The sequence below is a fragment of the Anguilla rostrata genome, chromosome 2 (genome assembly GCF_018555375.3).
Source record: "Anguilla rostrata isolate EN2019 chromosome 2, ASM1855537v3, whole genome shotgun sequence".
In the NCBI taxonomy this organism is placed as follows: domain Eukaryota; kingdom Metazoa; phylum Chordata; class Actinopteri; order Anguilliformes; family Anguillidae; genus Anguilla; species Anguilla rostrata.
Window position 1 is genome coordinate 41027585 of NC_057934.1, and position 470861 is coordinate 41498445.

The following is a 470861-nucleotide window of genomic DNA, read 5'->3' on the forward strand; positions in this document are numbered from 1 at the left end:
GCGAACGAGGCCCATATGTTTAGATAAGCATTGCACTGTTGTGTGTTCATGTTTTGAATTTTAAAAGATATGTCATGAAGTAATTGAAAATGGTTGTTAAAAAAAATATATTCATCCTCGGAAGTTCACAGCAGTCCCCAAGGTGAACCAGCCAATCTGAAATTAGGATTGAGTACACAAGGCACTCTGGAAAACAAATAATGAGGTTTTAACCTCTGATATTTTTCAGACAACTGCTCTCGGTGCCCTCAAGTAAAGTATTACTTCTGGCTATAACTCACACAGTAAAATTTTACTTTTATAACTATTTATAAAAAAATATCTCAGAAGACAAAGCAACACAGCCAACCTCAGCTCTGAAGGCATGGATCTCTTTGTTTCCTCCTTTACTCTTGCTCTTTTTATTGTCACTCTCAGGGAATATCACTTGCTCAATGATCAATAGACAAAATGAGAAAATGAAGGAAACATGATATTAACTATCTGGAGAGAGGGAGCTAGACATCCATTAGTGTCAGCTAGAGAGAGGGGAAGTGGGAGAGCAAAAAAAATGTAAAAGATGAGACAGAGCTGAGCGGGAATTTTTGATGTTAGCATGTAAGTCTATTTTAAATAGATATTGCTCACCGATCATATTCCAAGATACATAATTAAGTATCCATACTTGAATAGACAAAAATGGACATAATAATAACAACATACAACTACTAACCTCTACTACTACTAAAAATGACAATAAAATAATCATAATAAATGAAGAAACATTTATATATACATTTGTTTTATTTTGCATAAGATTTATCACATACATATTTGTACTATTTCAAAATTTTGCAGATACAAAATTTAATATAATACATATACATCTTTTGTTTTTGATATGAAAACATTGGAATTAAATGCTGAAAACATGAATTAATCCAAGGGGGGGGGGGGGGGACAACAACAGCTATAACCAAAATAAAAACCTAGAATTCATTATTTGTCATTCTATCATTGAGTATAGAAACAATTATGCAAAGGTTATGTATGCTGATAATCTTGATAATGATAGCTATTATTTTATTGAGCTTTCTGGTAGTTGTCATGTTTCATCAATAATTTTGTCCTAGCCACCTCCCTCCACACACAATGAATTGCTTTCTTTGGGAATTTACTCCAAATTGTCCTTTCACTGCTTCTTTTTGAAAAATCTGGTCTAGTTCATAATATAGAGAACCACATTTTACCTTACTGCCTTATCATCAGTAGTCTAATGTACATGTTTTACAATTTTTGAGATTTGAAGGGTTGATAAATGTAAAATTAAAAAGACTTAATAATAATGAAATTATAATTCAAGGAAGTTTACAGAGTGCAGGGGAGTTCAAGTAAAGGGTTGGGTAGAAATGCCCTTCACAGGTGACATGAGAAATGAATGCCAAGGTCTTGCCTTGACTTGTTGCTTTGTCCCTGTGTCGGCACTGACAAACTGCCATGCATTCTGGGAATGTAAAATTTCTGAAGACACCTAAGCAGTTTACTGACACAGCAGTATGACTGATAAACACACGGTGTGTGAGGGCCAGACACAGAAATAAAGATTCTCAGTAGGGTTCACAATGTCCTTTGAGAATAGTTAAGTGCAGCACTGTTATTTTATTGCTTGAGAATTGCTGCAGATGTAAAACTATGTCAAGCCTACAGTATATGAAGTCATTGTACTGCATTGTGTTATCCCAATTCCATACCATTGCTGTAAGTCACTGCTATGCTATACACATTATACAGAAATAATATTAATAGGACAGGAACCAGCCCCTTTTTTCAAACTCTACAAATGGCAAAATAGAAGTATTTTCCAGTGCCCGATGCCAGGTGTTACAGTATGGTTAAATACAAAATCAATGTGCAGTACTCATAGCCATAAAATGTTTAAGTCAGTGGTTCTATCTAACCTTTGGCAAAAGGAATGAACCCCACCTGTTGCAGATATACAGCACTTTGTTTGGCCAGTTGTAATCCATGAAATAAGCAACATGTTTTGTCTGACCTGTAGACACCAGTGGCATCCCATGAGCAAAAAATGGTGAATAAGGATAGGAAAAAGGGAAGATGAGAACTGACCTTAAACACATACTACTACTACTACTAACAATAATAATACTAATAATGAAGTATTATTGTTGCTATTATTATTATTTTTACAATTATTATTATTATAAAAAGACTATAATAGAAAATAGAAATATAATAGAAAGACAAAATAAAATAATTGTCTCATTATGATGATGATAATCATTATTAATGATTGTTGTTGTTGTCCTTATTTAATAACCATCATCATAATGATGAAATGATAAACAGTTCCATAAGTCCACACTGAAAGTTTATGAATTCCTCTATGTCTTCTGTCTTGCTTATAGGGGCTACCACTGATAGACATCTTTGTATTGTGTGTATATTTGCATGGATGTGTTTTGTACACACATTCAAACACACACCCACACATATAACTTCATAAAATGAATATTCAAAAGATGGTAACAAGTGGTGGTAAAGAGTTAAACTATGCAACACACAGTAGTTCAATGCCATAAAAAAATAATTTGGTTAAGATACACAATCTAATAAAAAAACTATCCGACATCATTAGTGCTCATCACCATTCTGCCCCTGCGTATAATTTATGCAGATAATAATTATGAGAAAGAACAATATCATGTACAGGCCAGGAGTCACAATTTGAAGGATGGTACATTTAGAACTAATGACAAACCCCATTGGAAAATTAAAATTTAACCGAATATGTTCATCCTTTGCGAGTTTTTAGAACCTCTCTAGAAGTTCTGCAATTCAAAGTGAAAATGAAATGTATGCAATGCCTGTAATGTAATGTAAATGCCTGTAATACATTTTGTTCTTAAGTGACTCAGGTGTCACTCATGTAAACTGCATCTATACATTGCAACAGGATGTGCTGATATACATAACACATATATAGCCATTAGAGTAGACTCTCCGTTCCGAAGTTCACTCCAACTAGAACACTGTGTCTTATTGAGACTTGCCACTTCCTACAGGATTGCATAACAGTGATAGGTGACACCAAGAAAATCCTGTACGTATGCAGAGCAAAACAGGACAGTGGCGGCTGCTGAACTGAAATTCTAGGTGGCAGAAAAATTGATTATTGGTCTTGACCTGTTTTGAATCATTTTCCTTGATTATTAAGTATGCCAACAACCAGAATAATCCACTGGAAGATAAGCAGACACCTTCTTTCTTCACATCAAGTTAGGGAAATTAAATGATAAATGCAATTTAGAAAAATCTTGTTTTAATCACCAAGAACTCTTAACAAAAAAGATACACCACTCTGTTAACCAAGTTAGCTTTCTGTGCAACCTGCAATAAAGGCCATCTAACAAAACCTGTACTTCAAGATTGAGTTAATGACAAAATCTGCACATTGCAGATCTTTTAGAAAGTTCTTGGAGAACAAAGTGCATGTATCCACAATTTTACATAATTAAAAATGCAAACAATTTTGCAATGCAAATATAAATAATTTTATTACTCGCCTAATAGCCTAATTCAGGAGAACTGGCTTTATCTGACAGTATTTTATGAAATTATGACTGATCAACAAATTGAGACCAATAATCAGTTTAAGGGAAGTTGTCTGCCTCCTTGTTTTCAACTCAGCAGCTACCAATGACAGGACAGTGACTCTAGCTTCTGGGCCAGAGATCCGGATACAATCTTTGAGAACATGGGTTGAAATTATGAAATTATGATGTAGTACTGAGACACACCTTATATGGCAAGTGGCAAAAGTGTGTTTCCTGTCCAAAATCCCAGGATCATTAAAGCATTTGTGAACGACATTTCATTAGGTCTTTATACAGTCTTCTGGATATGAAAATCAGCACTACAGAGCATGCACGGTAACTGCATTGGTACAGGTAAGGAAAGGAAAGATGCACATCAAACGAGCTTAATCAATAGCTTGAGAAGTCATGTGACAGGAGGTTTGCTTTACCTATCATCTGACTGGGCATTTAGGCCTTTTAGGCATGATTGTCTGCAATAAGATGGCAACAAAGAAAGAGCCCAAAGAAACCCTAAGAAAGCTGGACCACTTGAATAGGTTATCTTTGTTTTGTGTGTTGGTAGGAACTAAGTAGGTTTTGTCTGGAAAACATCTTACATTAAGACAAGAGTTTTGCTAACTTTCAGTACACAATATAGTACACATAACTTCTGAAGTACACATTTTCATACAATGTAATTTAACATAAAGAACTACCTGGCCTCAGTGCCCTGTCAATGAAGTCACCCCTGTCACTGTCATCTCCTCACAGAAAATGTTAGCGTGTGCACAATAGACAAGGCCTGTGAAAATGAAGTGAACCTCAAAAACAAATAGATACCAAATGCAATCAGTTTATTTGTGTGCATGCTGTGTGTGTGTGGGGGGTTATTCTTTGTTCATTTTTACCCCTATGCAAAATAAACTGTTTCAGATATATTTTACTGGCACATATTTGATCTCTTATTTGGATAATGGACTGTAAAGATTCACAGGTATTTATTACCTTCAGGTGATCCGAGATCTCTGTGAGGAATAAATGCCTCTCAAACTCCAACAAATCCTTCAGCCATAGTCACACTATTTAAATACATACTCTTCATTTTATTTAATTTTGAAGAAAAAAACAATCTATGTTGTAAAGGTCAAAATTTAAATGGAACTCGTTTTAAATCCATACTGATTTGGATCATTTTATTTATCATTATGGCAAAAGACTTGGAGGTAAATTTAATCAGCCCTTGTAAGCACGCTATGCTTTGCTATCTTATGCTATGCTATGCCATCCTACATGTGCAGCACGAGTCAAGAACAGCTCCTTCAAAGCCAGGAATGTCTGTTCCACACCAGGTATAAACTAATTTTTTTCACATACAGTTTGGTAATGAATGGAATACTTTTTAAATTTAAAGAGGAGTAGACAGTTGATAGATACTGTAAAACAGATACATTCTTGAACCGGAAACAACCAAACTGGGCTTCAAACAATCTATACTCATAAAGAGGACCTCTGACAAATAGAATGTAGGCTCTGGTATGCTAAAATACATTGCTCTGATCTTGCCATGACATGTACAAATTCATACTCACATTCATACACTCACAAACATAATACACACATTTATTCTTTAATTGTATAAAGGGGTTCACTGTACCCTGTTTTATCATACTTTTTTGATACACACATTGTTCCCAATTGTATTCCTTTGGTTAGACTGCAGCTACTTTCATTCTACAACTCACCTCTCTTGATCTTGTACCCTCCACCTCTTATCTCTTTTCAGTCCAGCTTCTTTTACCCTATAGCTCTCTTTAGTTCTCTCTGCATGCCCTCCCAATGTGTAACAGTCTCATTGTGTACCTAGTGTTCCCCTACTCCATCCCTGTTCTTTCCTCACTATATAACTACCCTCCTCTGCCCTTAATTCCCTTACCTCCCCCACATACTCTATGTTAGCTCCCTCTCTTCCTCTCCCCCATAAAGATAACTATTGGCCCCTGGAGGTTGCACATACTCCTCACTTTTGTCCCAATCTGTAGCCCACCCTCCTCCTCCTCCTCCTCCTCCATTGGGGTCTATACTGGGCTGACTCATCGCTCCATATTGCCCCACTCCTCCAGAGCGATATAATTCTTCTGTTTCACTTTTCATCACTGGTGGTCTCTGGCTCTGCCCATGCCTGCTTTTCTCCTGAGGCAAAAATACCTGACAGACAGAAAATCACAGGTGCTATGATTAATTTGATTTTGACTTTCTATTTATATTTCAATTTTGCATTGAGTTTCATTTAGGTCGTTAATGTGGTTTCAAAGAGGAAGTATTGTGAAGGTGTTAAGAAGTGTACAGCATGAAATGGATGAGAGGGGAGAAATATAGGAAATACACACCATAGAAGATAACTCCTCCATAATGCACAATGGAGGCTATGAGAAAAACATACTGCCACTCCTCCCTTGTCTGTGGCCAGGAAAGAAATCAATGAAACAAAAGTAAGAGAAAGACAGAGATGAAATGAAAAATATGGAAAAATCAGCCAGAATGAAGAATAATTTACCTACCTGACAAGACAGAAAACACATGATTACTATATAACAGATAACTTATGGATAACAATAGAAATTTAGAAGATGATATTGCATAGGGGCATGATTAGAACATTTTTCTTTGTTTTTTCCTCCTGGGAGGATATCCTGTGTGCTTGCACACATTCTGTGCCTCTGTGTCAAATTAGATTTTGGCTGTACCATTTAAAGGTTAAATGTTTTCATTAATATAGTGTTTAAGAGATGTTGTTCAATGGTGCAGTTCCCTTTAACCAGGTGAAATTGGGTTTGTGTGTACATGTGATATGTTGGCGTGGTGCTCAGTTGTTCCGTACCTTGTGTTTGGTCATAGCACCAACTATGAGAGGGCAAACCATGCCTGATAGAGTACCAACTCCATTGGAGATGCCCATGAGAATACTAGCATATCGAGGAGCGATGTCCAGGTGATTCACATTGAACCCTAGGAAAGGGGGACGGAAATGGAGTTGATGCCATATGGATGACCGTTGGCAGAATACGCATTAATATTGTACAAAAACATGAGCAAGAGACTGATAAGGTACTGCTAAAAGTACTAGCATTTTCATTTATTTTTATTTATGTGGTTGTCTATTATCAGACTAGTATCAAGAATAGTGGTTAAGTTACATTGCATCTTACATTTATATCACCATGTATCAATTTGAAATAAATCTGCCCAAATTACCCAAAGGTCTGAAGTAGACTAATTCAATGAATGCCTAGCATGAAAGATCAACAAACAGGGGCCACTCCATAAACCTGACTTTAGCACAGTACTTACTCTATGGTCTCATCAGCAAAGTGGGAAGATACCCATAATATAAATATTCAATGTCACACATATAGTGCCATTAATTTGTTTTATTTTCTATTCATTGGACTCATTTTGTTTGGCTTTGCCTGAGCGACAAATGTACATATGTAACTGACATTTAGCCAAACTAGTAATTCAGCTAATGGGAGGACTAGTTGGTTTGTTCAAGATTTTTTATTTTAATTTGATGCACAATTAGTGTATTTTCCCATTTATGAAAGCTAAGTGTTTGGTAAAGGAAATGCACATTTATTTTTAAACAGAAAAAGATACAGCAGAAGCAGTCACATGGTGAAAAAAGCAGATATCAGAAGGCTATATCACTCTGTCTAACCTGAGATAGCAAATCCACTGAAGCCAACAGCGAGGACCAAGAAGGTTATAGCTACTCCCTTTGTGTGAGAAAAACCAACAACCAACAATAGAGTGGCTTCCATTCCAAATCCTGAAGAAGAGAAGAATTGGGTGAAAAAGTAAACAAGAGAAAAATGATCAGCTAAATTGCTAAAATACTACTAGAGTAGTAGTATTTTATAGAGTAGGAGGTTAATGGAAGCAGGGACATAGCATCTAATATTGATGTCCAAGCAAAGGGTGCAGAATGCCCTGACCATAGACATCATAATTAGTACAAAGCTACCAAGTGAAGAACAGAAATATCTACTCCTTCAGTGTTTTCATTTGTTTATCATTAAAACAGTACTGCCCTCTTTCTTCCCACAGTCTTTCAGATTCCCTTCTTTTATCCTATCCAATACCTCTTTAGTCAGCTTCACTGAGTTGATTCTGTGTGTAATCATTGATGATATACAGTAGATTGGTATTTCTCCTATAGAGTCACTTTCCTTTCTTATTCTCTCATTTACACTCTTACAACAGCTCTGTTTGTCACCAATTCATCCACATCCTGGTCTCCTCCCTGCTTCTCCCTCACCTCCACAATTCATGAGTTTCCTGACATTGGTGGTGGTCATGATTTGATGTGACCGCAGGTAGTCGGCCAGTTGGCCCCCAATGGGCACAATGATAGTCATCACCAGATGGGGTAGGGCAGACAACAGCCCTACCTTTGAGAGAGAGAGAGAGAGAGAGAGCAGTTATGGGGTGGGAATTAAAGGGACCTAAGATTTCACATGATACAGAATTCTTCAATTGCTTTTTTCACTTTTTTCCTAAAATTCTCTACCACTGTTATTAGTAAGGATATCATATACTGAGCACCACTTAAAAGATTTTCATGGAAAATTGTAGTAGTATCCCCAGCCATATATGGGATACATCTTTGTGTCAAACTCCAAGAAATCATTGAGGAGAAATTTGCTCAAAAACTGTGGGACCTGGTTACCAGAAGGCATTTGGGGCTCTATTTTCCAGGTGGTGCATGGCGTGTTTTCAGCTGTCGTACTGGCAAAATGGTATTTTCGTCATGGATTTTGACATACCTGACCCATTAGTTAATTCTGAGACTCGCCATGTCCCGAAGTGGGAGGGGAGTAATTGGTGGGGCTGTGTCATCAATAAGGCACTTTTTATGCACCTCATCAAAGTTGTCAGGTCAGTCAAGTCTGCCATTTGTACCTTTTGCTGCCTGCCTCAGACCACATCTATGGCTTAAAGTGCAGGCCATTAGGGGCGATATAGCTCAGGAGGTAAGAGCGGTTGTCTGGTAGTTGGAGGGTTGCTGGTTCGATCCCCAGCCCTGGGCGTGTCGAAGTGTCCCTGAGCAAGACACCCAACCCCCAATTGCTCCCAATGAGCTGATTGGTACCTTGTATGGCAGCCTTTCACCATTGGCGTGTGAGTGTGAGTGTGTGAATGATGAGAGGCATCAACTGTAAAGCGCTTTGGATAAAAGCGCTTTGGATAAAAGCACTATATGCATGCAGTCCATTTACCGTTGTACTATGGATTGCAAATTTCAGGAATTTCTCATGTAATGCACACATTACATGACACAGCCTTTTCAAAAGCCACTCAACAATTTTCATGGATCATATGCTGTCTAATTTGACTTTGATATAAATCCCAGAAACAGGAAAAATGCACACTTTGCTCGTTTTGTTCATTGTTTGTTTGTTCTTTTTTTATAAATTTGATTCTGTATTTATTTCTATAAACACAAGTCATCCAAACCTTCTCAGTTCAGTTAAGCCACACCATTGTCATGAATTAACAATGAACTTATAATTATAATTGTAATTGTGCGTTATAATTTTTCTTTCTTTCATTTGAGCAACACCGAGTAATTTTACTGCTGTGGACGTGATCACTGGCATTGTATGATCTTCCCTGGTTTTATTTTGTTTAATAAAATTTCAAGATATTGTTGCCAGAATTTCTTATTTATAGAATAGCATGTTTAATGGGACATTAACTAAGGTTTAATGTTTAAGGAAATTAAAACTGGCCCATAATAAACATTTAGGTAATGTTTTCATTCTTACGGAAGAAAATTTGAACAATCAAGCTAAACTACGAAGATACTGGATTATACTTTCAAAAACCATCTGTAATTTTTTGCAGTAATTCATTCAATCAGATGCTGCCAGCTGACTCCATCTGCTTTGTTTGAAGAATATAGCAGTATAGTGACTAACAGTGACTAAGAAGGGTAGGACCTTTTGCTAATGGTCAGTTGGTGATTCAGCTAGCCACAGGACAGCTCAGAAAAAACTTCCCGAAATTGAAAGTGAAGAGAAAACTGGGGAGCACAAACAAACAGCTTTTTATACGATGAAAAGCAGTAAGTTATCAATGTTTGGAATTAAAATTTTCACCATGATCCTTCTATTGTTATTTTAATGATCTGATTTTCACCCAGATATTTGCATTAGACTGTTTTTTTAACAGATTTTCACCAATTTTGTAATATTCGAAATAAACACTGATAAATTGGTATGGAATAAGATTTTTGCGAAAAATAAAAACCAAAAACCCAGACTTGTTCCCATGTGCACCATGCATTTTGTGCTGTGTCCTCCTGGCCTCTGGTCCCAAAAATACCAACATTTACTAGCCACGCCCAGTGCACATACACGCCGCACCATGCAACATTGATCCTAGAAAATAAAGTCCTTCATCAATAGATGTCATGCTATTTAGTCTCCCAGCCACAGACTAATACTAATGAAGACCAGCATTAGACAATGTTGATCTCTTCTCTATATTACCTTGCTGATCTCAAAGCCAAACACTGCCTCAAAGTATGCCGGTTGACTAATTAGTAGCAGGTAGAAGGTCCAGCTACGGCAGAAATTGGCCACAATAATGGCATAAACTGGCATGGAGGTGAAGAACTTTTTCCAAGGGGTGTTGAATTTCTGTAAGGAAAAATAATAAGAGAACACATGTATTCTGTATAATGGTAAACTGCTCATCCTCTCTGCAGCATTTGACCACCACATCCTGCAGACCACCTTTGGGATCAGCAACACATCTCTCAACTGCTTTGCTTCCTACCTCGATGGTCATACCTTCCATTACATTACAGGCACTTAGCAGACAACTTACACAACATTTTACATGGCATTTACAGGTTAAACACTTTGCTGAAGTGAACAACAGCAGTAACTTACCCGGGAATCAAACCTGCAACCTTTAGGTTACAAGAGCAGTCTCTTACCCATTATACTATACTGCCACCTTCTGTGTCTTGCTGGTGATATCGCCATTTGTATTCCTGAAACTTACCCTGATGTTCTCCACTTTTGTAACATAATTTTAAATCACAGGACATGATCACAATACAGTAAACAATAGTTGGCTGTACAATACAACATCTTAAGACTGTCAGATTGAAGAAAAGGCAACTACAGTTTCTTTGCAGATGCTACATTCTTTTCAATGAGCTCTACTGTACTAGCATACAACATGTCCTCTAAAGCCTGATTTATACTTTGTCGCATGATCATTTTGACAAGTGTCGTGTGACAAAAATGAAATCGTCGCACAACATTTTGCATTTATACTTCAGCAAAGGCCTCTGGGGAGGCTTCTGTTGTCTCTATGGTAGCCAAACTGCTGATGTTTACATATCCGAAAACATGGCAGCACCCGGTGAAATTACTGAGAAATGGGAAAAATAAATGGTCTGACACTGAAAAGGTGTAGTGCTACACTTTTTTCCATTGGAAATAAGTCATTTTTGTCATACGACAACTTGTCAAAAACGTCATGCGACAAAGTATCAGGCTTAAGAGTAAGGATGAGAGGAGGTGTACAAAGATTGGGCTAGAACTGTGCACCTGGAGGGGGTTCACCAGGCCTGCTGACTCCCCAATGCTCTCCTCTATATATTTCCTTTCCTCATCTGTGATGGTAGGATGGGCTGCTGGACTCTCATATGACACCAGGACCCAGAAGAGGTACCAGCAAATCCCAAAACTGCCTGGGAGAGGGAGGGAGAGGGGGAGAGAAGAAGGGCAAAGAGAAAGAAGCGGTATGTAAGATGGAAGATGATGGACAGAATACAAGAGAGGTGAACAGAAGAAAGAAAGGGACATAATAAGCGCCAAAAGACAGAACACAGATTAGTCAGGATTAAATGCATATAACACCATAAATAAACACAGTTCATGTAAGACTGACCTCTGTTAATAACATTTTATGTATGATACTGCTACTGAATATTTTTTACTTTTAAATAAACACTGTATTTGCATGACAGTGAGCCAAGCCATCGTATGCAGGCCGTATTTAAACAGATACAGTATATTAAAGCGGATGAATTATGAGAATTAAATTTTCCATGCACAGGTTTAACATATCAAAGTGACTATGTTAGAGGAAAAAGTGAATTAATTAATATGTGCTTGCTTAATGCAAGTTATATCTTTTTTATTTCTTAATGCTTAATGCAAGTTTATCTTTTTTAATTGCTGTGACCTTTATCCATGGTGCTCCAGCTGACAGAGAACTAAGGACTTTCAGGCCAATTAAGCGACTACAAAGTCATGGCTTGACAGTGAAAGACTGATACTTCAATGGATCAATTTTGAGAAACTGAGGTCATTGCACTTTGAGGACTATAACTAGTGGATGTTCTTTGGTTTGGAAACCTACCATATATATCAAAACAGATGCTTTCTCTTTATCAGAGCAATCTGGATAAATATGGAGGAATGCAGTTTATTGTGATTGTTTAATAGTCACTTGGAATGATTGAAGATGGACTGGGGTGACTAACCGTAGACATAGAACACTGAAGACCAGCCGGTGTACTGGACCAGCATTCCTGCTAATGGCATGGCTATAACAGCTCCTGCATAGGAACCTTGAGACACAGATAAGTCCAAAAATGTCAATTGGATAGTATGAACAACAATACAGAGAGACATACAGCACAAAAACAGCAGAGCCTGTGGTATTGACTATACAATACTAGTTATTAAAGTAGCAGCACTGTGTTAGCACATAGTACCACTCCACATTGGCCACATTACATTACATTACATTACAGGCATTTAGCAGACGCTCTTTCCCAGAGCGACTTACACAACTTTTCACATAGCATTTTACATTGTATCCATTTATACAGCTGGATATGTACTGAAGCAATTCAGGTTAAGTACCTTGCTCAAGGGTACAACGGCAGTGTCCTACCCAGGAATCAAACCTATGACCTTTCAGTTACAAGCCCAGTTCCAAACTCACTGTGCTACACTGCCGCCCGCACATACACACTGCAGATAAATATGGTAGTCAAAAGCACTGGCAGTGTGTACATGGCCATTAAAACTATTAGCATAATTAGCCGCAGAAAAAAAACCCAGCATTTAATCTGGAAACCTACATAGCAAATTATTGATGACTCACCACAAAATGCTGTCGTCGCCAGTCGACTTCTTTCAAGAGGGGGCGCCCATTTGGCCCAGATTCCATGGCAGGCTGGGTATGACACACCCTAAGAAAGAGGGAAGTGGGGCACAGAAAACAAGTGTCACTGAAGGAGCATCTCACCCTTGACCACTGATAAAGACTGGGAAATGAAATCCTGCCTGACACAGTTACATAGTGATAATGAGGCGAAAGGGCAGAGAATGGCTGCAGGTTTGTGTCAACGTTACATGTTAAATCCCATCCAGATGCACAGGATACAGAGCTGATGCACCTCGAGGTCAGCACACGCTGGACACCGAGCAGAAAACAGACTCAGGATAGTACGGTACCTCCACAAGTCCCTGACATATCCTGACTATGATGACACAGCCAAAGTGAATTCGTGCTGCTGATGGGATCAACATGTTGAGGGTGGAGGTGGCCACTATAGCGAACCCAAACACTCTGAGAGAGAGGAAAGAGAACAGGGGAGAGACAGAAGGATAATAAGAAATGATAGGTGTGATAATGCAGTGAGTAGAATAAAGACCTAACGATGACAGTGAAATTTTGCTTACCTGTTGGCAGCAAATTTCTGACAGATGAACCCGCCAGGTATTTGGGTAACAATGTATCCCCAGAAGAAGGAGCCATGTATCATCCCCACTGTCTCAGGATCCCATGCGAATTGTGCATTCTGTACAGAGAAATTCAACTGAATCAGAACTTCTGGCCAAGAGAGATGATACATTACAACACGAGCAGAGCCGAATGTAAAAAAGAAAATGAATTTCACTAACTCAAGAACTGGGCTTTCTGCAAAGTGAACTGAAGCAGTCCATTCCTGATGCATATACTGATCTCTGGTGCTTAATTTACTGGGTAATACTGCACACATTGGTCATTCTTAAGCAGTATCATGACATCTCCACTCTGACACTTGACAATATTTCCTTTACCCTCCACTTTCTGCCTTTTCAGTAAATGACTTGTTTCTCACTGATGGAAGGGAGAGAGACAAAGACTAATCTGTTCCTTCTGAAAAAGAACAATCATTGATAGAACCATCATTCACTTCATTTGTGACTGACATTTTTGTCAGTCCCGCTTTTGTGGTGTTTGTTTATGCAGGGTCACTTCTGTGCACTCAACTTTATTTCATATATATACACAAGATTATATGCACAGGCATAATTAAATTCCAGTTAAAACAGTGCTTTAACATATTTTACAAATACTTTTTCACATTTAATGAGAAAATATTCATAGGGTTTTACTGAGTACTTGAAACATGTATGCAGCATCTATGGTGACCCATTGCTAACTGATAACTGATACTAGGTTGGTAACATTATATATAGGCTAGGAAGTATGCCTTTTACAACCATCAATATGACTCTTTTTGTATCTTATGTGTTACAATGCTTCTTGTATATTTTCACAATATACCATGTCATTTTACTTGTGAGCTTTAAACAAAAATATAACAGAGCTTTAAACAAAAATATTGTGGATTTAAAAATTACTCAAATGGACACTAGTACTGCTGTCAGTAACTCCCAACCCTGTTTTTTTCACATTGGACTTACCACCAACACGTGCTTGTTCCCTTTCACGACTGTGTGGTTGTTGACCATGCTGACGATGGCCACTCCCAGGTTGCAGCGGATGCCGAAGGAGATGCAGAAGCCAATGCCAGAGAGGATGGCGATGATGTAGCGCCGTGGCAGGCCAAAGCAGGTGCAGTCCACCACAGGGAGCTCCTTCTCCTCGACAAGCTCAGGCCGCCCTTCAGCTGACAGCTCGATCGTCTCGCCATTTGCCTGACGCTTCTCCAACACCCTGGAGGAAAGAGAAGGTCAGCACTTGTGCTCAGTGATTTGCTGGATATCAGGAATGGTGGAGTAGATGGCTTGAGACAGTTAAAGTGTAGCATACACAGATGAAATGTGAGATAAATAAAAGCGAGTACTTCCGAAATATAAAGTTTGTAGAATTTACAATTTTGCAATTTAGTAATTTAGCAGATGCTTTTAGCCAAAGAGATTTATTTATTTAGTGCCGCAAAATAGAACAAAGAAGATAATATGTGCGTTTGCTCAATCAGATGAGGAGAACAGATGCAGCTAATGTAGCCACCCATGTGATATTTTGGACCAACTGAAAACAATCTCCACATTTACATTGGTGGGAGGACTGCAAACATCTCGGCTAGTTCAGCCAGTGGGAATGTGCGCACTGTGGTAGCCAAAGTCAACGTGGAGTTTTGTTTTCTCCACGTCATTTTACATCGTTGAGTTCATACGAATTAGCCGAAGTTAGTTTTCGCAGCAAGTATACTCCCAGCTGAATTGTTACACTTCTTCTTAATGCTAAGCACCCTATCACATCGTCCCCACATGTTTGTCTTACTTTCCACTGACTGCTGATCACCCACTCTTTCCTGTCTACTGGTAGGCATTTGCAGTCCTTCTCAGAACCTAAACCTTAATTGCTCTGTGCAAACCAACATGATTTCTCCGTGCTTTCCATGATTTCACTGTGCTAGGTATGTTTATGCCCTTCCCATCAACTGCCTCACAGCACGAATGTGGGCAGTATCAATCCCGCCCTTTCAGTACGGTAATGACCAGTGGCATTTCACCTTTCCAGACAAGGTTACCCTCAGTCTGTCCTGAAACAGCATTCTGAGACAGAGTAAGTCCTTGCGGATATGTGGATATGGCAGCTGATTTACTCTTTTGCTGCAGTTTGCCAAGATGTACCTAAAAGAGCCGGCAGAGTTCTGGAAAAAGGTCATGTGGACAGATGAGACCAAGATTCACTTGTATCAAAGTGACAGCAAGAAAAAAGCATGGAGGCCGAAAGGAACTGTCCAAGAACTAAAACGCCCTTAACTGTGAATTATGGTAGGGGTGTGATGGTTTGCACATGTATGGGTGCCACAGGTACTGTCTCATTTGTCTTCATTGATGTTGTAACTTCTGATAGCAGCTGCAGAATGAATTCTGAAGTGTACAGAAGCATCTTAGCTGCTCAAGTTCAACTTAATGCTTCCAAACTTACTGGACAGTTTTTAAAAGCCAAAAACTGGAAAATTCTTGACTGTCCCAGTCATTCACCCAAACGGAATTCAAGTGAGCATGCGTTTTTATGCTAAAGAGAAAACTTAAGGCAAGTAACCCCCAAAACAAGCAGTAACTGCAGATGGCTGCAGTACAGACCTGGCAGAGTATTACCATAGAAGATGATTAGCACCTAATAATGCCTATGGGTCACACACTTCAAGCAGTCATTACAGGCAAAGGTATGCAACAAAGTACTAAACATGACTGATTTCATTTACATAACATGAATATGTCCCCATTATGATGACCTGAAATGGCGGCGGGGGGGTGTATAAAAAGTGCTATGATTTCTGAAAACAAAGCTGAAATCCAAAATCTAAAATTGTGGGGTACAGGGACAAATAAATATAAAAACTGTCTTGGTCCCAAACATTATGGAGGTCACTGTATATACAATCCATGTACTGGTCGCAACTTTGTCATCCTTTTTATTTAAAGGAAGAATTAGTGGACGCTGCTTTCATAGAAAGATTTTCATGATCAGTGCAATGGCATTTATTTCAGACTCAAACACAGCAGGAGGTAACATCAGAAGCACATCTTTCTCAGTGCAGATATTCACATTTCATGCCAAGTCATGTAAGATGATGCTTTATGTCAGCAGATTAAGAAGTGGACTCCATGCATGCTGCTACCTTTGAACTATGGCAGTGTACCGAGGTGTAATTGCCGGGGCTGTCATGTGGTGAAGGGTCCTGCTGGCATCCACCTGAGTTTGCGCAGCAGAGCCACATCAATCAGTGGTCTAATGGCAGGCCGCCTGTGCCCTTACCGCACGCTCTTCGCCTCATTCGCTCACCTCACTGGGTAACTGGATCACTGTGCCTGACTTGCAACAAACTGTGGCTGTGTCTGCCTCCCCTCCTAAAAAAATATCAAATAGGAATATGCCTGTGTGCAGGTCATGTGGGCACCAGGAACACATGCTATGGCCATACGTTACTGGGTCTAGATAGGAACCCTGCTGGGAAGTGTGGGGGTGGAGGAGGGAGATGCTGCAGTCATTGCTGTTATACATTTGCGGCAAACGCAACACCTCACCCATGTTGTAACAGCCAGGGTTGTGCAGCCATGTTAATTGATTCCACACACTGAGTGTCCCACTGGAGGAAATCAGGCCACTTGATTAAGTAATTATGTATGCTCACACATGTACTGCTCACACGCATCCAGTGTGCAATGTTCTGCAGTGATGTCCCATCCACTGAGAGGATGTTTTTCTTACAGATCTTCCAACCATTTCCGCTGAAGGCACAGACAACCTGAACGCTGTTAGAGTGGCGGTTTCTGTTCCTCATTTCTAAATTGTTAATCCGGGGTGGAGCTGTCACTTTTCCCAAAAAATGAGTTTGAATGAATCATATAAATAAGAGAAATTTGTTCAAATTTTCTACCGTCCAAATATTAATGAAATGTTTCCTAAATCATTATTATGGGCCAGTTTTAATTTCCCATTAATTCATGAACTAAACCTAAAAAGCACCTTTTAAAAACACCTTTTAAAAATGTCTGAGTTATTCTCCTCATTAACCTATACGGATGTGCAAATAACACATCAGTATAGGATAATGATAACTCAGACATTCTTGGACCTTGATCAAATATTAATAGCTTTCATTGAGGATAAATTATTCATTTGACTCCCCTCCCACTGTTTTTGTTTTTTCCCCTCATTTTCAGTTCCGTCTCTCATATATTATTCCAGAGGACACTTCTGCAGAGTTAGGAATAGTCATTGATGCGCCAATATAGTGTAGTGAAAATTATGGAAATAAAATATTACCATAGTTTTTCTGTTTATCTTTTCACTCTTTTTGAGGCTACTTCATTTCCCATCCCCCTCTTTCCTGTTTCTCCTTCTGCTGTTTTACGGTGTCTTGCTCAGTCTGTACCTAAAGCAGATCCTTTTTAATCCCCTCGTCTTTCTCTGTCCCTCAGTAAATCACTTGTAACACGCGATCAGTGCAAGTCGAACACAGGAGGGTGAGGGGGTCCACACAAAAAACATACTTTCATTGTACAGTTTTTCACCTGACACTGCACCAATGCTCAGACAAAAGGCAAAGCACTGTAAACTACCTGATTAAACATAGCTTAGGAAACAGAGATAACAGAAAAGAGCAGACAAACACTGACCTGATCGAGACAACATAACCTTTTCAGCGAATGCATGACATGTCCTAAGCCTGTAAAGTCATGCACTACAACTGCGGGATTAAATGGACAGCACTGATATCCAGGGCTGCAAAGTGACTGCCAAAGGAAACAAGGATCAAAGCTGTCTGGATCAAACATGGCTTCCATTTTGAACATTTCAGGGACAGAGAGGACATGAGAGGACAAGCAGTATTGATACATTTTGATGTATTGATACATTGATACAATATTGAAACAAGCCTGCTTTAGATTCATGCCATCAGCACACTCCACCCCCAATGGAGTATTTTTCCATTGAAACCAAAGACATGTGTATCAATTAGTCATTTTCGTTCTTTACGACTATGTGGCATGATGGAGCCAATCATGCAGTTTATATCCAAATATTATATATATCCAGAGCAAATTCTGTGTTTTCTGTCTGTGTTTTTAAACCACACCAATTGTCTAAATCTCCAGTTATTTAACACAGAGCACAAATATATACAGCATTGCCGCTCACAACCCAGTAAGCACAGCTGCCAGGCAAGCTGTTGAATCAAAACAAACTAAAATAGCACACCATGACATTGTTAACTACCTATGTAGATAATCAGTGAAGCAGAGCTCAGAATGAATGTTCACTACCAAGAAGAAATAATTTCCCCTTTTTTTGTTTTGAAAGAAAAAATACTTTAACTTAGAGAGAAATGTAAGGATAAATGCTGGATGAATCAAGGTCTTTAAGGATCAGTAGATCAAGGTCTTTAAGCATCAGTAGTGATGACAAGAATCTCAAAATCCCAAAAGTGAAGATTCATCAGTCATTAGTTATGTCAGTCATGACTGCATTTAAAATGCTACTTTGGAACAAGCACTGGGTTTTGTATATGTAGTCATAGCTGCCAACAGAAAAGAAACATTTTAAAAATCTAATTCCATTTTGAATCAACCCCAGCCCTAGTTACTCTAGCTATTAATTAATCCATTAAAAAGTAGCTTAACATTCCAAACATCACCTTGTACAGTCCCTACATGTTTCGAAGTAAAATCCCTATGCCATTTTTACAGCGTAAAGAGAGAGTTTAGGCAGAAGTGATAGAATGGCCATTTACAGAATATCTGAATTATTAGTGTCATAAAACACAATCATGGGGCCAACAAAAGCTGCAGGGAAGGGGTTCTGAGGCTCAAGGTCACCTTACACCCCTGCAGTAAGGTGAAGCTTCCTGGACATGTGGACTAGGTTGCCCTCCTAGACGCTTCCGTTTCCCTCAACGGTCTATTTGTTCCTGCAGCGACCAAAGTGATTGCAAGTTTTAAACGACTGGATGAGGAGAGGCCCACTCGGCAGAAACACCCGCCTCTTGCCTCAGATGCAAGACACCAGGACCGTCGCGCTAGGGCTAAAACTCCTGTTGGGGCTGTCCCTTCAAAATGGTGGTGCGCACTGCCATCGCCCCATTACATCAAAAGGGAAAACGGGTTCTAACGTATCTAGACGACTGGCTCATTTTAGCCCCTTCCCAGGAGCTTTCAAACACATGCAGATGCTGACATCCCACCCACATCAAAGAACTGGGGTTCACCATCAATCGTTACAAAGTGTTTTCAGGCTCGAGCTGAATTCACTGTTGGTGACGATGCACCTCTCGGGAGAGAACTGCTCCCCTGCGAGACTTGCGAGAGTTTGCCAGGTCGCTGCATCAGTGGGATCACGACTGTGCGCCTGTTGAGACTTAACAGCGTTACCAATGCTGTTGGGATCCCGCTGGGTTTGCTACGCTTGAGACCAGTACAACTGTGGCACAGGCAAATGCAATTTGAATACATGAGTGACCACACAAAGCTGTTTTGCATTCCACAGTCATTTGGAAGAGCTCTCTCGCACTGGCAAAATGTCCAGATGCTGAGTGCTGGTCTACCATGGGCGGCATCTCCTCTCATGTTCCTGTGTAGATGCCTCCACCAAGCCTGCAATGGCATGATGACGAGTGGGTTGTAGGACCCTCCTCTGCCTCATATCAATTTGCTGGAGTGCTGGCTTGCATTATAACCTTCTGAACCCCATCTTTGGGGCAAACGTTCTAACGCTCTAAACATGACAAAGCAGCAGTTCTTTATATAAACCAAAAGGGCGACATCAAATGTCCACATCTATACTGGCTGGCAATGAGGACCTGATTGGGCGGGTTCAGTCCCTTTGGGCACTGCACATCCTAGGACAGCTGAACCACAGGGCAGATTTCTTGTCCCGGGGTGGCCCCTCCCCTCTGGAATGGTGTCTTCATCCACTTAAGGTAGCGGAGGTTTGGTCACGCTTTGGAAAACTGTGACCAAAGCATCACAGAGGGCGGGGTCAGTTTATTCACTCCCACCCATTGAGGTTACGTCACACGGCCTGGCGCCTGTTGGGTGTGGCTCACGAATACGGGGTTAAGTGAGGCAGCTATAAACACTGTGTTTATACAAGCTATCCACCCTGTGTTCCGTAGTGGGACATAACGGTGGCATGGAAAGCTTTGTGCAGCCCTCCTTTCGTAGATTGAGAGGCTTTGTCTCTTAAGATGGCGCTGCTTACTGCGCTAGTTTCCACTAAGAGAGTAAGTGATTTATGCAAGGACTGTCTTTCCCTTTCAGGATCTGACAGAGTTGTGCCACAACCAAATCCTGCGATTGCACTTAAGGTTATCACCTCGTCCTTTTGCTCACGTGTTTTGGACCTGGTGGCATTTAAGCCCCCTCTGCATGACAATGAGAAAGACACTGTACTTTATAAACTCTGCCCAGTGCACGCTCTGTCTATGTATGTTTGATGTTCTCGGTCTATTTGACAATCAGGTCAGTTGTTTGTGTGTTATGCTGCTGCTGCTACCCGAGGGAAAGCTGCTACGTCACAAACATTTTCCCACTGGCTCACTGGCACGATTGACTTGGCAGGGTATGGGCATGCCCCCTCTGATGGGGCTCCGTGCCCACTCTGATCGAGGCTTGGCAGCATCTCAGGCACTTTTTCGGGGGGTAAGCGGGCAGTAAATTTGTACAGGGGCATCTTGGAGTTTGCCACGCGCCTCAACATTTTTTTATCAGCTTGATGCAACAACCCCATCAGTTGCATATGCAGTTTTGAGCTCAGCATCCAACAGGAAGTAGCTGTTGCTTGAACAATTTTTATATAAGAGTCGCCTCTAACTGTGGCTAGAAGCACGCTTATATATATATATAAATATATTGACCATCTCCAGGCTTGGATATTCGGTAGCTGGGTTACATGAACTGAGCACTGGGCGTGGCTGTGGCCCCTCAGTTTGACCCGTCTCCCTTTTTTTACTTTTGGAAAAAGCTGTCTATTGAGTGAGAGCCCCCCCTTGATTGGTCATAACTTCCACTGTCTGTTTTTCTGCATCAGTGGGCTGATGTTGATGACAGAGTGTGGGGAATTTTGTTCCCATATGCATCTTAAAGCTTGCTAATACCGCATAGAACAACGAGTACCCTGGAGTTAGTTCAGTCACAGCACTATTTTTTCAGAGTGAATAAATACGCATATCTGTCTCTGATTCATTAAAATCTACGCCTCGCTGAAAATTGAACACAGTCCCCGAATGGTAGAGAGCGATACATTTAGGAATTCACACATTCTGCATCTAATCCATTTTAGATACAAACAAAAAGCAGTCATCAGGCTAAGATGCACGAGACTGAACATTAAAGTGTAACTGGGATACCCAGTCTTGTCACAAAATTATTTTTCAAATATTTTCTAATATTTTTAAATTGGCAGTGACAGATGGATATGTATTGCACATGTACACATAAAATATTTCACTTTTCAACAGTGGAGGTAGTTTTATTATATCAAGCCACCAAGCAAGCTAACTATCAATCTTAAAATAATCAAAATTCTCTGGGAATGTAAATGAATTGTCAACCCAATTAACTGTCCACTTTGGCACATTTAATACAGTGATTCCAGCCTCTCTTGCTGTATCTTAGCCTCCTCCCCCCAATCTGTCACCCCCGGAATAGGATTACAATTACTTACCACTGATAATTAATTTAGTAATACAAAACGGCAAAAGGTGCCAACCTCTTCTTCCCTGTGCACATCAAAATGTGCTGTGGCGTCTCAGTGTAGGGAACCCCCCTTACTTAATGATGTTCATGATGACATGTTCATGTCACCCAAAACAATGTCATCCTGCTGCATAATCCAGCAAATCAGGCAGTATTTGCTCTATCAGGCCTGTCCACACAAAAATAGAACACAAAAAAGTCATAAAAGGACACTAGCCATGGACAAAGGAAAATACTTAATGGGAAAATGTACCAACTTGAGCAAACACAAGGAATAAGAAACAAACAGAAGAGAAGGAAACTTCACAGAATTAACAGAAACTGAAAATTCACAAAACATAATTTTATAGAGATGTCAGGCTGTAACTTCCAATGAGACTATACATTATGCTTAAATTAATCTGTTCAAATTAATTGTCATCATCATCTGTCCTTCAGATGATATTCTGACTGCAGTATTTTTATATTTGCATATAAGAATTATGAATAAATACAGGTTGAATGGGGTCTATCACATCTGGCCATTTCATTGGAACTTTCCTCTCACAAGAAAGGCTGACACAATGGGGTTGCCAATGGGGAGCCTATAAGTTTCAATGTCACCTAAAGGTAGGGACCGTTCAGTCAGCCAAGATTCCCTTTGCATTGCTCTCTAGCAACCCCTGCTGGTCGATGAGCTGCAGAGGTTAAAGTATGAGCATGGCTGTATATGACTAGGCATTCCAGCTTGGGGTAAAATGTGGGTGTTGGGGGGGGGGGGGGGATAAGGCTGGAATACAAGCTGACTCATGCAGTGACTGGGAGGGAGCAGGGAGATTGGTAGGGAACAGGGAGTGATTGAAACTACATTAGCTGTTACCCTTGAGGATCTCAGTTGCGCACACGCACACACACACACACACACCACGCACACACGCGCGCACACACACACACACACACAGCGCCATTCATAGCTACAAAGACCTCAAACTCAGCACTAATCAGGCACTACTGCAGTGAGCACAGTTGGGAACAGCAGGACTCACTGGGGAAAGCTGCATCCTGGCAGCATAAACATAATAGTTGTCATTGACAGAGTTCATATTACAGAGTCATATTACAGAACACAGTGCTTTTCCACCAGCCATTGCAGCCTAAACTCTGGGCTGTTTGCTCATCTTCAAAAAACTGATCCCAGTGCAAGTAAAGTGCTGATCACTCTAAAATGAAAAGGCCAGGATGTGGAACTATGCGCTTTATGTTAACATGCATCCAAAAATAATTTTACTTTGCAGCAACATCTTCCATTGTATGAGGTTGTGCTGTTACCCAAGCAGTCACAGAGATGGAAAGTGACTCAGGAGAGGCGTCTTGCCAGGTGTACCCCAGGTCAGGTGTGAAAGAGTGTTAATGCAGTCTCTCCGCTTTTAAACGGTTTTGTGTTAGCACATTAAATCTGTGTTAATTTTGATATTAACATGTTTTCATAATGGCAAAATGTAATATAGGTAGCAAAATATATGCTTTACATAATCTCATTTAGTAATTCTATTCTCCACGATAATACAATGATGTATATTTTTTGGCCTTTGGGAATCTGTCCATCCATCCATCCATTATCTATACCCGCTTATCCTGGGCAGGGTCACGGGGGGTGCTGGAGCCTATCTCAGCATGCATTGGGTGAGAGACAGGACAGGTCTAATACACCCTGGCCTTGGAAGAAGTCACTCATCTGAGTGAATATTTCTGAAGAAGACAGTATAAACAGCTTTGATTCCTAAGCAGAGGTCATGATCAATTAAGGACTTGATCTGATTTTATATCTAAATACATTCTCAAAATGTACTTATTATTATTCAGTATTATAAATACGTTTTAGGCTGGATTTTGAATAATAAATGTGTCATGTGAAATTTTGGGATGTGACCTCTTGATGGGGGTGGGTTATTTGAGGAAAACTTCAATCAATAGGCCTCAATCAATGGATTATGCTAGATAACTAATGTAGTTATTTTCTACAATCTTCTAGACCCGCTGCTGCCAAAGGTGGCAAGGGAAGACAAGGAGTGGGGGTTACATAGTATTTAACTCCTATATAAAGGAGTCTCCAAATGGCCTTTTGGAAACCCGCGTAGACATAGCTTACAAAAAACTATGCAGAATGCTCATTTTTGGTGGTATTGCCATCACATTTGAACCAGGATTTGCCAAGCACTGTGGCTGTGGCTCCATTGTGTTTCTAAACTCACCAGGCAGACCCATCTGTATCCATTCAAAAAGAACACACTGTGTTAGAGCTTCTTTTACTTTCTTTCCAAAATATTAAGAGTATATCTGACTCTTGGAAAACAAAATCCCAAGGGTTACCTTTCAGAAGAGACTGGGAATACATCTGTAGTCAAAAGGGTTTCAGAATAGTAACCATCTTATTTTGGTCATGCCATATTCAGTGTTTAGAAAGGAGGGCCATTCAGAAGGGGTTAATCCACTACAAAAGACACAAACACACACTTTAATTATAGCTTACATATTACTGTCAGTAATAATATATTGTTTATTACTGTTAGTAATATGTCGATGGTAACCTACATGTGATACGTAAGATGTATGGTAGATGAAATAGCGGCAATAATATGATGCTGCAACATAGTAATGACAAGCTACTGTCTTCTGTCGTTACCAAACATGATGAAGCTTGCTAACTGGCAATATAATTAACAATAGTACACATTTTTGTTATTTTTTAGTAGTCTTGATGTGCCTAGTGTTTTCCGTGATTAGTAATTTCATTGCAGTATCTGGTCTACCCAGCTAATGTGCTCCTGTATCCATACTATGGATACCGTCTATGTTTCCCCACCTTGTCCAAGGACAGAGGATTCTCATCAAAAAGGGGCCACGGAGAGCACAGAACAGCAAGCAAGTCCACTGCGCTAGTGAGCTAGCAAGCTAATATTGTTCACAGTTGGACAGCAGCTTCCCCAAATCTCTCTTTGACATGAGTTTGGTCAATGCCCCCTTCACCTATGTCGGAGCTCCTGTATCTCCAAATTCTAATTACCCGCTCATTGCTGTTTTTAAAAAATGGGGAAGGGCTGAGGTGTACAGCACCACAAGGTGTACACAAATGGGGAAGGGTTGAGGTGTAGGGGTGTACAAAAATGGGGAAGGCTTGATGTGATGTGTGTTGAGGCATTACCACCTTTTGCTGCTGATACCTCTGTACATAGATTGCTTTGTCCAGCCACACAGAGAGAATTAATCACTTATACTTAGATCTGTTAAATGAGCTAAATGTTGTTTTGAGGTGGAATTTTCCTTTTAAGTACATGATATAACTTGCTGCTTCTTTTTACACCACAACCCACAAGCCAAGCATGCACAGATATGAGCTGTAAGAAAATGCACAACTTTTGCAGGCAGACCACGACTGTTGTTAGAGAGCAATGAGATGCAAACCCCAGCCAACTAAACCTTGCATTTGGTGCTGGCGCAGTTGGAATTCAATCCAAGATCATGGGGCCCATCCATGCACTAGGACAGTGACTTAACAGGATGAGCCATCTAGCGGCCCCCAAGACATTCATATTTCAGTGAAGCCATGAAACAGTGCTATAAATACTCATCCTTTTCATTTGGGGGTGGTTGCAGCCAGCACAGATACAGCGCTGAGGAAAAAACCAATAACACAATCAGACGATCCCAGGCATTGCCTTACATTGTTCTATTAAAATCACAAATCAAAGAAAGGTGAAGTGTGTGTGTGTGTGTGTGTGTGTGTGTGTGTGTGCTATTTTATTTCACACTTACAGTAATGTTATCCTTTCAATAAAGTAAGTTTTGTACTTCACTTCACTGCATTCTAAAAGCTGTGAAAGGATGAAAGGACACTATAGCTGTCGCTAGCACCAGAGTACTGTAAAACACACAGCCCTGCCACATGTATTACAACAGACAGATATTCTAGGTGCACTATGAATGTATGTGTACATAAATCATACAGTGCCCTCCAAAAGTATGGTAACAGTAGAGTGAAATTTGTTATTTCTGCTATATACTTAATGCATTTGGATTTAAGATTAAAAGATGAATGTGAGGCAAAAGTGCAGACAATCAGCTTTTGTTTCATGGTATTTACATGTCATACAATTTTACAGAAACAACTGTTTTTCTGTTGAGTCCCCCCATTTCCCCCCTATTTTAGGAGAGCAAATATAATTGGACAGTGGGCTCCTCAGCTGTTTTTTTTGTTTTTTGTTTATTGCATCATTAGTGCATACACAAGAAAGCTAACAAAAGGTTGGGTGCTGATTGAATGAATGGAATTAGGATTAGTATGGAACTGGAGTCTGTTTGTGTTGTCTCTCAATATAAAGACCAAATAAGACCAATGCCAGTAAAGCAGGCCATCCTAGGCTGAAAAATCAGAATACATTGATCAGAGCATGGGGAAAACAAACCCTTTATAGACAACAGCATATTTTACTGGAGTCCCTGGGTTTAAGTACCTGGCACAAACACAGGACACAACCCTCATATCAGTGTTGCAGAGCTCTTGCCTTTGCAAAGCATATTGTGCTCGTTGCTGTAGGGTGGCACATGTAGGCTGCTGACACATATTTGGTGTGTCTGATTCATCTGTTTGATGTATTGTTAAGAAGCAAGTATGGACTGGTGAGCTCAGCAATACCAAAGGACATGACTATGAAAGACTACTCTAGTGGATGACTGAAGAATATTTGTCAACCAGATCAAGAACACACAGAATGTTGGCATAGATGTGTCAAAGATTACCATAAAAAGACTACACCAGTATAACCTCAGATGGTTCTGTCCACTGATAAGCCTCAAGAACAGAATGGCCAGGGAAGAGTTTCCTAAAAAGTATTTTTTTAAAAACTGTAACATAGTCTTATGGACAAATGAGACGAGTATTAATCTGTACCAGTGATGGAAAGAGGATTCAAAGCACCCTTCATCTGTGAAACATGGTGGAGGTAGTATTAAGGCTTTGGAATGTATGGCTAGACCTGGCTAACTTGTGTTCATTGATGATGTGACTGAAGGATGAATTCTGAAGTGTATAGAAGCACGTTATCTGCACAGTTGTAACCAAATGCTTCAAACTCAATGGATGAAACTTCCCCTTGCAACAGGACAATGACCCCAAACATACTGCTAAAGCAACCAAGGAGTTATTCAGGGCCAAAAGCCAAAATGTGGAATGTCTTGACTGGCCAAGTGAGTCATCTGTCCTGAATCCAAGCGAATGTGCATTTCACTTGCTGAAGACGGTTATGCAGGCAACCCCAAAAACGGAGATTAGGAATTAATTATTTTTCTTTTTGTTTTGTTATGAACAAAAACGGTATAATAATGTTTTTGTTCCAGTGTTCAGCCAATATAAATTAATGGAATAACTGTTAGAACAAAATATAAAAACTGGTCAAAAATGTTTTCATGATGACATCACTGGCATTTAAACAAGTAAAGTGCCACAAAACTGTGGAAGTGTTGTCGTAGCAATGGTAAACAAGCCCAAAATTCAGAAGAACTTCTAATTATTCCTGGTGAGTCTTTCTGAAAGATGTTTTCCGTGGAGTCAGCAGGCCTAAAGCTGGCACATTGCTGAACATTTGGGACCTCTCTATCAACCTATGCTAATTTGGTAAATTCTTCATTGCCCTTGTTTTCAGCGTACAAAGGAACATTTCCACGTAGCCTGAAGCAATTTGATAACCCTACATCACTTCCTTTTTGTAACGGTCTGCTGTATTCAGAATAAAGTACATGTAACTATATTTCAAACCTGTGCCAAGGCCAAATATGGCCAGCAGTCCTGCAAGAGACACAATTGGCTTTGTGTCGTCCAAGGGATATATGGGAGGGATTTAGTCGGTGGGGATAGCAGTGTTTATTGCTCAAGCAACCCCTATTGACCAGGCCGATGGCTTGTTTTCTGTGCACACTTATGATCGGGTCATCTCCGCCCCCGCTCTGCATGTGTGCAGTTTGTGTCTGTGGGGTGAAAAGAAGCAGCTGGCTGACACCGTGTGTTTCGGAGGAGAACCACAAGTTTTCTTCACTCTCCCGAGCCTGCAGCAGGGGACATACATGAACACGCTTGTACAAAGCTCATGAATTGGACATTCAAAATTTGGGTGGGATAGGACATCCAAAATAAGAAAATTAATAAAAAAACCTATAGGACAAAAAGACAGCCTCGCTCTATGAGCGATACAGGTGCTGTGTCCTAAAGTTCAATAGGGTGTTTCTGTGCTCTCTGAAACGGACTGTGTCTCAACGGGACTCATTTACCTAGGATGAGGCATCTTCCTGACTACATGCACTCAGACACACACCGTTCACTACACGCATACTTCATTTATATTCCAGGAGATTTAAACTGAACTGGACAAACTGCAGCAGAGGAAAGATCAGACACACTGGTAAAACCAGAGCCACTATATAGAGTCAGAGGTTTTCACCTGTGATATAACATAAGCCGCATTTCCACCAAAATTACCCGGAACTTTCAGTCCCAGGAACTACTTTACCAGGAACGAAAAGGTTCCTTCAGCCAATGGTTGTCTGCATTTCCACCGGGGTCTAAAGTACCGCGAAGATTAGGCAAATTAGCCCACTGACGTTGTCGTCGGTCCATCTGTCATATGATTTCTTCTGTAACCCCATACTACCACCGAAGTAGCCTACATTATTTTCTAATAACCGGGACAGCCCGGAGGGGTTTATTCCACTTATATACAACGGGTTACCAACAATGACTATATATGGTTACTTTTGTATTTATTGATTTTCATATATCCTCTCAAACACATTCATTAACAGCAGAAAACATGCACACGTTGTAAACAATTTGCTGTTTTATTACTTTCTCGTCGTCAATTCCATATAGGCTAATCGCAAAATGACAAGAATAGAACGAAAACTCGGACTTGCGTGAAAATGTAAATTTGGTACAGCCACCGTTTGCTTTCCTTCGAAGTTACTGCTAGCCGAGCAGCGAAGTGTGCCCTCCAGATGCGAACCATGCACCATAAATGAGTCCATAGTCTTCCTGGTCTTTTCGTGGAATTGAAAAATGGCAGTAAAATTGAGTAAAATTACGGCAGTCTGAAAAAGCTAAAGGGAAGATTACTAGAATTAACCTGTTATTTTACCCGGATAAAAAGTGCGGAAGGTGATTTCCAGTTTGCTTGTACTGTATCACCAATGTTAATTATGCAGAACTACCGCATACCTCACATAACTGTATCAAACATTTTGAGTCAATTACAACGGGCTAACAAAGAAAATCCGGAAGAAAATATTCAGCAACCGAATTAATCCGTTTGAATGTTTTGGTAGCCTACGTAATATGCTGTCCCAGCACGAATGCTTAGCATTTTATAAAACGAATACTAAAGCAAGAAAAGAACAGAAGAGCACACGTTATAATTCCAAGACGTTGACAGGCTATAACCAAAAGTAGGCTACTGCGCCGCATAACATACAAGTTTGATTTGAAGTTATTATGAAAATTAATTGGTTTGCCGCTGCATATTTTCAAACATGGCGGGTAATGGCGGAAAATAAATACAACACAAATGCTACGAGTACTAGACCAATCAGAAATGTTCAGCGCTCCAAGCTCCACCCAAAAGGTTCCTGTACTTTCGGAAAGTACTACCCCCCGAGCAGGAACGTTTTGGGGGGTAAAACAAAGCCCCCAGAACTAAATTTAGACCCTAGTTCCTGCGGTGGAAACGCACTGAGTTCCTCAAAAGGTTCCTAGTTCCGGGGTATAGTTCCTGCGGTGGAAACGCGGCTATAAAGAGCAGGTATTGTATATGGGCATTAAAATACACTCAGTCATTCAAATGACAAACAATAAATGCATAGTCAAGAGTTGAGGTGAATCAATAAGACAAAAACATATAGAACAATGAAGAAAACAATGAAGCAGATCATTTATTTGCTTATCAAGCAGTTGTATCCAGGACTGCTAATCTGCCTATAATGCATACCTATAAACAAAACTGCACATTGCATGTTAGATGTCCAGAACAATGTTAATGCTCCTTGTATAAGTTTACAGCAACAGTGTCATTAGCTTTGAGGCGTGTGCAGTGCTCTACATACTATATTACACATTATCCACTCATTTTAACATAAAGTACAAGGTGTGCTGGGAAAATGTAGTGTATATACTATGGCAGTAATAAACTTAAGAATGGTAGATTTTAAAGGAGTATTTATTACAGTATTATTCTGATAAGTTGAAAGACTGGCAAATAAAGACAGTGAGGGATACATCAAATTGATACACAAAATGAGCAAATATCCAGAGAAATATCCTGAAATGTCCAGAGTGCATGCACAGCTTTTCATCTAAATCTGTAAGAAAGCCATACTTTTACTCCTATTCTACTATGTACTTACAGACATGTACTGGGGCACCACCAGATATTTTGGGCCACATGAAAAGATCACATATTGGGACCCCCAACGCTAGGCCACACTATTCCTTTCACAATTACAGAACAATTTTTCGAGGGGGCCTGTCACTCTGTCCTCTTGGAATCATTCCTCAGCAAACAGCACTGCTGGACATATATGATGAGTCAAAGCATACTACAGCCAATGTCTCCCTGCATTGACAGGGTCTGTGGTGATAACATTGTTGTAGAGAGGACAAGATTGTAACACCAGGGTGCACACCAGTATACAACACATACACACACACACACACACAGCCCTGCCATAAATAATGCTCTAAGCATTACAAAATACTGAATGACATTACGGTTTTGGATAGATGATTTCAATTTTTAATGCAAAATGAAGTATCATTGCAGAGGAACAAAAGTACGTTTAGGAAGTCAAGAAAAAATGTCCATATTCACTATTCATCTGGGTGACATACTGATAATCTACTGTAGATAAACGCTTTTTTAAATTAAACAATCAAACAGCCAATTCATACACATGCAAAATGTGTATTAACTTGTTTAACTTGTAAATATGTGAAGTCTCCATTCCCTAACACTTGGCTGCATGATGCTCTGTTGAGAAACATTAAAGCTCTGATGCTGTTGGTGGGAGTTGATAGTGGAGTGTGGGTCAGGTTACACATTAATGTAATTCCCTGGAACCGCGGTGGGGGAGGGGCCTGCTGAAAATATACTTTAATGGAAATCTGAATGATTCAATTTGGGCAGAACACTTAGTGTGTCTTTATAATGTCCTACAGGTGCACACACACACACGCACGCACGCACGCACATTCGTAAACACACACACACACACTAACACGTCTACAGGCCAGTGCATTGAACTGAGGAAATAATACTGTCTCTCTGGCATACAGCACCCTACATGTGTCACCGTACAGTATCGACGACAATATGCTTTAGAAAGGCAAGAGCTCTGAAATACTGATATGAGGATTGTGTCCTGTGTTTGTGCCAGGTACTTGAACCCCAGGGGCTCCAGTAAAATATCCTGTTGTCTATAAACGGTTTTGTACTTCACAATGTGTTCATTGTAAGATATTTAGCCCTTCATAATGTCTCCTACAAACATAAATTATGTGAAAATAAAATTAAGCCTTTTGTCGATGTTTCTGCTTTAGAGATGCATATCTTGTCTTAATAATACTGTTAATGGATGTTTTCCCTTGGCATTGTATGCAGGGTGCTACTAATATGGATACCCCTGAATGGTTTTTAAAGTGTTGTACTGTGACCTTCAGAAGCTGGCCTGGCATGCTCTTGCTGTATGAACCTGATGCATTGAGAGATTCCTCAGTTTTCAGTATGGTAATAGTTTCAGGTGGACCCTCTCTTCCCTGTTGTCTATACAGGAAGTGTACCACCATAGTGTGAGAAGGAACCCTGAACTCAAGACTACTATTGTCCCTTACTCTATGAAATAGTACAATCCATGTGAAAAGGAGAACCAAAATATTCAAGTTCATTTAAAGACATTATTTTAAGAATACTGAACAGAGATCACAAAAAAAGTCTGAGACTGGAATGTAGTGGGAAGAGGGTACCAGGTTGTTAGTGTCCTGACAAAGGTTCAGTATTTGCTTACTCTGCTGAGTTTATTATAGTAACTCTGAGAGCTTTCTGATTGGGAGAATATATAAATAATAGATGAGTTGCTGACGGTGACCAGAATGGGGGATCACATTACTGACTGCAAGTGAAAGCACACATGCGCACACTCATTGCGCATCAATACATCTGCGACACTAGCCATATATAAATGCCATAAATGTGCTATATATGTACGCATGCCCATATGTGTGGAGAGTATTCTATGCAACTTAATTGCAAAAAGAGTCAAATGTATTTATGCCGTTACAACATATACATATATGGATTTCTTACTGCATGATTGTTGTCATACATTATATAAATGTCTACTCACAATAGACATCCTAATATACTGATATATGCAACACTTTGCATAGCCTGCATCAAGGCTCATTATATTAGATATAGTAGTCTAATTGTGAAATCCATTAGACATAAACATGAGCAATAACACAGAGATAGAACTACACGTAGGTTCCTATACAATCTCTACATCTGATATCGTTCATATTTAAGATGTAGCCTACCACTATATACCACTGTTTTAGTAATCAAAATCTATAGGAAACTAAAGGGTTGTGTGGTTTTAACGAGCATTATGAGCATAATAAACGATATTTTGAGAATCCGAGGGGAAGTATGAAATAATTCGGCTAATCTAAATGGCATTTAAGATAACCTAAATGACAGGTCTAACTGTTATACTTTTTTCTCAGAACGTTCCCAAGAACGATTCTCATGCGTGAATGATTTATAGCCCAATTCCACGTTATTCCCTACGTCATACTACATAGCTTAGGCTATATATTAATTGGATTTTTAAAAAACATGGGTAGGGTAGAAACTTAAGCGAAACATAATGCATTATTTGCGAAACAAAATTGCTAATTCGATCCCATAGTCCATCCCCAACTAAATTCACTTCAACATTCTAATGGAAATTTGGTCACATGGGCCTTACTGAATAGTCGAGTGTGCTATTATTAAAATCATGCCCTGAATTTCCTTAGTGAGGGTCCATTGGCTCCAGCCTGCAGTGAAAAAAACGATGCCAACAAATAACAAAATAGCCTAAGAGACAGACAACTGAGAAAAATAGTGACATGTCATTTGTTGAAATAAAACTAACATTAACCACCGTTGTTGTCTATCTGGATTGAGGGACCGTTGTAAAAAAAAATTCTAGTTGGGCATGTTTGCAGCGCAAAACAAGTTGATGCGCGTGCACCTTTAGGCCTACGTTCCCGTAATCCCAGGAGTGGAAACCTGAGGGGGAGGGGATGGAGACATTTACTAGACGGGATACACAGGCGTGTGGGGGGAAAGCGGTGAGGAAGTGACAGAAAATAAAGGGAGGGCTAGTTTGGGGATTTGCGTGGACCGACAGCTGGGCATGGAAGCAGGCTATTTCGGGAGAGGATTTACGAGTTTAGTCGCTTCCTCAAATCCCCAGAGAGTGCACTACAAGACCATGCACACAATCATCTATCAGTGCGTTAATGGACCATACGCTTCACCTGATATTCTATAGACTATTCTATAGGTTATTTGAACATGTATTTACATTTATTCTAAGCATTATGAATATTTAAAGATATGATTCAAAGGAGTCTAGCATGAAAGAGCCGACTAAGTCTAGTCACACTGCAATTAGTATAATTCGCTAATTAGCGAAAACCTTTCAGTTTTGTAGCCTTTGTAGGCCCAGTGACAACCGATTTGTTCAGTTATCGTAAAATAGTGATTTCAATTAAAATTAATATATAAATATTCATGCATTAAGCCAAAATGTAGGCTTTTAAAAGACTACACGAGATTTGTATCATAATAAACTGATTGTCCGTTTATTTGTGCTGGAATAGACAGGGTAGGCTAACATCTTTTTTTTCCTTTTTGGAAGTTGTCGAATACAAGTTTAGGCTATCTGTGGCTTTTGGAGGTTATTAAAAAAAGCCAACATTAATGTTCAAACAAAAGCCTACGGTAGACTATTGGGAAAGCAGAGTACCTTTACTATATAAGCTATTCAATACACTGGGAAATTGTGGGTTTTAGGAAAACAAACTTTTTCATAATCTCTCTTTACAGCTACATTGTAAAAAGTAGCAATAATGCATTGTGCTAGCAGGGATTGGATTTATGTGACTCAAGGTTCACTTCAAATAATTGCAAAGATGTCTGTGCTACTGATATTAAAGCACTGTAGGCTACTGTATTTAAATAAATTGCAGTAACCCCAGCCTAGTAACATAGACATTAAATGCCCTTGGATTCATGTCAATTATTTTAATACATTATTGTATAGCCACCATTTCGTATAGAGAACATTTTCAGATTTTAATTCTGCGCAACGATTATATGGCCTATTTAACTGTATTATTGTTTTGGGGTGGGCCTATTTCAATGCATTATTTAAATAAATAATTCCAAAATTTAAATATTATTATTATTATTATTATTTTAAACTAATTGCTAGGCTATAAACGGTGGCAAATGCAATGTTAAATTATATAATAACTAATGATCACTTTACAAATTACTAATTGCGAATGATGCAGCCGAACTGCTCAGTGATAGGCCTACTAACATCATTTTGGCAGTAACATTATGGTAGGCTACATTATGGAATCGTTGCGGAACTTTCTATTCCTGTAGCCTAATATTTACTGTACATATGCTACAGAAATAAGCTTTTGAATGTTCTGATTCTTGAATATATCAGTCGGAAGATATCAATTTGTTATTTTTAATTTTTTAATGGTAAAATTCGGTCTGTCACTATGTTACTGTATTAATATGACAATTTGTGTTTCAAATAGGGTAGAGAATGCCGAATTTCATTCACTTAATGGCGTAGAATAAGCTACCTTGAACCTAACGGGAACTTATAGAAGTCATGTATAGTGAATTAAGCATTAACAAAAGTATAATTAAAAATATAAATTAGGTACAGCAATTGATTTAAACAAGGATCATATTTAAACCCCCGTAACCTATTACAGACAAGTCTGACTGAGTATCCTCCGAGTACACTACCCATTGACGACACCGAGTTGCCAAAGCATTTTATATTTGGCCATAAACTCAGGCGCATAAGTGGAATTAAATGTGTTAGAATGGTACCGTTAGAAACTAATGACATCTTGTAAGACGGCATATGATGCAATAGACCAACCTAAATTAAAGTCAGGAACGAAAATCATTATAAGCCAGTGAATGATCTCAGGTGATGACATTGTCTGCGCGACACATGGACATTAATAGGCCCTGAGTAAAGATAATCTAGTTAGTACTGCCCTACCGTTTGACACCACAGACTCCATATTAACAACTTCTCAGAATATATTCAATACGTGTGTTAAAACTACCATAAGGGCGCGAGCATTAAAAGCAAAGCAGACAATAGGCTAATTAATTCCATAAGGAATGATTCCACAAGCTTCAAGGGGAGGGAAATATGTTATCATAGGAAGTATGATTTGTTTAAGTTATTTTAACAGACGATAACATAAGGTCTAATGCTAAGTGAATAAATCAGTTAATTTAATAAATCTCAATTGACCTTAGTTGCAGTGCAAACTATTGTGTATATTATTTCTGACGCAAATTTACGGCCGCCTTCCAGTAAAAGGGTCGGTTACATTTAAGGACAAACATTATCAAGAAAGAGCATATCCACAATACTTTAATAAAATCATTTCTGTCATCGAGCGGTCAATTCTACAGAAATTCACAGGATACAATAGCCTAGGCGGTATAACTTTGAAGTTAAACGTGAAATTTCCTATATCTGCATGTGAGGGAGGAATCCAATTGTTTCAGAGTGTGCACAGTACATCTAAAAGTAGCCATCTAAATTATATGGAAGTTTAAAGGTAGGCCTACCTGTGTATTTTTCCCAGAGTCTTTGCTGCAACCGCCTTAAATCTGTCTGGTCGGACCTCCATCTTCGCTACTCCGGGATCCGACCGCTTTGCTGTCCCGTGAGCACTCCCGCTTTCTCTATCTCTCTCCCTCTCTTTCACCCCTCCTCTCTCGCGCACATACACCGTTAGACCAGATAGAAGACTGCCTCTTACTGGCTCGCCAACATCACTTCTAACAGCAAACTGTGTTTCCCCAGCAAAAGTATCTCATTCAAGTCTATACATTCCGGCCATGCTGATTTAGTCAGGCTAATTATTTCTCAAATGTAGGCTATTTGTTAGACAGAAACACTACGAATAGTGTTTCTGCATCAGTGTTGATATGACCTCAGAGACCAGGGGTCGCATTTATAAAATGGTCTTTAGATCAAACTGTCTCAAATAAGTAAATGTCGCAAGAACCATGACTAAGTAGTACCTTAATAAAATCCAAATTTTAAGTGCATATGGTCCTATATTTACATGAAGTTGATACTGAATGTTCAACAACCTGCTTGTTATGAGAAAGTACTGCACGTTTGAGGACAGTGCGCGAATCACCAGAGTGCGCTGTGCTTGTGCACTAAGAATATAATTTAATTGATCATCAATTTTAGGCTTAAAGAGTGCAAGAAATGTTCAAATGCTACTTATTTAGAGGAAAATTACTGTTCTTGGCCACATTCACCAAACTGGGTAATTATAAATCACGTATACCTCATATTGAAGTTCATTTGAGATTTAGCCTTAAGCTAGCTATGTCACAGTTGTATCACGCAAATACGCCACTTTAGGTAACGTAAGCACCTTTTTCGACGCACTATTTTCTTCTAAATCAAGCGTATGCACCAAAATCGAAATTATCTTACGATTACATGAAAGTGTAAATCCAAGAAAAAATTATAAACGAAGCCCATGGTCTGTCTGAAAAGTTAAATGAGGTCAGATGTCAATTAAGTCAGGTTAGACAAACATGGGTAGGCCTACTACTTTTTTGTTTGAATTGAAAAGCCTACCTATTGAGATTAGAAGGGACTGTGCTGTATTCGCTCATTATTGGCCAGTTAAATGCAGTTAATTGAACTCGCCGTTGGGTGGTAAAAATGTTTTAAACAATTTCCACGGAACTCAAATGGCCACATATTCTCTTTCCCTCGCTGTCAATCTGTTCTCAGCGATTGGTGCTGCTATCCGTGGTTCTGAAACACAGTTGGCTCGCGCTGGCTCTCATTCATTGGCAGCCATCCTGTCAGAATGCCGATAGATATCATTCATATTATACGGACAAGAATTGCAATTCTCTCTTAAAACTTCATGTCATGCTGATCTCAACCGCCAAAATATTGTTTCTGATCATTATGATAACGACGGTAGCGATAATGATGACGGCTACACATTTGTTATGCCCTAAGAAGACGCGCGATCAGACACGAGCACAGGCACTAGACACATGCACACCGCCATCTAGCGTTCAAGCAACGTGTCTGTACATAGGGCCTAAGCAATATTTATTCCGTCAAAATAAAGAGAACAAAACTACAAATGTACAAACATTGATATTTGTTATACAAAACAAGAAGTTAGAATTAAAGTAGATAATTACACGGGCCAGCAAGTACTTTTATAAACAACAATGGAACAACCGCAGGACATGTCAGGTGCAGATTTGTATCTTAAAAATACAAAAAACACACATGTAAAGTAAGTGTATACTATGAACTAATTACATAATCAATCAGCTGACCCTGTACAAGTTTTTGTTATTTTTCAATTACATATGTGGTAATGATTAAAACAAAATGTTCCAAGTGTACTGTAATGCCTAGTGTTCTATATTGCTGTGAGTTCTGTCATACATCAGACAAAGCTCCTCTCCAGATTCTGAGCAGAGATGGTTTGAAGAGGAGTAGAGGTGGATAGGGAGAAGGGATTGAATGGTGCAGCTAAGGGAGGAGTGGACTGGAGGGCAGGCGGTATGTTGATAATGGAGGGGGGGTCAGAGATAGAGCCATAACCGGCCTGGCTTGTCTTTTTCTCTCCATCCATCATTGCAGGATAGCTGGAGAAGTAGGAGGAAGAAGACTCTGGAAGGTCTAGCATTAGCTCTGAAAGAAAGTTAGAGGAACAAAGAGATGTCAACTATCAGAGCCATAGACAAACATGCAGTGCTGATTCCTGATTTCCTCTATAACTGTATATTTGTCATACTGAATGGTTTCAGATCATTAGACCAAATGTAATATTAGGCAAAAAGAAAATGAGTAAACACAAAAAAAAATTTTATGAAAAAAGTTATCAAACACCCATATCACCCATGTGAAAATATAAATGCCCCCTTAGTTACTCAATCAACCAATTAACCACATTCACACTTATCGCTAAGGGTAGGGGGTTCCCCGGTGTCCTGGCTAAATCCCAGATCTGGCTCTCGCAAACTTGCCACCAAAACCATCCTCAGATTTAATTGGCTAAATAAATGTTTTCTGCCTCTCCACCTTCGCTAATGTGTGGTGAGCTTTCTGGTGCAAAATGGCTGCCGTGCATCACCCAGGTGGGTGCTACACATTGGTGGTAGGTGAGGTGAGTTCCCCTTCACTGTAAAGCACTTTGAGCAATCGGAAAAGTGCTATATAAATGTAAGGATGTTCTATATTCTATATATTTAATTGATAATTAGATCCAGCTGACTGAACACAGCCAAGCTTGATTGCAGCCAGCCCTGTTGAATCTACACCTCACCCATATTAAACCTTACCATCAGAGTGAACTCACTACAAGCACACTATGCCATAATCAAAGAAATTCCAGAGGAAATGAGAAAAAAGTTGAAATATGTCAGTCTGGAAAGGGTTACAATCCGTTTCTCTGGGACGCCACCGAACCACAGTGAGAACCAGCTGAATGAAGAACACTTGGAACAGTGGTGAATCTTCCCAGGAGTGGCCGACCTGTCAAAATTTCTCCAAGGGCGCAGTGACAACTCATCCAAGAAGACACAAAAGATCCCAGAAAAGCATCCAAAGAACTGCAGGCCTCTCTAGCCTCAACCAAGGTCAATGTCCATGAGCCCATAAGAAATAAGAAAACAAGTGGGCAAAAATGGGATTCATGGGAGAGCAGTAAGGTGGAAACCACTGCTAACCAAGAGAAACATCAATGCTCATCTCATATTTGCAAAAAAGCACCTGAATGATGCCCAAGCCTTTTGGGATAATGGTCTATGGACAGATGAGTCAAAACTTTTGAAAGACACAGGTCCCATTCAGGAACATTTTGAAAGACACAGGTCCCATTACGTCTGGCGGAAAGCAAATGCAGCATTTCACAGTAAGTACATCATAGCAACAGTCAAACATGGTGGTGGTAGTGTGATGGTGGGGAGATGCTTTGCTGCCTTGGGACCTGGACAACTTGCCATTACTGAAGGAACCATGAATTCTGCTCTGTACCAGAAAATCCTTAAAGAGAATATCAGGTCATCTGTCTGTGAGCTGAAGCGTAACTGGATTATGCAGCGAGACAATGACCCAAAACACAAAAGCAATTCCACAGCTGAAAAGGAACACAATTAAAGTTTTGGAGCGACCTAGTCGAAGTCCTGATTTGAACCCAATAGAGATGCTGTGGCAGGACCTGAAATGAGCAGTTCATGCTCGAAAAACCTACACATTTGTCTGAATTAAAGCAATTCTACAAAGAGTGGGCTAAAATTCCTCCACAGTGATGTGAAAGACTGATATGAAATTATAGGACGTGTTTGGTTGCAGTCATTGCTGCTTAAGGGAATGCAACCAGTTATTTAATTTAAAGGGGCAATTACTTTTCCAAAAGGGTGATATGGGTGATTGATAACTTATTCAATAAATAAATGAAATCATTTAAAAATGTGTTTTGTGTTTGCGCAGGATCCCTTAGTGTCATATTTTGTCTGAAGATCTGAAACCCTTCAGTGTGACAAATATGCAATACTAGAGGAAGCCAGGAAGGGGGCAAATGCTCTTTCACAGCACTGTACACACATACAGAGGGCAGGAGGAAAGGGGGAGCCAGAAAAGGAGACTGGAACGGCAGTAAGTTGTCATCATATGTAACTATATCCTGTGTATATTCTTCCCATACTACTGGTCCAAAATAAAACTGCAACATAATATAAACCTAATGAAATAATATGTACATATTCCAGTGTCTCTATTGCCCTTCGAGGTGTGCAAAATCTTTACAGTGTAATTTACTGTACACAACATACTGTCTTTTGACCACTGCCTCGTTGTATAAAATGGTTTGCTGTCTCACCTGTATCATCCTCTAGCTGTGTGTGAGAGAAGAGTTTCTTGCTGTAAAACTGGCTGTAGATGCAGTAGACCACGCCCATCAGAGTCATGGTTCCCACGGCAGCAGCTATGAAGATGCTCAGTTTGCTATCCTTTCCCAGGTGAGCATCTGTCCAACATAAGAGCTCAACATCAAATCCTGTTAAAAATCATATCTTGGCACAGGCTTAAGAGAACCGCATCAAGACCAACTTATCAAGATATAAATAGGAAAATCCTGTGCAAACCCACAGCTCCCATCTTATGGCGGATATAGGCTATCTGGTATAGGGATAGGCATTTGTGTTAAATGTATCCCAGTGTGGAAATATAGAATAAAATACTACTAAATACTAATAATCTTATTGTAAAAGCATTATATTTGACTATTTAAGTTGACTATTTACAGTAGGCTATATCATAGCATAACAAATTATTTGAGCACTATTTGCCATCTAGCTAAATTCAAAAACAGTGGAATTCAATCAACATTTGCCCTTGAGCTAAGTTAGACAAATATTGATTAAATGATGGTCAACACCTCAAATGATTAGAATTTGAGGCATAGCACCATGAATGATTAGCATACCATTTGTAATTTGTATAGGCATACTAACAGAGAACTAAAAAATTCAGCCATTAAATATTCAGAAAGAAATGTACATAGGAATGTCAATAGCCAAATCAGTCTAAGTAAGCCATCAGTAGAAAACTAAGCAGCAGAAAACTTGGTGACTTTCATGCCAAATATGGCAACAGCATAACTGTATTTGTTCTTAAAACAAAGAAACAAAAAACTATGCACTGACTGGCCCCAAACTACTGGCTGATCTGAAAATAATGAAATATAAGCACAAAAGCAGACAAAAAAACAATATTTTAGATGATTTTATGGTCCACTTTAACCATTTTTCTTGTCAACCGATGTCTCTGCTTTACAAGCTGCTTTAAGAACAGCAACATATTCACATTTTCAACTATCAATGGGTTTTGTATCTACCTTACAATAAGGTCTGCATTTGAGAACCCTCCCTCTGAAGGCACAGGGGTCGCAGGGATGCTGACTTATCCAGCCTTGTTAGGGCAGGTGCCGCAGCTCACGTTGCCATCGTTAAAGGACTCTTTCTGCAAACCTGATTTCGAGCTTATACTATTTTTTTCCTCCGTGTTACTTTTTTATTTTTAACTTACAGCTGAAACACAGGGTGGGCCTATCAGAACAAGGCTCAAAATAAGTTACAGTGGGGTATATACCAATTCACGTTTTTCCCCATCGTTTGTATTTGTAACTATTTCAGCTGTTTTGTTTTTGTCACGCAATGTACATCAGCATAAGTGCTGGTGTGTAATAATCATTATTTATTAGGTTTGTTGGCTCCCATCAAAAATTTTACAATTTTTCATATTAATATAAGAGTAGGCTTTACTCATGTCATCTAATCTAGATCAACTATTTTGCCAGTTTTTAAAAGTATTTTCCACACAACATGAGCTCATAAATGAACACATTGACATACAAACAGTATTTATATTCAGGATAGCAATAATGATATTTTAATAACTTAACGTTTGTTATTTTCCCATCTCAAAACACCATTTTGTCAATGATTTAAGAACATTCTCATTGAACATACGTATAATGGATTTTTGTGTCCAGTCAGTTAATGGGTTTGTGCTGCATTAGGCCATTCTTTTCTTACATGACTTCTGTGGAATAATGTAGGTGCCTTCCTCCTCTTCATAGCGATCCTGTATAGTGAGGGAGGCTGGTGGTCCGGCCCCTTGATCTGTTCGGACCAATGGTGGCCGAGCATGCTTCCATGCTTCCTGTGTGCTCTGTGACTGGCTGGAGGGCAATGTCAGGTAGAAGCTGATGGCCAACAGGTAAGCAGTCTGTGTGTCCATGCCGGGAGGTTACTGTACCAGAGGGAAATGGGGAATAATAAAATTCCAGCTGTACAGCAGTTATCACAGCAGGATGAAGCTATATTTCAGCAACTAGGTAAATTGTTTTTTTTTATTTTATCAATCTACTGTAATGTTACGGCTTATGAAGGGATGGGGGGGGGGGAGGGGTTATGCTGAGAGATTCCCACAAAGAAAGTATGAAATCAGAAAAGAAACTTTGCAGTAAAGGATGCAGTCAAGAGGAGAATTGGAACAGATTAATTTGAGTTGCCAGGAAGCGAAACAGGAAGAGTGCGCATGAGGGAGGCATAAATTACCCGCCAGTGATTTGCATGTCACAAGAGCAATAAACAAATCATCCTAAATGCGAATCAAGCTCCGCTATGACAAGCTATCACCAGCATATTATTCCAAAAAAACTACACTAACCATGCTCCTTTAATAAAATCGGTCAAAATTTCAATTCTTGGAACCATATCGAGAAACATGAGACAGTGTGTCCCCACTTATTCACTTCACTGCCAGATAAATTTAATCTCATTGCTAGCTAACACACTTGAAGGTGGAGAAGGCAGATTCACTCATGCAAACAACTTTAATCAGCTGCAGCAGTCAGTGAGAAGTCAAGGGCTCAAGGTTACTCCATTTTACTGTAATGGTAACTGCAGGCAGACCAAAGTATATTGTGTATATTTCCACCTCATAATAAGAGTATATTGCAGTGGTTTAAACTTAAGATGCACAATGCATTCCCTGTAAAATTATTCTTGACTATACCTGGGGGGTTTATTTAGTAAATTCTGGAGACTATTCTCTTACCTGTACAATCAAATACGGACTGTCCTTTTACATTTAGTTATCTTTATTGGTTAGGGAATGATATTCATCCATATCAACATACAGCCTTACAAAAACCTTAATGGCTACCAAAAATGTAACAGCAATTCTGTTCATCTTTCAAAAGACAACTTTTATGTTGCCTCAGAAAATCTATGTACCAGCTGTTTCAATAATAAACTTAATACAGTTACACTTTCATTCTAAAGAACTCACAGTTGCAGGATATCTGTACCAGTATTTGTTTACCACAATCCAAGCAAGCTGAATGACTTGTATCAAGGCCTTTGAATGTCCATTTCAGTCTTGTAACAGTAATCCAACATAATTCCAGCAATATGAAATTGACAAATAATGTTACTTTATAAAAACTGGTCTGTCATCACTAAGATTGTTTGTACTCACAAATCTCTTGTCTCTTGGCTCCCTCCAGTTCTCTGTGGCAACTGTCCTCACGCTATGCCTCATTACTTTATCTAACGCACTTCCCTCCCTCTCTTACGTCCGCTTGTGTCTCTCAGTCCCAGGGTGGAGACGCAACCAAGGCAACTCATCTCCCCAGGCCTTCACACATGCAAACAATGCACACACTGTTCACACAGACAATACACACAACACACCGCTCACACATACCAGTTTGCATACGCAAATAACTAACACTACAGCATGGTAATTAGCATTTATGCAAAGCGCTGCTACGACGGTGTCGTTCATTTCATTTTCTGACTTGCTGAAAAGCACGGGTTGGAAACAGCTCTCGCAAACCTATTGTATTGCAGTCATTTATCATACCTAGGCTGCTTGTCAAGTGGTCCCAAAGCACTAAAGATGATTTCTAACAGTACTGGAAATACCAAAGTCTGTGAATGCTCTGTATTCTGGGAAAACAACAACTCTCTAATGCTAGATGTTCCAGAAAAAGGGGAATGGCTGAAGTACCAGCAATGTAATGCTGTCGTGTGATCACCTAGAATGCCGACCACTGCTTTTAGTAAGGCCGTATCACAACACTGCCAAACTGCAATAGGTCACAAAGATGATTTATTTTGGGGGTGGGGGGGGGGCGGCTTGGGATGCAGAAACCAGGAAATAACAGAATCAATTGTCCCTGTGAATGCACAGCTTGGGTGTATCTCAGCTGATGATAACACAAGATTCGACAACAGACCTCTGTGTTTTAATTATGAAACACCCAGAGATTAACAGGGTCATTTATAGTTTTTCAAAAGAGGCGAGTACAGCATAAACAAAACTTTGACAGCTGAATGGCTGTGAATGAGGTATTTGAAAGAGCCACCTCTTACATTTTCAGACTTAAGTTTATGATCTTATAAGATTATAATAATGGCAATCAGAAGTTGCCAATAGTAACATTCCATAGCCAAGGAGCTCTGTTCAGCGTTCACTCAATAGTACAAGCTGGTAGATGAAAGCATTTTTATGGCATTACAACCAGGGACAGAATTTTCTTGAACTGTAATGTGCAGGTTTCTAAGACAAGGGAGGAAAAGAGACATTCATACAGACCAAACTCTAAGAGGATGAGCTATAAAGGGAATGCTTGGTGACAAATATTTGGCAGCATTTTTACTGTCACTTAGGGACATTACAGGTACAAGGGGGCAAAGGGGGGGCAGTGTTTCTCAGTTTCCCAGCAATGATAGGTTGTTGCACATCCATATCTCTCACTCTTTACTGTATCTACTGTACAATCCACCTCCACGGGAATCAATTTCCCCTTAGAGGGGATAACCAGCCCCGTATAAGAGCAGTAGCAAGCCTGCATACTGAGCATGTGTGATTGGGAAGAGTGCTGTTTACAGTGGAGGGAAGGGTAGCACCTCACTCAGTATCATTTATTGTATCCCGGAAGTACGTCAGCATCACGCTCATGTTTCCATGTCAGTATATTAGCGTTCCTACAGCTTCCCTATCATGCTCACTCTCCAGTGCAACGCTCACTACTGCTCCCAGTCTTTCAGTCTCTCCAAGCAGCATCGCGGGTGTTAGCCTTCCGTGTGCCTCAGCACGTCAGCGTTTCGAGTTGACGGGGGCCAGCGTTGTCCTCTGAGGAGATCCACCCCTCGAACATCAGCATCGCCCCTTTAAAGTGCAATCACTCTGAGGCAGCTCGACTCTTGTCACTGTGCACACAGCGATGTCTCTTGAGCTGGTAGGAGTAGGTGAAATGCTGTGAGCAGCGGGTGCAGAAGTAAGGCCGCTGTCCAGTGTGGATCCTTTCGTGAGTCTTCAGCGCCCCCAGCTGGTTGAACTGCTTCCCGCACGCCGCGCACACGTAGGGCGTCTCCCCCGTGTGGGTGCGCCAGTGCTTCTTCAGGGTCCCCGAGCGGCCGAAGCACTTGCCGCACTGGGAGCACTGGTACGGCCGCTCGCCGGTGTGGGTGCGGCGGTGCGTCTTCAGGTCGCCCAGCTGGGTGAAGGGCTTGTCGCACTGGTCGCAGTGGTAAGGCACCTGGCCGCTGTGGATCTTCATGTGGGTTTTCAGATAGCGCGCGGTTTTGAAGATCTTCTGACAGTTCGGGCAGGAGTGCGCCTGGGAGGTGAAAGGCAGGGAGTCGTCATCCTCGTCTTTCTCCTCCTCTTCTGTTCCCTCCTCTTGGTCCTTGGCTCCCGGCGAGTCATGGAGGGACTGGTGATGGCCCAGTAGCTCCAGGCAGGGGAAGCTGAGACCACACTCAGTGCACAGATACAGGGTCTCTCCCTCCTCCTCACCTCTGCCCTGCCTTTTACCCCAGTGGGCTTGGTCCTGGTGGAAGCTAAGGGAGGGGAAAGAAGGAAAGCTCTGCCCACATTCATTGCAAAGAAACAGTGTGCCTTCCTCACAGCAGCATTCCTTCTCCCCCTCTCCTTCAGCCCGCCCGTCTCTCCTCCCCCCACAGCGAGCGCAAGATGGCAGAACATTTTTCTGGGCTCTTCTCTTCGCTTCTTCAGCGTTTGAAGGGGGACAGAGCGGCTGGGGAAGGTCTTGCATTGAGGCTTCCTTTGGAATGGGCTTTACCGCTATCTGGATTGGGCCAGAAGATGGCGCTGAGGCAGAAGGCCTCACGGGGTTAGGGGCAGGAGGCAAAGGAGCAGGGTCAGGGGTTCTTTCAGATGTCACGGGAGAGAGACCAATGACAGTGGAACCTGCAGAGCAGTCAGAGGCCTGAGCCTCTACTGAGTGACTGGTAGAAGCAGACTCATCCTTAGCAGAGGAGTGGATGCTCTTGGGTGAGGTGAGAGGGGCTGCTTGTGAGGAAGAAGGTCCAGAGGGGCCCAACGGGGAGGTGGGAGCCTTACTGCAAGTAGCTGGGGGGGAAGAGGAGGCTCTGCTGAAAATAGCTTCAGTGGAGGCAGGGGCTTTGCTGAAAGTAGCTGGGGGGGAGGCAGAGGCTTTGCTGACAGTAGCTGGGGGGGAGGCAGGGGCTTTGCTGAAAGTAGCTGGGGGGGAGGCAGAGGCTTTGCTGACAGTAGCTGGGGGGGAGGCAGGGGTTTTGCTTAAAGTAGCTGCAGTGGAGGCAGGGGTTTTGCTGAAAGTAGCTGCAGTGGATATAGGGGCTTTGTTGAAACTAGCTGCAGTGGATATAGGGGCTTTGTTGAAACTAGCTGCAGTGGATATAGGGGCTTTGCTGAAAGTAGCTGAAGTAGAGGCAGGGGTTTTGATTAAAGTGGCCGAAGTCGAGGCAGGAGTTTTGCTGAACGTGATGTTTCGACTCCGCAGCATTTCTAAGTATTGCTTCCTGTGTGAACGCTTGACATGTTTCTCCAGGTAATGGGAAGCCGTGAAGCAGATGTCACAGTACGCACAAGGGTATGAAACTGGCAGCTGAGCAGGCACAGCTGTAGAGAAAGAGGTCAAAAAATTATATGACGGTAATCTGGGGGAAAATAGCTCCTTTTCAATCTTGACCTCACATATCTTTCTGATATTTGACACCCATGATGTAACCTTGGAATAATGACCATTGGTATACTTGTGGGAAAAAAACTTCATTAAGAAAATAAGGATCAAAGTGTCCATCTTCACTCTGCTTTTGGCCTAACCACCTCTACTTTCAAGACCTACAGTTTGACAACTGTTAACTGTAATAACAATATCTTTCTCAACAACTTCTGTCATGTCTAGATACTTTGACTTAATTATTTTCATTAATTAAGTATTAAAACTAATAAATTAATTCTTAAAACTACTTAAAATTTTGCTCAATGTTTCATGTTGTTCTATGTAACCTGTCAGTAAGAAAAAGTACAAACATCCCAAAACTATGGTAAAAAGAAGTTGAAAACAATCAATCAATAAATCAAAACAAAATTTCATAAACTATTAGCAATATTTTAGGGTGAACTGTTCCTTCAACCAGTTAATCACCCTATGAAATAGTCTTGCAATTACTGTAAAACAAAAAGTGCAAGAGATACTACCATGTAAACTGGCAGGTGTACACATTGCATGACTGTCCAAAAAAGTCAAACAACAAAATTGAGCATTCAAATATGACCCACGTTGTAGAGCACGTCTTTGTGATATCAATGAGACCAAGAAATAGCTTTTTACCATTTATGGTTGACAAAATAGATCTTGAAAGTAGAGGCAGGTAGGCAAAAAGTGGAGTGAAAATACACTTTGATCCTCATTTGCTTAATTATGTTTTTTTTTCCCAAACGTATACCAATGGTGATTACTCCAATCTTATATTAGGGGTGTCAAATATCAGAAAGATCTGTGAAGGTCAAGATTGATAAGGAGCCATTTTCCCTTGGAATTACCAATAAATAAGAAACAAAACTCAGTGCACCACTTACAGTGACAGTGCAGAGAGTACGGCAGAGCTGTATTTACAGCATCCTAGATATTACACTAGCATAACATGTCTGCTTATTGAATATTCACCATTTTTTTTATTGGTTGACAATGACGATGATGTTGATATATTAGTGACAGGTCGGTCAAAATTCTCTTCCTTTACTTGTACCATCTGGGATTCCACACCTGCAAGAACAGCAAAGAGCTTGTTGTGTTAACAAACTGTCTGACATACTCAACAAGGAACATTTGCAGCAACATCAAACCACTTATTCACATACAGATTACAATGGAATGCTCAATATGTGAAACCTGTAATCGAGTGTGTAACGTATATGGTCAAAAATAATTCCACACACCTTTAGGAATTGCTGCCTCCACTTCCTCTCTGCGAATCAGGTGGCTGCCGTCGTCTGAGATCACCCATCTTGTCACAGTACTCCCTGACATCCCTGAGGAAAAGGAAACGGTGGAGGATGAGTGGTTACAGACAGACAGAGACAAACCTAACCACAACATAGTCACTTTGTTCATTCACATTGAAATCGTATCTATATATAAACAAAAGCAACGGTTAATAATTCGTGCGGTATTTTAATCAAATACCCTGCCATCACAGAAACTATGAATTATTGCAATTCTGACTTAACACAGGCACGTGCACTTACTTGACATTACTGACTGTCGTCAACCTGTTTTATTTAGCTAGCAACGGATATATATATATATATATATATATATATATATATATATATATATATAATGTTATAATATGGGGGATTTCAAGACGTAATCGGAGATTAATCTTCATACACTCTGGTACTGTTCGCTAGCCAATAAATTACCAGATAGCTATCAAGCGGACTACGCAGCAGAAAGCTCAGATGCCATGCACTATTAGCCAGTTAGCTACAAAGAAAGTAGTTATCTATTCAGGTAGTTTGCCAAATGTGTGGAATTTCGTTATCTATCAAATGCCCATATGTAACCAAGTAGCTAATCACACGAGACAGTCAAGGGCATTTGTGGACATAACGGAAAAGAACGACCGTCATTGCTTGCTACCTATCGATCGAAATGGCCCGGCTAGCGCGGGGTATTGTCTGGGACGGATTGACTGACCAGCTAGGCTAGTTGACTTGTTAGCTAGCTTGGCACACATATTGAGTTGCCCTGCCATTTAACTCAAATGACGGCCGACCTCTGAGTATACTGATTAAACACATCATACACAAAACTAGCTAGTTGCACTGGTTAGCTCGCTAACAATCTAGTTAAGATACCAAGATTGAATAGCAAGTCATCATGTTTGCAAAACGGTCCGTCCTGGGTTCGTACCGGCGGGAGCGGTACCAAAGCAAATCCGCTGATTCCTCCCTGGTTATAGCTATCACCGTTCCTTCAGGATAATAATATTCCCTCTTTTATCCAGGCTAAAATGGCATGTACTTCATCGTATAATAAGTGAATGCACAGCTGTTTACGTTGTCTGCTTGCAGAGCTGATCCGCAAACAAAAGATTCACAGCATTTCCCCCCTAAGATCACTCCTGTCGCCTACCGTGACCCGAACGCAGTGGTTCCACTTCTATGTCGCTATTGGGCACGCTCCCCACGTGTAGTTCCGCCTTCTACGTCCCAACACTCCGATTGGTTAGTAGAAAGAAAAACTTGTAGATGTGGGTGGAACAAATGCTCTTTGAAGTATGGAGCTGACAAAATTCCGATTATGGATCTTTACAGTGCAAGTACGACAAAAGGTTTCTTTTTAAAATCTCACAAATCACAATCTACAGCAAAAAGGCACAAGAACAAAACACAATAATGCACATTAGTTATGTATAACGGAGCAAAGTTAAATTAAAATGTATTCATCAAAAAACTTATAAAATAGTTTAAAAAGTAATGGCAAAAATACATAAATGAGAAAAACATACATGTAAACTACCGGACAGGGACAAGGAGCCATGCACTTTATGCAATAATAGTATTCTTATTGCAATCTTATTGCGTATATCAAATGGTAGGAATTTGAAATATATGTTGAGGTCATTTTTAAAAAGCAGAAAAGAGGGGTTTAGTTTTAATATGATTAGCCTTGTGAATAAAGGCTTGGTGAATACTTGGTGAATAATACAGTTTTATTTACATAAGTCATTTTATTTCTTCAGTATAAAGCAAAACACAATGTTCTCTTCAGATAAGATCACAATCTCCTCGAATTTGGATTTTAATCAGTTCAGCAACTGTTTCAAATGATTTGATATATATACACAAAAGGTCTAAGTGCTCTGTTGTTACAATTTCACGTATTCAGACTGTAATGCATTCATTACAGTGAATAATAAAACAACAAAAAAAAATCAGAAGTATGTATCATTAAGGATGTACTTCCTTAGCTTTAGATAGAATGGGTTAAGAGTAGATGTCTCACAGCTGATCCAGAGAAGATCTCTGTAGTGGAATATCTAATGACTTGTAATGGAAAAGCAGTGATACAAATAAATTTGCTGGTGTTGTCTGTGTCAAAGATGTTGTGTTTGCTCATTTAAAGTTATGGCAAGGATAATATGAGGTTAGTGTATGCTTATGTTTTAAACCAAATTGATTGTACTTGTGGGTATAGAATTAATTGCTTTATGAAACAGAGCTGGGTGAAAAGTAAGGTCAAATTAGTTACAAAAGCTCTGATTAGACAGTGTTTTTCTTTCTTTGTCAAGCAAATGTGCCACGGACCATATGTTCTTATCTCTCTTCTTTTATTCAAAAAGTTTTTTCCTATGAGTAATATACAGATGGGTGACCAGTCGGAGTCCAACTTGCCCCTAGGTATGAGTGTGAGTGAATGGTATGTGTGCCCTGCGATGGACTGGCAGGGTGCATTCCGACCCCTCGCCCAATGCATGCTGGGATGCAAGCTCCAGCACACCTCACAACCCTGACCAGGAACAAGCAGATCTAGATTATCGATGAATTAAATTTTGAGTGGGACTGGAGATGCCAAATTTTTAAGTTTTTCATAATGAAATTAATGAAGGGGGCAGAAGGTCTTGGTAATTTCCCAATGTGTAAACTCTACATTTTTGTACAGCTGAAATTAATTAAAACCCATGAGATGTTTTAATTATACTAATTATTATGCAAAGGTGGCTAAATATGAGAACATTTGGTGTACATGAAATCTACAGCACCACACAAAATATTTAAAATCCAATTTATTTGTCATTGCTGTTAAGCTACATGAAAAAACGCGCCATTTCATGTAGATCACAAATGTACATACCAGCAATTCACACAAGAAAAGTAGTCAAACAATTCAGAATGCAGAAGTCAAATTTTCTTTCAGGAAAGAAAATCAGCTGTTGAGCAAGTGTTTGCAATAGGAACCTACGCTGAGCTTAAGCAGTGTCACTGAATGAGACTCCAGTACATGAGGGATGGAGAAGCTACTGATTTTTATTCCATCTCATATCACATTTGTTTAAAAGTTTATTAGTTGGGTCAGTAAGACACTTTTCTTAGCATGCAAGTGTTGCTCACTATGGGAAACTATAAAACCTGCAGGATTCCTGTCATCCGGGAATTGAACCGATCGTCCCTTGTCTACAGGCACTGTATGTAAAGGCCTAAAAACACCACAAGAAACATCTTTCCATCATGAGACCATGACACACGTGGTCACCCTATTTGGTCCTGGAGGACTATGGCACAATAGTGGGTGCATACACTGTCTATACAAATACAAAAAATATTCACAGCCCTTGTTGATGGTACAAAGTTGGAAAGACTAAAACCAAATATTGTGAACAAACCATAAACAAATTGATCTTTGAAAGGCATAGGTTGTGCAAAAGATAAGCAATTGGTAAATACCTGAAACTTTTAAACACATTTCATAAAAAACTTACAAAATACACTTTAAATGGGGAAAATACAACATTGTACATCAGCTGAAACATTAAAAGTATTCATCACTTCAAGCAGCCAAGATCCTGGACAGTTTCATGCCATTTTGTCCAATAGCATACATATGGATGCTAAGAAACATGGGTGTACAGTTGAATAAGGAATTGATTACCCACTGACCTGAAATTAAATCTTATGAACATTGATTGTACAACTTCTGTAGAAGTACATATGCAACAGCATAGTATTAGTATGAGTCAGTACAACACAGCACTGTGAGGCTGTAGTGTAATATGGTCAAAGAAAGGACTTCAATTCACCCAAAAAGGCCCTGCACAGGAGTGAATATCAATGTAGTTGTAACTTTTGCAGGCTCCTGGAATTGTACCATTGTGTAATTACAGAGCAGAAATACATGTTTTTTTAACAACACAGCCACGCTTGCTAACTCAATAACTGGATTACATGTAACATCAGAAACAGTACTTCTTCATTTCAGAACCTCTAACCTCAACTACTTTCTATGACTGTGACAGTTTCAATATCAAAGAAACAGCAGATAATCCTTTCTTAAAATAGACTAAAATGAAGAACAAGCATTTTGATTTGAGGAACGCATTCAAACTCTTATTTTACAGCATTATATACAATTTATACAACCTTATCTCCTACACAAATTTCTGTCAACCATTTGATTATCTCAGGACCAATATGCATGACATGGCAATACATGCTCATATAAAAACAAAAAAGCAGCAGAATTAATATTAAAAAGCACACACAGCAGAAGAAAACCTTCACACTTTGGAAAAATGTATGAATGGAAGCATTACCTATAATCAAGTACAGTGAGAGAAACAAAGCTCATTTTGAAGCTCATTATCAAAAGCAAGGTTATGGACAGAAGACACTATGATAATTATGAAAATAAAGAATATGAAAACTATTGGAAAAACCCCTAATCTTGAACCAGGGTTAGTAAATAGATTGGTCATTAAATCAACTTTTGCTATAAGACAGAACACTTCTGTACACTTAATTTGGGCAATGGGGGGGAGAGGCATCAGCAACATACTGATAGTCATAAGTTCCCGCCTCCCCTTACCGCCTTCAGTCTGTGGTCCTTTAGTGCACTGGGGGACCCACTGGTGGGATGCGAAAGGGGGTCAGATTTTTCACTACAAACATCTGAACAGCACATAATACACCTTTTTCATACACATTATGGATGCACAATAATATGAGGGTTGTAGCCCTATAAGCTCACACATGCACCAGACACAAATTTGATGTCATCGTGCATTTGATGCTCCACTGATGCTGTAAATTAGCCTAACCCTGGCTCAACCTCTTAAATAATTTATTTTTAAATTATAATTTAATTATTATAATTAAAAATTATCATTTTAAAATGAACAGTAAAAAAAAACGTTCAAACTCAAAAATAAATCTACAGACTCACAAGCAAAGCTACACAGAAACTCGGTAGCTCAAATTCTACTGCTTACTTGATGACAAAGTTGAAATATTTAGTTACACAAAGTCGGTTACATTTTTCCTTCATAGGTTCATGTTTGTGGTCATCTGCTTCCTGCATTATCATGTAAACTTGGCGACAGTACATTTGTGCTAAACTGCAAAACCGTAGACTAATGTCTGTTGATATTGGCCCCAAAATTTCCATATTGTGCATCTGTACTAGACAGTCACATCAATAAAGCCAAAAGCACCAGTGACTAGCCTACCAGCTGCTATCTTGGTAATTACATAATCAGGCATGCATACCCCATTTACCACTACCTCATTCAACAAAGAGTCAATGTAACAATTTCTCTGCTCAAAAAAAAAAAAAAAAAAAAAATCAATACACCAATATTATCAATAATATTAACTGAAACAATACAAAAATAAATGTACAATATGAACCATGGCTCATGGACAGCAACGCTCTGCGAGAATTTATCATCAGCACAATATGGGGCATACCTGTATTTGAACATGGTAGTGTACAAAAACATAGAGTGGACCACAAAACATGTAATCATCCACTAAATGAGGCATGGGCTTGGACCGTTCTTACCTCGTCAGGTTGAGTATTTACGCTGAAGTAAGCAATGGTGTGAGTTTGGGTCCCATCTGAACAGCCCTCTAGTTCTGAGATGTAGAAAGTCACAATGTTCCACAAGTACCAAATATATTACAATATTTAAAATACAAATTCATAACTTATATTTTTTCAACGACAAGACAAGAGAGAGGCCTCTACCCTCACTGAAAGGGTAAAAATGCACAACAGAAACAAAACGATAGCCATTTATCACCACCAAATGGCTGGAAAGGTCTCCTCTGCACCTCATTTCAAGGAGACAAGGGAGCAGTCAGAGATGGTGCTCCAGGTGGCACTCAATGAATACCACACAAGTATCAAAGGAGAGCAGTACCATATTACAGGCACCAGTGGATGGTATTATGAAACGAGCGTTGTTTTTTTGCTTCAGGAGGCATGTTTACCCTGCTGAGGTGTGAATTTTTTTTTGGGGTTTCCATTACAGAAGCAAACTTAAAGCTTCGCTTTCTAATTTTAAAAAATGTAGTTCAAACATAAATACATGGCTGCACCATACATATCCATATAAATAATGGAAGAATGCTATGCTCCATCCCATACGTACACGCAAATGCGTATGCATGTCTCTACTTCTCTCCCATCCATGTGTTTTGATTGCACAGTCTTGGTATTTTTTGTGCCCAAAATTTCCCATCCTCTCGCCTCTTCACTGTCATACCCCGGTGGTATCTTCTCCTTCTTCGGCCTCTTGGGAGAGCAGTCGGTAGCTCTCTCCATTCAGTGGATGTAAACAGTTCCTGGAAGTCTCTTCTTCTCTCTCGTCGTCATCCAATGGGGTGAGTCCAGGGGTGGAGTCTGGTTCAGCAGAGCTGCACTTTCTGTACTGCTCTCTCTCCAAATCCCGCTCCCTCCCTCCAGCAGGTCCTTGCCACAGTCTGGCCTTCACAACAGAATGAAGATAGCCCACTGGGACCGGCAGAGTAGCAAAGACAATAAGACATGCCAGCAAAGCCAGTGCCCAGCCAGGGTACTCCAGACTCATCTCTGAGGCCTGGGAAAGGTGGAGAGTCAGGAGGGGTAAAGTCAGTGGGCAACAGTGGACAGAGGTGATCATTACATGAAAAAAATGAATAAAAAACTCACAACTGCAATATGGATTTTCATTGTTCTGGATGTTGCTTTGGATGTAATTAGATTTTAAACGGAAACTAAAGACTTCTCAGCACCGAACTACACCGATTCAAAAAAGATGATAATGCTCATGATAACGCTGAAGTAAAGTGCACACTGGAATGTGCAGCTGCTGCCCTTACCGTAGTTTGGTTCCAGGCAGTGTAAGTGGGACGCTTGAAACACATGCGCAGTAAGCTGGCCCCGAGTAGGCCCACCATGGCGATCAGGCAGACATACTGCCACAGGTATTTATACACCACCGGGGGGCGCCACTTCAGCATGTTCTCAATATCATCCAAGAACCTGCAAAGCAATAGAGGGCGATTATCTTTACTGTACGAGTAACACCCTGACACAGTCTAATGAACTGGGCTGCAAAGTAGTCATAAATATACAAACAAAGTGGCCTTACTCCTCAGGTACATAACCTCATTGTAATATGAGCCTGGCCAGGCTAAGACCGAGGTGAGATGCATCCACCAAGCTTCCAGCGCTGTGCTTTGCTAATAACCCAATGGCCAGTTACAGCTGAAAAAATCATGATTAATAGCTGGAGGCAGCAATTAAAACTCTACCACTGAGCTATGACGTAAAGCTTCAACAACTAATCAGATTGGTTTCTGTTAAAAATCCTACAATCAAACAAACTGTAACTTCCCATTTCTTTTTGAGTACTCCGTAACCACCGTAAACCACACACTTCACAATCCCAAAACATACTGTGCTTTGCACTGCTACGCCTTTTTAAGACATTATCTAGGCACTTACCGGTCGGCCCCGTACACCCAGGATACGCTGAGCGTCTCGAAGATGACCACGATGATGAGAGGCAGAGTGGCGGAGTAATCGTCGAACATGGACACAAAGTAGTTCCCACAGCGCTGGGTGAACAGCAGCCCGATCACAAACCCCACCACACAGCTGCATACTGCGACAGAGATGAACAGCAAGTCAGTACAGAGCCACCGAATAAACGCAGCAGGGGTTCAGCACTGCCAACTTCACTTCAGACTTCAGGTGGGAAATGTAGTTACTAGGAATGTTATTTACCATTTAACTACTTACCTGATCATTTTCTATAAATGGTTCAGCGTTAACTTGACACTTTTTCATATATTTTTACCAAGGCAGATGTTAAACAATGTTATCATACTTTGAAGTTCTGGACTTAATCTCACATAAGCCCTTGCTGTTTTGAGGCGGTTTGAAGTTTGAGTGCACCTCAGCTACTGTACCATAATGGCATCGGGAGTTTTTGTTTTTTCATCTTCATTATTTCATTAACGTACTTCCAGTTTTTGGGTTTTGATTTCAAGACCCATCCTTTTATAAATGGTGGTGGTGCTGGCAGCTGCATTTTAAATATTTCTGACAAAACAGGATTTGGCAATTATTTACAGGAGAAGAGCGTTTAATAAGATGGCTCTCTCACATCCTCCGGCAACATACGAGGCGAGCCCGTTTTGACGGATATTATAATCTGTGTGGCCAGCCACTCAAGCCCCCTGAGATGGTGAAATTGTGCTCCATGTGTCTAGAGTTGTTGTGGAGTTTAAAGTAAAAGCAACTTAAGAGCACAGTAAGAGTAGCACAATCACCATCTCAACCCATTCACACATTCCCTCGGTTCTAATGCTTGATTCATAATGCTCGATAATAAGTTCACAGATGTGGAATGCCAAGTGAGAGCACACCAAAAGACAGAACAGTCGATAAGAATGAGGGTTCACCCATTTATCGCAGTGCCCAACCATACAGCAATAAGAATTTGTTATTAACGACTTGCCTGGTGAAATAAATAAATAAATAAATAAAATACAGGAATAAGGGTGCACAAGAAGAACACACTGGCGGATGAAGACACAGGGAGGCAGTAAAGTGAAGAGGGTTACCTGTGAGCAGGGTCTTGTGGCGGGAGAGCGTTTTGAAGTTGTCCATGAGCGGGGTGAGGATGCCCTGCATGGTGCCGAACATGGTGCTGAGGCCCAGGTTGAGCAGCATCAGGAAGAAGAGCACCGACCAGAAGGGACTGCCGGGGAACAGGGACATGGCCTCCGTGAAGGCGATGAAGGCCAGGCCGGTGCCTTCCACGCCCTGAGAGAGAGAGAGAGAGGCGACGGCCTATGGTCAGGGCGCACGCTCCACAGAACCAGAACGGCGCCGAGGAAACGGACAATGACCAATGAAACGGATGGAGCCACAGACCTTGCTCATCTCCGCTTCCAGACTGCAGTCGGTGATGTTCTTCCCTTGTATTTCGACATTACGCTGGAACCACGCGCTATACTCCTCCAGGGAAACTGAACTGGGGTCAGACATGTTGAACATGGGCAACCACTGCTCCTCCAGAGGAGTCAACTCAGACAGAAGCTCCAAATTTCTGAAGGAGGAAGAAGGAAATCAGCTTGAGCAGGAGAAGCAAGGTCCAGGTGTCTACTGGCTGACAACCAGAAACTGTTTAAAAATTTCCCAAATTAACAAACGTTTTAAATTATTTTTAAACATGTAAACAGTAATATTATCTAGTTATTAATTTTTTTGTGAAGAACAGGTGCTGTGCAGAAAAATGATAATAAAAAAGCTAATTTCAATTTAATACAATCACCAATAGAACGTAGAGAAAATATCTGATCATTATAATCCAGGGGCCAATTACCGGGGATGTTACCCGTACAACAGTGCTTGTTATGATGAAATACAAGTGCATCATATTAACATTTACTCAATAAATTATGGAAAATTCTCAAGGTTCAGTAATTTCTTAGAATTTACAGAGTAAGGGAACCTTAACCCACCCACCTCCAAACCTACACAGACAGACAGTTGTGCACACATTCAGAGACAGACGCACACACACCCACTAGCTCACACACACACCCACTAGCTCGCACACACACACACAGCGCTCGCGCTCACTTGGTCACGCATTTCATGGCGAGGGCCTTGGCTCGGAAGCCGAGCACGGCGAACACCACGAGAGAGGCCAGGACGGAGGTGAAGAAGTTGATGAAGGAGACCACCAGGGCGTCGCGGTGGCAGTTGTTCTTGGGGGGGTTGTAGGACGAGTAGGCGATGACGGAGCCGAAACCCAGCCCAAGGGCAAAGAACACCTGGGTGGCGGCCTGCCGCCACACCTGAACCTCGCCCCAGATGCTCAGCTGTGGAGGTAAGAGAAATATGCCAATGGAGACACTGAGGCGCATGCATCTTTACAAAGGAGCAAGGGCACAGAACACAAGCATAGGGCATTCTGTCACACTTCATTAAATACATCATCAACCACTATGTGTCCCTAATGTACTTCAGTGACTGCTGCCTAATGAATAAAAGCTTGAGAGGAGCTGTAGGTAATCTGCAGTAGAGGGATGCCTTTCATGGGACTTTAAATATTTTAATTTGACTGTTGATGTTTGGGTGAATGTATGTCGACATTTCAACAGGCAATACGGCTTTAATATACTCCTTTAAATGAAGAAAATCACTTCCATTTTGATCCTGGTACAAGGGTATGGTAACCATGTTTTTTTTTCTTTTTTCTACTGCCCGCAAAATGTTAGCACAAACAAAATAATGCAGAATAAATTAAGGCCTACTGTATTTAAAAGAAAACATGGAATCAGAATGCAGGTAATGGTACATGGTGTGCATGTTATCCAGCTACATTTCTTCAAAAACTTTTTCTCAAGTGTATTTAGGCTATCAATATGAATAGCAATTGCAGTTTCAATTGTGTGCTCAACTGTATATTGACATTAAAAGGAAGACAGGGACATATACTTAATATAATATACATAAATGTCAACATTATGAACATGTGTTAGCTTGAATACAGTGCATATTTCAATATGCGATGCAAATCATGCAGAGGGAAATGCATTGCTTAATTACAGAAGCCATGTATGATAGCTTCATATTAAGGCAATTTGAATTTGCAAATTGCCTTGCATATGGCTTGAGTCAGCCACTCTACAGACTGCACCACACATCTCACCCATGTAGCCTGCGATTTAACTAGGTTTCCATTCTAATGTACAGCAATGCAGTTGAGACTTTGTGTCTGTTCAGAACTGAAGGTTTTTTATTTTGTCTGTTTTGTTCTCCTTTAACACTTAAAAGCTGTTTTGGATGAGAGCCAACAAGATTAGAGATTTAGTTTATTCTTTTAATAGTTTGTTGATTATATTCATACATTTTTCTATAACTGTTTGCTTTATATTGTGATACACATCAGTATCGACCGATATGAAAAAAGAAACCAATACGATTAAAAATGTTTCCACATCATCCAGCCCTTTTTCCAGTCAGTGCTTTAAGCTCTGTGTTCTTAAGAAATATGCACACCAGCCACTGAGGAGTTTTGTGCCATTCAGCCCTAGGCAGTCACCTCACCTTTGAGTCTACATTTTTAATTAGATAGTGACTGGAAGCTCTATAACCGCAGGAACCGCTAACCACTAGCTTACAGAGCTAGTAATGTTTGTCTCATCAATATACAAAATAATCATTTACAATGTACCAAAATCAGGTAATGACTGAAGACTCTCCCTGAAGCAGTAAGAGTTGAACCCCAGCATAGAGGCCATACCTTGGGGTAGAACATGTAGGTGAGCCCTTCTGAGGCCCCATCCAGCAGGAGCCCTCTGATGAGGAAACAGAGCAGCACCACGTAGGGGAAGAGAGAGGAGAAGTACATCACCTTAGAGAGAGAGAGAGAGAGAGAGCAGAGGAGATGAAAGATCGGTGCAATGCTGCCATGCCCATGACTGTGACTGACAGTAGGATGCACCCAGGGCCCAGGGGCCAGGGCCCAGGGCCCAGTGCCCAGACAGAACGCAGCACTGCCAGCACCTTGCCGGACGACTTGATCCCCTTGATCATGGCGAGGCAGACGATGGTCCAGGCGGCCAGCAGACAGACGGTCATCATGACGTTGAACTCTCCGATCTCGTCGATGGAGTCCGTGATGTCCAGGGCTTTGCGGAACCAGAAGTACGTGGAGGGAGAACTGTCGGCACATTCCTGCACTGTGAAAGACAGGCAGTCCGGAGGGACGCAGGTGAGTGTGCGTGCCTGCGCTCCAGTTAAACGCACTACGAGCAGAGCGCGCGCACACACGCGCACACGCGCACACACACGCGCACACACGCGCGCACACACGCGCACACGCGCACACACACGCGCACGCACACGCACACGCACACGCACACGCACACACACACGCACACACACACGCACACACACACGCACACACACACACGCGCGCACACAGCTGGGGTGCACATACCGGTCTTATTGTTCATGGGTTTGGGACACTGTTCCCAGGGCAGGGGGTACTGAAAAGAACTGCCCAGGTAGAAGAGGCTCCACCCAATGATGACGTTGTAGTACAGCGCTACGAAGAAACACACCTGGCAGGGGGAAGAGGGCCGAGTTAAAACTAAAACTACGATTACTGTGACTACACAAAAGTGCACATAGACACAAACATACCAACCAAAAAATTAATGCATAAACGGCTCTCGTGTACAGAATAAGCACGTCTATTCCAGCCTTATTTGCCAGCGCACAGACCAAACCTACTTATCATATTTGTCTCATGTTTGTATCATTTGTATCACAAAGTACAATATTTGAGGCTTGCTAGCACACCCTGGCCTGAATCACTCTTCCATGCAAATACCTCATGCTCAGTACATTTAAAACTGCCACGGGCTGATCAGCCTTCCTGCTCGTTTAAACATTGACACTGGTTACCTTAAAACCCCATCTCTAGACCCCTTCAAGAGAGGGAAGCGAAAATGGGGAAAAGCAGTTGTTCAAAAGATGCATTTAGCAGTTCAAAACCAAAGCATCAAGAGTAAATCCATATTTATCAGAAAATACATAAGAGAGAAATGCATTCTCTTTCACAAGTACTGTAACACATACAGGCTACATGTAAAGACAGATACAGTCTTACAGATGTCCCCTTGAGTGTTAGATACTATTAATCATAAGGGGGAAAGGATTCATTATTCTTGAACTCACTGGAAGTACAAGCAAGCAAAATTATTTTTTTGCTTGTTGACTTAATGCATTACTCATAGAAAAACATTTGAAATATACTGTTTCACTATGAGCCCAGCTAACATCATCTTGATTTCTTGCAATTCAAAGAGATGTTTTGGACAGCTGTATAATACACACTGCACAACAGTAAGCTGGGACGTTAAAGAGGTTAACTATATTCCCACCCATTAATTATTAACTGGATGTAGCATGGAAATATTTGTGTGGCCTCCAGTGACGCAAGATAGTGGGACGTACTGTACATGGGTGTCAAAAGATTTTTCACACCATGCATGAAGCTGTATTTGTCAAGACCGGGTAAAACCACTTGGGGCACATTGTGCAATACAGAAGTAATGAAAAGCTCATCCAATTTTATCTAATGTGTGGTAAATTTGCTGTTGTATTGGTAAAGCGCCACAGTTTCAGAGTCTTCAGTAAAATAAACCTTTTACTACCTAGCTGTGTGGCCCGTGTAAGTGTAGACTGAAGTAAGAATAGTAGAGCAGCCCTACAGTACTGGGAGCTGAAAGAGCATAGAGATTAGTGCGCTTAAGTAAAATGGTAACTGGATATTACAAAACCAGCGTAACTGAAAGTGAATGTCCAAATGCCAAAAGAACCAACAAACCTCAAGTCATCAACTCATTAACTAACCTGTTAGCAAAGAGACAATTTGAAACAAGACTATGTTGCAAAAATGTACTTTATCAGGAATTTTAACATACATTAACACATTTTAACACATTAACATAACCAAATGTCAATATATTTATAGCAGCTGCCATAGCAACATAGGGAACAGAAAATGCCTTTCTTCCCTGTGTACAGTACAGGCATGCTAAAATATTTGGTACTGCTCCAAGGAGACATGATTGAATACTGAGAAATTCCCAGCACCTGGCATTGTGTGGGCAGCCATAAGGTGCAGCTCAACAGTGAATTGGAAACAGGGCCTCAGTAGGGGGGGAAAAGGAGTGTTGTTCTCACCACACAGCTGGAGTATCCTATCCCTGCCAGTTTGGGAGAGATGAGTTTCCAGACCCCAATGCTGCCCTGTCGGATGCACTGACCGGCCGCCAACTCCAGGAAAAACAGGGGAACCCCCACCACCACCAAGAGCAGTACATACAAGAGGAGAAACGCTCCTGTGAAGGAGAGCAACAGAGTCATCTTTGCACTGTACACCTGAGTAATCATAACAGCTTTATTACAGAAAGCTTTATACCGAGGTATTTGAAAATAACAAGTTTCATTTCTGTTATTAAATTTCTGCAACATATATATGTGTGATATATATATATATCACACATATATATGTACATATATAATACATGGCACAATGAAAAGCTGTTTGTCCAATCACAGTGTAAAACAATGCCACTGTCTAGGTGAAGATAGTATGAAAGTGATTACAGATATCTAGATTTATGTTAGGTTCGCCGTCACTCACATTACCTCGCTAATATTAACATTCCGTTGGGTTTTAGGACAAAATGGTCTCACGATATGCTTGTTATCCTGAATAGCTAGCCAGCCAAGTACTGAAATACATTCAAAAAGGAGATTCAATACAAATGCAATCGTTCTCAAAAGATATATGGAACAAAATGCATCCCATGAGTTCAATACGGAAGGCCTCCCCAAATTTCCAATTACAGGATGATTCCGTATTTTACGGGACGGTTGACAACCCTAAATTAAGCTATAGGCTACATTAACTAGACTAGCTAGTTTCTACAATCATTAATGGAAAACAAGCCGATTATACTTGAGTTGGCAGGGGCTGGACACATCCCTTAATATTGCTGCAAGTAAGATAGGCTATTGTAACAGTTAGCTTGCTAGCAATTAGCATTTACGTTGTTGTCCAGCGAGAGTTCGGTGACGTACACATCTATTGTATAGTTGTTTAAAGATAGCATAAATAAGAGGATAACATTTTAAAAATACGATTGTCACACACCAGTGTGACACCCCAGGGAGTGGTTTACTTTTCCCCCCGTCTTTTTAAAAGAAAGAAAACTGAAAATAAACGCAACCCAAATAAAGAAACTCGCTCTGGGTGTGAGCTCCCGGGATTCGGCACCAAATATGTCACACGCTGAGAGCAAGTTAAAAAGACAAGGAAAAGTGAACCACAGCTGGTAAAAAGACAACCAAAAGTGGGACGAGCTGGCCAGGTGAAAACCTGGCCAGCTACGAGCAGGGAACTGAAAAGTTGCCGCTCGTTTTTGCTTTCTTTTGTCTTGTTATTTTAGTTTGTTGTTTAAGTTAATTGTTTTTGCCTGTGCCCATGAGAGGGAAGGGTGAAGATGGCATTTATTTTATTTCATATTTGTGTGGGTGCGCTCTCTCTCTCTCCATGCGGCAACCAATGGTGTTCCCCTGCACTGTCACATCTCCCTCCCAGGGGTGTGACGCTGGCGTGCGACAACAATTTTTAACAACTGATACGCAAAACAAAAACTAGGGCTGCACGATTGCAATGCATTGTGGGATAATCATGCCAGCATAGTGTCCAGTGTTCACATATGAGATTTCACCTGATGTAGTATGACATCCGGGTATTTTTCTCATACTATTACACATAACATTAACATACTATTTTGGATGCAGTCATGGAGGCTGCAAGGCCTTGCTGCCGACTGGCTGTCTTATCAGCACCCAACAGATCTCAGTGGTGTGGTTTTCCCACATTCCATGTGGGCTCTACACGTATGATTGTTCACTAATGTATCAGGTATGCTTAAAGCAATTAACAGATGACGCATGAAAAAAAGACAAAAGATTGCCTATATGCCCTATAGTGGCAGCTATTCTTAGTACGCTTTTTTTTTAAATTGCAATTCGATATATCATGCAGCCCTAGTTCAAACATGGAATCCTCATAAGTTGGAAAATTGAAGTAATTGTCACTAGTCATCACTGCTACTCGTCTTCAAACAACGTTCACAAAAAGTTGGATCATGATCTAGCTAGTCTGTGTCAACTGTTAACTTTGTTTTCAAAGGCAATGCTATGGGCCGTTGCCAAGCAACTGTTAGCATGATCAGTTATCCTGCACCCAGGTGTTGTAAGCATCATGAAGTACAATCGTGTTGAAAAGGCAAGTGGTCCAATAATACTGTTTTTGGCTATATTGGCACATTTTGTTTAAGTAAAAAGTTATATATTTATGCACGCAAATAAGCAAGTGTTTAAGTTTGGTTTATTAACAATGTCTTTGTTAACTAGCTGTCAGGTGGCATTTCTCAGCACTCATTAAATCATTATTTGACTAACAAAGCTAACGGAAAACAGAGTGAGCTACGTGTACTCAAGGCAGTAGGACTTCAACCCAACATGACCCTAATTTATCACATAATTTGTGGCGAGAAGCTCAGCAGACCTGGGTCTAAAAAATGTGAACTATCCCTTTAAGAGCAGCACATTTCTGTTTCTCTCCAACTCTTTTGGTGTCTTTTGTGTATATTCATAACTGGTGTATAAGCGGACTTTACAGTGATCTTTAACACAAGTGGCAGAATCGCATATCCATTCATCCATAGCATTTCATTTGAAAACACTGGTCAAAACAGCATGTTAGCGCACACTAGTAGAATTCATTCGGCATACAGTACAGAACAGATAAGATGTCCACAGCAGAAGATAACACATACATTTTAAAGGAAAGTACTCACCGCCTCCATTCTGGTGACAGAGGTAAGGGAACCTCCAGACGTTCCCGAGCCCAACACTGAATCCCACCTGAGCTAAAAGGTACTGTATTTTACTGCTCCAGGCATCGCGCAAGGGGTCCGCAGATCCATCCTCCGCTGAACTCACATCACCGTTCGCCTCAAGGAGCTGGGCTATTGATGGCCTCTCAGTCATCACTGTCCCGTTTTCATCACCAGGCAAGGGGGCCTTTTCCATCTGAGTGGTGGGGGCAGAGGGAAAAAGACATCAGCACAGACAGACCAGGGATTGCTGCAAACAATAAATACAATTTAATGTAAGAAAATATGTAAGGATAACAAATATAATCTATTACAGGGACAGTTTACTTTCTGGGGTGTTTTATAGCAATTCAGTTTCATTGTAAATTTTCACTTGTCCAAAACTGTTTTTGTGTGCGATGAAGGTTACGTCACATATTTACATAAGTCTCTGATGAACGGATGGCTTTACAATGCCAGGTAACAGAGAATTTGGGGTTTCAGTGTCTAAAGCAGTGGTTCCCAACCTCAGCCCAGACTCCCCATGTATGCTGATTTTCCCTCCAACCAGAACTGCAGTCCCAGGATTTTAACAAGCTGATAATTTTTCTTATTTAGATGCTTTTCAAGTTCAGAGGCATTATTTGCCCACTTAAGCCATATTATGTCAGAAATAGCTCTACATGGAATGAAGAATAAAAATCACAATGTTCACATTGTGTTTATCGAGCTATATTGCAAACAATTACATTAGGAGGTACTTTTTTAACTGATCAAATTAGCTGATTCAATAGGCTCCTAATTAGGTTGTTGAACACGTGTCGTTCATTATTATCTACCAAATAGTTAGATTAAGTGGCAGTGTCAGCACTCAACAACACTACATCTCGTAATTATTTCACAAGAAACAGGCTCTCGGGCTGTCAGACGTCAATTAAAAAATAGAATTAAATACCATACATGTCAGGTTATTCAGATTGTTTGTTATTCAGATTGTCAAAGAGTATTAAACGCGTTCATAGTTGACTTTTATGTCTAAGTTCTAACAAAAAATATTGTTACACTAATAAAAAAAATGTTAAACAGAAGACGAAACGCATCTGTAGCCTACATGTTTGTAACTGCTGAAATGTGTATATTTGTAATGTCAAAATTATTTATTCTCGCTACCCTTCATACACTGTATATTCACAATGGGAACTGGCAGTTCCAAGCATGTGGCCGTGCTTTCTGTGCCCTCACTAACAGTGAAGCTTTGTTTGAAAATCCAATTAATGAAACGCAATTTTCAGACATTTTTCATGTATACTGCCCCAATTTAAGTGAGAACATTTTAGTTATAATGAAAGTCTAATCTCTCATTTGAAGTGTCAATAATTCATTTATACCAATTTCTAATGTTTTTATTGTTTAATTTGTCAAAATATGTCAAAAGTCTGGCACGGGCTTAATGGGTACCTAACGTACCCTTTAAGTCCATGGGTGTTCCAAATAAGCCCACTTCATGATTTGTTGATAAATAAATATATATTTAAAAAATCCTAACAATACAAACTTGTTCTATTCAAATCTGTAATCTCTTAGCTCTCAATAGCTATTTTCATTTTGTCTCCACTCCTATCCTATGACCTGTAAATGGCATTTGAAATAGGCATGACCAGCCTTTTTGCTGTGTTGTCAACACAGAAAAAGTAAAACTTACAACATGTCTTCTTTGGAATGTAGCCAAAAAAATATTTACGAACAAAATCAAAACTATAGTGGAAATTACTCTTCAATACTTCATCTTTCAATATGTGTTGTCATTTTGTCTGTATCTCTATCCTATGGTGTGCTGTTGGCATTTTAAATTGGCCAAAATTTCTGGTTCAGTCAGCTGGTTGAAAGTGCAGGTGTTTTTATGAAGATTTCTGAAGACCGACTGACTGAATGAAAAACAATTTCAAGTTCAATACTAATGTTCTAAGGATAGTAAATGAGTCCATTTCAGGATTTACAATTAAACAATACATTTTTAAATGTTAAACAGATTTAGGATAGTAGTTTGAAAACATTGTAAAAACACATTTTAAAACCATTCAGTTCATTGTGGAGTAACATTAAAACATACAGTTCATTATGAGGAGACATCAGTCATAACATATTGAAACTCATGTATCATTAGCCTATAACTTAAACAAAATAAACAAGAAAGATGTCAACATTTCTGCAATTTCTACTTTCCCCTAGACTAAACGTAGGCCTATGCTCTTTGAGGTGATTGTATCGTTTTAGTAAGGTTATCATTTGCTCCATGCTCCATCTTAGTAGTGTAACATAACAGGTTATAGGGTGGTCTAAGCTTTATTTTATTTGTTTGCTTCAATCTTTAGCCCACGTTGTTGTTGTCTTTGTCTTACGCTAGCAAGTCGTTCATGGCTTTCATCTTATTTTTGTAGATTTTCAATGACCTCATGATTGCGCAAATAGAATGGTCCAGGTCCCTACAGCCCTGCTTTGCAGAGGATGAACTTGCGCTTCTATCATGCGTGGGCATGAACTGTAGTTCTTTCATGTTTTAGTCATCTTAAACTAAAACTCATCTGAAAAGTAAAGATTAAAAAATTATTGCTAATGTTAAGATAGAACACAGGCCTATCCAGAATGAATTGACGTATGCAATATCACTGATATTTAAATATGGGTATTAATTATCTGAATTATGGAGCTGATTCATCAGGTGAGGTCAAAATTAGGGAGGAAAATGGTTCAGAGGTCAAAAGGGAGAAAATCCCCATTGAAACACAGTAAAGTGGGCTTAATGGGAACAGGTGGGCTTAAAGGGAACATCAGTGAATTTATGGTTAAAGACAGAATATTTTATTCTACTCACATGACATTAAAAAAACAACTGTATGAAATAAATCTATATATGGTGCACTAACATAATATGAAAAGTATAAATTGATCATGTAGAGAAGTAATTAGCTATACTCATTTACATCCACCTCAGACAGTGTGATTTTTTTGCTAGAGTCCCCTTTAAGCCCACCAGGTAAAAATGTTAATTAAAAAATAAATAAAGATAAACATACACATTTATTGTCTATTTAACAGTATACTAATATAAACTGCATACAAAAATATAATCTATACATGCTTATCATGCTTTATGTCATTGCAATGAACCATACTATGTAGCTACTGTATTGATGCAGCATGTGGTCTGTTTGCTAGTGTGCTAAAACTCATATTTTGATTTCAAAAGACACAATATTTCTAATTCAGGTAATATTCTAACATATGTCTCATTCAAAACACTAATCACTTAAATTTTGATAACAAGTGAGTACTTTCCAAAAACAGGAGTAGAAATATACAAAAAATGTTATTTTCTGAGGGTACCAAAATCACCTAAGTTTTTTTGCAACTTCTTCTGGGATCAGCAGGCACATGCCACACATATGCTTCGATAACTCAATATCGACAAATGTGATTGACTTACAATGAAAAGTGTCATTTACGTAACAAACAGCTTCATTCGAAAAAACATCACACAGCAAAAAATGATGATGTAGTTTTTTTTTTATTTGACTCAGAAGTTGCAAGTGGGCTTATATGGTACGTGGGCCTAATAGGGACGTTTACCCTACGTCAGTAATCATGCTGTGGCACATCATGAATGATATAAATGAATGAGCGTAACTATAATTACTAAACAGAAGCCGAAGCACTTTCACAACATGAAGAATGATAATGTTACGGAGTTCTGGTTAAAACTACAAGGCTAGCTAGCTACCTAGGCTAGCTTAATTTTACTGTCCGACGATTCGACGAGCAATGCTGATTCGCGGGCACGCTAGTTCCGCCAACATATTAATAGTCGTTAGCTAAATTTTAAACATGAATGTTAGCCAACTAAACTAGTACAAAAAGAAAGCTAGTGACTAACTTAACTGGTAACGTCACTAAATGGTTACATTTTCGGGAGACTACCACAGATCCAGACCTATCTTACAACATACGACCGATTCGCGGGTACCATGGGCAACGTTACTTACCTCAAGTAACCACAATTTCCTGATGTTTACCACCTGCGACACGGTTTAACAGCAAAAAAAAAAAAAAAAACACAGTCTTCGCGCCGAAAGCAAGTTTAGTCATGTACTACCAGCTAATATTCTTTCAGTAACCAAATATTAGCATGCGAAATTAAGGCGTTTAGCTAGGTCGTATTTATACCGTGTACATGTTTCTAGTTTTTAACAATTTTTGCCTGTTGAATTTGTATTGCTGGCCAGCTATACTGTCGGATAATTACAATTATTGACAAAGAATTATGGATAGCGTGTTCCTTTCTGCTAGACAGAACTAAGCAGGCCACGTGGTATGTTCGTTGGTTCCGCAATCCGGATTCTTTCCTGTTACCGCCACATACGTAAAACCAATAGGGTTCTTCTTCTTCTTCTTCTTCTTCTTCTTCTTCTTCTTCCCGCCTATCCCATTAATAACGTCTCCCCATTGGACATTTTACCGACACCCGCCAAATCTTCACCTACACGACCCAATGAAAAACTTGCATACACACGCAAAATACCCATACCTTTTTACTCTGAAACATTTTCAGTACAAACAGCCACTCCGCCTGTGGCCTAGTGGGAAAGGTTACAGTTTTGGGAGGGTCCGAGGTTCAAGCCCAACTAGGAACGCACGTTCAATTGTTAACCGACTACAATATTGCAAAGCCATATGGATTCAACAGGAGCTCTTCTGTGCTTACTCGCCTGTGTTCTTCTTTAAAACCACGGGCAGGTTTGCTAATGATATTTCACGCATTGCATAGCTATGTCATGGTGCTGCCCTAACAAAGTGACAGACTGGTAAACCTCCGGTTGAACGACTGAATCCCGCCTCGTCCTCAGGCAGATAATTTCCTCTAACGTTCTCTTACGCTTATATTTGCTTTACCAAAACTCACTCATGGCCACCCATATGCATTTCATGACGGCAAATGTATTCCTTTTATTAAAAAGTTACACCAGTTCACCGATGTGCCATTTCTACTAACTACATTTCTTCACTTGGCTACCGTACAAAACCTTGTACATTAATTTCAATGTGTTCCATGAGGAAATTCGAAATATTTGACTCTTTGATCTGACACAAAGTTTGCATGACATTGTAAAATGGTAAGATTACAAAACACAGGGCCAAGTGCCTTGAAAGAATTGAGGAAATATTGGGTAGCATTGCTTTGAAATACATCTTATATCATTTCGGTGAGGCAAGATAGCCTATATTGTTTGTAGTACCGTAACTTGGCGTCATTTTGATATCAATACTTTTGAGTAACTTGGCATTTTTGTACGTTGAAAACGTGTTTTTTATGAGATGAACTACACAACACATAGACATGCCCCTTTGATCCATTCTCTCAGGGTCCGCAACAGTGAAATATATGGACAGAAATTAGTGCCAGTAGAAACTCAGTTTTAATGGCATAATTTAATTTTTATTGCAATTATTTGAATTTACACTCTTGAAACTGAATTGTTGTATTTAAGGATGCAATTCTAATCGCGTAAATTGAATTTGTATTTCACTATTTAAAACTGAATGTAGCCTAGCCTTGATATTGAATCCGGTCTTTCACTTGTAATTTCAAGTTAAAAATCAAGTTCCGTTTTTCGACCAAACTAAAAGATCAGGGGGGGAAAGTGTAAATGAGGTCCAGCTCAGGTTAGTTCATCTGGACCTGAACGACAAACAACCTAGCCGATGTGTTCAGTTCATGTGTAATTATTGCCAACTCGGGCGATATGCATAATGTGATTAAAGATATAAAACCACGAGAGTCAAATACCTAGCCTAATTGACCGCTTAAAAATCGTTTAGGTTGCATACATTTATGCACAAATAATGTCCATATGTCACGCGTCAAAACAAAAACTGAAAAGCAGTGATGTGATGCAGCATGATGTAACATTTTAAAACGTTGCAATAGACCAGCCTATGCTAGATGTAGGCTACACGCTCGTTCAGACCGTGTCAACGTGTACAGTAGTTTCAGGCAGAGCTGGAACAACTGGATTTCCACAGACGACATAGCTCACTATAAGTGGTGAAGCAGATTAAACTTTTTTTTCACAAACATGACGATCTCATTACATGAATGTTGAGTCAGTCTAACTTACCATAAAGTATGAAAAAGCACTCTTAACTCCAAATGTGTAACATTTTCAAAATCATTTCGATTAATCTCAATCTAAACCATAAAAATTACCATGCGAAAGAATCGAGCTGTCAATTGTATCTAGTGCTATATAAAAATACGCATTACGCACTCTTTACCTGAGCCTGAAGAAATGAGGTCGTAGCCTTAAGACTTGTCACAGAAGTGTCTTCCTCCGTCGTCAATAGTGTTATTCATTGATATTTCGACGTACACACAATTTACCAGCTATCAGCTATATGCCCAATGGTGTGTCCATAAATAATAGCTTTATTACAAACGGGATCTATTTGTTTCTAAATATACTTTAAAGTATCATGTTCCAGTATGCAATGTGTCTCAAGAACTGACAAGCGCCACGTTGTTCTAGATAGGTACAAATGTCAATCAAGCCCTTCTAAGGCGAGACATTGTCAAGTCACCCTTTCATTGGCTATAATTTATTTATGCTCCACCCATTTCCATGAATGGAAATCCGAAAACGTCTACCAAACGCAGGAAAAATGTATGGTTTTATCTGTATTTGCAAGTACAACCTGTGAATCACGGTGACAAATTGGGATTTACGTCGTGATTCCCCCCAACCGACTGCCATAACCACGCGCTTAGCTGTTGAGGACAGTTCTAAACTAGAGCCGGGGATGAAATTAAACCTTCGAGGAGGCCGGTTTAATTTCAGATTAATGCTGCCTGTCAGGGGCAACACATGGATTATTTGGACTAGGCTACTTCAATGGAGACGAATGATCACCACCAGTCAGACAAGTTCTGTATTTGTTGACAGCAGTGATCCATTATATCATTTTTATGACGTCAGTTTTCAAGATTGTTTTTGAATGCACAAAGTAAATACAATGGAGATACTCTCATTGTTGTGGCCCAGACTTTCATCTTTGACCCAAAGAGGAAAGCCTATACCCCTTTTCTATGATCACTTTAAGGTTTTTGGCATGTGGCACCTTTCACCAAGAAACTTTATTACAAGTGGGATCTATTTGTTTTCAAATATCCTGTTCCAGTATACAATGTGTCTCAAGAACTGACAAGTTACATACTGCGCAAGATAAGTAAAAATGTCAATCAAGTCCTTTTTCTCCAAGTTCTGATCACTTTAAGGATTTTGACATGTGGCACCTTTCACCAAGAAACCTTTCATTCACAACATACTTATATGCAACTACAGCTAAGCAATGGTGCTACAACCAAGCTCATAACCACACCAGGGCTCTGATAAAGCACATGCTTAGTCAATGGAAGAATCACTTCCAGTGCTTTCAGAAAACACTGCGTTTAAACACAGAAGATGCTGCATTGTCATCATTGCAACAGCCATTCTTCACAAGTATCTGAAACAACATGGTTGCCTCAATCCTCAAACAGAAGAGGACCGCTGACTTCAAGGTCCTCCTCAACCATTCAGATGTTCCCACAATTGAAACAGGGAATGAGAGAGAAGGACTTGCCTACAGAGATGTTTTTCATCGCACCATTTTTCTAACTAGATACCATTTTGATCCTTTTGGCTTTAAGGAAAAAAAAACACCGACCTGAGGTAAGAGTATTTATTTTATAGATTCTGTAATCTATTGTGCACTGTAGGTGGTACTGACATAATGACATTTGAAGCATTTTCAGACATGCTTTGTTGCATCTCTCTTCTTAATCTGTGTCCAATTCAACCTGTTGTATTTCCATTTTCAATTCATGCTTCTGAAGATATTTGAACTATAGATATTTGAGCTATTGAAATTCATTGGTCAGCCTTTCATGGACAGTCAGAGTTTTTCTGGTGAGACCAGTAGTAACACCAACCTTCCCATTTGCTTCTGCAGATGTGGAAGGTTGACAATCTTGAAACTCTTTCGACCTGTTCAGATGACTTGTTATTCTATTTATTATTCTTAAATATTATGAAATAATAATATTTGTTCAATATAGTCTAATAAAGATGGAACGGAGGGAGGAAGAGTCAAATGATGACAGTGAATTTGGAAGGGAATTACTTGCACAATGATGGAAGTGTCACAGGCGAGGGAAAATGAAGGCAAAGTTGTCTTTTTGTGGTTGATTTTCTTGTTATTCCACAGTACCTGCATAGATTTCATAAGAGGAAAGCAATAGAGATTAAGATTCTAACTTGAAGTTGTTGTATTGTTCTTTTCGTTGCTTGTTCATTGGCATTGAATTCATAACAAAATAATGTCCAGACATACTTTGTCCTTTTTCTTGAATTCAGCAGCGGATATATGTTGTTTATCTTCAATGTCCAGGTGCCTCAAAACTATTTGCTTTAATAGTGTTTTCTCATGCTCCCTGAAGTTTTTGGAATGCACTCCTGTCTGTGCTTCTAATATTTTGTCTGAATGCTCCACCAATTCTTCCAAATCAAATGTTTTTTGGGACCATTCAAGGTTTTATAAGCATCCACATTCCAGTACTGAGTGCACTCAATCTCCTCTCTACCTTTTGTTAGATGTTACGTCCTTCAGCGCCCCTAGTGTATCACTGCCGCTAACACCTTTGTTTTTTTTCTTTCACGTTTTTCACTATAACTGCAGATTTGTGCATCCTGCTGTGCACGTTCATGGAGGCATATAATCTGTGCCTATCCCGGGACAAGGCACACAATTTAGAATCCAAATTTGGTGCCAGCAACAAAAGCAGCAGAACGTCAACCTTACTTTGGACCATTTTGACCTTTGTGAAAATTATTTTTATTTTTTTGATTGTGAGATTTTGGAGTAGGGTAGAACAACAGAGTGTGGAAGACTTTATTTTTTGTTTCTGTAGATTTTTTATTTTTTATATGAGTTATTTAGAAAACTAATTCCTCAGTTGAGACTAATTAGCTGTTTTTTTTTCTTATTCATCTGCCTATGGTGTACATTGTCTTCCTGCACTTTGCAATGATCTTCACTGAATAATGTTTGTATTATATTCAGCAAGATACAATATACACGGCCAAAAACTATAGCTATATTTTGTTTATGGAGAAGTTTGATACCATCATCAAGTTTGTTTACTTCTGGTTATGCACGTGGATCCTCAAGACATGACAGCAAAGGAGGGGAGAAAAGATTCACACTTGAATTGTGATGCTCTGTCAGGACAGACAAAGGAGCGCTGTGAAATCTGTGCTTTGTTTGCACGTGTTTGGTGTCATATCCCAGGGTCCACCTTTAAAGACCCTACCATTCAAAAACAAGTTTTTTAATGGTTAACTCCTCTTGGAAGCATGACTTTCACTATACAGATTGATTTTGTGCAGAGGTGTCACCAGAGCGCCCCTTTCACATTCTTCCACTGTAGACAGAGAGTTTCTGCGTACTTCCCTGAACTCTGAGTTGGAAACGAACATGGATGTGCAAAATTTGTGAAATCACAAATACGTGGAACCTATCATGGTCCACTATGCAAGGATACTAGAGGACAGCGACGTAGTAAACTGAAACTTTTCTGCACAGAAACCTGACTGACATGGTGACCGAAGTATCTGCGTTTTAATGGTTTGACTTGGGTGGCTCTGATATTTCCAATTAGGTTTCTCAGCGCTACCAAATTGGATCACACCAAGCTGACTAGCTGAGTCACGCCACTCTAATTAGTTGGATCAGTCACTTGTTTTCAGTTGGGTTGCTCAGCGCTACCGAACTAGATTGCGCAGATTAACTGGCCAGCACAGCACAATCTGATTGGGTCACACTGATGATAGCCAAGCCACACAGCTGGTTTGTGTAAATTTGTTTAGTGTTTGAATTAACAGGCTAGTCATATTTCCAGATTTTTTTAAAAATAGAGAAATTATTGTTTTCCTAATTCCTTCAAAATATTTTATGACATTTGGACATTTGTATATTAACAAGCGCGAATCCACAATAGCTGCGACTGCACACGCGCATGCATCCATGTGTCCATGCATCCACGCACACACCCTCACACAAACACATGACCTCTTCTTTGGCTCATGACCAACCGTTCCACAAAATCTTGTGCAAATCTGTGAATCCTTTCGGGAGTTATGCGCCTTTTTGTGATAGGCCACGCCCATTGCCACGCCCCCTCACACACCCTCAAACAAACACGTGACCTCTTCTTTGGCTCATGACCAACCTTTCCACTAAATCTTATGCAAATCTGTGAATCCATTCGGGAGTTATGTGCCTTTTTGTGATAGACCACACCCATCGCCAAGCCCCCTCTTGGTCAATCGGTCTTGAAAGTTACTCAGCTCTACCTTCAGTCATGACCAACGTCCATGTCAAATTTCAGCCTCCTGGGGCAAAAACTGTGGCTGCTACGGGATGGGACACATTTTGTGGACCGACCGACCGATCGACCGACCGACAGACAGAGCTATAGAGCTGTGGTCACAGCTAAAAACAAGGCTTTTCATCAATTTTTATAATCTAAAAATATTCTGTGTAATTTAAAAAACAAATTGCTGGGCCGTCTGGTGAGGGTATGAGACCTGATCGTTGCATTAGCAACTCCTACTGGTTGGAGCATTGCACACAATTACATTACACATAGGGCTATACTTCCAGCTACCTTTCACATGCATAAGCTAGTTACTGGTTAGTACAATAAATGATCTGTTTTCTATTTTGTACAATGTACATTGTTGTATATTGTCGCATGCCAATGTGACACCCATGGGAGGGACAGGTGGCAGTTCCGGGAGTGCACTGCTGGTTCCCACATGGAGAGAAAGAGCGCACCCACACACACACGAAAACAAACAGACACCTTCACCCTTCACCCTTCCCCCTCACGGGTTCCGGGCAAAAACTATTTACTGAAACAACAAACTAAAATAAGAAAGCTACAAGAAAGAGCTGCTTTTCAGTACGCCGTTTGTAGCTGGCCAACTTTTCAGTTGGCCAGTTTCTTTCTTTGACTTGCGTGCTCAAAACAAACAGAACTCAAAACAGCCGCGCTCTCAGTGTGTGTGTGCTCCAGGTCTCGGCCCCAAACTGTGAAGAGGAACATACCTTTAAGCACCTGGGCTGATTAGTCAATGCAACCCAGGTGCATGTGCTCTCTCCACCAGCCGGCGCTGCTGAGACCAATCTGGTTCACTGTCGGACCGAATGCCGCACATATATCTTTGTAAATCTCTTTATTGTTGTTATTGTTGTGGTTCTTGTTAGTCATTTCCTTAAGTTATTTGAGTACTTACTTAATATTTCTTTGGTGAGTAATGGAAGCTTCGGCCAACTTAAAAAACCACCAGACTAGCTGTGATGTAATTAACATTTGCAGCAGTTTTTGGTTTTTGTTAGCAAAATAATTATTTGGGTTGGAAAGCAGCATCATAATTCAGTGGGTCCAGTGCCATTTAAGAGAGAAATGTGTCTGGATAGAAAAAGTTTCAAATGCCAGTTTTAATCACAGATTGTGACAAGAACTGTTATGTTATACTCCCATTCATTTTCTCCATAGAGATTATCTGAAAATACATAGCCTATATGGATAAATGTTTTTTTTCTGTATTACGTCAGACTTCTGAGGCATTGTCAATTTGTATATTCATACATTCTGGCATTCACAAAGAGGGTAAAGGCATAGAAATGCTATTAAGCCATTTTCAGTAGTTCATTTAACTTTTTTGATGGAAAACCCATATTAAACAAATTATTCAATGAAGAATATTTTTAAGGTTTTAAAATACATGTGGAGGGGTACTTTAAGAACCTCAGATGTGAAATAACTTTGCATTAGGATAAACTGTGCTTCTTTCTTCCAATATTTTAATTGAGTATGTTGTAATTGTAAATAGTCAGTTATGTTTAGTTTTCTTCTTCTATTTTGTGATGTTGCATTGTATATTTCTGAAATATGTGGATATGTTGGCTGTATCAATGTTTATTTATCATACTGATAAAGCAATATAAGTAAAGGACATAAAAAATTAAAATAAAGGTTTTTCATCAACAATAGCGAAGTTCATGGAAGTATGATGTCTTGCACACTGACACAGCATTCCACCCGCATGCATTTATTTTAACTTAAAAAAATAAGCAAACAGCTTGGGATATGTTCTTATATTTGCCTTTTTGGTTGTCAGTTTACTCACCAAGATCACTTAAAATGTATAGCCTAAGGACCGTTAAAATACAGGTTTTTTAGGATTGGGATGACAGGTATGCCATGTTACGCCTAGTTATGCCTAAAGAAGTGTGCCAAAACTGGTGAGTTACCAATAGCCTGTGATTCCTCTAGTCTACATACTTGCTCTTTTATTATGTTGTAAAGACTCCACATCAGTAAACATCAGTAATGGTTAGATTTGTCAGTGTTTTATTGTGTATGTGTATTTATAAATGTGAGCTCCATACACATTCAAAATTATGTTTTTGCCCTTTGTGTTTGACTGTTGGCAATCTATTATTCCACATCAATAGTAACTGGTATGGTATCTTTGAACATACATAAATTGGGTACAGACATGGTTTATGTTGGTGGCTAATGGTAGCCTGTGAGTGTGATTTCATAGTTCTGTGTTTGTACTTTAGATGCACACATGCTTGTGTATGTGTATGTATGTGCTAAGTTATGTGTCTGAGCTGTAGCTGACTAGGCTGGGCAAAGTGACACACCATTCACCAAGCATATTTCATAATGTTGGATGTGGACACACCCAAAGAGAGATTTGAACGTATTGAAACTGTAGTTATGTTCACAGACTGCAGTCTGTTAAAGTCATTCTGGTTCTGACAGGAGGGAGAGAGGCAGGGAAGTAGTAAGGAATCACAGGGAATGCCATTGAAACCGGAAGAGACAAACGTAATAAGAAGGGGAGAAGAAGGGAGGGAGAGAGAAAGACTTATTTATTAAAGGATTCAAAACTAAAAGGAAAGTTTGGACATGAAAATTGGATATGAAGAGGAAATAAAAACAAACTTTAAAAAAAGAAAAACTACTTCCATTTTTATTGGGATTTTCGTTGTGGAACAGCTATCTTTTGAAAGACATTTTAGGTAAGAAACTTTGATAGTTACAATGAAAAGATAAATATCATAACTGAAATAATCTTCAGAACACAATTTATCTTTTGGTTTATTGGATTAATCGTTACACTTTTTGACTGTTTTGTCAAAATCCAAAAATCTGCAACCAAATAAATGGCAAACTGAGTGACTTGAAAAGTGTCACTGAAACATTTATATTTATTGCAAATTCAGAAATGTATGACCCCTTTTTGTTGAACCCTCTGTTTGGACATTGTGATCAGTCTGTGAGTCGGAGTCATGATTTAATCTTGCCTGGTTCTAACACTGAGCTAGCTGTTAGCTGCAGGTGGCACCAAAAATGACGGCAATGAATAGTGCAACATAATGATGTCCATTAAGGGAGCATGCTTCCTAGGGTATGAAATTGGCTTTCCTCTGACACAGGCATTTGTTGGCTGAAACTCTGTCTAGTAGTAGCACAGTAATACCCTTGTGTACATGTGGCTGTGCCAAGAGGAAAGTAAGTAGAGTGGCTGAGAGTGCGGAAAGAGAGAGAGAGAGGGAGGGAGAGGGTGTGGAGGTCGCTGAAGGAGAGTGGGCATGTTGACAGAAGGGAAGTAAAGGGAGAAATGAGTTGTGCTCTGAAGATATTCTTGTAGACCTGGTCAAACTGGCTGGATAAGTGTGCAGTCACATGTGGCAAGGAAATAGTGAGAGATGAATGGACAAAGCAATGAAGAGTGAGCTAGAAGAAGGGCAACAAACACAGAAAAGACCATCACTCTATTCACTGCCATAAATGGTGAGTAGTTTTGCGTTTACCCAGTGAGAAAACTCTAGACGTCATAATCTAGATGGCTAGAGGCGTGGAAATCTAGGTTTTAAGCCGTTTTTACAGGAATGGACTTGGATAACACCAAGATAGTTCAGGTTTTTCCTGGATATAGCCTGGCTACATCCTAGTCAGTGAGAACACTTTCACTTTTCAATCATATATTTTCACCTGAACACCTACGCAGCATTTCACAAAAAATGTTCACTGGGTGTGAATGTAGTGTACAGCTTTTTTTATTTATTCAGTAGTGTAGTGCTTTGGCGTGGTTACTATTTCAGGTTTTATTCTCCACACCATAGTCATATTGCCCACCATAATTTATGGTTTATATTATAGTATTGTCTAGCACAATGGACTAAAACATATTTTTATGCAATCTTGAAAATAATGTGCTTAAAATTTCAATTAGGGTCTGAAAATGCTTTACCTACATCTGTCACAGAATTATACATTCTCCATTTCTGGTTGAGGTTTTGTGTGGCTGTTCATGTAAGTTTCATTGTGAATGTCCATATGAAAATGTGTACCATATATATATATGATTGTGTTCAACTATTAAAAACAAAACCTAATACCCACAGCCCTTTCTCTTTAATTTCCTTGTCAGAATTTGGTTGCTGATAAATCCAGTATTGTTAGGAGGCTAGATGGATGGAAACGTAAAATCCAATTCATATGAATTTAAACAGTGATGCTAGAATCCACCATTGTGATTTCCATGATATGCTAGATGTGTGTCTGATTTATGAGAAGATGTGCTGATATTGTCAATGGCATACATCCAACAGTACATTCTGGGGTGAATCCCAAAAATGCTGAACACGCAAAATCATTTTTGTCAGGCAATGTTTTTATTGTGTACTACAGCATTTTAGTTTGCACAAACAATATAACAGACCTGCATGTATAACGTATTGTGGACAACTGGAAATTGACAATCTTTGCTAACTTTGAATTGTGTTTTTTGATTTATTATTAATTTTACAGATCTGACTAGCAACCTTTACAAATAGTTCCATGATGTCACATATCTCGCAATATTTGGTCAATGTAAGTGTTATGTGCATTTTCTTTACTTTTTCAAATATTATACTGTATTCTGTTGTGCTGCTTGGGTATATTCACCTAATTACAGACATTTCAACACAAATTTCAACAATATGAAATAATTAAACATGATAAATTATATCAAATGTGTCTTCCTGTATCAAATTATGTCAGTAGAAAAAGTAAGACATTAATTAAATTGTAATACTGTGCCATACTTCTCTTCTTTCTCTGCCTTCCCACTTTTGTCCTGGACCCCCTTCCCCAGCACCTGGTGACGTTCTCCCTGCAGAGTGGGGAGGTGCGCAGTGTGGAGGAGGCCCTCTCCCGCCTCTCTAACCTGGGCCGCACTGACCGCCTCTGGAGCCAGGAGATGCTGGTGGAGGTCAGCCCTGAGGTGGTGAGGCTGAGGGATGCGCAGAACCAGGTACTCCTCTCGTACGTGGAACCGTGTCAGTCTGCACTCCTGTGCTAGCTGCCCTGTGGTTTGTAACAAAGCAAATACATTGTGCTGACCTCTCTTGTATAGCATGCATACTGTGTCACAAGTATCACAATAGATTCAAATGTGCATGGCTAACATCTTTTATTGAATGCATTGCAAAAGGAGGAGTGTGTTATGTCTAAGACTGCTAAAACATGCCAGAGTGTAAAAACTGCCCTGTTGAGAATTTAGAATCAAAAGCTGACCAACATTAGAATGATAAAACACCAAGCAATATATTACACAGACACTTTCGCTGTGGTGTGTGTACACAGGAAGAGTTGGAGGCATTCCACGTGTCCACCATTCATCGCTGTGACGCCATACACACTGAGAAACAATTCCCGCCCCTTCTCCTACTCGTCTGCCAAACCCTGCTGCAGAGAAAACCGGACATTCACTTTTTCAGCTGTGAGACTGTGGGGGTGAGTTCTGGTCTGCCCCTCTCTGCGCTACTTGTTACTGCCATGCTGACCAATGCTGTTTGTATCCGTTCCTCAAAGTATTTTAGGTCTGTACAACACTACTGTGCGGATACTCTGCGCCACATGCATTTGTACACTGTGCGTCTGCTCTAGGAAATATGTGTGTGAATTTATGTGTATAAAACAAACAAATATACAAATGTATATAAATGTATATAAACAAACGTTTGCAGTGTACAATGCTGTCTACGTGTGCTGTTTTGTCATGCTTTTAGTGCCATCACAGTTGTTGTCGCTTGGGCGGTTTGTTCTTTTTGTGTTTCTAGGTGGAACTTATCCGAGATGACATCATCCTCGCTGTGACCCATTACACATCAATGACCAGCCAGCATCTCAGGGCTTTGAGGTAGGCCGCTAACGACATCGTCGCTACGCAGACACAGCATGCACTGTCATTGCGATAAAAGTGCTAGGGCCATTTTTCAAACAGTAACTACTCGCTCACTCTGATTGATGGGACGTCACGGCACAGAGGCGGTAGCTGGGGGTGAGCGTCCATGCAAGAGAATCGGCTTCTAGCTGACTCATCAAGGTTGTGTGACCAGGTTAGTGAGGAGCTGCAGTGGCCTGAGGCACTGATACTAAGACGACAGGCAGGACAGCAGAGGGAAGGTACAATTTTTGGTGGGGAAGGTGATCTCGCCTTGGTGGAAGAGCATGGATTAGGATGTGGTCAGATTGAGCATGTGCACACAGTCTACTGAGATTCATACCCTTTTTTCAGTTGTGATTTGAGCAGTGAACGGTCCATAGGTTTCATAGCAAAAGGAATTAGCAAACACAGCTGCGGCTCATTCAAGACAGATGAAATAGGTGGTCCCCTGTGGCTCACTAGTGGTTTCTTCCGTGGCATGATGGGGCTTGTGCCACTCACAAAGGAATACTTACTTTGCTGGCTGCTTCAGCATTCATTTATCTCACAGACACAAACACATATTCTCTGCCTTCATCACACTTGAAGGTGATATCAATAACGTACCTCAGTCATTTGATTTTTTTCTCATTCAAATGTTCCAAGTCATGTTATCTAAGTGACTGAATTTTATCATTTCTGAAAAAGGGCATCTGCTAAATAGTGAAATTATATCAATAAACAAAATATTTTTAAAGATTGAAATACTCTTTCATATGAATAGTTGATACATTTATGTGTTCTTTATTTTTACTCTCAAGACATTGAGACTTCCGGATAAATTCCTCAGATGTTACTATGCAAAGCACAATTATGAAACTATTACATATTAATGGTGGGCAGGACAAGTTCATTTAAACACTTTATCAGGTTGTCACTGATAACTGGGGAATAAAATGAAAAACAACACTTGACAAGATGCTTAAGGTCCAATGACCATTCTGCTGCCTTACACACAGTCATTTTTATTGTATTTGCCCGGTTTCATTTAGATAATGTTTCACACGATATGCTTCAAGAATTTAATCTCTTTGTGACAAGAAAGGTGTTGCAATGGTGTTCTTATTAAGACATGCTTCTCATCATATGACTCAGTGTTGACACAGTCCCGAGAGAGAGGGGGAGAGAGAGGGGGGGGCGGGGGGGCGAGAGACCGGAAATGAGGGAGGATAGACTTGTTTTACTCGTTTTTGCATAACTTTAGAAGGTGTGACTGAGAGAACAGGGCCATTCTACAAGAGTACAGATTACAGGTGCAGGTGCATGCGTGGACTTCAGTTTCAGTAAAGTAACACCACACACCGAGATATCAGGTAAATCTACATGTAAGTTTATTGTAATATTTCTGTTTGGACTAAGCTGAATGAATATGTAAAATGGGGAAAATTTGTCTGATTGGACGAGACAGATCATGTGATCACTGTCATACAATATTAAATTGAAGTGTTTTGAGGATGCAGTTTGTCTGTGTTGTATACTGATGCAGTTTGCTTTAGCTTGTTGCTATATCAGGATGTAAGTATACTCATGCATACTGTATGTTGTATGGGAATGTGGAAGGTAGTTAGGTGGATAGGAAGACACATTCTGTGCTTTACAAGGGATAAAAAAAACTACTCAGGGATTACCTGACCATTTAGGCAACTGACAAATGAAAACCGAGGTCCCTTCTCCATTAAACTGTAAAGTGGAGTTTAGAAATAATGTAAACTGTAAATGATGCATTTACATGTGCATATGGTCGATAAGATCACAGAATGAAGACATTGCAATAACAGTAAAATGATATCAGCAGAAAGGTTCATTAGAAACACATAGTCTCGTATGCTTCTGTTGGAAATGGTATGGAATGTGAAGGTGATACTCTGAAAGAGAATGGAGGGAGAACACAGGAGCAATACATCAGTATGAAAGAATAGAATGAACAGAATGATAGGAATTGAGAACGAAGATATTTCCAGAGTGATGTCATACATGAAACAACAGCCAAATAACTGTATATTTATTCTCCGCTAAGAGAACAAAAATGTACATGATAGTAAATGACAGTGGAAAATGGAATTGTTTATCATATTTCTTTCATCACTTACAGTTGTGGGTTAAATCAGTGAAGATCAGTATAACTTTTGTCCTTTTTAACCCTTTAATAACCTTTTTTTTTAAGTTCTTCCGAAAATAATTTCAGGATCTGACATGTTACCCTCTCACCTGCCCCCACCCCCAAAGCAGACACAAGAACAGGCACACACACTCACACACGCACAAAAATAACTAGGAAATTCCACAACAAATGTACAGTCTCTTGGTAGAAGAGTCATGGTACACAACAATACCGAGACAACAATTTCAGTCAAAGCACAGTAAACTTTGCTTTGGGAAGAAAAGGAACTCTGAGACATCATGAAAAACCAGCATCAGTCACCAATGTCATCTTTTAGAAATGTCATTTTCAAACTTAGCACAAGAATGCACATGCATGCAAGAGTACACACATATGCACAATTACACACCTTGAACAAGCACATAACCGGCACAACTAACTTCCGCAGACACATTTTAGCTGGCACCACCTGCGCATGTGTCCCACAAAACGTCCCTCAAAAGTCGTCCGTGAGTGAGTGAGTGACCACAATTTTCCATGCATAGCCCACGGCGGCAGCTCCTGTGCACCGTAGGAAAAATAGGTGGTGTTCATGTCAATGCTGATGTGTTCATATCTGTCTGCAGCCAGAAGGGGAACCGTCTCTCCCTCCCTCCCAGTGCTAGCCAGGCTCAAAAGCAGCAGAAGTCACAAACCCTCCCTGCATCAGTCACAATGCTGGGACCCCCGGGGATCCCTGATCCTCCGCTGGCTCATGCCCCCAACCCCCCACCACCCAACCCTCCACCCTACCCTGGAACCAAAGGTAAAGAGAGATGACTATTATTATCAATTACTTTGCCACTCAAAGCTGTGTTGTCCATGCTAATTGAATTAAAGGGAAAGGGCAGTGCCATCCAATGGGCACTAGTAAAAATGGGCTTGAGTACTTATTTTGTGCCTGTCTTGTTTGTGCCCTTCACTGGTTCATAACTTAGATGTAAACATGATCGCCTTATTGACCAAGTGAAAAAATGAACTAATGGACTGAAATATATTTTAAAATGTGCCAGAAGTGCCTTTCACAGCTGGATTAACCCTGATCCCTATCTGTTTACCAGTGAATGAGTCAGGCAGTCAGAAGGCAGACACATCTCTCCTACGGGCTGCAAGGGAAGTGGTATGTGATACGTGTGTGGATCTGTCTTCTCTGTCTGCCTAATGCATGTCTATACACCGTCTCTAAGTTTGTGTTCTCCTGTGGGTGTGCATGTGTGGGAACTGACTTTGGCAAATAGGTCTGGATAGATATGCATTCCAACCCAAAACAGAGAATGCACGGATCTTTGTGTATACCTTTGTGTCTACACCTGATTGAGCACACATGGCTGTCTGTTAATGTGTGTAGGTGTTTGCGCTCTTCCTTTTCTACGTCTGTTTGTCGGTGTAGGCCTCATTCCCGGAATGCAAATGCACTGGAATGCTTATTCTTCAAGGGTTCCACCCCAGACATATCATGCCTCAGTGCCTTCACTCCGCAACTCTCTGTACCCCTCCCTCTGCCAGGAGATACTGAACCACTGTTTTGACGACATCGAGCTCTTCATGGGGAAGTTACAGAAGTCAGCCGAAGCACACAGTGTGCTGAGCCAGAGGAACAAGAAGAAGAAGAGTCGCAAAAAAGACACAGAAGGTGAGAGGCAAGGAAGGAGGGAGGGAAGAAGAGCAAGATGACCTGAGGGCTTGTCAAAAAACATAAGCAGTCATTCTGTGCATGTTCATCTATGAGTGGGACAGCTCAGAAACAGAAGACGTTGAATACACATCCTGTGTGTCACTGGGCTTTGCTATAGCATAGAAAAGCACATGGCAGGAACTGAAGTGTTCTTTAAGACTGAGAGTATGGGCATAAAAGGGACAAATAAACAGTTATTCAAACAGATGCAATCATGTTTTCTTTATTTTGTATATTTTCTGTATGTTGTTTCTTGTGTGCAGATGACTTGCTGACTCTGAGGGCTCGCCCTCCGGCAGAAAATGAATTTATTGACATCTTTCAGAAATTCAAATACTGCTTCAGCCTATTGGTGAGACACTGGAACATTTCTTTTTAAAATTATCATTATTATTATTTTTTAATTATCATTATAAGTACACCTGACAGTTATGTACTAATTGGCCATGTTGAAGTCTAGTTTATCCAATAAACGCAGTTGCGTAATACCACCTGTTGACAAACTGATGTACTAGGTGTAACACTTAAGGCTGCATTATTCAAGAAAAATTCCAATATTTCTATAACACCGCAAATAATTCAATTTTTCATTGGCCTCTCAATGGATATAAGTATAGTTACTGGCGCTAGATTAGTTGACCCTGCATAGATGGATGAACATTATAGTCCAGTGGACATTATCCAATCTCTGATATTGTTCTCTATTGATATTTGTCTGAAGCTCATAGAGGGCGGTATATTATTGAAGTTACAGCGCTGATTGTGTACTTGGTATGCTGTTGTTCAGGCCCGGTTGAAGTCATGCATTTCAAACCCCACCTCAGAAGAGCTGGTACACCACATCTTCAGTCCCTTGGAAATGGTGAGATCACCTTTATGACTGTGATAATTACTCATGCTGGACAGTGAGCTTGTGCCCTTACTGATAGAATCCCTCAAATTCAGTGCCTACTGTGGTCTCCACAGTCAATATGCTATTACTGCTGTTGATAACATCTGGATGTATTTGTATGTACTTCACTCTGGCAAGGCCTCATCTTTGAAATCATAGTAGAACTCACAGGTCTAAGCACAGAAGAGAGATTCAGAATTTGTTCAAAATAAGCATTTCAACTGAACACATTTTATGCATAATTTTATTACTGTGTACTGCTTCAAAAATGAAAGCAAGACTATAATCGGTAAGGTAGTTATGTGATTTAATCATTTTGTGATTTGTCTGAAGTGTTCATTTTGGGCAGGGTGGGGTTAAGCAGTGTTTAAGATTATTTTCCCCCAATCTCTTAAAAATGACTAATACTGAATGGCAGTGTCTAATGTAAATGCCCATTGGGGGTTATAAGCACTTAACTGTGCCTGGAGTGTCCATTAAATGAGACGGTGAGGTGGGGTGGAACAATTTCAGCTTTGTCTGGAGTGTTCCATAAAGACAGGCAGCGGTAAGGAGCACACTGTGAATAAAGGAATGAGTCACAGGGGTGTGTAGCGAGGGCATGGGAAATGTTACATGTGGGTGTGTATATGGAGGTTCTGTGGAAGCTGGTGGCGTAGTGCTGTAGCTGGCAAGGCTAAAGCTGGCAACGCTAACGGCTCCCATGCTATTCCAGATCGTGAAGACCACTGGGGGGCCCGCGCTGGGGGCCTCCGTGTCCAGCCCGGCGATGACCAGCGGAGCCGTGTCACTGCTGCAGGACAACCTGACGGAGGAGGAGAGGCTGCTGTGGGCGGCACTGGGACCCAACTGGACCCTGCCCCGGTCAGTACAGCTGTTACCTCACTGGGTGTACCCAGTCTCCTGCTCATTTATCTTACTTAACTTTTATTTACCCAGGTAGTCCCACCGAGACACAGAATCTGTTTTAAAAGGGGGACCTAGCCAAGAGGCCAACAGGGCTCACGTCACTGCCCACCACGTTGTAGAAGCAACATGGCAATGCAGTTTGTGTGTACTGTTGACCCTCAGATCTCACAGTCTCCTTCATAGTGTGTATGGACTGAGCCGTACCAGGATGTACTCTGTACATGGGAGTTCAGAGCAGTACTCAGTCAGTCGCTGTAATGATGACCCCCCCCCCCCCCTTCCGGTCTTGTAGTTCTCAGCTCAGAGGCCCAGTTTCCCCCTACACGCCAGTATTCATGGATGGGTGGAAGCCCGAGGCCATCGACCCAAATGGACAGGCTTGGGAGGACCCCATAGAGTCGCAACACAAACACGAAACTCTAAGGGAAAAACAAGAGGTACAGGCCACTGAGAGCTCGACCCAACGCTATTGCAAATTGTGACTGTGCACAATGTATGAAATGTGCGGTTATGGAGGAGTTATTAATATACAATGATTCAGGGAGATATCAGTACACAGAAAGATCTGGCGTTTCATGAGCAATAAAATAAAAATAATGAAGGGTGTTGTCTGAAGACAATAGGAACATACGTAGATGGTGGATAGGTTTATGCTCTCCAGTAAAGTAAACAAGGGTGAAGCTGTTACCAGGATGGGCGTTCCACCTCACTGCCTTTGTCCTTTCCATTCAGATGGCCCTCAGTCAGCCGGCTGGACCCATCAAGTCTCAAGCCTACGGCAGTGATGCATCGTAAGTGTCACCTTGGTTACAGGGGTGTGGCTAAAGGGGTGGCATCCTCCCCCCTCCTGTAATATCATTGGCCATGCCTGGTAGGTTTCACTGTAGGGGGGCTCTAGCATATAAACTTACAAAATGCACCATAACTTATTGTTATTAATGGTATTATGAAGCTTATGCTATTTAATGTGTTGTCCAATCAATGTGAAACTCTTATGCAATGCAATACATTGTGAGCCAATTTTAAATACTGTATTTATTTCTGATAGAATTTCCTAATTTCCCATTGGCCACCCCTGACTGGTTCTTGGTCCACCCACTGAAAAAATCCTAAAATTGCCACTGTTCAGTTAAAGAGAAGAAATCCTCAAGACTTCCTCTCTCTTCATTCACCCATTTGTAAAGTAGTGTGGATGTCATAATGAATCAATGTGATGTGCCTGTACAATCCAGAGCAATTGTTAGGGAGGTGAAAACAGACAGAGATCACTTTGCGTTGAGCAGTAAGGATGTGCTTTTTGGAGACCCCATGTGGACAGGGAGGGGAATGGCAGGTAACAGGTGTTAGGGTAAAGGAAGCCTGATCAGAGCTCTGGGAGCAGTGGAGTGAGGGTGAGATGATGAGACCTCTGCTTCTCCTCGTCCGTCCTCACAGCAAGGGTGCCGGCCTTCCCCCTGAGGGCGAGAGGGTGTTCCGCTGCAGCTACGACTTTGTGGCCCGAAACAGCACCGAGCTCTCTGTGCTACAGGGAGAGACGCTGGAGGTACTGATACATCCTTTCTCTTCTGCGGCAGTTTGCATCTGTCTGTCCCCGTACGCTTAATTTCAGGCACGTGGAACAGATAGAACTATATTCTCAATGTCTGTCTCCCAAAAGCAGCAACTGTCTACATATGCACATGATACATGTCATTTTAATTACCTGGATGGCTGTACCTCCAGATAACAGGAAGGGCCTTTTCTATGGGTGAAACCAGCACTTTATGCCTCCATTCAGAACATTCTTTCTTCTTCTGTCAGGTCATTGAGTCGTCAAAGCGCTGGTGGAAGTGTTGCAACCGCTTTAACCAGATCGGCTTTGTGCCTTTCAACATCCTGGAGCCCCTGTCAGCCGTGAGTGAAATTCACCCGGAAAGTCCTGCCACACACAAGAAACCAAAGGTATGCTCATAAACAGACCCGCTACACACCAACCGCTAACTGTAGCCCATTCCACAGCAGTAAACGCTGGGCCACACTGACACTCAGGCTATACACACCACTGCCTTAAGTTTCAGCCTGCAATGAGAAAAACAATGAGGCCAAAAATAAATAAATAAATAAATAAATAAATAAATAAAAAACCACATGGCCAAAAGGTTAAATGTGTTAAAGTAGTATCTGTTTCTTTCAATCAATGTCAGTCAGCAGACATAACAATGTCTCCTCTTCCCCCCCTACAGCCTTCTCCCTCCCTACAAACAAATAGAGCCTCATACAATCCTCCACCGCCCCCACCTTTGACCCTTGACCCTTCAGCCCTACGTCCCCGGAGCATGGTCCTGCCCTCCCAACTCAGCCCATCCATAGAAGACACAGACAAAGGTACTGCAAGAGTGAGAGGGTCCTGCATATGAGAGGTGCTCGCTCCAAAACGTACTGTAAAGATGGGGGCAGTAGTTAAGGAGGAGAAGGATAAGATTACTCGCTGGAGGAGGGAAAACTAACAGCAAAAGGAGATCACCATCATGTCTTTCTCTTGTTTTCTTTTAGTGATGATGATAAATGACGAGCTGTTACAGAGACTGACGAATGGGAAGGCAGGCATCGCTCGTCCCTTGGTCATCCCTCGTTCCTCAGATACCTCCGTCCCCTTGGACTACCACTCCCCGCCTTCAGAAGTGATGGAGTGGCTGCGAGGCAAGGGCTTCAGTGAGCCGTGAGTCTGTCCTCAAGTCTTTACACTCAGTAAAGCCCCCCTTCATTGTTCCAGCATTGTGGAGGTAGCATTTGAGCCAGTATTGAGGCCATAAGTGGGGTATTATGGGTATTCAGAACCTTAAAAATACATCAAAAATCAAGATGAGTATAACCCAGGGAATCTGTAAGACCGCTAGGCTGATAGGAGAACAACATGGGATACACTATTGCTTCAATGCAACTAGACCTTGTTCAGCAGCATTCAAGATGGGGAATGCCATTCATAGTAAAGGCACAATGCAATTTATGCTCAGTGGCCACTTTATTAGGTACACCTATCTAGTACCAGGTAAGGACCCCTTTAGCCTCCTGAACAACCTGAAATCTTTGTGGTATGTGACTCAACAGCATCACGCAGCATCGCACAGTTCCAACAGCATCGCGCAGTTCCTGCAGATTTGTCAGCCAGACATTTATGCTGCAACTCTTTTGTTCCACCTCATCCCAAAGGTGCTCTATTGGAGATCTGGGGACTTCTGCAGGCCATTGGAGTAAAGTGAAATCACTTTCATGTTCGTGGAAACAGTTTTAGATGATATGTGCTTTGTGCCACGGCACATTATTTTGTTGGAATTGTATCATTTGAAAAAGGGTAGATTGTGGGCATTAAAGGATACTTAAATATGCGTATGCTACGGCATTAAAATGATGCTCAGTTGGTATTAATGGGCCTCATTTATGCCAAGAAAACATTTCCCACACCATTACACCACCACCGCCAGCCTGTGCCGTTGACAAAAGGCAGAATGGATCCATGGATTCTTTCTGTTTACACCAAATTCTGACTCTTACCATCTGTGTGGTGCTGGAAGCACCATATCTGGCACCAATAGTCATGCCACGGTCAAAGTCGCTTAGATTACACGTCAGGCCCATTCTAATGTTTGAACAAACAACAAACTGAACCTTCATCATGTCTGCATGCTTTAAATATTAAGTTGCAGCCACAGGATTTGCAGTTTGGAGGAGCAGGCTATTTGCATTAATGAGCCGATGTACCTAATAAAGTGTGATTAATCCGTTTGTTCATGTGTATCATGTTTACAGTCATCATGCATTTTTCACTTTGGAAAGAATTTACCTTTGACTGTTGGCATAGGTGTTTGGAAAATTACAGATTTAAATAGCATTGAGGTTATGTAATTTGTGTTCAACCTATAATTAGCACACTATACTAGTGACAAAAACAAAACTATTCTCTCGTGCCTTCTGGTCTCTCTGCCATTCAGGACAGTGCACTGTCTGGGAGTACTTACTGGAGCTCAGCTTTTCTCCCTGAACAAAGAGGAACTGCGTGCAGTCACACCAGACGAGGGCGCCAGAGTCTACAGCCAGATCATGGTGCACAAGACAATGCTGGAGGTAATGAACTACTTCTCAGGAACTTCCAGCAAATCAAACAAATCTCACTGTGGTGGTGATGGGTTCTCAACAAGGCCATTTGGTGTTGGCAATTTCCTTATTCTCTCAATGAAAATGATTTTCAGTCATGTCTAAAGAGTGTGAGCAAACCTCCACTGTTACTGTCACTCTAAATGCTTGCTTCAATCATTTGAGACCATAAATTCACAAGATAACTTTGTTTTCAACCCCAGCTGTTATTCCAACTTGTTAACTTCCTACCTCATGCCTTTTCTGTTACTGTGACTCAGGATGCACACAGGGCCACAGAGCTGGAGGCAGTGATGGAGAAACAGAAGATGAAAGTGGACCTGAAATCGGAGAGCAGCCTACTGTGACGGACACTGCTCGTCACAGACATTCACTAACACTAATCACCTCAAACACCAGCAGTGATCCCGACAGTGATCGAAACACAGCAAGGCTAAAAGGGACGATAACTGCATACACCAACAATTAAGTAACACAGGCCAAGAATGATCAACTAGTAAACTGGTCTACTGCCTCCAATCACTGCACACCAGGACGGATCCAGACGCAAGTCTTTGCACATGCACAAGGACTCAATATGAATCACTTCCTGTGCTGGCAATGATTTGCACACTGATCCACAGCCAGACTGTCATAGTTCCACACAACATTGATTTCTACATGCAACAATACTTGCATATAAACTGAAACGAACCACAACAAAGCTGTCTGACCCAGCGGTTATGATATCCTAATTTTAGAATATGTTTAAGAATGAATACCCACATGGTTGAAAATGTATTGGCATAACCTCTGGAACTTTCTGGTAAGAACATGTCAGAACCTCTATTTCTGTCCAGTGTACAGTATCTCCTGATGCTGTGCCATCTCAACACATCAAGAAGCACAGCTGAGCAGTTTAAGTTCTGTTTACTTTCTGACTGCACTAGCCCTAGGCTGTGTTCAGTCACGAACACTTCACCCATACACACACAAACTAGCAGCGTCGGTCCATTAACTTTAAATTATCCATGTCATTAACGGGAGACATTGAGCCAGAAGTACATTTTCCCAGTGCAATTACTAATTATGAATTTAAATAAATGTATGTGTAAGAATATCTCACCGTCTGATGAGTTTTGCCTTCTGAGGACACAAAGCAGTCAAACTAATTCAGAAACAGAAGATTTTATTTGAGGCAAAGTGATCCTTTCCACAGGTTTGTCTTAAATTTGGTCTTGGCATAGTTTTTTTCCCCAGCAAAATAAAACCTTGTATAAACCTGACAAGCTGGTGGGGTGAGGGAATATAGTTTGAGGTCAGCCGTAAATTCACAATTTCAAATAAATAATGAAATGAGAATGTACTGCACCACATGCAACATGGATACCCTAAGAGCCTCTCAACCAAACCAAAAGACAACCAACCTTTTAAGGTTACAGAGACACCCCTTAAACATTACATGGCAAAGGTGATACACTTCTCATGACATCGAAAGGACAGTTCACTTTATAGAGTTTTTAATATTTCAATTTTAGTATGTTTTTATTTGGCCCAAACAGTTTTGAATGTGACGAAGGATATTAAAGATCAGAGATGTGTGGCCGCAAATGGCAATGGTTACACCCAATTTGAGGACATCAATCCACAATTTCAATAGATCTGAAATGACTAAGGGGACTTGACGAGTGAAGTTTGTCCCATTTCCTTTTTCCGGAAATTGGAATTTCGCAGGCAGAAACCATTTTCAGTGCTGCAGGGAGGTTGATGCTCGGAGGCACTTTTTTCCTCCACATGTAGCCCTGTTGATATAGGAAGCCATGCCACTTGAGAGCAGCGGTTTCAGGCTGCATAGCAAATACATCCAACCAAACATATGGTTAAATGCAATTTCAAACAAAGTAATATACAAACACATACATCCTCTGGAACAATCAAAATACACTAAAATTGAAATATTCAAAAAAAAAAAAACCCCAGAAAACAAATTACCCCATTAAACCAAAGGAATCATTCAAAGGGAAGTTGAAGCATTCATAGAGGATTTGAACCTCCACAAAATCCCCCAACATGCTTCACCTCGCAAACCCCAGCCCCTAATTCTCTAGAACAGGAGCAACGTCAGCACAGGAACACAGTAAAGCCGAAGCTTACCACATATCTGAATTATACTGGAATTTCACTTTGTTCAGTTGTTAATTACATACAGGAAAAAAGAAATAGTGTCAGAAGCACATGTACACTGTAAGCAAGCAAACCCAAAACATAACATCTGGCCTCAGTATCCATTTATACTTCTATCGTGAGAAAATAAAATGAATTAAAAGGTTCCATTTAAATACATGATGTACAATTCTGACAAGCACTTTAACAATTTCTGGACCATCAACCATTTCTACAGACTATACACTTGCGGTTCATATCTACAGGGCAAACACCTGCAGATTTGAGTCTTCAGTTACTAGAGACTGGAGAAATAAGCTTACATACAAACTTCAATGCACTTTGTCCTGGACTTAAATGCTGGAGTTAGAAAGTGCAGCCATTTTAGCTTTGCAAATGCTATCCAACCTGAATAACTCCACAGCACAAAGTTGTATACGACAGGGGAAAAAACTGGAAATTTTCATGTCTTTATGCAAAGTGGAGCACACTGCACTGAGACAATATTGAGGGGCCTTTTTTAACACTTTAAAACATGGCAGTGCTGGGAACAATGGGAAACAGCCAGGTCAAGGTTTTGCAAATGTAATGACTGACACCCTTCTCATTCTACAGGAACAACACCAAGTGTATAAAAGACCAACTTAGCATAACCGTAATATCAAAGGTGAAAATGCAAATACAATGTCATCAAAGGGCCAGCAATTAGAGAGCAATGCATGAGTATATTAAACATCAAGCATGTCACATTCATTTAATCCTATTCATATATCGGAGTTATAAATAAAAGGTCCAGTTGCCTGCAGCTTCCATAGGGGATTACCTTAGAGAGGTTGTGTTTCTGCTGCAGCATAAGCAAGCTTGAAAGAAATGGGCCACTGAATCATATCATTGCTTGCCGAACCTTAAACAATCATGTGACTAATTCTTCTACTTCTGCTTCCTGTCACTTATATGCATGCTTGGGAAAAAGTGCTCCGAAGTCGGAGCTCTGGACGAAGGCTAAAATGAGAAACAAAACCTGCGTACTGGGTCTAAAGGACCTTCCCAGTGCAAAAAATAGCCTGCCTGAAAATATTCACAATGAACAAACTGAGTGAACCAAAATCTATACCAAAGAGAAGCCATGATACAGGAGGACCGAATGGGCAAGATTGATGCACTCTTGCAGAGGGAGCGGACAGAGAGACGTGTGAATGTAATGCGATCAGGGACTGCAGTAATGTGTGTGAACGTACAGTAATGGGATCAAAGACTGCAGTAATGCATGTGTACAGTAAAGGGTCAGAGACTACAGTAACGGATGTGACTGCAGTATAATGAGTCGGAGACTGCAGTAATGGATGTGAGAATCAGAAATGCAACGATGGACGTGAGAATCAGGGACTTCAGTAATGGATGTGAGAATCAGAAACTGCAATGATGGATGTGAGAATCAGAAACTGCAATGATGGGTGCAAGTGTACAGTGTAATGGTATCAGACTGCAGTAATGCATGCGAGTGTAGTGTTAACAGGGTGTCACAGTGCAGGCCCTTAGATCTCCCCAGCCTCCCTGTCATCCAGCCTCCGGGAGTCCATCCTCCCATTCACCCCGTCCTGCCGCCGCTCTGTCGAGCCCTTCTTCCTGTCCTGGTCCCGCGACCTGTCCCTGGAGGAGCGCTCCCGGTCCCGCGATGACCTAAGCCACAGAGTGTATTACATCACCTTACTTAACCAGCCTCTGCCTCAGTGTCTCCTGAACTAAGCCACAGAGTGCATTACATCACCTTACTTAACCAGCCTCTGCCTCGGTGCTCCCTGACCTAAGCCACAGAGTGCATTACATCACCTTACTTAACCAGCCTCTGCCTCGGTGCCTCCTGACCTAAGCCACAGAGTGCATTACATCACCTTACTTAACCAGCCTCTGCCTCGGTGCCTCCAGACCTAAGCCAGAGTGCATTACATCACCCTACTTTACCAGCCTCTGCCTCGGTGCCTCCTGATCAGGCCCCATTTTAAACTAGCTCTGAAATGGACCTTTGTGCAGGCCATCTTGCAGTCAAAATTTTAAGTCACGGCTGAGTGCTGCGAAAAATGCATTTGGCAAAAGAGCCCATAAATTAATCTAATTCTGTTCCAGTCTTTCCTTGCGTTTCACTTGAGTTCCTTCTTACGTTTCATTCTTTTCAGATGGACTGACAAGCTCCACACCAGGCATACTTCTCATTTATTTTGAAACGTGTATCGGATGTTCATTTCACATGTCCCGTTTTCTGCTGGCAGCCTAACATCGTACACTTGCTACTGGACTTCCTACAATTGCAGTTTTCCTTTTCTGAATATCCAACAGCTTAGGTTGTTTTTCTCTAAAAGTAGGCCTCCAGGAAATTTACACATTAAAGAATTTTTTTTTGGCTTTTGTTGCACTATTCAAGAACTGTGCAGTAGGGCTACTTTTTCCTTTTTAAGTCGGAACAATTCATATTGAAAGACATGACTTAATTAAATGGAAAGAAATGTATTTGTAATTCCCTCATTACGATTAGTAACAGAACAACAGTAAGGCCCTTTTTTGAAATTACTGCTTTATTAGAATTTTGTCACATTTAAACAATTATATTCAATATTCCAAAGTGTAAAAGTCAAGAATCCAATGCCCATCTCAAGCTATGACGGAGACATGAACAAGTACACCAGTCCTGAGTCATTACTGCTCTAGCAGAAGCAGAACAATTATACTGACGAAGCAACCCTTTCAAAACATGCTTGCATCACTTGATAGAACCGTGTTAATAGGCACCAGCCATTTATTTTCGCTGCATTAACTACAGCAAACATCCAGTACTGCCACTAGCTCCCAGCCACAGGTTATCTTGTCCAGCTAATGCAGTTACCCTAGATTCTAATGGCATGGTGTCCAACTGTTCCAATAAAAAATATGTACCTATATACATACACATCAAAACTAAGCTTGTGTCTTATTAGTGAAATTAGTAATTGTAACCACTGGATGAAAAGGACTCGATCAATATCCGAACGACTCCATGAGCCTGTCAGCTGTAAGGCTTGGGGTTGGCGGGAGGGCGGTGCGTTACTTGTGTTTGGAGCCGCGGTCTCGGCTGCGCTCGCGGCTGCGGTCTCGGCTGTGCCGGTGGCCCTTGCTGCGGGAGCGGCTGCGATGGCGCCGCCGTCGCTCCCGGTCCCTGGACCGCTCGCGGGACCGCTCCCTGGAGCGCCGCTTCTCCCGCGACGCCGAGCGCGAGCGCCGCCGCCTCCGCTCCCGGGAGCGAGACCTGGGACAGGGCGGAGCTCGCGTCACTCAACAGGACCGAAGTGATACCAGCTCTAAACATGAAATGATCCATCTGTACCAAATACACAGATTGTGAAGCCACTACAGACACCCACCTTCTGTGCTCCCTGCTCTGCGATCTGGTCCTGCAAAGACAAACAAGACATGAGCTCAGGCTACTGTTTGGCAGAAACTTTACAGTTTAAAAATGACCTTAATTTATGTTGGAGGCAATTTTACCAATCATGGCACACCATACACTTACGCACTTTTATTCTCCTTACAATCTCTTGACTTTTTCATACCTCCAGCAAGACAGAAACACAACACCGCTATTTCCCCATCATTCAAACTTACTGACTGTTGCTATAGGGGTGAATGAATGACAACTAAACCAAAATGGAAGCCTAGTTCATGCACAGGCTTAGAAGAGTGCACATGCACACATAAGATTTGTATCCATGCAGGAGGAGAATGAGGTGGGAGAGAGGGTAAGAGAGGAGTTAGTTACCCTGAAGCAGTCCCCCGATGCAGCTCTGCTGAAGTATCAGTCAGTGCAGAATCCCCTCTGGAGAGGAGAGTGTGGAAACACGCTGTTACAATACAACTGAAGCCAGCAGAATACAGCTCTGAACTGATTCACTACCAAACACAGCAGTACAACTACTGACTGTTCTAGTGCAGCTTATCCTATGTTTTAATCTTGCATAAGTCCTGGAGTGTGGACTGAAAATACTTCCTCTGGAACACACAGAGCCTACGGCACAATACCTGGTAAACTGAACCCCCCTCCCTGGGTGTTGTACTGTTAAATGACCGTCCTGTTCTCTGCCGTGAGAACCAGTGTTCTAGCTGGACATATCACATGACTGCCTCAACAGTGGTTAGGAGAACAGCCAGACTAGCTCCAAGGGCTGTTCACATTTGCTATTTTCTCGACTTAGGCCTTCTGATTCATATATAGGTGCAATAACAAGTGTGCAGCATTTTGTTTGACATAGGTAAAGATCAATCAGTTTGGTACCTTATTTTAAAGATGCATAAATTGTGAAAAAGTGCTCAATAACAGTTACAGGTCCAAAGGCTGAGCCAACCATGCCTTGTACATACTTCAAACATGTTTAATGTAACCTTGTGTAAGCACGCAGCACATGTAGCACAAGAAATTAGGCATGGTGTACATTTCCTTTGAATGATTCTTTCATTAAATCATTAAATATTTATTTTGAATGCAACCTTTACTTTTGGATCTGTAGCAAGAGAACATGAAGAGGTGTACTGGGGAAATGAATGAAGAAAGTGAGCAATGGCCAGAGGAGCTGCAGTAACATGGCAGGTCAAATAGTAATAACAGGCGGAAGTTTAGTATAATTGTTAAGGAGCTGGTCTTGTAACCTAAAGGTCACAAGTTTGATTCCCAGGTATACTGCCGTTGTACCCTTGAGCAAGGTACTTAACCTCCATTGCTTCAGTATATATCAAGTTGTATAAATAGATTCAATGCAGATGCATGCAAAAAATGTTTTTAAAAAGTCTCAGAATAACAGCATGTGCTAAATGCCTGTACAGTAATAGTATCACCCTACAGGACTCGTTCCTGTGACATCATCAAAACAAATCCCAACACTTCGAAAAGCTATGAATGAAACAGCCAAAATAGAACGCTGTTAATCTATGCTGCATTGAAATAATTTATCAAGGCTTGGTAGTATCAGCAGTAACAATATTATGGCCAGCCAATGTCAATTCTTTTGCTAATTCTTTCCTGTATGTTAGCAAACTTGATTCCTAAATCCAAGCTGATATAGATGGAATACCCTGTCCTAGATTCCATTGCACACTCTGATGTAGTTATCCGGTATATTGTTCCCTGTAGAAATGACAGAACATGGTGGTTGTCCACAGATGAGTTCCTTGTCTTTGTGAATCCATTCTACAGATCTGTGGCATTTTATACAAAAATACCTCCATAGTTCAAATCAGTGATTCAGAATGACATAAGCAGATACGATTATAAAGATGGCGATACTGCAGCAGCCCTTGTTGGGATGCAAATATCAGTACGTTCTGAATCCCCTTAGCTAATCACCCATTGCAAGGTTTCTTGCTTTTGGTAGCTTCTGTTTGAAATGACTGTTGTATGTCAAGTACATGGTTGTCTTTTTTTTTGCTCTCTCCTTTCATACTAGGTCTTAACTGGAGTCATCTCGTCATGATGTTTTTGCATTATAAAAGGTGGAACAAATATTTTACTGCAAAACTAACTAGCTAGCTACACAGCATCTACCCTGCACACCCATAAAACAAGTACTGATGTGCTTTCTGTTTTTACTGAAAAAAAGAAAAAAACTTTCAGCCATGTTTGTTTACACAACAGAATGTGGCATTAGCCTAGCTAGACGGAACGTTACAACTACTGACGACATCACCCGGAAGCCAGTTATCTACACGAAACTGCTGCCAAAGCCTTTGTTTGTAAACACTGTAATTTGTCACATGGACACATGTATTGTTGTGCGCTTCACAACAGATTACTCTGGCAACAGATTTTACTCGCACATTAAATTCCACAGGGGAGGGCTAGCCCTGAAATGCCTCTGATCGATTCACATTAGCCCTATGTTGATGGCAGAGGTAATATTTGTTGCTTTTGGCATATGCAGGTATACGCAGTGTACCCCCTCTGTACTGAGACTTGTTATGATGAAAGTCAAAGACCAGCAGGTGAATCACACCTGTACCTACCTCTTCCTCATCCTCTCCTCGCGCTCCCTCTCCTCCCGCCTCTTCAGCCGCTCCTGGTTCCGCCTTTCCTGCTTCTCTGCCACCATTTTCTATCAAAATGAAAACATTCCTTAAAAAAATGCTTAATCTGAAAAACAGTCCATTAAAGTCATAAATGTCTAATTACAACAAATGTAAACTATACAAAATAAAACCAAGAGTAACTTTACCCGTTGGCAAACCAAATGCACATCACATCTTTACAAGGCTTATTCATTCAGGCTTCCCACAAAGAATCACCACACAAGCCTTTTCATATGAACACCTCAAAGATTTAATTGAATCCTGGAGCCAAACAAAAGAAGAAGGCCAAACAGCTCATTCCAGCAGCAGAGACAGATATGTGGCTGAAGTGTAACCCAACCAGTACAAAGGTTTCAAGTCTTTGACAGGGAAATAGACAGCAATGCAAGCCAAATGTTGCCTTTCCAGCCTGCAGTCCTGGTGACAGACTAGAACTAACCCAGAGTGGGGCTTACCTTCAGCTGTTCCAACTTCTCACGGATCTGAATGAAGCCGAGGTGCAGCTTGCCCCCAAAATGGTCGGCCAGTCGGCGGTCGTTGTCATGGAGACCGAGATAGGCAGAACACACTTCGCACACGCGAAGCTTCTGCTGCTGGAAGCTGGAGGCAGGCATGGAGTTCCTGTACTCCTCCTGGAACAGAGCAAGACATGCACATACAAAACCTTTAATAAGCTCTATAGCTTGCTAGCTTTAAATGAGAGCTCACGCACTAGCTGTCAATCTGTCATTTGTCGCAAAGGTTTGCTAGACTTTTTTTTTTAGACACTTGTTCTGTGCTTTTCTTTTCCTGCAGGAACCCTTGAAGAGAGATTGGCAACAGCACTTATCAGAAACAAGGAACAGTTATGACTGTTAAAATAAGACGAAGTGCAGGTAAGAGGGTCACTGCTCTGGGATCAGCCCTCACCTCGGCATCCCTCTTCCTGCTCCGGACCTTCTCCACCTCCTGTAGGACCTTCTGCGCTTCGTCCACGTTGCCCTCGGCTCCCAGCTGCTCCGACTTGGCCAACAGCTTCCCGATCTCCTCGTTCAGCTCGTGGACCTTCTCCGCCTGCCAGCAAACCACACTCATACGGTCCACAACAAGAACACCACCACCATAATGCTTCACCACAGAATAAATATCCTGATCTCTGGAACATTTCGCAAGGGTACATCAAGGCCGTTTTGTATATCCCTAAGAGAGATAAATCTGAGCTCCCTAAAAAAAAAAAAAACAACTAGAGAGCTGCGCCAAAAACACATTCCCACGTTGTCACAGCAAAAATGTCCAGTGAAATTTTAACCACTGTTTTAGCCATTTAAACACTATCTGCATCTAGTGTGGATGCACACCCATGGCTTTAAAAACATGATAATAATAGCAACAGCAGTCTAGAAAACTGATTTCATAAAGATGCCAATGGACAATTCAAATTATTATACAAAAAAACAAGGGAAATAAACTCATAACTAGAGACTTTAAAGCAAGGTCAAAAAAAGTGGGACTAACAGAGCTGAAACAGCCCAAATGGATTTCTGCTCCAATGGAGGTGCATAAGAGGGCACAATTCAGCCCCAATTCAGCCCCAAAACAGCCTCCTCACCTTTGCAGCGACCTCAGCACTGATCTCCTCTTGAGTTTCAGCCAGGCGTTTTTTGGCCAGTTCTGTTCTCCTATCACAATCGGCAATGAAGGACTCCAGGTGATCCACAGCCTAACACACAAAATGGACATCGTCACACTTTCCAGAACTTAAAGGGATGTAGACAGCAAAGTAGTTTAGTTTACAGAAGAAATCCTCAACTTACATCAAGTTCGAAGAAGAGGTCTCTCTCCTTGGAGGCGATTTCGTAATCTGCCCGTAGAGCCAGGTCGTGTATCTTTGAGCACTCTCCCAGATCCATCCGCTGTGAAGGACAAACAAGAGTTCACAGTAACACCTGACCCCATTTACATAGACTCACAGGGCTAAACATGAACTTTTTCCTCCAACTAACCCAGTCGGGCAAGTGGACTGAACGAGTACTGTCCCAAACTGAATACCTACTTTCCCAAAAAGACTGTTTATTTTAAAAGCAAATAGCCATATATACAGAAGCTCTCTCTTGGGCAATCACTTTATTCCCAAAACAAAAATTTATATAACTTTACTATGTATTGTAACATTGTATTTGTAAACAGAGCTTGACGATTACCGCAATATTTTGAAAAAAATGTATCTTTGTGGCCTAATACATGCGTCACGTAATTAATGCAATATCACCCTGAAACAAAAATGTAATTTTTAGAAATAATTAGCAGGTAATAATCATTACACCTTCCTGAATGTATTAGTTCATTCAGTACCTACATAATTGAGCAGTCTAATGTATCTTACTGTTGGAAATGTTATAAACAGCTTGAACATGTACTTCTACAGTGGCTAGATGCAAAACTGGATTTGTCTATTTTTATGTACATTGAGGTGGTGTTTAGGAGTAACACTTAAGATGCTGACTTGACTCGCTTGAATATGCAACCAGGTTATTCCATGAACAGACTGTCCAGAAAAAAATCAACAATACTCGAAACATCAACTTGCCTGATTGTCCCAACTAGCTCTTGCTGTCTAAACGTAGCATTTTACTTGCCCCAGACAATCAGGCAGTCGTTATAAATCAGTCCTGAATTATAACCATACCAACTATACAAGTGTTTTCTGTAATCTTGGATTAGCTTTGCAACAATGCATGAACATACTGCATACATCTAAACAGCTCTCATACTTGGCATGTACTGAGTATGGTAAGCACATAAATTTTCTCAGAAGGCCAGAGCGTTTGGCTGTAATACACTTAGTTCAGTAGTAATGATAACAAAGAGCTACTTACGGTCCCAGAGAGAATGTCATGCGGACAGCAGTTTAAAAGGTGGCTTTTGCAGACACGTTCATCAGTGAACTTCACCCTCTGTCGAGTTTCATCACCTGAAACAGGGTTTGGTAAAACAGAACAGCCAGTGAGACCACACACACTTGGCAAACATACTCAACCAGCCACAGAGAAAGCAAATAACAGGGTCCAACTCACTGGTAACGCTACACTTCTAATGTCTTTCCCTGCAGTTGCTTCAGCGGACTGTCTCTCTTGCTTGGACGAAATGTGTTGTAACTATGGTTACAAACTGTTAAAGAATGGCAGAAAATACCATTAAACAAGGATCAAATCTACCCTTGTTGTGAAAACAGGGTATAAGGGATAACATTTAGCCAGAATGTGGAATTCTGGTACAGTGGCCTTTCTTCTGTTAAAACTTGTACATTTTAACACACCTCTCAAATTACCATGAGGCATGAGTTGTAGCATTTCTAAAGTTTAAGGAAGACTAAATACTCTATAGGGGGTAATGGCAGAATGCATTTGAAACACGTGATGTTTAAATGTTTTTTACATTTAGATTATCAAATGGTGAACAAAGAGCACTGTAAGCCGAATCTTAGATATAAACTGTCTGACAAATCCTTCTGAGGATCTCTCATGTGAGCCAGTATTATTTTGTCACCATCATTAATATGTTTAAAATCAATAGCTCAGTTGCTCTTGAATGAAGTTTCTGGCACTGCACAGTGCCAACCTGGAGATGGAATAACATTGTTTCTATGGGGGCATCTTGACCTTGTGTTGCCTTTCTCCGATTCAGGGAAGCACCACGGTTCCTCATTTAGGGATGTGAAACCAAAACCCAACAAAAAGAATCCATCTGCATGACAGCAACAAAGGTCTGCCAGTGACTGACATAAGCAGGTGGACACCACCTTTTGTCTCGTGACTTTCAGACTTAATCCTGCTGGTGTACTGTAGCAGCTGTTAAACTGCTGCAACAACACTGACCTCTACAAACCAGGGTCATGTGGATGACAAAACTCTGATACAAATAATTTTTAAAAAACTTGGAGGTTTAAAAAAAAAAAAAAAGAATACGAAAAGGTTAGTTAATACACACTGCGAGCTTCCACATATACTGTACCCATCTGCATCTTCAAGACCTCAGCTGCAGAATTTTAAACCCGCTGTTGAAAAGTATAAAAGGGAAAAGCTTGCTTGCCCACACCTGTAGTGAGGAAGTCGGGAATGATACACAAGTCAAAGTGTAAATGGTTTGTGGCAAATTTAAGGCTTCTCTGTCTCTATGACAAATGTGTTACCAGAAACACACTACTGTATAAACTGCTCCATGACTTGAAAGCAACTAGGTACTCCTCCTTATGCTCCAAACACTCCTGATGATTGCATTTCAGGATTCTGTTTTGCTTTCATCTCCACTTAACTTACGAGTTTGTGTGATGATCAAACTTATGATTACTTCTGAAAAGCAAACAAAATGTTTGGATAAACATCTTTAAAAATTATATTTGTGACTCACGGCTCGATGAACATGAGGCTTTTCTGCAACTCCCTTGCAGATTGATGTAGGCTGGCAAAGATACACTGAACCTTTATAGATAAAATAAAGGGGCCACAATTGTTCAGTTTGTATGGAACATAGGTATGGGAAGCATTTGAATTCATCTCAGTTACATAAACACAGACACTCACTTCAACACTAGTAGCATTCATTAGTCAGAAGAATGTTAGAACCAGCAAAAGGTTAGCTATGATTAGCCATGTAAATATGGCCAATGTAAAGGAGTTATGTTATGTTCTTGTCTTAGCAAATCCTTTTCAAGACACAGCTAGCTAACAAGCTAGGTATCGACAAGACGCCAAAATGCCATTGACCAGAAACTCGGTAGGTGACCGACTTCATTAACTTTGAATTTCAAGCTCCTTCACCGCGGGTGACATTGTTTAATGTTTGTATCCATGTTTCATAAATCAGCGAATACATGCGCTGCAAACGACCTAGCAATAAAAAGTAACGTTAACTTAGCTTGTCAGATGCGGTTGGCTACGTACTGCCAGCCATTTTTTCAAAGCAACTAATGTTACATATTCGCATAAAATGTCGAGTAAGTTTAAATGAGGCAAGAAAAATGTGTAACGATACAGAAATGGCACAGCAGCCAATACCTCGTTATCACTTGTGATGCGGTTTGCAAACAAAATACACCACTGAGCTGCTTACATTAGCCATCTTAGGCTGAAACCGCAACTACAGTAACGTTACTCAATGGCTTCTTTTTACAAAATCAAGCTAAGTAGCTAGCTAACTACTGTTCATTGCTCAAATATCATTAGCTACGAATGACACACTAACAGTAACGGTACACGTTCTATAGCACCCTCGATAGCTAACAACATCTTTAACAAATAAAAAGCCAGCTATTGTAAAAATAGGATGTGCAGCTATTAAGAGTTCAGCTAATGCTAGCTAAAATGTTAGCTAGCAAAAGTTGGGCCTTCACTAAAGGCCCATGTAATAAACACAACAGCGCACCAAATTTGTCTAACTAGCATAAGGATACAAACATTAACGTTAAGTTTCGTTTGATAAATGTTTTAACTACGAATATGACCTAAACGTGTTGACAAACTCTGAAAATAAACCCATGTAATCCGTCTTGAGGGACAGAAAAGGAGCGGGTCCATAAGAAATTGTATTAATCTATTAGCTACGTTTGCTACCAAATCTTGCTGGCTAACGTTAGCTAACTAGCTAGCTACTCACCATCCCTCGCAGTCCCCATTAATTGGTCAAGCAAAGCTCTCATTTGAGCCTGGGCCGACATGGCGGTTACGTATCTTATATTCCTCCTTCAAACAAAAATATGTATGCCGATATATATTTTTGTTACAATTGTTATTTTCTATTCGGAAGCGTCCCTCCTCGGTGTTCGTCTTCTCTCCGTTTGCGGCCTTACAATGAAACGCTTGGAGGAAGTGACGTAGACAAAAAAAATGAGCACAACAAGTCGAAGTTGCATGTCATTGGCCTGCTGGGAGCTCAGTTCCGGCAGAGAAATTACCCCATTCATTTTTCCATTCACTTCTCTGCTGTCGACATCCAAATACGTCCATCTATTATCTATACTCACTTATCCTGAGCAGAGTCGTAGGGGGTGCTGGAGCCTATCCCAGCGTACATTGGGCGTGAGGCAGGTCGCCTATCTATCGCAGGGCACACACACCATTCACTCAACATTCACTCACACACTCATACCTATGTGCAATTTAGAGTCTCCAATTAACCTACCTGCATGTCTTTGGACTGTCAGAGCACCCGGAGGAAACCCACGTGGACATGGGGAGAACATGCAAACTCCACACAGACAGGCCTCAGCCTCTGGCACCTCACTTGTCCCCTCTCCATTGGTGCCTGTGTACCCAGTGCCAGTGGGTGCTCAGCACCTCTGAATCTGGGTGCAGGTTCCATTTAAAAACCAAGCTCCCCCATTTTCATGGGATTGTTTATTATCGGGTGAAAGACGGGGCTGCTGCAGAGGCTCTCTCTCTGACAAGATCATTGCACTGCTGAAGAAGGGAGTGATTACATGCCTGTCCATGGTGGCAGCAGAACAGGGGTTTTATTTAACCCATTTTCTCTCACCCAAGGAGGGTGGATGCATTAGTTCCATACTGAACCTGAAAGGGTTCAATCATTTTCTGAAATGCCTGCCTTTCTGCATGCTCCGCCTTTCCCATCTTCTTCCATTGGTATGGGTCAGTGGCTGATTCTCCTCAGTAGACCCAAGGGGTATGTAAATCCACATCCACCCTGCATCATGATCACCAGAAATACCTCAGATTTACCTATCTGGGCAGGTATTACGAGTACTCGGTTCCCCCAATTTTGTCTTGCCCTGGCTCTGCATACCTTCACATTGCGCATGATCTCCGCATTGATTCCGCTTCATTGTCAAGGATTTCAAATTGCAAATTATGTGGATGATTGGCTTATCTGTGGTCCCATTTCAGAATGGATGGATGGACCGGTTTGCATCCACAGAAAATGCTCTCTGTCCTTTGTGGTACTCCATAGTGGACCCACCTGGGACCTTAGGTGTGGACGCCCTGGCAAACCAGTGACCTTCAGCTCTGCTTTATGCTTTCTCCCTCTTTTTCCTCTCCAGCTGGTGGTTCTGGCGAAGATCAGGGTCTCAAGAGCACAAGTTCTGCTGGTGGCCCCATCAGACCTGGATGGTGACTTTGAGGAAGTCACTGGTGGATACCGTGTGGTGCCTCCCAACCAGACCAGGTATACTGTCCCAGGGCCAAGGCCTACTTTGGCATCAGAATCAGAGATTTATACAGCCTCCACATTTGACCCCTGGAAGGAGATCACCGCAGGACCAAGATCTAGCAGTGTTAGGGACACTGCAGGCATCAAACGCTCCCTATACTAGGTCCTTCTAGGCAGAAAGGTGGGACAAGTTTTACCGATGGTGCCATGCTAAGGGGTCTGACCCAACCTTATGTGGCATTCCAGTGGTCATAGCTATAATGGGGTTATACAGCACTTGGCCCACCGGATTGTATAGACAATTTCCATGGCCTACAGCAGCGCTGGTGTGCCCACTCAACTTAGGGTGTGGCTGCCTCTTGGTCTTTGTTTTGCGGTGCCCCTCTCTCTGACAATTGTGTGGGGGCTGGCTTGGCAATGGGAGCCGATTTTTCGAGTCTGTCAGGCATGCTGAGATAGCTGCCGATGTGAGTCAACCATTTATTTACTTATTATTAGTTTTGCCATTTTTGGTCCTCCATATAAATCACAACAAAGGTTGAATTGACCTAACTAGAGAGATAAAACGCTACTTCGGGGAGATGAATCATGAACTACATAACCCATAATCCCCAGGACAGATAGACGTAACGTCATCTGTCTTAATTTAACTTGACTGCCAGTGGAACTGGAAGGGGAGCATAAACAAACGGCAGTAAGACTCTGAATCTTTACTACTGTAGATAAATAAATGTAGACTAGAATGTATTTTCTTGAATGTAGTTGGCTGTATAAATTTGGGATCAACCTAACGTAAGCTTAGTTAGATAGCTGTACAGGTAGGGACTAGCTTGAAACGTGTTAGCCGCTGCTGGTGTATTGGCTAAAGCTAGCGTTAACTTATGTGGCTATCAAACTGCCTAATTAACTTTTCCTAACAAACCTCAAGTTAAGCAGGAAGGCTCGAAGCGTGATGTCAGTGTGAACTACTTTATCTAGCTTAGTTTATAAATTGTCTCATGGCTATTTCTAACGAACTACGTAGCTTAGCAAGCTGGCAAGTTGCCAAGTAGCAGAACATTAGTCAATGTTTACCATTCTTACGCAAATGTAAGCTAGCTTATTAACGTAGCCACCGAGCGATTTTTATGTTGTCAGTGTACCTAAGCGTCACGGTTTTAACGCTGTCATTGAAAATTAGTTTTCAATATGCCATTCTTTTTTAACTGGTCGCAACTGATTATTGGTCAACTTTTTAATATTTGTTTTAGAGCTAATTTAGCAATAAAATATTCAGCTCGTTCATATTTTTTTGCGTGTCTATTTTTCTAGTATGGTCTGATTTAATTATAATTATTTACTGTAATCTAGGAGCTTCGGTTAAATCTAAAGTAATATATAACATATAGTCTAGATACATAAGTATATCACGGAAGAATCTCAGTCCAGTCAGAGCAGTCGATGTAGTTGTTTGTGAACATCTGTCTTTGTCTGGACCGCATTTTAGATAACTTTGTTGTCCTGTTCAGCGAACGTGCTCTCAGTGCACTTGGCTAGTTTTATGCCAGTGACAGAGCGCGACAGCCTTGCCCATACCTTTGTAGTAAATACTGTAAAAGCGTCTCTTCGCATTGAGCGCATAGCAATAGAGCAGCACGGTCTGATGATTACTTTCAGTACATAAATAGTAACATTACTGTGTAATTGGAATTTAAACTAATTATCTGTTGTCTTTACCATATGCACACGCACTAAGATTTTACACCAATGTGATTTCAGAAGAGTAATATAGCACACAAGAAGTGTTGCAAGCAAAATGGAAAATGTGATGTTATGTTATGTAATGTTATATTCCATACACATTTGCCTTCCAGCAGCAAAAGAAATTTCCCATCCCACAGAAAAAGAAATTTCCCCTGTTGCACTCAGTCAGATCAGCAGTTGCTGGCAGCACCATCTTAATAATAATTCTTGGGGCCGGAGGGGGGGTTTGGTGGGCACAGTATGCTTCATGTTCACAGAGGATCCCAGTGCACAATTCTTTCTGGGGGCTCAGAATTCCTGGCTACTGCCCTGGTCCCAGGTGCTGTGTACAAGGATGTTGTGTTATTGCAGTTGCTGTGTATCTTTTCACAATTTTAGTAATTATCCAGAACCTCTGATCATCCTTCCTGTTTTGACACTGTTGGTGTGCAAGTGAAAGAAGAGATACTGTCACGTCTGGTGTCTTGAGTAGCATCTCACTTTGAGTTAACCATGAAAAAGACCTACCTTATGTTCCAGAACCTGCCTGAGGCATTTGATCTGACCAACACTTTAGGAAAAACCTTTGTGCATTGTAATTTGTCTATGACCTGGCTGAATACTGACCACATGTGCAACATGCTCCAAAGCGCAGTGTATCTTACTTTGTTTGAAAGAGACGATTGTATAACAATAAAAGGTTCAAACAAGTGCTGTTTATACTATAATGTGAATGTGAATAAAACAATTGCAACGGTAACATTAATGATAAAAACTGGGGTTAAATGGAATTAGCGGTGGTGTTATTTTTACATGAATCCGACAGCTGATGGTTTATATCATAGTCAGGAGGCCATGCAAGGTCTGAATCATTCTCGACTCATTCTGCCGTTTATGTTTTTTGGGACTAATTGGAGTTCGTGTTCCAACGTGTCAGGAAAGGTGTTTACTGGAGGAAAGCGGAAGCAGTGGAGTGTACTGATGTGACTGCGCGCCACCTCTTTGAGACAGAATGTTTTGTTTTTGTTTGAAATAGTCTAGAGGCAGGAGACTTGGCAGCTTCGCAGGAATTTTAAAAGCCACAAATTTTATTTAACCTTTATTTACCCAGGGTAGGTTCACTGAGCACGGATGCTTTTTTGCAGGAACGCCCTGCTGCACACTCATGCACACTTCACACTCAGACAAATAAAAAGGGTTTGGGAAGCGGGACTGGTGTGGAAATATCTGGCTCTGCAGGTAGAGCCAGCTGTTTATGTGGAAAAGTGAAAGGCCCGCGAGGCACGACAGGAGCACATGACACCCACTTACTGGTCTCTAATGGTCTGGAAACAGGCAGCGAATGAGAGCGAGAGAGGCCAAACTGGCAGCTGGGCGGCTGGACTCTGTGCTGTATAATGCTGTTCTAGCACACTGTGTATTGACAGCATTTTTATCCCTCCTGATTTAGGCCGGTAGCGTAAGCAGAGAGAGAGAGAGCAGGAACTGGTGTGTATTCCACTGGGCTGCCTGCAGAAAGAGGGTGAAATAGTAGTACTACGTGTATGTCAACTGTGTACCGAAGACTGACCCTCTGTCAGAAATTGTATCTTTGTCGCGGTTCAAAAATAGAAGGAAAAGCTTAGTGAAGAGAAATCTTCTACCTGACCATTTAGGATCTGACAAACCGTAAAAGGAAAATAGAGGCAGGACCTTGCTGTCGAACTGAGGTAGGCTTATAAACTGTGACTGGCTGCTGTGGATATTATTGTTGTCAATAATTAAATATTTTAATTACCATGACTGGAGAAAAAGCAGATTCTAGTAAAACGTTATTTTACAATGTAAAAATGTCAAATTAAAGCACGAAGTAAATATTTCCCGAATGAGAGTCTGAAACTACACGTGAAGCTATTACAAGCTGCGAAAGCAAAGTTTTTTTAAACTTTGAAGGTATAAACAAGCTGAAAGAGATATCCACTGAGTGGAAGAATGTGGGTTTATTTGTTCACTTTTTGTTTCGGTCTTTGGCAAAAGTGACCGTGATAACGCAGCAGGGGAACGAATGAGTGATCGGGAGTGTGTTCCTGTGGGGATTGTGAAGTCCCTTGTGTTGTAGTTGTGTGGATCAGGGCTGTAAAGTGTGACAATATGGTCGCAATTGCGAATAAAAAGAAAATGTACTGTGTGTACAAAAAAGATGTCCCTATCTTACCCTCAGTTGAGTTTTATAGTAACGTTAAATCTGTCAGGAGTTCAACATGATTTCTTTTCTTGGACATTTGCCTGCATTATGGGAGATTCTTTCAAGTTGTCAGTATCATTCTGTGCTATGCCCCATGAATGGTGTTACTTTTGAACTCTTAATTATCGCTTTACAATGGGAGAGATGTAAATATTGGTAATGTCCATTCTTATCATTTTTTTAAATCTTTTTTTTTTTAAAAAGCATAATTGTGGCACAGCTGTTTGTTAGTTATTTTTGTAAATGCTGAATAAAGAACAATGATTGTTAGAATATGCCTAAAAGGGTTGTGATTTATTTGTTCATTGGAGCACAGATAAAAGTGTAAGAAAAACCTAGGCTAATACCTTTCCTAAAAACCTGGTAGTATTGAACAAGTACAGAGTAGCAGGAAGCCAACTTACAGAGAGTTTGCCAGCAGCGTTGGTAGACGTTTAAATTCTACCAACGAGGGCCAATTATATATCCTAGTCTCTATATGAATTGATACTGATGGCTCAGAATTAGATTCAATGATACAGTATAAACAGTAGGTAAAATGTTTTAAAAGAAAGGCTTCCAGGCAGTTTGATATACATGTTATTTGCACTTTACTCATGAATTTTTGTCTTATAAAATGCATACCATGTAATTTGTCACAACATTTAGGCTATACCATGTCATTTTTCACAACATTTTAAGCTTTTATTCTTAAAATTTATGCAACAGTTTTTTTCTCTGTGCTGCTAAGTTTTTGACCTTATTTGCACTCGTGCTACAGGCAAAAAAGTTACAGCCCTGCTGTTTGAATACAAGTGGGATGTGGTGCAGAATGTGCAAAAAATATTAGATGTACAATTTAGCTAATGTGCTCTTGAAAGATGTGTTTTACTGTATATGTATATGTGTGGGTGTGTTTTGGAATGTAGCTAAGTTATGGTTGAGTGAGGTTTTATCACTGGGCATAGAGGCTTCACAGTTAGGTTTTAATTAGAGGTTGTGATGCGTGTATTTGCAGGGACTTGTTCTCATGAAATATGGTATGCCAGAAGACATAAGATGTATAGAGATCCATTGTGTACATGGCATTTTTTTGGTATTTTTTGTTTGACTGTGCCAGGATGAGACAGATGAGAACTTGCTTTGGAAGTGTGAGGGATGTGTTTGAATGCGTTAATTGTTGAAAGTCACAGTCATGGGATAGCACAATCTAAAGTTGGTGAATGATTATTTCCCAATATGTTTGGGAAATAGGACATTTCAATAGTGTAACTATGATGTCCTGCACATTTGTGTCAGGACCGTGTAGAAAACTTTGTATTTGCAGGGCTACATGCTAAAATTTTTTTCAAGGAGCTGTGTTGAAAAATTTAGTTGCACACTAATGCTTCCCAATTAGTAGACGTGGTTCTAAATTATTTTTTAGTGTGCACACAAGTTTTTAGGAGCAAATGCTGCTGTAATGGGAGCACTGTAGAGCCCTGCATTTGGTGTAGTGTGTGCTCAGTAGTATTAAGCATGCCAGCCATTTCTGCATTCTGCCTACCTTCCATGTTTTGTAACATGTGCATTATTTAGCAGATGCTCTTATCCAGAGCAACTCACAGAACTTTATACATATCATTTACATTGCATCCATTTATACAGCTGGATATATACTGAGGCAATGCAGATTGAGTACCTTGCTCAAGGGCAGTGTCCTTCCCAGGAATCGAATTACAAGCCCAGTTCCTTACCCACTATGCTACCCTGCCGCCACACTCGTTAAATGTGTTAATGGTGCACATAAATTTCCCTTTGGAGAAACTTCAGTTCTTAACTGAACTGTCACAAAGGTCAACACAATGAAAAACACAATTGTATGTGTATTGTTTTTAAAAATGCAACCGTAATAACATCTTCAGGGACATGTATCATTCTGTTTTTTTCAGTATTGTTCAATATTAGGCACCTGTTAAGTTTGTGGTTGAGAATGCTCAGGTACTTACTAGATTTCCATAAGGTTGTTTGTTGAGTATTCCTAGTTCTTTGGTCATGGTAGTTGGTCATGGTTTATTGGAGAGAGAGATATACATTTGGGTACTGGGTGGGGAATAGGTAATATAGTTGCTTTTATTGCTACAGATTTGTATCAGTCAAGATTGAATGAATGGGAACAATTTTTGGAAAATTTTTATATTTAAACATTTTTTTAAGCTTATTTCAGACAAAGGGTGCAGTTTGTTAGCGAGAACATCAGTGAGGATGTTGGAACTTCCCTCGTCCATTGGATTTGTGAAGATTTTAGAACCATATTTACCAGATCAAATGGCAAAGTGGGGCCTATTCAGACCCAAGATACATGTGCAAAGGGAACTTAAGTCCTAAATTGTGCACCTCAGTAGTTGAAGTGCATTTAGACTTGGGTGCATGGCTGGTGCGTAAGTGCAGTGTTTGTGGGTGTGTCCTATGTAAGAATTAGCTAAGCTAATTTACACAGTTAAGTGCCTTTTGTCCATGAACAATTCACATACAAAAAACAGTTGAATATCAAGTGCACATCATCATGGAATGTTTTGCAAGTACAAGCGGGTTCAGTATAAGGTTTTTATTTCATATATGATGAATGAATTATCACAAGAAAATACTGTATTCATGAGGCTTGCGTTTAGCCTCCGCCATGTCCGTCACTTGAACATTTGAACCAGTGTCTGCTGTTAGTACAGGTACTAAAAGGAAAGGAAATTTGTTAGACTGTTATCATAACATGTCAAATTACTGGATCCAAATATTTTTTATTTTCACTGAAGTTTCTTTGCCAGATATATTTTAAAACCTTAAAATATTCTATACTGAATAATAATTTGTTTAATATGGTTTTTCCACCAAAAAATGTTTCCACCAATAAACTGCAGGAAATGGCTTAGTAGCATCTCTATACCTTTACCCTCATAGAGAATGCCAGAATCTATCAATATGCAAATTGGCAACACTTGCTGCTGTGGTATTGGCATATTTAGTAGGCCCAGCATCCAGATTTAACTTCTGAGGTTGTGGAAGCAGTCATCTGTAAAATGTGTGCTAAAAAGGCAGATTCTCTTCATACTGTCAGGTACATCTACACTATTTTTATAAATTGATTCCACCTACTTAATTTTTCGAATGGGCTCCTTTGGTAACAAGTGGAACAAAGTTCCTACCGTGGGATTGCATCCTAAAACTGCAGTCCGTCATATTCAATACACCAACTGTCACAACAATGTCACTAATAAGTCTGCTTTCTGTGTGGTCAGGTTTCAGTTTAACCACATCGCTCTCCTGTTATTTGCATATCTTTGCATGGTGGACCATGATAGGATTGACTTATTTGTGACATCACAAATTTTGCTCCAACTGCACGTTTCCAACTCAGATTTCAGGGAAGTGTGGAGAAGCTGTCTGTCTGCAGTTGGGGAATGTGAAAAGGGCACTCTGGTGACAAGTTCTGCACAAAATGAATCTGTATGCTGAAAGTCATGCTTCCAAGAGGAGTTAGCCATTAAAAAACATGTTTTTGAGTGGAGGGGCTTCTAAGCAGGGGTTTAAGCAGTCAGTGGGTGTTATCAGAAAACTGGCCAGATCAGGGTGAATCATTTTAGGTATACGTTTAAAGGGGGTTAGTCTTTGTGAATAAGTTTAAGGCAGAAGGAATATGAAATGTGTCATTAATGTGGAATAACGACTGGGGGAAATGGTTAAATTGCTGTGAGCGACTCGGAGAGCAGTGCTCCTTGTTAACAGTCTTGGGTGGTTGTCGTGACCCTGTTCATAACCCCCTATCCCTCCCCTCTGTGCAGTTCCTGGTGGTGTGATGCACTGAGGAGATGCCGGACCCCACAGACAGCACCACAGAGGCCCAGCCGCTGAAGGGGGAGGAGGCAGCGCAGGGGTCTCCCCACCCCGGCGGGAAGAAGGACAGCTGCTGGAGCCGCCTGGGGCTGTCTCGCCTGTCCAACTGGCGCACAGCAAGCTTCTTCCTCTCCCTCTTCCTCTGCCTCATCGTCGTCTTTGCCTTCTCCTTCATCATCCCCTGCCCGGTGCGGCCCGTCTACCTGCGCACGTGGAACCACACCTTCCCGCTGGCAGGTGAGGGAGCAGAGCAGAGGGACCTTCCGGAACATTCCGCGCACTTGCGCCGGCGCACTTGTGTCCAGGTTCTGGCAGTTTGTGGACGCGTGTTCTTCTGTCGTAGCCTTGAGCGCTCGCTTCATCCCTCTTTCTCTCTGTTCGCGCGTGTCTTCGATGGCCGTGTGATGATGTCATCACTGTACATCTCTGTCTTAAGCTTCAGTTATCCATTTAATCACTTTTTCTACCTGTACGGTTCTATTCCTTTCGTATTGCACCGTGACATCTGTTCATGTGCTCACCACCACTCGCCAAAAACTACTGCCATGGCGTAATGTTTGCTGCCATTTGTGTATTACTGTTTAAAAAATTACGTCTAACACTCTTCTCTTCTGTCTCCTCAAGCTACGTATGACTTCCTGGCTATCACAGATGCAAACAGTGACAAAGTCTTGGATGTACTGTTCGTCATCAAAGCTCCGGAAGGAAGTCTAAACATATCATGTGTCAATCAAAGTAAGAATCCCAGACGGTAGAGTATAAAAATGAGGAACCCCTTCCTTTTCTAATTGAACTGTCATATCTTGTCGTCTTTGATCTATCTTCTGATGGACATGTTTTTTAACATGGTGCAGTAGATTTATATAGCTCATATAGTGCACAATTAGTACATATAGATAAATATATTGCCCATTTTATTTGTAAATCCATATTATGCGTAGTTAATTCATATACTTAAAACATAATCAATATAATCAATTATCTCAAGTTTGAGTTGTATAGCGAATTTGTTCATGAATGGGATATAAGGACTTGTTAGTTCATACAGTAAATATTGTGCATTATGTCATCTGAAAATGAAGAGTACTGAGAACAGAATTAGAGAGAAACTGAAGAAGAGTCAATAAAGTTTCCCCTGCGAACTAACGCTGAAATACGGGCTGGCTGTCTGCGTTCCAGGTCTCCCCACTCCCTGTGTGTTCATGTCGGCGGTGGCGGGGACCAACGGGGAGACGCTGTGGGAGCGGCCGCTGGCCCCGGAGTTCCACTGGGCGCAGTGTGGCCTGGAGGGGCTGGGCACCGTGGGTGCCGGCTGCCTGCTGTCGCACGCCAACCAGCTGACCGCCGTCAACCATCAGAGCGGTAAACCCACGACCCGCTTGGACCGCACTAACCTCGCCTCTCACCCCTCTCCTTCAGAGACGCTGTACCGGGGGGTGGCCCAAGCCGTGTAGGGGTGGGAAATGGTCTAATCTGCAGGGAAGGGTTTATATCGATCCCCTGGTGTGCTAACCTATAGCAAACTGTACAGACTCTCAGTTAATATTCCGACTGGGCGATTGGGTGTTATAAAAACTGACGACAGGAGCGGGGACATGGATAGTAGAGGGTAGAAAGCAGTAATAACAGCAATATTGATTTTTTGAAAAGACTATCAATTAAAAAATAACGTCTTGTGGACTATCAGCTACCACTGCATGTAACGGTGTCAAAGTGACTCTTCTTAACATACTGTCAATGGGAGGCAGGCTCTCATGTTACCGCTTTCTTCTGTGAAGGAGAGATCTTATGGCAGCTGGCACACCCCCCCACCTTCACCAGTAAGCTGCCTGTACTGTCAGTACCAGACCTTGACAACGATGGTGTGAGTGATTTGGTTCTCATTGGACCGGGACAAGCAGAGGTAAGCTAAACATTAGGAAATGTATGGAAGCCCTGTACGCAATTGCATGTCCCGTTTGGACTTTCATCTGTCTAGGTTAAAAAGTGAGATCTCAGCCACTGAAGTGTCTTTTTTATGGGCCAATGTTAACATGTAATAAATCCCACATATATGACCCAGTTGTGGGATGCATGCTAGATTTTGGGGGAGGAATGTAGCATAATGGTTAGGGAACTGGACTTGCAACTGCAAGGTTGTAGGTTCAGTTACCATTTGGGGCACTGCCTCTTTACCATAGAGCGAGGTACTTAGCCTGAATTGTATCAGTAAAAAAATCCAGCTGCATAAGTGGGTTGTATGCGAAGAATGTTGGCTGTGTAAGTCATTCTGGACAAGAGTGTCTGCTGATTGCCTAAAATGTAAATGTGAATTTTTTGAAAGTACAGTGCAACCCTTAGCATCCATCCTGCAACATATAAGACACAGAGGGAATACAAAATAACAGAAGTGAATTTGTGCTAAGAAAGTGTTTTTTGAAAATGACAGGCATGTGCTCAAACCAGCCAAGCCTGTTTTGTTTTCTGTCTCCCTCACTTTGCATAACTTTGCCTAAATGTGTCACTGAGAGTGCAGGCTGAGGGATGTTTACAGCATCAAAGACTTCACATTGATTCATTTAAGACTTCATACTATATACAAGCAAACTTTCTTTGGCAGAAAGAACGTTTTTTAGCTGCCATGTTAAAGAATACCCTTATTTCATGTGAATTTACGCACCTAAATGTTTTATTTTAACTTGAATGATGATATTGCTTATTTCACAAAAGACAAGGCTGGATGTTTTCTCAAGGTGTACAATTGCAGACGCTCCCCTGCCTCAAACTTATGGCCTTCTCAACCACCGTACTTAAGCCATAGATTTTGTAGATGTTCATCTGTTGGATATGTCATTCTGAGTTTATACAGTTTATACAATGTATTTTACCAGAGAATTTGCACCTTTATTGTACTGTAATACTGGTAAACTTTGATAAAGTTTAAAGAGTGCAGCAGCACATTTCATCACCATTGCCTACAGTCTGGTACAAGTTTGAAAACATTGCATTGGAATGAGAGATGAAGCCAGACAGCACTTTTCTCGGCATGTGAAATGGCCTCCGATCCCTCTGCTGACTGTAGACTCGGCTGGTGATTCTGTCAGGGAAGACTGGGGCTCAGATCGGATCGGAGGTGGTCGTGGACTCGGACGAGGCCTCCACACACCGCCTGTACACCACAGCCAAAGGCTCCCACTACGTCCTGCTTCAGAAAGGTACTTGCGCTGCTGCCAGGCCCCCTCGGGCTAGCAGCTGTCACCAGGGAAGAGACGCGCCTGCCCTCTTTCACTGGCTCACAGGAAGCGCATTGGGATGACTGTACTCTCCAGCCGCAGTGTTCTTTGCAGAGTCAAGCTCCTCTCATGACATCACAATGGTGTTCACACATTGTGCATTGAAAGATGAGCAGCTTAACCCTGGACGTGGTTTTCCATCATTATTGATTTGCTAGGGTCAGAGCACAGATCTGTCTGTCAGAGCCGATAATGAATGTTCAGTTAATTGGGGCGCGGTTAGCACAGCAAGTTTATACTGTGTCTGTCCATTGACACACTCTGTCCTCTTCCTCTTGGGGGGTGGGGGGTCACAGACTCTGGGGTGTACGCTAAGGCTCTGTGGAAGATGGCAGCCCAGGCCAAAGCTGGCAGTGAAAAGAGTCTGAAGAAGGACCAGGGCTGGGAGAAGAAGAGCAGCCCTGAATCAGGCGAAGTGCTGCTGTACAAGTAAGGGGCCACACTTTATCCTTATTAGGGAAAAAAACACGGTCAGCTACGGGGTATACGAGACCTAACAGAAAGCCTATCTTCAGTATGTTATTACATAAAGTGCCTTTGTCATGTAGCAAGCTTAGCTATTCCAAAGGTACCCTCTCATTGCCGTTTCTGCAGTTATGACGGTTATTAATTATTAACTGAAATAGTCACTTGATCCCTCTCAAAATCAGTTTTTTAGTGTGGCTCTAATCGCTTACACAAGTTCTATTTTTGATCAGTGTATTACAGATTCCATTCATAATCCTTCTGAATGAATAAAAATGAGTGAAAAGAAATCAGACACTCACTCATCAACAGGTTTTATTACATTTTGTAAGCCACTTGATTAGATTCTCATATGTAGCGTTTCTTGTGAAGCTTGTTGGTGATGCGTGCTGTGTATTGTGGGTTTGCCTTCACAGATCTGATTCAGTGCAGCATGTGTTGAGGATAGCCCACGGGAGCAAGACCTCCGACCTGGTGGTGGTGACGCAGGGCAGCGTGGAGGCTGTGAAAGGGGACAGCCTGCAGTCACTGTGGAGAACCAACATCAGCAGGCTACTGAGGTAGAGCCGGTCACTTCACTGTCTGTCGCAGCCACGCCCCCGTTCTGCTGTGCCCCTCATAGCCACACCCACACCCCCGTTCTGCTGTGCCCCTCATAGCCACACCCACACCCACACCCCCATTCTGCTGTGCCCCTCATAGCCACACCCACATTCTGCTGTGCCCTTCATAGCCACACCCACACCCCCGTTCTGCTGTGCCCCTCATAGCCACACTCACACCCTCACCCCCGTTCTGCTGTGCCCCTCATAGCCACACCCACACCCACACCCCCGTTCTGCTGTGCCCCTCATAGCCACACCCACACCCCCGTTCTGCTGTGCCCCTCATAGCCACACTCACACCCTCACCCCCGTTCTGCTGTGCCCCTCATAGCCACACCCACACCCCCATTCTGCTGTGCCCCTCATAGCCACACCCACACCCCCATTCTGCTGTGCCCCTCATAGCCACACCCACACCCCCATTCTGCTGTGCCCCTCATAGCCACACTCACACCCTCATTCTGCTGTGCCCCTTATAGCCACACCCACACCCACATTCTGCTGTGCCCTTCCCTACTGAAATCTAATTCAGCTGTTTTATCTTCTCCTCAGTGAGCCTTCCCTGGGGCATTTTAACAAGGACGGGACCCCTGATGTGGTGATAGAGGAGGACATTGGTAACGGCACTAAACGAGTAGGTTTTTTAAGTTCAGAATGGTGTCTGTTATAAAGGGACTTTTATGGGGCTGCTGAATAGCTCATTCGGTTAAGGCACCACTCTGTGGTGTGCGGGTGAGCCTCAAGGTCCTGGATCAAATCCGGACCGTGCCGGTGCCGACTGTGGCTGGTAGCTCCATAGGGCAACACGTGATTGCCGATTGTGCCGCCCAGGGTACGAGAGGGTTCAGTCAGGGGTCTGTGTTTCATCTCTCTCTGGCGACCCCCACTGGTCGATCAGGCACGCGTTCACTGCATGCCAAAAGCTGCATGTCCTCCTGGGCTTTGGGCTGGGGCTGCGGTATTAGAAGAAGCTGGCTGGTCATGACACCACGTTTCAGAGGAGAACTGCAGATGTCTTCACTCTCCCGAATCGGGAGTGGGAATCACGCCTGAACGTGGCTACAAATAGTTAATCAGACATTCCAGCTTAGGGTGGGAATCTGACATGTTCAGCCTCATGTTGAGCGCCAGATTTATTTGAAATATATACATAAATAAATTGATAAATAAATAGGAATTTTGACCAAAAGGAAAGCTCTTGAGAAAAGAAGTGTCCCACGTTTGCCCACTCCCTGCCAGACTGACTTGTTGATCCTTTTCCTACCCGAGAGCTGGAACCAGGCTGGCTCGCTCAGTTCAGGTTCTGGGTGATTTTTCGTGGTCTTGGTATTGCTAGCTCGTGTCAGCTCAGCGTGGCGGCATTTCAGCCTGTAAATGGGGGAGTGCAGTACAGGTGTAGCAGTAGTTCGGGTGGAGCATATTCCTTGCTTGAGAAACTCCTGCAGAAACCTGTCGTAATGTGTGACTGCCTTCATAAAACATCGCGTAATGGCCGTGGTGTGTGGCCCGCATTGTGCTCCTGTGCTAGGTGGTCATACTGGATGGGAGCACGGGAGGAGTGCTGTGGGAAGTCAACATGTGGCCGAGACCCAACACACCCCGGCCGTCTGCAATCAACACCATCAGCTCGTTCTCGGTCTTTGTCTTATGGGGAGAGATGCCCTCTGAGACCAACTCCTCAGTGAGTACTCTCAGCACAGCCCGGCCCCACTGGTACAGTCACCCTCATAACCGCAGCTCTGCTGTCAATAAATGTGAGGGCCAAGAGATGCACTGTGCTATCTGAGCTTTTCTCCACATGAGAAAGTAAATAATGTGTTGACACAAAAACAAATGAACGTGTTTGTAATGTGTGATTAGAACCGCTGAAGTCTCACCTGCTGAAAGAGTAATAAATCAGATGTCGCACACAAGAACTTTTTCCGAACGGTTTTATCGTTGAATCTCACAGAACTCTGCAAGCGAGGAACGTTTCTCTTACATGCTCAACCCACAATACCCCAGTGTGCTTCTAGAGAAGAGCAACATCGTCGACCACATCATAGCATTCAAGGGTAAGTGGAACAAACCCAAACAGAGCCTGTACTGTTTACTGATCATCATCCACACAAGAAAATATGAAAATAATTAAAGCATTAAACTACTGGTGTGAGAGCAAGAAATATTTAAGACTGATTCCCACCGTAGACCAGTTTCCCAAAACTGGACTTCTTCCAGATGTGCAATATAAAATGTGCATTTCCTGCTTCTCTGTCTGAGTTTTAATGTCACTTCTTTTTTCAAGCAGCAGGATATCCTAAATAAAATCCCTCAGCTTTTATATTTGGGATTTTTGAAATTTAAAAGTGGCTGTAAAGCAGTCGCTGTGTCACAGGCATGCTGTAGTTTTGGGATTTGTTCAGCACTGTCTCAGCATAACCCCAGAAGTAAAGGGCTGGTTGCTTAGAGACGGCGGCGTAAGCAGCCGCTACTAACTTTCCTCTCCTGCTGTGTGTGCTCCAGCGACCCTGCTGGAGAGGGGCCGCCACGCCTGCTACATCATGCTGATGGGGCCGCAGGGGGAGGGGCTGCAGGGGACAGTGGTGCTCAGCAAGCGCAAGCTGAAGGAGGACGTCCCGGAGAGCAGGGTCCTCAGGCTGGGGGTGAGCCCAGACGAAGAATCCGACGCGGAGATCAAAGAGGCCTTCGACAAGCTGCGCTTCAGCAAGGAAGTTTAAAGCAGACCAATTACACATGGCAATGCTGGCCCTTCACCTTACCCCCCCCAATACTGCCCTCTCACTAATACCCATGCACCCCCTTATCCATCCTCCTATTTCTGCCCCCCAGTACTGCCCTCTCACTTATTCCCCTTCACCCCCTTTACCCATCCTCCTGAATCTGCCCCTCCCCTATCCCCAGTGACGGTTCCTTGCTTCACACAGGGGGGCTGTAAGATTCAGCTGCTTGGTATACCACGTAGCCGAATGCTCTGATTCTCACTTTTTCATGAGGATTATTGCATCATGTTACTATAGCGAAAAGCACAATCAAGCTGCCTTCTACTGTAAATCCCACTATTTATGCTGAACGATGTGCACAATCCAAACTTCCTTCCTGTTCAGGCTAAACCCAACTGCTAAGTGCCCATGTGCATCTTTCCCTGAACAGATCCCTCGTTGGTTAAATGGCCAGAAAATTCACAGGAAAACCAAAGTCCAAATGTGAGCCACTTTATCTGTCCAAACAGACCCCAGGGGTCTGTCTGTAAGGATTTGCCTCTAGGCAGTGGGCGCTTATTCTGCTCGAATGTTACTCAGTTGTTTTTTGACTGAAGTGCTTTATTTGATTAAGATTAATCAAGATGCTCCTTCCCTGTCCAGTTGGATGACATAGTTATGACCCATCATCAGAAAGAAGCGTTACTGAGCATTAAGGAACACATTAATTGTGTTTGAACTCGTACAATCCCATGGTCCTACATTTCCTGCAGTGTTGGACTAACGCGACTTTATGCTTTCACAACATATATGTTACAGGAGTTCCAGGTTGTGCCTTTACTTTCCCTGCTAATGAAAGAAGACAATGACATCAGTTGCATACAAGACACATTAATCCATGTCCTAAAACTATGCAAATGATTCTTTGAAAATAGCAAACAAATCTTTGTAAGCCTACTGAATGCGCTTGATAATGCAAATTATACTAGGTAGACTTCCGTGTAAAGTCTAAATTAAAACAAAAAAAGGAAGTATGAGAAAAATGAGATTTGCAAAGGAAATAGTGTTCTTCCATAAAATCAAACCCAGAGGGATTTGTGTTGTATTTATGAACCTGTGTGAGATGCTGAGTATATGCACTTCAGATTTTTACACATTTAGTGTGGAGATCATCTTCACGTCTTGAACTGAAGCATTCAGACCCTGGTTTCTGCGGAGGTCATAGATGGAAGTTTTTTGGTGTAAAATGGCTTCTAAAATGTGCTGGAGTGTGCCATATAAACTGGGGGTGAAAACTATGGAGGCAAGTGGGCTCAGACAAAGTTCTGACTAATAATCCATACATTTATATTTAATGTAAGGAGAGACTTTGGTTTGGAACTATCTGCTTGAACTAGTATGGGTTTGGGAAATTATGTTTATTTCACATTTGGGCCTGTAGAACAGGCTTCCTGGGAATATGGCTTTCTTTTTGTCTGAAGTTGTGGGGTGTTTATATTTTGTGAGTGCTGTAATATATTGGGTAATGTGTTAATAAACACATCTCTCGGTTCTAACTTGGAATGTTGTTTCTTTGACTTGTTCAATGAAATGTAAATGGAATGCAGTTACACCATCAAAATTCTTAGCAAGACAATGAACCACGACTACAATTACTGTACAACATCAAGAACAGACTTGGATATAACTGTCTAAATGTTTAGAGAAGCCATCGCAAATAAAGAAATTGATTTGAGCCAAAGGTGATTACTTTCTAATTGGTCAGTTAATATTTAAAAAATATACATAATCTATATATATATATATATATATATATATATATAGTTGGATTTACTTCATAAAATCAACAGTGATTGCAAAAAAAATAAAAAACTGGTTGCATGCTATTATGCATATGTGATGTATTCAATTTAATCAGTTCATATTTTATTATATTTATTATACATTTTATATTTTAAATATTTATAATATTTATATTTATTCAATTGAATATTCATGCTTTCTGGTCCTTGGAATTAAATGTTTCTATTGGTTGCTTCATTCTTTGTAACTATAGCATTTTAACATTGTGCCAACCCAGTCTGTGTTGGGGCTGGTTGGCACAAGTGCACAACATGACTTTAATAATTAGTCCCCTAATTTTAGAAAACACCTGTAGACATCAAAATATATTTAGAATTGTAATATGAATTATGCCAGAAAAATATGGCAAAGGGTGAAAAGTGTGCCAGCCAACCCCGGTCTCCCCTTCACCCATAGGCCACACAGATCGGCATATGTGCTCCTGTCTCATATTGGAGAGTTATGTGTTGCCTTTGGAAACTACAAAATTGGAAAAGTAAACTTACCGTTAGATGGACGTAATAGGTTATGAATACACTGTTATTATTATTATTATTTGTCGTTAACGTTGATTTCTTACCTTACTTGGCTACTGCATGAGTAGACATTCCCACTTAAGGGGTGAAAATCCAACAAGGCATGAATACAGCGGCTTGGACACTGAACAAAATTGTTAACATTATCTGTGAGCTCATTATGGAAAAGTCACATGCATGTATACTGAATCAAGAACATGCGCAGAGTATTCTGTGTGATAGAATATGAACGAGGATTCAGTCACGTAGAGCTTTACGTCACACCAAGGGCTGTGGCAAGGTACGATTACGTAGGTTGTGTCACGTGTGGAGTCTAACAATACGCTTTGACGAGAATCACAGCCTAGTCCTTCTGTACGAGCGCTCATCGGTCACAGTAATTTTGTTCTGGTCCAGTGCTGTGACAATCGGCCGAGAAAGAGATATTTCATGTTCTTCATTTAAGCTTGCTTGAGAGAAACACACGTAATCACAGACATTTCGTTTCATCTCGAAGATTCCACATTAACGCGTTACGTAGTTTTATCCAGTAATCTGCTTTTCCTTAAGCAGTGTAGGCTACTGCGGCGGTTGGCTGCACAATACGTTGTTGAAGGCAGTCCTTCTGTACATGAGAGGATAATGCCTTTTAAAACTGAATGTCATTCCTAGCAATCCGCTAGGCTAGATGAGGCTGCCTCGCCTCTGGTGATTTTAACTACTGGAGGGTACCTAGATAATTCGCGCACTAAAGCTTTTTAACTAGATACTTAGCCTACACGTCTCGTCAATACTGTAGCTAGATCGCTCTAGATAAGTGATGGCAATAAAGTAAAAGTAATGTGTTACTGGATTAATTAATACACGTGCGGTAGCGATACAAACACGCGGCAGAGAAAATGATGACAGTGCTGCAGAGCACCTTAATTTTTTATCAAGTCCATATCAGGTTGTGTTTGGACCAATCAATATTTTTTTCCAAGAAAAGATTCAAGATTCACCCTACGTAATTCCAATTTACACGGTAATGTGAACAATATTCTGAGGAAGAACTCCGTCGGCAATGCGTCAACGATTTCCGTATTGTTGCATATTTTGCATTAAGAATTCAAGCGATGTAACCGACTTGAGGGAGAGGGAGAACGGACAGACAGACAGCTAGACTGACGAACTTTTACTTCGCCGCCGGGGTAAAATTAGGACACAGCACACCATACTGTAAAATGGTTACAGATAGGCTATAGCTGTGATCCACAAAGCTACGTGTTCTGCTTTTTATTTGAAGAAGTCAAACAAGAAAAAGTTTTAACTCGTGGAAAAGCATACATCTTTTTAACAGAAAAATGACTGAGCTTTCTGATAAAAGCTTACAGTCGCGTTTGGAAGTTCGACGTCCTGTACTCTTCCTGAGTTAATCATTAGGCTAAACCCGAGCAGCAATCGGCTGGTAACATCACCCCTTCCGGGTTCAGTTAGCTTATTATAAGTTGTAGATAGTTATTGAATTAAAAACTAAAGCACAAGAATAAAAAAAGAAACGTAGCCTACCGCAGCAACAACATTGACATTTGACAATATTATCGAGAAATAACCTATGCGATTTTCTATACCTTGTATGCGCGTGTACATATTCTTACATCCCTCAAGAATGTAGAAATAGCTACGCCAGTTATCTCAATGTGACCTCAATCCGCCATACCGTAAGGATAGGACTGCACGGATGCCCGCTACTTATTCATTGAAACACTTGCGCGCGGGGAGGAGCGCATTTTGAGAGCCAACTCGAACAGGACTAACACCTTTAAGCATAAAAGTCACTTTCATTTACGGAACACCAGCTACAGAGGTAATCTATTTTCATTATTTGATATTATGATATATCATGTTATAGCAATTTAAACAGAATAGATAAATGTGCGATTAATTAATCAATTTGCAAGTTACATTGTGTGCAGTGTTTAGTCTAGGCTAGGATAGGCTATTATATATATATATATATATGTGTGTGTGTGTGTGTGTGTGTGTGTGTGTGTGTGTATGCGCATTAATATTGATAAATAGCCAATTATTAGATATACTAATAATATGCTATTTCATACATCCACAGTCATATCGATCAGTTAGCCTACTACGCTTGATACATTGCGTTCCTGAAGGCTTTAACTTGTCTGGCAAGTTAGCATTTTGATGCATTTCCATCGCGTGATTATTCCGCTGGCACTCTAAGTTATTTAATTTAGTTGAAAATGATCTATGTGTAATATCAATGTACATAGCCTACAATATTGTAATATCTTAAAGAGTGCGTTTCCGATCAGTAGTAGATTGGGGATGACGTGCCATTTATGAATTTATTTCCTCATTGCTATATTTTAACAACCATGGCAATTATTTAATATAAACTACCGTTTTGTTAAACGTCATCTGAGAGGCGATTAGGCTACATAAACGGAGCGAGTGCAGGTTCAGTTCTTGAATAATTTCGCATCGCTGCATTATGGCGTTTTTCTAGGCTAAGTTTTCCAAATTTGTCCTCGGATCTAAATCGATCGGCTGTGTCACTGCAGTAGGCTATCGTTCTTTTTTGTGATTGCTACTGTTCTATGTGTGAGCACTTTCGAATATGACAGGTTGTAATGCTAATCATGAAACACAAATTGGTCATTCAGAAGTATTAAGAAATTCTACATGGTTCGTAAACATTTCCTAAGCAAAAGTAAAGGTAAATATGTAAAAAGTAGTATGTTAGGGAAATTTTGGAACAGCAATTATTTCCCATTTTGTCATACGTGCTGTTTTGACGGGAACTTACTCTAGCAGAACATGGCAGAGGACATTCAAGCTAAGCTGGAGAGGTACCGCACTGCACCGTTTGATGCCAGATTCCCAAACCAAAATCAAACCAGGAACTGTTGGCAGAACTATCTTGGTAAGTCTACACATAAGAGACATGAATGCAGCTCCACATATTTGGAGTATATTGGAGGTGCACAGTCCTTTCCATTTTGCACATAATAGCCAGTACCTCTAGAATAAGTGTCAGATAGTCCAGCAAAACAGTCCTTAACAGGATGTGAAATTGAAGGCTTGAAGACAGGTATAACTAGTCACAGAAGTATGCTGCAGGACACAATAGCTAACCGGTTTCATTTTCATTTTCATTTTATGATTTCATTGGACATTTGTGTGCTTGTGGAAAGCTGATAAGTAGTTAAGCATTTGCATTTATTGTTATTAGAGCTCCAGATCTAAAGACAGTGGCACACATATATTAATTTCTTGACACGTGGAATATAAAATACAGATATCTCAGTATGAAAAAGCTTAATAATTGGAAACAGTACGTAAAGCAAAGTTCACGGTAAAGTTGAAGGAGAGGACATGCAAGTTCAGATGATAATTTTAGATGATCTCCACTCAGCTGTAGCATTGTGTGTTGGGTTAATCTATTTATAGATTACCATCGCTGCCAAAAGGCCCTGACTAACAAAGGTGTGGATGTTGCCCCATGTGACTGGTACAAGAGGGTCTACAAATCGCTGTGCCCCATATCATGGGTGAGTCTCTGAAGGCATTGTTTGCTGTTTGGCGGGGGGGGGGGGGGGGGTGTGTGTGTGTGTGTGTGTGTGCGTGCTCTTCTTTACTTCTCCAGCAGAAGCTTAAATCTCAAACACTTGCTCAAACGTGCACACACACACACACATACACACAACTACTTGATATCAGAGGATGTGCTGTGCTTATGCACGGGTCACTAGAATGAACATGCGCAGCATATTCACAATACTGTATCTCCCACGGTTAAAATTCTCAAAGCAAAAGAACGAAGCAGATAATTTGTTTACCCTCTGTCTCCTAGACTACGAAGTGGGATGACCAGAGGGATGAGGGAACGTTCCCTGGGAAGATCTGAGCGCAGCCTACTGTAAGAAGCGGTCCTTCAGAGTAAAGTCTGCATCAGTGGAGGGGTGTTCCTCCTCTGCTGCTTCCATATCTGATCCTCTGCAATGTGAGCAGGTCCTAACTTAACCGTCATTCCTTTGAACGTGTATTGTGCATAGTGCATTAAAATCTCAGGCAATAAATTAAAATGGAGTGTGCGCCTTGATGACAGTTCAGTTTTTCCCCCCATTTGAAATAAGTGTGATGAAAATTGTGGAGAAATGGCTTTCTGAAGTACAGGTAGACCATAGACATACTGCAGCCTCCTTAAGAAAAGCTGTCAAACCTGATCTGAGCTCAACTGGCAAGCGAAGACAGTCACAGGACCCCTCACCCTTCTGACCTCTAATGGTAAAATCTAGCAGATGTCACACTGCCCCTATGATGCTGGCTGGCAGGCGGACTTGAATCCAAAGCAAAACCCTGGGAGTGGAGCTAAATATTAAACAGTGAACCACAGATGCGTGACTAACTATGGGCATGTCACAGCACCAGCATCACTGCTCAGTGCTAATCTAGCAAACTCAACCCAGATTCCTGGCTCCATTTCATGAATTAGCAATAGGAATTTGTGGAAATACCTGCTGTGAGCTATTCTGATTATTTACTGAATAATAGGCTGTTCAGTTTTGGGATGATGATTTCACAGCTGACGATTTCATATATTGCAATATTGTTGGGCAATTATTAAGACTCAAAAATTAAACAACCACATGAACTCAGCACTGAACTAAAGTCTCACACTGCAGCCATACCACCATGCACCCTGCTCCTGCCAAATGGCTGAAGTTAAGCAAGTGTGGGCTTGGTTAGTACTTGGATGGGAGACCACCTGTTGGTGGGCCAGCAGGGGGCAATCTTCCCTCTGGTCAAATAAACCCCAATGTGCACCAGTGCAGTGATGGGGACGCTGTCTTGTAGGAGATGCCATCTTTCGGATGAGACGTTAAACTGAGGTCCTGACTTACTGTGGTCATTAAAGATCCCATGACATTTATCACAAAGAGTAGGGGGTTCCCTGGTGTCCTTGGCTCTCTCAACCTGCTTCCTAATCATCCCGATTTAATTGGCTAAAAAAAATAGTTCTCCACCTCAGCTGATGTGTGGTGAGCGTTCTGGTGCAAAATGGCTACTGTGCATCACCCAGGTGGGTGCTACACACTGCTTTTGTCTGAGGTGAGCTCCTCCTCATCACTGTAAAGCACTTAGAGCGTCTGTAAAAGTGCTATATACAGTAAATGCAATGTTTCATTAATTCATTCACTTAGGCCCAACATTGCAGTCCCATTAGTGGCATCACATTGGAATTAATTGGACAATAATTAGTAAACAAATCACCTGGTGAATACAGGTTGTTACACCTTTACTGTAGCTAAGCAAAGTTTTTATAGAAATCAAATAGTTCAACTAGTTTCCCTAACTAAAAGGTGAAAAGCAACAGGAACATAAAACATGTCAGACATGCTAGGCTGTTTACTGGAACACATTTTATTCATTTCTGTAAAGCTACACTAAATATACACATATCTGTAAATGATTAAAAAAAATACTCTAACATATTTTAACATGGAATGTTACATATACAGTCGTTGCAACAAAATATCCAAGAACCTTGAAGCGTGACAGAAATTAAATGTGAAATCTTTCTTTATGGACTTCACGGTAACACTGAAATGCACAAAACTGCATTTCAAAAGTAAACTGAAGACAGTTCTTCGGACACTTCTGCGAGGGAAACCATGAGCATGTTGCAGCTCATAAAAGCAGCAAATTTGTATCTTCTACTGAATACAAACCTCTGCAAATGAACAGTGCCCCCTTTGTCATTAAATTATTTGATACCCATTCACGCAAGTGATGAAATCATTGAAGAGGACATGCAATATAAACTTTACTTCCAGGTGTGCTTTCTGAGAATATCTGTGCTACAATCTATATTTTAGTGTAAGCATTTCAGCTTTCAAGATATATTTAGCTTCTACTTGAGGTATATTTTCTGTGCTTGCATATTAAATAGTACTGGTGTTTATGATACAAATGTGTCCTTTGATGATCTCTCCGTTCAATGACAATGCATTGAACATATATTTCCCCAGCTGTGAAAGTAAAAGAAGCCATTTCCCAGTCAAGACCCAACATTTCCACATTGTCTTCAGTCACAATGAGTTGGCAATTCAAAAGACCTCAAAATGTGAATGACACAAAAATTACACATTCTGATATCCGATTAATAACATAACAAGACAAGCGGTATTCTAATGGAAAAACAGCAAAATATGTGTTTACATGGAGTTATTTACCATTGAACAGAAGGACATCTCAGTGATACTTCAGGTTGGACTGGTGGATAGTATTTAGATAAAAATACAGAAGAGTACATATTCCAGAATCTTGTGTAAATTTCCTCATAAATAACATACTTTTAAGGTCACTTAAGTTGCAAACTACTAGGTCACTGTACTTGCTGTCAACCACACTTAAAAGCCCCTAAGTACTGACATGAAAGCATTACCACTGCTACCATACAACTCCTAAACTACACAGCTTTATTGAAGAATGTATCTGACTGATTCATGTATACCAGTGAAACTACTGCTCAGCAGATCAGTTTGAGTGTGTTTCGGTGACAACAAAGAAATACAGGTAGACATATATAAGTACAGCCTCAAACAGTAACAAGAACAAGCACTTAAACTAGTCTTCTGATCTGATCCCTTTGCAGGCTGGTGCAGTGCTGTGGAACAGGCACTAGAAATCTGAATGCTCAAATTTTACTATTACCTGTTCTTTCCAGTAAGATTGTTAAAACCAGTCGGATTAAAACAACAGATAAATACAATGACACTATGCTAGAAGTTCATTTGACAGAAAAGTATTCTACTGATTTTTGTGCTGACAGCAAGTAGGCAACTTCTCTTAAAGGCTTAGTCAGGGCATATCTGTACATTAAGTATAATGCAAACAGCTTCTAGAACTTTCCTTATTCAGAGTGCACTGTACAGAGGTTTGGAAGTTTACACAGCTCTTGTAAATGGAGCAGTGACAGCAGCAGTGTATTAAAGAACAGAGAGGAGGGCTCCATCATGAAACCACAGCATAGTCGAAGCTCGGTAGCGAGAATATACAAGACCAACAATGACTCTAAAGGGATGGTTCACTTCAGAGGTCTTTTGATTTTATTTCAGTTTTGGTGTGTTTTTTAGCATATGTGTGCAATGAAGGTGCAATGATAATTTTTAGATACATTACCGATGACCAGCTGGCTTTATGATGACAAGTATAGGGCATTTGGGGTGCTGCACTCATGCAAAGTAGTACCGGCACAATATGAAAACTGATATTTATGTTTATAGGTATTTGTGAATAAACACTGTGAAATGTATCTGTTCATAAGTACAGCCACTGGAAACATAACGTTACTGTACAAACTACTCTGAATTTATGTGAAGGGCATTTTCTTACTGTAGACCATGAACCCCCAAAATAAACTCGTTGATGCCCCTTATACCAGCCACTGTAAGCTGGAAGGTCGTCAGAAAGTTCTGTAAGTATCTAAAATATCCCTCGTTAACATAAAAAAATCTCAGGAAACTATCCCTTTAACCCCTGAACTATCCCTTTAAAGCCAACGTGGGGTGAGCAGAAGCACTAACGGGCCAATGGGAGATATTGCTGTTGAGAGGGCTGTGAAGATGAACCGCCTCCATGGTGGGTGAGGAGGCCTTGCGGCTCGCTACACACTCACCGACCAGTTCACAACAAGCTGTTCTGTGCGCTCCGCTAAAGCGCAGGCCTCAGATGCTGGGGAGTGCAGATGGAGAGGGGCGGAGCTCAAGACCCAGGGGTCCAAAGCACTGGGGTGGTGCGGTGCAGCTGCAGTCCCTCCATGCTCTCCCCCCCCCCGTCTCTCAGTAGGGCCTCTTCCCCAGCTGCCTTCTGTCCGTCATGCAGGTTTTGGGCCGAAGGGCTGCACACACAGCGAGGGGCGAACAGAGTAACAATTACAGGGAAGCAGTTTTCTTTCAGGAAAGGCAGTGGTGCCAGACTGGAGTGTCTAACACTTACCTGGATCAGCTGCCTGCTTCTTTTTGCTGTGGTGGTGAACTATTTGGTTCTCATTTGTCATCTTAACATCCTGGTCCTCCACGTAGTTGCTATAAAAAGAGAAAAAGCAGTGTTTGTGCCGTCCCTCCACAGCAGCTGTGGTCAGGGTGGGGGGTGGGGGTGGCCACCACGACACTGAGACAGGTAGCAGGTCCAGGCTATGAGCAGGAACAGGGTGCATGAGCACAGACACAGAGGGCCAGGAGGGCACTGAAAAAGCACACTAGGGATTAGGAAGCAGGACAGGGAAGAAGAGACAGAGGAGGGAAGAGGGGTTATAGGAGGGTACAGGGGACACAGGAAGGGATAGGCGTTACAAGAGGGTAGAAGGGTTATAGGACGGTCGAGGCATTTCAGGAGGGTAGAGGGGATATGGAAGGGTTGAGGGGATGTGGGAGGGTAGAGGGCATATAGCAGGGTAGAGGGGACACAGGAAGGGATAGGCGTTACAAGAGGGCCGAGGGGTTATGGAAGGGTAGAGGGGGTGATACAGGGCTCAGGGCTCAGGAGGGGAGGAGGACCCGGGAGGCACAGACTGCTCGGTCTCACAGAGCGTCTGCAGGGTGCTGGGAGCGCAGGGCAGCTGTACTCACTGCTCCCGATTCCTGCCGCGCTGGGGGCTGGAATGGAGAGAACACAGGAGCTGAGCTCGGTATGAGTGCGCTTGAGCTGGGCTCAGACCGCCATGCACGCAGCCGACACGACGACAGAGACGCCGCCGCCGCCAACCCAGACAACTCAGTCGGCCGTACCTGATCACCGTGTTCCTCTCCCGGTGCGCTATCTTGGCGTTGCTGGTGAAGAGGATGGTGTGATAAGGCACCACGGGGTCACAGGTGGGTAGGATCCCTCTGGCCATGTGACCCACAGAGTCCAAGATGCCGTTGTACACCAGCAGGTCATCCACCAGGAGCTGTGGAAAAATAAAAACAAATAACTACTCTCTGCTTTCTATTACTGTTTATTATTATTTTTACAGGGGGGGACACCTACCCCAAATTCCTTCACTCCCCTTTGTGGAGTTTTGGAGTAGTTCCACAGCTTGATCATGGACACGGTCACTGGTTGATCAAATATGACATACACCCGATTCACCTGTCAACAGAAGAGACAGAAGGGATGCTGTGACTTCACATGGCAGCCATCTTGCTGATAATGACAAGGCACACTGTAAAAATGAAAGCCAATAGTCAGAAATGACACTCTTCCAGTGTGTGGGTAGACCTCATGATTGCACTGGAGCAGAACCTGGCCGGCAGCACTGTAGAGCAGTGGATGATTGGCAGTACTGTTACCAGGAGAGGATCACTGTGGGAAATCTGGGTCTCTGTAGACACCAGTGACGCTGTGTGGTTAATTGGGTGCCCACAGTCAGTCTGCACAAGCTACAAACGAACAGTCCTCCTTGAATTCAGTGTGAGAGACATCAAAAAAGTGTGTGGGGAAAAAAGCAGCGACTGACGCAAAGTTTTTGAGCGGTGTCTGCAGTCTCCCAAACTGACGAACGTTGTAACAATGAGCTCAAAAATACAACTAGGGATTCCAAACTGGGAGAAAAGGGAGACATTAAAAAAAGAAAAGCAAAAGGCCACACTAGCCACACCTATGTCCTCACTGAAACACAGAGACGCCTCACCAGCCCTGGCAGCACTGGGGCCAGCCACATATGCCTGCCGTCGTCGGTGTCGTTCACTCCATCCACCAGCTTGTCTGGAGTCCGCACGTCTCCGTTCACACTGTCCAGAACGTTCACGCTGTCTGGAAATGCTGCAATATCTGAGCACGAGTTCAGAAAGCGTTTCTCCTTGCAGGCGATTTAGATTAATCCAATGTGTTCCCACAAGTCTTCCTCTAGAGGTCGCTGCTCATCCATGATAAGACTTCCTTTTGAATCTGGACCGGTATGCAGGTTTTTGTTTCCACCAATTATCCTGGCTAAATGAGCTAATTAGCTGTATACACGAACAATGATTCACTAAAGGATTACATCACAGTAAAAAATTGCATTTAGGGCAGGGCTGCCCGACCCTGTTTCTCGAGATCAACCGTCATTTAGGTTTTCACTCCAACCCTAACAAAGCACATCATTCAACAGCTAGAAATCTTGTTGAGCTGCTAATTAGTAGAATTGGGTGTGCCAAATTAGGGTTGAAATGAAAACCTACAGACGGTATAACTTCAGGAACACGGTGGGGCAGCCCTGATATAGGGGCACAAGAACTGTCTTCAGTTCTCATTCATTTGCTTATCAAGAAATGTGGCTAAAATGTCAGAAGCCGTAAATTTTACGGATGATTACATAATTAAGGCCCGAAGTTGGCATGTTGCCCACCTCTGGTGTAGAGTAATGTCCAGTCAAATTAACTAAATCCAGACAAATGCACTCTGCCTGACAGTAACCTTGTTACACCATCAGAAAATAATTTTGGCTGTGCCCCACTATTAAAGGACACATCTGCATAGAAACAAAACACAGAGCCCCACTGTGTTTGGGGGGGTGAGCGATGCTGGGGGCCAGCTGCAGGAAGGATACTGTTATCGCTGAGGGGGATCTTGGCGTCGTGTTGGTCGTAGAACTCCAGCCCGTTCAGGCCGATGTAGTAGGGGTCGCCCCAGGTGGTGAGCAGCTGCAGCTGGAAGATGACTGACAGGGGGAGTTAAAGGGAAATGCCACCCTGGGTTTTACTTTTACTTGTAGAAGAGTAGTCGTCCTTCCTGATAAAAATGAGCTCTCAGCCAGCTCTCTGCCTGTAGCGATTGCAGAGATATAGCCCCAACCTACTGTGCAAGCTCCGACTTGGTGCCTACCTGCTTTACTATGGACTACAATGGGACAGGCACATGCGGTCTATGGGCAGGCTTCAGACAACGCCAGTCACAGGTTACCACTCTGACTGAATACCTCCGGTTGGGTTGGGTGTTACTACTTGGCCTGGAAGCTGTTCTTTGCGAGAGGTTAGCATTATTTGCCAGCAAGCTACCACCAAAAGAAAGAAAATCTACGTTTATGGAGTTCAGGAATTAATTTTTACCGGCTACCGCGCAACGAGGGTGAGCCTGGTACTGTTTACAGTTGTAATGGTAGCTATCCTGCCTCTCTGTGAGTTTGGTCAAGGCCCCCTTTACCTAGTTTGGGATGCCGATTGTAGTTCTCTCCATTTCTGTGCCTTTCTTTGTCCAGCCACTAAGAGAGACTTAATCAGTTACGCTTTGATCTGTTGAATGAGTCTAACGTTATTTCGTGGTGGAATTTGCCTTTTTGGAGGCGAGCCAAAAACGAGCGTTGTGCACGGGCGACACCACCCGTCTGTGAACTGTCCCGCCTGCGAGGGGCGGAGCAAAGGATACATCCACAGGGCATGGGGGGAGCCTCGTAGTCCATGCTGGCCTTCTCCACTTTCTGTGGGCTGCCCCTGTTTCAGAAAAGCAGGGGTCTGCTGTGAGGGTCAGTACAGTCACCATGTGCTCCATCGCACCTCAGGCTCACATTTAAACACAAGCATAATGTGAGTAATGCAAACACTGCCTTCACTTGAACCTGTACCTCAGTGCACAACTGCACTAACAGCCACTTTTAAATACACACACCATGTTGTCCAAGGTACATTGAACAAATGCAACAGGTTAACTCAAATAAAGGCTCCTACATGAGGAGCAATCACATTAATCTACAGAAGTGGCCAGTGACTATAATGCATATACAACAGTTTTGGTATAAAATATACAAAAACATGGGGGTCTCCAGTGGCGTAGCCCATAGAGCGCTTTCCACATGCTCATTGCGAGCCGCGACGTCGGCGGTTTGAGTCCGACCGCCGACCTTTGTCGCATGTCTCTCACTCTCTCCTCCTAGTTCTTCCTGTCTCTCTACACTATCCTGTCTAATAAAGCTGAAAAAAGCCCCAAAAAATATTTTTTAAAAATATATACAAAAGCATGAACTATGAAGATATTACAAATGATGCCACCAGATTAGTAACCTTACAATTCAATGACAAGTAATTAATGTCAATCATAAACCAGGAATTCTGAAAAAAAAATGGACTACTGAGGAGTCAATGTTATGCCACTGACTTGTGTAACTGTTGTGACTCTGTGCTCCTGCAGTAAGCTGTCTGCAGGTAGTCGATGAACAGGATCTCTTGGGCAAAGTCGAAGTGGCAGTTCCCCGGACCCTTCCGGATCAGAAAGCCCTCGGGCGGAGAGATGACCACGTCGTCCATGGACACGTGCATCACCTTCACCTGCGGGATTAGAGTGTAACCGTTAGCACGATCATAGCGTAACTGTTAGCACGTAACCGTTAGCACGTCCTCAGTCCTCATGGCCGGTGCAGAGACAGCACAGCCATGCAGGTCTGCGCTCAGAAAGGCCACTCACCCCTCTGTACGTGTCTTCAGGAGACTTGTTGTAGTTCCAGATGCGCAGTCCAGCCACGGTCTGGGCCTTCTCGAAGCGTACGGTCAGCTCGTGCACGCTGCCATAGGAGAAGGGGATCAGCCACATGTGTTCGTCCTCCATGGTGATGTTGTGACCATCAAACAACCTGTTGACACAACACAACCGGGTCACAACCTTTTAAACCAGGTCAATCCAACTGCTTCATAGAACACAAGCTTTAAACCAGGTAACAACCTGTTTACGGAACACAGCCAACTGTAACATAGGCTATTCAATATATTACGTAATTTCATATTGTATATATGGAAAATAAAATTAATTCATTAACATTACACTATTTATCACAATGTGGAGAACACATGATTTTATAATTAAAAAGATATAGCTACCAAATTTTAAATTAATAACTAAAACTTAATTTCGAAAAAACACCTCTGTAAATAACCAGCTATTGAGTTATTCATCACATTGAAGCATAAAAATTGACTCTGAAAAGAAAAAAGTGATCCTAACCAATATAGAAATATATGCTTTTCAATTATTCATTAGCTAATTTGCATATGTTCCTAAAAAAATAAATAAAAGTCAAAATACAAAAAAAGTTTGCATTTGTGTCCACATTCAAAATATACAAATTTCATTTTGCATTGAGGAAAGCCATTTTTCTCCTATTGACCTGTGGTACCTTCCTTTTAGTCTCTTAAATAACTTAAATAAAAATACTTAAATAACTCGGACACAGCCTCTCCAGTCAGCCGAATGAAAAGAGCTCCGCTCCTCAACTCACTTGTCCAGGGTCCGCAGGTCCTGGCCATATTCTGGGAGCTGGTTGAGGTCGCGGGGGGAGGCGTCCACCATGCTCATGTCCAGGGGCAGGCTCTGGCCTTCCTTCCCCACCACCTCCAGCCCGGTCAAGCCCAAGTAATGAGAGTCGCTCCAGGTCATGCTCAGGTTCATCTTAAGGCCTGTGGAGAGGAGCAATGAGGTGATGATCTGATAAGACACGGAGCAGTTTTAGACTGTCTCTCTGGAAGAACAGAGAACTCACACTTTCCGCTGTACATTCCAGGAACCTGCTCCATAGCCACTTCAGAAAGGCTGTCTGTACTGGGAAGTAATTTCACCTAAAACAGGAGCAGGGGCACAAATACGAAACAACAATTCAGCACATAACCATCATTTCACACGTGCTCTTATCCAGAGCCACATACAGAAGTAGAGAGCATCAGTGTTTGTTTCAGGAATACAAAAGATATCACTAAGAAGGCATAGAAGGCCCACTTATAATCAGTAAGTGTAATGTTAAACCAGTTAGAAAAGTTAAAAAAATATACATATATACTACTACACAGATTTTTATACAGCAGGTCTATCTTTTCACAGCTATACCTACAACATTATCCCAAAAGTAAATCCAGTCTTGACTGGTGGGTCTTGACTACAGTGGATAATTTTCAGTACAGAAATGCTGGTTGGTCCAAATATAGCTGAAATGTAAACCCACGCGCTGGTCCTCGTCCCTGAAGCCGGCCTGCGTGAAGGGGCGCTCCTCGCCCTCCCCGTCGGCGGTGCGCGGACGCTGCAGCTCCTCCTCGCTCACCAGCGCCTCAGGGCTCTCCGCCTCGCCCTCGAACGTCTCGTCGAAGCGGGACATGGCCTCCAGGATCTCGTCGTCCGTGGTGAACAGGATGGTGTCTCCAAACTGCTCCAGGGCTGCCAGCCGAAGTGAGAACAGTTTCCCTTCGTCAAGGCCGCGCTTCACACTTTCCGTACAGAACGATACTCGTTATGTAACGGAATAAATATAAAGCCCATTACAAGCACAAGAACAGGCAGATTTCACAAGTACAGCTGTACTAACAAACTGACACTCTTAAGACACTTCACTGCAGTACATTTAAAAATATCCGTAATAAGTTTCCCCTTTATGTCCCTAATTTGGGATGAACACTGATGCTCCCACTACAATGCCCACTGCAGCCTCCATTGTTGTTTTGGGAGTTCAGACATTAACAGGATGAGTCATCCAGCAGCTCTCTGCAGTGTATTTTTAGACCAACATTCTGCCTTTGTCCCAGGGATACCATACCAATGCAGGCTCTCACTAGAGTGTATGTACTGCAGCAGAGCGTACCGAGGGGACGGCCATACCTCCAGACAGGGTGCCCGAGGCCTTGGCGATCTCCCCCCTGAAGATGCACCTCCCATCCAGAAGCATCTCCACCTCCTTCACCCCGCGGAAGGAGTGGATGCGCGACTTGTTGTAGTTCCAGACGCGGATCATGGCCACCTGGCAGGGGCTGTGGAAATCGATGAAGATGACGTGGGGGCGGCCCGAAGTGAAGGGGGCCAGCCAGAGGTGCATGTCGTCCTGCGTGCGGTTGACGCCGTCCACCAGGTTGGCCACCACGCGCGGGTCCCTGCCGTAGGCGGGCAGCACGTTGATGTCCGGCGGGTCGGCGCGGATGCGGGCGGGGATCACGGGCTCCCCGCTGGAGCTGAAGATCTCCACGCCGTTCAGGCCCACGTAGTGGCGGTCACCCCAGGTGGACAGGATGTTGATCACCAGCCGCTGGCCCTGGGGCAGGACGGGGATCTCGAACTCCTCGTCCCGCTCCGTCTCGCTCGAGGGGTCGTCCTCCGGCTCCTCCGGGAGGTTCTCCTGGCGGGGCGTCTGCGGGGGGTGGCTCCCCGCCCCAGTCCCCGCCCCTGCCCCCGCCTCGGGCCGCGCCTGCCGCTGCAGGAACTCGTCAAAGATGTCCCCCTCGAAGCCCATGTTGGAGATGCGGCCGCGCTGGCACTGGTTGAACTTGGTGAGCGAGTCCCAGGACTCCATCAGCGTGTCATCCTGCTCGCTGCGCCACTGGGCCCGGGGGGTCCACTGCCGCCTGCTGCCTCCGGGATCCTCTGTGAGTGGAGATTGCGACAAATGGTTGAAATTCAAGTTAATGAGCAATTTAACAGACTAATCAGTGGTCAAGCTAGCCAAAGAAATGCTGCATCTTCGGAATGCAGGACATTTAAAAATCTCAGGACATTTTTTTTTTTCCCCATAATATGCCAACTCATAAAAATAACGCAATAATAGAATTATGAACAACATACAGTTAAGACATTTTTAACAGAAGTGGGATAAAATAGCCCCATGTTTTGGTGTCCCAAACAAAATGCTTTTTTTGTCACACAGACTAATAATATTTTTTAAACCCGAGGAGTGATTTCCGTTTTTAATTTACTCATGTTGAGCATGCTGGCTAGAGCGTGACATCTCATTTTTGGCTTTTCTTTCAAAATCAAGTGCTTTCTTTGAACTTCAAAATGTTACCAACGGCTGTGCAACTATTGTGATCAATAAACAACATGAATGTCAGACACCGAAAGATGACCTCCCCAAAGAAAGGGGTAATTATTTTGTTGTGGTTCAAGTTTGGGTCAACGCCCCTTGTAATCTTAAAAAAGACCTCGGAATATCTGCTCAACATGAGTAAGCGAAATAGCGCGTGACATCTCATTTTTGTCTTCTCATTTACATTAAGCACTTTCTCATTGAATCTCGCAATGTTGCCAACGGCTGTGTAAATATTATGATCATTAAACAACACAAATGTCAGACTCCAAAAGACAACTGGCTCAAATAAACAGATCTAATTATATTATTGTGGTTCAAGTCTGGGTCATCGTCCCTTGTAATCTTAAAGACCTCAGACCTTAAAGACCTATCTGCATTTATAGAACAAAGTGTTATTTCCCTGCATTTTGGCTCTTTTCTGAGTAAAAAAACAGAATCATGTATTAATGCAACCACTAGTGTATTAGCCTACCAGAATCTCCACAACATACTTCAGCATTTTCAATTGCCTAAACCTTCTCTCTCTCACAGCAGCTGCTCTTGGCATGTGCCCTGGAAAATGTCTTGCGATAGAGAACACATTTCTGCAAATATACCACTGACAAGCTGACAGCCAGCTGCCTGGAGGATTAAAGTGGGATCACTACAATGCAGTCCTGAAGTTATATGACTATCTGCTGCCAACATAATCTCAGTAAGTCATACAAAAAAATTTCAGAATTCACTAGAAAGTTCACATGTAGATCTGCACCAAAAACATACAGCTGATTGTTCATTGCGCCTCATTTCTCAGCATGAAAAACCACGATTATATTCAGAAAAACTCAACAATTAAATAACTGGCTGGTTGGCTGTGCCTGTGTAATATGTCTGAATGACCACTGCGGTACACAGAATTCAGTCATACACACAAGAGCCATAATGCAAACATGCCCCCAGTTATCCACAATTTTGCAGTCATTAAATTAAAATCGTATAAAAGTCTTGTGTTTATATAATGGAAGATGAACAAAGTAGCAGTTTGTTAGTACAGCCATTAGTAAATGTTCAATCACGGACTACTGAAAAGCCATCTGAATCATAGCCAAAATCTCACTGTACTATACTGAATGATTATTATATTATATATATCTATTTAAATATTATTTATCTTATTGTTATTTATTACTTGTATAGTTCTTTTTTAAATAAATATTTCAAGGATACTCCACAGCCATTCAGTGCAAATAATTTTTTTCAGTGTCAAACCATAATGCAGAAAACATACTGTATATTTAACAGAAAGTTACAGAAAAGCATCCATCACAACATATAATATCAAATTTGTACACCCTACTACCACTTCAACGTTTCCATCCTTTCAATCAACCACCAAGTTACAGCTATGTCTTCCCATCAAAAGGTGTTACCAAAAGTGCCAATGACATTATGTTAGAACCCCTTGCCTTCAAAACATTCAAACTAGCAACTACCCAAATACACCTGTGCTGCCTTGAAGATTTCATGAGCATCTAAAATGGCTAAAGGAGATACTGTATTTCTGATGAGATTAGATAAGATAATTCAACTAGGCCTATATAAGGTGAAAGTCAAAGAAAAATAATTGAAGAAACAGGTGTTTCCAAAAATAGAGTTCAAAAGATTATTGCAAGATAGAGAAAACCACTGAAACCATCACCATCACAAAGACAGTACCTAAAGATTTTATCTTTAAGAGATGGGGGGAGAAAAACAAAAAGAAAAAAGAAAAATCGAGCTTGTGATCTTTCAGATTCAGATCTGAAGAAATCCACAGGTGTTTCTGTCAGTCCTTCCACTATGAGAAGACTCAACGCTGTGGGTCTGAAAGGATGTGTCGCTGTCAAAAAGCCACCACTGAGAAAAGGAAATAAATACAAGAGAAGTAAAATTTGCACTAGCACACCAAAGCTAGACACTTGTAAAGTGGAGTAAAGTTTTATGGACCGATGAGTGTAAATTTGAGATTTTTGGAAGAGAAGGCAGTACGCGCTAGGGATGTGAGCGATTCGTCGACTATCAGTTGCAAGTACGCATGCCGGATGGTCAATTAAATAATCTCAAAAGAATTTTTTCAGTTATCAAACCATTCCAATAAAAGATCACCAAATGCCGCCTCGTCCACTGCTCTGAGTAAATAGAGGTGGCAGGTGGGGTTTGTTGTCATTCATTGTACTAACAGTCAGTCGAAAAGATGTCCAGCTGGCAAAAGCGTGCCGTGTGCGATGATTCTGAAAAGCTGAATGAAAACACTGTTCAGTGCTGGCTATAATCCCCTAAACCACTTGTCGACATCTGTGATGTTAACCCACCTAAGAACAAAACATCCAATCCAAGAGATCACAGAAAACAAGCATCCAACTTCATAGTGAGACCTTGTCAGTGTGACAGTTGTCCAGCTGAAACTACAACAGATTTCAATGCTGAATGGTAATAAAAGACAAGCTCCCCACGGTTATGCGAAGAACCATCACAGTTTGACTTCAATGTAGTGAAACGCCTGCCTCTCTCTGTACCATTCTTTCATAGTCCAACTATTTTGTAAATGTGTGAACAGCACTAACAGAAGTGCAGAAAGTGAAGAAGCACACAATCATTGAGTATACCGGTAAGTCCATCACGATCACTATCCGCTGAATACACAAACACCAGTAAATGAGGACAAATTAATAATTGCTGGCCACCTCAAAGCAACAGCAACAATAAGAAAGTGCCAACGATCCCAGCTTTGAGAACAGAAATAACAGCCCGTGTCCATGACAACTTGGCAATTACCGCCGATCCTCTTGTGCAAATAATGACGGCACTCCAGAGACTCCTCCCGTGTTCAGCTTATCTGCTTCCAAATGACCACACGCTACAACTTCATTTCATGCAGCTAAAGCCCTGAGTCCCTGACCTAACTGAACTCAAATCAAATCTTGAAATTCCAGTATAAAAATAAAAATTCCAGTCCACAAGGCGCAAGGTCAAAAACACACCAAGGAAATACTGCAAAACAGCATTTCAGCAGAGCAATCCTTTTTTTTTTGATGTGTGGTGAAAAATGTATTTTTATATACTATATGGAGTGCAGAGAAGTAAGCTCATAGCACAAAAATCTGAAGAGCTTCTGTTGTGGGTACTCTACATTCCCTGGAAATGGGCAGCCAGGTGCACAGCATCAGATGTGCCACAGTGAATAGTTTGCCTTGTGACCCTGTTGTCCTTTTTAATGTTTTTCATTTAATTATATTTTTATTTATCCGTACTGGCTGCCCCTCTCCCCCATGACTGAAAAGTTTAAAGCGAATTATAGCTCTGTAAAAAAGCAATCTAAATAAAGTTTGACTAAAGGTCATTATTACATCAGGTGAAAAGTTAACTTGATAAAAATAGTTCAGAAAAGGGAAATGGAAAAAAAAGCAGTACCTCGGCCGGACGGGTCAGCGGCCCAGTCTCTGCTGGGCTCCGGGTGCTGAGCGCTTCTCCTGGTGCTCCTCCTGCTGCTGACGGGGCGGTCCCCCCTGAGGCGGAGGTCCTCCAGCAGGTCGCCCAGGTCCAGCGAGTCTGAGCTCAGCTGCACCGGGGAGCGGCTGGGCTCCCCGTTCTGCTCCCTCTCCCCCCACAGGGCCGAGCTCCTGATGGACTTTCCCGGGTTGCCAAGCAGCTCGGGCATCGCCGAGGGTTTGGGGTTTGGGGGCTGGTCCGAGGAGAGCCAGGGGGGCCTCTCCTTGGCCCCCTCGGCGCCTTCCTGACTCCCAGCGCTCAGGGGCCGCAGCCAGGGCGGCGTTTTGGAGACGGGCTGGCAGGTGGCCGCCCGCCCCATCACGCGCTCCGGCCGCTTGTCCAGCGGGGGCTCTCCGTCCGGGGAGGTCCTCCCGGCCAGTGGGGGCGGCGGAGAGGGGTCCTCCTCTGGACCGGCTGGCCCCTCGCTCATGTCCTCCGCCTGCTGGGTGTGGCTGCTGCCGCTGCTCTCCTGGCTGCCGCTGTCATGGTCGGAGGGGAGGTCCTCGGCCGCGCCCAGGCTGTGGCCCGAAGAGGCGGGGCTGGGAGACACGGGCTCCTGGGCCAGGGCTTGCAGGTCGATGGTGGTGCTGTAGTCAAACACCTGGTTCCCGCAGCCCCTCTCCAGCTCTCCTTCAAACACCAACGTGCTGTTCAGGTACAGCCTCACGTGCCGGGCGCCGATATCCAGATCCTTAAAGAGACAGCGCGGCAATTTCAGCACTCCCTTCAGAATACAGACAAACACACAACTTAAACCAAGCCGGTCGGCCTCGATACAGACAAACTCCCAGAGCAGCACTGCTAAACGAACGCCGGAGAAGAGCGAAGCCGCATGCAGTGGGAGAGCAAACACAGGTTTGAGTCTTGTTTACACAAGACTCTCCTACTCTACAATAGAGCATCCTCCCTGACAACCTGCCGGCTGTCTCAATGTCGTGTGCCGCACGGCACAGCAGGGGACCTGGAACCTTCCCTCACTTATCGCACACACCGAGAGAGGTGAGAATCTCCACACCAGCCCAAACACGTGGGACGGTGCCGGTTCTCGGAAACTCCACAGTAACGAATAACGAATATGAAACACAACCAGGAGGATGAGACCGCTGATCCAGCTCTAATCCCACAGCGCTAATCTCCCTCTGCTCCACATTTAGCAGGACAACACTGAAAAATCCTTCAGGCAGCACCCCATCCACGCCTCATCCACTCCAACCTCTGTACTCCTGTACCGTACCTCTTTTTTAAAAAGAGCCCAAGGAGCAACAGCCTTGCAGAACATCAGATATTAGAGGGTGTTCTCAGGCCTCTTTTCTGTCGATGTGGATTACTGCACGTTACGCAGCCTGTCCTGAAGACTTGAGCATGCATATGCAAGATAAGCATCCATTTCTATGCTGAGACTTGTGAGATAAACAGCTTCCCAACACTATGTTCTAGATAAGACAGAGACACCACCCAGCGTCTTCCTACTGTCTGGCAGCTGAAATTAGGTGGGGTTGAAGTTGGGCAGTACGTGACTGGCAGACCCTCCCAGCGCAGTAGGGTTGTGGATGACAGCAGTGTTGATGGGGCAGTAGGAAGCAGTCTTCTCAATCTGGCCCCATCAGTGAAAACGCATTAGATATCCCTCCCCTCCTGGGCACTACAGTTTGAGGGTAGATGATATTTCTTGCCCTCTCCCTTCACCATCTTCTATATAGTTGAAATACAATGTTTTGCAGCATGTTCTAAATATACAGACTTAATGGAAAAATACAATAAGAAATGCTGAATTGCTGATTATTTCCCCGATAAATTATTGTCATTTGACACTTTGATGTGACAGATACACTTTGAATGACCACATTCTCTTCAAATGGTAAGATGAAAAAACACAGGGCCAAGTTACTTGAAATAATTTAGGAAACGTTGGGTAGCAGAATTGCTTTGGAATACAGCTTGTTTAATTTGAGTGAGCCAATACTGTTTCTTGTAACTTGGCCTGATTTTGATATCAGTACTTTTAATGGCATACTTCGATTTTACAAGTTTTAATAACTTATAACATGCTTTGTATGTGTGAGTAACTTGGCTTTTTTGTACGTTGAAAATGTGTTTTCATCAGACATCATTTCTTTTTGTACTGTGTTTGTTATAAGTAAGTGATAATAGTAATGCAATTGCAGACAATGAGAGACATGCATACACATAAATGCATGCAAACACACATACATTCTAGCTGAAACACACAGGCATGTCATTTTTCCTTTACCATGAATGACAAATAAATGTGTCATATTTTTAAATGAAAGTGTTTTTAATGGGTGTATTGTATATGACAGATCTGCTAATTGTTTGTATGGCGGTAGAGGATATATAGGGCTATCGAATACCAATTTAGAAATGTGGCTTTGCAGGGTACTACAGTGAATGTGACCGTTTTGACTTGAACATTGATATACCTGCTGTGAAGAAGTCATCAGCTTGTTCCAGTTTCTATACAACCAGTAACGTTACCTACAGTACCAGACAGAAGTGCAACGCAGATTTTGATGCTTAATTTCAGAGCCGTCTGCACTAACGTTATATATTTGGTCTGTCATCTCGTTAGCAAGGTAGCTAAAGTTAAACTCTGTCGAAACGCCAAAAGCGGAACTGTCTTAAGTGTGGGTTTATTTGGATTTCAACAATAGAAATGAGTTTCCCCGCAAAGATTATACAAATGCCGAAGCAATATTTTAAATGTTTTATTTTCAGTTAGCCAGAAAGCCATTGTAATTAGTTAGAAGTTTGTTTCAGTCAAAGCCTGTCACTTATCCAAAAGTCCCACTGGCAAATGCACTACCCAGCAGCATCTTCTATATATGTCTATTTTGTGTGTGTATCCAATGTATTTATTGGCTGATGTGCCTAAATGTCCAATCGGAAGATGTATTCTTTGTGGGTGTGGAGCATTTGTGATGATGTAATCATCAGGAGAAAAAAGAGGAAAAATGCGAAACCCCCCAAGTTCATTATAGTTGAATTATAGTTCATTATAGGGCATTATAGTGTGGACGTATGAAGTAGTTTGTGAATTTGTGTTAACATGGGGTCAGAAGGTACAGAAGTTAATCTTTTTAAGGACCGCTATACCGTCAAATTATCAGTTTTTTTTACAATCGTTTCATCAAGAACAGAACTGGCTGGACTAGTCATAAGAACTCAAACCCTGTCAAGCACACAGATCTTACATTGAGGCTCCGGTTGTAGTTCCAGATCTTGATCCTGGAGATGCCGAAGTCAGGAGAGCGCTCGGGGTTGCGGACGATGAAGTAGAGCTGGACGGGCGGGTGGAATGGGCAGGTCCACATGTGCCTCTCTTTTGTGGTCTTTCAGTTCCAATCAGGGAGAGAAAGTGCAGCATTAAACAAGCACAGCGCAGACTGAGCTGTCAGCGTGTTTTGATTCGGGCCTGACCCTCGCTGAAAAATGACAGCGCAAGGCCCAAACCACGCATAATCAAATCAGACTCGCTCCAACCACATTACCCAGAAGTAACGGCACTCTATTTTGGGCTTTTGATTGACAGATGGGGTAAATTGGTTCGATTCACCTTGGTTGGTGGATAATAGGCAGGGAAAAAACAAGCACAGACAAACAGCTGGGCCTTGTATTCAGAACTGCAGGCACTGAAAAAACCACAGCATAATTAAGCTGCACTGGATCCAGAAACAGTCCAATCTCCATACACGTATGTACGGAGGACCTGAACTTAACCAGACGGTCTCTCAAAGAGCTGCAGAGACTCACTTTGGCTTTCCCGTTGACCAACGCCCCCAGGTTCCCCGGATGGTCAGTGTTCCGGATGTCCAGGTCGTGGGGGGACACGTAGAGCTTGCGGTTCCTCCGGCAGAAGAACTGCACCTCCGTCAGCCCCACCAGACTGCTGCTCCCCCAGTTGGACAGGATTTCCATGGTGACGTAGAGAGCTGCCGTCACCTCTGCAGACGCCCGCGACCTCTGTTGGGACAACAGAACCGCCATTCTTCTCTGCGCCATCGCCCACTATGCATCCCGCTGGGCCCGGCGGCTCCTGGAAAACGCTAATTCATTCAGACGTTTGCAGCCAGCGTGACTCTCACTTGAATGCTTGTCTTGCAAAACAAGAAAAGATGTCAGCTCTGAAACTTCTCTGCTCCCACACATGCATTACTATGAATGGAAATCAGTCTTCCTTTCCACTGCTGAACTGAGAGACTGGCTTTAGACACATCTTGGAATATAGATGGACAGTACTGATAAGTTTATCCAGGGCATACCATACAATTTGACTGAAACATAGTACTCACTGAAATACCCTCTGCATTTAATTTCCCTGAATCCTTGACTGATAAATCTGTCTCTGCATATCTTACGTGAAACCCAATCTCAGGCTACCTTAAATTAAACCCTATCTCTGTATCTTAAATTAAGTTCTGTCTCTGCGTATTTTAAACAAAACCCTGAATCTATGCATCTTAAATGGAACTCTGTCTCTACGTATTGTAAATAAAACCATGTCTCCCTGCATTTTCACTGAAACCTGGAGGGTGTTTCACGAATCAGGATCACAGAGCAGGCTGGATGACTGCACCGAGTAAAACCTGGAACCCTCCCAAATCTAGAACATGAACTGTAAAAAAAAGCAAAAAAAACCTGTTCTGGGTTTTACTCAAGACAGTTTTCCAGTTAACTCAGTAATCCTGCTTTGTGAAATGATCCCCTGGTCTCTTAGTACTGTTACTCAAATTTAGATGCTTCCTTATTCTCTGACTGGTCCTTTAGTGTGAATATGAAATACACTCACTGCTGGTTTTCCGCTGCTGGTCTTGGATATCTCAGGGAAATCCACATTAGTGTCAGCTTCAATTTTTTCCAGTGCCTTCAGAAGTTTCTTCTGCTGGCTAGGATAAGAAAGGAAATGATGGATATGAAAATGGATATAAAAGCATTCACATCTCATAAACTCAAAACTGGTTACCTGAGAGTGACTCACTTGAATGACTTGTACATAACACAGAAAAATGATTCATTGCAAGCTTCAAGTCCATCGCACAGAATACAGATGGAATTTACTCAACAAAGTAGGGCTGGGTAATATGCCACAACGATAATTATCAAATGCAGTAACAGTTTTTGCCACCATATGGTGTATTACCTTTCTCTTCGTATTCTTCTGTTTAATTACAATGAAGCGGTAGTAAACAACCAAACTAATGAGGCCGCATGAAAAGCTTCCGGAGAAAAAAAAATGTAAGCACTTTTATCGACTTGGTGTTGATAAGACAGCCAATAAACAGCAAGGTTGTACAGTTTCCATGCGATCATGTGATGTGTTTTTGTAAATCACATGGAAGCTGCGAAGCCTTGCCGCTGGTTGGTTGTCTTATAGCAGTGGTTCTCAACTCGGGCCAGAAAGGGCCGGTGTGGGTGCAGGCTTTTGTTCCAACCAAGCAGTTACACACCTGATTCTACTAATCAAGGTCCTTAGTAAAGACTCCAAAGGTTGATTAGTAGAATCAGGTGTGTAACTGCTTGGCTGGAACAAAAGCCTGCACCCACACCGACCCTTTCTGGCCCGAGTTGAGAACCACTGTCTTATAGTCACCCAATGGATAGACATTTTTGCGGAAGCAATTCACACTGCCTCAGAAAAGTGGTTGTTTACTATGCGTCAGGCATAATTGAAGAGAAAAAGGAAGGTAATATGCTACATGTCAGGACGGAGTGTGGCACAGTGGGTAAGGAACTGCGCTTGTAACCGAAAGGTTGTAGGTTCGAATCCCGGGTAAGGACACTGCCGTTGTACCCTTGAGCAAGGTACTTAACCTGCATTGCTTCAGTATATATCCAGCTGTATAAATGGATACAATGTAAAGTGCTATGTAAAAAGTTGTGTAAGTCGCTCTGGATAAGAGCGTCTGCTAAATGCCTGTAATGTAATGTAATACATGATGACGGCCGTTATTGCATTCAATAATTATCGTTGTGATATATTGCCCAGCCCTACAACAAAGCAGATTTCAGAACAATGTCTAAAGGTAATTGGCAAAGGCAGAACATCTAGAGTTCATACGAGTAGATAGGGAGGGGGGAGGGAGTCAGGGATTGGTTCTGGGGTTCTGGTGTTGGGGGCTGGTTCTGGATGTACCTTGGCTCCATGAGGGTGATTCTCTGCATGGCCTTGGTCACCCCACTTTCCCCAAAAGCCTCAAAGCCATTATTTAAGTCTCTCATCTGAGGTGTAACGAGACAAACCAAGAGGAGTGTGAAATATAACAAGTCAGAAAGGGAGTGTGAGTCAGCACTGTACAGAGTCCTTATTGATACTGCCATATGTAGGTGTGATATTCACAGCAAGAAATGCAATCGCAGGTACATACCCACAATAGTAAATGACAGGAGACACAGTTCTATGAAGATTTATTGCTTACCGGCCTGAGTCGCGAGGCCCGATGTGCGGGCTGCAAGGGGCTGTTCTCTCTCTGTAGGGCCTCGAAAACCTGGCCAGCAGTGTCCTCAGGATCCCGCTCCTCTAGCACTGATTTCCGGGCTGCAGACAGGGGGCGCTCCACTCGACTCCATGGCCCTGAGGTGAAAACAAAGAGAAAACCCATTAAACCGATTTAACCTCTGTATTCTAATGTCACATTCAGCTGTGATGTGTTCTGGACACAGATAAAATAACAAGAGTATTTTTACATTTTGATTCACAGAAATATTTCCATGTCTGTCCTGAACTGACAACAAGCTACATTATTAAGGGTCTGTGCTCACTTGAAGCATCTCTGCCTTGTGTGGAGGGAGGGCAGTCAGGGGTCTTGTTTTTCACTATGACCGGCTTGGTAGGAATGTAAGACTCCATGTTGTCTTTCCTCTTTGCTGATAGCGTGCGCTCTTTCCTTCCACCTACAGATGAGATAGATCCACAGTAGACAGACAGCCATTAAGTATGCAAGATAAACAATTCACAGATTTCACAGATCTCAAGTTACAGGCTTCCAGAGTAGCAACTTGTAACTTTGGTAAATGCCACTGCACAACAGACACAGAGCTACATGTTTTCCTCAAAGCTGATACAACAGAAGAGCGGCTCGGGCTACCACTGTGGGCGGGGCCGAAGTCCAGCACGATGAGGTCTCCAGGATCGAGGCGGTGGCTGGGCATGCTGCTGGGCTGCAGGTTGAAGGCAGGGCCCTTGGCTGGCAGGCCGAGCTCCTCCAAGCTCTCCGCGCTCTCTTCCCTCTCTATCTGCTCCTCCACCCACTCCTCCTCCGACTCCTCCCCCGCGGAGTCCCGGCCGCAGCGCCTCACGCCCACGCTCACGCTCGCCTCCAGGCTCCGCCGCAGCACCTGAGGACGGGCGAAGCAAGCTGGCGTCAGAGCCCGGCCTCGGCGACGATGGCGGACGACGCGACGCTGCCGTCGGCGCGGCCACCGACCTTGACCTCGTCCATGCTGAGGAGGACTCGCTCGCTGCGTTCCGCCTCGCGGGGGCCGCAGGGGGCCCTGGGGCCGGCGCGGGCGTCCCTGCGCGGGGACTGAGCGGCGGGCTGCTGAGAGGGAGGACACACAGGGAGAAGCGGGCTTACACACCCGCCCCAGCAGCACAGCCCCGGGGCCCGGCAAGCGCACGCACCCCCTACCTCCATGCTCACGCTCTCATAGGGCTCGAAATCTTCCGAGTACAGGTGCTCCGGGTGAAGCCGCAGGACAGGCCCGTTCTCCGCCTTAATGTGGACCGAGCTCTGCAAGGAGGAAGGACCAGACCCAGAAATAGGTCACTGCGGCTCAGCCTAAAGAGGCGTCCCTACAAAACTCACAAGTGCTGCTGGGATGCTTTCCCACACACTCCTTTCATCCACTCAGCAGACTGACACAAAAACATAATAAACAATACCGACATGAAATAAAATGCAACAACAAAAACAGAGGAATATCTAGTGTCCCCTTCAACTCCTCCTTGTGGAAATTTTCAGTCTAGTCTACTTCAACCCTCTCAGACTCCGGAGCTATTATGGGGACAGCTATCATTTATTAATACGAAGCTTTACAATGTTCTGGCATTCCACTTGACTAGGTACTAGTACTCACTGTTCCCAAGACCACACTCCTGCACAGCATAAGAAGATTAAAGATCTTCCTCCATGTACATGACGTGGGTATGCAATGATTAGCTGAGTTTAGATATATCACTCTGCTTACATGATTCCTATTTATGCTCTGTAAGATCTAAACTTTAATGACAGCCTACCTGAACCCATTCCTTCCTCTGGACTTTCCCCGGAGCAGTCTGACTCCTCTTTTTCTGTCCCTCCTGCAGATCTTCCTGGTCTTCAGCTTGCAAACCGCTCCTCCTAGAAGCATCTGGGAGCAGCCAAGTCGCAAATCACACACATGCGCATCCAGAACGGACACCTATGCGGCACTGCTGAGCGTAGCCAAACTCAGACACCAGCAGCAGTAGCAGCAGCGTGCCAAACAGTTATCATCTACTGAGCCTGAGGCTATCACTTATTCATTTGGCCCGAATATGTTCTTATCCGGGGGACGTGCGAGAACAGACTCAAAGCGAACAGACTCACAGCGAGGGGGCGTGCATTAGAATGTAAACAGGGCTGGGAAGCAGACACTGGCAAAGACTTAGGGAGGAAATGGGGGATTGTGGGAGAAGGGCTAAGTTCTGCTCACCAGCTGTATGCGGGGCCCGGGCTACAGGTGGAGGCGACATGAGCACCTTCTGCCCCCGTCTCTGGGGCTTCCTGTTGGCCTCAAAGTTGGCCCCATTTACGTAGATGGAGAAGCCCTGCTCTAGACGTTCCAGCTCTATGTCTTTGGGGCTTTTAGCCTTCAGCCGTTTCAAGATCCTGACGGAGAGCGGCAGACACAGGTGACCTTAGTCAGGGGGTGCATTTGCAGCATGAAGATCTTGTCAAATGGCTTCTGACACAAATATTCATTCATCCTATTGAGGCACATTTGACATAAGCGTATTTTTAAAAATCAGGTGCCATGACATACAACCTTACTGACATATAAAACCTCCCCTCTCTGCTTATGGGCATGAGTTGTTAAGGTAAAAGAGAGAATCTGATCTGTGCTCAAGTCAAATTGATTTCAACATGGGTGAGAACCTTCTCAGAGGATGTCACAGTGTTGTACTCAGTTTCCTGGCACTAATCATGGCTTGTTTGTATTACTTATTGACTGACAGTTATCTCCGCCAGTAACCTAAGATGCTTGCGCTAAAACCCAATAGTCACACCTAACCTGTTTTTCTGTTGAAGGGCGATTAAATATTCATCAAGTCTCTCCTCAATATCTGCAGGTGAATGCTTTCTGCCGGGGCTCCCGTAACACTCCTTCAAAAACAACACACTGGAGTCAGACAAATTCCCATTGCAGCCTTTCTTCTGCATGCCACCTCATAGCATGAATCAACAGTGGATGGAGCATGTCTGAAAATAGAATATCATGCAAGTCATATCAAATGTCATATGTCGATACTGAAGCATGTGGACACAGAAGGAGAATAGGTTTGCAGATGTTTCGATGTTCCTCGAAGGAAGATTCCAGGCTACAATACTGTGACATTGTTTTAATTTGCATATCGGTGATACAAAACATATCCCCGGTCCTGTTTTCCAGTTCTGTGTAGTATTTTACTTTTCTCCAGCTAAACTTGAATTCTGCAGATGATGTGACATCATGTGGTGATATTGCCACAGTAGGCTGTACACAGTAGTGCAGCCTAATATGTGAATGTGTCTACAACCTGCTATAGCACCAACTGTAAGCATCAGGTATTTGTTTCAGCCCCTTACAGACAACATGTCAGGGGTTTTCCCTTGAATCCCTGCTAATTAACTACAGAGAGAAATCAAACGGCCTGGAATTTTCCTTTAAATGCAATGGACTGAAAGTTTTCAGATGCGGAATTACATTGAAAGTCCGAACAGGCACAGTTAAAATGGAAAAACATGATAACATTATTATAAGGATCAGGAGTGGTGAAGTGGACTTATCTAAACAAGCTTAGAAGCAGAAAGAAATGGCAATCCTACATTTTAATCAAAATTATATGGTATAGAAGTTTCCACAGCCACAGGCCTGTCACTTCAATAGATGGACAGTGTGTCTGACTACAATACACTTTCAAGAGTGGGAGAATTCCAAATCTGACAACTATATAGGCAGTAATTGCAATGCACTCAACTTTCAATGCACCTAATTTGTAATCAGACAAAGCACCAATTTCTTATTGGCTAATTAAGCATTTAACATTACAGAATGTCCACGGTTGTGTATAAAAATGCTGGGCAGACCCAGGTGCCCATTATTTTAGCTGCCATTGCTAGAAGAGATGTCATGACTTTGGTATAAGGGGAGCTGTTGGGATACGCTCAGAATGAGCTTTACTGATGAATACTGCTCAACAGAAATCTGGCCTAGCCATGACGAATAATGTTACATGCAGAAAGAACAATAAATCAAAGGGCCTCTTACACTCTCTCTGATAGTCAACTACAGCATCTGCAAGAGACAGACAAGGATAGGAGGCAAAGAAGCAAAACAGGAAAAAATGATGCAGGCTTTGATCGATAGAAAACGGAAAAGGAAAGAATGGGAGGCAGGCACGCGAGATAGTGCCGTTTCGCGTCTGGCTGTGGCCAACGTAACGTTACCCGTTATATTTCACTTTGTGTAAGAACTGTAACATACCGTATAGCTACTAGCTCTTCGTCCTTTCTAACGTCAATGTGAAAAGTGACTGACACCCGTTGAATACACCAATTTCAGTATGTATTTAGGATTACGCGCGTTCTTCATTCGAACTGTTGGTCTGATTTGATTTGAGATAGCTAGCGTTACGAGAAATACTTAAACCTGCAACTGAAGAAGCCAGAGGCAAGTTATCTCGTTGGCTAACAACATAGTAAACGTTTTGACCATTATCGGACTAATTTTAGCTAACCACGTAACGTTAGCCCCCAAAGTCATTTATGTGGAATACGTTACTTTCGCAAAAGACAATTGGATTTTGACGTCAATTCACTTCAAAATACTTGCTATGCATTTTGACAATAGAGATTAGTCCAGTCGATCTTAAATTGAATTTTAAAAACTGTACTACAATTAACGTCAGGCCTACCTCTTTATCCGTGGTTGTAGGGACGTACGTTTTGGATCCCCCTGTTTTTGAAAGTGAGGAAGCCAGTTAGGAAGGTAAAAAAAAAGATTATTTAAGCTGTAAGTTAGCTAGCTAGCCACACCATTAACGTTGATATACATCTTGCACGCAAAAGCTTGCCAAGTCAACTCATTTCTGAAGTGAAGGAAACCATTCAGATTTGATAGTTCTTTCCCTTTAACTTTCTTTCAGGAAAAATTTGCATTTTGGAAAATTTGTGCAGTCCGACTACAACAGCCAAGGTAAACTGACGAACAGATGTGCACGCAGTTTCGGAGGTTGGTCCCTCCCGCTGAGACACATTCTTACCGCATTGGCAGGGAAGTCCACACCGTGGCTAAAAATAAGGCCTTGCTAACTTTCGGAGCTTGTGTCTGTGTTAGCTAGTTAGTGATAAACTGTCCATCGATTATTGTCGCGAGTCTCTAAATCGAAATTTCACACCAGCTACGAGCGATGCTAACGCCGGTAAGCAGTTAATGATCACACAACGTTGCAAAAAATATGCTCAATTTTAGGATAGTTATCTGATGCTAGCTAGCTGACGTTAGTCTTGTTAGTAATAGCAAGCTATCCAGCTAGCTCATCAAAACTGTCAAATTAGCTAATTCACTTTCATTTATGGCTTACAAGCCATCAGTGGCAATTTAAGGGCTTCCGACTTGAAAGTTAAGGCTAACTTACAGTCCATGTCATCTCTTTGACTGCATTCTTTCTCGTTATTCAGAAATGTTCAAAAATACTCATGTGTCCTCGGTGTGTTGATACAGTTTGTGCTGGTTACCAGGAGAACCCTGGCCAATAGCGAAAGCTCTCGAAAGCCGTGGACACGCCCCTCCTGGTTCGCACTTCGGCATCCTTTGTGTACAAACTCGCTCAGGGACATTCAGTACGTCTACATACACTGAGTGATGTTGACAGCCATTAGCTGATGACAGACCATCACTACTATACCTTAATGCATTTACATGCTTACAACCTAAATATAAGGAAAACATGGGATGTACACGTACATTCTCCTCTTCAGATAAAACTATTTTATTTAAGACCAAAGAGGCGAGAGACTTTGCATGATAAAATTTTGCTGGTGAATTTAAAACGAAATAACATGTGCATTAGAAACAAAGGTTTTAACTGTACTTTTTTGTATTTTTGTTCCTGTTTCGGAAGTATGTTTGCAGTTCCACAACATGCCATTAGAGGTCAGAGCTGATAGTACATTATTAACACCAGTATAGTAATTATATTTTGCTTGGCCGTTGCTTATGGGACAATATACAATGCATACTTTTGTATTATCTATACAAAGATAAAACATGGATACATTAACATTATTTGTAGCAAAGCTCTGGACTCCTAGGACTATTCTCAGAGGTCATTTGATGCCGAGCTATACCAACCATTTATAAAGTCAACTTTGTAAGCGCAGTTTTCTTGTCTTCAACTGAAAACATTTTGACCTACCGACCTGTTACATCTCTTCAATGAATACAGTAAAAACTTCAACTAAATATCTACGTTCAGATAAAATTCAAAGAAGTGTCACATAACAAATGTTCAAGAAAAATTCAAGCCAAGCAGCAGCATTGCGTCCCGCAGTGTTGAACTTCAATTAAATAAATGGGAAGACTTTCTAAAACACATTTTGTGTTTATTAAATCAAGGATGAACAGGAGTGACATATTTACTCGGAAAACAAAGGCATTTACGGGGGACAACATTATTCTTTCGATAAATTTGACTACCAGCAACAAGTTCTGTAGGGTCATCTTGAAAGGCTTACAGCAAGCTAGCTAATCATTTTCAAGCCTACTTTCACCCAGAACACTTTGGCTACATCTAACTCTGGGTGGGCAAAACACCCAGACCAAGTCCCCTCTTATTCAGGCCATACTCTGGTGCGGGTGGAGAAGGTAGAAGCATCCACGCTTGGAGCTCAGGTGCAGTTGGGAGCCGTGCAGGTGGGAACAACAGTTTAGTCGGAGCACATTCTGCCTGCAAGCCTGAGATACAGAACTCTGGCAGAGACCAGAGGATTAGAATACAGCACATTTACCATAACTCTTACATCTCACCCTCTGAACAGCAAGGGGCACATCTACCCAATTAAATTACAAACAGATTCAATCAGGTCGTTAAGGACGTGGGTGGAATGAGAATTGGACACTTGTAGTTGTAAGTCCTTTTCCCATATTATAGGGTCCACTTTGACAGCATCATTCCCCTGGTATTTTGTTGGTTTAACATAAGAGGCCATTGGCTATTGGTGTAGTGGGAAGTAAACTAAGGGTGATCTCTGTGTATCCCTGGTGTATCAATGCAGCAAATATCCCAACAGTCTGTCAAGTTGTAACAACAACAGACAGTAGCAAAATAAATATCCATCCATAAATAAAATTATTTAATGGTCCACTTTCAGTTATTCAAGGAACAGCACTGAATGAATAACACTGTCATGAATCACTGCATTGTATATTAAGCAGTAATAATGGAAATGAAATTTGCTTCGAATGCAAATAGCACTATTCCCAGTTAAAAGCTCCTGTTAAAAATTATTTTGTTGTGGCACTACTGCAATCCATGAAACTAAAACTTGAACTTAATTCACATGAAAGTGGCAAATGAAATCATGCGAAGATAGAGAGAAAGAGGAGGATGCGTGTGGATATGGAGAAATGAGGCAATCCGGTTCCCTGCAGCTTCAGTGACTAGCGGCAGGGATATGCGAAAGGAGCCTGTGGACAAAGTGAAATTTGTAGGGGGATTGGTGGGGGGTTGGATTATTTATTGTTTAAAAAGCAAATGCATGTCTGATTGCCAGAATTAAACTTTTAAAAACCCAATAATTTAAATAAAAACAATATAGTATTTCAGAGCCCTTTCATAAAACAAGGCAAATAGGACAGGGTGCTGGAGAGATTACACACACGCACACACACACATGATTGTGCACACATGTGCACGCACACAAACACACACACGCATCCATCCCAACCCATTATTTAAAAAAATGAAAGAAAAACACAAAACCCCAATCATAATAATGCTAACAATAACAATATTGATTTTCACCCAATGTTTCACAGATGGAGAATCTACTTCTTGTGTTCCTCCATTTACACCCTGCCCCCAGCCGATTAGTCAGTGGTCACTCTTGTTTGGTGACCCCCCCGTCGTCTACAGTGTCTGTGCTGGGGGACCAGGTACACCTCCTCTCCTCCTCCCACTTTTTCCTGCGCTCCACCTCCCACTCCACGAAGGTGTCGAAGAGGCTGGGCCAGGCCTCGTCCTCGCTGTAGTTGCTGAGGTCGGGCCCGATCGCCTGAGTGAAATTGAGGAACATGTTCCACGTGTCCCGCGAGATGCCCTTCACCCCGGGCGGGTTCTCCGTCAGGAAGTCCAGCCAGCACTCCAGGATTGGGGGCATGTCCTGGGTGAAGACCAGGCGCCACAGCGCGATGGCGATGTCCCTGTGCAGCGACCGCTGGCCCTCCTCCGAGTCCAGCCCGAACTGGAAGGTGAAGCGGTACAGGTCCTTGAACTTGTCTTCCGCCTGGGCCTCCAGCAGCATGCAGGGGAACCGAGCGCAGATGCCCTCCAGGCTGTCCGCCTTGATGGCTTTGCAGCCCTCCACAAACTCCTTCCTGCAGAGAAGGGGAGGGAGAAATAAAGGGCCTTCAAGATCCTCCACTCACGTGTGCCACTGCTGTAAAGAGGCTGGGGATAGTTTTCACAGCTGCAACAGCATGGAGAGGTCGTTCACTTTCAATTCAGTTCAATTCAATTTGCATAATGCTTTTTACAGAAGCTGCCACAAAGATGATTTACAAGAAAACCAGAAAATGGGGAAACACCAGGACTGAACCCTCAAAAAAGCTAAACTCAGTGGGAACTCAGTTCCAGTCATCAGTTGAAATTTAACTTCACGCCGACACCCGCACATAGATTCATCTTCCACTGACAACAATGAGGCCAACTGCACTTACGTACCATGCACCTGCAGATAAGGAAACCAAGGACGCAGCTATTGCATGTTTCAGCTGACAAACTCCCGCAGTTAGATCAGCAACAGAAACATGCCAATTTCAGGCAATAAGGCAGAAAGAAAAAAAGTGTCTGCAAAGGCTGTCACCACCACATCCTGTTGTTAAAGATTCTCTGTGGTGAAGATCCTTCATGCTGACATTCACAACAGAAATAAATGATTTTGCTCCTCGAACAGTTATGAGACCTGGATGACATCCAGAGCATACAGGCATCGTGTGAGATCATATACCCTCATTTCCACTCATGAGCTGGAATCAGGCTTGCACCTGCCGATCCTAACTGATCAGGTACCGATTGCCTTTTCCATTGCACGTTTTAACACAGCTGTGGTCACAGATTGGAATGACTGTCTGGACGTCATCTCCTCAGCATTTACTACTGTTCATGACAGCAAAACAATGTCTCTGGGTTTCTAACTCTGCCCACAGCTTGCTATAATTTATGCCAGTGCCCACACAGTACAAGTAAAAAGATGATCTAAAACCATCTGGAGCCAAAATGAAATGATTTATCCAGCTGTGCACTACAAAATGGGTATTTATGTAGTTTCTGCTATGCTTTTCAAATACAGATATTATGTACCTGCCCGGTTTTTCAAAACATACATTTCAAGAGTAAGCTACATGAATACATAAATATTATGTTTGGTGAAACACGCCAAAACAAGATGGAAAATACAGTTATAACCCACCAGGAGATCCCTGGAGACACAGCACCACAGTGCCATCAGTGAGATTACCTCCAGTACTCTACAGCCCCTCCAAAGCCAGCATTCTGACCCTGTGGCTGTCTCAGCCCATCCTTAGTTTATTCTACCACGGCACAGAGTGGACAAACAGAACCTTGTCTCCTTCACACCGAAGAAGCATACACTGGCCCACTGCACTGTTACATCTGTAAAAATCCATTACTTAATAAATGCTAAAGTCCTCACCTCAACTTGCGCACAATTAGTAAAAAGAGAGAGAAAGAAGTGCAATGGTGCAAAGGTATAAATTAGCAAGAGATAAATTCTACATAAATGTTGCAGAATTGCTTTACTTCATTGAAGTACTGTTTTAAGGTACAAATGTGGAGCAAATGTGTGAAACAGCTTGCCAGGTCACGCATTAGAAGCAAAGACCAAAAGAGTTTCAAGTCCAGACTTGATACAGTCTAGTGCTAGCTACACTCTTTAGTTTTTATGTAAATGGTAAGCTGTATGTACTCTCTAGTCTGAAGTTAAATGGCCAGGGTAGTTGGCTGAATAGACTGGGTCTCTTCTCCTCATAATGTGTTGTTATTTGTTATTATCTCAAATTCCTCTATACTTGTTCCAAAATGTCTAAATGTTCCAATGCAATATTTTCAAAGTTATTCATAAACACTTTTACACTAAAGCCATATATACAAGAAAACATTTTAATCATTGTACACCCTACACTCAATAAGATCAGCATTAGGTTCTCTTATTCCTAAAAGAGGATGAGCCACAAAACAGCCATTTCATTGCCCAGAACACATTTTAAGATCACAATTAGTGAAGGTGTCTTCATGATTATGTGGGAGAGAACATTCACACAGTATATCTGTGCATGTGTGAAATGAAAAATGACATCAAGTGTAAATGCGGTTCAAAGCAAACAATGCTGTGATAGGACCACGCTTGAGAATCTGCAGTATATATTTAATTGCTCTGCCCTCGCCATGGCAACGGGCAGCAGGACGCCTCTGGCAAGAAGCGAAAGATCCCTCCCAGTGGGTGGATTTATCGAGTGTAAATATTTCAAACCATTTCGTTAATCAAAGGGCAGTCATGCTAAATGACAGGGACACGGCGATGAGGTCAGATGCCGCCGCCCACAACTTCCACTGGCTCAAACCTCGAATGAAAATCCATTTAAGAGCCGGACGCTCCCCTGTTTCAATTACACCGAAGAACACCGCAAAGTGAAAATAATCAATAGTCCCCGTTCGTCGGTTGCTTTAAAAGGAATTTAACCTGGCGCGATACCTATCCTGCCAAACATACACCACCCATAAAATGAAGCCTCGGGCCCTAATGGATCGCACCGCGCGAAGAACGCGAGTGTCTGACCCACTTCCAGCGCTGCGTCCCTGTCAGTCAGCGGAGGTGAGCGGGGGCTCGTGTAAGCCGAGCCCTATCAGGGGCTGGGAGCGCGAGCCGCGACTGAGGAGATTAGGGAGAACAATGCTGAAATCCATCTGCTGCTGCGAATCAAACAGCCTGTCCCACCTCCTCCGGCCCGCTGCTACACCTTCAGCGCTGCCGTCTCCCCAGGCTTCACAAACACCTCGCGCGGCTCCGCAGCGACGGCAGGAAACGGAGGACGGGGACGCCAGCTCGACTGGGCTAAACGCGACGCCGAGGAGCCCACCATCTCCGTGACATTAACACCTGGATAACCATCGGTGTTAAAAGCCACCGGAGACTTATGCGGCCCATGCAGTGTGATGATAAGGTGATGCAAGAACACACTGGTGGTTTGCCTGTTGGCGCATGTACTGCAGTTTATGCTCATCTGGCATTTCCTGATTCTCAGCAAACACAGGCCATAAATATATTGCTCCAATGTATCCAAGAAACCCCAGCCAACATCTCTATTGACAAGAAGGGATCATTCAGTACTTTGGTGGCCAATACGCTCAATAGAATGGATCTTTCTGTAGTAGGGTTTAACGAGCAGAAGTGGTTGCATTACAAGAAAATAACATTGTTACATTCTGCATTCTCTAATTGCCTAATTTCACAATAATGCAATGATCTAGTAAAGAGAGAGTTGGTCATTCGGTTCAGTTGATTGCTTCCTTTTACGTAAGTGATAAAATACATAGTTATTTTCAATACAGCACAAACTTACTTTGTTTAAAAAACCTGAATGGAGCAAACGGTAAACATGTTAACACAACGCATGTTAACACATGTTAAAAAAGCTGGTTTGATCGTTATGAGGCGCTTATTCTTTGGAGAAATTAACAGTTTTTTTAAAACTGATTATAGTTATACACCTATTACCCAGATATAGTGGTTTTGAATAAACTTGAATGAAATGGCAGCTAGACTTCTCACGTTTATCCTGAGGAACACTTTTAAATTTTGTATTATTTCTTGGGTATTGTTTTTAATATTTGGTCAATGCCCAACAGCTTTATTTTTAACAATTAGAGGAACTGGTCGATTTCCAATTTCCAGGTGACGACTATCAGCACTCATATAAAAGATGGACCTCTGCATTGTATGTGCCTTGGAAAGCGCTATGGGCCATAATGTCAACTTAATAAAAGAAGAAATCATAAAAATGTTTGCGGGAATAAGGTTTTTATTATTAAGTTTAGTATATAATTATTATTATTCTTACCACTTCTTGCGTAGCAAATTTTGAGGGATTTTATTCCTAGCACCATGAGAAAATACTAAACAGTGTGCACACTGACCTTTCTAATGAAACTGAAATGAACCGTAAGCTATATTGCCAGGAATATTGAGGATCTATACATTTGAAAATGTTTAGATTATTAGAACATAAAGCAGCTAGCCACAAACCCCTTTCTCCAATGAAACACCACAAGACAACAGTATAATTAAGGTGGCTAGCTAGCTAGGTAACATGACGACAGACAGTCATCTCATAGACAAGACACCACACCTTATTACATAAAATATTAAAACCACTTAAAGTATGCGCCCTGAACAAGAGATTCAAATTCAAATGCAGACTGCACCCTATACCAATCTTGTCACAGGTTTCTTGCCTCTTTTCAGAATTTGAAAGTCATTATTTATCTTTGACAAGCTGTGTCACCTGCTGTTAACGATACGGTGCACTCAGAAAGATATCAGTGATATTTGGAAACTGTTAACAAGTGATGACAGTGGCATTAAGAAATAAGTTGAGATTCAAGATGGGTGTCAATAACTTTAAAGTTTGTTTCAGTTCAAACTGACATATAACCAGCTTCCTCGGACAACATCCCACACTGCCACACTCTGCAGTGCTAAGCTCTTCCTGTCCCCACCCCGAGTCCCACACCCAACCCCCCCATGTTTTCTCACCTTGTAAACTTACACATGGTGGCAGCCTGGAACTTCCAGGCCAGTAGCAGCACACGGAACTCAGCGGGGTCCACGCACAGGTCGTTACAGAAGCGCTCCATGCCCTCTTCCAAAATGGCGTCGTCCTGCTCGTCCTTGTAGTGGCTGAAGAGCTCCTCGATGCGCAGCAACGAGAAGTCCTCGCCGTTGGCCGACAGGTCGTCCTTGAGGGGGTCTCCCGAAAGCGCCGGGATCACCGGCGTCTCCGCGATCACCTCCATGGTCTTGGTCCCGTTGGCCAGCAGGTCCCCAGTGGACTTCCCGCACACCGGGCCCGGCTCCGCCTCCTTACAGCCTCCGCCTCCGCCCTTCTTGTGATGGGACTTGCTCCCCGGATCCTTGTCTCCACTCTTGCTGCCTAGTGAGGACGATGGGTTCTTGCACTTGGTGACGCACTGGCCCATGTCTCTCTCGGCCCCAACCGTCCTCCTCCCCTCCCCCGCTCTGTGCTTCAGGCCTGGCTGGCTCCGCCTCCACGCCCAGCCACGCCCCTCAACATGCCATCATATCCTGCAGGGGAAGACAGGGTAGATACAGAGTCCACTGGTGACCTCCAGACCAAATTGGTAAAACGGTCTCCATTCTTCATACAACCATAAAGGCATTGATCACTGATAAAATATTAACTATTCACTTTTGTCAGCACATAATGCTCAATTCTACACCAATATATACAGCACAAGTTATTAGACTGCACCTTTACATACGGAAACCATCAGTGTTTTGACCAAGAACGCAGACACGTCCAATCAGAGTAGCCCAATGAGACTTGGGGGTGTCTCCAACATTCTTCAGGTATTCTGAAGCTATGCTTGTGATCGATGCAACTGTGTGAACTTCCATGCAGGCTATGTTTCGGGGATTTTTTCGGCAGCACGATTTCCACGTGACAACATGCCTGGCAAATTGGTCCCTTTTACACTGACGTAATCTACCCGCATTAAGCGGGTGGCCGGGTGCTAGTTTCAGAGCCTGTAATACATTTCCTGGAAGAATTCCAATGTAGTGATTTATCAAAAGGAAAAATATAACCGCCGTAAACAGCAACCTTTGAAGTTGGGCAGACTCGGGGAGGATTAATTATCACAGCCACAGGCTTCGGAGGAGTCATGCGGTGCTGGTACTGAATCCTCATTCCCCGTGCCATCATCCAGAGTGTGAGGCACTGACAGGGACCAAGCACAGCACAGCATCTCTCTTTTGGAAATCAGGCTTACAGAGGGGTTGATAAGTCCCCAAGGTGAGGAATTTCTGTAGTGCCCAAAGTTTAAAAAAAATTAAACCTACAAGGCCCCAGAAGCTGAGTATGTGAGTGTGTGTGTGAGTTTCAAATGCAAATGCACAGGTTCACGAATGGTGCCGTGAAAAACAGTTTTTTTTTAAATTTACCTTTCTCTAAAGCTGACTGATATTAACACAGAGATAATGGACTTTGGACTAACAGGAATGGAAGCGTGAGGGCACAGAAAACAGTGATCGAATAATCAGGGTTTAACAGCCGTAATGTCCCCTTGACCTGAGCGCGATGAGCTCCTGTGATACTGCTCTGCCTACACTAACAGAGTCAAAGCTGGACAGGGCTCCAGTCGTACATCATGTGCCTTGTGATCTATGTGAGGAAGCAACTAGCAACTTGCTGCTGTTTGGGAGAAAAATGGACCATTCAAATTTGACATCTCAAGGAGCACCAGTGGCCTGGAAGATGAATTAAAATATAGCACAGTTACATAAAAAAAAATATACTGTTTTATGCTTCATGGCACTAAAGCAATAAAAATAGTAACAGCTACAGAAAAGCTAAACGCTATAAGCAAATGATGTAAAAACAGACAATATACCCAGAGTGAGAGTGAGTTGGGGGGATGATGATGGGGGATGTACTTTTTATAAATATGAGATCGAGCAGCAGTCCCTATACCAATCCCTAAGGCACTATGTTCACGTGTGACCCCTCTGTTTATTAGAATTTGCACTTCATGCTGAAGCCACTGTGAGTCCACTCGAATGGGAAAAGCTCATTTCATACCTCTGCAGTTTAGTTTCATTACTTCTCCTCCTATGTTACTTTGTCAAAGACTTTTGAACACCCAAACATATAATATTGTACGTGTGATGAGTCAAAACATACAGGCTTCCTAAAAACAGATTTGTCCACCCCTCTGTGGGACAGATGTTGACTATGCCTTAAATGCCACTTTGGCCTTATAACAAATAACTCATCCCAAGTGATGGATCTCTATATTTTGCATGAGAAGACTATTAAAATTACTACGGAAGTAAACTTACTTAAAAAGTCAGTTATATAAGATCTAGAGGAGAGGTACAATAATCTTAACCAGCTGAAAACATAACTCAAATCAAAGCAAATATGGTAAAACAGAACCCTCACCTTTATAAAATATAATCCAAAAGTCAATCAGTCATTCATTTTATATCTTGCATGCATAATCTGATTAGCCAGATTTGAGTATGATGAGGTTCAGTCACAAAATAATGAATAACCAGTGCCTTTAAACAACACTGCGGTAGGCTATGGAGACACAAATACGTAACAACGGGTAATACTTACAAAAGTGTTTCAGAATGCATCGGTGGTGGGCACAGGAGGAATCATCTTCTCATACTGCAGCATTGAGATTGGGATCCAAAATTCTGAAACACAACCACACAACTTTTGGTTACCATGAGCAGCATATGATACCCCAGCCAGGCCACAGGAGCCTGGACCTGAAGGCTGTAGTCGGATTCTGTGTTTAGACACAGCTGTTGTATCTTCGAGAGCAGAACTTCATTGTGTTGCTGCTGGGGAAATAATTCAATATTAAGAGATACCAGGGATTCATAATATTGAACTTGTTACCCAGAAAAATGAGAAAGTCACCATCACCATGTTAGACATGCAAGAGAGCAGATCTTTAGTAAATTACTTGTCCTTAACAACATAGAAAAATTGACAGCAAAGATGACATTGAACCTGCTGTAGGATATTTCATTGTACAGAGACAAATCTTTCAACAACTCCAGGAACCATGCTACTTTAATAAAAATAAGTCATTTGAAATGGTCCAGTTGTATGAATAAGGATGGTACGCTGTTCTAAGAAATACTGAATAAATCAGTTTTCTAGTTATTCAATCATCCGTGGCTCAGTGGGTTTTTTTTTTCCATTTACCATTATTCCTGCACCACTTTGAGCACCAGATCAAAATTAATTCCTTGTAAAATGACAGGTAAATTTCAATTCATGTAATTTGTTCAAATTCAAAAAAAGGTGTGAGCTAAAGCAATATTTTGCTTTATTTGTGCATTTTGACTCGGAGATGAGTCATGAGTTAAAAGAAAAGTGCTCAGACAACTGAGAAGAGGCACATCCTCATAAGTAAATACATGCAGCAGAGAAGATGAAACTTGGCTCAACCTTTGTTCAAAAAGTCCCATATGACGGCTAATCTGATGACGGAAACATCACATTTTTCAACTAAAAATGGGACATATTATAGTGTGTGAACTGCTCTCGCTAAATATTTGGACGAAGTTGTGCAGTTACTCAATTTGCCTCAATACTTTACGGAGTCAGTGGCTGACATGGCAGCGACTCGCAGCTGTTGTGCAATAAGTAGCACAAACTGTGCCTGGTGTTTTTTTTCTCAGTGGATCTACCTGTGAATGTCTGTTCAGCATATAAATTAGGCTGTGCAATCCAACTGCTTTCCCAAACAGCTCGTTTGCTCTGTCGTTTTTATTCTCGATCCCTAATGGTGTCAGCAATGTTGTGACGTGATTGAGTTCACTTCAGGAGAAACACACAGTAAGCACAGCAAGGGAAATGCTCAATAAGGGACAAAGGTATAGGCCTACATCAGCAGGCAGGGAATAGGGTGGCCACAGTAAATGCCGCTGATCCATCCTTGCAAAGGCTGTTAGATAAATCAGTGGGACAGAAGAGCAATAATGGCCCATGGAATGGCCCACACTATTCCTATTTAAATTAAGAAAATCTGTGCTGTATTTCTTAAGTGCTGTAATGTCTACATGCTGAGAAACAAAAAATATAAAAAATACCAGTGTATAAAAGCTGAGAATCTGTACTTTAACCACATGTGAATTGTTTGAAAGGGGGGAGGGGGTGGGAAGTCTTTGTTCCAATCATTATGGTGCTCATATATATATATATATATATATATATATTTCTTGAGCCTTTCTTAATGTCAACCAATTACCAAATCTCTCCCCAGGCCTGCTGTTGCCATTTCGAATGACAATTGGCCCTCCACTGTAAAATGTAACCTATTTATTCATTCTATTAGCTCTCATAAGAAGTCTGTAAACACAGACAATAATATTCTGCCTTCTTTCAGAGGTGACACAATGTATTGAGTATTAAACCTTTCATGAAAAGCTATTGATGTTGATGAATTTTGCTACAAAAACAAAAACTACTGAATAAAACACATCAAATTAGGGAAATTTGTATGTTTCTGGCCAGGTGAAAATGATGCAAACCCAAGCCAGTAGCTAGAATGAAATTATGAGTAACTGAGACCAGGACAGTTGTGCGCAGTTGTTTAACATCACTTCACTTCATGTGCATGTAGTCTTTACCCTACACTAGCATATAAGGTAATGTCACTGAATAAAACATATTTAAACAACCATGGAATTATTACTTCTAATTCCTAAAACTAGTTGTTGCCTCTTTGGATGTGTGGAATGGAAAGAGTATTTTCAGATTTGCAGTTATACCTTTGCATGCAAATATATGCACATGGAATCTTATATCAAACTGCACCCATCCCCCACAGCCAAGTAAAGAGATCTTTACAGCTGAGTTAGGCTGGACTGATGACAAATGAACCTGGAGCTACAGTGTTCTGTTTAGTTTCCACATGGCAGCGGCAATTTGTAATCGGCTGAGACCATTTTAAGCCTATACAAAACATCAGAACACATGAACAGAGCAAACAGAGGGCTAAACTGAGGGATTTATCAAAACAACTTACCAGGCATTCACTGATCAAGGAAAAACACAGCATAAAAAAAGATCCAAATAAAAACCACATAACATACAGATATTCTATAGTATGGGTCAATGAGAAAACAGCACACTAGTACTTCTATTGACTGAAACAAACAGTTAAACACAGTACGGCTAATGACTTGATACAACCCCTGCTTACATAACAAAAGAGCATACTATTGGAAAGCACCTTTCACCATTTCAAAATGGGCAAGTTATGACAACGAAAGAAAAACTCATCATTGAAAGGTGAACTCATTGAAAAACTATGTTTTATGACGTGCATCTTGTACATACATGCATGTTTCTGCATTTTCAACCATGTCTACGCCTAGAAGCCAGCACTCCTTCTCCAGTTGATACAGGCTAGTTCACCTGAGCAGGTCTGATTATTTAAACATTCAACTATCTTTCAGAAAAGATTTTTGAGTGTAGTAATGTGTTGTTTGTGCAAGATAACAGTTTTACAAGTAATTAGCACGGAAAATACATTTTTCTGAAAGGGCTTTTATTTCAAAGTGATCAAATGCTGTCAAGCAGTACCACTGCTTATCAGCTGTAAGGAGTTTGTGTTCTAGACTCACAGGTTGTGGTTGAGAAAACTCAATTATAAGCCATTCATACATATAAAATATTTTGGAAAATGTTTTCCCTTTAAAAGGTTCTTCAATTAGACAGACGGACAGAGTGGGAGTGTGATTCTGCACTGTAGCACAAAGAGTCAGGACTCCAGACTGGAGGCTGGTCATGGCTCCAGTTTCTATGGTTTTAGCTGGTTTTGTTTCTATGGTTTTAGCTGGAATACTCATCCCTACCTTTGTGGGACTCCAGCTGAGCCCTTGAACAGCCTGCCTGACAACCCCAAGGCCTTAATCTGATAATCCTGGCTGACACCACTTGGCCCAGCCCCTCCCTCCCTCCTCCCTCTCTCCACACAGCTGCAGTATGTGCCGTCACTGTATGGCTGGGGCTCACCTCTTTCTGTAGCATTGTCCATGACATGGATAAAGGACCACGGCTCTCAGACATATGCTGGATGTGAATTCAGCAAATTTGTGCTCCAGGTACATTTGCCAGAAAACAATGGGGGGCACCTGAGCATGGTGGATAAGCACGTTGGCGGTTTTTGTTTTCTGCTGTTTAAGCAAATCATGGCCGCTGGCAGTGTGAGCAAATGTAACAGAAGAATATGCCATTACCACACTATATTGGTGCCCTGCTTCAAACTGAAAAAAGCAGGGGTTCAAAATTTATAAATGACAGACACTTCACAACAAAACAGTAGACTGGAAGTGGGGGGTTGGGTTTTTGTTTTTAATCAACTTCTGCATATTTTACACACATCTGTGACATTTCAGGAAAGGTTCAAACCCCTGCACCCTGCCCCCGATTTCCCTATAAAAACCACATTCAGTTGTTTAGCTGAAATTGATTTTCCCTTCAAATGAAACTTTTTTTGCTTTCAAAATAGTCCCCAGGACAGCAAAAACACAAAAATGCATAAAGAACTGTTGCCCAAAAAGTTACCCAGATTTTTAAAGAGAAGCTGCAGAAATCCTAAAACCAAACAAGTCTGTTATACGTAAAGCAGCAGGTCCAAGATAGTTGAGACAGTTACAAGCTGGTTACTTTGAAATGGAAAAATATGCTAAGAATTTGGTTCATCCATGCCCAAAGAAAGACACAAATTAAATATAGCTGCAAGCAGCGATGAGGGGGCCAAGCAGCAAACACATCACCAGTTATTAGCCAAAACACATTTCTACTTATTGCAGCGCCCCCAGTGGTCAAATGACGGAATTTTTTTGTGCTTCCTCAAAATGGGGTACTGAGTCTATGTACCAAGTTTAGTGTCGATACATCAAAGCGTTGCTGAAATATGAGCTCACTTCCTGTTTGGCGGCTTCGCCGCCATTTTCGATTGACTGTAATGGACGAACGCTTTTGTCTCTGCCTTGGGATCTCCCAAGATGATCACACACAAATTACTTTTTTAAGGCAAACACATCAACAGTTATTAGGCAAAACGCGTTTTTACTTATTGCAGCGCCCCCCAGTGGTCAAATGACTCACGCTCTTTTTTTGCACATCCTCAGGAAGGGGTACTGAGTCTATGTACCAAGTTTGGTGTCGATACATCAAAGTGTTGCTGAAATATGAGCTCACATCCTCTTTGGCGACTTCGCCGCCAATTTCGATTGGCTGTAACGGACGAACGCATTCGAAAATCAAATATCCTTCTGCTAACTTTTGTGAGGCTTGGTCTGAACATCATCTGTGCCAAATATGGTGAAGATTGGACAAAATTTGTGGCCTGTGAAAATTTTTTTAATTTTTTCAGAAAAAATGGCGGAAAATTCAATATGGCAGAAATTGATGTAAATGGGTGCGCTGAACTCGGCTTCATCCAAAGGTATCCAATGGTACCTCATTTTAAAAAAATCAGGCGTATGACTCAAAACTTACATGCATAAATGTACCTCCAACTTTGACCCATTGGTGGCACTAAAGCGCTTGAGGTGGAGACATGAATCTCGGTGAAAAGAATCATGGGACTGTCCCCAATCAGTGTGCCAAATTTCAAAACTTTTTACCATACAGTTCTAGGGGCTGCCATAGACACCCTAGCCAGAAGAAAAATATGATGATGATGATGATGAATAATAAGAAAAGGTACAAACACAATGGGTGCCTACCAGCTTCGCTGCTTGGCCCCCAATGACAGCTTGGGATATAAGCCCCATAAACTGGGCTGGACGATAAGCCTTCTGAAGCACTAGTCCTTAGAAAAATACATTTATTCTCACCCATAGGTGAGATGTTTGCCACAATGGCATGGGTTTCCCGGAATTAAGGGAACCCTCAAATCCTCTTGTTAGTCCTCTGGGCGACCAAGCAGCCAAATTTGGTAGGCAAGCCAAAATTTTTGATAGCCCTGGAATATATATGTATATCTGTAACATGATTTTCTGTACAAACTTACTGTACAACACTGTTCACAATGTGTTTCCCAGAGTAAATGAGAAGTCAGCTGATAAACAAATTTGTTAGCAAGAATTGCCATCAATTTAAATGAACATACCCAGCAAGGCAGCCTGCTAAACTATGTATCACCAATGGCACTCCCCCAGCCACTCTCAATCTAATCCTATACTGTAAGTTAGCCAGAAAACAATAGGGTAGCTAAAAAGCAAAGGTTTGGAACTTTCAAAATTGCATTTCATTCAGTTTCTAAAAATGCTAGTCATATAATAATAATTAAAAACACCCACAGACAGGTCCAGAATTATTGGCACCCTTGATAAAGATGACCAAAAAATGGCAGAATAAAAAAAAAACAACACTGACAAAGAGCAATATTGTTAGCTGAAAAAAATGGAAAAATATTATTTTTTACCAATACATTTTTTTTGGCAAAAGCTTTTGTTTTTAACAAGTAATAATTTTCTTTGCATTAGAACTTTGATTGGAACAAGGTAGGCTATTATGGCACAAAAAAGAGCCATAGTGGGGTTTGCCGTTGGAACAATGATTATGTTGACAAATCATACTTTTACATGTACAGGCCCTGGCATTTTTTAAAGAAATCATTGAACTACATGAAGGACCAAGTAATTCTGGCCAAAACTCTAGTATCCCCCTACTGGAAGCTAGAACTTGGTTCCAAATACATCACTTCACAAGATGATGATACTAAACATTCCTCAATGTCAACAAAGAAATGGCCCAAAAAATAGATTCCGGCTTATAACACAAGAAGATCACAAGTTTTGGGAAATAATTTATAATAAACACAAGATACTTGTGCCCTAATGATAAGGATAAGCACTCAATGAAGAAATCCAATCCCATTACCAAAAGAAAGTCTAACATGCCTATGAATATTTATACTATGGGACTACACACTACGAATGTATTACATGGCCCATAGCAGCCCCCAAACAGCATTTCCAACTTCAACAGACCCGTACTCCGTTGATGCGAGCTCCAGGTATTGACAATGCCGATGCTACATACCCCACCACATGGCCCCTACTGGCCACCACAACCCAACGTTTAGATAGACAGGCAGTGCGAGCCAGCATATCACCAAGGTTATCAAGTGGGCACCTCCCTTCACCGGTGTTTCGTCAAGTTAGGCCCACGACACCTTGGGAAGGCTCAACAGTTCCAGCGTCCCAGAACCACCCCCCTCCATGCTAGCTCTGATTTTCCATGATACCCACATGCAGAACTTCCTTGTGTTATCCTATCCTTATATCGAAAAATTCCTGATCACAATATCACACATGAAGCAGAAACAGTGAAGAAAAGGAATACGCTTACCCTTTGCTTACTTTGCTGACATTATTTCTCCTCAACCAAATCCACTGACTTCCTTTCAATGCTTCTTCCGACACCTCATTTACCGCCTTTTGCAAACTCCACCCACGAATCCCCAACTCTCCCAATAATGATATAGTCGATCGAGCTATAAACCCTCTACATCCCACTTCTACCGGACAAACATTAGCTTTCCATCCCCGCTGTTCAGTTTCTGCTGCCAAATCTGCATATCTAAGCTTTTTCCTTTCATAAGCCTCCTCCACTGAATCCTCCCAGGGCACCGTCAATTCTATAAAATAAACTATCCGCTGACTCGCAGACCATAACACTAGGTCAGGCCTCAAGTTAGTGCCAACTATCTCTCGTGGCACAATGAGTTTTCCTCCCAAATATACCTGCATTTCCCAATCATTAGCTCCCATTAGGTGGCCTGACTCATGCCTGCCTAAAAACCTACCTCCTCTACATTTCTCTCCCTCACGGACAAACTGAATGGCTGCACTCTCTACCCGATTACATCCTGAATTCACCTGTACTCTTCAGCTTTCAATTCCTGCCGCTAAGCTTTTCAAAACCTGGTTATGTCGCCATGTATACCGACCTTGAGAAAGACTAGTCTTACAGCCTGACAGAATATGCCTCAAAGTTGCTGTCTCTGAACACAGTGGACACGACACATCTACCCACTGTTTTAGGTTCTGTGGTGATGGCAGCACATCACAAGTAGCCCCTATCAGGAATTTTATACGATATTCCTCCATACTCCACAGGTCCCTCCAGCTAAGATTCCTCTTCTCTACACTTTCCCAGTTCATCCACTGTCCCTGCTTAGCCTGGGCCACAGCCTTTGTACACCTCACTACTTTCCCTTGTCGACGTACCTGCTCCACCACCAGCTTCCTCCTTTCTGAGGGGCCTGGTTTGCTCCATACTGGTTTCCCTGAGCTGAGCCCTAAGCCACCCCGGCCTTGTTGCACCTTACCTACAATGTCTGTAAGGCCTAAGAGCTGCCTTTGCTTCCTGTACAGCCTGTCTTGGGTTCCATTTCCTCCCTCTAGTTGGATTTGGGACCAAGTGACTAACTGCTGCATCTTTGCTCCCTGATAGCAACAACTCTGTTCTCACCTTCATGCACTTAAACTCCTCTGTTAGACTAGTTACTGGTAGCTGGAGAATGCCTTTCCCATACAATGCCACACTACTAATACACGAGGAACTCCTAGCCATTTCCTAATATACGAATTAACCAACCTCTCAAGCCTTTCCACCTTTGATATTGGCACTTCATATACTGACAATGGCCACATCAACTTAGGGAACTGCAAACACCATAACTTCAACTTGCCTGGAAGCCCTGACTTCTCTATCCTTCCTATCCCCTCTACAACCTCTTTAAGTTGTTTTATCTGTTCACTGTCATTCAACTCCCCATTTTACCACCTACCCAAACTTTTCACTGGCTTGTCCCTTGTAAAATAGATTCTTGTTAAAAACAAAGTTTTTCCTGAATAAATGGCATTAGTATAAAAGAAAATAATACACCCGCTTTAAAAGCATACAATATATAGTGCCTTCCGATATTCACCACCATCAAAGTTATTCACATTTTGTCCCATTAAACGTTCACATTTTAAAGCACCAACTCATTTTGTCCTCTTCACCCACACAATAAAATTAACACATGTATGATAAAAAACATTTTTCATTCAACAACATTTTTTCAGAAGAGAAAGACTTAGGTTTCTTGTTTAAAATAGTATTCACCACCCACAGAGTCGATGCTTTGTAGATCGGCCTTTGGCAGCAATTGCAGCCGAGTTTTCTCAAGTATGTCAGTCGGAGCTTGCACAATTATTTTTTTGGAATTTTTGGCCATTTCCCCAAGCTAATTTAGTCCAACTCTGCCAAGTTAGACAGAGCGCATTTTAAGGATGGCAATTTTTTTCAGGTCATACCACAGATTTTATGAGATTTAAATCTGGGCTTTTGGCTGGGCCATTCCAAAATACTGACCTTCTTGCTTTTAAGCCATTCCTCTGTAGTCTTCACTATGTGCTTTGGGCCATTGTCCTATTTGAACATGAATTTTTGCTCTAAGCATAGATCTCTTGTAAACCGAACCTGGTTCTCTTCAAGAATTTGCTTGTACTTGGCTCCATCCATCCTGCCCTTGATGGCAACAGGCAAATGGAATGCCCCTCAGTAAGGATGATCGTGGGGATCATTGTGCTTATGATCTCTCTGATGAGCTTCTGAATTAAAATCTTTCGCAAATAAGATGTCACATAACAATGATTGAGTATGTAACAAGGAGGGCATACACGACACATATCCAGAAGAACTGGTAGTTGACTCATCCCTTCTCAAATTTAGGCTAAAAATGTGTCAATAAAATTCACTGCTGGTTTACCTTCTCGAATTCAAAACTAAAATTCAAACAATGTACAACTGTACCATGTAAATGGCTGCTTACTTTCATAGGTTTTGCTTGTTCTGCATGTCAGATGTAGACCTGTTCCAGACACACATCAGAGGGCACATCTCCTGAATACCATGGGCCATGGAATGTGACCAGCCATGGCCATGGTCCACACAGAGACCGTTTCCTCCATTATGCCTTATGATTGTGAACACTCCTTCTCTTTCATTCATCCACACTGATTTTAACACATCTGTTGTTGATTTATTAATTTAATGTTAGCGCTCATGAGGCTATCCTCATCAGATGGCCTATGTGATCATTGCTTTCTGGAGACACATGGAGAAAATACTATTTTCTTCCCCAGCAGATGATTCACGACAGCCCATCTGAGTCACGTAGCACATTGAAATTGTGTGGGCAAATATACTGGTCTTGAGCATCCTGTTGGTGAAAAGCTTTGCTCATATACTACCCATTCTGCGTGAAAGCATAATCATGACAGACTGTACAGACATACCCACTGAAAACACATTCCAGTGGAAACAATTGCATGTGCTCTTAATCTACCCAAGAGAACAAACTACACAAATTTTCACTGAAAAAAGTCAGCTGGCTTTATCATCCTCCATTCTAAGAAAGTCTATAAATGTGTGAAAGGTGTCATGGTAGCAGCTGTGACAGACTTTCTGTGAAATTAAGCTACAGCCAGGCTTGATTCACACACCGCTATTTTGGTTCAACGACAATAAAAAACTGCCCTTAGTGCAGTTTTATATTTGCTCACATAACCATGTAGGACCATAGGTAGATGTTTCTCATCTATACAACTAACAGAAGAAACACTTTGAAGGTGTATAAAGAATGAGGAAAATTTGGTCACTTAGGCTTGTAGTATGTTTTTTTGGATTGTCCCATGGTTGTAATTAATCATGTAATAAAGCAGTAGTACAAATGATTTTCAATACATGCCTATAGTAGGTCTGACAACAATTGTAGTTGTTCATCCAAATTACAAATCCTGTGTGTGTGTTTGTTTGTTATATCACTGTATTAAGGCCAAAAGGGGTGCCAACAAGCATATTCAGGTGCAACCTAAAAAGAAATCTGGTGAGGCATTTTGCTTCAATCCACTTCACCTGATATTACTTTTTGTCTCATTACATGACCCTCTGGGATTCTAAATAAAACCCTTCAATATCACACAGAACCCCATTTATTACTGCCTTTTGGATAGCGACATGTTCTTTTAAGATTTTGGACATAACCTAAATATTAAGAATTCCGTAACACAGTGTGCAGCCTTTAACAGGAAAGATTTTATATTGAAAATCTACAGTACATTAAATTGGTGTAATTGGTAAAATAGTTGCAGTATTGCAAAAGAAATGGTAATTGAAATACACAGCAACTATCTAGTTTTATACTTTATTGCTGGAACACACACATGCTGAGTAGAACAGCTGCTTGCATGGCATCACTTAAAAGATTTTAACTTCCATAATATTATGGGGATATTTAACAGTGTGGGAACCTTGGTACTGGTCAACATTACTTAATACAACTAGCCTTAAAACATCTGCCACAAAAATGATCAATTTTTAAAGGGTTCACAAACCACACCATCCACATAAAAGCAGAGCTCAATAAAACATAATTTCCATTTGGAACTATAACACATAGTGAACATGTCTATAAAGAACCTGCAATTAGGCCTAACTGGCATAACTGTGCAACATTGGCCTGTAACAAACTATGAATGAGAATGGGAGGATACTGACCGCCGTTTTGCCATAATCGCCGTCTCTCTTTGCAACCGTTGAAAGGTCAGCGGCTCTGATGCAGCATGATCCTCCACTGTGACCTCACCTCAGGAGGCCAGTTAATTACAGTGCCGCACTGAGGAGGCCAGGTGCAGAGCTGGCTGCTTCCCCCCCTCTCTCTCTCTCTCTCTCTTTCTCTTTGAGGGCAGCTCTGCCATGGCAGTATTGCACTCCACTCGCCCTCCTGGCCTTAGCGCCAGTGGCGCCACTCTGAGCCCCATAGAGCCTTAGTGCAACGATTCTCCATCGCCCTGTCAGCAACTCTGGGAGGACTATCAGTGCCTCACTCACATTGGTGTCATGTTGCCAACTGCTTATGCTGCCTATGTAAAAAATTGAAAATAATTATAAAAAAAAGACTGAAAGCAGAAGGTGACTGACTGAATAACACCAGACCCTCACAATGTGAGCTCGTCCTGGAAAAAACAGAATGTCCCAAATAAACATTGAATAGATGTATGCAGTGGCAGGATTAAACTGAACAGGACATACTGAGGCAGTATGCAGAAGACAGAAACATGAATACAAAATAAATTAATTAATAAAAATAAATATGCCAAATGACAGGCATCATTGACTATTATGATTGTGTTTGAATGACAGCACATATTAGATTATGTTTGAGTACTACAGTTTTAGAAGAGAAATGTGTTATACACTAGGCACACTTGACCAGTAGAAATTATGTTAAAGTGAGTGACAGACATTCCACTCCACTCTATATTATTATTATATATTCAGTGGTTTTGGGTAAATGTAAAAATATGATTTCCCTTCCAATATGGTGGAAGACAAATAATAATAATAATAATAATAATAATAATAATAATAATACATTTCTAGGCAAAACGGCCATAGACATTGGTTGACATGATAATTTGCTTTACAATACTGAATTTCAAGTTGCATTCCAAATGCATACCAAATTCACGTTGGTGGTTTTGTTAATTTAGACAAACTGGGAGGACACAGAGTACGGCTCTCTTTCTGGGAAATGTGAGCTAAGAGGACAGGTAAGGTTAGAGACAGATCGTTAAATCAATTCCGAAAGTGTCTGCTCTGTCATTAGCTCCACCTCTGCTCTCAGCATCAGATAACTTATCTGAAAGGATGTTCACCCTGATCCGAGAGCCCATTCCCACACCCGACACAGTTTAATTAAAAATGTTCAATAGCCTGCTACACTGTTACTGTCATCACAAGGACACATCGATGCACTTCTTGAGCTCCATTATGAAGGTTATCTCAGACTCACCGATCACGGACAGGTCTGACAATCTGACGATGGCATGCGCAGGTCTGTGTCGACTAAAGTCTCTTGTCGATGCCCCATAAAAGATATCTTACCTCACCTTTACTTTAGGTGTGTCGGCGGCACTCTTAGACCGCATTCTACTTTTCCCCAAACAGATGCCAAAAGTAACGTTAAATACGTTATTTCACACATGGCTACTGTGCCTCTAGTTTCAAATAAACATAATAACGTTACCAAAAACCACATTATAAGCACTTTACAATACGTATCAGCTCTGGTTAATGGGACGAATTTCCCCCCGAACCATGTTATTTCAACGGGAAACTGAAACTTTGTAAGCAAAGTTTTTCGATCAGGCACAATTGTTACATCAGCAATCTAGTCTAATTTACCCAATATAGTTCTGTGGTTCAAACGCAACCAGCCGTAACTGTATTACTAGCTATAAATAGACAGCTACTGAAATCATTTTCAAGTTTCATAAAGTCAGAATGCAGCACGCAAAAATTGTTATAACTGCTAGCAAGATGATTATCTTGTCGTCAAAACGACTGCCAAGCTATAAACAAAGACGTCTATCATTTTAAGACAACGTTGTACAAGTAACTAACTTAGCTAGCCTAGCTGATTCAGTTTCGATATTGACTTTTTACGTGTAATCAAACAACAGGAATAAGGGAACTATCTAGCCAGCTAATACATTTACTTGTATTCCAACTAAAATGTATATTTACATTGCCACCGAACATGCTAATTGCCTGGTGAATTAGCTTTAAAGCTAGCTAACTATTTAGCCAGCTGCATTTAAGCTAACTATATATTAGCTAGCGTCTACCGTGTTCGCAATGAAGTGGCTGACTGGCTAGCTAACTACTGTAGCTAGCAGGCTAGGTAGCTTGCAATATTTTTTTCCGCGGTCAGTTGTTAAAGTTGAAAGAAACGGAGAATAAATACTTAGTTAGATGGTGAATAAAAAATACAATTTCACTTAGATCATAACATTCTTACCTTTTAAATGGATCGATGTACTGTCGAGAATTTGACACTCATCACTCCCCAGCCTTTTAAGTCCCACACAGGTTAGACAACGACACAAAACAGCCTTCTCGTATTGACAAACGTCCTACCTTCCGACTGCTTTTTAACATAACAATTCAACTCTTCTTTATCACTACCTTTTCCTTCAGACGTCTAGGCAATAAACTGGTAAGAGCTGGTAGAGATTAGTTTCTTTTTTATTTCTTCCCTTCTCTTTTCCCCTGCCCCAGTTGAGTGTATATTAATGTGAATTTTCCCTGCATCACTTCCTGCAGCGCAGCAGTGATCGCTACAGCTGCTTGTGCAGAACGTCACTCGGCAGGAGCTCGCACGCAAAACGTCATTCATGAAGCGACAAGAGTAGAAGGCAGCTAGTAAGGTAGGTCAAGATAGTTCTACTCAGCTGGCTAGATAGCTAAATATTTAGAATACTCGAATTATAATATCAATCGTTTAACATTGAACCCTCCACTGTTACTGTAGGTGTTCAGGTTTTATCAAGTGTATCCTGGTAGCTGTGTGTTTGTTGTAGATGCGTGGCACTAATCATATGGTCAGCTGGAGGCACGGAATCTAACGTTAAGTAAGCTGTGTTGGTTTGCTAATCGAGTTCATGTTATTTTTTATTGTAGTTATTTTAGTGTCGTACAACGGATTAAGGGCTTGGTCTGTTGCTAGAAGCTATTTTCTTTACCCCGCAAGCGTTATTTTCACAGCGCTTGCTACTGTTGGCGTTACAATATAGTTGGAAAAACTGTATTTAATGTCAGAAAGATGTAGGAGGCTGTTGCTAAAATGTCATCATCACTAAAGTGCTATTGTACAAGTGTGTTTGGTACAAAGTCAGTTGAAATGTCTGCTTTAATTATGACTTCAAGTTTTAAAGACCGTCAGACTATTTACTATTCCCCTCAGTGCCCCACCCCAATGTCTTCGACATTTGGTAATGTAAATGAACATCATGATGGTCTAATCTTACATTCCTCACAGTACCGCCACCGACATTGGTCTATTGGGAACATAGACTCAACCTGACCTACCCTAACAGCTACTGTGAGTTCCAACTTCTGGCTTTTTGAATTATTTGTGATCTGTTGCAGCTTCTTTTGGAACCCCTAGACTTGTATTACTGCCCATTGTGTATATTTTAATGTGTTGTTGTGGGTTTTGTGTCATTATTTATTGTTTGAAGGATTTTTCACATTTACCATACAATATATGTGCTTATTGCCATCTCCTGGCGAGTTGTGGAACTGTCCAGTGCCTGGCCGTTTCATTTTATGAGTTGTGAATCATTCTAGGTCAAATGTAGCCTACTTCACCTTCAATATGTTTGGCTACCGCGTATCCTCTCTCAAAGGACACCAAGTGATTTTTATTTATCCGATAAAAGCTAAATTCTGTGCGTGTCATGTTACATATAATGAAACACACACCTCCTGGTGGTACTGGAGTCATTCAGTGTCATTTCAAACAAAAAAGTGGATTTTGACAGCCACCATCTCAGGTTGTTCTGAATTGTTTCCTGTAGTTAGAAATGGGTAACCATTCATGTTGCATAAATATAATTTGATCTGGGTGAATGAATGAATCAATGCATTTAAATGGCACCTTTCCGATTGTGCAAAGTGCTTTACAGTGATGAGTGGGAACTCACCTCACCCACCACCAATGTGTGGTACCAAGAACGCTCACCGCACATTAGCTAAGGTGGAGAGGGAAAGAATATTTCTTTAGCCAGTTAAATCAGGGGATGATTAGGTATGAATTAAGTTTGAGAGAGCCAGGTTGGGAATTTAGCCAGGACACCGGGGAACCCCCTACTCTTTGCGACAAGTGTCATGGTGTCTTTAATGACCACAGTGAGTCAGAACCTCGGTTTAACGTCTCATCCGAAAGATGGCATCTCACAGCACAGTGTCCCCCTCATTGCACTGGTACATTGGGGTTTATTCAACCACAGGGAAGATTGCCCCCTGCTGGCCCACCAACACCACTTCCAGCAACTTAGTTTTCCCAGGTGTCTCCCCTTCCAAGTACTAACCAAGCCTTAGCTTCAGCCATTTGGCAGGAACAAGGTGCATGGTGGTATGGGAGAAATCAAGCTAATTGAGGCACCCAAATTTTATTTAGGTAGTTTACATAATATTAAGTAAATGAAGTACCCAACTTCCTATTTGTACCAAACTGTTCACTGATAATGATTAAGAAATGAGGAATCAAAATAAATGGGTCAAAATCCACCCACAGACTCCTCCAAACTCCACCCCAATCCAACCACAACAAACAGTGCATAAGATCAATTCTCTGTTTGATGAGTAGAATGGAGCTATGGCTTAGAGTACTGTTGCTTCATATTATCTAATGTATTCTCAATGAATATGGTGTTGGCTATTTTCCTCCATACAGATTAATCAAGTCATTGAAGTTGTTCATTATATGATCCATTATATAATGTGATAGTACCGTTTCTGATGACCAGATGCTGCTGTACTGGCCCACCCTAGGTAGAGAATAGCATGAGGTCCGTTACAAATTCAGGGTTATGTCTAAATCGGTATCATTTGAAAGTAATGCTTTCATTTAATTTTGAAGACATGGTTTTTCTTCACACTATTTAATCTAATAACAGAAACAGTACAATCTCATGGTCAGAACATGGAAGTTTAAGACTGTATGATGGGACAAAACACAAATAACTTAAATGACTCCTTAATCTGTACAGGGGAAACTAACCATCACCATATTCACTGGGAATACATTAGATAGCATACAGAAACAAACCATAGTCTTAACTGTTTCTAACTACAGCAAACATTTCAGAACAATGGGTGTCATGGTGTGTGAAATGACATGGAATAACCAACAGGTACAATCATGATGCATTATACTGCCAGTTGGTAACTTCTATTGTTGCACTTAAACTATCTGCCTCCTTTTTGCTTGTATTTCAATATGGAAATAGTGTGAAATAACTCATTCACAGGAATACATTTAAAACGGGTACTATGCAAATGCACTGACCATATTTGAACTTGCCAGGCTTAAGTAGTCGCGTCTACTGTTTTTCAGGCGATTCACATGACTTGAATATCAATGGGAATCTACACTGCACCTGTGTTAAACTTTTATGATCAACACATGAATGTAAATGTTTATAATGGCGTGATCTGGACGAACTGTTGTTTGCCTCTTAGGCCAGATGACGGCAGCTACAAGGCAAGAGGTCCTCTCACTGTACAGACGCGTGCTGCGCATCGCTCGGACCTGGAAGGCACAGTCCGCACTGCCGCAGGACACTGAGAGAGAGAGACTCTACATAGCTGAAGAGGCACAGACTCTGTTCAGACAGAACAAGCAGGTAGGCTGTTTCTTTCCCGGGCTCAAGATCAAAAGCTTCATGAAACTACAGCTGTGTAAGCTGCCTTAGTTTTCTGTTACTTCATTTAAGGTGACTGACCCGCAATCAATCAAGACGTACATAGAAGAATGCCAAGCAAGGATAGAAATTGGTGAGATAAAAACTGTTTCACTTGCTTTATAATGATATTGAAAATGATTTGAAATTGTGTAACTAACTGAAAACTGTCAAATTTTTAATTTTCAATGACTCCATAGAAATCCAAGTTTGTATTATATTTCTTTGTCTATACTATTTTGGTTTTCTGTGGTTTATAGAAGAACTGAAAACTCCAGAGTGAGTTAGAGTAAACAAAAATATTCATTTTTTTTAGGGCTGCATTACAGGAATCCATATCCACGGCCGGTAAGTCATGCAATTAAAATGGACAGCTTACTGTAGTATTCTCTTTAGTGTTGTTTTTTTAGTGATTCTCTTTTGTTTGATTAAAACAAACCATCAGTTCTACGCTAGGTTGACAGGGCCCCTGTTAGACCATCGATTATGCATCTAGAGCCAGTTTAAATTGATATTTCATTTCTGTTAAACTACATTTTATACAGTGAATATCATAACTACATAATGAATGAGAGATTAAAAATGCATAGACCACATCTTATTCTCTCTTACAGACATACCTTCCTCCAATGGGACTTGCCACTCAGAAAGGGAGAAAGCTACGCGCCCAGGCAAGACTGAGGAAGCAGGCCAAGCCCATTTACTTAGAGTCACATGACGAGACCTCCTGATGATGTCACAGTTCTTATGGTGTGAGCCAGGGGTCAGGATGCAGAAACACAGCTTTGAAGGAGAATGTGGGAATGATCGAGGTGGGGCCTTCCGATATTTACAGCACTACCCTGAGGCCTTTCTCAGCATGCTTGGTGTCAATACAGAGTGGCTGTGACTTGGTGATAAAAGCCATTCCTCTATTCATTCAGCATAAGCGTACAATATTATCACATTGGTTAAGTTCATTGTTCTTGCAAACATTTCAGAGCTATACTTCACGCAGTGCAGTCAACTGCATGTTTGGTCTGCCCAGTACATTGTTTCTGCTTTTGCCGTATACTTGAAGAAATGGGTTTCATGTCTTAGCACTGATGTATTTTATTCTTTTCTTTTTTTAATTAAGCTATACAATCTTGTGTAAGATAATACGATGGATTTTATTTCTCTGTGTAATAAAATATGACTTTTTTTTTTACAAACATTTCTGCTTATTAATAGTTGTATAAGTGAAAGCTACATTTAAAAGTTACTGAAGTCCCACACTGAAAAATAAATCACAAAATTAAATAGGAATAAAGTGCATCGGAGTGCCAGTTGCATGCCAGACCATTACCTGATGTAACTACTTTTCAATAAGACACTACGGACATTCCAAAATTGCACACCCAGTACTATGAAACACACTACTTGTAAATAATAGGATGTCAAAGAAATACCCTATTGATTTATTTATTTAGGTTTTAGTGACTTGCCAGTAAATCATTTAAACAAGCTAATGTAAACAGTATCACTGGCTTTAGTAACGAGAGGATTTGTTAACATAAAACAGATTTCTATTTAAACACCCCTAATCCAAAAAATCCTAACCTTTCTGAAACCCGCAGTATAAGATGATCATTCGTGCTATATAAGGTTTGGTGATTGTAATGTAGTGGTTTGTTGCTGCCAGTGTGCAATACAACAGCAAAGTAAAAGGTCTGTTTCCATGAGAACTGTGGGAAGGTGCTGTCTTCCGGGAACAGACAGAAGGGGAGCTCAGTCATCCAGCTGGCACAGGCAGGCCACGCCCCTGTTGATCCAGTGCTTCTGGGGCTTGTCTGACGGGAGCTCGATGGGGAGCACGTAGTTGGTGGAGTGGCCGGTGGTGGAGAGCGTGCCACGGCGGGCGCTGGTCTTGTAGACGGGGCAGACGTAGATATTCTCATGAAGGAACTTGGACATCTCTCCCGGCCTGAGCCAGATGATAGGAAGGGGGTCAAAAAGGATTTTGGGGTACGATTCCCCGATCACCATCTTCTCCCGGTCCCAGCGCGCGCCCTCCAGGAACAGCCCTTTGACGTAGGCCCCGTCCTCGGGTTTCTGTGCCATCTCGGTCTCCTGCTTGGTCACCTGACCGGACACAAAGTAGACACTACAACTGATCTCACTGAAAGCAAACTTCTTTACATAGACATTATGTAGGTGTTACTTTAGCAATCCCATAGCTTTAAATGTCAGATTAGTGTCCTGAATTGGATTTGATAGCCAAGTAAAAACGTTAATAAGCTTCTTTTGGTTGGCCAGGTAGAGGACATACTGTATACAAAAGGCAGGTTCATCTCACCTCAAATTCAAAGCCAATGTAATCAATCGGAACAGTGTATTTCCGCGCAAAATTCTGTGACACCCCTGTTAGGAAAGATTGTGTGAAGTAGAATCCGGAGAGCCAAAAGACATTGGGTGGTCCGTTGTCTATCCAGTCCTGTGAAACAGAAAAAGGGGACCACCTTATTTCATTATTGCCACCTTATTTCATTAACTAGTTATACATACAGCAACTAGCTAAAATAAAATTTGGTAAAATTGTTTCAAATTATAACCCGAGGTGTATAGACTTTTTTAGATAGTTTTGCTGTTATTTCATTAACATATCATTATATGTTCTATTCAATACTATTTCCTTTGACTCCAACTAACTATCCATCTTGACTAAATTTACTGAGATGTATTTGATAAATAAAAAATATAGGAAAAGTAGACTAATCTGGCTCAAGGAAACAGAAAAATAGAGTCCCACTTCACTAATTTGAACCTCACTGCTAAATAGATTTCTTTCTTGGAGTATCATTTATGGTGCTTGAAAAAAAGGGTATTACAATATAATTTCCTCTAAAGGGAAAATGTAACTAAAGTAGCAGATTGGTGTTTGTAAAGCTTAAAGTTTGTAATGCCTCAGAGATGTACAACTGAAAGGTAAGTCACAACAAATATCTTTAAATTGCTTTGCATGAATGAGTGGGCAGAGCATTTAAGTGATATCTGAAAACCAGCTTGTGGTAGAAGTCCTTTGTGAAAAATAGTGATAAACTGTAACTGACTAGTTCCTGGTTCGGTTTGTTTTCTACCAACTTTGTGCCAAATTGTCTGTTTGTCCAACAGAGTACTTGATCCTGCTCAGGCCAAATGTGTGGAATATGAATTCTAACTGTTGCTGTGCCTGGAGATATTCTGGCCATAATTTCATTTCAGTAGGTCAGGACTTAAAGACATAAAGACATCTTGATGACAGACACAGATTTATCATCTTACTGAACAGAATACTACTCATCTTTTTAACATTCTATTTAAAAAATTGAATCTCATAAATGTGAGGACTTTCTAATTGTTTACATATGGGAACAGCAATTTTCTACATTTTTCATAAGAATTGCATGGATTACCTGCAGGAAATGTAACCGAGCTAGGAAATCGGCCACGTAGCTGCCCAAAGGCTTCAGTGAAGGGTAGGACTTGGCTGCCCACATGGTGGGGACCTTTCCCACCAGCATGCTGTTGAAGACGTTCTCCAGCTCAGCCGACATCACCACCTGTCCTTTTAGCGCCTTGCCAATGTTTACCAGACTGCTGCGCACCACTTGAGTCAGTCTGCATGGAGACAATGGTGGTAGCCATCACTCAGCATAGAAAAAAGCAGTCGCCAAAGATCAGAACACACCAAGTCTAGCAGCAACTGATGTCCCTCACATACAAAAAATAAACCAAAAAAGGCAAAACGTTTCATAAATATGTACAGACATAAATACATGCATTTTTTAAAGCTAGAATCAAAGAACAAAGACTAGTTGTCTTTCAGTAATCCACTCCCTCTTTTTGTATGCAGCGTACCTGTTGAAGCGGATAAGCTCCTGTCTCAGCACTGTGTTCATGGACTCCTCATATACCACAGGATACTTTTCTATCACCATCAATATGTCAAAGTCAGCTGGTAATTTGGATAGGATGTCAGCTGCCAGTTCATCCACTATTTCCTGAATGTGTTCAGAATGAAAAGTTTGGCAGAAGCATTTTTACTGTTCATGAAACCTTAAAAAGCTTAATATCCCAAAGGAAACAGTGTTTACCACACGGCTGCTGCTATGAAACGAATATATATTTTTGTTCTGTTCCATCAATGAATTGAAACAATGTGGTCCAGAAATGTGTGCTCCCCGAATGCAGTCATCCTAATCTGTTTATATAAACACATCCTCACCTGGGGAGACTTGGCCCCACCTCCTGACTGTCTGGGTAATGTCAGCAGCACTCCACTCAGAAGCTGATTGGTCTCCTGGTTGTCCTTGGTGATGTCAGCATTGCTATGAAGTCCAAACACTCCAGGGTCAGCACTGATGGGCAGGTTTCTGATATAATCAATGTAGGTCTGAAACAGATAAAGATACAAAACATTTATATTAACAAAATCAATGAAAATGTATTTTTTAAAAGTGGACCCTTCTCTCTCTTATAGGTCATAGGTCTTGAGGAATGCACATTGATGGTAGCGCTTACATGATTGCTACTTTCCATATCTCTGGTGGTATTTTCTTGCCATTTTAAATGCACTATTGGAACTCTGGCTAAAAGCATCTGCTGTATGACTAAATTATAGATGGTATAACAAGAAAGTCACCCACATCTGCAATGTTATCAGAGAGCACTTCTTTAGGCCTTACAAAAAAGTATTCTATTTCAGTATTTGTAGTATTAAATATATATGATGAGCTCCATAATTTTTGGGGTAAAGACAATTTTTTCCTTTATTTGTACTCCACACACACTGTAGTATGGAATGTCTTAGAAACTAACTACTGGACGAATTTGGAATCAGTGGCGATCAGGCCATCTGCAAAAGACATCAGTAAGTGATGACAGGATGATTGTAAGAGCTGTGAATAAATCCCAAATTGTCCCAAAGCTTGACTAATGAGTCCTCATTCAGCATGTCTTAATTTAAATACTGACTGATCTCCCTTTTTTGATGAAACATTTGATTTACACGAAATGTAACGCAAATCAACTCACTTCATAGGGACCATGAAGAGGAACGTAGTACACGTCTCCCTCAGACAAGCGGTAGCCATCCTGCATCATCAAATCCCGGTTGTAGAAGATGGACAGCAGGGACAGCAGCAGCCGTCTGTCTTTGTCATCTGTGACTCGTCCTCCATAGTTACACTCCCCTGAAAAGATGAAAAACACAAAAAATCTCAGTGCAATTCAGAAAATCCATACAGTTCCACATATGCAGTTTGTTTTGTTTGATTGAACAAGTGGGTTTTCCTAACAAGGTGATAACACTGATGATGGTTCTCCGGAGCTCACCTGTTAGGTAAGACAGTGCCTCCAGAGGAACATCCTTATATTCATCAAGAAACATCTGGATTTGTCTCATGCTGATTCGAAGATCAGACTCATTGAATTCATAGGGGATGTTCCAACCTGAGGGCAACATAGGAAGTTTCTCAGTTTAGCAACTGGCTTTATTTTTTAAATAATTATTTATTTTTCAAGATTTTAAATATGACACATTTGACAGGCCATGGGACACAAGCCACAAAGAATGCAAAACACAAGACAGAACACAAGGCAAACAAATTAAGACATAGGGCTGACAATAAGACTGGGAATAAAGCACAACCATTGAGTGGGAAGGAAATAAAAGAAAGCAACCAAGCAAATAAACTTGCAAAAAGGTGAAAAGTAAAATAACAGCAAAAAAAGATGAAAACAAAAGGAAAATAATAAAACAACAATAAGAAGATGCATAAAATGCCAGGAGGTTTTCAAAAATGATTATGTAGTATGGCTTTGACAGTCAAAAGCACTGACTCTCAAAATGGCTTAATTCCTTCCAGACTTCCAGAGTCAAGTTGGAGTCACAACTCTGTTTCAGACCATAGACAATAGAAGTGATTGTGAGCAGAGTTCAAATAAATAATTTTTCATATAAATTGTATTTGAGAAATGACATATACATATTATGTACTCCTGAGGCAAAGCCTGTATGTAGCTCCTACAGAAATAAAGTATTTTAATCTCCTGAACAGACAATCAAGGGTTGCTTGTTAATCGTTATGTAAACACCATTTTACGAAGCCTAACTGCAAATTCTAGAATAAAAGAAATAGGGACAATGCAGAGATGTACTGGTTTCATTCACAAAAATCATACTTACCTGAAGCAATTCTCTGAATATTCTCAGTAACATAGGATGTGCAACTCTATTCCCAAACTGACTGAACTGTAATTTAACAACATTAATTAAACTATACTACCATAGCCAGATAAAGTCTTACCCAGAGGCCCAAAGTTCCTCCTCTCCTGAACCAAGGCATGGAAAAAGCACAGACCAAACAAGAGCTTCTGCCAGACCTCCTGCTGCTTGGAACTACAGAAGAAGGAGGGGTTTGAGATGGGGTCGTTGAGGTAGGAGCGGAGCAGGTTGGCACGAAGACCCTTCGGAGGCTCGTTGGTCATCTTGACTCCATTTTGCAGGATGCTGACAGGGAACTTGTCCGAGGGGTAACTGGTCAACCACAACCTGCAGGAGCAATATTATCAAAGAGCAATGATGTTACCAAATCAAATGTAGATAAATCTTGGCCCTCTGTTATATGAGATGACTGATATGATGTTTCTGAAGACAAGATATGCATTGACTGTGATAGTGTTGCAGCTCACAGCCATTCTCCCCCACTGACCTAAAGGTGGGACTGGTAGTCTCAGGGGTGATCATTTCCTCACAGATCTTCTCCAGGGCCGGCATCCAGCTGGTGGCAAGGTGGCAGTTCTGCAGCACCACCCAGGTACCATCTTTGACAGCCTGTTCAATCATTACAGCTGCAATAGGGCCTTGGCCCTGACCAAGGGAGATAGTCTGAATCTTGCTTCCTCCCATCTCCAAGTCATCAGCGAATTTAAGCAGACCTGAAACCCAAGCAAAAAGGAATCTGGTGAATCACAGAAGTTCACATGAAATATCTGTAATTATATGCAATAGGCATGGAATGAGAAGGATATTATTAAATTTAACTGAATACTATTTGCAACATGAAAGTAAATTTGTACAACAGAAAGACATTTCTGTGAAGTATTCTGAATTCCCTGATTGAAATAAACACAAACTGGGTATGGGTCAAAGTACCGATAAATGAAATACCAATGCCTGACCTGCAGTGGGATCAGATCCAGGAGAAAGCACAAAGATTAAAGGTGAGCAGCAGTTTGAGTCTTTGTAACTGCCTGCCAAGTCAAAGGTGGGTGGCTCAATGTAGGTCCTGCCCATCTTGTCTGTAATGAAGTCCTGAACAGCTGGAACCAGTTTATCAGGTCTGAAGCATCGCAGAATCACCATGCGATCCATCCCCTTTATGTCATTCCAGTTGTCTGGCAGCTGCTCTTTGTGGGGTTTTCCAGAGTCGTAGATCTGTTTCCACTTGGAAATGCTGTTTTGGACATGCTCATAAAGTCCGCTCAAGTTCTTCAGTTTGGATGCCCGCACTATCTCTGACCAGGACTTTTCTGACAACCATTCAGGGGCAGGGTTTGGGTAGGGATTGTCCAAGGCAATCCCCCCAGTCAAGAGGAAACGCCACACCATGTCGTCCACCTCACCTTTGCCCTGCATGATTCCGACAGTGAGGAGCAGGGAAAAGAGCAGCTTGTCTTTCTCAAAGAGCGAGCGACACACATTGTTGTATGTGCTGACTGTGAAGTGATCAACAATGTTCTTAATTCTAGTTTGGAGATCTTCATTCTTTAAGCTGTCAGCAATGGACTGGACATAGAGGTTCATAAACCAAGTTAGAGAGTACTGGTACATTGGTTCAATATTTGCAAGCTCTGAAATGCAGAAGAAGATAATAGAAGAATGCTCTGCCACAGGCCGGTACCCCATGCGAGTGTCATCAATCTCCTTTTCTGTAATACTGGCAATTTTCTGCTTTTCAGAAATCTCCTCTGACAGCACTTTGGAAGAAGACAGGACTTTGATGGCAGTCTCATCCTCCAGGATATTGCCTTCAGAAGAGGAAAGAATCTCCAGGATTTTGCTCTCAATCTCTTTCAGTTGCTTATTGTTAGCAGCACTCTCGATAATGAGCTGGTTCTTCTTCTCTTCCAGCTCAGGTTTCTCCTTAGCAGCCACAATCCCCAGAAGCTGGTCCTCCAAACCCAGTGGGGTGATCATAAAGTTCAGAAGGCACACTTTGACTGCAATCTCAGGCAGGTAGTGAGGGTTCCTGAGTCCAGTGGTCATATAGAAAAGGAAGTCTTTTGAATATTCCACAACATTCTCTCCCAGTCTCATATACTCTACCCCCTGCTGTTTAAATGTCTGCTTTAGCAGCACGGGCTCCAAAACAGCATCCAACTCTTCCCCTATGTTCTCCAGCAGGATGGGTGTGCCAAACTGGATGGCATTTTCCAAAGTTCTCACATAATTGCCATCTGAGAGCTTGATTACTGCAAGTTTATTAGCCTTCTCCATGTTTTTAATCCACTTGTTAGCCTGGCCCTGAGGGTCTATCATTAAAGGCCAGCGGCGGGAGTTGGACACTATGATGCCATTGTCTGTGGAGAAGGAGTCCACGGGCAGTCCAGCAATCTGCCATGCTCTAATCATCACAGGATTACCCAGAGTGTTGCTGAGTGTGAATTCTTCAGAGCATGGTACCTTCTTCTGCTGACATAGCATATGCCAGTCCTTTTGGCACTCCACACGGTAATCCACAGTGAAAGCCCCCAGATATGCCACCATGCCCGAGGAAATAAGCACGTCACCAGTGAGATTAGTATACCGGATCCCAAGCACCCGGGCGGCTTCCGTCCACCTGTCCTTCTCCCCGCCGAGTCCGCCTATCAGCTTCTCTGCTCGGATCAGCTTCTGCGAACACAGCTCAATGTTGTCTTCCAGTTCCTTCTTCTTTATGTTCATGGCTTCAAAGGTGTCATTCAGGGCCTGCAGCCGGTCCTCCACCTCCTTCAACTCTCCTCGCTTAACAGCCAGCATCGCCATTTGCACTGCCAGTTCTCCCTCCGCCCCCTTCAGGCGCTCCTTTTTGGGGGCTACTACCTTAGCCACGCGCTCATATACCTCCATCGCACGTACCCACTTGCACAGCCCTTCACAGGCCGATGACACATTTTTGATGATGGACGGCTGGAATTCTGGGTTGTCAATGAACCTATCTCTGATTTTTTTGATGTTGGCTGGTGGGATGTTGTCTTTATCAAATGCTTTCAGGTTTTCAAGGAACTTCATGTCACCAAGCAGCTTCTTAGATGACCCCCAGTAGTCCTCAATCATTTTTCCTGCATTGAAAAATAAAAAGCATGATCATTTATTGAAATTACTGTCTTAAATAATGAAATTATTTTTCAAAATGACAAGCAATTATAATCACAAGTCTATCCATTTATCTAAGAGTGCTCTGAATCTAATATTTTCAAAATAAATAATTTAATTATATCATCAAATGAATAAATCTTACCTGAGCCACCAGGGTCTGGCTTCCTTTCTGGTTTTATGCCCTTCATGACACAGATGGACTCCATGACCAGCTTGACTGGCCCAGGTGGGTTTTGCATGGATTTCACCACTGTTATGTCAGATGGTTTCAGGGTGTCCAGGGCTGACAGAGCAGCCTCTAGAGCAGGCATGGCCTCTGCTAAGTCACCCTCACATTCATCCTGAACACATCAGAGATAAAGAGAGAGAAAATGGTAAACCCATCAAGATAACAGTATACTCAACTATCAAGACCAGCAGGTCCACCTGAGATTTCAATTAATATATAACCAGCAACAAATCCAACAAATCCAAATTTTGATTACATTACATTACATGAATAAAGCAGACACTCCAGAGTGAGTAAGTGCATCCACCGCAGTTATTCAAGTAATGACCCCACACCTGGCTAATAACATTCTCTGACCAGTGAGTATAAGTGTGACATCAAGTACCCATTGGGACTACTCAGAGAGGTAACAGTCAAATCCCCAAATGTTGTGTGTAGTGGAGAGGTCTGGCATCCATGTAAGGTATAAAGATAGTTTTATGGTATGGTATATGGTGTAGAGCTGTTCTATTCACTGTCCAAAAGACTAGCACCAATCAGAAGTACCTGATTTCCAAGTAGAAACTGCAATGTGTATATAAAATGTTACTTTAATTACTTAGAGAGCACGTGGTTACAAAGCATGACAGGTTAGTGTTTCTTTCAGGCTCTGGGTTGGCACCTTGATGGCTTTGGCTGCTGCTGCTGCTTCATTGGCCACTTTCTCATCGGCAGACACCAGCTCCTTCTTAGCATCCACCTCCACTGTTTCCTTCTCAATTTTCACCATCATCTCGTCTGTCTCGGCTGATGTCTTTATCAGCTCTGGTTGCAGTGCTGTCAACTCCTGCTGCATCACAGACACCTGCACACCACGGGTATATGTTATTATTTACATGATCTCTTTAAGATTACGGCATGGCATCTTCTTACTTTTGTTCTTAATAACTTCCTATGAAAAACCAACGTCAGATTCATCGAAATATGGGCAGACTTCTGAGCATATCCTGGGCGTATCAGAGGATGAATGGCAATTGTGCCTGTTCATGTTGATTTGCATAAGGAAACAACCTATAGCAGTCCCATAAAAGGCATGCCAGCTGGTCATGGGCAAACATCAGCCATTCGTCGCTCATTGCAAACGTAGCTGCACCTCATATGTATGGTCCCTAAAGATGCGCTCTCTCCCCAAGGCACGGTTAGCCAAGTAATCCAAAAGCAACTAAAACGCTGGGTTTGGCTACGTGTTTGTGGGTCTTTATTAGATCATCATCAATTATCATAAATCAATTTTATCAATAAACAAAATTAATTACATGTGTTCTCAACAAGATTATTATCATAAAAAGAAACATCTTCTGCGTATGCTTCCATACACACACAAATTTGGATGTTAACAAAAAAACAAATTCATATAAGAAAAAAAAGAATGCCAAATGTTTGTGGAAGCATGTTCCATGTACAAGCTTATGTTTGTAAGCACAGCTAATAATCAAATTTGATCATATGCATGTTTCGTGAATGAGGCCCACTGTGTTTAGTACACCCCAATGTTTCAGAAACCTTAAAAAGCCATACTCAAAAGCAACACCACCCATATTTTCCCACAATTATGTTATCTCTCCACTGAAGCAAAATATATTACCATGGCATACCAAATGATACATACCACATGCCTGTTTGTGGTAATAATTTATGAATCATGAACTTAGGAATGTCTATGTAGAATTTATGAAGGTACGATGTAGGGCTTATGTTCATCAAGGAGTATTACAGGTCTTCTGTAGGACCATTCAGAGAACGTGTTACCGTTAATAGTGTTATCAGTAAAAACCATGAATAAATTATCTATTGACAACATCAGGTTGCTGATATTAAGTGAGAGCACTGCAAGACTACCTGAGAGGCAGCAAATTCCAGTTTCTGCAGGCCCACTATGTAGCGGTTCCTCACGGTGTCCACCTCCTGCCGTTTGAGGTTGAGCAGTGTCTTGAAGGTGAGAATGAGCTCCAGGTAGGAGGTTGGCGTCACGTAGTTATGTCTTCTGAGCCTAGAGAAGTATGCCTCTGAAAGCTGCCTCACACTCTCCTGGAAGATTTTGCACATTTCCACCACCCTGCAGCAGACAAAGAGCAGTCAAACCTTCAAGTCTAGCGACAGTGCAGTGGTTATTTTAGTCTTTCATGTACTGGACCAGCTACTTATAAGGGGCTCTGTGAGCTACAAAGCAGGAGTTTTCGACTAACTCTTTCCTGATGTTATCCTCCATCTCCACATCTTCCAGAAACTTATGAGCCACCATCTCTAGTGCGTCTGTGGGCCAGGCTTGGAACCAGTCAATGGTGCAGCAGTTGATGAGGGAGGGGAACATGCGCAGACGGTTCCTAAAGGCATCCCCAATTGGACTCATTGCTAAAACGACAAAAAAATGACTCAACATTTTAAACAAACAAATGCCTATATTGAATGGAAAGTAACATCAGTGTTTCTGGAAGGAGGCAGATTAGAGTGTGTGATACCTAGTACAATGTGCAGGTTGGCCTTGACACGGTCGATGAAGTAGTTGTACATGGAGAGGGGCGTTGCGTCAATCTTCTTGCCCTCCATGCGGGCAATGCCCTGCATTTTCTCTATGATTTCCGCACGCTCGTCTGCAGGGAAGATGTTCGGCACATCGCCAGTGTTGAGCAGCATGTTGGTATCCTCCACAAAAGCCTCATCCTTAATCTGGCTATCATTGAACAGGAAAACGGTGCTCTTTCCCTCGATGCCCGCCTTGAGCATGACCTTTTTCAGGTCGTCCCTCCAGTCCGGAATGCCGTAGTTCTTGGTCAGCTCTATCTGGAAGAGGTCGTACTCGTTGATGAAGGTCGCCAGCTTGGATGCGCTCTGTCGGCCCGAGCCACCGATGCCCACCAGCAGCAGGTGCCCGTTGTCTTGCTTCAGAACGCGGCAGATGCGTGAGATGTGCTCGATGGCAAACTTGAACATGACCAGGGACATGGGCGTTTTGCTAACATTGTTGAACTCGTCCAGGTAGTACTCCATCACCTCCATGAGTTGCTTCAGGTCCGTGATTTCGTCGTAGGCTTTGGCGTCTGAGTCAGGTTTGCCGTAGTCCCCGAAAAACAGGCTGCGAATGTTCTCATCTGTCACCTTCCCCGATGGGGAGAGATGGATCAGCAGCTATGGAGAGGTGGAAAGAAGCAGCGCTTGTTTTTATTATTTAACTACTACAAACCCATTCATCCTGTTCATGGAGAGACCAAAGGATATAAAGTATTTCGTCAATAAATTAAATTCCATACCTTGTCAATGCTCTGCTTGAAGAAGTCGGAGGTCCTTGCCTTCACAATTTCAAAGAACGTCTCTCTGTCATTGTTGTCAATGAGACGGTCATAGAAAACTCTGTAAACTTCATGGATCCACAATCTAATCAGTTTATCCCCCTCCTGTAAATAAACAGATACATAATCACATCCATTTACCTATTTTAAGTGAACAACACAAAAACAACACAAGTGTCACTCAGAGTCTTGCCTGAAGGTGGGTGTAGGGGCATAGCAGAACTCCACGGATGATCCTTGCAAAGTCCCTCAGGTTGAAGATATAGTGGGATTTGGAGGGTGTAGGAAGGAAACTTTCCATGGCATCCTTGTACACAGCCATGGTGGCCTGCACCATGATCTTACCAAGTCTTAAAAACAGGAAGACCATAAAGTTATTCACAGTGAAGCCCCTGTTAAGAAACATTTAATTTATGCTAGCTGAGGACAAACAGCAGCAGCTACATGCTAAAATACTGTGAAATATCTTTGTAAAAGTACAGTGCCAAAATTAAAACAGGCCATAAACTCATAATCCTCACTATACTTTAGTGACAGAAAGATGACCCACAGGTCTTAAAGGCACCAGTTGTTCCCAAGAAGATTGTGATTTGTAGTACTGCTCAATTAAAATATGATATGATGAAAGTTTAAAATAACAGTCATACTGAGTTTTGTCTTTCAGGCCCCTGAAGCCTGGAAATGTACTTTTTTCCTTTATTTTTCAGAGCCTGTTGAGTTTATGTCGGAGACATAGGTCTCAGTGACCTTCTCACCTAAAGAAGGTAGCATCAAATCCATTCCCAAAATGCCAGTCAGTGATGGATGTGAATATTTTGCTCAGAGTCTCATCATCGAAGGAGTCAATAGAAATTATGTTCAAATGTCGGGTGAAACGACCTTGAACAAGCAAACAGGTCATAAATATATTACATTTGAGCACCAAAATATTGTTTTCAGACAACATTGTCAGTACATTTACCAGACCTGTGGATTTCAACTCTTTCAAACAGTAGATATATTCAAATAAATACACTACAAAAGTAAATATTGTTTTAATATTCAAACTATATTATTATTCAGCAAAAACAAATGAAATTAACTTGCTGAATGCAAAAATTCAGATCATAGCAGAATGCATTGCAACTACTTAATTAATATTTAGTTAAATATATAAACACTTTAATAACAATGACCTTTTTGATACATATACATAATTCTTTATAATAAAGAATAGTAAACTTTTCACAAATAATATTTAAAAACTGAAACGCTCATTCTTAAGTAATAAAATTGACGACAGGATTTTGTATCTAAGACTACTGAGGTACATTACATTAAGGTTGATGTAATACTTTGTATTATAATCGTAATCGTAATGTAATTTCGAATGTAATTCACTTCTATTATTAGCATTTTTTACCTGTGATGTCATTCCTGCCACCACCAGGGGGACCCATTGCCGACACAAAGAGCACATCCACAATGTCCAGCCTGGAGGTGTCCGTGTCATACCAGTGTCTGTGGTCAATCCACTGCCTCAGAAGCTCTATGGGCGGTTGGGCACCATAAATCTCTTTTGCAGGCATGTTGAGGTCATCTGTAACAATAACAATTTAGATTTTGTCAATAAAGTAATGGATTGCTGTCTATCATTCACTTGAAAAAACACTGATATGTCAGACAAACATTATTAAGAAAAACACAGGGTCAGTTTCCTGCATTATTATTATTAATAACACACAATTTTTTGTGTTGACATGAGAAATTCAACAGCATCTGTTGAAGTTCAAACAAGTAAAAATTCAGTAATATGGGAATGTACACCAGGTCCTCACCTACATAGATCACACATTTCTTGCCCATAGGTGGGCCAAAAACCCCTTTCCTCCTGCGATCCAGCTTAGACATGATGATGTCCTGCGTTTGGTTGGCAGAGGTACGGGCTGAAAAGTTGATGCAGTTGGGGGTGTACTGCTCTTTGGGGAGCCGGAGCAGGAAGCTGTTGTTGATAATCGTCTTGCCCGTGCCGGTAGGCCCCACAAACAGCATGGGCACCTCGTGTGCCAGGTAGGTGCGCAGGAAGAACGACTGGCGTGCTGTCTCCATGGTGGGGATGATGAGGTCTGAAACCTGATGGGGAGATAGCGTCATATAAGGCAGCTGTGGCACAGTACAGACATAGGCTATTAAAAAGGTATTAGTGAGCAGAGCAGCCATGCCATTTTGTGAAGTGATAGTGAGACCCCCGGGTTGACTAACTTTGGCGCCAGCAGGAATGGTGGCCTCTTGTTTGGTGATGGAATCTGTCCATGTGTCCCACTGCCCTGATCCGTGCTTATGGAAGTAATAGTCATAGACGCTGCCTGTAGATCACAGAAATAAGATTGAAAACAATTATTTATTTTATTAATTATAAAAAATATTTCCTTTTTAGTAGCTGACGGCTGGAAACTAAAACAATTCTTGAATTTCAATTTTGCTACTATTAAATGGCTAAGGTCACTGACCTCTCTCAGGGAAGATGTTTTTCTTGGTCAGGTGGACGCTCTTGGGCCTGGGGTGGTTGTCATCCATGCCCATGATAAGGTTGCGGTAAAAGAAGTCAAACTTCTTGCGGCTGTCCCCGTTGATGGTGCCACCCAGGCTCCACACGACAGCGAACAGGAAGAGTCCCTGAAGCCACATTGTGACCTGCTGGCTGGACATGGGTTCTGTGTCGTTTGCTCCTGACTGTGCAATTTCATCTGCCAAAGAACACAGTTACAAAACTTGTATCAGCTGTCACTATTTCATTGGTCAAAAAAGTATTTAAAAAATGAGGTGACCCTTACAGACTATATATCAACAGATGCATTGTGTTATTTGAGACTTGCATTAACTCAGACATTCCCCTCATTAAGGGCATACTATGCAGAATTTTTACCTTGAAAATATTATAAAATAGGCATTTTAAGGCATATCTAAGATGCACTGGAAATTTCTGTCTTTATGCACTTCAAGGTAATTTCGCCAAATTTGTGCACCTTTACCTGTATTTGTTATTCTAATATGTGTTTGGGACGTTTCAGGGTATGGCGCTGTTTTCTGGTTGGGGAGAGCTGGGTGTGGCTGCAGAGCTAGCTATCAAAGAAGTCCAGATATAGCAAAGTAAAAAGACAAGCAGACAAGGCTCTTTCAAGAACTATTTAACCTTGGAATTGTTTTTCCTCGGTGGTGGCAGCTGAAGTTAGCCGAAGGGATTAAAAGCGACGCTACATTAGGTGGGAAAACTTAGTCGGCTGGGGTTTAAGACAGAGGAGGAGATTTCTTTGACTGTAAACACAGGCTAAGAAATCCTGGATAGTATGCCTTCAACAGAACAGCTGTGGACACTATATCATTCTTATTATGCCCCGTTTTTATGGACCACTGGAATTGCCTAGTTTGTGTTCCACTAGTACAAAGTATACTTGTATGTGTAAGTATATAAGGTGACCTCCCATATTCGCCTGCAGGGAAACAGTCCTTCCTCACAGATAGCTGCGACTCACCCAGGAGACAGCTGTAGAGTCGCATCATGCTATAAGCCAGATGGATGGGAGAGGTCTGCACCAAGAAGCGGCACTCCCTGTAAATGAAGTCCAGGCAGGGGTCGATCAGCCAGTTGAACATGTCGTCAATCTGCAGGAAGAAGCATCACATGCAACATGCTCACATCAGCACTGGGTCAAGACCTGCTAGCAGAGCAGGCTCTCTGCTCCTGCGGATGAAGCAGTGTGGTATTACTGTGCTTCAGCTGGAGGACTGCAGAGTAAGGCAACAGCTAGCTGAAGGTCAAAATCCCAAATGGAAAACACCCTAACAGAAAGAAGCTCCATGAAGTTGTATGGCAGAAAAAATGTGATCATTTATCAATTGTTTTTGTTACACATTGCTGTACTTTTACTATGCTGTAAGAAACCTTGTTTGTGCTTCTTTCATTCTTGAGATGTTAACCTCAGCTGAGGCTCAGACTATTATGCTTGTGGTCTGTGATTACATGACCTTTCTCTTGCAGGTACGACTGCTTCGACTTCCACACTTACAAGTAGTGCCTCGAACGTCTTTTTAAGTAGGTGTAATAGGCGCATCAATAACAGCATATAAATAGTCATTCAACACCCCGTGCAAGTACAATCACAAATTCATTATGGAACTTGCTGAGTCAGTAGTGTGTGTGTGCTTACTCACCAGCTCCCTGTGCTCATCGCTCAGGGACTCCGGCAGGGTGTCCATGTAAGAATCCTTAAGAGGGGCCCAGCCCAGCTGATGTGGCTCCATGTATATCATACCGCACCTTAGATAAAAAAGACAGCGGTGTCACTGAGGCCCCTGTGGCGCTCTCACTTGTGTCCTATGGTGTGCGCTGCTCCCCTCACCTACTGACAGTGGCTGGGGAGGCTTGCTCCAGATCGGCAGGCTCAAAGATCATGCTCATCTTGTTGCTCATTTGGATGATCTCACCACTCATCAGACACAGCTAGGGGAACAAGAGGGCACTGAGTGACTTGAAGTCCACTTCAACATGACTTCTAAGCATGGCTCTTAGGATAAACACCTCACCAAACAAGGTGTGCGTTTTTCACTTTGGATGACTCTTAGGATAGCCGTGGTTAACAAAGCTTAGGATTTAGCATTATGGTTAGTTCAATCCCGACAAGCTAAATATGCACTAGCGACTGAGCTCTTGTTCAAACTCATGTTTGGGTATAGCAGCCATCATTTCTCTTTGTCTGCATTTCACCTGCACTGCTGGCTCATCGCAACAGTCCCCACACATTCACAGTCTCTGTCTGAGGGCTGTACCTTCTTGTTGTCGTCCAGCACAGTGTTCATGTTTTCGATCCAAACGGCGTCAATGGGCCCGTCGAAGATGATCCATTGCCGGTCCTCAGATGTGGACACGGCTTGGTCCCTGTAAGATGTGGCCAGTACCCCATCTGACCACTCGTGGCTGACTGGGTCAAAGCAGCCGTACAACTGGCCCATGGTGATGGCCTTGGGATTGATAATCTTGAACTCGACGGCATACTCCTCCATCATTTTTGCTTGGGATGAAACAGGGATATCTTTAGTGGACAGGTGCAGGGCTGACCACCTTACGTCTAAAATACCCTGTCCTAGAGATCTACATTGCATATGTAACATGTGAGTTCCTATAATCTCTACATGTTTCATGCTAGAGAGACACACCATGGTAAAGGTCCCCAAGGGCTCCAGCTAAGACCTTGTAGGCACAGGTTTTCCCACCCAGAGGGTCTCCAACAATCATGAAGCCGTGCCGCACCAGCATCATCTCATACACCTGAGGGGAACAAAGAGAAGAATCCTCAGAGTGCTTCCTATTCAGCAGACTCCATAATGGACCCTTGCATCCCTTCTGGTGGCTGTTCAGACTGCGGTGTCTACCTGAATGATTTTTCCTATGAACCAGGGAACAGGCTGCAGCTTCAGCTTGGCAATGTTCTCCTCGAGAGCTTGCAGGAGGAGCTCATAGTCAGGCTTAGGAAGTACCACGCCAGGGAAGAGATCAGATATGATGCCCTGCGGTCAAACGAAACGTTTGAAACACTGCCCATACATGGCAAAAACATCAGGAACATCCTGTGCTAAAACAGGAAGGAAAACTTGCTTCATATTCAAATATGGAATATGTTTTTATGCTGTATGGTGACACAAGAATAAAAGAAGCATATATAGCACAGCCATACAGGCATGTAGAAAGAATTATGGGTTTTTTTTCCTTCTGGTAGGAAAGTAATATAAACAGATATGCTGATACATAGCAATGGGATACATCCCTGTTACTCAAATCATGGTCCTTGAGGGCCAAGAACTGCTGGTTTTCCGCTCTCCCTTTATCTAGTCAGATGAAGACCGTTCGGCCAATCAGCAGCACTAATTGTTCATTTAATTACCTGGGAGAGGAGAAAATCAGGGCTGGATATGGATACGAGGGCCAGATTTGAGTATCCATGGCATAAATGGTTGTTACTGGAAAATGGTATAAAAGGTTCTAAAGAGAAACATGCCAGCACGGGTTGTGTTTGGCACAGGTATATCTGACCTGGAAGAGCGGCACATCCTGTGCCAGAAACTTGGCCATGTTGACGTCCATCAAAGCGCGCAGCAGTAGCACACTCTCATTCTCTTCTGGGTACTTCAGCTTCAAATTCCCTGCGGCAGTCAGGACTGATTTCACAGCGCGCATCCCGTAGTCATAGTGATGCTGGGATGAAAGCTGCTCTGAGCAAAGACGGTATGTGGCCACAATCTTCTGGGCAAGACTACAGAGCAACAGAATCAAGAATAATTGTTTCATTTGTCTGGACCATTGTTGTGTCAAATGATAATGTAAGGGAGGGTCAGAAATTAAACTACTAATCGCAGCCACATGGACAGTAATGTATTTACCTGCGAGAGTCAATAAATCCCATAGAATATAAGGAGATCTCGCCAATAAGGCCATAATCTGGCACCATCATGGCCACTGTGCGGAAGAGAGCCTGTCAGCAGAAATAAAGAAATCTTACACACAAATACAAAGAATTCTTTGGAACTGGTGACCATTACAGCCTTTCAGTGCACTTTAAAGTCACGGTGAAACAAAAGTTAGAGCAGCCCTAGCTTCCACAATATGAGTTCTACACGAGCCAAACAAATCTTTTGGGGGGAATTTTCAAAGGGCGGGGAGTTGACTCGATTGATGTCAAATGAGGACGAAAAGGAATGCGAGCCGCTGCATGAAGGGATGTCGATTGGAAGGGAACGAAAAATTGACAAACACGCCCACTGGTAATCGATGACGTAAAATCATAGTTAAAATTGCTTTTCAAGAAGTGAAGGGGAAAAAAGCTTTGGAGTGAAAATGATAGTATTAAATAAAGTATTCATTTTTTTCTTTTTTTTTTGGAATACGTACTTTTAAACATGTTTGTGTGGTTATAGAGAACTGACTAAATTGATGAAAAAGCCCTTTTTGATTTCACTGTGACTCCAGTATAAGCGCTCAGCACCTTCAAGTTGTCGGGCAGCTCAGCCCTGCCAGCGTAGCCAGGGTTCATGGTGATGAAGACAGAGCAGGTGGGGTTCAGTGACAGCTCTGTGCCCTCGAACAGGAAGGTCTTCATGTCGCACATGATGGCCCGCTGGATGCTGAGGATTTGCTGGGCTACCACAGACAGCACCTCCACCTGACACACGGACACATGGCCAGGGTCAACAGAGCACTGCTTACCTTCCAGTCCACTGTACTTGGACATATTTGTATTTGGACATGTATTTAAGCCATTATTACAATAATGTATTATACTGAAATCTTTAAATATGTATCAGCATAGTGATAACCGTATACAACTGATGATTGACTTCACTGACAGCAGATCTGTGTCAGGCTCACCTCAATACGGTTGAACTCATCAAAGCAGGCCCAGGCTCCAGATTGTGCTAGCCCTTTGAAGAACTTACTCATGGCCTTGTAGTCTAGACCATCAGAGCAGTTAAAGACCACACACTGGAGATACACAGATACATAAACATTATATACATATAAACATATGAGATAATTTACACAGCCAACGGCATGACAACAATTCAATTCATGATTTATAGACAACTGTCTCTGCACTCATGAGCAGTGGCCTTTTGCAGAAATACATAACAAAGATTGTTTTCCCTTCTAAAACAAAAAAACCCTTCCTAACCTGCCATTTCAATTGCTCTCATTTTCAGAATGGCTAGTCTAACTGTGGCTGGGATTGCCATGGTACTGTGACCTACCTGCTTTGCGAGGGCTTTGGCCAAATCCTTGGTGGTCTCTGTCTTTCCAGTCCCAGCTGGACCCTCAGGAGCCCCACCTAGGTTCAGCTTCAGGGCCCCCATCAATGTCCTGAATGCATTAGCGCCCAGCAGTCACAAGAGCAGTGGTTACTTGTGCTACAACAAATTGAACCTGCTTCAGTGCAGAATGGCATTATCTTCTGTAAAATACTAATTACTTCAATTTCAATTTTGCGGGTTTGTAAAATACAACTTGTTCTTTAGAAACAATATCTATCATTTGGTTTTCACATAGTGAGTTTGAGAATGATGCAATTGCTGATCATAATGACATTGAATATATTATGGCTATAAGGCTGCGACTAACCGGTAACAGCGGTCAGTGAGTGGGGTGATGACCAGCCGGGGGGAGTTCCCCAGGTACTCATAGCCGTACTTCACGGTGGTGGTAATCATGCGCACTAGCACATCGTCATCCTCCCAGAAGTAGCGCAGCTGAGAGGTCCACTGGAAGTCATTGAGGGAGGAGATGCCATCCTCAGCTAGTTTGGCCACTACATCTCGGGCTGAGGAGCAGAAGAGTAGGGGTTTGTGAGTAGGATGGCGATGGTCAGTCCTCAGCTTAGAGGCCATGCTGCGCTCGGAATTCACCATGTACATCGATGACAGTCAGGGCCCCCAGGGTTACCCGCGCACCTCCAGGCAGCTTCCCTCTCACCAGCTCAACTATGTCAGTTATTTGAGCATTACTCTGCTCCAGGTAGGCCTTTAGAGAAAAACAAAAAGTATTTAAAATCAATTGAGCAAGATTTTAAGACAGAGGTGAGTAATTTTTTTCAGGATTCTGAAAGTTTTCTCAGTACACTGCACCTGATTTTAATGGTATTAATCAGGCAGAATAGATACCAGGGTGGACCAATATGCATTGCTTTCAACCTAGTGTCATTATTGAAAAAGGAGGGATCAGTGTGAGTGCACATAGAGATAGAAGAGCCTCACAGGCAGGGCATTCTTCTCAATGGCCTCAGAAACCTCACTGGTCCAGAAGATGGAGGAGGCACAGATGACCACTTGGCCTGGCCACTGAAGGACCCACTTCTTCCTGGGAACCTAGGGGATGACAGTCAACCAATCAAACAGCTGACATTACCCTGCTCTTTGACCTTACAATCATTGATTTTAGAACAGTGAAGGCCTACCATGAGAACTTCAAAAACAAACGCTTGCTGCCACAAATGTTACCCGCAAACACGAAAGCAGCTTTTTGACACATCCATTCCAAAGGGTTGAATACGGCAGCTTCCTGGTTTTCTGGGTTATGTGTGAATTCTGAGACAGGTACCTGGACATATTCTTTAACACCCTCGTGTATGACGGCTCTCACACTGCCTAGCATCATTTTCTCCACCTGTAGTAGCCACTTCTCCACCATTCCCTGTGTACATTAGTATGGGAGGAGGTTCCATTAGGTCAGACATTTTAGTAACATGATCACTCAGATTATGAGTTCATTATGGCGACATTGTGATAAAACCCTTGTAGACAGAAAGCCATTTCAGAACAACAGTAATTCCTCGGCACCTTAGCCATGGCTGGGTAAATCTTTTGGATGAAGGGCACGGTTTCCTTTTCTGAGCTGATCATTCCAGTGATCTCCATGTCCTCAGTGAACTCCAGCGAGGAGATGCCTTCAAAACACTTCTTCAGGTGGGGCTGGACACGAAGTGGGTCCTTGGTCTCTGACAGGATTTCCAGAAGCTCATCATTCGACAGAAAGAAAAACCTGTAAACCCCGACAAGAATCACATCACAAGAGCTAGCCTATTTGGATATTGCAGAATGTATATAATTGTTTTTGAGCTGTGGCTGTTGACCTGGGAAAGTAGAGTCTCTTTTTCTCCAGGTAGGTGTTCAGTCCTTTCTGAATGTCCTCCAAAAACACATTGGACTCTTGGAGCCTACCCAGCATATTTGGCTGCCTTGTGGCCACCAACACTCGAGTGTCTTTCACCTGGAAACAGAGGCAGGTACCTCAGAGTGATCAGATAGGACACTGATTCCATCCTTTGATTCTGAATTTCTGAATTGATTTTTGAAAGATCACATATACATACAATGGGTGAGCCATTACATTGGTGCCTCTGCTATAAATAAATCACTCTTACTGCTTCCGCAATGATGTCCTTCCAGTAGCTGTCGACAATTCCAAACTTTCGCCCCTCCTCCGGCATTTGAGCAATGATATCCTCAGAGCTGAAGATGGGCTCCAGATAGAGCCAAGTGGACTGACACTTCAGCATAGCATCTAGAATATCCTGAATCAGCACCAGTGTTTCCTCCCATTCCTGCAAAGAGGAACAAGTTATTTTAGGTTAGAATAGAATAGAATATAGAATATTAATAGGTTGAGCCTATTAACATTAGTACAACAGTCAGGTGTGAATAAAACAGCAACACTGGCTCCAATTGGGTCTACTGAGGCTAAAGGTAAGCAGACAGCTCAGCTGAAATTTGCCCTTGTGTATGAGACAGAATAACTAAAAAAGTCCTACCTTGCATTCATTTTCAATTGGCTTTATGAATGGCGACCCACGCATTGTCTGTGTCTTAATGATATGATCGTCCAGCAGCACTTGGATGTCATCCACCGAAGACACAACATTTGTCCCCTAAAATACAACCTCATTAGAAACTCATGAAAGTTATTTTGTGGCAGGTGATGGCAAGTTCAGCTAAAACACTGGTATCTCAGCACTGTAACACGTCTTATGGTCTGGAATCATATGACAGCATGACAAAATTCAAATTAGATCTTATGTTTCCAATTAAAGGGACAACTAAGCTACAAAACAGTCTCCTTCTATTGTTGGGTTTGACTGATTTTATTTGAATATTATCCCACTCAATGATGAATGAATTGTCACAAACACCATACTAGAAAAGAATACAGGCTGTATTGAGGGATCCCTATAGGCTCACTGAGTCTCTGTATGGAGAGAATGCGAAGCGCAGCTCGGCCCACTCTGTCCTCATCTTATCCAAGGCCTTCTCCAAGGAGAACTCTTTGCTGGCTGCTGCCCCAAGCTCCTCCAGTCTGCAGGGATATGTTAGCAATCACACAGCCATTCCCCACAGAAACTAACACAGTACAACCATATTCCTCCCTGTTATGCATGCAAAATAAACTGCACAGTATTTTACTGTAATTTGAGGCTAGGCTCCTTCTTGTGCTGACTTACTTGTCAGAGAACTTAGACAGGCCCAGATCCACCATCATCGACAGTGATGCGTCAGCTTCAGGTTTCACTTCAAAACCTACAATGTTGCTGATCTGAAAGGAGAGGCCAACATCAATTATTCAACAATTTGTCACAGCTCCTGAACACTGGGACTGACCAGGCTAGATGGTCACTGGAGCACAGAAAATGCTTTGCACCATATTATGAAATGGCAGCCATTGCTCCCGAAGATGGAGGATCGACTAGATTCAAGGTCAAGGAGTAGGATATTACCACAGTGAAGAGAACACAATATTCTACCATATATGATAAGGTTATGGTGCCTAATTGTTTTAACAATGGTACAGTTCTACAACACATCTCTGAGAGTAAACGTTTCTTTGACAATGACAACGTTAAGAAACTGAGCAACTTCATTCACAAGAGTTAGGTGGGTGTGCACACTGACCTCTTGCCAGTGGCGTTCCTTCATGCCGGGGTTACAGATGGTGGTGAGGATGGGCAGGTGCTGCTTGAACTTGTCAATCTTTATCTTGAAGCTGTCCGCTACGCGCCTGGGCCCCGGCAGGTCAGAGAAGCTCTTGGCCAGCTTGTACACAGTGCGCCACATAGCTGCTAGCTCATCTGTGATGTGTTCGGCGTTTAGATTCTGGAATGGACCTGAGGCCCAGAGGGTTCAAATAATCTTTTAGCTTTTAGTCAATAATAGACACCAAAGTACATTGAGGTACAATACTGTGTGAAGCACAAAATATTTTTGCTGACTTTATTATTGCACATTGAGTATGAGTCTTGACCGACTCTTTTTATAGCCTTGCTTCAGAGTTTGGCTGGTAAATATTATAAAATGAAACGCTACCATTTAATATACTGAATTCTGTTTTATAACACAAAAGATCATGACCTTATTTGGGTTGCTGCAGTAATCACAGTCCAATGTCTCCGTAATTCAACATCACAAACTGAGTTAAGAGTTAGTGTCATGTAGGGAAGTACAATAACATCAGGGTGGTATCAGCCAATACAGATAAGTTTGTTTTAGTATATTATTGGCCAATATTGATACAGCCTCAGTATTATTGTGCTCACAATGTAACTCTTAATTCGGTTTGTCATGTTAAATTAAGATATCTAACAGAGGCAGGCTAAGAGAAAAGCTAAGATTTGGTCATTCATTAGGATAGGTCCATGTGATGATGCAACATGCAAATGTCACAGAGATGACGCATGTAATGCGCCGCTTATGCTGTTAATTAAGTGTATGTCATTCTCAAAAAGTAGCATTATAATCAGGGTTGAGTATTGTTGTGCGGCTACACTGATGGGTTGGGTTCCAACATTTGGGTTGCTCAGGATATTACACTGAAATTGTGTTAAGGCTGGATTCTCACCATTCAGCCAGACCTCTGAATTGTTTTGGAAACTGAGGGCTGTAGTCCAGAGCTGGTCATAGGGCTGCTTGCAGGTCATGAGGATCTGCACCATGGGGAAGTCACTCAGCTCTTTCTCCAAGAGACTCTCTTCCTTGTTAATGTCCTTCATTGGGGAGGGGGAGGGAAAATGTCAATAACGTGTGTTTATGCTGAATAACAAGAGAAACAGCAGGCTCACTGAGAATGACACTTAGGTCAGAGAAAATTAACGCAGTGGTATGATCGTAACACAATGAAGGGTCATTGCTAATGAAGTCTGACCGACCCCTCGGTGTGTACAGTATCTGCGTTTGCCTGGGATGTGGTCCTGCTCACCTCTAGCTCTGTCACGGCAGCATCCAGGGTAGCCGACAGCTCGTTCAGCTTGTCCACATTGTTCTTCATCTCGTCCAGAGTCATCAGCTCTTTCTTCTTGAAGCCCTCCACCTCCTTATTGACACCCTGCAGCATCTCGTCAAACTGTAAGATCCTGGGGATGGATGGGGCCATTTCAAAGTGTTTCAGTGTGGCATGGAAGTCAGGGCATCTCAATAAGTAGTCCTCATTTAATGCAGGCGTCAGAGGTGTTAGTGTGCAGAAGGATTTAGGACCATTACCTGTTGTGGAGGTGATCCTCTGCCTCCTCCCTGTATGAGGCCAAGCGGTTCTTGCTTTGCTCAAACAGAGTCAAGATCTGGTCTGGCCAGTGGAACACAGTGCTGTTCAGCTTCAAGTCCTCATCTGAAAACACAGGCATTAAAGACCACCTTATGATCATGTCCCATGGTGCTCAGCCACTAGGGATGTGAGCAATTTCAGTAGAAAGTAGGGGCAAAGTTTGTTCACACTGCAAGTCAATACTGGACATCTGTATTATCTCTAAAGTAAAAACCTGTTTTTGACCTTACAGTGAAATTCTGACTGTCTATATTTAGAAATAATAAAAAAGGAAAATATTCTCATCGGACGTATCTAGGAAGTTCAGAAACATAAAGAGCTACCTGAACACAAGAGACGTCTTATCTAAATACTAAATTGGAGCCCTTTATGAAGGGCTCTTCAGTGTTACACACACCAGACAGAGTGGCAAAGTCCAACAGGAAGTTAAGGCGGTTGGCCGCCTCTCCAATCTCCTCCTTCAGTTTGTAGACTGTCACTTCGCTACTCTTCTTCAGGTACTGATTCAGGGCCACCAGTTCTTCTGAGTTTTCTGGTAGTCTACTGATGGTCTCTGCAATCTCATCATAGTTCCGGCAGACACTGGAATACAGTAACATGATTAAGTACATACAGTTCAGGTGAAAGTGTGCTGGAAGGCTCTGAGACAGTAAAGCAGAGACAGTATCTCACTCAGCCATTTTCCATAGAATGTCATTAACATGAACCATCACACTGTTAGACATGGTGTTGCAAAACCATCCCGACCCCATGCAGGAGAAACTGTGTAAGGACAATCAACTCAGTGTCTCAGAATTTCATCACCATCTGAGCGTAATCAAGGCAGTCTTCTGTATGTGTGAGAAGACCATGCAAGGAGGCTAATGGGAGATATTTGGGAATGCCCACACCTCTTGTTGAGCTCTCTGTTCTCATCCACCTCAAAGGTGATCAGCATTTCCTTCAGTCTAGTGGCACGGTTGCACAGGTCATGGTTCAGGTTGGCAGCGTCTAAGCAGAACATGGACAGGGGAACGGTGATGTGCAGCGTGGCGATCTCCACCCACAGCTGCTGAATGCCTTCAATTTTCTATGGTCCAAAAAGAACAAAAGGAACAGCCCAAAATTCAATTCTGGTGTATCCTGTCTCATCATTCAATCATTTGAAAAACTGTAACCGTACATGGTAACTTATGTAGGACATCTAAAGAGTAATATTTCTAGGATGCATGGTACTTTACCGTCGTAAAAGCCTGCAAGGAGTGTTTTTCTTTGAGGAATGTTGCTATCTCCTGCTTGGCATTGTTGTTTAGGAGATCACTATACTTTTTGTATACATTCAGATACCTGAAAAACAATATATTAAACAAATTTGTGGAGTATAATCCACTTTTAAAAATACCTGTTTTAAACTGAAAACTTGTTAATTTAATTAAGCACACATGGTTATCCAGTGCAACTTCCAATATAAGTGAATATATGTAAAGGAGTTACATAGCCAGAGCTGGCATGATTGTTCATGTAACATTTAAAAGATAATTCCATTTTTTTTCAAACTGTGTCTTATATTCATGGTATTTTCCATCATTCCTTTCAAACCTCAAAAATGAAGCAAGGTGTGTAGAACATTGCAGAACTGATAGGAATGATGGAAAACAATATGGAATTTAGACCCATGTTGAAAAGAAAAAGAAAACAGAATTATCCTTTAAATGTTACATGAACAATCATGCCAGCTCTGGCTAACAACACTGCTAGACCAAGACCATTTTGCTCATTCAAACTGGCAAAATATCTCATTTTGTGAGGTGTCTTTTGCAACAGTAATATAATGATGGGGTGACAACAAGTATTACTGGAGGTGTACCAATGGCAGTACTGTAGATTTGTCAATGGCAGTGTGGAGTTGTCATTGTCAATGTTGCTTTCATGTTTGTAGACATGCTGGATAGGCATCATCAGAAGTGTTGGATAGGTGTCAGTGGCTGTAGTGTTGAGATGTCAGCAATAGTGTTTGAAACTCGGCAACAACAGTGAGAGGTACGGTTAAAATATGTACTTCTGTGGTCCCACTGTGTTCTTCTGGAAGACTTCCATGGCCCTGTTGACCAGGTCAGTGACGAGGTCCTCTTCCGGTCTAACAGTGCGCAGGTTCAGATCGTGCTCCTTGATCTCTGGGAACAGGTGACATTCCACCTGTGTGCAGGCCATCACAGAACACACTACTCATCGCTGGCCTGCAGTCCTGCCCAGCTGCAAGCAACACACTCAATTTACAGCACTTACTCACTTAACGCAAAAGGATTCCACAAACACATGTAAATCATTAGGCTGAAATAAAATGTAATAAATCTTGCACTGTTCATAAAGCTTATGTGTCGACTGCTAAATGACGTGAGTAACTTCCTGTCTGTATGAAAAGTAAATCAGGAGAGGGAAGTACTCTAACAGTGTGGTGATATGGGGGGAAGGACCCTACCCGCGGCAGGTTCTCTGCACTCTTGATAATCTCCATGAAGCCTCGTTGGATGAGCTCCCAGCACTGCTGCAGGCTCGGCTGGAAGACGACGTACGGCTCCTCCACCTTCAGCTTCACGATAAGAACCTGCTGCTGCACGAAGCGCAGCTCGTCGTACTCCCCACTGTAGTCATTCCCATCCTGATGGACAGCAATGACAACACAGCCTGGCCAATGAGTCTGCTGCCCCTTGGCCTAGCACATCTCCCAGAGGGATATGCATCCAGCATTTTTCATCTCTTAGAGGAGGACAGAGGGTGGTTTATGATGCAAAGCAGATGACTTACAGTCCCGGGCAGAAAAACTATATTAAAGCTATATAACTATAACTATATAAAAAGTGAAAAGGACAAATGTACAGTCAGAGGGAAACATGGTTGGACAACCATCGGACTAGTGCTCTGCAGCTCGTGACAGTTACGAGACAGACAATGGCAGGGCGGTAATGAAGGTGCACCTGGTGCAGCATAAAGAAGTGCAGCAGGTCCTGCAGAGAAGAGACCACCAGGCTTCGCAGCTGCAGAGACATGAGGGATGCCACGCAGTAGAAGAACTCTTGGGCTCTGACCGGGGCCACTCTCTCACTCTGAGGTACCAGTGGGAACCACAGGTCTGTATAGTTGATGAAGAGTGATGCGCATTCAGGTAGCCATCTGTGGATTGGAAAACAGAAACAGCAGCAGACATTTTGTTTCACTGTATGTTTTCGATTGGCCCAGACAGTTGCTGTGAACTCTGAAGGATGTTCTAGTTGCAATGCAACCTGAGACTGCTGCACTCAAGCAAATTGTGGTGCAGCTCCATATAACATTAGTACATGGGTCCCTGGCATAGAGCTTGCTGATGAAAATAGAGGATGATACTGATGATATAAAAATATTATTTATTTTATAATGGAGACATGTTCCTAAGTACAAGTGGCAACACAGCATCACTGTACAAGCTGCTGTTTGGAGTTAACCGAAATGTATTTTCTTGCTTTAAACTTGCTTTAAACTGCAATCCCAAAATACACCCATACATGCCATTGTAAAGAACACTTTTGTGCTTACGTTTACAGAAAACTACTGAAACATCTGTAAGTATAAAAAATATTCTTCATTACCCAAAACATAAACCTGTCGGGGCCAACAAAACATACAATAAACCTTAATTTATTTCAAAAACTTTAAAATGCATTTGAGGTTTTCATGGCAGGTAATGCTAATAAAAGTATTGCTAACAAAATCTTTGATGAAGCTTTTCCTTTGATGAAGCTTTTGCATTCTAAAGGTTTTATTCAGGTTACATTAGTAACTGAACCTTATCTGATGACAGACCAAAAACACCTAACCTGTAACTAACATCCACAAAACATCAGTATCCTAGTAACTACAACATTAAGTCTCCATTGTAAGAGGGAAAACCTATGAAAATCAGCAGGCATTGTGTGCCAGTTGTTTTATATACAATAAGGCAATTAGGCAGGACAAAAAACCTAGTAACTGAGATAGATTGAATTTAGCAAACAGTGCAATTTAAAACACAACAGGTCTGACACATTAAAAAGGAGGCTGGGAAACATGAGAACAGTAGATCTTCCTCTGTTACATGATTAGCAATGCAAATGGACAGATACACTCACTTGTTGAGCAGATCCTCCCGGGTTGCTTGGCACTGCTTCTGGAGCAGGTCTTCAAACTCCGTGGGGAGCAGGGGAAAGCTGGCGGAGAACAACTCCTCCAGCTTCACAAACCTCAGGGAGGAGAAGCTGCAGGACACAAAGCAGGGAAGCCGCTACTGATAAGGCCCAGAAATGAGTCTATACACTGGTTCTGAAGGAAACTCCACAGAAAGACTCTATACTGCACAGTTGTATTACACTGTTTACAGGGACAAAAGAGCAGCAAGTGTCACAGCACAAAGACTGCTCAGCATATACTGTCTCTTTCCTTTTGCACTTAATTTGCACTTTCCTCTTAATTTTTGCAAGGTGATTTATTGTCTTTTTGTTAACTCTCATATCAGAGATCATAGAACAAGCTTCTGACCTTTCATTCTACAACTGATCCACATGCTGTGGGTAAACCTGATAGGAGTATTCCTATCATGCACTCTATTGCTCACCATGCTTTTTGGGAACATACCAGAGACAATGACATATACTTTCATTACACCCATGAAAAATTTTAAATGCATGAACTATGATACTTAACCTCTTTGGACAGACTGTGTTGAAAATTTATCACTGAGTAAGATTCTAGAGTTAGAAAAAAGTGATAGTGGTAAATGCAAATTTTTAAAAATCCAAACTGTTTCATAAACACAACGGTGAAAAAAAACAAAAAACACAGACTACAAAGTGCACTGTCAATAAATATCAATGGATAGTGACACCTGAAACAAAGCCCTAATAAAGTGTATGCTAGAAAATGAATGTTTCAAGAGTAAGATAAATGGAAAAAAAGTAGCTAAAGTCATTCAGAGATGAAAGGTAAAGAGAGAACCTTGTATTTCTCAATCTTTGAAGTTAACCAGCAGGTAACTACATCTGTAACCCTATACCCAAACCCATATGCACAGAATCAACTACAGAACAAAAGAGTGTGATGTTAGCTCTTAACTCCTCCATGAGAATGTTACCGCTTCTTTTAACTTTCTGAATAAGACAATGCAGGACATACTAGGAAATGGCGAAGGGAAACTGTACACCATCTAAGAGAAAGGCTAGCAATAACAGAATGATTACTGCTTGAGCCAGAGGTCCTGCAGGTGCAACATCATGGGGTTGATAGTGAAGAGGTGCTGAGTTTGCCAACTTTGTGCCTCTTTGTAGCTGCTGGCCCACGGGACGGGCCCGCGGATCACTCTTCTGGGGAAGGGTCGTGGGACATTGGAGATGCTCAGACGCTGCCTCTCAGAGGGGTCCTTCAGGATGTAGTCCACTGAGAGCCACAGGGAGAAGCTCTTATCAAAGCTGGCACTTAGCGCTTAGCATTAGAAAATGTTCAGGGGAAATGACCCATCCAGTTAAATACAGGGACCCAGTTTCTCACCGATGCTTTTCCTCAGGCTACAATTGTAGATTTCTAGAACTTCCTCCTTAAGCTGGGAATGCAGATTCTGCACTTCTTGGCTGTCACTTTGAAGCCAGTCAGGCACATGCTTCTGGATATTTGCCATCTGCTGCATGGAATGGGCAGCAACCATGTCACTCTGCACTCCATTGTTGATGTAATGCATGTACCTCTGTGAAAAAAGCAGCCATCTTGGAAACGATGCAACAAGCAGTTTTTCACCTGAAAATACAAGCATTCCTAAGTTACTAAGACCAAGGTCATGTCCTGACCTTGGCTGTGTCCTTACCTCCAGGTCCCTCTCTGTGGGCTCTCCTTCTTTCCTCGTTGCCTCCTGCTCCTGTTTGATCATGATTTCCAGCTGCTGGTTGGGAGTCAGGGGCGGGCTGTGAGGGGGCTCAGGTCCCTGACTGCGCTTGCCATCATCAGAGTCAAAGGACTGAGAGACTGGATCCCTGTGGGATGCCAACAAACACAATGAAGGAAAAGTATACATATGTTTCTGAACCATATCATTATATTTTTTAAATGCTTCCCTTCCCCCCTGTTCTCCAATTTGAAATGGTCAATTATGCTCACTGCCGCTCACTGCTCACTGCCGCTATTGATTCAGGAGAACACGGACAATCATGTGCTCACCTCCGAAGAGTGTGACGTCAGCTGCTATTTCTTATCACACTGCAGTTCGCAAGTGGAGGTTGCACAGACATGAGTCATAGGAAGACACTGACTTCATGCGCTGCACCACAGACACTTACGGGTGCGTAATCTACCAGTAGAGGGCAGTGATGTACAATGAGTCGCCATCTTCCCGGCCAACTAAAACCCTGCATTCTCTTGGCGGAGCAAGTGCCGATTGTGCGTCCCCCTACAGGACTGCTGGTCACAGTCAGCACTGGGATGATCTGGATTCAATACTTGACCCATGCGCTTGCACAGTGCTTTATAGGATGAGTCTACCAGCTACCAGCCGCCCCGCTTTTAACCAATTTTTTATCCCAGATTTTTATCCATTTGGAATGCCTGCTCTCCTTTGTATGCAAGCACTAAAACATTCTCCCTCTATTCAGGAAATGCAGACAAGCACTCATTTTCCTTCAAAGCAAGTACCACTGATGGGTGCTTATTTTCATTTCGGAGCCCACCAGCTGAGCTGCTCAATGAATGTGTTAAAAGAGTGCACTTCTCGTGCAGTTTGCACAGCCAGACGTACAAGCGCCCAATTGCCCAGAGGAGCTACTCTTGTGACAAGACTGTGAAAACCATGCCGTGTAAAACCTCCTTCCCTAAGCAACTCTATGATAATTATGTATTACCCTGTGGGGGTTGCCAGACAATCAGCATGGCTACAGTCAGGATACAATAACAGACCACAAGGCATGTCATTGCACTAAAAGATGTGCTTTAGGAGGATTCGCTTCTTGACGACCCAAATATCACATTACACTTGTAGCAGTAGATTGATGTAGAAGGAACACAAAAATGGCTGCTGCAATCCCACATTTGGCTTCAGTGGTTTCCCTCTCTACAGCACCTGGCTCTTGGAGTAAGCCTCCTCTTCTTCTCCGCTGGAAGAGATGCTGTCATCGCTAAAAGCAAAAAGCTAAGGAATAAAATATTAATTGCACAAGCTAAATCATTAACTATTTTGTATCTTATATACAGTGCCATTATTTATGGACAGATTTAATGCTTCATGTGTTGTTTTGTACCATATACAGAGGGGTGACAAAGGAAAACCAAGATAAAGTGTCTTAGTACATTACATTACATTAAAGGCATTTGACAGACGCTCTTATCCAGAGCGACGTACAACAAAGCGTATAACCATAACCAGGAACAAGTGTGTTTAAAACCCTAGAGGGAAGTACAGTACCAAGTGCAGGGAATGACTGGGTAGTTTAACTTGTACCCTGCAGGTTAATCTGGTCAACACAAACAAAAGCAGCAACAAAGCAGTCTATGCAAATAATACAAGCAATAATTGAGTAGGCACGAGTGCAATAACTAAGTCAACTAAGATAAACAGCTTACCTAGCTACAACCCTAAGCTAACATCAATTAGGGACTACATGGAGGTAGGGAGGGGTGGGGAGAGATGCAGCCTGAAGAGGTGAGTCTTCAGTCGTCGCTTGAGGTGTAGTAAGGTGTTGGGCAACCACGAGCTGCCAGAACAGCTTCAATGTGCCTTGGGATAGATGCTACAAGTCTCTGGAACTCTACTTGAGGGATGGAACACCATTCTTCCAAGAGATATTCTGTCATTTGGTGTTTTGATTATGGTGGTGGAGAGCACTGTCTAACACATCAGTCCAAAATCTCCTACATGTGTTCAATTAGGTTGAGATCTGGTGACTGTGAAGGCCATAGCATATGATTTACATCATTTTCATGCTCATCAAACCATTCAGTGACCCTGTGGATGGGGGCATTGTCATCCTGGAAGAGACCACTGCCATCAGGATAGAAATATTTCATCATAGGGTAAAGGTGAGTACTCAGAATAACTTTGCATTGATTTGCAGTGATTCTTCCCTCTAAGGGGACAAGTGGACCCAAACCATGACAAGAAAATGCCCCCCACAGCATAACAGGGCCACCGAACCCCCTCACTGTAGGGGCCAAGCTTCCAGGCCTGTACTGTTCTCTTGATGTACGGCACACATGCACTAGCTCACTTGTGAAGAATATCGTGAAGGATGTCTCATCTGATCATATCACTTTTTTTCCACATCTCTGAAAACCAGTGCCTATGGTTTTTGCACCACTGAACTCTCAAACGTACATTTGTTTTTGTAATGAGGGGTTTATGCTCTGCAACCCTACTATAATATCTCTCTACGTAGTTGCCCGCAGACTGTTCTTGCTGACAAAGTCTGACCACGTCCTGCATTGATGTTCACAGTCACCGGAGGAAGAGTTGCTCTTCAGTTTTTACTTGCATATCGCACTATTGCACGAGCATCACGGTCATCGAATGTGCGCTCTCAACCACAATTTCCAACCCTATTTACTGATGTCTCCCATAGATCTAAATGCAGATGTCACTTTACTCACTGTTCCTATTGAAACACAAGCCAGTTGAGCAGTCTTTGTGACTGAAGCCCCTGTCATCCGTGCCCTAATAATGAACCCTTTTTTAAAGTCACTCAGATCTTTTCCTCTTTACATCTTGATCCAAAATTGAGGTCAACTGGGCCTGCTCAGAATTTTTATAAATGCCACACAGCATGATAGGGTGTTAGCTGCTTACTTGCATCACACAGTACACCTGTATGGAAGCATCTCCATTTGTTATGTTTCTCTGTGCATTTATTCAGGTTTTTCCTTTAATTTGTCACCCGTCTGTAGGTCCTAGAACTACCTGATTAAGCTACAGAAGATACCGCCACCTAGAGTGTCCTGTGTAGACACACAGGACTGGGTCTTTGCATCTAAGTGCTAATCAGGCCCCTTTGGACAGAGTACTGCCATGTGTTTGTGAAGGGTATAGGTTTGAACCTCATTTGGTCTACAGTCATCAGTGATGGAATTTCTTGCTTAAATGTTCTTTGTGGCTTTATTGGCCTAAGGTGGCAGGGGCACTTTTGCTAAGACATTTCATTAAGTTTCACAGCCTGTCAACTGCTGTGGCTTTTGATTAGGATATTGTTCAACACACTACTTTATCTATCTATCACTGTATGACAATTCCACACCTACTCAAAAAGGATGAGTGACAGAGAAAGATACATGTTGCAGGCACATCCCCAGGAATGCCTTGTGGAGGTGCTCCTTGTCTCCTCTGCAGGCTCTGAACCTTCAGGTGCCTGGCTTGAAGGCTGTAATTGTTCCCTATGGACTCACTCGGTGTGCGGTGGTGACGCTGCTCTTTGAAAGGCACTGCCAGGGTCCAGGATGTATTGTAGATAATGGGTGGGTGTTGATTGTGTTGGAGAACAACCTGAAACAGATTTTTATCCAACGTTGAACCCACTCGCACCCATTGAAGGAGCAACTGTTTAATTTCATTTTTTTTTTTTTTTAAATTAAAAATAGTCTCAAATACATGCAAAAATATCCTTCTCCTTGACAACAAACATTAAATAGTGCTAAGTATTATAGTAAAATAGTAAACAAATGAGCAACTCAAGCTTTAAATTCACATTCCGTTGGAACTAAGTTATATGATTATTTATTATATAAATTAAACTGCTAAGAAGTAACTAGTCTAAGCTTAACTAAGTTAATTTAGCCATTAATTTGCGCATCTCACCTGGTATAACTGAGACGGGTCCTCCGTCGCAGACTCAGGAAATTTAGGCAATCTTCTGACATGACTACTTTTGGGTATTGAACTATCTTCCATCTGCAGTAAAATACGAATCTGTTTTTAAAATGTATTCAAATTAACGACAAGTCAATTTACCCAAAGTTGACGTTACACAACTCAAATTCAAGCTGAAAATCCAGCTATGACATCGATGTCAAACCTGTTCTGGTAACGTTAGCAAACAAATGTGAGTACAAGTGGGAGTAAGCAGTCTGAACTTTGAGATGTAAAGACTAGCTAGCTAATAGTAATAGTTAGCGACTTGTACATTCTTCAAAAATAAAGCTAGAAAAAACGCCCAGCTACAATTCTACATACCGTTAGTCAATTAAAAAATAATTCTAAGCTAACGGTCACAGTTTCATTAAATACCTGCAGTTCTCGGGGTCTCGATGACAATGACGTTTCCATTGAAACTGTGGAAATTTTCAGTGCTGAGAATTCGCATAATTAGCCAGCTTCGAAGCTATAGGGCTATCCTCATTTTATATAGCATACTTGCATTCTAACTTAATCTATGCTTAAAAATACATGTTATCAGATAATATTAGCTTGGTAACGCAGTTTTCTGGCGGGCTGGTTTGTCTCGCAAACTGGTCACATATTGTTCTAAACGTTAGCTAGCCACATGCACTGGAATATAACTTGGTGCTCTTGTATGTAATTTAAACGTATCCGTATCGAGTTAAATTTTCCAACGTGGAACTATGTGTGTTAAGTTACCCAAGTAATATTTTTCAAGATTTGCTTAGAGCTACTGGAAACATCCGGACATATGGGTCGCGTCACCTTGGTAACCGCGTGTCTGTTGCCTAGAAACTCGCAATTCTAAAGCACTGATACTGGACCGACTTCTTCAGGTTGTTTTCCGCATTGCTGTTTGTTAGGTATGATCACGGCTGTTGTAACTGATCCTAGATTGGTTGGTGGCTGGCAAAATCACCTGGAGACTTTGCTAGTGTGCTGTTCAGTACATTTCTCTCCAATCTTGTGAAATGTAGCCAGTATAAATTTGTTGCAAGGATGAACAAGGGGCCATTATGATTTGTTTGTGCCAAAACTGAACTACCTACCTGCCACCAAATAATTATAAAGCAATGTTAATCACTCTCTCATATACTGTAGCTAGCTAGCCAGCAAGCTAACTGCCACGATTACATCTGCACCACAACGCCTGCGTCAGCAGAGGGCGTCGTATGACTTCAAACCAGAGAGCTTCAAATTGTAGAACTAGACTAACTTTACTGCAAACAGATCCGTAAGGTTTTTTTTTTTAATTTTTTTTTTTTTTTACAGTTTTGGATTCCTACTCAGCTGTTTCAGATGCGCTGTAAATGTGACATTAAAAGTTAGCTATCAGAGACGCGCGAAGACTAGTATTTCCAGTGAGTACAACATATTTAATGTGTACAACCATTACTTCTGTAGGTATTATGTTGTATTTGTGGTGTGGTCATTAAACACACACGCTCACTTTCGCGCCCGCACACGCACACACCTCGATGAGCGTAGCGGCTGTTGGTCAAATTATATTTATATTTCGTTTGATAACTTAAAATGGAAAATGTTCCATCAATCAAATGTTTATAAAATATTTAATGGATCTCGAGTTGTACAGCATGTAGCTTATAATTAATGCGAGTCAGTTAGCATACAGTGGGACCCTATAGGCAGAGCACTTAAAAGAAACATTTTTTTATAAGAATTCGGAAACATGTAACAATGCTGTATAGGATGATGAGCTTACCACAATTGTCTGAATTTGGTTTCATCCCACACAACTCATAAAGGCCCCGTAGCCTATATATTAGCATTAATTTGCATGATCAGATAACGATTGAACAGCATTCTCAAGTTTTTTCTTCAAAATGAGTTTGCACATTAACTATTCTGACCATAACTAGGTTTTAATTTAATATACGCACGGTTTTATTAGATGTACAAATTTCTTGTTTAACAATTACGGAATCGGAAATGTAGAACGTTACCGTGGGAAAATAAATAGGACATCCTACGATTGTGAACATAATATTTTCATGTTTTCACTGCGGTTAAAGGGCAACTTGTTGATTATTGGTTGCTCTTTGAAGACTTTTGATGCGTGATCATGTATTACTAAAATAAATCCCCAATAGGTGCCATTTTTCCTTCTTAGAAAGAAAGATACAGCCAGTGTATCTATAAGTAAACTTGTCAGCTATAAGGAAACTTGTCTACTGGATCAAAATCGCAGGACACTGAGAACAGCTATAACTATGATACGAGCACTTGCTATTGAAATATACTATCATTGGCCAACTTTCAGCTTGACTACACTAGATGACGAGACGGAAAGAAACATCCATTGGGGTGGTCGCATCTTAAATCACGCCGACCCTATCACTCAAGTGCTCAAAAATCATACTCGAGACATTGAGGCTGTCCGTCAAAAATGAATTATAATGTTCCACCCATACTGCACATTTGTTTTTCTATTGGATAAAATTGGGAATGTTGCTTAGTTACTGTGCGTATGATTTGTTCTTATTGGTGTATGTAATTGACAATCATCTCATCATTCGTTCCCAAACTCCCTCCTCCTTTACTGATTCATTTTGGAGTTTCAAACTACCAACAGTACTGGCTCGCCAGAGTTCAGTGCGGTGCAAACTAGCATGCGTTGTGAATGAGCCCTACATTTGCGAGAAGTAGCTAGCTAGCTGGCTAACTTACATGAAATGGTAGCTAGCTAGCTAGCCAAGCAAAGATGCAGCATAGTAGACCAGTGACTTGATGGACTTGTTGGTGACAGACTTAAACTATATCATAATGAATGTATAGGACTTCGCTCCCTTGTTTTCGCTTTCTCTGAGTTGTATTTTGGAAGTTGACTCATACAAGACCCCATCTGAGACAGCGTGCACCCAAAATCTTGGAAGAGTTTAATTGTCGGAGTCGAAGAATTGGATGTTGCTGACCGGAACGCCAGATGCGTACTTGTGCAGTCGTGGACCGAACGAAGCTTTTGGGACTGGTCCTCTTCGGAGCTAGACGAAAGTGTCACCTGCGTACCGTGTTCTAGTACGCCGCTGCAGACTGCAGCTTGCGAGCTAGCAAGCTAGCAACAGAAAATAGGAATGCCATTCTGCGATACAGACAACTGCGTTGTTGGCTTCGTCATTACATTAGCTTGCTAATACAGGAAAAAAACGTCAGAAGAGAGTGAACTCAAGTTATCCGAGTAACATCTAGCCTCTGCATGTAGCTAGCTTGCTAGCTCTCTGGCTCTAACTCAGCATGATAATAAAGATTTCAATTACTTAGCCTGCTAGCCTGCTAGCTAACCATGGTTGCTACCACGAAAGAAATAATGAGCGTGGGTTTAGCTGGTTAATTGGCTAGACGGCGCTTTTCTATTTGTGATTCACTATAACGGTATGCATTTATCTAGTTAGTATAATCGAGATATCGGGCGGTTTGTGTCTCTTTTCGACAAGTTGTGTTCTGGCATTTGGAATGGTTTTCAATCTCTTCAGAACACACCTGGGAACTACGGACAGTGCATTTTAACGCTAACGTTAGCCACTGCAACCCTGAGGCTGTACTGTTGAAGAATCTGCGCAGTTTTTTACATCAGCGATTTTAAGGGAATCAATCCAAGCCATTAACGGGTTCGCTTGCAAGCATTTTTGCTGAATTTTACAACGATGTCATCCAAAGATAATCCTTGTCGGAAGTTTCAAGCCAACATTTTTAACAAAAGCAAATGCCAGAATTGTTTCAAACCCAGGGAGTCGCATTTGTTGAACGACGAGGATTTAAACAAGGTAAACTTGATATATTTAGCCGTGTTGTCTATGTCTCAAATGTTGCCAAGTTTATTTTCATTTTCACCCAACGAAGACGGTCTTGATGGCACAATTGCTCCATGAACAAACTGATACATTGCAAACATTTAACCATATCCAGTGAGCTATAATTGCCAGTCATGGAGGTATTTAGATTTGCTGTCTGGCTACGTTAAGAGTCGCAGTATTTATCCCTATATGAGTAAACTCTGGGTGGCCTTAAAGAAAACGACATGCTTTATCTCCCGTAACTTGCATCGTAGGAATGATTAGCATAACACAGCAGCGTCATTTTATGATTAATAGCACAATGCAACATAAATGGATAGCTAACTCAATTTATTTTTTATACTAGAACTGGCATTTTGAACTACGCTATGTAGATTATTTACTACAAACAGGCGTGAACGTGCAAAAGAATGACAATGCGTATTTCAACCAGCATGGAGCTATTTATGTTTTTAAATGGGATTTTCACATGTTGTATAGGTAGTCCATATTAGGAACCTTTTACCCTGTTGCTTATCAGTTTTACTCTGACAATTATGTTGAAATGCTACTCACACATAGGCCTAATCTTGTAAAATAAAATATTTATAGTCGCTGGAGTATTTCATTTAGCTGACTGTAAGAATCACACTGGTTGAGTATTGTGTGAGTGTTATGCATTGAAGTAGACAAAAAACGGATCCCTAGAGATTCTGCTAAACTCCCAGTCAATTTTTGGGGGGAAAACGGTTCGCATGAAGTTGAACTGAACCCAAAAGTTCAAGTGAACAGAAGGGTAGCCTATTTTTAACTTTGCCAGCTTTCACGAATTAAAACACATTAAAAAATATTTTTATTGGCTTTTATCATTTATTTACTTGTTCATTATTTATTATGGCAATTTTTTGTTGGCGATTGTGATTGTTGATGTTTACTGTAGATTAACCTACATCACAGTACAAAGAAGCAGTGCTTAGTTTAATCTCTTTAGAGGGACAGTGGCGGTATCACTGGTATCGCTGCTTCCCGCAACCACAAATGTTACATTGTATCCGTCAGTGGAGTCCCCGGTTTTCATTATTAATGTGATATAATTTGCCAATATCTTCTGTTTGAAAGCTGCGCAATGGCACGCTTGTCTGACACATTTCTTTGGCTAGATAAATACGGCGTGACCTCAGTTTTGGCGTTAAACACTTACGAGCAGTCCTCATTTCACCCTTGTTCCTCAATCGGCATGCACCATTAATTCGGTTGCAACGATGCCATTGCGATGAACTGTAAAAAGACTGTTTATTTAAAAAAATTATTTGGGTTTGTGAATCCACAGAACAGGAATACCAATTACTTTTCGGGTTATGTTGATGCTATGTGTACTTGTACCCTGTTTTCTCAGATGGATTAAGGGATTACCGAGTAGCATTCTTAACCTGTGATTTGCAAACGAGTAAAGCTATTGCTTGATTTACCCGCAACAGAATGGTGAAAGTCACAGTAATATCCAACCCGCACTGATTGTTTATGTTTGTCCTGCATCGTCATGTCTTGTGGTGGTCATTGGGATTGCCTCACCTCTGTATTTGAATTGTAGTGGCAGGTGTGAGGGAAGTCTGTGCAGGGTCACAGCGAGAGCCAGGAGCTACAAAAAGCCATTTACAGATTTAGCTCTTCATCACCACTGTCCCTTAGTAGGTGCAGCCACGTCATAAACTTGAACCCCCACCAATTCGGTTTGCTTTTTAATATGAAATCAGTTTGTATTAGAGACATTTCCCCCATTCCTTGCTGGCCTGCTTTAAACTAATCTCAAGACTTATTTGGAAACTATAGAAGTTATAAAGTCCTTTTTTTTTTTTTGAAGGTGAGTGGAGGTGTGTGTGTGTGTGTGTGTGTGTGGGGGGGGTTAGGTGTCTCCTGTAAGTCATGAGAAAGAAGACTTCTCCACAGGCAGAGCTGCAGCTTGTGTGTTGCATCAGCATGTTTCTCTGTGGCAGGTGATTCCCCTCGGGGGTAGGAGGGCAGCCTGAGAGCACTGCACTGCATGTCTGATTTCTGCCCCAGCAAACATATCCAGTGTCAGAAAGCAGAAATTCTGACTTCATCTCTCTAGAGCAGCGGTGACTATTTGAGAGGAGTGCTTATTCCAAAGCTGGGGTGGAAATGGCATGACCTTAGATATGCTGCATTGAATTCCTGACTGTAGGTTGAAAAAGAACACACCAGTTTCCTGTCTGTCCTTCACAACACAAGTTTTTATTATTTATTTTTGTTTTGATATATTTTTGAAAGGTGCCCTTATGTATCATGAAGGTAATGTACTTCATACTTAAAAAAAAAAAAAAAGGATCCAATTGGATGACCTATTTCCTGTGCATAATTGAGAACAATACTCTTGATTGTTCAGTCTGTGCTGATGTCAGGTAGAGTTAAGGTTTAGTGTGGTCAGAATGGTGAAGCTGGCTATAGGCTTGGTTTAATCAGTGCGAATGCCTGTGGGTTCAGTGAGCCATATGTTGAAGATCTTTAATTAATGGGCCCCTTAAAGGCTTTGATCTCCAACATCTACTGACAGACTAGCATGTCAACATGGGTAGAGTCTGTCTGTAATAACAATGTGGACTGCTTTACTTGTTATGTAAAATTTCATAGAATTTTTTTGTTGAGCATTTGTCATTTTTAATTCTGCCCATCCGCTTCCCCCAGATGTCCATTTTCCCTGTGGACATTTACAAATGGATTCTTAAGTAGAGTAGGGGGTTTAAAATAAACACACACATATTAGCACATTTAACCATTGAAGGAAAAGGCCTGACCTAGATCTGTCTTCTCCACCCCACTTCGCCCCCTCTGAGCCCACAGCACGCAAGATGACCTATCCATGAATACATGTGCAGAGAGGTGGGCTTTTTCAAAAGCTGTTTCACTTGTGTTGAGGAGCAGGCAGTAGAATACATTTTTGCCATTCCTGGTGTTGGCTGTTCCTAGCTGAGCATCAGGAGTATGACAGTTGTCATTTCTGGCTGTCAAACTCACATTCTAAAAGGACTTCAGCATTTATTTATTTTTTTCTTTTGCCATTTTTCTCCCCAATTTTAGTCCTTATGCCAATTCCCTGTGTGTATCACGGTCCTGGTCGATGCGCTATTCTTCTGTTGGTCTGGCGAGGGTGTAGACTACCACATGCCTCCTCTGATACATGTGGAGTCGCCAGCCACTTCTTTTCACCTGACAGCGAGGAGTTTCAGTGGGAGAGCGTAACAGCGTGAACCTCCATACACATCTCCCCCAAATTCCCTCCCCGCTGGACAGGCGCCCCGACCAACCAGTAGGAGTCGCTAATGCAACGATCAGGACTCACACCCTCACCGGCTTCCCACCCACGGACACTGCCAACTGTGTTCATAGGAACGTCTGACCAAGTACCGCTGCCGGGGATTGAACCCGGGTCTCTGCGGTGGTAGGCCAGTACCTCTACACTACCTATACGGCCCGATTTGTCTTGATCCATAAAGCTGGCAGACAACCTAAGGTGAATTGTGGCGAAAACCAAAAAGTGTCCTCTCTCTGTAAGGAGATAAGTGAAATTTGTAGTTTGAGACAGAGATCATTGTTTTTAACAATTGTTATTTGAATAATTGAAGTGAACCGTCAGAGCAGCAAGGGTCTTTCTCAGCAAAAGTGTTCAATAGTTTATCTCTGGTAATCTTAGTTTATAGGACAGTATTTAACTGAATAGGGGAAAAATGGATACATACTTGATACTAAGCAAAAAGGAAGTGTTTCCTTGGTCATGTTTCCCACGCACCATGACATTGTTTAATTTAGTCTCTCTCCCCTCCTACTTTTGCAATTGGGCAACACCATTCTGGTTAGGGCTGTTCCAGTTTTTTACAGGGTTGCCTCCGGTAACTGTGTTGTTAAGGTGCTTTTATGAAATACAGTGCAACCAACCTGTGAGCATATGTAGGAATAACCCGAAGGTTATGATTAAAACCCATTTGAGCGATTTTCTCCTATTAAAATGGTGTTTAAATACTCAGCATGTAATAGGAAAGCACTGTATGTTTATAGGACAAACTTTTGGCTCAAATAAAAAGGGCATTTTCATTTGAAATCAGTGTATCTTTTTGCATAGCCTAACCAGTGTGCTGTTACCTCACATACAGAGTTTATGCAGGTCTCATATTACTGCAAATAAGTGTCTGTTTTTCAACTTGGCACCTAAAAGAAATAGGCCTAGTCTTTCTGCCAATGAAAAATGTTACCTTTTACAACAGTCTTAAAAATAATGAAAGGAAAGCCTCTGAACACCCCCAGTCCACACTAAAAACCTCTCCAAGTATGGAACATAATCATACCAAATGAGGGAGAAACCAGTTGCAGTGTTTGAGGGCATAAAAAGTGAAAGATTTTCCTTGAAACAGGTCAGGTTTATCTGTTATCACTACTTGTCAAATAGCAAAATGAAAGTTGGTTTTATTTTAAAAGTTCACTTGGCCACAGCTGCATTTTGGCCTTATTTTTAGATTTTGGCAATCAAGCAACATAACTTACATTCTTAATAGTAAAAATAGATGTAGAAATACAAAGAGGTATTTCAGTTGCGTGGACTGCATCATCATGTGGCTGATAGATTTTTGCCAAATGCAGCATCCCATTGTGGTTTAATGTGCTCAAAACTGTCATTCCTAAAAACAATGTAAGATTATTTTTTACTTCTGTAAATGATATATCTCATTAACTGAAAAGGAGCATGACTTGCTTTGTTCATTGATATTATGTTCATCGAAGCATACCTGTAATATATGAAGCTTTTATACAAGCTTTTATTTGCTCAGTGAATTCATTAGAATTTACTCTTTCTATCGATGTACTGCTTGTATGAATAAAATCTTCCAGAACCGACACTACTCTTACAAAGAGGGTGCACTGTCTGAAGTGGTAGGTTTTTTCCCCATACACATATGTAAATCCTAAACACAGAAATTACATCAGTTGGAAAGTGAAGAAAAATGGGAACATTTTTGGCTGGTTACTCCTGTGGCTTGTTAATTGTCTTTAGAAAATGTATTTTATGCAAATTGAGAGTTCCGATCGACCGAAGTGGGACTTCAGTAGGTAATCAGTATGGCCTCAGAAAACCTCCTGGTGTAAATGGTTTGTATGTATTTGACATGGAAACTCTTTGAGACACAGGATCACCTGCTGAGAGGCGAGGGGGTGAGAAAGTATTTTGGAATATAGCGCAGGTTGACTGCCAAGTACATTTCCTAGGTTTGTTTAAGGAAGTGGGTAGATAAATCCTTTACAGTCCCATTTCATTCACCTGCTGATATTGGTGCTTGGCCATTGACGTCTCTCTCTGTTCCCTTTCAGGCAAAACCTATATATGGAGGTTGGTTGCTGCTGGCGCCGGAGGGGACAAACTTTGACAATCCTCTACACAGATCTCGGGTAAGGGAGCGTTTTCCTCCATTCACACTCGCACTGTTGGGCTGTTGTCCTTAAAGTTACTAGGTCATTTTCAGTTGCTATGCAGTATGGATGTTCAAACAGATTAATAAATCCCAATCCATTTTTGTTTCTGGGAAAGTCAATAAAGTCAGTGCTAGAAACGTTTCCAGCCAGATACTTTGCCTGGGATTTATTTTATCATGGAACTGCTCCTGTTGCCTTTTAACCAGGTCAATGTAGTTATAGTGATCTAATGCAGAAGTGCAGAATACTGTGGCAGCTTTTGCACTGAGCAACTTTAGATTCAGCTGCAGAACAGCTCAAGCGGAATACCAGGAAGATGTTTCTTAGATGCATTTAGGGGCCTGCCACTCAGCCCTTTTGATAAGGATCTGGCTAGTAGGCTATGGCAGTCGATGGGGAATGAGCTCTGTCCTCTACCCAAAATAAAAAAGGATGGCATTCCTCACATCTGCAGATGCTGCTGCTTTCACTCTGTGAATACCACCAAATTAACTGCAGATCCTCCATAGCAGCTGGAGATTGACTTGTCATTTAGGCTATGAAGGAGAGGTCACTTTTAACTTTTCCCTTGTTTCTTAATCTGCTTTATGGCATTTAAAATGTATTGGTCTGTTTTGAAATGGTGCTGTAATCCATCCTTTTGGGCTGCAGTTCTGGAAGGAAACTGCAGATTAACGTGTAACTGTTTCAGAGAACTTCTTGGCTTGTTTATCCCACTTAAAGCATTCGTTCGGCAATTAAACTTAGGTTGATTTGGTTCTTGAACAACAGTGCAGCAGCGGTTTTAATCATTCTGTTTGGGCGCTGTGCTGCCACGGAATTCCATTAGTGCCTTAGGTTTGCTGCAAAACATTTTGTTCTGAATACAGATGGGGTTGCAATGGTCTCTGCCACAGTTCATCCATGCTCAGAGCTCGTTAATCGTGGTAATTTATTTTTTACCACTGAACTGGCAGGTTAAGATGTTGCGAAAGTGCATTTCTTTTACCCTGAAGTTGCCTCTTGGGTAGTTTGCAGAAGGTTCCAGAAGGGAAAGTGTGTTCTGAAAGCACTTTGGGCCTGTTCACAATTCCTCTCCAGGCATAATGGGCATAATATTAAGCCCATCTCTCTGCACTTCATCCCAGAGGGACATTGCCGGCCTCCTACTGTACATTTTGTACGTTTGCCTCCTACACACAAAGCACATTGTTGGTGTATCCTGGAAGTGGATTACAAATAGCAGTCTCCCCGCGATCGGACGTGCTATGCACTGCTTTAATGCCTTCCATATGGAAGGGATGTGGCAGGGAGAGCTACCCATCGGCTTGCGTCAGTGCGCTGCATCCCACGAGTGCAGCGTACGGTTAGGTAGACGGCTGTCACTTCATAACATTTTGGGCTCTAACCTGGCATAATTGCTTTACTGAAGCAACTTCCCCCTACTAAAAAAGATTCAACTGAAAGTTTAATGGCCTCCCTCAATATTATAAAGTATATAAAATAATGGGCCACAGCATTACAGGGAACTCCTATTGGATACTCACTTTAGAGTCCCTCAAGGCCTTTTGAGCACTAAGGACTTCCTCGTCTTTTATTGATGGTGTCTCCTAGTCAAACTGTGGCCAGAAACTCATCACCAGCCCATAGGTCCCTGAGAAGATCATGGTGGTTGTCGGACACCATGTATAATGTTGTTAGGTTTGGCTTTATGATTGGCTTTTTTTGGCAAAGTACTAGCATATTTCACCTCAAGCACCCTGCTTTTCAACCAGTTGGGTAGGTCAGTGTGATCTACTTCTGCTGTCATCTCTAGCCATCTTCTCTTCATCTGCTAGGATGCAGAGTTTCGCAGCCTGCTTTCTGTCTAGTTTTATATATATTGTAGTAGTTAATAGAAGATAACACAGGTGTTATTCAGGGGAGATATCAGAACAATGAAGTCAAATGAAGAGGTAACTATTCTATTTCTGGTGAATTTAAGCATTGTAGCAAAAAAGATGACACCCCACAGTGCCATCGAGTATCCCAGCGTTCTCTGTGTCCTCGCATGCCTCGTCATCACGACTCTCGCCCCCAGGAGTGGCCTTCTCAGCCTGAAGGGCCGATTAGGCTGAGGTAAGGCCACGCTCCGCCGTTCCAGCGGACCTTCAGCGCTGCGCAGACGCGCGACAGGGAACTGGCGCGTCCGCAGGGCAGCGGTGCACATTCTGCGCAGCTTATCTGCTGTTTATGTTAGGGCACTTAGCGCAAAGACAAGCAACATCAGAGCACCGTGGGAAAGCCCATTGTAAACCAACCAAAGAAGAAGAAAAAAACAAAAAAAACTCTTCTTCCCAGGAGTGGAATTTTACTGTACTGAGGGAGGGATGCGGTGGCAGTTTTATTGCATGGCTCTGATCTGCCCGGAATCACTGTGACTTCAGAACGCTGGAGTTTCAAGTCGACTGTCTTTGTTTATTTCCAGCCCTTGAGGGACATAAACAGCCTTGCTGCACTGGCAATAACGGTCCCAGCTGAGCGATGTTTATGGACACGTACTTTCTTCCAGCTGCTGCCAGATTCCCTGCTCTGGTAATGCCTGGTAATGGCACACAAATGTGGCAGCTGCCAGTCTTACGTACTCTGGGGTCTTGTGCTGCCAGATTTTATGCCATAGCTGTGAGTCACTTGGAATTGCAGTAAAACTGGCCCTTCGCTCGCTGGTTATTTATTTTTCGTACGTTCGATCGGGCTCACACTTTGGTTTCACTAGTCACAGGCCTTGGCTGTCGTCAGGAGTGTCACCTCCCATTAGGGCTGGGGGATATACCGCAACAGTAATTATCAAACGCAGTGATGATCATTGCCACCATGTGGTTTATTGTCCTTCACCTTGTATTAGTTTTTTTTTAATTATACCTGATTCTGTTGTAAATCTTTTTTTTTTTTTTTTTTTTAATTAAAAAAATGCTTCTGGTGGAAAAAATGTCACTGCTGTTATCTATTGGGTGTGAAGACAGCCAATCAGCAGCAAACCTTTGCTGCCAAAAACAAGTCACGTGATCACATGGAAGCTGTATGGCCTTGCTGCTGTCTTATGAACACCCCCGTGTCACCCCCCTTGAAGCACTTCACGTGGCCTGTGAAGTTTGGATGTTTACTGTGCATCAGGTATAATAAAAAAAAAAGAAAAGAAAGGCAATGCACCACATGGTGTTTGTGATCATTATTGTATTCAGTAATTATTGTTGTGGTGTCTCGCCCTGCCCTGCCACCCATGACCTCATATGGCGTCCTCTGTGAGGTGAACCAACATCCACCCATGTATTACTGAAGCAGGGCTGTTTGCATAGTCACACAAGCCATTGTGGTTCATGAGTTTACAGTGCGCTGCGTCTCACTCAGTGTCTGTTTGCTTACTAGCCCGCGTTGCATTGCTGCCTCTGTGTACAGTCTCACTGTGGGGTTTTCACCCGTCCTTGAGCTTATGTTGCATATGGTTCTTTTTAGTTTGCCTTTGGGATCATTTGCTTATAAAGCATTGTTAGAGATACCAAAGCAAGGTGCTGTTTCCTGCATGTTCAAAAGGAGCTTAAGTGGGAGGAGACCCGTGGGGCTCTGTGCCTGGTCACTGAGGCGGCTCATTCCCCTCAGCCTCAGCCAAGGCTCTGTTTACGTTGTGTGGCTTCTGTGTGAGTTTGGAGGGGGGAGGGGGGGGTCACTGAGTCACGTGTACCCGTACAGCATTGTTCCCCTCTGTGGCGGTGCGGAGGGATTCACTGCTCTGGTTCCCACAAACACAGTGCAGGCTGGGAGCCTGAGAGCCAGGAGAGAGCTGAAAAGCAGCCTGCGCTCTGGGCTCTGTGTTCTGGGCTCTGGGCTCTGGGCTCTGCGCTCTGGGCTCTGCGATTTTGGCTCTGGGTTCTGGGCTCTGTGCTTTGTGCTTTGTGCTCTGCGCTCTGCGCTCTGGGCTCTGGGCTCTGGGCTCTGGGCTCTGCGCTCTGGGCTCTGCGCTGTGCGCTCTGGGTTCTGGGCTCTGGGCTCTGGGCTCTGGGCTCTGGGCTCTGGGTTCTGGGCTCTGGGCTCTGCGCTCTGGGCTCAGCACTCTGCGCTCTGTGCTTTGTGCCCGCTGAGTCCCAGGGAATCAGCTGAACAGAGCCCTGCGGCCAGACAACGCAGGACAGGACTGCGAAGCAGGGAACTTTTCCCTCCGTCAAACCAAGAGCTGAGGAAATTGGGATTTGGCAGGATGTGTGTTTATAGTACAAGCTGCACTCTTTATGTACAGTGCATCTCTGGAGTTATTTTTTTAATCCCTTGTTCCAATGGGGGGAACGGATGTCTCTTGAGTTTGATTAAAAGGTTGAAAGAAGCTGCATGTGGAAGTGAAGTTGCTTTGGGGGGTTTGAGTCTCATCAGGAAGTGGGATCCTGAACATCTTGCTTTTCATGTCGGTACTGGTTGGAAAAAGTGCACAAAATGTTTTTATTTGTACTTTCTGCTGCACTGAAAAGACACAAAAAGGTTTGAAGTGGAGCTTTTTTATCAGGCCTGAAGTGTAATCCTGACCTCAACCTGAGTCTGGGGTTTCAAGTCTAAACCTGTCCCAAACCTAGATTTTTTTTTCTCGGTGATGTAGACAATCTTTGAGGATAAAGAACTACCTTTGACATTTACAATTTTGAGCACTGGCAGTTCCAATAAGAACATTTTGACATTTCAAATGTTGGTGATTGAACTTACTTTGCATAATCAGAGATGGGTTCAATATTGTGCCAAAACATTCTGTATCAACATGTTCTTCAGAGCAAATGCTATACTCTGAGCCATGACTCTTCAATTTCATGTCTGTGTATTTTTTTTGCCTGTAATTATTGTCTTGATAGCTCAGCTAACTTGCTAACGTTAATTTATTGTAACAGTGTCATGTTGGCCAAAATTAGCTGGACAAAAAACTGATTTTCTAAATAGATTTTGAAGTTTTTGACCACCATTGTATACTTATACTTTGTCTGTGAAATGATACAATGATAGGCTTCTTTTCAAACTGAGAATTATAATGCATGCCATGCTGATATGGACCAAGAAATGAAGAAAAAACTTGGCTACCTGCAGTAGTTTAGTCAGTCTTTCAACGACACAGCTATGAGAAGAAGTCCCGCAATAGCAAAACAGGGTATTTGATTCTACATGCCATTCAGTTAAGATTTACTCAGTGGGGGACACGACCAGACACATCCCTTACTAAAACTACACCCCTAGGTCCAGAAAACAGTCAAAGCCCCATTCAGAAAGGGAGACCTTATGGCCTGAGATATGGCAGTCCCAAAGTTAATTTCTCCGTTGTTTTTGTAAACAAAGGCCTCAGCTCTTTAAATCTCAATAACAAAAAGTATTACATTTTGAACCAGGAAGTTATATATTATAGGCTAGTTTATTATTTTTATACTGGTGTTCTGGCCTGAGGCCTAAGTCTTTATTTGTAATGTGAGTCTGACAAAATCCGAACTTCAGGGTCCCCCCCAGACCAAATGAGTTCACATCACGTATCAAAACTAGTTTGCTTCATTATTTAGCCAGCCCAGCTCCCCAGCTTAACACAAAATCTTCTCACAATGTTGCTGCAGTGTGGTGTCAATGTTATAACTAAATATTCATTTATAACCAAATATTCCAGTAACATTGTGAGAACATTTTGTGTTAGCTGGGTCTGCATTACAAACTACCCTCATGGTAATTTTCATTGCAGTCTCTTGGCAACAGATTTGCCTTTTCATCAGAGCATGGTTTTACCTTGTATGGTTGTAGACCTGTTCCTGGATCGGTCCCGCATTCTATATCTGCCACACTGAAGACATGATTTCTGCTGTTTGTTGTTAAATAGAGACTATATAATGTAAGGTGCAGGACACACAAAATAGGTGTGTGCCAGGAGAGGGTGAGTCTGCCACTAGCAAATCCATATCCCTTTAATGAGATTAAGGAGGAATCCTGGATTAAACAGTTGGAGGCATTGGTTATGTTAATCTGCGTGTGTTCTGATGGAAGGGACTTTTACAGCGCTTGGTATTTATGAGCCTCTGTGTTCTCTCTCAAAGGTCAGGCCCCCACTGATCAGTTTGATGCATCAGGCAGCCTCAATGTCCCATAGTGTGTTGGGGGGGGGGGGGGGGGGTCACATGGGGAGCATTATAGGCTGTTTAGAGCCAACCTGGAAAACCAGGTGACAGACAGTTTAATCACTCTGTCAGGAGAGACCCGGGGTGTGATAGGAACAGGAACCAGACCCAGCAGGGTTTGAATGCCCAACATGCGTGCTCCTGCCAGGTTACACATGCCTGAACACTGACTGAACACTGTTCTCTCCCTCACAGAAGTGGCAGAGGAGGTTCTTCATTCTCTACGAGCATGGATTGTTACGCTACGCCCTGGACGAGATGGTGAGTGAATGTGCCGTCCGGCATGGCCGCTGTGGAGAGCCAGAGCACATTTGTAACATTGGTGTCACATTGTATGAATGCCGCAAAAGGTGCCCCTTCTTAACCGGGGTTTTGGTGTCACTGGCAGCCTAGGCATTGATGGAATGCAGAGTATTTTTCCGGGACAAATTCCCTTATGAATTCTTCATCTTGGCATATGAATTCTTCTTTCTTACTTTCTTTTTTGCACTAGAAATGGCTTATTTGTTCTGATAGCTTTCTACATTACTACATGCATGGGTATCTCAGTCATTTGTTTGTGCAACTCTCGTTCTTGGTGTTTAATTTCAAATGCTGGCAAGCAGCTTTGCCTCTGCTCATGTTGGACACACAATAGGGGAAATCAGCAGGGATGTGCTTGACTGTGTCGTGCGTGCTTTTAATTCTTACCTTCCGGTTTTAGCGCTCCTGCGTATGTTTTTCGCACACACTGCTGTGGCTTCCTCATTCAACAGGGCCGGTACGTGCGGCCCGTATGCAGCGAGCCGGGGTCCTCCCCGTTGTCACTGAGCTGTTGACTGAGAGCAGCCCTGGAGCGTTTGCCCTGTGCCGATAAGCATCTTGTTTTTCGAAACCTTAAGTGGTGAAAGGAGCGAGATGCGGTCTCGTGGTTCAGTCGCAGGGCGGGTCGGGTTTGTGTTTACCCACCAGGCTCCGGGAAAAGGGCACACAGACGCAGTCTGACAACAAGGTACCCGGAAACCGCAGGCCTGGGGAAGAAACTGGAAAAACCTCTCAGCGGTTCAGACAGAATGTTCCGGAGGGCTGCTTCCTTCGGCGTGCTTGTTTGCCGTGCTGCTGCTGGTGCAGTTGGCTTGCGTCTGCGCAGTCATTTCCTCATGGAGTTCAGGCCCGTAGTTTTTGGCACCTCATCTTTTCCACTGTCTCTCTTTGTTGACCGCCAGCATTTAGCACATTTTTAAAAGCGAGCGTGGGCAATTCTGCATTGATTACCAGCCCACGCGCTTATTATGTAATGACTTGGAAGGTGAAGTTAGACTGTGAAACAATCCCATTTTTTTGGATTAATCGCAGTGTTGAATAAGAGGCGAAGATGATTCAGTGCTCTTGACCACTCACCGTACATTCTCTGCGGTGCCTGTTGGCCGAGAGCGACGTCGAGTGCCGTTACATAAGCGGCGGTGGGAAGGGAGGGCACGGCGTGGAGGCGGGGTGATGGCGTAGGCGAGCGCGTGTGGGAGGGAACACAGCGCAGCACAGCCTTCGGGTCTGAGTGTGGGTTCCTGCTAGACAGCGCAGGTTCCAAATCTAAGTGTGAATTCCTTTGCAGGTTTGTGGTCTGTGTGTGTGAAACGTACTGCACGCAGTTTGTCCCTGTACAGAGGGCTGCTCCTGTCCAGTAGCCTTTTCAATGTCTTTTCTGCTGTCCCTCTCTAGGGACATGGTAAATTCAGCCCTCCTGAGATTACTATCTGCATGGCATAATTTTTTTTGTATTAAATGATACATTTCCTGATGTAGACTGGTGGAGCAGAAATCTAGCTTTGGTTTTGTCATATTTTATTTGTCTTTGCTAGTAAACAAAGCAGGAAAGTAGGCATCTCCTCCAGTCTAATTATGATTCTGGTCTATCTAGCTGACAGGAGGCAATTTCATGAAGCTGCTGAGATTTTGAAACACTGCTTTGCCGTCTGAAGCTGTCTAACTCAGACATACTGAGGATATAAGAGTACCTTTTTGAAATGTTCATTTATGCCATTTATTTTCCTTTAAGACATGTTCACAAACGAATCCTTGGCTCGTCAGTTGTCAGAATGCCCCTAAGCTGGCAGATGTTTCTGCGTCGATATTGCTCTTGAGTCCGGTCCCCCCTCGAGGCCCAGTTCGGCCCTCCCTGGCCGTGCTGGCAGACCTCCTGCAGTTGTTGTCCTTTGACACATTGGGCCGTGCCCACCTCCCGCTCCCTTTTCACACTGCCGCTGAGGCCCGTCCAGAGCAGGTGTGCAGCCTTGCAGATTCCTCTGGAAGTCCTTCATCATGCAGTGTTTACTTTAGGGAGCGTGCACCTATTCTTAGTCGAACAGGACTCACAAGAAGAGCCATTTTTATTTCTTTTTTTTCTTCTATTTTTTAATTTACTTTAGGCTGCTGAAGTACTGCATGCATTGTTTCTTAACATAAAAAGCCAAGTTGATCGCTTTCATAAACCATACACGATGTATTTTTAAAACAACAAAAATCTGTCTGTGCACCAGATAATTGATATCAAAAGGATGGTATAGCTAAACTTTCACCAATGCTTCAGAGAAACTAAACCAGCCAGATTCCAAAGCAGTGCTACCCATGTTCTCCTACATTCCTTGAAGTAACTTGTCCCTGCGTTAATCTCCCCCTCTCATCTTTCACTTCACTCGGTTACTTATAATGTTGTCACCTCAAATACACAGGTTCCTAAGTTTGAGTTTGTTTGAAAATGTCAGGCTCCATAAAGCACTGGCAAGTCCTTCCTGTGATGTTTATTTGTTACTTCACATGGTAACCTATGACCTAAAGCATTAGTCTCCACAGAATATCAAGGTGAACATTGGGATAAGGAAAATTTACATGTTTACTCTTTTCTGTTATGAAATCAGTAATATAAAAATAAACGTGCAGTCTCTAATCTGGAGCAAGTACACAGAACTTATGTTGTGTGCTGCCGGCATTAACTTATGAACCACCTGAACTATTCAGAGATTGAGTTATTCTTTACTACCTTTTGGAGCGGGAAGCTGTCCATTGGTGCAAGTTGCTAGCTAGCTAACCTCCTTTGATGGGGAGGCTATAGCTACACTTATAGGAACTTATAGGAACATAGGAATTTATTCAAAAGTCTGGTCATTGTAGTTATTTCTGTGGGAAAAGTTCTGAATTCTCCCTGTTGTGTAGGTGCGAATTATTCCCTGCCTGCTTGTAATTTATTGGATGTTGTTGTTAGATTTTATTTCATTTTCCACATTGCCGCTTGGCTCCACTCTTGCCTTTTCCCTCTCTCTGTGTAACCTTGTGTAATCCTCTTAACAGAGGCTGGTCTTCTGTAAACTCTTGCGTCACAGTGTTTAGTAAACACACAACGCTGCTGGAGGTGGTTATGGTAAAACCAGACCCCGTGGTGACTACATGTTCACAAATGCCACCCTTTTGTTGTCATTTGAAAAGGGGAAAAAATGGCACCCATTTCCCCCCAGCCTGCAGGAAGGAGCGCGAACATTCACCCGGTCCCACAGCCGATTGAACACACAGCCAGCGGGCTCCCAAGGAGAGTGCTAATCCTGTCAGCGCGCTAACTGCCCCTGATCGGGAGGGGGATGAGCCTGTTAGGGCGTGGGGATGGGAGGGAGAGGTCACTGACGTTCTGATGGATGGTCTGAGAACTGTGTGTGTGTGGGAAGACGAGAACCCATTCTGTGCTCTCCTCATTATCACCACCTACCTGGATGGGAATGCTCTTTTCCTGAAAATGCATGAAGAGGAAAGGGAGTCTCATTTATTAGTGCTGTGTAGGAGTCACTTAGTAAACCCAATGTGTATGTTTAGGTCCAATCCCTTGCCATTCCTGTTTTCTTTTAGCTTTAACTGTTACCAAAACTGTGGCTTCAGCAGTGATGAACATAACACCAGGTTACTCTAATGCTGGATTAAACGATTCCTAATTTGGTATTTTGTGTATAATGCAACACAGAGATCCTTAAACTCTTACTGAGTGGCAGCTTGTGTGTGCAAAGCTACAGGACCACAGTTAGTTTTTAATAATCAAATACACTAGTTCATTGTAAGTTTTGTTAGCAGTCTTACAGTGTGGGGAGGGGAAGGCATGGTATCAGGGTAAAAAAAGAAGCTGTCCTGCAGCTCCTGCTGGATTTGCTGTGTACATAGTACTGTTGAGCAGCTGGTCAGTAATATTCTGAGTCTCAGTCTTCCAGGAACCTTAGAGAGAATCTGACATGTTTCTCTCCGAGTGATTCAGGTTGGCAGTTAACATCATCATTATTAGTCACACAGTCTTTGAGTGAGCTCACAATAGGGCAGACCCATACTCCTAATATCTGCCAACCTTTTAGATTATGCTAGAGCACACCTGTGGTTTGCTGTCAAAGGAGAAATTCTTGAGTGGTTTTTGAACACATTTAAGTTCTTTCTGTTGCAGCAGCAGGTGAATTTCAATGAGTTTTTTTCCCTTTGCGCAACAATGAAATGTCTCCCTCTCATCCAAGCGTCTAAAGCGGAGTCCCACAGTGTCTAAACCCCTCCGAAGTCTCTCGACTGTACGCATGACCTCATAGTTCTGCTGAGTAAGCGTGTCGTGACCGAGGGAAGGAAAAAAGTGGTGGGAGAGAGGAGAGAAAGTCCTTCCTCCTTCAGCTGCACTGGGCCTGGCGTCTCGGTAAAGGGACACGGTTGAAGCTGAGAGTGAGCAGAGCCTGGTCTGGAGGCATGCGGCACGGTGAGAAGCAGCTCCCTTTGGTCAGAGCAGGAGGAGGCCGATTAATCATCCCGCTGAGTCACCCAGAGACGGGTGCCAGTGTGACACAGCTCTAGCGGGTGTCATTCTTTGGCGTGAAAGAGTGAATTATTAGCCAGCCCCTCAAGTTGCTGTCACTGAGTTCAAATCGGGGGGAAAAAGGACTTTTCGATTCTCTTAGATTAGAGTGACGATAAATTCTCTGAAATGCTTGGCGAGCCTGCTTTCATAACATAGCCTTGAATTGTATCATTAAATTGAGTCACAGTTTCTTTGACTCAGTGGGCAGTCATACTGGTTTGTTCCCCTAGCCTTGAGGTCAGTGATAGCCGCTGTCCTTTGTGAACCCACACATGAATCACTGTGTGAGAGTCATTGATCTCCAATAACAGAGGGGCAGTTAAGCAGAGACACTGACTTCCTGTTATGCCAGCCCATTTGACCACCAAGGAGAGAGCCAGTGCTGTTGCCACGGATCTCTCTATCAGAGCCCCACCCCCACTGATCCACCAGCCCACCCCAGGGCTCTGTTATCCCGTATCGTTGGCACACACAGTTTAATGGTGAATTAATGCAAAAAAGCATTACTACAGGCTCAGCGGTGTTCCGTTGGCCCAGGGTATAAGTATAACCACAATTTATCATGAAAATGGTACACACAGCAACTTTGTGTTTTTTGTGAGTACTGCTTCCTCTCCACTCCTACATATCCACACTGCAGTACAGCTTGTTAATTGGGAAAACTCCTACACGGTTATCTGTGGTACAGTACTGGAAGCCTGCCCAGTGGACTGTTTTTGCTGAACACCAAGAGTGACTGCCTTCTGAGAGTCTAAATACCCTCCGCACCGAAGCATCAATCCAAGCTGCAGTCAGGCCCAGCTGTTGGCTGTCCTGTACTGCGAGCTGTTGGGTGTCAGGAATGGACAGACTGTGTTAAGAGGGAGACATCCAAGTGCTGCTTTAACCATCACATGAAAATGTACTTCCAGTAATGTACTTTACTAATTTTATATATAAAAAAGTTGCTCTTTGAAACCAAGAGCTGAAATGATGGTTCCAGATTCTCCTGTGCTGTCAGCCAGTTCATTGACCTGTTTACAAGCCTAGCTGAGAATATCAGGCCTGTACTTTTAAAGGGCCGGGAGTCAGGAATAATGCATTGCTGTTTTTTAATCCGCTCAGTCCTGTCAGGCCATTGATGGGCTAAGTAAATGCATAGCTTTACGCTTTTAATAAAAGGAGAGAGGCCAGATGAAATCACAGTCAGGTGAATCAGTGCATCTCCTCATTGTACCTGTCAGCTTTCAGTGCCATGATTCAGTCAAAAGCAGTTATGTAAGCCATACTCCCACATGCACTCCTTATTCATGCAGCACTTTGTGGAAAGAATGTGCAGATTCTTTTCTTTTCAGCAACTTTATGGATTATGTAAAATGAAATGACTGGATGGTAAGAAAGTTGCCACACTAGTAAATTGCAGAAAACCTGAGGACCTTTGAGAACAGGAGTTTAGTAATGTGCTAAAACACCTGGTAAGAGCTGCTCCTCTATTCTTGATAATGACAGAGATACTGACAGACGCACACACGCCTTCTAAGGTTGCTTTTGCAGCCTTCGTCTTGCTGGGCATCATTCACCAGAGAGTTGCGGCTGTTGGTGATGGCGGGCGACTCAGGTGGCCAGTCCAGAAATGTGGATATGCCTGTTCAGAGGAGAGGGGGAGAGTCGGGGTGCATGTACTCTGTGTGGTCGTCTCAAGTGCAGTCACTGTTTTTCTCATCTGAGACAATGGGGTACAGAGGGATGGCCAACTCGCTTCCAAAGGCCTATGACCCGTTTGGCTACCGTCCTTTTGAACTTCCTTCTTTTAGGACCAATTAGAGGAATCATTTTGCTAATTGGAGCACATTTTCACAGTCTGTCTTTCCAACAGTCACACTATTAAATAAGATGGGACAGTTTTGGCCCATTACTGGGCCATCATTACGGAAGTAAAAATCATGACTAATTTTAGTGATTCCAGTCGAGCGAATTTAATTGGATCAGTTGAGTTAATTGGGAGGTGAAATGCTCTCTAGCCCTTTGGGGCTGCCCACCCATGGCCCACTTTCAGCAGTCCGCTCGATGAGGCCGCGTTCGTCCGGTGGACTGTCGGTGCCCCGTCAGTTTGCGTGCGGTCCGACCCCTGTGGTTGCAGAAGAGTGTGCGGCAGCGCGGATGGGCGGTGCCATTTCCCGCCCTCTCAGGTGGGCCCGGTGCGGGGATGGTGTGGACCCTGGGCGGAGTCTGGAGCTTCGGGGTCCTTGGCTGCTATTCTGTCATTATCTCTGCGCATCTCCTGAAGTGGTGGGGAGCTGGAGCCAGCGGCGCTCGGGGCAGTGTGCCTGATTAGAGAGGAGGGAGCGATCGCTGCGGTCCGCAAGGCCTGTTCTGAGCGCTACAAATCTACATACTAGACCAAGTCCCCCATCTGTGTAATTACAGACCAGGGCTGAGGAGTGGGAAAGGGAGAGAGAGAGCATTGAAGTTTCAGGGGAATTGCATGAAGAGGTTAAAACGGCAATTGCGGCAATCCTTTTGGGGTGGTTTTGAATTCAGCGGGAACATCAGCGATGAGGATCTTGCACTGTGCAAGGGTGTATGCGTGAATATATACTCCCGTAAGCCCAGTGTGTACACTACACTCTCCCCTCCATCAGCAAAGGCTGTTGAGAATACGTCTGAGAGCCGTGAGGGTTTAATAGCTCTCTCCTGCATCAGCCTGTTATGGAACAGTGTCTATGGTCCCACTGCTGCGGGCTGAAGACACATGGCACAGTCATGCTCTGTTTCTGAATGTGGGCCCAAGAGTTATGGGATGATGCTATATCCACACCCTTTGGGGGATGTCATTACACACCCAGTGCTTGATGTGCCACAGAGAGATTTTGGGTTCTTTCCAAAAGCTTATTTTATCCGTCCGCATCTCCTCAGTCCTCGCCTGACCTAAAAATTGATCGAGGTCTGCTATCTTTAAAGACATTCCGATTCATTAAATGTTCCTTGGAGTAGCATGGAGGCTCCCAGAGGATGCACCAGCAAGGATACACAAGTGCAGGCTTTGTAAAAGTCTTTTTTTTTTAAATAAATGAAATGACGCCTGTAATTGACATTGCTTCAAACTGACACGTTCTATTTGTCTAATACATGTGGCCACGATTCCTCCGTCCGCGTGTCTTAACCCTGCAGCTCTTTCTCGCCTCCTTCGTTGGATAGAGCTAAGGAGTGCTGAAAGGAAGCAAAGAAGAGATGCAAGGAGTGAAAATAAGTGATTGGCACGAACCCATTCTTTCACAGCATTATGCTCGTCTCCACTGTGACTGGAGGCATTGCCCACATTATGAAGGACAGTATCAGGATGTGCAAGCTCGATGGCCGTGGTGATTTGGAAGCCTTTACCCGGACGTAAAAAGGCAGGGAAGTCAACCCCAGAGAGAAAAATGGGACTTATCTAATGTACACACTTTTAGTTACTGCCCCATCTCAGTATTGTGCACTGATGTTGAGTCATTATGGCATGTACTCTCATGTGTCTTAGTGGTGTACTGCTGTGTGTGATCGACATGATTGGGTTACAGAAACGTGTTTGGAGGAAAAAAAATAAATCAAACCTATCACATTTTCTTTGCCTTGGTGTGGGGTAAATTGTGGAACAATTTAGCTTCAAATAAAATTGAACATTGTTGACATGAACTTTCCCCCTAAACATAGCTCTATCCACATCAGAAGCCAATCATAGAAGATTGGTCAGAGATGAGAAGGTACCCATGTTTCCCCTATTTTATGGGTGCTGGTTTTTTGCCCTGGGCGTAATTGAAAGCAGATGGGAATTGGGGTTGCCTGCAGGAAGTGGTACTGTTCAGGGGAATGTGTTTGTTGGTCTGGGGAGATTAGACACTGTTGTGGGGTGGTTGTAAATCCCTCAGGGTAAGCTCTGTGGGAGGCAGGGTTGTGTGTGTGTGTGTGTGTGTGTGTGTATGTTGTGAGACTCTTGGTAAAGGAGTAGGCTATGTACTATCATGTTACAGTGCAGTATACTGACACTGAGCGCAGGCTAGTTTTCTTAGTGTCAGGCAGTTTTGATGGCAGTGTAGTGGTGTGTTTACATGCCTAAAGATTAGTTTCAGAGCTGGGTTGTGAGCTCATGCCCGTTTTACACAACATTACCAGTCTCCTTTCTCTGTCCCTGCCTGTGTAGTTGTTGAGTCTCTTGTCAGCTTCAGAAAGATGCATTCCAAGCCCCTTTAGAAAAACCAAATATCACAGAGACATCAATCTGTTTGCAGACCATCAGTGGAAGTGGATCCTGACGCAGGTCAGCTGTATTGAGCGTGTGCCTGTGGTCTGGATGCATGCAACCAACAGCGCAGCCCGTACCCAGACTGTTATCCAGGAGGCTGCGTTCCAACCCGGAGAAGCCTCGCCAAATGGGCGGTGTTGCTTCCTTGTGGCTCAGGCAAAAGCTGAGGCTCCAAGATGGGCGTTTTTTTGTTTTTTTTTAATAGGCCTCGTTACCATGACCACCCTTTGTTTGCTTACCTGCCCTTGAGTTATCCAGAATGTTTAACCACAGGGTTTAATCTCTCGATTAGGATTAGAAAAGGAAATTTCAGTCCTCCCTCTTCCAGTCAGTCTTCCTCTTCCATTCAACTACCTGCTATTTGTAGCAGGTAGCTAGTAGTGTCCAGCAGCATTCACCATTACATTGTTAGTGATTTTAGCAACTGACCTGAGAAAAGGGTAGTCTCTCCACAGGGTAGCCAACACCATCACCATCTTGTTTTTCTTCTTGGTGGTTTCGTTGGTGAGCTGTTTCCCTTGTTGTTCTGGCCGGTGCGTCTTATCTCTGTTTGAAATAATCATGAAAGGTTGTTAAATTAGTAGCAGTATGTAACATTAAAATCAAACTAGGACTGCAAACAAGATCTTATCAGGATTTTTTAGTTTGTGGGTGGTGCATTATTCATATTACAGAATTTTATATAAAAATATAATGAGTATTATGTGATGAATTAACAGTGAACAGCGTGTAGAACTAACATTAACATATTTCTCCTTGTGGGCTTGGGATTTCAAATGTGCGCATAAAATGGAAATTCTATACAATTAGGCTATAGCAGAGCATTTTTTTACTTTCTGATGCCATAATATCCTGGTTGTTGTAGAATTTTTCAGGATACTTATCATGCTGTCACAAACCACAAAACCATGGCATTACATGCCTACAGACCAATTGGCAATGAAAAAGCAGTTTTACTGCAGTTCTACTTCAGTGAAGTGATGGAAATCCAAAACCATTGGTTGAAGTATCATTACAGCTAATCAAACTTTTTCAAAGCAAGCAACACCAGTTACCATGTTCGCTGGTTAGCAGTCATTCCCAGAGTGGGTTTTTAGAAAAGTTTGAAGGACGACCACCACATGATTTACGTGAAAAGACATAGCTGAGGTTGTACTGGTGATGATTTAAAATAGTCATATCGCCCATCCCTACTGTGACCATTTGATTATATTTGGACTTGGGGGGGAAAAAAAACTCAACTAAACACATCTTCACTGCTCAGTATAGCAGCAGCAACCAGTTCTCCAAGAAATGCCATCTCATGTGTAATCCCTCTCTACATTTAGCAATTTCAACCTTCTTTGTTCCATCCCAAGTTATCAGTTGTCACCAGCTACTGTCAGGTGTGTACGTTTGACATGCCGTGTTGACTCGTGTTTTTGTAGTACATCTGCGGGTAGGCCTGACCCCAAACCTGTTCCTCTGACATAAGGGGTCAGCCTGCCAGCCAGCTGTTGAAGTCTCACTAAGGCCCCATTCATTCTTGCGTTTTCGGGCTCAACAACCAAAGTTTAATTAACTGGAGTCGCTAATGTTATGTGTTCTTACACGCGCATATTTAGAAGGCCAAGAATGCTTGCACGTATGAACGAGTGACTGGACTTGCTCCCATATTTACCACACTGTCAGTCAGTTTGTAATGGCGCAATATTTGCTCTGAATGGAAATTTTAAATATCACGTAGTAGATGCAATCCCCAATGTCAACAAACATGGATGCCGCCATTCAATTTTTGTTCACCTCTGCGGAGAGCAGCCGAAGAGGCCTTGTGTTTCCATGTCTGATCTGGCAGCGAAGGCTGCAACGTTCAATAAAGCTTTTTTTTAAACAGTGCTCAATGTTGCCCTTGGTGCAGTCTGTGTTGAATGTACTGCCAGGTTTCGAAGTCAGGGAGCATTGCGCAGTTACTCTGCATTTGTTACCAGTCGTCAACTCCCGTTCCCGTCTATACTCGCACAAGCAAGCTTATTTGCATAGGAACAAGAGTAGTCGCTACCTGTTTCGAGCAGGACGCGTTGCTGCTGGTTGTCGCTCTCGTTCATAACCGTACTGTGTGAACTTGACCGCATTAGGCTCTAAAATGAGCAGGTATTTCGCTGTAATGTGAACGGGGCCTCTGGTGCATTCCTGTCCTATGCATGCGTTGTGTTTTGAATTGCACATATGGAACCTGACTTCAAAATGAACAAAACAAAGAAAACCAAAGGAGTACAAATGTCGAAGCAATCTGCTCCCAAAGGAGAATGCTGACAGGCCATTTTCCCTTTTTGTAATGGTTCTCACAGTAATGCAGTAGAACAATAAGCAAAGCAAACCACTGTTTATGCAGAGACCAGTGTATACTCTATATGGAAATTGTTTAGGCATCAAAAAGCCTGATTTGTTCATCCTTGGTATCGCAAAGCACTCTCATGCTTCTGCTTGACCCTCTTTTGTCACAGTGAGTAGCTTATCCGAGAGTGAGACCACAAATGCAGCCAGTATGGAAATAAACCTGGAGTTCATGTAAATGCCATGCGGTATGGCTGAACTGAGGTGATTCTCAACATCCTGTTGTAGTCCTTTAATGTAAATTTAATGTAAATAATTCCCAGGGTAATAAAACGCTGCCGCTTGTAGTAACCTGACGAATACACACTTAGGAGAGGGTAGAAGATGGGGAAATTGCAGGCGTGTCGTTTGTTGTTCCACAGAATGTTTTTCATGTTTCGCGCCCTTTGATTAGAATTGCGAACTGGTTCGTATTTTTTCTCTTGGCGCATGTCGGATTCCTGTCAGCGGAGATCCAGCAACGTGCAGCATCCGACTGGAGCAGATCTGACTCCGAGCCCGCTGCAGAGGAATTGAAAGGGTCGTTCTGCCGGCTGAGCCGTCGTGGAAGATGGATGGCTTTCATCAGGAAACGAGTGGGAGCCAGCAGCGTTCCAGGGCCGCTCTTTTGTTTATTACGTCCACTGGATTCTCTCACACGCTGTACTGCGGCAATCTGTGGCACACATTAGAATGGCTGACATTTCTGATTGCCTCGCTCTGCCTCGGATTCGCTCGTGTTCTTTATATTTCCTGCCCCTCTATCAGAGCGTATTGAACCTTGCAGTGCTGTTTTTCTGACTGGGAAACCGGTGTCAGAAACAGCTGGTGCATGGCTTCAGAGAGACGGAGAGGGAGAGAGACCGACAGAGAGAGGGAGGGAGGGAGGGAGGGAGGGAGGGGGGCCCTCTCCAAACAGGAAGCTCGGGTACATCATTAATAGGCCAGAGGAAGGTTGAAGGAATGAACGCAAGAGATTCTAAGTTCCTCCCTGCCTCCAAACCATCAATTATCTCTGCCGAGAAGAGAACTGTTATTACTTGGCAAGGAAGGACGACACATTTTGCATCGTCTTTTAGAGAGGTAGCCTGTAATTGCCTGTTGCTATTTTTAGTGCCGGCTGTGGTGTTTGAACCTTATCAGAAAGGCCCCTGGAGTCACAGTAAAGTGAGTAGTGCCTGTCTCCCATGGCCCCTCCCCTCACTGCAGTCTAGAGGGAAAACCTGAAGACTCAGTTGGAGCAACAGGCTTGGAATACGAACTGATATGAGATCCAGTTCCATTTAAATGGGCAACAGTTTTACAAGCGAGAGTAAAGAAGAGATCAAGGAGTCAGAACCCACAGGTCTCCAGACTGGGGCTTCATTACAGGAAAAGGTCTAACTGGGCCATAGCTCTGTGTAGCATGAGCCCTGTGAAATGGTTTGAGTTGCAACACCTGGTTCTCACACATTGCACATCCTGCTGCTTTTGCCACATTTTTTGTTTTATTGCTTATAAATTAGGCAGCCAGTCTTTGCTGAAAAGTTTAGTGGAATGGTAGCTAATTTTGAATAAAAAATAAAATTAAAATTCATTTTAAACGATATTTTTGAAGTTTATACATCTTACCAGCTCACAAAATTGGAGGCATTTATTAATATGGTTGTAAAAAAATTTATAAGCGTGTGTGTGCATGTGAGAGAGTGTGTGACTTTTGAGAAGACACACATACACACATGCACAGATGAGTAATCCATTAGTATGGAGATGAGAAGGTTAGCGAGGTGACATTTTCCACTTGCCCGAGAAGCCCAGCACTGTCCTGTGGATGACCTGTGCGTGACCAGATTAAAAATGGAGCTCATAGTTGATGTCTCCCCTCACCCAACCCACCACGTCATCGCTGAAATGTTTTGAAATCCCTGTGGAGCATGTGTGGAACAAAGGTATCATTCATTCACATGAATGTACGTGTTTGGTGATCATCTTTCAGATGAGCAAAATGACATTAAGATGATGTGAATGAGGCTATGTGTTTTTGCTCTAAAAGATGTGTCAGATGTGCTTTTGTGTTAGCTCCAAGAGCAAGACAAGGAAACAAACAAGTCAGCAGTCAGTGACTAGGGGATTTTGACTTTCCCTCCTCATGCCAAATTCTGTCTTTGTCCTCGTTCTGTCAAATTCCCCAGCCACCAGTGTGATGTGTCATATTTAATCAGTCTTCTAATGATTTATTTAGAAGAGTGAAGGAGCAGGAGGCTCCAAAAGCGGGCTTCCCAATGCAATTTTTATTACAACCAAGTTGCATCCTGCCATCCAAAACCTTTCAGAAAGGGGTCTGGATGGTTTTGGTAGCCACTTACTGGAATGCTAAGTACATGTCGGCTTTGTCTTGGCCTCTTTCCGAATTGGATTGCACTTGACTGTGCATTTAAAGGACGCTTGGTAAAACAAAGATGCACAAACATCCTGAAGACTTTATCTGCATGTGCGTTACACTGAGAGGTTTTATGGGTACACGGATATAAAAAGAAAAAGAACATCAGCTCTCAGACACAGCTGTAGAGCTGGTTCCTCAGCGCCAGACCATGACATGCAGCAAGTCTTGAAGAACACTGGGATTAAGGGCAAAATGAAATAAAGGGCAGGCAGTTTATGAGCACTTTCAAGGAGTACCTCCTGGTTCCGTCTTCCAGCCATGGTTCCTTGTATAGAGAGAGCATGGTTTAATCTGTTGAATAATGCCGTGTTCTCAGACAAGATTTTCTATGCTAGCCAGGAGCTGCTTTGTTAAACTAGCAAAAATGAGTGCTAAGTTCATCCAAACCTGGCGGACCCAGGTGAGGTCTCCTCCTCCTCCTCCTACTGATTAGTTGCTTCTGATTTGCCCCCACTTCCTCCTCCGAGGTGCCACACTAGCTGAAACGAGAGCATGCGCTTGTTGTCGGATGCAGCCCATTGTTTTCTGAACCGATGGTGTTGCATTACAGCGGCAATGTAACCGTCGGACCGCCTTTCCAAGATTTTCGACTATGCGTTTTCTCAATCGTGTAATATTACGTGGCTGCGTAGCCACAGGTGAAGCTGAGGCCAAGTTCTGAGTTTGGTAGCCTTTCAGTCAACTCGCTACGTGGACACTCCCTTCTGTGCCAGTGACGTGGCGCGAGAGCAAAGGCCGACAAGTAGGTGAGAGCTTGTCTGAACTTGAGCAAACCGCAGTCGACACCATTGGCTCTAACCGCACAGATAGCCATTTAGCGACTCTTACCCGAACGAATGGCCTGAGAGCTCACAGCCTTTTTACACTTCTCCTGTAACTTCTCTGGGCCTCTTCTCCCATTCCATCACGGCACACCGTCTGAATGGCCCAGTCACAAAGAACGAGCCCCAACAAAGGTATTGGGTTGTCGGAGCACAATGGACCTCACAATGGCAGTTCAGTTTGTTTTCTTTGGTCCCGAGTAGTGCATGCCTGTATTTTACGTGTGGGGAGAGATGCTGGTACTTGCCAAAAGGCCTCCTAGTAAACTGGGCTATTTTTACCCCTCCCACAGAGTGGCTTTTGTTCTCCTCACTGTGCAGACGGGGAATACAGCGGTCTTGTGCTGATTTGTCTTTGAGCAGTCTGCTACAGGACAGGCTGGCAACCAGCTCCCCTGCAATTAAACGGGCTTCCAGGCAGACACATGGAGACTGGAGCGAGCCATGGGAAAGTGTTCCGGATGGTGGGGGCTTGGGGGGTGGGGGGGGGAGCAGGAGGATCACTACCCTCCAAGTTGATAAGTACGTTTTCAAGAATGCGGATGGCTGCAGCCAGCAGCGTGATGGCGCCTTGTTTACAGACCAGCCGAAGAGCGTTTGGAGTCTGAAGAGTGGTTTGTGAGGCTGGGGTTAACCCCCGCCCTCCCGTCCCAGCCTCTTTCCTAACTGGTCTTTGGAATGCAGACAGCAGTGGATTACCGTGGATCGCAGCTCCAGTCGCACAAAGGAGTAATCTCTCTTACACCAACAGACTGGGCTGGTGCTGGCGTCCCGGCCCGCTAATCTTTACAGTCTCCCCTTGCTCTGACATGTCCGGCGCTGCCATGTGTGCTCCATCAGGTCTCGGGCAGGCCGAGTGCCGTCATCTGTTCACCTTGCTGTGGGCTTCTCAGCCTGCATTAGTCCCCACCGTGCACGTGTGTGATGGAACCCTCCTGTAGCGTCTCCTGCAGCTATGCGCCAGTCCTGCTCTTACACTCTCTCTTTGTCTGACCTGTGATGCTGGCACTTAGCAGCCAGCTAAGCCATTCGACGTGTCGAATGTGACCCCATTTGCTTCATGAGCCAGTCCCTCTGCTCAGAGGACACAAAGCTGTGGCTATGCAGCTGGGAGCCAGGTCATGACTGAGAGAGGGAGAGGAGGAAGAGGAAGAGACTGAAGCAAAGCACAAGGGTAGCAGGGCACCTTTCTGCTACTTCTGCAAGTTTTAAGGTGCACCACGAGCTGTTCTCCTGCAGGAGGTGGGATTCGGCCCCTCCTCCTCTGCTTTGATGCAGCTCAAGGCCCACAAGGCATTGCGTCTCTCTCCCTCTTGTTTGCGTCTTCGCTAAGACAGCGGAGGTTCGGGAGGGGCGCCGATGCCCGTCAGTGTGGGGCGAGGGGGGCTGGTGCTGGTGCTGTGTTGTAGGAAGCTGAACGCCAGCGCGAGCTCGGCTCCACCAGCGCAGCCTTGCGTGCGGAGTTCGGCAGGGCCGCTACCGCGGGACACCCTTTCAAGGCAAACGATGCCAAGCTCTGGAGACCGAACGGCTGCGCTTCACCGTGGGAGTGGAGGGAAGTGCGCATTCGAAGTGCGTTTGAAAAGTCCGGGGGCCGAGAGATCCGCTCAGGGAAACGGATTTGAAAACCATCTGGTTCCAGATACGTGAGTTCCTTTGTGTATTAGAAAACAGGATTATTCCCAGCGTATATCTACATTTAATTGAAAGCATTTGCACCTACTCAAAATGAAAATAAACAGAGACTGACTGTGCTCAGACATAACTGTTGTTTACCCATCTGACCTGATCATTTCTCTGCCTTAGCTTGTCGTAGATCGTGTTCTGTGCGAATCCTTGGCTGCAAAAGTAAGACAAGGAAGAACTTGATCTCTGCTTATGAGGAGACCTGCGAGCTTTGGCAGGAAGGACTCGGACACGATCAGGACAAACCACCCCGTCATTATCAGCGAGCAGTGTGTATATCACTCCACGCGATCCCGCGCTTCATGGGCGAGCTGTGCGGCTGCCCGTTTCGAAGCTCAGAGGAAAGTGGCCGGCCTGCATGGCAGTGCTGTCTGTATGGATTTCCATTGGCCTGCCATAACTGTTTACACAGCTCTCAAATATCACTGTGTGTCTGGGGGATCAGTCTCAGCCCCGGCCATTTATCTCATTCTGAGACACACACACACACACACACACACACACTCGGACACACTCACAAAATGTGCATACAAATACACACACTGCTCACTATACTGTAAATATGTCTGTGTGCATGCAGACACATATGCGCGCACACACTCCCTGTTCGTGTTTGGACACTGCGTCGCGCCAAAAAGCCCTGTAGCACTTATTTTTTGCCCCCCTCTGTTCCCATCCCAAGCACCAGCGCGATGTTCAGTTAAAGTCAACATTTCCCCGGATGTGGGGCGGCCGATTAGGATCTTATCTGCCCGCGTGCTTCACAGTTTAGGCACTTTTATCACTTTTTGTGAAAGCTGCAGTTGATAAACAACCCCACCCCCGGCCCCATCCCCACCCTGCTCTCTGTCAGCCACAATTAACTGCAATTATGAGCCTGCGAGACAGTGCTCCGCTATTCCTTTCTCCCACTGATCTTTGCCTCCGCACGGAACATAACTAGCCTTGAGAGAAGGTATTATTAGTAACTGGTGCAGTGGTCCAAAAATACCTACGGTGCAAACGTGATGAAGTTATAAAACCGTTTGAACAGCCTTTGTTTTTTCTCGATTTGAACGGGGTTGCTGAATTGTTAAAAGCTGTTTTGTTTTCTTTTGTTGTTCCTTTTCTTCGGAGGGACTCGGAACCCTTGCCAAACCTCCTAATGAACCGCAAGGCTAAAAATAAGAACGTCAGATTTCGATGACGGAGTGACGGCGCTCGAGCGCCATGAAGCCCACGCACTTCACGGCGCTGTCGGTTTGGTTGCGGGCTGAACTGCAGCCTTATCTTCCAGGCTTTCTCCGCCACGGTGGCGACCGGTCTTTGATGCTGTCGCCCCGGGGCCCCTCGATGTTGTGGCGTTCGTGTTGTTTATTTCCCGCTCTCTTTCTCTCCCTCTTTTCCCCCTCTCTCTCTCTTTCTCTCCATGGGAACTGCAGTAGAGTCACTGGCCTGCCCGGATTTGTGCTGGCCTCTGCGGAAACCTCAGAGTGGGGGGTTGTGTGCTAGCCTATCTCTCTCTCTCTCTCTCTTTTTTTTTTCCCCCTCTCTCTCTCACTCTCTGCATGCCCAAATTTAGACATGGACTTTTTTCGCTGTTCTTTCTCACTCTTCCCACGTGCTGGATGCCTGCCTAATTGAAATTTTATTTATGCCCCCTGAAAACTGCATGCGAAGGAGGGAAGGGGCTCTTCAGTGGCGTGGGGGGTACGGAGGGTGGGGGATGGCTGGAGTGGTTAAGTCCCCGTACCCCCCAGAGGCCAGAACCCAGAATGGAAAGGTCTCGGGGAGGGCAGGATAATCCTGGGATTCAGGGGGCAGTGCTGTCCCATTTTTACCCTTGAGCGCAGCAGCAATAACAAAGAGAGGAAAGCGGAGACGTTTGATGTCTCGCTCAGTAGAATGGAAACATCTTTTCCATATTTGATTTCTCATATCTGTTGTTATTATGTAGGGGTATAGAATAACACCCACAAATGCAGTGACGTTTTTCATTTTTGGAAAGAGAGGTGCATTGTTTCCGGACCCTCGATAGCCGGGAGTATGGCGGCAGGCAGGCTCGCGCTGTTTATCTGGCAGGGCTAGGTCGTGTGTCATTGTGTGGGCAGGCAAGGGCGCGGTGCCCCACCCAGTGTGAGGCTGCGGGAGGGAGGGAGGGGCCTAAATCTGGGCCGGCCCACTTGTGCAGCCAGCAGGGGGGGGGGAGAAAACCAGTCGCTCCCCCAGTCTTCATTCACCATGCGCAGGGTGTGTTATTTCACCCCCTTTATCATCGCACTCAACTCATGTCACTGTCTTAGAGGAAACAAGCCTATTAGTCCTTATCTTCTTTGAGAAAATTCTAATCAACCAACTTCATCAGATTCCAGTGCAATGATAACAGACCAGTTTTAGGAATTTTTATATCTACAGGAAGTGTGGCTCTGGTGCCAGAGACTCCTGATGGTGCCATTAGGTCAGCTGTTAAAGGTCTTTACAGTTTAGTATTAGTGTAAAGAGCTCTTGTTTCGAGCTGGACGCGTGTTGTCAATGTTCATTCGATGCCTAGGGCGCCTAGTTGTCCCGTGTTGTGTGGGACAGTCACGCATTTTCACTTTTTATACTGTGTCCTTCAAGAATACATGGTATTCTAAAGGAAATTTTGAAATATACACATTTCAAAACCAAATCGTTTTAGAGGGAGTTTGTATGGAAACAGTGCAACTGCCACTACTAAATGCAATTTGTGCCAATCGGGCGGTGAAATATGATGCATTGTCCACTAAAAAGTTATCTGTAGCTAGCTATATGGAATGATGGTCAGAAAACTGGAAGCAAAGAAACAAACCAATAACTTCACCAGGGTGAAGTCTGCCAGATGATGCGCAGGCTGCCAAATAAAATCTTTCTGTTTCTCACAGAGCGGAACGGAATGTGATGCAACATGTGACTAGTGACTCACCATAGAACTGTCAGGTGGAAATAAACAAGCACATCAATTTTGTCAAAATGATTTAAAATAGTTATGATAACCTAGGCTATGCACATGCGGTGAATAATGAACAGTTGGTAAAACTACAAAATTGCTAATATGCTGGCATGCTTCGTTAAAACATACCATGATACTGCAGTATTATGCAATGGTGGTATACCAGTGCTTAAATGTGGACACTGCCCAACCCTGCTGAGATCCTATCATTTCCTTCCCACAACAGATTACATGCCTTCATCTAGCCACTTGCATAATTTCTGAGATTCCTAGGACATTAAAACAGGACCTCTTAACTAGTCCTTTATGTTTGCTCTACAAAACCAACAGTGCTTCTTGTCTTGTGTGTTCCTCTGGTCCTGTGCTAAGTGGTACCACCACCTCTGGTGTTGGGTGCTCTGTAGTAACGGTGTCTCTGTTGTTGGATGCTCAGTGTTAACACCACCTCTGGTCTTGTGCTCAGTGGTAAAAGTCTCTTTTGTTGGCTCCTCAGTGGTAACAGCACCGACACTTTTACTTCTGAACACAAGACCAGAGGTATTCATAAATGTCTGTGGTGTTGGGTTCTCAATGGTAACAGCACCTTTGGTTTTCTTTAAAAGCTCCAGTGTTGGCAGCAGGGATTTGAGACTGTTCAGGGACCAAAAACGATAAACAAAAACAAACAAAATTTTTCATGAAACGAAAACACAACAAAATTACTTTGAAGTGTTCCATGGAAAAAACGCTCTTTAAGAGAATGTAAACTGGTTATATTTTGTTTTGTTTGTGTTTATTTCTCCTTGCAAATCCCAGGCTGCAGTCTGATCTGTTAAATGTAACGCCTTTGGGCACCGTAAGTGGAAACTTCACTTGGGGAAATTGCTTTACAAACTGAAAGCTATGCCTTTCTGTAGCCAAAGCCCCTCCCCTATCTGGCCTGCTAAAGAGGCAAAGTGCGTCTTTTCGCAAAAGCCAGCGAAGTGAGACTCAGCCAAGGGAAGATTTACCTCAGGGTGATAGTGCAGTAGCAGCAGAGAAGCTAGCTATTTCAGGTTTGTGCTGACCCAGAGAGGGATGACAGCCCAGGAATGATCCCATTCTATACAATTCATATTTACCATAATGAATGACGCCATAAATAGTCCACAGCGGGGCATTACGTTAAATAGTATCAGTTGATTCGGATTGAACATATCAGATTGGCTAGCCAGGGAGAAAGCTAGCAAGCTAACAATATATCTAACTTGCCAACCAGCTAGTTTATACACTGTCCATACACTTATCTAAAGTTAACGTTAGTTTGATTAAAGGACAGTTAGCATGATTAACTATTAAATGATGTAGAGTTAAAAGCAGCATCTTTGATGAGAAAAACATCTAACTGGTGAGATGGACATGATTGTTAAGACATTGATTTGTAACATTAACTTTCCGAATAATGTGTACATTGATCCGACTAAGTTAACTAACTTACCGTTCTGTTTTGCACCAGAGCAATTTAAGAGTTGTTGTAACAGAGGTGTGCATACTTATGCAGTCAAGACATGTCATTTTTTTATTTTTCAGTGATTAAATTTACAGTTCTCTTTTAAAGTATGGAATAAGTTGTGCTGATGAGATACAGACTTCCTAATTTAATTTGTCTTGATATCAGGCTGTAAGGCACCAGAGGTGAAATTTTTGAAGCTTTCTCTAGGCATTGTACGTGACTGAGCATAAAAGATTGAGGGTGTGTGGCGCATTAAGCGGCTTTGACTCCATTTTTCAAGATGATTGCTGTACGGAAGACCATTTGGGAATAGACTGCAGAAGTGGCTTATGTGTCCCATAGTAGGCACTGTCTTGCTGATGAAGGGTTGGCAATGTCTAGCGTGGCAGGTGGTCGTACTGTATCACCATGATTATTCATATCAAAGTGCACCAGATTGATGCATGCACTTGTTGAAATTCAGAATTTTCTTCCCCCTACATGGTTCTGAGTTAAGCCCCCGATGTCCTCAAATCTTACCCACGGCTATCAAGCACAGTGTCGCTTCAGGCTATATGGAAATGTAGTTCATTATAGTACGCTGACAAAAAAGGCCATTGAAATTATATAAAAGTGAAATGATTTTCCAAATGATTTGCGTAGGTTGGCACCTAAATGTTCAGCAATGTGCCGGCTTTAGGCCAGCTGTCTCCACAGAAGGCGCCTTTAAGCAAGGCGCATTGGTAATAATTAAAAGCTGTTTTCGATTTTGGCCTTGTTTACTGTTGCTAGGACAACGCTTTCACCAGTTTGTTGCACTTTCCTTGTTTAGACGCCATTGTGATGTCATCAAGAGAGCATTATTAACCGGTATTTATATTCTGTTCTGACCAAATTTATGTGGACGGAAGGCTGAAACAGGAACGGTATTATACCGTTTTTGTTCAGAACGAAACCAAGTGCAAAAATCATTCCTTCTCTCCTCTTAATCTCCGGTTGGCAGTGTTCTGTCTGAGCCATTAGGGGAGAAAGAGGGAGAAAAGGCTTTCACAGTCTGCCTGGAACGCCTTTCTTTGAAGGCTAAATGAAGTGATTTGCTAATTCTGTTTGAATGTCTGGATTTAGGCAGGAATCTCCTTCAGGTTTTCTGAATTGGTTTTCTTAGGTGAAATTCAAAAGTTCACGATGTCTGGTGCTTTTCCAGCGCTGCTGCGTGGTGAGAAATCCTCAACTGGTTCTATTATGCCACAGGCCCCCTTTTCCTCTCATTCTGTTTTTTTTCCCCTCCTTTTTTTTTTTGCTTTCAGGGATTTCCAGCCATTCATGGGCATGTGAATGGGTGGCTTTGGGATCCAGGGCTAAATGAGTTTACTCTCGCACTGTCTTAATTTTACCGTGTCCCATTAACATGTCTTCCTCCGCTTTACCAGTAAATCAAAAGTGTACGTTTGCGCAGCCGATGTCCTCATTTTAACCGCTCGCTCGCAGACTGCCTCGTGAAGCCGAGCGCGAACAGACGGTCTGCTGCTCGAGACCAGAGCGGCGCAAACCCGCGACAAAAGGCGTCATTGAAAACGCTTCTCCGGTCGAAAAAGCTTTGCCAAAAGCTTTCGGGTAAGGCGCGTTTAAACGGAAAGCCGCGGAATGGGGTAGGAAGGTCTTGTGCTTCCATTTTGCGTCAGGCGGTTTTGTTCATTCGTACACAGATACTGTATCACTGCCCTGCGAGCGAGGCTTTGTTTGGCCTCTCAGTCAGGACAGCTTTATGTCATTGGGGGGCCCCCCCGGGAGGCACTCGGTGCCACAGTCAGAATAATGTTAGACCTCTCGCGGATCCACACTGCCATGTTTGGACTTTCTCTTCCTTTTCCCTGCTGGATGCCTCTTTCTCTTCCCACGCTCAGGGTGGTTTTGCTCCTCCACGTGGGCGACCACGAGCTGCTGCTCTCGCGCTTGCAGTCGAATGTGGGCTTAAATCGCAGCGCGTCCAGTTCTGCGATTGTCAGCTGCGCGATCCTGTTCAGTTTTAGCTGTTTGGCGCCTTTTACAGAGACACTGTGGCAATGTGTGGGAAATGGGAAATAGGAGAAATTAGGCAAGACCAAGTGAGGTTAAAAAAAATAAATAAAAAAACTCTTCAGTGGGAAGAAAAAGCCACTCAACTCAAACTGCAGTGCAGTTGTGGCATTGAGACGTGGGGGGTTCCTATGCGCATTGCCCCTGTGTGGGTTGCGACGCGCGTGGTCCTTAAAGGTGAGGGCTCTGACTGGAGGTGTGAGCGCAGCTGCTCCGGGTCGTCTCTCAGGGCCCAGCAGGTGCTGCCCCCCATTCACACCCCCCCCACGACCCCCCCACCCCCGATCCCTGCTTCGGAAACCCCCAGGATCAGACTCGCTCTCGGCCTGGTGCGGCCTGTGCAGAACCAGGCTTTTGACTCCTGCTCTGCGCAGACATAAAACAAATGACAAAGCCAAGTGACCCGTCGCCATAGCCACGGTCATGACTTGCGCTGATGTTGCACCATCTTTTCGTTTAAGGATGTGAAAGCACTTTAGAGGGCATAATTCACCAACACGGTGGCCATTTTGCACCACAAATCTTGCTGAATTGCGCTGAACAAGCCTGGAGCGTTGCTGAATGATACTGGTGGACGATAACTGCACTCCGGTTTCGCTGGAAGAAGGCAAGGAAAGTAAAGTAAAGTTTACCGTGGATGTCCTCGTACGGATCCATGAAGTCATGCTGCTAGTCCTCTCATTGACACGTAGCTCGTTGTTGGTCCTTCGGCGTTTCGCGATAAGCACACTGTAATCTCGTTCACCCGCGGGAGCAACCTTAGGGCCTGGCCCTGTGTAAACAGTGCCATCTGCTAGCACCTGGCGCCAGTCCAGCACGCTCCTTAATCAGATTACCACTCGCTTTTTTTTTTTTCTATCCCTTCGTTTTTTCACCTTTAATTATTCCTTCATCGCAGCATGTGCTGAAGTTTGACTTTGGCACAATGTAGTAGTAGTAGTAGTAGTGAAAACCTCTCCCTGCTAGATTTATGCCTGAGCGTGTAGGTCTGCGTCTGTGAGGATATATGTGTGTCGGAATGTGTGTGTGTGTGTGTGTGTGTGTGTGTGAGAGAGAATGCATTATAAATTCCACAGAGGCCCTTCCTCACAGCGTATGGCCCCTGTCAGACTAAGAGACAGGAGGATGTTGACTGTGATTAAGCTAGGCCCACAAGGGTGGCGGGAAGTGGAGGATCTCATCTCAGGGTTTCAGTTTTTCCCAAGCAACTGGGGACAGTACACAAGGCCTGGGCAGCCCTGTAGCCCCCCCATCTCCTCCTCCTCGTCCTCCTCCGCAGCGCTGGGTTGGAGGTCATCGCGGAGTCGACGCAGCCCCTGCTACTGCTCTGGGATATCCGCCTCCCCCCCCCCCCACAGGAACATTCTGTTCTGCCATCTCATCAGCTCTGTCAGGGGTCCCCGAAAATGCAAGGGGTTTGTTTGGTGCCGTGTAAACCCTCTTTGCCGTGTCCATTCAGAGAGAGCAATGGAGCGTTTGTTTCTCTCTGAGCCCCATGGGAAATGGGCACGTCCATCGATGCAGCGGCTCGCACTCGCCTACCTTAGTCAGGTGCTTCGGTGTTAGCCAACAGCCGGGCTTTGTTAGGTTCTTTTTGTTTGCAGATTCTCAACTGCACCTTCCCGTCTTTACTCTGACCACAGAGAATGAAAACAGCCATCCATCAGCAGCAGGGACAACTGGAAGTCTTTGTGTGACTATGGAAGTTATTTCAGGGACAGAATGCTTGTCTTCAGAACAGCTGTGGTTTGACAGGAGATTTAAAGAACTCTGAGAACTCGCTAGAGCTCCCGATTTCATGCTTTTCACTCAATTGTAATTCAAAACAGACATTGTTTTATTGAACAGAAAATATTTGGTCCTTATCATTGTTCCTTAGATGTGTGTTCTGTTTTGTGAATTTTAGGCGGAGTGGGAAGTAGCGGGTCAACATAAAAGTAGATCTCTTTACAATCTTTTTAAATTCATTCATGTACCGTGTGCTGTCGGCTCACCTCTTCCTTATGGGGATAGTGTCTGCTTTGAAGACCGTAATGTAGGCATATGAAATTTCCAGTCTTGATCATGGAAATGCATGTAGATAATTGTATACAATGAAAGTGGTTGTAACGGATCAAATGAACAGGATATTAGTGCAAATGCTGTATTATGATCACACCAAATCTTCATTACAGTGAGGATGGGAAACTATAACTGTATATTCAGGGTTTCCCCAGCTGGAGGAAAGTGGCGAGAGAGGATAGAGACAGCAGGGTTTCACCCCAGGCGGGAGTGCCCCCCGCATCGTCGTCCAGGACAGGAGTGTTGGCGCGTGCCTCGGCGCAGAGCGAGCCTGTTATTGATCGGCGGAGAGGCAGCTGCGAGATTCTTAGCATCGATTAGCGCTGCGTTCGTTTGTGCGGGTCGCTCATCGTGCCGCAGAGCGGGCTCCTCCGCTCTCGTGATTAAAACGAAGCGCCTTCGTTTGAACGGGCCTCCTCGGAACCTGGCTGGGATTTCACCGTTCGGTTCGTTTGCTCTTTGGGGGTTTTTGAGCAGAGGGCTGCCAAGGCGAGGCGCTGCAGAAAAGCTCTTTGCTGAGCCGTACTGAGTCAGAGACTTGGCTGTGTCCGTACAGAACGCTGCGCCTCCCGATGAGGCTCCAGACGTCAGGGCCGCCTGTTGAGACTGTTGAGTCCAGTTTCTCTCTGAGAGCAAAAAGCGCTTTTCTGTTGTGCACATGATGTCATTTGCTTCAGCTGTGGAATCTCTACAGCCTTACTGCGAGTCTCCTGTCATCCTTTAGCAGGGGCCGGCCAGTGCACGCAGGCCCACGCAGCTGAGAGGCTCGCAGACTCTCTGGCTCGCTGGAGAGCTTGAGCTCGCTCTGCAGTCCGGCCTGAGCTCTCCTGGTGATGCGTACGAGCCTGTCGCTAGCCAGGCTGTGCACGCGGAGGGAGCGCTCTGCTCGACCCCAAGTGAGTTTAAGGGCCTCAAGTGTCCTCTTCTGATTCATTGGTTGGCGAGAGCCGAGCTGCGCGGCGATTGCCAGGTTGTCGTTTCCGTCCTTTTGTGGAAAGTGCGTTCTCCACACACTGGGGGGTTTACAGCGGAGCCGCGCTTTCTTGTGTTTTGAAGATGACGCAGCCCCCCTCGCCCCCCCCCACCCCCCACCCCAGGCATCTCCATTAGCGAGATCACCCTCTAAGGCAGAGCAGCTGAAGACGGCAGCTCCCTTTGTACTCAACTTCACCTGCGCCCCCTCATCTCTTTCCCTCTCAATCCCCCCCCCCCCCCGTCCCTCTCTCTCTCGTGCCCCAGTATCGCTGCCCGTATCCAGCCTCCTCTATGAATAGATCTGTACATACATAATCATAGTCCAGGCAGGGCTTATTAAAAAACCAGAGATAATACAAAACGTTTCACGGGGCTGTTTGATATGGAAAACTTTGCGTAAAGGAGCCTACAACCACTCAGAAGGCCTTTGTAATGCACAAAGAGGTCCAATATTACCATATACTGCCTCGGTGGGCTGAAATATGGCATTTATGAAAATGTATGCTTTTTATTCTGAATTTGAAGACCAACTCAAGATGGGGATAGATTACATGTGCGCTACCCTCCCTTTAATGACCGCCTGTGATGGACCTTCATGGCCTCTTTTTTTATGATTTTAATGTGTTATTAACACTAGAAAAGGAAACTAGGTGTGTGAACCCACCTAGAAGACATGTTTTGTTCATGCTACGACCTGAAGCCCTGTTTCTGCTGGGCTGTGAAGCACCACTAAGCATAGTCACCCAGCGTAGTCACCTGGCGTCTTCACCCAGCATTGTTACCCAGCGTTAGCCCCGAAGGCCTTCGGGCTCCCTGCACCTGCAGCGCACACAGCGGGTCGTCCTCTGGCAGTTTGGCCAGCGCTGCAGAGACGGACAGCAGAGGAAGCAGTCGGGAGGAAAGCAGGATGCCTTTGCTGGAGCCAGACCACCACCGTGACCATCTGTGAGGCGCTCCGAGCTGCGCCTGAGGATTTACTGCATCTCAGCGCAGGGGCGATGCTGTATGTTCAGCGCTGCCTGTCCTCACGCTCAGCCCCGGCTACTTTTAGATTTCTCCCGCGACTGTTTTGGCGGCGGGTTACGTGCCGTCGGTAAGCAGCGGAGGTCGTTTCCCAGCTCGGGAGCACACGCGGTCGAGCGGCGGACGCTTGGGAAGCCGAAGAGGACGCCGCCGCCGCCATGACGGACCGCCCTCTGTGCCGCGGCGCACGCACGAGCGGCCGGCCGGCCGGCGGACCCCCGCGCCTGCCTGCCGTCTCTGGAATGCCGGGGTCAGGTGTCACGTACACCAGCAAGCGGGCGTGTTTATACTCTGAGTGTTCCATAAACCCCACAGCAGAGCCTGCTTCCAGCCACCTACACTGAGATAAGCAGTCCTTCCTTTAGCCAATGGAACAAGAGCGGCTACTCTGCTCTGGGTGTCTCATTAACTAAACATAAACAGTCTCTCTCTCTCTCTCTCATCATCATATCAGTTTTTCTTTCTGTTTCTTTTTCTCCCACTCTTGCACTTTCTGCCCAATCCCTGACCCCCCCCCCCGACTGCTGCTTTCTTTCCCTGGTCTCTAATTTTATACCTCTGAGTTTATTTGTTGTATCCATAAAATCAGTAAGACAGGTGAGGAGCTGGCTCCACACGCACCCTTGCTCTCTTGCTTTCTGTGCACAGCTTGAGTGTTTGGAAGTTCTACTGTAACATGGACTGAATGCCGGTTTATTTTGGGGAAAACGAGTAAGAGAATTCGAGGTAGTTTCTTGGCGATTAACATTGCGTTGCATCGATCCGCTGTGTTTGTGTAGCAGCGCTCCGGTTTCGCAGGAAAGGAAAGCGCCGGGGCCTTTTGCGACGGGCTGTTTTCTTTGTTGCCGAAGCGTTTTATTGACTCTATACTGGGCCTAATGCGGTGCAGGTTTGTGTTATGTAAACAGCGGCAGCAGTGGAACAGCTCACATTTGCGATCTGTTTCTTTCCCCCCCATCCCGTCAAAGCGTGTGCTCGCCCGCGGCTTTGAAGCTTTCGTTTTAGCCGGGTGCGATGAAACGCACGGGTGTGTTTACCCAGGTGACCATTTCAGCGCCACGGAAATTACAGCTTCCTCGGTGCGACCAGCCGCTCTGGGTTTCCCTGGCCACGGGCGAGCCGGACGGGACGTCCCGCCGCGTTCCGTCGTGCCAGGGGTCCCGCGTTCCCCCACGGCCCCGAGGGGTCGCCCGACGATTAGATTTACGCGCTCCGTGACATCGGTGCGTTCCTGTTCGGCTCGCGCCACCGGTCTGCTGCCGAGCCGGCCGCTTCCCCGGTCTCTCCTCCGCAGATCTCTCCCAAGCATTAATCAATCTCCTCCTCCGCTCCCTGACCGCCTCCCCCCTCCCCTCCCGGTCCCGCCCATCTTGGTGCGCGTGCACGAAGGCCCGCACGCAGGTCGGAAGCCCCTGTAATGCAAAGAGCGTGCGGATAACAAGCAGCACGCTGCGCACATCTGTAACCCTCACCCAGTGCACTTCGGCGCAAGCCGAGCACATACACTGGAACGTGCGTGCTAGCAGCTTCTGACTGTTTTAAATCTGCAGGGCTGCATTACCGATATCTTTTAGCGCACACCTCTCTGTGAATAAACAAATAGAAGGGATTTCTGTGCTATAATGGGCTCAAACAAGCTTGTGAAAAGACTATTACTCTATCACGGATCCACCTGCTTGTTTTCATTATGTTGGCGTAACTATCTTAGGAGAGCGCTGTGGCATGTTGTGGTCTTGTGCCTTTAGGCGTTGCTGGTTTATAAATGCATAAATGCAAGCAAACTATAAGCATTGCACGTGCAAACGTGTGTTTGTGTGTTTGTTTGTGTGTGTGTGCTCACGTGCAGCCGTGTTTGTGTGTGTGTTTGTGTGCGTGATTGTGTGTTTGTGTGTGTGTGTGGTGTGTGGTGTGTGTGTGTGTGGTGTGTTGTGTGTGTGGTGTGTGTGTGTGTGTGTGTGTGTGTGTGTGTGTGTGTGTGTGTGTGTGTGTGTGTGTGTGTGTGTGTGTGTGCTCCCCGTGTGCCATTCGCTTCCTCAAAGCTGTGGGATCTTTAACATTTCTATGACCAGAGGGCCACATTGGCTGTGTTTGTTAATCGTTTATCACTGCCAGAATAGAATGTTGGAACATGAACGGAATTTAATTTTAATTTGGTGCAGATCAGGTTTTATCGAGCATTTAATTAGGCTACATGTGATTGTGACTGAGAGTGAAGCTTTTCTATTGCAAACAGATGGGTCTTTAACAATGAATCATTAAATTAAAGAAGAACAGAAGATGATTTTTTTTTCTTACTGGCCTCCAGAATTTCCCTCCTCATGCAACCAGTATGGCTCTTCCTAGTGGCGTGTTCTTAATTAGCTAGCTCGTTCTTTATACGGGTGCGCTTTTGACGGTACAGAAATGACTTTGCAGACGAGTGGTAAAGATCGCACCATAACGAACACGCGTGGCTGCCCACATCGATGCAACGTGCAGCGTCGTACATTTTGTCTTGTTTTTGTATCGTGTGCCGAGTGTTTTTTCGCCCTGCGAGCGCTATTTATGGATTCGCTCACTCTGTTCTGCGAACGTGAGCCAGACACCTCCGTGTAGCATTCCGCCCTGCTGGCCAGGTGAGTGCTGAGCCTGATGCATCATTACCTGGCTGCTAACCAGCTATGCTGTCTGTGTGAACTAGTGCTCGAGTGACATGTCTGCACTAGCATGAACCGTGACAGTGTAGCCAGCTGGCTGCTTGTTTCTGACACAATGCTGCATTCATGTTAAATATCATTGAGACATATGAAATATAGTGGTAAAAACAAATGAGTGCTAGCATACTGCCATTGTTCCATTGTCTGGGAATGGAGAAAAATGTGTTTTGTATTCATGTAATGTACTGTCATGGCATTTGGTTCTATGGAGTAACATTGTGTGCTGTACAGAAGTGCAGTGCCAGGTATCTTAATTTGCTGCAGTTTTGAAAGATGAGTTTTTTCTCTCTGCTGCTGCATCCACTTAGCCCAGGATGAACAGCCTGCACATTGTTTGTGTGCAGACCTGCTGATTGCACAGTAATGTCACATGCTGTTTGGAGCACAGGGACAGTGATGAAAGACGCTCGCAGGTGGGTGTTGAATGCTGTGTCAGAAATGGACAGTCTATTTACCGACAGTGCTGAGTCCACAGTGTGTCCATCACACCCCTCCCACCCACACACAGCAGTGTGTCCATCGCACCCATCTCACACACACACCACAGTAAGTCCATCACACCCATCCCACACACACCACAGTATGTCCATCGCACCCATCTCACACACACACCACAGTAAGTCCATCACACCCATCCCACACACACCGTAGTATGTCCATAACCCCCATCCCACACACACCACAGTATGTCCATAAAACCCATCCCACACACACCACAGTATGTCCATAACAGACCGATCCACAACACCCAGGTGGAAGTTCAGAATGCCCATTCCACACACCACAGTAAGTCCATAACCCCATCCCACACACACACACAGTAGGTCCATCCACCCATCCACACACACCACAGTAAGTCCATCCCCCATCCCACACACACCACAGTAGTCCATCAAACCCATCCCACACACACCTAGTATGTCCATAACACCCATCCCACACACACCGTAGTATGTCCATAACCCCCATCCCACACACACCACAGTATGTCCATAACCCCCATCCCACACACACCACAGTAAGTCCATAACCCCCATCCCACACACACCACAGTATGTCCATAACACCCATCCCACACACTCCGTAGTATGTCCATAACCCCCATCCCACACACACCCACACACACCACAGTAGGACCCTCACACCCATCCCACACACACCACAGTAGGACCCTCACACCCATCCCACACACACACCACAGATGTCCTCACCACCCACGTACCAGCAACACCCACCACACACCACAGTAGGACCCTCACACCCATCCCACACACACACACCACAGCATGTCCATCACACCCACCCCACGTACAGCGTGTCCGTCGCACTCCTCCCACACACGCAGCTCTCATCCGCGCAGAGCCTCCTCCAGACCCCGAAAGCGCCAGCGCCCGCACGGAGGGAGCGGGACCGCGGCAGAGCGCCGCCTGCGCTCCGACGCTGCCGCCGGCGTCCGGGCGGCGGAGGTGATTCCCTCGCGCAGCGCGAGGATCGTGTTCAGTCCTCGGGCTTCTGTCTTTGTGAAGTGGATAATTACAGTTCCCGCCGCGGCGCTGCACTCCGGAATCGTGCGGCGCGGTGTGGGTGGCGCGCTTGGCGGTTGCCTGGCTGAAGTGCCCAGAGGAGCCAGCCTTGAGGAGCCGCCTCAGGCACAGGCGGCAGCAGAAGGGAGGGACAGAGACAGATTGGGGACAGTTAGGGGAGTCGGTGGCAGGGGCAGGTCTGAGTGAACTCTGTATTGAAGGCATGCGATCCCCACCTATGGGTATATTTTTGCCGAAAGCATTCAGATGTCCTCCTCAGAGCCCCTCCTTTGCCGTTCCAACCCTGTCCCGTCTCTGCCGGCTTGGTTTTAGACGCAGGCGATCATTGGTTTTTTTTTTAACATGCCGGTTGTGAGCGTGCTGCTTCTGCACCCCTGTGGCACTGACCTGGCCAGGCCTGTTTGAGCGTGGCACGCATTCCCCAGCCAATCAGTGCGGCCGCTGTGCAACCTCCTCAACACCTGTCTCTGCACGCTGAATCCTGAACTGACAGACTCAGGAACTGTGGTATATTAATTCTTAATATGTCAGTGATGGCGATGAAAATGTCTTTGATCCTGGCTTTAGGCTAGCCCAGTGGGTTTTTCCGTTGGAAACCAAGTTAAGGCATACAGATGTATCTCTACTTTAAAGGCGGGCCGCAAAAGTGTCTTTGCGATGCTACAGTGATTGGTTCTGCTTGATGTTTGAATTTATGGGCAGAAAGAGAAAGAAGCCATCAATTCCAGAAACGTACGGGATGCTAACCTGGTTTTAGTTTGACTTGATTGACTTTATAGTGCATAGCTGACTGCACAGTCTAGTGTTCTAATTCTTTTAGGCTGCGCTCACACCAGACACGCTTTGCAGGCTTGAAATCGCGAGGTGCGCTGCCTGTGTTGATTTTATGAAGCTTACTCTGTAAAAAGCTCTAGTCAATCACTTGGCTGACGTCAGTAACGTCATTAACTGCATTAGACTTATTTTACTGAAAATTTTGGTTTGTTTTTTTGTTATTTTAAACAACGGATAAGCGGCGAGCACTTGCGTTTGCTCTTTTGGGGAGTTAGTGACAAATTGAGTTGAGAAACAAACAACTTTTGTGAAATATTATAACTGTGGGTGCGTTGGAACGGCCACAACCAGTTTCTCCTCTAGCTTCTTTGTTTACAATTGAACCTGACAGCAAAATCAAGCCCAGCTTCTATTTTCATGTGATTGGGCGGCAGAGAAAGGAATGACTGTGACGTAGGGTGTGTTTTAGCCATGTACATCAAAGTAGAATCATCATAAGCTTCAAGCGCACCTAAAAACAGCGAGGCACCCAGGGTGAATAAACACGAGGCACCTGGTGCACAAAAGCAACACAGAAAACGCTTCAAACTCATTGAAAGCGACTGGAAAAAAGGCAGCCCCAGCTATTAAAGCACGTCTGGTGTGATCGCAGCGTAAAGCTCAGTAGAGACACTAGTGGTGATTCATAGGAGGCCTATTGAACTTCAGTTAAAAGATTTAAATAAATAGAAAAGTCAGTTTGGAAGAGCATGACAGGAAAAGTAGCCAATCTCAGCGGATGCGTATCGTATCAGTCAGAATGACATGGATTTTACACAGAAGCACCAAGACAGGAAGAGTGGTCGTTCAGTAGTTGTTGGCTTAATGTCTCTGATGCTTTGGGATTTCCATGAGTCTGAAGGCAAGCGGGGGATGTTTTTAATGAGGTAATGCATGGGCTGTAGATAGTGATGGATTGCGTTCCTGTCCGTGCTCTGCTGAGTTCACATTGCCTGGACACGTATCTCAGCCGTTCAGGGCTGACGGGCTGTTGGCCTGTTTGCAGTCCAGGCCCTTTGTCAGGCACAATCAACATTGGTGTTCATCCAGCGCAGCCAAAAAAGCAGAATCGCCCTCTCTTTTCTCCCACTGTTCCCCCTCCCCCTCCACCACCTTCTTTCTGAAGTTTGGCGGTCGTGACGTAACGAAAACAACTCTAAACCTTTAAAGACCAGAATGCTTCGGCGCAATGACGTAATGAAAACAGGCCTAAACCTTTAAAGACCAAAATGCTTCGCCTTCCTAATCTGCCTCGCTGTGAAAAAGAACAGGCGAAGCACGAGGGGAAATTGGGCTTCAAAGGCTGAGGGACTTGGCTGTGTGGCCTCCTTCAGAAGACCATCTGAAATTATCGTCTATCTGAACCACTGTTTGCTTTGGCCCAGCGAGGGTGTCCGTGCGTCAGAACGCTTTTTACCCAGGACTTGCTGTGCTTTCAGCCTGAATCATGGCAGCTCGCTCTTGAGAACATAGTCGTGGGCGCGCCAGCCCCTCCCATCGATGTAGGCTTGAAGCGGTATCAAATGTGAAGAGTGATTCATGCAGAAAATGTATTGGAAGACTGTTTTTTTAGTGCGATTTCTCCTCTCTCAGCAGGTACGCTGGAAAATGTACTTCGTGTCCGATTATGCTCTTGGCGTCGTCATCGTTTCACCTCTGTATCACATTCCAGATGTGTGAAATATGTGAATGCTCTGTCAAGTATATGACTTGCCCAGGCACAAATATTAAATGTCAGCCAATGACCACACATTGTTGAGAGTTCAGTGTTTTATCCTCGGAACAATCTGGAAAACAAATGCATTGTCAGTGGGAGGCTTCAGCTGTGGTAGCTAAATTACAGGGCTTTGAGGATACGGCAGCCAGCGCGTAATAATTATTATTATCTGTTTGGCTGACGCTTTTCCCCTATGTGACGCAGTGCCACTGGCGTACGTTTGACAGGCTGTGCTTTGACTGGAGTTCCGCTGGTATCTCTTGATAGTCACTTGTGTCTGATAGTCTTGTGCATACGCAAAACCGCCTGTGGTAACAAGTCACAAGCAATCTTGCAGGCAATCTTTCATGCTGAAGTCTGCTTCTGGAATGGCGTTTAAAAAGAAACCTCGTATGTCTTATTCCCTTCCGTAGCACCGTTACTGTAGCGCTTTCTAAATGGTGCGTGTCCGTATCTTCATTTCCACGGGAGTGGAAAGAGCGGGATTTATTTTGGGCTGAGCAGTGAAAGCCCTCTCCCTGGGAGCGCGTGCTCGTGTGCAGTGCGGAGCCCCGTTTGGCGTTTCGCACCTGCAGCGCAGACTGAAAGCCGGAGAAGCGTCGCCGCGTGGAATCCGACCTGACGGGCGACGTTCCGCACGGCGGGTGATGAATGTCGCCCCGCGCCCACGCCGCTGTCACCCGAAGGCGGCACGACACGAGAGGCGGGGGGGGGGGCCTGCCCCCGCAGGACGGCGCCGCGTAAATAATCCTTCCTGTCCCCCGACGCTGCCGATAGCGACAGCGGCGATTAGCAAAGGGGAGTGACCCCCCTCCCCCAACCCCACATCAGTCTGGCTTGGCTCGGGGGGTGAAACGCTGCCCCCTGTGGTCGTGCCGTCTGCGGCCTTAATGGGGAGGAGAGGGTAAAGACCCCTGCGCTCCGTCCCCGCCCTCCCGGCGGCTCCAGCTGGCAGCCGGAGCTGATAAATATAGAAGCGGCGCTCATGCTGGAGCGGACTCGCCGCCGCCGCGTCAGCCGGCCCCCTGGGCCTCGCGCTCCGCGGCCCGTCCTGTGCGTGCGTTTATGTGTCAGGAGCGGGGGGGGGGGCGAGGAGGAGGAGGCACGCGGCGGTTAACAATGCTGATCTAAGGAGCCGGGAAGAATGGCGGGAGAGAGAGAGAGAGAGAGAGGGAGAGCGCGGCCGTGCCAGCGCTGGAGACCGCCCGCCGCGGCGAGCGACGGAGCTCACGCGCGCGCCTCCGCAGCGCCTCGTAACGGGCATGCTGTCATCCCGCGGGGAGCGGCGCGGAGCGGAGCGTGGGCTCCGCCACGGCTCATAACGTGTGCGCGAAAGAATGAGATGACATGATCCCACTGGCATCTGGCCCCGGCTCTGAGAGACTGTCTCGGCTCTCGTGGGTGTTTTGGTGTGTGTGTGTGTGTGTGTGTGTGTGTATTGCTGTACGTGTGTGTATTTGTGTGTGTGTGTGTGTATGTGTATATTGCTGTATGTGTGTGTGTATTTGTGTGTGTGTGTGTCTGTGTATGTTGTGTGAGTCTCTAAGGAAGGGGCTGATTTTGGTGCCGTCTCTCCTGGAGGTGCGGAGGGGAGCCGCTCAGTCCTGCTGGCGTCTTATTCCTGTCAGCAGTGCCAAGCTGTGCACCAGAGCGGCAGCCCTCTTCTTTTGAAGTGCGCGAGTGCCTGGCCCTGTGGAACATTCTCCCTCCCGCTCATATCCCAGCAGGCTCCCACACGCAGGCAATGGTTAATGAAGACACCCACTCTCCTAATGGGAATCAGCCGGCACCGAAGCCAAAACCCCCCGCTGAATACCACACACTCAGATAGACGCACCCCAGCACCACATCTGCCGCGGAGTCGGCGCAGACACGTTCCCAAAATCGGTCTGCCGTAGCCTTTCTCTCTGGTTGTGAGGCCATGGGCCAGCATAGTTAGACATTTAATCTGTTGATTCTCTTCCAGCGAACGCACAAACTATCCGCCTTAGTGTTGCCAGCATGTGCATCAGCTAGGTGAGCCGGTGCACTGCCTGCTATCGAGAGAACTCGGGTTGCCTTCAGAGGGCAGAATAGCTCTGGAGAAACTCGGCGCTGATCCACACGTCTTCCTTTGAAAGAGGCCTGCTGGAGGGGTCTGTAGTTGGAGGTCCCGTGCAGTGCCGAATATTCCAGGCGTATGGTAAGGGCCCGGTTGCCAGTGCCGCTGCCAAGGCGCATGACAAACGGCCGTAATAAATTACGCGTTTGTCCTGTGTGGGTATGAAGAATGAGCCCACAGGCGTGTGAGAGCCAGGCCCTGATTTACTGCCGTCTCCTTTCTAGTGCAGACTGATAGACCTCCAAACAATTACAGTGGAGGGGGGAAGACAGTAGATTATTGTCTCAGTGTCTTAAAAACCAAAGAGGTCCCTTGCCCCTGAAGTCAGATTAATGTCTTGCTATTAGTGCAGTTTGTGCCATCAAAAGACCTGCGATAAGCCTGAAGAGCCGCATACGACGTGGGGGAGCCCCTTTCCCTTCTTCTTCCTTTTCTTTTCCCCCTATAGAACAGACGCCCTTGAAGTGTGGACTTATCTGTGATTGCACTGTACATCGGTGAAGGTAAAAGGCTGTTGTTTCGTGAATAAGGTTTTGTTTGTGCTCTCTCTGAAGTGTCATTTCGAAGACCCCCCGAGTTAATCCCATTGTTCCGCACACCTCTCGCTAAAAAGCACCAGACTGTGGAATGTTGTCTCGGCCTGAAGTATAGAGGGCTTTGTTTTTCTTTTGAGCTCCTGGTGCTCCTGCGTGGAAGGTGCCTCTTAACCGCCTCCCTTTTTCCTGCAAAAGCTGACGCAGGGTGTCCTGTGCGCCCTCGCAGGCTGGGGCGAGGCCGTTCTGGGGCGTGACACGGCAGCCCCTCTTCATCGGGAGGGGAGGTCTCTCTCTTCCGAGCGCTAAACTCCCTGGCCTCCGCACTGTCCCTGGGGCCCAAGTTTATTCTGCAACCAGCGAGGAGCGTGAATATTTTAAAAGCTTAATCGCGCCAGCTTAGCAGCCAGTGTGTCAGAAGTTAATAGGCTGCCGTCACCATGGTGCCGTGCTGCGGATATGAAACAGATAATGGCTCGTAATGAGGGGTAGACTGTGGAATTTGCAGGTCTTCGGAGCCTTTGGCCTGTGCGTTCTCACAGAAAATATGTTCCCATTGCGTAACTTCTGCCATGCCTCTCAGATATTGTGGGGGAAAGTGTAGGTGTGGGGCCAAGGGTTAACTACTTACTGTTTGCTTTCTAAAAGAAGTGCAGAAATGGCTGTATATTATCAAATCTCCATTTCCTGCACTCACGTACCTTCGATGCATCGGAATACCTTGTGCGTCTCTGGCCATATTATTGGCTGATGGCACCCGCGCCAGATTGTTCTAGGTATTTTTGCTTTTATTTTCCCTCTGGTGCGGTCCCTCCGCCTGGTGAAGAATAGAACAGATTGTCATAGAACAGATTGCCGTGTGAATTTGTCTTCTGTCTGGCGCAGATGGAGTTCACTTCAGGTGGTGTGGGGAAGGGGGGGATGGGATGGGATGGGAAAAGGAAGTGTGCCGGCCCGTTGCCCTCCCCCCCAGTGCCGGGTGGAAAGCGCACCCCAGCGCGTGCCCGTTTCCGGGGTTATCGCCGCTGGCGGGAGAAGCAGGCGCTCGGCGCTGCCAGCAGACGTTTCTGTCATCGCGCGGCCCACGTCTGCATCCGCTGGAGCCGCGCGACCCCGCCGCTCTCACGAGCCCCGCGGCTGTGTGAGGGAGAGCAGGCCGACGCCTCGGGGCTCTGGGCCTGCGTCTCCTGCCAAGTGTGGGCTCCGGTTGGGAAGCGGCAGCTTTCCAGTCTGTTGTGTGGGTCGTTATGTTTTCGTGCCAATTTCAAGTCCAAGTGCAATAGCGACTTTGATCAAAGTATTCAAACAAAATGTAATTGGTTCAATCGGTACCATTTAAAATGATGTGTTTCACAGTGAGGAAAACTGTAATTATACCGCACACATTTCATGACCAACTACAGAACATTTATTTGAATATCAGACATCTCTGCACAGCGTTGGCTGAAGAGGGTGAGTAAGATGAATTCCAAATTCAGCAAACTGCCTATGTTGAGTGAGTGTTGTGCTCTCAAAATTGGTCCTATGCCATGTGTATTATTGCAAGTGTTTTCCCCCTGTCACCCAGCCCCCCCCATCATAGGTTCCTGGTGACTTCAGGTGTGGTCCACTTGACCCCTCATCCATGTTATTTCCTTTTGCCTGAGGTAACCATGTGACACTCCCCTTGCGAGAACGACAGGAATAGTAGTTACCCTATAGGTCAGTGTTGGCCTGATTCCACGGCTGCACCTGGGCTCAAAACACAAAGCTTTTGCCCTCCTCTCTGGCTTGATCTTGTACTGAGTGTAGATGGACAGATGGAAACTGGATTCCAGAGTAGGGAAAGTTATTGATGGTCCCGAGGAACAGTGAGGGACTTGTTGGGGCTCAGGACGTGTTTTTGGTTCGTGTGGGCTGGGGCTGGGATTGAAGTGTTTTTGCTCGCTGTGGTGCTGTCGTCGCTGCACCTGTTGTTCGGCACCCAAATTGTGACGCCTTCTGGCTATTCGCACCATCGGGTGTTTGGCAGCCGTCTGCCGCAGAACAAGCCCAAACATTGTGACTGAAGTCAAGTGTTTTTCTTTCTCCATTTGTTGGCGACATAACAGTACTTCTTGGTCACATTCTTAAACCAAGTTTCAGGAGGAGAAGTGTTGAATAGAATTGAAAGCACACTGCAGGACATTTGTCTTTGAGCCGTGTCTGCGTACCTGATTTGGGAGGCCCTATACCGTTTGGCATGCCCTTCTGCAGGATGGTTTTTTTTAAACCCCTCCTGTCCGTGAGAAGGATGTGCAGTACTGTGCTGACCCAGCCAGGGAGGTTTTTTTTAAAGTTACTGCGGTTCCCATGTGAAACGAAGAAGCCTGAACAAAGCTAAACGAACGCAGCCTCCGAACGGGAAAGACAAACAAGCAACCGCCAAATAAGGCAGCGACCGAAAACCAGCTTTCCACCGTCTTCCAGCTTCCACCCATGTAAACATGTGATGGCGGTGTACACTTGAGTCTGTCTTTATTTTCACATTGCGTTACTTCGAATTAACTGTGGAATAAGGCAAGTTTTTTGTGTTTTGCGACGGTGCAACAGTCTCCTGGGAGGCACGGTGGTTTTTACCCCTCTCACTTTTCATTGTTTATTCCTATTTATTTGAGAGCCCAGATGGCCACGAGGCTTCCCACACCGCTGCACTGTGGCCCTGTCCCAGGAGCCGAGGCTTCCACCCGCTGCACTGTGGCCCTGTACCCAGGGAGCCACAAGGCTTCCCACACCGCTGCACTGTGGCCCTGTACCCGGGGAGCCACGAGGCTTCCCACACCGCTGCACTGTGACCCTGTACCCAGGGAGCCACGAGGCTTCCCACACCGCTGCACTGTGACCCTGTACCCAGGGAGCCACGAGGCTTCCCACACCGCTGCCCTGTGACCCTGTACCCAGGGAGCCACGAGGCTCCCACACCGCTGCACTGTGACCCTGTACCCAGGGAGCCACGAGGCTTCCCACACCGCTGCACTGTGACCCTGTACCCGGGGAGCCTGGCAGGCTGGGCCCGAGAAGGGTGCGACGCCCGTCGTCCCGGACACCCTCGGCTCTGCAGCGATTGGCTGGTCTGTGGCGACGCGCTACGCGCCGGGCAGCCCCGGCAGCTGGCCGGAGTTAAGCTCGTCTGCCTGTTAGTCATCACAGCGGAGGCCGGACCGCGTGAGAGCATCGCTGACAGCGTAATCTCCCGTCTCCGCCCCCTACGTGCAAACCGAGCCACCCCACCGGTTCCATCCTCCACGCCCCCCGGCATTCTTTCCTACAGTAATGGAACACTCGCATGAGATTCCTCAAATTCCTTGCTCTATGTAAACTCAACTGATTGTATGTGTGTGTGTGACCTTTCTTCTTCTTCCTGATATTGGGAAATTTTCTGGTGATGCAATAGTGGAGGCCTGCTCATAGACCCAAAGTGGGGTGTGTTGAAACATTGAACGAATGGGCGAGAATAATACTGTCCAACTTCATTTTGAAACTTTCTAGGAATGATCAGTTACTAACCACAGATTTGGAAGTGCTTTCCAAGTTCTAAAGAGGTTATGAATCTGTGGATAGTTGCTTGCGTAATAGGACAAGTGGTCCTAGACCTGATTGAAGCAGCTGGTTTGAAGCCCTGCCTCAGCTGCTGCTCTCATATCAGTCACCGACCAATTGCCAGGCCTCTTACTCCCACTCCTCGCCTATCAAAAGCTCCTAACTGAGTTCATTGGGGTTCATATTTTCACTCCTTGAAGTACTCTTTCAGTCTTAAGCATTACTGGTTCGCTTCCAACCATGAAAATATGCGGACGCAGACCTGCGTAAAAGTTAATCTGCTCTCAGAACGTCAGAAAAGATGCTGGCTGTGCTCTTGCGTGCAGGCAACGCTGGCGGCTTATATCTGATTCTGATTGGTTTAATTGCTCCCAATCTCTGAGTAATCTACAGATTAACATGGTAAAATACATCTTGGCAGCTGTGGTGTAAACAAAGTGTAAAGTGCTGAGAGTGTGAAGTGCAAATGGGAGGGGGGAGGGTGTTACCCCCTGCCAGCCACCGTCACATCAGCCATTTGCTCAAGGGACAGTAAATGTCACAATTATGCCGTATGAATGTGGACATCAGGATGTTGGACATTAAACTCCTGCAGTCCCTTGTTTCCTGGATGTCTGCCCATCGAGGGCTGCTGTAGGGTTGCCTGGATGTTTTGGGGTGTTTTTTAAACTAATGCAGAGATGGGTAGAGAGGAGCCGTCGCTCTCTGTGTTGAGCATTGTATTCCGAAGTTCTGTGTGCCGAGTTCAAAAGCAGGTTTGTTGCTTTTTTCCCCTGCTCTTGGTTTCCTTATTGAAAGGGGGTGACAATTCCACATTGTGTGGACGCTGGTGCTGCCCCACAAAGGCCTCATTGTTCGGTGGAGTGGCCGGGGGAGAAGGACTGGGCATGCTTTTCTGAGGCCAACGCTTTCTTCTCCTCCCGTTTTCAAACGAGCCAGGCAGCAATGGGAGCTGACAGGTTTGGGTCTCCTGTCAACACGTGTTAGCCCAGTCCCGTGCTGACTGCCTGCCTCGGCCCCCTCCCCACCCACCCCCCCCCCCCCCCAACTTGACTAATTAACCTCACCTTTGTTGCCTTTTCCTGGCTCTCCATTGCCTCCTCCCACTTTGTTTTTGGTTTTTTTGCTTTGGGAACAAGTGGAAGTGTACTTGCCAGTTTTCTGTGCCAGAGAGTTTTAAATAGTTTCACTCATTGCTTGAAAAGTCATTTAGTTTTTAATGATTTTTATTTATTGGATAATTAATTATTTTGCTTTCATTGGAATTAGTCAGTGTCTGTGCCAGAATGTTACAGAGCGTTTTCCCGCTGTAGTTCTTTAACATACTTCCAGTGAATATACATACTGTGGCTGTCACTGTTGTCAGCTTAAAGTGGATTCTGTCACACTTCTAAGCCCAGTGATGTAAGAAAAGATTTGTGGTTGTCAAAAAAAAACGCAGGCTTGAGACTATTCATTGGCACAGAATGGGTTTGATCTTTTCAAATCTTTGCCCTTAGCTTATGTTTATACATTTAAAGCATGATTTTTTTCCTAGCACTTTTTAGGTAGCTCGCCACGCTGTCTCGGATGGCTCTGTTTCTGAGCCGCCCTGCCTCGTGTGCCTCCCGCTGGCCTGCTGTAGGCCCCGGCACCTCTCCAGTCACGAGGCTAAAGCACGGCTTCGACGTGTCACGCTGAGGTCACATCTCGCAAAGGTGTTTCTCTCAGTGCTGACCGGTACCGGTCAATCCCATCATGCACAGCTGTTTCTGAGACTCCCGCCCCCCCCTCCCCGTCAGGGTTATGTCATATAGCTGCTGACAGCCCTTTGCGTCTTATTATTTTCCTTCTTGGGGTGGGCAGCTAATACCGGGGCTGTTACTTGAAGCTGGATGTACAAATGTCTCCAAAGAGTGTGACAATGCAGATCTTTTCAGCCCCGCCCCTCTCCGCATCCAGAGTGGCTAGACCGGTGTAAAAAAAGAACAAGTGGCCCCTCTGCTCTTCAGAACCCCCGTGTGAAGTGTGGAGCGGGGGTGATTGACAGCACCGGAGGCAGGGATAAGCAGTGACTGGTTGTGCCAATCACAGCGCTGAGAACGGGCCCCGGCTTGGAGGGAGGGGCAAGCCTCAAGCAGGGGGAAGCGCATTCATGGTGTCAGTGAGAGCCCCGCCCGGGGGCCGGGGGGTGAAACCCTGACTGACGAGGCCGATGAAGGGGGGATCGGTGGCGCTACGAGAGGCCGGGGCCCGGGGCCCCATGTCTGCGTGTTGTTTTCTTTCTGCAGACGGACAAAAGGCTCCCATTTCCAGAACTGGTCAGAAGCAAAGCACGTCACTGGAGTTGAATAACAAGGTCCCGCCTCCCACATCTAGACCCTGACCCCTTCAGAATCACAGTCTGGTGGACATGTTTACTGGTGCAGCTTTTCACATTTTCTTAAATAAAATGGTTCTCGGTTCATGTCCAGGACCGCTGTTTGAATCTCAGAGAATGTTTTGTGCATTTGTGAAACCCCAGTGACAGAGACAGAGGCTGTGACAGCTTGTCTTGTGAGGTTCACGGCCTGTTTTCATCAGGCTGCTCCAGTCCCTGTTTTGATTGGTCATGCTTTCCCTCACTTTGTCAGCATGGCACTCTCCCAGCTCCGCAGTGCAGCTCCTCTGTGGCTCTGTTTTGAGGTGCTGCTCAGGCAGCGTGAAAGCCAGCCTTTCAGCGCATTTCAGATTCCCAACACACAGACAAAACTTTGGCTGGCTGACTTGTGATCCAGTCATTGTGCTATTAAAAAAAAATCAACAGGTGATTTGATTACTGTATGGACCAATTATATTTTTTTTATTGACTATACTACCAATTATATTTATACTGTTTATTATTGTTTGTGAATGTGCGTGCATGCATGCTGTGTGTGTGAGAGAGAGATTGAGAGAGAGACTGGCTGTATATTTAAGTGAATGATTGTGTGTGTGTGTGTGTGTCTGTCTGTCTGTGTGGGTTTGTGTGGGTGTGTATGAGTGAATGTGGATATGCGTATGTGTGAGTGTGTGAATGTGCCAGTGTTTGTGTGTATGTGAATGAATGTGTGTGTGTATGTGTGTGTGGGTGTTTGTGAAGGAGTGTGAATGTGCAGGTGTGTGTGTGTGGGAGGGCATGTGTGAAAGTGTGTGTGTGTGGGTATATGTCAAAGTGTGTGGGTGTGTGTGAGAGAGTGTCAATGTGCCGGTGTGTGTATGTGAATGAAAGTGGACGTGTGTGTGTGGGTGTTTGTGAGTGAGTGTGAATATGCCGGTGTGGGTGTGTGTGAAAGTGTGTCGTTGTGTGTGTTAGAGCGTAAATGTGCCGGTGTGTGCCAGTGTACGTGGACGTGTGTGTGGGAGCATCACTGTGTGTATGTGAATGAAAGTGGACGTGTGTGTGGGTGTTTGTGAGTGAGCGTGAATGTGCACGTGTGTGTGTGAATGAAAGTGGACGTGTGTGTGGGTGTTTGTGAGTGAGCGTGAATGTGCCAGTGTGTATGTGAATGAAAGTGGACGTGTGTGTGTGGGTGTTTGTGAGTGAGCGTGAATGTGCCAGTGTGTGTGTGAATGAAAGTGGACATGTGTGTGTGGGTGTTTGTGAGTGAGCGTGAATGTGCCAGTGTGTGTGTGAATGAAAGTGGACGTGTGTGGGTGTGTGTGGGTGTGTGTGAGTGAGCGTGAATGTGCCAGTGTGTGTGTGGAGTGGGCGCACAGATGGTCTGCATTCTGCCCGCATGGCCCCGACACCCTGCCCTCTTGGAGCGCTCCGACAGCAGGGGCCTGATGGGACGCAGGCCGGGCTCTCAGGACAAGCTGACAGCGCTGACGTCAGCCCCCCTCTCAGACACACGCAGCTGACCGTCACGGCCAGCTGTCCCCTCAGCCCTGGGTGCGGTCAAGTGGCCCTTCTACCGCACGTTTCGTCTCTGGCGAGCCCGAGCACCTCTATATACCACACGTCCCCTGCCCTCCGACGTCTGCCCGATTTTCTGCCCGATGGCTGATGTCACAGCCTGTGTCGTTCCCACCACAAACATTTGAGGGAACGGTGTGATTTTCTTCAGGGAGGCTGCAGGTTTCACTTATGTGGGGCCTGCCCCCAGTTGTCTTATTTAGTCCATGTAGGAGCCCTCCTGGAGGGAGTTTGATTGAGCAGTCTCTCCTGATGGGGTGCTGCATCTCAGGGTTCACAGAACGCCACTCAGAGGATCAGGCCCCAATCTTCTCTGGGCTCGGCACGATGTGGGCAAAGATGTTTTATTTTCTGCTGCTGTTTTTACTCATTTATTTAGGGGCAGCTCCCGCTTCCTGTGATTCAGTGGCTTAGAGCAACGAGGGCCCGGTTGTATTTCTGGCCTGTGCAAAGATGTAGAGGTCCTCCTCCTAGTCAGCAGCTCCTGTCTCCTGTCAGGCAGATCCTGCTGCATCCTTTCTGCTCCAGAAAAGTGCCTCCTCAGCTCTCCCTTTCTGCTCATGCCAACCCCCCCTCCCCCCCAACCCACACTCACCCGCTATACGATTGTATTGTCAGCATTAGCCACACACCAATCTCTGAACCCATCGGCAAAATCAGAATTTAAATTTTGGGGGCGTCGCGGTAGTCCTGTGAATCGGAAGTACCCTCGCTACAACAGCGGATGTAGGCATACCTTATCCGCCCAAGGACCGCCCTTTCCAGGGAGTCTTGCTGAGTTTGTAGTTTGATAGGCAACTCTTCAAATGAGAGTGCAGTGCTGATTACCGATTAACTTTTCGACAGGTCTATTTCACAAGTTAGCAGTTTACAATGTATTCAAAGTTTAAAACCACTGCAGCGCTTTATATTGAGATATTTACTGGAAAAGCAGGACGTATTCACCTGTCTGCCAGCAGGTTACGGAAAACATTTGGCATGTCACACATGGCCTACTGCTTGCTCGCTACTAGCTAAGGATTTCCACCAATGAATATGTTTCAAAATGGTGCCAAGTAATCATCTTAACCAAATACAAGTCCTTACATCCGAATACCCCCAAGCAGAAAACTTTGTGGTTGCGTTAGCTAACTTTGCTAACTTCATAATTTTTGACAGCTCACCTCTGTTGTTGATCCAGTTGAAGGGAATACTGTTCTTTTGTCTTATCTTTTCTGGTCCCGGGATGTTGTTGATGATGCACGTTGTTTTTGTTGGATGTTCTCCTCTTGCTCCTCGTTTATATTTTTTGTTGATGTTTTTTCAGGCAATTCAGCCATTTCCTATTGATAAAACTTGTATCGCCACCAGTACTCATGTGGTGTTTCCCATGGGTTCTGTTATCCTATGCACCGCATGATGATTGGTCGAGCTTGCTCAGCTTCTGCCACTTATAACAGGAAGTTCTCGCCTATGTTATCATTTTGGTAGTTCACGTTTTGATATGGCCAACAGACTTTCCCGTTTATGAGAGTCTGTCAGAGAGAGGTAGCCACTTACCTGAAGCCAAATGTTTGCTGAAATTTCACACTCTCTGAAGCCTTAGTACAGACTTTCAATAGTGTGTGTGTGTGTGTGTCCTGCAACAAGGAGAGTGCAAGACTGACCTGGGCTGCCAGAGCAAAAGCTATTTGCTCGCTGCTGGAGTTTCTGTAAAACCAGCATTTTCACACTTTACAGCCAGTTCATCTTGGTGTAAATGGCTTTGTGTCATCCGTGCAATTTGCTCTTGCAGTCAGTTAGAAAGAGTGGCAAGGCTGCAGTTACACTCTGCCCTACCTGACCCTTGTTTCCCATGTAGCTCTTAACATCAGCACTACAGCCAGGGCAGAGCCAGTCCTCTGGGATAGGTCAGTATTATTAAAAGCAAAACATCAATAGCATAGTTTTTTTTTAAACCCATATTGAATATAGTGGACAGGCTGGTTCATTTGTCTTATATTTAGCGATCCAGGCCTGTTTGGTACAAATTGTTCAGTACCCCTGCCTCCTCCATCTGTTTTTGTGTACTTGAGTGCTTCAAAGGCTGCCCCATTCAGGCACCTGCGCTGGGGTGTGCTGTCACTAGGGCTGAGGGGGGGCCACGGTGACCCACAGGCCTCACCCCCCACCATCCCCCACTCTCGAGTGGTGCCTGGAGTGGCAGCTGAATGTAGCGACGCAGGGTAAGCCCCGTCATTTGGAGGGGATGAGCCAGACTGCCTGCATAGTGAGCAGGGAGAGCCCAGGGCCCAGGGCCCAGGGCCCAGCTCAGGGCCTGAGAGCTGGAGCTCTTGTTGCATTTGTGTCCCCTGAGTGAAGCACTGAGGCAGAGGGGTAGAGCCCAACAGGGGTCGATCTTTGGGGTGGGTGGTGAAATAGACTGCATGTGGTCACATGGTAGTAATCTAAAAATTCAGCTTTGGTCCCTTCTAAGCACAGACTGCAGTAGAAAGGGAAGTAGTTTATGAATTCATTATTTTGGACAATGAGGAAGCAAATGTGTTTCCTTTGCACGCAGTTTTATTGTGACTTATTCCTCTGGCTCAACTCTAATGTGACTGGTTGGTGGTTAGCCTAGAAGTGTCTGTGCATTTCCCCTTGTGTCAGTTTGTTGGCTGCTGCGAGTGCTATTGTTTTTGTGTGTGTGTGTGTGTGTGTGTGCGCAGGTCAGCCCCTGCAGCTGGATGTCAGCCAGACGCTGCAGCTCATCACAGGTCCAGAGTCACACTGAGCTCAGCTGTTCATCAGTATGCAACTGTCTATTTTCAGAGATGGAAATCACCTCAGCAAACGTGTAGAACAATTCTCATACTCAATTGATATTTTGCTCAATATCTATCTTTACATGTAACATTCATATCCCATTGAACATATGCAACAAGGGTAGCTCTGTCATGTTTATGATATATGGCTTTATCATTTTATTGATTGAGTTCAGGTGAGGATATATCTAGATTCAGTTTTTGACTCAAGCACACAATGACACACCATGGACAGACCGTTTTTTTTTATTTGGTCTTTGTGCACTGTGCGTATTGTTTAATGGGGTGTAGATAGCTGGTTCTGCAGTGTACTGTGGGATGAGAAAGAGCCCTGTGCCAAGTGCAACATCGTAAAGCAACAATGGCGTGTTTATTTGCGGATGCCGCTGGAATTGTTTTGTGCGAGCGGACGGGCTCTGTCATTTGCAGCGGAGACGGGCTTTTCACGCTGTGGCAGCCTGCCACTGAAAATCATTGTTAAGGCAACAGAGAGCCTCAGAAGGGAGGCTGTGAGGAGCTTCTGTTCATTCAGAGCCAACGAAACGCGTCCCCCTGGTCCTCTCCGCAGACGAGGGCGGACAGGCAATGAGCTGCCCCTGCGTATATAAACCTCCCTTTAGCCCGCCGCACTGGTTAGCGGTCATGGCGTCAACATACCTGGAGGTTGGAAGCGGGTTGTGTTCCTCTAACCTCGTGCCAGGCTGGTAGTGCCAGGCCGGTGGTGCCAGGCCCTTCTCCTTCAAACCACCTGGTGGGTGGAACTAAATACCAGAGCCATACCGACAGCTTGCTTTCATAGTCAAACAAACCTTGGTGTTTTAGAAAAGCAAACCGTTTTAAAGAGTGCTTCTATTTGCGCAGGCGTCTTTGTTTCTGCCTGGTAACAGTAGGCCCATGGTAGCTCTCTCAAGACCTCTATGAGTTACAGCTATGAGAATCTTTGCCGTACAGGCAGTTTTTGGCTGTTGGTTGAATTGCTCAGTGCTTAGTGTGGTTGGTTTTCTGACCTTCCTGTGTGGTGAGGTTTTCTTGCTGCATGGGCGTTGTGCATATGGCCATCTGACCTAGCATCTCTCTGGTTGTTTGTTGCTGTTGTGAGGATTTCCGTCTGACAAATCTCTCTGACTGTCTGTGTGTTATGTGAAGATTGCTGTATGACTGAGAATTTCTGACTGTCTGTGTGTTATTTGAAGATTGCTGTATGACTGAGAATTTCTGACTGTCTGTGTGTTATTTGAAGATTGGTGTATGACTGAGAATTTCTGACTGTCTGTGTGTTATTTGAAGATTGCAGATTGAGAATTTCTCTGGCTGTGTGTTATTTGAAGATTGCAGATTGAGAATTTCTCTGGCTGTGTGTGTGCTATGTGAAGATTGACCGAGCCCCGTCTGCTCCTCCCGCAGCCCAGCACCCTGCCCCAGGGCACCATCAACATGAACCAGTGCTCCGACGTGATCGACGGAGAGGCCCGGACAGGCCAGAAGAACTCCCTCTGCATCCTGACGCCCGACAAGGAGCACTTCATCCGCGCCGAGAACAAAGAGATCATCAACGGGTGAGAGAGAGGGCACCACAACACACTTCTCCTCCAGACAAAACAAACAGAGCCAAACATGAGCATTGTTTACATCACACCGGGGGTCAGAGGTGCAGCGCTCCCAGGTCAGTGGCCAGAGAGCTGCAGACGGCCAGCGTCTCGGTCTGAGGCCGGGTGGCTAGGGGCCGTCCCCCTCCCCACGGGCGGGGTCCCGCTGCAGGGGAGGGGTCCGGAGCGGGGCCGGTGCCCGCACATCTGTTTCCGAGCACGCCGGAGACGGGAGATCCGCTGCTCCGCGTCTGCCTCACGCACAGCGGCCGCGGCCAGAAAGCCGGTCTTTATGGGAGCCCCCCACCTCACCCCTTTATTTACCCTCGTAGCGGTACTGCTTATGCATTGCGTCAGGCGGCCATTCCCACCCGCGCTCGCTCATAACACGCTGTGAGGTGAAGTCAGATGTGGTTGTCTGCCTTTATAGGATAATCAAAGGAAAGAAAGCAGACACTAAATGTCCCCTGTGCATTCGTATTACCATTACTGAAGCGCTATACGAGCAGTGTTGCTGTAAGAAGAACCATGTGCATGTGTGTATTTATCCATATTGTTTATGACACACAAAACCCTTGTTTCCAAAACTTGGAATTCTGATGAAGAGTAAAGAAAATAGGCTTTGGCCTGGATTCTATTTTTGTCCTCAACTTGACACATGATTAAATACAAAATTTTCAGTCTTGTCTATACAAATGTAGTCTGGGCTGAGTTCAACAACTGATAACATTAGTTCCCCAAATCCCTTTTGCGAAAAATAAACCCAACACGCATAGTTAATATTGAGTCAAAGTTAATGAACATTTTGATTGAATCCAGATCTACAGTCTTTCTGTGCAACATAATGGTTATCTGAAGTAATATGGAGGTTTGAGCCAGCATTATCAGTTGCTGAGTTATGAGACATAAATAGTACATAGAGCTAGAAACCTCAATGTGTATGAAAATAAAAACAAATGGAAAAAAACAGGGAAGAAAACAGACAGTGGATATTCGACTGGCACAATGCGCACTTATGCACGCACACACACACAAAGTATATGTGTACACTGTCTGTGTTTCTCTTCTGTCTATATCTATATACAGCGAGAGCATGTACAGCTGTGTATTCCATCTGATGACTGAATATCCAATGTGATATAGGAAGTACGGTATATAGCAGGTCCGTCTCGCTATGAGCTGAATGACCTTGAAAGGCATTTGTTTCCTTTGATGGAAAAAGCAGAGCCTCAGTCACCAGGTGCCTCATTCAAAAGTCTGACCTTGCCCCATTCCCAGTGAATTAAATGGGACAAAAAATCTTGATAGCAGCGAGCTCATCAGCAGTGCTGTTGTATGAGAAACTAGAAGCAATAAAGTACAGGGCCCTGCCACTATCAGGGAATCTGAAACAAGTGTGATCATCTCTGTGCTTGCAGTCCTCTCTGCCCACCCCTCCGGCTACTTACTCACATACTGACACATCTTGTGGTTCAGTTATGCAGAGAAAATCCCGCAAGGCCGGTGACTCCTCAACCCACTTTCAGTGTGCCAGCCGCGATAGGGAAGACATGAATGGTCCTTAGGTTCACCGGTCTGCTTGCGGAACAGTGGAGAAGTACAAACCATACTGCCCAGGAAGTACGGCTTATTTTAGCCAGATTCAGTGCCTGCCTTTGAAGTGTACGCGGTGGTTCTCATACAGCAGTAGCCTTAGAAGCCTTGCACTCACCCCTGCCTACGATAGAACGATGTATTCTGTTCTGCCATTTACAATGTTGGCACATGATCGGAATAAATTATTTGCTGTCTGAACCTGTTGCAAAGTGAAAATAAGAAAGTATGCCGTTTAATGCACTGCCAGTGCACTGATTTCACTGCTAGTAAGTGCCCACATGTAAAAACCATAAGCATATGATATACTCATACCATTTAGGTATTACCACAAGTCCTGCAGATTATGTTAGAAGTCTATTATGTTATATTATATGGCACGTGTTTAAATGCTCAGTGGTATGGAATGAGTTCAGCTCATGGTTTTTTTTTTTTCGCACTGTACTGGCCTGCCAGACTGAAACCCCAGCTGTTCGGCCAGGTGCCTCTGATGGGATCAGGTCCCAGGTAAAGCCGGCTTGTTTGTGCCTGTGAACAGTAGGCCGGTCATGTGATGGGGCTCTCCACTGAGTTCTGTACAAGCCTGCCACCCACAGGTCCCTCAGGGCATAGCAGACACTTCCCTCCAGTCCCTGCCCAATTACATTACATTCTTGCCTGCAAACCCCACCCCCCACATACGCCTTGACTCAGCAGCCTGGCGACTTTCCAGGCGGACAACGCACCGTCCCCTCGTAGGTTAATGCCATCTAATACTGGCTGTGTAGTGATAAATATTTACCATAAGAGGATCTCTCTGTTTTATCATACATTTGGGTTAAGCCACATTCTTAGCTCTGAGCTCCACGAGAGGATTATGAGCACATATGGTTATATCCATAAAGACTTCCCTCTGCGCACCTGGTGCCACATTCTTTGATAGTGTGTCCTTCACCTGGAGGGCATATAGGCTGAGCCATGTCAGCCTTCTGCCGTACATCATTATTACAGCTGGCTTGAGGTCAGGGGCAGCGATGTATTAGAAGAAAAACGTGATTCTAGGCCTCCATCTCCTAAAATGTCCTCCTGACCCTTTGCCCTATGCCTGTTCGTTTGGTTTTCTTGTATCACAATACAGCATCTGCAATCTTACACCCTTCTGACTGGTTTGGGCAGTTAGTCCTTGATGTAGCCTTTGTCACTGTAATAATAGTAGTTTGCCATCAGTATGATTTTCATACCATGCCAACATTTGTTGTGATATGTAGTGGTAAGTATGGTTTTCCATGTTCTTGTAGGCCCTGTAGTGTGCAGTTGTGTAGTAGTCAGGCTTTTAACTTGGCTGATGGGATAGCTTCCTGACCTGGTTAGCACTAGCAGCACAGTGGATTTGTGCCACAGAATTCAACCACCATCCTACTGGAAGGCATTAGCAGATGCGTTCCATGTGTGTCACATATTAATGTGAGGGAGGAATGTGGGATCAAGAGATGTTCCCCTGAACATAATCATGTCTTATCAGTCACTTTATCCAGCAGCCAGCGCTGTTTTCATTACTACTCACGTAATAAATGAGCCGAGGCCATAAATAAGTGAGCCTTGGAATAATCCAAAACTTTACATGTAAATTGAGTCATATTAGTTTGCCCCACAGAAGCCTTGGCTGTATTGTAGGTGACACCTTCCAAGGTGTTGACAGCCCCTCTGGTCTTCTGACAGGCTCCTTCTGCTGTTCATATTCTGTGGTCACAGGTGTGAACTTTCCCAATTTCTTGGGAAAGAAGTGAACACTAAACCATATTCTTGGATAATGTGGTGATTTACCTGCTCTGCAAATAACACCTGGCTCAGGAGAGATGCTTCTGATTGAACCTTAGAGCAGAAGTTCAGGGAAAAAAGCTGTGAAACGTCATACCTCCCCACCTGTGAGAGGCAGTGTGAAAACCCTACCTCAGACTCACTCAAAGATTAAATATACTATGACTGTGAAAGAGTAACTACTATGACTATGGAAGAGTAACTCTATTAGGACTGTTGAAGAATAACTACTATCACTGTGAAAGACTAATTCTGCTGACTGTGAAAGACTTGCTAAGATTGTGAAATAGTAACTACTAAGACTGTGAAAAAGTAAGTGATATGACTATGAAAGAGAAAACCCTACTAACCTTTGCACTGAGAGTGATTGCCTTTGTACCTCCCTCATCCCCATTGCTGCCTAGGGTCCTGCACTTTGCCAGAGTGGTTCTCTACACTGTAGCTGGGACGGGAGGTGGGGCAGAGCTGGTGCAGGCAGGCTGCTGGGCGGAGGCTTTCCTGTGATGCTCAATTTATCGTGTTGTTTCACAGTGGGCAGCCTGTCTGTAGAAGACAGTGGTGACATGAAAAATAGGGGCAGGGTCACAGGACGCAGATCCCTTTAGCTCCCTGGGACATGCAGCTTCTCCAGTGTCTGCACTCAGAGCTGTTTATGCAGACAGAGACTGGGTCCCTGATTGTCTGGCCCTCAGCCAGGTGCGCAGAGAGGAAACATGATGCCACCCTCCGCCTCTGTTTCATCCTTGTTCTTCGTGCTGCCTGGCGACCGTTTCCCCCGTACCGGGCCCTCAAAGCTGTGGGCAGTGAGCAGAATCCTGCTGGCACGGCAAGACATTCCAGATCCTCCTGCGTGCATGTCCACGCTCCAGCCCCACGTGCACATATGGCTTGAATTCTGTTAAAGTAGCTGTTAATGATTATTGAGGATTACTATCGTTCGCTCTGAGTCATTAAAGTTGACAGAGCAAATGTGTTTTGGCAAAAACAAACTTAAGTGACTCAACCTTTATGTGGTTTATGACCATCGTAAGACATTCATGAGAACAGCGCCACCCTCAGCTCAGCCTCACTCCCCCATCAATACTTAACACACAGAATTTTGTTTTAGTGACATCAGTTAGGTGCTTTAGACTGCAGTTGTGGTACTGATTTAGGGCAAGGAATATATGCTTTAGTAGAGATTGTCTAAGCTGTGGCTACACGTGCCAAAATTCTTCCACAAGTACCTGTGTGAGTCATTCCCAGTTACACCCACATCCGCACAAATATGGCTGCTTTCTTTTTGTGATATTTCTGTAATCACACAGAGTAAACTAAGCAGAGTACACCAAAGAGGGTGTAATCCTGCAGGCCCAGTACACTTGTGCTGCACTGAAACCTGATCAGCCAAATTACCCTGTCATCTAATCACAGAGCCCCTTGTCTCTGCCAGTTCTCAAATCGACCCTGAAGTTGGAGAGTGCTGTGTTACTGTTATCAAAATACCTTCCTGAGTGAAGAAATTAATTGCATAAGAAAAAAAAATCAAAAGTGAAGCAGTTCCTCTTGACAAAGCAAACATTGGCTCCGTTGTCCATTCTCCCATTCAGCAGTAGTAATTTAGGAACAGTGTCGGTGTTGAATATCTCTGGGCTGAGCGGTATAGTTGGCGACGCTCAGACAATGGTTTTTTCTGATGTGGCTGTTCATATTGTCTGTCGGTGTCATGGAGATGGGGCTGTAATTTGTCCCTGGCGACTGAGCCACTAAACTCTGATTTATTGCTGCACTTGTAGCTCATTCATGTCTGACCACTGTTGGTGTTATTTCACAGAGCCGCACTGTGAGAGCAATGAACTTGCCATTGATCCAGCCAAACTTTTATTTTCTAAAAACATCCCTTCTACCTGCCAGCTCATCTGGGCATTGCATGAGCTCTCAATTTTAAATTACTTTGAAAACAGTGTCTTTGAGCATTGAGTCAGTGACTGTGTCTTTGGTTAGCCATTCATATCTTATTATTCTAAGGGTGGTGGTGTCAAGTCTGTGAGATTACTAAAAAGATTGACCGAAAATGTCATCTATCATTAATATAAGTATGGGAAAACTGATCTGTAGAACTACATTTGCCAACATGTATTTTTTTTTTTTAGCATTTAGACCTACATTTTTAATGTAGTTAGTGAAGATCTTTTTAAAAATTTCCCTACTTTAACAAGTTTGAATTTTCAATTCAGTGCATCAATACATAAGAAATAATTGCAATTTTTTCACATCGTTGTTCTAAAGGTTAAGGCTAGGTCAGCACCTGTTTGTTTGAACAATAACAGTGAGGCAGTGGAAATACCAGTACAGCAGGGTAATTTCCTAATGTAAGAGACACCAGATATCCAATCTTGTTAAATTGCTATCAAGTTATCAGACATACATTGATTCATCTCCTTGTGCCCAGAGGTTAATCACTAAACATTTTAATCAACTGACAAAAACACTTGCCTTCTTCAGTGACCTCTACATCCCAGCCCATCGTATTCTACACACCTTTCCTTAATGGTCCATAAAGTGGATACAGTTCAGCCTTCCCTTGACACAGAGTGGGGCTCTACACTGCAGGAGCTGGAGCCAGTTGCTCATCTCGCCGTCTCCTGCAAAGTGTGATAATCCTGTAATGCTGCAGAGGCAGGCCTGGCCTAATCCAGTAATACTGTAACGGAATCCCTTGCGGACCAGCTGGGGCCACGCCGTCAGGGCCCTAATATCATTAGCGGGCGTGCGGGAGATGACCATCCTTACCGTGGTGGCCCCTTGTGTGAACATCCTCTGTCAGTCTCCCAGAGGAATCGTTTCCAGGATGGCGGCATCGATGGTAGGCTGCATCGTGCAGATTACGCCTTTCACATGATCAATAGGACTTGCCTACCTTTGCATCAGAACGGTGGATATTTTGTGGATACTGTGTAGTTCTGGTGGGTGCAGGGCTGCTCGCTAAGTGGAATTAGTGTTGAAGTGCCTGACAGTGCTGGGGAAAAAGAAGTAGTGCCAGGATTCTGATTTGTGGTGTAATTTATCAGTTTAATATTTGCAGAGGAGCAACTAACTGCCAGCCTGACCATAATCTATGACACATTTGTCATTCGCTGTTCAAAGTAACAAATGCAATAACAGCAAATATTCAAGTATTATTCTGTATAGTTGTAATATTCTGTTATTTCTTTCTCTCAAGTCAAGAGCTGTGATGGAATTGAGTTGTAAGCTGTTTCTTGCTGGACTTGTTCTTGAACAGTAATGAGCAAACATGATAATCCCTATGACATAATACAGTGGTATACGTGGTGTTTAAAATGTGAAAATGCCTGCTAAGGATACATGAATATCCTGGAACCTAGAATGTGGAGTCCATTAGCTGAATATGTACTTGGAACAACCTCGACAAACCCCTGGATGGTTAGTCTGTATGGGATTTTGTATGTGTGTGTGTCTCTGTGTGTGTGTCTGTCTGTAAGAGCATCTGCCAAATGCCTGTAATGTCTGTGTGTGTCTACAGGCATCTCTGACCCCATTGCTCTGTTGTGCAGGTGGCAGGAGACCCTGGTGGTATACCCTAGAACCAACAAGCAGAACCAGAAGAAGAAGAGGAAGGTGGAACCACCAACTCCTCAGGTACAGCCCAAGGACCCCAGTACAGGCTTAGTTTTTGTGGCTCTCTTCCTGGTCTTGTTGAGAGACAGTCCTCTCTAGCACCAGTGTGGTTGGCTGTTGCATAGATCTGTCAGCTACCCGTTTCAGTGGCTCAAGTCAGTGGTGCAATCTGTGTGTGTTCAGGGTGGGATTGGGTGTGCGCGTGTATCTGTGTGGTGTAAACACATTCACAGTGTCCTGTACTCCTCAGATTTCTGAGCTGTGTTTGAATGATGAGTATGAGAGAGGATGATTATTTGTACAACGCTGTTTTTTGACAAACCAAATGTACTGTTCTCATCCATGTCGTGGGCATATATGTAACCGTTTGGGAATTTGGTGGATTGGTATAATACATTCTTTATGAGCTTTTTCATGACGGAGTTAAGCTTTGCAAAGGAATGGGTTTGTGATAGCTGGGTCTCAGTCACAGGATACGTACAGTACATTCCTCAGTGACTCAACGTGCTGATAGAGAGGGAGCCTAACAAACTGGTGTTTACTGGTCGCACAGATCGCTCTCTCTCACGCCAGACTAATTTCCTCTCAGCGGCCATGAAAGAAGGCGCATGCAAATGAGCAGCAGGGCCGTGTGTTTGTGCTTCACGCTTGGCGGTTGTTTACCCAGCCGTCCGTTGTCAGGGAGACAAAGGGTGGGCAGATGAACCTGGCCGCTGCCCAGAGCTGCTCCTGGATTGAGTCTTATCTTGGGACTGACCGTGGCCCGGCAGGAAACGGCTCCAACACACATTCGGTGCAACTAACCAGCTTCAGGCCTCCGACCATGTCTGTCATTGTCTCTTCCTCTTTGGTTCTCTCTTCTTCCTGTTTCAGTCTGCAGGTGTCCCTTTAATGTTTGTCGGATAGGGATTGTCTGACGGTTTGTTTGAAAGGCCCTTCCACTGATGGTTTTAACATCCAAATGACTTCTCCATGGTCGCGTCCATAGAATTTTTTTCCTGTTATTATTTGATGACAGAAATGCAAAATGAAAATGTGGAGGAAGTGACCCTCTAAACTTCTCAGAACAGGAACAAAAGGGAGGAAAGAGAGGGAAAAAAGACATGGAAATACCATGTGGCATTTTTCCCAGGCAATATTATTCAGAGAGGAAAAGCTGTCTCCATAGATCAACGTCAGCTCGGAGTAGCGCTGCGTTAATGCAGAGAATATTAACTGACCATCAGGGACTGTTCTTTTACTGTTTTCCCAACTGCATCATCTCTCCGTTGACAGAGATGCATGTGCTGCTGCTTATGCTTTCCTGGGACTGCACTGTGGCTGTTTGAGACTCAGGAAGCCCTGCTTCCATGTTCGTTCTCACACACCATCTTTCCTGGCTGAAAAAAAAGTTAATAGCGCTCTACTTCTTTCTTCATCGTGTGGCAAAACATAACATTTCATGGCTATAGCAGTGAAAACCAGTTGGTGCTCTCGCCTCATCTCGGCTGCTGATGTTTCTGGTCTGACTTCAGCACGTGACCGAGAAAACGAATGTAAGCACCGCAGAAAGCAGCTGAACGCCTTCGCCGCCAGTTTCGACGGTTTAAAGAAAGAAACCCTTTTTCCTTTTTTTTTTGGCCCATTTTCCTTTGTTGCCAATTCAAACAAAAGTGCAGTTTCCCAGCCTCTGTGCTGCCCGTTGCCCAGTGAAGACAGACCCTTGGCAGCCACTGTGCCCACCTGACCTCCCCAGCTCCTCGAAGCTCTGGCTGCTGGCACAGCGTTTCTGCAGTTCCCCTTCGTCAGTTTGTCATGCAAGTTATTAAAGAGGAGAAAACAAGAGGGGAGAGGAATACAGGCAGCGAATGTAAATACGCAGTGACGTTGTTTTGTCTCTCATCTTGGCTCCCATTGTTAAATCTGCTACCGACCACCCACTCTGCTCTGTGGTTTGCCTTTTTTTCCCCCTCCACTTTTCTCTTTATGGATTCCATGCCAGAATTTGCCAGTGCTCAAAGTCATTCTTAAACCCCCACTAAATCAGCTCATTTCCCAGCTCTTTCATTGCCCCCACCCCTCCCAGAATCCATGCAAACAACCTCGCTTTTTCGCTTGGGGAAAAAACAAACCGCCAGACCCTCTAATTTATCGGGCCCTCTCACACCATGGCGCGGTCCAGGCCGGGCCTCGGCTCTGCTTTTACCGCGGTAAACGAGGCTCCCTGCAGACACAGGTGGCAGTAACGAGTTGTGTCTGTCGGTAATTGTTTCCTGCAGGCATCGTGTGGCAGCCTCTCCATGGTGGTGTAATTGGGCTGTCTGCCGTGTGGAGGCGGGAGCCTGCACATAGTCAGTACCTCGCTCTGCACCCGATGACAGACGCTAATTACTGTTATTGTCTGTATCCTGCGCAAAAAAGTGCACACACCAAAGGGAGGTCTTCATGGGAATTCTTTTGGGTTTAAATCTTAATCCCACCAGTGGTTGGTATCTTTTATATTTAAGTAAATGCGTTGTGTTTCTATATTAATCTTATATAATCAAAATGGCTTCACCGTAAAGCATACGCATATTAGGTTTCTTCCAAACATGGACTGGTAACTGTGTGCCTGCTTCATGTAGTTGTAGGTCTGCCTGTGTTTATCTGTCTACAGTATGTGTCTCATCTGCAAGCATGTGTGTGTGTGGAGGAGACATGTACTGTAAATATTTATGGCATGTATATATGTATGGTGGAGCCACTGGCATAAAGGAAGGGCTTGAGAGTTTTCCATTCTTATGTATGGAAGAAACAATGTAAACTACAGTGTTTTTGGGGGGGAAGGTGTTAATGTTTTCCCTGGAGTTCCTGTGTTGCTGGAGTGCATGGGTGTCACTGGGCCACCTGGTACTGTTTTTGGGGACGTCTGCTAGCCATCCGTCCGCAGCTGAGCCGCAGTGGGGCCACAAAGCCACAGGCCAGCCCCTGCTGCCGTGCTCTGGGGGAGCAAGGGTACACAATCGGCTCCCAAGCTCCTCCTCTCAAATCCTTACTTCCTGACTGCTGAACAAGAAAACCGCTGGCCCACACGTCTTGGCTCGTCACTTTTAATATGTCCACAGGCCTCTGAAATTTTGTGTTGTAAAGTAAAGAAATGGGAAACTTGCACAGAAACGCAGCACATTTCAGTTAGGAAATGAACCTTGTTTTGACGTTTGCAAAGTTGACGTTTTATCAAATGATTAATTTCTCCTGCGATTACGCAGATGTTCCGGTAACTTCACCCTTAGCCACTCAGAAAAAATGGTCAAACAGTATAGGGTTCAATAGTTAAACAGAAGCCATTTAATACTTGACACCTCCCTGCACACAGTACCCTGCTCATGGTGACATGTAGAACATGAGCTGTGGAACAGTAGGCCTACATTCACAAGGCTCAAAGTGGGGCGACATAGCTCAGGAGGTAAGACCGATTGTCTGGCAATCGGAGGGTTGCCGGTTCAAACCCCGCCCTGGGCATGTCGAAGTGTCCTTGAGCAAGACACCTAACCCCTAACCGCTCTGGCGAATGAGAGGCATCAATTGTAAAGCGCTTTGGATAAACGCACTATATAAATGCAGTCCATTTACCATTTACAATTCAAAGTGTCTGTTTGGCTTTGTGGAATGGCTCTAAAGTAAGCCCGGTTTTGTCTGGTTTCACCAGCAGCCAAGGCCACAATGTGGTAACAAAGCGGTGAACTCCCCCCCAGTTCACCTTGCGATGCAGTCGGCGCAGGTGCCGAACCAGCGTGGCAGACCCCACTGTTAGCCTGGGCAGTAGCGCATGTGAGGGGTGGGGAGCTAACGTTGTGTAGAGCTGGCACGGTAAGAGAGGCTATACACTGAAGAATGTCCTGCCTCCCTAGAGTTCAGCACACACACTTACTGATTAGGTGTCAAGTTCTCATTTTAAGAAACTGAATTAATTTCTCAAACTCCTGTTCTTTGCCTCACTTTGTCAGTTTGTGTTGGATTGCTTTTTTTGTGTCAGTTGACAGGACTGTGTTAAATCAGGCATTTCAGCCGAGGGGACTGACTGGATTAAATGAAGGCTTTAGCCCTTAACATTCACAGACCCCACTGACTTCACACAGGAGCCGCTTGCCTTCTCTCCCATTTATCCCAGATGGTCCGAATTCTGTGCCCCTTATGTCTGTCCCGGAATCTCTTGGGGGCAGGGTGAGAGGCAGCCACTCTGTCTTCATATCTTCATACTCCCTGCATCCCTCCCGGCTCCATCCCCCCCCCCCCCAAAAAAAAAAAACCATTATGACCCTGAAACATTACTGTGCACACTGCATTGTGTACCCTTTGTCATTGTGCAAGTCAAGGGCGAAGTGAAGAGGAGATGGCTGGTCTCAAGGTCTCTCCTGTCAGCGCTCAAATGCTGTTCTGTGTTACTGACAGGAGGGCATCCATGGCATCCCTCAGCACTCTTGGAAAAACATGAACGGACACCTTGTGAGTTCTGCTCAGCCAAATGCTCCTAAGCTTACAAAGCCACTCATACAATGACCCTTAATCAAAGCGGGATTATTTTTTATTAATTTGTGCTCTTAAGCAATGTGTGGGTGGCCCGGTAAACTAATGTTGTCTAAATTTGCAGCTTTGCTTGTTGAAATGAGTGGAGAAATCACTGTTTTCCGGCTTGTCTGTTGGTATGGGAACTGGCGGAGTGATTTGCGAGGCATTTTGGGGTCCTCAGTCCTGCAGAGGTGCCAACTATTATTTTTTCCCCATAGCTAGTTAGTATTGAGCCTCTGCTATGTGGCTACATGCTAACACCACTAACTGTACGCCAGCTAAACAACAACCTGTTTAATACACAGTATCTGCACCAAGACTATTATCATAAACGAAAACTGAAGCTGAAACAAAAACTATGGAAAAACATTTTGTTTGAAAAATAAACACATCTCTCCATGAAACTAAAAACCACAATGCTGAACTTGTGCAGATGGGGATCCTCCCAGAGTGCTTCTGCCAACTGGTTGATGAATGTCCAGCCAGGACTGGTAAATATTCTGAACATCTGCCGGACAACAAACACAGTGGCAAGGGGAATTCTTCTCTTCAAGGTGCACTTTAGCTAGCTACAGCTAAGCTCATGTATGGCCATTGTTTATTTCAAGCCCTGTATCATAGCAAAAATAAATAAATAATTGAAATTTGCAGCAATAACTTTTATTGATCCGGAAAAAAACCCACCCACACATGCATAAGCCTCAGGTGCGTGGGACTCGTGCATTGAGAACCAATGTCACACTCAAACCATGGGAAGTGGTATGTCTTAAAATGGGCGCTAAATGTAATTAGAATATTTTAGCCAGATTGTGTCCTGAAACTCCCCATCACCCCATGGTTAAGATCCTTGATCTCACGCGTTTGGATTTCGGAAACAGGAGATCTATACTGACGTGCTGTGGTATTTCACCTCTGCAGAGTTGGCACCTCTGCTTTTGTTTGTCACCCGTCTCCCTTGTTCCTGTCTTCTTTTGCTCTGATAGCATCTGGCTTTCTGTCACTTTGGCACACAGCAGCTGAAAATGGCTGCACAATCAATACTCATTTTTAATGTTTTAGCTCTGATTAATTGCTTGCACTGTCCGTAAGATGGTAAATTCAAGGCTATGTGACAGCCACACGTGTGCCTGGAGATGGAAAGAACAGTCACCCTATGAATCCACGAAGGTAGAGGTGTACATGTATGGCACAATGCTTTCCTTTAATTAGACGGATCAAAGGGAGGTGTGATTTAATGAGGCTGTGGGTCATAGCCGCCCTCCCTCTGTTCCCCTTTCTGTTCCCTCCACTCCTCAGCAGTGCAGTCTTCCCATAAAAGACCCCATTGTGAGAACCGGCGTCAGGTGCTCCTCCTGTCTGCCCACCTGTGACCCCAGGCAGGGAGTCAGCGAGCCCTCCACGGGACAGGCCCACCCCTGCATGAGCTGCAGTGGGGGCTCCATCCCTCAGTCCTATGAGCTCATTGGAGGAGAAGTACCCGTGAGGCCGAGCCAGGCAGATGAGACAGCATAGAGCAGGCGGGGGAGAAGAGCTGTGTTGAGTTTTAGGGAGCAGGCCTAAGCCACTATGGAAGGCAGCAAGTTTCCATTCCAGGGCAGTGGATTTGTCAGCCCCCCCATCACCACCACCACCACCTACTCTCCTTAGCTTTGATCTCTTTGTCTTTTCTCCATTACCTCCCCCATCCAGCCCTTCACCTCGCTGTTCCCTTTTAAGTGCAAGATGAGATGTCTACAGCTGCTGCGGGATTAATGATTGTTCTCTTCAGGTGCTTTATGGAGCAGAGCTGTGGTGCAGGGTGGAAGCTCTCTGCTGCGTGTGGTCCCAGGAGAGCGATGGAGGTCAGGGGGATGTGGCTCTGTGGAAGTCTCGCCCGTGTAGACATCCTGGTCTCCAACCACTGAAACCTGGTCCAAGTGCTTAAAATCACTGGCAGTGGTTAGGGTAGAGGAATTTATTGCTCCCCTTTCCTTATTTCTGCACATGCCCTAAACCCAACAAAAGAATGGTTGGATCAACTCTGCCCTCATTGAGTGAAGCCACTAGCTACTTAACTTTAGGGTTTTCTGGTCTTTTGTGCTAACTGAGGAAGATTCTGTGAAGATTTTCCATTCCTTAAACTGAATTAGGTTAGGTGGGCGTGTAGCATTAACAGATGGATTTGTTTCATTACTACCAAGTTGCCGTTGCCTGCCGTTGTACCCTTAAGCAATGATAGTTAAACAAAACTGCTTCTGTGAATTTCCAGCCATCAAAATTCTCAGAGAATTAAACAAATTGTAAAAAGTTTCACTCTGCCAAAAGCCTGTAATTTCTGTGAGGCAGCAGTGTTGTATAATAGCTAGAGAACTGGACTTCTAACGCAGAGGTTTTGGGTTCAGTTTCTAGCTGGGGTATTACCCTTATACGCTTGAACCAGGTACTTGAATAGATTAAAAAGATTAAAGATTAAAAAATCTGTCCTTTTCAGTTCTACAGTGGCTCAAAAGTGTTCTGTTGCATGTTGCTTCATTTAGTGTTGCTAGTAATTGTCCACTCTAAATGAACAAACACTCTAGAATAAACTGTTGAAAGGATGCAGTGGAACTGTTTGTCAGCTGTGGAGGTGATTTACGTGTGAGACAGAAGAGTCAGGGAGAGAAGTGTGATTAAAGCCTGTGTCAGGTGGCTCATTAGTGGAATTGGCTGCTGTGAGCTTCCCAGAATGCTTTCTGCTCTCACAGAGGATCATGGGACTTGAGGTGCAGCGCGGGGCGCTGTAGGGAGGCTGGTGCCGTTTTGACTGCGTGGCTGAGCGAGGCTTTTCGTTTTCCGAACCCCACACGGTTCGCCTCCTTACTCTGTCTCCGTCTGTCACTCAGGAGCCGGGGCCGGCCAAGGTGACGGTGACCAGCAGCAGCAGCGGGGGGAGCATCCCGTGCCTCCCCAGCAGCATCGCCTCGGCCGAGAAGGTCCCGGCCAGCCGCTCGTCCCTGTGGCAGGAGGACAGGCGGGGCCGGGCGTCCATCCCCTGCAGCCGCAGTGCGTCCTGCCTCAGCCAGCTGGGCCAGAGCTACCCGCCCCCCAGCACCTCCACAGAGGGTAAGCACGGGTCGCTAGAGGGGGCCCGAATAAATTCAGCCCATGATTATACTACATGTACACCCTGCACCCGTCTCGGGTTATGATTCAGAAACGTACTGTATTTGTCTGTATACTGCTGCATGCTGTTTGTGTGAATGTGCACACAGTCTACAGAACGGCATTAGCATCAGGGGTAATTTACCTGTAATTGTATCTACATCAGATGTTAACTGTATATCATTTTATAATGCAGTCAGAATAGCAGCTCTCGGAGCTAAAATAGAACTGTGAGACAGCCCTGAAGGATGATGCAGCTCAGAATAAATAAGTGTAGGGACATTCTGTTCAAATTTTGGACTGAAAAATCCATTGAAGTCTCAGATTTGCCTGTACAATAAATAGTACAATTTTTTTTTTTTTTTTGCACATTGATAGATTCTTCAATATACTATATTGTGTAAACAACAACAAAAAAGAGTGGGCTCTGTTACTTTGTGAGCTAGAGCCAATTTTATATGAAGAGAAGATACAGTATATCAGATAATGTAAACCACAATGTATTGAATTAATTTGTATTTATTATGAAATAACCTGAATTGGGCAAATAGATTTTCGTTTTTACTGCCACATTTTTATTTAGGGATATCAGGTTGGTAACTGAGGATCCATTTCCAGTTTTCCTATTGAGAAAGATTGCTGAGGTTTTTTCCTCTGAGATATGGTATACTCTTTCCATTGTTGAATGGGCTACATTTGTTAAAACATAGTCTTATATCTCAAAGATGTCGTGCCTTCTTTCTTGGTCCAGCTGAATTGAGAATGCGCATTTTCCTTGTCACTGCTTACTCCTGGCCAGGGTCGCGGGGCATCTGGAGCCTATCCCCACGCACATGGGTGTACAGGTCTTGGACAAGTCACCAATCCATCAAAGTGTCATAGTGGCTCCAAAATTTACACTTCCAGTTTTGCTGTTGCCACCTGATCAAATCCTGGTCATCTTAACTTTTTAAGTACTCATTATAGTTTTTCTGATGTTAGCCCGATACTAAAGCATTCAAAATTATGTTACGTTAATATTTAAGTTTATATTTTGCATCAGAAATTAAACATCACTTCACTGGTTGTACAGCATACAGGCTAACAAAAACCTACTGTTTTTTGGCGTAACTTGGTGTGATATTTGTTATGATAGTTGTTGAATGTCTTGCTCTATAATTGGCATTGTCCAGTTATCAGCAGTCTACAGAATGTTCACCAAGCTTATCACTGAAGATGTTTGCTCTGGACAATCAACATTTTTTGCCTGGAACATTTCTGTACTGCCACTTATGTACCATTTAGGATTAAGGATGACACACACACATGGTAATAAGCTGTTTAGCTCTTGTGTCCTTTCCCTTTGAAGTATAAATGCTGCTTGCGTCTCTGTTAGGGCTGTGAAAGCTCTTCAGCATAGAATGCATTTCATGTGATCAGAGAGCCCTTCGAGCAGACTTGTCTTTTCACATGAAGTTTTTACTTGCTTTGTTTAGTCTCTGGTTGAAATTTGACTGATTTGAAAACGTGGCCATGTGGTTTTGAATTGCAGCAGCAGCACTGGTTTTTCTTTGTTAGTGAATTAATAGTGCGTGAAACCAACAGTTGTTTCCCCATTTGCTGAAGGTTAATATCCGTAAATGTCCCAAATGTAATGGACCTACTGCCAGTTCTTCTCAGTGGGGGAATCGATTACAGTATCATTATATTTGAAACATTAGCAGAAACATAAAATGTCTGTGTGAGGGGAAACATTTATTTTACAAATGGAAGAATACAAGTTGTGTGCAATCGGTGAGATCGATGGTTTGATTATTATTCTGAGGCCTGTGCTGGAAAAAACAAAATCTTCTGCCTTCATACCAGAACAGTAGCAGGTTTACTTTCGTCCCTTCTGGTCGGTGTTCTGACTTTACCAGAACATTCCAGGCCCTCTTCCGGGCCCTGATTGGGAATGGGATTGACCCGTCTAGTGTTCGTCCCGGCCTTAGCAGTAAATATGGGGCTTTGTCTGTCTGTGGGGCTTTGGGGCTCAGCTCCTGCCGGTTAAAGCTCTATGATGGAGAGGACAGCTGATCTTGAGACTGGGGCTGCCTGTCCTTCAGCTCCCATTACAAGGCCACCCTTAGCTGTCATCCTGCACAGTCAACAGTCCCGCGCCGTTTGCCAGGGTAACATTTCTGTTTGTTAGGCTTTTCATGGGTTAATAGTTTTATTTGTGCTGCTGGTGTGAGAGTGAAATGCTTTAAAATTATTGTGGGTTTTGTAAGACATGCACTGTTTTATATGCACCTGCGTTTTATTAAAAGCAAATTAGTTAACATCTGATGTGCCAACTTTAGAATGTTTAACTGCCAAAAAATGTTTTCTAACTGCATGTGTGTGTGTGGTTGTGTGTGTGTGTGTGCGTGTGTGTGCGTGTCTGTGTGTGCATGCGTGCGAGAGTGCATGCATGTTTGTCTGAATGTCTCTGTGTGTTAGCGCATGAGTGCATTTGTTTGTGCGCCTGTGTGTGCATGTGTGTGTTTGTGCACGTGTGCTCATGCCTGTAATGCAACTGTGTGTGCGGGAAGGGCTAATATCTATCAGCAGGCAGAGAGGGGTGCTCACACCTGCCTGTGATTAAGTGCAGAGCAGGCCGTTTGGAGGTCCCAAATCAGTCGCTCAGGCCTGCAGCTCGGCTCATAATCCCTGTCAGATTCCATAGATCAGAGCGCGCACCCCCTCCTGCCCCAGTCAGAACCCACCGCTTTACCTCAAAATACATCATCTATTACTGCCCTATTTACGGTGAGAGACATGAGCTCGGCTGGCCAAACGGTGCTGTAAGGAGCTGTACATAAATAATCTGTAAATAATGGACGTGGGCTGTTGTGCCTTTTGAAAAACACTAAAGCCCTCTGTGCCGGGACTTATTTAACCACAAGGGTTGAACTGAGACAGAGAGCTGGGGAAATTTAACTTATAAGTAAATGGAGTTATTAAAATTGTTGGCTGTAGCTATGGAGCCAGTTGGAATTAGAATGGGGCCTTGCCTGAAGGCAGAACGGGAAGTATCAGTAGCCGGTTTGTGAATGGGGATTTTCAGGGTGTGTAGGGGGTGTTGTGTTTTGGCTGTGCTGGCCCGCTCAGACTGTTTCATCTTGGGTTTCTGGTGTTGGGCGCTGAGGGCCAGGTTGGCTGAGAAGCAGCTGCTGGTTGCGCTGAGGTTAGAGGTCACATTCCTGAAGGTGTCCGGGTGGGACGAGCTTAGCGATAACCCCTTCAGCTGTTGGGCTACACGACTGGGTCCCAGGAAATGGGCATTTTAGCCTGGGACTCGCTCTCACTGTGTGTGTGTGCGCGTGTGTGCGTGTGTGTTCATGTTTGTGTCCTCGTGTTTTTGTCACATTGTTTCTGTGCAGTGATTGAGAACTGTCTAACCGGCGGTCTGCCCCTTCCCCTCTGCCTTAGATCGGAGCTCAGTGAATGGAGGGCGTAAGGCCCGTGTGGAAAGCGGGTACTTCTCCCTGGAGAAAGCCAAGCCGGAGCCCCAGCCCCCGCAGCAGCTGTCCCTCTCCTCTCCCAGCGGCCCCGGGGGACCCCACAGGTACAGCTCCTCCGACACGGATCCCCTCACGTCCCCGTACTGCCCGTCCCCGGACCGCAGCGGCTGCGGGGACCCCTTCTCTCCCCCAGGGCCCCTCTTCTCCAACGGCTCCTCCACCATCAGCTCCTCCCAGAGCTCCCTGGACTCGGAGGCCAGCAGCACCACCACGCCCACCAGCGCCGCCAGCTGGGATGGGCGCGGCGGGGGCGGGGCGGAGTGGGCGGGGGGAGCAGGGCGGAGCGCCAGGGATTACACCTCCCTGGCGGACCTGCCCAGGGCCAGGAGGCTGAGTCACCGCGAGGCCTTCCGCTCGGACAAGAAGCGGCAGGAGCTGCGTGCTCGCACACGCAGCCCCGGCAGGGAGGAGGTGGCCCGGCTCTTTGGACAGGAGCGCAGGTGAGTACACCTGCACAAACCCCTCCTCCTCCTTTTAATGAAAATGCAAACCCCTCCTCCTTATTCTCATTAACACGCACAAACTCCTCCTCCTTATTCCATGAAAGACACAAACCCCTCCTCCTCATTTTCATAAACATGCACAAACTCCTCTTCCTTATTCTATTAAAAACACAAACCCCTCCTCCTTATTCCCATAAACATGCGCAAACTCCTCCTCTTTATTCCCATAAACACACAAACCCCTCCTCCTTATTCCCATAAACACACAAACCCTCCTCCTTATTCCCATAAACACACAAACCCCTCCTCCTTATTCTATTAAAAACACAAACCCCTCCTCCTTATTACCATATACACACAAACCCCTCCTCCTAATTTTCATAAACACAAAAAACCCCTCCTCCTAATTTTCATAAACACACAAACCCCTCCTCCTCATTTTAATAAACTCACAAGCCCCTCCTTATTCCCATAAACACACAAACCCTCCTCCTTATTCCCATAAACACACAAACCCCTCCTCCTTATTCCCATAAACACACAAACCCCTCCTCCTTATTCCCATAAACACACAAACCCCTCCTCCTAATTTTCATAAACACACAAACCCCTCCTCCTAATTTTCATAAACACACAAACCCCTCCTCCTAATTTTCATAAACACACAAATCCCTCCTCATTATTCCCATAAAAATGCACAAGCCCCTCCTCCTCATTCTCACAGTATCACACAGACCCCTTCTGTTCATTCCCACAGTTAACACAAACCCTGCCCCCTCATTCCCACAATAACACATAAACCCCTCCTCTTTCCCACAGTAACACACATAGACCCCCCCTCCTCCTTCCCTCAGTAACAGAAGCCCCTCCTCTTCATTTCCAAAAACACACACTCGCATGGTTCTTTGTTATTCTAAGGTGTCATAAAGAAAGACTTGAGGGTCTGGGTGAGTAACGATGAACAATGAGTTCAGTGGCGTCCTTGTACTGTCCACTGGAAGGTACAGTGAGTGATGTCTGAGTTTGCAGATAAGTGTGCTGAGCTCCACATACTTGCTGCTAAATCCCCAGAACAGCTCTTGGCCATCACAGAACACTGGTTTCTGCACACGTGTACATGTTACATGAAAAGCACATACTCTGGGGCTTTCACCTCTGTAGCGTGTTAATGATTCGCCCTGGAGCAGTAAACATACCTTCGCCTCCTGGTTCTTAGCTGCCAGTGAAGCCAAACTCTTACTTCTGGCTCCATCTAGTGGAGCTGTAAGTTGTGTGCGCTGAGGCTAACATTTACATGTCTGCACAATGACCAGTGTCATCAAACCCATCCCCTTTTTTGCAGTATTTCTACAATAATCAATCATTATTGTTAGAAATAGGACTTAACAAAATTAATAATGTAATTAGTGTTGCTTATTCTGTCATTTGTTAGGTCCCTTATCTCTTGTTTTTCTGAGCATGTTCATTTTCTTATTTTTATTTTTGAATTGATGCATATTTCTTAATAACCTAATTTGCGGTTTCTATTTTCCATTCTTGGTCTTTCTCCTCAGCTTGGTCTCCTTGTCTTTTTTTGTTCTTTTCTTCCAGGAGCCTCCGAAAAATCTGCCCTCGCAAATCCTCTGCCCCTGTCCTGCTGCTGCGCCAGCCGCACCCCTGACTTCTGCTTGCTTCCATTCCACCTCCAAAAAAAGCACTGCCCGGGGAGCTCTTTCACTGCGTCTCTCTCTCACACACACGCACACACACACATAAACACACCCGCATACACGCACACACGCACACACGCACACACACAAACCTTGCTGGCTGATGCTGACGCTGCTGCTGCCGCCATTGCTGTTGCTCAGAACCCTCATTTTGGGCTCATGTATTTAAAAATGCTTCTTTCTCTCCATAGTTTAAAAAAGTAGTCTCGGCAAAGTGCATTTCCTTTTAGAGCAACTCGCCTTTTAAAAATTTTTCATACTGTACATTTGGTTGCTTGCTGTCTCTCACCATTTCATCTTCTCTTTTCTGTTTCTTTTCATTCTTTGGGGCCCCTTTTACCTCCATTTAATTACCGTATTCTCTGAACAGCTCTTGTTGTCTCATAGTCGTGTTTCCTGGTTCTTTATAATGAGCAGCGGGGTGACCCTCGTTAGCATTAGCACTCTTCCCTGCTGTGTGTCTGAGGTGCAGCAGTGCCGGGCGTGTCTCTGCTTGTGCAGTGCCCTCAGCCAGCCTGACTGCTCCCATCAGAGCTGCACTACAGTGGACTACAGCTCCCAGGCTGTCAGTGCTGACATTTTCCCTGTCAGAAATCAGCACTGTACACACGCCTGTGCTGTCTGTATAAATGAGCACAGGGCACACCTGTGCTGTCTGTATAAATGAGTACAGGGCTCACCTGTGCTGTCTGTAAATGAGCACAGGACCTACCAGTGCTGTCTATATAAATGAGCACAGGACCCACCTGTGCTGTCTGTATAAATTAGCACAGGGCTCATCTGTGCTGTCTGTATAAATTAGCACAGGGCTCACCTGTGCTGTCTGTAAATGAGCACGGGGCATACCTGTGCTGTCTGTAAATGAGCACGGGGCATACCTGTGCTGTCTGTATAAATGAGCACAGGGCTGACCTGTGCTGTCTGTAAATGAGCACAGGGCATACCTGTGCTGTCTGTAAATGAGTACAGGGCATACCTGTGCTGTCTGTAAATGAGCATAGGGCATACCTGTGCTGTCTGTAAATGAGCATAGGGCATACCTGTGCTGTCTGTATAAATGCGCACAGGGCTGACCTGTGCTGTCTGTATAAAGGAGCACAGGACATACCTGAGCTTTTAAGAGAATACCAGTTCTGGGACAGCATAAGTGGTTGATGGCATTTGTGTTTTGACAATAAAGGCTTATGTAACAGTGTTGTCCTTGTGTGAGTGTGTGCATTGTACATTGTAGAGTGTTGTGGATGACTTCATAGTCTGCTATGTAACCAAGAGACTCCAGTCTTTCAGGGAAGTATTTGTCACTGATAAAATGGTCATGTGTGAGTGGGAAAGGAAAGGCTGCCGGCCATGTTTGTGCATTGTTCTTGTGAGGCTGGTTCCTGCTCTCTCACGGCGTCTGTCTGTTGCTTCGTCTGGCCAGGCGGTCCCAGGTGATCGACAAGTTTGAGTCGCCGGAGGGTGACAGCGTGGAGCACATGGAGACCAGCTCTTCCTCAGAGCCGCCCTCCTCTTCCTCCACCAGCGCCGCTGCCCAGCGACAGGGCCGCAGCGAGAGACGCCACCTCCCCAGCAAACAGGTGCCCCATTGTGCTGTCTGTCATCTCGCTGTGCACACTTCACTGTGTAGTATGTCATTCGAATAGCAGGAGTCTCTCTCTACTGTTTTACTGTTTGTATTTACTTACAGTACTGTTGCACCAATGTCCTGTCTGTGTTTACCTGCCAGTAATGCTATAGTGCCACTGCACTGCTTTAGCTGCACTGGTACATCAGTATCTCGTAGCATTCAGAGAACAGTCCTCTATTTGTGAATAAATGCATTTGAGGATGTATAGTCTCATGTTTTTGCTGTACAGGTGAATGACCCATCTGTTCTGATCTGTGCGCCGCTGTGCAGGACTGCTCTTTAGATGCTGGGAAGGAGCGCGCCATGCCCGACGTCTCCAGCTCGTCCATCTCCAGCTACCGCCGCGCCAAGTCCCTGGACCGCCGCGCCACGGAGTCCTCCATGACGGTGAGTGTCCTCTGCGGACGCAGACCGCGGGGCGTCCCTGCAGCGCAGAACAGGAAGGAGATCACTGTACGTAAAGTCATGTGACGTGACCACAGGTGACCGGTGGCTTGAAATAGACAGTCGAATAAAGGGAGAGCTTCTTTTTTCACTCTCCCCCCCCAATACTATGGAGCGTTTACTCAGCCTGTAAGCAGGTTGAGGCTCTCCCATGCCCGAGCTGCCCCAGGCGCTGAGGCTGTCCCACGCCCGAGCTGCCCCAGGCGCTGAGGCTGTCCCACGCCCGAGCTGCCCCAGGCGCTGAGGCTGTCCCACGCCCGAGCTGCCCCAGGCGCTGAGGCTGTCCCACGCCCGAGCTGCCCCAGGCGCTGAGGCTGTCCCACGCCCGAGCTGCCCCAGGCGCTGAGGCTGTCCACGCCCGAGCTGCCCCAGGCGCTGAGGCTGTCCCATGCCAGCTGCCCCAGGCGCTGAGGCTCTCCCATGCCCGAGCTGCCCCAGGCGCTGAGGCTCTCCCATGCCCGAGCTGCCCCAGCGCCCTGAGCTGTCCTGCCAGCTGCCCCGGCCTAGGCTCTCCAGCCCAGCTGCCCGCGTGTCTGCCCCGCTGTGTCGTAAGGAGCTTCCTGTCAGCCTGCGCGCCGCAGCTGTCAGAATAGCCCCGCTGTTATAAATAGCCGGCGGGGCGGACGGTAAAGCCGCAGGACCGGGGCGCTGGGCGAGAGAGAGAGAGAGACAGAGAGAGAGAGCGAGTGAGTGAGAGAGAAAGTGTGTGCGAGACGGCGAGGGCTAGCGTGTCTCTCCCCAGTCCTGGCGACCGATGAAGCGGAACAGAAACAAGGTAGGGCCGGGGCGCCGCCTGCCCCCCCGGGGTCGGGAAACGCGCCGTGCGCTCGTATCGCGTTTTAGAGTGGAGGAACGGGCCGGGTCTCCCCCGGGTTTATGAATTGAGCTTAGCGGGAAAGAGTGGAGTTTACTTAGCTCTGCTGTTGACATCGCAGTGAAGTTCATTCAAACTCTGTATTGCCGGAGACCTGTTATAGGAGCAAGCTGTATGTGCTGTACGACTTAAATGCATATGGGAGTTAACTGCAGACACTTAAAGCTGAGTCTTGTAAAAAAACAAGTGTACTTTGTAATAAAAAATTATTAGCAGTTTCCTGTTTCCCTTTTCTTTGTAGTTTGACTTTAGGCAAAAGCCAGTGTTGTATACAAAAGTTGTATGCATATTTCATTGTCAACATTATCATATTATTCTCTGTGCAAATTTAATTCATGTGAAATTTTATCTTTTGTTTTGTCTCCGTATTCCCTTCCCAGAACTTGTATATTTGCAACCAAAACTAATCTCGTCACCCTGAACAGTGGCAGTAGTTATTTCTGTCATTCTGATGTAATCCGCGTTGATGTGAGACTTGAGTACTGGCCTCTTCTTTTGTTTCAGCCTGACCTGCTGAATTTTAAGAAAGGATGGATGACGAAGCTGTACGAAGAGGGGCTGGTGAGTGGGGATTGTGTGTGTGTGTGTATGCTTGTGTTTGTGTTTGTGTATGTGTGTGTGTCAGTTCTTTAACTGTGCTCACTCTTTTCCCTCACTCTCCGCCCCCCCCCTAGTGGAAGAAGCACTGGTTTGTGCTGACCGACCAGAGTCTGAGATACTACAGGGACTCCATTGCAGAAGAGGTAGGTTGTGACCCCACACACCCTTGTTTACACCCGGTCCAGCTGCTGCAGGCTCTCCTCCAGCAGGCTTGTTTGTCTTCCTTCCAGGCTGCTGATCTGGATGGCGAGATCGACCTGTCAACTTGTTGTGATGTCACCGAGTTCCCTGTGCAGAGGAATTACGGCTTCCAGATCCACGTGAGTGCAGATTTCATTCTGATTCGCCTGTAGCCTTGCAAGGCACGTTATGAAGATGATGGCACATTGCTTTGACCAAGCAAACATTAACAAATTTAAATTTAGAGGGGAAAAAGCAACAGTCTATGCGGATTTGAAACTGATATCATTCACCTTCAAAAAAAAAAATATCCTTTGTCACATCGTGAAGAGCCACCTGACCTGCCATGTTGTTGTGGGTGACATCATCGGCTCTAATTCTGCCGCAGACGTTCTCTGCTGCTGTCACCCTGGAGACCCTCGGCCCTCATGATTTACGTCCCAAATAGCACGTTTACGTAACCCCCGGCAGCCGGTGACCCAGGTGTTTACCTCGCCGTCCTGCCGGGCCGGTAGAAGAGGCGTGAAACGGGCCGGCGCGTCTCCCGAAACGGAGCCCCCGACTCTCCGCTCCGTTCGATCCGACGCTTTTCGCGGCGCCCTCGAACGTGCACGAGGCATTCGGGGCGTGGGACGCGTAGCGGGGCGTCGACGGTTTCCGACGCAAAGGATCCCGGGTCTCCCTCCAGCGGTTGGCAGTTACGCAGAACTCGCCCCCACTGCGCCGGAAATCCTTCGCGCTCCGACCGGTGTCCGCGGTGTTTACGCGGACTTTAGGATGAGCCGCTGCCGCCGCCGTCTCTGTGGCCCTCGGTTATTTTGGCAGATGCATAAATAGAGTAGCGAAGCGTATCGTTCTCTTTGGCTGAGAACAACACAGGTTTTTAGTGTCCAGAAATTAATAACCCTGGTATTTATAACCGTCTCTCAGCGTTGGAGCCAGTGAAGACCAGAGGCGTTCTTAACACTACTGAGCTATGTGCTCCTTTCTTCCCAGCAACACACACTCTCCCTTGTGCTTACTGCGTAGGGAAGTGTGTGTTGTGCTGAAGTGAAAACTGCCTCCTCGCAGCCCTTGTTGACCATAGCAATTGAGTTGAGCTACAGATGTCCAATTAAAGGTAGAAGTTAATAACTCCACCTTTGTGACCCTGGGTTCTTGCTGAAGTTGTTCAAATGTGTTCCCTCCCGCATCCAGACGAAAGAAGGGGCGTTCACACTCTCCGCCATGACCTCTGGGATCCGGCGCAACTGGATCCAGGCCATCATGAAGAACGTGCGGCCCACGATCGCCCCCGATGTCACCCGGTAAGGGAGCGTGGGCCCGGGGAATGGAGATCGTACAGTGCGTCTGCTGCTTTCTCCCTCTTCTCACTGATCTTTTCTCCAACTCTTTCCTGCCGTTGTTCTCTCTCTCTCCGTTTCCACGCTGCCCCCAGGAAAAACATCTCCCTGAAACTGTCGGTTCTGAAACCCAGGTTTGAAAGCTCTGCTCGGCTGACCTATCTTTGTTTGTCGTTAGCCTGGCTGTTTCTCTGCAGTGTGTGTGTATCCCACGTTTCTCGCAGGTGTGTTCCCTGTTTCTGCGTGCAAGTGCTGCCACCTTCCTGGTGTGTGTTATCCCACCTGTTTCTCTGCAGTGTGAGTGTTGTTATCCTGCCTGTTCCTCTGCAGTGTGTGTTGTTATCCTGCCTGTTCCTCTGCAGTGTGTGTGTTGTTATCCCATCTGTTCCTCTGCAGTGTGAGTGTTGTTATCCTGCCTGTTTCTCTGCAGTCTGAGTGTTACCCCGCCTGTTTCTCTCCAGTCAGTGTTGTTATCCCACCTGTTTCTCTGGAGTGTGTGTTGTATAATGTGTGGCAGTTTCTGTGCTCAAGGCCACTGACACTCTCGTTCATCGAGATGTCGCAACAAGATTCAGGCCTTATCCTCTCCTCTCTCTCCACCCCCCCTATTCTCCCAGCCCGCATGTTGTTCTCTGACCTTGCTTGTTTCTTGCTACCCAGCATTCCTAAATGAGTTTCTGTTCAGAGTTATTTGACTCTTGGAAGCTATATTGAGGTGATTAAGCACAAAGACTAAAGGGTGTGCCGCATGTGCGGGGTGCCTCAGTGCAGTGCATGCTGGACTGGGCCGGAGGACCCCACAGCCTCTGTGTGACCCCCGCCTGCCAGCCTTCTCCTAGCTGTTGCCGGACGCGTTAACACACTGCTGTGGCGTCGGCCGTCCTAGCGCAGACGGGAATGTTTGATATTTTAGGCGTTTCCCTGTAGACACCTCTCGGACAGCTTCCTTATTCTGGTGTTGTTGTCCCTTCTTCCTCTCCCCCCCCCCCCCCATGAGGAGATGGAAATAGAGCGTTCCGTCAGCCCTCGTATTTAGTGCAGCTGTGGAACTCAACACCTCGCAATGATCGGTATACTACGGGCGCATTCCCCCAGTCATGAGCCCACCCGCAGGGCCTGCGTACCATGTGCTCGTCTGACTGGCCGTGTGCTTGAGCCGTGTGACTTCCTCCTGCGCTCCCATCATGCCGCTGTTAGATGCCTGGACGTGTCAGTGCAAAAGCATGTTTGGTCTGTGCGTAAAAGCGCTGAGCTAAATAGTCTCAGAGGCAGTGTGCATGTGTGTGTGTGTGTGTGCGTGTGTGTGTGTGCCGGTGAGTGTTCAGTGGCACACTGAGGGCATGTGGATCAGCGGTGTTGAGCCGTGTGTCTGGTCCCCCGCAGCTCCCTCCCGGATGAGCGGGCGAAGGGCCGGACGGCGGTGGAGATCAGCCCCCCGCCGCCCGCCGAGCCGCGCCAGTCCCCGGAGGCGCCCGCCGCGCCGGGCGAGACGCAGGCGGGGGACAGCAGCGGCTCGGAGCAGCGCAGGAGCCGCATCCGCGAGCGCCGGCGGGAGGGCCGCTGCAAGACCTTCGACTGGGCCGACTTCCGCAAAGGGCAGGAGGAGCCCGACGGGCGGCCCGAGAGAGGCTCCGCCTCCTCCGTCGCCACTTCTCCCTCCTCCACCCCGCCCGCGTCGTCCACCTCCTCCCCTTCCTCGTCCTCGGGCGGGCCCCTCCGGGAGCCCCCGGCGACGGCGGAGGAGGAGCTGGAGCAGGAGCGGGCGCGGCGTCGCGAGGAGAGGAGGCGCCGCTTCCAGACCACGCCCACGGCTGCGCCGGGCAGGACGGCGAACTCGGAGAGCGAGGCGAGGACCCCAGAGGACCAGGACCAGGGGAGGATGGAGGTGGACGGCCATCCGTGCGGAGACGGAGGCGGGGAGAGGGGCAAGCCGCCCGACGTGCAGGTGGAGATTGAGCAGCGATGGCACCAGGTGGAGACCACGCCCCTCCGTGAGGAGAAGCAGGTTCCCATCGCCACCATTCACTCCTCTGACCCCACAGCTGAGAGGCCGCCCGCTCAAGAGCTAGCAGCCCTGCTGGACAAAGAGGTATGGCATTGGAAGCCTGATTTATCAAGAGTTAACTCCAAGTGAATTGTGGAATTGAAAATGACATTGTTCTACAGTAATCCCTAAAAAACCCCAGGGGTACATTCCTGAAGTATTGTTTGAAATTGGTTTTGTGTCTGTATATCAGCATTTTTATGCCAAGGGTTGCATTTCTTGAACTGTCCACAGTTCCTAAATCTTAATTGAGTGAAATAAGTACATAGGGGCAGGCGTGAGGTAAAAACTAGCCAATGAAAAGTGAAATACTCGTCAAACCGTGGTTGATCTTGCCATTGGGCTGAAGTTGGTGAAACCTTGGTTGAATTCCTTATTTGCCTAAGTTTGAATTTCTAGCTGCCTATCCCACAGCTGGCGAGAGGCTATTGTACAGGAGACTCCATCTCAGTAGTTTTATTTGGCAGTCTCAAAGATTTATTCTACTGCCTGTAGAATGACAGAGCAGTATAAGCATTAATAAGGTGCCTTTGTGTGAGCTGTGTGGGAGTGAAAGCATGTGCTGGAGAAGTTGTTTGTGTACTGTATCACTGCAATTTGCTCAGTGTGGTGATGTGTGTGTGCTTGTGTTTGGGTGTGTGTGTGTGTTAGAGAGAGAAGGAGAGAGCAGAGAGGGAGAGAGTTGGGTTGTCTGCACTGTGTTGTCACTGTGTTGTGTGCAGTTCTGTGTCTTCACTGTGTAATACTCTGTTGTGTGTAGCTGGAGCAGACGCAGAAGGAGCTGGCCAAACTGCAGGAGCAGAACAGCCTCCTGCAGGCACAGCTGCAGGATGCTCGGGGAAGGGAACAGAGCGCACGGGAGGGCTATGTACTACAGGTATTTGAGACAACATCATCCATACAGTGAGAGGATATGTACTACAGGTATTTGAGACAACATCCTCCATACAGAGAGGAAATGTACTACAGGTATTTGAGACATCATCCATACAGAGAGGAAATGTACTGCAGGTATATGAGACAGCGTCCTCCATACAGAGAGGATATGTACTGCAGGTATACGAGCCAACCTCATTCATACAGAGAGGATATGTACTACAGGTGTTTGAGACAACATCATCCATACAGAGAGGAAATGTACTACAGGTATTTGAGACATCATCCATACAGAGAGGAAATGTACTGCAGGTATATGAGACAGCGTCCTCCATACAGAGAGGATATGTACTACAGGTACACAAGACAACCTCATTCGTGCAGAGAGAGGATATGTACTACAGGTGTTTAGACAACATCATCCATACAGAGAGAATGACTACGGTATTGAGACTCATCATACGAAGGAGTATGCAGGTATATGAGACAGCGTCCTCCATACAGAGAGGATATGTACTACAGGTACACAAGACAACCTCATTCGTGCAGAGAGAGGACATGTACTGTAGGTATATGAGACAACCGCATTTACAGAGAGAGAGAGATATGTACTGCAGGTATATGAGACTGAACCTCTCTCACAGATGAGATTTCTTTATATTGCTAGGAATCTGACTATAGGTTACTGAAATTCACTTTTTTACTCAGTTGTGAAATATAAAATAATACATCAAGAAATAATGATTCTGGAAATATATTTATAGTTCAAAACATTCTGCCAGTGGAAAATACGTATACTTTGAGTCAGAGGCAGAACCAAATGCTTTCATTTGTGGACATGTCTGAAGTGTGAATTATTAGCTCTGAATCTAACTAACAAGACTGGGATCTTAATCAATTTAATGGGTCTGCATGGTTGCGGTGTTTTCGGGCATGAATTTTCACTAACTGTTTTAACTGAGTTTCGCATCTTCTGGGGAGTAATTGGTATGAATGATAAGAAAGGTAAGAAACTGGGTTTGCGAAAAGGCTTTGCGCTGTGCTTTTTCTCCTTGTTTGTCAGTTGTCCTTTCTTGTCTTCTCTCAGCCCTTTTTTGTGTGCATGATTTTGGGATATTGGAACAGAAAGCATGCTTGCGGGTTTATTTCTTATTCACGGGTTCCGTGTCTTCCGTGTGTACACTGGTTCACACATGAGACTTTGAGTTGAGTACGACATTGCATTATGACTTTTTGTTCACATCATAAATAAACTGTATTGCTATTGTGTATTTGAGACCCCACTGTTTTGTTAGCTTTAAGTTAATGCCATGAACTACAGTATGACCTTCTGAATGTCAAAAGGTTTATGTAACAGTTTTCATTCTGATCCTTTTGCCCAGCAATTACTGTGTGCTGTGTCCTTAACTTGCACTGAAGAATCTTTTGCTAAATACTTTTGAAAACTTCATGAACTCTGGAAAATGAAGGTTTTTCTCTGGCCAGACACCATGGGGCATTTACCTTGATGGCCTTCCAAATACATTGAATGTAACAAAAGGTTAAATGAAGAGGCTTTTTTTTTGGCTGTCTGGCGACTACCCATATTGTTTTTGGCCTTGCTTATATTTTCTCCGCCTAAGGCTCAGATTTCCACATTGCACTCCATGACAAAAGTGTATTATAATGTCACTGTGAACAGTAGCTTTAATTATAGTCTTCCAACCACAACACATTTTTTTTTTAAATTAAACTTGATGCATCTTGTAAAGGAAGCTCATTGTCTGTGGGTCCTTAGACTCTCGAAGGCCCAACAGAGGAGGCACCTATAGAGAACTGAATCAATAAATATTAGATTGCAGGTCTCAAGATGCTTAAAGGGGAAGTATGTGATGGGGATAAAAGAATGTTTTTATATGGGAAGAATTTTGAAAACTGTTACATAACTCTTTAATGTGTACAATGGATGTTGTGAAATTAATACTTTATTAGCAATCACTTTTTTAAATGAACTTTTAATTTTTTTTGTACGATTTGTTCCTTTTTTGGCATTTACATTTTAATGTATGTCAGTCCACACCCAGAAAAAGCACAGTGGAAACCATCGGAGAAACTTGATTAGAAAAATAAACTTTCAAAATTTCTCCTGGTTTTGTGACCAGCCCCAGAGATGTGGCACTCAGTGTCCTGTGGGGAATACGGTGATGTGACTAACCAAAATGTTCAATCAATTTCTTAAAGCGCGAATCTCCCTCTTCATCACCGCCTTCGGGCACATGGCAGCGGCTGCATAAACTCAACCAGGACCTTCAGAATGAGCTGGAAGCCCAGCGGCGCAAGCAGGAACTCACCAACCAGCAGGTGCAGGCCCTGAAGAGGAACTACAGCGAGGCCAAGGATGTGATACGGCACCACGAGTCAGAGATCCAGGCCCTACAGACCAAACTGAACAACGCGATGGCCGAGATCCTCATTAGCGAGCAGGCGGTGGCCAAGATGCGCAGCGAGCTGAAACTGGAGCAGGAGCGCTTCCGGGACCGCAAGGAAGAGTGGGAGCAGGACGAACAGGCCCTTCGTGCCCAGCTCAAGGACAGTGAGGACCGGCTTAAGGATGTGGAGGCCCACCTCCTGGAAAAGAGCCAGGCCCTGAGGGACCTGGAGCGGCAGCAGGCCCTGCAACGAGATCACCTGAAGGAGGTGCAAAAGCTCCAGGAGAGACTAACAGAAGTCACTGGCAGGCTGATAGCCACAGAGGAGGCCCAGGCTCTGAAGGAGGAGCGCCTGCAGAAGAACCTGTATGTCCTACAGGAGAGTCAGGAGAAAGAGAGGCAGAGTCTATTGAAGCGCCTGGCAGAGGCAGAGGGGAAAGGGCAGGAAATGGAAGAGCGGCTACAGGAAGCAGAGCAGCAGGTTGAGGCACTGCTCAGAGAGAAGCGCACCACTGGGTTGGTGAGCCGGGAGGTAGTGCACCAGATGGAGCAGCAACTGGCTATCAAGGCAGATGCCATTGAGAAACTCAGAGAATCTGTCCACCAGCTTCAGGAAGAGAAGAGCCAGCTGACCTGCCGCTGTCAGGAACTGCTCAACCAGATTTCTGAAGCGGACAACGAGGTGACTAAGCTCCAGACACAGCTCAAGACCGAGGAAACCGACTACTACAGCCTAGAGACCTCTTATGAGAAGGTGTCCGAGGAGTTCCAGAGGATAGGCAGAGTTCTGCAGGAGAAAGAAGAGGAGATCCGTGCAGCTAAGGAGATGTACGAAAGGCTAGTGGAACGGAAGGAGCAAGACCTCAATGAGGCAATGATCAAGATGGCTGCATTGGGAAGCAGCCTGGAAGAGACTGAGCTTAAGTTGCAGGCAAAAGAGGAGCTGATCTGCAAGATGGGTCAGGGGTATATGGAACCGTGTAGTACAGAGAGGGACTTGCAAGCTAAATTAGTTGTGGCAGAGGATCGTATCAATGAACTGGAGCAACACCTCAATAAGCTGCAGCTTGGCTACTCTGATCTCCATATGGAGCACTGCAAATTGCAGGAGGACTGTGATGTTTTGCAGTGCATTAGCAGAGCTGAAGGGTCCTCACTGACAGCAGTGGAAGGGTCGGACTCTACCGATGAGGTCAGGCCAAAACTGAGCACCAGCGCTGATGGCGGAGGGTCGCTTGTGAAGCGGCAGAGGATACGGTTCTCAAGCATACATTGCCAAAAATATGTTCCATTGGAAGGGGCGGAGAAGTTATGGGCTAGCGGCACCGCCACCGATATCTGCCAAGACCGCTCCCTCTCTGAGGAGAGTGGCTCCTCTGACACACCATATCAGTACATAACCTCCGCCAGCAGTGATCCAGAGAAGTTCATCTCCATCATCCATGCTCTAGAAACCAAACTGTGCACCACAGAAGAGAAGCTCAGAGACATCACTCAAAAACTGGAGGAGCAGCAACGGCAGCAGCTGGAGTGCCTTAGGGAGCAGCGTGGTCAGTGGGCTGAGACAGAGGCTGTGCTCCGGGACCAGCTCAACGAGAGCCTGTCTAAAGTAGACCAGCTCACTGCACAGCTCCAGCAGGAGATGGACAATAGGTGCCATTTTTCACAGGAAATGGACTGCAGCATCAGGGCAGTTAATGCCAAATATGAGAGGGCCCTGGCTTGTGTAGAGTCGAGTAAGGAGAAGGTTCAGTCCATCTTGAGGAGTCACAAAGAGGATGGCACGGAAACACAGCTAAATACATTGTCAGAGATAGAGACAGAGTTGTTCAATGCCACTGTATTTATAAGACAGGGTACGAGCACTTTGGAAGAACAACCGCATGAGATGCATGGTAGTCCGAACCAAGAAATAAAGGAAAACAAGGTTTCAGATGAGGAGAAAGTAAAACTTTTTGCCAAAACATTAGCCTTTGAGGCACTCATTTTAAATAAGATGGCATTCTCAATTCAAAATCCAAGCTTAGACCTTTTGCACGGCCTTAGTGAAATCCATGAAGAGGCAGAGAAACTAAAACAGACTGATGAATGCTATGTAGCCATTGTTTATGCAGATGTCTTAACGAGGAAGCTGATGGTAGAAAGTGAATTTTGGGCAGAGGTAGAGAAGCTTGAGGCACAGTATAAAGTAAGGGAGAGTGAAAAGCAGGGGGATATAGATTCAGTAGAGGGCAATATTGTTGGGGAGATGGACATCCCTTTTTTCAGTAATGCCTGTATCAAAGCTGAACTGGCATTTGCTGTTCAGAATCTTAAGCACTTTTATGAGGAAAAGCTCCAGAAACTCAAAGGAGATTTATTGGAGGCCCACAGAAACCTGGAACACAGAGAACTTGCATTGAAAGAGATTGTGAAATCCTCAAAGAAGCCAGGTTTTGACAGAGTCATTCAAGAGGTCAGCAGTGAGTTTGGCTTCAGTCAGGGGACGACTTTATCTGATATAAGTCCTCCAGAGCTCGCCCCCTATGTAGAACAGGTCAGGATGGAGGAGGCCCATGACTTAGCGGAGGAGATAGTCAGTAGGCATCTTCAGGGAAGTGTACCTTCCTGTAGCATTGAATCTGTTGAGTCAACGCATGTGGGGCGCGAGAGACTAATCACTGAGTTAAGGATGCAGGCTGAGGTCCTCCAGCGTCTCTCTCAGGAGGTTGAGGGGGCCTGCAATGCAGGAAGTGGCAGTCTTCATAGCACACTACTCAAAATTTCCCAAGCAAACCCAAGTTACGAAAATGGCAGTGAAATAACCAGCACCTCTCTGTGCATGCGAGAAGCAATGATCCAGGCCCAGATTGCCTATATAGCCTGCAAGCTGAGAGTTGACCATGAGAGAGACCTGAAAAAGTGCAAGGAGGCATGCCAAAGCATGAATGTCCTGTGCCAGGAGCACGCCCAGAATGTGGGCGCCATTCGTGAGCGGTACGAGGCCTCCATGCTGGATGAGCGGCATAGCTTCACCCAGACTGTGTCCTGTCTCCAGGATGAAAATGAGGCTCTGAAGGGAGAGGTGTCCATCCGCATTGCTGAGCTCTCCCAGCAGCAGGAGCGGATGGTGCAGCTGGAGGAGCGCTTTCAGGCAGAGATGGAGGAACTGAAGGCCAGGTATGAGCTGGAGCTAAGCCAGGCTGAACAGAGGGGGGCCACCACCGAGCTGGCACTGATGGAGAAGACCGCGGACAGCCAGCACAAGCTAGACATTATCCTCATGGACATCGAGCGGATGGAGGATCGGCATGAAGAGCATGTGCAGAAGCTGGAGGACAGGTTCCAGGGAAAGATCCAGGAGCTGCAGCGGATTCACGAGGAGGAAATGCAGCGCCTTCACGACCACTACATGCAGACCATCCGCTCCATGCAGGACACGCTGGAGCGGGTCAAGGCTAGGCACCCCAGTGACTCTTTCCTCTCAGAGGAGGCAGTATCGCCCACAGACCAGGCGCTGCCCATGGAGGAGGAGCCAGCTGGGGCCGAGTGGGGCTCCATGGTGGTGCTGAGGGAGAGGATCCAGGAACTGGAGACACAGATGAACACTATGAAGGATGAGCTAGAGAACAAACACCTTGGGGGAGATGTGTCCAGCCTGAAGGAGAAATACCAGAAAGACTTTGAGAGCTTGAAGGTTTCTCTTATTTCTTTTTTTTTAGGTGTCTTGTGTTCAGTGATAAAGTAGAGCCTTACCTTGGATTTTGTGGCGCAGTGGTCAGTCCCTTTCTCAAGTAACCCACTGGCTTTGTTGAAAGCCATTGAAACGTAATGTATTTTTATTGTAGAGGACTTGAATGAGGTCTTGGAATAAAAGGCTGAGCAATTCCAAAATATGACCATGCTAAATAAATGTATTGTGTGTGAATCCCGCTATTCTTAGCGAGATTACTCACATTTAAATGAGCAGTAAACTGACCATTGCAGCTTCTAGTCCATATAGGCAGGACTTGTAATGGCAGCCCATGGATTTTCATGCTGCGCCTTCACCCCCTTGTGTTCTTCACCACAAGCACCATCCTCCCCACATTTGCACATCTTTGCTTTCATGTGTCACTACAATTAGAATGTTTTACTGTAGTATGAGATGCTGGACATCCACTTAGTGAATGGTAGAAGTTTCTGTAGAGGTATTCTGTCACATTGATGCTTAGTACCATTGTCATCATTTCCCTTGCACTAGGATTTGAAAAGCCAAGCTGTGCTGCTGTTGGAAATATTAAATACCGTCCCTTACCCAGCGTGTGCTCAGTTTATTCAGTTAATATCATAAGCCCTCTGGCCTTTAGTATTTTTATAATTATGTAATGCAGCATTTTCCCTTGCTGTGTATAAATATTTCAAAATGGTTTTTTCCTATGTTTTTTTTCATTGAGCAACAGCAGCTGCAGGTGGCTTAACAAAACAGTAGTTTCCCATGGAAAATAAACATCATTAAGCGTTCATTAAGCATGGTAAATGCCCAGGTATTACATCTTTCAGTGGGCAAACTTTACACTTGTTCATTGGTTTTTTTGATGAATACCGAGACAGTCAATTTCTGTCATTGGAAAATGATGTTTATTTTCCATAAAAGCGGGCTTATTGTTCGGATGTGTTCTGTTGGTGCATGCCCCTCTACTTTTTCCTTCTCGCCCTTCTTTTAATAACCCAGGCATTGTGACTAACCCTGCTTCGCCCCTAGTAGCTAGTGCTTGCATGATTTTTTACAGTGTGATTCAGCTTTGTGCTCAAGATGCACCATGGAGACTGGCCCAGGGGTAAAGTATAATTATGAGACATGCAGATGTCACAGCTGGGATGAAAGCATTTTTAAATGATAAAATCAAAAATAATGAGATCATGTTCTTGGCATAATTTAAAAGCATAGTTTTTATCTTGTTAATCGTACATCATTTGCTGTTGACAGTTGGGTAGCTGACAGAATGAGTCACATGTGGGAGGTTAATTTCTTTTATTGAGTAACTGGGACAACCCCTTAAATTATTCTGGACCACTTTTAATATAATACTGGCTGGTGGTCCATTCTGTTCCTTTTTTTTTGAGCATGTTTCTTGTTGCACAGAGAAATCTTTCTTGATTGTGCATGTACTTCTTATCTTAACTATTGTGTTATCATACTTCAGGTACAGCATAATACAGAATTAGATCACAGACTTACCTTAAATGGTTTGTTGACCTTGACTCGGTCCAAGCACAGCAACGGCAATCAGTCGCTGTTTAATTTGCCTGCAACCCTGTCTACCCCTTCCAGGCCACCTGTGAGCGGGGCTTTGCTGCCATGGAGGAGACCCACCAGAAGGTGATCGAGGACATCCAGCGGCAGCACCAGAGGGAGGTGTCCAAACTGCTGGAGGAGCGCGAGAGACTACTGGCCGAGGAGACGGCTGCTACCATTGCTGGTAACGCTTCCTAAGCCCCTGCTGGGCGGGAACTGTAAAGTTTAGCTGGCCAGTCACTGCCCTGTCACCACTTCATAGGAGGTGGCAGTGATGTTTGCCGGGTGAAGCGCTGATTGATGTGGCTGTTCGACCTCCTGTTGTCCTGCAGCTATTGAAGCCATGAAGAACGCCCACCGGGAGGAGCTGGAGAAGACCCAGCGCTCCCAGCTGAGCGGCATGAGCTCCGACATCGAGGAGCTGCACAGGCAATACGAGTGAGTGTGACCGCAGCATGGAGCCGGGGGCTCTTTCTGTAGGAGGTGGAACGCGAGCAGGTCCTTCAGCAGGTCACTGATGGTGGTTGAATGCTGTGCCCCAGGGAGGAGCTCCAGTCCATCCACCGCGAGCTGGAGGTGCTGTCGGAGCAGTACTCCCAGAAGTGCCTGGAGAACGCGCACCTGGCCCAGGCGCTGGAGGCTGAGAGGCAGGCTTTGAGGCAGTGCCAGCGGGAGAACCAGGAGCTGAATGCCCACAACCAGGTCAGCCCGGGCTCTCTCTCACTGACTGGCATTACTGCTGCATGACTGAGGGTTTTTTCCTTCGGAGATGGAGAAGAGTGTTATGTAGGCCAGTTGGTGATTTCTGGGTCTCCCCCTCAGGAACTGAACAACCGCCTGACAGTGGAGATCACGCGTATGCGCTCCTGTTTCAGTGGGGAGGTGGCAGGGTCACCCCTTACACAGGGCAAGGACCTGTACGAACTGGAGGTACTGGCACCTGGCCTCAGAACACGCATGAAAAGATATTGAACAGATACTGTTACATGTATATCTATACAAAAGCACTCTCTCCAACACACACACTGTCTCATGTTCTCAAAGCCATTCAGTGTATGCAGTGTACTGTAACTTATTAGCAGCATTACGTATAAAGAGTTCAATTTCAGTGCTATAGAATATTGATGTATTGGTTCCATAGTTGCCAAAAATGTATAGTAATTGAACTGGACCTTTTTTGAATTCACAAATTATCGGTTTTTTTTTTTGGCATTTCCTAATTTGCTAATTTCTCTTACTGTAGGTCTTATTGCGGGTCAAGGAATCAGAAATCCAGTATCTGAAACAGGAGATCCACTCTCTGAAAGATGAACTCCAGTCTGCACTGCGGGTATGGAAGAACCACTTCCCCATACTCACTGAAGGTCATCAAATTACCCCATAAATATTCTTTGTGTCAGGAAGACTTCTCTCCAGAAAGATTATCTTGCATTTCAAACCACAAAGTAACTTCCTTTGTTCAGTGTAGGAAAGATCACTGTAGTAAAGTGTGCCCGTTATGTCTGGACAGGACAAGAAGTACGCTACAGACAAATACAAGGACATCTACACAGAGCTGAGCATTGTGAAGGCCAAGGCCGACTGTGACATCACTAAGCTGAAGGAGCAGCTGATGGTGGCCACAGAGGCCCTGGGGGAGAGGAGCTCAGACAGCAGCACCGCTGTCCAGGGATACGGTGAGCCCCCAAACACCATGCAGACACTCACTGTCCCCCTCTCACACACACACTGTCCCCTCTCACCTACACACACTGCCCCCCCCCTCTCTCACCCATAAACACTGCCCCCCTCTCACATCCAAATTCATGACTGTCCAGTGCTGTTCTGTCTCCCACTCGCCACACATCCAATGTTGAGCTCACATCATTCAGCCTAATATCATGGTGTGGATAGTATGGCCACACAAAGAATTCTGTCTTTTTATGGTTGCCGTCTGCTGTTCTATTCTGTTCCTGTCGTAAAGTGTTATTTAGTTATTTTTCTTCTGCTCTTTGCAGATATCATGAAATCGAAAAGCAATCCTGATTTTCTAAAGAAAGAGCGGTCGTCTTTGTCCAGGCAGATCAGAGGTGTGCGATCGAAGGTGAGCGGTCCTAGGATGTAGCTGTGGGCCCTGGAATTCCACTCCTTCCTCTTGGGAGATAGACCTTGCTAATGAAGAAAAATTCAGTCCACAGCAAATAAGCCTGACTCAGCCTGACTCAGTGCTACATCCATGATCAACTAAATGTAGAAAATGTGTTGCAAGAGAAGATGCATTATTGTAAAGCACTGCTCAATAACTCATATGCCATTATTTGAAAAATGTTAGGCAATTCTGTCTCTTTGGAGACCTTCAAAGAGACTAAAATCCAAATGAGTAAGTTCCTCTGAGGTTAGATGTTGGATTGTGCGTAGACATGTACCTTTCTGGCCTGTGTAATAACCGAGCGCTGTTGATGAATGCTCTCTAAAGGGAGGGCACCATATCCACACATCTCTCAGGTCTGCACAAGCTCAAGTCCCAAGCTGATCCGCAGTGGGCTGCCTGGCACTATATAACGCAATCTGGGCGAAACTGCACCCACCCAGCTCCGCCCTGTCCTCACGTGTGCCTGTTTGCATCGTGCCGCGTGTCTGCGTGTTCGTGCGTGTGCGTTCTAAGCGTGTCCTCTGTCTCTTGCTCCGACAGTCTGTCATTGAACAGGTCTCATGGGACAGCTGACTTCTCCCCTGAGGGGAGCGAGTCTCTCTGTGATGTAGGTACGGTGCGTCATGGAGCATGTCCCACGTTGCATGTTTTGCCCATCCTCACACGTTCCCCCCACCCCCACCCCCCCTCCTTGCACCTGGGGTCAGTTCATAGGACAGCTCAGTGCTGGGACCTTGCCCTGAGCCCCTGAGTCAGAGTTAATCTCTGGTCTGTTTAAAGCACCGTCATTGGTTCAACATGTCCCTCCTTCAAGTATCAGTATAATTATATTGATGGCAAAGATCCTCCGCTCAATTACTTCAGCAATAAATGAGAGGGGTGCTTTTGGAGGCATCCACGGTTTAAACAGACATATAATTTTATTATTATTATTATTATTATTATTAAGGCTTTCACAGATATCTGTGTGTGCTTTCTGTATGTGTGGAGGGACACAAACCGCTCTGTCTGGCTGCTAACTAAAAAATAGAATAGACCTTTGCTCCTATTATTTAAGTGTGCATTTATTACTCCAAATTAAAGAGAGCACTAGTAAGGATCAGAGTGTTGTTTTGCATGTTCATTGGTGAAATTGGCGAAAATGGGTCCAAGCCACCTTTACTTCCATTTTTCCTTTTTAATCAGATGTTTGCCTGGACTTGAGTAGTCAATGGAAAGCAATATGAAACCACATGAAGCATGCACAATTATCCCTTATCAATATCAAGCTTTTTATTATCACTTTTGCAATAAGTAACACTGGATAAAGGGGAGTCACCTTAAAATCAGGTGTATCCTGTCAATGATCTAATGAGAGATCCATAATTACTGCCTTACAGTATTGGGGGGTTGTGATGTTGTGTCTGCCATGTTCTACTGCCGTTTGTCATTGCATCATAGCATGGTTTGAGTGTGCTACTCCATCACTCAAGCGTCACTCCGAGATTTGTTCTCTGTAACACACCCATCACCTGAAAAGTGATGTTTATTTCACTTGGAAAGTTGATGTTTTTACAGAATGAACTTGTTTTCTGTTGAGCGCTTACAGGTAAATGTATCCATGTTATTTTAGTGGTTTTCATAAAAGAATAAATAAATCCATGTTATTTTATTGGTTCTCATAAAAGGATAAATGTGGAAATGTCCTCTGTGGCTTTTGAGTTAAGTTACAGTATGTTACAGTATGTTCAATAATTAGGGACTCATGGAGGTGTTTTTAAACAAGCGTGAATAACTTCATTTCTTACAGCATGCAAAACTAACCACCTCCACCTGGTTCTCCGTTCAAAGTGCACCAACCACCTTTTTTTATTTCAGAGTGCCTTTTTAACAGAAGCCCAGGTTTTCAAAAATGTCTGACCTTACCATTGTATAAGTTTTGTTAAATGATTGTGCATATCTCTCAGAATGTAGAGATCAATCATTTTAAAGGACTACTGCATCTGGGAGGTTCTATAGATCTTTTTGTAGATCTGGGCTGGTTTCAGTGCTTGCTCTTAACCTTTTATTGAGGTGTTCTGCAAATGTCTGTGTGTTTCAGCTTCTCTAAGTTCTCTATCTACACTTTTGTGGAGTGGGTTCCTTGACTCCAGTGGGGGGGTTATTTGAATGGCAGAAGCTGACCTTTCCCGCCCTCTTATAGGGAAAAAGGGGCTTCACTTTGGGTGGTCATCATCTGAAACGAGGCTGAGGAAGTGCAGAATCCTGCCGTGGTGAAACGTTCGCTTTAGTGATGTTCAGAATCGGAAAGGAACGCGGCATCCCGCGTTCCTCTGGGATCCGATACAGATGCTGTGCCTAGAAGGCAGATACTTTACCCCGCAGACTCTCGGGTGCCTCAGAATGGAAGCTGGAGAGGCGTATCCGTTACAGGGACATTCCCGCCTCCGCGCTTTATTGGCTGCGCATTCCCACGCTGGCACCTCGAATGACTCGGCTCTGCACTTCCACAGCCGTTTGCACTTCCAGGTTCTGTTCAAAGCCTACGAACGAGAGGCGTTTAACGTCTCTGGAAAACCCTGTGCTCATTTTGGTCACGTTTATGAAGTCTGAGAATTGGTAGTGTCCCTCTCCATTCGTTCACTCCAAGATTGAGTAGATTCCCCACAATAACAACGTTTTCCCTCCAGATGGCGTAAGGAAACGCTGAAATAGGGGACCCGGCAGACTAGCTGCAGCCTCTGAACAGTGCCTGATTTGTTCTGGGTTTTTTTTTCCGCTCCTAAAGTCTTTTCGGCAACCGCTTTTCTCTTCTCTCTGTTTGTCTCCTCATTCCCGTCTCAGAGCCTGAAGGAGGGTTTGACCGTGCAGGAGCGCATGAAGTTGTTTGAAGCGAAAGATTCCAAGAAGATCTGAGACCCTCCAGATTGGCACACTCCTCCAGCCCTCCTCTTTCCACTCTTCTGACCTACTGTACTGGCCCCCTTGCACCAGCCCAGGCCATCATTTCACAGTCATGCATATATTTATATTACAAAAATTCTAATTATGTATATATATATATCACTTAAAGGAAATGTTGAAGTGACTGAAATGAATGACGTGCAGGTATGAGGCATTGGCAGTTTATCTGAGCTCGTGGAGTGGAAGTCTTTCTTGGATTTTGTTCCTCTTGCCCTGGACACTGCTCTTCCCGCTCTTAATCTAACACTTTGCCTTTTAATCCTTTGCTTTTTTCTATTCCATTGAGGATGTTAAAGTGATACTGGTGGTTTTGGTGATATTCTAGCTCCATTTCCTCTGAGCAGTGCGGAGACCAGATGCCAAAATGTATGTGATCTATTGCTGTCTGTGCTGAGATGGGAGTGAAGTCTGTTGCTTTCCATTTTTGATATATTTATTATATTTATACCACTTTTCTTTCAAACTGAAGTGTGTATGGAGGAAATTAGTTGGGTATTTTGTCAGGGTAAATGAAAAAAGTGGTGTGTTAATTGCAGATAAGTTCCTGGCAATGCTTACATTTAGGTCTTTTTTGTGTTTGTTCAAACAAAGATCACAGGGGAACTATGGGAACGATGTATGGAGATCTGTGAAGCCAATAATGCTTTCACATTGACATATGTATGTGGCATGATACATAATGAAGATTTGACACATTTGGAAGTAAATGTTTTCTACAAGTATGATATCCAACATTTAGATAACGTTTTCTTCACGAAAACTGCCAATTTGCATGAGCAAACCTGACAAAATCTGTTGTGGCTTTCGCATTGACTCCTGTCCTGGTGAAACCTTCCTGGTCATGTTTCTAAGTGGTCATACTGTGAAAACGGCACAATGAAACTAACCCAAGATTTGGTACTAGTTTGAGCGTTCTGCTATTCCTCCTCAAAATTCTTCCCATTGTAAAGAAATATGGGGGCTAATTATGGGGTAATTTTTCATGTATTTTTGATTCTTGAATTTTTATATCCATCTGACTTGTTCCATTACAATTTGAGGTCCTTTGATATAGCTGTCACCATATTATGTCACACAATATTACAACTTACTTCTTTGAGAAGAACCAGAGCAGCCAATGTTACACTGAAGTGAAGCCTATTAAATAACATTTATGCATACAATTGATGTGCTCTTAAAATTCCTGGGAGTTTAAATACCACTTGTCAACAAAGGAAATGGTTCTTTTGTTTCATTTACTTGGTGCATGGCAATCATGAAATGTTTAGGAAGACATTTAATGTGCCTCTTTTTTGCCTTTTCAGTATTTGTATATCCACTGAGATGCCAAAACAATCCACTTTAGGTATTTAACCATTCACCCAAGGAAAATCCTTTACGTTTTTTAAACTGAGGTGTAACAAGGATTATTCTAAAAGTGGTGACTGTATGTAGCCTGACAAATTAATATTGTGAATGGCTCTAAGGGAAGAATGTAGTTACCAATGATTGTGGTGTTTCTTTTTTTATTAACACTGGTGATATGTATAGTCATTGTTAATCAGAAATGAGCAATGTTTGACTAATGAATAAATCAATGGCGTATTATTGCATTTTATTACTTGGGAAGGGGGCAGGGATCCACACAGGTGTGCGTCTCTTTTGTACAGTGGCTCAAATAAAACTGAGGGTACCAGTGCAACCAAACTGTAACACCTTAAAATGTCAATCAACAAAACTGCTACTGTTTTGTCTGGTCAGACAGCGGGGAAAAAAAAAAAACGTGTTCAGTAGTGCCGTTGATCCTTCGCTGGGTTTTTTCAGTTTTTCTCCAAAATGTTTGGCCTGTTTTCTTTGTTTATTAATAGAACTTGATATGGTTGAGTATTAACTTGCTGACATGCTTTTTGGTATATTTTTGTCCATTTTCAGCTGTAGTAGCAATGACTATGCTTGTAACACAAGCCACAGAAGCTTAGTCTTTCCTGGAGTGTCCCCTCGTGCTGTCAGTTGGAATGAGCTTTGAGGTGCAGTGTCTTACCTGGCAGAGTTGTCTTAAGGCACCTCGTCCAGTCCATACCCCCTTTTCACTTGAGTCCTCTGCATCCGTGCTTATAAGATGTTTATTTTGTCTTTCTTCCTAATTTAAGAGAAAAAGCATACAAAAATTAAAACCACAATGAAAACACACTGTATAGTATTCAAAGCACGCCATGTAAATATTTGGTACACAGAATTTAGTTTTTGTGATTTTATGTGTTTTAAATCTGTATCCTGCTTACTAGCATATATATAAAAATATATAAATATTTTTTATTTTGGTTTGAATGTAAAACATGTTGTCATAAATAAATGAAGCATTTCTGGACCCTGTCAGATAGTCCATGATTTTTGTGGTCTTTATGAAATGTGTTTTCTGCTCCATTCTGTCTGTATTTGTCAGATTAATTTTCAGATTGAAGAACATCCAGATGGTAGTTTACTTTTTCTGTGATACTGTCACTGATATATTACACTGATATAATGGACTAGGATATAAATATTGACAGCACAATTGAACATTTTCTTCAACTGCTGTTGACTTTGTAATGCTAAGAATTAATTTTTTTGCTAATAATTTATTTGTTACATATATAAACCAAGCAAACCAAGGTTTTGCTCCCACCACATGAAATAAAAATCTTGTAATTATAATAGTTTCAGCCAAAATTCTGAGATTAATTTTTTATGCAGTTTTCTTCTGTAATGCTTTTGGCTAATTTTGAGTGAAACGCTTGTTTTAGCTACCGTATTGTCTGTTTTCTAGGATATTACATAAATGTCAGTTTCCAACAGTTTTCCCAGTATCCCAGAATTTGTATTTTCATCTCTTGAACACAAGTGGTTTTCAGCCCATTTTTGTTAGGCTACTGTTCCAATAATGTCTGCTACATCGCTTTCTGCATCTGGGCAAATGATACCCCAAGCATGTTTGTATATCCAGTGTGGATACACCATTCACAGTCTACTGCTATGTTGCTGGATTGTTATAAAACAACTGAGGTGGAGTCCCATCCCCACAGGCATATTAGCATTCCCTGGTGGGGATTTAAGCAATAGCAAGTATAAATTATCTTATTAAGCATTGTTTCATGAGAATCCCATTAGAACATGACCTGCAGAGGTCCATATGATTTCAAAGAACTAGGGCTGTTTGCATCGGTTATGGTGATGGTTGTTCTTGCCTATATTAATGGCTACTGTACCTGCAACGTGTGAGTGATTACATTTCAGTTTAGCACTACAATTCATTATGTGTGAGCCAGCCCCCTCAGCCTACTCCCGGGAGTCCTGCCCCACTTCCATCACATTAGAGAACCCAGAATTCCATCTGACCAGATTCTGCTTTGCACAACCCATTACCTCTGCAGTGTTCTATTCAAAACATGTCACTTATGCAGGGGCTCACTTTACAACAGACTATTTTGAGTACAAGCCCCATATTTGAGATGAAATTTTAAGACCTCTTGAAAAGGGTTAAGACATGGGGCCCTAGTTTCACAGTGAAGGCACAATTGTAAAATACAAGCACTGTCAACTAAAAACAATTTATTATGCCTTGTCTTGCTAGGCTGTCTTTTGGAAAGCTAGGGGGAAAAAAGTTCTAATGAGATTGCATATGCATCTTTGTTTTAACTTTTGAAATATAAAAAACTTTGTTGAAATATGTCTGCAATATTCTCTGTTTTGAGAATGAAAGACATTGGTAACAGTTGAAAACTACCGACGGGTTATGCTGTGTTGTGTGCTGTGACTTTCAGAAAACCCACATAGGAAAAAATGAGTGTCCTTGTGCGATGCTTGCTTATGCTTATTAACTTAAAGATATTTAGAGCTGCAAAATAATAGCCCATTTAAAAATGAATAAGGACACTAATGCAAGTAACTAGTCCAATAAATTATTAAAATAGCAATAGCTGCATTTCAGCTCAAAGTTGGGAACATACAAATTATGAAAAAACTGCATTCGACAATGCAAGATTTTGCAAGAATTTCTCTTTTTGGATATAATCAAATCTATAATTAATGTAAGCATAAAACAAAAGTGAATTAATAATTGCCATTTGTCTTAACCCTGTATTTGAGTGCATTCATTCTGTTCCATGTAAATCAGTCTGGTCACACCATATACTTGGAAAGTGTTAAAACTCACAATTTTATCTCTAAACTATTTTATGATGCCAGCGTTTTAGTGGTAATGGTTATTTGTAACATGGGGAGGGAAAACAAGCTTGGGAGGGGTCCTCACCTTCTGTGTGTTTTCGAAATCCATAGACAATATCAATCACGGTAAAGTCTGTATTCTTATCACGGCAAGGGTCTAGCAAACAAAATTCAGAGTATATAGTTTTAGTTCCAAAAACATGCTAACTCAGTAGAGTAAAACATCAATAGAATGTACATTGTTTACTTGGCAATTATTGTACGCAAGCGCAAAACAGTGCACTGAACTTTAAATCATGTGATAGCATTTTATCCAATTAGAGGTAAACCAGAACTGTCCGGAAGCAGAAGGCAACCGATTTTGCTGAAGGTAACAGGTTTTGCTACTGGCTAGCGATAAAAGTGGCTGATAGATATCATAACTTTTATATTTCACATATTGATATAATGAATGCGAAACATAAATGATATTAACACATGATCACACACCCAAATATGTATTAAAATGTAAATGTACAATTTTCCTTTCTTACCACGAACTACAAATGTTGACATTTTCTTACTGCGACATCACCAGTGCTGATGTCGGAAAAAACTCTGAAATTATGCCTGAATTTCTGACCTACAATTCCCAGTTCGACGACCATTTATGTTGGCTTCTGCACAAGTCGAATCTTGTTTTGTTTTTGTTTTTTTGCTAGTTCCGAGTTGTCTTCAACACAGCGGAACGGAAATATCGAACATGTTTAAAAATCGTAGTCCCAGACTGGATCGATAGAACGGAACAGAAATGAACAAGATTGCGCAGACCCTGTCACACTATGCGAGCAATGACGCTCCAAATGAGGTTTGTGTTATGCCAAACCAAATCGACTGTGATATTGTGTAGTGCACGTGCGGCCTAACAGATAGCATTGTTGGACATGCCTTCTGATGGGGAACCCATCAACGACAGGCCTCACAGCAACTTTGAAGATGATCTCCAAACGTGTAACATCAGTGGAACCCTCCCACAGCCAGAAGAACTCTAACAGACGTCTTTTTTTCTGTTTTTATTAATTCCAGATTTTCATGGTTTTGGTTTTTTCTTTTTGAATTGCAGATTGTTGAACACAGTCCTCTAAACCTGGCCTCCTTTGTGTTGCATTACACCCTTGATAAATACTCATGATCTTCATTAGGCCTGTATGGTAAATCTGGAAACAACAACAGGATTGAATAAATATGTGCTTTTTCAAAATAATTGCTTAATATTTTGTTAAACATAAGAAAGTAGGGATAGCCAACTAGTGTAAAATAACATGACACGATGGGTTGGTTCTTCTTAACATAGTAGTAGATAGTAAAATATACCCCAGAAAAGTTTCCCCTGAATTCCTTGTTTACGTTTTCCGAACCCCAGGTTGACAAGCTCCAGTCACAATTAAGGTCAGCATACTTGCTGTGAGTTTCTATTAAGCTGCCATTTTCCTCATATCATGTTTCTGCTTGTCAACAGATGAATTAAGTAATCCTTCATGTGCTAACCTCAATAAATTCAATTAAAGTTCAATAAATTCCTCACCCTCCACTTTTTCCCAGAATTTTTGGCTTTTTTGATTTTGCAATTACATCATCCTTTTTTCTTTGTTTTTCCAGGCTTGTATCTGAACTTTGTTGTAGCTCTACAGAAAACAACCATACGTTTCATCAATTGGATGTAGTTCCTCACCTCTCTTGAAACACTGAATAGGAATCAGCGAATGTCTACCATGCTATAATCATCACCAAAAACAGTTATAATTCCTTGAGGCCGCTATAAACTTCATACAATCTGATTGGCTAAGTTGAGGTGCATTTTCCACAAGCACTCAGAAATTAAACAAGAATTGTAGAAACCCGTAACTTTAAAATAGCGAGTTGGGTAGAAGGCTGTGTCTGGAGTAAGTTATTGGTTTACCCAATGGTAGACACTCCAGAAATATTCTGCTTTTATATTAGCTCAGGAAAATGTAGGCTGTGGATTTTCAGTACTAACTGGAAATATAAGCAGTTATATTGTGTATATCTGCATTAAACAAGTATAGTATGGTAGAGCTTATTTTGAGTTTGTGTTTCTCTCATTGACTAATATAGAATCTTTTTTGTAAATCTTGTTCGCCTACCACTTGGCATTATTTGTAGCCATCTTGGTATGTGAAAAAATTAAGTCAACCCAGAAGCTGTGTGGGTATGCCCAGGATGTGCTGTCATGATGCCATTTTGTGAGCTTTAAGACATTTTTCACATGTATTCTCAGTGCACATCAATTTATTTATTTTTTAAGTACTGTATTGCCTGTTTCTGCATGAAAGCTGACTCACCAGGTAAACAAGCAGAACACAAAAACTGATCATGTGTTTACATGCAAATACACAGCCATGTGATCTGGGATTCACTTCTTAATATAAGTACCCCATTGTCTATGCTAACTTTTTTTTTTTTTAATCATAAACATCTTTTGGCTGTGCTGAATTCATTTGTGTTATGTGGTGCCATTTTCATACATATATACATAAATAAAATAAATATAAATGTGTATTACAATATACAAGTAATATACCATATAGATTAGTTCTTAATTTTTGTAGTTGTTCCTTCATGTAATTCTTACAAACTTTAATGTATGGGTAACTGCACTTCAATGTCTTCTTTTGTATTTCATAGGCTGTGTTGACCATGTATACTGAGAGTACACCTATGCTGTATGTATTATGTTACTATTTTATAACTTCTAAGCTGTTGTCTCTGGCCATGCAAACTCAGGTTTATTTTGTTGGGTCTATCACAGTATGTCCTACAGTTCCATGAATTGTGAGGTAACTGCTGAGTAGTCAGCCAGTAGTCATCAGTGAAAAACATAGATAAATTAACAAGGCTTTTGTAGAAAGAAGGCTCAGAACTGTACCCTCAGAACAGATGATGCCACTGTGTCTGACAATCAGCCAGCCTGTTCAGATCTATGATGGATTCAGCGCATTTGAATGATTTCTCGCTCTTATGGCCTCCATTCATTATAATTATTTCAGACCTTTTATTTCCAAATGAGAGCATTTGCAGTACCAGTAGATAATACATAAATATATAAAGTAATATAATGTTGTATCCATAAATCTTTCCTTCTTAACATTGTAGATTGGTAATTTATTTTATATTGATTTATACTGATATTCTGTTTTGCATATTGTTACTGCATTATGTTTTTTTTTCACTTAAGTGTTATTGCTCAAGTTTATCACCAGATGTCTCTAGTACATCAGAAAAAACCCTGGTTATACTGTTGAAATATAGCCGTTGTCTTGTATTTCAAATGTGTTCTGTAACAATGATTTCAGATTTAGTAAATTAGATATGGCAACAGCTGTACTGTGCATAATTCAAAATTCATGCCTGCTATGGTTTCTATAAAATCAATACGGTGGTACCTAAAAAACTTGCTGATATTTTATTTTTGACTGAAAGTTTATGTTTGTCTGACTGCTCTAATGTCAAACTTGGTTGAAACTTCAATGTGTGGATTATTTTCTCCTCTCTGCTTCTGCATTCCATCATGGGACTGGTGTTGAAAAATTAAGAACTTTTGATGTAGTGGCATCAATGTTATCTTTGCCTGCCCCTTTCAATAAACCAATAAATAATTAAAATTACAAATAAAATTGAAGTAGCAATCATGAGTTCCAGGGCTATTTCTGTGAATGATTAACAGTGGAAAAGGTTAAAAGAAAGAGCTTAGTTAACATCAACAGTAATTTCCAAACCTATTACTTTGATAGGATCTTAAATGCCTGTTCAAAGGAATCTGCAGATACCCCCTTCTCAGTGCTAATGTATTATCATTCATTTATTTCTTCTTCTTTTTTTACAATGCCTTACAAATGATTTGAATATGTATCTTCTTTTTTCCTTTGTTGCATGCTTCTGGCCACACCAATACCAATACCTAGTAATGGTAAAATATATATATATATATATATCTGACGTGACTGTATTTGTTGCTAAAATGGGAAAGTTTCCTAATTCAAACTGATATTAGAATTAAGTATTATTTTTAGTGTAGTTTGTAACTGCATCTGTTAATGTAGTGTGGTTTTTTTGTCAAACTGAATCAGCTTTACATTTTTGTTTAATGTATTTTGTTGTCTTGACTAAGTGATGATACAAAGCTGTAAGAAAACCACCCATCATGGGGCATTGTGTTGAAATACTTTTCCCCACAAACATTTCATTAATCTTTTGTGACAGAGATAGCCATCTGGCTGGCCTTCAAAAGAGAGAGGACTTAATTCAGTAAATTTGGATCATTGGTCATTAGACCGCAGTTTTGTTGAAGCACAAGAGCATGACTGACCCATAAGATGTCCCTCTCCAGTCAGTTCGGATGGAAGTGGTTTGCACTGAGGTTCATTGTGAGTTAAGGCCTGAGCCCAGGGGCAAATCACATCCTGCTGGGAGAATGGCCATTTTCAGGTGGTTGACTGCTCCATGCTTGCATTCTTCACCATATCATGTCCAGATTCAGCTCACCACTTATCAATGCAATGCCTCAACGTTAAGAATCTTGGTAAGATGGGCTACTGCCCGAACTACGGAACTAAGGAAATAGCAGTTTTCTATTATTTTCTATTTTATTTTCAAACCAGTAGGTTAGTTTTTGTCATAATCTCACTTTACCAGCCACAATTTGAAACATGCTGATTTATCAAAGTGTTCTAGTGGCACCGTACATTTCTACTGTTATGGAAACATACTTTTTATTTTATTCAGCGTTATCCAAATTATGTAATTAATATCACAGATGGTTTTCCCACCTATTACACACCTCAGCAATCATACACATTTGCTCATAAGATGAAAAGAATGATTTTTAAATTATTTTCAGGAAGGAATAATATACTAAGAACTCTGCATGTACTTCAGATGTAACAAAACCACTGTTTTTCTCATCACTGACTGAATATATATATATATATATATATATATATATATACGCACACAGAAGCATACATACATACATGTGCACAAATATAGACAAAGACAGTTGGTCCTCTCCATGAATATTTCTTTTACAGGAACCCCAAGAGCAGTGCTATGCTAAAGCCTTCTGCTTGTTTAATATATTATCTGTATTTAGAAACTTGCGTGAACATGGGAGCTTCACTATGGAAGCAAGACAGTGAATCATATAAATGATTTTAAGTTTTCATGATTTCCTATTTTATGGAGAGAAGTTTAGAATGATAGGCTGAATGATATTGTAAAAGGGATTACACTTTTTGTTATAAAGTGTCTAGTTCTAAATACCGTGGCATTATTATTGATTGAACCATGAGATGTAGAGCAGATCAACAGGAACATATTGAATCAGGATCCAATATGTGTGAAGGTCATTTCTATTTTTAGACACTTTGTACAGGGGTGCAGCCATACAGATTTAATATTTTATTCATTTTTCAAACAGGAGGGCATAAGGAAAGCATTTGGAACTGGCACTTTTAAACATCCCTCTATTCTCTATTTTTAGCCCCAGTTTAATTTTGACCCACCACATGGAGGTAAAATGTCAAAGATGCCATTTTTTCTGTCTCGGTTTTCAGGGCCAAGTGAGCACCCCGCCTCTTTTCCTTCTGCTTCATCCTGTGAATTCTGTCTAGACTATCCAATGATTATTATTTAATTATAAATGTATAATATGTTCTCCACATTTGGCAGGGGTAGGGATGGGAAGGAGTGGGATGGATGTAAATTAATCTTCAGGGGATATGTTTAACTTGATTGTCTATAAAGTAAATTTGCTGTATATAAAAAAGCTTTTCAGGAACAGAGCTGTTACACTGACCTTTGGCTTCCTATCCCTATCCTTTTTTACACACCTCCAAATTCCATGTATGCTTTTTTACACACCTCCACGTTCCATGCATCCTTTCTTACACACCTCCACGTTCCATGCATCCTTTCTTACACACCTCCACGTTCCATGTATCCTTTCTTACACACCTCCACGTTCCATGCATCCTTGCTTACACACCTCCACGTTCCATGCATCCTTGCTTACACATCTCCACGTTCCATGCATCCTTGCTTACACACCTCCAGGTTCCATGTATCTTTCTTACACACCTCCACATCAAGTGTCTTTTCCCACACCTGTCGTCTCTCATACACATCAACTTTATGTTCATATTGGTTTTGTTGCATCAAATATTTTCCAAAGACAAAATATAAGACTTGATATATGCAGATCAGGATCAAGTTTTTTCAGCCAAACAATGAAATATCAGGATAACACTGACTTTGAAAAAATGTATTATAATATTTTTATTCGGTTTTTATTGTTTGTATTATACTTATTCACTGCAGAATACACGGATTTTAAGAGTGTCTTTCTCTTGGTTTAATAGATAAACCATAAATGATTGTCCCTCCACAAACATGGGGGTGTATGAATCCCTATGAACTGTAGTGGAAGTAGTGCAGTGAGCATTTTTACTTTGTAAATTGGGAGGCATGCATGTTTTTTAAAAGTAATTATTTGCTTAGCATATTATTCTGATTCTGACATTTTATCCTCAATGCTTTTAATAGTAATATTTTAGCGCTTTTAGTACACATGGCCTGCTTCACCCTGTAACCCTGCATGTCACTGATGGACAGCCACTGCAGTCCCTGTGGGCCTGAAATGGCCATCTCTCCACTGGGTTCCAAAGTTTAATCACCAGTTTATTCCAGGTCATAGGGACAGACACAGCCCTTGGGGACTTTGTTCTGCATTGAAGGCCATTGCAGAGTCTAGGTTCCAATATGGAATGGCTTTAACCCAGACAGTGGCTCACACCAGTAAGGCCCCAATTATGTGTGGAAACTCCGATGGAACAGCAGAATCGACAGAATTTTTGTTTTTTACGAACAAAATTAGGCAAGAGAAGTAGTTTGTATGACTGTGCTTTCATGCAGTCCAACATGCAAGAGATGATACTTTACCTCTCATAGAGTTAATGGAATGAATATAATTTCTATGTACTATTTGCTATAATTCAACTATCATAATTGTTGGTCTTAAAGCATTGTTTTTTGGAACATATTAAATTGCATTCTAATATTAGAAGATGGTAAAAAGTCTTTTAAAAATACCAATTAAAAAATAATCTGGCCAGTTTTCAGAACAAACAACTTTCATGTCATTTGGTCGATGACACTGACTGTTACCCTGGCTGACACTGGTAATGAATCTGCTATGCTGTCTGCTTGCAAAGCGACCAGGGCCAAGACATTGCTGCACATGTATCTGAAGCCACCTGTGTATATCTGGCTGGCTTTATTTATTTTTTTAGCACATTCAAAATTTAGCAGGAAAAAAACATTGGCTGTGTTTTCTTTTTTTGCTGTAATCTGAACTGAATCATTACTGCCGAGACCGCCATTCACTTACATATGATGTGCAGCCTTTAAGTAGAGGAGTAGAGACAGGCCATTAAAGAGATAGTTTAAAGTCTCTCTTCGGTGGTCTAAGAAAAATTTTTGTTGGCACTGTCGTGACTCTGGCTTACGGTACAACTGAGACAATGCTGCCTCTCCCTGCTCAGTGCTCTGGACATCCTGCCGTTGGAACAATGGACCCATTCTCTGTGAAGAAAGAGGGCTCTGTCACGAATTGGACGGTCCTAGTCTAGGAGAAGAATGCTTCGGATGATGTCAGTGAAAATGGTGTCTGTATGTGCCTGGCATCGGGCTTACTGAAAGGCCCATGATACACATTAACAAAAGGGTCACCAGAGAGAGGATTAATAACACCGATTTCAGCACCATACAGGGCAGAGTCTTATGACGCACCATTGTTCTTCTCCGCCTTTCTCATGACTTCAGTGCACGCTAATCCTCAGGGGCCATCTCTGAAAGGCACTTCTGTTTTCAACATTACCTGGGGAAAATGTATTTTTGTGTGCAGAAGCCGAAAAACCGAACCGTTTCTGCCCCTGTATAATTATGTGTTTTTCATATGGATGGCTAGTGATAGACAATGCAGACGAGCGAGCCGTTTCCTTGGACGATGTAGAAAGAGAAAGACGTTCCCTCGGGTTCTCAGGTTGACTGCGTAGCGGTTTCATGTCGGCATGGGGGCTGGAGGCAGCAGGTGCCGAGGACTGAAGCTGCCATCTCGGGAGCTGATGAGAGAAACGGCAGAAAACTGGTGCCTGGAAGGAGGAACTGAGCGGAGGAGGAGGAGGAGGAGGAGGAGGAGAGACAGATTCCTAAGCACCACTGAATTATAACAGGAAACATCCAAGTCTTTCATTCCCACCCACGAAAAAACATGCATAAGTAGGCTTTTTGGAAAAAAAGAGCACCATGCCAATCTGACAGTACAGCACATGCCTCTGGAGTGAGTGAGAGTATCTATACAGCCTGATGTGGTTTTCAGATCTCTGTCATTGGGCTGGACTGGATATCAGTTCCAGTACCAGTCCACTGATTTAATGTGTAAGAAAAAATCCCTGGTAGGCTTGTGGTGGGTAACCTTGTCCAGTCATGTGACTCAGCAGTATGTGAGAGTACACATACGGGGTTATCAGACATTCAGGTCTGGTGTAATCTTTCTTAATATTGCTACAAATGCATTCCTATCACTTCCATCATGGTGGAAAGTACTCAAAATGCTATGTGTCAAACCTCAGATTAAAAGATTTGTGTTGTATATTCTATAATCTAGGGTCCATAATCCCAAAGATGGTGTTAAATGGCTGACAGATCACATATACTGTTCAGCCCCTCAACTAGCACCACCCCTCTGAGCACTGGGTACCATTCTCCTGTTGCTGCAGTTGTTGGTGTTTGGTTATGTACACTGTTGTGGTAGTAACATTTGCTGTTTGCGTGTTTTAGCTGTTTTCTTTAGCTGCATGTTGCCTTTCATATTCCCTGTTATTTTATGCATTGCTGCATTTGTTTGCATTGTGTTGCGTATGTAAAAAATGTTAGGTATTGATGTTTGGACTTTGTTCTCCTGTGATATAATTTTTTGCTGTTTTATAAAAAGGACTGTAATCCTTACATTGATCACTCAATCTGGATGTAAATACCCTCAAATTAATACTGACAGCCTGAACTTTAACTTTATATATATTTTTCCTTAATATATGTGTTGGAGAGTGTGAGAGTCAAAACAACAGAAATATGTGTCACTGTCCAAAAGATTGTGTGGATTACCTGGAGCAAGTGAGGATCAAATCTACTGCTCCTCTTAAAGAAATGAGATCACTCAAAACTCAGGCCTGTAGTTTGTGTCCAATTAGCAGGTGAGAGATAAATTTAGTCTCCACCTGTCTGTCCCTACAGGTCTTTCAGAGGTGTTAATTTGGTCCACATGGTGTGCTGTTGCCATGAATTAGGCAGGAGTTCTGTGGATGAGAGGTTAGTATTCACTGAACAGGTTACTGCTTGAGAAGAGGGATGTTGGCGAGTCTCAGTATGATGTCATTCAGGGATTGTTCCGGTAGCTAACCTGCACTTGTCTGTTTGTGCCATTATAATGTATATTAGCACAGCTGTGATTATCTTCTGTTTAGTCCATCGAAGTCTGAAGGAATTTACCTCTACTAGAGACATTAATGCCGAACACAAGAGCGCGTTCTGACTGGACTACTTGGCTATGTTGAGTGTTGAAGAATATAATTGTGAAACTCCTTGTCTGATCAGTATTAAGCATCCAACAAAGCTGTGGTATGATAATAGGTATTGTTTATGAATTAACTATTGGAGGAAACCCTAGGTACATTTTAGGTCTGTGTTGTCATTTGTGGTTGCTTATCAAGATTTGATATTGCCAGGTATGGATGCATACATGGCCTATAGAGATCAAGTTCAACAAAGAAAAGTCTCTCCATTGTAAGAAAAATCACCATGGTGCCATGCCATAACTAATAGATTTTCTCATGAGAGAGCAAGTCAAAGGACTGTAAAACACGACGGAGCTTTATATAGCTGCTTCAGCATCACTGACCATCATTACAGTGTTATTAATATCCACTGAGAGGGGAGTTTTGAAGGGGGCCTAATTAACATGCATGGGCTCACAGAGCAGCGCAGTTTGCAAAGCTCAGGCGCCGGGGTTTCTTTAAACGGGGATAACTGTGCACATGTGCGAGTGTGTGCTCACAGCCCCCAAATGACAGCTACAGTATGTGAGCAGCCTCCTCTCGGAGGGGTGACAGCATTCTCCTTAGGGTTAGTTTTCATTTTGGATACACACTGTAATGAGATGCTTTGATTTTAAAATAATGTTTGTACCTTGAGATTGAAAAGGGAATCAAGAAGAAAAAACTTGATGTTTTGTTTCCATTTGTATCATTTGTTCACAAAATTATATTTATAGCTGTAATAAGTAAAGAGCTGCGATTTGTTTATTTTTTTAAAAGTGAGATGTACAACTGGTTTGACATTTTTATTTTTTATTTCTACACCACAGAATATACATTCATCCTACAGTTCCAGTGAAGGTACATCTTCCGAGGGAGAATTTTATACCTTTTCCAAATGACGGGATCTGTGAAATGTTTCAAAAAGACAGTTTCAAAATGAAATCCAGAGGGAGTAATGTTAATCTCTGTGGAAATGTGGAAATATACAAAACAACCACAGGCAAAGTTGTTTAGTAAATATTTGGCCTCAGGCATTTATATGAAGAAAAAGTATTAAGCCCCATAGGGAAAAGCTGTCGGACTAGGCTTTGAGGGTGAGTTGCACTCTAAATGCATGTGCTGAAAATGCCTTTCAAAGAAGGCAGAATCAGATGGCCGGTCCCCTTCAGATTCCATGTGGGAAGGAGAGCAAGAGACGTCACTGTGTTTCTAATCCTGGGCCCATTTCCAATCGAACAATTTCTCCAGCAGAATTCAATGGTATTTATTTATTTATGCACTTGTTTTTTATTTATTCATCAGGGAGAATAGGCCATTTTAACCATGGATGATTCCTTATTTGATGTCTTGTCCCTGAACTGTATAGTTACAATAAAGGAAAAAGACTGTGATTGGTGCAACCAGCAGAAATAATTCCCTATGCATTTGAAAATAGGATCTGTAGCATCAAAAACTCTAATATGAAGATAAGCACTGGGATTTTTAAGCATTCATTTAAAAAATAAAATAAAATAATAATAATAATAATAATGAATTACACCCTTGCATTTGGAAGTATTTACAGAGTTGCAGAAACACAAGAGCAGGTATGTGTACAGTAGCATGGCACAGCACAAATCCATGACACATAAAATATTAGTAAACAGCTTTTGATCCTCCTAGACCTTTCTGCTGCCTTTGACACAGTCGACCACCCCATCCTCCTGTCCTCCCTGGCAGCTATGGGGATCTGTGGCACAGCACCAGACTGGATCGAGTCCTACCTCTCCGGTCGCTCCTTCCAAGTCGCCTGGGCCGGTGCAGTATCGGCACCTCGGCCCCCTTGCCACAGGAGTTCCCCAGGGCTCAGTCCTTGGTCCGCTCCTGTTCTCCCTGTACACCCAATCTCTTGGTCCTGTAATCTCTGCCTATGGTTTGTCTTATCATTGTTATGCCGATGACACCCAACTCTTTCTCTCCTTCCCCCCCTCTGACACAGGTCTCCGCTCGCTTCTCTGCTTGGCTGAGGGACATCCAGAGCTGGATGGATAACCACCATCTTAAGCTGAACCCAGGTAAGACAGAGATGATCTTCATTCCTGCTCCATCCTCTAACCTCCTTGACTTTTCTATTTCCCTAGGGGACACCGTGGTGTCATCATCACCCACTGCCAAAAACCTCAGAGTGGTGATGGACAACAGACGGTCCCTCTCCCAGAACATTGCGGCGGTGAGTCGAATGTGCAGGTTCTTCCTGTACAACATCCGGAGAATCCATCTCTTCCTCACCACCTACGCAACCCAGCTCCTGGTTCAAGCGATGGTCCTGTCCAGCCTGGACTACTGCAATTCGCTGCTGGCTGGTCTGCCAGCATCCGCCATCAGACCCCTGCAGCTCATCCAGAATGCTGCAGCTCGTCTGGTCTACAACCTCCCCAGACAATCCCATGTCACCCCCCTGCTCACTGACCTCCACTGGCTGCCTGTTATGGCTCGCATCAAATTTAAGACTTTAATGCTTGCATACCAGGCAGCTAAGGGGTCAGCACCAGGATGCATCCAGAGGATCATCAGACCCTACACACCAGCCAGACCTCTCCGTTCTGCCACCTCTGGACGCTTGGCACCTCCCCCTCTTCGTGTCTGTACTTCCCGTTCGCGTCTGCTGTCTGTCCTAGCCCCTCGCTGGTGGAATGACCTTCCCGTGGCGGTCAGAACAGCAGAGAATCTGACTACCTTCAAGCACAGACTACAGACTCATCTCTTCAGGCTGCACCTCTCCCCACCCCTCCCTAGCCTCTAGTTTAGCTCAATGTACCTGGTTGGGCTAATGCGATCTCGTTAGTATTGTATTTGGCAGGATTGTTTTGTTTGATTCTGATTAGACAAATGTGATTTCAGTGCTAGTTTTGTACTTGGCAGGATTGTTTTGTTTATTTGCTGAACAGGTCCTGATCTATGTGGTCACTTCTGGCACTACGATCTTTATTTCACTCCAGTGTGTTTTTCTGCACTTCTGCACCTTGAACTGATGCACTTGTTGTATGTCACTGTGGATAAGAGCGTCTGCTAAATGCCTATAATGTAATGTAATGTAATGTATTCATGTTTTATTGACTGATCTGGAAGTGTTTCATATACAGTGTATAATATACACTCACCGGCCACTTCATTAGGTGATAAGAGTGGCACCAGGTGTGGTCTTCTGCTACTGTAGCCCATCTGCTTCAAGGTTTGACGTGGTTTGCGTTCAGAAATGCTCTTCTGAATACCTCGGTTGTAACAAGTGGTTATTTGAGTTACTGTTGCCTTTCTATCAGCTCCAGTCTGGTCATTCTCCTCTGACCTCTGCTATCAACAAAGCATTTTCGCCCAGAGAATTGCCGCTCACTGGATATTTTCTCTTTTTCGGGCCATTCTCTGTAACCCCGAGAAATGGTTGTGCGTGAAAATCCCAGTAGATCAGCAGTTTCTGAAATACTCAAACTAGCCCGTCTGGCACCAACAACCATGCCACGTTAAAAGTCACTTAAATCACCTTTCTTCCCCATTCTGATGCTTGGTTTGAACTTCAGCAGATTGTGATCATGTCTACATGCCTAAATGCATTGAGTTGCTGCCATGTGATTGGCTGATTAGATATTTGCATTAACGGGTGCAGTTTGCAGTTGAACAGGTGTACCTAATGAAGTGGCCGGTGAGTGTATAATATAGTGAGCTCGATATGTTTGGGATAAAGTCATTTTTTCTTGATTAGGCTCTGTCCTCCATATTTGTAATCAAACAATGCACATGTGATTAAACTGCATATTTTCAGCTTTTATTAAATTTTTTTTGTATTTTAATACATTTTGGTTTCACTAGCTAGAAATTACAGCACTTTTTATACACAGTCCCCAATTTCAATGCATTATAAACTTAATAATAATAAATGAGAGAAATGTTTCTGATTAGTTAGGTGTATTCACTTGCTTCCTTAGTGCATGTACAGTATAAGAGACCTTTCAGTATCTAATCTTGATTCTAGGCTTTCCATTTCCTTTGGAGTCTGTTATTGGCATTTGTCAACTTGGGGACAAGACTTGTGCAAATGAAAGTCAAGTAAGCCATTAAGAGGCTGATAAATAAGAAAAAACAGAGACATAGGCCAAACCTTAGGCTCAGCAAAATCAACTGTTTTGAGCATCATTAAGAAGAAAGAGAACACTGGTGAGCTCAGTAATGGCAAAGGGCCCGGTTGGCTACGGAAGACCTCTACAGTTGATTCTCACCATAATGAAGAAACCCCCCCCAAACACCAGTCCATCAGAAACACTCTACAGGAGGCAGGTATGAATGTGTAAGTGGCTACTATCCGCAGAAGGCTGCACTAACAGAACTACAGAGGCTACACTGCAAATCCCAAAAACATAATGACCAGGTTACAGTTTTCTAAGAAGTACCTAAAAGAGCAGCAGAGTTTTGGAAAAGAGTCTTGTTGACAGGTGAGACCAAGATTCACTTGTATCAAATCTGCAACAAAGTACTAAATATGACTACTTTCATTTCTATAGTATTATGTTCTGATCATTATGGCTCCCTGAAATGGTGAGACTAATGACAAAAAGTGCTGTGATTTCTAAATGTTAAAATCAAAGTGTATAAAATATCCTCAAATAAAAGCTGAGAATGTACAACTTTGCCACATATGAATCGTTTGTTTACAAATCTAAAATTGTGGAGTACAGAGCCAAATCAAGAAAAACGTCTCAAACGTTATGGAGCTCACTGTATGTTTTAACTTACGTATGTTCAGCTGAATAAAGTGGACCTAAAATGAGTCAAAATTACTACAGTTCCATTTTATTCCTGTAAACCATATGTATATAGAAATATAGAAATTTCATGCAGTCTCAAATATGTTTTCATTTGTTGGGTAAATTATGTATAGAATCAACTCAACTGGGAACACCAATGACGAAGTCAAACCTCTTACTCTGGCAACGAATTACCTTTACACCTGACAAGGGCAGGTCTTGACCCAAGCAATGAAAACAGCTCAGTACAAGTGTCACAACTCTGAAAGCCACCTGTTGGGGAAAAAGCATTCTCGGGTTTCCAGGTTTGAAACACAAGCTTCCTGGGAAACAATATGACCGCTTCACGCTTCAAGCTTCCCTTTTCATCTTTGTGATGTGGGGTAGGAGGGGAGCTTTGGATCAGTTTACCCGGGTCTCTGTTGAGACACCAGGGCCATCGTTAGGGCTTTTGTTCCCATTGTGTCTTTTATGTTTTCTCAATTAAATTTGGTGCTTAGCTGTTATAAATGTTAGGTCATTATGCTAATGAAAAGCAATTAGCGTGCTTAAACACTATCTTGTTGAGACATCTAAATGCATTTGCCGCTGACCTGGAGAGTACTAGTGAGCTGCATGTTTCCTCAAACACACTAGTGCCATGAAATGGGTCTTTCAAGGATTCATTCATTCAAAAAACTTTTTCTTGAATTTATAATTTTTTAAAAATACATGTATATTGATTATTGTAATTTTGTAAGAACTGTATTATCATTTGCTTGAAAAAAAATTATAAATTGCAAATTTTTATTATGTAGTATCAAAATAGTAATATTCTGGACAATTTATGATTCAGATTTGAAAGGAAAGTTAGATCCCATTCAAGAATAATGATTTTTTTTTTTTTTTCATCGGGGGTGGATGTGTGTAGTGGGGTCTAATCCAATTGGTGAGCGTGGTGATTACAACAATAGACAGAATGATATATCATAATAGAAATATATCACTGCTTGCTGATGCCATAGCTCATGACTGTAATTAGCCGTTAATGTCATTAATGTGTAAATGTGTGTGTGAGAAAATGATTTTGATTATTTTAAACAGACTGTTATGGGATGGAATGTTTTTTTTTTATTTGACAACTTGAATTGCTTGTAATAAGGGTGCTGGTAATAAGGTATATGTACATGGGCATGGGTGGAAAACAAAGATACAGTCACAAGAGGAATGGAGGGATCTAACCAAGGAGTTGGGTTTGAACATTGAGTGGAGATACGCTGGAGCTGTTCTGTTCGCTGCCCTGTTGGCTAGTACCAATGTTTTTAAATTTACTGTGACCTGTAACAAGTAGCCAGTGAAATTACATGAGGAAGGCTGTAACATGAGCATGCTTAAGAATATTTGTCATGCAGCATTCTGTATTAGCAGCAGATGCTTAGCAGTATAAGCAGACTGAGTAGTGAGAAGATAATCACGATAGTCCAGGTGTGAGAGCACCAGGGCCCAGAGTAGCAGCTGTGTACAGTAGTTGGTGAGGAAGGGGTGAATTCTTCAGATATACTGTGTACAGGTGCCATTTAATTACATTAAGCATAAAGTAGTACACAGAAAGAGGATAAAGGTAGTTTACTAAGTTTACCTGTTAGCAAGGGCTAGAAAAGTTCACAGCACGTACTTCACTCCCACTTTCCGCCAGTTCCTACTGCCCTGATGTGACCATGTGAAAACTGTCGCTGAACTTCATTAACTTGTCTTTAATTAATTATGGTCATTATGGTATTTCCTTTTCACCATTTGTATGTCTGTGTTTATTTATTAGTTCCCAAAATATCTTATGCCTAAAATCTATGGCTAATTTGTTGTGCTTTGCAACAAATTTGGCTCACAAAGAGATGGTTGGATCATTTTTTAAAGTCTAAATTAGCTCATCTATTGGAAGTGCTTTTCACTGAATAAAGGTAAACCACATCATAAAATATGTGCTAAAGAATAATTCCTATTGTTATGCAGTACACAGTAATATCAGTGTTTATACTTATGTGCTTGCATTGTACTGACCTGGCAAAACTTTTTCAATTCTGGAAACATGCTGTGATTCACTATGTAATTTAGCAGGTCTTCTGTAATCGGTGCAGAATCATGGCGATAGTAGTCTACACCCTCCCATCTTGGTACTTGTTCATTAAGTTTGTAGACAGGATTCCTTGTCACTGAGTCAGAGCTTACCGGTCCCCAGAACTCATTGGCTTGGAAGGGACTTAAGAAAGCCCATGGTTCCTCTTCCACAAGTGCTACAAAGAAATGGAGAGGAAGGGGGAAGGATCTGGAAAAGGTGATTCACTCCATCAAAGCAGTAGCGAAGCCCTTCCCTGGGGAAAAAGAAAGAGTCTATGCTTCTAAAGAAAAGTTGGCTCAGCTAAGACGTGTATCGCCTTTTTTTCCCCCTCTTAACACTTCCTTAGAAGACACAGAACTTCTGAATACGAAAAACTATAAAGCAACATATGGCCAAAGGGAAGGAGAACCAGAATAGAACCAATTAATAAACATGTTCTTTGCCCTTCCCCGCCTCTTCACAAACATGTGACCCTGAAAGATGCAACTGTGCAGCAGTTAGGACTGAACCCCTCGGGGCGCGGTGACCCCCTGCTTTTTGACCCTCCTACCCAAGTGAGTTTTTCTTATGTAACAATAGGCATAACTGTTCATTTCCACACAGTAAACCTAATGGACTTTTTATCCATACAGACTATACATAGATAGGAAAATACAGTGTATTGAAATGTCAAACATAATTATTAATGGCACTCATTTAGCATCAATATATTTTCTTAATGTATGAGAAAATCTGGATTTGTGGAAATAGAAGTAAGGTGTCAAAGTAAATATTAGGCATTTATATTTTGGTAGGGAACCAAATTCCTTACAGGCATTTGAGCCTCTTAATCCCTTTTAAATAATTACAGGATAAACATGAGTGTAAATATTTGGCAGAAGTGGTGGTTTGATAGAAGTTTACACAGCATGTTAACAAAGCAGCAATCTGGACCTTTAGGGAAGGAGAGCTTAACAAGTGTCAAAACACTGACTTGGACAAAAAACCCGGTTTTCTCTTTTAAACGGTGTGTCTTTTCCTCTTATTGTCACCATAACCTCTTTGATGGCTCTATGGTGAAAAAACATGACTAGCGCAAGAGAAATGCAAAGTTACATATAAAAGCCACCCTCAAGGTACATGCCTCAAGACCTGTGAAATAAAGGGAGAAAAGGGTTAGTGTTTTATTAAAAAGCAAGACAGCAGAGTAGTCTGAAAAGGGGGGTTTCGACTTGCATAAAATGGCCAATGAATCTGCCTCCTTGACTGATTGGGGAAGGTCATTCCACTGTCCAGGGATGAGGTAGGGCTGCGTGGGTGGCTGCATAAAAAAGGCACTTTTATTTTGTAATGGTACGCCTTTCCTTCTCAATTCATTCTCATACATTCAAGTGATGCGAGCTCTTCACTCCCAATGTGAAGGACTAGGGGGGCATGATTTGGATGCACCTGGCCTGGCCAAAGGATAGCTACTGCGTCACTTGTTCTTGCATGCCTGACAATAGCCAAGCTACTTTAAACTTGAAGTTAAAGCTACGATTATGTTGAACTATGAAACAGAAGGATTTCAGCTATGTTTATGAACACAGTTTCTTCAAGTATGAATTTATAGATGAGGAGTTGCAACGGATAAAGACTGAAAGATCTCATATGCAAAAACCTTTGGGCCAATAAAAACATACTAAAACTGAAATAATATTTAAAACTCCAGAAAGCAAACAATCCATTTAAGGAGATGAAAGAATAACATGAGACAATACAGAGAAAACCTCATAGATCATGTCCTCACTGCATCTGTACACATGTACTCTAATCAAAGTGTTATAGCCTGGTGGTGAAATTTGGAGTAGGTGATTTTTATTATAGTTGGAGTTATTTGGACTTCCTTGAAAATGATTTGCCCCTTCCTGATTTCCTCAATTATTGCGTATTTGTCACGCTGACTGGTTTCAGATTTGTCATAAAATGTAATATTAGACAAAGGAAACCAGAGTACACACAAAACACATTTTTAAATTATTATTTCATTTATTTAATGAAAAAGGTTATGAAACACCCATATAACCCATGTGAAGAAGTATTTCCTCCCTAGTTATTCAATCAACCAATTAACCTAATTTAATTGATATTTAGATTCAGCTGATTGAACACAGCCAGGCTTGTTTGCAGCCAGCCCTGTTGAATCTGAACACTTATATTGAACCTTACCATCAGAGTGAAGCATTCACTACAAAGTTTCTACAAGCACACTATCATGATAAAAGGAAATACTAGATGTTGTTGAAATATAGCAGTCTAAAAAGGGTTACAAAGCCAAAATGTCTCCAGGGGCGCAGCAACAACTCATCCAGGCAGTCACAAAAGATCTCAGAAGAGCATCTAAAGAACTGCAGGCCTCTCTAGCCTCAACTAAGTTCAGTGTTCATGACTCCACAAAAAGACAGAGATTGGGCAAAAATGGAATTCATGGGAGAGTAGCAAGGTGGAAACCACTATTAAGAGAAACATCAATGCTCATCTCACAATTGCAAAACATTACTGTTAACATTACTGCCCATCAACTGGACCCTTCTGAGTGTATACTGAACACTGCATCTGGAAATCTTAAGAAATTTCTCACTGGGAATAACTTTGCTGCAATATTTTTATTTGGCTCCACACATCTAAGCCCAACTCCTTCTCTTTGGCATATTTCTTGTAACTTCTAGTGCCTATTTTACTTACACTACAGGCCAATGGTATTAGGCTACCTGTGGTTTAAAAAAAATGAAGGTTGATTTCAGTCAATTTAACTACCCCTCCTATATAACTACCCCTCATATTAACTATGTACAGTATATCTCCCTCTCTCTCTCTCTCTCTCTCTCTCTCTCTCATACATACATACATACATATTATTTTTCCCTTATTTAGGAATCACAACAAAACATCGAAATCGTGGCCATTAGGTATTATAATGGGAAACACAAGCAGAGCAAAAGATACATAATAAAAAAGGAGTAGCTGATTTCAGAGCCAAGGGCAGTCAGAGATATTTTTTTTTCCTTAGAGCTTTTCATTTATTGATATTTGTCAGGATGTGAAGGAAATTGAACCAAATATAAGCAAAAGTGTTCTAAAACAAACAAACATACTGTGCCTTTTAGTACATGATTGATTCCTCAGAATTTTGTTTGCTGCTTTTAAAGGATTCTGTCTTTGCCTAAAAGTCCACATGATGTGGCCATGGCAACAAAACCTCACATATTTTAGTTTGCCAAGGGTCTTAATTTATGAAGTGCCTCTGCTTGTTTGTACACTCGCATTAGACTTCAAGAGAAAGTTGGCAAGCCATTTTAATGCCCACCTCTCCATGTCTTTGTTATAATAATACAAGAAAAAAAATCAAAGGCATTGAATGTTTTCAATGCCTTTGTTTTTTTCTGTATGTTTGAGAGTTTCCTTTCCAGTGCATGCATAAAAAGATCATTTATAACGGGCAGTATCAGACATTACTCTCATTTACATTTACAGCGGAACTTCTGTGACATCTGAACAGTTATGTACATATCTAATTAAGTGCATACAAATGAATGCCTTGCCCGGGGCTTTGATGTGGGTTGCTTAGTGCTTTAACCCAGTGGGTCAGTCTGCTGATGGAGTCAGCCTCCTGGCTCGATGGCAGAGTCTGCGCCTCAGTCTCCCTCCTGGCTCTGTTATTTAAAGAGTCACACAGCTGCAAGCTATTTTGCTCTGTCCTGCTTGTTACGTGCTGACTGCCTCAGTATGCTAATTAATAGGTTTTATTTGCAGGGAATGCTGGTGTCAGAGGAAAGTGGAGCGTTTCAGTAGCACAGGCGGCCCGGAGTCCTGCTCCAGTAGTAATAAACTATTATTGAACCGCAGCTATGTGACCTTTCCGGGCAGGCAAAGCAAAGAGAGAAAACGCAGATGTCAAAGGCTCGGCCGGGCTTTCATCTTTTTTTGTGGGGGGTCTTCGTTTTTACTGTTGGCCTTATTTGTGCCAGTTGAATATTCTGCCGTTTCAAGCTCGTGTTGCTTTCCACTTGCACTGACCACCTGTTATGAAATGAGTGAAAATCATTCTCATGAAGCGCAGAGAACTGGCGCTGTTGCCTCTAAATCGGAGCTGTCAGATTTTTCAGTGGCGGCTCAGATTAGATCAGACGGAATCCACAGGTGAGGATAAAATCTGTGCCTGAAGCTCATTATCACAGCCAGGCCCGAGTCCACCAGGCTTTCAGATGGACTGCCTGGTGAGCTCCTCTGAACAAACGGGACGAGAACAGCAGAGACAGCTGGTGGTCGAGGCAGAGCCTTGTGCGTTCCTCTGATGAAAGAGCCATCCAGATATCGTGATTCGCTATTTATTCACTCTCTCTTCAAGTACCTCATTCAAATGCAGCACATGTCCTGTCTGAGTATAAGTTAACATGCGTCACTGGTGTATTTTAATGGCCACATTTTTTGAGCCTAAAAATTATCATCTACATAGACATCTGATATCTGTGAATTTCACAAATAAATACTGCAGCTCAAGGTCATGTTTGATTAAGATGATCATCTTAATGTATTCATCCTGTACACTCATATACTGGGCCCCCATATTTCCTTTATCTAAATTAAAGATTACGGTCTTTAAAACATTCAGCTTTCGTCCGTGAATGCAACCTTCCAGTATGTGGAGGTGAGTAGTCACTCTGTGGCAAGAGGCCATACCTGAGAGGAACACCTAGATCTTTATGTTGGACAGGATGCTGTTATTTAACTGCTGTTGGCAGAACTCCTTGGCAGCTCTCTATCTGTGAAAGCAGCAGGAAAGGTATATCAGATTCAGGTTCCTGTGGCGTGTGGGAGATATTCCACCCTGTCACTTCTCAGCAAACCACCATTTATTTTCAATTATTCGCCTTATCCAACCCATTCACACCTTCATCTCAGCACTGGGGGGGTAAAGGCCCATGACAGTTGCTCTGGGAAGATGACACTGATATCACTACCGGTGCCATATATAAAACATCGTCCAAGTGCTTGGAACAGTGTCACCATTTTAACACTCTCTCATGTGGTACACTGCCAGTATACTGTGGTATACTGAACACACACAACATTTGCTTTTTAAGCATTCAGAAGTGACACATTTGTGTAGGTCCGAAAATCCTGGCTCGCTGGGCACAAAGTTTGTAAAGGGGCCCTTTCATTTGAGTATTCACTTCATGCCTGCTGAGAGATGGGGCTTGTTACCTTGTTGCTGTCAGGTAGGCCCAGAGACTCCGCTGGCTAATTAGAGACTTCACTATTGAGACACAATGCTGAATAGACCCAGATCTGATTTCATGCTCACTGGGGGTATTCATGGTCCATTTTTGTTAAGTTCTCTCAAGGTTAAGTTTTATGTAGCATAAACCATGTCCAATGAACTGCCTCATGGTTCTATGAGGCTTATACTGCATGTACAATAAGCCAAGACTATTGATATCTGACACGACCCTTATTGTTGTGGTTGTTGTCATTGTTGTACTTTCCTAGCAACAATAGCAACACCAACAAAAGCTCTATTTCTTCATGCAGTTTTGGAACTAAGTGTGCCAATCTTCGTCAAGTTATCGAATAGCACTATATACAACTTCATTTCTATACATTTTCCTTCTTTAAAATTTTCTATTTTCTTCATTTCTTAACCAAAGTTCTGAATCATGAATGGAACACAGCAAATTGAACTGACAACTTTTTGTTTGGTGTGGTAGTACAGCTACATAGCAAGGCAGTGTAGCACAGTGGGTAAGGAACTGGGCTTGTAACCAAAAGGTCATAGATTCGATTCCTGGGTAGGACACTGGTGTTGTACCCTTGAGCAAGGTACTTAACCTGAATTGCTTCAGTACATATCCAGCTGTATAAATGGGTATAATGTAAAATGCTATCTATAAAAGTATAAATAGAACCTACATCGCAGGAACCGCTGTAACATAACATAAAATTTCATGCTAGCAAGCCTGGAATAGCTAACGTATTACAAACAGCAAATGACAATCTGGTTAATATTAGGTATGCTATGCAAGTTTACTTTTAAAACCATTGTGCTGATTAGTTCCTGTATTTTGTCCATTCATTAGCTAGCTAGCTGACCCTCTCCTGTGATTGCCAACAAATAGTTTACACTTTTAACGAGCAGACAGAATGCACCTCTAGATGCCACCAGTTATAGCTACTTTCTAGCACAAAACTGTTTGCGGCATACATGTGTCTTTAGCATAAAAGGAAGCTGCCAGTTAATGTGATTGTTACTGTATTGTTGTGGGCCTAGTCACATGTTAATGAGCGTCACTTGCTCTCTGTACTCTATAATTATTTAGGGAGAGCATGAGTTTGCTAGTAACATATTATAATGTGTTTTAAAACAACCCAAACACATGATTTCAGAATAATAAATTTATTCATTACACATCATTTTGTCCTTTCCTGCCTCTATCCTGTAGTTTATTGAAAATATGCAAGTTATGCCATTTCATTGTTTTGTATTTGCAGTCCTGCAGACCTGACATTCTTATCAGTCAGGATTTTAAAATAACAGGTAAACATATATCATCATTACATTAATCTGTTCTGGTGTAATAGTTCCCCACTGTGTACCCAGGAGTAGCAGTAGGTTAAAAGGGCAAGTTGCAGTCTGTCCTTAATTGTCCCTCACGGCAGCTGCTGCAACACCTCTTCCCCGTGACATTCAGATTTCAGACGCAGCTCTGCTTTTCTTTGCACTCAATAATCCCATCACGTCAGATTCAGCTGCATGGATTTCGTAACAGTGCATGACAGCCCCCCGGCAGTGCTCTGGTGATGTGTCCAAGATGAAATAAACCCTGCCCTTGGCCTCAGCCGGTCAGATTATCTGGAAAATCGCATGCTCCGGACCCTGGCATGATCCCTTCAGCGCGACAGACGTGACGGTGCCTGTTGCGCACGGCTGCGGGGCATGACCATACTCTGGAGGAATTAACGGCTCTAAGTCTGCGGTAATGTCTCGTGTTGCGCGCTGTGGCCGCTGATCGGCTGAGACCCATGCCCATCTGGGACGCGCTCGCAGGTAGCAGACAGCGCTGGCTGCTGCAGGAGAACTGGGATGACGTCGTGACTGATTGCATTCCTCATAATCCCCCATAGCGAGTGCATCAGCTTTGCCCATATGTGTGAAGTAGTCCTGAAATAAAGCTCGAAGTACGCAGTCTACTCTCCGCTTACGTAACGCAGTGATTTGATTCCTTTTGTTAAGCTGTTATTGGAAATAAATTGCTTGCCCTCTTGTTACAGTACGTCGTAAGACCATGCATGTCTTACACAAGAGTGACCTTTACATTTCCCAGGTGCAAGAATATGAATCATGTAGTCGCACTAATACTGTAGCTTGTCACTCTATATTTGGCAGACATTATTTATTTATTTAGATTCCAATCTGTGTACAGCAGCATACCAGGCTAGTTGCGTGTCTTTGTATTATTAGTCTGTTATATTGTTGTCATCACGTCAAGCTAAATAATTGGCTGCTAAGTCATTGTGTATTCTATCAAAAGTGTGAATGTTTTTTTTTTCAATTCTTATGCAACATTATTGTCAGTCATTTTAACTCATGGTAGTGTGTATTGCAAAAAAGTAAAATGTTCATAGTTCTGTCCTTGTGGACTGAGGTTCAGTTACAGAGAGAACAGCTGCCCACTCCAGGCACCTGGATGACTCATCCTGCTGAGAGACTAGACTGCGGTGTGTGGATGTGCCCCACGGCCTGTAGTGGACTCCTGATGCAGCCAGTAAAGAGTGTTGGTTGGGTGATGCAGCAGTGGCCTTTGCATTGTCCAAGGAGGAAGGACTTCGATCAGCAGGCGGTGGAGTGACCTGCTCACATGTATCCATTTGATGATCTCATATGAATTGTCTGAGCCTTAAACACACAAGCATGTACATATTTACATATCCAGGCATTGCGGTTTTATTATTATTATTATTATTATTATCGTTATTGCTTGAAACACTGCAGTTCAAACGATTACAACATTTTACAATAAGTGGATGAAACAGCTCTGACAAATTTTTCATGGATTCATCATGTATCATGTATTTAAAATGAACCCCTATGGGTAAAATCAGAGCACTACTGGTGAAAAGGTTTATGTTTATTTAAATTTTTTTAAAGCAGTGCTTGCAGTTGCTTTGTTGCATATTTGTCTTCTGTAATGCAACAACGCAAATCAATATTTTGGTCAATGCAATCTTTTTAAATATTCAGTCCATTATGTGAAAGTCAAGCATAACTTGTGCTATAAAGAAAAACTCAATTAGCCATGCCCAGAAGACCTATTAACATAACTGTGGTTTTGAGGAATGTACACATTATTACATAAATGTCAGTTATAAGGAATATGCACATTATTAATATATGTAAATGTTTATGTGCACATTAAATAGTTTCATGCAGTTTGGATTTTGGCCCAGTCCAATGTGCCTGTGGAGTCTACAGATATGACCGATACAGACTCTAAAGTTAGGAAAAGAAGAACTGAACTATAACCTAATGATGTATGCGTGCTGTAGACAGACTAGGCTGGCACTAGTGAGGAGCAGTGGCCAGTGGGAAACAGAGCTGCAGTCCTGTCCCAGGAGGCTGGAGCACATTCTTGGCAGGAGCAAGTGGTTTTTTTGAAGTCGATAAGTGGTGGTCTTGTTGAGATGTGTGTGCAGGGATTGACTGAGACAGGTCCACTTGAGCCGGGTAAGGTTCATGTGTGTGATAAACCAAAGCCATTGGGTAACACACATCTCTCTCTCTTTCTCTCTCTCTCTCTCTCACTTGTCACTTATGGATTTGTTGGTCCCCACTATTCTCAATGTATTTCTCTTTGTAATTCTCCAACATGCTATATCTTTATGCCTGCAGATTTCATAAGTAAACTGTATCTTGTCACTTTGAACTCTTCAATTCCAAGCTGAAAGAGTTTGAACAATTCTGACGCAGTATACAATAATTATTATTGTATAAATGACATTCTAAATTAATGTATCCCCAATCATCTGCATATCAAGGCACACACAGTATCTGTCTTGCCATACTCCCTTTACTTTGGTTACTTTGTAGTAAAATAAATGTTTATTCACAAACAGGTGCTATAATGTTACTTGAAGGTAGAGGTTAGTTAGTTTCTCTCTAACCAATTTGCTTTATTTTACCTTTAGTTTCCTGCTTAATAATACTTAATAATGAGCGTTTTAATTGCAGAGTGTGAACTTGTTTGTTTTGACATCAGTTGCAAAAGTATTCCCATTTATAGTATGATGACAATAATTTCTACAAAATGAGGACAACATTACTACAAAAGCAAGTCTTGACTTTTTTGTAAACAGTGTGGTCAGCAAACCTTTCCTTCATATTTCATATGAATTAACATGACCAGGCCTTAGACAATAAAAAGATGTTGAAACGGTTTTGTTTGATCATTAAATTTTAATTGAATAATTTAATTAAAATTTCCATCATCCATTAAAATAAAACAAAAAAACAAAACAGAAAACCCAGCATATTTTTTCTGTTTATAATCTGGGTTTAGAGGAAGACTTCTACAGAGGTCAAAGGTCATCCAATCATCCCTTTAAGAGAAATACCAGTTTTATCATAAGCTTCTGTGCTGAAACAAAATAAAACTACTAATAAGTCAGATGAAAATCATAACTTAATACTTAATTTGTTTTTTTGTACTGATTCTATATTAGAAGTTAAAGTCTAATCTTTGCAGAAAACTGTATTTATGAATCATTTCGGGATATTTTATTATATTATCCCAAACAAATAATTAAATATTGACAAAAAACAACTTGGTATAAAAATAGATGTGTTGTTTTGTGTAAATATGGTGCAGGTATCTACATGTTTTGTCCGTTTATGTACTTTTAGTGCATCTGCACATTTTGCACATTTCCTGTTAAATAGTGGGATCAGGTTGTTTAACATTAGAACTGATAAATAATTTCACATTAAAAGATAAACTCAAGAGCATAATGAAATTTGTAATCCCATGATACAGCATAGAAGCTGATGATGCATTACCATGGTTACCTCTAGTGAGATGATCCACTAACATCCCAGAGGTGTCACATCCTATGGTAGGAACAAAGGTTTCACACAATAGGTCACCGGAGCCTTCCCAGAAGGCAATGCAAAGCATAAAGATTCGGACCTGGACAAAAGCTCCTTTCACCTTGAAAATGTGTCTTTTATCCTTCATTTTCTTCAAACATCCAACTTTCCCACAACGAGTGCTCATGAATGTAGGGGAATATCATTCGGGTGGAATCCACCTTGAACCTGCTTTGTCATGCAACAGATTTTTTTCTAGATAATTTTTCCATTGCAACACGTTGTCCTTACTGTCTTTACATAACAAGTCATTATTTGAAAGGGTGACGGTAAAGAAAAGCCCTGCCAGAGAGCTCATTCTCAAGGGAAGCCTTTTGAGTTTAAACAGGATGAATTAATCACATTAATTTAATTCTCCCGTGACATACACTATTGCACAGGTACTTTGTCTTCATATGCCAGGTTGAACTATATGTAACCATGAGATCTCCAACCACACTGGGAAACATAACATTTAGATACTCAAAATGGTCCATTGCCAAGAGATGCCATACTTCAATACTGTCCATGGAGCTTATTTAGAGCACATTTCAGCAGATATTGACCTGATATAGGTTGTCACGAACCAAAAAAGAGACTAAAAGGAATGAGTGATTTGTCACAAATGGTAAGATATATCAAATGAAATTTTTAGAGAAAAAAAACTGCCATATTTTCAGGGGGATTACATTTTGTTAGGAAGCAGTCTATGAAGGTATATCAAATATCAAGGTGAGAAGCATTTGTCTTTGTCCAAAATACAGAATGCGGAAAGGTCAATAAAAGCATTGGGTCAGTCACTACAGTGTCTACGAAGAGACTGGTTCTCCTGATACAGGTCATCAACCCCTTCACCTCCCAATCCCCACCAAAGATTTTTTAATATTTAAATATTTATTACGTTAAATCCTCAGCATCTGTGTGCCCATAGTTGTGTACAGCGAGTCCATGTCACAAAGTAAATGTGCTGGATTAGAATATCCTCAGAGCATCCAATATGATCTGTCTGAACTGCAATTGATATACTTCGGGCCATGGTAGATGTACATATGTACATATGCGTATACACAACAGTAATGATGGCTCAAGCCAGATGAAATGAATCTGAGCTCTTCTTCTGTGGTCATTGAGAAATGTGGATTGTAGTACTTATTGCTCAGTCTGTCCGGACCTCCTCTCGATTTATTGCTTTTCAAACATACTTTTCCAGAAAGAGAGGGAAACACTGTAAAAGCTGAGTGATGATCTCGCATGCGGGTGGCTGTTACTGAACTACCACTGTAGCCATGATAGCCCTCTGCTGCTGGTCTCAGTGTTTCTTAATCTCTATTGTAATGCCCAATGAAAACATCCCATGTGTGTGCTGCTGCCTCACCAATCAATGTCTCTCAAAAGGCCAAGTGCAGGGCCACTGGGTCTCAATAGTCAAATAGATAGGCCCGCAAGAGAAAACAACAATATTCTCATGGTGGGTATCTCCTTTTCCTTTTTAAAAATTTGTCTTTTTTATTTATGAACACTTCATAAAAACAAAGAGCAGCTGCAGAACTGCTTTCAGAGGGCCCCATGGTGTGTGTGACCCTGAAAGCATGACCAGTGGAAAGACACTACTCTCTGGAACGCTTACGGTTTTGTTAAATTGCACATTTTTTGGAAGCACTCTTTTTACCGACCAAGTTTTTGAATGGAAATGGCTGTCCAGATATATGAAAAGATGATGTTTGATTCCAAATTTAGCAACCGAAACAATTAATCCAAAACTGCTCCCTGATGTATAAACATGCCATAGACAGATATATCTGTGCTCATTTACAATGTCACAATCAATTTTGACAGGCAGATTGAAGTGGTGACATTCCTCATAAGGTTCAACTGTTGGTGTCTGTAACTGTACTTTTACTATAAATACACCATGAATTGCTAAAGGCAACTGATAATGCCTTGACTGGATAACGGCCTGTTAAACCCATTTATTTGGTCTACAGAAAATTTGCAAAGCAATTTCTTTTGAGAGGGGATGTGGCATCAAAATTTAAAACTTAAGTCAAATGTATGTTTCATCTGTAACTATTTCCGAGTTATGTTTCTTTGCACAATACTAGTATAATGTTTACTGAAAAGAAATGAAATAGCAAGTTAGCAATGTGGTATAGTTAAAATGAGAGAAATGTTCCCTCTCTAATAAAACCCCCCCAACAACCCCAAAACACATTATCATGTCCCAGTCAAAAATTTTTCAAATCAGTGTTGTCAATAAACAAGACCAGGTTAAAACCTAATATATGGCTGGACCTAACACACGTGACTCCGGCCGACCAATGGTGTGACTTCATAACTCGGCCGACCAATGGTGTAACTTCATCACACACTCAGTCACTCACTCAGTCCGTCACAGACATTTGCGTTTGTAGGGCTGGCCCTGCTGTTGTGGCCCAGCCAAAACAGGTTAAAATGTATAATTATAGTTATTTTTCAAAAATGAGCATGAAAACATGGAAAACTGGGACGAAAAGCACAGCCAACCTCATCAGACAGAAAATCTTTCAGATATTTGCTTGTACATACAGCACGATTGTCTGCATTTGTTATTCTAAGAGGGTCTTAAATGATGAGGAATTTGCAGGTTCGCATATAAGGAAATTGAGCTATATAAAATAACTATATAAAGACATTAACTTCTTCACTACTCTTGCATCTTTTGCAAGATTAATGTGCTTGAGGAGGGTTTGTCCAGAAGCATACTGTAGGATTACTGACATGTTATGCAAGTCAATGAATGATGGTACAACACTATCAAGGATATTGCTAAGAACATGCATTCTACGTCTTGTTTTTAAATCTGCAACTTTGGTTTTTATATCGCCAACTAGTTATGTCACAAAATATCAGAGGAGCAACAAAATAAATGAGAGCTTTTAAAACGAAAGAGGTGCAAAAGCTCAACACATGAGTGTGTTCTTGAGTTTAAGCATGGCTCATCCTGAAGAAAGAACACTTACATTTCCCATTTTACTCAGTAGCCTTCCAGATAGCTCTAATACCCTGCTTATTCGTTTTAGCCAGTCTTTCTTGTTGAAGTCCTGTCTTATCCATGCTTTTAGCCAGGAGAAGTCATGGTCCCCTGCATTTACTGTGTTAGGTCATTGTCCAGCACGCTATAACACAGCTGCACCCTGGGGAATCAGATCCATGTGTATCATTATCATGTTTGTATCATTATTTGCTCATAGGGGAGACTTTTGGCCTTAAATGTGTCCTCCTATTTAGCTGTTCATCCCCCCTGCCCCCCCCCCCTGTTATTTTTCTTGCCTGTCAGGAAATACTTTTGTCCATATTTGGACAGTAGCTATGGAACCATCATTTTTATTAATAGTATCCCCAGTAGATTGCAACGTATTCATTCAGTCTAAATTCTCTACAAATGAGGGAATTAGGAATTATAGTGGTAGGTTTCTGGGGAATGGAGTCTCATTATTGGTATTACTTCAGATTTCATTGCTTCGAGGTAACACATTAATTTCAGACTATATTTACCTGGCTTCTTGCTGAGTAACTCAAACAATGATAATGCAGTGCAAGAATATGTTCTACAGCTCTACACAAAGCCTTTGTTTCCTGATAACATATCTGATGTGCATAGATACAAGTTATGAAGTGAATGACATAAAAATCCTAACAGTATAATGAACAGTAATCTCTCATTTCTCCCCTGTGCCTCAAACCGTTATTTAAATTTCAAGTGGAAAGGATTTGCTTAATTATAAGTCAGACATCCATGAACGGAGGTTATCTCTACATTACATTTAATGTACTAATAAATGGTGTAATTTGAAAATCATTTCTCTAACTTGATGAGTTCAGCATAGATGTGTCTGTGTGTGCAAGCATTTTCCCATTTTGTTCCCCACACCCATTGTAAAGAAAGGGATATCAAGTGGTTTGTGCTAGACAACTAATACCGTATAACTTTTTTGTCACTTCAGGTACTTAAGTAAAAACAAGAACGCAAAAAAGAATGTACGTGTTGCCCATTCCTGTGCAACATACATAATTTGATTATCCTCAAATTATAGTGCAAATGATATATTTAGTGCGTGATAAATCTGATCACAGTTGCCAGGCCACTTCCATATCTCCCTTCTCGATTTGCTCTGTGCTCTGTAGCATGTTGATCCGGTGCCTCAGTTAGGAGACAAACTCTACAATGCTCAATGACACGTACTTTAGGTTTGAGTAGCTCATGTGCTTTACAGTGCTGTAGTGCACTTCCAGGGAGTTTTAATATGTAAATGAACTCAGGAGCTGCACTGTGGATAACCAGAGTTTCAATATGGGCAGGCACAGTATTGCACCTCTCTTCTGGCAGTACTATGGTCATTTGCGCCCAGGAGCAGATGTTTTAATAGGCTTTCTGAAAATAATATTCCACACGAAACATAACTTATCTAAGCAGTCTATTTACAGTTTAAATGTGAGATTGTTTCATATATTTGAACAATTCTTTGTATTGTATTATTTAAAGCTCTCGGCTCAAACTACCTTGTGGAAAAAAAATTCAAGTTTTTTCATAAAAGAAAGAGAAATTTTCTTTTTCTCTGACATTCTCAACTAGACTTTCACAAACCTATGTTTTCAAAATGTGTTTGCCTCTGCCTTTATTCATGATTCCCCCCTTTATCTCCACCAGCTGTTGTCTCTTGACTTTTCACTGCTATGACAGTAGTTAGGAATTCCTATGGCACTTGCATTGTTCTGCATTTATTCAAGAAAAGAAAGAGAAAAAATAATATATTCAAAAGCTGATGACAGGGGGCAGGGTGGGTCATATCTCGGATTCCCTCCGGTATGACCGTTGATCCAGTCCTATGGTAGCCTGTAGTCTCTCAAATTCGTGTCGGCTGTTGCCGTCCGGGCTGAGGTCATCCAGGACCCTTTCGCTGTCCTCATCCTCGTCCTCATCCCTGCTCATGAAAGCAAGCTCGTTCTCGTAGCAGAAGGAATTGGTGCTGGGAACCAGAAACTTGTTCTCCACCATGTCCTTGGCACTGCACCGAGGAGTCGACGGCACCTCGTAGGTTTTGTGAAAGTGAGAGTAGTCTACTTTGTACTGGTTCTTCTCCTCAAAGAGGACAGGCTCAAACCTGTGGCCCCACAGAATCTCTGTGGCCAGGTATGAGCTGCGTGCCTGCGTGGTCATGGCAGTGGCCTCCACCATCCCTTCAAGTATAACCACTATCTCAAAATCAGCCGTCTCAAGGTCCTGTTTGCTGATGCCAAACAGGGGGCTCTCCTCGTCGATCTCATGGAGGATCGTGATGGGTGAAACCAGGAAGATTCGGTCCAAGCCTTTATCAAAGCCCACATTAATGTCTATTTGGTCTAGAGGTATGTACTCCCCTTCCTCTGTGATCCGAGGCTTGATCAGCTGAGCCCTGACATGGGCCTCCACAATATGGCTCTTTCTGAGGTTCCCCACCCGCCACATAAGGCTGAGTTTGCCATCCCTCATGGCGATTACCGCATTGTGGCTAAACAGCAGCGTCTGGGCCCTTTTCTTGGGCCGTGCCATTTTTGCCATTATAGCGCCAATCATGAAAGAGTCAATTATACACCCCACAATGGACTGAAAGACCACCAGGAAAACGGCCACCGGACATTCCTCTGTGACGCAGCGGAAACCGTAACCAATGGTGGTCTGCGTCTCGATGGAGAAGAGGAAAGCAGCAATGAATCCATTGACCTGCAGTACGCAGGGCGTGAAGTTCTCATCCCCAGCTGGGTTGTCCAGGTCGCCGTGGACCAACGCAATGACCCAGAAGGCCAGCCCGAAGGCCAGCCAGGACACCACAAAGACCAGGCAGAAGATGATGAGCATGTACCGCCAGCGGATATCCACACAGGTGGTGAAGATGTCGGCCATGTACCGCTGTGACTTGTCATCCATGTTGGCGAACTGGACGTTGCACTGGCCGTTCTTCTTCACGAAGCGGTTGCGGCACTTCCGGCGGGTGTGGATCTTTCCGTTTCCGAAGCCGTTCACCCCGGGCATGGTGGTGAGACGCAAGGCTTCTTCCTCCGAGGACACGATGCTGTAGCGCTTGATCCTGCCCACACTCATACCTTCCAGGATCTCGGGCAATGGAGAGACAGCAAGTCAAGCAGTTGTTTACTGTGTGCCAGCAAAACCATTCACCGTGGCAACAGTGGTAAAAGCTGTATCCGGGGGCACTGGTGCACTGATGCCCCCGTGATGGGCGCCAGGCCTGCACCCTGTAATAGAGGAGAATTGCAAACAAATTAGTTAACATAATTACAAAGTCTGAACACCAGTCTCAGGCTGAAACACTGTACAAATAAGACAAGGATTAGACATTACAAGTGAGCTTCTACTTTCAGTAAGTGTGTTACACTAAATACAGGATATGTATTAATTGTCTATTTTTATTCTGCATTTTACATCCTTTCATAGTTTGCAAGAATAACATTTTATTAAAATTCCACAAACATTATTTCTGTCTCAAAACCAAGGTTATGAAAAAAAAAAGATCTTTCAACAACAGTCTTTCAACAACAATCATTTGCAATAATTCACTTGCTTCAGGCACTGCTAATTATGAATGGTTAACACAGTCATCGTGAAACCAATTTAAAACATGCTATGTTGTGATTATATTCTAATTCAGGTAATAGGCTTGTAACAGTGAGCATACCAATGTTAGCTTTTCAAGTACTGGGTGCTGGGATCATTCTTTTTTTGGCATCGCAAGAAGGAAATTGAAAAGCATTTACCTGCTAAGCCAAACTATTTTCAGTACAGGTAATATGCCATATATGCTTCTACATTTTGTAACAAATTATATTCAGAGTACTGAGTGCAGTAAAACTTTGAAACCAAATAATCTGTACAATAATCCACAGCTAGGTTTTTTGGAAAAGCCATGCCAAATAATACTTTTCAAAACTAAAAAAGGTTTCAGATGTTTTCCTCCTTAGTTCTGTACTGTTTACTTCTCATGTAATCAGATTTTTTGTAGTTGTTCATTCAATGTTATATCTTAGGGACATCTGTTTCACTTTTAAATAACATCTTTCATTCAATTTTTTTTCAATAAGTATCCTCCAAACAAAGAAGTATGTTAATGAGAAGCTTCAGGAACTCCAACATTCAAGGACACAAACATGGGTGTCCATCACTGACTCAAATGAATCAATCAATACATAAAATGATTCACGAAGCCACACCATCTTATTGCACAATGATCTTATATTCTATTAACATAATGGTTTCAACAAATCACATCTTACAACAAGTACAGTTTTTGCTAAATAATTATTTTGTGGTGCATAAACTTGAGCCCTTGAGCTAAATGGCCTAGTCTCATCATTGATTTTCTTATTTATTTTAGTTCTCCCAGACAAAAATTCATTCATAGTATTATATTCTTATGTAACTATGAGATCCATTGCCTATGTAAGAAATTATAACTGTCCAGGTTCTTGAAAGTGAAAAATGACATGGAACGTTTCCACATGTCCTTGTATAACAATTTGAGCCCCCTGCTTCTAAACAAATTGAATAACATAAAACCTGACAAAAAGACACTGCTAATTAGGGATAGATTTGATGAATAGTTACAAGGTTGTCGTGGTAACCGACAGGCTGGCCTCACAATGATAAAATCAGAGCAGCAAGCAGGAACATACATGGCTTATGAACAAACAAGATTTACAAATCTGTTCTTGAGCAATACACCTTTTAAAATATTTGAACCAACAGCCAATATCAGTCACATTAAATACATTATCATATTAGATCTACTGTTAAATGCAAAAGTTTTGGCACAGTGGCACAATTTTTGTTGTTTTGGCTGTGTACTCCAGCATATTGGATATGAAATGAAACAATGAATATGAGGTTAAAGTGCTGACTGTTGGCTTGTATTTGAGAGTATTTGCATCTGCATTTGGTGATCCATGTTAGAATTACAGCTTTTATTATACATAGCACCCTACATAGCCCCTTTTAGAGGACCAAAAGTAACTGGACAGTTGGCTGCTCAGCTGCTTCTTGGACAGCTGTGTGTTGTTGTATCATTAGTTCATCTGCAAGAAATCTAACAACAAGTCTAAAGTTGATTCTAGGTGTGGCATTTTCATTTGGAGTCTGTTATTGTTGTCTCTCAACATGAGGAACAAATAAGTGTCAATGCCAGTAAAGCCAATCACAAGGCTGAAAAATCTGAATAAATTGATTTTGAGACATTGGGTGTCTCAAAATCAACCATTTGATACATTGTTAAGAAGCAATAACACACTGATGGGCTCAGCAATAACAAACAACATGGTAGACCAGAGAAGACCACTGTACTGGATGACAGAAGAATACTTTCAGTTTCAAGAAAAAACCCTTTTCAGCTGTCAAACAGATCAAGAACTCTCTCCAGGTTGTAGGCATAGATGTGTCAAAGTCTACCACAAAGAGATGACTACATCAGCATAACCTCCGAAGGTTCACTGAAAGATGCGATCCACTGGTAAGCCTCAAGAAAAGAACAACCACATTAGAATTACCTAAAAGTACATAAAAATGGTGTCCTGAACTAAGTCTCATGGATAAATGGGATGAGTATTAACCTGTATCAAAGTGAAGGAAAGAGGAAACTGTGGTGAAAAAAGGAACTGCTCATGGGTATGGCTTGGGCATGAATGACTGCTACTGGAATGGGCTTACTTCTCTTTATTGATGAAGTGTCTACTAATGTCAGCAGTAGGATAAATTCTGAAGTGTACATAAATATCTGCTCAGAGCCAACCAAATGACTCAAAAATTTTATGGCACTTCACCATGCAGAAAAACAATGCTAAACACACTGCTAAAGCAACCAATGAGTTTTTAAGGGTCAAAACGTGGAATGCTCTTGACTGGTGTCAATCGCCCAACATGAATCCAATTGAACGTGTGTTTCACTTGCTGAAGACAAGACTGAAGGCAACCCCCCCCCCCCCCCCCCCCAAAAAAAAAAACAAAAACAAAAAACAAACAGGAACTGAAGGAGGCTGCAGCCCTGGCATCAACCAAGGAAGACACCCAGCATCTGCTGATGTCTATAGGTCGTATATATCAGGCAGTCATTGATAACAAAGAATTTGCAACCAAGTACAAAATATACTTCTTTTTTTGTACGCTTATGTTAATTTGACCAATTACTTATTGTAGCCCAAGTAGAAACTGGTTAAAATTGGTTAGGAACGCACATGGTTATTTTTTTGTCGCCAGCTGCCACCGTGGGCTATGCGTGGCAAATTGTGGTCCCACACTCACTCACGGACGACCTGAGAGAGACTTTTGGTGGGACGCATGAGCAGGTGGTGGTCATTATAGTGCGACGCATGCGCAGGTGCATCTCTCAAAATCACAAGTTCGAACGGCACGAGATTTTTAAGCACAGTTTTATCGCCTAACGTCTTTAGCTAACTAACATTAGCGTTTCGCCTACTTTAGTTAACCTAGTTAGCGCGTACCGCCGATACAAATGTGTGGACACACAGAGGACAACAAATCACGTTACAGAGGTGAGGACGTGCCATAGCTACTAAGATATAGTTAGCCCAAGTTTTACTCATGACACTTTGTAGGCTACAGGTGCGCCGTGGGTCTGGACGGTTTCGTGCTTGTTTATTTGAATTTTTGATACGTAGGCCTACTGGTCATGCTTATTTGCCGTATTCCTACTGGTTAATTCGTTGTGATCACGCATGTTTTTTGGTTTTGATCTTTTACGAGCTTGGCTGCGCGGTTTAAGTTGTTACGATGTTTTAAATTGATGTCTGCGTGTGAGTGTTCTAAGAGAAAAGAAAAAGATTTGAGGCTGCTTTGTTGTGATAGTTGGAGCCAGGAAGATTTGGGAGGAGGACAGAGAACGTTGGTGAGACCTAACGGCGAGCAAATACGCAGCTGAATTTCTACAGTCCCGAGGACAGACTGTGCACGAACCCTGGTGAGAATCTACGGGGATAATCGACTCAGGCGTTTTTCATAGGATCGTCTCCAACGCTGGAATCTCCTAGTTCTTCCTAGCAAGTCGTGAGTACGCCAAAAGGTTTTATTTTAATGGCCATTTATGAACATTTTATTTTGTGAATGTGTTTAGATGAAAGTTTATTAGAGAAATATTTCGTTCATTGGTAACGAAGGCTACGTGGAGTAAAACAGTGTATTCTAAAACTTACGTGTTGGTGTTTACGTGTTTACGTTTTACGTGTTTTATTTGAATATTAACTACATGATAACTTATTGCTATAGGGTAGCTCATAGCGAATTCAACATCAACATTGCTAGCCAAGGCCTCCAGACATGAGTCAGAGTGAAGTTTGGATGTCGCTGTCTCGTTTCCTTCCGGGGAAGAATTAAATTTAAATGCTAGTTAAAAATGTGTTCCTTACCTCTGCTGGTAGAGAGTCCCGCGAGGCAGGTGTTACATTATGGTCCCCTATAATGATTAGACCACCTATAAAAAAGGCTGTAGCCTAATTACTACATCGATCTTTCGATATGGATGCATGCAAGTACCCTGGAATTACAGCGGACAGTCTGCATTTAAACTTCATATTCTTTGTTTAATATCCAATCTAATGTGCTCATGTACAGAGCCAAAAAAATTAAAAAAATTAAATAACTACATTTTTGTCACTGTCCAGATGCTTATGGACTGCACTGTTTCTGTATAATGGGAAAAATCACTGCAAGAGAACAATTTTTCAGATCAACAAACCCACCATGGGAGAACAACTTTAAATGTGAGATTAGAACAGTCTTAAAGTGATAGTTTGCTTTTTGTTTTATATACAGTATACTACTAAAGTTTTAGTGTGTGTTTTTGTTTGTTATGTTGTATTTTTTATAGCCATGTCATTACCAAATCCAGACTCAGCACAGCAAAATGGCACTTCATACCCATTTACTTCTCACTGCACAATTCACAGCACAAGTGAAATGGTATTAAACTTTAACATGCAGATGCTATTTGGTACTCTGTAAGAGCTATTACAAATTAGCAACCATTATGGAATACCGGATGCAGAAAGGTGGCTGAACACCTTGGCTGAAATGTACAGGGTGTTTCCTGAGCCTTTTCCCAGACATTATGAAACTTTAAGCAACAAAATAAAAGCAAGAAAATACAACACAGCTTGGACCCATTAGGATAATAGCTACAGAAAGTCTACCTGCCTGAACTGCCAAAGGATACAGCTTAGATATCCAAGGTGGCGTTCCAGTAATGCTTGATAGAAATGGAACTTGTCATTATAATACTTATTATTTGAAGGGCACTTGGTGCTTCATTGCATTTCTTGAGGCCACTTTTCCTAACTGTCTTCCTGCTTGCTGTTAGTGTTCTTATTATCAGTATGAAACATGATGTGGTGGTTATGAAACTTTGGCCTAGTCTGCTCAGATGCCAGGATGTGACAGAGTGGGCTCTGCACTGTTTTCCGTGTGCATAGAGGATGAGTCATCTGCAGGGTCTGGGAGAGGGAGAGTGGCATGTGGAGTGGAGTGGGTCCTGCTGTGAAGCAGCACATTGAAGCCACTACTGGACCACTCATGAGCCAAAGCCTCCAGTGTAGCAAACATGTGCAGGTTCAACAACCAGCACGAAGCTAACACCAGTCAGTCATCTCTGTGTTTTTGCATGCATGTCTGTGCTTCAGTGTAGCCTACTTCATAGCACCATACATGTGACTGAAGCATTCAGAGACAAGCTGAATCATTGTGATGAAAAAAAGCACGATTTCACGATAGTGATAAAATACTGTGATCTCAATGGAAGGAACAAGGTTTGGCAGTACTCATCCTGAGTAAGTTACCGTCACCAGGCCTGGATGGACCGTCTGGCAATTCGGTGGGCGGATGCATCGAAACGGCGCTTCAATTGTGGAAAAAATACGTCCCCTAATTATATAAAACAGCAAATGTGAAAAATGTAGAAAAACAGAAAACATTTATACAACCCTTGTTTGATTACCAAAAATAACAAAAAAATGTTTGAGCAGATAGATTGATATTCACTTTGACTTCTCATAAATTCTCTCTCCTGGGTTTGGCAGCTGTGCTCCTACATTGCAAAAAAACCTTGCCCTGCAATTTCCATTAATTACCCAATACAGGCGTAAATTAAACTGACTGGTTACAGCAAACTGCTGAAACAATGAGAACAGTCAAATAGATTCAGGAATCCGGTTCTGTGAAATGCTGGAGTGTGTGAAAGTCATTGTGAATGCTAAAACATGTCTATGGGCTCCTGGAGAAAAATCCTTTTTCCCACTAGCTACATCACGACGTGCAGTTTTTCTCCTCAAGCTCAACAAATAATATAACTGCCAGAAGAAACAAGCCCCTTAGACATATAGATTATTATTCCTAGGCTGAAAATGGATGATATGTGGAAAAGTAAAAAATAAATAAATAAGAAAATGGATAGAGAAGCTAAGGAAGAAGGAAGAAGCAAAGTGATGACAGTGCGCTCTGCATATATGGGAGCTATGCAAGGGAGAGTGCCAAACCACAGCAGCGGTGACTAAATTAACTAAAATTGTAAAAATCCTTGTTAAGCTCAACAAAAGGCAAGTTTCACAGCTGTATCCATAATTTAAATATGTGTGACTAGTTTAACAAAGAGAAGAAATTGTCCTCGGTCCCTGTAAGGCTGTGGTCATTTGTGTCCATAATTCACTTGACCTTGTCCATCTTCCCTCTTGGATTCCTCTTTTCTGTGTTATGCTGCACTGTGGCTATCTCACTCTAGGGACTCTCTAATGCTATGTTACTTCCGGGTTTTTCACCTCAATTCAGTTTTTTGAGTTGGGCATGTCTAATGACAAATTCAAGTCCAACTGTAATTATTAGCATTAATTTAAAGAAAGCATGAAATCCAATTCCTACATAATTTTATCACATATTATATCACTGGGGGATGCTAACCCAAAAATTCAGCTTTAAATGAAATGAGCTCTAATATGGCCAGCTAGCTGAATGTGTTAAAAGACACTGCCAGCTCCAGCTCCCGTAATGTTTTCAGCCCCCTAGCAACACCACACGTTGACAGCAGATAATAACACCCTAAAAATGTATTGTGAAAAGGCCAAAATGCAAATGGTATTTGAGAAGCAAAATAAATTATTTATATTTTTATATATATTATATTTTGTTTATATATGTGTGTGTGTGTGTGTGTGCAACACTGAAATATGTGAACAATTACAGTTTTACAAAATGGGCTTAGATTGAAAGTTTCCACTGGCTGAAAACCTATGACTTGGGCTGGGTACTACATGGCTTATGTTCTTGGTTTTGCAGGAGCGTGAGAGGATGTGAAGTAAAATGGCGAAAAGTGCGTTTATGACATCACGTGAAAATGGTCTGAAGCCTAGGTAGTCTAGCATACATGCACCCTGACTTTACCACCTTCTTACGGCATTTCGAGTTGTTTAGCAATAGTGTAGCCTCAGGCAGAGCTCAGTCCTGTGTGTGAGTTATGACGTCATGAATTTAAATGATACAATACGAAATGTATAATCAATTCAGATTAGGGATTTAGCGTTTTTGCGTTTCACGTGTTTGTCTATGCAAAATAATAATTAAACCGGTATTCATATGGCCAGTTATTTAGCTCCAGTTATGTGTTCTATATTGGAACCCCATTTAGACACACACACAAATTTATACAGTATATATGAATAAGATGGCTGTTAAATCATGGGTAATAACCAGAATCCACACCATGGTGTGGGTTTAAGGAGTCACCATAATTATAGGCTATTTGAAAATGGTTTTATATTTCAGGAGTGTGCTTCATCCCCACCAGGTAGAGTGTGCCATTTGAGCTGTTATTCTATAGCAGGGACAGCACATAATCTGGCACGATGAATGTGTACAATTGCATTTTACTCTAATGTGTTGCCATCCGAGCATCACTGCAACAGTCTTTTTTTTTACCAAGAGTCTCAACTTCAATATCCATCCGTCATGTCCGTTCTGCAATTTTGTAGGACATAACACATTAATGCCGAGCTCTCGTGTTACTTTATGTATTATCTTTGTCAACATGGGCATTGATTCAAGCCGTGCGGCCCCATGGCCTCTGGCATGAATTGGGAGAGGGTCTGAAGTAGCTCAGCCCTGCGACTTGCCTCAGCTGTCACAGCGATCCTGTGATGGGCTGCCAAGAGAGTGACAGGAGATAAATATATCAGTGTGGCAGTCAGGCGTATGGCTCACAGCACCTCCTGTCACCCCTGCAATCTGCCCTCCAACAGGAACATGCCCGCGCACTGCATTGATGCCATCGTCATAGGAATTATCCACCTCTTTCAAACCTGAACCAGTTTTCTCCCAAGCACCAGAGCTGAACGGTCATCTCGTCCCACATTCCACCCCACCCCACCCCACCCCACCCCCAACCTTTTAAGCCCATGAAGTTGCTGTTTTCCACTACATTTCCTAGAGAACCTGATAATTCCAAAAAACAGCCCAGGAAATAGCTTTTGGTATAGTACTTTACAGAATTTAATGGTGGCAAATTTTTGCTGAGGAAAACATCCTGAGGAGAGGGGGTATGTTAATTTTGGGACCACTTTATCATACTAGTAGAGATGTGATTTATAAAATGTTGTGGTATCATGTCTTTCTCATGTCATCTAATCAGAACTAAAAAGGTCTCATTTTTTAAAATGTTTAATTGCACAAGCCCTTGTGCAAGTGCTCATTGTTGAACGTCAGACTGGGATATAGAAGTATGAGCCATGTTTATCTATCACTATGCAGACTGCCTCAGAAGACAGCAACATTAACTATGATATGAAAAAACTGACCACTGGAAAGATAAATAATTAACATGTTTACCCCTTTTATACAAGTTACAACAGACACATAATGAACACTTTTATTTTTGTGGTTTTTATATTGCATGCATTACTATGATTTCATTGAGGCTTTTTTAATACCAAACTTTTTTAATGCCAATTTATACTCCAGAAAAGACGACAGATTAGAAAAAATTAAAACTTTCAAATGCAGCTTACAGTATGAAAGTGTACATATAAAACATCATGACATACTGTATGTTGCAAGTTGGCTATTCTCTAGAGAAATACAGTATTAGAAATAATAATTCAGCATGCCAATAAACATATAGATGGTGCCTAAAATGAATACTAAACTTTATAGAAAACAAATCTGTTTATGTTTGGAAATTAACCACAGGGAAAGGGTTTAATGGAGCATATCAGCAATTACAGTACAAGCAAATGCCTCCTGAAAATCTTATAAATGTTTGTCATGACCAGCCGACCAGAAATTTTCTCCAGGTTTTAATTTCTCAGAGAACAACCCAAAGTGCACAGCGGGAGTAAGTTAATCCATCTGTTGCACTTGACTGCAGAGTTGCGGAGTAACACACCTGGGGATTCCTTAATAATATCACAAAAAGCCGAACTTGGCACCTGAAACAATCAGCCCTTTGTGGCCGCTGGTGACGGCCTTCTCCAGGTGCCACAGTATGAGTAGGAGCCTGCAGAGCTGCAGGTGTTCCTCCCTCTAGGGCTGCACTTGCTGAGGCTACGGCTCATGGACCATTGTTTGTACTAGAGATGCCGCAGAAGTCGTTCGACTTTACTTTCAGTGCTTCACTTGGAGTGCACACGCTGCGAACAGCGTTTAATGTGTATTTACCCAGCTCATTTAGCATGGACTACTAGGACCTTGTTGTGGAACAGGCATTCTTACCAGAGTGAAACACAGAAGCCTAGTACAAATCGCAGGAAAGAGCGTTCTTCACTGTTCTTCTTTAAACAGACCCATTGCTCTCTGCCCTCCCATTAACGAGCAGCTTCAGTTCACAGTCCATTAGAGTCCTTTTAATATGCATTTTCTCAAGCCATTTAACGAGAAATCATTAAGCTGTGTGTCAGATTAAGACATTTTTTGCAACTGAGAGCTGACCTCTGGAACTGCTTGATAAATGTGCCTGAGAGGTTAAAAGGAGTTCCTGCTCTGCATCCACTGATTTTATATCGCCTCAGCAAAGACACATTTGTTTATTTCGTTCTTCACGCCATGTTTGGGTGATGCAAAAGTAAATGGAGCCAATCAGTCAGTTGAGTTGTATTAATGACCTTTGCACTGACATGGGCCTCCACAAGTAAATCTGAATACAAAACCACACTCAGCTGTAGAGAAGAATGGCTGACTTTATAGATGAAGCCTGTTGATTCCATGGCTGGCATAATTATCCAGCCTCTATCCAGTGTGGCTTGTTAGACTACATCTTAGAAAACATTTTAAATATGTACTGGAAGAGGTGAGCAATTGAACCTGGGGACCTTCTTTTTCAGCAACAGGTTTCTATAGCCTGTAATTCAGTCCTCCTGTGGCAAGATTCTGATGAAGACTTCCCATCAAGGGTAATTACACGTAATTGCACATCAGTTCATGGATGAATGAAAGCATCTATTTTCCTTTTATTCAGCAGCATTTAGCATAAAGTGTCAATAATAAATAAATTAAAGTTGACCAATATAGCTATATATTTAAATGCTTTTTGGCTTTGTATGTCATTTTATTCATTATTAAAAGAAAATAAATGTGTAATGATATTTTTAACATTCTAAATTCATCAAGAAAGCAAATGGGGAACTCGGACATACCGTTTGTCGTCTTATTACAATGTTCCTGCATATTTTCCAACATGCTTTTCCAAAATATTCCCTTCTCAGTATTACTCATTATACTGCGTAACTTTTTCACTTCCTCAAAATGATTAGGCCTGAAAAAAAGATTATTTTCAAGGACCAAAATAATCATAGATGTGAAAAAAGATGTATTTAACATTTGACCTGAAGAGAAACATTCATTAATAGGTTGATAGCAGTACTGATAAAAGTCTTTGTAATGTCAGGTGTATATCAGGAATGTCATCTTATTGACTATGGAAGTATTATAGCTTCATCTGATTTATTGTGTTAATATATAAAAAAATGTAAAGCCACATTTGCAGGTTTGGTACATTAACACAATTTAAAACAGTTATGTAAATGAAAAGATGCATTTTTATGCACAGATTAAGGTCAAGCTTGTGAATTGTAAATGAAAAAGAGGATTTTAGAAATGAAAGCAATTTTGGGTATTATACAATATGTAACCAATCATTATTTTATAAAATGGTTGATCTTGATTTGGCTATTCTGTTTATGTTAGAAAAGCTTACAGAAAGGTTTAAAGATATTATGTCATTCTCTCATCAATCAGTCAATAAATCAGTCTTTTTATAGCACATTTAGTGCACTTCACAATAAAATAAGAGAAATAAAATGAAAGTAATTGAAAAGTAGTGCACTAACATAAATAAAATATGTGGTAAAAGCATGTAATAGACAAAGAAAGAACAAAGAGCATTACGAAGCACTGTAAGGGCAGGCCAGGCTAAAAGGTATGTTTCGAGTTTTTGTTTAAAAGTGACAGTAGCCTCTAACGCCCCAAGATCCTCTGGTTGCTTATTCCAGAGTCTGAGGCTGTAGCAACTAAAAGCTGCTTCTGTAGGTTTTACTCCTTGATTATCCGGTAGAATGCATAGATACAAGGAGGTCTACAAGATTTTTATTGTCAGAAACCCATTGTTACCATTGTCCCTTTTGCACAAGGTCGGGTTTCTTAAACATTGCATGCTTCTTCCCATAAGACACTCTCCAATGCTACTGTAATTTTACTCTCTGAGTCAAAGCTGAGCTCACCCAAAGTGTACAGATGCAAGTGACACAATATTTATACATCACACTGCAACTGACGAGTGATAAATTGCGCAAAACCTTTTAACATATGATTGTTCAATGACTGGGTAAACAGAATCCAAATTGGGATGCTAGACACAGATGTTAGCCTGATGGTTATGTAACGGCACCGAGCGCTTTGGCCAGCTGGAGGCTATCTCACATTCCTCACCTTGTAGACGTGTTAGCGGCTCAGTCTGACTGGAGATCCTGACAGGGATTACCGACCCTGTGTTCCCACAATGTGTTCCAGGGTACAATAGATCAACAGGGATTTACCCAGAGCGAGCTCTTGCATGCTAAGAAACGGCAGAAACCGCGTTATCTCGACCGCGTTGCCTATTAGTGCAGATTATAGGGACTGCATGTTCCGAAAGCTGAGACCATAACCAGCTAGCGTACACGTGCATTTCCTGATGATGGCGCTAGGCAGTATTCTCCTGAGAAAAATCCTCGCATGATAAACCACCAATTAACATGTGTAATTGTAAATATAAATGTTCTTCCAAACCTTTTAAACCATTTGGAATGTGGATTTATTGAACAATATAGAATTGAATTGTTGACTTCGCCCACCCATGAACATAATAGGTTAATATCCTAATATGTTTAATCTAACAAGGAACATGTTTAATAGGATGCAGCATTTTCTGTCCTCCTTCAGTCCCTGTAGAGGAAAACTGAACACAGAGGTGTAATCATAACAACCTCAAACTGGACATTTCTTTCCTCTATGCAGTATATTCAGTGAGTTGACAGCTGGACCTCAGAAACCTTGACATTTTTAGTTTCATCAGAGCAGCCAGATTGGTGTAAAATAAATGAATGCATGAGTATGGATATTTAGATTGGATTTATTTAAACATTAATTAAACAATATCATATCGTATACAGCATCTAATCACTCTGGCTCTTGCAGCCGGAGCTAGAGGATAATTAAATTCCACAGGTGCTACTCGCATCTGTCCAGACAAGTTTGTCAGTTCAGCAAGATTTGCTGTTCTTTTAAATGGGTTTACATCCATAATTAAGTTCACAAAGTATTCTCGCAAGCTTGTCGATATATCGGCTCATCTGCAGGATGTTTTCAGCAGCGATGTTCAGTGTGCAGTGGAGGAGGGAGGAGGGGATGCAGTGCAATAAACCCCAGCACTCATACCCACGATACCCATAATCATAAGTAAGATGCGCACTTGGCTGAAATCATGACTGAAGGAAGTAATATTGATAGTAAATAGCTAATATCTCAGCATACCTCAAAGATGATTTTGTAGGAGACCTAGTTATCTGCAAATGTGACAATAATGCATTTATTTGATTTACAAATTGAATGAATAAAAGGCAAACAGGCTAATCACGTGCCTTGATTTTCCATCATAATTTTTAGAGACTTTCCCTCATAATGCATTCATCAGTGTTCTTGTGTTTTCTTTTTTCTCTGCGCCCCTACCCCCACAGAGATTGCGTAACTATGCCTTGTAACTACATTGCAGAAATATGTGAATAACTTGCGAAAACAGATTGTTTCTGGTTTTTTGGTGCGTAATATGGGGGCCATGGTTGTCACGGCAGCCAGGCCCTCCAGTGGAGTGTGTCTGTGTGATTTGGTTCCCAGGGGACACCTCTGCATGCCTTTTCTTCCAGTGCAGCAATCACCCAGATGCTACACTCTTGGAGAGGGAACAAAAACACGATCCACTGACATCAGCTGCTGAGATAGCGAGCTCATTCTCTGTATAATCAGTGACAGTACTAATAATGAACGGATAATGATTTAATTAAGCAATAAGGCACGAGAGGCTGTGTTATATTGTGAATATGGTCACGGCTAAAGGACATTGTTAGGGACCACGCCGAAGCAGAGTGCAGCTCCTTTAGCCATGACTATTCACATTACAGCACGGCCTCTCGTGCCTTATTGCTGCTATAATATGGGAATAATATCAGTATAGAGTAATCGCACTCACTGTTTCAGCCTAGCTCTGGCCTACTGCACAGTTTGGAAAAATGCTTCCTGGGGTGGGTGGAGTAGCTGTGTTCATCTCATTTGCATAAAATATTCTCTATGCAAATGATTTCATACAGTGCCGCTGCACCTGGCTCATGAAACTCAGATCAAACTGTCAAACTAGGCATTACAGATCAAACATGAATCAAGATTCAGCAATTACACAGCCTGTTTCTCACCTCCAAATGTCTTCTACAAGTTTTTCCTGTCAAATGCTATATTTTAGAAATGTTGAAATAAAGGCATGGATTAAAATGTTTAGTTATAAAGTAGACATACAAACATGTTTGCAGCTTTAAAAAAAGTGATATGGAGTATAATTACAATCAGTTATTAATTATTAATAAATAAAATACAAGAACATTGTTCTGCCAAGCCATAGGCTGTGGTTCAGTAACATTACACAACAACACAGTAAAAATATTAACACAAGTTAGCTAGCATTTGCTGCCTACAACTGTGCGTCTCGTTAGATGTGTGGACTGCTTTCTACACAGTTAACTTACAGTAGCTTATTGTAAACATTTTAACATGGGTGTGATCATTCCCTGGATATGGAGCCTAACATTATCTTTTGTGTGGAGACTGAAAGCAGAGGGAAGATAATATGAATTTACAGTAAGCTAGCTAAAATGCTTACTCATTTTATGAAACTAACATCACTTCTGAATTTTACAACATTATTTTACAAACCCACATACTTGGTTATGCAAACTTGCCGGGCTTCAGTTTTTTGGTTTTATTCAAACACACAAGTTTGGCTAGTTAATTTTCATTTCGAAACTTGCCAAACTGTGGTTGCACAGAAACTTGTATTTAATTGTAAATCACAGTAAAGGACAAATATTGATTAAATACATGCCACAGGATTGTTTTCTTGTCCATAGTTTGTGAGTGATTATATATATATATATATATATATATCCAGACAGTGTTTAAGGGAAAAGATTTACTGTAACTTAATTTCTCATGGAGAAGATTAGTGCTGAGAATTCCATGCCATATGTGCATTAAATATTCATGCCATTTAAGCTGTAAAGATGCTGGCATGCCAGACATCAACATAAATACACACATAAGCTGATCCCCGATTCCTGATCCCTTGGGAGGGAGGAGCAGGAGGCTCATAAATACTCTTAAACAACGCTTTCAAAACGGGTGCTCCAAAACCACCATTGTGCAAACTTTCTTCCTCAGAATTTACCCAGATATAGAATACAGTGCACTACAATGAAAGTGTAAGCTGAGGAGCATTTAGGAGCCTCCATCTAAAGTTATTTTACATGGGTCTACATGCCGTGTGCATGACTGCAAATCTGCACATGCACACACGTGTGCATGTGTTGGGGAAGTGGAGGGTGGGAGGTGGTGGGTGGCAGTGTGAGAGTCTGGGGTACTATGCTATTCTGGCTCCTCAGTGAAGTGGCACTTAGGAGCACTTATGACTGTGACTGTTCTCACGCTCAGATTACTTTTACCTTTACAGCGCGGTTCTCTCATCAACGCTCACACCCTGTATAGAGTGTAGCAAATACCGTTACATCTGCAGAGAGTGTGACGTACCTATAGTCCACATACTTAATGCCAACAGTAGTTAAAATCAAACGGAACTAGCAATTCCACTGAGGCAGGGTTATTTTACGGTAAATCATACAATAGTTACAGTGAAACATAGTTGTTGAGGATTGTACACTACTCCTCTATGTTTTACATTACTGTATAATATTTAAATGTACGGCTACGTTAAAAATAGATATGATTAACTGCACTCCAATTTATAGGTCTCTACTCATGAAATCTGCAGTATCACTTCTGCAGAGATCCTCCAGTTTTCTGGAAGTAGCCTATTTGTCGTTGCGCTTTTCAATAAAGCCCTGCCAGTTTAGTTGGTGTGATATCAGATTTACAGAGCACTGAAACAAGTGAACGTGAAATTAATTTGTTTAGAGCCGTCCAACTGTACTGGCTTTGTTGGTTTCTGCAAGCTGCGGCTGGTCAAAATCCATTTTATTCTGAAACCGCATTAATACAGCTATGCACTGTTAGGACGAGGGTCACACACACATCCCACCATCATCCCGTCTCTCTTTCATTTTGGGGCTTGTGTTTCGGTGCTGTGAAGCTGCCGGAGGCACTCCGTCCCAGAGGGCTAAATGTGGGCTCTCCCACAGGGCGGTTGAAAAGAGAGAGAAAAAATGAGAGAAAAACTGAATGACGTGCACAAGCAGCCAAATTCGAGTTAAAAGTGGTTCTGTCTGCCTACGGATGTTAAATGCCAGCAGTTAACCTACCAAGTTTCATAAACACCATATCACTGTGCACATTAGAAAGAGAGAACTGATACTCAATTACTGACAACCAAAATAATATTTATCTTCAGGAAATAGCTAAAATGATTTATTGTTTTATTTATTTATTCATGATTTATTATTCCCCAACTGGTCTAAAATTTGCAATACTGTAGTAATTGGCTGAGAAATTTGTTCAGTTGGAGGATTTTGACTGTGAAAAGCATCCTCGTGAATGTAGGCATTGGTAAAAGGATGAGAATCAGAGAGTGGAGTGTGTTTGTGGCCTTTGCAGATGTGCAGCCCTGATTTCTGTTATTCAGTATTATTCAATGCAAACACATTTAAGTAAATTCAATACAAACTCATGTAACTCATTTAAATAGATTCTTGCTACTACTTTATACTCTTTGTTCATTTTACAGAGAGAAATTCATTTTACTAACAATCGCTGTAGACACTGTTTGTGCTACAAATATAGTCTTTTTTCATACACTGCTAACAATAGCCGTAGCAGTGTATGGGACACGTGGGCACTGGACCTGCCGGAACAAGTTAAATGATAAAACAATATGAACCAAGCCTGAAGCCTCCCTCGCCTCTTTTTGTTACGGTATATACTTTTTTCAGGCAATATGAAGGCCACTTGATAATTGCAAAAATATGTGCATTTTAAATAAATATTCGACTGGCACATTTTTGCATTTGCATTTAAAGAGTGAAATTCATAGTCCGATATTTTCTGTTTCACGCATAACTGCAGTTTAGAAGGGGAATGTTTTTCAGAACAAACAGCACAGAATTCTCGCTTGCTCAAAGCTGGCAGCTTTATTAACAGATTGGTGGAGCAGCTTTCCATAGCCTTGTACCCATTGTTACTTGCAGCACAACATGCACACATTAGGGTAATTATTTCAACTGAAATGTTATTAATGACACATCATCTTTTATGCCTCAATTTGTATATAATAGAGCACCTCTCCTAATCAGTTACCGTACTCAAAATAGATTTTTACTTTTTACTTAACCAACTTCAAAATGAGACTGTGAAATCTCAACTGATTATCAGGTTGAATGCTCTTAGTTTGGGAATTCTTAAATATTCAGCCAGGTAATGGAATATCAACATACCTGTGAAAAATATATGCAGTTAATGAATATTGATTTTTATAGTGGTCTATATTAATGAACACACACAATTCTAAAAGTCCAGGTGTGTGTTTGTAGCTTATGATAAATCATCTAGTAAAATATAATTGTGTAACAAATAAGATCAAATGGAGTATTGGGTCTAATTCACTGCTACTAATTAGTGGCTTGAATGACAGTGTATAATCCCTTTTTCCATAATATTCCAACAATAACAAGTTCCATTTGTGTCTATAATCAACTTACTGTACTAATGGACTTACTGATTCTGGAAGAGAGTCATCGTACAATATGCTTTCTCGTAATAATAATGCTCAAGGGACCTAGAAAATATATAAATGGACTTCTTCAACGGGGCCGTATAAACTGAGTCATTCAAGGTGTCATCCTCTGGTAAAGGTGCTGTTTTATTGTGATGGTGCCATCTTTGTCAGGAAATCCCTTCATTAGCTTGTGTGTGAGAAGGCAGAGGGCTGTCTGCAGTGGGCTGATTAAAACTATTTTATGAGCAGCTGAAGGAGCACAGTCCTGATTTTCCCATGGAGTTTGTTTTTTTCCCTCCCTCCCCTATGTGTCTGCCTAATGTTGTCCTGTTACAGATCTCGGTCACTCTTGATTAACAGCCTTACAGAGACTCCAGGACAGTGGTATATGCCTCCAAAATAAAAATGTCTCATGTTGAGCACAGGGCTGTTTCTCCGCAGTTAACGAGATTAATGATGTAATTAACGTGAGAGAAGAGTGATGCACTGTGCACGCAGCCAGAGACGGGAACGGGACAACAGGGCCGAGTCACCTGAAAAGCAGCAGGGTGTGAGCTGAACACCGCACTGTCCTCCACCACCCCATTCATCACACAGGCATTTTTAACCCCCCAGAGAGGAGAAGCACGTCTCTTAGAACACACACTGTATCATAATCATATCATAATCTCTGAGTGCATTTCATCAGCCTGCTCTGAATTTATTCACTTTCAGTTATTAAATAGATCAGGATTATGGCGTTTAGGTTCTCTTCTTATGCATGCTAGTGTCTACTTTCTCTTCCTGTAAATAATGTTAATGCTACACACTACTGGGCAGAATGGCCTGTCTGGTCATCAAAGTATGCACTGTACCTGTTGCACTGATAATGCTCAAGAAATTAAATGCAACATCTAGGTAGTGCAAAACATTTTGAAGTTATTTTAATGAATAAATAGAAAATGTTTGTATATTTAGAAAAAACAAATGCATATACTCCACATACCATGATTATAGATGTGCTGCATTTAGAAGCAAAAGGCCTTCTCAGACTCCTCTGAATTTGAGCTTTATGCCACAAAGTCATGTCAGCAAGCATGCTAGGACACTCATTTAGATGCAACAATTTGATTGCCAGACTCGCTGTGATGGCTGCATCTGGATTCCCAAAATATGTAAAAAGTTGTAATCAAAACATATAAAAAAATATTTAAATAATTCCATGTATTTTCAAGCTAATACCATTACAAAGAGTAATTGTTCTAATAAATATTTTAAAATAAATATTTTGAATTGTCTTTTTATTATGACTGCCAGCAAGCAACTATCGACAGTACATTTCTAAGAAATGAGAGAACTTAAAAAACTTATCTAGTTCATTGTTGGCACATCTGAGAAACGTTAATTCAATTTAAACACATTAAAGTGACTTTTTGATGTTATTTCACTTTTAGTGTAGGTTTCCGATTAGCTCAGATAGTTTTTATGTGCAATGAAGGAAATTTTGATGAATTTGTGATGACCAGTTGGCTTTTATGATGGGTATGGAGGCAAACAGGCATCACCATTTAAAGCACGAAAACAGGTTTCAGTTACCTTCAAAAAGCTGCTTGAACAGTGATATTATCTTTCCAGGGGTTACGTGTATTAACAGATTAATTATATTGTGTTTATTCATCATTATAAACATAAATGTCAGTTTTTATATTGTGTCTGTTCTTTCCTCCTTAGTTCTGAAGCTCAGCAGGCTCTTAAGCCCCATGGGTCCCTGTAGTAATGTTTATTGTTTTATGTTGAGTAAGTGTATTGTCTGCTAGACCATAAGCCCAAAATACACCCAAAATACTGGTATAGTCAGTGTGTTTTGCAAATATCTAAAACGCCATTCATTGCACACCACTGTGTGGAGAAATCAAAACCACACAGTAAAACTGGAATAATACCAACAGGGCCCAGGAACAGAACTTCAGCTGCTTATCTCACTGCATGTGAAATATTGAAAAAGGTCAAACTGACCGCGGTGTTTTGTTGTATAATAACAGAGACATAACAGAGAATGTGCTTGAAAGTACAGTAATTAATTTTGCTGTGTGACTTTTGTCTTAACTTTTGTCACTTGTTATTGTTTCCCATTAAGATTAGATTCCGGCATCTGACAGTGATGTGACATACTGTGACATCTGTCTGCCTGCTATGTGGCACAGAGATTATTTAACTGTATTGTGGCACATTGATTATTGTGGCAGTTTATCTTAGGAGCTATCAGACTTCAGTGAAGCATTGTGGTTATTTAGTGATAATGTGACATGGAACTGGGTTGCAGGTTGCTTGGAAAATGCAAGGTTGGGTGATAACCTTGTACCCTAGAGTGTTGTGCTTAACCTGCTTCAGTAAGTGTCAAGCTCTGTAAAGGAAGAATATGACATAATCATCATTTCCATTGCCAGAGCTAAGGGAATCTGCTGTACAGTACCTTGCAATAAAAATTCTTAAAATGATCCTTTTCTTTATTTTTAAAATTTGATTTGGAGATAGATGTTCCTCGTCTGCTCAGCATTTGGTTATAGTTGTCACTCAGTGTATGACTGGATAGTACATTTACATTTATAGGATAGTGTCAAAAATAAGATAAAAACACAGCTGTGTCTGCATTTCTGCAAACAGATGTGTACGGCACATGCGTGTGTATTCAGTCCAACGCCCTGACACGCTACTCCCCTCCACGTGAATACCGTCACTGATCCTGGGGATTGACAAAGGCTTTATTAGCCTCTGTGTGCTTATTAGCAAGATCTTTTTTTTTTTTTTTTTTTTAGTTTGAGACCATGTGCCCAGTTTGAGATCGCCAGCCCAGCCTAATTCACTCTGCCTCTGGGTGATCAGCAAAGCAAGGTCAGGGTCTCTCCACCTGACTGTGTGTGTGTGTGTGTGCGCATGCGGGTGTGTGTATGTGCGTATGTGTATGTGTGTGTGTGTGTGCGTGTGCATGTGCATGTGCATGTGCGTGAGCACGTGCATGCTTGCGTGTGTGCGTGTGTGTGTGTGTGTGTAGCGTGGGTCATTGTACCACTGGCCATAAAGGACCTCTTTATCTCCCACATAACAAAAGGCACCAGTGGTTTATCCTCCTACTTGTGTGCCTATTGACTCCCTGAGATGCCCGGTCCACCAAAGTGTCTCAGCTGCACGCGCTACAACACGGTCAGTCACTCACGTTCAGAGGCTATGGCCAATGAACGAGTCGCACACTGCAACCCGGTCAAACTCTGCAGCTGCAGCCAGGGCAGTCTGTCCTGAGGTTATAAAAGCCTGTCTGGGCACACCACATTAAGGGGTCCCTGCTTTAGGCAGACACAGTTAGGTCAGCTCTCATGCGTGTTTGCTTGTTGTGTAATGAGATACCATCTTGGGGGTGTGCTGGAGTACAGTGTATGGATTGAAGACACAGAGTTCCTGCACTCGGGTGTCTGGTTACCCACAACACGTGTAACCATGCCCCCTTATTGTGAGCAGCGGTGTCCGTATCATGTTGTGTCCCATCAGTAGTCGGAAAAAAAAGTAAAACTCAGCTATGCACCTGACATCACAAAAGAAATGCCTTCAGGTCTCTGTTAAAGAGCCTTTAGACACTGGAACAAAGATAGAGCCACAAATAAATATATATTTATCTGTAAATGCATGTAATCTATTTGTGTGTGAGCACGTGTGTGTGTGCATGCGTGTGCGTGTGTGATTTGTGTGCATGTGCGTGTGTGCATATGTGTGCGTGTGTGTGGACTTGTGCTTATTGTGGTTTCATGCCTCATGTTAAATCTCTGATGAGAAACCTGTGAGCTGGAGCTGATTGAATACCATACTGCATTTAGATGAACTGGGCTGCCACATACTTTACTGCTGTGTGGGATGTTGAAGCCTTATAAAATGCTTTGGATGTGTTCATGTGTTGGAGTACAGTAGTCCTCTCATATTCCAGCTCTGTTAAAATGATGGGTCTGCCAGACACTTCTGTAGGTTAGCGTATTAGCCATTCATCAAACAGTAATGTAAAGGCTGTCACAGCACAACCAATAATAAACCGCACATGCATTGAACAGTGCGGGATTGTGTCATAAAAGTATGAAGTGTTAAAACAACACTAAACTTTTACACTGATATAATACATGTATTCCTTTCAGTATGTAAACACTGTTGAATTAACACTGACATTTTACTATCTGCTACCTCCGCTGCTCTTGTGTGCGAGAGTGAACGAGTGTGTGTGTGTGGGTTCGTCTCCTTGTGGCGTATTTGTCAAAGAATCTGGCTGCGCGAGGTGTGTGTGAGGGGGCTGTGGAGGACGTCTCTGGGCTTTCAGAATCCCACATGCGGTTGTGACAAACCCACAGTCCTGGAAAAGGAACGAGGCGCTTCGGGTCTCTGTGGGAAGAGTGCGAGTGCACCGGCTCCAGCAGAGAGGGCGCAGGCGCCGCGAGGCGGGGGGGGGGGTGGTCGCGTCAGCTCAGCGGGGAGAGCGGGAGGCAGGCAGGGCCCCGTACTCGCCCGCGGAGCGCCATTTGGGATCTCAGAGCTGCACATCCCCCCCCCCCCCCCCCTTTGGGAGCGAACGCAGGAAAAACACACACAGTCCCGCAGGAACGTTCCTTCACAGCGCTCCCCACGGAGGCCGGGGGTCGCGACATCGGCGGGGAAGACGTTTTCATTGCGTTTTCCGTGACGCATTCCCAAAGCTCAGCGGTTATGTCTGACCGAAAAAAGACCTGAGCGGGAACGTCTTTCTCCCGGAATCCCAGCCACTCCGTCATGGATACCACTCAGTGTAGACTGAGCGGCCTTCAGTACAAGATTGATTTTCCTATAGGTATTTTCCTATGACTCACCACTATATCCCTGAGAAATTCAAATATCCTACAAGTCTTAAGTCCCTTATATCTCTTGGTTCAGCCTTGTGTGAATGAATGGCCAATCCACAGTGTATAAGCTAAAGCAAACTTGAAATTCTCTCATTAACATTTTATACTGTGACCCATTTGACAATGCTCGCTGGTTCAGACGCTACTGAGTTTTTTTAGGAACAGAAATGTACTTTTGACAGCTTCCACTTTTCCCAAATCATTGTAGATAATCTGTTAAAAAAAAAACAATGTAAGCCTGTTCTGATACAGAAAACTGACAATGTGAGATAAGTAGGAGGGGAAGAGCATTTGCTGAGCATCCTGCTCCGGCACGTAATTTGTGTACTTCTGCCTGCTCAGCTCTGTTGGTAGTCGTAAGTGAAACTGATGGATTTTTACTGAAATGGATGGAACTAAAAATAGTTTTCTCGCTCAGTGCCAAAGCCGTGTGTGTGTGTGTGTGTGTGTGTGTGTGTGCGTGCGCGTGCACGAATGCAGGAGTCCAGTGAGCACGAGCGGCGAGTTCTGCTCTGACATTGGGAGCATGCGGGTCTGTACAGTGTGCAGCCATGCACACTGGTTAAAATGACCCATCATACTGTGCATCATGGTGTAGAGGCAGCATTGCGATCAAAAGGGTTCAACGGCATATAGCAATTGAATCGTGATTGACATCTATTTGTTCATAAATTTCTCTTCACTCCTATCACAGTGATGTTTCCACATGACCATCACGCACAAGTTATATTGTTTACTGTTGACATGCTATATAAGTCACACTTGATTTAGACCGTAACAAAAACTGATGAGTTCTGACAATAAGTGTCATCTCCACTAGAGGGCAACTTTGAAGTGCTGTACACTATGTACTGTAAACAGTCTGAAACTTCTGCCTCCTGTCTTTGCTGGACAACTGGTGCTGCATGCGTAGTCAGCGTCAATGCAGAATCATAATGGGTGGACTATTGATTTCACCCTCTTGAGGCTGTAAGTTGACACACCATTTTAGATGGCCCTGACCCTTTGAACATCCATTCTCTTCTAAAGCCACACTGAAAAAAATGCAATAATGGCTGGTGCTAGCTTTATAAAAAATTCCATTTAGTCAGAATGCAGAGTGAACGCCAATCAACATGTCAGCAACTGCATCGAGGCAAAGTATGCAAGGGTTATCTGAACAGCCCACTTTCATCTGTGGTCCCTTGGCCGATATTAAGATTCATTTTAGTATGATTAAAATTAAAGATTGACATTCTTAAAATGTACAAAGGGAAAATGCTAAATTTTTTTAATTAATTCATTAAAATATGTTTTTTCATTCGCAAAATATTGAAATAATTACTGGGAGACCAATAAGACTATGTCTCTAAAAAATTGATATTTATATTTATGATGTGGCATGTATCTAAAAAAAAGTATAGCTTTTTAAAAATCAATATTAACATTAGAACTAAGAACACAATTCTCTACCCATATACCAGTGATATACTGAATAGCAGTGATATGTGGAAATTAAGATAAGGTATATGAAGTCTTTTTGTGTTATGGTGTACAGAATTCTAAAGGGATGGTTAGCTACTGAACAACCTAATTATTCATCCTATCCTAAGTGCTCCATTATTTCATTCATTCATTGTCATTAAAAAAAAAACAGCAATCAGGCAGAACAAGTAGAATTGCTCCTAACCTGTTGCTATTGCTGGTTTCTTTAAATACAGGATCACATCAGATCAAGGATCCTAATAAATTTATTATAAATTATTCTTAAATATGTGAAATATCATATATATACACTGGTTGAATGTAGCTCAATATGGCATTCAAGTATAAAACTTTCACGGAAAAGCTTTAAAAGAATTATAACCACAGTACAGTGTAAGGCTATATTCTGATAAGTATTATAGTACAAAGAAATGACACTGGCACATTCTCTTGAATTTTCAAGAGTAATAATTGAATATGCATGCAAATATGGGCATATTTTGTTCAATAATATTATACTAAATAACTTACAGGAGAACCGCATCAGAGAGGACCTGTTACTCCTAGGTTCATTCCAAGCAGAAATAATCATTCAGGTATCAAGAACACAGCCTGATTGAATACACAAGTGCCGCTGTATTATATGTTAATTTACCTGGCTCCTTCGCAGCCCTGGAGCAGACGCTGCACAGGTTTTCTTGTGGGCAGCCTTTACCTTGTCCTACAGTTATGCAGTAGTTGCTAGGATGCCAGTCTCAGCACCGCACACCTGACATTTGTGTCGAGCTCACCGCGCGCTAGCCCACGGCTGAGCCTTTTAAGTGAAGCCGAACTCTGTTTTACAGTGACAGAGGGATCATGTGTTCTAATGGGTCGCAAAGGCTGTGGACGAGCAGAACGGCATTCGCAGGGGAAGGAAGTTCCTCGTTCGAAAGCACACCGAACTAAAGTTTGCAAGTGCTGCTTACCTTGCGAGTTCCCCCTGGTTCACCCTCTGTAGGTGCAGTATCCTCTTTCTCTCTTCTTCCGGCTAGCCGAACTGCAGCATTTCCTCGCTTAAGGTTCGGCTGGGTCTTTTCAGACTCTCACGGGTAAAACCATTCCATCCATTTGAGCCAGAGATGCAAAACCCCTTTGAGCTTCTTCATCTCCATCAATATTTAATTTTCTCAGTAAGAAAACTTCTGAATCACAATCACTCTCACCCCTGTTTTCTTTTTTCTTTTTTTATGAAAGAAAATAGAAATTAAAAATGAGAAAAGGTCACACTCCAAAAAGCAATCGACACCCCAGAACCTCTGCTTTAGAAGAGGGAACTAGGTGATAATTTCCTGGCATGAAAACCACATGGTATCCTCAACCACTGGGATCCGTCCTCTTTGATCCTGTATGCCTGCGTGTTTTGCCGCAGCGAGCAGAAATCTGCCAAAAAAAAAAAAAAAGTCTCTAAAACTAAAAAGATAGCTTCCACTTCTTCTCTCTTCGTGCTTGCTCTCTCTCTCTATCTTTGCTATCTGATCCAGTTCTGTGGCAGTTTTCAGCCTCTCTCTCTTTCTCTCTCACTGGTGCTCGCTCTCTCTCTCTCTCTCTCCCTCCCTCCCTCCCTCCCTCCCTCAGTGTGTCACAGTAGATGCCATTTGCAGCCACTGTAGGCTGGCTCCACGCACACACACTCTCTCCCACCGCACTGCCAGCGAAGGGCAACCTGATGCGCAAATATGTGCAGGCAAAGCCACGCATCAGCACTACCTTTGATGTTTTTTGGGCACATCAATGCACTGACTCCTGTTGTTGTGATGTTACTGTACACTGAGGTCTGACTCCCATCAAAGCAGCTACAACCTACTCTCTACTTTGAAAGGTGATGTCTGTTGCTGCGGTTTTCCTTGCTAAGTTTATTTTTATGCTTATTTGTTTTACATGTGCTCTATGGAGTACAGCGGGGTATTTGGAAAATATTTCTGTGCTCAAGAAGTTTGTATTTCTGCAAGTTCTGAATAACTTTTTAACGGAGCATATTTTTATGGTCTTCGTTCCCTGTCAGAGTACCTTCCGATCCTGAAGTGCCTTCAGAGTGGAGGTTACATTTTCTTACACTGTGAAAGGAAACATGTGGGATCCTATGGCAGTTTCTTAATATGGCAGACCTGTGCAGCTCAAGGGAGGGGGTGTGTAGGTGTTTGCCATGTCACTCTAACTCCTTCCTAAACTGCCGCGCGCGTCGCTGAGGGAGCTGCATTAGAGCCGGGGACTCAGTTCAACATTCTTTGAGCGCACTGCAGAACTGCCGCCCGGTGAAAAGGGACTGGGTTTTATGCGCGGCATATGAATGGATGTTCCATGCATTATTAATTCCTCTTTTGGTGGAGTGCATGTGGGCTTTGTCTCCCTGGTGACGGAGGCAGCGGCGTATTGATGTACCGTCCCGCGGGGCCGGGCGGCGTGGAGAGAGAGAGACGCCCGTCACTCCCGCCTGCCGTGTCATCAGTATTGACCCCGTGTGGGAAACGAATCCCAGTGCCCGCCCGGGGCGTTGTGTTTTCACCGGACCAGCAGGGGTAAGGGCCGGTGGGGAGGGGGGGGGGTTGCCAGCTCACAGATATTTATGAATATGGTTGTGTTGGAAGGGCACAGAGAGGGTCAATCTGTAATGACTCCTCTGGGTCCTCAGGGACAGCTGGAGGGTGTGGCTTTGCTGGCACCTGATGTGGTTCCTCCTTGTGTTCAGTAGTGACGCTCCGAAAGACGGGACCACCAAAATGACTCAACGCCCCCTCTAATGGCTGCCTTTGCAAAGAATGAAAGCTGATTCTCAATGATAGCAAAAATCCCCAAGCCATAATATAAATAGCCACATTAACTCCTTACTCTAGACAGTGCCTGCTGTTGTCTTATTAATTCAGTTAATTATGGTTTCTGTCAAACCTAAAGACAGTCATTTCATTTTGTCTTAAGAAAATTACAATACAAAATAATGCACAACATATTGATACTAATATACAAAGGTTAGTAGGCTACGTCTATTGGGAATTGTTTATCTTTTGATTTGATTGATTTTATCTTTGAACTGCATCAGTACCTATCTTGCTGAGGTTCTGAGGCTCCACTATATCTGAGACCTTATACAGTCCTGACGTGAAGTTTTGTTGGTGTCACTTACTGTACAGATACAAACTATTTTATGCTCCTGACATATTTGAAACAGTTGTAATATATGGATTTTGAAAGGGGGCAAATGAGACTGTCAGACTCAGGGGAAGGTTTAACCGAGAAGCAACACCAGATCCAGAATTTCTTCATTCATGAATTGTGAAGCCCCAGGCACTGAGTGTGTTATCACTGCATGTGAGCAGCAAAATGTTCATTGTCCCTGTTGGACTCATAAGTACTCAGAGTTTAATAAACACTGGGCATTTTGCTGTGTGTTTCCCTTACAGGGACACTCAGACACATATACCTGCACAGACATGGGAGAGTCTTACAGTATCACACAGACCACTCAATCTGCTAATGATCCTCCTGTTTAGAGTATATACCGTAGAGGTGTCTGTGGCTCTCAGCAGTTCTCACGGATATATATCTTTCGTGTACTATATCAAGATTGTTTTATGGTCTTACATTGGTGGCTGTGTCATATTTCTCTAATTGGTTTATTCTTTCGAGAAGTACCTGAGACCACGAGGCAGGGAAACATTCTGTCACCAGGGGATTCGATTCAGCCATGTGGTGTTCCATTACCTTAGCGCAGACAGCTGCGGCAGTTCCCCTGTGAGTGACTTTTCACTTAAAAGAATTATTTCCTGGAGCATGATGTCTGGGGCCTCCGTCAGCGATATGCACTTTGAGCAGCTCCTGCACAGTGTGCACCTGTAATGCTAAGCAGCATAGCATGGCTTTAGCATGCACTTGAGACAAAGGCTCAAATCCACGGCGCTAAGGAGAAGGAGTTCGCATGACTCACAGGACAAGAGGCTCCTCTGATTCAGAGTGTGTGCCCAGCAGAGATGAGTGCGAATAGTCTAAATGCAGCCTTTTTGGCAGCATTCAGTCTTCCTCAGATATGAATCATAGACACAGAAAGAGACTTCCTGCTTTCTTTTCAGCCTCAACAATTGCATACTGGGAGAACATTTACCATAGCTCTGCATTAAAGCGCTCCTATTGATGCCCTTTGGTTGTGTACACTGTACTGCGTCTGGTATAAACTGCCTTCCGTTTCCTCTGTCCATCTCTGCATCGGACAGGCTGCTGCAATGCCATTTTGTCACTATTTATTGGGCAAACACACGGCCGGGGTCATTCTGCATGCGGAATGTCTTTCCTTTGAAAATGAGGGCTTGTAAGGAAGCACCTTATTCATCCCTTGTTAGGACTGTCGGATGTGCTGCTTGCAGATTCCGGGCACAAATTTGATTTAACCCCGGGAGCGTCAGGCTCTGTGAACCTGTGAAACAATGCAGGTGATATCTGAGTCAGGGTTGAGGGGTCACGTGACCAGGGGTATCCATAGCGCCCCATATGAACACCGCAGCCATCTCCTACGGAGAGGCCCTGTGCTCCGGCTGCATGACCATGAGTCATCACAAGGTGCAATCTGCTGCTGCCAGCTGCACTGCACTTGTCCTCATTTGCATTAATCAGCCGACCCTATAAATACATTAAGAGCAATAATGACTGCAATCGCGCATGGGGGGAATTGTTCACCTGCCCAGTGTGTTTGGTCCTGCTATCTATCAGTCTGAATCCTTTTGCTATAATTGTTCATTGATTTTCTTGCAGGAAAACACAGGGTAGTGCACTGAGTAATGTGTCTAAAACAGTATAGCAAAATACAGTTAAACAGAGATAACAGGAGGGAGTAACTAACATTATATCCACTTAAAATTTAAATAAATGAACTTCCAGTTACTTTATATTGCTTATTAATATTAGTAATCTGAAAATGAAAGGAAGACACAGACTTATTTTGTCACTGTAAATTATTTTTAGAAATAGACATTGGCAGACATGGCAGCTCAGTAGTGATTTGGTATTGAGGGGTGAAGTCTGTTGTACTGCATTGCACCCTGTGACCAATAGGGGGAGTCTGCAAGTGTTGCAGGCTGTGTTACGTTCACTGCATGCATGATGCATATTCAGACACGTCACTCTGTGACAGACCTGATTGACACAGTTTGTTTCATCAGGGCCTTTCTGCCGGACTGATAAAATAGGCAGCTTCACGTCTGGATGGGAACCGTTTGCTTCTGTAATATATCGTGTTTGTCATGCATGAACATTGAAACCCCAGCTGTCATCTGAAAACATGTTTCAACCCTTACACCCACTACTAATCATGATCAGCATGATCAAATCTGAATAATATAAATTATGAATTATTCATTTACTGCGTCAGTGTAAATATCTATACGCTTAGGGAATAGGAAAAACATTTTATATTCTTATACATTTGTTTATTTATTTATTTATTTATTTATTTAAAATGTATTTATCCAATCATTTATTCTTATAAAATTTTAAGCGTTTCCTTTTGAATTCAAACTTTTCATAATCTGCCAAGTATTTTTTTAAATGTACACTAGAAACTTGGGACTGTAACACTGAATTCATAGTTTCGGAGTCCAGAATAAAGATACTAGAATTTTGAGTTAAAAAAGAGCCTCCATTTCTTAAAATGATTGGTCATAGCTCAGCATTACAAAATGTCCTTAAATATTAAAATTATAATATTTATTTGGGCTTAGGTATGTGTTTAGGTAATGGTTGAACTTATTTATCTTAACACAGTGTCACAAATGCTATGGAATTGCTTGTTTACATAATGAAAGGCAGTTATGGCATCTGCAAAGCTAGCCCATTCCTATACAGTATAGAGAGTTTAACATTTTTCAGGGATTTGGACAGAAATGACCAAAATGGCCACAGACTCTCATTCCTTACCAGTAATAACTTGCAGTATGTACCCTCTGACAATGTGTGAACATGCAGAATTCAGATCCAGTTTCAAACAGCCACACAATAAATTTTGTATCTTCCATATTATCTACTGCATCTTCTGCTCCTCCTCAATTTCCCCACCAATTACTTCATCGGAAATGCTCCAGGCCACCAATTAGTAATTGGCAGCAGTGGCGGTTTAATTTTACATCATTATGATATCATATTGTTCAGTTGGTACACAGACCTTTCTGTGTGTCACATTACTGGTCATTGCATTACATTTCATCATCATGTATGTGAGTGATGTGTTTTTGCTATGTACCATACGCAGACATGATTTGATCTCTGTAAAAACCCATTAAGAGAGTGTGCTATATTAAATTAACTCATGCAAATATTCCACAGCTTGATATCTCCACTCCCTTTAGTCAACAGAAAAAGCATATTCGGAAACATGGAGTGTTAGCGCATCTCATTACTAGCTTGTATTATCATACGAATATTCAGGCATGGCTGATAACCATGTCCTCAGTGCACCCGCTGCTTTGGTAGACATTGCCACCTGAGCATCGTATTTGGAAATAATGGATGATGATTCCCAGCTATTAAGGGATACCAGTTGAATAGGAGCTTCATTGTGTGCCATGTGGGTTGCAGCTAGGGTCTGATTTAAGGCTGGTTGGGTCACCCTGCTCCATAATTAGCATCAGATATTCAGGGATTACTCCTCTACTGTCATGCACAGTCACTGATTTGATTATGAAACCCCCCCCCCCCCTCCTGCCACTGTCTTTAACACTGTAGCACCATCCAGCCTCTCAAAGTGCCTGGGCTTCATTCCGACTACGCCTGTTTCTCTGTGCCTTTGTTTCAGCCTCGTTATTCACAGAATGTCTCTGTGACTGTGACTGCCCCCCTCCCCCTTGCTCCACGCTAGCAGAGCTACTTCTTCATGTCCTGACATCCCTTTGCTCCTGTCCCCATTAAGGAACATGTAACCTGTTGGTAATAAAAGGGAGCACACAGGAATGGTTTCTCCCCTCTTTGTCACAGCTGTATTATATGAAAGCTTTACACTCCCCTTCAGCTCCCTGTGGCTCTTAGTTGTCCATCTCCTTCCTCCATCCATCTGACTCAATCTGTGCATGCGGTCCAGCGCTGTCATTATTTACATGTTATTTCAGGCATGTTCAGCTATCGATCTGATCTTTGTGGTTTGCCTCAGGTCATTTGCCAGCGGTTAACCAGGCTCTGACGAGACCAATGTCCTCCACTGTCCCCCTTCCCAAACTGGGAATGAGCAGGCTTTCCCACATCTGTGAAAAGAAAGATCTGTAAATGGCACCATCCCCTAAATATATAGGCTTTAGGCCCTAGGCTTTCCATTAATATGCCTGAATACTACATTTACATTGATTAAAGCTGTGTGTCTTTTCCATGTTCTAGTACAGTGTATGTATTGACATCCAATCCCCATCTTCTCGCTGGGAATAAATCACTATGTGATTTTAATTGGTTGAATGGCATATTGTTTAATTTGCTGTTGGTCAGCTAATCATCTGAATACTGTTTTAAATTGGCGGTTCGTGAATATACTCATGGAATTGAGTGACTGCCAAAAATGCCCAAATTGTTTCTGCCTTCAAAGCTACAAAGCGCTAGAAAATGAGTCATTCATCTTCTGTGGTCTTCCCGCAAACCTACACAAAACCACACAGTCAAATTTTTCGGTTTTAGGTCTCTACACCAATCCAAATGTCTGTGACTGCTGTAAAACATACTAATGAGTGTTATGTATCCTCTAAATTAGGACCAAATTCTCCACATTCTCATCACTTTATATTACTCCATACAGTGACCAGGAATAGGATAAAAATGAAGCTTTGATCTAATAACCATCAATCTGATATAACTGGCCCTATGTGCCACATTTAGTGATGAATGCATTGGATTTCTGCTTTACTGTTACATAACCCATCACCCACTTGCCTCTAAATTAAGTCTGAATGATATAATCTAGCCTGCTCAACTTCACAAATGCCAATATCAGCCATTCACGGGGCAGAAATAGCAACTGTAATGTAATCTCTAATCCGGCTAATTACTGTGCGTCCATCTTCAAATCATTTAAATGGTGATGCATTTCCTCACATCTAATGGTGTTCCATCTACAGTCTATGGAAAATACAGATGGGTGACAAATTAAAGGAAAAACCTGAATAAATGTGTGGAGAAACACAACAAATGCGGATGCTTCCGTACAGGTGCACTGCATGATATAATTAAGCCATTAACGTCCTATCATGCTCTGTGGCATGTATAAAAATTCTGAGCAGGCCCAGTTGACCTCAATTTTGGATCAAGATGGCAAGAGGAAAAGATCTAAGTGACTTTGAAAGAGGGTTCATTATTGGGGCACGGACAGCAGGGTCTTCAGACACAAAGATTGCTCAACTGGCTAGTGCTTCAATAGGAACAGTGACTAAAGTGACATCTGCATTTAGATCTATGGGAAAGACATCAGTAAATCGGGTCAGAAATTGTGGGCAAAAGTGATGCTTGTGCATTAGTGCGATATGTAAGGAAAAATAAAAGCAATTCTTCCTCGGGTGACTGAGAATGTTAATGCAGGACGTGATCAGACTGTGTCAACAAGAACAGTCTGTCGACAACTACGTAGGAAGGGATATTATCGTAGGGTTGCAGTGCATAAACCCCTCATTACAAATGTGAATGCATTTGAGTGTTCAGTGGTGAAAAACCATAGGGACTGGTCTAGAGAGAAGTGGAAAATGTGATATGGTCAGATGAGTCATCCTTCACCTTATTCTTGACAGGTGGGCGAGTGCATGTGTGAGATACACTAAGTGAACAGTACAGGCCTGAATGCTTGACCCCTACAGTGAGGAGGTCCAGTGGCTCTCTTGTTCTATGAGTGGCATTTTCCTGGCATGGTTTGGGTTCACTTATCCCTTTAGAGGGAAGGATCACTGCAAATCAGTTATCCTATGATGAAACATTTATATCCTGATGGGTGGAAGTTGTCATCCTGGAAGTTGTGTCTTCCAGGATGACAATGCCCCCATCCTCAGGGCATGAGGGGTCACTGAATGGTTTGATGAGTTTGAAAATGATGTGAAGCATATGCTATGGCCTTCGCAGTTACCAGATCTCAACCCAATTGAACACCTATGGGAGATTTTGGACCGACGTGTGAGGCAGTGATCTCCACCACCATCATCAAAACACCAAATGAGGGAATATCATTAGGAAGAATAGTGTTCCATCCGTCCAGTAGAGTTCCAGAAACTTGTAAGGTGCATTGAAGCTGCTCTGGTGGCTCGTGGTGGCCCAACACCTTACTAAAACACTTTATGTTGGTTTTTCCTTTAATTTGTCATCTGTACACATCAGTCAATATATGTCCTTAAATTTGACTTTTGCAAGCATGAGATTTTTCCCCCATTATCACAGTTTCACAAGTGAAATGATACTACAACCGAACTGGCGAAACTATGAAGGCCAACATGACTAACATGAAAGCCAAGTGTTGATTGAATCTAGGTCAATAATCAAAACCTCTCAGTAAATCGTGAGTCAAGGTTCTGATTCATATATGAATAAATTAAGGAGTGAGCTGCTGGTTTACAACTGAGGGTTGAGCTGTTGGAACTGATGCACGACAATGTGTGCCTTAGTTTGGACATCTTGGCATATCTCTCACATTCACATCCATCAGCAGCTAATGAGGAGCCCAAATTTCCTCACCCACTGAAAAAAAGAACAATCCATGAATTGCAGACATTTTGTAAAGAGATTTTCTGCCATTGTCAAGATTGTCAAACAGGCTTTGTTCAGGCTTAATTCTAGTCTTATCTGAGACAAAAATTGGATTATTTTAGCCATTGGCTTAAAATACAGAAGAAACTGATGTCAAAAGTTTTCAACATAATTAAAAAAAAAATTTGCTTGTGTAAATGAGCCTAAGCTCTTATTTTGGCACAATACCCAAACACATTCGTATCACAGTAAGAGTATTTCCAAGGAAGTAGTCCCTTCTTGTGAATTGTGCTCTGTGTTGAACGCCTTGTGCTTGCAAATGCACTCAAGAACATTTTTTTGGACGAGGAGGATTGCGTGCTTATTTGTGGGGGCTCCATAATATGCTCTTATGAGACACAAGCCTGCATCTTGGATGCCAAGACTCAGCATAGAGAAGGGAGGTTGAAGGTAAAGCATGTGCTGACCCTGCCCTTTTCTCCTCTGTATGCACTGATAGAACACCCACTCTTCAAGGAGCCAGGAGGCTTTCTGGCTGAATGCCAACCACGATTTTGCTCACTATTTTTATGCATGGAGTTGTCTTTCTATGAATCTATCGGAGTACATCCTCACATTCCGGACTTTATTTTTTAAGCTCCTTTCTTGAAAGCGTTTAAGAATCGGATGTAGGCCTATGTGCCCTTATCAACGAAAGGAATCTTGCAGCATTACAAGTCGAATTCAGGAAATTTTCAAGCATTACTACTTGCATTAGGAGTGGTGTTTCAGCATTTGTGCACATTGTGTGCTGTGAAACATGATTGTTCCAGACCTCTAAAGCAGTGACATCACATTTGACCCACCTGAGTTTAAGAGTGAGTGAACCACAAAAGAGGCTCACTCTTTTTTGTGCCTTTATGTCACATTGGCATGAAAATTTAAAGATCCCCACAAGGCAAAAATGGGGCCATGTTACACTATTTTTAGAAGCTGACTATTAGCGTTTTCATGTCCATCTATGCAATATAGAAGAGCAAAAAAGTTAATCATGTCTTGTCCAGACTCACAATCCGTCCCTCCGCATAGTCTCAAACAATCCCTTGTTTTACATGAGCAAAACAGCTTTATGATACATTGCACTGTATTCACACTGCAGCAAATGTCCATAGTTTTAGGATATTATTTTTCAAATGAAAATAGTACGCTATTTTTTTGAGATCTATTGTATTGTATGCTTTAGATGATCACTTTCGTATTTGTGAAACTACCCTTTTTTTAAAAATCATAAAATCATACCTTACACTGAAAAGTCATGCTCAGATGGATACAACATTGATGATTCAGTAAATTAAGAGTTGTAGCTTCGCTAATGAAAAGTGTAGGAGCTTTTTTCATCTATTAATGGGTGTGTAGTGTGTTGTAATCAGTTTGGGCAATATGTGCTACAGACATCCAATACTGCTGGGGCAAATTTGTGCTTTGAAGATGAAATGTAAATGAGATAAAGAGGATACTTGTCTAATTGAACTAAATGGAAGGTGTATGTGTGTGTGTGTGTGTGTGTTTATGAGTATCCAGTGGATGGCAAATTAGTTGAGTATAGAGGAGTGGCTGGTCTATTTTCCTGCAGAACTAGTGAGAACAGCACCTCTCTGATCAGTCACTCATCCAGAATCCTGGCAAAAATCACCGTGCTTTTCAACAATGTCACTAAATCCATCTATATATGTAAAATGTGAGTTTGTGACCTGCTAGTAAAGAAAGCTGATAATGATTGATTAAAGAAAGCAGTTGCAGTGGTAATTTCACTACCTACACACCCTGCAGGTCATATGCATGCTCTGTGTTCCTTTCTGATTGTGTACCCACACAACTGCCTGTGAAACTGCCAGGACAAGTTGAAAAAAAGCTATCACTATTTTGGGATATTTGGACCCAACTTGGGAACACTTGATTGTTTATGCTATATAGGACAAAAGAGAAGATTATTTTAGGACTGACAGGTCAACTGTTCAGGATAGTGCAAGTACTCAGTCAAATATCACTCAAGTTTCACTGTTTGACAATATATTCTGTGATCAGCAACTATATAATATATTCACACAACGAACATATCCACAGCATTAAAGTAAATTCAGTTTTCAGAATAAACCTTCATGGCGTAATCATTTTAAAAATGAAAGAAAATGGTATTAGAAAATGGGTGAAATACCGTTCAGTTATACAGAGAGGATATCTCTTTCGAGTGCTGTGGTGGAATGGAGACGATAATAATGCACCAGCACCCGCCTCGGGTGACTTCTGTCCGTGGCACTGCTATCTGGCTCCATCGTTCTACAGCTGCGACAGACGCTGATTGGATAAACACCGAGTCCTAGTCAAATCACAGTAAGTGAGCGAGAATGAGCTGTAGTGTATTAGCTGCATGGGAGGAAAAGAAGGTCTCTTGGATAAAAAAAAAAAACTCTATCGTGAGCTTAAAATTAAAGACCCATGGGCTCAACGAGAACCTTTTCAGTATTTGCGAGACTTCTGTCACGTAAGTGAAATGATTTGTTTTGAATGCTCCAGCAACTTGTTCCAACCTGTTCAGTGGCACTCAGAGCCATCTGGTCTCCCTGTGGGATCCTCAACAGGTAGTGAAAAGATTAATTCTTCGTCTCAGCTGAACCCGGGAAGTGTGACTAGCACTTTATTTTATGGCTCTGATTCCACTTAATTTTAGTATAATTGCTGCTTTTCTCTTTTTCTGTTTCTTTGTAGCAAACCATGTGGCCTGAGGGAAGTTCAGGTAATTGGAAACTTAACATTGCAATGAGGCCATTATTACCGTATCATTAGCCCTTTGTCACTGAGCTGAGAATGGAACAATTTTTCAACAAAACTGGAAAGAAGAAACAGAAATACAGTATTGCAGGGCTATGGTTTTATTCACAGTTACTGTACAACCAGCCATTTATTTAGGGAATTCCTGAAAAAATATTAGTACGACAGTAAAACAAAAATGGAACTCTCTTGTTATCATTGTAATTCATAATCAGACTGTAAATAGATGTCTCAGTTGGCCGCTTACTGGCATTGTACTTCATAACAAGCAATAACAATATGAGCCTTGACTGAAAGGGGGGGGGGGACACTGAGTATCACTATAGGATATAACAAACTACGCAATAACCTGACACTACTGTACAGTGACAGCCTATGCAATAGTAACTCCCACTGCTGGCTATGCTGTTGCCCAGCGAGAGCAGGCTTTAGTTGCCTGGTGCAGACATGCTAGTCTGCTCACTTTTAAATTGATGGAGGACACTGGAGTGATAGGGCAAGCTGATTTGCACTGGATAATGTGGTAGTGATTACTGTAGTAATAACTAGTTTATATTAATGAGCCTATTTGGACATTCCAGACACCTCTGATGCCGTCAGACCACAAGATTGAAGCTATACAGTGATGACGGTTATGACACAGGGTTCCAAATGTCAACCTTTTCCTGAATATTTATTTCTTATTCAAATAATTTTGCTTGAAGGTTGCATACTATTAGTTGTCAAGCTCCAAGTCAAAATATTGTTGTTCCATTGGTTTGTTCAAAATCCCTCAGCAATTTTAAAGGGGTAGTAATTTGCTCTAAATGTTTAAAAATAATGCTGGTTTCAGGAGCTCCATTCATTTCAAATATCTCACCAAAGAGATATATGTTTGAAATTGTGGAAGTGCCCCCGCAAAACCTCTAGTGTTTCTTTGTTTGAGAGAAAATGATCTTTTAATAAATGAAGCCTCATATAACGAGGTGATGCAAGTTCTTTTTGCCTTTTTTGGAGTATTATTTGTCTTAATTCTATGGACAGCTGTGTCCTGTTGATGAATGAACTGCTTATAGGGCAGCTGTATTTGACACTGGCACATCCATCTATCACACACATTTCCTCACCAACCCCAAACCTTTTTTAAGCAGCTCATAAGCAGTCAGCACACACGTAGACCACAGTAACAGTATTGATCTTTTGGTCAAAGTTGTGACTGCAGTCACGTCATTTTAATATGTCATTTAAATTCACTTGCATCATTATACATTTGTCCAATCATTGTACCAATCGATATTTAAATAGACGGTGTCAATATAGGTTACAGAATTTCTTTTTCCTGTCTGTTCATTGTATATTCTCTTTAAAAATACACAGATAGACTGAAGGCTCTATAAACACTGTTGTCTTAGTAAAGATCTGGAGATCTCATTGATCAACTTGAAATTTGTATCCAAGCATTTGTTTTCTGTAGTTTCTTGGAAGTTAAGCATGTGCAGGCTACTGGGGTGTAAATTAAGAGACGCTACTGCAAAAAAGGCACTGTCCTCTTAGTACTGTTAATACAATCGATACCACCTTAAAGCACAGCAAAGTGTTCCTTTTTCAAAGAAAGTTAGGGTAGGGAGTGGAGGCTATTATATATTGTGAGAGAAAGCTGGTTCTTTTCAAGATTGAAGCTAATTTTCTGGAGACTTGACCAGACGACACACCGTGGAGTGGCTGATTCTTGATGGATTGTCCGCCTCTTACTGTCAGTGCTGGGGCTACAGCTAAATTTCCTTAAAATGCTACTATAATATTTTATTTCACTGTTAAATAACTGCAATAACTCTTCTTTTGTGTGAAGATTTGCTTGTTACATAACTTTGTCTCTTTCATTAGGTAAGTACAGTATATTTGCCTCTGTAGAAGATATGTGGAACACCTGACTGCACTCAGTCAGTTGAGGTGGAGATTCGTGATGCTCACGAATGTTAGCCTGGTATGTTTAGAGGAATAATGTGCCCCTCGTTCTCTGTGCTCTGGTCACTCAGGCTGGGATTTGTCATCCAGCGAGGCAGAAGCCAGCGAGGCTATTGACCTGCTGTTATGTAAGACGGTGCTGTTATCTGAGCTTCATTATCAACCACTGATGGACTGGCCAACTGCCGGAGAATCAATGGGCCTTTGGCTTCTAGAGCAATTATTTACTCTGCTTTACTACGTTCTTTAAAATAAGAGGGGGGAGATATGCATAATTATCTTGATTATTTGGTAAAGTGATGTATCCAAGTAATTACTGCTTTCACTGAAGGATCTAGCGGTCAAAGGGCTTGAAGTAGCTGAAAGGAACCATGTTGTCCTAATTCTGATGACCTTGCTCAAATGGCAGGGCAGCACTATTCGTGATTGATTTCTGATCTGTTGATCCAGTCCATGCAGTCCTCTATGATTTAGTACCAGATGGTTGAATTAACAGCAAGCTTTTAAGGTTGCGTGCTACACATGATCCATGTGGTCATTTATGCAATTAATAATGCAGATCAAGCTTATCAGTTAGACCGTTAGCGGCACAGCAATGCAACATTGTAATTTTCACAACAGTTGCAAACCTTAACCTTGTATGCAAATACTCAGAACAGCAGAATTCCTACCTTTGTTCCCTGAGAACCAGAGGCAGGTGATTTTTAATCTGTATGTTTTACAGTCGGTTGCGAGGGGTGGGGGGCAGCAATGACGGTTTAGTCTCGTAATGAAAATCTCACTATTCCTGATAGTAGAAGTAACGTGACACCACAGAGGATTTGGAGTTGGGCTGGTTACGTCTGGTTATTTTTCACTGACATCTGACAAATATTATCTTCAGGGAAACGGTGATAATAATGTTACTGCTTTTATTGTCATGTGAAATATTTTTGTTAATTCCACTGTTGCATCTGGTTTTGCATCCCTCTCATCTAGATGTTCTCTTCTGAATTGTCATGTTCCATTTTTCTAGTATTGTTGATTCCAAGAAATACTGACTTATTTTTTATTTTTAACAATCCAGCTAATATTTTAAAGCTAGCTGATAAATTATAATTGACATTTTACTCATTATTGTATACAAAACATTATAACAATATTCTATATACTGCAAATACTATATAACGTACAATATACTAGAAACAATAATTAATATCAATCATATTGATGTACTTATGATGTAATTGTTGTACACGAACACAAGTATGTGTCCAGTGCTAATGTACTAGAATGCAATCAGGGCACTGTCTCTGCTTGTCTCACTCCATCTGTCCGTTGGGTCACTGAAGGTGAAGGTTACGGTGAGAGCCGCTGCCAGGGCGGGAGGGTGGGCGGGGCCCGGGGCCGCAGCGGTGCCAGGCTGCTCACTGGCGCTGTCTGATGCTCTGTGATGCTCCGCTGGCTTTCAAAATGGTGCACCTGCGCGAGTGGAGCGCTGGGCCTCATCCCCGCTCGGGTCACATTAGGGACAGGCACGCTCCCACCTCTCACTCATACTCCGCCTCCTGCCTTTGGTATTCCGTTATCACTCTCTTTTCTCTCCCGTTGAAAATTCAATGGCCTCTTTCATTTTTCAGGATTTTCCAGATTGTGAGAATTTTTGACTGTTGACACTTCCTGATCACTTGCTGATCTGCTGTACTAAGCAGATAACATTATACATCCACATAATGCTGTGTATTGTTTCAGTAACAGTGCAGAAGCTGAAGTGTGGAACCAAGGAGTAGGCCACTCTAAGGAGGACAGACCAAACAACACAGGCTTCTAGCGATGATAAATAGCTTTGGGCCTGAAATGCGGTCCTAGTACACAGTGGGAGATGGAGGAGGCAGCTGGGCATGTACCAGTTGTCTCATTAAAAAGCACAGTGTTGTCTGAGGAGGCCCACTCAACAGTGGGCATGCTGGCACACAGCAGACAGGATTTAATGGGAAACTTTTGATTAATTTATACAGCAATGCCATGAGAATAGATTCCTGAAGAGAGGCCATTTTCCTTGGACAGATCCCATGAAGAGGTTGTTGAGGAGATTGGGGCACAACCTCACACTTATGTTTTCGCTTACTTAAAAAATATCTATGCATATTAGTATGTGATGATGGTCTCCAAAGCCGTGGATGAGAGCAAGTGCTCGCTGTTGCCTATAGTAGCCTATATAGGACATAGTATACATGGGATATACAATGTTACATGGAAGGTTATTGTGGTTGTGCTTACTGCAGGCAGGGGCATGTTGTAACGCGGCGTTACAATGTGCTCTGTGCTTTGCTCATACTCTAGCATGGCTCTCAGTTTCTGCTTGCTAGTGCCATGTGTCAAAACTATACAATCTGATAACCCACACGACAGTGATTCAAATAACATATATTTAGATTAAATTTTTCCCTTGATTTTATAAGTTCTTCCGAGAAGAGTGCTGTCTTTAAGCCTCATAACTTCATGCTCATTTCCATGGACTAGGCACCTTTGCTGTATTTTTATCATTGAGCTTTCCTGAAGTGCCAACACTAACTTTTCTGAACATATGTTTGGATTCTGTGGTATACACACAGCATTAATCAATCGAAAAACACATTGGTGAAAAATTTAACTTGCATGGTGCTAAAAGCACCAAAACAAATTTTATTAATAATAACTCTTGATGAAGTTTTCAAATCAACCCGCCGCTCATACGTGAGAAGTGCATTTCTATAATACATAAGTGAAAACAAATACATCATTCTTGTTCCAGTGCAACTACGTAAAATTCCCATGTTATAACGTGTGTTCGTTTGTGCCCTGGTCTCCCCTACAACTGCCAACTAACTTTAGGGTTTTGTGAGTATATCTCTGCCTTTTACTCTAAAGTATACAGCATGTGATATTCCTACCAGCAATGGGTGGATTTTCATGCTACAATCAGATATGTAATTACAACTGAGTTAGCAGTGTAAGGTACCTAATTGCTCAACTGTAACTGAAATTATTTCCAATAGTGGAAGGTGGTACAGTGTACAGAGCCTGTAGAACTGTAGGATTTCTCTCCATTTTGGATACCAGCTGACAACCCAGCTGTTTTAACCTCAAAATGAATAACAGTGTCTACTGATGATAATGGTTGTTATTAGGGTTGCAAGCACATAGTGCTGCAATTTTCAGGACATGTTGGCTGAAGTGAGACAAATCTTTCTGGTCAAGTGAGACAAATCTTTCTATACTAGTACCTACCACTGACCCTCTCTGTGTATTGCAAAAACTGACTGTGATCGCATTGTCCTCTTGAACCATAGATTAGAGAAAAAAACTGACACGATTCTTGGAATCTTCATACGCTCTTCAGCAAATATACAAAAAACTATGATATGTTGAAAACTGGGCGTACATTACACCAAAACGTCCAAGAGAAATGAATCTGAAACTGACAATGTGAAAGTTTCAATATAATTTGTCCTTATTAAACTAAAGACAATAAATTTTTTAACTGACTAATGGAAGGCCCTAATAATGTTATAATATTTTTTCTGAGACTGTCAACATACTGTAGCTGGGACTGTCATGACACTCCACCCCTTACAACCCCATCTACCTTCCAACCCACTAAAGTGGGGATTCGCCTAGTGGATAAGGATCAGGCTTTCAAAACACAAAACACGGTTGTCGGCTGAAATTCCAAAGCTGTCATCTCCAAGACGTGAGCAGTCAACTAATAAGACGCTGTCAGTGCAGTCAGGGTGACCTGTATGATCCCCTGCGTGGAAGATCCACTGTCACACTAACTATGATCCCACAGCAAGGTTTCTGGAAAAAATCCGCTTTTTCATGTCCTTAATTCAAAAACGTGTCAAAGGGCCATGGCCTAACACAAAATTAGCCATGACCTGACAACTACCTGTCCAATCTTCATGAAAATTTTGCTTATTTGTCTGTCTGTCTTGTCTGTGTTCCATAATGTTTTCTGTCTATTTTTGCAATGTATTGGAACCCTATAATTGCTGCTTGCAGCTATATTTATTAGTATTATCTATAAATTTAACTTATTCTGGAATGAATATCTCATCAATGAATCATTTTGCCTATCTTAAACTTAAAATTCCACCAGCTTTAATTAAACCAGTAAAATATACTGAAATTAAAAAGTTTTAAAATAAATGATTTAGTTCAGGAACATTGTCATCCTTGATGTATGAATCTATTTTCTGTTTTGATGCAGTTATTTTAGGGGGAAAAAAACTAGTCTAGCACTGTTTCTGTGTGACATCATCAGGGTAATCTTAATTGCACCAGGCCAATGTTGGCTAATTATTGGCAATTGGAAATTTCCGAACGGATGAGTGCCCTGAATATCCCATGACCTCACAATAAGATAAAAATAACAATCTGTGATGTTGCATTGAAATTATTGATAAACCATATTAATGTCTATAATGGTTGTTGAGGCTTCCTACTTTGGAATTGCCGTTTTCCAGGGCACATCATATTAAAGTGGACATTTATGTATCATGATTGCCCTGTTATGAAGGAATAATTAATGGTAGACTGTAGCTGAATCAAGAACCACTGCATTTTACATTTGATATATTTAAATTTCACTGACAGGCCCATTTCTAATGGGCCTAAATTGAACTAATAAGAATCTTGGTTTTCTAGTGACAAATATTCATATAGCTATTGTTCAAAGCAATTGTTTTATATTCTAAAAATGTATTGCATTTAAAAAATGTATTGTATTGTAAATGGTAAATGGACTGCATTTATATAGCGCTTTTATCCAAAGCGCTTTACAATTGATGCCTCTGATTCACCCATTCACACACACACTCACACACCAACGGTGAAAGGCTGCCATGCAAGGTACCAATCAGCTCGTTGGGAGCAATTAGCGGTTAGGTGTCTTGCTCAGGGACACTTCGACAACGCCCAGGGCGGGGGATCGAACCGGCAACCCTCCAACTGCCAGACAACCGCTCTTACCTCCTGAGCTATGTCGCCCCATTTACCATTTACCATTGTATATTATATTGTAACCAAGAAGAGTAGTAAATAGTAAAGTTATTTCTTTTTTGTGCAAGCCATTGCACAAGATGACTTGATTGAATCCCAGCCTCCATCGCTGTGTTGACAGGAGTGTGTTAAAAGGTGTCATCTGTCACTGGGGCTGTGGGGGTGAGAAAAGCCATCCCCCTGTGGGAGTCCGTTTCCATCTCCTGTCTCTGAACTGAGGCTTGCATCTACAAGTACAAAACACGTGAGGTTGTGAGCTGATGCCATCCTCTTTCCACAGCACCTGTATACTTTTCTACATGGAGCATGGAGTTTCCACAATCTGAAAACTAAGACCTTGTAAAATTATCATACCTAAGATTATTACAAATGACAAATGAGTTGAGGTGATTAAGAGCTGTATTATGTCATGGTTAAAAGTAAAGCTAATTATTTCTCTGCTCTTAAGTGTAATGACAACAGTTTGTTCAGACATTAGAAATTCTCCCTTTGATGATACTGGTACGATCCCTGGTAGGGCTTTAACTATTACACAGAGGGAAGCAGGTTCTCAAAATAGGGGAGTGTTATGTTTCTCCCCAGTGTGTAGGATGTTGAAGGAGGGAGAGAAGGCAGGTTTAATACTGAGATGTCCAATCAGAGCACATCTAAGTTCCCCCATGGGAAAAATCCTTTTCTTTCTTGGTTTCCCCCTCGATCCTCTTTAGTTGATAAATTTTCCTCCACAGCCCCCCCTGCTTTCCCTGCTGTTCCTGGCGCTGTTCAATTAAACCATTCTCAGCTGCCTCACCCTCAAGCAACACACAAGCATGGCTGTATTTTTAGACCATGACCTCCTACAGCTCTGTCAGTTCTAAACAGAGTAATATCAATAATAATTCTGTAAATGTACATGGCACCTTTCAAAAAAAATCAAAGGCTCTGATCACATGCATAAATACATTTATGAGAACATAAAGTACAGCCAGTACAGGCAGGGACAAGAACAACTGCTCATGATAATAAAATGGAAGAGACCGGAGTAAAAAAATGGAATGAATTATAAACCAGATTAAATAGATGAATCTGAAGTGTTGATTGTGAATTATCAGGACGCTAGCCGCAAAGCCATTGCATTTAGGAGTTCCAAAATTTGGAGTAGTACTACTAAAAGCTGCTCATATCCAAGAGTGCATAGATTATCTAATTTTCCAGCACCAGAACACCTTTAAGGCCAGGCATTATGCAGAACCTTTATATTTTCTTTTCACAATACATACATAACCAAAAATCACTAGACACATTTACAAGACTGTGTGTCTCAAAATTAGAACATGAATTCAGTAAGAATTTGACCGTAACTCAAAATTAAGAGTAGTATACAGTATTCTTCACAAATGCATTTTGTTGAGTTTTGTTTCAGGATGACTGAAATTGCCCTGTTGTGTTTCTGAATAAAAGATTAACACTTTGATCATAAGTGCCAGTTCATGCCAAATATTGATTAAATCCAGGTCTAGGTAATTTGAGAGGGAGCCTAGGAAGACATCTGAAAATGCATGGATAACTGCATTTGTATTCTATTTTACCATTTTGTAGTGAGTTAGTTGCAAAAAGGGTCCCATGGCAAATGCATGCAGTTGTCACACGCCAGTTGCATTCCAAGGACAACATCAATATTTCATTACATTTTGCACAAGAAAGCGAGGGATTCATTATTCCCCTAGACTGCTCTGCTTGTGTGTGTGTGTGTGTGTGTGTGTGTGTGTTTTGAGGTGTTACGAAGGAGAAAGAAAAGAGTCAGCCATAAATAAAGCTGAGAACCAAAGGTACTGTGAGGTGATGAATATCGAATAAAGTTCAAGAGAAGAGTTTACAAAGACTAAGCAGGCACATATTCTGTGCATATTCTGATTCACGTGTAATTCAGTTAGGGCTGAGACAGCACACACTGTTTTCTTATAGAAATACACAGAAAAACAGCGTCCAGTTCAGCCATTTTGTACACTTAAAGTGTACTCTGAATAGAGTATACTTATGATACTTAACTCCCTTTTCTTTTCTGGGATGAAAAAGTTTGGTATTTTTTGCCAGATATACTCTTGCAGGGGAAAGTGACATGCTCTGAAGCTCAGAAGCATATAGACTAGTTATTTCCCTGAGATCCATGACAGACGTTTGTCAACATTCAGGCTGCAGCCTGATTTCACAGTCACTGTAATGAAAATTACATGAAAATGAAGTAGCTGGCTACTCTTCTACCAATCAGCCAATCCTCCAAGTGTCTATTAATTACTTTGTTGCATTTAAATGAAATCCATCATTCAGATACCATAAAATTATTTATCAGTTCATTTTACATAAATAATAGCATCGCTATTGCCACTTATCATACTATCTTTATGAAACATCATGTTGACACCTGAACATTATGCTTGTAAAATTATCTGGATAAATTATACCTGATTGAATTATGTTTCAGATACAATATATAATACAATGTGTAATCACTACCTGCAGGTTCATCATTTATACAGGTTTTCAGTTCTCTCAATGAATCAAATGTTACCTTTATTGAACCAATTAGGCTTTTCCTAGACAGTTACATTTGTGATTTACAAGCAGTTGTACAACTCCAGGAGACATATTATATGGTCCTTCAGGAGACATATTGGGAAATCGTGAGCAAATAATGTGTAATCACATGTCTTTTTCAAATAAAATCCAGAGAGAGAAATGAACAGTATGAAAACACAAAATATATTACTTTTCAGCCTTTTTAACATTATGGAAAATATTTGCTTTGGAATCAATGAAATGACAGAACTATTCAAATAAGTATTTTCTGACAGAAGAACCTGATATATTTGAAGACACATTTTTATGAATTTGAAAGTCATTGACTATTAGTGTTAATATTCAAGACACATTCAAGAATAAAGTTGTAATGGTTGTGGAAATTTTAAAAAAGTACACTGATCGGGAATCTCTATCAAATTTTTGTAAATATCTATGGTGATTTTTCCACCTTCATAGATGCTCTAATCAAATAATTTGTGATGAATCCTGGATCAAAATTTTAAATTATCACAACCCTACTGAAACAATATACAATACACAGTATTGTGAGAGAGTATTAATTGTTTTTCCATTTTGCTGACTTACAAACTGTGTACGCATACAGTCCTAAAGTGGGAGTGAAACTGAAACAGAGCACTTTTATCATTGAAATGGTTTAAATGTCAGGAAACCTTCAAAGAAAAGGTAAAAGAAAACAAAAGAGTTTCTCAGGTCATAAATATTTATTTCTATTTAAAATGTCATGATTACAAGCTGAAGCAACAAAATATGAAAACTTTAAGGAGGCGAATACTCTTGAGAAGAACTGTGTGTGTTTTTAAATACTTTTATCAACCTGTGATCATGCAAAGTCCATTGAGAATATTGAGGTTGGTCAATTGAGGTTTTAATCATTGAGCCACTCTATGCTCATTCAACTTCATCTCTGACAGGTATAACTTACCTCCGAGATTACTTTGGAAATGTTTTTCTTTAAGGAGCAATATGTAAGTCTGGAGAAAAGAGTGAGAGAGAGAGCTAGATTTTTAGCTCTCCTTCCAAAGCCCCGCCCACCAAATACATGCGTGCACGTTGCCTGTCTCAGCACTTTAGAGAGGACAAGAGCATTGAAAGTAAAGTAGGGAGAGTGAAGCACATCATGCCTCATTCACAGGTAGAAAATAAAATGCATAATGTCATCATAATTAATGTAAAATGAGCCAATGACAGTTAGTTAGCTATAGATCTAGCTTTGCAGTATCTCTGCTCTGATAGCACTGTAAACATGCAACATGATTGACAGGCAGAGACCTGTCCTGATTGGCCTCCTTGTAGAGAGCTGCCGTGATTGGTTGCTAAGATTCACGTGCTGTAAAATTAGGAGTGGCTAGTTTCAGGGCCTGGGAAAGTCAGAGAGACCAGATTTTTTTTAGAGATTATAATTTATTAATATCGGTCACGATGTGAGGGAAATTTAACCAAATATGAACAAAAGTGTTAAAAAACATACATACTGCACCTTTAATAGAAGTTTAGTTCAATCTATAAGCGCGGTTTACCTTCAAGGTGGAATACCTAATAAGGGACATGATCTGAAATGTGAAGCATATTTCATGAAAATTCATGCTGCTTGAGAAGTTTAATGCATGACACTGGGGAGGGGGGGGGGGGGGGGGGGGGTGAGGGCTAAGGTTCGGCAATGCCTTCCCCTTAAAAACTGACAGAAACTTTATTAAGTAATGACATAGGACAAGGTGGGAAAATGTAGGAGATAAGGGATCAGTTTTCGTCCGGTATAATTACAGCCCATGTTTCTTTGCTCATTATTATTTATGGGCTTAGTAATGACCTGAGAGAGAGAGAGAGAGGGAGAGAGAGAACTGACTGAACAGTAGGAAGAGGAGTATACCATCGTCCGTGCTTTTTGAATGATGACAGATTTTCTTCCACTGCACTAAAGCCTGATGTGAGGGTTTCCATTGTGATGAGATCTACTTTATTCTATTCTCGAGTGGAAATTAGTTTGTCAAACCACATATTCCAATACACAATCACAAAAAAACAATAAATGAATAACATGGGTGCAGAAAAATTCTAATGCTTTGAAAAATAGGAAAAAGAGTGCAGTGCGAGTGCTTTGGTGCTACTGAGTGCACAGATGACAGCTGGCAAGAATGACCTTCCCAACCTCTCAGTTAAGCATCGAGCAGGGAATCAATTGTCCAGTGAAGGAGCTGCTTTAGTCCATAATCACCAAGTGGAGGGGGTGCCAAGCACTCCGCATTATAGTCCTGGTTTTCCTCTCTTCTGTGCTGTTCTGTGGTCTCCAGAGAGTCAAGTGGCATTGCATCTATAGAGATGGCCTTTCACATATTGATTTAAGTACTATATAACTTTCCTAATAGAACTCCATTGCATGAGGACTTGGTGAAATGAGGTTTCGCGTAGTAGTACCACTAGTAGAGTTTCACATTTAACCTCAGTTTTGGAGGTCAAACAGCCTTTAAGAGTCAGAGTGTTGTTTAATAAGTGGAATGATCCTGACTGGAGGAACTTAAGCTCATTATAGGGGCCCTCAGCTACACATCCACGATATTGTATGTTTGGTGTATGTACCCATTTAACTCCTGACACATTTGTTTATATGACTTGAAATAGGCAAAAATGAACTGCCTGCCAATGGTCACCAGTAATTCCGAAAATGTGTTAATCAAGAAAAACAAATGTACTTATGCAGTCCCAGCTAGCCTACCATATACATATTTAAAATGTATAATAGCTCACGTTAGATTACAAAAACATTTTTGTGTATCAGTCATTCTTCATATCCTCTGTAGTCCGTCCTTGCCGTTTTAATTGTAATCTCACTTGCGCTTGAAGGACTGGTCACATTGTAGGCATTTAGCAGACTCTCTCATCCAGAGGACCTTTACATAACTTAAATTCTATACTTGCCTTATAATCAACTTACACAGATGGATATTTACTTAAGCAACTAAGATTAAATACCTTGCTCATGGTTACAGTGGTAGCACCCCTGTTACCTGGAAATCAAACCTAATGCCTCAGAGTTATACGCACAGATCCCTAACCATCAGGGACAGATTTAGAAATAGTTTGTGCTGGGAATAAATATGAGATAAGGCCCCCCCTTCATGTGTGTCCACGCACACCTACTTACACACGCCACTTCTAGGGAACGCTTGTTCTGTTATACCCCCTTAGCGCCGCTCCTGCTAACCATTATGCTATACTAGAGCATCATGGATGTGTCAGACATAACAAAGAGCCCTGTTTTACACAGCTGTAAAACATATTGCTTCCTCGTTGTCAGTGTCACATTGTACTTTTGCAAAGGTTAATGCTGCAGTAAGTCTATGAAAAGTAGCAGTCTGGCTCTTGTCTCTCAAGGTGAATTTTTGTGATGAAAGTGCTGTCAGCGGGGTCCCGTGAACAGAGGCTGCACTGGTAGGCAGGGACAGCCACAGGGTTTCCTTGACACCTCTTCACAACCTTGAGGGCTCAGCCGTGACGTGATTGGACGGCTCCCGCAGAGCTCACGGCGACTCCGCTCGCAGAGAGCTGTTCCAGCGTGAGGGGACCTATTTCATAGTGCCCTGATTCATTCCCTCTCCTCAGCGTGCTCCACATTTGCTGATCAGCGCCGTCCAGTGCGTCCGGGAAACCCATTCGCTGCCGCGTGTGTCTGTGTGTGTGCTTGTGTGTGTGTCTGTGGGTGTGTGTATGTGCGTGTGTCTGTGAGTGTGTGTGTCTGCGTGGGTATGTGTCTGTCTGTTTGTGTGTTCGTGGGTGTGTGTGTGTGTGTGTGCGTGTGTGTCTGTGTATGTGTGTGTGTGTGTGTGTGTATGCGTGTGTGTGTCTGTTTGTGTGTGTGTCTGTGGGTGTGTGTGTGTGTATGTGTGTGTTCAAGGGTGGCTGCCCCTTGTATTCCTGCACCGTTTGCAGCAGTGCTGATGGAATTAGCGGGGCCGGTTGAGCGCACCTGAAGTCCGCACGCTGCCCTCCCCGCGGAGCCTGCTGTGTGCGGAGAGCTATTTACAGCTGGCCCGGGCATTCTGGGAGCTCTCCCTCTATCTGGTGCTCCACTCAGTGCCGTCCGAGTTCTAATTTTATCACTGGGAGACCTCCTTTTTTCATCATCACCGTAGGCCCTTTGAGCGGTCACCAGGAAGCAGTCCCACCAGTAACCACTCACACTTCCTCAGAGGCCCTAACCGAACATTCTGAAGTAAGTGCCGTCAGAGGTAAAATAGCCCAGTTTTCACAACACGGGTCTTCAGAACCAATCCCGGTGTCTGCTAAATGGCTGAGGGATGACACCATAGCTATACTTCTGTTGCACTATTGTTGCAAAACTCATTCCTCTGCAAACCCATGCTGTTGAGCTCCCACCAGATCTACACAAACAAATGGTCTATGATATCTGCCAATATAAGGATTTGCTATTGTGCGGTACATAGTAAGAGCAGTTGTCCTTAATAAATAATTAACAAGGAAGACATATGGCTGCTGTGCTTTGGCATATGGTAGTGCACCGGAAGCCTCTCCTTCCTGAGGACAATCTGGATTGAGTGACTTGTAGGCATCCTCTAGCCACGGCCCTTTACACAACAAGGTGGCTTATGGGATAGAGATACATACTGGCGGGGAGTGGGGGTGGCATATGTGGTTTGTGCTTTTATTGTAGTGATAATGGAGGTGTGAATTTCAGATTAAAGATGGCAGGTTTTCTTTTTAATTGTTCAACACCAACAGTAAACCTCTACAGTAGGAACCATATTACCTCACCCAGGACACTTTATTGTAAGAACAGACACAGGCTTGCTCCCGCAGATTAGATGGCTGCGCTTCACATTAGCATGTTACAAGCAGCTTTCTTGTCCTCCTATTGTTCCCTGCTGTAAATGCTATTCATACCACGGAAGCAGAATCTGGGAAATGTGTGTACATTGTCCTTACGATTTCCTGTAATAGCGCAATTATGCTTTGGTATGCTGTGCGGTGGGTACTTGCTCAAGCAGGTTAGTTTCCTGTAACTTGTCAGCGGAGTCCTCATTGTGTGGCTCTGATGGAAAGCGCCTCGATGCATCCAAAAAAAAGACTAAAAAGGAAGTGCAAGAGAACGGAGCCAGGTTAAGCTGGTGTCCTTTGCTGCAGAGTGCCAGAATGTGTGGCCATAGCTGACGCGTTGCATCACCCCTATTATTTCTGTGGCTTTAAGCTAATACTCTGCATCCGATCCCAGAGGCCATGCTGAATGGCTCTAGACACTGGCTCCAAAGTTAAAATATTTCTTCCATTGTCCCCCCGAGAGCACTGGGATTTAAAGGATGGAGGATGTTCAGCAAATTCATTCTGCGTGCCGATGTTTACACGCAAGCCCCACTTTCCCCAATGCTTCCAGTGAGCTGCTGTGATTCGCAGTGCATCCTGGGTCATCTTTGTCAGGGGTCTAACCCAGATTTGGGTGCCATTGACCCGGAGTAACCCTCTTTTTATCCCGTAAACTTTTTTCTTTTCAAAACGTGACCGATTTTGCAATTGTCTCCAGAAACGGGCGAACGCTCCCTAGCGAAATTAGTGACAAAACACAGGCAGTAATTTCACTGTACTTAAAGGGTCAAATGTGGTCATTAAAATAAATATGATGGTAAAGCTTCAAAACATAACACTTTATTGGGGAAAAATCACCTGCCCAGGGCAAATAAAAATCATGTCTAGAATCATCTCTGGAAGGTCTAGAAAAAAAATCTGAATAAACCTAACCTAATTCATTAGTAAGTTATTAGTATTCATTTCCCATGCTAAAAGAGCGACAGTATTTATTGGTCCTTTCCACAGAGAGCACTGCTTTTTATTCCTCCCAAGCATGTCAATAAGAATTTATGTTTGTTTTGAAAATGTTTCTTAGTAAACTCGTAATTGATTCATGGCCTGAAACGGTTCTCAAGACCAAAACCTTGAGAACATTACTGTACATGGTAAGTGTACTGTATGTGGCTACCGTCCCACAACAGGACGTCAGAGGGCTTGGGGGTCCCAGGGAGTGCCTCCATTTCTGTTACTTTTAAGCACTCAGGCCAAACTGCTGTAGGCTGTCTAGTTCAGCCAGAGTTCATAAATGTGAGAAAGTGATCTCAGCGGATAAAAGTTTTAGCGTTTCACAGAAAGAGAGTGTGGGTCTTTCCAGCCCTCTTCCACATTGAATGGGACTGAACCATGGTGAAGGTGAAACAAGGTGACAGTACTGTACAGATTTTGCACATGTGTGAGTTGGAGCAATACTGCTATCATTTTGTAGCCTTGTGGTTGACTCCAGTTTCTTGACACTGACTTGTCAGTGGTACTGTATGGCTCTAGCTCTTGCTGTTGACAAAAGACATTTTTCCTGGCATTAATGGTGTGAGCTGCTAAAAAACAGCAGCTCTCTCATCCTGGTTTTGTATTGCAGCCAGGATAAAATGTGCAATTCTCATCTTTAAAAACAATTGATTGGTTCTTTTACCTTTCTGTTAATTTTGCACGAGCTGTAAGATCTAATGCTTATCTAGTTCAGAATATAATGGAAAAAGTCAGATTTTTCAATCATAAATAACAGAAAATACATCAAATATGTATATTCCTAAAATAAAAGGGTTGTTACTGATAACTTCCGTTAAACTTGACAGACAAACTGTAGAACCCAACAGCCGTGCTATTCAAAGTGACACACTACTACACTGAAACTGGCCCTTCTATGACTTGGCATCACAACTTTGTCCAAAGTTCTCCAACTCTTATTTCAAACAGAGCACAAAAATAGGTACAATGAGATTCAACTGTCCCAATCTACTGTATGTGTGCTTTAATTATATAAGTATGTCATTTTCCTAAATGTAAATATAAATGTAACAGCCTTTCTCCAGTTTCATCAGCCTCCAGAGTTTAAATGCAGTTACAGTAAGTCTAGGGCCAGGGCGCTTGGCAAGGTTTCACAAGATTAAACGGGAAAATCTGACCCACATTCCTGATCTTATCGACTAGGTTAGCTCAATTTAGTCCTAATTTATCGTATGTTTTACCCTGTTAGCCTGGCTATGTCCTAGCCGGCTAGAAAACATTCCAACCAAATCTAGCCTAGTTTTTAACCGAATGTCTAGATGGGGTTGTGCTCACTGGGAAGTTGCTGTAAATTAAGTAATACAGTTGGTTCTACAGTATGTTTACAGTATTGTAAGTCACTTGATGAAATCTCTGGAAAACAGTAAGTTCTTGGATGAGAGTGTTTGCTATAAAAAATAATACTGATATAGGTGAATGATAATAGAGTAATTATGCTATCAAACTGCAGATGCTTTCTGTCATCTGTCTAACAATAATTAGTGCTACCGCTGCTGTCATTAATATAATTATCATCACAATAATTTGACTGCTTGAATTATCTATCAGGGATGATACATAGTGAATATATTTGGCTGTACAAGAACATTTTCAGATAGATGTACAGAAAAACATTAAGAAATTAACAGTAATTAACCAGACCACATGGTGCGACAAAAGAAAAGATTCTGTTTTTAGCTTTGAAGTGTTAGCATGAATGTACAATTTGATATGACTGGCACCTTTAGTCTTGAGACACACATATTCCGTTGCACTACAGAGCAGCTAGTTGCTTTCTTTATTTAACACTCAGCCCATCTGTCTCCCAAGATGTTTCTTTCTGGGGGATTTTTTTTGTCTAAAAATCAGCACTGACTAACCCAGTGAGGAAATAACTGTTTCCACAGTATCTATACCGTACAAAATAACTACATTAGACATTTTCTGTTTTTCTAATGTATTTAATACATATGTTGCACTTTGGTTCTGCTTCTTGTTTAAGGATATATTTGTGAATGACACTTCACTGGTGAATGGGACAGGGCACTCATCTCCATCAAAGCATACCTACACCTTCCACCGAATATAACTTTACTCAGATTTTTAGACTGGTGCTAGTCACAGCATTGTCCATTCTTGTCCTTTCTTGTGTGCGTCCTGTACTGTGCTGAATCAACAGGATGGGGGGAGCCGTGGAAATTCACTGTTCCCTTTCTCAACCCACTAGTTCTGACACAGGATCAGGATATTAAAGCTTGGTGACATCACCCCACCGAGCAGGATTAGCTAAAAGGCCACATAAGCAGCTGCCTTTGAGCCAACAAACGCCCCCCCCCCCCTGCACTGGATGAGTTGGGGGGGGGGGGGGGGGCATGGGAGGGGGGCCTCAGCAGTGACTGCTGGGTTTGAGGTTAAGGACTCATTTCCTTTCACTCATGTTGCACAGCATGGGTCTGCATTGATGCAGTGCTGCTCCAAACAGAAAGGCATGGTTTCAGGCTGCTGTGGACTCTGGTGAACCAGGCTCACGCCCAGGAGGTTGCCAGCTCGATTTCAGTGTGAGATTTTATGCCCATAAATAATTTACCCTGAATTGCTTCCGTTAAATATGAATTTTGTATAAATGAATCGTTTGTTTAAAAAATTAAGTCACAATGAAATGTGCCAAGAAAATTTACAACTAGTAGTGTAATGCCACTGGTTATCCAAAGTGACATTTTATTTTACTCACAAAAAAAAATCTCAGTGATGCAAATAAAAATTTTATTGATATTGATTTTTTAAAATATTACCAACGAAATCAAATATGACTCATATGTGAACATAACTGTGACTTCACTGGAAATGTCACATTATATGCCTCTAAACTTTCAGTAATCATATTTACTGTTTGTACATGAGTGCTTATGTTATGTTTACAATTTTAGTCATTTATATCAAAACAAATGGCTGGCTAGAAGCCTTATACCACTCTCATGGAAAATACTGCAGGATGCGATGGGTAATCTGGGTCCGTGGCTTTGGCGTTAGTATGCCAACGTCATACATCATCACCAGACCTTATTGAAAACCTCAGAAAGGATGATCCTCTTAGATTATCTTATATATCCTCCGTGACATTCACTGGAATTATTTTAGTAAAGATTTCATTTGATGGGGGACAATTTTTAGAACATATTCATAATAATGTGATGAATTATGTGAAACATAACAAATCATGAATAACTAATAATAGTTCATAAATACAGTCATTTGTAAGGAAATAGTCACCCAGTACAATAGGCTTAAAGGGAATTGTCTGGGCCTTTGTGCCTCATCAGATAATAATCTATGACTTCAATGTCAGATATTATCCCTTTCTCATCTAGACAATGGGCACATAAATATAGACAATGGGCCCTTAGAAAGTCAGTTTTTAATTGCTTGATACATCCAATCAGTCACTTTACCTGGACCATTGTTCTTGCTGGAGAGCCCAGTGGTTTGATTTGAAAAAAAGAACATTGGTGTTTCATGCTGAAGCTCTTCAGCTGTCCATCAGGATTCTGAAGAGCTTTGAAATGCCTTTTGGAAGTGAAGGGTTGAACATATGGGTGTGACTCACAGGCAGTGTAGAGCAGAGGACTGACAGCATGTCCATGATGGGGTGACTTGGACCTCTCTGATTAACGCTGGACCACAGGTCATCAGTTAGGCCCGCTTGCACCAACACACAATACGGACAGGCATTTTCCACTCACTTAACTGAGTGGCAGCTGGAATAGTTTTCACTTCAAATATTTCCTGACTTTGAGGATTACGGCAGGCATAAGATGCCAGCTCAGCGCAGCAGGGGCAGAGTTTCAGACCCCAGAGAAATACTCAGGGCCATGGACTCCTTCCATCGAGTGGAAAATGTTTTTGAAAGGTCACCCAGTTTTTAATTGTCCAGCGTTTCCCATGTGGAGTCATATATTTATAGAGGTACATTTTTACATTTTGTAATCAGTTTTTCCAGCATTTTGTTCTTCCCTGTGGGCACACAGTGTGTAGTCTGGTCATGAGTTCAATGAAATGTTGGTTTGAAGGTTGCCCCTGTATGGTTCTTGCTAATGTGATGATGGCAGAAGGACGGGAGGGGTCATCATTCAATTGGGGTCAAGGAGGGATCTTTACTCAACTGCAGAAAAGCACCGAAGGTGAACAAACATAATGCTATCTTTGTGTGTTTTTTTTTTTTGAACAAAGTACAAATGAATTATTTCCATGAATGGCACATTCAACATAGCATGATTACGTGTGGACATAAAAATAGTACCACACATCAAAGCAGGAGATTCTTTTTGTTATCTTATGTCTGAAATATTTGTTTTCATTTTAACATTATTTAGACTGTTTTTCATGAACTTTAAAATAGTGTTCTGGCCAGACCATCAGCAGCACATTTTGAAGTCAAGTTCAAATTGAGTCAAATTCAAAAGCTTTCCCTGAGAGGAGGTATGCCATATTGAATTAAGCTATGAGAGTGAGGAGCAGACAGGCAGTAAATGTGAAAATGGAAAATAGTCTTATGGGGGAATGATCATAGTTTTATCATAAGGCTATCTTTATAAGAATTCACTTATGGCAACACCTTTCTAACTTTGACATTTAAAGAAAATGTCAAATAATTCTATTCAGTGTATGATGTGTCAAGGATGTTTTTGTATGAAACAGAGCATTCGTTGATTGAACACTAACACAGCAGCCATAATTGTGTATTATGTCATGGGGTTTAAGAGTGTGTTGTGACACTGCTGAGCAATCAAGAAACTGGAAAGAGGCAGCATGTATTCACTTTCTCTCATTCTCTTTCACACATGCACACCCAAACACTCATCCACTGTCAAATACTCTCCCATTCACTCTCTCTCTCTCTCACTCACACTCACACACACACACAGACACATACACACCACACACACACACACAATAATCTTCCCGCCCTTAATTTTAAACTTTTAGCAACACACTTGCTAAAGACACACTTGCACCAAAGAAAAGCAGATTACCAGAAAACAATTATTGAAAATACAGCAGCTTCATAGATAAGCAGAGATATTCAGTTGTCCCAGGGTGTTTTGTTTCTTGGGTATGGATTATATGTACATTAGACAGGTGATTCTGGTAGCAGAATGATCAAGGTCAGACTGTGCAGGGGATTCAGAATTCCATTCCCACTCAGTAATACCTTCATTCATCATTTTTTTGGATTGGATCTAGAGTGATTTGTAGGTTGTCACATGTCATAAATGTGGGGATACAGTTTATACAAATAAACATGTCGTATTCTGTACCCAGACTTTGCAACGTCACTTATACAGAAAAAAGAAGTTGACTTCATCTTATTTAAAAAATAAAATAAAATACAAGCATCAGTCATAACTTGTACTGTGTATTTCTAAAAGTCAGGGAAATAGGAAATAAGGGACAGACCTCTACCTTGTTGGTCTCAAACTTGACACAAGCAAACGGAAGATTAGTGTAAACCTTTTTCTCCTTGTCCCTTATTTTCTGCAGAGTTAGAATTCAACAGACCCACAGTTTGAAGCTCCCAGCTCCTGCTATTGTGACAGCTTCATAATAGTGCCCTAAGTGGCAGGACCACCAGAACATCAATGAGTTCCGCTTTACTGTAATGAATTAGAACTGCCAGAAGACCACTGAGTCCTTTTATTAGTTTGACAGTTTGACATTACTGTCCTGAGAACCACCAGATCCGCACGGCCTTATTTATTTTCTGGGGCTTTTCCTCAGTTCCCTTTCAGCTGCACTGCGCTGAAGGTCCTTTAAGGGACAGCTTCATTGCAGAGCCCTTTTTCCCCATCATTTCGCAGATTGGAAGTGACACTTCAGAGATTTATGGCTCTGAACTCAGCCACAGCAACAGCGAACAAGCAAAGCCTACCTGCGACTTGCGGTCAAGGTTGAAATACTGGAAAACAAATGAAGCAAAATCGTTTTTAAAGACTAAATCTGGGATCATTTTGCTCAGTGGTGAGGTGCAGATAATTAAGGGATTTAATTTTTAAATCCCTTAATAAAAACCCATATTTGCATGTACTAGTGATGGACATTTTTCACAGAGAGAGAGTTGCTTAGAACGAATGAATATGGTTAAGCTTTAGTATCAAGATTTTGTCTCAGTTTTAAAGATTGCATCATTTGTTCAGCTGTGTAGAGCATGTGGTCAAAGTCTAACCTGAGAGTCCAGCGTCAAGATATGCTTTTACTGTCAGGCTCCTTGACCTTTATTTCAAGACAGGATTGGCTTTTTTCTGTCTGTGTGAAGTGAAGCCACTGGCAGTGAGAGAGGCAGGTGTGCAGCTAATGATGTTCAAGGCCGTCCAGGTAATACTGGCAGGATTGTACACTTCCAGAGCCACTCAGGCAGAGGGTTGGGTCAGCTCTCCTTCATGACCTTTGCACCAGTAGAGGACACAGATGTATTGGAGAGAGCTCCTGCTGACGAATCCTGCTCCTGCTGAAAAATCAGCTGCTCTGACATTGATGGGCACTTCTTAGGGAATAGAACACCCCATTTGGCAGCTTTTACAAATACAAAATGCACCCTCGATACCACATGACCTTTCACAGTCTGTACTTAGTCTCGTCAGAGTGATGTCCAGTGTGGGCAGAGCTCTTTGTGTGTTCTGTGTGTGCTTTTCCACTGTGTTCTGCGGTGGATGTCACACCTTAAAGGTGTAATTTTGGTTTTCTTGTGGGTATCTTTTGAAAGTTTCTGTACTTTACATGCGGATAGCCTCTATGCGAATAACGGAAGAGGTTTTGTATATTCAAAACTCAGTTGATTCTTTTTTTTTTATAATTATGGATCAAGTCCTTTCTTTTTGGAGACAACAAATAATCCAGTCAAATGTCAGATATTGGCCCTGGTTGAGTCTCTAACCTCTGGCCTTCAGCCCTGCTCTCTAAGAAGCCTCTCGCTCATGACACAAGCACTGATTTATTAACTATGACAGGCAAATACATGATGAATAGTCCACTGCATTGTGCTTCTGGGTGTCCATTAGGTCTTTCTTGCTTTTGCAGGGACCTGACAGAGAGAAATATACAGGGAAACATGTATTTTAATGAATTGTAAAGGTGCTCAGCAATCTTGGAACAGCAGGAATGGACCATTGTTGCCAGTCCTTGATTTACAGACTCTTGCAACTGCAACACAAAGGATTCCCTCTGTGTTTCTGTCACAAAGCAGATCCAGTTTATGGCTAAGAGAGTCTCAGGTATTGTTTACAGTTGAGAAAGAAAAATTTGTTCCTCGGCTGAATTAAATATTTTTCACAAAGTTTTTCACAAAGAGTTTAAGTAAGTGAATAAATCAGTCATAATTAATCAAAGGATCATCTTTTAAATGCAATCACTGGTTTGGAAACATTAACTGAATATACAGAGATTTCTTTTGTTCTTTACTACTTGCTACAGTAGTAACTAAACCACCTTGATCTTGTAACTAAATCACAATATTACAGTAATTTGTGGGCTTATACTGTATATGAGGGAAAATCAGGGGTTGCACGTAGGGTCTTTGTAGTCAACATCAGTACAAATTCAGGTGCTACTGTTCTGATACGCATGCCTGAATTGCAAATGAATGCGCGCTCATCATCATTGAAAAGAGTGTCCTTGTTATTGTGGATGTTATTATCTGTGTGTTTTTGAAAAAATGCATGGCTGAGCTCCTGTTAGAGACCCCATACCTTCACCAGATGTCATCCGCAAGCACACGAGCTCAGGTGTTCTCGGTACAGGCCCAGGACTCAAAACTGTGATTAAACGTCCCTTAAAAACATTGGGGTATTTTCATGACAAACTGTTTCATTCTTTTCCTCCCCCTTCTCTTTCGGGGCTGCCTTTCAATAGACTCCTCCCCTGGTGGCTGCTGGTCTTTCTGCTTCTGTGGTGTCCAGTGAATCATAATGCAAACGTCAGAACTGTGACTTTACTCTGACTCCTCCTAAGAAATAAGTTTCCTGGAAAGAATTCAGCAAAGTAATTTGAGGGAACTGAGAATTGCTTTCCCTCTGGGACCGTTTCTGTTTTGGCTGTTCTTTCCGATCCACGTGGTGAGGGGCTGCGAGGCTGCAGTCGGAGGTGAAGCGGGACAGATCCCTGACAGAACTCCTTGGCTCATTATTTTGAAAGAGCACAAGTACACTGGACCATTCCTGGCAGTGACATCATAACCCCGTGTTCTCACACGCTGTCCTGTGCTGCAGGAAGCAGAGCCCTACCGTATACCTGGCTTTCCACCGGAGAATTATACCTACAGTAGTCCTCTGCAGTCACACACTGAGCCAGGATGCTGAACCGTTTATCATTCAGCAGCAGGGGGCTGCTCCTAATTAGGTTAATTGGGTGAGAAGAGGAAGTCTGCTGGAGTGGCACGACTGCCACTCGCACCCTCGTGTGTCCGCTGTCTGTCTCTCCTGTGCTGACGGACTGTCGGCACTGGACACTGCGCCGCCCTGGCCTGTCCGTCCCGTCGCTGCCAGACCTTTCAGAGGCACGTCAAGGAGGCCCGGGTTCCCTTTCATGCAAGGCGGTCGCCCTCTGCCTTAACCCGGTGTGTGTTTCTGAGCAAATGATTGGATGGATAAATCAATGAGGGGCTTTCAAGGTGTCACTCGCTCCCTGCGATGAAACCCCTGATCATTTATATTTAATAGCTCATTTGAATGCGAATGTATGTTTTCTGGAAAAAAAGTATATATATATATATATATATACTGCAATATATATTTGATGTCTTTATATTTTATAAATTTAGTATATAGTATATACTGCACCTTTTAAATCTATATTTAATGCTTTTATTGAATGAGGACTTACAGCCAGTAATATATGGAGAATTTCTGCAGATACTGATTCAATAAAGACACTTGAAGAGATAATATATTTAATAATATACTGTATGTCTGAGATACCCCCCCCCCCCCCAAGAGAACATGACACTTTGATAAACACATATGGAAGCTAGATAACCGACTTGACAGACATTAAGCATTAAACATATTATTCAGCATAAATTTAACTTTCCCATTGGGTTAGTCCTAAAGCAAGCACAGTATTCACATCAGTGCACTCCAGTATCAGAAGATTTTCTTATGCTTCATCTGGCTCATAATTATGAACATTATAATAGTAATTGTGAAGATAATTTAAGGGCCTTTTGCTCTGGTGATTGGGAGCATACAGAATTAGTAAAATGATGAAAATGAAATTTAGCTTTTTTTAAGCTGCTATTGAATGGTAATTTATAAAATGCCTATTTGCAGCGGATCCCTCTGAACATGCCTTAAAATGCCCCAAGATCCTCTTCTGCTAAGCCTGCCACCTGAGGCTGTCTTACTTTCGAGGTTCTGATCAGATACGGTTGTTTGTTATTCCTGAGCGAGCCATGAAAATACGCAGTTACCTTCGGCTGTGACTTTTAGTCGAAATATAACAGATGAGGGCTGTGAACAAAACCCTTAAACCACATTAACATGCTCTGTTCATACGATCAGAAGTGAATTGTTTTTACTGTTGTACACTGATGTCTTCAAAATATTAGTCTAGATTTTAAGGTTTTGATTTGGTGTCTGTGGGAGTATTTGAGCCTCATCATCGCTGTACTTCATGAGTGATGCGGGACTTAAGTAGTGAATAAATTCATTTTTCCACAAAGGTTTTATTTATCGTGTTAGTTATCATGGAATTAATGGGCAAACTTCATGTGCAATGACTCGATTAGTAACGGTAGTTAGGATATGCAACTTTTTGCTTACAGCGGAACCACCACCATGACAATAAAATAAACCTGAAAACTAGTATTGAACATTTTAATTTTTAATTTAGAGGGCTTCAAATGCAGTGAAATATTGATCTTAGCAAACTCATTTCCCCTCTAATGTTCCATTATAGACTACGGAAGCAAGGTAAATTTTAAGGTTGCTTGCTTGTGCCATTTTATTCTCTTTCATCCTAGTGATTATGTGTGTTGCATTTTTAGGATATTTTGACACTAATTTCCCTGTAATGGTAACGTCTGACAACTTAACATGTTCATAGGAACTGAGCAGAACCTCAGACAAAGGCAGAGAGGAGGAGAAACATAGGCCTACAATACAGGCCTGCAAGTGAGTTCACTAAATGCATTGTATTAATTGAGATTAATAGTGATTTTTGTATTAATAGTGATTAATAGAGAGAGTAGTATAGTAGAAGCAGTAGATATTATGAAATACTAATATGCTCTATTGTATTGTTTTTCTAAACTGTATAGGTTGCTACCCATTGGGGTTTTTAAGCACCCTGGGCAGGTTTTTAAGTAGAATTGCACTGCCTGCCTCAGCAATATGTCTCACAAAGTCTGTTGAATAATACCTATGCTGACACTGAGTTAATGCTTTTCTTGCCTACATTGTCAGACAAATGATGAAAGCATAGTATACTTGGCATTGCAAACACAGCTAAAGGAAAGAAGTCTTTTGGCATGAAGAGTTTTTGGGATGAGCTAATATGCAAGAAGGGGATGATACAAAAAGGGACCATATTGCTGAATATTGATTTAGTTTGACTCTAGCTAATCACTTTTAAAGTATCTCCATGGTAACCTTCTTTGCCCAAATTGTATCTTCAAGACCCCCACAGGATGAACCCTAGCCACATGGGAATACCACTAATATTGAATGGCAACATTACATCAGACACAAGAACGTGTGGGCAATAAAATTATAATAAGGGGTGAAAATGTCCCAAGTGGAAATCTGTAAGAATTAAATCTGCAGAAAGATGAAAATCATTCCCCCCTCCAGCATCCAAAAATTCCAATGATTGTGTCCGAGTTCACTTTTGGTTTCCTTGAAAAGTGCTATAGAAACAGGTTAACACTGATTTACAGTACAAGTGATTCACATGATATATGTGCTATATGCTGCATAGTTGACTTAATTTAAACAAAAAAATTGAGTTGCACAGGGGTGCACTGGGCGTGGTAGCTGAATTTTTGTATTTGCATGATCAGGGGAGAGGAGTGCATGGCGCAGGTGGAAAATGGGCTGGATTAGCACAAATATGTTATCAGTGGGTTGAGGCAGCTGGATTCAGTCATAGCCAATCAGATGGCCGCTTTTCATTTCCTTTAAGAGCTGGGCACTTTGTGCTCATCAAAAGAAACTTCCAAAGGGGAATCTGACTTCTTGTGTGGGAGATGCAGAGTGGGGCTGTCGGTTTTTACAAAAATTGCGTTTTGAAGGAATCTCATAAATAAGAGAAATTAGTTTAAAATTTTCTACCATCAAAATTTCTATAAAACGTTGCTCCAAATGTATAATTATTATGGCCCAGTTTAAATTTCTCATTAAACCTGTAGCTAAATAGCTTAATTGCGCTATTCTATAATTAAGAAATAACGATAAGAGTATTTTGAAGTTTTATTAACAAAATAAAACCAGGGAAGATCATAATGCCAGTGATGCCGTTCACAACAATAAAATGACTTGGTAGATCAACTGTTGCAACTAAATGAAAAGAAACAAATGAAATAAAAAATCATGAGTCCATCATTAATTCGCAACAATGGCATGGCTTATGAATACAATTGGATATTTCATAGAAAATTAGAAAAATTTAAAACAGAATAAATCCCAAAAGTTAAGTATGAAACTGGATAAAGTGGGGGCATGAAAGCGTATCATTAAAACTCACTTTCTCTTGCAGTGGATATGAAAAATGAATACTATGAAAGTTCATTAATGGTATGTGAATACGAAATTAGCATCTGTGTATGTGTGTGTACATATGTGCATCTATATGTGTATGCTCTGTGTGTTATAGTGGTCATGGTGCTCTTGTGCAGGCTAAGCGTTACACATAGTCTGCGGGCACAGCTTGAATCTCATTAAGCCAGCAGCTTGGTACCAAGCTATTTGGAGGAATCCATAACAGGACGTAGTCTGTATCTGGGCAAGTTTGAATTTTGAAGGTGACCTTTGGGTGGAGTTTGAGTATTGCTGTGTCATTAAACTCTCCTGAAATCAGTGATATGAATCAGGTGGCTCTTCCTCTACTGTAACTAACTATCGCAACACACACAAGCGACCAAATGTACTAAAAAATATACAGGTATGACCAGGGGCTAAGATGAGTTGGTACATATACTCACTGTATTTAGAACAATGTGAAGCTCAACAATTGAACAAAAGACTATAGCTAACAACCTTCAATAATGTGTTAGCTGCTGTTTTGACTTCATCTGTATTGCCTCATTGGGTGCTATATTTGTCCACTGCCCTTTTCCCTGTGTGCTATATAGGCCTAATTGATATTCACTCACATACTAGTATTTCTAAAAAGTGTGCCAAGCACTTTTAGCATTTGCATTAATAAGCGCGGCATACAGGCTTGCTCCTCGTGGCATTCGGCGAGACGTCAGAGACGCTGTGCGACATGCTGTATAATTAAAGAGAAAAGGCTGGCAGTGTAATACAGTGCAGTAATTACACGGACAGAAATGGACCACGTTGGCTTTCAAGATCAGCCCCTGTGCTGTGTGATCCAAATCTCCTTCATCACATCACATCTCCTTTCTCACGGGGCTGCCAAACCAAACACGGTGGAAACGGGAAATGGAATCTAATTTGTCGCTTATTAAGGCCAGGCTGTCTGAGGTGCTTAAGTAAGTGCTGATTTGGTGCTGATTTCTTCTCACTGTCCTCCATTCCATCCATGGGGTGTCATCAGCGGGTTTTTTTTAAATAATTTATTTTGTGATTAATTGTGGTGGTGGAAAGTGGAGCAGAAGCCCCTGTGAAGTGTTCAGAATCACACGTGGGGGACAAGCATGCCCTCAAAAAATAAATATAAATATCTACGTACATGCATGAACTAGTTGTATAAAATGTGTATGCCCTGGACCATGTGGGAAACCAGCTCTTCCAGAGAGTTCCCATTAAACCAGCTTGTCTGTTTTAAGTTAAACTGTAATTTTAAATTATTAAAAAATGCCCCTGCTTTGTATAGGCAATTTAAAACTAAACCATATTTATTGTATTCTTTGAACCTTTCAGCAGGCTGCAGTAATGCTGGACAATTTCTTTTAATTTTTCTTATTTTTTGCAAAACTTTATCTATTAATTAAATTTTGTAATGATGCCACCAGCAATTTCCACAAATCAGCCAGTTAATCTCCTCAATTGTGTTTTATATATTCATCTTTCAAGAGAATATAGACCTGATAATTGAGGTGATTTGGACTTAAAAGGTTGTTAAAAATATAAATTTGTGATGCCAGAAGTTGAAGGGTATGGGACAGATGCCCAATAACTTCAGTGCTGTAGCTGATATTATGATTGCTATGATGAAAATGTACTGTAACACACAGTGCCCTGCTTTGTCCATCTTGCACTTAGGTGTGTGTGTGCATTTGTATTTTTGTGTAGTGTTCGTGTAGTGAAGTGTCTCTGCCTTTCTCAGCCTCCTGCTGTATCCGTTTGTTCCCCTTGCCAGTAGTCAGCCAGCAGTGTTGTTGACTGCAAACTGTCTCTGGAGTCTGGACACAATACGCCAGCTGCAGGAAGCTCAAAATAAAATGAGTCTAATCAAGGGATCATAACCGTGCCATCTCTGCTATTCCACACAAGCCATAATTCATAGTTAAACATAAAGCCCAATAACGAAGTAAATTGCACTAAACTGATGAGTTTTTCTATCTGGTTTATAAAAAGACAGCAGCTGTAATGCCCCAGCCTGTTCTATTTATAACTGAGCGCCACAGCCTGTGTCCCATGATCTCTACCTGGCAGAAAGCGTTGTATGCCTTTTCTGCAGTATTCATTGTATTGTAAATATGTATATACACACAGATATAGGCTAATACTGTATATGCACGTACATACAGTACATGCATACATGTATCCAACCATCACCCAGCACAACCCCCAGCTCTCCTCTGGGGACTCTACTGTAGTGAGTTTTAAGTTGAGAGTATGCAGTGCTATCAAGGAAATTTCTGGGTTTTTTGTCCCCAGTGTTAAGGAGAATAGAATGCATACAATACAGATGGGTAAACAAAAATCTGCAACATTTTTAGGTGGAGACTAGAGACCATCCCACCACACTCCCGGAATACCAACCCTCCCTCTGACACATCTGGTGTTGTTTAAGTGATCTAAATAAAACAGGAGGGATTTTGGGAAACTGACTTGTATTCAGGCTCAGAAGAAACATTAGCAAGAGTGAAGTTCAGCCAAAAGTAAAACAAAATGCAGTGTTTAAATTAGCTAGCTAGCATTAATTAGCTGACTAAGTATGCTAACAAGCTAGCTACTGTAAGTTACATGCTGTGGTGAACTAGTATTAGCTGTCTTTATTAGTTGCATAGCATTAGCTAACATTGATTTTTAATAATCCCAATGTTCTTGAATCTCTAAATTCTCCACTGATATCAACCCCAAAATAAAACATTTTCCCAGAAGTATAATTGTTACATATTGTGTGAGTTTGTTTTGCTTATATCACCCAATGACACTTATAAACAAGTGTAATTGATGACAAATGTCATGAGCAGATAACCAGTCCTGTACATCCAATCAAAATAAGGCCACAAAAAGACAATAACAAAATAAAAAATCTACAGGCTCCACCTCTTCTTGACAAAATTGGCATAAAGGGGATGGGTCAGTTCCCCAAATATTTAGCACCTTTTTGTTGCCAAAATCTCAAAATTAACTTGTACTGGACATATCTTATTTATCTTATCTAATTGGGTGTTGTTTTATAAAGTATTATGAATACCTGATTCCACAGGATTGGTGTGTCTAACATTTTCCCAGCTATCTAGAATCCTGTATGGTGTAGTGAAGTTAAGTTCTTTATTCCTAAGTAAAACTTGTACATATCTTTGCTGACCTTTCTTTTATTTAACCAACTTGCTGTTTTCATATGCGGCCTACAGACTAACTACCATGCAGTTACTTCATTAATTTTCCTTTTCCAAGTTTGTGGTGAAGCTACAGTAAGTTTCTTGTATTGTTGTAATATGCAGACAGTTCCACTAAGTAGTTGTTTGTAAGACATGAGTTTGCTTTCCTCATTCACTATATCTTTTATAAAAAATAATGTCTTTATTAAAATCATTGTTCTATTGACCGTAATGTTGTAGTTTAACCATGTGCTTTGTTGTAAGACTTGTTCTGTATTTTCTGGGTGATGAAATTGGAATTGTAACCAACTTTGTAGAGCTTCTTTTAAAAAAGGTGGAGGCAAGTTTGAATGCCTTCTGTTCATACTTTTTGAAAAATGATTTTGTGTGTACTTTTTGAAACTGAGGTAGATGTTAGGTAAGTGGTGGTATGTTAGCTTGCAAACATTGCGAGCATATGCTAGATTTTATCAAATATACATTAGTTAACTTAGTTGGCTTGCTTTTCAGCTGTTTACTACAAACTAAACACAGTATGTCTGTTTGTAGTCAATTTTGGAATCCTGTTTTTAAAGATCAGAAGTTCCAGCATAAAAGCATTGATCCTTGTTTATACAGCCAGTGTATGTTTGGCCATATTAATTACAGTCTGTCCTTAATAATTAATATCAAAATGATCCCAACTAAAATTTCACAAATATTTTTCACTGAACTGAGAAAATAGCCCTGTGTTTCTTCATCTTCCCCTCTCATCTCTCATTTGATTTCTTCAAATTTTGTTTGACTTCAAAGACTACTTGAAGCATGCAAATTAAGAAGATGAAAAGACAAAATAAGGAAGAAATGTGAATTTGAAGTTTTTTGGCTGAATGAAGATGTGTGTCTGAATTTTGTTTGTTTCCATGAGGTCAGACAGTACAAAAGTTCATATTTGGTAAGCGTGAGAGGCTGTGGTCAGTATAGTTATTTCTTTGGGAAACCCTGAATAGTGTCAAACTCTTTGTGCTCTATTGGTATAGGGCATGTTCCAAAGAGTTGTCAGTTACATATGTGTGTGTGTTTATCAGTCACTTGCACAGCTGAAAAGCAGAATTAAGCACATGGACACAGAAGACAATGCATTGCTATCCCCCTGGAAGTATATACAACAAGTTTGCCAAATCATAGTGTGTGCTGTGTGTGAACCGTGTTGACCCCATGATACTACCAGCTGCTCCGTTCAGTGCTGGGTGCACCTGATGCTCACATAACCGTATTCTTACCTCTTATTAGCTGGAGCATTCCATGTAGCTGTCTCAGTGCACTGAATTGCTGGCTATGTAGGTATACACATTTGTTGAAATGAACTAAAAATGAAGCCAGCTGTAATTATGATTTAATTTAGAGCACTGATTATGTTTTATGTTGTCAAAATCATAGTCTTTTCAGTGACCTGATCTTGCAAGAAATATCAGACACTGTTTTCTTTGTCACGTGAGCTAAGCTATGCTGTTTTGTCCAAGTTTGATAGTTCTGCATTTTGATTTAGTAGGAGTGATACATTATACCAAGCTTGATTGATGAGGAATAATTGTATATGAAACTTGGCTTGCTCCTGTGGGGGTCTAGGCCAGGGTTGTCTGTGAAACATATTGTGACAATATCTGTGAAATACGCTATATAAATAAAATTTGATTGATTTGAACTTCTAAGCACAGTAATCTTTTCAGTATGTACACATTATTTGTGATTATAATTGTAGTGTGTAGCGTGTTTATTCAGTGCGGATTATTGTTGCATTCTCCTACCAGAAGTATCTGGAAAGATCAACCTTTTAATGACCCTTGTGCAAGACACCTGTTTTCCCTTCTCGTTTATACAGACAAGAGTGTCACTTTGTGTTTATCCATTCTCTCCCAGGAGGAGATCCCAGTGAATTGCTCACAGTTTTTGTTGCATTCAGCACTTCTGGGCAATGTCTTGGAGGTATATTTCCCAAAGGATAATGCAGTTTCACTATAGATTTTTTTCATATCTAACATTCTCAAGAAGGTTTTGTTCATTCACCCTGGTTTCTTTTGCAGAGTCAAACCAGGTCAGATTGAGTCAGAAACACCTTTGTTTTCTTGTTTTTTTGTTTTTTTTCATCTTTTGCATTTGGAGACTGATTCATTTAATCTGTATTGATGCCTCAACACATCAACGTGGGCCTTGAAAACACTGATATATTTTCTGCAGATCAATTCATCTTTAATGTTGTGTAATGGTTGTTCCTTGCACAAATGTCTGTCATCAGTGCTGTTGCCAGATCGGTTTCCTTGACAGTTAATTCACATCACCCAATGTTTTAATATTAGTGGTGAAGCCAGCCCCCGTTTTGTAATTCCAGCATGCTCTTCAGTTATGGTGCAGCAGAGGTTTTCAGTGTTCTTCCACCAGCTCATGTCACAAAGGGTCCAGGAGTCTTTGTAGCCTCAGCTGCCAGGTCTCCCAAAAAGTTAAAGTGCAAGGGGAAACTGAGCAAATGTCAGCGCTCTCTCCAGATCAAATATTTATTGTACTAAGAATGACATTGTTTTGAATTGTTTTCTCTACCTCAAACCCATCCAAGCGAAACAAATAGAGGAATCAGAGCTTGAATTCCTGCTATTCACTCAAGCCTTTCAAGAAGTCCTGGGGTTAGGGGATCAGATTTCCACTAGACATTTCATGATCAGTTTTATGATGGACAGTTTTAGCCCGCCCCCCCCCCCCCCCTATTCCTACTGTTGAGCAAGCCAATCATTAATTCCCTTTCTTGTGGCCACCCCATGTTCATTAGATAGTATTACAGAAAGTCAAGTTTTGGATTGGATTCATAACCTTTTTTGGGAGTGGTTGTACTTTGCATTAATATCTTAATAGACATCACTTTTGATCAAGTGACTGGTTCAGCTCATGTTAACATTAGTGTTAAGACTGAGCATTGAAGCATAACTCTATATGCACTGTTAAAGATAGGTGCAATCTTTACCAAATTTAACTTGTTTGAAGCTCTTGAAATATATACACAGTAGTATCATATACTGCCTTATCCCCGAATACGGGGAAGTCGAAATAAATGAATACAAATAAACCCAAATAAATATATATTGAAATAAATTTCAATTTATCTGGTCCCACAATACACCATTCGAAAGTGTTAAAATGGTTCTATATAAACAATTTTACGATGCCAATGTTTTAGGCACAACAGTTCCTTATTCTGTAACGTGGGGTGGCAAAACAAGCTTGGGGGTGCTTCTTTGTATTTTTTAGCGTTTGTGTGTTTTTTTTAGTCCCAGAAAAGTACTAACATGGAGAAACCTCGATAGATTGTTTATTGTTTACTTAAAAATTCTATTCCATTGTTGTCCGTTTTGCCGTTACGTACATGCCGTTACAAATATTGTGCACAGAAGATTCTCTGGAAAACAAGCCTACCTGCAAGCTTCTCTGTGCCTTCATAGACAGGCCTGGAAAAATGAAGAGATTATACACTATGTGCCATACTAGTGAATACTGTTACATGATGAGAATCAATGGTGGTAGAAAGACAGCGTCAATATTTACATGTTATTTACTGAGCCACTGGAAACACCTCTTTAAAATTCTACAGTGGCAACAATCCCGAGTTGAGAAGAATGAGGACTACATATTTACGTGTTATGTAGAGAGCCACTGGAAAAACCTCTTTAAAATTGCAGGAGTCATATTGTATGCTGGGAGATTCCCTCTTATTCAGTGCAGGCAAATAAAAGCTGGCCAAACTTTCTGTGTCCTGGAAGCACTCTACATCTCTCAAGGAAGCACTCCTCACTGTGTCCTCTCTCAGTCGGATGGTCTAGCAGTTAATATGGTAACCATGGGTACGGTTTCCCATGGTGACAGCAGATGCAGCCTCATTTCATGTGATCAGCTGCTTGCAGCCCCCCTGCTTCCATGCTTGCGAGAGGGGGCAGAGTGATTGACAGGCTGGGACTGTGATGGAGCAGGGCATTCTAATAGGCGTAAGAAGAGGTGGAAAAAGCTGGTTAACTGAAGGACATGAGTGATGTCAAGTTTGGTATTTTTCACTGAACTTTTATCTTCCCTTGCTGGTGGATTGTTTCTGCCACCATTTCCAGTTGTGAAGGTATCATTGCATGTCTGACATTTTTATGTTTGAACATGACTTGGATAAGAACAGTGAAAAGCCTTTGCATTGCCATAGAAAATGGCATGGACTGGGATGGCAGGTATCATCACTGCTATGTGTTGTTTATATATAATTTACTTGATATGAAACCATTAATATGAGGTTAAAATGTAGACTGTCACATTAAATTTAAGGGCATTTACATCCATATTAGGTGAATGAATTACACCCTTTTTTTTACATTGTCCCCTGATTTAAGGGGGGGTTCACTATCCCCCCCTCCTAAAATGTGCTGGAGTACAGAGTCAGAATAACAACAGTTCTGTCACTGTCCCAATACCTTTACATTATTTAACTGACACGTCATAACACTGTTTGAATGTTCAATTGAATCAACTCAAATCCTCCTCAAGATGAACAAGCTGGCATGCTGAACCTCAAGAATTGATTTTAACTTTGAGGTCAGTATTTTACTATAATCCAAAAGTATCTGGAAAATCTTAATGCTACAGCATACAATCACATTCTAGACAATCGTGTGGCACCCCAACAGTTTGGGTGAGGCCCTTTCCTGTTTCAGTAAGTCAATGCCCCCAGGCACACAGCGAGGTCCATACAGAAATAGTTTCGTTGAGAACAGTGTGGAAGAACTTGACTGGCCTGAACAGAGCCCTGACCTCGACTCCATCCAGCACCTTTGGGATCAATTGGAAAGCCAACTGCGAGCCAGGCCTAATCGTCCAATCAGTGCCTGACCTCACTAATGCTCTTCTGGCTGAGTGGAAGCAAATCCCTGAAGCAATGCTTCGTGTAGTATTAAGCCTTCCCAGAAGAATGAAGGTTGTTACAGCAGCAAAGGGTGGACCAGCTCCATATTAACGGCCATAATTTTGGATGAGATTGCTGTCCTTATACTTTTGGTTCATAGTGCTACTTGTATGTGGTTCTTAGTACTACTTGTGAATTAGTACTAATTATGAACGGTTAATAATGAATAATTCAACAAAGTATCATTAAGACATTGCATTACCACATCTAGTAATCAATCTCACTGTATTCCTGAGGGAATTGTACATGGACAGAGGAGTCATCAGACCGTTATTCAGGTTAACATAGAGGGTGAGACATTGCACATCTGTGTTTTTAGTGTTAATACAACTTAATGTAAAGCTGTTTGTCAATGAATATCTTGCACATCCCTCAAAAGACTGTATAATGATGTGACTAATGGGCTACCACTGTGAGGTGACAAATGTGCAAGATTCAATGTGTGCAAGTGCAATATTCTCTCTAGAGATTCATCCCCAGTGCGGTGAAGTTTTTTTGTGTTTCTCTGGATCAATGCAGTGCCTTGAAAAGTAATGATGATGTGCATGTAATGAAACGGATATGGGTGGAAAGCCCCCAGAGAGCCGTGAGCTGACTTCAGGCACCTTCTTTCTGGATTCTGATGATGATGAATTGTATTTCCTTAGCCATTCACTCTGTCAAAATGGCTGTACAGCAATCAATATTATTTGAAATACCATCTATTTAGTATCCAACAGGGCGATACAAGATAACCATTTTAAAATGTTCAGCATACACCAGATGAGCTATTAAAGAAGGTTTCTGTTTGACCTAACTAAACCAGAGACTGATTGACATTGAGAATTTGTTAAGGAAAACCAGATGACACCCATAGACATTGCAATAAATACCTCCAGGCCCAGAGTGGCCCTTTGGAAAACCAGACAAATGCCTGGTGGGTCGCGGTGCATTTGGGCCAGTCCAGTCAAAAAGAGAGACAGAGAGAGAGAGAAAATAAATATTGGCTGAATCAGTGGAGAGGTACAGTAGAATAAAGGCTTCTGCATGCTTCAAACAAACTGCTGTTCGGAGCGTCAGATTGTATTGGAAAGCTTTTTTCTGATGGTCAAATTTGGGGGGCTGTATCCAACATTAATAACCAGAGTAGGTGGGGATTCCTGCTAGCTGTGTGACCCATGAGGCTGTGTCCCCACCACAGTGCAGTGAAGCAGTTCTCTACATGATGGCAAAAGCCTGCAGAGCCGTGTGGCTAAATGTACTGCAATGTTTTGGGTGAGAGGGAGCCCTGAGGTGTTAGTTTGTATTACAATCCCAGCACGTAAGCTGACAATTAGCTATCACAAAATACTGGTCTCTGAGTTTACCCATGATCGAAGGATTGATCATATACCCGCTGGGTGTGTACAGACTACAGCAATGGATTATTTTATTTAAAATAATGATAATTACTTTTTAAAACTGTCGTATAACATGTTCCATCATTTTTTACTAGGAAGCTCCTAGTGCCAGGTTGCCATTCAGAAATGGCAAATGAGTAAAGTAATGCTATAATACTTTGTGATTCTGCTTTTTAACACCAGAAAGGAAATAAAATAGGACAGGTGTGTACCGTTCAGTTCTCTCTCTCTCACGCACGCACGCACACACACACATACACACACCTTTCTGTTACTAATCGTAGTCTTTATTTTGTAAATCTATGAGAGACAGTGGGCTTTGCAAGTGTGCATTTTACACTTTATTTTTTGTTTGTTGAGAAAATAATGAAAGTACAATGGAATCACACATTTTAATCATTATTTTTCACCCCTGATGTCTTTATATAGAGGCTGTAAAAGAAAATGTGATAGTTTATGAAAGGCGATACTAAAAATAGGTTTACTGGTTAACAGAACTGTCATGTTCAATGATATCATCCTGTGAACAAACAGAGATATTTTCTAAGACATCTTAGTCTTTCTCAGTGGATTTGTACAGCTCCTTGTGACTGTTTTTATTGTAATATGTGTTGACCACAGTAATGGTCTCTTGCTGAATGGTTCATTCACCAACATATCAAGCTCACAGAGGAGAAACCTAAGACAGTATCTGGGAGGTAAGAGCATGGGGAGTCAGTGACCAGACAGAAGCAGTCTGCAGCATTATTGGATAACTTTCTTTAGGGTTCACTGGAAGGTGATCGTGTTCTTGGATGATTGCAATATAATTTACAATCAACTGCATCGTCTGGGATAGGGTCATCAGAGTTCATTATCAATATTACTTCTTGGTAGGGTGATGATACAATACCCCTCCCTAAACCATAAGGATCTTAACTGATCTTCAAAGAATCCGATTAACACCACAGCAACTGGAAAAAGTATAGAGTGTAATAAAATATGGAGTGTTTTTCACAAATTGATTTGCAATGAGACGTTTTTATAACTTGTTGAAGTGACTTGTGTAAGTCTGTAGTATCACCTCAATGTGTATAGTGTAAAGGCTGCCTGACAACCAGATGAATCCCAAGAACTGTGGCTCCAGGGCACTCCGACAGCCATGACTGATCGTGATAAGTGGACACTGACTGTTTCAGAACGCCTCTTTATGAATTAAAGATGCAGATGCATGTACAGAAAACACTCTCAGGTTCTTGTGAAAGCAAATAGGCTACCTTATAAGGTTCGGGAGAAACATCGTAAGCTACTGCAACTAGAGCCTGCATTGTGGGGAATTTTAGGGTAATTCATATAATTTAGTGTTTTTATGTAGTTTACTAAATCATTTTACAAAATCTGAAGGTCTTCATTCAGTCAGATTAGATGGACTAAGGATTCTCTTTTTTTACTTAAACATAATATGATTTATTGATTGATCTTTTTTTGGAATTTCGGTTGTTGGGGATCGACTCCATTAATTAATTCTGAAAGCGCAGTACATACAGAAAAGTGAAATTGTTAACTTTTCATGTCGCATAGAGTTCAGTGAGTTAAAAAATGAACAAAATGAATGGAATAATTGGTTTTATTAAAAAAAGGTAATACCTTTATTTTATTTTATTTTTTTGATTAGCAAATGTCTACAAAAGCTAAAACTCATTTGTAAAACATTAGTGTAGGCAATGTAGTTACTGTACGGATGCTTCCTGGGAATTGCTTAGTTTTATTAGAGCTGATGTTTTGGTTAATATTCTTCAAATTTTTATCTTTTATTACATTCCATTTTATCAGATGTATTAAAATGTTGGGGATTGTAAAGTTGACAAAGCACAAAAAGACCCTGCAATAAATTACCATTTTCTTGCCACATCTGATTTGTGGATTTTTGAATCTTTAGGCTTTTATGGTTTGTTTGATCTGAAAAAGTCTAGGTCTCATTTGATTGAATTGCAAATGCCCTTAAACTGAATAGATGTGTTTCATTGAACCTAGGGCATAGAATCATCTTCCTCTTGTTACTTTTTTAGATTTTTGCCATTCCAGTTTTATATTATTAAAAATATGACATAAGGGAGATTATTAATACCTGAGTGTGAGTATTCATATTTTGAAGTATTTAATGATTTTCATTGGAATAAGAGGTCCAATGGCTCTGACAGGTTGTTTATATCCTCTTCAGCGAGGCATGGACATTGAACAGTTTGATGAGTGTTGCTATATACAGTATTCTGTCACTCATTAGCCACTTCACACAAGCAGAAAAAAGTACAAATAAAATCTGTTTTACTGGAAACATCACACTGCTTTGCACTCCTGGCCAATATCCTAAATACTCTGAACCCTCCTTTTAAACCTGGCAACTCAACACATTTCTTAAAGTACAGTATATAATATTAATTTGAGCAAAATAATCTTAGTGGTAAAAATGCTTGTTAAGAAAAAGATTCTTACAATTATAAAAACCTTTAGTGTCTGAATTTAAGTTGATAATACCCATCAATATTTTCTGTAATATTTTTTTCAATGTACTTTTCCTGTTTCCTTTTGGTTCCACCTCACAAAAGAATTTTCAACTTGTGAGTGCCAGAACATCTGGGTTCAGCAGGGAGAACCAAAAAAATCAATAGTCGCAATAGGCTGAAAAGGGGTGTAGACCTGAGTGCTCAGGTCAAGCAGTGGAGTGAGAGAGACCTCAGGGCACGGTCAGGTCACCAGATGGACGGTGTAACAGAAGCACCATAACCTCGTCCTCCATCTAACTTCTTTCTTACCCAGCATGCACCACAGTCAGTGTTGATGACAGTCCTCCAGACTGTGTGGCATTGTACGGTCATGGCTGCACATTCAAAGCGCTTTCATTGGCTGACGCTGAGTTACAGGCTTACGTGGCATACAAAGACCGCTAAACTCCTTTCAGCATCTCTTCCAGATCACTTCCAGCCCCCCTGAGTGATCTGTTTGACCTGGCCTTGCCTGCCTCGTTCCAGGCAATAGTTCTTGGTTTTTTTCTGGATGAACAGAATTTCATCCTCTCATTCATGTTCAGTTCTCCTTCTTAGTATGTGGTAAGAATAGTATTATGCTACTCTGTACTGTGGAGAGAATGAGAAGGCATGCGTTTAGAATTTGACTGCTTCATGTTAGTTAATAAATTTATCTGACATGTATTCTGCATTCTATTATAAATGTATGCAGCAATGAGACCATACATTTTCACGCTAAGAACTAGCCAATAATATTGCTAATTCGCATAGCTTTGTTCATTCCATATTTTGAAAATATCATAAAATATCAAGTCTCCTTCTCAGCATTATCACTGTTCTTGATCTTATACCATGCTATTCTGTTATACATCCTTACTTGTAGGAGGCTTCGTGAGTTGAACTAATTGTTCTCATTGCAGATACAGATGTGTATCTTGCTACTAACAGAACTCTTGAAAAAGGCATTGCTAAAACATTGGTTTATTTTTGGTGTTATGTTCAATGACCTTAACATACAAAAATATGTCAAAGAAAAGTTTGTTATTTTAAAAGTTTTTTTTTAGTGCATCCAACTTTCTTTATCATTTAACATCATTTGGATTTATACTGTAGGCTGTGTTTGTCAAATACAGCTGACACTTACTCAATCAAGTGAACGCAGTTTTTCGAAATGTCTAAACCTTGCAGCCCTGTTGCCCAGTGGGCGTTCTGTAACAAATCAAATGTTTGGTGGCAGCCCATAAAATTTCCATTGCTGTTTTATTATGTTGCATATAGTGTTTTCATTTGCTGCTCTCTACCTGCTAATGGCTGCAGTGCAGTTCATTTTCTGATGAGGAAGTGCATGAATATGTTCACCATTTATTTAATGATGAATACAATTTTTAGATTTATTTTAAGAGACCTCCTCCAGTTGGCTGAGTTCTCAATTAGCGTGGTGCAGCACCAAGAGACCGGGCCGGTACGATATGTATTGGAATCCCTTTGTGGAATTGATGGCACAGTTTCCAGGTTCTTTCCTTGTTGCTCATCAGTGAGTATCATAATTAGTTTGGAATATGTTTTCCTCAGAGCTGAAGCCAGGGTCACATTTCAACATCTGTTCCCTCTGGAGAACTTTGCCAAATACTTAATTGTTCTTCCTACCGCTTTGTTTTTTGTTGTTGTTGTTTTTTTTAAGCATATTTTCTCTGATCAGACTTCTCTTGTGTTAGATATTTGCATTTCTTCAGCTGTTTACGGGCTTTCCTCTTTGATATTCTATCCGCCAACCCTCTTTCACTTTTTCTTTTAGAAAACATGCAGTAGCATTTCTAACTGAAACAAATAGGCAATCTAAAACTGCCTAATTGTGACTGCAATTTAGAGTGCACAGGGTCCAGTGAAATCTCTTTCTTATGTATAGTTTTTCCTGACTTTTATCAATTAAAAAATTCTAATTTTCTCCAAATATAAACATCAATATACATCATAAACAATAATAAGAAATATAAATAGAAGTTAGAAAAAGAATATGACCTGGCCATGAATCACCTGATCTCTGCCAATCCCTGCTACAACTTTCATATCTGCCATAGTCTTTTCTGATTCAGCCCAAACCTGCTGTAGTATGTCCAGGGTTAAAGACAGACCAGACATGGCTGACTCACATGACCGGGCTGTCCAATCATATGGGTAAGAATGTGTGTTTTAGCGCATAATTTAATATTAGCAGGACTGATTTGATGGTTGCATGAAGAACTCCTAGTGTGAATCTCTCTTTCTCTGGTATGGATTATGGCTCCTTGATGGCAGTACAAATGCTGCAGACTTACCCGAGACTTGTTTTAGTTTGGTTATGCAATCATATGTATTTTTAAAGACGATTTTATTATATTTGGATGATTTAGAAATGTACTATTAACATGCTCTGTAATGTGTTCATACTGGTTGTCTTGTACTGGCTGTCTATGTAATTGATGTTACATACCACATTTCCAAATATGACAGTTATTTTGGACCTGAGAATTGCACCCGTGATCCTTGGACCCACCCCACAGTCAAGCACTCTACCTACTGTATCTCTCCGTAAGACTTCATTGCATAGACCAGTCCAGTGCTTCTCAGCTATATAGGCACCAGGCTATAATTGCCTAATTCATGTAGCCATTTTCAAAGACTGTGAGAGGTTTCCCACTGTAATTTTCTTATGGCTTAACCCGATGGAGCAGAACTTTTTAAATTAACAGGGACTAGCCTCTTGGTCATGGGATCTTCATGCTAATGTTGCGCAGGGCTCTGCAGTATAGGTTGTCCCAGTCCCAGTCCCACACAGGTGCAGCAGGCTGGCTGTGTGTGAGGGGGCAGGGCCCGACAGCAGTGCTCAGGCTTCAGATCTGTGCTGTGCTCTTCAGGCTCAGTCCCTGGCCCTGCTGGCTGCTCTCAGCTGTTGCCACAGTAACACGGCCTACTCCTCGTCATCCCAGCCCACACAGCACTGTGGGCACCATCCTCACGTCTTGCCTTGTTCAGGCAGAGCTTTTGGGATGAAGAGTATTTTTTGCGGTGTTTCGTCTCCTGAAAACGACTTTGTCCCTTTAATCAGGCTTTGGAGTTAGATTATCATCAACTGATATTTGTCATTTAAAATCAATGTCATACACATACATCATATTTTTTATGGAGACACAGAGCCATAAACATACATATGTTTGTTGTCATTCTGAACTGATGCATTCATTATTTCTATTTAAAATGTTATGAGATATTTCTCCCTTTTTCATTGGATATAACACTTCTCACAGGGCACTGGGATATGCTCTCAGAGCCTGTACAGGCATCCTTGTGAGGTTTAGAACAGCACAGGATGCTTCCCTTCAAAAAGCACCTGTGAATTTTCACATCCTGTACAGCCCTTCCTATTCATCCAGGGTAATCCAGTAACCTCACTAAGATTATTCAGACCATACCAGCTATGGAAAAATATTATTGCTGCATGCTGTACACTGATATTGTGTTTTATCTATTTATCCCCCTATTTGCAATGTCAGCTGCCATTCTGTGTACAAAAATAAACAATAAATAAGTTCATTAAAATGTTGTAATACAAAACATATAAAATTGTCTTTGGATTGGTTCATTTTACGAGCACTGTCAGTGGTGATTCAGACTTGAGAAAAACCAGATTTAGAAAATGAAGAATAAAATACCTTCACACAGACTAACTCTTCTACATTGGATTGTATAGACTTTATAAAGAAATATAGAATTCATTTATAGACAGCTGCGTCTTTTGCCTTCTGCACGATCACTCAAGTTTGGCAATAAATTGCTTAAAAGTTCTTTTGGGTTGCTTGCTGATTTCTAGCTTCATCACTACAGGAGTCCATCAACAGCCTCACAGTCCAGCCCACATAAACAAAAGATAAAATGACAAATGAACCATCATATGCCAGGATGACATTTGAGAGCTCTACAGCTCAAATCTTGATAGATACATCTGTTTAATTTTATCTTCTCTGAGCATGCTTAAAGGGTGTTAAAACCACCGTGCAGAAGGTCAATGGGGCTTTTTATTCCGAACACTCAGGAGGGTGCAGTGTTCTTGTAACGGCACTTAAACTCTCCTTCCTTCAGGTATTCTGCTTCTTTAAGAATTCCTGCTGCCGACCCCGACACCTAGTGAACGGAAGACTTGTTTGGTGTCATAGTACGCTTTCATTGTCCCTTACTGAGTGGACACTTGCTGGCACACAGCATCACCCATCCGCTGGGGCTGGTGCAAGACGTAAGTCAGTGTGAGTGCAAAACAACAGTCCCGAGTAGCCATTTCAAATGGGCCAACGACATCCATTGCCCACTTTTTCCATGGCTCAGATGGGAACAGTACAGGCTGAAGGGGAGCAGGGGAGAGCTTAACATTTTTGTCAGAGGACTGACACAGTTGGCAGGGAGATATCTTTTCATTAACGAGTGCATCCATCTGTAGCTAGCAGTACAAGTCACTCAGACATTGCTTTGTACGCACAATGCCCTGGTGACTTTCATGAGTCAGCGTCACCGGAGTATGGTGCAGCGAGGCAGGCACAGCGAATCTCATTTTGCTCAGACTGTTTGTGTCTCGTGATGTAGTAGAGCAGGACTGCCTCAAATGCCGAAGAAGACAAAGGCCAGTGTCGGTTGATCTGTGCGATCATTTTGACGCAGGAAGAATAAGCGGCAGCAAACTCATGTGGCCATGAATTCAGACTTGGGTCAGAGTCGCCCTCGGGAGAAACGGCAGGCAGAGGAAGGCGAAACAGGCAGTCGGCAGTGAAGTTCTGAGACCCAGGAAGGTAAGCTGTATTGTAACTGAAGCACAGTAAGCACGCTGCCCAACGTGCTATGCGGTTGCCCACAGGGTCAGCACCTTTAGTGGTAAGTAGAGTGATGGTCAGTGCACAGTGTGGGTTCTCCACTTTTCTACCACCCATACGCATCCAAGAGCTTTTATATTTACGCTCAGCTGGAGTGAGAGTTTTTGATGCAAAGGAAATGGTACGTTTCATGTGGTCAGTGTGAATCGGGAAAAAGACGACGCCTAATCAGGACTCAGAAGCGTTGGTAGAGAAGAGATTATTGTCAGCAGATCTAGATTGTACAGGGCCAAGACTGGACTGACCATCAGTTAGTTGTTTTGGTCTTTATGGTCGTGAAGCTGTTCTGTGCCTCGTCACTCTATGAGAAGTCAGCATCTTTTCGTAGGCAGGCATATAATGCCTCAACAGCAGTGGCAAAGTTCAGTATAGATTTATTGTGCCAGGACAGTAGGCCTAGGAAGGAGCGCAATATTGTCAGTCAGTGCAGGAGCATCCAGAATGGCAGAGATGTGTTCTTGGTCCAGCTGGATGTCTTTTGCTGTGACTGAATGACCCAGGAAACGTAAGCTTGTCTGATTGAAATGGCATTTTGACTCATTCAGCTGCAGACCAGCATTCTTGAGATGCTGCAGCATGGGTTGGAGGGCACGTTCGTGCTCATCTGAAGTACGCCCCCATAATGATGTCATCTAAGTAATTAGCCACATTTTGTTAGCGCCGTAGAATGGTTGCCATCATCTTCTGGAATGCAGACATTGTGGACACTAAGCCATAAGGAACCTGACAAAATCTGAACATGACCATCATGGCTGTCTGGGTGTAACAGCACCTGATGATGTGCACTCTCCAGATCAATCGTTGAGAAAACTGCAGCCCCTCTCAAAGATGAAAGGTTGACTTTATGCACAAAGCCATTTGCACGGCCTAACATAGACTTATCAGGTGGGGGGGGGAGTTGTACTGTTATGAAGTTCAATAACTTTTATTATTCATCGAGTAAACTAGATGTAATAGCCCATCTACAATGTAATCAATATTTTGACAAATTATTTATTACAGTACTCATCACACAAACTAATTTAGCATTTTAACTAATAACTACTTAATAGTTTGTCCCATTTTGTAACGTTTAGTATTTCTACCCAATGTTCAGTATTTCCACCGAAATCCCACCGCCACCTTCCTTCCCAGCTGCCACATGTTTCTTATGATACAAGAGATTGCAGGGTGCCCTAATCTTTTAAATATCGATGCCCCCCCCCCCCCCCCCAGTAATATGTAATCTATCACAGATCTCAATCCATAACAGCGTTGATATAACAAAGCCAATTTAGTTAGTCTTGTGACAGTTACAGAGTCATGCTCATTCCTGTGTTCAGACCGTTGTCTGCTTATGTGTTGTGCAGAGCAGCTTTAAAGGAAATAACAGCCATTGGCATTCCATTTGTGTTCACTGGTTGTTTATTTCCTTTTGAACGGCGAATTCTTCCTCCCCGGCAGATGAGCAGCCGTTCACCTGCAGTCCTAGAGAAGAAGTAAACACATCTGTGAATGGGTAGATTATTTGCAGCAAGTCCCAGTGTCTTCTGATTCACTGTAAAGGAAGGGGAAAAGATCAAGCTTGTTATTCTTTGTGTCTATTTATTTTCATTCTGCTTTATTCTGCACTGAGCAAATAAAACATACAGGGGGAAGCTGATTGGGTCAAAGGGCAGCGCATGTTTCAAGGTGCTGAAGCCCTGTGTGTTTTTTCCACATGAATAGCTTTGATAAATTGTAAATAAACAGAAACCACATGAAAGCTGTGTATTGTCCATTAACTAGAGGGAGCAAACTGTTGAATTCTAGAAAAGTGGGGCAATAGCCTAGGGCTATTCGCTGGAATCAAGAACTGGCACAAAGAACCAGAATACTCTGTCAGGCATTTGAAATCGAATCATTTTCTCATAATTAAAGGTTACGCTTATGGTGTCAATTACCTTGTTATCAACAGCTTTGATGACCGTAAAAAAAACTTCCAAGTGACGTCCTGATTATTGGTTGCAGAGATTACTCTGCAGAGATTAAAGTTGACAAACTGTAATGTTACAGTCCATAATCACCAACACCAACAAAATATGTAACAACTAACAAGTGGTAGGTAGTTGCCTCAGTCAAATTTTGAGAAGAGTCCTATTCCATCATTCTCACTGGATCCCGAAAGCTTTTTTGTTTTAATGTGACAAGTAGCTTAATAACAAAAAGGTCAGTGGCGTTTATAATGTTTATTCTAGGAGGCTGTAAAAAGTTTTGAATTTTCTTGTGAATAAAATTGGTTCGCATAGGAAACTAGTGCTCTTTATACTTTCATTATTATGGATGAAATATGTTTTAATCAACAAATATATTAGGTTTCATTGCTAGCACATTCCAGCTATTTATTTACAGCACTATGTATTTAAACTCACTCTGTGATCTCAAGAGCCAGTATAGCTGGTTAGCTTTATGCTGGTCAGCAGTGATGTACGATCATCTAAAATCTTAAAATCTGAATAAAACTGGAAGCTATCGAGCATATGCACTGTAATTTAAAGAAAGAAAAAGACACAAACACAATTCTTCTGTCCCCTCAATGTAAATTTGAATGTGAAAAGTGAAATGCGTTCACAAATGATTTGTGCAGACGCATTTCCTCCACTGTGGGCCATGATGTTGTGTCTGAAGTGTCACGCTGCCTTCACTATGATTGAAGCCCATGACCTGGACTGTCAGTGCCCCTGTGCTCCATGAACAGTTATTAGTGTTCACAGTTCCTCTCACAATTTCAGAAAGTTCACTCCCACTTCTACCCTTTCTTAAAATTAAAATTTGCTGACTGTTTCTTTCTTTCTTGGTCTTTTTTTACCCTGTAGAATTCGCAAGTTCAATTCTTGATGTCCTGTAAAGTTAGGCCTGCTCAAGGTTCCCTGAAGAAGCCTTTGCTCCACTCAGTCCAAAACAGGCTATTGAGTACTCCTACTGCATCAGACCCAGTGAATCATCTCCCAGTTTGTCTGGTGTCTGGTGTCACTGACCTGGTTTCTACCCAATTGTGGCCCACTGCAGACCAGCTCTGCACTGCCCCCACCCCCACCAATCCCCCCCCCCCCTTACTGTGTGGCATTTTGGCTCAGAGCTCCACTGGGAGAAAATGTGATGCCCCAGTCTCTCACAGCTGTGTTACATGATTGTTTGTGGCTGAGATGAAGGGAAACCATTTAATTAGATTTTGTATTTTGAATAAAAAAAGAGAATAGAGAAGACAAATTAGTAAACCTGATGAGCCCCCATGAAAACGTGAGTATCTTTGTGGGCCAGAAACAGCAGTGCTCATGAATAAACACCACTACACGATTATAAAGCTGTTTCTCTGATCTTTCTGTCTAATGACTTAAAGGGGAAAATGATGGAATTGGAATTGGTCCAAAATGATGACAATCTACAGTCTTTGTGCTGCTGGATTTATAAAAGAATAACCAACCACGAACAATGAGGAAAAGGCTTTTCTTTGAACGTAAGTGTGTTTGACCTAAATAAAAAATGTAGTTTTTTGAGCATCTCAATTTTTTTTTTTTTTTTTTTTGTTGAAAATTATTACAGGACTAAAGAATTGTGCTATTCAGTAAAACCAAAACAAACCTTACTGGATAAATTGAGCACTCTCTGTCTGTAAGATGATGTCAGCATGGAACTAAGAGGGAAAGACATCATCGACGAAGGGGGACTAGTCATGATGTGCCTGCATGGGTCCCTGCGTGGTCCATGTGTGGAGCACATACAAAGAATCCTACGGCCCGGGGTGCTAGGTTCCAACAGTGAAGGGTTCCGCTGGTTTGTAATGGTGTGGGGTACATTTTCCTGGCATACTTTGGGTGCACTCATCCCCTTAAAATCATGTTCAGTGCTAACTATGATTCCGAATAATCACCTTCATCCCGTGATGAGCCATTTCTTTCCTGCCATGAGGGGTCTTCCAAGATGACAATGACCCTGTCCATAGAGCATGTGCCCCTATTCAGTGGTTTAATGAGCATGACAGCAATATTATTTCTATGCCACCCCATTCTCAGTCACCAGATTTGGACCCAATCAATCATTTATGGGAGATTCTGGAAAGACAGATGACAGGGGCCTCCATCAACTAGGCATGAGTTCATCGACTTTCTTCTTTCATCAACTTGCCGCACGGTATGGCATCCCTTCAGTAAAATTCCAGATGTTTACAGATTTTGTGCCATACTGAACACAAGCTGTTTTGACAGCAAACGATGGCCCAATTCCCTATTAAGTGTCTTCATATCGTTGTTCACAATTACTAGCACGTAAAAGTATCCGTGGTCCTGTGTCAAGTTGTCGCCTAGTACTGCAGCCAGTAATAACAGCAGTGTTGCAGTGAAACCAGTTGTCACAGCAGAAGACTAGTTCACAGTCCAATCATTTGGAGCAGAGTGAGAATAAGCCCAGTTTCCTGGAGCTCTTAGGTCTGATCAAGCGCCAGATTCAAAAGGTATAGCCACAGTAATACAGGACACAGCATTGAAGCAGAAGCCAAAGGAAATTGAAAACCACGTCATTGTCATAGATACAGAGGGACAAGGTTGGATCAGTGTGAGTCTGAATTCCAAGACAAGGAAGAGTGGGGCTTAAATGGTGTATCAGTGCAAGCAAAAACTGTGGTGTCCTTTCTGCTGAGTCTGGTAGTAGACCTTCCACATCTAAATATTCACTGTAATCAAACACAAGAAACACCCATCTAAACAACTTACGAAAACTATAAAATTAAATGAGAGGCACCCAATACAGGGATCTCAATCACTGTTATCACTCTTGTTATTATGTGTATTTCCACTAAATTTGAAATGTCTATACTAATTGAGTAGCATGTGCAGGGATATCAAGAATACGTATAAGTAACAATATCAGAACAGTGTTCATTGTAAACAAAGACCAAAAGAGTAGAACACATGACACAGAAGAAAATCTCTGGCTCTTGTAACTATGGTCTTATCTTGTAAGATAAGGCCACAGTTAGACCGTAAGCATTGACAAACATTGATATATATATATATATATATTAGCATTCAGGCCTGTACCATTATCTTTGTGCACATCACACATGTCCTCTAATTGAGAATATGGTGAAGGATGACTCATCTGACCATATAACTTTTTTCCACATCTCTGTAGACCGGTGCCAATTGTTTTTGCACCACTGAACTCTAAAATGTGCATTCGTCTTTATAATGAGGGATTTATGGACTACAATCCTACTATAATGCCCCTCTCTATGTAGTTGTTGGCACTGTTCTTGTTGACACAGTCTGATTTTGTCCTGGATTGACATTCTCAGTCACCTGAGGAAGAGTTGATTTTGTTTTTTTCCTTACATTGCACTAATGCACAAGCATCACGGTCATCGAATGAGCACTTTTGACCACAATTTCCAACCCCATTTACTGATGTCTTTCCCATATATCTAAATAAGCCACTGCTCCTATTGAAACAGTAGCCAATTGAGCAGTATTTGCCATCCGTGCTCCAATAATGAACCTTTTTTTAAAGTCACTTAGATCTGATCCTCTTGCCATCTTGATCAAAAATCAAGGTCAACTGGGCCTGCTAAGCTTTTTTATACATGCCACAGAGCATGATAGGATGTTAATTGCTGAACCGTGTGCACCTGTATGTAAGCATCTGCATTCATTATGTTTCTCCACTCATTTATTCAGGTTTTTCCTTTAATTTGTCACCCGTCTGTATATAGCCTATATGGTTGGTGCCAGTTTTTTTTTTTTTTTTTTTTTTTTTTTGTCATTCCTTTTTCTTTGAAAGGTTTTGTTGCCAGATTGGCATTTTGGTGTTTTTCTGTTGCTTTGGTGATTTCTGACAATTGAAACGTGGTAAGCCAAACCTTTCAGTTGTTTTCCTGTCTGCTCACTATGTGAGCAGTGGCCAGCCCCAGCCCTGCCTCACTATACAGTGAGCTGGATGTTTAAGACAAAGACACATTTCTTAAATATGTCATCAAACAATTCACATTTGTTAAAAGGGCAGATTCTCATTTTTTTTAAAGGCATCTATTTTATACATTTTGGTTTCACCATGAAGAACAACACTTTATACTTCTACATATTCACAGCATGTTACCATGTTTGACATTGTGGGGCTTATTAACTATTAGAAATGCTTGTTTCAAGGTTGCAGAATTGAATGTCTGTACATATTTACAGTTTGCAGTCACAATTTGGTGATTTGGCAGATGCTTTCAGCCAAAGTGCCATGCAAAAGATGCACTTAACATGGTGAACAAACACTGCTGAAGCTAGAGATAGTTATTATGTAATCAGCGCGGCCATTGAGCTGTATGACATAAGACCTGCACGATAAAGGAAGGGAAGGGCTTGTATTTATAATAAAAACATCTCTTTAAATCTAAAGTAATGAATGACTGTATAGGCACTGTACAGACTTCCTCTGTATGGTATAAATGGTAAGGAATAATGAGGCTGAAATTCGGTGTGAAGTGAGAGCTCATGCAGGAGCAGGGAAATGTGAAGTTGTGTACAGAATTGCAGTAATTTAATTTTTTTCGAGAAAATAATCATTTTTGATGGTGCGATGGTCCATCTAGGCTACTGATTTTATCTTGCTCCTATTTCTTTATGAATGCCAAAAAATTCTAAAATTATGCTTTTTGTTATTCAGAATTGGGTTATGAAGGCTAGAGAAAAAGGCATTCATTGAATGGTTTACAGTGGCACTAAGGCACTCTAAAACAATGTCTGTTTATGAAGATCATTCCAGAAATCATTCAGGTTTTTTCCTTGGAAAAACTCATGATTAAAACACATCAGCTCCCAGCACTGTTCAGCAACACTGAGAATATTGGCTAGGCTTGCCTCATGTCACAGCAGTGACCCCAGCTTTGTTTTATAGCCAAGGGTCAGTGCAATGTTTCATCCACAGAAGGCCATTACTCATATTGAAATGCATTTGACTTAAAAGAGGGGGAAGACATCCCCCATGTTACACAACCTTCATGTGCTTGAAAATGGCCTTTCTGGTGGCTCTCGCCTCCTCAGGGGCATGATGGGAGAATAAGCAATCTGACAAGGCTTGAGATCAGTGACTCGTGAGGGGACACTCCGCCAGGCCCCCGGGTGACACTGCATCATGTAGGAAAGACGCCCTGTCGCTCAGGTAACCACGTCCGGCACACGGGAGATCCGGGATCAAATGGCCCGCGCTAACGCTTGCATGTCAGGACACACAGCTCCCACACTGTCACTGGCTCCCTGCCTGGCTGGAGATGTTTTGTCTAATGCACTTGTGACAGCTGGCTCCTTCGGGACTGCATGCCGCCAGGTAGTCACCAGCTAACAAAGGTATGAGTACCTCTTGAACTGAGTAAGTCCTGCTCTATATCTGACTTTTAATGTCAATCCCAGAGAATGAATGTGCCACCACTTCTTATAAGTTTTGTCTGCCACCTTTCAGTGAAAGCACCACTACCTTTAAGTGAGGCGTATAGAGGTAGCAGTGATAGACCCATAGGTTCCCATGGCCTTTTCGCCAGGATGGATACGAGCTGTAGCCAGAGCTGTATGGTGTCAGAGTGCTGCTACCTGAGACTTGGACCTCAGGTCCTCATTGCTGTTCTCGTGTTGCCTGTCACTTTCACTTCCCCTAGAAACTGGCAGCCAATGGCACCATGAGGCATGGCCAACAGTGTTCAAATGGTCTTGTTCACTATACTTGATGCTAGCAAGCACGTGTTATATCCACTGATAACTGATGTTGGTCACAAATCTTGAAGTGTACATACTACATAAGTGTATATTTTCTGAGGTTTTCTAAGTTATTTTCTGAAAAACAGTAATGGTCATGCCCACTCTCATGACTGCCCTTTGATTCAAAAACCCTTGAACACTCATAAGAGCTGCCATATAAATAAGAAAATGGCCTGGCTATGACAGTTGCCACCTTCAATATCTTCTTCCCAGCCGTTCTGCTGTTTATACAATGTCATTTTTTAAGTTTGCTAAGATTACAGCTTTCTCATTCCAGGTTACTTGTAGCCCTGCATATATGTATGAACTTCCCATATTACGCCTGCCAATGTACCCCATGGTACTGAAGGAAACTGAAACAAGTATGGAAATTTAGGGAAAAAATAATACCAAGTTATCCCTCACCCAGTTTGAATCATTCAGAATAGATTTAGATTCAGACACTAAAGTGGCTCGATTTGCAAGTATAATATTTAGTGAGAAGTTTTAAGTACCTTTGTACCTGAACAACCTGTTGGGGAAACACATGTGAATGGACATCCATGCTATGTCTCTGCTTGTTGTTGAGAAATATTCTCCTCCTGCTAAAAATGTGATTTTCATTATCTCTGACCACCTCACCACTTCGCTTGACACTTTGCTTGTAGTGCTCGAGGGTGCATCCTCAACAGAGGTCTGGGAAGGGCCACAAAAAACCTGCATAGTGTACCTTTAAGCAGTTCAAAAAAAAAAAGTTCAGAACTCCACTATGCAGTTCTATTCTATGCAGTGACTATTAATAAATGTTATTTGTTTCTTTATTTTATTTTCTTTACTTATTTTAGTTTGTCCCAGATTAAACTGAGCATATATTGTGTCTTTTAAGTTATTTTTCTCTAGAAAAAATGAGCTAGCTCCCGATTTATTTTTTGAATGTATGCTTCACCCCTCAAATGATGATCAATGCAATTATGCAATGCAAAAATCCCATTTTAATACCACATTTTCATTACTTATTACAAATTCATTTACTAAGAACAGTAGACAGTAATAAGCTGCTACCTATTCAGTGATCATTCAGATACTGCCTTTTTGAATTTTAACTGTACATAATAGCATTTCATGAGCTAGGCTACATGCTGTATCATATTCGGTAGCAGAATACAGTGCTTATGCAAAACATTTCTGTTGGGAACAGTGTGTAAATCGACTATAACCATTTAACTGCTTTGGAACTCAAACAACATTAGGGGATAGATGAATGAATGAATGAATGAATGAATGAATGAATAAATAAATAAATAGTGGTGGTCGCCTCTCACATGCCGTGCTCTCCCTGTGTCCCAGTACCTCCTGGCTGGAATGACCTTTTTCCATCTTTCCCTAATGAAGCTGGCAGCGGTGACAGCTCCGCCCAGTCCTCACTTTCACTGCCCCTCTGGCTGGGTGCCAGCCCCTCTCAGGCCCAGCCTTGTGTGTGCTCCCTGGGGACCCACACGCGGACCTGTCGTAGATGTAAACCAATCCACCGCTACACCACTAACCCCTCAATTATTCAGACCACTTTTTAATGAGTTTTCCATCTACATCTCTCGTAATTAACGGAAAATATTTATTCTGTCCATTCACGTACATTCAGTTTATTAGACTGAAGTGCCTGGGGCTGTTCGCCAAATTCGAGAGGAAGGAAAGGAATGGGCGAAAAAATGGCTTAAAACTGATTTTTTTGCAGACCACATTTCTCTCTGCAAACCTGAAAAATAAACACTCCAAAATCTCAGTGAAACTCTAGAAAAATAATATATTGCTTCTTATTTTCATTTTTGTTTTTGTGTTTTCTTATAATCATGGTCCCCTAGGCAATTCTTGAAATTGTTCTGTACTGGAAAGGGGAAAATAGTTGAGATGGACAAAATTGGATATTCAAATTCATTGTGTTGTGTGTTTCGTATTATAACACCACACAACTAATGCGATTGGCCCTGAATTCATACATTTTGTCAAGTCATAAGTGCATATTCTAAGAGCATCTTTTTTAGAATCAAAAGGGAGATGGTGATTCGTGTAGGTGCAATGGCACCTATGACCACATGCCCCTGATGGTAATCAGGGTCTCGTTAGAACATTCACAATTTTTTTCAGCTTTCAAAACAGCTGCAGAACTTCTTTTTTTCATCACCTGCTTTTTTCAGCAAGTTTTGATTTTTTCTGTTATATGAAACACTTGAATTTCCTGCATAAATGTTTTAGGGCATGCACCTTTATTTAATTCAGCCAGTATTTTGCAGAGATATAATGAAGGGGAGGTTTTGGGTTTGAACCAACTGTGCCCAAAAATACTAGGGTTACATGTAAAATATGCAGAAGTTGATTGCAAAAGTCTAAGGAACAATAGTGAAGGCCAGGGCTTATCAATATTCTTTAGAAGTGTGACCTGCCTGTAAAGTACAAGATCTGACCTTGAGATTAATGATCTGATTTACTCTCACATGCATTACTTCTGTTGTCTCTATGTCAGAGAGTGCTCTGTCCAAATATTTAAACTCCATGACAGAGACAGTCCTGGAAAGTCATTAGTTTGTCCTGAAAAAATGATCAGATCTCTGTGAGAACCCAGTCAGGTAAGGATGGTTGTCTGGTGTTGTATTTGCCTTGTAGTTGTTGGCGATGTTGATCAAAGCAGTGACATAAAAGAGACTGTGGGATAACTAGGTCCTGGGTTTGGAAATGACATGGAAAGTAAAAGTTGGTTTGGTAGTGATCAGACTACACCATAGGTCTGAATGTGGACACTTCCTGTGCTGAAATGTAGTGCAGCTGTTCCATAAATTACCATGACCCACATTCAGTTTTTTATCAGAAAAATATAGCATGCTGCTTGGAGTAGGGGTCAGATGTTTGCTTGTCTATTTGATATGAGATACTGTTTAAAAAATATATTTTAACAGTCACACAGGTGGAAGGAAGCCAAATATGGTCACACTTTAAATGAAGTGTATCTCAGAAAGGCGTTATACAGTATATGTAATGCCGTCATCAACATGACATAATGGCTTCATAGATCATACATAAGCAAATACCATGCTTCATAAAGGGTGACATAACACCTTTGTATGCAACATGCTCTGCCAAACGTGACATAACAATAAATTCCACCTGTCTAATAGCTAAATGTTAAAAAGGTGTCATAAAACATGCTATGTAGGATGCTAGGCTAACTGTGACATAACTCATGTTGTCACTTGACATAATGACACAGTCCAAATCAACCTGAGGCCAGGCCCCTTGACTCCTATAACAATGGCACTAAATATATCTTGTATTATGTGTGCCAAAAATTATTTCAAAATACCTCAAATGATGAATGTTAATTGTTTTAATTTAACCAGCAGACTACTGCAATAAGCATCTGTATAAATTATAAGGCAATAGATTATTTTAGATTAACTGAAACTGGTTTCTCTTTAAAGTAGGTATAGTCCATTGTTAAGCATCTGTGTGGATTATAAAGCAAGACTTTAGGATTATAAATGCTGAAAAAAGTTTAACTTTAAAGGACACACAGTAAAATACTACATAGAGCTTCTATGAATAATTTCTAAAGAAATAACTCACCATTAGGAATACTGAAAAGCATTTCACTTTAAAGAATGGACAGTAATACAGTACATATAGCATCTATGAATGATTTGAAAGCAATACCATGAAATTGTGAGTATTAATGATTTCACTTTAAAGGCTGTGCAGCAGAACACCACATTAAGCATGTATGAAACTGGTGTTACTTCAAAGAACACACAATACTGAAACTGGTGTCACTTCAAAGGACATACATTGGAATATTACATGATGTACCTATGAATTATTTATAATGCAGTATCTCAACATTTGGACAATGGCACTGACCCCAAATACACATCTACTCTGGGTGGAATATTCCTGGGAAAAGCTGCAGATACTGAGACAGGGCACAAGTTATATTTCTTCTGTTTTGGAGAGGGTGGGTATAGTTTTGCATCATGTATTTATTTGTGTTATGAAGTTATGCTTCTTCAAAGGAATCTGTGTGTGGAGTTCTGCAGTGAGGCCCTAATGTGGTTGTCATAGTGTGGCAAAAGCAGACACTTTTAAAGGTGATCTTCAAATTTAACAAGCTCAGAAGTCAGTTTTGAGCTTTCTAGTCGCCTTGATAAGAGCATGCACCAGAGAAATAGATAATAATCTTATTTGGAAAGCAAAAGATAAAAAGAAAATAGAGCAAATATTTGGGTTGTACACAGCTGGAGAAAAAAACGATGAGCCTGTGATGTAAATACGTTTAGATTTGAAGAGCATGACAATTATTTTAATGCTTGGCATTTCATAATACAAATCAGAATTAGAAAGAACTCTCTTCCCCATTTGATCTTCTAAGTTCAAAGGAGATGCACCCCAGTCTGAAAAGGTTCATTCAGTTCAAGAAGAGCGTGCCTTAATTATCATTTAGTGAGAGTTGGGATGAAGAAGCTGGCATTAAGGCACTAATGAGGATAATGACTGAGGAGAGCAACTATAAGGGCTGTATAGGATTTCACTGCCTAGCACTGTGTCTGTATTAGTCTTTACATTCCACATGGCTCAATACACCACACAGTTAAAGATGTTAGATGTTAATCACTGATATATTCAGGACAGGTCAGCTTTTTCCATACTCTCTTCTAGAACGAGTTGATAAAACACACCTATGCATGGGCAGCCAGGACATAAACAATACGCATCACATTGCATTTGCATGTGTTTCCTTGTACTGTCCTCATTGCATAAGCCCCTGGTAATGCTGTACCTTACACCAAACGAATTCAGTTTCAATTAATTGTCCTCTGTCCCCTCCTTTTCATTACCATTGGGATATAGGCTTTCAAGGGCTATGCCAAGGAGATAATGTGTCAATCACACAAATAATATGCTTGTTTACAATCCACCATTATGAAAAGGGGGCACTTAAATATTTGATGGCTTATTCAAGTTACAGATGAACAGTCACCATCACCGCTCTGACCCTGATCACAGGTCATGCCTCACAGGAGGTATGCAGGAGTTATTAATCACCTGTCCACAGGCTTGGATATGGTGCCAAACAGAATGCATTCACCCCCAAATATATTTTCAGGTTATTTTCCTCCCAGATTTAAGATAATTATGAAATTTTGCCTCAGGTTTTTAAATATTTTGACGGCTTCTTAAACGCATGTTTAAAGATTTAATGAAATGGAATTTAAATGTAAGATGCTTATGTTACATATATGTTGCGTATATCTTCTAATGAACACAACATATTTTATATTTGCATTTTATAAAATACAATACCAATGGTTAAAATAGGGGCTGTGAATGTAAATATGCTTCATACTATATCATAGTACATATTGCAGTATTGTGTGGAATTTAAAAATATAAATCTGGCCTCCTCGTCAGTAATAATTATTTTTGGATATGTACATTATACATTTGTCCTGATAGATTACTTATCTGTTGTTGAGGAAGTCCCCAGACCTTTTTATGGAGAATGTATGGAGTGAAATAAAAAAATCAGCCTCCTTACTACACATCGAATTGAAAGCTGGTTTATCAGGGCGAGGTCTTCATTCCAGTACAGGGTGAGAAGACTGGCAATCCGCTTGCTCAGTAGCATTGTTCCAAACCTGCAAAGCTGAGGCTACAAAAATATAATTCCGACTTGTATGTCTCAAGATTGTTTGGGGACCACAAATCAAATTCATTTCAGTATCTATCCATGAATTTGCAAGCAGATATTGGGGAGTCTCTTACACTTAAAGAAATTGTCGGGATTGTCACATCAATGCAGTCACATTGCCTGGATGTGTGTCCTTACAAAACTTTCTCCGACAAGTCTCCCCACTTCTATTGTCAGTGTTTTCCAAAATATTACAAAGGATAATGATAATAATAGCTATATATATATAGCACCTTTCAACCAATACAGCGAAAGTGTCTTACAGTAGAAAAAAGTAGAGCATTTAGAAATATAAAGTAAACAATTATATTATATTATATATCAGAAGGATCAAAAAAACATCAGAAAGGACAATAATATATCACAGAATACAAATCCAATATAAAACTAATAAAGCCAATAAAACAAAATATAAAGAAAGAATAATCAATAAAATAAAAACCTAATAAAAGATCTAAAAGTAACCTTAAAAGCAAAATTCTTTAAATGTGATTTAAAAGAAGACCCAGCAGGTCTAATGTTTAGCGGAAGGCTGTTCTAGAGTCTAGCAGCCTTAACTAAGAAGGATAATATCCCCCTTTGTTTTTTGTCTAGGCTCGGGAAAAGCCAGTAAAGCTTGGTTTAAGACCTGAGCAATCTGTGAGATCTGTAAGGTTATATTATAAGCTCACTAATGTATCCAGACCATGGAGTTCCTTGTAGGTGGTCATAGCATGATACAAATTGAATCACCGCACCGCCCCCCCCCCCCCCCCAAACACACACACACACATTTCATCAGGCCTGCATTATTTTTATAATGAATAAAGATTTTTTTTTTTTTTTAAACCCTTGTTATGTGGCTCAAATCATCCCACCTCCCTACTTAACACTGACATAAACATTACGACACAAGTATTGGCACATTGATTTGAATCCGTTCTACCCACTAATTTCTACTGATAATTTTGGATTTGGATCCAATTTAAAAGACGTTATCCATGTCACTTGTTTAACATTATTTAGCCATTCTTCTAACCCCATACCAGTGTTATCTCTTTGGATGCAGAAAATGCATTGATTGGGGATATCTATTTTATACACTCGCAAAATTTTGCTCAATTTTGTGGACTAAGCTTTTTCATCGACCCACTACTGCCCATTTTCTAACAAATTATAAATAGTCAAGGAACAAGGAGTGTTTCCTACTTTCACAGGCAACTGAACCTCTTGCGTGATCTATGCTGTGATCAGCAAGCACAAGGTGTTCTTTGGGGAGGTGTGGAATAAAGTGCCACTCTTTTTACAGATGATCTTACTCTCTATGAATTAGACCCCCACCAACTCACTTCTGGATACACTTGGTAAATTCCTTGGACATAATCTGAATTTAAACAAGAGCGATATGGCCCCAATCAATGATCATATAAGAAAAGAAACAGATTGCAGGAATTTAAAAGTTTATTTTACTAATAATTTTATCACATCATTTATATATTTTTAAAAAAATATATTATTTGTAGATCCTATTCTTGTAAATATGTTGTAATTCTGCATCTTTATCACATTCAAAATATATCCATGAAGTCAACCACTATGGCATCATAGTCAACAACTATCGGAAATCAACTGCAGCAGCAAAAGAAATTCAATTAAATATTGAATGTTTATCATCATTATGTTGCTGATGTCTGATGCACAACATGATAAAACATTGTACTTCTTCCCATGGCAGTTGCACCATGTATTTACTTGTTTTACATGAAATATCACTCCCTTCTTCACCACACATTTGCCACATTTACCACTCTGCCCTACTTTTATCACACTTCCATGCATCCTCTTTGGCCTGGATTCTATAAACATTTGTTTTAAAATTTGACTAACAGATACATAGGATCATTTTTTCATTCCTTTTATAAACACAGCTTAGCGAGATCAGTGATCACTAAAATAAAAACAGCTCAATTTTGTGAAGGGAAAAGTAACATTCGCATCTATTTGTCGAAATGAGGGACAAAGTTTGATTGAATCCAGGACTTAATTTTACAGGCCTGTTTCTGAATCCATCCATCCATTATCTATAACGGCTCATCTTGGGCAAGGTCGTGGGGGTGTGCTGGAGCCTATCCCAGCATGCACTGGGCGAGAGGCAGGAATACACCTTGGACAGGCCGCCAATCTATCGCAGGGCACACACACCATTTACTCAACATTCACTCACACACTCATACCTTTAGGCAATTTAGAGTCTCCAGTTTGCCTACCTGCATGTCTTTGGACTTTGGAGACTGGAGTACCAGGAGAAAACTCACACAGACACAGGGAGAACATGCAAACTCTACGCAGAAAGACCCAGGCCGGGATCGAACCCAGGGCCTTCTTGCTGTAAGGTGACTGCACTACCCACTGCACCATGTTAAAATGTACAATTTACATTTTCAGCCATCGTGACAGCCGTGCATTTCACATGGTGTTCTTCCCCTTGATGTGAACGAAAGGTGATATCAGGTGCTCACCGGTGAGTCATGGAGAGACCTGGAGAGCCATACCCCTTCACTGAAGGGTAATGAGAGAGACAATTCTACCTTATCCCCATGTCTCTCACACTGTCCCGGCTCTAACCTCTCTCTGATGGTCAAATCATCCTCTCGCCTCAGCGGTGGTCCCCAGCAGAGCTATCCGGCACCCAGCACCTCCGTCATTAGCACGGGGACGTGTACCTCCAAGGGGGCAGAGAGGCACCTGACCCGCTGCATGGGCAGCACCTCACCTCATTTCCAGATCACATGTCGCGTCAGCTGCCCCGTAACAGACGTTAATTGACCCACAGGCCAAACTTAAACCCGTAGCTATTTTCCGAGCCCGCCCTCCCCTGGTGCTGATGATGCACGTTATCGCCTGTATCGGGCTCGGTTATTTGCTGCGTGTCGGAAACCATCCACTAGCATTCAGAGAATTGAGTCACCTTGCATTTGGCAAAGCTGTCGATCTACCCCTTGGCTGGAAACAAGCTAACTGTTTGATGGAGGATGCACAGGGCAGCAGGTCTTGCTATGGTGAGGAATGGACATTTGATTTGTCATAGCTTTAGACTCCGATTTTTTGAGGGGAGTGGCTGTAGGCAGAGAGCAACTAGAAGGCAGGCCCCTCTGAGTGCTACTGAATGGGCCGTTAAACACTTAATCACATGTCACATCGTGACAGCACTGCATTTGTGCCGTTGTGCTCCGCTGCACATTGTGCTGTTCTTCTTCTCAGAAGGAGTGTTCGATGAATCACTAGACAAGCGCAGAACTGTCTGAAGCAGCTTCTCTTTGATTCACTATAAAAGAGAGAAAATATATTTTCATTTTTCATTGTTTTCGTTTCTTCATTTTTTCTAAAAAAAGAATCAGCACAATGACTTATTTAATAAAAGCTTGAAGAAAACCTAGTAACAACATAAAAAATGAACAATCCGACTCTACAGTTTATCTTCCAGATGTAACTCATTTCTGAGTGATGCCACGGTGCTGTCAATCTCATTAATGGCCATGTCTAAAGCAATATGTCTCATAAGACATTAGATTGCTGTATACTGTATACAAGACATTCTAACTTCAATTGTTTTAATGTGAATATCAAGTCAGCACTGTTGAAAACCTGAGCCTCATCAAGTCATTACTTGAAATTAATCAGCCCTATGCTCTTACAATGAGCAGATGCTATTGTATCAGTAGTAGACTGATACTCAGGCTTTGTTCTACCAAGCTCATTGAAAAGTTGAAAAGTACTGTATGTTAATGAATGTGTAGTCAAACAGGAATCAGCTGAAGAACATTTCAGTAATCCCAGGGGAGGGGCCTTAATTTATAAATGTGGTCTCAAAAATTAACATTTTTATAGCTTTATCATCCATACGCATATTTACACTTTCTAGAGGTCTGAAAATGAATTCATGTAAATCATCACTTTGATATTTCTCTTGACTCCTGTCCTGCATGGTTTTAAATGAATTAGTTCTCAGAAATTAAAACCCATTACATGGTTAATACTGATGGATGTTTATCAGACTAGACTGTTATATGTTATATACACAAATCCATGTGACATGCCCAGAATAATCTCTTTCTCACAGCAGATTTCACTGGGAGCCTGCAGTGCTACTTTCCACACACAGAGTGGGCATTGCTTACATTCTGAAATCATTCTGCTGCTCTGTCTCTGCTGCATTGACCCTGTTTTTTTGCTTCTTCTGTTATCTCTGATAGTCTTTTAATAATGCATATAGATGGAAGGTGTTCAGGATGCTGGTAATAAATCTTCCTCTCTTTCCCCAAATCTTCTTGCTCCCTTGGTAGGCCTGTGGATATTTATCATACCTGCATCACTGTCCATAATAGAAGGATTCAAGCACAGTGACGGAGGAGAGCGCCACCAACTCAAAGCACCTCCATTCATTACTGTCAGAATAAATGTCTACGCTTTCCTCTTTATTTATCATAATTGCTACATGCATTGCTGTAAATTTATTTCTGCGCTATTTGAAGAATGTTGGAGCTCCTGCAGGGTGTTATATTGGGTGAGCAGGGTTTGGGTGCAGAATCTGTTGAGGTGAAAGTATATGTAACCGAGCCGAGTGTTGATATCGCCTGTAAGCCCATAGATGCTGCTGATTGAAGAGGTGACTGTGGATTAAAGTGCAGCCCTGTCAATCCGGGGATGGAGGATTAATGTGACCCGGGATAGCGTTTCGCCGCTCTCCCAGCAGCGTGGCTGTTACAGTCACCCGGGAAGGGTTTCAGATGGGCTGACTGTCTGATAGGAGTCCCTGTCTGCTGACACTCACTGGGCATTGTGCTGAGAGTCCACCGGACCCAAGCAGTTACACTGTCACTGGAGAACTCCCCTAACCCACCAATACCTGAACAATACCTGGCACTGAGGCCCCATGGGGTGGAAAGGGGAGGCCATTCTGCTGTGGGTCATAGACCACTTTCTGTGTCCCTTTCCCTAGGGGTTAGCAAACAGGTACTTTACTTGATCTCTTGGTCTTTTGGTTAACACGGTGGCCAGAGCTGATGCTCCCTCAATGCGAGAATGCAGGCTGCATGCCAAACTTGGAATTTCAGTTTAAAGACCAAAAATAAATAGCAAGCACTTTTTTGGATAATGACTGACTTCTGATTAAATTCTTTATTATTTGTGATCCCTTGATGTCTTGGAGTTAGCATGTGGGAAGCCCAATGATCTGATCTACTGAGGACTGAGTTCAGGGAAGTTTTATTTTGTGTGCAACATGAAATTGTTTTGTCCCATTTAACAACGCATAATTTCCCAATACTTTTCTTTAAGGGAGATTAAAATTCTGCATTGCATTGTTATTCAATAACCTTAAAGACAGGCATTCATCATCCAAGTACAACTACAATGACTCCTTGAGGAAATCTGAAGCCAGTCTCCTTTAAATTGAACACAAACTCTACTTGTTCATATTGATATAATCATACCTCACCCAGAAAACTCAAAAGGCATGCAGAAACCAAAAGATATTCCAAGACTTCATTGGTATGTATCATTGTTGCCTTGTGTACAGATACAAAATTGACAAATGGTGGCATAGTGTAGTACAGGTCAGGAAAGTATCTGAAGGTCTATGGCAATCTCTAAGAGGCAAAAATTGCTTTTGTGTGCACTTGACTAATAAAATTATTGTGTTTATATTTTACACTGCCAACTTTGTGGACAGCTCATGTGCAGTATACTGTTATACTGCATCTGCTGCTGTTTTATATTATTTCAATCTAAAGGATTCTTCAATCACCTTCTGTGTTTGCATTGTGCCTATGTGTGTTATGGGTATACTCATTGATGCTGTCTACCTGCTTTTTCAAACTTCATCATAATAATAATAATAATAGTTTTTTGTCTGGCTCAGGTGGTTATTTGTTTTGTTTTTAAAGCTGCATGAGGTGTTGATGAAGATGGAAGTGAATCAGCTCTTACGTCTGAATTGCTTTTTTAAGCAAAGTGCTTGTGTGCCCTTTTCCGGTGCGCTTTAGCAAAGAACGTCATCACAGCCATTAGTAAACCAGGTTATTTGCATGCGTCAGTCATTCTCCAAGAAAAAAGATCGGTATGATTATTTATCCATCATTAATGAGCGTCACACATCCCAAATGTTTCTGATTCAGTTACTATCCCTAAAAAGAGATTCCAAAAATTTAAAAAGGTTTTTTTGGGGGGGCTACTAATGAAGACTGCGATTCATATTAGTTTTTTAAAATAGAGGAGTGTTCTTTTACTTCAAACTGACAAGCAAAATATATTTCTGTTTGTGACTCACTAAATCATTGAAATGTTGTCCCAACCTAAATAAAAGTAGGAATGATGATGCCAATGGCCCTTCAGTGATCTGCCCAGAGAACTCCAAAAAATAAAACTGGTGCATTATGGGACTCACAAATGTCGCTTCACATCAAGCCTTAAAGCAGAACAGTAGTATCTTTTCAGACAGCAGGCTCAATTTAGTGCATTTTACGTAACATACAAATCGCTGTGTGTGTCCAGGCTTTGGAATCATTCTTGAAGGCAAGGAGCCAAAATACCTGCTAGGAAGTTAAGCCCCCTAACACCCTATGCACCTTTCACAAAAAGAGTTCAGTCTGTGCAACAGTTCTTCTTTTGGCAATATTAATATATCCTTTTCCAATCTGGACCGCCCTCGCTTACTCTCTCAGTGGGATGAATGTGGTGGAGTATATTTAGCAGAGTTGTACAGAGCAACGATTGTCTCCATGGCCATGGTTATATTATCATGTGTTCCATATGGACATGTAAAGAGTGGTAATGGTTTTCACTCTTTAACAGAGAAGATAAGCAAAGCTTTATCCAGGTCAGGTGCACATTTTCACGGGGGGAAAGTTTATGCAGTAACGTGAAAGAGTTATATTTCACTTGAGTGGAACAAATCCAAGCTCACCTGGCTGACAGCAGCTGTCCCTTCCAGAATACTCTCTCACCTCACCTAACTGCATGTATGATCAGGCTCAAGAAAACTCTATTTCTGGTAGTCTGGTAGTTAAGACCTATGTCACCTTCAGTAAATGCAACGTTATGGACTTCAAGTCCTCTAGGAAAGGGATGTAAGAAAGATGAATTGCTCTGTAGGCTCACCCTTGGTGCTTGGCCCCCAACATTGCTACTTGCAGCTATATTTTTATCAGTTACTTTTTAAAGGGCACAGACTGTGAAATGTCTTCAAATGGTCTTTCAAGTCATTACATCATTGAGCTGAACCAAATTACTTTTCAAATAAATAACTTGTTTATTTATTAATTCATTTATTTATTTGTTTAATTGAAATTATCAAACATCCAAGCTATAGCTGCTAACATGATTCAACTTCAACTTATCTGCTGTATTTTCTCTAAATAATATTAAACTTGCAAAGAAATAGGTCATTACTCCATTTTCAGAGCATGCTCTGAACCAATTCTGCCTCATACAGGTAAGAAGGAGGATCACAGAGATCAGGTGATGCGAGGAAGCTGGGTGTGGCAGTAATAAAAGGTGACTATAAATGGCAACAGAATCAGAGCACCGGTTCAAGCTCTGGGACCTGGAGTCCAGATCCAGCACGTCCTGAGAATCGCGCAGAACTGGTTCAAAAATACAGCGGCCCCCAGGGCTTTCTTTGTATCCTTGTGATTATTTTTCCTCACCTTGGTAATGTTTTTTTTTTTTTTTTTTTTTAAATAGCAGTTATGTTGTAGATCAGAGGAATCACAAGAACACGACTTGCATGTAGAACACACTTTAAGTTCCAATGTTTATGCTGTCAACAGAAACACCAAACAGTTGATCAACAGATTGGGACAGGGGCAGTGATTGGAAAGCTCTTGAACAGAATGGAATTCACAGCTAAATATACCCTTACTCCCAGACAGTGCAGCCAAAGGCAATATTAGAATCCCACTCTGTGTGTATGCTCTCAGACTGTTTCGACTCTGTTTCGACAGTCAGCGAGAACGCAGTAGATTTATCTTTCATTGGCCGAGGCCAGCGCTCGCTGGTAGTCGCGTATTTGGAGACCTGAGGTGCAGGCACTCTGCCGTGAACCCAGTGGAACAGGGCCAGGTCCCTGCGCATCGCCGCAGAGAGCGAGAGAGCGAGAGAGAGAAAGAAAGAGAGAGTGCCGTGACTGGCGCCCAGGAAGGAAGTTGACCGTGGAGAGTTCCCTCAGCCATCCGTCTTGATTAGCGTGGCAGCAGCCCGCTGTTTGTTGTTGTTTATTGGTGCTCCTGTCACTGAGGATAGATGGCGCCGGGGTGCGCTCACGCTGAGGCGGGGAAAGTGCCGCGGTCAGTGTCAGGCGCGTGTCACAAAAGAACCCAAATAAAACGGAGAGGCAGACACGGGGGAATCGGAATCATCCCGCCAGACATCCTCCAGCCCTTTCTTCAGAATGTCGATCGGTGAGATTTGTCGCGGCCCCGTCTCCGGACTGTCCTTTAAACCTGCGCGTCTGTGTGAGACAGGGCCCCCGGTGAGGTAACTCACGGGTGTCTGATGTTCGGGCACAGTGGGGCCGCTTTAATGCGCTGTTTTGCCATTCTGATACTGAGGCAGAATGCTGCAGTGTTCTTTTTTTCCCCAGCAGAGCCTCTGAGCTTCAGGAATGGGGGAAACAGAGCACAGCAGGGTCTCAACTCTTCCATCCCGCAGGAGTTTGTAACAGCAGACCACAGAGCCTTTGTGAAGCATTCGCTACAGGGTTTAACTGCCATACTGTCTGTCTCGCTGTCTGTCTTATGAGTCTGCTCTTTACCAACCTGCTCAATACCCAAAAAATGTTTGCATAATAATTCTTCAGCAGTTGACTTGCGCTACCGAAAAAATCAGCTTAAGCGACATAATCTTTTTTTGATTGTGGCACGATTATTTATTGGATTGCCTTTTAATGTGGTGAGCTTACGCATTAAGTGGAAGGCTATCGAGCGGGACTGTGCAGCAGCGCCAAGCCGCTCGATTAGCCGCCCTCCCAGGGTGCTCCCATTTGCCAATTCCACAGCGTCAGAAGCCACTCGCTGCCCATGTTTGGTGCTGACCCTACGCTGACCCCTCATCCCCCCATGAGCCAGGCGCGGATCTGTCTGCGCCCCGACCCCCCGGATGATACAGACCGCTGAAGGTTGTCATCGTGATAACCTGAGATCCGCACGTGTGCGGAAGGTTGTGGCTGGGGCACGGCGACACACACCTGTGGGCTGTGACTAATTTGGATGAGGGGACTGAGCTGCTGTCTCAGTGAGCGGTCTATGCCAGGGTGCCAGAGCACTTGTGGGCTGGCTGATGAAACTGCCTGCATAGCAGGGAACAGGGCTCTGCACTGTATACTGCCCTACTCCGGCTCTGTTATATTTGTTTATAGTCATCCTCTAATTTGAGTCCTGCGGAGATGTATGTGTATTTATCCTACATTTTCGGCCATGTGGCGGTTTATTTATATTTATTCTATAATAGTGGTCCTTTAGAGATCTGCTTGTATTTATTCTCTATTTGCGGCCCTGTGGAGAAGGATTTGTATTGACCCTCTATTTGTGGTCCTGTTGAGATGTATTTATATTTATTCCCTATTTGCGGTCCTGTGGAGAAGGATTTGTAGTTTTCTTGCATTTGTATTCATGTAAAGATGTATTTATATTTATCCTGCATTTTTTGTCCTGTGAAGTAGGTTATTTTGATGTAATAGAATGAAGATTTAAAAAATGAAGATTTCTTTGTAAAGGGAGACCACTAGGGAGTTCACTGTTTCAGGAAAGATGCATGATACATGTATGAATTAAACAAATAGTTATTTTCAGTCTGCTGATTTTGTGAAGCATTTGAAGTTAGGCAGTGTGGCATTGTAATATTTTAATAAGAATAAGCTCAAGTAGTTTGTAGGTCTTGCGAAGCCTAGACATAAAACACATCCACAGCATACAAATAATATTTAGCAATGCTCAAATTATGAATTGTTTGCATTATGACTTACTCGGATCATTCATGGGTCTGTTCATAAAACCACAAAGCCTTATGGGACATTGTCCCATGTCCTGAAAGTGATGATTAGAATATGGGCCTCATTGAGACAGCCTAAAAATTCCCCTGTTATTGTGCTTCTCAGTGCCATAATCATGTTTACTGATGTTTTATGTTTACCAAGTGTTATGGTTTGCACCAGATTCATGGTGTGTAGACTTTGTTACATTTTCTAATGGTGAGAAGATAGTTATCATTAATGTTTTTCTGCTGTTTTGCACCTTGAACTTAAATAGCAGTAAAGTATTCTAGTGATACACCTATTATTAGAAATAAGAATGGATTTTAATATAAGCATTTTTATTGAGAAGTTATAGGTATTATACAATAAGGATGTTTTGCCAACTTTCAGTGTTTTTTGTCAGGATTATTTGAAATGTACATTTTCTTAATTAAACAATTAATGAAATTCCATTCCGCACAGGAGTCCCAGTGTAGGAGCATATACATGTACGATGCCGTGCAGTCTGTCAGTATAACAACTTACAGTATCTTACATTTTAAAACTCTCACTACGTAAGTGCAGATTATTAAATCGTTTTTATTTTTTAACTGACTTTGGATTGATCAGTGCTCTCACTTGACCCGCTCACTGCTCACAGGCTCAAAGACATACAGACTAGCCTGGCTGCCAGTTCTGCTCTGTCTGCATAGGTCCACCATGGCTAAAAACAATACCAGCAGTGCTCAGGAGACAAATGGGCTTACATAACGTACTATTTATAGACTAATTTTTTGTAGTGCCATGGTCAAAATATATCTAGAGAAGTATATACTTATCAGACAGAACATTTTGACTGACAGGCAAGTTCATGTATTATGTAAGATATTAGGACGGGTTCAAACTCACTTTAATGGATAAGCTCCTCTGCTCAGCAAAGAAGTAAGTCCCTGACATGACTGTGATTTCTTATGAAGTACGTACCTGATAGGAATGTAATTTCTCATGAAGCACTAAGTGCCTGACATGAGTATGATTTTATTTGATCTATGAAGTACCTGACCCAAGTGTGATTTCCTTTGAAACGCTAAGTGCCTAACATGACTGTGATTTCTTTTGACGCAGATGGCTTGAATATACACAGCCTTTTGATTTTCTTGCATCCCCCGTTCACCCGTCCGTTACCTCTTCCAAGTAACTCTTCCTTGTCTTTTTTCTTAGCCACATATTTTTTTCTTTTCTCCTTCTCCTCCTCCGTTATATCTACAGTCAACCTGGTCTAGGCTGGTACAGCGTGTCGTGCCATGATTTGGGGGTCCGTTGTTAGCAGTCAAGGGTGTGGCTACATTTTTCCATCTGCCAGACAGCTTCACTCCTCTCACAAACCTGCAGCCAATCAAACAATGGTTGAAATGAAAAGCCCAGCTGAGAGGCCTAAGGGGGAGCACCTGAGAAACAAACTGCATATGTGTCAACTGTCTGAGGGGAATCTGCATTAGCGATCTTGTAAAGTTGAAGAACCTGTCCTCTGTAAAGACCATTATTCTGAAACTGAAAGCGAGTAAGCCTTAGCTTTAAAAGTTGCTTAATGGCTCAATAAATATAAATTCCTGTGTAAGACTTGTTACAAATAATACGCCTTTTTTCTAGAAGCAGAAAATTCCTCCCTGTAACCAGGACTCCATACACACAAAGGTAGTTTATTGTTCAGTTTTACAATTTTACCCTTAAATTGTACTGTTTTAATGTTTATTAATGAATTCAGGCACAGCAAATGTACGTATCATTAGAACCTTACTTAGCAGTGATTGCTCAAGATTCAGTTACAATCTAGATTGTACTGGGGTTTGAATCATTTTTAAGTTTCATTAACAGGGTTGCATTTATGTTGGAGGACTTGTTTTGTCATAATGTGCACTCTGATGGGTGATAGTTACAGAAGGGGTTTGACTGCCAGGGTTAAGCTTCAGCCTAAGGCAGGGGTGCACAGCTCCAGGCCTGGAGGGCCGATCTGCGTGGTTTTTGTTCCAAGCGATTACCATAGATATAGTTTTCCGACAGCTCTATAAACTATGCTGCTTCACTCCTGCACTTGAGCTCAGTAAATTCTCTAGGATACACTTGCAGTCTGTGGCTGTATCTGGTGCTTATATACATGTCAGATCAAGATATGATTGGGCTAATTAATTAAATGTTGGCAAATGTTCACACAAAATCCTGAAATGGGTTGGCCCTTGTTGTGCACCCCTGGCATAAGGATATATACCAATCTGCACAATGATAAACAGTTTTACATGAACTGGCAGGGTAGAATCTGAAATTTGGGACATGTTTTGATTGTAATAACAGCAAGTCATGTGTATGTTTCCAGACTGAAATTTCTGCTGTGTAAAATTAATGAGTTGTCTACCCTCAAGTGTTAACAAATGGTAAGAGACTACTGAGGTCCAGGGAGACCACAGCAATGGCTCCAACGGCCGCAGCAAACTGTAGATTCTGTTACACCCCCCGCCTTTTGCTCCATGGCAAGATGACAGGATGTATAGCAAGACTACTTTTGAAAAGTCTTTCCTCTAAACGCAGAGGGCAACATTAGCAATTCCCATCACACTCAATTATAAACACACTCGAGGACATCACATGTGCGCCATTCAAAGAAGTGTTTCTTTTTCAGCCATCCGGAAACCACCGCTGTTTGATGAACTCTGCTGAGGCTGTCAGTTCGGTCATGTTGCCAGACCTCGATAAAAACTCCTCCAAAATCAACTCAGCTGCAGCGACAAACACAGGCAAAGTTCCTGTCCGGAATTTTGCTGGTGAAATAACACCTGTGCTATGTGTATTCTTCTGGAAGAGGATATTATGTTTTCTCCTTTTCTCTCCCTCAGGCAAAAATAATGAATTCATTCATCGGGCAGGATGTGATTGGTCCATGCGGCATAAAAACAAGGAACATGAGGATTTAGGGGTTTTGAAGGGCAGGCCTACAAAGGCATGGTGTCCCCCCCTTCCCCCCCTCTCTCTCGCTCTCTTTCTTCAAAGACAACCTTATGAGGAATCAGAGTGAGGTACAGAATTACAAAGTCCAAGAAAGTTTCATGTTCTATTATTTGCTCTTATTTGTAGAAATTCCAGTCACGCTGTGTTCTTTCATGGCTTTTTGTGTGTTTTATACTGTCATAGAAAATAACATTAGTAGACAGTTGAACTTAAGTAGTTGTTTTTGTACAAAGACTCTCACATCGAATCAAAGGCATGATATAAGGGCATCCTCTGTATCCTGGCAATATTTTCGTGACAATCTGTTTGAAACACAATAGTGTAAGCACTTGATATAAAGTGCATCAAATATATTTCTGAACAAAACTCTCCTTTACCAAGGATAAAAAGGGGCGAAGTAAACTTCAACCCCTTAACATTGTCACTGCTCACACTTTATTTTTCAACATAATCTCCAGCATCTTTTCCAGTATCTGCTCTGTATTATGTATTCCCAAAATTCAGTCAGCCATGTTATTACGGTAAAAAAAACAAAACCATGCCAGGGAGACTTAAGGGAAGTGCAGTGCTTGGCCACTGGAAAGGGTGAGTCATTTTTTTATCTTTGGTTTTTTTTTTTTTCTTCAAGTTTTCTATGCAGTCCAAATTTGGTCACATATTACTATCCTGTGGTAGTTGAAATTAGAGGCTCAATAGCAAATTCAGCCCCAAATTTCCAGATGATCCTCTGAAAGTGTCATGCGCTTGTGTTGGGGCAGTGACCGTTTTTCACACTTAAGGAGGAGACCACACCAGGGTGGAGGTGACCTTGGTGTGCATCTCCGCAAGGAACAGTCAGTGCATTGGCCTTATATAACACCATAATACGGGGTACTCAGTGGACATAGTGATCGTTTCACTGAGCAGAAGTGCAGGTGCTCCTGGACAGATGTTAGAGTGTGTCCAGATGGACCATAGTATTATTTCATATTTCACAGACCAGAGTAGTACACAAACCCATATTCACACAAACATGCACGTTACAGGTTAATGGAGTCAGATAAACTTGTTTTCCTCCCTGTGACCATGTCTAAATAAACTTGTTTTCCTCTCTGTGACCATGTCTAAATCCTTACCCTGTCTTGTTGGCTGGCTGTTGCCCAGTTCACAGAGACCCCAGATCTAACAAGGGGCATGCCACCCCCCCACCCCCACCCCCCCTTCCCACCACACACACACACACAAGTTCCTCTGATATCAACAACAGATGTTCCTCTCACGTTTAGTAGACGGGACATCGCATTGTTATTGTTTTACATGCCTGACCTTTTGGAGAGTGCGACTCGAGTAATGTCTCATGGTGGTAGCTAAAATCAAGTGCCTTGTGCCAAACTCACACTGGACACCAGGCACAAGATATATTTTAATACCTGTGCAGCACCCCAGCTGTTTTTACTGATTTTTGTTTTCTGTCTCCTGGTAAATCCGGTTTTAAAAAAATGAAAGTAGTTTCAGAATGTGAATGCACACATAACTATAACAGGTCTCCCTTACGGAGGGAAATATATGGTAGGCTATGGTAACGATGAACTGGGCAGGCAGGTATGGTATGGGCTACTGCAGTTGGCTTTCTTTGGCATGGGCAAATAACATATATAACTCAGGTAAAGCTGTGTGGGGTAATTTGGTATGATAAGGTGGTAAAGTTTAGTAGCTGACAAGGTGCCCATGTGTTTTTGTTACAATCAATTTCCCAGGTTTATTTTTCTAAATGACTCTTAACACCAGCGATGGTTCACACTGATTTTAAAGCACATTTTCAACAAGGATACATGTGAAATCTTCAGCTGTAGCTGATGGTTTAAAAATGTCAGATCAAGAAATGATTGAGTTAATGAAATAATTAGGAGTGGGATGTAGAGCCTGGGTGAACATCTATGCTCACTAGCTGAGCCGTCATTTTCTCCAAGCCTTACACTCACAGGGTTTAAATGAAATTGCCTTAAGCTCTTTAAAATATTACTACACATTTCAGCGCTCAGTGCTTCAATCTTTAGCAAATCTATGAAAAACCTTTGGTTCTGATTTTTTATTTAAATGGTTCATTGAAATGCAACAGATGCATAAATATTATGTATGGTATTTGTATATACAGGCATTAGTAGCTATCATATTTAGCAGAAATAAAATGGTAACTGCTCTTGCATCTGGCCGGTTAACTAAATTAATTACAAATTCCAGCCCGAAATGGCAGACTCAGTGTTGGTGAACAAACACCTGTACGTCTGGGGAACTCAGTATCACAGTACACAGACGAAGGATGGAGGGCGGTGGGGAGTGGGGGATGGGTTGAATAACGTTCAGGAGACAGATGGGAGATGAAGATGTGGTTCTGGCTTGGTCAAGATAAGACCCATAACCACAGGAGCTTTTCTTCAAGGCCATAGGGCCAAATCTGGATTCATTTGTTTTTTCATTTTTTTCCACAAATTGTGCTATTAGCTCAGCTGGGTCCAGTTAACCTTGTTCTGAGGTCTTTTATGTAACCCGCCTGTGATACACACTGTGTGTGTGGTAAGAGACGCGGCGCTGCTGGGCTTCGCAGCCAGACGTAAAAAGCCTCAGGTTCTTTATGACAGGGATTCCAATGACCGTGAAAACTCTGCAAACAACAACACAGACTGAGTGTTGCGTAAAGGATATCATTACTGTTTCTATTCCGCAGATAAACCTATAATGTCTTACATTTTTTTTCCAGTGGAAATGTACTTTCTGCTTGTATTTATCTCACCAAGGCCTCTTACATATTTTAATCACTCAAATCAAAATCATTGGGTTTTAGTGTGTAAGCTTTGTTTCTGGCACACACAGGGCCTATAAAAAAAACAAGAGCGTATCAAGAGCAGCACCAAAGAGAACATTAGCGTTACGACAACTTAATTGTTCCTAGGTTTCGCTAATAAGAGGTTTTTGACCAAGTTCATTCTCTTAGATGAGGTTGTTGGATCTGAAGTTGCTGAGAATGTGGGTGAACGTGAGCATAAAACTTCAGTTTCATATGCAGATTCATATGTGCATTAGGCGAATAATGCAAAGCTAGAATAGAAAACCCATCCAGGTTAGAGTCAACATAATGGCAAATGGCTTTGGATTGTTATGCAGTGTCCTCTTGTGGACAGAAAATGTAAAAGCAGCTCAAATAATGGACGTACTCCTGTTGTGCTACTTAACACCTTAGTAACACAGTAGCATGGTGCCCTTACTCTGAAATACAGTGATTGCAATAGCCTATGACTGACATCTCGTGGTGTTGATTTGAATGGAAAAACAAACAAGCAACTGGTTGGAAAAAGTATGGAAAAGAACACGCATAAACAAATTCCGATGGTTCATTATGGGCATACAATCACTAGACATGCTCTTTGTGTAGTTCAGAGACAGGATTCTTTTATTTGCCTTCAGTTGAATATATAAATGTCTGTGGAGCAGATCAACCGGTGGTCAGATTTCACTTGTTCTTTGTGAGATAAAACCAGCTGTTTAGTGCAGTTTCACTGACTGGCTAAATTAATCACACTATTTGACAGTGAAAAATTGTGCTGGTGCCATTGGTCGGGAAAGTATTAATAAGAGCATGCCGAGAAGTAGGCTATCAAAGCCCAGTGTGCACCAGGGTTACCAGAGAACCTAAGCCTCAGAGTAACTACCTGTCAACGCGGCAACTCAGCTTTCTGTTGTAGAGAACTGGACCTGAGCCACTCTCTATTCAGAAAACGGAGTGTTCTAGTCTGTAGTTTTCACAGCAGAGAAACCAAGGGCTAGGGATGTGAAAATAAAATTACAGAGAACTCCATGTGCTTAAATGTAACCCACATCCTGACTGCTGTCCACCGAGCAGGCTCACGTAGGCCTTCTGCTCATTTCAGTTTGCTCCAACATTTCCAGTATCCATTTTAGTGTTTCAGTCCCACTTCTTGGAATGGGTTGGCAACCAGAGCTGGAAAATCCAGAAAACAAAAGTCCTTCCCAGTATTTTACTCCAATAACCTGTAATTGCAAATTAGCACAATTATTCTGCCAGAAGGTGGAAGTAATTAGTGAAATCAGTTCATGGGTGGAAGAAATACATGGAATTCCACTGGACTTTCCACCTCTGCTGGCAACACATTCAGCAGACTGGCAAGCTCAGGCCTGATATCAGGCAAAATATAGAGACCTGCATTGAACAACGAGAAAAACAGGAAGACTTCCCCAGGAAATGCACTCCTTCCTACAGGATTTACATATTTCTGGGAACCACCACTCTCCCAGCATCTCCACATATTTGCACAAGTACAGACTACAGAGCAAAAACTCATCAACACCAATCAAAGCAATGCGTGGGACGTAATACGAGATTCCCTGGCTAATTTCACCTCCGGTCTGAATTTTACAGCCAACATCTCCACCTGAAGGACCTTTCTTAGAGCTATCAATCTCTGCTCTGAATTATTTTATACCAATGAAGACCACTGCTGGAATGAAAGCATGATGCAGTTTCTAAATACGTTTTCACCCTGTTGTCAGTTTTCCCCAGTAGCTCAGTATGTGGGAGAAGCTATTCATATTCAGCGCTGATAGCGGCTATATTAGAAACATTTGTTCCTGTCATGGCAGTAACACATGCCGCATGACAGGAAGAGGGGTTCTCCCTGTACCCACAAGCACATTCAGTGAACTCAGTGGTGGCAGATGATCACCGATTAGCACTGCTCTCCTGTGGCAGGCAGGCATTTAGGGAGCGGTATTCTTCTCTTCTGCATCTTGAATGTCAATATTCTTTAAACTCAGGCAGCGTGACATGATTCTACAAAACTATACCCAGTAGGGGTACCTCTGCTGCACTTCTCAGTGTGTAACCTGGTGTAACTCCGGGGAAACCAGTCAAGGAGAGAACATTCGCAGGCATTTCACAAATGTCACAGACTGTCCTTCACGCTTGTTATCTGTTAATAGGAGACGTGTTCATAAAACAGCCAGCCAATACTAAGAATATGCATTT

General features: G+C 42.5%; 13 protein-coding genes and 1 long non-coding RNA gene across 38 annotated transcripts; 6 read left to right on the forward strand and 8 right to left on the reverse strand.

Annotated features, from left to right (window-relative positions):
* Positions 1-764: 764 nt before the first annotated feature.
* On the reverse strand, positions 765-36657 carry LOC135248045 (vesicular glutamate transporter 1-like). Its single transcript, XM_064322209.1, is given in 14 exon segments — positions 765-5718; positions 5720-5780; positions 5963-6032; positions 6454-6581; positions 7291-7401; positions 7891-8023; positions 10127-10276; positions 11201-11343; positions 12142-12228; positions 12771-12858; positions 13124-13238; positions 13352-13470; positions 14363-14615; positions 36085-36657. Coding segments are annotated over 14 exon segments (1716 nt in total). The 5' UTR covers positions 36147-36657; the 3' UTR covers positions 765-5522.
* A 7526-nt stretch (positions 36658-44183) lies between these two features.
* On the reverse strand, positions 44184-49559 carry LOC135248044 (endothelial zinc finger protein induced by tumor necrosis factor alpha-like). Its single transcript, XM_064322208.1, has 4 exons — positions 49524-49559; positions 48323-48415; positions 48051-48149; positions 44184-46999 (listed from the first exon to the last, which is right to left on the reverse strand). Exons 2-4 carry the CDS (start codon positions 48411-48413, stop codon positions 45276-45278), a joined length of 1914 nt encoding a protein of 637 aa, XP_064178278.1. The 5' UTR covers positions 48414-48415; positions 49524-49559; the 3' UTR covers positions 44184-45275.
* Positions 49560-51162: 1603 nt separating this feature from the next.
* On the reverse strand, positions 51163-71445 carry LOC135248047 (sodium-dependent neutral amino acid transporter B(0)AT2-like). 2 transcript variants are annotated; one of them, XM_064322211.1, is made up of 12 exons: positions 71189-71445; positions 64841-65075; positions 62148-62305; positions 60394-60517; positions 59958-60133; positions 59695-59805; positions 58026-58267; positions 57315-57489; positions 57002-57203; positions 55878-56037; positions 55250-55412; positions 51163-54987 (listed from the first exon to the last, which is right to left on the reverse strand). In XM_064322211.1, the coding sequence occupies exons 2-12, from the start codon at positions 65073-65075 to the stop codon at positions 54649-54651; spliced, it is 2085 nt and encodes a 694-aa protein (XP_064178281.1). In that variant the 5' UTR covers positions 71189-71445; the 3' UTR covers positions 51163-54648. The 2 variants fall into 2 exon arrangements, with proteins under 2 accessions (XP_064178281.1, XP_064178280.1); XM_064322210.1 differs by lacking the exon at positions 71189-71445 and adding an exon at positions 68899-69295.
* Positions 71446-77778: 6333 nt separating this feature from the next.
* Positions 77779-94646, forward strand: LOC135248048 (epidermal growth factor receptor kinase substrate 8-like protein 1). 3 transcript variants are annotated; one of them, XM_064322216.1, is made up of 20 exons: positions 78098-78824; positions 79845-79907; positions 80173-80331; positions 80664-80813; positions 81140-81219; positions 84013-84191; positions 84487-84545; positions 84932-85058; positions 85364-85452; positions 85888-85962; positions 86708-86856; positions 87194-87338; positions 87634-87692; positions 88336-88444; positions 88702-88842; positions 89124-89265; positions 89434-89599; positions 90870-91002; positions 91293-91346; positions 94512-94646. In XM_064322216.1, the coding sequence occupies exons 2-20, from the start codon at positions 79875-79877 to the stop codon at positions 94512-94514; spliced, it is 2052 nt and encodes a 683-aa protein (XP_064178286.1). In that variant the 5' UTR covers positions 78098-78824; positions 79845-79874; the 3' UTR covers positions 94515-94646. The 3 variants fall into 3 exon arrangements, with proteins under 3 accessions (XP_064178285.1, XP_064178286.1, XP_064178282.1); XM_064322215.1 differs by lacking the exons at positions 78098-78824; positions 94512-94646 and adding an exon at positions 77779-78049 and having other exon boundaries at positions 91293-92129; XM_064322212.1 differs by lacking the exon at positions 94512-94646 and having other exon boundaries at positions 78101-78824; positions 91293-92129.
* Positions 92184-105104, reverse strand: luc7l (LUC7-like (S. cerevisiae)). 8 transcript variants are annotated; one of them, XM_064322222.1, is made up of 14 exons: positions 104890-105097; positions 103645-103715; positions 103249-103291; positions 102312-102405; positions 102114-102208; positions 101052-101150; positions 100847-100957; positions 100168-100311; positions 99714-99890; positions 99196-99284; positions 96962-97018; positions 96567-96596; positions 96254-96451; positions 92184-94854 (listed from the first exon to the last, which is right to left on the reverse strand). In XM_064322222.1, exons 6-14 carry the CDS (start codon positions 101145-101147, stop codon positions 94710-94712), a joined length of 1047 nt encoding a protein of 348 aa, XP_064178292.1. In that variant the 5' UTR covers positions 101148-101150; positions 102114-102208; positions 102312-102405; positions 103249-103291; positions 103645-103715; positions 104890-105097; the 3' UTR covers positions 92184-94709. The 8 variants fall into 8 exon arrangements, with proteins under 8 accessions (XP_064178292.1, XP_064178290.1, XP_064178289.1 ...); XM_064322220.1 differs by lacking the exon at positions 103249-103291; XM_064322219.1 differs by having other exon boundaries at positions 103249-103715.
* A 1858-nt stretch (positions 105105-106962) lies between these two features.
* Positions 106963-122790, forward strand: fam234a (family with sequence similarity 234 member A). 2 transcript variants are annotated; one of them, XM_064322233.1, is made up of 12 exons: positions 106963-107095; positions 114142-114430; positions 114818-114928; positions 115373-115555; positions 115972-116096; positions 117255-117387; positions 117762-117894; positions 118347-118490; positions 119088-119169; positions 120064-120216; positions 120487-120589; positions 121038-122790. In XM_064322233.1, the coding sequence occupies exons 2-12, from the start codon at positions 114169-114171 to the stop codon at positions 121250-121252; spliced, it is 1644 nt and encodes a 547-aa protein (XP_064178303.1). In that variant the 5' UTR covers positions 106963-107095; positions 114142-114168; the 3' UTR covers positions 121253-122790. The 2 variants fall into 2 exon arrangements, with proteins under 2 accessions (XP_064178303.1, XP_064178304.1); XM_064322234.1 differs by lacking the exon at positions 106963-107095 and adding an exon at positions 109495-109832.
* A 1953-nt stretch (positions 122791-124743) lies between these two features.
* Positions 124744-127699, forward strand: LOC135248056 (cytochrome c oxidase subunit 6B1). 2 transcript variants are annotated; one of them, XM_064322241.1, is made up of 4 exons: positions 124744-125437; positions 126412-126520; positions 127048-127148; positions 127451-127699. In XM_064322241.1, the coding sequence occupies exons 2-4, from the start codon at positions 126415-126417 to the stop codon at positions 127502-127504; spliced, it is 261 nt and encodes an 86-aa protein (XP_064178311.1). In that variant the 5' UTR covers positions 124744-125437; positions 126412-126414; the 3' UTR covers positions 127505-127699. The 2 variants fall into 2 exon arrangements, with proteins under 2 accessions (XP_064178311.1, XP_064178310.1); XM_064322240.1 differs by having other exon boundaries at positions 124747-125437; positions 126409-126520.
* A 1301-nt stretch (positions 127700-129000) lies between these two features.
* LOC135248052 (katanin-interacting protein) lies at positions 129001-156708 on the reverse strand. Of its 6 annotated transcripts, XM_064322227.1 has the most exons (28): positions 154770-156708; positions 154047-154087; positions 152165-152256; positions 151586-151761; positions 151149-151261; positions 150337-150642; positions 149998-150247; positions 149672-149803; positions 149329-149483; positions 149046-149131; positions 147702-147798; positions 146666-146875; positions 146107-146244; positions 142817-143585; positions 138190-138945; positions 137543-137751; positions 137087-137162; positions 136826-137003; positions 136018-136183; positions 135712-135881; positions 134986-135050; positions 134171-134281; positions 133274-133413; positions 132631-132732; positions 132390-132550; positions 132231-132257; positions 131599-131687; positions 129001-131500 (listed from the first exon to the last, which is right to left on the reverse strand). In XM_064322227.1, the coding sequence occupies exons 1-28, from the start codon at positions 154774-154776 to the stop codon at positions 131442-131444; spliced, it is 4881 nt and encodes a 1626-aa protein (XP_064178297.1). In that variant the 5' UTR covers positions 154777-156708; the 3' UTR covers positions 129001-131441. The 6 variants fall into 6 exon arrangements, with proteins under 6 accessions (XP_064178297.1, XP_064178300.1, XP_064178296.1 ...); XM_064322230.1 differs by lacking the exon at positions 154047-154087; XM_064322226.1 differs by lacking the exon at positions 154770-156708 and having other exon boundaries at positions 152165-152352; positions 154047-154061.
* Positions 156709-156849: 141 nt separating this feature from the next.
* dcun1d3 (defective in cullin neddylation 1 domain containing 3) lies at positions 156850-178369 on the reverse strand. Of its 2 annotated transcripts, none has more exons than XM_064322235.1 (4): positions 178074-178369; positions 164795-164877; positions 162187-162735; positions 156850-157729 (listed from the first exon to the last, which is right to left on the reverse strand). In XM_064322235.1, the coding sequence occupies exons 3-4, from the start codon at positions 162627-162629 to the stop codon at positions 157234-157236; spliced, it is 939 nt and encodes a 312-aa protein (XP_064178305.1). In that variant the 5' UTR covers positions 162630-162735; positions 164795-164877; positions 178074-178369; the 3' UTR covers positions 156850-157233. The 2 variants fall into 2 exon arrangements, with proteins under 2 accessions (XP_064178305.1, XP_064178306.1); XM_064322236.1 differs by lacking the exon at positions 178074-178369 and adding an exon at positions 177066-178013.
* On the forward strand, positions 178345-182714 carry lyrm1 (LYR motif containing 1). 2 transcript variants are annotated; one of them, XM_064322237.1, is made up of 6 exons: positions 178345-178482; positions 179094-179156; positions 181301-181464; positions 181555-181615; positions 181838-181869; positions 182136-182714. In XM_064322237.1, exons 3-6 carry the CDS (start codon positions 181306-181308, stop codon positions 182250-182252), a joined length of 369 nt encoding a protein of 122 aa, XP_064178307.1. In that variant the 5' UTR covers positions 178345-178482; positions 179094-179156; positions 181301-181305; the 3' UTR covers positions 182253-182714. The 2 variants fall into 2 exon arrangements, with proteins under 2 accessions (XP_064178307.1, XP_064178309.1); XM_064322239.1 differs by lacking the exon at positions 178345-178482 and adding an exon at positions 178534-178686.
* Positions 182715-182852: 138 nt separating this feature from the next.
* Positions 182853-218278, reverse strand: dnah3 (dynein axonemal heavy chain 3). Its single transcript, XM_064322225.1, has 61 exons — positions 217783-218278; positions 217354-217446; positions 216831-217041; positions 214633-214687; positions 213388-213553; positions 213078-213270; positions 212771-212966; positions 211667-211792; positions 210500-210695; positions 210004-210183; positions 209584-209720; positions 208766-208871; positions 208436-208614; positions 207943-208127; positions 207485-207608; positions 207204-207357; positions 206847-206991; positions 205904-206115; positions 205456-205547; positions 205196-205310; positions 204769-204885; positions 204382-204561; positions 204091-204227; positions 203798-203999; positions 203559-203651; positions 203216-203326; positions 202868-202982; positions 202584-202782; positions 202217-202325; positions 201837-201950; positions 201454-201630; positions 200852-200943; positions 200505-200724; positions 199847-199981; positions 199631-199742; positions 199244-199485; positions 198817-198917; positions 198629-198734; positions 197950-198079; positions 196927-197163; positions 196679-196782; positions 196255-196549; positions 195840-196016; positions 195193-195316; positions 194631-194787; positions 194399-194542; positions 193610-194276; positions 193337-193502; positions 192990-193206; positions 191773-191955; positions 191025-191223; positions 188704-190845; positions 188235-188460; positions 187830-188074; positions 186856-186972; positions 186556-186713; positions 185747-185914; positions 185380-185522; positions 184935-185139; positions 183839-183976; positions 182853-183624 (listed from the first exon to the last, which is right to left on the reverse strand). Exons 1-61 carry the CDS (start codon positions 217819-217821, stop codon positions 183271-183273), a joined length of 12162 nt encoding a protein of 4053 aa, XP_064178295.1. The 5' UTR covers positions 217822-218278; the 3' UTR covers positions 182853-183270.
* A 1731-nt stretch (positions 218279-220009) lies between these two features.
* si:ch73-103b11.2 (uncharacterized) lies at positions 220010-324420 on the forward strand. 5 transcript variants are annotated; one of them, XM_064322244.1, is made up of 26 exons: positions 220010-221216; positions 226602-226679; positions 233039-233104; positions 280829-280980; positions 287955-288039; positions 295407-295626; positions 299098-299629; positions 302762-302918; positions 303239-303355; positions 304791-304847; positions 304961-305029; positions 305117-305206; positions 306264-306373; positions 306505-306543; positions 307793-308498; positions 309214-309330; positions 311550-315413; positions 317031-317178; positions 317327-317432; positions 317537-317696; positions 317817-317924; positions 318238-318324; positions 318505-318670; positions 318992-319077; positions 319666-319736; positions 321949-324420. In XM_064322244.1, exons 1-25 carry the CDS (start codon positions 221097-221099, stop codon positions 319696-319698), a joined length of 7473 nt encoding a protein of 2490 aa, XP_064178314.1. In that variant the 5' UTR covers positions 220010-221096; the 3' UTR covers positions 319699-319736; positions 321949-324420. The 5 variants fall into 5 exon arrangements, with proteins under 5 accessions (XP_064178314.1, XP_064178313.1, XP_064178312.1 ...); XM_064322243.1 differs by having other exon boundaries at positions 319666-319732; XM_064322242.1 differs by lacking the exon at positions 319666-319736.
* A 2079-nt stretch (positions 324421-326499) lies between these two features.
* Positions 326500-327025, forward strand: LOC135248058 (uncharacterized). The gene is made up of 2 exons (XR_010328360.1): positions 326500-326620; positions 326952-327025. It is a non-coding gene; the product is annotated as an uncharacterized LOC135248058 (long non-coding RNA).
* A 25207-nt stretch (positions 327026-352232) lies between these two features.
* kcnj12a (potassium inwardly rectifying channel subfamily J member 12a) lies at positions 352233-384377 on the reverse strand. 2 transcript variants are annotated; one of them, XM_064322248.1, is made up of 2 exons: positions 383761-384377; positions 352233-359178 (listed from the first exon to the last, which is right to left on the reverse strand). In XM_064322248.1, exon 2 carries the CDS (start codon positions 359024-359026, stop codon positions 357731-357733), a length of 1296 nt encoding a protein of 431 aa, XP_064178318.1. In that variant the 5' UTR covers positions 359027-359178; positions 383761-384377; the 3' UTR covers positions 352233-357730. The 2 variants fall into 2 exon arrangements, with proteins under 2 accessions (XP_064178318.1, XP_064178319.1); XM_064322249.1 differs by lacking the exon at positions 383761-384377 and adding an exon at positions 363352-363638.
* Positions 384378-470861: the final 86484 nt, after the last annotated feature.

What these genes read in the sequence shown, in the direction of transcription:
- LOC135248044 (XM_064322208.1), bottom strand. Translation starts at nt 48,413, where the DNA reads ATGTCAGGGAGTACTGTGACAAGATGGGTGATCTCAGACGACGGCAGC. An exon ending in GGAGGCAGCAATTCCTAAAG is followed by an intron (nt 48,150 to 48,322) that starts GTGTGTGGAATT and finishes CTGTTCTTGCAG; the next exon opens with GTGTGGAATCCCAGATGGTA. An exon ending in GTCAACCAATAAAAAAAATG is followed by an intron (nt 47,000 to 48,050) that starts GTGAATATTCAA and finishes CTTTCTCTACAG; the next exon opens with CTGTGCCTGCTCAGCTGCCA.
- LOC135248047 (XM_064322211.1), bottom strand. Translation starts at nt 65,075, where the DNA reads ATGGAAAAGGCCCCCTTGCCTGGTGATGAAAACGGGACAGTGATGACT. An exon ending in ACCCATGAACAATAAGACCG is followed by an intron (nt 60,134 to 60,393) that starts GTATGTGCACCC and finishes TGTCTTTCACAG; the next exon opens with TGCAGGAATGTGCCGACAGT. An exon ending in TGGAAGCGGAGATGAGCAAG is followed by an intron (nt 57,204 to 57,314) that starts GTCTGTGGCTCC and finishes TCTCTCTCTCAG; the next exon opens with GGCGTGGAAGGCACCGGCCT.
- LOC135248048 (XM_064322215.1), top strand. Translation starts at nt 79,875, where the DNA reads ATGATGTCACATATCTCGCAATATTTGGTCAAT. An exon ending in TGAGGGATGCGCAGAACCAG is followed by an intron (nt 80,332 to 80,663) that starts GTACTCCTCTCG and finishes GTGTGTACACAG; the next exon opens with GAAGAGTTGGAGGCATTCCA. An exon ending in TCAGCTGTGAGACTGTGGGG is followed by an intron (nt 80,814 to 81,139) that starts GTGAGTTCTGGT and finishes TTGTGTTTCTAG; the next exon opens with GTGGAACTTATCCGAGATGA.
- luc7l (XM_064322217.1), bottom strand. Translation starts at nt 104,950, where the DNA reads ATGTCGGCCCAGGCTCAAATGAGAGCTTTGCTTGACCAATTAATGGGG. An exon ending in ACCTCTTCTTCGAACTTGAT is followed by an intron (nt 100,958 to 101,051) that starts GTAAGTTGAGGA and finishes TTTGTGTGTTAG; the next exon opens with GCTGTGGATCACCTGGAGTC. An exon ending in GTGCTGAGGTCGCTGCAAAG is followed by an intron (nt 100,312 to 100,846) that starts GTGAGGAGGCTG and finishes GTTTGCTGGCAG; the next exon opens with GCGGAGAAGGTCCACGAGCT.
- fam234a (XM_064322233.1), top strand. Translation starts at nt 114,169, where the DNA reads ATGCCGGACCCCACAGACAGCACCACAGAGGCCCAGCCGCTGAAGGGG. An exon ending in CCACACCTTCCCGCTGGCAG is followed by an intron (nt 114,431 to 114,817) that starts GTGAGGGAGCAG and finishes TGTCTCCTCAAG; the next exon opens with CTACGTATGACTTCCTGGCT. An exon ending in CTACGTCCTGCTTCAGAAAG is followed by an intron (nt 117,388 to 117,761) that starts GTACTTGCGCTG and finishes GGGGGGTCACAG; the next exon opens with ACTCTGGGGTGTACGCTAAG.
- LOC135248056 (XM_064322241.1), top strand. Translation starts at nt 126,415, where the DNA reads ATGGCAGAGGACATTCAAGCTAAGCTGGAGAGGTACCGCACTGCACCG. An exon ending in CTGTTGGCAGAACTATCTTG is followed by an intron (nt 126,521 to 127,047) that starts GTAAGTCTACAC and finishes ATCTATTTATAG; the next exon opens with ATTACCATCGCTGCCAAAAG. An exon ending in CGCTGTGCCCCATATCATGG is followed by an intron (nt 127,149 to 127,450) that starts GTGAGTCTCTGA and finishes TCTGTCTCCTAG; the next exon opens with ACTACGAAGTGGGATGACCA.
- LOC135248052 (XM_064322226.1), bottom strand. Translation starts at nt 152,313, where the DNA reads ATGCAGAAGAAAGGCTGCAATGGGAATTTGTCTGACTCCAGTGTGTTG. An exon ending in GACCTGCGGACCCTGGACAA is followed by an intron (nt 136,184 to 136,825) that starts GTGAGTTGAGGA and finishes TTGTGTCAACAG; the next exon opens with GTTGTTTGATGGTCACAACA. An exon ending in TCCCCCCATGCCCTGTGGAT is followed by an intron (nt 134,282 to 134,985) that starts GTATCCTTTGCT and finishes TCCCCCTGTCAG; the next exon opens with TCATCTTCCAGCTGCAGCTG.
- dcun1d3 (XM_064322235.1), bottom strand. Translation starts at nt 162,629, where the DNA reads ATGGGCCAGTGCGTCACCAAGTGCAAGAACCCATCGTCCTCACTAGGC. An exon ending in ACCATGTGTAAGTTTACAAG is followed by an intron (nt 157,730 to 162,186) that starts GTGAGAAAACAT and finishes CCTTCTCTGCAG; the next exon opens with GAAGGAGTTTGTGGAGGGCT.
- lyrm1 (XM_064322237.1), top strand. Translation starts at nt 181,306, where the DNA reads ATGACGGCAGCTACAAGGCAAGAGGTCCTCTCACTGTACAGACGCGTG. An exon ending in CCAAGCAAGGATAGAAATTG is followed by an intron (nt 181,616 to 181,837) that starts GTGAGATAAAAA and finishes CATTTTTTTTAG; the next exon opens with GGCTGCATTACAGGAATCCA. An exon ending in GGAATCCATATCCACGGCCG is followed by an intron (nt 181,870 to 182,135) that starts GTAAGTCATGCA and finishes TCTCTCTTACAG; the next exon opens with ACATACCTTCCTCCAATGGG.
- dnah3 (XM_064322225.1), bottom strand. Translation starts at nt 217,821, where the DNA reads ATGGAAACGTCATTGTCATCGAGACCCCGAGAACTGCAG. An exon ending in TTTACCCAGCCATGGCTAAG is followed by an intron (nt 203,652 to 203,797) that starts GTGCCGAGGAAT and finishes TAATGTACACAG; the next exon opens with GGAATGGTGGAGAAGTGGCT. An exon ending in TTGAGAAGAATGCCCTGCCT is followed by an intron (nt 202,983 to 203,215) that starts GTGAGGCTCTTC and finishes TTTTCTCTAAAG; the next exon opens with GCCTACCTGGAGCAGAGTAA.
- si:ch73-103b11.2 (XM_064322242.1), top strand. Translation starts at nt 221,097, where the DNA reads ATGTCATCCAAAGATAATCCTTGTCGGAAGTTTCAAGCCAACATTTTT. An exon ending in AACAAAGAGATCATCAACGG is followed by an intron (nt 280,981 to 287,954) that starts GTGAGAGAGAGG and finishes TCTGTTGTGCAG; the next exon opens with GTGGCAGGAGACCCTGGTGG. An exon ending in CCCCAGCACCTCCACAGAGG is followed by an intron (nt 295,627 to 299,097) that starts GTAAGCACGGGT and finishes CCTCTGCCTTAG; the next exon opens with ATCGGAGCTCAGTGAATGGA.
- kcnj12a (XM_064322248.1), bottom strand. Translation starts at nt 359,026, where the DNA reads ATGAGTGTGGGCAGGATCAAGCGCTACAGCATCGTGTCCTCGGAGGAA.